This window comes from Leptinotarsa decemlineata, unplaced genomic scaffold, assembly GCF_025532065.1.
Source record: "Leptinotarsa decemlineata unplaced genomic scaffold, Ldec_3_MD MMD2_tig00000505_RagTag_RagTag, whole genome shotgun sequence".
In the NCBI taxonomy this organism is placed as follows: Eukaryota; Metazoa; Arthropoda; class Insecta; order Coleoptera; family Chrysomelidae; genus Leptinotarsa; species Leptinotarsa decemlineata.
In genome coordinates, this window is record NW_027412549.1 from 15,568,832 (window position 1) to 16,028,048 (window position 459,217).

The following is a 459,217-nucleotide window of genomic DNA, read 5'->3' on the forward strand; positions in this document are numbered from 1 at the left end:
GACATACTTATACTTCATTTTTGAAGGCACTGCAGTATAAAAGCCCATCATGCATGCAAAACCTTCACAGGCATCACATAAAGTCTCTATTCTCACCTATCTTCTATCAAGGATGGGTATTTTTGATCCTGTGGAGCTAGGTTAAGCATGTATTCAGCGATTTTATAGGTCTGACTATTGTTGCCCTCAAGTAGGTACGAGGTCTCTTCAAAAAATGAAGTAAATATTATTTTTTCTCGAAAAATTCAAAACGAATATAATATCTGTTCGGACTAGTCAGTCCTACTATGACTTCCTTAGATTTAAAGTCGAAGTAAACCAGGAATCAAACGCTTCAAGTCAATATCTTTATTTTATATGCCTTTCAAATTATTGTCAATGTCAAAATCGTCTTTTTTCATAAACAAACTATGATCAATTATTTTATGTTTCTTCGAGTGTTTCTTCTTCTTCTTATGCTTCTTGTCTTTTTTCCATTTCTTTGTATCCCCTTCATCATCGGAATCACTTCCCGACTTTGCTTTTCAAATTATTGTCAATGTCAAAATCGTCTTTTTTTATAAACAAACTATGATCAATTATTTTAACATACTAAGTGAACAAAATTAATTAAAGCAACAACAATATCATTCAAATGTTCGCTTGGTGAAATTTCAATAGTCGTCATATTACAAAATAAATTAAACACAAAATTTCTCGCTGTATACATTGATAATAGTCTGAAATTTGATGAACACCTCAAACAACTGAAGAGTAAGATCTCCTCCGGATGTTATGCAGTTAGAGTGGTTTCAAATGAGTTGGGTTTCCATGTCGCAAAGACCGTTTACCGTGCACTTATTGAATCTCGACTACGTTATGGAATACCTTTTTGGGGAGCATGCAACTCATCCCTTCTCTCTTCTGTATTGATAATACAATAAAGTCAAACCCAGAGAATCGTGCAGGAACTTGTTCACTGCCAATAAAATTTTAACAGTCATCGCACTTTTTATTCTAGAGACGGTTTGCCTTGTTTATGAAAATGAATCGAAGTTCAACTTTACTTCTACTCCTTATGCTACTCGTAATAGCAATTATACCTTTAGACTTCCCATTCCAACTTCGAATTTGATCAAGGATTCCATATACTATAATGGTGGTGAGTTGTTCAATCATTTACCATTAGAAATGAGATCTGCAAATTTAAGCAACATTCATTTCAAAAAGGCGGTGAAGAACCTACTTTGGAAGTTTGGAAGAGTATTTTAGAGAATTCTTTCAACAATATATTAGCAATTTACTCTTTGTACTATCAGCTTGGTCCCTAGCTGAGATCTTGCACAGAGAGGAACATTGGTTTAGGAGAAAATTCAAGGAAGCCGTATACATGTTGTCCAACAACGTATTCAGCCAAGCCAGCGTAGAAATACGCAACATATGGAAACCCATCATCAAGCGAAAAATGGCCAACTCCCGCCAAAACGGTCATCTCCCACGGAACCAGTGAAGCGGAAAATGGAAAGCGGGGATGAGTGAAAGTACTGGAACGACCTATAAATAGTCCTCTCTCGGAGGAATCAGTCCAGTCATCACCCGAAGACGATTGTAGATACTAACAATCGAAACGTCGTTAACTAACGTGACCTGGAAACTCTCCACTTATTATTTTTATTTTCTTTTTTTCTTTTCTTTATTTTTATTTATTCAATTGTTCTATTTTCACTTGTATTTTATTTCACTATTATTTCATTTCAGGTTTATTTTGGTTAATATAATTTTCATTTTCAGCTATTCATTTTCAATTTTCCTTTTTTATTTGTTTCAGGAATTTCAAATCATTTTATATAGTAGACAATGGAAGTCCGAACTAGTGAAATTCATTGTGGTATTTAATCTACATTTTTAGAACTTTTTTTATATTTACATTCATACATTTTTGGAACTTTTTTATATTTCCATTTATACTTTTTTAGTACTTTTTGAATATCAACATTGTATTTCTTGGACTTTGTCAATAAGATGCAAATCTTCGGACAATAAAATATATGTTTTTATGATATTCTTATGGTATATGATATTTGACAAAACCTTATAATACTATTGTATTTTTTTATGGCGAATAAAGGATATTCTATTCTATTCTATATTTTGATTTGATTTGAATATTATTTATTCATTAATTTTCATTTTGTGCCCTTCAAAATAGTTCTCCGCAGGTGTAATGCACTGCCAGCGTCTTTTCCAATCCTAGAAGCAGTTCTGAAAACACTTTCCCAAGACCAGAAAGAAATTAGGATCTCTCGACACACGTTTCGCTAACCAAGTTAACATTTGTGTTTATATATGCTAGTTGCCTCACTAATACCTGTTGGTACCTAACTACTACGGCTTCATATTACCTAACTGTACCTGTTATTGTTCATATGCTAAACTACCTGTTTTTTAAATACATATAATTTGTTATGTATTTCCTCTATGTTAGTGACTATCCCGTACATTTTTTTCCTTTTTTTTTATTTGTTCAGAATTTTTACATATAAGAACAAACGGCTGTTCGAAATAGGACCTTTGTTACTATTCATAGAATTCATTCCGCACTCATGTACATGACAACAGGTTTCTGGATGTCAGTTGGCTGACATCATTTCTGGAAAATAGAAAACAAGTTGACAACAGGTTTCTGGATGTTAGTTGGCTGACATCATTTCTGGAAAATAGAAAACAATATGTGTCAGTTCAAGTTAAGAGGAAAAATGAAATCTATAGAGTCAATTCTGAATATTTGAATCTAAGTATGGGAGTGCCACAGGGTTCAATAATGGGTCCTCTACTGTTTGTACTCTATGTAAATAACATTGAATCAGTAGTTACGAAGGTCATTATACCGCTTATGCAGATGACTTTTCGCTAGTTATATCTGCATCAGATACAAAAGAATTACAAAACAATTGTGCCAGAATAGAATAGAATAGAATTGAATTCAATCATCTGTAAAAGCAGAACATAATATGTTACAAAATAATTTGGTAAACAAATGTTACTACTTCATTAGACTAGTCAACTAAAATCAGAATATATACCTATTTATAAGACTATTCTACATACACAACCTACTTTCAACCTTAAAATTTGTTGAAAAAGGTCATATTCAGTCATTTAAAAATTCCTTCACAGAATAGAATGCTTTTCTCAGAAAGAACTTACTTAAAAGAGATTTAAAAGTTTTAAAATCATTGAAATTTTTTTCACTGCCATATTTGTTCTTGAAATAATTATAAAATACGATGCCTTTGTATATGTGAGAGCATTGACCAATGGCAAGTCTCGAAAACGGCTGCTGCAAATTTCCTGCACTTCGTGTATTATAGTTATGGTGAGCACTATTTGTAGGTAGTACTTCCAATTGTTTTTTTACGTTTAAAATAGTTTGAAATATGTACAATGATGGCACAGTTAGAATAGATAATTCAGTAAATATTTCTTTGCATGATATTCTTTGATGTACCCCTTTTATGCATCTAATAATTTTCTTTTGCTGTAGAAATACTTTTTCTTTTTGAGTTGAGCCTCCCCAAAATATCAACCCATAGGATATATTTGATTGTATCAAACCTTAGTAAACCAATAACAGCACGTCCATTGACACTGTATTCTTCAATTGCCTTAGTACAAACCAGTTTTTACTCAGTTTATTACGTAAGCTGTTAATATGGTTTTCCCAGCTTAGTTTATGGTCCAAGGTAATACCTAGAAACTTCGTTGATGTGACCCTGTTCAATACTTTTGCCATCAATTCTAATCAGGGAACAGAACGTATTATTGATGTTTTTTGGAATGAATGAGATAAAATTTGATTTTTCTCTGTTTAAAAATCTGTTTAAAATCCGTTTTTCCGTTAATCAGCTGCCGCCCCCCATACGAACGACAACTCTCAGAAGTTAAGAAACTTGTGCGAGCTAAGGACTAACGAGGTCTTACCTTTTAACGTGTGATTCCTAACACGGTAGGAATCTTGTGTTCACACTTGTGTTCTTGTGTTCACACTTGTGTTCTTGTGTTCACACGCAAGCCCGTACTGGTACACCATGTGTGAAATTGGTTTGCAAAGGTGTTGCCAGTTTCTACTGTTTTTGCTAAGTTGTTTTCTCTCACTATCATAGTTGTGTCGTCTGCATACATTATTTTGTGCGCTTGTTTGCATGTTGAGGTGATATCATTGAAAAAAAAAGGTGAACAGTACTGGACCCAGTAGCGATCCTTGCGATACCCCTACATTTACAGTTTTCTCTTCCAATTTTGCACTACCCAGTATCAATACTTGTTTTCGATTTTCGAGATACGATGTGAGCCAATTTAGTGGCGTCCCTCCAACACCAATGTGATAGAGTTTCTCTACTAGGAGATTGTGATCGACCGTATCAAACGCTTTACTCAGATCAAAGAAGAGTACAATAGAGCTGTTTTTTGAGTTCAAAGCATCATATAGTTGCAAACATAATTCTGCCATAGCAGAACTGATAGACTTGTTTTGTCGAAAACCGTGTTGAGATGAGCCTAAGAGATTTCGAGATTCAAGGAAACTTGTTAATCTCGTGTTGAAGGCCATGTCTATGATCTTTGCAATCTGACTCTGTAAGCAGATATTTCTATAATTATTCATGTCATCTCTCGACCCTTTATTTTTATAGATAGGTATTGATTTAGAGATTTTCAAGGTATCAATGTACTTTCCAGAGGTGAACGATTTATTAATTATATGTGCTAATGGTTTGCTTATTTGCTCTTTCACAAAACGAATTACTTTGCCATCTATTTCGTCGATATCAGCTGATGGTTTCGATGTAGTTTTTGTGATAATTGATTCCACTTCATAGGGTGTTATTGGTGTTAGAAAGAATGAGTGCTCATATACTGGTGACCCTCTACGGTCTGGGATAGAACCTGATGTGTTAGTGAAATAATTACTCAAAATGTTGAAGGTTTGGGTTGGGTCAGATACTGTGTTATTGTCTCTAATTAATTGGTTGATTGTGTTACTTTTTGATACACCTCTTTTTTCATTCACTATTTTCCAGCTCTCTTTTGTTATATTCGATGAATTCTTCAGTCTATTATTATTGAATGTGTATCTTGCTTGCCTCACTTTCTCTATACAGGGTGTTCCTTAAACACATGCTAATATTTAAGGAGGTAATTCTTAGACCCATTTTAAGAAAAAAACTTCCTATGGACGTATGTCCTAAACGCCTTAACTTTTGAGATACAGGGTGGCAAAGTTTTCAAAAATAATCGGTTTTTTAATAATAACTGAGATAATTTTGTAGACATCTTTGGCATATTTGGTACATATGTTCCATGCCTCAAGGCGCATTTTCTGATGTACACAAATTTGTATTTTTTCAAACAGTGGCATCCCTACGAGTTTCGCATTGAATATTTTTGGGGAAAAAGTACTACGCCAATGCTTTCTTTTCAAAATAAAATCATTTTTGAAATCCTTATTTATTTTTGAGAAAATTTGATCTCCTGGTACATCTTTGTCCGACGCATGATTTTCACTCAAAAAAATAAAAATCGATAGAAAGCAAATTAAGAAATTAGATCAATTCTAAAATGAATGAGAATCTGAAAATTGCTTCATAACGCATTACCAATTCCCTAATAATATTTGAAAACATAATCTGCAAAAAAATAAATTTTTCACAAAAACGAGTTTTATTTTATTTTGTGACAGTAAGTCTAAACGAATAGCACAAATTTGTTAATTAGTAATAATACCAAAACTGATTATAAAAATTGTTGGAAGTGGCCACCTGCACTTAGTATGCATGCTTCCGCCCTTCTACGCATGGAATTACGCCCCCCGTTCAAATATTCCCGGCGTTTTTCGTATAGTTTCACACGAGGCAACTATTCACTCTCTTAAATCTTCTAAAGTATTAACGGGAGTTTTATACACAAGAGTTTTAAGGTGACCCCATAAAAAAAATCTAAACTGTTGAGATCGGGGGATCATGCTGGCCATTGCTGAGGTCCTCCGCGACCTATCCAACGATTAGGATAAACTGTATTTAAATGGTTTCGGACAATTACACTGAAATAAGCAGGGGCGCCATCGTGCATGTGCCATATTCGATTCCTTAACGCAAGTGGCACATCTTCCAATAACCCAGGTAAGTCTTCTTCGAGAAAGTGTAAATAAGAACGACCATCAAGGCGTCGTGGTAGAAAAAATGGGCCTATTAGATGATCACCTATAATTTCTGCCCATACATTAACCAAAATTGGTGTTGGAATTTCTTCAGCCCACACATGATTGTTATGGAAATTTTGAATGGCATTCCGAGAAAAATTTGCTTCGTCTATGAACAAAATTTGTATCTCAAACTGCGGATTTAGTGCAATACTTTGTAGATACCACTGACTGAAGTTCACACGCTGTGGAAAATCTCTGGGGAGTAATGCCTGCACTCTTGAAATATTGTATGGGTATAACAAAAAATCAACCAAAATACGCCAAACAATTTGATGAAAAATATCCAGAGTTCTAGCGATCTTCCTCGTACTCGTCTCAGGATGTTCCTCAATTTCTTGCAGCACCGCTTCCTCAATTTCAGGAGTTCTTACTACACGAGGTCTACCTTCCGGAGTCCCTTTCTTGAAACTACCAGTTTCCCCAAGTCGACGATGAATATTTGAAAAGGCTCGGCTATCTGGTAAGGCACGATTAGGATATCTTTCCTGATAAATGCGCCTGGCTTCTGTTGCATTACCATCGGCAAGGCCATATACGTAATGCATTTGCGCCATTTCCGCATTCCTATAATTTACCATATTTACTGATATTCAGAAAAACAGCGGACTACCAAAATAACTTCAATAACACTTCAAAGTAAATCAAAACGCGCTGTGACAGTTTTTAACACCAACACCTTACTTTAAACCAACATCAATATTAGCTACTGACGTTTGTACATACAGAGAATTCGTTTTTTATTGCTATGGTGGGTACGCTGTTTTTTCTGCTTTTAATCATTAAAAGAAATCATATATCGACAAACTCCATATTTCCAAGAGGTGCAGTAAATACATTCTACTAGACGTCATTTATTCCAGGATAACTAAATTTATGTATTCAAAAATTATTAAGCGGTGCTGCGTTATGACGTAATTTTAATTGAGAACAGTGCATCTGACAACAAACAAATACCTTTCAGATCCTCAATTATTTTGCAACAAATCTGATCTCTTAGTTTGCTTTCAGTCGATGCACGATACCGCATCAGATTTTTAAGGAATTTATCCTTAAGTAAAGCGATTTTTAATTTTTTGAGCGAAAACCATGCGTCGGACAAAAAAAACCCAGCAAATCAAATGTGCTCAAAAATGTATGGAGATTTTAAAAATAAATTTTAATTCAAGATAAAGCAGTGGCGTAGTATTTTTTCGCCAAAAATATACATTTCAAAACTCGTACGTACGCCACTGGCAGAGAAAATTAAGAAAATTGTACATCAGAAAATGCGCCTTGAGGCATGGAACATATGTACCAAATATGCCAAAGATGTCTACAAAATTATCTCAGTTATTATTAAAAAACTGATTATTTTTGAAAACTTTGCCACCCTGTATCTCAAAAGTTAAGGCGTTTAGGACATATGTCCATAGGACGTTTTTTCCTTAAAATGGGTCTAAGAATTACCTCCTTAAATATTAGCATATGTTTAAGGAACACCCTGTATAAATTAATTTCAGTTGTTTGTATCTTTCTTTAATGATACTATTAGTTGATGTTTTAGCAATATTACTCATTTCGCATAACATTTTGTGCTATTCTTTTATATCATTATCATTCCATTTTCTCTTCGAATTTGATCTGTTGATTTTTTTCAAGTTGAATGAATTATTATAGTGATAGATAAATGAACTATAGAATTCATCAAACATAACATTCAAGACAGAAGATCTATAGAGTTCTTGCCACTGTTCTGAAGTGATTAAGTTTTTGAATGTTATCATATTAGATTCTGATAGGTATCTTACTAAGTGATTTTGGTATTTTGATGGGTTCGTATGGGGAGGTTGAACTCACATAGTTGGAATGTATGATCTGATATGTGATTATTCTTGATATTTGTTCTTCGACAGTCAAGGTTGTAAAAAATGAGATCAATACAGGTCGCACTCTTATCAGTTATACGTGTAGCTTGTGAAATATGATTCGTCATTCCAAATTCTTCAAACATATTAATCAGATCTTTTCCACCTCTAGTGTCAGCAAGCATATTCATATTCATATCTCCACTCACTATGTACCAGTTATCCTTTGAATAAATATCACATAACATTTCATACATTTTGCAGAGTAAGTTTTCTACATTACTATCTGGTGTTCTATATAGTGAAACAACATATAATTTGAACTTATTCAACTGAACATAGCCTACAGAACATTCAAAATCTCTTTCCGAATTATTATTTACTTGTACATATTTTGCGTCTCAGTTAGTCCTTTATTTCCAGAACTTCGTACCTGGTCCTCTCTAAAAAATTGGTGGCCTGCTCTCTTACCTCACCTGCTTCGCTACTAATAGGTACACGATCCCTTGCAAAGTTGAATCTTCTAAATCCCAGACCCATGGGCCAGAAGGACGGTGTGTAGAAGTCATTTTTGAATTTAAAATCACCCCCTACCATGAAGCATTTGAGACCATTGACAGATTTCAGAAATCTTACAATGAATCGGATATCAAATTATTTCAATAACAACGATTTATTTTTCAATGCAGACAAAACAGATGTTATTCGTATTCACAACTGGCAAAACAGAGTGGAAAGCATACATTTCATGGTAAACAATGTGACCCTAACAAATATTGATCACTATGTAAGATTCTTGGGAATCATTTTAGAGTTCCTCAATTGGAAAGGCCACTGTCAACAATTAATATCAAAACTTAATTCATTGAAGTTTCTCTTCATCAATTTACGAACAGTTTTAACATAGAGTCAGCTGCTGAATATATATTATGCTCAAGTAGAATCAAGACTTAGGTATATAGTTCATATTTTGGAACCATGTATGTATGTGTTCAAAAATAAATCAAGATTTACAACAAATCTAGAACTTCACCTACATGATACTAGAACCAAGAACCATTCTCACTTGCCATTAGCTAGATTCAAAGTAACATTATGTGGACCAGAATACATAAATCCAAAGAAATATAATCACCTTCCAGATTATTTAAACGCTTTGAATAGTTTTTCTCTGTTCAAAAAATCATTAAAAAATTATTTATTAGAAAAATATTTTTATGCTATGCAGGAATTCTTTGAATAATGCATAGTCATCTCAGTTTTAGAGCATGTGCCTGTCTTCCTCTTTTCATTTTTAAATTTGTATTGTATTGACACTTCCTACACAATTTTATTGTCCTACTGGAAATAAAGAATTATTATTATTATTATTCAAAAGCTTGGAAAGTGTGGAATGAGCGACAAAGGTTATTTTTCGAGCAGCCCTTTGGTTTGATCTTATACAAAATAATTCAAACGCATAAAAAATGTAGGGGATAGACACTAACATAGAGGAAATATATAACAAGTTAGAGGTACTAACAGGTAGTTGTTAGGCCACTAGCACATGAAAAAAGTAACATAGTAATAAATTTTAGATTTTAATTTACAAAAACTGTGCACAAATGGAATTAGAGGAAATATGCTTGAACTTATGCAGTCATACCTAGTTAATAGAGAATCCTATGTTAAAGTTGAAAACTGTTGTTCTGAGTATAGGACGAATGGTATTGGGGTGTTATTATACGGGGTGTAACATAAGTATGTTAAAATATTCAAGTGACGTATTCCTGAGACAATTTTAAGAAAAAAGTCTATATATAAACTTGTGTCCGAAAATGCTTCGTTTTGGAGATACAGTGTGTTGAAATTGATTTTTGTATTAGTTTTTTGAAAATAACAAAAAATAAGTTATTTGCACAAAGTTTGGTACCAGGTTTTTTTGACGTGAGCGCTGCGTATACTGTTATTATTTATTTCAAAATGCCCTAAACTTTTCGATAGTGAACTTTTGGCACTTTTCATAAAAAAACTAATTGACACACTTTTTCCAAGTAAAAAAAGGTACACTTCTTCAACAACAGTTACACTTACATATTACTTAGCTTCTAAGGCGCTAAGTGAAGTTGCTGAGAACATTACAAAAACAAACTATATGTTGTGGATCTTGTCGAAATAAACTTTTTCCAATAAAATATTTATCGAAAAATCATTCGTTTTCTAGATACGAATAACTAACATTTTAAAAATTTTATGACAAAAATAACTAAAATTGCAAAAATCTTACGACAAAAACCAACCATGTTTTGAAAAATTTCAACAATATGTATTTCGAAAACGAATGATTTTTCGATAAATATTCTATAGGAAAAATATGTTTATTTTGACGAGATCCACCGCATACTTAGTTTTTGTAATGTTCTCAGCAATTTCACTCAGCGACCAAGGAGCTCAGAAATATACATCGATTTTTTTAAAAGTTGCGATTTACGTTGGTTTTGAATCGTTGAAGATGAAAGATGAAGATGAAAGAGCTCTTAAGCAGTGAAGTTTGATGTGTACTAAATTTAACCCCAAAACGAGGAGCAGCCACAGTCCGTTGCGTATTTCTGATATGTACCGCTTTTGGTGGAATCAAATGGGCCAAGTCACTTTAACACCTCCCTTGAAAGTATCTATAAAAGAGAGACAAATCTCCAACCTTTCTTCGATGTTACAGACTATCAAGGTAACAAGTGATATTCGAGTCCCCAATCAGACGGATGGCTCTTTTCTGTATGGAATCCAGCAGCTTCAGGGTATGCTTAGAGACAGAGCTACATACATTCTAGTGACATGATTGTGCCAAGACATATTGGTGTCCATTTCAATCACCTACAAACTTCAAATTGTAAATATCTCGAAAACGAACACCTCCAGCGTTGTTGAGCAAGTGTACCTTTTTTTACTTGGAAAAGGTAGGTGTTGGAGTTGGGTTTTTTCATGAAAAGTACATAAAGTCCCTGTCAAAAAATTTAAGGCAATATGAAATAAATAATGACAGCGTCCACAGCGCCCTTTAGATGTTACATAAAAATTAATACGAAGCGATGATTCCCCACGCCAAAAAACCCAGGTTATCAAATTTCGTACAATTAACTTATTTTTTTGCAAAAGTTATTTAAAAAAAACGAACAAAAAATTAATTTCAACAACCTGTATTTCCGGACACAAGTTGTATAGATTTTTTTTAAATTATCACAGAAATACGTCACTTGAATATTTTACCGTACTTATGTAACACCCTGTAGATATATGCATTTTCCATCAATACTTCAAGATCGACAAGAGCACAGAAATATTCCTCAATTTCCCAGCGACTCAAATCTTCCATCAATTATAAATTTACTGACCGTATCTCGCGAAGAAAGAAAATTGTCTACTACCGAAAACCCTGCAACGAAAGGAAAGTGAAATGAGAGCTCTCAAATTTGCATGAGCGACGCGGATAATCCTACCGGAATTAATGACTTTTCCTTTCACCACTGCTTTTTATGACTATGCAGGCTTGCCTCAACTGATTTTTGATGGGGAAGAATATCTTTATATTAAGGTTCTTCATTATACCAGGAAATTCACTTTGACGGTGGCGACGGGAGTTTGAAATAGGCAATTGATTCTCTACAGGGTGGTTCCATCAATAGAAAAACCTTTAAAAATGGTCTGGGTGGGCAATATTCCTGTCACTTATTTTCCCATTTCAACTATGAATGTATATAAAATATCCTTTATTAAAACAACGATAAAAATAAAATAAAAACAACAATAAAAATTAATTGGCGCTCCGGGGCGACTTCATTGATTTCAGTGGCGCATTTGCTTTCTCAGCTGCAGGAAAACCCGGAAAAACCTGCAGCACCACATCATCTGAAGATCTTGATCTAACAATGTCCTCTCTCTTATAAAACAAAATGTAGGGTGTCTCCAGAGGCTCCAATAAATTCAATGCATCGCCAGCACACTTCGTGACACGACTATCGTCAAACTTAAACCAGTCCGTTTCTTCTTTGACCAAGGCGTAATAATGACCAAATTCATCAATTGAAGGTGGCTCCTCCTTACAATAAATAAATAAAATTTATATATACAAATAAATAAAATTTGAGTCTTAAAATATTTTATGAGCTACGTCATTTTCGATTGAAAGAATAGCAAGGGCTGAAAGCCGTTCTTGTGTCATCGAATTCCTCAAATATGTTTTGATAATTTTAAGCCTCTAAGAACTACTTTCAGCAGACGCAACTGTTACAGGTGTGGTGGCAATAATTCTCAGGACTATTTCGATAGTCGGGTAAACTTCGGTTGATTTTTTTTCTATTATATATTTCAGCACCGAGATAATGTCGTCGTTTTCTTCATATACGTGAATAAACATTCTTAGTCCTTCGTACAATTCATGTCCATCAATATCACATGATTCCCTTACTGTCATAGATATTTGCAAGTCGTTGCATTTCTTCAAAAGTCCGCTATCACTAATTTCCTTTAATCTTTTTATATTATACATGAAACCAAATATGCTCTCATGATGTTTAAGTGCCTCAAACCTAGGATGACAGCTTGAGCGCACATTGTCGATAGTTACATAAAAATAGTTTATTTTGAAATTCTCTTCCGCATTCAATTCTTGAGCTTCATCTTCTCCTTCATAATCAAAATGCTTTTTTTACGTCGTCTTCTGACTTCTTTGAACTGTCTGTCAATATAATTTTCTCGCTGATACAAGGGAAGACTGAAAACCATTTTTTCGATAATTATCGAGCCAACTTGTGAATGCGATTTCTCATGAGCATTTAAAATAGCCCACCTCTGACTTGAGCCGGCAAAAAAAGATTTTGCTTGAACACAAGACGATGCTGCATGTCCTAGGATGAGATTTCAGCTATGACTCCCACAAGGTAAAAAAATAAGCAAGTGGGTTAATTTCAAGAATACGTTTTTGGACCCCACTTTTCTCACCACGCATATTGGCACCATCATCATATCCTTGGCCTCTGCAGTTTTTCAATGATGACCTAATGACAATGACCTAAGAGACAATGATGTAGTTAATTCATCATCATCCTCGCTGTTTTCACTTGATGACGGCGGCGGCACCCATGATGATGTGGAAGGAATGCTTTCAGCTGGATGAGGATTAGAGTCAGAGTCACTTTCAGTTAATAAATGTTTTGTAGAGGTTTCTGTTTTTTGATCATCACTTTTCATATATTTATATAAAGATCCACGTAGATTTTCTTGTACCTGCTTTCTTTTCATAGCTCGTTTCCTTTTTGAACTACCTGACTCAAATTTTCTACCGGCATCACGATCACGCGAACTCATTTTGTAAAACACTCGTTTCTAACTATAAATGTATTTTTGAATAATTAACAAGTTGTAACAAAATATATAATCTAAAGAACTCCATTACTTAAACTAACTAACAAAAGGATATTATAACAACTAACTTTGTTTCCTACCAAACTGTTTCAGGTAAACTATGCCAGGTATTGAAATTGGTAATTTAAGGGCCTAGGTAAGATTAGTTCTGGGAAATATTTATATTGTAGAACTCATATAAATATTAGTTTATATTACTACAGAATGAATTTTAGAATTATGTTTTGAATGAATGGATTAGTTAACTAACTTTATTTTAATCTGTATTTTTTCAAATTTACTTGGGTTGCTGCACGAGGCCCCTCCAATAGCGAGGCCCCGGGCGATTGCCCCGTTCGCCACCCCCTAAGACCGCCTCTGGTAAAAACCGCATATCGATATTTATCATCGTTATTGAGTTACAGCATGTTTTACGTAAATGTGCATTTTCGAAAAGTTGCTGTAACTTTTTTCCTGTCAAAATTTTATTATTTCTATGAAAACATTTCCAAAGCACTTTTTTGATGGAAAACTATTTTTTTAATGAGATGCCCTGTATATTTCTGCATATTTTGATAGAGCTTAAAATTACCTTTCCAAAAATGTAGCACACTCGATGTGTAGCACACAGCGGCCCTCACAGCCAATAAAACCCATGCCATCGGTGAAATTCAGCCTGATTTATGTTAATGTTATGTCATGCACACTTCGTTTTATTTAAATTCAAAGAAAGGAAGCGCGCAATGAAATATTCTATAGTTGATAATTATTTCAGATCATTGGGGAGGATTTCGATGACTCTTCCATTGGTCTTTATATATTTCTGAAAGATCCAGTAGTTGTTTCGGCTTGTTAAATGTCCATTTTCATGTACTACGTTTAACGTTTTACAAAACATGTTCAAAGTGGAATAATTCATTCTCAAACAAACAGCTATATTTTTCTGATTGATTCGGACGTTACTTGATGAAGATCCATAGTAAATTCAAAAACTACACCTCAACGATTTGATCTCCACACGCTGAAACATTCGCTTTTTCAAGTGATTTATACTTCATATTGTTCTTAACATTAATATTTATATACTACAGGTAACCATAATTGAGACTACCTCCAAAAAATCACCTGAACTTACGTACGTGTTCAATTATGATCACATGAAGCATATTACCTCACATCAATAATAATGCTTTTTCGGTTTTTAAGAAAACAAGTTCAATAATGGTGATCTATTCAAATCCAGTTGGTCATTCATTAGAATGTTTTAATTTTCAAGTTTATTAATTTCTTTCACTAGTCCGGACTTCCATTGTCTACTATATAAAATGATTTGAAATCCCTGAAACAATTGAAAAAGAAGAATTAAAAATGAGATAGCTGATAATAATAATTATATTAACCAAAATAAACCTGAAATGAAATAATAGTAAAATAAAATACAAGTAAAAATAGAACAATTGAATAAATAAAAATGAAGAAATGAAAAAAGAAAGAAAATAAAAAGTGAAGAGATTCCAAGTCACGTTAGTTCACGACGTTTCGATTGTTAGTATCTACAATCGTCTTCGGGTGATGACTGGACTGATTCCTCCGAGAGATGACTATTTATAGGTCGTTCGAGTACTTTCACTTATCCCCGCTTTCCATTTTCCGCTTCACTGGTTCCGTGGGAGATGACCGTTTTGGCGGGAGTTGGCCATTTTTTGCTCGATGATGGGTTTCCATATGTTGCGTATTTCTACGCTGGCTTGGCTGAATACGTTGTAGGACAACATGTATGATGCTTCCTTGAATTTTCTCCTAAACCAATGTTCCTCTCTGTGCAAGATCTCAGCTTGGGACCACTCGATGTTTTGTTGATGGGTCCAAACATGGTCTGCTATTCCTGATTTGCTGGTTTCCCCTCGCTGTGTGTGTTTCTTGTGCTCGGCAATGCGAACATTCAATGGCCTCTTAGTTTCACCAATATAGGATTTTCCGCACTCACAGGGTATCCGGTAAATGCAATTCTTGGAATCGCAGTCCGCGTTTGGTGGCCTGGTTTTCGTGAGGCTGCTACGGATAGTGTTACCGGATCTGAAGCAGGTTCTGATGTTGCACTTGGAACCGATTCTTCTTATCCTCTCCGATAATCCTCTGATGTAGGGAAGTGAAGCACTGGTTGTGACGGCTTCTCTTCCTTGTGAGGCTCCTGCTGTCTTCTAGCCAAAGTCTTTTCTACCATCGCTTTGTAGTAGCCATTCCGTTGAAGATCATTTTTGATGATGTCTAGTTCCTTCTCGTATTACAGAGCCCAAAAGCACGGTCTGATAGAGTCTTGATGATTCCTCTTTTATTTCGATTGATGGTGGTTGGATTCGTGGTTCAGATATTGTTCCGTATGAGTGGGTTTTTGGTATACAGATGTTTCCCACTTAGTGTCGGTCCTCTTCACCAAAACGTCTAAGAATGGCAATTCATTGTGGATTTCCTTCTCCATTGTGAAATTGATGGAAGGTCTCACGCTGTTGATGTGTTTCAGGAAAGCGTCTAGTTCAGTATTCCCATGGTTCCATATTATGAAGGTGTCGTCAACATATCTCAACCAGACTCACGGTTTCTTGTGGGCTTCTTCAATGGCTAGAGTTTCAAACCACTCCATATATATATATTGGCTATGACTGGTGAAAGTGGCGAACCCATTGGCAGTCCCTCATCTTATTAATTTCTATTGCTTCCAAATGATTCAATTTCAAACTTTTATTTTCATATCTTCATATCTTCGTTGAAGATATGATTTTCTTTTGGAAGATGATTTGAATATGTTAAATTTGTTTTCTCATTTACATAGCTCGTATGATGTTCCTGGATTAGATTCCTAAATGTCCTGCCAGTTTGACCAATATCTACCTTAGGGCACGTTCCACACTTTAATTAATATACTCCTGATTTCTCGAATTTGGATGTTTTGTCTTTATTATTTTCAACTAACTTTCCTAACGTATTACTTGTTCTATATGAAATTTTAATATCTCGTTTCCTCAAAAATGAAGCCACTTCTTCCGTTGGTTGTCCAAAATACGTTAAAGCTCTATAATTTTGATTATCTACCTTATTAATTGAAAAACGTCTTCAATCGCTTTAGCGTAGACTTTCTTGGCAAGTATTTTGTTTATTAATTCAGCTTTAAACCCATTGTTAACCGCAATTTGGTTGATGATATTAAGTTCTTTATTGAAATTATCTATTGAAAGAGGAACATTGACTAATCTGTGAATCATGCTATTATAAGCTGCTACTTTGTGTTGATAAGGATGGGTAAAATCGTAATGTATAGTAATATCCGTATAGAATGGTTTGTTATAAATTGAAAAATCATGTTTGTTGTTCATTCTACTAATTGTTAGGTCCAAGAAATTGATTGAGTTGTCTGCTTCAACAGTGAATTTAATGTTTTTATGAATTTTGTTAATATCCCTATGAAAAGGATCTAATTGCCTCTTAGTACCTGTAAAACACACCAAAATGTCATCCACATATCTATGCCAAAACAAGAAATTCTTAATCAAAGGATGTTTAAAGATCGACTTCTCTAGATTATCCATGAAAATTTCTGCCAGTAAGGGACTTAATGGATTTCTCATTATTAAAACTTTTGAGGATGAATAAATATTGTTGTTATTTAAGTGTGGAACGTGCCCTAAGGTATATATTGGTCAAACGGGCAGAACATTTAGGAACCGAATCCAGGAACATCATACGAGCTATGTAAATAAGAAAACAAATTCAACATATTCAAATCATCTTCTAGTAGAAAATTATATCTTCAACGAAGAGTTCGAAATTTTGCACATAGAAAATAAAGGTTTGAAATTGAATCATTTGGAAGCAATGGAAATTAATAAACTTATAAATTCAAACATTCTAATAAATGACCAACTAGATTTGAATAGATCCCCATTATTGAACTTGTTTTCTTAAAAACCGAGAAGAATTATTATTGATGTAGATGTGAGGTAATATGCTTCAGGTGATCATAATTGAACAGGTACGTTAGGTATAGGTTCAGCTAATTTTTTGGAGGTAGTCTCAATTATGGTTACCTGTAAATATTAATGTGAGAACAACTTGAAGTATAAATCACTTGAAAAAGCTAATGTCTTAGCGTGTGATATATTTTTCAAATAAAGTTTGTGGAGGTGTAGTTTTTGAAAAAATAAACAACTATACGTGAAATATCATTCATAGATTTTTCTCGAAATCCTCAGCCTAACAGAATACTGATTCATTAGCTCCTGTCTGGTTATCTGGTCATTGGTTCTAAATATCAATCAATCAATCAAATATACTTTATTGTCTGAAGAACTACATCTTGTAGACAAAGTCATAAATAATATGTAAGATACAAAAATCTACATAAAAAAAACATACACAATTTAAACAAAATACAATAAACATAAGCTAAAAAGGTGAAATACACTGAGGTATTCAGCTGAAAATAACAGGACATAGAAATAAAAGTTAAGATTCAAGTGAATCGTCAATATACTCCTGTACTGAATAATGGGCCCTATCAACAAGTAGCATTTTAACTGCTTTTTTGAATTTGTTGAGCACTATAATTTCTTTAATTTGGGCTGGTAAGTGGTTAAACAGTTTGATCCTATTCAATATAATTGAATCCCTAACAAGGGAGCTCGCAGGAATAGGCAGATCTATGTTACTAGTGTGGCTACGAGTATTATATGAGGAAGGGGGAGATGCACAAAATTTTTTTTTTTATCAAGCACATTTATTCCACGATAAACAGGGCAGCTACTGTTAAAATACCGTGACCTATGAAAAGAGGCTTGCATGGATCCCTGGGAGCTGCTTTGCACATATATCGGACAGCCCTTTTTTGAAGCACAAAAATCATTTGAAATAAATCTCTAGAACAGACTCCCCAGAAGGCAATTCCATATTTAATATGGGGATCTATTAGAGCGAAATAAGCTGTTCTTGAATGGGAGTAGCCTAGTTCTCTAGAAATCACTTTTAGTGCATAGCAACCTGAGTCAAGCTTCCTGCTTAAGTTTATTGTGTGATTTTTAAATTTCAGTTTATCATCAATGTTCAACCCTAGAAATTTATAATTATGTACTCTGTCTAAGATTTTGTCACCAAGGCAGATCTCAGGTAAGTTGCAGTGGAAAGTAGGTATGCTAGTTTTATTAATATTAAATGATTGCAGTCGCACCATTCTTTGATTTTGTTGATGTCAGCTGAGATGGCATCTTGAAGGGTAGGAATGCCCTTGTTGTGCCATAATAAAGTGGTGTCATCTGCAAAGAGAGTAATTGTGGCCGTTATATCTATAAAAGCTAAGTCATTTATGTAGATAAGAAACAAAATTGGGCCAAGGATCGATCCTTGTGGTACACCACATTTAATAGTTTGAGCAGAGGAACACTCGGTTGTTTTAACTACCTGTTTGCAACCTGATAAGTATGAATGAAACCAGTGGAGAGTGTTGCCTCTGAAGCCATACTGTTGCAACTTATTAAGAAAGATCTCATGGTTGACACAGTCGAAAGCTTTCGATAGATCACAGAAAATAGCAGCGAATGCTTCTTTAGCGTTATATTCGGAGTATATCGTTTCTAACAGAGAGAACATAGCATCATCAGTACCCTTATTTGCTTGGAATCCAAATTGACGAGGAGTAAGGATATTATTATCATTGCAAAAACATAAAATTCAGTTTTCACTAGTTTTTCTATGAGTTTAGCAAGGGTTGGAATAAGTGCTATAGGCCGAAAGTTGGAAGGGTCATCATTGGGTCCACCCTTATACAAAGGGATTATCAGAGATGTCTTCAGAAACGATGGAAACTCGCCAGATTCAAAAGACTGATTTATGAGTTGTGATAAAACCACTTAGGTTGAATAAGGTAGATTTTCAAAAATTTCAACAGAAATATCGTCTATACCTTTGCTATTCTTGTTTTTAATATTTTTGATAACTGCTATTATTTCCTCGGGATTTGTTTCATAGAAGGAGAAACTTTCTGATATTTGGTTACAATCGAAATAAGTTTTAAGGGCTTGAAAGGAGACAGACTTGTCTATTTTTTCTAAAAAAATACTGCATCCTCAGGGACTTATGGGTTTTTTTCCACTTTGGTAGTACTGAAAAAACCTGGATTATTTTCCATATTTTCCACAGTTCCTAAAATATCAACCCACACCATATAAATATGAATCAACCATTCCAGAGATCCTCAATAGAAATGGATAGTATTCAGTTCCAACATATCTATCCTGAGAATTTTTTCGATGAGACCCTCCTTCTACTGTTTCATCATCAAAGCGCTAGTAAGTGTCGATGTAACTTCTGACACAACTACAAGTATATATTTTTGTTCTTTCAGTCATCTATTTCAAGTTAATTTGATTAAAGAAATTACATTCGAAGGAATTTGAACAGCATTTGTCTCACCTTACAGGTTCAACCTCTATATTGATTGTGACGTAACGGGGCAAAAACGCATGTCCAAGATGGCGGTAAGGTTCTCCCTACGTTTGGGGGTTTCAGTATTCGCTTTTTCAGTTCGGAGTTCGATTCTGCTGACATACCATGCGCGACTCTGTCACTTCAATTTCCGAACGATTAAATCGTAGTTTTGTATGAAATGACATATCAAAACCGTTATTTTGATTAAATCGTCTACAGAACTATAGAACTGACCCACTTTTGAGTAGAGACAGTGATTAGTTCGGTCGAAAAAAATCGAAATTTTGACTCTGAAATGTGGGTTTGGCTTTGAATATTTTAACAACCTATGACAACAAATTGCGCGTATGACATACCCGTCTTAGGAATATTATTGACGGAGTATCACTCTTTGAAATTCAACTGAATCAAACTGACTCGTTTGTAGTTTTATCGGACTTTGTTGCTATTCGTGTTATTATGTGAATTTTGGTGACTGGTGAACTTGGCCTACTCTATAATGATTGGGTTTTACAGTGAGAAGTTTAGGCTGAGATAACATGAGGATCTTCTTACAAATTGTGAGTTATTTTGAAAATATATACCTATTGTATGAGTGACAACTTCGAATGAATAATAAACTAGGTCTGCGTTGAGAAACGAGTCAAAAAGCCTTTGTAGCAATACTTTGAAATAATTTTTTGGGTGGAGGACTCAATGCTTCCTCAATGCTTTATAAACTTTCACAATCTGAATATCCTTGACACTAGTGTTAATCGAAAGAAAACTCATTTTAATAGATATCTCCACTATATCTAATCACCCCGCTAACGTAAAAAAGTTAAATATAGAAAGATGTTTGTATGAAAGGACAAAGACAGTTTGCAATTCAGTTCATAATATGAAAGAGGAAATAACTATCATTGAAACAATTTTGGAGCAAAACGCATATCCGAGGTAGTTTATGGAAGGAGCTCTCAATGAAGTTGATGAAAGCAATACACAAGATATACAGATCCCACAATGACCACACATCTAACAATAATATTCATACCTCACAATTAACGTCATACCTTTTGTTCCCGGTTTGTCTGAGAAATTGAAACGCTTCGGTTATAGGTATACGTTAAGAACATTTTTCAGAACTACCAACACGTTGAGATCTGTTTTGACAGAAAGTCAACCCGAAAATACACCATTAGATGTGGGAAAAAATTATCATCGTGAATATATAAAGAGAAGACATGGCGGGATCGAGGATAGAAAGAAGTGAAACAAAAATTATCATCAAAGAAACTAATGAAAGAATTAAACAACTCAAGGATTCAATATATATTTTTTAGCAAGTAACAAGTGTACTTTGTAATTGAATACAACTGGCAGATACTTGATGAAAATCCTTATTAAAACTCATGATTTTCACTATAAAGGGTTTTACAGAAACGGTTTGTGTAAAAACCCTTTATAGTGAAAATCATACAATAAACTGTAAACTTGTAACTTGTAAAGGGTTTTCAAAAACCGTTACTGTAAAACCTTTTATATTGAAAACTGTATTATTGAGTTTTAAGTGAAAAGCTCTGTGGAAATGGATCGTACTTGGTTGCCATTCCTTTTTTTATATACTTTATTGTCCAAAGAAAAAATCTTGTTGACGAAGTTAGTGAATGATTATTAAAGAATACATGAATGTACTACGAATATAAAAATATAGATAAAATATAATGTTAACTAAAGTATAAAAACACTGAATAAAAAACCACAAACAATGGTTGAAACATACGTACACATAACATACACATGAAACATGCTAAGAAGGAAGATTGAAAACGGAATTATGAACTCACCTGAGTTTTCAAAAAACATCCAGTATATGTATTAATGTAGATCATCGCGTATGACATCTGGACATTTCATTCTTTTGACGTATATCAAGAGAATTCAAGCTATTTACAGTATGAGGCGAAAGTTTAAAAGTGAATTTCAGGATTTGAAAACGAAAAAAGCATATTTTCCGATACATCGACCATTAGAGAAAGCTTAGTATGAATATTTGATTTTTTTCAATTGACTTTCCAAATATTACGAAGTAACTTATTGGGGTGAACTTTTCAGTTTGCCCTTCATTATAATTCAGCGGATTCTCTATTTACTTAGCTTTCACTTTCTAGATTGTGGAAGGTTATAAACCCAAAAAACAGTAGGAACTTCTTTTCGGTAGCTCATCGGAATTAAAATTTTGGTTCGTCTCATAATGTTATGTGAAAATCTGAAGTTATGTTGGTATTATACAGTGTGGAAACATATGAGATATTCTATCTCTATAAGAGAAGATTATTTTTGACAAACCAGTAAAGGTTGATCTTTATTTTTCGAAATCTGTTTAACTATATAAAATTTTTCAACTTCTTGCCAACATATTGTTGTAAATTATGCCCTTAAGAAAATAACGCCGGCTGCCACTGGTAACCATAAACCAATCGTGACGTAGCTGAGAGCGCGCGAATATACAATGTTCCGTGCCGCTCTAGAAGTAGCGAGAAAAATTCTACAGATTTCGATGGGATTGCGGCGAAATTTCTACTGCATTGGCCTCGAGCATATCGAGAAAGTCAAGTGAAAGCTACAGTGCGATACGCGAAACCAAGTTACTTCACGACCTTTCGATTGTTAGTATCCACAATTGTATTTTTAATATAAGTGTTATTTTCAACTATTCCCTTTTTAATTTTTATCGATTCCTTCAGGAATTTCAAACCATTTTATATCATACTAGACAATGGAAGTCCGAACTAATGAAAATCAATCCCTCCAAAATTTTGAAATAAAAAAGAGACTTGCATTGTATCTCATTAGAAATACGACCATTTAACTAAGTTTTTTTTCGGATGATTCTTCGAAATGAAAGCGTTTTGACTTGAAGAATTTTTGATCGCAAAAATTTAGTTCGAAAAAACGACAGTACAAGCTTTTCAAAAATTGTTTTCACAAAAAATGTGTACTCTCTTAGTGATACTCCTAGAGATTATTCCATGTAAAATTGTAATTAGCAAATCAGGGTCGCTTTTTGCTCTGCCTGGAAAAATTGGAGATATTTCTGTTTCATATGAAAATAACTGTATTTTGACCAAATATCTCATAATATGTTCTTCTTGACTACAATCCAACTTTTACTTCTAAACAGAAATCTAACTTATGACATTTATTGTTGAAGTTTTCGATCATTTGTGAGGTAATCACCCGAATTTCTGTCGTTATTCTTGTATGTTTGCAGGTTCTATCTGATTGTTCTTGATATTGAGATGACAACTCGAGGAAAAATCTAACTATGTGAGGTCAGATGATTTCGCCGGCCTTTCCATGGCCCCCTTCCACTCGCTCATTTGTTTGAAAGTACTGTATTTGAAAATTATTTTAATAGAACTTTGAAATGCGGTCGTCCTCCAGTATGATGAAATAATTATGAAGAATTGGATTAATTCAATCTGGAAATGAATTTGTTTGTGAAGGAGTTAGGTTAGGTTAGGTTATGTCTGAAGTGAGTGGGTCTATTCGACCCTCCATCGCAACCCGCAAGGGTTTATTGTGGCTCACACCTATTCACATTCGACCAAATAATAAACCCAGCTTCTTAACGAAGCCGATTAGTTCGTATGGTGAGTGGTGTTTCAGGTCATATGGTAAGAGTACGGCTCTGACGAACTCTATAAACCTTTCCATATGAGAGTTTTTGCACGTCATGTACACCTGACTTTCGTTACCAGTCAGTACCACCAGTACTGAAGAGCCTTAGGGCAAGTGTCTTAAGGCGAAACATCGGTGTATACCAGTGAGGATGACAGTGTTCTATGTAAGTGCAATTTATTACCATTCATTTAAAGTACAACTCATGTAAATGATATCTGATTTTTATTCCACAACGAATGATTGAAATACAAACTGAATAGAGAAAAGTATCTTCTGCATAATTCACTGTTCATATAGAAGTATTTGTTTCGAAAGAATTTTTTCTTTGCGATAAATGCGATAGAGAAGCAGATGACTCCCGAACTTTTTTCTCTCTGCTAAAACACACTTCTTTAAAGACGACACAAAGACTCTTTATTCTCTTTGTTCTAATTTGAACTTATGTTAACAATTATCTTCTTATAAATTCCGTCCTGCGTGACGAAATAAGTTAGTTATTAGAATTGCATTCAAGTACACGTTTGTTACTTTCAGAATTTTGTATTCTGTAACTGAATGGAAACAGTAATGTGTTCCACATTACTGTTTCCATTTTTTCAAAATAAACATTTTCCAAAAACTTATATTTCAAAAGTGAGATATAACAAGTATATCGTTGATTCGATTCAAATATTTAATCTAGATCTTGGATATAATATGGCGAATGCGACGAACAAATGGCGAAGTCGCCAATATTGCACCGCCTTCAAGAATGGATCAATTCCGTGCCAGCGATATGAAACTGCATTCATTGCAGAAACACTCGCAAAGACCAATTTTCAGAGTATTTACATTCTACAAATGCCTGGCGAACTTTCTTCCAGTCATTGGTGTGTATTTTAGTTTTGAATTTCAAATTTTCTCTCTGAGGTTGTTGAATGAACAAGTAACTTTTTACAAATTGAACAATTTCCGCTGGGTGCTTATTGCACCTGCAATTCTATTCAATTTGCGTGCATTTGATTTTAATCTTCACTCGTCACGAGCTCATTTCATGCTATATAAAACAAAGAATTGAGTGCACTGCAGAATTTTACGGAGAGAATCTACACTACGGTACATGGTGTTGCTGACTTATACACCTAGAGAGTTTTTGTTCCTTTTGATGATATGACAGTTTGGACTGGAAAGTTCGTAAGCTAACACGAAGAAAAAAATGTCACCAAGTATCGGCCAATTCCATCGCATATCTCAATACGTTGTTCACAATTCCTCTGACAAACTTGTTTTTCAGTTTACTGTTCGATTGCATTTTTAAAGACAACTAACCCACGGTTCACCACACACAACAAGTTTTCGGCTTACTGCACTAATATGATGTTCACTACACGAGTTCATCGATATAGATATATCTTCCACTGAATCTGCATATCAAAATATCTCTATGGGCGTTCCCCAAGGCTCTGTTTTGGGGCCAATTTTATTTTTATTCTACATGAATGACATGGATAATATCGAATCTTCTGCCAGCTTTATTAGATGTGCAGATTTGTCTCTGACCAATGTGAAAACACCTTGAAACAAAAGTGTACAACTGCGGTGGGTAACCTCTTTTCATGGTGTGATCAGAAGTCTCTCTATTTCAATAGTAATGAGACAAATATAATTCGGTTCCACAACTACCGAAAAAATGCGAAACTGTAATAATAAAAACTGATGAAATCTTGATTGAGCCTACTTTATCAGTTAAATTTCTTGGAATCATAGACGCTAACTATAGACGCTGGTTTAAACTGGAAAGAACATTGTACCAACTCGATCTCAAAATTGAACTCATTATGTTTCATGTTCCGAAATCTTAAGAACATTTTGTTACGTGAACAATTATTTATATTATATGTACAAGTAGCTTCCCGATTACGATATGGCATATGTTTCTGGGGTGTGTCCACTCGAACCCCAGATGTATTTTTTGTACAAACACGGATTTTAAAAATTATTTGCGATACCTCAAGCAAAGCATCCTGTAGACACCGATTTTTAAAGCATTAAAAATTTTAACAATGACGAGTATTTTAATTTTAGAAATGTGTATATACGTATACACAAATAAAAATAAGTTTACTAGAATCCAACAAGTCCAAAGTTATAATACGAGAAATTGCGCTGATTTCCACATTCCCTACTGTAAATATGTTAGTTCCACCAATATTTCTATTTTCAAAACTCGCTTGAGAACATATTTACTCGACAATGCTTTATATGCATTGAATATTTTATTCTTTAGATTTTAAGTGACTATTTCTATATGTTTTATCATCTTTGGGACAATAAATGTATTATTATTATTATTATTCATGAGCTCCCGCCTCACGCCTCCGACTGAATTACTCCGCAACCAAATATTTACAGGCACAGCTAGATTTGCTAAACTGCATATAATGAATGAAAGGATTGGTATTTTGATAACCAACATTTGACATTTCCGAAATCTTCGGAAAGGACAGGGACATGTGCGTCCAATATAGGAGTGGTTTCGTGAATTGTATATACAACATATCTTTGACTAGTTTGAAACTGTTATATTATTTCATTCATTTGAGTTGAACTCAGAAGAATTGTGATGAAATCCATTGTCATTGAAAAAGACTTTCTAGATTTGTACTCCTTCCTTGATGCATACAAAGAATAGAAAATCCTCAAAAAAAATTGATTTTCTATTGTTAGACATTGATGGAGCAGATACAAGCGGAAAAATTGTTTGTTTTACAAGAATTGTTCACTTTTATAAATACGTATTCTTTGTATTTATCATTTTTCTGAAAGATGCCCATTGTCATCACTTTCTGTATTTTCAAAAACAGCGTTTCTAAAGCAAATTCAAATCCAAGATAGAGTGGATGTAAACAGTGACATGCCCTACGCACGTGATATTGAAAATCCCAAGAATTGGCCAGGGTCGTATTCAGAACCAACATCTTGTTGATCGCAAATGCTATATCATACTTAGGAAAACTTTTTTATAATAACGAGTGAAATGCACAAGTTTTGCAGTTTAACGGGAAAAATGCAGATAATATGTGTAATATAAAAAGATTTTCATTGAATATTTCACAGCGCACTCAAGCATTATATGAAAAGAGTAATAATTATTTCTTTATTGATAATTTTTATTTTATGTAAAATCAAGAGGAATATTATACAAAATTATTCAACTGGATGAATTGGTTTCTTCATCAGTAGTGTCAGCCTCACCAATCTGAATTATCAGTGGCTCAATTTGTGCCTCTATTATGTTATTAAGCTTCCACATCTTTGTCTCGACTTCCGATATTACATGCCGAACACACTTCTCCCATTTCTCCGCTGTGACTATTTTCAAAGCCTCATCAAAAAGTACTTTGAGATCCGCAAATTTGAACGTGGTGTTATGCTGAGCTTCAAAATTCTTCACATCCGCCCTTATTAACTCGATGGGATTGAGCTCGCAGTGGTATGGAGGCAGACGAAGGACAATTTTGTTTTGGCCTGCTGCCATCTCATCGACTATATATTTTTGGTATTCAAGCTTGCGCTCCTTGACAATTTTTAGTAGCTGTACTCTTAGCATTGAGTCATCAAAGCTAATATTCTTTGATCGCAGCCAATTTTGGATTTCAATCTTCTTTGAAGACGTTGTCGGAATCTTCTCCAACCGTCGCGAACGATAAGGTGCATTGTCCATTACAATCACAGCATTATCCTCCAGATGGGGTAGAACTTTGGAAAACCACTGTTCGAAAGATTCACCGTTCATTTCTTCGTGATAATCTCCAGTTTTCACCGACTCGAAACACCACAGTCTTTCAGCAATAAACTCATTCTCATTGCCGATGTGACAAATAATAAGCCATTTTCCTTTACCTGAAATTATGAAGAGGTATGTGAGTGAATAAAACAAATACGATGGCTACTTTTTATATATTGAGATTGAGGCAGGTCTTGATATAAATATAAGTTAACCTGATGGATTTGTTAATCCGGTGGAGAGTCCATCTAGAAAGGCCCTCCTAGATGAGGTCACAGTTTCATCGACCCATACTTTAGGGGTAGTATGACCAGCATTAACCCAGGTTTCATCCATATAATGAATTGTTCTCTGTTGTTTCCTATAATATTTAATTTTGGTCAAATACTCTCTCCTCCATAACACAATTTCCTCTCTATCCAATAATAAACTATTGCGCCCTCGTTTTTTCCATACAAAATTCAAATGTTTCAATACTTTATGGAATGTTGACCGCTTAAAACTTGGCAATAAAACATATTCATTTATTTCTGTGAGTACTTTGTCTATCGCGGGTATTTCATTTCTGAAAAAGTACTCATGCACTTTCCTCCTGATTGCATGTTTATCAGCATCATCTATTGATTTCATAATGGTTTGTCGATTCTGATTTGTATTCGGTTTGGAAAATGTATGATTTTGTTCATATTCCCGTAAAACATTGTAAATCGAAGCGCAACACACACCAATTTTATCGGAAACTTTCGATACGACTTTGTCGACAGTCGATGTCTCAATTTCTTCCATCTCTTTCTTGAACACATTTAAAATCACTTCTTTCATCTCAACACTCAAATGTCTTTCTTTGGATCGTTTCCTGGCTGGATTTAGAGAATAGCTCACAGTGTCATCAGCAGTGTCTGTACTGGACATCTTGGAGAACAATTTTAAACAATATACTATAACGCACGCCACACAAACAGGCAAACGATTGATTACAACCCTGTGCTGGTACCGAACTCGTACCAAGATGGCGAATTCACCAATGAACGCTGCGTGAACATCACGCTTCAGTTTTGTTTTGTTTTACTCTATCTTGGATTTGGATAGACTTTGAACTGTTTTGAATCGACCCGTAAAATAGGTCGAAGATAATTTATACTTCATAATTTGGGCATTTCTAAGAATTTTCCTACTGATTCTTTCATATAGAAATGATTTTATCAGTCACGAAAGTGTTTTTTGTGCCCTAGATTGATAAAGTTTACTTCAATACACTTTAATAGTAAGATATTCTAATTTATTGCAATAATCATACACTTTTTCCATTTCTGTTTCCTTCGTGTGATTTTAAATACTTCCACTTCAAATATTTTTATCCTAAAAAATAATCGAAAAATCGGAAAGCCTACTAGCTCCTTTTACGAATAACAGTGGCTTGGAAGGAAATGAAATGCGGGACTGTGGGAAAACTACTGAAAATACATAAATTTCATCTCTCTGAAATGCTATTTTGAATAACTTTGCTTACAAATAATTCTGAGCCTACCGGATTGGGCAATTTACGTCCTATAAGCATTTTGTGTGACTAGTCGAAATGCTTTTGAAAACATTCTGGATATGCAAATCCGTTTCCACCTTGCTGAATTATCCATTTTACCAAGCACTCAGTCTGGTTTTCGCAAAGGATTCAGTTGTACCACAGCTTTGATAAAAATAAGTGATGATATATTGGCTGACCCAGATACCTAATAATAATAACAATAGCTTTATTGTTTAACAGTTACGCATTTACAGGACAACATAAAATTATATTCACAATACTAAACCATAAACAACGAAAAATAAAATGAACAAAAAGGAAAACTAATTCTAATTATCTTCTTAAAGTACACGTTTGAAATTCTAATAATGTTATTGTTGTGTATTACATATATTTATATATTTGGGACACCCGTGATATCATTAGTGTAAATTATTATCCAGTGGTTAAATAGATGTCAATTAAAAAGATCACAAAGAGAAGTCACATATCCATTATAAAGTGGTATTAATACATACATCAAATCAAATACTACTCATTCACAACAGTTTTGGCGACGAGGTGAATTAGAAAGATTATAAAAATAAAAAATAATCGAAAATAAAAACATTCAAAATGGACGCGCAACAGTTCAAAGAATTTATGGAATTTCAAACTGCAATGATATCTACTCTCTTTTCTCAATTACAAAGTTCACAGAGTCAGACAAACCGTGAATCATCAAGCAAGGGAGAAATTGTGATGAACACAGCACTATTAGCTAACTTCGAAAATTTTGACAGCAAGAAACAATCGTTTTCAAATTACAAAAGCAGGTTCCAGAATTACCTTCAAATGAAGCAGATCAATACAAATAAGCCTTATTGTGCTCAATTGCTACTGAATTCTATTGGAGCTCAAAATTTCAACAAGATTACAGCTTTGGCTGCTCCTAAAACTCCTGATCAGTTGACATATGATGAATTGATAAAGTTATTGGAAGAACATCTTGCACCAAAGAAGAACGGGTAAATTTTCGTTATGTGGACACCCGGCGATTTTGAAAAAAATTTTGATTGTACTTACGTATTTTGATGCGTAGATTACGAATCCGAAAGAAAGAAGCGGCGCTCTCCCTTATTTAAAAAGTTACGGCCCTTCAAAGTTCAGAAAAGGGCAACTTTTCAGCCTTCTTTTTCACTAAATAAACTATTTAAAAACACAAGCATTTATTCACTAGGTCATCTTTACACCTTATTCCTCCTTCTTTAACAATTTTCACTTCAATAATCAACATGTTTCTTATAAAAAACTTAATTTAAAAACGAATGCTTCTCCTGGTGACATTATTCTATTTTTAGGTTAGTTACTAGTGACATTTCAGAAAAAAGCGGTTGGTATTTGCCGTCGCCTACTATTTCAAATTCGTAATACACCACCAAAAACCAATTTACGATCTAAAGAATGAAGGTAAAAAACATTTGAATTACTTCAGGAATATGGACTGCATCAGTCGTACCAACCATATCATTAACCTTAAAAACGTAAAATACAGTGATATGTAACCAAAAAGCAGCTCCGTACATTTTTTAACATTTTTATAAGAAACATGTTGATTATTGAAGTGAAAAGTGTTAAAGAAGGAGGAATAAGGTGTAAAGGTGACCTAGTGAATAAATGCTTGTGTTTTTAAATAGTTTATTTAGTGAAAAAGAAGGCTGAAAAGTTGCCCTTTTCTGAACTTTGAAGGGCCGTAACTTTTTAACTAAGGGAGAGCGCCGCTTTTTTCTTTCGGATTCGTAATCTAGGCATCAAAATACGTGAGTACAGTCAAACATTTTTTCAAAACCACCGGGTGTCCACATAACGAAAATTTACAGAAGAACGTTTTAGTTGCTCAACATCACTTTTTGTCAATCTATCAAAATGAACAACAATCAATTCCAGAATTTGTAAGTACACTTAAGAGTAATATAAGTGACTGTGAATTCACATGCGAGTGCAAGAAATCAGTTGCAGAAATCTTCCTGACAGCTCAATTCATTCGTGGCTTATACGATAATAGCATTCGTGAACAATTACTTCAGTCTGATAGTAAAACTTTCAAAGACATTTTTACGAGAGCAATTGCGCTCGAATCTTCGAAAATTGCCCAGAAAACAATTTCAACGTCATCTTCAACAGTTGATATCAATAAAGTCAACTGTTCACACCGACATGTTCAGAAAATGCACAGAAATCATTCACGTTCATATATCCCTTCAAGAACTAGAAAATCGAGGTACAATAGGCCACTCAGTCGCAAATATAACCTTGAATCACTAGGACTGCAGAATGTTTGTCTTAGGTGTGGGAAATCCAATCATATCACAAAAGATTGTCACACTGAACAAAACTCGCTTAAATGTACCTTATGCAACAGGACTGGTCACGTTTCTAAGGTCTGCATTACTTCATTAGTTGCAAATAAGACAAAATCTGAATCGGCTAATCAAATTCAAAGCGACGATTCATACGAAATCGCACGACAATATAGTGTACAACATATTGTTGATATTCATCAAAATCATAATAGTTCTGACACTAATATGAATCGTTATTACGCCCACGTCAAAATAGAAGGAAAACCAATCAAATTCGAAGTAGATTCGGGATCAGCTTATACGTTTCTTCAACGTCAACAATTACAAGATTTGAATCTGAATATTCCTCTTGAACCAGCAATCATCGGATTCCGCTCATATACTCAAGATGTTTTCATACCCGATGGGAAAATTGTAGTTAACGTTTCTTATGGTAACATCAAAATAAAAGAAGATGTTTATATTGTGCCAGATAATTACGCTGCTATTCTTGGTAGAGTTTGGATCCGACGCCTCAAGATAGATTTGAACCAACTAAGTCAACAAAACACTTCAGTGCCCTCTGAAAGATTCAACCTGTGGAGTGTAGAGGAACTGAGCGCCAAATATCTAAATGTTTTTGAAGAGAAAATTGGATGTGTTCCAGGTTTCAATGTTGTTCTCAAGTTATGTGAAGGGGTACAGCCATGTTTTCATCGTGAACGTGAAATTCCCTACGCACTCAGCACATTTGTTGAAAAAGAGTTGGATCCACTTGAAAATGCAGGAATCATAACGAAAATATCGATATCTGACTCAGGATCACCATTAGTCGTAATACCAAAGGCAGATGGAGGCGTACGTTTGGCTGTCGATTACAAAGTCGGAGTCAATGAGCGACTTATGAATTAACATTATCCAATTCGGAAAATCGAAGACATTTTGAATAGTCTACGTAATTCTCGATTCTTCTGTAGGCTCGATTTATACAAAGCCTATCTTCATATCAAGGTTGATGAAAAATCGAGTGAAATCTAAACAATTTCTATGCACAGAGGTACATACAGGATGAATCGATTATCTTTTGAAATAAAAACAACCCCATCAGAATTCAACCGTATCATGGATCAGATTTTACGAGAAGTACCTAAGACCGAATTTTATTTTGATGACATAGTGGTTCATGGAAATAGTAGAGAAGAATGTGCAACAAATCTCAATGCATATTTTGATCAATTACAGAAATATGAATTGCATCTCAATATACGCAAATGCAAATTTTTCCAAGATCAAATTGAGTTTTTGGTACATGTTATTAAATTCAATTCAATATCAAAATCACCCGAAAAAGTTGCTGCAATCATGAATATGGCGAAGCCGACGTCAGTGGAAGAACTCAGAAGATCCTTAGGTATGGTTACATATTATGCAAGATTCATTCCTAACAATTCAAGTAAAACTGCTCCTCTTCGTCATCTGCTGAAAAGCAATGTCAGATTCAGGTGGACAGAAGAATGTGAAGCAGCTTTCATCAAACTCAAACAAGAAATTGCCAGTGACCAAGTTCTTATGCCTTTCAATCCATCGTTACCAGTGCAACTTGCGTGCGACGCAAGTCCTAATGGTGTTGCTGGAATATTGTCACACGTTGTGGATGGTAATGAACGGCCTATCGCATTTGCTTCAAGGTCTTTGACTTCTGCAGAACAAGGTTACTCTCAACTCGATAGAGAAGCCTTGGCCATCATTTTTTCTGTGGATCGATTTTACCAATATTTGTTTGCACGCCCATTCACACTCATTACGGATAATCAACCGCTTGTAAGAATTTTTCATCAGAACGCAAAGATTCCCAAGATGACTTCAGCTCGACTTCAAAGATACGCTACATTTTTGTCTGGATTCAATTACACATTATCCTTCAGGAAAGGAAAAGATAATTCAAATGTAGATTGCCTTTCAAGGGCGCCAGTTTCAGGAAAACTTCAAATGGATTCAGTAATCAATAATGAAGTTCATCATTTATGTAATTTTAACATTTCACAAATAACTACATCAGAACTGTCTTATGAAATGCTGAAAAAGGAAACACTTAAGGACGAAACACTGTCAGCACTTTTGAAAGATCTAAAACGGGATTCAAATTGCAAAGCAGAATTCACTGTAGACTGTGATGTGTTATTCAAAGGCCAGCGTGTTGTTATACCTACATCTTTACAAGCAGCAGTTTTGAAAGAGCTTCATCATACTCACATTGGAATGACTAAAATGAAACAATTAGCCAGACGTTACGTTTACTGGAAATCTATTAATAAAGACATTGATCGCATGGTAAGAAGTTGCCCATCCTGTGTATCTGTTCAGCCAAACCCTTCAAGAGCACCATTGCACCCTTGGATGGAACCATAAAATAATTGGCAGCGAATACATATCGACTATGCAGGACCGTTTCAGAATCATCATTTTCTTGTTGTTATCGACGCAAAATCCAAATGGGCTGAGGTTGTTCCGTGTACATCAGCTCCAACTTCTTCATCTTCAATAGAGATACTCCAAGATATATTTGCTCGTAATGGATTTCCCGATGTTATGGTTTCCGATAATGCAACTATATTCACAAAGAAAATTTTAAAAAGTTTTGCCAATCAGCAGGTATTTTTCAAAAATTCATCGCACCAGGACACCCAGCTACAAATGGATTAGCGGAACGTAACGTTCAAACTCTTAAACACATACTTGCTGCTATGGCTAACGAACCTTTTTCTATGCGACAGAAAGTTCGTGAGATACTTTTTTGTTATCGAGCAACACCATTGTCTAATGGGAAGACACCATCAGAGCTTTTTCTTAATCGACAGATTCGTATCACGCTGGATGCTTTGAAACCCGTTCATCATGAAAAATCAGCACCATCAAATAAAAAGGCACGACAATTCAGCGTGGGAGAGAGAGTTCAAACAAGGTATTACACAAATAATAAACTTGTCCAAAAGTAAATCCGTCTTTTTCGCACCTGAAGTAGAAGTTACTTATGAAGATCAATCAGCCTAATATAACTGATTTGGTGACGATTCCAGTGCAAGAGGAACAAGTCAATCAACCGGATAATATTCAAAATGAGGTGTTTGAACCAGATCAAATTGAAGTACCTGATGATCAAATACCTCATCCACTAACTAACATAACAGAGTTGAGAATATCAGGCCGCCCTGTTAAACTTCCATCGCGCTTCAACGATTACATAGTTGAAAAAAAATAATTCAATAAGCGTGGGAGATTGTTGTGTATCACATATATTTATATATTTGGGACACCCGTGATATCATTAGTGTAAATTATTATCCAGTTGTCAAATAGATGTCAATTAAAAAGATCACAAAGAGAAGTCACATATTCATTATAAAGTGGTATTAATACATACATCAAATCAAATACTACTCATTCACAACAGTTATGAAGGTTAGCGGATAATATATCACAATGGAAACAAATGCTATTGAAATTCATACACAGAATTGAACATAATGTTATTTGTTGCTCTGAGAGGTCTAAAAATGGACAGATCGTGAAACAGGCCGTGGTATATTGAAGTTAATTTGTTCCAGAGTTTTAGAACGGTCAACTCTCTCATTCACTAATTTGAATGAAAATATGAGCGACGCACATTTTCTGCGATGCTCTAAACCAAAAAGTTTCAAACGTTTATATATGACATCATTGCTGATACCTCTCTCAGGGTATAAGAACCATCTATTCTGAAAATTAGAAATTTACAAAACTTTCTTTGAACTCTTATAATGAGTACGTTATGAATCTCATAGAATGGACTCCAGGCGATACTTGCATATTTTATCTTCGAACGATGAACTATGAACTATGTACCCTCGTTTTTCTTGATTACTCCAATCGATAAAATTAACCACCAACTTCTGGATATTTTTCATTGAATATAATGTGACAATAAATGAGAAATGAAAATTATCAATAATAATGTATTTATCAATAATTGATAAGGTAGTTTATATGGCGAGTTTTTGACCGGGACTACCGGTTGACCTTGAATGATGCAACATTTAAAAAATGTTTAGAACAAAAGTTGCAGGGAATCAATGTCTCTACAATATTAATTACAAATAATGAAAAACCCATAGGAAATATTTGCAGAAAATGTGCAAAAAATCGATTTTTGTGATCTTTTCAGGAAGCTGGAGAGCCATACAAAAAAATAATTAGCCCTATCAGGCTAGCATGGCGACTCCAGCAAAATTGCGAAAAAATTCATCAATTTATAGCTAAATATAGTTGCTAATTAGTTGCCAAAACAACGATTTTGTTGCTCGTGCCGATCTCTACAAATCGCAAATAATTCTATCGTAATATAAAGGTAGCAAGGTAACTCAATAAATTATATACTTTTCCTTTGATCTTTACAGAAGATTTAGTTACTATTCAGTTGCTAAACTTTGGATATAGCGGAAAAATTTCAAATAATTTTTTAAAAATTTTTTTATGATCTTGCTATCTTGAAACTGGTTTTTCCTGGAATTAAAGATGTTCTGAATTTGTTGCTCGCCAAGAGTAAACTTAAATACACCTTGAGTATCAGCAATAAAATAGTTGAAACCGATCGGCCGATTTTTATTTTTTTTTTAAATTTCAGACCATTTCTGGTCTGGTGGCAAAGATGAAGCAGGAAACCGCCATCAACAAACTAGGCAAGGTGAAAAGACCTGCATGTTTGGGAATGACGGGAGCAATGAGAACTACCCCAACAGCTGCGTTGGAGACACTCCTGAATCTACCTCCTTTACACATTGTGATAATGAGGGAGACCAGGATGGGCCAATTCAGACTGGAAAACTCACCGAACTACAAAAGATCGGACCGAACAGAGATTGCGGAACAAGTGAAGGAGCACATACTGAATATGTGCACGGACCACATGACACCGAAGTACACCTTTAACACAAACTTCACGACCAAAATCATAAGCCTTGACGAGTGGAAGACCATTTGTCATCCCGGAAACATGTTTGGAAAAAACACCTGGTATATAGATGGATCGAAGACCAAACATGAAACGGGAGCTGGAATATACCGAGCGGATAGAAATTTAAACTACAGCTATCCGCTAGGACTATACACATCCGTCTTTCAGGCGGAAGTGTATTATTAAGGCTTATTAAATTGAGACGTCAAAAAAATGAGCGGATCAATATTTTAACAGTCAGCAAGAGCGCTCTAGGGGCTCTGACAAACTCGAAGGTGACAGATTAGGACATGGACCAATAAGAAGCACACAGAGTACTGGACAAAAGCGCCTGGCAACAAACACAGTAGAACTTTCATTGAGGAACCGTCCGAGAAAAGAACCGAAGAACTATTTCAATATAGTAGAACGGCTCAGAATAATTACAGGGTTACTATCCGGTCATTGTCCGCTTAGAGGACACTTGAATAAAATGGGGCTGTACAACGGAGACCTCAGCTGCAGATTGTGCAACGAAGGGATAGAAACAGCTCTACACATCTTATGCGAATGTGAGGCACTGAATCACAGGAGGCAGGCAATATGTGGACGTACGAAATCACGTCCAGAAGAATATGACGAACATGCAACACGGAACCTGTACAAACTAGAATAGGGAACGAGACTGATGGAATGGGTGACATGAGAAGATGGGGGAATAAACTCAATAAGCGCAAGAGGCTGCAGTGTCTTCTGGAGACTTGGACTAAATCGGAATACATTCATCATCCCTAAACACATTTCAGCCTGTTTCACTCGGAGTTTCATTTACAATTCCATCATTCTTTATAAAGCTCTACCTTGTGAATTTAAGCATTACTCTCTGTATAATTTTAAGAAAAAAATCAAATCTTATCTTCACTGATTCAGATTGATCTAATGTGAAACTCATACCTCTGTGCATCTTCGTGGTGATTCTTTTGTTTATACACATGTGTGTATGTATATTTGTGTGTACGTATGTATATGAGGACTTATTGTGTATCTACATATGTATATATGTATATATATATATATATATATATATATATATATATATATATATATATATATATATATATATATATATATATGTGTGTTTGTATATATGGAGCTAGATTATGTGTTTATGGTTATGTGTATGTTTGTTGGATTTGCTTATTATTTGATGGTTAGTTGTTAATATTATTTGCTATTTCATAGGTTTTTTAATTTCATAAATACCTAGGTTAAGTTGAAAAACAGCATAAGCTGAACTTCGCCTTTCATCGATTGTTACACTGTGTTTAATTTGTAATTATTCGATGAATAAAGCCGATTATTATTATTATTATTATTAAATGGACAAGTCAGACAGCTCCCAAGGTACCAAAAAAAGGAATCGGCAAGAGCAATAAAATCGTTATTTTGGCAACTAATCAGCAACTATTTAGCTACAAATTGATGTACTTTTTTTTGTAATTTTGCTGAATTCGCCATGCTAGCCTGATAGGGCTAAAATAATCTTAGAAGCCATAGCATGGAAGTTTGGCGAGCAAAAAACAAGTTTATATGAATTTATAGTTCTTACTCCTTGTATTTGAGTTTCTGTTTAGCAGTTAGGGGCAATAAAATCTACAATTTTTAAACCCAAGTTTCCGCTGGTCAGGCCCTATCCCCCGAAGCCTCGACACTTTTGGAGGGCGCTCCAGCATTATCAACCAACGACCACTTCCCATACCGTGGGGTTAGTGATCAATCGGTCCGAGAATCATGTGCTCTGAGCAAGCGCAGTGAACCAAGAATGACAGCCTTCTGCATCTGTGCGGCTAAGATTTCTACCTTAGTGCGGCAAGTCGGTATGATTTCGAGATTCGAGAGTGGAGAAGGCATCATTCCATCAAGGACTCCAATAATCAGAACAACCATCTTGATAGAGTGGTCTACACTGTGCACTATTTGGAACCTTTGGTGTAGTAATGAATATTACTGGAGTTTTTTCCCAACACCAAATCGTTATTTTTAACACCTCGACACGTGTTTCGATCACCAAGTGATCATCTTCAAAGAGGAAGATTGAAACTAGAAACTATATTTATGCTATATAGGTATCCCATACAGGTAAGCCATCCAGGCGTACCACCAATACAGGTATACTAACCTAAATTAATTTTACAATTTTGCCTTATCTATTATTTTACAATATATGTTTATATAATACAATTTTCAGCTATATAAAAATTAATTTCACAATATTGCCTATCCAAATTTATTTTTGCAATATGTCCTTATGTAGTAATCAGTAAAACTAATAACATTATTTTATTTTAACAAGCTATATAATATGCTCTTTGGTATAGGTCCGTCATCGTTATTCATAATATTATTGTGTTTACTTATTTCTACACTCTCATAGGCATCTAGTTGCCTGTTGTTGGTAACTTGTCTAACTAATCTTAATGACCTGAAGTCTATGGAATGGTTTTGTTGCAAAATATGATGGGCGACTGCTAATTTTTCAGGTTTTCCATATTTTGAGTGTGCTATGTGTTCCTCATATCTTACTTTAATAGATCTTTTTGTCTATCCATAATATTTTGCATCGCAGTCCTTACATTCAATTTCGTAAATTCCAGACTTTTCTGAATTCTCGACTTTGTCTTTTGAACTTCTCAAAAGGCTCTGTATTGTATGACTTGTTTTGAAAACCACCTTCATACCTAGTTCTTTGAAAATCTTTTCAAAGTTTCTCATATATTGGTGGTATAGACCTGAGAAGTATTTAATCTTGGTTTTTGTCCTTTCTGAAAGTCGAGATTTCGTTCATTCTTAACCTAAACGTCTTCTTTCTTATTATGTCATCTACAATAATACCCCTCGAGAAACCGTTAGTGGCTGCTATTTCCTGTATTGTACGTCTTTCTTTTGTGAACCTGTCATATGTTAGAGGGAAAGTCAAAAGACGATGCACTAAAAAATTCAACCCAGCACGTCTGTGCTGTCCACAGTGATGTGAACTGTCAGGAATATACCTGTACGTGCTTGTTTCTTTCCTAAATAAAAAAAAAACGATTTGGTGTTGGAAAAAAAACACCAGTTATATTCAGAGTGGTCTGGATAGCGAAAATTTCGATATTTCATACGTTTTTCCTCCTCTTTTTCTATTGTGGTTAATCGTGAAAAAATTGCTCGATATGTGCTTACAACAACATATACAACGTGTTCAAGATGAGAAGAGCGCTAGTATGGAAAAATCGGAAACCGTCCCAAGCGGGACAAAACGTCGGATTGAAAATTTGTAAACGCAATCTTATACAACTTGGAAAGTGGCAACGAGAAAGTGTTTTTCGTTAAAATTAAAACAAAATTGTTGAATTTCTGTTCTTCGCGAGTATCTCCCTCCGGATGTAACCGAAATTTCCTGCATAATAAACTGATTATTTTATAAGTGACAGAATAATTCATAATTATTATAAAAAAAATCTGAAAAACCTATTGAAAATTTCAGAAAAAACTTTTAAACACTTCGAAAATATTGAAGAATCTAATGAAATAATCGTATATGAGGTATATGTGGATACATCTCGAAGTGAAGAATCTAAGTTTTTATTTTGTCGTCATGATTTGGACAACCCTGTATAATCTATGACCAGAGTATAATTTCAGCAAACCATACCATTTCATGCAAATTGTTTCAACAGCGTAAATAACCCCGAGTTTCTTGCGCTTGCTGCATAAATTCCTAGAAAATTATACAGGCTGAACACAGAAAGGTTTCTAATGAAGTGATAATCTGCATAGAAAATACTGAAAATTGGAAAATATATAGGTAGTCATACATATTCCCTTTTCATGAATAGATTTATATACACTTGCGTGCCTACTAACATCAGCCGTTTGTTTGTTTTGATATAATTTTAATATGCATTTGAAATCGTGACATTATTTCCATTACGCAAATTAGTTTTGGCATTTTAGATATATTTGATCATATAAGATATCAAAAATATATTAAATGATTGGAAAAACTGAATGTTTCGAACTTCTTAAATCGTTATCGTTTGGACACATAAAATTAACAAGCAGGTGAAATTTCCACTTTAAAGTTTACCAAAACCGCGACACGTGTTTCGCTATACAATAGCATCTTCAGGCGTCACAATACTGAGTAAATTAATTCTGTGTCATGCTCATGTGGTAGTTTCAGCATGACACAGATTTTGTTTGGTCAGTATTGTGACGCCTGAAGATGCTATTGCTATAGCTATGCTATAGCGAAACACGTGTCTTCGTTTTATTGAACTGTCAAGTGGAAATCTCACATTAAAGTGTTTTTTGAATGAATTTCTTGGTTTTATTCTAGATGAAAATGTATGCTGGAGACAATATATTGATCTAAGATCTCTGAAACACATGTAATGGGCGTAAGACAACTCTATACCGTATAAGTATGTATTAAACAACATTTGAACCAAAACAAATTAAAAGTACTTACCCATCCTAACAGTATGAGATAGAAAAATAGGTAAGTTGTTCCAAAAATTTACGAAACAGTCGGGCAAAAAAGTTTCAGTTACATAGCCTTGAAATTGTTCAATTACCTGCCGGACACTTTGAAAATTGAACACTCCCTCAAAAAAGTTCTGTAATGGGGAATGTTCCTCAATTTGGGTTATTACAGCAAATGCAAGTTTGAAAGAAATAAAGTTGAGTTTAATTCATGAGTTTTTCAAATTCACTTTGAAAAATATTCAAATTGATGTTTCAAATGTTGGGATTTAGTTTTTAGTTTCTAATTCACATATTGACAACATCACCTATATCAAGTTGAAATAATTTATACTTACCTAGATATTCTACTTTAAAAATGGGAAATTATCTTTATAAATCAACAATTAAGGCAAAATATAAATTATAATTCAATACCACAAAGCCACAAAGAACAATTGTTTTGTTATTTATTTATATAAAGGAAGATAGGTTAGGTGCACAAAATGTTATATGTCACAGAATGTCTCGGAACTCGGAACATACTCGGAACATAAGTAAACAGAACAGCACGCCTCTGAAATATGTCATCTTTGTTTGTCTCATACAGGTAACAGATTCATTGTCCTTTATTAGCTATAACCGATGTTGCCAAATGGTGAAATAGAAACGAATCGGTTTAAATGTTGAATGCACTATTTCATTCATCTTTTTTATGTATTTAAATAATTTTTTGAAGAAAAAGGTTGAAATGATGAGTTTAAAATGTATTGTTTCAGAGCTCTTTCATGAAAACTACTTGATTTTCGTCAGGAGGAACATTTCCCATTGCACCAACACTCAGGGTTTTACCCAAAGTAGAAGTATCCGTTTATTCATCGAAGTATATTGTACCCTACATACTTTATATTTATGCATTATAATTTACTGATGAATAAATTATTATTATTATTATTGATAATGAGAAAAAATTGCTTTCATAATAGAAATTTTATTCGAAATAAGAAATGTTGCACCACATAAATACTATAACGAAAAAAAGAATTGACTGTCTTAAACAAATTTATTTTTAAAAATGTTTCACTATCACAAACTAATTAACTTACAACACTTAGCCACTAACGTATTAATTTATTTCCACTATTTGAATTCCTTGTTCAACCGCTCGATTCACTTTCTGAATTCGACCTGCCATCTCTGGACGAGAAGCCGGCTTTATATATCCGTAAAGATCGCTCTAGAATTCTATAATCGTTTCGGGACTCAACTAAGAGTTTCAGATTTGTTACAATACCTTAAATTAATTTTTTTCATTAGTATATTAAAAAATTTAATATCTAATATCAGTATGGGTAATGGCAACAAATTCTAATTAGGAAATTTCAAAACAAAATTATAAGGTGTATATTCAAGGTAAACTACAAGGAATATACAGTCGACCTGTATAAACCATAACATTTGTTAGATTTGTCATTCTAAGGTAAATTATGTATAGTTGAAGCAAACGATATTGTACACTCTTTAAGTTGTCGGCACTCTCAAAGGGCTAAAAAACCAATACATAAGAATGAACCGGCAGCAAACTAGCCCACGTGAACTGTAGAACTGGCAGTTCGTATTGGATAATTTTTATCCAATACGAACAATACAATTTTTATCCCACTCCCGGTGAGCCAGAATCGGTGTTGTTCATCTACTAACCGAGTTTTATGATTGACTGAAGAGTCATGAAATCAAGTTTGTTACGGTCATGTTACGATGACGAATAGAAATCGGGGAATGCGGCCTTAGTTATCGCCGTTGTGTTCAGTTCAGGAACTGATCGCGATTTGAGTGTTGGAGTTCGATATTGATGCAGTTATAATTACTTAAAATTTTTGTTATCCGTTTGAAATGTGGCGTCCTTGGACAAGTACCAATAGTAATAACGAGTGTGATAACAACGCAATACTTTTTCCAGTGTACTGATTTCAATAGCGATGGTGAACAATGCGAAAAAGAATCAGATGCATTTGAATATTGAAACACAAAGAATATGTTTCAATGTATATAAGAATCTACATCTCAAGTTTGATTTCGAGGGAAACTAACTATTACAAGCAACATAAGATTTGAGTGAAATTCCTCTCAACTGTACGTAAAATAGTTAAAAACAAACTTTATGAACGCAAAACGCGATATGATACAGGATTACCAAAACATTCAGATGTTCATCTATTAAATCATTAAAAAACAATACACAATTGTTACTAAAGCAATGAGATTCCCACAACCTGAAATCATAAGGAAGAAATTGAATACTGCCAGCCAAAATGTGAGCTGCTGTGACAAAACTCTTCAGAATTAGATGAAGAAACTAGGATTTAGGTTTGAAATAATAAACAAACGTCAAGCAGTTATGGAAAGCAGATAAATAGATACTTAGAACAAATAACTAAATATAGACAAGAACAACGGTAAATTTTCTATTTGGACGAATCTTGGTATGACACTCACGACACACTTACGAAAGGGAGGACTGATGTGTACGCCTAACATGACTGCAAAAAATAGATCGCGACTAATCATTGTGCATCGAGGAGGAAATAAAGAATAATTTCCGAATTCTTTAAAATCATCCGGAAAAAAACTTGAGGAGTGCAATGTTGACTATCATAAGAACATGGAAGCTGATATTTTCGAGAAATGGTTTGAAAACATATCGATCCCAAATTTGGATGCGAATAGATATTCGACAAGATATTCAGGCAATCTAATATTAATGAAAATGAGAACAAATATTGGGCAGAATTTGATTTATGATAAAAGTAACAGAATTCACAAAGAGCTACCGGATGCTTTGAAAAATTTTAATCAACAAAAATTCCGAATTAATATTTTTTGATGAGTGCATTTATGTGTATGTTGATGATCATTTTTCTCAAAGTTTCAGTTCTGATTCATCTTTCCTTGGTGCTCTGTCCGTATTTATTTATGTTACAGTCAGTTTTTGAATTACATATTTTTTTCTCCCTGCTATAACAGTATATGTTTCTTGGGAATATAAATCTTTACTATTATAATGGATTTTCATTAAGTATCGGTCAGCTTTATCATTTAAAATTTTGTTTTCAATATATATAAAATTGTTTCTTTTGTTTGAAGGTGATTGACAATGTTTCATGATGAATTTCACTAGTTCGGACTTCCATTGTCTACTATATAAAATTATTTGAAATCCATGAAACAATTAAAAAAGGAAGAACCTGAAATGAAATAATAGTGAAATAAAATACAAGTAAAAATAGAACAATTGAATAAATGAAAATTAAGAAATGAAAAAAGAAAATAAAAATAAAACGTGTAGAGATTCCAAGTCACGTTAGTTCACGACGTTTCGATTGTTAGTATCTACAATCGTCTTCGGGTGATGACTGGACTGATTCCTCCGAGAGATGACTATTTATAGGTCGTTCGAGTACTTTTACTTATCCCCGCTTTCCATTTTCCGCTTCACTGGTTCCATGGGAGATGACCGTTTTGGCGGGAGTTGGCCATTTTTCGCTTGATGATGGGTTTCCATATGTTGCGTATTTCTACGCTGGCTTGGCTGAATATGTTGTTGGACAACATGTATGTGGCTTCCTTGAATTTACTCCTAAACCAATGTTCCTTTCTGTGCAAGATCTCAGCTTGGGGCCTCTCGATGTTGTGTTGATGGGTCCAAACATGGTCTGCTATTCCTGATTTGCTGGTTTCCCCTCGCTGTGTGTGTTTCTTGTGCTCGGCAATGCGAACATTCAATAGTCTCTTAGTTTCACCAATATAGGATTTTCCGCACTCACAGGGTATCCGGTAAATGCAATTCTTGGAATCGCATTTACATAGTAGACAATGGAAATCCGAACTAGTGAAATTCAAAATTGTTTCTGTTGTTTCAAAAAATCCAGCATGACCTTCATAGAATTGAATTCAATCTACCATGTATACATTACGTCATATGTGGGGAGTTTTGTTTGATTGAATATTCCTGTCACTAATTTTATGTTGCTGATTTATCACCTCTCTGACAATACTCCCTGGGCTCAAGAGTGGCACCAATTTATAATCAAATGACAAATACACTCTAATTTTATTTAATTGCACCCGAGAGTCTCATCCATGTCAAGGTCGAAAGACTTCTCCCCCCAGAAAATCCTACATTTGACCTAAAAGCTCGCCGAACTCGTTTATCACAGAAAAGGCTTCTCAGAGTATCGATTATTCGGAAAATGGGAAATTCTGGGAGGGTATTCGAAGTAGCCGAAAACAGGAAAAGCCCGGATTACACATGATGTTCGGTTGCTTAATCACTCTCGTTCTCGTAAAATGTGCCCAAGGAGTTTTCATCGAGGCAGGATGTTCTGTTCTCGAATAATGTAAGATAATATAAGTAGCGATAAATATAGGAATTGAGGCTCATGAAAGTTGAGGCAAAGAAGTATTGGTTTTTTACCATTTGTATGAAGGTGATTGACAATGTTTCATGATGAATTTCATTAGTTCCGACTTCCATTGTCTGATATTATATAAAATGATTTGAAGTCCCTGGAAGAACTAATAAAATAGAAGAATTAAAAAAGAATGGCTGAGAATAACAATTATATTAAGCAAAATAACAGTGAAATAAAAGTCAGCTCTCCCTATAATACTACCATTACAAGGAAAAACAACGTATTTTGTGAAGAATTCAAGGCATTTTGTCGAACTACTAGGGGCGATTGAAGTTACACAGCAAGATCAAATAATCACCTATGGTAGTAATTATGGAATTCCTATGATGTTGTGTAAGAACATATATATGTATATAAAGTGGTTTGAAACTCTGGCCATTGAAGAAGCTTACAAGTATCCTCGTGTTTGTTTGAGATACGTTAATGACACCTTTATAGTATGGAATTATGAGAATACTGAACTAGACGCCTTCTTGAAACACATCAACATCGTAAGACCTTCCATCACTTTCACAATGGAGAAGGAAGTCCACAACGAATTGCCATTCTCAAACATATTGGTGAAGAGAACCGACACTAAGTGGGAAACATCTGTATACTGAAAACCCACTCACACGGAACAGGATCTGAACCACGAATCCAACCACCATCGATATTGATATCAATGCATTTGTAGCTTCATCTTCAAATCACGGTCTACAAATTAATGTTAGTAAGTCAAATATTTTAGTCTTTGGCTCAAAAAAAAAATAGAAATATTGTAAAAAATCTTGTGGAAATTAAAATTGGACAAAATATACTCGAAGTGGTTGATTGTGCTAAAAACATAGGAGTCATGTTTTGTAAAACATGTGAATGAACTAATTCGCAGAGCATATGGACATTTGAATTTGATATACAGTAGTAGACAATATTTATCAAGAAAAATCAAATCAATACTTCGCGAAAGCTTGGTTTTGTCCAATTTTAGTTTCGCAGATTGTCTGTATGGTACAAATCTCACAGTTTTTTTATGAAAAGAAAATACAAAAAATTTTTCGGTATTCGTAAATATGAAAGCATTACCCATACTTTGAAATATATAAACTGGTTGAATATGGATAATCGGATGCTGCTCCACTCTGCAAGCTTATATCATAGTATAATTGAAACTAAAACTGATGAGCTTTGAGCTTCAAATTGTCAAATCCAGGTTGGAAAATGACTCAACTTTAAAACATCGAACGAAGTTGAATGTTAATTCTATATTAGAATTTTTAAAATTATGTATAGACAAAACCTATTTTCAACATAGAGATGATTTCTATCAACAAGAATTTGGCAGGGCTATGGGTTCCCCTTTATCTCCCATCTCAAGTAACATATATATGGGGTATTTTGAAGAATCCTTTGTTGAAACTTATCAGAATGGTTCCAAAGTTTGGTGGAGATACGTTGACGATATTTTTGCTATTTGGAATAGAAACAACGATGACCTGAATACTTTTTTGAATTATATCAACGAGCGGGAGCCGACAATAAAATTCACAATAGAGATTGAACAAGATGGTCGACTTCCTTTCCTTGATGTAATGTTGGAGAAGTCATCAGATCAACTTGATACAAATGTTTATCGGAAGAAAACACATACAAATAGATATCTCCACTGTACATCAAATCATCATGGGAGTGTTAAAAAAGGTATAATAAATTGCCTTTATAAAAGAGCTAAAACGATATGCAATTCAACTGAAAATCTCAATAAAGAAATATCATTAACTAAATCTGTTTTGAAAAATAACGCTTATCCAGATTCTTTCATAAATTCAACGATAAATTCGATAGAAAATAAAGAGTCAATTAAAAATCAAACAAACATACAAACAGCTTCACAAATTCAACAACATCCAACTCAACAATTACCGACTCAACATCCAACGACACCTTTTACAACTATCGTTATACCTTACATTCCAAGACTATCTGAAAAAATAAGACGAATTGGAAATAGATATGATATTAGAACTACTTTCAAAACAAAAAATACACTGAGATCTATACTCACACATACAAAACCCAACAACACTGAAGAAAAAACAAAAAATTGTATTTATAAAATACCTTGTTCTTGTGGTAAAATTTACATTGGTGAAACCTCAAGACCATTGAAAGTGCGTGAGAATGAACATCGAGATTATATAAAAAATAGACAATTGACAGGATCAAAATTATCAGAAGACATTTTAAAATCAGACGGTGAACATCGGGTGGAATGGAATAGGACAAGAAAGATTACCAATGAGCCTCATTCCAAGAGACGTAAGCTAAAAGTATCACCGTATATTCTCATGTCTGGAGAGAACTGTATCTCGAATAGCTACTTAGAAATAGACCGTACTTGCATACCCATCTTGAAGAAAACTTTGGATAGTGGCGAAATGGCAACAAATTGATATCGGAGAGTACCTTGTATTACATCGAATGTTTCAGTTGTCAATCAACAACATTGACATAATTTCATATTTCAAAACTTCTTTGACATCTGTCGAAGAAGTAAAGAAATAAGCTCTCAAAAATAACTGCGTATATATTCGAATTTTTATCCAGATTTTTTCAGATTGTGGAAGGTAACAATTACCCAAAAAAAGGTCAATAAAAAACTGATTTTTTCCTCCACAAAAAATGACTTTCGTTGAATATCTATATAATAAAATCAAATTCCGAACTGACGTACATACATTGAACTTGAGGTTTAAAGGGCTTTTAACATCCCCATTGCACAAAACACAACAATATGTAAGATCCTACAGTTATCGGATCTCAAAAATTTACAATGGAATTCCGAACAGTTTGAAAGAAATGAAGTAAGATAAGTTTAAAGAGAATCTGAAAATAATTTTATTGAAGAACCAGAACACCCCTCGATAATAATGTTAAGAATTTTTTTAAATTTATTTACTTTTTCGTTATAAGGCGCGTTATGAGGTTGAGTGGAAGAGCAGCTCAATTGAATAGTCAAATAATATTGTCATATCATTTTTTTATAAGCTGAACTCCGCCTATTATGCCAACAATTAGCATTTCAAGATGGAAATAATTATTTATTATGTAAAATGGAAAATAAAATCGCTATTATTATTATTATAACTTTTTTTTTTCACCGTAGTGTGCGCTGGTCAGGCCGGTATGATTTTGAGATTCGAGAGTAGAGAAGACATCATTCCACCAAGGAATCCAATAATAATCAGAACGACCATCTTGACAGAGTGATCTAGATAGAGTCTGCGGAGTTCGAAGAGAAAATCTCGATATTTTATCCGTTTTTCCTCCTCTTTTCTGACGATATTCGTCTCGCCAGGAGCTGAAAACTCCACGACAAATATCGTTTTGGTCTGGTGGTCGAGAAGGACTACATCAGGCTTATTAGCTTGTACGAGCCTGAGGGTGGGTAACGAATAGTTCCAATATTAATTAATATGTATATTACTATTATTATTATTATTATTATTATTTTTCACCGTAGTGTGCGCTGGTCAGGCCCTATCCCCCGAAGCCCCGATACATTCGGGAGGGCGCGCCAGCATAATCAACCAATGACCACTCCCTACACCGTGGGGTAAGTGATCATGTGCCCTGAGCAAACGCAGTGAGCCAAGAATGACAGCCTTCTGCATCTGTGCGGCTAAGATTTCTGCCTTAGTGCGTCAAGCCGGTATGATTTTGAGATTCGAGAGTAGAGAAGACATCATTCCTCCAAGGACTCCAATAATCAGAACGACCATCTTGACAGAGTGATCTGGATAGAGTCTGCGGAGTTATTATTATTATTATTATTATTATTATTATTATTATTATTATTATTATTATTATTATTATTATTATTATTATATCCAGCTATGGCCACCTACAGGGAACGTTTGTTCTAGAAGCTGGAGAGCCATACACAGAAATGATCCGACAAGCTTATTTGATTGTTGCAACTAGTGATTTCAACAGTATTTTGTTTGCAGATTGCGGAAGAAATAGTAGAAAAATTCTATCACCTATAGATAAGTTACAAATTTCACCTGAAATTTTATTATTAAATGGGTTTTTAGGTTCGGTATGGGTTCGATATTTCTGTATTTTATAGCCTATATAAGCAGTACATTGAGTATGAATCATGGAGCTTTTATGATGAACAAGTTACTACACAATATGAGTGTATATCTTAGATAAAATACGGTTACTACACAATGTGAGTGTATATCTAAAATAAAATACGGTTTTAATCTATTTATTTCAATAACGAAACGAATCTAAACTGGGATAATCTAGTTCCTATTGGAAAAGCATGTTTGGAGTACCCATGGTTTGGAGAGAGCCTAAAAATCACAGTGATGACTGTTATTTTTGTTCTTGTCCAGTGCACGGTTTCAATATAATGCTAAACTAAAAGAAGGAGTCTTCGCTGGGCCTGACAAAAAAAACATTTTGAAAGATGGAAGCTTTGTCATTAAAATGGAAATGAAAGAAAAAAAATGTCTGCAATTCATTTCAACTTGTTATAACAGGCTTGCTTGGAAACAAAAAAGACCCAAACTACAAAACTTTGGTTGCTGAATTGATACAAAACTACAAAATGTTGGGCTGCAACATGAGTGTCAAAGTCCATTTCTTTCACTCACATCTGGACTACTTTCCCAAAAATCTAAGGGCTACCCTCAATGGTATACACCGATGTTTCGCCTTGAAAATATCGCCAGTATGATTTTAAGATTCGAGAGTAGAGAGGACATCATTCCACCAAGGACTCCAATAAATTGGAACCATCTTGACAGAGTACAATTTATTACCATTCATTCAAAGTAGAACTCATGTGAATGATATCTGATTCTTATTCCACAACAAATGTTTGAAATACAAACTGAGTAGAGGAAAGTATCTTCTGTATAATTCAGTGTTCATATAGAAGTATTTGTTTCGAAAGAATTATTTTCTTTCGTGTAATTCAATGTTTATATGAAAGTGGCTGTTTCAGGAGGACTCTCTTTCAGTTTGTGTCTGAAAGTTACTTCTTTGCATGATCTACACATTCATGTATAGAGTTTCAAATTGATTACTTCCTTCCTTTCTTTGGAAGATTCTCTCATCCCTTTTTTTTGTATCAGATGGAGTAGTAGAAAGCCAAAAACTTTCTTTCCAAAAAATTAATCACTCCTAAAAATATAACCCCTTCAATTCAAATAAGATTCCTCTTGGCTGGGATTAAATCAAATAGGTGAATGAATGTCATTACGATGTCATCGATAACATAGGCAGATCAAGCTTATTCCGTGACATTCCAAATCGTAATTCATGAATGAAGTGTGTGTATTTTCTATAATGTTATCCAATTTGGTACTGAAGAGCCTTAGGGTAAGTGTTTCAAGGCGAAACATCGGTGTATACCATTGAGGGTGACAGTGTTCCATGTGAGTACAATTTATTACCATTCATTCAAAGTATAGAATTCATGTGAATGATATCTGATTCTTATTCCACAACAAATGTTTGAAATACAAACTGAGTAGAGAAAAGTATCTTCTGTATAATTCAGTGTTCATATAGAAGTATTTGTTTCGAAAGAATTATTTTTTTTCGTGTAATTCAATGTTTATATGAAAGTAGCTGTTTCAGGAGGACTTTCTTTCTTTGCATGATCTACACATTCATGTATAGAGTTTCAAATTGATTACTTCCTTCCTTTCTTTGGAAGATTCTCTCATCCCTTTTTTTGTATCAGATGGAGTAGTAGAAAGCCAAAAATTTTCTTTCCCAAAAAACAAATGTCATTTTTGAAATCAGCGCAAAAAGCTACATAAAGATCAGTTAACGAAATCAAAACAATTTTCAAAAAGTTTTTTTGCAGACCTGTGTTATCAATAGATATGGCAGTGTGTTAATATATGAATATGTAATTATTGCAACGGCTTCTTTAGGACTATGAGGAAGTAAATTTATGGTTTCGTATATTCACTTACGAACGTATGCATGTTTCGTTGTAATTTTTTCAGAAGTTGTAAGTTAGGAGTTGATATTAATCCATTTATGTTCACCTTAATCTCTTTTTAACGATGCTTACTAGTTTTCTCTCACGAAAAATGTTTTATTTTTCCATAATTTACCTGAATTTGGAAAGTTTTGATTTACTTACTGTTATAACTGTTATTCGGGAGATTTTATAGTTAGGTTTTCACTAGTATACGAGGTCTATTCAAAAAATAAAAAGAATGTTCAAATTTCCTAATTTAGTACATATGTTCTTAATTTCAGCTGTTTTGCATGTTTAGTTTGTTGGTGAGAGGCATACAAGTTACAAGTGTTTTGTGTATTCGGCGATTTTCTGTTATCTGTCGTATTCTTCAAGATAGGCCCTCTGCAACTTTTTCCTGTTCTCAAGAGTGAAGACACGGCGTTTTGCGAAATACATACAAAAAAATGTGGGAATTTTCCAAAGAAAGGAAGAAAACAATTAATTTCAAAACGATCTCTCTACAAAGGTGCGTAGATTATACAAAGAAGTAACTATCAGACACAAACTGAAAGAAAAAGCCCTGCTGAAATAACTACTTCCATAAAAACATTGAATGAATTGCACGATAGACAGAATACTTTAGAAACGAATACTTTTATATGAACACTTGATTATACAAAAACACTTTTTTCTATTCAATTTATTTTTCAAACATTCGTTATGGAATCGCATCAGATATCAATCATAGGATTACTACACAATATACTGAATGAATAGTAAAATTTCACTCAATTCATTCATGAAATTACGACTTCATGGCATGGAATGAGTTTGATCTACTCATGTCATCGATGACAGAATGTAATGACATTCATTTGGTCATTTGATTCAATCCCAGCCTAAGGAATCTTGTTTGAACAGAAAGGAGTATATTTTCAGGAGAGAATAATTTTTGGGAAAATTTTTTTGGCTTTCTACTTCCGAATTTCAATACAAAAAAATGTGGGAATATTCAAGAGATGTGTAGATACAAATATTTGCGTATAAAATAATACTATTTTCCAACAGGTATTTTCAAAAATAAAGAATCAACATACTTTTATGTACTTAATACGCGTACATTCACATGAACTATGTAACATAAATGAATGAGCATCAATTCGAATAACACGTGTTGAAGGAAATTTCAGTTATTCTCCAAGAGATCACGTATTCAAAATATTAATAATCGCAATTCGAGAATAATCTAAATTTGATATTTAAACTAGGTGCAGTCAGCATCTGAACATAATAACTTTATTTTTCCTTCTTGTTGCAACTCACAAATTGATCTCTCAAAAGAAACCTCACTATTTATTTGAAAGATATGCAACATTTGAAACACAGAGTCACTCTAAAACCCGAAATCGTGATAAATTCATCATTCCCAAACACTCCACAGCTTGTTTCACTCGATATATGTTTTAATCCGGTTCTCTTCTTTCATAATATTAATCAGTTGATATCTATACTCGATATTCATTTATCATACATACGAGTAGTAGAAAATAACAAAATTATGGTTAAATTACTATTTAAATTACTATTATTTTGAATTTCCTTGATGTTTATGACATGACTTTTCGCAGTAAAGACATTCTATCCGTTTTTTGCCTTTCTTTCCTGCTGTTCACCTTTTCTTTATTCTTCAAGTTCGATTGCAAAATATTCTGTAATAATATAAGCTAGCTGTTGCTGATTAGATGAAAGAGCAATTTCTTCTTTGATTTATCATGTGCAGATGTTGGATTCGGCCATTTGTTAGGTTAGGTTAGTATCTCTTGTACTGAGTAACCTTTCAATAAAAGCATTTATTAGGAATCACACGTTAAAAGGTAAGACCTCGTTAGTCCTTAGCTCGCACTAGTTTCTCAACTTCTGAGAGTTGTCGTTCGTATGAGGGCGACAGCTGATTAACGGAAAAACAAATTTTGAACAGATTTTTTTTATTATAATTTATGTATTGTAGAACTTCCTTATTTACATGGACACCTATGCGAATTAGCTTTTCCATACTACCACTAATAAGCATTGAATTTGACCTTTATTACTCTTCATGTAGTCGAGCTATCAAAAGCCTTTTATGACATGTCCATATGAATTTATTTGCTGGGGTTATGTGCGATAGAATTGGTTATTGCCATATTGATTGTATATAGGCCCATTTTTTATTTTCACAATAGCTTTTTATAGGCTTATCAAAATTATTATTCATATTCCCTCACTTATACTGTCAATAATTGTCTCCATTATTGTTGTTTGTTTTATAGATGCATTATATATTAGTTATTTATTGTTTCAGTGTACAGTGTCATCCTAAAAGTATGCACCATATGGGAAACTTCTTCATTAAGGGTTTTTTGACAAAAAGTTATTTCTAATAAAAGTTTGTGTATCCCCTAAAACTGAATATGCACCAACAAAATACAGTAAAACACTAATATACGAGGATCCTTCAAATATTTGATTTTGAGACAAGAGTAAAGTACTCTTATTTTGAAAAATCTCGGGAAATGTTACTTTAAAATGTTGTTCAGCATTGAAAAATACATCTAGATTTGAAGTCATGGCCGTCTAAGTGAAGTTTTATTTTTTTACCCATTTTTTTTTAAATGGGGACTACGAAAAGAAAAATTTGCTAAAACGATAAATAGACAGCATCTTGTATACGACGTTTTATTTTAAAAGACTGCTATATTACAAATCACATAACTATGGTGTTAACCACGGTCAAATTTTTGATGAGTAAAATAATTTTCAAAGTTGTTGGTGCAAAGTTATTTTTATTTTTTGTTAACACCGAAAATTACTCAAAATTATACAGTATTATAACAAGCACTTAATATTCAATAATATCAAATCACAAAAATCTAAATAAAATAGGTATTGTGGAACAAACTTATTGATTTTCTGGAAATTATTTTGGAGAATAATTTTGGTTGTGTATTTCAACAGTTCGGACTTCCATTGTCTAATATAATATAAATTGATTTGAAATCCCTGAAAGAATCTGGAAAAATTAAAAAGCTTAACCAAAAAATTACAATTTTATTAAACAAAGAAACTGGAATTATGAAGAAATAACATACAAGCAACAACCAAGAAAATAAAAATTGAAATATTAATACAAGCTAAAAATAAAAAAATTAAAGAATATTATTAACAAATAAAATAAAAATTAAATAAAAAATTGAAAGATTCCAAACAAAGTTACGTCACGACGTTTCGATTGTTAGTATCCACACACAGGTGATAACAGTTATCACAGTATTAATATTCCAATTTTTATTATTTTGGCTGTTGCTTGTATGTTATTTCTTTGTGATTTCAGTTTTTTTGTTTAAGAAAATTGTTATTTTTTTCAATTTTTTATGGATTCTTTCAGGGATTTCAAATCAATTTATATTACATTGAACAATGGAAGTCAGAAATGATGAAATAAAATTTTTGATAAACAGTTCTAATGATTAGCAGAGAAAATCAATATTCGAGGTTAGAAATCATATGAACATAAAAAATAAAAATTTTAAAAACACTCCTGCGCTCGATGTCAGTTTTGTTTTCAATTAGTTGGTATTACATAATTCATTTTCCTGCGTCATCACTATTTCATTACTCGTTATACTTTCATGGAAAATTATACTAGGAAGCAGTTTTTGTGAAGAGACATTTCACGCAATGCGTACATTATTGATATACATTTGAATTTTTCATCATTCAAATAAGTCGATAGTTTCAGAAATGAGCGGGTGTTCTAGGTCTAGGTAATTTATTGAATTTGAACATGATAGCGAGAACAGTTTTTGTGTTATTGATTATTGCAGTAGTGAATGCTCCAGTATATATAAAAGCAGGAATACGAGAACGTCTCTTCATGGAATAGTCAAAACAAGAGAACGGTGGTTGAGCGCATACGGAAACTGGATGTCTTTCTAGCTGCTCTACAGATTACTCTACCTCCGAAAGTTGAAACATGAGCTCATTATTGCTTAATTATGTTTGAATGTCATGTGTTTTTGTAGCTCCATATTTCAATGAATATTCCACGCTTTCGTGGCATATACTGATCAATAGATAATTTTGTACTTCACATACTGATCCAAATATTGATTTTTTGCATCTTTTCATCTTAATCGATAATTCAATCAATCAATCAGTCAATTTATTTGCTTATTATCAATACAACAGATTTAGCATCATCAAGATACATTTCACTAGTTCGGACTTCCATTGTCTACTATACAAAATGATTCTAAATCCCTGAAACAACTAAAAAAGAAGAATTGAAAATGAATAGCTGAAAATAACAATTATATTAACCAAAATAAAACTGAAATGAAATAATCCTCAAATAAAATACAAGTAAAAATAGAACAATTGAATAAATAAAATAAAGAAATGAAAAAAGAAAATAAAAATAAAAAGTGATGAGATTCCAAGTCACGTTAGTTCACGACGTTTCGATTGTTAGTATCTACAATCGTCTTCGGGTGATGACTGGACTGATTCCTCAGAGAGATGACTATTTATAGGTCGTTCGAGTACTTTCACTTATCCCCGCTTTCCATTTTCCGCTTCACTGGTTCCGTGGGAGATGACCGTTTTGGAACGCGCTAGCCGAGCACTGATAAGGTCTCAAATCAATTATCATCGTTGGAAGAGGTCAACTTTGTTTCAGGATGCCACGGAACGATTAGAAGAGATAAGAAGAGAGACATTGGAAGATGATCATGGACCAATCTTTGCCAAGATTGAAAGCACGTGCTTGAAGATCCGCCAAGACATGGAGAATACCCACAACAGAAAGTGGGGGAAGTTAGTGAGGAAACAATGTGCAAATACAGACTGAAAACAGGACAACTATGAAGCCGCCAACGTCATCAACATGAGTTCCCACCCGCTCACCGGAATGGAGGAATCCTTGTTGAGAAAAGGCCTAAATTTCGTCATTACGCCAATATCTGTGTCCACTTTAGAGATAATTACTGCAGTGGAATCCACCAGTTCCCTTATTGACCAGACCGAGGTAGAAGAATTCAGATGGAAAATTAGAGAACAGCTGGATCGAGAACCAGTTCCAACATCTAACATCAGCAATGAAGAACGTCGAGCTCTGAACGGCCTACGTAGAGACAACACCATCAAGATCCTACCTGCAGATAAAGGAAACGCTACTGTGGTGATGGATACCGTTCTCTACGAACAGAAGATCGAAGAGGTACTTCAGAAGGGACGATACACAAAGATCGTACGGGACCCTACTGCATCAATCGAAAGGAAGTTGTACCAGATTTTGAGAAAACACCAAGTCTATTTTTCGGACAAGGAAAGATCATCGCTAACACCGCATCACAGTAAGCACCCTCACTTGTATGGACACAAGAAGGACGTTCCGCTTAGACCGATCATCAGCTCCAGAGATTTGGCTACTCAAAACTTGTCTAGGTTTTTACTTCCCTCAATACAACCATTAAAACATCATCTTTTGTGAAGAATTCAAGGCATTTTGTCGAACTACTAGGGTCAATTGAGGTCACACAGGAAGATCAACTAATTAGTTTCGACGTGGAAAGCCTTTACACCAACGTTCCGGTCGAAGAAGCACTCCAAATCATACAGAGAAAGATATCCGAAGACGGGATGCTGTGTACGAAACTGTTATTTTCAACTGAAGGACGAATTCTTTACACAAGATGAAGGACTGCTAATGGGATCGCCACTTTCACCAGTCATAGCCAACATATATATGGAGTGGTTTGAAACTCTAGCCATTGAAGAAGCCCACAAGAAACCTCGAGTCTGGTTGAGATATGTTGACGACACCTACATAATATGGAACCATGGGAATACTGAACTAGACGCCTTCCTGAAACACATCAACAGCGTGAGACCTTCCATCAATTTCACAATGGAGAAGGAAATCCACAACGAATTGCTATTCTTGGACGTTTTGGTGAAGAGGACCGACACTAAGTGGGAAACATGTGTATACCGAAAACCCACTCATACGGGACAGTATCTGAACCACGAATCCAACCACCATCAATCAACTGCTTTTGGGCTCTGTAATACGAAGGAAGGTCTCGAGAAGGAACTAGACATCATCAAAAATGATCTTCAACGGAATGGCTACTCCAAAGCGATGGTAGAAAATACTTTGGCTAGAAGACAGCAGGAGCCTCGCAAGGAAGAGAAGCCGTCACAACCAGTGCTTGCACTTCCCTACATCAGAGGATTATCGGAGAGGATAAGAAGAATTGGTTCCAAGTACAATATCAGAACCTGCTTCAGATCCGGTAACACTATCCGTAGCAGCCTCACGAAAACCAGGCCACCAAACGCGGAATGCGATTCCAAGAATTGCATTTGCCGGATACCCTGTGAGTGCGGAAAATTCTATATTGGTGAAACTAAGAGGCCATTGAATGTTCGCATTGCCGAGCACAAGAAACACACACAGCGAGGGGAAACCAGCAAATCAGGAATAGCAGACCATGTTTGGACCCATCAACACAACGTCGAGAGGTCCCAAGCTGAGATCTTGCACAGAGAGGAACATTGGTTTAGGAGAAAATTCAAGGAAGCCGCATACATGTTGTCCAACAACGTATTCAGCCAAGCCAGCGTAGAAATACGCAATATATGGAAACCCATCATCAAGCGAAAAATGGCCAACTCCCGCCAAAAGGGTCATCTCCCACGGAACCAGTGAAGCGGAAAATGGAAGGCGGGGATAAGTGAAAGTACTCGAACGACCTATAAATAGTCATCTCTCGGAGGAATCAGTCCAGTCATCACCCGAAGACGATTGTAGATACTAACAATCGAAACGTCGTGAACTAACGAGACTTGGAATCTCTCCACTTTTTATTATTTTCATTTTCTTTTTTCATTTCTTTATTTTCATTTATTCAATTGTTATATTTTTACATGTATTTTATTTCACTATTATTTCATTTCAGGTTTATTTTGGTTAATATATTTGTTATTTTCAGCTATTCATTTTCAATTCTTCTTTTTTAGTCGTTTCAGGGATTTCAAATCATTTTATATAGTAGACAATGGAAGTCCGAACTAGTTAAATTCATCATGAAACATTGTCAATCACCTTCAAACAATCATCAAGGTAGATATATATAGTACAAAAGATACACATTAAAAGGCAAAGCATTAAAACTTGCAATGAAAAAATTCACTTACGTCATAAGGGCAGAGATCAACCAGCAGCCCTTTTATACTTTTTTGAATTTAATCATATGTAATTTTCTCATATATGGTGGTAGATGGTTGAAGAGCCTTATCGCTATAGTAAAAAAGCTTTTATGAGTAATTGCCAGTCGATGTTGTGGCATAAGAAGATTGTGGCCATTTCTGGTCAAATATTCATAGTTGCGAATAACTTGAGGGGTGTTATTTTATGTCTTGGTAAATACAAGACATTGATATAGGTATGTATAGAGTCGTAACGGTTAATCTGTCTGTTTTAAATCTGTTTTTCCGGTAACCAGCTGTCGCACCCCTACGAACGACAACCCTCAGAAGTCGAAACTTGTGCGAGCTAAGGATTAACGAGGTCTTACCTTTTAACGTGTGATTCCTAACACGGGTTGGACGATAGCAAGTGAAGATCGATCGTTCAGACTAGGGCTTGAACCACCGACCAACACGGCAGTCAATTCGAGTGAGTGAACAAATCACCCACGCCGAACCGCTTGGCTACCGACTGACCGGCTAATATATTAAATTTTTTCAAATAAAGGTCTACAGCTGTCAGTTTGGTTTGTCCTTCCCGGGATTCTAATAGCTGTTTTTTGTAAAATGAATATTCTTTCTCAATCAATTGAAAGTCCCCAAAAAACCAATCCGTGTGACAGCTTAGACTGAAATAATCCTATGTAAGTTGCTCTGGAAATGACGTTCTTGCAAACTTTCGTATGACTCTTTTGCTTTTCGGGCTAAACTTATCATTTTCAACTAAATTATGTATATTAATAAATGTAGTGAAACTTGCCTTGTTTATTTCAATCTCAATGGCTCAGTTTCCTACATTTTTTGTATAAAGATGCAGAAGTGAAAAACCACAAAGCTTTTTTCCCGAAAAAATCACTTTTTCTGAAAAAATAACGCTCTCAATTTGAACATTATTTTTGTTCTGTTGTGGAAGAAGGGCTTTCATTAATTCATTTTACGCCGGAGCATAAAATTCTACATCAAAACACTATTTCCAAAGAATATCGTTTTTTCGGTATTATTTATCCTTCAAAGAAACACTCAATAGAAAATTAAGTACAAAACATTAGGCATTCAAAATAGAGTAATTCAGCAAGGGATGTTGCTTATATATAAATGGATCAGTGGAAATCCCGATAACAGGATAATAAAGTTCGCAGGAGAGAAATTACCATGGGAATAGGTTCATTGCAGTTAGCAGCCTTTGGCATTCCTTCATTATCTCCTAATCAAGCTACTGGTTCGAAGAAATTAGCCCTGATTAAACATTAGGCGCCATTCATCGGAACTCATGCGTTGTTGATTGTCTTCCGTTTGCATGAATCTTGCGGATTTCTCGTTGCTATCAACAGAGTCGGCCTCGGGTAATACTAGACAATGTGCCCTCAATGACATTGATTCTTGGGTATATTATTTTTATCGATGTCAAACCCCAATTACCCAAGTTGAACGAGGGTCCCCTGCAAGTAGCCCATCCCTACAAATCCAATCGAATCGAACCTATTTGATACATTTTTTTTCAAAAATTCTACCTACATTAACGGAGATTTTTGCCTCGAAGACGAGCCCCGAAGTGGCCGACCTACAGTAATCAAGGATGAGAATTTGAGGACCCTGGTTGAATGCAGGGTATCTCCAAAGGCTCTAAACAATTCAAGATATTGCCAGAACATTTAGTGACACGACTAATATCGTCAAACTTAAATCAGTCCGTTTCGTCTCTGACCAATTTGTAATAATGACCAAATTCAACGCCAGAACCACAGTGAACAATCTCTGCATGAAGATTATAATAGTGGTCTGCTAGATTGAAGTGTTCATCTATTTCGAACCTTCGTAAGAGTTTGGACTTCCGTCAGAGGCTGAGAGTGAATATCATCAATATTATCAATAGATTGACTGGTGCCTTAGATATATTTGTTGTCTTATAATAGTCAGTTAGTTTGGCACATGTTTGGCAATACAGTTGATCATCATCCCATTTTCAGATTTAAATAGACAATTCTTTGTAGAAATAGATAGTGTTGAGTCAGAAAGATATTCAGTTGATGTTGGAGTAGCGCAAGGTTCAATTCAGGGACCATTGCTTTTCTAACTGTTTCTCAATGACCTCCCAATTAATGTCGATAGGCCCTTTTACCTCATCAATGTTGCTGATGACACAACATTTGGTATAGCTGAGTCATCTATGGAGGATATGATTTTATCGGTTGAACTCTATATTAGTGAAATGACAAAATATTGTCATTCCAATAAACTTATGCTAAATGCACAGAAAACAAAAATTATATATTTCAATAAGAACAATTTCATCGATAGTGAAGTTCTACAGACACATAACTCCACTAAGTTTCTGGGTGTAATGATTGATAAATCACTCTCATGGTCTGAGCATATTGAAAGTTTATCTAAAAAATTCTCCAAATCCTACTTCGCAATTCTGCAATTGAGGTATGAACTTCTCCAAGTTTATTATGCATTAGTATATTCTGCACTATCATTTCACATCACATTATGGGAAAATGCTATAGAAATAAATATAGGATATTTGTTACACAAAAACGAATTGTTAAATTGATGTTCAACATGAAGCCACGTGATTCTTGCAGGGAAATTTTCAAGAGTAAAAAGTTTATGACAGTTTGCTGCATTTATATATATATATATATATATATATATATATATATATATATATATATATATATATATATATATATATATATATATATATATATATATATATATATATATATATATATATATATATATATATATATATAAATAAATGTTGCTTGCACATTAAAGAGCATAAAAATGAGCTAATGAAAAACAATTACCACCATCAATATTGCACTAGAAATGCTTCAAATTTAATAACAACGACTCACAGAACATCCGCAATTGAAAAATCGCCAACTTATGCTGGGGTAAAAATATATAATGAACTCCCTAATCTAATGAAGGCCTGTAATACTCTGGAATTAAAAAAATCACTGAAATATTTTTTATTGGCTAAATCTTATTCTACATTACAAGAATATTTCGCTGATTGAGTTTTTTGTGGATATCTGTGTGTAAGTAATCTTATTCTTTTATATTTTAATTTTACATTTTAACATTTGTACATCTATACGTTTTTACATTTTTATTTATACATTTATGTATATATGTCTGTATTTTACGGTCCTATGTTTATATGTATCGAATGTATATTTACATGTTTGTTTGTTTACATATTTATAAGTATAAGGTGACATGTTCAATACCATGTAGTTGGTCCATGAATGAATAAATTTCTTTCTTTCTTTCTTCTTTCTTTAACAATAAACTTGGCACGGACTGGCTATCAGTCATATAAGGAAACGCTAGTTGAAGTTCCAGGAAATCACATTCGTTTTTGCTACAAAGTAAACAAGTGAGGATTTTTCCAACAGAAGATCTACAAACACAAGACGAGATAGACTGTACAGAATTACTGAATCCAGTGCGGTCAGGAGTATTGGTGTATTGATTCTGCAATTTTTTTGCTCAAGAAGAGTATTCAACAAGAACCCTGAGAATTTGGAGCAATCCTCTTGTTGTCCTAATGAGTATACCGTGGACCTCAAAGACTCCAGGAAATTGCTTGGTAGGAGAGATGATACATTCTTACAAAACTGCAACTACATGAACATTTGTTTGAGTTTGGAGAATAAGTAGAAAACATTTTCGTTCTCGTTCATCGTTAAAACCTCGTTCTTGAAATTCTTCGTCATGAACAACACTTGTGAAATGCTATTCATGTAGCAAGGTTTTCCTAAATTATCTAAACCAATTTTATTCTCAAGATTTTCAGGACAACTGTCTACTGATTCGTAGGGAAGAACATGTTTCACAGAACCTATATCAGAACCATTTCTCAAGCTGCAATCGATCTTTCCAAGTGATGAAGGGTTTCGTAGAGGGATCGTTTCGGCTCTTGCTTCATGAAGCTCTTCCACTTAAAGGTTACCAGAACCACAAGGCCTGTAGCTCCTATTTGGGGGGCAAGAATGACCTTAGTCCATTGATCGCACTGAAAAAGAAGAAGGTGGATCAATCACTTGCGAATTAACCTTGATAGGAGACTGATGAATATACACATATCTCGGCTTGTTTCGAAGAGATTTTAGTTCCGTACTGAAATGAGGGCAATGCATGATCTCATCAAAATTATGTGAAGGAGGAATAGTTCCAAGTACTGAAGCAGCATTGCCACGTTGAATAGCAATACTAATTATTTTTATCAAAAAAGAAGTAGAATGGTAATCTTTCGTTGCTTGGCCTATTCTCCTTCAGAGTTCATGAACGAATAACAGAGGCCCTGGGCCATAAACCCCAAAAGTTTCAACCACTACTGGATGGAACAAATAGTTGTTACCAAGATTTTGAAATTTTTTTCATTTTAATTTTTCGCCAGAAAATGCTGCAGTTCCAGCAGACTTCGGACTTGCGGCTAGATAGAAAAGCCGCGACCGTGTCAACGCAAGTGAAGTCTCATACCACAGGTTGACCGTATTTCCATGGCATGAGAGACATATCATCTGGTCGTTTACTATCATCTCGACTGGTACCTAAGGGTTCCAGAATTGCAGGAACATCCGCTGCGACACCATAGCTCGTTTCAATATGTTGTTCACATGGTGATGTTGAGATGTACGCCCTGCACTTCTTCTGCAACTCAAACCATGCGTACCTTTCTCATCAACTACACTCAGCAAACACAAGTATGAGGCACACAAATAGATAAACCCATCCCAAGTCCTACTGCTATTCTGAAAGATTCATCATCTAATAGTGTTCCAAAGTGAAGCATTCAATTTTAGATTTCAAAAGTTTATCAATTATAATGTTCAGAAGAGGTCAGTCCTATGCTCTTTGTATTTTCTTTTCATCTGTAGGAGAAGCAATATTAGTTTTGGCATGCCAAAGTGATTAACCTTCAGCATAAGATACGTCTTTGATATTGATAAATATAGTAGAAAGGATGGAATCGATAAGATCAGAAACACTATTGACTGACGACAGAAACGCTGGTAAAGCTAAGGCAGGAATTTCAAAATGATGGATTCGGAAATATTATTCGGAGTTGAAAGAGTAATCAACTCGCATTTATCAAAATTTAGTTCAAGTCCATGATATTTTGTGTCCATGAGGATTTTTTCTGAATCTTTTGAAACAATGTTTTCATCGCCAGCGATTGATCCGTCGTCCAAATACCAACAATTTAGTTCAAGCCTTGGCTTCGACAGTATTTTTTTTCGCCAAAAAGAAATGCACGAAATTCCTTTTTATCCAATTTCTTCAAACTAACAAAAGTTGCTTCACTGGAAATGTTCTGTCCCACAAACTAATAGTTCGACAGCTGTGGAATTTGTACACTGCCTCTTGAAGGCAGTGTTGCCAACTGGAAGAACTATAAAGTTGTTAACATGAAGCAACATTCTGATCAGGCGATAACCATGGGAAGATTATTATCTGCTCCGACCAGAAAAGTGAGAATCTCTGGAAGGGAGATTGACTGGCAAGCGCGGGTAAAGTACCTCGGCCTTTTGATAGACCGTAGGCTCACTTGGAACCCGCACATTATGCACGTCAAATCTAATATCGAGGGTCGGATAGCCAGTCTGTACCCTCTGATCAATAGAAAATCAAAGATGAGTATTCCGATACACTGCTTCATATTCCGTTACGCTAGTATGTCAGACGCAAATCAGTTCGCGCATGCGTCTCATCCAAAATTAAATACTAACAGTTCAGATACACAAAACTGGAACTGTCAGAAATATTTGAATATCTTCTTCTTCTCTTTTATCATTCAATGGCCTCAGCTACTAAGACTATAACGTAATGACTGTGCATTCAGTTGTCAGCTGTCAGCTTTGAGTGCTGTCCACTTCCATGTTTTTTCTCAATACTGATTATTTGTAGAAAATTCCGCTACTATATGATCAAATCCGCTACCGACGAGTAAATTCTGTTACGGTAGCGGAATTTCGCTAAGGTTGACATTTACCCATCTTCAAAAATACTTAATTTTGAACTCAGTTGCTTTCTTCCTTTCTTCGGCAGTTTTCAACATTTTTCTGAGTGAAGATGGATAAGTAGAGAGCCTTAACTTTTTTTCATAAAAATCAAGCTGTCTTAAAAATATTCCCCTTTCGATTCAATTTGATAATATCCGGACGATGTCGATTTCATTACCGGAAAGTGCTCAAAAAATGTATTGTGACGGTCCTACTGAATTTTCAGTAGTAATTCTGTAATCTAATTAGTAAATGCAAATATCATTGATTACAGCCTCTTTGTAGTCACTTTCCGCTGTCGCTCTCTATGATATTCTCTATAATTAACAGTCTCCAAATGGTCTTTGTTCTTCATGAAATTATGTCCAGTTGCCACCCGTAACACAGAAAGTTATGCTTTCAGAGCCGGTAAATACTCAGTCAACACATGTAATCGAACTGTCTGGTCGAATGTCAACATTTGATGTATGTTCCGCAGCAATATTTACAGTGGCAACGGAATGATCGATTCGAATATAAAAGCCAGGGTTGATCTCGCTCTTATTGTTACCGAATTCGGGGTAAATTCGATACAGAATATACCTATGTGCGGTCTGTGAACAACGCAACGGTTATTTTTGGATTTTTGATACCCTTTGTTGCTGATTATTTTGATTTTTTCAAAGAAAACTCTGCTTTTTATCCTAACCTTCTTGCCGATTTGTCAATACAAATATTCGCAGGAAAATAAATATATCGAAATATTCGTCTCTCTCAAAGTAGCTACACTGTAATTTTTGGTGAATGCCTGCAGGAAAACAACTACTTTCTCTGCTAATACAATGATGGGCATTGAATTATGACATTTACCAAAACCTAGAGTGAAGCTACTTTGGAAGAGATGAATATTTTGAGATTTCATCTTGATATATTTATTTCGTTATATGTATGTATCTCTTCTCAAAACAGTACTCAAACTTATTTTGATTTCTGGTAATAAAGAGTTCATGAAAAGCCCAAACATAGCACCTTGGAACTCTTACTCTTGTTGGGTGGATAGCAGTAACATTAAAACAATCTGTGGTTGTGGGGATTCGATGACGTCAACGAAGGCCATTTTTGCCTGGTCCTGATTCGCGAAGGTTCCAACAATGAGAAAGTTATCGAAGCGCTTGAAAAGATGGTAGTCGGTTGGCGACAGGTTTGGGGAGTATGGTTTGTGAGGCAGAATTTCGATGCTCAATTCGTTAGATTTTCAGACGGTAATTGAATGTGCAGACGGGCGTTGTCATGGAGCCGGAACGGACCTCTTCTGTTGACCAGTGCCGACTGCTGCTGATGAAATTTTCGGTACATTTCGTCGATTTCCTCACCATGGTCTTTTTTGGTGAGTTTTCGTTTTTGGAAAATGCGTTTTGGTTGCGCAAAAGTACAGGCCTCGAAATATGACAATTTCTGTTGACTGTTCAAATCGTGGAGCATCCAGTCTTCGAGCTTCTTGACCTTTCCAATAAGTTTTGAACCATCAGAAACCGCATGGGAGCTGAAGCCCAGTTCAAATTCAAATTTCATTGCATCTACAGTGTCACCATTAAAGTGCGCACCATATGGGAAACTTTTTTTTCGAAAAGTTTCAATGAAGTTTAACTTCGGCATTTGTTTGTGGTTTGTATTTAACTTAAAATGATGCGGCCAACTGCAACCCACTGACGTTCAGTGTTTGTCAAATTCAACTTTCTTTTTGAAAAAAATTGAAAAAGTGCATTTCTAGATCGAATTTAACAAAAAGTTACTTGAAAAAGTTGTGTCTACGGCAATTTTATATCCATATGCCTAATTTTATGCAACTAGGATGAAGTTAACGTTTTGCTTATTTTTGACAGATATCCCCTTTTCTTTAAAACACAAGTTCGGTTAATTTTCATCAATTCATGTATACATAACAAACTCATCATGGAGTTTAACTTTTCTGATAAATTTTTACTTATACGGACATTTTTAGAGAGAAATTAAAAATGGGCTATAAAAATTTTAACATGACTGATGCAAAGTTTCAATCACTTGGCTATTTTCTTAAACAAACGTCAGTACCTTCAATTTTGAAAAAGCAGACACAACTCACAAACTGCAATAAATATTAATAAAATTACTAGAGTTGAAATTACATTAAAATTTCAATATTCAGTATTTACAGATTATTTATAAACACTAACTAGGGCGGTAAGGATGCTTAATCACAATGAATAACATTTTTAAGTAGTTCTTGACAAACAAAATGCAGCTATGGTAGTGTCAATTTTTTGATTTACTTGTCAAATTTTTAAAAGTTATTGTTGCAATAATGTTGTCTCTTCAGGAAAGAATAGAAATAGTTTTAATATGTGGCGAGAATACACCATACCGGCAAGTAGCTAACATTTTTAATGAACAGCATCCAGGAAAAAATGTTCAACATACTACTGTGTCAAGGATAATGTCGAAATTCAGAGAAACAGGATTCGTAGCAAATCAATTGAGGAAAAAGCACACTCCAAGTAAATATGATGAGGAGGCCCAACTTAACATTTGTTTAAAAGTTATTGAAAACGGGCAAACGAGCATAACCGATATTATAAAAAATACCGATAACAAGAGAGAAATGTTAGAAAAATTTTATTAAAGAATCAATTTTGGCCTTACAAGCCAAAATTTTTTAACACATTGAAAGAACGAGATTTTGATGTCCGCTTGGGGTTTTCATTCTGGTTTCAAGGAGAAAGAGAAGAAAATGTAAAGTTTCCGTATAAAATTTTATGGACAAATGAGGCAACGCTCTCTTCAAATGGAACGGTGAGTTCTCAAAATTACCGATGGTGGGCCCAAGAAAATCCCAATTTCACAATTGAATGTGGTGATCAGTATTCCTTCAAAACTAATGTATGGTGTGGGATACTTAACGACTAAATAATTGGGCCATTTTTCTTTAGGGAAAATTTATCATCCGTCGGTTATCTCAACCTTTTAAATAATGAGGTAAGTGAAGTTTTAGATAATATGCCTTTAAATATTAAATACGACCTATGGTATCACCTTGATGGCGCACCAATACATCACTCACACGGTTGCTGTAAAACAGTCCCTCCAACAAATGTTCAGAGGCAAAGTTATTGGACGTAACTGGGAACATTATTGCCCACCTAGATCACCCGACTTGACGCCTTTAGACTTTTTCTTGTGGGGTTACCTGAAACAAAAAGTATACCGAAGTAGACCATTTACTGACATACAACATCTGGAAAATACCATTCGCGAGTGCTGTGCAAATATAAATCCTCGATTTATTAAAAATGCAGTTACAGATGTCAGTAGAAGGACCATAATTTGTATTGAACGTGAAGGACGACATACTGAAATGTAGGCTATAAGTGTTTGACAACTTCATTTAGATCAATAAGTAATTTTTGTACCCATTTGTATTTTCTATAATATTATTGTTGTTTAAAATTTATGATCTATCGAAATTATTTACATTTTTTTTAGTTGTCTCTGCTTTTTCGAAATCAAAGGTTTGTTTAAGAAAATAGCCAAGTGATTGAAACTTTGCACCAGTCATGTTAAAATTTTTATAGCAAATTTTCAATTTCTCTCTAAAAATGTCCGTATAAGTAAAAATGTATCAGAAAAGTTAAACTCCATGATGAGTTTGTTATGTATACATGAATTGATGACAATTAATCGAGGGGATATCTGTCAAAAATAAGCAAAACGTTAACTTTATCCTAGTTGCATAAAATTCGGCATATGGATATAAAATTGCCGTAAACACAACTTTTTCAAGTAACTTTTTGTTAAATTCGATCTAGAAATGCATTTTTTCAATTTTTTTCAAAAAAAAAGTTGAATTTAACAAACACTGAACGTCAGTGGGTCGCAGTTGGCCGCATCATTTTAAGTTAAATTCAAAACACAAACAAGTGCCGAAGTTGAACTTCATTGAAACTTTTCGATAAAAAGTTTCCCATATGGTGCGCACTTTAATGGTGACACTGTATACCTCTTTAACAATAAATAGATCGGATTAATCCAAGTTCACATATTAAATTGTGTCTGATGATTATGTACAATTAAAATGACAAAAATAATTATTAGTTAAAAAAATATTACTTTCTTGAATGTTATGAAACATCGAGTCAAAAACCGAACTTGAATCAGGTATTTCAGTCATGCATACTTCACCATCTGTGAAAAATCAAGACCATCACAAAGATAAAGCAATATACATGAAGAAGCATGAGAAAGAAGGTCAGTAGTGGAAGTCACTAACCACAAAAAAGTTGTAAAAGCATCCTTCGACCAGTACTTTTTTAAATTTACATCCTCTGCAGCTTGTTGTTGCATGGCGTGACAAATTTTCTTCGGTAAAATATTTCTTTTGTTTCTGGTGTCATACATTTTCTGTGAGTCAACCGTTTTAACATATAAATAGAGGGCACCGTGAGAATTTTTTTACGTTTGAAAGTGTCTGCATGGTGTTCTATAAGATAAGTAGAAATAATAATACTTTTTTGCAACACAAACTCTTTGTAGTTCGGATCCTTGTCCTCATACAACGATACTATTTGAAATAGCGGAGAACCCAAGTGCATAGTAAACTTCAAGCAGACATTCTCGTTTCAGCATGTTTTGGAGTGTAGTGACCACAGAAACATTTGTTCAACTTGCCACAAAGTATATCGATATGCGAGTTCCACGAGGTTGTAGTCGAATTGTGTTCCTAAGAACTTCACCATGATGGATGGCTCAATTGACACTCCTTCAACAGAGAACGGAAAATGCAAAGGAGTTCTATGTTTGCTATAAAACTCTATATATTATATATTCCATCTTATTATGATAAATCATAAGTTTATTTTTATAGCACCAGTCCTTGAACTGTATTAGGATTGTGTTGACCTTTTCGGCTAGTGTTTCAGATGAAGTATCTGACACAGTAGTGCAAGTATCATCTGCATACATAAGCACCTTTCCTTGAGATTTGTGAATGGGAAGGTCGTTATGAAAATGAGGAAAATTAGAGGACCGAGTACTCTTCCCTGGGGTGTACCAATATCTGTTTCAAATTCCGAGATAACGGCATTGATTAGGCCGCGGACACCAAGGTTATTCAATTTATCAGATATGAAAGAAATATCGACCGAGTCGAGAGCTCTAGTACGATCAACGAAAATTGAGATGACAAATTCGCCAGAGTCCATTTTGTAGTTGTTCTTCCATACCACGCAACGTTTGTGATTGGTCAGTCTCCACTAGGGTCCGCAAATCCACGTCCTGGATTACTGTAGGTCGACCACTTCGGGGCTCATCTTCGAAGCTAAATTCTGCGAAACGAAATTTCGCAAATAACTTCACTGTCACTGTGAAATGCCTGGTTGGTTTTTCGAACAATAACCTCTCTTTCAAAGATTCTGCAACGTAAATTAGAATGTTAAACATTCCTGGAGATGTCAACCATCCTCTTTATGATTCATTTATGAAGATTATGAAAAACAGTAACGCAATTCAATAACAGCAGTGACTCAGAAGCATTGTATACGTAACGGCAAAACTGAATTCAAGATATTTCACGATATTGTCGTAAAAGCTCGCCCACTAATATACTTTATCGATCAGATATCTGGATGGTATTAGAAACTACTAAAAATAAACTCATGACAACAGCGGCAACACATAAAAACACATAAAAATAGAATCGACCCGAGATGGAAGAACACAGGGGGACCTGAAAATATAGAAAGAGATATATTACGTTTCAGAAAAAATGAGAAATTATCCATAGATCTTCAGGCAAGATTATGTATATACAGTGTGTAACAACGAAAACTTAACAGAGCCGTTTTTGAATATAGAAAGTGAGATTTTTAAAAAAAAGCTCGGACACGTCAATTTCTAATCAAAGGGGGACACCTTTCACACTAATCAGATTTTTTGTAGTACGCACCACCTCGGAGGGGTGCGGTGGTAGGTCGAATGGCACCTTGTTTTGAAGGTCTTTCGAATACCTTTACAACTTTTTTAAAAGAACATTTGTGTAACGATTAGTTTTCGAGATAATTTGAAGTTAAAATTGCCATGTTAATAATACATTAGACAGACCACTCGGTAACTTGTATGCCTAAATAAACAATTTTTCGAGCAGTTTGTCTTATCAGTTTTTTGTTGAATAAAATCCCTTTTTAAAAATCAATACCCACTCCTCTTCTTCCAGTTTTCATTAGTACATCGTTCGATTGTTTTGTTTAAACGGGTCGTGTATTGTTATTCGTTTAAAAATGCCTTACATTACTGCTGAAAGGGTTTCAGTTATTTCTTTATTTTTTGGCAACGACCAAAATGCTACTAAAACATCAATTTTATTTAACTAGCAAAACCCTGGTAAACACCTAAGAAGAAATCACGTTCTGGATTTGGTCACAAAATTCAGGGAGACAGGTTCGGTTTTAAATAAGAAAAGAAATGTTTAGAGAAGGGTAGTGAATGACGATAATGCGATTGGAGTGATTGGTCAAGTCATCGCCAATCCCAGGTTAAGTACCAAAGGTTTATCAGCAATGGCCGGAATAAGCCATATGAGCGCATGGAGAATCCTTAAAAACCACAAATTCCATCCTTACAAAATTAAACGTGTTCATGAACTCAATGAGGATGATTTTGACCGAAGACAGGAGTTTTGGGAGGGCATGAGTGAGAGATAAATGCAAAATCCCGAGCTGCTTTATAACATCTGTTTTTGGGACGAAAGCTCATTTTATTCAAATGGTTACGTGAACCGTCACAATTGCCGTTATTGGTCGGATGAAAACCCAAGACAATACGCAGAAATACATACCCAACATCCCCAAAAGTTGAATGTCTATGCCGGAATATTAGGCGATCTTATTATAGGTCCATTTTTCATTGATGGAAATTTAACCGGTGATTCTTATTTACAATTTCTTGAAGAGGCAATACAAACTCGTATAGTTGAAATAATTGAATAGGATCCAAGATGTCAAAATGAATTTATCCATTTTCAACAAGACGGTGCACCACACCATTATGCCCAGCAGGTTCGAAATTTTTTGAATAATCATTTTGATGGACAATGGATTGGCAGAAGAGGTCCAATTGAATGGCCAGCACGATCACCAGATTTAACACCACTGGACTACTTTTTGTGAAGATATTTAAAGTCTAAAGTTTATGCTAAACAGCCCGCCAATTTGGATGAATTACGTCGTAGAATTATTGATGAATACAGAGCTGAAACTCCTGAGATGTTGAATAATGTAAGAGCAAAATTCGAGCCAAATCTTTATTGTTGCATGGAACACAATGGCGCACATCTATTAGGTGTTACTTTTTTTGTGTGTGCTTTAAAAACAATTATTGGGATTTATTAACCCTAAAACAGTTTTTTAAACTTTTCTGTGTCATCAGCATCCAAGGAAATCAGCAGGTTGTATTCGTTGTGTAGGTAAGTTTTTAGTATGATTCACTTTTTTATTAGAAGCATAAAATATCCACGTCAAAAGGTAACCTTCATAAGGAGGTGCCACTCAATTTACCTAAAATGTAAGGGTGGTAACCAACCCCATCCCCCGAAAAAATCTCGTATTAAACAAATAATTCTTACTTTTTTACGAAATCAAATGGACACGTATTAGCAGGTTGTCATAAAAAGCAAAAATTTATTTTTTTTATGAAAGTTCTGAACGTAAATTGTACCTTAAAAACAATTTGATTTATTTTAAAAAGAGTTGAACTCAATAAAAATACCTTTAAATCTTCAAATTATCTCGAAAACTGATCCTTACAAAAATTTTATTTTAACATCGATGTAAAGGTATTCGAAAGACCTTTTAAACAAGGTGCCACTCGACCTACTTTCCCTATCTAAATAAGGGTCGTTGGACGCACCCCTCCGAGGGGTGCGTATTACAAAAAATCTGATTAGTCTGAAAGGTGCCCCCCTTTAATTAGAAATCGACGTGTCCGAGCTTTTAAAAAAATCTTACTTTTTATATTCAAAAACGGCTCTGTTGAGTTTTCGTTGTTACACACTGTATAATAAACTCAACGAGTATCTTGTATTGCATATTCTGAGGGCTTTCAACCTGTAAAGGCGGATTTCCACCAAACGTAATCGCTTGCGACTGATTTCGTTTTCGAAAACGAACTCGAAACTTGAACTCCATCACACAGACAAAAACTAGTCTGAGTTACGTGTTTTGTTGTGAAATGTTTTCTATCGTTTCCACGACACCAACAGTTTTCATCGTACTGTCTCCAGGCTATGCTTCTATAATGAGCTGCGATTTTTTTATATTTGAATATTTTAACCGAAAAGAGAAAAACCAAGATAGTACATAGATGAGATTATTGTTAAAGACATGAATAGATTATGGAACGGATAAAATTATGGCAGATTTGATAAATGATGACCTAGGAATGAATGGAACTGAGATCATCGATTCGTAGTTTCCTAAAAATGTCCTGGAGACTCAAATTCTCTATTGAACGACCACTCACCATTGTTAAACATTTTTTTCATAATGCAAGTAATTATTTATATTCAAAATTATTCGGTTGTCCAAGAACTGAGATCGTAATTGTTTTTCACATTCAACCTGTTATTCTACCTGCTAAACAAATACTGTTAAAATATGTTTTTCCGATAATCAGCTGCCACACCCCTACGAACGACAACCCTCAGAATTCGTAACTTGTGCGAGCTGAGGTCTCACCTTTTGTCATTCGATTCCTAACACAGGATTCGCAATAACATTCAAACACGTTTTCGGATATTCATGGATCAAAAATAGGTCCTCGACTCTTTCAATTCTACTCCTTTTCTTTTCACGTCCCAACTCCGTTGATATTTACTCAAATTCTTTAACTCTCAGAGCGGGCAATTGTATTGGGAATTTTATAAATTTCCAATGAATGTGAAAAACGATTCTGTTTACATATCTATCGTCTTGTCCCAGGTAGGCCTTCTTATTCAAATAGCGTGTAGATATGGCCACGCCGATTTATTGATCCTACAGGAATCCTACACTTTCTTTATTGAACTATTTTGAGCATGCGATATTTCTAGCGATATATTCCATATAATATATGAATTGAAGAGGGTATATCGTGAGCAAGTGTGATCCGTTTTGAGAAACTGTCAGATATGTTTCATAATGTTTCGTTTGTGTGATGACGTATTTTGAGAATATTGATAATGAACATACACGTGATATGAGAAATTTTTATTATAGGGTGTATCCCATATTTGATGGTCTATTAGACGTATCTAGAGAACAAAAATAGATGAGAGATTCAAATTTTGATTACCGATGTAGATGGTTGTGATCTATCGTTTGAAAATATTTTCATCGTCGCATTGTTGCCACTTCTACATGTAACGCACATCAACTTGGAAATTTCAAATAGAATACCCTATATATATATTATATCATTTTTGAATTCTGCATCGAAATCCAAGTTACTTTTGTGAACCATATTCTATACCTATCTCTCACCGTTTTTAAAATAATAATCATTTTGTAATTTTTTTTGGCAAAAACATGGTATTTTTAATATTTAATATCGCATGAATTAACTGATACATCGAACTCAAATTCTGGCAACTTCGAGTTGAAGTATGGTGGTCATTATTTTAGAACGAAACTACTCGAATCTTTTTCCATACAGAGTGTCTGAAAAATACAACTCAATTAGTATCTTTGAAAAACGACCATAACTAATTTTTTTCGAAAAGAACACCCTGTATATTATTAAACTTTCAAATTTACCCAACCAATGTGAACAACTTTGATGTCCTATACCTATCTCTGACCGTTTATGAGATATGAATTCATCTATTTTTTTTGCTTCTATTATACAAATATAACATTTCAAATACTAAAGTCGGCGAAAAATGTATTGCCCGAGGCGGCAAAATTGAGGGCAGCGCGACGTCGGCGGCGAAAATCTGAAAGATGGTTAAACAAAAAAAAACCACACCCTACACAAAAGTTTTTAGAATATATATTACTATTGACATAAATGAAATTTCACATCATATTTTAGTAGATTACAAAAATGAAATGTGACCACACTGCGTCCTTCAAGCTGTCCCGGATGCTTTGCACGATGGTGCATACAGCACGATCTGTCATAACGGCAGTGCGCGGTAGCGGACGAACAGTAAGTACAGGTCTTTAGTTTCGTGGAGTTGGCAACACTGGTTTCATGCAACGGGGGATTCCCCTAGGTCTGTCTTCTTATCTATAAACATTCAAAGATACAAATACATTTCTTTCCTTCACGCTAGTCATTTGCGGTTTCTTTATAAGTTTTTATATGTATGATTATTATTTTAAGTATTCCTGTAAGTCTAAGTAACTATTTTTCAATTTATTTTTGAATAAATATCTCAAAACGAAACTTATTTGGTTTCATTAATATCGGCAGGAAAATATCTGTTTTTATAGTTGAAAGAAAATCCCCAACTAGCAATTTCGTATTTTATAATAGTTGCGGAAATGTTTCGGACAAACAAATAATTATAAAACTGCATTTCTCCCAGAAATGTTTTCAATGTGTTTATAAAACTGCTATAAATAGGAAATTGGCACCGTTTTATAAAACATTATAGTCTTTATCAATATTTTGTAAGGCCTTTTACAAACACTATAAAATAGTTTTATAAACATTTTGGCAGTTACTATAAAATTTTTTCTAACACTCTTAAAAAGTAGTTTTGTAAAGACTTCTCTCACTGCACTTTTGCAACATACTCAAGCGATACTTATAAAATAATCAGAAGACAATTTTTTAAGACTTTTTTAGTAGTTCCAAGTAAGCGTTATAAAATATAATACAGCCGAAAACGATAACAATAAAATGAAAAAGTGTTAAAAATGTTTTCTTGAAGGCGCAAGAAGTAATTTTGTATTGGACACTAGGAAAATATAATAGATATGTCACCAACTGAAAACTAATAAATAGAAAGGTTGAAGCCATTTTAAAATTCACTTTTGCACTTATAAAACTGTTAAAGACATTGTTTGTGTTTCGAAGATTGACATTTTTACTGCAAATGAAATTTTATTGATAAATATATAGCCTATTATTAGCAAAATTTACGCGCGCCACTCATTTATAAATGTTTTCGGTAAAATTATTAATTATACAAAAATTCACTCTGTCGACGTATTAGTTTTTTAGTCGCAAATTTAACTCACTTCGTTCTAAAGAATATAATGTCAAAATATCTATGTACTTTTTAGCTGTAAATATTAGTATATGTGCGGTATTTCATATTTTCAACTCATTTAATTTCAGTAATCCGGATTGATATCATTTAAAATGGCGTCGTCCTATAAAATAATTTGGTATCAGTAGCAAGCAATTCAACGTATTTTAGCTACTATGTTACTCGTAAAAAACACTTCTGTTCTGGGAGTGATGGTATTGCGGCAGAGTCGGACTACTTTTAAAGCTATAAGTTCCTACAAAAGTGCTTGTATGAATAAAGGATTTCTGTTTCTGTTTTTCGCAAGAAAAAATTGAAGCACTAGGTTAGGTGGGATAGTGTTTGTTTAGTATTTCCAATATACAGGGCGACTCAAAAAGCTTCCACTAAAGTTTTTTTCATGAAAAACCCAGTCATTACTTCGTCTATTTGAAGCACCTCGAACTAAATCTAAACCCAATGCCTTAAAAATATTGAATTTACTTATGGGGTACCTATACTCAATAAAAATAAAATATTTAGATGTTGCTAAAGAACTAATTTCCACCACGATATCGATGGTGTCCCACTTGAATAACTGAAAAAAAAATCTTACTGAACACAACTGAAATTGTGAATAACTTTTCAAAGCTGTGATTAGGAATCAATGTCAGCTGGTTGCTATTGAATGCTGCATTTTATTCTTGGTGTTAGCAAATATATATCAACAAAAGCAATTCGATTTTATAACAGTTATATTAGTGTTTTTGAATTGTAGTAGATATACTATAAAATAGTTGGGAAATTATCATTGAAGTGACAATATAGTGATGAAAATAAAATGGTGTCTGAAAGCATTCTGATAAAATAGTTTCATTGAAGCTACAGGGAACAGTTATAAAATTAGCTTGAAATAGTTTTATAACTATCATAAAAATCTCACACAAAAGTGTTATAAAACTACTACATAACAATTTAAATTTGTAGGAAAATAAGTTTTATAAGTTAGTTGTAAAAACGTTTCTGTGATAATTTCCTGACTATTTTATAATGGTTTTTTATTTCATAAACGTTTCTATGATAAATTTATGAAACACTTTTATTGCCTACAACTGTATTGTGTTCACGGAAAATCTAATATAATCAAATAGCATTTTGGAAGTAATTATAAAATACTAATAGAATAAAACTGTTGTAACACCATGGAATATTAAAACAACTTTGCTGGTTGGGTCGTTTTCTTTAAACTAACAAAAGTTGCTTCACTTTAAATGTTTTATCCCACAAACTAATATTCCGACAGTTGCAAAATTTGTACACTTTTCTTTTGAACGTTAGGATTCAATACTAGTGGCGCCATCTGTGTGTTATCCTTTGAACTTTTCAACCCATCTAGTATATTGTACTTCATATTTCAAAACTGTGTGGAATTCTAGAAATTTCAATATATTCAAACCAGTGGCCTGTTTTCAGTGGCTACTAGAAAGGAATATCGAATATGCAGACATAATTTCCAACCGAGTTTCAATTCTGAAGGCCCGAAACACATATTCCGGGAACATTGCCTCCGCTTTGTTTTTGGTAAAATGCCAAGGCTGAACATTTTATTGGATGTATGGAAGCTGGCGCTGGAATTCGAAATTGTCTGTTTTATTTGGATAGCCAGCAAATGCTTTCGATGGTGTATTTTACAAAACAAACTGAACTCACTGCATTGTTTCACAAAGAAAAGATTTTTTTGTTTGAAGGTGGTTGACAATGTTTCATGGTGAATTTCATTAGTTCCACTCTCCAAAATGATTTGAATTTCCCTGAAAGAACCAATAAAACTGAAAATCAAAATGAATAGCTGAAAATAACAATTATATTGAGAAAAGATAACCCTGAAATGAAATTACAGTGAAATGAAATACAAGCAAAAAATCGAAAATTGAATAAAAAATAGAAATAAAATTAGGAGATTTCAAGCCAAGTTACTTCATGACGTTTCGATTGTCTTCGGGTGATGACTAAACTACTTTCTCTGAAAAAAGACTAGTTATAAGTCCTCTTTCTTGTAAGGACCACCCAAAATCTACAAGAAAGGTGTTTCACTCAGACCGATCATTAGCTCCAGAGACTCTGAAAACTTGTCCAGATTTTTATTTCCAATAATACAACCATCACAAGGAAAAACACTGTCCTTTGTGAAGAATTCAAGGCGTTTTGTCGAACTATTAGGGGCAATCGAAGTCACAGAGCAGGAACATTTAATCAGTTTTGACGTGGAAAGCCTTTACACCAACGTTCCTGTGTCGAAGAAGCACTTCCAATCATACAAAGGAAGCTATCTGGAGACGTGAACCTGAAAGATAGAACGAATTTACTAGGATGCTGTGTACGAAACTGTTATTTCCAACTGAAGGACGAATTTTTTACACAAGATGAGGTACCGTCAATGAGATCGCCAATTTCACCAATTGAAGCCAACATATACATTATAAAAACTCTGATAATTGAAAAAGCACATAAGAAGCCCCGAGTCTGGTTGAGTTACGTTGATGACGGCTTCATGATATGGAACCACGGAAATACAAAATTGGACACTCTCCTGAAGCACATCAACAGCGTAAGACCTTTCATCACTTTCACAATGGAAAAGGAAGTCCACAACGAATTGTCATTCTTATACGTATTGGTGAAGAGGACCGACACTAAATGGAAAACATCTGTATACCGAGAACTCACACACACGGGATAGTATCTGAACTACGAATTCAACCACTATCAATCGACTGAAAGAGAAATCATCAAGACTCTAGTAGACCGTGCTTTCGAGCTCTGTAATACGAGGGAAGATGTCGGAAAGGAACTAGGCATCATCAAAGATGATTTTCAACGGAATGGTTACTCCAAAGCAATAGTGGAATAGACTTTGGCTAGAAGACGGCGTTCCTTCTATCAGTAAATCAAAAAACTCAATAGAAGATTCGGTCACGTGCATATTCGTTCATTGAATAATTGTTTTGGTGATTTCAAAGACTCTATCAATAATAACAAAATTTCAATAATTGGAGTCACGGAAACATGGCTCGCTCCAGAATATCCAGATAAATTTGTTACTATACCTAACTTTAACTTGATATGTATGGACCGTGACGGTAGAGGTGGTGGAGTATGTTTTTTTCATCAAATCGCTGTATAAATACAAATTATATTACTCTTCAATTTCGGAAAATGGTCTAGAGCAGCTATGGATTATAGTCAATATAAACAAACAAAAAGTAGCCTGTGGAGTTGTTTATCACCCACCAGGGACAAATGTAGAGGACTCTATGCAGGAGTTGGCTGATGTACTGGAACGAGTGTATTTGGAAACATCTACTGTGGTGTTAGTTGGTGATATTAATATTAATTTGTTAAACTGTGATTCTCGCGACACTCAACTATTCACTGCACTAGTTTCTTGTTTTGATATGAATCAAATTGTAGAAAATTCTACTCGGATAACAACAACTTCTGAATATCTGATTGATGTCATTTACTTTGGTAAGGAAGTAATGGTATGGAATTCTAATACACTTGATATGAATGGTATAACTGATCATCTGATGGTACTTTGCGATATTGATTTCGAAGGCGAAGATTCTTATGATAACTTGATTTTTTATAGAAATTTCAAGAATTTCAATCATGAACTTTTTTCTCAAGATGCTGCTAACTTATCATGGGGTGATATTGTGACTATGCAAGATATTAATTCCAAAGTAAATTTTCTCAACGAATGCATCATTATGCTTTTTGACAAACATGCTCTGTAAACAGAAAACATAAAGCATCCCCGTATATAACTTATAATATCAAACTGATGATGAAAACTCGTGATAGAGCTCATGCCAAATATCTTAAAGAAAAGACAGCAGCCGCTAGACAGTACTATGTAACTCTACGCAACTACGTCAGTGACGCAGTAACACGTGAAAAAACAGCATATATACAATTTGTTTTGAACAAAAATAAGAACAATTCAAAAATGACACGGAGAAATCTTGCAGATTGGGGTGTTACCACAAAATCATCCTCGCAAACCTCGCCTGTCAATTGAAGTACGTAGACCTGAAGAAATCAATGAGTATTTTTTAAACGTGGCTGGACATTCGATAGTAAATAATGACACTCTTTCATTCTACAATAATAATAAATTGAACGCTCCTATGAACTTTTCCCTCACCGATATATGTGACGATGATATTTTGACTGCTATCAAAGAAATAAAATCTAATGCTTCCGGTATTGACAATATAAATATCAAGATGATTTCTTTCGTGATACCACACTGTATTCATGAAGTTGAACATATTATCAACGAGTCCTTCAGACTCTAAAATATTCGAGAACAATATTTCCCGTCAAATAAGAGCTTTTTTTGAAGAAAATCGAATACTCTCGTATGAGCAGTCTGAGTTTTGCAAAACACAGGGAACACAGACTGCCCTCTTGAAAGTAATCGACGATCTTGCGAGATTCAGAGATCAATCAAAAGTCACCATTTTAGTACTGCTTGATCAAAGTAAAGCTTTCGATTTAGTCAATTTCGATTTACTCATCAGCAAGCTCAAGTTCATATGATTCGATGACATTTCTCTTAAATGGATGACCAGCTATCTCACAAGCAGATCACAGAGGGTCAAACTGGATGATTACTCATGATCATCCCTAAAAGAAACAATCTCAGGTGTAACGCAGGGAAGTATTTTAAGACCCTTGATGTTTTCAGTGTTCATAACACAGATACAGAAAGTTGCGTGGCCAATATAAACACAGATTTGCACAAAACATTCCTATACTCGGAGAATCATGGACTGAAAATCAATCCAAATAAAACTTTGGCCTTATGCATATGGTCTCAAAGACAAATAGTAGAAACTCAGTATAGCTTTAGGCTCACTCTCGATAACGCAGACATTGACTGGGTAGACAGTGCTAAAAATCTTGGCGTAACCATAGTCTGCTATTAATAACCCCAATAACTCTCAAAGAACAAGTACACTTTGATTCCCAGAAGTTTTTCAATTCCCTCAATTTTAACTAAATTTCCCCTGCTATGATCTTCCTTGAACCCTTATTTTATTCATCAATTCATTAGTATGGTTGCACAGTTGCTTGGGGTTCGGTTCCACTTGTTTGACACCTTTTCTTCATTCCATGTATGGGGTATAGATGTCTCGCATGGTGGTGCTGATCGGAAACATTGTTGTTCAAACCTTATTGATCTCATAATTCAACTCATAGGATTACTTTCACAAACTATTTCAACAAGCTGGCATGTAGAGATGGTATGGGATTTGTTTGCTCAGAACACGAGTTGATTTTGATCTGTTGGTCCTTTTTCTGTCGTGTTCTGTGTTTGCAGGTCTCTTGTCACTGTTCTATGTCTTCTCGATTTTATTTCTTTGTACAGGATGAGCCATCGAAGCATTATATGAAAAGAGATGTGATTATTTCTTTATTGATGATTTTTATTTTATGTAAAATCAAAAGGAATATTAATCAAAATTATTCAACTGGATGAATTTGTCTCTCCATCAGTAGTATCATCCTCACCAATCTGAATTGTCAGTGACTCGATTTGTGCCCCTATTATGTTATCAAGCTTCCACATCTTTGTCTCGACTTCCGATATCACATACCGAACACACTTCTCCCATTTCTCCGCTGTGACTTTTTTCAAAGCCTCATCAAAAAGTACTTTGAGATCTGCAAATTTGAACGTGGTGTTATGCTGAGCTACAAAATTCTTCACATCCGCCCATATTAACTCGATGGGATTGAGCTCGCAGTGGTATGGAGGCATGCGAAGGACAATTTTGTTTTGGCCTGCTGCCATCTCATCGACTATATATTTTTGATATTCAAGCTTGCGCTCCTTGACACTTTTTAGTAGCTGTACTCTTAGCATTGAGTCTTCAAAGCTAATATTCTTTGATCGCAGCCAATTTTGGATTTCAACCTTCTTTGAAGACGTTGTCGGAATCTTCTCTAACCGTCGCGAATGATAAGGTGCATTGTCCATTACAATCACAGCATTATCCTCCAGATGGGGTAGAACTTTGGAAAACCACTGTTCGAAAGATTCACCGTTCATTTCTTCAGTTCCAGTTTCCTTCGACTCGAAACACCACAGCCCTTCAGCAACAAACCTCTTCTCATTGCCGATGTGACAAATAATAAGCCGTTTTCCTTTACCTGAAATTATGAAGAGGTATGTGAGTGAATAAAACAAATAGGGTTACTTTTTATATATTGAGATTGAGGCAGGTCTTAATATAAATACAAGTTTACCGCATGGATTTGTTAATCCGGTGGATAGTCCATCTAGAAAGGCTCTCCTAGATGAGGTCACAGTTTCATCGACCCATACATTAGGGGTAATATGACCAGCATTAACCCAGGTTCCATCCATATAATAATTTGTTCTCTGTTGTTCCCTATAATATTTAATTTCGGTCAAATACTCTCTCCTCCATAACACAATTTCCTCTCTTTCCAATAATAAACTATTGCGCCCTCGTTTTTTCATACAAAATTCAACTGTTTCAATACTTTATGGAATGTTGACCGCTTACAACTTGGCAATAAAACATCTTCATTTATTTCTGTGAGTACTTTGTCTATTGTGGGTATTTCATTTCTGAAAAAGTACTCATGGACTTTCCTCCTGATTGCATGTTTATCAGCATCATCTATTGATTTTATAATGGTTTGGCGATTCTGATTTGTATTCGGTTTGGAAAATGTATGATTTTGTTTATATTCCCGTAAAACATTGTAAATCGAAGCGCAATACACTCCAATTTTATCGGAAACTTTCGATACGACTTCGTTGATAGTCGATGTCTCAATTTCTTCCATCTCTTTCTTGAACACATTTAAAATCATTTCTTTCATCTAAACATTCAATTGTCTTCTTTTGGATCGTTTCCTGGCTGGACTCAGAGGATAGCTCATAGTGTCATCAGCAGTGGAAAACAATTTTAAACAATATACTATAACGCACGCCACACAAACACGCAAACGACTGATTACAACCCTGTGCTGGTACCGAACTCGTACCAAGAAGGCGAATTCACCTATGAACGCTGCCCTTTCAATCTGACACTGGGCGGTCACGTGAACATCACGCTTCGGTTTTGTTTTGTTTCACTCTATCTTGGATTTGGATAGACTTTAGTAATAATGTGGAGAAATGAGAAATGGAAACAGCATTTTTAACCATTTCTCAATTGTAATAGTCCTCTTATCAGAGAAGAGCTAAAAAATGAACAAAAAAGTAGCGTAAGAAACAATTGAAAGAGTTCCAAATACATTCCAATTGAGCAGTGGCGTACAATAATTTGTTGCTATTAACAATATTGAAAAAATTAGTTGTCGGAAAGAACTCTTTAAAATACGTCCAAATTTTAAAAAATTCACACCATTGTTCAGAGAATTCCAAGATCTTTCAAACGATGTACGACTCGCTCCCTATTCCCCATTAAAATTCCAAAACCTCCATGTCAAGTTTTTGATGGCCCAGCCTGTATATTTTTGACAGTTGATTCTCCTTTCCTATCCAATTCAGTTCGGATCTATTTCATTAGAATTCGTTTTCATGTGGCGTTTTTTTAATTTTGATGTTAATTCGTGGGTATAACGGCACTAAGTCTCCAATAATTAAATCATTTATAGCTATGATGTTTTGACTTTCGTCAGTACTATTAACATGTTATTGTGAGCATTTATTCTTTGTTAACATTTGATAATTTTCTTTTCTCCATTATAAAAATATATCTTCTCCATGTAAGTATTTTATACTTCACCGTGTCAACTATTGTTATGTTGTTCTTCTTTTATTGTAGAATTTTTTAATAATTAGCTGATGATGAACCTATATATGTTCGAAACAAGTACTGATTGATGGTTTTACCGTTTCTACATCTAAGCGTGATAATAAATTGCGGAGACGACGTTGAGTTTTTATGCTTCGCAAACCTAAATTATAATTTGAGTTCGTCAAAGTTGAACTCAAGCAATACTCAACAAAACCCATCATTGTACTAGAAAAATACTAACTGAAACTGAAATAAATATAATAAATGACAGTTCATATTTTCTTTTGTTCCAGCTAACATACTCGTGACGATTGTACGAAGGCTAGCCCCTAGCCGCCGAAAGAAGAAGAAGAGAAGGCATGCGCGCCGGCGAGGAATATGCCGAGCTGGCCGATCTAGGCGGCGCCGGCCAATACGCTCGTTCGACTTGGAGTCGCACGCCGGGTCGAGGCCGCGGGCCGATGCCGGCCGAGGCGGAAGATGTTCTGGGCCCGAGCGGCAGCCCGAGGAGCCACTCGAGAGGTCGTTCGGGGCTGTACTACTCACCACCCGGAACGTCGTACACAATCGTGGAGCGGCCCAGTTCTGTGATGCACCATCACCCGACTAGAGAAAGAGATTATTCGCACTATAACTCTTTGAGCAGCCCAAGAGGTGAGAGTATTTGATGGCGTCTTTATAAATTCTTATAATAGGACACACTAGATTCATTATTATGAAAGATTGATTTTGAAAATTGTATGATGACCAACATTTTTCAGGTATCCGGTATATGAAATATTGTTACAAAATCTTGTTATCTACACTATTTATAACAAAAACCGGTGACTCGAAAACGGCGAACGACGAACATTACTGTGAAAATGTATAATCTACTTCTGGAATATTATAGAGCAGTTGGAGTTTTGAAAGCAAAATTCTAGTAGATGTTTCAATATTCAAAGTTTGTTTCTATTGAAATTGATTTTGATATAATTCTAAGATCATCCTGTATTGCAAGTTAACTCTTGTCCTCCTGTGACATTACTCTGTTCAATAAATAACAAAACGGATCTTTTTTGTTCTACTTATGACGCAAAACGACGTTTTTTCATGGGTCTCTTCAATCTTGGGAAGGGAAAAAAGTCACAGGGGTCAAATCTGGTGAATACGGTGGCTGAGGCATGATTACGATGTTGTTTTTGGCAAAAAAATAAAAACAAGCAATAACGATGGAACAGGTTCATTATCGTGATTGTTTTTTCCATATTATCGGACGTTTTTTTCGTATTGTTTACTGTAGTAAAACACACCAGCCATTGATCACCATACAGTAACCATGGTTTTTTCTTGGTGAGTTTTTGCCTTTGGGAAACGCCTGGGTTTCCAACCATTGCCCAACCCATTCCTCTGGTTGTAGACGTTTAAAGTATTCAGGCTGTGGAGGTAAAAGTTGATCGTCGAAGGACGATTATTATACAACATTATTTCGTGTACATAATACGCTATGGAAAATTTTCAGATATAAGGAAGAAACAAACAGGTTTCTGATGCAGCTATAAATGCCTTACTACTAGTCAAATAGAAGCAGAAGGTACTATATCGAAGATAAATTGGAAATATATGGTGCCTAGAATGAAAATAAAATTGCTCTTCACTCTTCGTGATCTGTGCATGAAAAATAAAGTCCTCAAAAGAGGACTACAATAGTAATAATAATAATTTTTATTTTCCTTTAGACAAAAAGAAATTGCATAGGAATTGTCTTAAAAGTAGAAAGTGGATTAACATAAGATAGGCATACTAACAGTACAAACCACAGTCTTATTCTAAAGATAATGAGATTACGTAAAAAATAAAATATCACAAAATTTTCACAATAGAGTTACATTACATTACATTAGCTTGCAGAAAAAACGAATCCACGTCATAAAAACACTTTTCGATCAAGAACGATTTCAAGCGAGATTGGAACAAAGGTGCAGGTACACAATTTCGAATATCATCGGGTAGGGAATTGAAGACTTTAGGCCCTATTACATTTGGTGACTTCGAACATATCATTGTTCTGCAATGGGGAACATCTAAATTATTTTTTTGTCTGGTATTAAGATCTCAGTATAAATTTAGCTTCATTTTTAAATACGTATAGACAAATTTCAAATATAAATATAGACGACATTGTTAAAATTCCCATATTTTTAAAACTAAAGCAGCAGGATTCTCTTCTTTTCAGACCAGTCATACTCCTTACAACTCTTTTTTGAGCAGTAAATACTTCATTTGCCAAGGGGGATACGCCCCAAAAACAAATTCCATAACGAAGTCTATTTTTGACTTGTGCATAATAGAGTTGTCGTAGCATATCAAGACTGAGGATATGTCTTAGGTTCCTCAGCTGGAAGGGTATAGTATTCAAGTGGGAAATCAGATGTTCACATTGAATTTACCAGGTGAGACTTTTATCAACATGTAAACCCAGGAATTTTACACATTCGTCACCCGTCCAAAGATTCATGAAAAGGAGGTTAGCAGCAAACCACTCTTCCATATTGGTAACTGTTAGTTCACATTGTTTGACTGATGTTGCATTGTCATTTTATGATAAGAAAATAGACGTGTCGTCTGCATATAAGGTAAAAAAAGCGGTAACGTCCAGTTTGTCAATATCATTGATATATAATAAGAATAATACAGGTCCCAAGACGGACCCCTGTGGAACCCCTATATTTATGTTTCTTATTTGAGACGATTTTGAAAGAAGTTTGAAAGCCATTTTAGTGGTAAACCTCTTATCCCATAACGAGATAGTTTTTCTTTCAAGATATCATGATTGACACAATCAAATGCCCTGCGGAGATCGCAAAAGATCCCAACAGGACACTCGCCGGTGTCAATACATTTCATGATTCTATTATAAAATGAATGAACTGCAGATATGGTTGACTTATTATTCACAAAACCATGCTGATTTTCTGATAGGATTTTCTCTTGTTTGAGAAAATTAAGCAATTTATCTAGGTATGCATATTCAAATATTTTGGAGAATCCACAAGGGACCGTTATGGGTCTGTAGTTCTAAGGTGAAAATGAATTTTTCTTTTTAAAGATGGGATTTACTTTACCGATTTTCAATCTTTCTGGAAAGATTCCTGTGTGAAATGAAAGGTTAACCAGAAATGTAAGAGGTTCAACCAAAATTGTCAATGCAGTTCTAATAACAAAGAGTGACACTTCATCATGTCCAGAAGAGAATTTGTTTTTCAATTTGCAACTGAGTAGAAGGAACATTTCATTATCAGTATAGGGATATAAAAACATAGAATTATGATGATTACCTAATTTCTTCATTAGATGGTCACAATTCACTTGAGGGGGCATAACAATATTTGATATAGTTTCGGAAGTGACGTTTTCAAAGTATTCACTAACTTGTCTCGTGTTGTCTAGACCAAGATAACCCAATGTCTTGCCTAGTCAAAGAATGATTCCTTAAAAGGAAGGTCTCCTCTAGTCTCGTTCGAGACTAGAGAACGAGACAAGAATTTCTTGTCTGTGTGGTAACACCATCAGTGGTATATGCCTTGACTTCGGGGACGAAGATAGTATCTCGAAGTTTCGTTCACGACCTAATGGCATGGATTTAGTTCTTTCTAATCATGACTCCGGTCGTGAAAGCCTATGTTTTTATATGCTAATATGAATATTTGACATATTCTAATCGAGGTCATTGGTTCGGACTGTGGGATGGTGCAGAGTTGGCTTGGGGTGTGGTTCATATTGTCTGGTTTTTAATTATTCTGTTTATTCATGATGCGTGAACGATATTTTGTGGTATCTATCGTTATATTATGAAAACTTTGTAAGACATTTAATGGATTGACCCAATTGAGTTGTAGCAAAAAATGTATAATATATGGAGCACATTCAGGTAATTTAGGAATGTATGCTTTCACGGCATCGATGTTTTGGGTGGTTTCCGAATTTTGCCATATTCTTCTTTGGTTACAGTCTTCAAAACTTTTCAACTGCAACTGCCACAACTGAAACTGAAACTGAAACTGTTTCAGTTGATACGTCAAGGAAAGTAGTTCGACTGAGGCATAATTACGATGTTGTTGTCGAAAAAATAAGAACAAGCAATGACGAGATTCATCATCATGATTGTTTTTTCCACAATATTGGCCGTTTTCTTCGTATCGCTTCTTCCAAACGGCGCATAACTTCAGAAGAATACCCCTTATTGACCGTATGGCCATGTGACAAAAACTCCCGATGCACTACGCTACAGTAATCAAAGAAAACAATAAGCAAACCTTGACATTTGGTCGAATTTGACCTGTTTTTTGGTGTTTACTCTCTTGGGCTCTTCCGTTGAGACGATTGGATTTTGGTTTCAATATCATAACCATAAAACCATGATTAGTCACCAGTTATGTCTCTATTGAGCAAATCTGAACCGCTGTTGAAGTTATCCAAAAATTCCTGGGCTATGCTCAAAATTCATCGCTTTCGGAAAGAACTTCGCTATCACACGGTTCATTACCAAAATAACCAAAATTTTCAAAAAAATCGCATGGCATTGGCCAACCGCTATGCCAAACATACTCAGCAACTTCTCTAATACTGATTCAACGATTCTCCATAACAATTTTCTTCATTTCCTCAATATTTTCACCGATTGCTCGTTGATGTGCTGGGGCATCCAGAGCGAGCGTCATCATTTACATCTTTTTGACCCTTTGTGAAAAGCTCGTACCACATTTTTCTTACTCAGAGTACAATCACAGTATGCTACTGTCAATATTTCAGGTGTTTTTGAGCACTCAATTCCATTTCTTACACAAAATTTAATGAAAATTCTTTGATCCATTTCTTTCGATACCGGAAAATCGCCAAAGATGCAAAACACTTCTAACTTTTATGCTTCAGAACCAACTTTGGTAGTAATTCGGTCTTTACTTTCCTCGATATCATAAAATGTTGCTGAATGCTTCACAGAACTGTTTCAAAGTGAATATGATACTTGAATATGATTTGTTGTTTCAATAACTCTCAAAAAGCTATATCATACAATCAGTATTTTTCACATTTTTCTGGTTTGCAAAAATGAAACGTATCGATTGGACTCGTAGAGCCCAGTCGGCAACTCAATATATTACTATAAAGGAAATTTCACGAATTTCTTTCATTTCTTCTTTATTTTCAGATATTTTTCACATTTGACAAATGAGACACAAATCACTATTTCACCAATATTTCTATTCAATAAACATTGGTTTTCACCTCCAATATTCTCAACTGTGGAAAACTATCAATTTATGGTATCAACATCATTTAAAATCCAATATGGATGGCCCAAAATGCGAAATTGCTTGAATTGGGCTTAGAATTGCTTCCACATCCACCATATTCTCCAGATTCGACCCCAGCGACTTTTTCTATTCTCAGACCTCAAGAAATGCTCGCCGGAAGAAAATGGTGCCGATGAAGAGGCAACAGTCGAAACTGAGGCCCATTTTGAGGCTGAAGACAAATCGTATTATGAAACTGGTACCCAAAAATGGTTTGACCGCTATAATCGTTGTATGGCCCCCGAGAGCCACTATATTGAACGAAAAAATCAAATTTCATATAAAAAGTTTTTCTATGTCAGCCGAAAAACTTTTCAGCCCAACTATAGTATACCTTCTGGCTAACTATATACTTTATTTAGTAAAGTTATCATCTAAACGCAAAACCTTTTTTGCTGCTGAAAGCTTCTATTTCTCCTTTCATATTCCATATTGGACAATATTTCATTAACGAAATATCACTTCACACACATACCTAACTATGGACAAATAAAGTTTTGTTATGTTCCTGGAAAACAATGGAAACGGTTTCAAAAGTGAGTTAATGAAAGTGATAATAAAATAATGAAACTATCCAGTGGAAAGGAAGTTTTGCGGAGTTCCGAGAAGATGAAACGCAGATAGGACTCGTTATGTAAATTTCACAGGGAAATTTCTGCAGATGTTGTCATAGAGATAATTTGATTTTGCCCGAGCCAGTGCGTTTATTCCCAGAATCACAGAAACGTAGTCAGTTCCAGGTAAGGCTATTTCTGTTAGGGACAGTTTGCCGATATTTATTACTACATCAAACGTTCCAAACAGTGCATCTTAAGTATATTCGTATCTGTTCAACAGATACTCTAACCCTTGTCTCTGAGCATTATTTTTTAGCTTGTGTTTGTTATTGAAATGACCCGTAAACACATTTTATTTTATTAGACTTTGCCAATAAGATGTTCAAATCTTGGGTAATGAAGCATATTTTGATTTTAGTTGATTTCAAATTTTTAGAAATCAATGTGGTGAATATTTTTAAATTATGCTGCATATGGTGAGACTACTCTTGAGGTATAGTTTGAGGTTTTGTAACCCAAATTTATATGAACAGCTCTTTTGATTCCAATTTCACAAATTTTTCAACAGCTTCATTGACGTAATGGAACAGAGAGGTTGCGCTACCAGAAATTTATGGCAAAGAAATTGATATTTTCCAAAATATAACAATAACTTTTTTCGAGATCAATTGTCCTAACACCAAACTGATATTTTTGCACTAGACGCGCGTTTCGCTAACAAAGTTAGCATTCTCAGGAGAAGAAGGATCAATCTTCTTCTCCTGAGGATGCTAACTTTGTTGGCAAAACCGCGTCGAGTGCAAAAATATCAGTTTGGTGTTAGGGCAATTGATCTCGAAAAAAGTTATTCAACTTTCACACCAAAGTTTCCAATCTCATCGTTAAAATATAACAAGATGAAATCAGGACAGTCAAATATTTTCACTTCATACTGATAGGTTGTTTCAAAAACTTTGTCCGTTGTCATATGTCATATGTAGCTCCACATCTCAATACATTTTCATTCTACTGTGTCGTGGTATACAGGGTGTAACTAAATAAGTGTAAAACATTTAAGAAGGTGATTCCTCATAGAAAAAAAGATAGGATCTTTCACATAAAGAAATTTCATTGATGCATCCCTTGTTAAGATACAGCCCCTTGAAGGGGGTACATAAAATTTGTATAACAATTTTTTTCACAAGCACTAAAAAAGTTACAATATTGAAATTAATATGAGGTTTTGTACTACCAAAAAGGCACTTAGCCAGAAATTTATTTGGTTCATTTTGGTTTATTTGGAAAACGCAACCCCTAAAATTCATTTCCAATGTAACGTTTTGCCTTATCATTTGTTTACCATTTAAAAATTCATTTCCGATAGCCTGTTTCATTCTAAACAAAAAATGTCTCTTGAGTTTTTTGCCCAAAATAAACCAGTTCGCAGCAAAAAATTATTTTAGCAACAACTACAGAGATACATCGTCATAAATGGGAAAATACGAAACTAATCAACCATCGGTGTCAACGATTGTGACGTGCAAATTTTCTAATATACAAATAAATATTTCTGGATTCATTTGAATTTTTAATATATTTGTCAAATCAAAATGGGTTCCTTCAAAAGAGATAAAAAGGAGGAAGAAGATGGGGGTGGCAATCCATTTCAAAACATGGAGAAAACTACTGTGCTCCAAGAAGCTAGAGTATTCAACGAAACTTCTGTCAATCCCAGAAAATGTATATTTGTTGTTATATTTCTCAGTGTTCAGGAAGCCACAGATGTTTTATTTGCAATGACAAAGCTATTTCAGTCGAAAGATGTAATTCTCAGGCGCATGGTATACCTGGGGATCAAAGAACTAAGCTCTGTCGCGGATGATGTTATAGTCGTAACGTCAAGCCGTACAAAAGACATGACTGGATTGTCAGGAAAAAAGGACATGAACAGGGCTGCTGCAATCAGAACCCTTTGTAGCATAACTGACTTTACAATGCTGCAGGCTATTGAATGATATATGAAACGAGCAATCGTTGATCGTAACTCTTGTTGTTCCATTAGGCGATCAACTGAATCCTCAGTTGATCGCCTAATGGAACAAATTGCAACATTCGTTTCCGAAATCAGCGACGAATTCAAAGTAGTTGTAGTCCAAGCTATCAGGGCATTAGCATCAAAATTCTCGTGAAAACACACTGTTCTCATGAACTTCTTATGTTGCGCAACGAAGGCGATTTGGAGTACAAAGCATCAATTGCTGACACTATTACAACAAATATAGAAGATAATCCTGAAGCTAAAGAAACAGGATTAGCACATCTCTGCGAGTTTATAGAAGATTGTGAACACGTTTCACTGGCTGTCAGGATTTTGCATTTGCTCGGGAAAGAGGGGCCGAAAACGAAGCAGCCTTCAAGATATATCCGTTTCATCTATAATCGAGTCATCCTGGAATGTCCTTCTATTAGGGCTGCTGTAGTATCATCTATGGCACAAGTTGGGGCATCTTGTCCAGATTTGTTGGAAAACATTCAAGCTTTATTAGTTCGCTGTCAGATGGATTCTGATGATGAAGTCCATGATCGGGCTACTTATTACAGCAGTATTTTGAGCAGAAGTGATAAAAGCTTTAACAATAATTATATTTTGGAAACTTTACAGGTGTCCATTCCATCTCTGGAAAGATCACTGAAAGAATACACTCAGAACGCATCGGATCAACCGTTTGACATCAAATAAGTACCAGTATTCCAACTACTGAGGAGCGTGAAGTCAAACACAGAGCTGAGGGTATGCTTGCGTCTCAGGGCCCCGCAAGACCAGTTGGAGTCTCGAAAGAAGAAAACTTTACCGAAAAACTCAGCGCTATACCGGGAATACAGCAATTGGGCCTCTTGTTTCGCAGCTCAAAAGTCGTGGAACTGACCGATTCAGAAATAGAATACTTCGTTTGATACACCAAGCACTGCTTCACTCACCACGTTGTTCTGCAATTTGATTGTTTGAATACCCTAAGTGACCAGTTACTGGAGAATGTCAGGGTGGAGTTCGAGCCGAGCGAGATGTTCGAAATCATTTTAGAAGTTCCTTGCCCCAAGCTCTCTTATAACGAGTCTGGCACCACTTATGTAATGTTGAAGTTCCCGACGATGACCTAGCTGCTTGCGTTGGCACTTTCGGGCAGTCCTCAAGTTCGTTGTGAAAGATTGCGATCCTACGACTGGGTTACCGGATTCCGATGAAGGCTACGACGAATAATACATATTAAAAGACCTGGAAATCACACTCGAAGATCAGATCCAGAGAGTTGTGAGGCATGGGAAGAAGCAGCAGCCATCTTCGTGGAAAAGGAAGACACTCATTCCTTGAGCTCTATGAATACTCTGTAGGAAGTAGTCAAGAATATCATCCAATTCCTAGGTCGCCAAGAACGGATAAGGTTCCTGAGGAAAATCAACTCATACTCTTTTACTAGCAGAAATGTTTCGAGGAGGTATTGATATTTTAGTTAGGGCAAAACTAGCCCTAGCTGATGGTGTGGCTCTGCAACTGACAGTGAGGTCACCCGATGCTGATGTTGCTGAACTTATAACCTCGTCTGTAGGCTAAGAGGAAAAGGAGCTTGGATAGATGTTCGAAATCATCAGATTATGTGTATTGAATTTGATGTTATTCCAATTGTAGTAAATCGTCCTAATTAAATTTAATCTATCTAGTAGGTCGCTATTAGCGATAGTGACAATTAAATTGGTATGACGCTGTCTGTTTGTGAATTTTCGAAATTGAATTAATACTAATTGTGTGTTGTTGTTCTGTTCTTAATTTGTTACTTTAATAATTCACTTGTTATCAAAATGGCATACACAAATGAGGAAATGGCTGATATGCATTAAGTTTACGGTCGGTCGCAGGGGAATGGGTTAGAAGCTTCTAGAAGATATGCTGAAATGTATCCTCAACGGCAGCATTCTTCACATAGAATATTTGCTCGACTCCATCAACGATTACGAGAATATGGTTCATTCGACAAAAGAACGCAGGATTGTGGTCGCCATCGAGAAGTACGAACACCACAGCTTGAGGAATCAGTACTTAATCTGATTGAAGAACAACCTACTACCAGTACTTGAAAGATTGCTTTCCAGCTAAATGTTGATCATATGACGGTATTTCGAATTTTAAAGGAACAACTCTTATACCTACCCTTACCATTTTTGTTTAGAATGAAACAGGCTATCGGAAATAAATTTTTAAATGGTAAACAAATAATAAGACAAAAAGTTACATGGGAAATTAATTTTAGAGGTTGCGTTTTCCACCCCTTAAAACCATGGGGTAAACCAAATAAATTACTGGCTAAGGGTCTTTTTGGTAGTACAAAACGTCAGGTTAATTTCAATATTGTTACTTTTTTAGTGCTTGTGAAAAAAATTGTTATACAAATTTTATGTACCCCCTTAAAGAGGCTTTATCTTAACAAGGGGTGCTTCAATGAAGTTCATATGAAAGATCCAATCTTTTTTTCGATGAGGAATCACCTCCTTAAATGTTTTACACTCGTTCAGTTACACCCTGTATACTGATCGATAGACAATTTTGTACTCTATACATTGATGCTGTTCATTTTTTCCAAATTTCAATATTTATGATGTCATTGAGCAATTTTTGGTGAATTTTTTCTACGAATTCAAATCGTATTAAAGCGCTGCCGAAGAAGCCCGATAAATTAACCGGCTTCTGTTCTTAAGATGGTCTTCTGAGTGGTTTCCGACAATGATGATGATTTTATATGCCGGTTCGTATTCCGCAACCTTGATTGTGTTGGGTTTCTTTTTAGCTTGCGGTAGCTGCTTAAATTTTTCCAATGTGTTCTTCTGTTTTCACGAGCACCGTGGCATTTCCCTTGTCAGCTGGTAGAATGATCATTTCCTCATCCGAATTCAGGTTTTTCAAGGCCACAAGAAGAATTGGAGCATTTTCAAGTAGCTTCAAGATCGAATGGATACAGTGTAACCGAGATCAACAAGGCCATGAAACTGAAGACTTTTACAAGTCAAAATAAGGAGGAAACTCAAACGGTTGCACATGCATTTCTACCGTACATCCATAGGGTTACAGACAGAATCGGAAAAATCTTAAGGAAGTATAACATAAAAACAGTGTTCAAGCCCACCAGGAAAATACAGCAAAACCTGAGATCTGCGAAAGACAAAAGAGATCCACTCTCAGCGGCGGGGTATATCTTATACCATGCACTTGCGAAAAAGTTTATATTGGTACCACCAAAAGATCCATGGGTACAAGGCTGAATGACCATAGGAAAAACTGTAGAATACGTCAAATAGAAAAATCGGCAGTAGCAGAACCCGCGTTTATTGAAGGAGATCATACAATACTGTTTAAAAAAAATGTAACCGGTAATAATACTTCGGCCAATAACAACACACGAACTAGAAAGGCGGGCTACCTGTGTCAACATAAATACAACTTACGAACTAGAAATCACGAGTCATCGGTAAACCATCAGGATGAATAGACCTCTGAAGAAGCCAGCCACTGGCGAAACGTTATGATACAGTTTCAAACCACGACGGCCTTCAAATCCGAATGAAGATCGTAACAATGAAAATCTCCTCCGCGAAAGCCTTAACCAATTCATAATTTGTATTACTTTTTTTTCTTATTAGTCAGTGGGCTGACAGTAAACAAATCTAAAGAAATGAACTTTAAACGTTCAAGCCAATTTCAAATATACCTACACACTAGATTGAATGGACTGACACCTATCAGAAAACAACTACTCCCCTGGCTGAAATCACAAAGGGTGTTGGATTATATACGACAGTCGTCAGTGCAGGAATCTTCACAGAAAATTTCGTGCATATGCAATTGGCAATACAACTGAAAGAGTCGACCTTCAATTTTGGAACGGGCACACTTGCAGACCGGTTTCGGGCTCTATCTTGCACTGATGAGTGGCTAATGAGCCCGAAACCGGTCTGCAAGTGTGCCCGTTCCAAAACTGAAGGTCGACTTCTTCAGTTATATTGCCAATTGCATATGCAGGAAATTTTCTGAGAAGATTCCTGCACTGACTGTCTGTGCCTGTCGGATTAAATCCAACGCCCTTCGTGGTATTAGCCAGGGGAGTAGTTGTTTTCTGATAGGTGTCAGTTTATTCAACTTACTGTCTAGGTATATTCGAAACTGGCTTGAACGTTTAAAGTTCATTTCTTTAGATTACCTTTTTTTGTTATATGTTTCTATAATCAAGCTTTTCATGCACATTTTAATTACCTTCCATACAATACAACTGAAGGGGTTGCCACAAAATTTTAACTATCGCGAGAGAAAATTATTTCAAACGGCCTCACAAACTATTGTATTACGCGCGATGAAGTGAGATTGCAATTGATTTGGTTTTGTTTAGAGGTTAGAGTCATATTTTGGTTTTGTGTTGTTAGTTAGTTATTTCGAAAATAAAGTCGATAGTTGTGAACGTACTTTTGTTGAAGTGGATTTTATCAAATTAGTGACAAGTTGGTGCGAAATCGGGTTGGCTCCCTCTAGTATTATTTATAATACACTGATATCTAACATTTTGAAGTAACGTTTGGCTGGAAAAGTTCGTAAGCTAACACAAAAAAAATCGATGTATGTATTATTCAATATAGTTGTATTCGAGAGTGAATAATAATAATAATAATATTTATTCACCATTTGTGATACATAGCGTATATATGGTAGGTCAATGATTATTTACAAAAAACAGCACGTCACTTATGAATAGAATTATGCAATCAAAGCTTTAATAAAAATTAATATTTGCATATACAAAGGTATAGGTACATATAAATATATAAAATGCTAATTAAAAAATGAATAAAAAATGTGTCAATTTTGCTTGCCGTAGTCAAATAAATATACATATGTATATATTTACATATATAACTATATTTACAAACATGTACACACATATTTAAAAAAAAACGATAAAATCGCCAGTCAGAACACTGAAACTAAAGCAAAACAGCAAGTGAAAATTTAGAACGATTATATATCTTATTATTCTTCTGTGAAAGAAGCCTCTAAATATTCCTTATGACTGTAGTAACATTTGTCCAGTAATAAGTTTTTAACTTTCTTACTGAACAAAGTTGAAGAATTCAACCTCTTTATAGAAAGTGGCAGTCTGTTATAAAAATTTATGGCATTATACAATGATAATACTGGTCTTACAGTTTTTCGATAACATTTTTGAAGTACGATTTGTCCTTAGCCGCTGAATTTATTTCCAGCGAGCATTCTCTTGGGATTTGAGAACATAAAAAGCCGCTGGGGGCCAGATCTGGGGAATACGGTGGATGCGGAAGCAATTCGAAGTCCAACTTATGCAAGTTTGACATTGATTTAATCGATTTGTGACAAGGTGCATTGTCTTGATGTAACAACAATTTCAAATTGGACTGTTTTTCCGCGCATTTCTTCTTCAAACGCTCCTATAACGCTATGTAGTCGTTGCCATTCATGGTTTTTTTCTTTTCAAGATAATAGGTGAACATTATACCATGCGCATCCTAAAATATTGATACTATAGCCTGGCCAGCCGAATGTTGCGTCTTTGCACGCTTTGGAGCCGGTTCACCACGTGCAGTCCACTCAGATGACGATTATTTTGATTCTGGTGTGAAATGAAGGAGCCATGTTTCATCGATTGTCTCACATCGAAGCATGAATTCAGATTTTTATGATGGAACAGCTTCAAACACTGCTCAGAATCATCAATTCGTTGTTGTTTTTGGTGGATTGTGGGCTCGCGCGGTACCCACTTTGAACAGAGCTTACGAATACTCAAATATTCATGCATGACATCTCCAACACTTTTCTTTGATATCTTTAGAGCCTCAGCTATCTCGATGTACTTCACTTTGCGCTCATACAAAATTAATTTGTGGACTTTTCTTATGTTTTCGTCGGTAACAGCCTCTTTTTGGCTGTTACTCGGTAAACCACTTCTCAAAGGTTGATTTTTCTGATGCAAAGTCCAAATAATGTTCATCGAGCCAAAGGTTAACTGGAAATCACATGATAGATAGAAATATTTATTCGTGTATACAATAAAAACATGTCTATATTTGTCATTAAACACAAAACAAAACAAATGCTTTAAAAAAAAACAACATGAAGCAAAAATTCTTCCACAGAATAGAAACAATGATAAACTAAATATTTGTGCATTTGATTTTTGAATGTTTCCAATTTAAAGTAATGAAATTTTTATGTTTTTGTGAAAGGGCGTTAAACATTTTAAAACCTAATACAAATAAGAATTCTGAGATTTGGTTAGTCTGAAGAGTGGAAGACGCAGATCACTACCACCTCTGGTACTGTACCTATGTACATGGCAGTTTGAGGTTACCTCATTGCCCAAAATTTTGCTCCCAACATAAAGGAGGCACTCCAATATATAACAACAAGGCAGTGGCATGATGTTAAATTTTTTAAAAAGGGGTCTTCAATGAGTGTCATACTCACTAGAAGAAACTATTCTAATGACTTTTTTTTGTGCTATGAATATTTGATTGGCATGAGTCGCACTTCCCCAAATAATCAAACCATAAGTCATTATACCGTGGAACATAGCAAAGTACGCTATTTTTGAATTATCAAACGACAGCTGATATTTCAATTGACGCAACGCATAAGAAGCTTTGGCCAGACGTTTTGCTAGATCCTGAATGTGAAATGAAAAATTTAGTTGAGAGTCTATATGAAGGCCCAAGAGTTTAACTCTATCTTCAGATTTTTCTGCATGGTTCAAACTGAGATGCTGCGTTTTAGTTTCATTTAAGAAAAGGAAATTACATCGAAACCAAACTTTAGCATTCTGTTCGGAACAATTAAGGGTCTGTAAAGCACTGCTTTTATTTAAATTTTTCACAACGAGTGTGGACTCATCTGCATAAAAAATGGAAGACACATCAGAGTTAATACTCACACATAAATCATTGAAATATATAATAAATAGCAAGGGTCCTAAAACGGAGCCCTGTGAGACACCAATCATAACTAGGTACTCAGCAGATCTCCGACCGGAGACACTCACAAAATACTTTCGTTCCTCCAAATATGACGAAAAAAGCTTCAAAGCCACCCCTCTAACCCCATATCTTTCCAATTTTAATAGCAAGAAGTCATGTCGTATCGTATCAAATGCCCTTGATAGGTCGTAAAACCTCGCCTCACAAAACTGACGACTCTCAAAGGCATCCACAACAACTTCATAAAATTTACATAGAGCCAATACAGTAGACCGGTTAGGTCTATAGCCAAATTGCGCTTTACACAGTAGCCATTTGACTAGAAAAATTGGAGTAACCTTTCCTTAAGAATTAGTTCTAATATTTTACCAATTAGCGGAATGATAGAAATTGGTCGATAATCATCAGGAAGGTTAATATCACCCATTTTATGAATTTGATACTATAGTCTATTTCAAAAGAGTGTAGAGTAATAAAATCTCATTAAGTATTCAAAAGCGCTACAGGGTGATCCGTCAATAAATTCTGTCACTTCCCTAGTCCGCATTGCAAAATTATGTCGTTTCATAAAGAGCAGGTAGGTATCACCCTGTTTTAAGGGATTTGTCCATTGTTATCGACGGATAAATACTGAGCCAGAGGCGCGCTAGTGGGATAATTGCCAAAAGAATATGCATTCATAAAAATTATATTAAAGGAAATAAAAATTTAATACAGCAGAACAGTGTTATTAAAAAAATATAAAATGTAACAATAAAATATATACGAACCGAAATCGGGAAATACTCACAAACACACACGAACGAACTTTACGTATTGAAACACTTGTGGGGACTTTAAATCAATTTATTCACAAAAACGACAAGAACTTTACTGGATACGTTATTACAATTTGACACTTGAACAATACTAAAACTGTGAACTTCCCTTAACGTTTAACAACACTCTATTTATACCCTAATTGAATGTTCTAGAGATTACTAGGTACAATTTTCGAGAACCTTCCGAGAAAATAATTATTCAGACTACCCTTAATTCTAAACCCTAACCTGAGCAAAAGTGTCACTGTCACTGATACACTGGTCTCTGTCCAGATTGCTTATCCCGCTACAGTATATTTACAATTCAATTAAATTATTCTACATCAGTATAGTCTTCATCCGAAGAACTGTCATCATCCCCTGGTGTTATAATTATAGGGTCAACCACCTGATCGACCAAGTTGTCCAGTTCCCACATTTTATCTTCCTCTTTTAAAACATGCTGGATTGCTTTTTGCCAGTTTTCTGATGTGATTTCCATAATGGCTTGATCAAACAATACCTTGACATCTTTCATTTTAAATGTGGTATTGTGCCTTGCAACATATCCTTTAACTTGTGCCCATATAAGTTCTATAGGATTTAATTCGCAATGATATGGCGGTAGGCGCAGCACAGTTACTTTATACTTTTCTGCTACATCTTCTACGGCATATTTCATGAAGCGAGATTTATGTTGTTTTACTATGGCTAGTAGTTCCTTCTTTACTGAATTCGTCTCAAACTGAATACCTTTTTTTGACAGCCAGTTAATAATTTCTTGCTTTCTCCAAGCTGAAGTTGGTACCTTCTCTAAGCGCCTTGAATGGTAGCTTGCATTATCCATAACCACGACCGAATCAGCTGAAAGAAATTTTAACATTTCCCCGAAGTAGTCTTCGAAGACATCCGAATTCATGTCCTCATGATAATCTCCCGTCCGGCACGACTCAAAGCTTAACAAACCTTCTTTTAAAAATCCGTCTTCGCTTCCAATGTGAGCAATTATAAGCCTCTTCCCTTTTCCCGAAGGCACTTTAATACCCGTCGAAAGGCCTTCTATGAAAGCTTGGCGAGAACTTGTTATATTTTTATCTTGCCACATTTTTTGACTATATAACCTTCGTTTATCCACGTCTCATCAAGATAAAAAAATTTCTTTTGCTCTCTGCGGTACTGCTTTATAGTTGTCAAATATTTTCGTCTCCAGCAAACAATTTCATCACTTTCCAGTAATAGTGCCTTTCGATTGTGCTTTTCCCAGGCAAAATTCATACTTTTTAAAGTTTTCCATAAAAGTTTTCTGGATATCAAAGGAATATCGTTATCTTGGCTTATCTCGATAAATATTTTTTCAAGAGTGGGTATTTCCTTTTTAAAATAAAACGAATGAACTTTTCTTCGAATGTCACATTTGGTGTCTTCATCTAAGATTTTTATTGGTCTTCCTGATTTTCTCTTGCATGGACTTACCTGGCCTGATATCTTTCTTTCTCGCAATAATTTAAAAATCGTGGACTGTCCAATTCCAGTCATTCGGGCACATCGCTCAACACTTTCTTGCACAGACAAACTAGGGTGATCGTGTTTTATGCAATCATATACATTTAAAATTATAACTTTTTCGCAAACAGATAGCGGAGAATTTTTTACATTTCTTTTCTTTGGAGTAAATGTCCCCATTTTATAACTTTTTCACTATTTCTATATCACAATATCACTGTACGTTTAATTGGTGTAGTAACAATTACTATTATAACTCGAATGTTTAAGACACCATTACAATATATTTAAACCCTTTTTCTTAATTACCTGGGTTTAATAGGTATTGCATGATTGGTGGGCAGGGTCAAAAAGGGATTATTATAATGACATGGCACCTCGGAACTAAGTGTTAACCCTTTTTTGAGAAATCATGCTCAAGTATATGAACCCAAATTGCATATTAAATAAGTTTACAAGAACCACTAAAATTAATCTTAATCTTTTTTTAAGAAATTTTACTTACCTAAATACATGTAGGTACTTAGTTTTAGACCAAATTACTTCCCAAAAATGGCCTTTTATTATTATCTATGTCTGTAATTTTTAATTTACTTTAATTATTAAGTTTAATAATCCTAAGATTTACCTACGCCCATGGACGACAACGAAATTCAGGCAAATTTTATGACACTTCATGATTTATTACTCTACACTCTTTTGAAATAGACTATAGTAGCGTCATATGTGTGTAAGCCAACGAATTTTTTTCAGCCCACCTAATATCTGCCTATTTCTTGTAGACTGAATTCTGAAAAATTATGTTTACTTTGCAGGAACTTATTTGGGCTCCAATCCAAACTTCAGCACCACAAGTAGAACCCCTGCAGTGGCCAACAACAAGAAGAGACCGATCTCTCCTGAACAAGTTCTCCGTCTTTTCGGTTCCAACAACCCCTCTTCTACTGTAAAAACGAACGTGGAGAGGCCTCGTAGATCTCCTGCGAGCAGCCCCCCTTCCACCACCCACCAAATAAACTATCGCCCTGCTTATGTACCCAGCATACACGAATTGATAACTAGGACGGTTACGATGGTAAGGGAGCCTCAGGATGGGACTCACGGTTTCGGGATATGTGTGAAAGGAGGAAAAGATGCTGGTGAGTGATACCATTAGTGTTAATGATCATCCAACTATTCTAGATGCTCAACCATATTTATCCAAAAGATTCTTGAGCGGAATGATACATAACCTCAAATACGATAGTGTTAACACTAGTAGAGATGTCGATGGCCATAAGACTGCATATTTTAATTTGATAAGTAAAATATCCGAATGATTTACCCTATTTTTAATCCTTTTTTTTTGTTATTGATTGAAAAACAGACACCACCTTATCAGAATCACAGATGAAGCCATTTGTTTGTTTCATGTCGTTTTTTGTATTGTCTCGGAAATTGGGTTGTTGCAATGTTTTTTAATTTTTTAAATGTAATGTAATGTAATATGTCTAATGGTTTTTAAAATAGTAATATCAACAGGAAGAAACTACTTTTCAGTGAGAAATTGAATAATGATAATAAATTATTTCACAAAGGAAACCGTTACAACACAGAAGTATCATAAGCTAACCTTAATAATGAAAAATTCTTGTATAGGTTTAAAAAACGTGCCGGGTACGTATACATAGTAGATCAGATACATACGCATTATTCCAAGGGACTTAATTGTTGACCAAAGTACTATATCATGAAGGGGTTTTCGATTTGTAGATGTTTATCAACCCTCGAGATCGATTTGATATAACCTTTCATCTTATTTTTGAATTGTTCGATATTATCAATTTCTGAGATATATTGCGTGATTAAAAACACATTATTTCTCGTAAAATTGTGGAAGGTATGTTTATGAAAATTCATTGTTACAAACCCCTGAAGAAGAACCTAATTAAATTCCAAACGGCGACAAGGAAACAATTGTTTTTTCAGGAAAAAATGGATCCTGTTACCCAGCAACTTTTCTTCAGATGAAATTACCATTCTACAACCATCGGAAACATCGTCAATTACAGGGATCTACAAAAAGCTCGGTTTTCTGAATACATTGAACTCAAATTCATTATAGAATAGAAATAGAATAGAAATGTATTCATACTGAACAACAAACAGAATGGTTTCCACTTACATGATGTATAGTTTTTTGAAGTTCCTTACATATAGTATTTATTGAGTACTATTGATATAGTTAAAATCGATATAAAATATAACAATATAAAACAATAAATAATAAAAGTATCGTAAAAAAATTCAGACACATTTGAGCATTTGGAGAAGTTGTCCCTCTGTAATACTGAATATATCCAGTTCACCGTTCCTCACCATTTTGTTAACGGTTTCGAGACATTGTTGAAGAGGACACAAATTGTTTGAGACACGAAATAGATTGTCTTCTCTTTTCAGTCATACGTCAGGTAAAATAAAATCAGTACTATAGCGAATTTCAAGTACTTTCAGTTTTCTAAGAATGTTAAAAACAAAAATCATTTCCGAGGACTCACGGTGGTTTTTCAATGGTTGCATGTTCAATTCTTGTAATTGGCTAGAATACGATATAAATAAAAGCCAAACATTACATTTTCTGAAGAAGAGTGTTCTTAATAATCGTTTCTGGACTTTTTCTATAGTTTCAGAATATAAAAAGGTCTTTGGATTTCAAATGACACAACCATATTCCAGCTTAGAACGAACAATGGAGTTAAAGAGTAACAAACAAGTATCGTGATTGAATTCACGACTAGATCTTCAGATATGTTTCTATAACATTCAGATACTGAGTATTCAATGTGCCGAGAGAAACTCAACACACCAGTAAAATGATTCCGAGATCTTTCATCTCATTGATTCTCTTTAAATTGGTGTGATTAATAAAATAGTCCTTGATAGTGGGTGACTTCTTTCGTGTGAAACTCATTATTTTGCATTTAGCTTCGTTGAGAGATAAGTCTGATACTGAAAAGTAAGTAGATAGATTTTCGAGATCATCTTGAAGCGTATCAAAATCTTTTTCGCTTATTATGTATGATAGTCAGGTCTGAGAAATTGATCTGTTTTTCTATATCTGTTTCGAGTGTGAACTGTATGTTTCTAATGAGATTATTCATAAATGTCATGAATTTGTTCAGCTGTCGTGTAGTACCTCTGAAACATGTGGGAATATCGGCGTAGAAGATCGGTAGTTTCGTATAAACAGTCCGGTAAGAGAAATAGGAATACGGCTTAAACAAGTTGTACAAAAATATTACCAATTTTTATCCTTTGAAAATTTCCTTATAGGACATGATTGTCTCTGTAAATCATATCATTTATTGAGACAGTTGGTACGTTTTCCAATTATAATGGCTTCACGAATTACCCTGAAGCTTATTGTGTGGCCTATTTCAAGGTGATATTTGAAGAGGGATGAGGCTGGATCTGATTTGCGAAGAGCTTGTTTATGTTCATAGACTTTATTGAAAATTCTTCTATTGGATGTTACTCAACCAACTTCTTTGGTGATCATTGGTGATCACTGCGTATAGTCGAATAATGCTTGATATCACACACTGAATGTTGAGACATTGCTAACACAGTCCACAAGTACTTCTATCTATCTTTGAGAGCTGTCATTCATTCGGAGACGACAGCTGGTGAACGGAAAAACACATTTTGAACATATACCAATAAACTTTTCAATATTTGAAGTCGCTCATGAATAATGTAGATTACCCTTGGTCTAAATGGTGCTGCCATCTAATTCAGCACAACCAATCTCTATGGAAGATTATCCTATCTACGTTTCGGATCGCACAACAAATACGTTTACTCCAGGTTCCTATGTATGTAATTGAAACAATAAATTATTTCAGTAGCCTCGATATCCAAACCAAACACATTTGCATATATTTTGAAATTCAAATGATTTCTCGAATGCCGACTGCGTGCTGTATAATTCTCTTCAAAATTGTGTGTTCGAGCACGAACATGAACTCCATTTTGTATTGTTTTTGTGAAGTGGTCCGGCAATATTTGCCAAAGCGAAGTGTTTCGAATTTAATCGATATTCCTTCTACCATCGTGCTCAAAGAGAATCCTCATAATAATAATTATCACTGGACAGTATGTGAACCACGAATCCAACCTCCATCAATCGACTGAAAGAGGATTCATCAAGACTCTAGTAGACCGTGCTTTGGGACTCTGTAATACGGAGAAAGGTCTCTAGAACGAACTAGGCATCATTAGAAATGATCTTCAACGAAATGATTACTCTAAAGTGATTGTGGAACAGACTTTGCTTGAAAGATAGCGAGAGTCTCGTGAAGAAGAGAAGCCGTCACAACCAGTGCTTGCATTTTTCTACATTAGAGGATTGTCGGAAAGGATAAGAAGAATTGGATCCAAGTATAAAATCAGAACCTGAAACACTATCCGCAGCAGTTTCACGAAAACCAGGCCACCAAACGCGGACCGCGATTCAAAGAATTGCATTTAACGGATACCCTGCGAGTACCACAAATCCTATACCGGTGAAACTAAGAGGCCATAGAAAGTCCGCATTGCCGAGTACAAGAAACACAAACAGTGAGAGAAAACCAGTAAATTAGGAGAAACAGAGCAGGTTTGGACTCATCAACATAACATCGAGTGGTCCCAAGCTGAGATCATCCACAAGAGAAAATTTGAAGAAGCCGCATAATCAAGCGGAAAACGGCCAGCTCCCGCCAAAAGGACATCTCCCGCTAAACCGATGAAGCGAAGATAGGGAAGAGGGCATAGCTGAAAGTATTAACATAACCTACCCATGACACGAGGCTAATGACTAATGAAATCAATGTCGATGACACCAAAAAAAGTAAATAAAGGTGTTAATATAGGGTTTAAAACTAATAACAACTTGAGCATGCACATTGAAAATAACAAAGATAAAGTTTTCGGTCAGATAGATCAGGAGTGTATGAATTGTTTTGAGGTTCATGTCCGATTTTTCACATATGTCAAGCTGGAAGAATATTTGAGGCACGTATAAAACAGCATTGAAACAGTTTCCAGAATGGAAAAAAAAATAAAGATGCTACAAAGATCCTTACAGAGAGACATGAGTTCAATCATGAATCCAAAATCCTTCATTTCGTGATGAACAGTTTGAAACTTGACCTTCTGGAAAGTATGAGAATCAATGAATACAAAAATTCCCAATGTATAATTACCGATCAAATTGAGTTGAATACCTTCCCGTTGAATGTTCTTATCAGATTGTTCTGATATCAGAATGTTCTTATCAGATAATCATGCCTTGTTGCCATAGAATATTTAATATGTAATATTACGTTTCCCCGTAGATTTGATAGTAATTGACTATACAATTTAACCTAACTTCATTACACTGCTACACTGACAATAAAATACAAACACTTCAACTGAAACTTCAATTGGCTACGCCTTATTAGATCACATCGTACCGCACATTCAACTAGACTTCCTCGATCTGCGTGTTGGTAGTGTTTATATATGGTAATGGAAGCATCTGAAAGCTGACAGGAAAGTCGCTAGAAGTCTCTCAAAGAGATGCGGCATCTGGAACTATCTTGGCAAGTCACAATCGATTGACGACGACCAGCAGCGGCCGGCGTTAATTTTTTTCATGCGATGATTTACAACAGTAATATTGTTTTTCACATATTTGTCACTATTGAATGTGTATTTTCGTCTTTTTTTACCTGCATTCAGGTATTTGCTTTAACTAGTTCATGAAATGATTAATGAATAGGTAATGATAATCAAAACAAATGGTTTTAAAAAAGTAGAAAATAATTCTAATATACAATTAAACACTGACATTATATACCTAAATATTCAAAGTCTTCTTAAAAACAAAGATCAATTACAAGGAAGTCTAGTTTGCTACAACCCAAAAATTATATTACTAAGTGAATCCGGAATAACCAATGATATTGAAGAAAGTGAACTGAAAATTCCTAATTACAATATAGTACGCTGTGACTCAAAAAGTCGACATACAGGTGGTGTCTTAATATATATAAAAAGTGACATTGTGAACTCTGTATATAAAACATATATATTAGAAGGTAATTACTGGTGTAAAATTCTGAAAATTAGACTCAAACGCCCTATTTTAGTGGGATGTCTTTATCACTCACCCTCAGGATCTGATGCAAAATTCTTAGAGGATTTTGAAAATATCTGTGATAGTTTATTTTCGACGAAATTTCATTGTATTTTAGTGGGCGACTTCAATCTGAACTACTCTGATGATAGTTTTTATGTTTCTAGATTAAAAAACCTTCTCAATACGTATGGCATATCGCAAATAATCAATGAACCAACTAGAGTTACTAACCACAGCGAATCGCTTATAGATTATGTATTAACGAACGTAAATAGATGTCAAGCGTCGGTGCACTCATATCCAATAATAACAGACCATTCAACAATCACTGTCAACTTTACTAATATTCATAATAACGAAAATCAAACTATAAAAAAATATAGAAACTTAAATGAAAGCAATTTGGACCTTATAAAAATTAACTTAATATCATGTAAATGGTCTTTAAATTCTACTGATGTTGAAGTTATTTATAAAGAAATACTGAATAATTGCAAAGCAGTTATTGATGATATTTCTCCAATACAAAATTGTAGTATTAACAGTCATTTGCCATGGTTTAATAACGAAGTTCACTGTAAAATTAAGAATCGTGATAGGGCATACAGAGCTTTCAGAAACTGTTCAAATCTAGAAAAACAAAATAACTGGGAAACTTTCAAGAAATTGAGAAATGATGTTGTCAATGTGTTGAAAAGAAAAAAAGATCAATATTATTTTGAAAAAATCGATCGGTATAGAAACAACTCTAAACAAATGTGGAAAACTCTCAAAAAACTAGTTAAAGGAGAAGACATTGACTTTCCAAATTGTATTCAGTTTGAGAAAACTGGTGAACTTATATTACTAAAAGATGTTATTGAAATATCAGATAACTTCAACAGTTATTTTGTTGAAAGCATAAATGAAATTGTGGCGAGCATTGACTATTCAGAGTCATGGTGCAATAAAAACTTCAATTTATACAAAACTTTCTCAGAATTCAGATTGCTTTCGTTAAATGACCTACGTAAAATTATAATTTCCTTGGATAATAAGTGCAGTATACATGAAATCCTCAACTTCAAAATATTGAAACAAGTTTTTGAGACTATCGGTCACGTTATATTGCACCTTATCAACACCTCTCTTGAAACTGGCGTAATACCAGAAAGATTGAAAAGTAGTACTATTGTTCCTATACCCAAAATTCCTCAAACTATTAAATGTAAAGAATTCAGGCCAATCAACACTTTACCTCCTTTACCTTTAAAATAGCCCATCTCTGAACATGTTCAAAAATGAACTGAAGAAATTTGTTTTAAATGAACAAATATGATATGTATTATGTCTTTGTTACCTGTAGCTGTAATTTGTATAATTCCATTCATCTAATGTTCGTTATATATTTCAAATAATTATGTAATTTATCTTTCTACATGTTGCATTGAAATTTTTCGAATGTATAATGTTGCTGTTTTTGTAGTAATGTCTTCAAAAATATTTTATTGAACTTATGTTTGTCATACATTTAAGTCATTTCTAGATGTAACACATACCTTTTTTTTTATTTCTACCATTCTAGTTGATTTGTATATTATTAGGATATCCTATTTAAATAAAGATCTATCTATCTATCTATCTATCTATCTATCTATAATATTATATTGGATAAATTTCGTATGGCAGTGACTCGTCATAATAGTAGTGAAAATAACTCAGAATGAATAAACCTCTGAAGAAGTTAGCCACTCGCGCTAGCGAAACGTCAGGAAAAAACCCAAAAAATCGACGTGTTACAAACCCAAAAAATAGTGTCACCGATTATTATTATTGTTCATCGAGTATATCAATCCGTATTCCTCAACGATATTTATTCATAAAAAACATGTCCGCATCACACTGTACCATTCCCATTTTATGTTTACACATAAACTGTACTGTACTGAAACAAATGACTATTAAAATCACACTATTCTAAGTCGTAAAGAGACTTCGACGAGTTAAACAGCTTGAATCGGGGTGAAATTGATCGTTAAGTTTGATTGAATTCGTAAAAATTGCTACTTTGTCTACCAGATGTTTCCTACCAGAGAAGTAAAGAACTTCGGAAACATTAAACACATTTGAAGTTATAAAAATATTACAATCGTCACGGAACCGGCATATACAACAAAGGTTTCCATGCAAGTGTATATTTTGTAACAGAAGTATTTTTCAACCGTTGTACAAGGAACGTGAACTTTTCAAAAATTACGGTGAATATTCACATTTCACAGGCTACTTGCATTCGATCTCGAACATATGTCCACAGTTTCGGCTGTTTAGCACGTTCGTTCAGTTTGAGACCAGCCGATTGCAGTTGATTTCGATTAGTAAGCGTGAAGAGCCTTGTTTATTTCACCCAACAGATGCAAATGTGCGTGTTGATCATGCTTTGATCACGCATCTATCTCTGTTTGGGTTACTTTGTTGGCCAGAGATAGTTTAGGGCAGGGGTCGCCAACCTTTTCAATGTGTTGACCTACTTTGTTAATTTTGGAATAAACAGCGAGCTACCCACACGGAAGCCACGTAACGCAACGTAAATGAAATAATCGACAGTTAATTTATCATTATATGTATTTATTTTACTATTTAACTGGTAATACATAATACATAGGTACTAATTATAAACTAATAACAAAATAACTAATATTACTAGTACGTACTTGCTCATAGCTACATTCCTACTTATCAAACGAAGGTGTTTGAAAAATGAACACAAACTTTTATCCAGCCACAACGGCATGTCACGTATGATTTAAAAAATAGTTAATAATAACAACAAAAAAGTAACGCACTATCATGAACATAAACATTGAAAAATAAAAAAGCACGTTCAATGAGAAGGCTGACACTCAGACTCATCGATAATTTTTTTAATGTTTGCAGTATAATTTGATGCAGCCATTCGTATACAATTATCCAAATGTTCATCTGTAAGTCGATTGCGATATTTGTTCTTAATAAACTTCATATTGGAAAAAGAAGATTCACACAAATAGGTTGAACTGAATAATGCTTTCACTTTCAATGCAACACGGCATAGAACTGAATATTTGTCTTTACTTAAATTAGGCCAGATACATTCAGTACTTGAGACTAACGATTTTAAGGCTAAATCATTTTGAAACTCAATGACTTCCATTTCTGTTGCAGCGATGTCTTCGCCAAAGTTCTGCATAACACAAGTTGCAAACTATTGGATATCAATTTCAATAAAGGGTGCAACAAAAGCCATTTCATTGAAATCCTCAAAATGATTTTTGAAGTTATTCTTCAGGGTAGAAATAATTTCTACATGATATTTGTTGCCATAAGGTTCTAATGGATTTTGAGATATTTTTTCTGAAAGAATAGGAAAATGCTTGGCATCGCTGTTAATTAGGTTTTGCTCCCAAAACTCCAGGTTTTCGATAAATGCTTTTATATCAGAAATCATTTCCGCTAGTTCTTTGTCTCTCCCCTGAAGCTGCAAATTAATTTCGTTCAATTTCTCTGTAATGTCCACGAGAAAACCAAAATCTCTAAGCCAGATTGAATTTTCTAGTTCCGGAGTCGGTTCATCGCGTTGTTTGAAAAATTGAATTATGCCAGATATGACATCATTAAAACGTTTCAGCACCCGTCCTCTACTTAACTATCGGACTTCAGAGTGAAGGAGTAGGCCCCCGTATTGACAGTCAACTTCATCGGCCAAGGTTCTGAATAATCTTCTTTGTAATGCTTGAGCTCTAATCTTGTTCACAATTTTTACCACCAGTTTTATAACGTTGTTTAGTTTCAGGAAATTTCCACATAATGCCTGCTGATGGATAATGCAGTGATAACAGAGAAATTGCGGAAAAGTTTCATCTTTACGACATAACGCCACCAGACCCTTATCACAACCCAGTATAGCTGAAGCGCCATCGGTTGTCAAGCCTACCATTTTCGATATTGGAATTTTCTCGGAAGAAATAATATTTTTTAAATGAGAAAACAACTCATGTCCAGTGGTGTGTCGTTTCAGTGGAATGAACTTCAAAAGATCTTCTTTAATCGTAAAATCACTAAAAACCATCCTGATGAACACGGCCATCTGGGCAGTGTCAACGACATCTGTTGATTCATCCAGTTGAAGTGAAAAATAAACACAGTTATCTAAGTCAGTTCTTGACTTTGAAAAAATATCATTGCTCATTACTTCTACACGTCTCATCACTGTATTAGCAGAAAGTTGCATAGATTTTATAGCTGAAACTATCTCGTCTTTATTTTTAAAGTTGGCAAATAACGAATTAGCAGCTTCTAAAAACGCCTGTTTCATCATATCCCCGTCTTCATAAGGTTTCTTTTTTTGTGCAATTATCTGGGACACACGGTACGATGCTTCAGTTGCAGCCTTATTTTCGTCGACTGTTCTTAAAAATATTGATTGTTGTCCAATTAACTGCTTTATTAACTGTTTCAGTTTCTTCTTTTTGGCGGCAGAATGTAGTGGGAATGATTTTTCAAAATTAGAATGTACAGTTTTATGATGTCTCTCAATATTTCTTTTTTTAGCAACAGAGACCGAAGTATTACATAACAAACACACATTTTTATCTTTAACTGCTGTAAAAAAGTATAGTTCTTCCCATTCCGAATGAAAGTGGTATGTCTTTATCTTCTTTCAACTGCTTGCCATAATATTATTTTTGTTGTTCTCTACTAACCCAACCGCTGGACGTTGGTTACGCGTTCAGTTTCAAACTAAGAGCAATGTCGCCGCGCCGTGCGTATTTATCCCGTTCAAAGCAATCCAGATCGTTCTCGAACACTAACGCGCTGGTCCGGCCGGTCGGTTCTAGCCGATTCTAGCTTGATGGCGTCAGCGGCAGATCGCTCACCGCAACGTTGCCGCTGTTTATGTTCAATATTATGACAATTAGATTTTTTTGTGGAATTTTCGGAAGCTTCTCTGATATTTACAGTTTGTATTTTTTAAATTAAAATCGTTGTGAGAGCTACCAGAATTGCCTCCGTGAGCTACCGGTAGCTCGCGATCGACAGGTTGGCGACCACTGGTTTAGGGTATCAGGATCTGAAAAATTTTTGTTCGGACCACATATTAGTTGAAACTAAGAATATATATGAAAATATCCAATAATACTCCAAACGGATATAACAATTCTGCGGTATAATCCATTTCACTTCACCTGACAGAAAATTCCATCAGGAGAATTGAAAAAGTGTGATTCCAATAAGCAGTTTGGCTTCAGAGAAAATATATGTATATCGGATACCGTTACCAGGTTGATAGAAATGGTTGATAATTCAATTGATGAATGATGATGAATATTACTGAAGTTTTTTCCCAACACCAAACCGTTATTTCAATACCTCAACACGTGTTTGGATCACCAAGTGACGATCAAATGTGGCAGTTTTGCTCACTGTTTTCTTCGATCACCGTGACGTAGTGCATCAGGAGTTCCTGCCACATAGTCGTACGATCAATAAGGAGTATCATCTTGAAGTTCTGCGCCCCTTCCGAGAAGCAATACAAAAAAACGTCCGATATTTTGGAAAAACAATTCATGACTTGTTCGCGATGATGCGCTGGTGACCTTAGCCACCTTTTCCACCAGATCAGTTTCCCTACAACTGTTCTTTGTTCCTAAGTCCGAAAAGACTCTTGAGAGGTCGGCGTTTTGCGACGATTGATAGTCCGTTACTGAAATAACGTTCCCTGCAAGTGACTGAGGATGGATATCTCTCGAATACTTTCACCATCAATGCTGGTGTTCCCCAGGGATCCATATTGTCTCCAACCCTCTTTCTATTGAATATCAACGACTTATTGGAGAAAACCAAGAATTGCTTTGGTGAGGCCAGTACACTTGTCTCTTCATTCCAGTTGGATTCCAGGACATCGGCTACGGAGGCACATCTTCACCGGCAGCAGGAGGTTGCATATCTTAACGAGGATCTAGAAGTAATTTCGAATTGGGGTGAAAGTAACCAGGTTCAATTCAATGCCACAAAAACCCAGACATCGGTTTTTTTCAAGAAGATAAATGTCTCCAAAACGGATATAATAATGTCAGGTCAGACAATTCCGTTTTCTGCTTCGATAACTCTGTTGGGGTTTAAAATGGACACCAATATGCCTTGGCACAATTATGTTGCTGGAATTGCAAAGGCTGCTTCTCGAAATCTTGGAACACTGTTCTATACCAGAAAACTGTACACACCACAACAACTTTTGATGCTATATAAAGCGCAGATCAGACCTCATTTGGAGTATTGTTCTCATGTATGGAGCTCTGCCCCCAAACATACTCTGGAGTTGCTGGATTCCATCCAGAAAAGAGTCATCCGCCTGATTGGAGACGCGAACATTACGTGCAACCTTGATAGCCTGGAACATCGAAGAAAAGTTGGTAGGAGATTTGTCTTTCTTCTATATATACTTTCAAGGGAAGTGTTCAAGTGACTTGGCACATTTGATTCCACCAAGAGCGGTACGTATTAGTACATACGCGACTGACTGTGGCTGCTTATCGTTTTGAGGTACAACTCAGTACACCTCGAACTTCACTGTTCAAGAGAACTCTCTGGAGAACTTCGTTCATGTGAACGTTTTTCCACATGGATTCAATCTCCAGCGAATCAAATCCTATGTGAATCGCTACTTTCGCACAGGCACCGCTCTGAGAGCGCCTCAAGGATTTTTCTGTAGTGCTTGTGTTTTGTCCTTAAAAACATATTTGAGTGTGCAACGTAGTCACACTTTACTTTTACTTTTACTCTTACTTTTACTTTTACTCTTACTTCCACTTTCACTTTTACTTTTAACTTTAACTTTAACTTTAACTTTAAATTTTACTTTTAGTTTCACCTCACTTTTACTTTAACTTCACTTCACTTTTCATTTTACTTTACTTTTTATTTCACTTTAATTCACTTCACTTTACTTTACTTTTTACTTTACTTTACTTTACTTTACTTTACTTTACTTTACTTTGCTTTGCTTTGCTTTGCTTTGCTTTGCTTTGCTTTGCTTTGCTTTGCTTTGCTTTGCTTTGCTTTGCTTTGCTTTGCTTTGCTTTGCTTTGCTTTGCTTTGCTTTGCTTTGCTTTGCTTTCCTTTCCTTTCCTTTCCTTTCCTTTCCTTTCCTTTACTTTACTTTACTTTACTTTACTTTACTTTACTTTACTTTACTTTACTTTACTTTACTTTACTTTACTTTACTTTACTTTACTTTACTTTACTTTACTTTACTTTACTTTACTTTACTTTACTTTACTTTACTTTACTTTACTTTACTTTACTTTACTTTACTTTACTTTACTTTACTTTACTTTACTTTACTTTACTTTACTTTACTTTACTTTACTTTACTTTACTTTACTTTACTTTACTTTACTTTACTTTACTTTACTTTACTTTACTTTACTTTACTTTACTTTACTTTACTTTACTTTACTTTACTTTACTTTACTTTACTTTACTTTACTTTACTTTACTTTACTTTACTTTACTTTACTTTACTTTACTTTACTTTACTTTACTTTACTTTACTTTACTTTACTTTACTTTACTTTACTTTACTTTACTTTACTTTACTTTACTTTACTTTACTTTACTTTACTTTACTTTACTTTACTTTACTTTACTTTACTTTACTTTACTTTACCTTACCTTACCTTACCTTACCTTACCTTACCTTACCTTACCTTTACTTTACCTTTACTTTACCTTTACTTTACCTTTACTTTACCTTTACTTTACCTTTACTTTACCTTTACTTTACCTTTACTTTACCTTTACTTTACCTTTACTTTACCTTTACTTTACCTTTACTTTACCTTTACTTTACCTTTACTTTACCTTTACTTTACCTTTACTTTACCTTTACTTTACCTTTGTTTTACTTTACTTTACTTTACTTCATTTTTTTATTTATTCCGATCAGATTTGGATAACGTCTCAGTATCTCTGGAATGGAATAATTTTATCGATAATGAATGAATTTCTAATATTTGTTTGTAACAAAAGGAATAATTCGCTCTCCATTAATATCCGATTGTATTTCAAATGAAATAAATGGAAAATCCTCGGTTGGTGTAATTCAATTATGATTCCTTGTTCGTTCGTCATTTCAGGAAATAACAATAGCTGAAAGGACGCTCATCGATAACGCAACAACGGATTCATTTTTTGTTTGTTGCTCATCTTTGTGGTTCTCTATTTTACTCGCAAAATGATTCATGTTGGCTCAGTTCTCTGGAGTATATTCCGGTTTTTTATGTTTCATTGTAGTGAATAATATTCTACTGGAGTTTTTATACCCCCATTATATCATGACACATTTCATATTCATCTTACAGACGTAAAACGTGTGGGTAAATATAATTTTAGTTTGAATTATTCTTGACAAATTTCTTATGTCAATTTTTTTCATTTGAAATTTCACGTGATTTAGTGACTATTTGACTATTTCATGTATATGATATCCCGTTCTTGTAAATTGATGTATATTTTTCTGACCTTGTTCGAGTTTCTGGAAAACATTGTAGCATGTGTACCTATTTCGTCTCATCTTTTCATAATTCTCACTCCAACAATCTTGTTTCACGTTGTAGTTTGTTGAATGTTCAGTATATTTTTCTGGGTTGTCCACAAATATGTGTTCTTATTGATAACACTTACAAAATACATATCATGAAAAACTTTTTTCAAAAGTTTGGTCCGTTTTGATGTCATGCGTTTTTGTAGTTCCATATATCAATGAATATTTATTCTATTATTTCACTTCTTTGATTGACGAGTTGTTTATTTCATGGAAATTCATGTTCACTGAGGATACACTAAAAAACACACTTTTGTCTATTTCATCAGTTCGGACTTCTATTGTCTAATATAATATAAATTGATTTGATAACCCTGAAAATATCAAAAAAGATCAACCGAAAATAACAATTTTATTAAACAAAAAACTGAAATTACAGAGAAACAACCCCAAAAATGAAAAATGAAATATTAATACAAGCTGAAAATTAAAAAATATTATTAACAAAAATGAAAAATAAAAATAAAAATTGAAAGATTCCAAACCAAGTTAAGTCACGACGTTTCGATTGTAAGTATCCACAATCGTCTTCGGTTGATAAGTGGACTTATTCCTCCGAAATCTGACTATTTATAGGTTATTCGGGTGCTTTCACCTTTCACCTATCCCCTCTCTCCTCTTTCCGCTTCATTGGTTTAGCGGGAGATGACCGTTTGGCGGGAGTTGGTCGTTTTTCGCTTGATAGAGGATTCCATATGTTACGTATCTCTACGCTAGCTTGAATAAATGCGTTGTTGGACAACATATACGCGGCTTCCTTGAATTTTCTCCAAAACCAGTGTTCCTTTTTGTGGATGATTTCAGCTTGATCCCACTTGATATTATGTTGATGAGTCCAAACATGCTCTGTTATTCCGGATTTGCTGGTTTCTCCTCGCTGTGTGGGTTTCTTGTGCTCAGCAATGCGAACTTTCAATGGTCTCTTAGTTTCACCGATGTATGATTCTCCGCACTCGCAGGGTATCTGGTGAATGCAATTCTTGGAATCATAGTCCACGTTTGGTGGCCTGGTTTTTGTGAGGCTGCTACGGATAGTGTTCCCAGATCTGAAGCAGGTCCTGATGTTATACTTAGACCCAATCCTTCTTATCTTTTCCGATAATCCTCTGATGTAGGGGAGTACAAGTACTGGTTGTGGCGGGTTCTCTACCTTGTGGAGCTTTTGCTGTCTTCTAGCTAAAGCTTGTTCTACCATCACTCTGGAGAAACCATTCCGTTGAAGGTCATTTTTGATGATGCCTATTTCTTTTTCGAGAACTTTTTTGTTCGAAAGCACGGTCTTGTAGAGTCTTGATGATTCCTCTCTTTCTGGTTCAGATACTGTCTTGTGTGAGTGGACATGTATGTCTACTCCACGATGTATAGATGTTTCTCATTTAGTGTCGGTCCTCTTCACCAATACGTCTAAGAAAGGCAATTTGTTGTGGACTTCCTTCTCCATTGTGAAAGTGATGGAAGGACCGGTGCCGGTAAGTTTGTTCTATCTTTCAGATCCCCATCCTCGTATAGCTTCTTCTGTATGCTTTGAAATGCTTCTTCGACAGGAACGTTGGTGTAGAGGCTTTCCACGCCGAAACTGATTAGTTGATCCTGCTCTTTGACTTCAATTTCCCCTAGTAGTTCACAGAAATGTCTTGAATTTTTCACAAAAGAAGATGTTTTACCTTGCAATTATTGATAGTAAAAACCTGGACATGTTCTGAGTGGCTGAATCTCTGGAGCTAATGATTGGTCTGAGGTCAACCACCTTCAAACAAACACTTTTGTCTATTTTCCACGATAGTGGAAAATAGACCATAAACATTGACTCTAAACATTGATGGTGTTAATTTTTATCCAAATTTGACTTTTTTGTTTCTTTCCAACTCTTCACTTTATGACGTCGTTGAGCGATTTTTTGCCATTTATCGCTGTCAAAAAAGGTTTAAAAATCAACCAGGCATTTGGCATTGAGAGTGTTAATAATCGCATTGTTCGACGATGGTTTACAAATTTTCGTTCTGGAGATTTTAGCCTCGAAGATGAGCCCCGAGGTGGTTGAACAAGAGGAGGATTTGAGGACCTTGGTGGAGACTGGCGTATAACAAACGATGCGCCAAATGAATACGATCTTTTCAAGCAATCTGATAACTTTCTCACCGGTAGATCAGGACCAGATAAAAACTGCCTTCTTCGATTTCATCGAATTTTTATGCTGACGGAATTAATCGAATTGTGTTACGTTGGAAAGAGTGCACTGATTCACAAGGGGCTAATTCCGATCAAATTAAGTATTCTCCGGTATATGAAAGTTTGAAGAAAACCCATACACGAAAATAAATATGACATTTCATCAGTTCGGACTTCCATTGTCTAATGTGATATAAAATGATTTGAAATCCCTGAAAGAATCAATGAAAATTAAAAATATAAGCTGAAAAATACCAATTATATTAAGCAAAAAAACTAAAATTATAATGAAATAGCATACAAGCAACAACCAAAAAATAAAGAAATTCAACTATTACTACGAGATGAAAATTGAAAAAAATATTAACTAGAAATGAAAATTAAAAGATTCCAAACCAAGTTACTGTACGACGTTTCGATTGTTAGCATCCACAATCGTCTTCGGGTGATAACTGGACTTGTTCCTCCAAAATCTGTCTATTTATAGGTCATTCGAGTGATTCACCTATCCCCTCTTCACTATCTCCGCTTTTCGTTGCTTACAATACATGAGAAAGTTCACATCATCCGCATATTTTTTAAATTATTTCACCTGCTACCGCAAAATGTATAGAAACACCACAAAACTAGTCAAAACTCTTTATTAAACTAACAGAATAAACAAAGCAAGCAATAAGTCAAGAGAAACATGGAAGATATTTAATGATCTCAGGGGAAAGGGTATAAAGCAAAAATTGGACACTCCATTATCATCCACCGATTTCAATAACTATTTTTGCATGATAGGAGAAAAATTAACTAAAAATAGTCACACTCCGTATGATCCACTTGATAATTCAATTGATATTGATATAGCAGATAATTTTATTCTATATGACACAAACCTCTCAGAATTGAAAGGAGTCTTTAGGGAGATAAAAATAAACACACTTCAGGAATTGACGACATCTCCTTCAATATTTTCGAAAATCTACCAGACAATGCTTTATCAGTACCAGTTGACATAATAAATATCTCATATAAAGAAGGAGTTTTTCCAAATTTTCTCAAAACGTCTATTCTTATTCCTCTCCATAAAGGTGGAGATATTGGCATCTCTTCTAACTTCCGACCTATCTCTTTAATAACAACACTTGCGAAGATTATAGAAAAACTAGTCAAGAGAAGACCAGTTGATTTTCCTGAGAGAAACCAGATATTAACCAAATGTCAGTTTGGATTCTAGAGTCGAAAAACAGTCATGATGCCATTTTTTCATTATTGTACAGTCTATATAACAAATTAAATGATTGCAGCTGCTGTGTTTGTGACATATCGAAAGCGTTTGGTTGTGTTAGTCATGGAAATTACAACAGTATGGTATAAGAGATGTAAGTCTCAATTGGTTTGAATTTTATTTATCTGAGCGTAGTCAAATCGTTAAAACGACTAATTATTCTGAGGAAGGAAAAATAAACTGTGGAGTTTCACAAGGTTCAGTCCTAGGTCCACTATTATTTCTTTTGTATATAAATGATCTGACATCTATTGATATTAAATGAGAGTTCACACTATTCGCTGATGACACTACAATTTTATGGCATGATCAAAATCCTTCTGAACTTGAAACAGTAATAAATCATGATATTAGCAATATAAAAAGATGGTGTGACGCAAATCTTCTCAGTTTCAATATCTCTAAAACGAACGTACTTTGCTTCAAATGTTCCATCAGCAATTTACAAATTGACATCATCTCTGTTGAGAATAAACTATCAACCAAATTTCTGGGACTATTCATTGACACTGATTTGGAATTTGAAAACCATATCAAGAGTCTCAAATCAAAGTTATCCTCAGGGTCTTATGCTGTGAGGCTGACATCTTATGAGTTGGGATTTGCTGCTTCCAAAGTAACATATCACTCTCTCATAGAATCTCATCTACGATATGGAATTCCTTCCTGGGGTGCTTGTACTCTAACAACACTGCAATCAATTTTAGTTATACAGAAAAGAGCTGTACGTTTTCTATGTTAAGCAAAACCACGAGATTCTTGCAGACCACTGTTTAAGGAAAAGAAAATCCTCACTGTGATATCTATTTTCAGCAAAACATCAAAATCGATTTTCAATGAACACAAACGCCACTCGACAAAGGAACGACTTTAATTTGCACATTCCAAAATATTCCTTCATTAAAGACTCATTCATTTATAATGTGATGAAAATGTTCAATCACCTACCATCAAATCTGAAATTTGCATGCAATAAAGTAAACTTTAGGGAAGTTTTGAAGGATTTTTTTGTGAGAGAGCCTATTATAATTTATCAGAGTACTATCAAGATACTTTTTGATTCGATTATAGCTTTTCATATGTTACGTATCTCTACGCTAGCTTGGCTAAATGAGTTGTTGGACAACATATATGTTGAGAAGTAGAGAAACTGTATTTATTTTTTCTCCTTCTTCAATTTCATTTCAGTCCTTTTGTGATTATGCCATCAGAAATTATAATTATTATTCTTGATAATAATAATAAATATACTTTATTGTCCGAAGTCATACAACCTCATCGACAAACCTTGAATATAGTGTCAAATCTACTGAAAACCTGAGTTAGATATTGCCAACGTTTTGTGCGTAAAACCACAAACCAATAATTATTTCTTATCTTTGACTGGTCATTACTTTAATGGTATACTCAAAAATCCATTTCAGGTGTGGGAGTATATATTTCCAGAGTCGAAGAAGGCAGTGTGGCCGAACGAGCAGGACTCCGGCCGGGGGACTCGATCTTAGAAGTAAATGGAACGCCATTCACCGGAATATCCCACGAAGAGGCCCTGAAGGTGAGTTTATGAAATATTTCGAATGATTTATTTGAAATTTACACTCCACGTCACAGTTTAACCGTAAATTAGATGACCGGGGGTGAGCTATTTGCTCATAATTTGAGGTTTTCCTGAATGTATCCCCTTAAAGTAGAAATTGACCCCTACAATGTCTGTTACGGGCTTTTTCCTGGCTCAGAAGGAGTCTTTATATACTGTGTAAGAGTTTTATCAGTTGTTACTCTGAAGGGTGAAACCGTATCAAAATTTTATAGTGCTCTACCGAAAGGCAGTATTTGACGTAGGGTAGAGCACTGGTTAGCTCAGTGGAGACGGGTGGTTCGAATTTCCTAAGTAGTTCAATTAATGCAACCTTTTCTTTGGAGAGAGAGAGAGAGAGAAAGAGAGAGAGAAAGAACGTCTATATCACGTGACTTTACAAAACTCACTTTCTAACATACTAATACCTAGGCCCCTGTACGTACTAGGGGTTGAAACAAGTCTAATTTATTTATATAGATAAACAAGCTTGAAAATAATTACAAATAATTTGGCTGGTGACGAAATTGGGTGTCAGAAGAAAAAGACAATAATCAAAGAAATACTGGTGGTACTCATCCGATTCGTTAGCTTTTCTCCCTTTTTGGCTGCAACCTGGGAAGTTGAAACTGCACTCCCCTAACTTCCAGGAAGTAGTGGAACTGTCAGGCTTTCGAATTTCAGAAGTTCCTTTATTACGTTATCCAACGGCATAAAACGAAAAAGTCCTAGAGGATAGAGAAAACACTATAACTCTAGAATACTTTATCAAGTATTATATCCATATCTTTGATGAAGGGTGGCCTTAGAGTCTGAATTCAGCTTTGTATCCCCTTTAAAAGAGGTAATAACAACTAAGCTCACAACACTAGTTGTAAAAAAAATGGAACACGGCAATTCAATCCCCAATCGTGGGTAATAGTAATGAAAAATAATCCAGAACTCGTATTTTCACATTCACTAAATAAACACACTGTGCCCCTGCCTGAAATCTTCTACTACTGATTCACATTTTAAAATGTTGGAATGGGTCTAGGCTCCCGTTCACGAATCAAAATATTTAATATCATTGTTGAACTTCTTTGTCCCACTCATGAGAATATTTCACCTAATTTGGCAGCTAATTGTCGGTGATTGATGCGGAGCGATATTTAAAGTTGATGAGAAATCGAGAAACTTAGTTGCGAACTTTGTAGAACAATGACCTTGATATAACAGACAGACAACCACTCTGAGAGAATTTAAACTGTAACATGTCATATCATCTGTTGACCAGTGACGGCTTCTGTTGCTTCTGCTTGGTCTCTGTTGTGATGGTTTTAGTGAATCACACCAGCCGCTGACCACCATACACTGACCATGAATTTTTTGGTGAGTTTTTGCCCTTGAGTGCTCATAGGTGTCCCACCACTGTCCGGAAGTCTTCTGTTGTAGAGGATCCACTTTTCATCACACGTGGGGCACCCACTTTTCAAATTGCATTACTTTTTAAACCATCAAAAACCTATTCTATTTTTATACTCATCTTTATCCATCTTCATTATTAAACCTACAATCAATTTGATATTATCAGTGTCAATGATAAAAATATCGAATTGATTCACATCAAAAAACGAATTATAACAACAAATTATAATGTTTTGATTTAAATAGGTTGGATAAAGAAAATGGATAGTTTTTAAAACGTCATCAGATGATATATAATTATTTTTATATGCAGAATTTTGTAAATTCAAGTTACTGACAAATTACATTTTTTTTTCAGAAAGGTAATTTATCAAATGCAGTAGTTTTTTGCCCTTTCTACATTTGTATTTATTTTTAAATTCAATATTCTGATTATTTTATAGATCTGTAGAAGGTAACGATCCTGAATAAAAAAAACTATTTCAAATATAAATTATCTTCTTATGATGCACTATTATGAACCTTTGGTGTAGTAATGAATATTACTGGAGTTTTTTCCCAACACCAAATCGTTATTTTTAACACCTCGACACGTGTTTCGATCACCAAGTGATCATCTTCAAAGAGGAAGATTGAAACTAGAAACTAATGCGAGCTAACCTTATTTATGCTATAAAGGTAACCCATACAGGTAAACCATCCAGGCGTACCAACCATACAGGTATACCAACCTAAATTAATTTTACAATTTTGCCTTATCTATTATTTTACAATATATGTTTATATAAAACAATTTTCAGCTATATAAAAATTGATTTCACAATATTGCCTATCCAAATTTATTTTTGCAATATGTCCTTATGTAGTAATCAGTAAACCCAACAACATTATTTTATTTAATTTCAACAAGCTATATAGAATGCTCTTTGGTATAGGTCCGTCATCGTTATTAATAATATTATTGTATTTACTTATTTCTACACTCTCATAGGCATCTAGTTGCCTGTTGTTGTTAACTTGTCTAACTAATCTTAATGAACTGAAGTCTATGGAATGGTTTTGTTGCAAAATATGATGTGCGACTGCTGATTTTTCAGGTTTTCCATATTTCAAGTGTGCTATGTGTTCCTTATATCCTACTTCACTAGATATTTTTGTCTGCCCATAATATTTTGTATCGCAGTCCTTACATTCAATTCCGTAAATTCCAGACTTTTCCGAATTCTCGACTTTGTCTTTTGGACTTCCCAAAAGGCTCTGTAGTGTATGACTTGTTTTAAAAACCACCTCCATACCTAGTTTCTTGAAAATCTTTCCAAAGTTCCTCGTATATTGGTGGTATGGAACTGAGATGTATTTATCTTGGTTTTTGTCCTTTCTGAAAGTCGAGATTTCGTTCATTCTTAACCTAAACTTCTTCTTCTTTATCATGTCATGTACAATACCCATCGAGAAACTGTTAGTGGCTGCTATTTCATGTATTGTACGTTTTTCTTTTGTGAACCTCTCATATGTTAGAGGGAAAGTTAAAAGACGATGCACTGAAAAATTCAACCCAGCACGTTTGTGCTGTCCACAGTGATGTGAACTGTCAGGAATATACCTGTACGTGCTTCTTTCTTTTCTGAATATATCGTATTCTAACCCTCTATATTGGCTTCTCATTACCAAACGTCAAGAAATGGTAGTTGTCCCTTATTTTCTAACTCATACGTGAATTTTATTAATGGACATCTGTTATTTAAAATGGAAACAAAGTCGTCAATATCGTCAAATCCTTCAGTTCATTAAGATTAGTTAGACAAGTTAACAACAACAGGCAACTAGATGCCTAGGAGATTGTAGAAATAAGTAAACACAATAATATTATGAATAACGATGACGGACCTATACCAAAGAGCAATATAATAAAATAATGTTATTGAGTATACTGATTACTACATAAGGACACATTGCAAAAATTAATTAGGATAGGCAATATTCTGAAATTTATTTTTATATAGCTGAAAATTGTTTTATATAAACGTATATTGTAAAATAATAGATAAGGCAAAATTGTAAAAACAAGTTTTTTAGGTTGGTGCGCCTGGATGGTTTACCTGTATGGGTTACCTATATAGCATACATAGGGTTAGCTTGCATTAATTTCTAGTTTTAATCTTCCTCTTTGAAGATGATCCCTTGGTGATCGAAACACGTGTCGAGGTGTTAAAAATAACGATTTGAAATATAAATTATCTTTCTCAAAATGAAATATTTAAACAAAATGAGTTTTCACGATATTCCAATTATCTCCGCATCACACAGAATATATAATTGGAAAATTTATATTATTCCCCCCAGTCTGACGCCCATCAATACTATTTTTAACGCAATATGATAAACAGCGTCGGCCGCCTCTTTTGAAGTTCTTTGTCGCAAGTCAACATTTTAATGACTCCTTAGCGGCATCCTAAAGAGGCATAGCGGGTAGAAATATCTGAGTAACTTTGTGGATGAGATGCGGTGCCATTTGCTTGATAGGACTATGTTGCTTTCTGTGATGTACTGGCATGTTTGCATTCTTGCACTATAGTGACAAGCGCTGCCTCACTATAGAGTATAGAGCTCCCATTGAAAATATTGAATAAGTGCAAAAACTATGGTTTCCTGATGCAGGTTCGAAATTAAAATTTCAATTAATGGAATAACTTAGACTCAAGTTGCATGTTCATATCTTGATTTGATTATACAAACCCGTCTAGGTATTACAATCCGCAGTTTTAAGAGAGTCATGCCCATTCCTACAACTTCATTCGAAGCGAATATTCAACAGTTGAAACAACGCAAACTTCGGCGAACGATTCAACTAGTGTGTGCGACCTTCCACCTTGTCCGGTTCGATATGAACTCCACTCCTCATATTGTAGGCATTGTGTTATTCCTGCGGAACCATTTCAAATTCTGCAGTTTACTAAAATCAATAGCATTTGTGCCTTAGCGTGTTGATTTCCATGCCGATAGGAAGTTGGCAGTTAGCATGTCGGCAGGAACGGCAGGAACGGAACATTTACCCAATCATTGATATTATCGGCTATGTGACTGGTTTTGAGTAAATCCATAACTCTGTTTGTGACAGGCTCTCGTTTCTATCGCGGCCACTTCTGGCCGCAATTGTTTGTTATAAGAGGATTGCTGAATAGGAACGCAAAAAATATGAACGGGAGAAGGGTATCGTTACGTTTTTGTTTACCTACCTCATCCAATAATCTAGTTGAATCCAGATCCATTTCTGACCTGCTTGATGCGCAAGTTCCATAAGTTGATGATACTGTGAAAAAAATTCTACTAAGGATGATACTTTTACCAAAATTTGTGAAAAAAGCGGAAGGTGAAATCGTGAAAAAGGCCGTGGAATCTTTCTGCATAACAGAGTTGAGTTAGATGACTACTACTCTAAAGGCAGTAAGTGGAACTAATAGCTGAGAGATGCTGTCCTGACCCTCTCAAATCTGTAGATCGAACCATTTTCTGGAAATGTCTCTACGGCAGCCGTGGCAGTATACTGAAAAGATTCTAATTGATCGGTATTGAGGTTATCGGATGATGAAGGTGCAAGATTTCAGCATCAATGAACACAACAAGCTTCACATATGAGGGCAAAGGTGAGTAAGCTTCTGCCGATGATAGGTTAGATTCAGCCAAACAGTGCTTTTGGCTCTGGTTTGGGTGGATCATCCTATGAGCATAAGCATCTGCTGACCTACTTAGAGAGACTTTGTTTTCTGTGTTTGTTTGAAGGTGGTTGACAATGTTTCGTGGTGCATTTTAGTTCGGACTTCCATTGTCTAATATGATATACATTGATTTGAAATACCTGAGAGAATCTGTAAACAATTAAAAAGATTAGCTGAGAAATAACAAAAAGCAAAAAAAAAGAAATTACAATGGAATAAAATACAATAAAAATATCAAAAAATCGAACTATTACCAAGAGATGAAAATTAGAAATTGTTAACAAGAAATGAAAACTAAAAATCAAAAGATTTCAAGCCAAGTTACTCCACGGCATTTCGATTGTTAGTATCCACAATCCTCTTCGGGTGATAACTGACTACTCCGAGATCTGACTATTCATAGGTCATTCGAGTGATTTCAACTATCCCTTCTTCCATCTTCCAGCTCCATCGGTTTTAGCGGGAGCTGACTGTTTGGCGGGAGTTGATCTTGTTCCGCTTGATTACAGGTTGTCATATGTTGCGTATCTCTACGTTACCTTGACTAAATGCGTTTTTGGACAACATATATGCGGATTCTCTGAATTTTCACCTAAACCAGTGTTCCTCCTTGAGGAGGAGTTCACCTTGAGACCACTTGATGTTCTGTTGATAAGTCCAAACATGCTTTGCTATTCCTGATTTGCTGGTATCTCCTTGCTATGTATGTTTCTTGTGCTCAGCAATGCGAACTGTCAATGGCCTCTTAGTTTCACAGATGTATGATTCTCTGCACTCGCAAGGTATCCAGTAAATGCAATTCTTGGAATCGCAGTCCGCATTTGGTGGCCTGGTTTTCGTGAGGCTGCTACAGATAGTGTTCCCAGATCTGAAGCAGGTTCTGATACTTGGACCCAACTCTTCTTATCCTTTCCAACAATCCTCTGATGTAGGGAAGTGCAAGCACTGGTTGTGACGGCTTCTCTTCCTTGCGAGGCTGTTGTTTTTTAGCCAAAGTCTGTTCCACTATCACTTTGGAGTAACCATTCCGTTGAAAGTCATTTTTGATGATGCGTAGTTCTGTAGCAGATCTTTTTTATATTGCTCTAGAAGGAAATATAACTGGTGGATATTAGGGTGACCTGCCTTGGGGTCATTGAAGTCTCCTTAAAACTTTCTAACATACCATGGTTTTCTCCTTAACACACTCACTTTAAAGGAAGGGGGTCGGATGTAGCAGATCTTTTTTATATTGCTCTAGACGGAAATATGACCAGTCTATAAATATTTCATGTATTCATGATTGCCTAGTTCAACTGATTTTAGAAAGCCAACGAAAATTATTTCCTTTACTGTGGTACTGCGCTTCTACTGCTCTCATCGATAGAGGGTACCACGTGTTCTACTCTTGTGGCAAAATGTTTTTAGGTTGGAATTGTAAAAACTAGTGGAATGTCAGAACACAATTATCTGATTCTACGAGTGCTGTTTAGTGCTGATTTCTCATACAGAAACACCTCTGGTTATAAAGGTGCTTGGGGTTTTTATATAGCAAAATCTCGAAAATTTTATTTTGTAACTGTATTTTTTGTAGGTACGTTGAACATCTTATGTCATTTTGTAATTTCCCGAATTTTATCATATGAAATTTTTATTGTGGCAGTTGTGTTTCCCAACGGGGACTCTTGTGGGCTTCTTCAAAGGCCAGAGTTTCAAACTACTCCGTATATATGTTAGCTATAACCGGTGAAAGTGGCGATCCCATTGGAACTCCCTCATCTTGCGTAAAGAATTCGTCCTTAACTTGGAAGTAGCAGTTTCGTACACATCATCCTAGTAATTCCATGATTACCTGTATCGGTAAGTTTGTTCTATCTCCCAGATCCCCATCTTCGGATAGCTTTCTCTATATGATTTAAAGTGCTCCCTCGATAGGAACGATGGAGGCTTTCCACGTCGAAACTGATCAGCTGATTCTGCTCTTTGACTCCGATTGCCCCCAGTAGTTCGACAAAATGCTTCGAATTCTTCATAAAAGATGATGTTTTTTCTTGCGGTGACTTTATTATTGGGAGTAAAAATCTGGACCAGTTTTCAGTAGTTGAATCTCTGGAGCTGATGATCGGCCGGAGCGGAACATCCTTCTTGTGGATTTTGGGTAGCCCATACAAGTGAGGGGGCTCACTGTGGTGCGCCGTTAGCGATGATCTTTCTTTTTCCGAAAAATAGACTTGATGTTTTTTCAAAGTCTGGTTCAACTTCCTTTCAATTGATGCAGTAGTTGATGTGTTTTTATGAAAATAAACAAAATCGAGTATCGAGTATCGTTGAGTTCTGAATTATCGACGAAAACATCGCTAAAGTTCACCAAACGGAGATAGACGACCGCCGACTGAAAGTGAGAGTGATAGCAGTGTCAAAAGAACGTGTTTGTCGCATATTAAATCAACATCTAGGCATGAGAAAGCAGTCCGCGCGTTGGGTTGGTGCCGCGTTTGCTCACGTTAGACCAAAAACGTGTTTGAATGAACATTTCCAACGCTCTGTTGGCGCAGTTGAGGCGCAATGAATCTGAGTTTTGGCGCCACTCAATTACTGTAGATGAAAGTATATATTAGTTTCATCTAAAGTAATTGATTGGCGCCAAAATTCGGATTCGGTCCAAACAGTGGACTGCAAAGAATCACTGCAGACTACAAAGAATCACAAAAATGACACTCTCAACTTTTAAAATCTAAAAAGAAACGATATTATTAAAATAATATTGTCAACTCTGATGATCCTGGTAAAACTGTTTGGAAAGTAATATCCGAAATGAACAATAAAAACAAAACAAGACACACAAATATCAATGTGTTCCACAATGATATAAAAGTGGAAAACCCAGTTATTGTATCAGATCTGTTTATTAATTTTTTTAAAAATGTCCCGCTGGAACTTGAAGAAAAAATCACCCAGTCAAATACTGCAGTAAACAATACCCTAGAAATTCTTATACCTTCTCTATTTCTCAGACCGTTTTCACCTAATGAATTATTCAATCTGCTTAGTGATAGGCGAAAAATGAAACATCCGCAGGTCCAGATGAAATACCCTTCCATTTTAAAAAAAGTCATGAATATTATAATAGAATCTTCGACATTTTCATTGAATGTTTCATTCGAAACAGGGAAATTCCCCACAACCCTCAAGAAAGGAAAAGTAATTTCTATTAAAAAAAAACACTGTCCCGATTACTTGGAAAATTATAGACCTATAAGATTTGCAGTATTTTTTCGAAAGTTTTCGAATATGGATTTTTGGACATGCTGATGAATTGTATCAATGAGCACAATATTTTGACAAATAGCCAGCACGGTTTTCTACCTGGTAAATCAACAACTAGAACCAACTAAACCATTTAGAACAAGGAAAGGTTCCAATGGACATTTTCTGTGACATGAGTCGCAGTCCTTACATTCAATTCTGTAAATTCCAGACTTTTCCGAATTCTCGACTTTTGGGAAGTTCAAAAGACAAAATCGAGAATTCGGAAAAGTCTGGAATTACGAAATTGAATGTAAGTACTGCGATGCAAAATATCATGGACAAACAAAAAGATTTATTAAAGTAAGATATAAGGAACACGCACAAGTGGAAAGTCGACTGATGTATGGTATTTGGCTATAGGGAGATTCTATACTGTCGAATAACGTGCTCGTAGCAAAGAAAAAAATCATTAGATGCATTGCTGGGGTGAAAAAAGACTATTCTTGTCGAGAAATCTTCAAAAGATTTGAAATTCTGACCTGTACAGGCTTCTACGTATTTGAAGTATGTATTTTTGTGTTCAAAAATAGGGATTTGTTTTTCATAAATAACGATTTCCACAAATACAATACACAACGTAAGGATGATTCACGATTACCACTCTCTAAACGCAATATTTCCTATAAACCTCAAGCTCGAATCGGCGCAAATATTTTCAACAACTTCCTCCATGAACGTACTTAAAAAAATCTCGAAGGATACCTGGTTGAGAAATGTTTATACTCTTTAAATGAATACTTTTAACTTGAACTTTTATTCAATGTGAATCTGTATTTTAATGTAAGTCAATATTCTGTCTATGCACATTTATTATGTAAATATGATTCGCAGCGTTATATAATCCTTAATGTACTGTTAGTTTCCTTTTGTACATTTCTTCATTTATATCACGACCGTACTATCATGATGAGGTTGTAACCATGACCCTTTCTTATACAACTGTATGTTGTCTTAAAGAATAAAATTATTTGATTTTGATTTGATTGATTTAAACCGGCTCGGAAAATAGCAAAAACTATTTTTTTGACTAAGTGATGGCGGCTGTTTGTGGTTGGGATAGTCATGGAGTTATTTTGATTATCTTCAAAAAGGAAAATCATTACAGGAGCAAACTTGACAAGCTGAAGGCAGAACTTGTGAAAAAACGGCCACATCTGCAGAAAAAGAAAATTCTGTTTCACCAAGACAATGCATTGTTTGACACTTCAGCGGTTGCCATGGCGAAAGTCCACGAATTACTCTTTGAACCACTTTACCTTCCGCCTTACTCACCAGATCTATCCCCAGGTGACTTCTTTTTGTTTCCTCATCTGAACATTGCGCTTGTATTCCAGTCATTTTAGGTTTCTTAAACCTCAATCTACAGAAAATTCCTACTGAGCTGAATTTTGGTATACACCTTCATTATGGCGTTTCAATGAATATGTGAAAAGTCGACATTGATATCGTGCCTGCTAAAAAAGTTATAAGGGTCAAAAGGTTACGAAAATCAGTTTTTGTGAAATATCTCGCGATCATTCATTATAATTCCTCATTATTCTTCATATGATTATCTACAAAAAATGTTTCTTGCATTTTTCTGTAAAGTCCACCGTTTTCGGACTAGAGCGCTGAGAAAGCGAGTAGAATGCACTCATTATATTGAAGAATAAATAATTTGTTTTCTAAACTTTTTGTGTTTTCTTTGTTGGGCTGATTACTACATATGACGTTATTACGGTCGGGCCGTATAAATGAACTATTGAGAAATGTTATCTGATATTTCAGATTTGTAAAGCAACAACTCCTAAGAGAAATTACGAAGCAGTAAATTTATTTGCATAAAAGGTATCTCGATTGCTACGATGGAAAAATAATATTTCATCAATAAACCGTTGCTGAACAATATACCTACTGAAAACCTAATTGATTGAAGAGGGTTACTACTTTAAAAAAATTCCAGAATATATGAATAAATTTTACGGTCGGAAAACTTCCAAAGTAATCTTCAAGTGTCGTTATTTTCACAGCAAATGCTATCCACAATAACCATGTAATTTTCAGATGAATGGAGGCTATGTTTATGAATTTGTATTGATGTTTGGATTAGCAAACAACCAAACAGTTTACCGCAATGAACTGAATATATAGTTTCGTTTTTATTAACAACCAGATATAAACATTCAAACATGTTTGTGAAGTCACAAGCCATCAAATATTAGGTAATGTTCATCGATTTTATTTTGATTGTTAAAAATATATGATTTAAAAAAGGAGCAGAAGATGGAATATACAATTAGAATAATAATAAGTTCAGCAGTCCCTTTACGTCTTGCCATTGATCTCATGCTAGGCTGGGTCATGAATGCCAAATATAAACCAAGGTACACAGAATATCTTCGAAGATCAGTTAAATCTTTTTTTTTATGTTTTCTCTGAGAGTTCTAGACAATGTTAAATTGTTTATGTTAATGGAACATACATAATTGATGGTGCATCGTGTTGTATGGCAAAAAAATGATACATTCAATATTATCATTAACAAATATATTAATTATTTATCAAATTATTTTGGTCAAAATACTGTTGTCATTTTTGATGGTTACTCCGATACCAGTAAAAATATCAAAGCGATAGAACAACTAAGACGAACCGCAGCCGTTTCTACATCTTGTGAAGTACACTTCAATGAATCGATGGAAGTTCTTATCAGTCAAGAAAAATTTTTATCTAATCAATTCAATAAAAAAAATCAATTGAAATGCTCATTGGGAATTTCGAAAAAGTTGGTATTTCTACAAGACAATCACGTGATGATGCTGACGTCTCAATAGTTGAAACAGCAATTGAAAATTCAATAAATATACTACAATTATCGTTGGTGAAGACATATATCTATTGGTACTTCTCATAGCACGCACACAAATACTTGATCAACCTACATCCATTTTTTTCAAGAAACCAGGGAAAAACAATGTTGAAACAAAAATATACTAGACTGAGAGCCTCAACAAGTATCCACACTGCAAGACAAATATTCTGTTTCTACATGCAATAACCGGATGTGACACAACTTCAACACTTTTCGGGAAAGGAAAAATTAAAGTCATGACGATGTTTGAGGAAAGACCCGATTTACACAATTCTGCAGAAACATTTTAACAAGAAAATTGCGATTCGGGAATACATTTTCTACTAGCAATGTACGGTGCTCCAAAATTGGAAAATTCAATTGACAATTACAGATACTGCAGCTTTGCTGAACTAACAAGACAAAGCACAACTCTGAAATGTTAATTATTACCATCCACTTCTTCAGCAGCTCAACAGCATATTTATCGGGTCTATTATCGAATACAAACCTGGCTAGGAAAAGAAACTGATCCAGAACAGTGAGGTTGGAAGTTGAAAAATAATATATTACAATCAATAACAACTTTATTGCCACCAGCACCTGATGTTCTACTAAACACAATCTTTTGTAATTGTACAAAAGGTTGTGGCGGCAAATGTGGATGTAAAAAAATTGGATTGAGATGTTCTAAAGTTTGTGGACATTGTCGTGGTCAGTCATGCTCAAACGCAGAATCCACTAGTAAAGAAAATGATGAAGATGTTGATTTAAATACAACAATAAGTCCACTCGATGTTTTGTCAGCAACTTTTGATGAAGTTGAAATTGAGGATATCGACGATGAATGAATATAAAAGAAATTTACACACAAAAATGTTTTTTCCGTATTTAATGTAAAAATAAAAAATTATTGAGCATAAAATAAAAAACCTTTAATTACAGTTCATGGATTATGTCTACGGGGGAAACCATGTAAAAAATAACGCGCCTTGCATTCTACCTCAAAGGTGGTGCGGAAACGAGTACATCATCATAATGTAGTCACTTTCTCAGCGCTCTAGTCCGAAAAGGGTTGACTTTACAGAAAAATACATCAAACATTTTTGTAGATAATCGTATGAGAAATAATTTTTATAATGACCTTCATTGACCTCCGAGCCATAGGTCGCGGGATATTCCCAAAAAACTGATTTTCGTGAACTTTCGACCCTTATAACTTTTTTAGCCGGCACGATATCAATGTCGATTTCTCACATCTTCATTAAAATGCGATAATAAAGGTGTATACCAAAATTCAGCTCAGTAAGAATTTTTACGCAGATAAAACCTTAAATGACTGGACTATTGGAGAACGGTGATTTTCGTCAAATGGAGAGGCAATCACCTTCGTGAACAATTATAGGCAGAGATTACTATTTGGACGAGTTACAGCAATGGGAGCATCGCTGGGAGAAATGTGTAGAGTTGGAGACCATGTTGAAAAATCCAAAAAAAATCTGGAAAATGTTTTGTAAATTTGTTAGGTCGAAAACTTTTCAGAACACCCTCGTAGTCACAATTCCGATGTAATCATGTCTATAAATTATCTGTAATAGTTTCTGGCAGCTTAACAAGTTCAGAATAATAGCCCTGCTGTTTTCCTTATTGAATAGGGCCTCAGAAAAGTCATGTCTTTAAATACATTTTCCATGAATCCTCCATTAATGTATAAGTTTCTCTGAAACAACAAGAACATATTTTTTGTTGTTCGTAAATGAGCTCCCAAAATAGGTTGTCGATGCGACATTTGTACAAATATATCCCCCACGATTTCTTGATTATTATCTGTATTTCCTAGCGTTAACAAGAACTTTCAGCGGGGGTCTTTAACTTTAGTGCCAAGCCGTGGTATGCCTGCTATTTGCATAAAAATTCGTTCGTTTCTCATTCGTTTAATAGCTAGGCTAAGAATAATCTATAACAGAGTTCGCGTGAAACATGAATGACATAAAGCTTTCGCTATAGAACTAGACTCTTCATCAATCTAATGGCATGGGCGTAGAGAAAAAAATTAGCACTTCCGTCGATGATGTGTTACGTCGTGCAAAAATGATTAGCAAATCCATTCCGGCTGATGAAATGAAAGAATGAATATACAGCATAGGTATTTTGTTTCAATTATCATAGAGATTTTATCGATATAGGTCAGGATAATGTGCTGAAGAAAAATGCTTTAACGGGTGCACGTGATCCACCCGAGTGCCGTGGACTCTCACCTCATTTTCATGAGGTTCAGTGCTGTAGTATCGAAGGATTCGACGGTCCCACGGGCATCGGATTAGTTATAATGAACGGTCGGAAATTGATATTGTGGGGTGACTTTTTATTGTTGATATTGTTTTCAAGAAACTTTGTTTTCAGAGAATTTCGACTTTTTGGGGGCTCCTTTCAGAAAAATTGAAACTGTGTGCAGCGAATAATTGTAAAGAGAAGGATACTGTATCATTTTAGTGAAGTTACATCTTACGCTTTTCCTCTTTTTGATATGTAAAATAATACTCTTCAAAATTGTTTCAGATGTCTCACCTTTCGTAACTGACAACACAAAGTTCATTAAGTCATTTAGCAATCTCCTAGACATTTTTCAGATCATATATAAAATTATTGATGGGCTTTCAAACATATTTCTAAAAGAAGAAAACTTTTCTTCTGGATATTGATATTGAAATATATAGACTGAAATGTCTAAAGATCCAGATTCACTATTCTTCGTTTGGAGACTATTTCACCGTTACATAGATCCATTATTGATGTCACTAACTGAAGAAATTGAAAAAAAAAACAGTCTGTGTGTATGTACTTACGTATGTACGTAAGCAGTTATATTTAATTTTTTTCAAATCATTTTTCGCTGTGATTTATTTGATTATCCGTTGAGTTTATTCATATTCAAATATTAATTGAAATTTATTTTGATGCTATCGTGTTGTACTGAGTATGGGACAAACTGATAATAAATTTTAAGTTTACTTCAAGAAAGAAATATTTAATCAATTCAATATTTGCAATAACTTAATTTTTGGGGACTTCAATAATTATCATTATTCGTGTCTATTATTAATTAATCAATTTATTTGTACACTCAGTACATATAAATGATAATATAAAAATTCATTTTAGTTTATGATGCAAATACCTCTTTTATCATTTGTAATCACTGTAAATTATCTTTAAATCAATTAATTGTTAATAAATATCAGTTACCACGATTTATTATTTGAAAAAAATATATTCATGTATAGTTATATATACAGAGAGGACGTAAAAAGTTCTCCACCCGCCCTTAACTTTTAAACTGAACAAGCTATGGAGGTCGGAAAAAATTCAGGTAAAAAGGTACTAGTTTTACTACGTTTTGCCATAAAAATTATTGTGGTCACGTGACCTAGTGTCAAGAGGGCAACCATCAAGCAGGGGTCACGTGACCACTGATTTAGAAGGCCTTTCGATTCTCTATTAAACACCGTTGTGATTGTAAAAAACAGCCAAGCCGTTTCAAACTAACAAGCGTTTGAAACTTGCTCCAGATATTTAACAAATGAATTATTTTAACTATTAATTGCAGCAGGATGTTACCTCCGTTAAGCCAATTTTTTGTATTAAAACAGGTGCGCATATTATTACTATTTCAAATTGTGGTTTTTGTACCAGTTTTTTTACCTTACTCATTTTGCTGGACACTTCAAATAGCATTTCATTTCAATATCAGTCTAATATTGACGTTAATCATATCCATACTTTTGACAGTTTTCATAGGGTTCAGCATTTCTTCATAATTTTCAAATGCCTCGTTCCCGCTTTTTAGAAGAAAAAAATCGAAGCAATTTTAATTTACGCTGAAGCTAGGCGTAATTACCATGAAGCAGAAAGAATATTTAATGAGCGCTTCCCAAGTAATCCAATATCTCACACCTACTTAAGAGAATTGGTTAGTAAATTTCAAAGGACTGGTTGCGTAACGAAGGAAATAGGATCTGGAAAAGAATCTATTTTAGAAGAACAGCAAATCAACGTCCTGGCAGCTATTGTTAATAATCCGCAACAAACAACGAAAACGGTAGCCACGGATATTGGCGTATCTATGACCACTAAAAATATCTCAAAAACACAAATTCCACTCATATAAATTGAAAATTCTGCATTAATTAATAGAAGACGTCCCGGATAGAATACTGCAGTTTGTTGAGATCATGTCTGCCCCGTAACCCAAAATCCTGGTTACATTAACTCTATTTGTTTCAGTGATGTGGATACGTTTTTTCTAAATGGAACAGTAAATAGACGAAATGTGTGTTATTGATCAGACGTAAATCCGTACGTTTTTCGAGAAAGTCATACTTTTTTTCTGTCAAGAGGTGAACGGTGAACATGTCGAACACTTGTTAAAATAGTTGAAATCATTACTTAAACGTTTGTTGCTATTAAAAGTTATTTAGCTTGTTGGTTTGAAACGGTTTGGCCGATTTTCACAAACACAGCAGTGTTGGATGGAGACTTGAAAGGCCTTCAAAACCAGGAGCCACATGACCTCCCTTTACATAAAAAAAGTTGATGATGCTTTTTTGACACTAGGCCACGTGATCAAAATCATTTTTATTCCAAAAAGTACTAAAAGTAGTACCATTTTACCTGAATTTTACCCGGCCTCGATAGCTTGTTTTACGTCCTCACGATATTTTATGAAGAACTGTTACATCATATTTATGATGAATAAATATCGTGAATACATTTACCAGTTCTCACGCAAACATATGTAGGTGTCTTTTAGTCTGTTGGTAACTTTTTTTGAAAAACTGAAATGTTGACTAGCTAAATTCAAGGACTTCAAGGACAATATTGAAGTGAAAGACATTTTGAGAGGACTGGCACCCTTCTACGCTAGTAACCAGGCTGGATGACGAGTGGTTAGACGAGGTCGTCATTGCGATAATAGATGTGTTATTTGTGAATGTAATTTTGAGAGGACTAATAAATGAAGTGTTTTCATAGAAAATTCACGGTGGTAGCATTGCTTCGAACAAAACAGCTGCGCCCCCGGGCGAAGCTTCTGTTCACTATGGACAGGAGCAGTCTAGCCAAATGCGTGGGAATGGATAGAAAAGAATAGTTTATTAACTTCGTTACATTTTCATGTTTGTAAACATATAAAACAAAGAAGTAAATTGTAAAAGTGTAAAAATATTGAGCAACGGAGTTCCCCGAAAGAACAACACACCGTAGCTGATGTGTGAGTGGAATAATGCAAAGTACGTCATTTTTAGAATCTCACCGCTTGTGATGTTTTACAATTGACGAAAGATACATATTGCACTAGATAGTTTATTTGCGAGAAGATCTGTATGTTGGTGCCAAGATGAAGTACTGTCGGGAGTAATGCCAACTAATTTTACTCCTTTTTTAGCTGAACCTACAGTGGTGAACTGAATATTTTGAGTTTTGTCTCTACTCAACTTCAATTCATTTGCTAGAAACCAAGTGTTGGCTTGATTTTCAACTTCTTCCATCACTTGTGGAATGTTAGATGATGATTGCTCGCTATATATTAAAGTTGTGTCATCTGCATAGAGTACGGACTTATATGGAGACGTGAAATTACGTATGTCATTACCATAAATAACAAAGACCAGGGGCCCAAGTATTGAGCTTTGTGGAACACCGTGCTCTACAGGTTCAAAATTTGAACCTGTTACACCATTGCACGAAACCGCATAATACCTATTTGAAAGGCATGATTCTATGAGTGACAGAGATACTCCTCTAACTCCATAATAATACAATTTTTCAAGAAGTATACTGTGTGATACACAATCAGAAGCCTTAGACAAATCAAAAAGCGTTATGGGAGTGTGCACACCCTTCTCGAATCCTTCAACAATAGATCCAATAACATCAAAGACAGCTAGAGAAGTAGAACGATTTTTGCCAAACCAATATTGACCCTGAGAAAAGAAGTTGTTGCTCTCGAAGTAATCATACATACGCTTTTTCATTATTATTTCAACGACTTTGGAAAAATAGAGATGATAGATATGGGCCTGTAATTGTCCAGGGAGCATGAGAAGCAACGGCCGTGTAAATCAAAGAAAAAAAGCTAACTTCAGGGTGTTGGTATTTCTTGACAGTGTCGCGTGCATCGTAAAAATTACTCTCATCATTTTTCCGTAAAGTGCTAAAAGAAGTTTGAGTTCCAAAGTAATGGACATCATTTCGAACATTCGATACAATGAATTGCTTTTTAATAATTTTTTACATTTCACTGCGAAACCCAAAAGAATTCATGCATAGATCACCGACAGTTTCTTTAGGTGACGTAGATGGCCGAAATTAAATCTGCAATATGCAACTAGATTAATCGATGGCCGACGGAACGATGATAAGGTCATTGAGGAAATCCTCCATTCACTATTAATCATTCAACAGCTGCTACCACGTGCTATTGAATTTGTGTATATTGATCAGTGAAGGAGATCGATCACCTGACAAATGGGTGGAAAACATGAACGAAAGTTTGGGAACCGAAGAAATAATTTATGTCCCTCACAAGGTGGAGATTAATAATTCACGGAAAAATTTCACAGGTGTCTGTTTAGTTCAGGTATACTTTTATTGTCAATCAAATTATAATGTATATAAATAGAATGAGTTTACTTGAAAATGGTTTGACAATCTGAAACCATTCGTAACAAATGAAAAACTTAGTAGAAATCAGACAAAAGTTATTTTCTTAATCCTATATTCAATATAAATTTTTACAATTAAACAAGGCATATAAATAGAGCCCTACTGGGAAAGCTGTTTGATGTGAATTAGGTCAGGTTAGGTTAGGTCCAAAGTGACTGGGTCTATTCGACCCTCCACCGCAACCCGCAAGGGTTTATTATGGCTCACACCTATTCACACTCGAGCAAATAAACCCCGTTTCTTAACGAAGTCGATTAGTTTGTATGGTGAGTGGCCTTTCAGGTCAGATGGTAAGAGTACGGCTCTGCCGAAATCTAAAAAACTGATTCGGTCCCCAGCGGGGCAGGTACAAAGTATATGCTCTGCTATTTCATAATTTTCCAAACAGAGGCGACACACACTGTCTTCCAACAGTCCAAGTCTCTACATATGATGATTCTAATAACAGTTTTTTTTCTGATTGATTCGGCCGTTGCTTGATGAAGATCCATAGTAATTTCACAAACTACATCTAAACGATTTGATCTCCACGAACTTTATTGAAAAAATATATCACAACCGCTAAACATTAGCTTTTTCAAGTGATTAATCACTTAAACATTAGCTTTTTCAAGTGATTAATCACTTGAGAAAGCTAATGTTTAGCTTTAGTTTTTTCAAGTGATTAATCACTTGAAAAAGCTAATGTTTAGCTAAACATGTTGTGATATATTTTTTCAATAAAGTTTGTGGAGATCAAATCGTTTAGGTGTAGAATGTGAAATCTAATAACAGTGACCTGTAAAAAGGCCTGTTAAACATCGTAGTTCATCCCTACTGTAGTCCAACAACTGTTTGGTATCAAGCTTCGAAGGGTGAATAAACGCCTTGGAGTGAGCCAATCCTGGAAGATTCTGCCAGAAGTCTTCCAATCTTCCAATTCTTTCGATCTTTCCCCACTCAATTCAATAAGGTAAACTTCCGCTTGAAATACAGTCGCATTGGTTCCTAGGCAGGTTGATATCTCTGTCCTGGGTCTGCGACTGAAAACATTTGCACCAGAACCTGAATAAGGTGTTTTTGAGCCATCTGTAATCCAACAACTATCTGCACTTAATATTTCGTTTCCACACGTTGAAAATGTCTTTACATTTCAAGGTGATCTTTGTTTATGCATCAGATTGTGGTGGAAGGTCTTTTAAATTAAGAAATGCCGAATTTGAGTACTCTGTTTAATGTATTCAACAATAAAACTGTTTTGCCTGACAACTGAACTCCAAAGGGTGCTTATTATTTCACGTTAATATAAAAAATATAATACGTATCTGGTAATTAATAGTTTCTTGTACTGATATAGATACGTAGATGATATCTTGGTTTGTTTTACTGGTACAGCTAGACCAGTGGTCGCCAAACTCTTCAATGTGTTGAGATACTTTGTTAATTTTGGAATAAACATCGAGCTACCCACACGGAAGCCACGTAACGCAACGTAAATGAAATAATCCACAGTTAATTTATCATTATATGTATTTTTTTAACTATTTAACTGGTAATACATAATACATAGGTACTAATAATAAACTAATAACAAAATAACTAATATTACTAGTACGTACTTGTTCATAGCTAGATTCCTACCTATAAAACGAAGGTGTTTGAAAAATAAACACAAACTTTTATCCAGCCACAACGGCATGTCACGTATGATTTAAAAATAGTTAATAATAACAACAAAAAAGTAACGCACTATCATGAAAATAAACATTGAAAAATAAAAAAGCACGTTCAATGAGAAGGCTGACACTCAGACTCATCGATAATTTTTTTATGTTTGCAGTATAATTTAATGCAGCCATTCGAATACAATTATCCAAATGTTCATCTGTAAGTCGATTGCGATATTTGTTCTCAATAAACTTCATATTAGAAAAAGAAGATTCACACAAATAGGTTGAACTGAATAATGCTTTCACTTTCAAGGCAACACGGCATAGAACTGAATATTTGTCTTTACTTACAATAGGCCAGATACATTCAGTACTTGAAACTAACGATTTTAAGGCTAAATCATTTTGAAACTCAATGACTTCCATTTCTGTTGCAGCGATGTCTTCGCCAAAGTTCTGCATAACACAAGTTGCAAACTGTTGGATATCAATTTCCATAAAGACTGAAACAACAAACTGCGCTACTGAAGCCATTTCATTGAAATCCTTAAAACGATTTTTGAAGTTATTCTTCAGGGTAGAAATTATTTCTACATGATATTTGTTGTCATAGGGTTCTAATGGATTTGAGATATTTTTTCTGAAAGAATAGGAAAATGCTTGGCATCGCTGTTAATTAGGTTTTGTTCCCAAAACTCCAGCTTTTTGATGAACGCTTTTATATTAGAAATCATTTCCGCTAGTTCTTTGTCTCTTCCCTGAAGCTGCAAATTAAGTTCGTTTGATTTCTCTGTAATGTCCACGAGAAAACCAAAATCTCTAAGCCAGATTGAATTTTCTAGTTCCGGAGTCGATTCATCGCGTTGTTTGAAAAATTGAACTATGCCAGATAGGACATCATTAAAACGTTTCAGCACCCGTCCTCTACTTAACCATCGGACTTCAGAGTGAAGGAGTAGGTCCCCGTATTGACAGTCAACTTCATCGGCCAAGGTTCTGAATAATCTTCTTTGTAACGCTTGAGCTCTAATCTTGTTCACAATTTTTACCATCAGTTTCATAACGTTGTTTAGTTTCAGGAAATTTCCACATAATGCTTGCTGATGGATAATGCAGTGGTAACAGAGAAATTGCGGAAAAGTTTCATCTTTACGACATAACGCCACCAGACCCTTATCACAACCCACCATAGCTGGAGCGCCATCGGTTGTCAAGCCTACCATTTTCGATATTGGAATTTTCTCGGAAGAAATAATATTTTTTAAATGAGAAAACAACTCATGTCAAGTAGTGTGTCCTTTCAGTGGAATGAACTTCAAAAGATCTTCTTTAATCGTAAAATCACTAAAAACCATCCTGACGAACACGGCCATCTGGGCAGTGTCAACGACATCTGTTGATTCATCCAGTTGAAGTGGAAAATAAACACAGTTATCTAAGTCAGTTCTTAACTGTGAAAAAATATCATTGCTCATTACTTCTACACGTCTCATCACTGTAATAGCAGAAAGTTGATAGATTTTATAGCTGAAACTATCTCGTCTTTATTTCTAAAGTTGGCAAATAACGAATCAGCAGCTTCTAAAAACGCCCGTTTTATCATTTCCCCGTCTTCATAAGGTTTCTTTTTTTGTGCAATTATCTGGGACACACGGTACGATGCTTCAGTTGCAGCCTTATTTTTGTCGACTGTTCTCCAAAAATATTGATTGTTATCCAATTAACTGCTTTTTTAACTGTTTCAGTTTCTCCTTTCTGGCGGCAGAATGTAGTTGGAATGATTTTTCAAAATTAGAATGTACAGTTTTATGATGTCTCTCAATATTTCCTTTTTTAGCAACGGAGACCGAAGTATTACATAACAAACACACATTTTTATCTTTAACTTCTGTAAAAAAGTATTGTTCTTCCTATTCCGAATGAAAGTGGTATGTCTTCACCTTTTTACAACTGCTTGCCATAATATTATTTTTGTTGTTCTCTACTAACCCAACCGCTGGTCGTTGGTTACGCGTTCAGTTTTAAACTAAGCGCAATGTCGCCGCATCGTGCGTATTTATCCCGTTCAAAGCAATCCAGATCGTTCTCGAACACTAACGCGCTGGTACGGCTGATCGGTTCTAGCAGATTCTAGCTTGATGGCGTCAGCGGCAGATCGCTCACCGCAACGTTGCCACTGTTTGTTTTTGTGGAAATTTCGGAAGCTTCTCTGATTTTTGCAGTTTGTATTTTTTAAATTGAAATCGTTGTGAGAGCTACCAGAATTGCCTTCGCGAGCTACCGGTAGCTCGTCGACAGGTTGGCGACCACTGAGCTAGACAATTATGTGTGTTGAAAATGTCAATTCCTTTCACCCGTCAAAAAAATTCAACAATGAAAGGGAGGTAAACAATTCACCTTGATTTGACTATTACGAAAATTATTGTTTCAATATGATTTTTCAATTTTCTACAAACCATCTTTCATTCAATATATTCAGTGAATTACCTTGTTTTGACTATTACGAAAATTGTTGATAAACATGATTTTGTAATTTTCTACAAACTATCTTATTCTTCATTCTTTCCAAAACACCAAAACAAGCCATGGACCAAGACTACCCAAATTCAAGAAACGATAACTTCCTTATTGAAGATAATTAATTGAAATAACTCCGTGACTATCCAAAAAAACAGTCTCCATCACTTCAGTATTGAAAAAAACAGTTTTTGCTTTGATTTGAAGCCTGTTCTCCTATTGCAGACCACATTTGGACTGTATTTTTGTTTCGGGCGTATAATGGTGTATCCAAGTTTCATCTTCAGTAATTAATCGACGCCAAAACTCGGATTTATTGTGCCTAAACTGCGCCAATAGAGCGTTGGAAATAAGCATTCGAGCACGTTCTACAAATGAAAGAGTTCTTGAGCAGTGAAGTTGGAAGTTTACTGAGTCGAACCTCAAAACGATGAGCAGCCACAGTCCGTTGATTATTTCTGATATGTACTTGGTGGAATCGAATGTGCCAAGTCACTTGTACATCTCCCGTGAAAGTATCTATCAAAGGGAGACAAATTTCCAACCTTTCTTCGATTTTCCAGGCTATCAAGGTTGTATGTGATGTTCACGTCTCCAAATAGACGGAAGGCTTTTTTCTGGATGGAATCCAGCAACTTCGGGTTATGTTTGAGGGGCGGAGCTCCATAGATGAGAACAATACTTCAAAGAAGGTCTGATCTAAGCTTTATAAAGCATCAAAAGTTGCTGAGGTATGTACAGTTTCCTGGTTCGGAACAGTGTTCCAAGCTTTTGCAATTCCAGCGGCGTGATTGTTCCAAGACAAATTGGTGTCCATTTTAACCCCCAACAAGCTTATCAAAGCAGAAAGTGGAATTGTCTGACCTGACCAATTGTGGCATTGAATTGAACCTGATTACTTTCACCCCAATTCGAAATCACTTCTAGATCCTCATCAAGATATACAACCTCCTGTTGTCGGTGAAGATGTGCCTCCGTAGCCGATGTTCTGGAGTCCAAATGGAATGGAATGACGAGATAATTGGGCTGTCGTCAGCAAAGCAATATATTGCATTCTTGTTTTTTTTCAATAAGTCGTTGATAAACAATAAAATGAGGGTTGGAGACAATATGGATTCCTGGGTAACATCAGCGTTGATAGTGAAAGTATTCGAGAGATATACATCGACACCAATTACAGGAAGCTGAAGAACCATACACAAAAATGAACCTACAAGCCATAGCATCGAGATTTGGCCAGCAAACCCTCATGCCACACACGGTCATACGCCTTAGAAATATCAAGCGCAGCAGCTCTTGATTCTCCATGTTTTACGATTGCGTTATTCCAAATATTTGTGACATATGATAGAAGGTCGCCTGTTGGTCTTCGTTTCCGAAAGCCATATTGATGTTGAAGCCTTCCAAATATTTGAGGATATGGTGGTTTACGACCTACTCCATGAGTTTTGATATCACTGATAACAGAGCGACTGGTCTAGAGTTATTTGTAAGATTTTTCTTGCCCTTTTTGGGAATAGGCTGAACGTGGGAAATGTTTCAACAAGAAGGAAAAACCCCTTACTTGTAAGACAGGTTGAAAAGTCTGCATGTGAAAGTTTGGTGAATTTTCTCATTTGTGGCATGATCCTCAAATCGACGATGACCACCATTTTTCTTATTTTGGAATGGGAAAAGACACATTTCAATACATTATTGTGACTATTTTCGCAGTAGATCGCAACCAAATCCCAGGTGAACGGGATCGGTTCGCATTTCGCACCTAGTATATTCAAATCCAAGATAGAGTGAAACAAAACAAAACCGAAGCGTGATGTTCACGTGATCGCCCAGTGTCAGATGGAAAGGCTAGCGTTCATTGGTGAATTCGCCTTATTGGTACGAGTTCGGTACCAGCACAGAGTTGTAATCAGTCGTTTGCGTGTTTGTGTGGCGTGCGTTATAGTATATTGTTTAAAATTGTTTTCCAAGATGTCCAGTACAGACACTGCTGATGACACTGTGAGCTATCCTCTGAGTCCAGCCAGGAAACGATCCAAAAAAAGACATTTGAGTGTTGAGATGAAAAAAGTGATTTTAGATGTGTTCAAGAAAGAGATGGAAGAAATTGAGACATCAACTGTCGACGAAGTCGTATCGAAATTTTCCTATAAAATTGGAGTGTGTTGCGTTTCGATTTACAATGTTTTACGGGAATATAAACAAAATAATACATTTTCCAAACCGAATACAAATCAGAATCGTCAAACCATTTTAAAATCAACAGATGATGCTGATAAACATGCAATCAGGAGTAAAGTTCATGAGTACTTTTTCAGAAATGAAATACTCACGATCGACAAAGTACTCACAGAAATAAATGAAGATGTTTTATTGCCAAGTTTTTAGCGGTCAACATTCCATAAAGTATTTAAACATTTGAATTTTGTATGGAAAAAACGAGGGCGCAATAGTTTATTATTGGATAGAGAGGAAATTGTGTTACGGAGGAGAGAGTATTTGACTAAAATTGAATATTATAGGGAACAACAGAGAACAATTTATTATATGGATGAAACCTGGGTTAATGCTGGTCATACTACCCCTAAAGTATGGGTCGATGAAACTGTGACCTCATCTAGGAGGGCCTGTCTAGATGGACTATCCACCGAATTAACAAATCCATCAGGTAAACTTATATTTATATTAAGACCTGCCTCAATTTCAATATATAAAAGGTAACCCGTATTTGTTTTATTTACTTACAAACCTCGTCATAATTTCAGGTAAAGGAAACTGGCTTATTATTATCAGCAATGAGAATGGGTTTGTTGCTGAAGGGCTGTGCTGTTTCGAGTCGAAGAAAACTAAAGATTATCACGAAGAAATGAACGGTGAATCTTTCGAACAGTGGTTTTCAAAAGTTCTACCCCATCTGGAGGATAATGCTGTGATTGTAATGAACAATGCACTTTATCATTCGTGACGGTTAGAGAAGATTCTGACAACGTCTTCAAAGAAGATTGAAATCCAAAATTAGCTGCGATCAAAGAATATTAGCTTTGAAGACTCAATGCTAAGTGTACAGCTACTATAAATTGTCAAGGAGCGCAAGCTTGAATACCAAAAATGTATAGTCAATGAGATGGCAGCAGGCCAAAACAAAATTGTCCTTCGCCTGCCTCCATACCACTGCGAGCTCAATCCCATCGAGTTAATATGGGCGGATGTGAAGAATTTTGTAGCTCAGCATAACACCACGTTCAAATTTGCAGATCTCAAAGTACTTTTTGATGAGGGTTTGAAAAGAATCACAGTGGAGAAATGGGAGAAGTGTGTTCGGCATGTGATATCGGAAGTCGAGACAAAGATGTGGAAGCTTGATAACATAATAGAGGCACAAATTGAGCCACTGATAATTCAGATTGGTGAGGATGACACTACTGATGGAGAGATAAATTCATCCAATTGAATAATTTTGATTAATATTCCTTTTGATTTTACATGAAATAAAAATTATCAATAAAGAAATAATTACGTCTCTTTTCATATAATGCTTGAGTGCGCTGTGAAAAATCCAATGATAATCTTTTTATATTACACATATTATCTGAATTTTTTCCGTTAAACTGCAAAACTTGTGCATTTCACTCGTTGTTATAAAAAAGTTTTCCTAAGTATGATATATCATTTGCGATCAACAAGATGTTGGTTCTAAATACGACCCTGACCAATTCTTGGGATTTTCAATATCACGTGCGTAGGGCATGTCAATGTTTACATCCACTCTATCTTGGATTTGAATTTGCTTTAGTCGGACGAAAATTGAACATTCGATACGGGTCAAGTGGACGCGGTCCGTTACCAATCTATGTGTTTGGATCGTTCTTGCGTTGTAGTGTGAATTCTGAGCGTCTTATAGAAGAGGGTATTATTTGATAATATCTTAAGTGAGTTCGCATCACTTTTTATGCCTCTTATTCTACCAAAGTATTAGCCAATCTCGAAAAGAAAATATTTTTACGGCCGTCTCAGAAATCGTTCTACCTTTTTCTTACTCGTTTCAAGTATCAAATCTCTTGGGTCTTATGGGTAATTTACTCTTTCTGCTGCCTGGTCCGCCTTTAGACTTTTAACGACCCTTTTGATTGCGTGGGAAGCATACAGAAAATGAGAAAAGACGATGAAAACTCAAAGAGAAAGTGATGAACTTCAGAGGAGAAGCCCGGTTTATTTGTTCACATGGCCGGGAAACTCAGCTGGAAATTCTGGCGAATGACGTAGACCATTCAAAAAGAAAATCCTCCGGGTCAGGGACACGTTTGTGAGGATTGGGTGGAAATGCATTGGGAATTTCGTCGTAAATTTTCAAAACATTTCTCTTCACTTTTCAAAGCAGTTGATTATCTGATGAAAAAGAAGTTGGTATGAGTTGAAAAGATTTTTTGTATTGATTTTGATAATGAGTGGATTCATTGAACTTATATGCAACTGTCTTGTACTGTATAATTTCTTTTCATCCATTTTCCATGGATGATTTTCTCCCTGTAAGGATTGATACTATTTAGTCTAAGGGGATCTTATGTTGCCGACTAGGTGCTTAAAGGAAATGATATTTTTGCTGATTAGTGTTGGAGAAAGTTTTTTGTACTGTATTTTATTAGGTTGTCGATATTTGGGAGAAATTAAGGAGATATCAGTTTATTTTTTTTTATTGGAAATTGGAAGCACCTCAGCAATTCTTTTTTTGAATTTTACTTTCGCCTTTTTTGGTAGAGTGTCCAAAATATTGTAAAATTCTTTAAGATTATAAGCAATTTATTTTCGATGCTAGTTAATAATAATAATAATAATAAGGCAGAAATCTTAGCCGCACAAATGCAGAAGGCTGTCATTCTTGGCTCACTGCGTTTGCTCAGGGCACATGATTCTCGGACCCAATGATCAATTACCCCACGGTGTGGGGAGTGGTCATTGGTTGATTATGCTGGCGCGCCCTCCCGAATGTATCGGGGCTTCGGGGGATAGGGCCTGACCAGCGCACACTACGGTGAAAAAAAAATAATAATAATAAGCAGGGATGGCCACTAACACCCTTGGCCTTTGGTGAGTTGCGACACCACTTACCCGAGCAACTGGTGCAAAACCGGACCGGCAGCCCAGGCGCACCCGGGAAGGAGAACTCTATTCTCCCTCCGGTGCCGGCCGTGGGTCCACAGGGCTAACCACCCGGTGGACCCAACACTTGGTTCCCAGTGATCAAGGAAGGGGCCCCCACAATCGACCCGCTCGGAGGGGTCAGAGGAAAGGTGGTGGGGCCCATAACGATGATTTGCCTACTGATGACAACCCTGGCAACGACAACGGACGCTTTGAGTGGACGCATGAGCTGAGAGATAGCCTTATGCAATGCTACGAGAGTAGTGAGCCCGCGCGAAGAGGGTACATGGCGAGATTGCATGCTCTGTGGTGTGAAACACATCCGGAGCATGCCGCCTTTTCCGCCCAAAATCTTAGTGATTACGTATCCTATCTTCGGCGGCAGGGCTATAAAGCTCCTCCCCAGTCTGCTAACGAAGTGGTAGAAGTGGCAGTTCTATCACCCGTTGGCACGGCTGGAGAGGAGACTCGCACCATACCACCAATGGAGACGACAATCAGAACACGCAGGGCGCTCCACAGAATTAGGCCCCTGAAGCCACAAGAACTGGCTTGTTTGGATGCGGAGGTTCATAGTGTTCTAACAGAAGAGGCTGACATCTGGCAAATCAACACCGCCGTGTATAACGTCGTCCAATCGCTTTCCGAATCGGAAGGACGAAATCCCGGCCTTACGGTTCGGGAGATTGAACGGCGTGTACACAAGATGGAGGCTAAGATCACGTCGGCGAGACAACACGCGTCTCGTATCCAATGTGTGATGGACTACAGGGCGGCCAATAGGCCTTTCACGCCCGTAGTGCGGCGAATAGCCGCCAATTTACGACGTATCCGTCACACTCTAAGCCAAGGTGTGCTGTTGACCACCAAACAGCATTGCCATGATAGGATACGAATGCTAGTGGCTGCTAAGAAGTCACTAGTGGGGCGAGCGAGAAGTATCGCGGAAAATCTTAGGTTCCGCGAGAAACCTTCTCGCTTATTCCAAGAGCCTTCACGTGTTGTAGATAATCCGCCGACTGCTGATCAGGTGGAATCCTTCTGGAAGGATATCTATGAACACCCGCAGCCACTCAACTTAGACACTCCAGCCCTAGCGCAGTTCGAAGTTTTCAACAGAGAGCTTCGACAGCCTGAGCTCAATGAACTGCGCAACCCGATAACTCCGGATGACGTTCGAAGAGCCCTTGTTGGTTCCAAGAACTTTGCTGCTCCAGGCCCAGATGGGCTGAACACTTATTGGTGGAAAAAACTACCAAGTACCCACCGCCATCTGGTCAGAGTTTTCAACTTATGGCTGGACGGAGAGCAACCGATTCCGGATTGGTTTGTCGAGGCGGACCGTTCTCATCCCCAAAAGCGGAGATTTGTCGATTCCTAAGAATTACAGACCGATAACATGCTTGAATTCGTGTTATAAGTTGTTTACAAGCATCTTATACACACGAATACTCACCGCAGTTGACCGAGTGTTCGAACGGATATATGAGCAGTGAGGGTCGAAGAGAGGAGTCGCTGGATGTAAAGAGAACCTGCTCATCGATAGATGTGTAACGCAGGACTCGATACAATATAAGCGTAACCTCTCTATGGCCTGGATCGATTACCGTAAGGCATTTGATACAATTTCGCATGAGCTCATCTTACATTTGCTCAGATGCCTTGCGGTACCCGACAACATAGTGAGATGCATTGAACAACTGATACCACTTTGGCGAACTCGCTTCACCATAACATCTGGTCAAGCAAGAGTCCAAACAGGGTGGGTCACTTTCAGAAGAGGTGTATTTCAGGGTGATTCCCTCAGTCCCCTTCTATTCTGCATCTCACTATTGCCATTATCCGTTGCGCTCAGAAACACTCGAGGGTATAACTGTGGCACCCCCGGAAACCGGAGGCACAAGGTCACCCATCTGTTTTATATGGATGATCTTAAACTTTATGCCTCTGGAGAGAAGGATCTCCATCAGTCCTTGAGGGTGGTGGAAGAGTACACGCATGCTATCGGTATGAAATTCGGGATATACAAATGTGCAATGGTTCATCTCAAAAGAGGACGATGCGGGGACTACGGAGAGGATGTGCAGCTCGTAGATGGAAGCATCATACACCATCTGGATGCCGGAGAGACGTATACTTACCTCGGGGTGGAACAACGCCACTCACAAGAGGTAACCGCAGTGAAAAACTCTCTCCGCGGCAAGTATCAGCACAAACTTCGACAGATCTGGTCATCGGAGCTGTCGGGAAGAACAAAGTTGCTGCAACAAATATGCTTGCCGTTCCAATCTTACTCTACTCGTTTGGAGTAGTGAAGTGGACTCGGGAGGAGCTGTATCAACTCGACGTAAGGACCCGAAAAATGATGCATCTCTATAGGAGTTTGCGTCCCAAATCGTCCGTTCCAAGGTTGTACTCCCCGACAACAGGGAGGTCATGGACTTTTGAGTTTATAGTGTCTACATGACAGAATGGTACTGGATACAGCCTGTAAAGTCGTCAGGAGTTCGGATCCCCTTCTCTGCATGGTCCGTGACCATGAGAGAGCAGGAATTGGAGCATTTCTCCTTAGAGCAGCTGCTCGAGCAGCTGATGAACTCGGTATAGTTTTCGACTCTGAACGAGGTAACTACAACTCTGTCACCGAGTTGGAACCCGTTCAGCAAAAAGCTCAGATAAAAGCCGCAGAGATCACCTCACTTCTGCGGAGACACAGGGATAAGCCAATGCATGGGGTCTTCTTCAATAATATTGAAGACCTTGGCTTATCAAAGCGCCTGACGTTCGCTTTTCTCAGGTCGAGTGGGCTGAAGTCGGAAACTGAGGGGTACATCATGGCTTGCCAGGATGGTGTCTTCAACACCTTAGTCTACCGCAGTCGCGTGATGGGTATAGAGGTTCCTGACACAAGGTGCAGGGCCTGCCGCGAGGCGCCCGAGACCCTAATGCACTTGCTATCAGCATGTCCAGCATATGCGGTCTCGGCCTATATCCATCGACATAACGCGGCCCTAAGAGTGCTATATTACCATCTACGGCACTCTTACGGTATTGACGAGACACCGGTGTTGCCCTACGCTCCGGGGATATTGAATCCGTTGTGGGGAACGAGAAGTGCCGAATTTATTGGAACTATTCGTTCCCCACCCTCAGGCTCATACAAGCTAATAAGCCTGATGTAGTCCTTCTCGACCACCAGACCAAAACGATATTTGTCGTGGAGTTTTCAGCTCCTGGCGAGACGAATATCGTCAGAAAAGAGGAGGAAAAACGGATAAAATATCGAGATTTTCTCTTCGAACTCCGCAGACTCTATACAGATCACTCTGTCAAGATGGTCGTTCTGATTATTGGAGTCCTTGGTGGAATGATGTCTTCTCTACTCTCGAATCTCAAAATCATACCGGCTTGCCGCACTAAGGCAGAAATCTTAGCCGCACAGAAGGCTGTCATTCTTGGCTCACTGCGTTTGCTCAGGGCACATAATTCTCGGACCCAATGATCACTTACCCCACGGTGTGGGGAGTGGTCATTGGTTGATTATGCTGGCGCGCCCTCCCGAATGTATCGGGGCTTCGGGGGATAGGGCCTGACCAGCGCACACTACGGGAAAAAAAATAATAATAATAAATGGGACACATTGTTTATAAAGAATAAGTAGATACAAAAAGCAATGAAAGGGCGAAGTTCACCCAAAGCTGTTATACAACTTAACCTAGGCATATATTATATAAAAATAATTACCTAGTATAGTCTATATGAACTTGTGTCCAAAAATGCTTCGTTTCGGAGATACGGGGTGTTGAAATTGAATTTTTTTGTTCACTTTTTGAAAACAACTCTTGCAAAAAATAAGTTATTTGCACGAAATTCGGTACCCGGGTTTTTTTTTGACGTGAGAAATCATAATTTCGTATTAATTTTTATGTAACATCTAGAGGGCGCTACGTACGCTTTCATTATTTATTTCAATTTTCACAGTGAACCTTCGGTACTTTTCGTGAAAAAACCCCACACCTTTTCAAAGTAAAAAAAGTACACTTCCTCAACAATGCTGGATGTGATAGTTTTCGAGATATTTACAATTTTCTATATCGATGCATATTACTTAGCTCCTAGGGCGATAAGTGAAGTTGCTGAGAACATTACAAAAACTAAGTATGTGGTGGATCTTGTCAAAATAAAAAACTTTTTCTTATAATATGTTTGATGAAAATAACTAAAATTGCAAAAAACTTATGACAAAAATCTACCATGTTTTGAAAAATTTCAACAATCTGTATTTCGAAAACGAATCATTTTTCGTTAAACATTTTATTGGAAGAAGTTGTTTATTTTGACGAGATCCACCACATACTTAATTTTTGTAATGTTCTCACCAACTTCATTTAGCGCCCTAGAAACTAAGTAATATGCATCGATATAGAAAATTGTAAATATCTCGAAAACGATCACCTCCAGCGTTGTTGAGGAGGTGTACCTTTTTTATCTTAGAAAAGATGTGGGAATTAGGTTTTTTATGAAAAATACCGAAAGTTTACTGCCAAAAAAGTTAGGTCAATTTGATATAAATAATGACAGCGTACGCAGCGCCCTCTGGATGTTACATTAAAATTAATACGAAATTATGATTTCCCACGTCAAAAAAAACCCGGATACAGAATTTCGTGCAAATAACTTATTTTTTGCAAGAGTTATTATCAAAAAGCGAACAAAAAATTTAATTTCAACACCCCGTATCTCCGAAACAAAACATTTTCGGACACAAGTTCATGAAGACTTTTGTGTTAAAATTGTCTCAGGAATACGTCACTTGAATATTTTAACGTACTTATGTTACACCCTGTATAGCAAAACATACACAAAAGTGAGATAAAGGGAGAACCATATGAGCAAGGCATTACATGAATATATTATCTATCCAGAAGACTTCAGATATGTTTTCAACTCTTTCTTGAAATTATATATGGAGTAGTGTCTAAATTCAGTTGATTATCATTCCATCGTTCAGGAGCTTTTTTGTTCTATGGTTTCTTTTATGATCTTCCTTTGGATTTACTCTCCTGATTACAATGAATTTGATCCTTTGTGAGATTTCTGTATTCTCCCGAGTCGTGAATCTTCTATCCAGAATTCACAACTGCCTGAAGATCTTTGTATCCTTGAATTTTTTCCGAAAGTTGAGTCTCGTCATAATCGGATTTACATTGATCCGCTCTAGATACGAAATGATTTCCTTATTCAGGTGGTATTGGATTTTTTTCCCGCTGTTTCGCTAGCGAAGTATATTGCAGTGTCTGTACTGGGGTACATGGGAAAATCACTTGTTTACAGACATTACAGGTATAGCGACAAGCAGAACCCATGCCGGACATCTGCCTCGATCGAGTATATTCTTCAGAGTGAGCTTGGTTCACCCTTACCCAAAAGCCCTCTCCGACAAATAGGAATCAATGCTCTCAGCATTTTGGCGACCAATCCTTCTATCCAAAACTATGTTGTTTTCCTTGTACAAGGACTCCTTTATTACGTGAACAATAAGGACCACCTGGGACGTAGTGTTACGTCCCTATATCCAAATTGTTTCATCTTTTTCTCAAGGCAAATAAACCTTTTCAATAGGTTCCTATTGATTACCTTGGCAAGCGAACTCAGGAGTGAGATGAGCCTGTAGACATTGAGGTACTACCGGCTTATACCTGTTTCGTGTATGGGAACCACCTCAGCTTTCTTTAAAGATGCTTGATAGTGCTGGCACTTCAAGATCTCTGCACCAGAGCTTTTCGCGATAGGTTCTGGAGCAGAACTGTGTCAATTTTATACAGTTTGGGTGCTTTGTTTTTCAGCAGGTATTTTAGTGTCTCTGTTAGTTCGTCAAAGTTCGTCATCAAGTTCCCCCGCTTCCATTGCTGTTGTTCCTGCCTGTCTATCTTTGTGCGTAGTTCTTTATAGTTCTTCGTTCGTTTGTTGAGTTGTCACTAAGTCTATGAACGCTCTGCCAGTGATTTCCAAACATCCTAGAATCTTTCATGTCGGTAACACCTCTTGCATCACTGCTCTCTTTGGTAGGTATATCCTCGTACTTGGTATGCAAGACCTTGAACATCCTCCGCAGAGAGCCGTTCTGCACAATCAGGTTCGGAAGCATATCATTCCACCTCCTATTGACGAACTCCTTGATTTGAATTTTGACCTCAGATGCATTTTCTTGCTTTCTGAGGTTCCGGTTTTGTTGCCAGTGTTTTCTGGCCCGGTTTTTCATTTTGATTAGCTCCTCAATATGAGGGGGAACGATTCATTTCTTTCCTCAAGCATCGGTGGTTCAGTGGTAGAATGCTCGCCTGCCACGCGGGCGGCCCGGGTTCGATTCCCGGCCGATGCATGTTTTTTTTTCAACATTTACCCAGACAGACAAAAATGAAGATATTATGAATTTATTCATTTTTTTGTTACTCACTTATTTAAATTTCTTTATGACGCCTACATATTTACCTACGAATTTACCTCATAGAGTCCCTTTTATTTTGGGTAACAATAGGATTAATACGTCATAGCTTTTATTAATATATTATTTTTAGAGCTGCAAAGCGTTTAGAAATTAAATTTTGAACTCCCAGTATATTATTAACAAAAAAAAGTTTGCCGAAACCAGGGATCGAACCAGGGACCTTTAGATCTTCAGTCTAACGCTCTCCCAACTGAGCTATTTCGGCACGTAAAAGGACCACTCTCACAGACAGTAGAGTTATTATTTATCAGGCCAACTTTATGGGAGTTATGTTTATCGTTATTTGAATATGACCATCACAAAAATCTTTATTGTTCATGAACAAACTGAGTAAATCTTTCACTTTTGTTTTTTATGTTTTTTTTGAGACTGTTAAGAGTAAGAATAGAAATTGAAAGGGGTATATTTATGAGAAAGAAAGGTTTTGATTTTATACTCCTCACAAAGATGTTAGATCATGCAAACAAGTGGGTTTCGGACACAGACACAAACTGGAGAAAAAACCCTCTTCCTACACAGAAGAAAAAATACTTTCGATACAACTACTTTTACATGACCCAGTTTTTTCCTAATTTAATACTGTTTTATAAGAAAAAAATACGTTATATTCGTGGATACCCTCCTTTTTTACACGTAAAATTTGGGAACAAGAGAATCATATTTGAAAACTGGTAGAGGTTTTCAAGGACTCTTAATTAAGAGAATATATAACAATAGGTGATATTATTTTGATTGAAAAAAAAATAGAGTGAGTGATATTGATACAAATTGCAATGGATTTCGTTATGTCGGGTTTTTTCGGGGTTGTAAGAGAAAATGAAAAAGATGTGGATCCGGTCGACTTGGCCAGCTTATTTGAGTGGTCAAAGGCGTTTATCAGATACGATACCAACGAAAGTTCGACAGTTTGATAGAACTAAAACCATATAAATTAATAATATCCAGATATACATTTTGGAAATAAAGTTACCATCTCCTGTACCAAGTAATTCAAACCTACCCATATAAATGCAGGCACACTATATGAAATATAACCCCTACAATTCAAGGAAATATAAGTTATCTTATATTTCTGGATTATTCCCAAAGGTATTCAAAATAACTTTAGCTGTTACGAATTGTAATAATTGGAAGAGTGTCGATGGCAACGACTTGTTTCCCACTGCAACCCTGAGTTTTATTTCGCAAGAAATAAACGATATTACACATTACGAAAAAGGGTAGATAGTGTTTTTATAGTCCTTCCAGTGGAATGCTCCGGATGTAGAGTTGTTGTCTATTCTATCAGAAATATTGTAACAGTACATAATATGGTGAATAATAATGACAGATGTGAAATAAAACATACGAATAAAAGTCCAATATACAGTGCATTTCTTTAATGTCCCTCCTCCCTCTTTTATTTTTTGAACGGGTCAACTCACGAAATTGAAATTTGAAATGTTAGAATTAATGCATGAACACTTTATTTTGAAGTAAAATTGACAGATGAAACTTTCAAGATGGCGACTGGGCGCCATCTGGGAAAAAAATTAAATGAAAAGGGGGGGTCTTGTGGTAAATCATTTTGAAGCTACTGACGAATACTTCACAACCCTAGAATATGAAGTCAATATCTTCTCCCACTACAAAATGGCGAAACATTTAATAATTACCTGAAGATAAACACATTAATATCGATATTTCTAGAAATATTCCTTTTTATCTTTATCAACAACCCGATAAGGTTTGTTGAGTTATTTTTTGTTTATGAAAACGCCAAAAATGTCAGTACGACAATGAACATCATTAGGTTTGTTTTGGTTCTGTATTTCGAACTGTTATTGAACCGTCCCGTATCGACGCCGAATCAATGCGCAGAACATTACAGTTCCAGAACAGTTCTGGAACGGTCCCAACAAGTACAAAACCAAAACATATAAAAACATTATTCTGACAAGCGTATAAACAAAGATTGGATGTTAGGTACGTCTACTCTGGTACAACGATCATTGGACTTTTGAGTTAAGTTTAAAGACAAGAGTGAAAAAGTTGAGCAAATATATAATTAAAATGTAATGACGTTTTTGAAAAAATGGGAGTAACAGGAATTAACTGACACGTTATCTCCGGTTATCCAAAATTAAATGATCGAACTGTAAAGAATTGTGAACCAAAACAAACCTATTGTTCAGTTAGAATATTCTCATTTAGTTTTCGGTTTTACTAGTAGAAAGGTACCACGTCAACAATCTCTAAAATGGTCCATTCTCGTCCATTGGAAGAAGAGAATTGAAGCGATTATTATTTATGGTGCGACGCGTAACTCTCACGAGACTTAAAGGATTTTCAATGAACGTTTTCCGAATAGTCCTATCTGTAGAAAATATTTGAGGGAACTTGTATCCAAATTCACAACTGCCGGTAGTGTACATTCCGGAAGAACAGTAAGTACAAATAATTAGTTTTATGGTAGTAAATCCTGAACAGTCTACTTATTCTGTCGCGAATGTTTGTGAGGTGTCTCTTTCTACTGTGTGGAGACTTTTGAAGAGGAATAGGTATCATCCATACAAAATTAAAATGGTACACCAATTAACCGAAGATGACTTTGATCGAAGAACAGAATTCTGCGAAATCATGACGGAAACCATTGCAAGGCATCCTACCTATCTCCACAATATTTGTTTAAGTGACGAATGTACATTTTTTTCAAACGGCAATGTTCACAGACAAAATTGCCGTTATTGGAGTGACACCAACCTTCACGTTTTTTCGGAAAAAATATACCCAATATCCAGAAAAAATTAACGTTTGGGCAGGAATATTGCGGAACCATATTGTAGGATGTCTATTTCTTGATCAAAATTTAACGGTGGAACTGTATTTGAATAAGCTGGAAACTACTGTTGACCCTCTCATTACTGAAATCGTCAAAGCGAATCCTAATGAATTCGATAAGGATATTGTATTCCAATAAGATGGAGCACCACCACATTACTCCAGACAAGTAAGAAATTATTCAGATACTACTTTTCCCGGTCGTTGGATTGGCCGTCGAGGTCCTACAAAATGGCCAGCCTATTCGCCAGATTTGACACCTTTGAATTTTTTTAAGAGACTATTTGAAGCAAAAGGGGTACGAAACTGAACCTGCTTCAAAACTGTATGTACGGCAGAGAATAATTATTATTTGTAGAGATATTGACGTTACTGTGTTCGAAAATGTTCGGCGTGGAATATCGAGTAGGCTGTTCATATGTCAAGAAGTTCAAAGCAACCATTTTGAGCATTTTCTGAACTGACCTCAAGCTCATTACCTCAAATTATGTAGTTAAATGTCAATGTATTCAGGAATTTATTAAAAGTTCCGTAATTTTGTAATAGTTAAAGATATTGACATTAATATCAATCAATCAATCAAAATATGCTTCATTATCAAAGAATAACATCTTGTTGACAAAGCCTGTATAAATAAAACAAATTAAATTAAATTATATGAATAACATTTAGATAATTATTTACTCAGTATACATAGTATACATAGTCACTACTTTATAAAATTGAATTGTTGCAAAGCAATTAGTCGCTCATTTAAAATTTAAAATGTAACAAACAATAGTAGGTATATGATATCAAAATGTAAAGTTTTGGTATATTTATTATTAGTCTATTATATCCGCACAATATTCTTTCAAACTATAATAGATTCTATCGGAAAGAACTCTTTTTACAGCTTTTTTGAATCCAGTGTTGGACTGTATATTTTTGATATAATTTGGAAGATGGTTGTAAATCTTGCAGCCGTTATATATAATGGAGTCCTTAACTAGAGTGGAATATGGTAAAGGTAGTTTGATATGGTTACTTTGACGGGTGGCATATCTACTATCTGTAATGAAATTTTGTTTATGTTTATAAATGAGACACACTGTTTCAAGTATAAATATACACACTACCGTGAGAAGGTTATGTTGCTTGAAGTGAACTCTACACGAATCGCGAAATTTTAATTTACAGAGGTATCTCAGGGCTCTTTTTTGTAAAACAAAAACATTTTCAAGAACATTTCCACTGCACACTCCCCAGAATGGGATACCATATCGCAAATGTGACTCTATCAAGGAGTAGTATACTGACTTTGCGATTGTGTAACCTAATTCGTTTGCAGCAATTTTTACAGCATAACAACCAGAGGACAATTTTTCATTCAGGTTTTTGACATGTTCATTAAATTTGAGACCGTTGTCAATGTATAGTCCTAAAAATTTAGAAAACACACTGTTTTCAATGATCTGGTGGTTGATAGAAATATCAGATACTGCGCATTTGAAGGACACTATCTTGGTTTTTAATATATTGAAGGATGAAAGGTTTGAGTCGCACCACTCTTTAACCTTTATTATATCTGAATTGATGACCTGTTGAAGATCGTCTTCCTTATCTTTATGCCATAGTATGGTGGTATCATCGGCGAATAGTGTGAAACTTCCTGAAATGTCAAGCATCGTCAAGTCATTGACATATAGTAAAAACAAAATGGGACCTAAGACTGATCCTTGCGGAACACCACATTGTATATTACGTAAGCTTGCCATTGTTTTTTGTTTTTACTACTTGTGTGCGGCCAGATAAATATGTCGTGAACCATAAATGTGTCTTATTTCTGAATCCGTAATGGTGAAGCTTTCGCAGCAGTATCTCATGAATCACAAAACACATCCGCTGCAACTTCCCCATCATCATTCCAGTATATATTCCATATAAAACTGAAAAAATTGCATCATTTGTGTTCTTATTGCACTGAAATCCAAACTGTTTGATGCTCAATATATCACACGCCTGCAAAAAGTCAAACATTCTTTTCTTAACAAGTCTTTCGATGATTTTGGCTAACGTAGGAATGAGTGAAATGGGCCTAAAATTCACCACCTTCATAGATCGGTGTGACAATTGATGTTTTGAGAAACTGTGCAAATATGCCTTCTTTAAGGATCCGTTTATCAGAGATGCTAGATGGTTCAGAGCATTATGGAAGATTTTCAAAGATCCTAACAGAAATGTCATCAAATCCTGTTGCGGTTTTATTTTTAATTGTATGTAACGTTTCTTTCAATTCATCAATATTAGTGTCATACAAGATTAGGTTTTCATTAACATTGAAGTTTGCTAGAGTTATTAGTGGATCATAAGCTACGAGTATATTTTTGTCAATTCATCTGCAACTGAAGTATAATACTCATTTAATGTGTTCGGATTCAACTCCAAATCTACTTTCTTTTTGGGTTTTTTTTCTACAAGATCATTTACTATCTTCCAACTCTCCTTTGATTTGTTGGTGGAACTATCAATGCGATTTTTATAATAATTTTCCTTCGCTAACTTTATCAACTTTCGATATACTGATCTGTACATATTGTAGTACTTATGGAAAGAATCTGTATTTGTATATTTTCTGATATAATGCAGAGATCTCATATTTCTTGCAGAATTCTTTAATCTTTTTGTGAGCCAATGTTTCTTATGTTTATTTCTGATCTTTCAAATTGGAAAAGTATAATTGAAGATTTCAAGAAGTCTATTGTGGAAAACTTGAAATCTTTCTTTTAATGTTGTAGGTGATTCCCAATTCGTTTGCTGACATTTCAAATAGAACCTATCATAGTTGGATGTAGTGTATAGTCTACCATATTTATATTTTTTACTTTTGCATTTTGAATCAATGTTACCTATTGTGCAGAATACAGAACAGCCTCATGGTCAGAGAGACCTGCAGATACAATCGAACATGTGACTTGATTTGAATCTAAGTTACTGCATATGTAATCTATAGCAGTATTACTGTATTGTGATATTCTGGTATCCGATTTCACATTGACTGTCAAATCAAAAGCAGTCAAGAGGTTAATTAGTGACTGTGTGATATAACTCCCTTTATCATTGAAATTGAATGAATCTCAAACAAATAAAAAATTCCATGATATCTCACACAGACTTTGTTTTATTTGAATTCAAAGACTTCCTTTCCTGTCTTCTGCTCAATGAAAGACCCTATAGGTACATGGTTTCACTCAGAACCACTAATAACAAAAACAAATGTAACCACGGAGGCAGCTTCATCCACGTTCATGGAATTCAGGGTCAGGATATAAATACATACACTGTTGGGAGTTTTTCATTTCAAATTGATAGCACTGAATAACATGTTGGAAATTTTTCATGCAATTATTGATTCTCTATCACAAGAGGTCGTAAAATCGATATGAATTCATATCCATTACTTGGAATAACGTGAATAACTAGTGTAGTGTAATTTGATGTAATGGTTTCAGATTCGAAGCAATACGAGCTAAGTTCGTCAGTCTAGAGAAATTATATTACTCGTGAATCCTCAATCTACAAACTTTCAAACTTCCAACAGAGAATTTGGTAATCCGAAATCAAGGGTCACCAATTAACACCTTCATTTCCCGGAAGCCTACTTTGATTAACTGCTAACTAATGACATTGGTTGGTCAGTATTATCAAACCGACTTTAAAAAAGGAAATGACGGAATCCATCATCTACAAGTTATGCAATTCATATAAAAGAATACCACATGTGAAACATATTTTGGCTATTCAACTGGCAGTGTGAATAAAGGTGTAGTTGGAATTTTAAGATTATTTCAAGATTGAAATTTGAATTGATATATCAACACATTGACAACACAAATCATCCGAATTCTATCCTAAAAAACTATCCTCACACAAACTCATCATATGCACCCTTCTGACGAAAAGTCTTCAAAAATATATTACGTGGGTAATTCAGTGAGCCGAAAAACTAACATACCGAATTAGGCCTAGACGACGTGGCGCCGTGTTATGCATATAAACGAGAACATTTTCAAGTGGATTTTCCATTTCCACGGCTTTCTAGGGTCTCATCGCCAGTCGATTTGGTGAAGATGGAAGTCACGAACCTATATATCATACACAATTCTTCATCAGATATTGTCATGGGGCTGTGTGAATGAATATTGAATGGGAAACTCTCGTCAATAATAATATGGGGTTTGAGGACGAGGTTAACGAGAATAATGAGTTGTACATATTGTAAAATTCAAAAAAATTTTGTATATGTATACACCAACGTTCTAAATGTGTTCAGCATTGAATTCTGAATAACCATATAATTGAAATTGATGTTGATGCACGAACGTCGCTATCATATTAGTCTTCCAGGGGTGAGTGAGAAAACAGTGACCACCTGTGATTTGGATTATCTTGACATCAGTGTAGGTGTTCCTCAAGGATCAGTAGTGGGCCCAATACTGTTCCTAATATATGTAAATGACATCGTTAGAGCGAACCCATCCTTACATTTCACATTGTATGCGGATGATTCGTCCATACTTATCTCCGAACAATCTTATTATTCTCTAGAAAACAGATGTAATGAAGTTCTTTTTAATCTTTTTGACTGGTTCTGCATGAATTCATTACATCTAAATGCAAATACATCTTCATGAAAGGAAAAACAAGTATATAATATTCACGTAAATATTATTAATGAAGTTTTCGGAAATGTATCATCGATTGAAAATCGAATTCGTTCAGAGTATCATTCCTCGAACTAGGGTGAAGCGGACAACAAATAACAGGTTTGTCATCGCCCCACCTGCCTGTGAACGAGGTAACCAACCGCGTATCCGAAATTTGCCAATTCCTCGTATGAGAAAACAAAACTTTTCACATATAGTCACTGGGCAGTAGTTGTTTTCTGATAGGTTTCAGTCCATTAACCTACAGTGTGGGGAGTTGATAACTAGTCTAAACGAATTGTTCCTTCAGATCAGAGGTTCTCAAACTTATTTCGTCTACCGCCCACTTCGAGAATTGATTATTTTCTACCGCCCCCCAACTTTTTTTACTTTACTACATCTTAAGAATTACAATCGCAGTCATTATTTTAATAATTAAATTATGTGTGTCATGTGAAAATAGGACTTTCTGATGAGGGTAATGTGAAACACCATTTCGTTATATTAGGAAAACTTTTATTCATGTTATCAAAACAAACATTTCAATTTGAATTTTAAGACTGATCTAATTTGGAGGATGAATGTGATGATTTTTAACAAGTGTGTTAAGATCAGGCTCGAATTTATACAAAAACAGCCGTCAGTCACCGCGTTCGGTAATCTGCACATGATTTCTCTTTTTAGTTTGCAACGTTGCCACAGCACTATATAAACGTTCACACAAATACGATGATGAGAATGCTATCAAAAATCATTTAACGATGGACCACAATCCAGGGTACAATTTCGGGATTGGTTTTTGTATTTGTATTTTGTATTTTGATTTTCTCATTCGTTATCAGTTCTAAGAGTTCTTCTTCCAGCTGGGGTGATCCTGCTGTGTTGACATTTGAAAAAGATTCCAACACCCAGTCCGGAATTTCCAATTTCAAAATGTCCTGGAATCGTTCTGCGAAATCACTGTGGAAGTTCTCCAAGTGTTGGTAGTTAACAAGCAAGTCGTCGTTGTTGAAGATACTGCTGACAAATTAGGGAACTTGCGAAACTCACGTCTGCCGATATTACTCTTGTATGAGAGCAATTTGGTTTCAAAAGCAGCAATGACATTTTTTGTTTTAATCAAATTCAAGTCGTCACCTGAAGTTGAATAATTTATACAGGTCTGTCAAGTAAGCAATACCATTCTATGCAGTGATGAGGTTGTCGTGCAATTCTTTGTCGAGTCAGACAGTTACTTCTTAATAACCAACGCACTTCTGTGTGAAATAGCAATCGGTTGAAATCTTCATCATTAGCAACACAAAGCTGATTAAATAATATGTCATGCAAGGAGCTGCTTCGGTTTTTATTGCTTTTGCTTTTTCGCAACCAAATGTTGCCTATGCATGACATAATGTACAGCGAGCACATCTGGAATTTAGTCTTTAAGTACGCTATGAAGCCTTTGTGACGTCCTTTCATAGCCGGAGCGCCATCCGTAACAGCTGATATAATATTTTTCAGTGGAATTTATTTCTCATCACGAAATTTTTCCAGTGTATTATATATGGTTTCTCCTTTTGTATCCGTCTCTAAGTTTCTGGCAAATAGTAGTTCTTGATATATTTTCTCATTTTTAATAAACCTCAAGTATGACAACAACAATGCTTCATTTGTTGGTAAAGTGGACTCATCTAACTGAATTGAGAATTTAGAATTCTTCAGATGATTGCACAATGACACTTCAATATTTCCAGCCATCTCATCAGCTCGTTTTTGAAAGGAACTATTGCTCAAAGGAATTTTTTGGATAATATCGGCCGCTGGTTTATGGAGTACAGTAGTTATTACTTCTTTTATTGCTGGTAAAATTAAATCCTCTCCAATAGTGTGAGGTTTACCTGTTTGAGCAATTGGTAAGAAGATATTGTAGGAACCTCGTCTTGCTTAGAAGCCGCTGAAAAAAGTTTTGACACAGTTGGCAGAGCTGTCTTTTTTCTGAATGCATTTTATTCAAATGATCTTGTAGCCTTGAGGATCTCATCGCTTCATTCGAAAATGTTTTTTGACAAAGAAGGCACATAGGCGAAGATGGATTTGTGGGATTCTGGATAAATCCATATTTTATGTTTTCCGCGCTATACTGCCGTTTCTTCTTTTTTTTGCTTCCGACATAATTCTGTCTTCAAAAATGCCGAAATAAAGAATCGAGTATTGAAAAATTGCTGATGACACCTCTCACAGTATTCACCACCGCACATACAGCACTTTACCTAGCTAGTCGCTAACTAAATTCACATGTTTTCGTTATATCGTCGAATGACATTACTGGCTGGATGGCGCGCGCGCTTTTAAATGAGGCAGCGGGCGGGCCTAGTACTTTCGAGAATGGAGACTAGAAACTTCTCGCTTAGCATTAAAGCTTACAGCCATCTATTGTACAGTTGACAACTATCGGACAGGAAATAGTTACTGTGTAGTCCCCTAGATGGCGTAAAGGAGCGGTAAAGTTTGTGTTAAAAGCAAAAAAACATTTTCAAATTAGTCATCGCCCCCCCAAACCGCTTCAACGCCCCCAATCTTCTTTGTGCCCTTTGAAAAATCGATAGTTTGAAAATATAGTCAAGAAAGCCAAACGCCTAAGAAGGTAGATTTTCTCAAAATTTATCAATAATTTCTGTTATAAACAATACACTGGAGGCTATGTTCTCGTGAATTTTTCAAATGTTCCCTACACCAATGATCTATTCTTCTAAAAATCGACACAATTTCATTAGGACTTTCGTTAATAACATGCTATCACGGAATGAATAAGTGCTATAAAGTAATTTTCTGCCCGACCTATTTCCGTAATAGCTAGATCCATATAATCATACAATGGTGATATTTGGGTTGGCATTTGGTATAGCAAGATAATCATTAGGACTTCTGATGTATTATAAAATATGTGACCTTTTCGTTCACCTCGTTTTCAACACGCTTTTTAAATTAACACTTCTTTATTAGCTTCACTTCTATGTTTGTTTGTAACCGACTCCTTTGGACTCGATTTTGACTAACTTCAAATGGACAGATTTATATTTCATAAGTTCATCTCATTATCCTGATCAGAATCGCCAGGATTAAATAATTCCCTCACACAGTCTCTGTGTGAGAGAAAGGGAGGCAACCACAATGTTTGCGTATTCGTATACAGGGTGTTTATTAAATATGCGGTGAAATTTAGGGGACTATTCTAAGGATATTTTGTCTTTTGATGATTTTTGATAGGGCGCTTACTTTCGAAGATACGAGACAAAAAATAATTTCGACAATAACAATTTTGATAATTTTGAAATTATCAACGTAGACGAAATGAAAGTATAGCGTACTACACTGGAACTACTAAGTAATGAAAAATTTAACAATTCCTTTGGTACCTATCAACAACATTCCGATTACAGTGGAAGATGTGGAAGATTTGAGAAATCGGATAATTGCTGGGTGAACGCAGAAACGATCCTGGTGTTTTTGAAAGAGTTCGGGGGTCGATGAGGAGAAGAACCGTATCGAAAGCTTTGACCAAATCAACAACGAGACGAAGATATGGTTTACTATTATCTATTGATTCGTAAATTTCTCCCATTAAGTGAATCGTCGCATCTTGTGTTGATCTAGTCTCTCGAAATCCATATTGATCAGTAGAGAGTATTTTTCCCAAAAATTAGTCACTCCTAAAAATATAACTACGGAAGCGTAGACAAAGATTATTTGTTTATTTGATCCACCATAATTTCGACTTAAAAGTCTAAATATTGACTTTTGTCTTGTAATTTCTACTTTTATCTCGAAATTCTGACACTCTTTTCAAATTACTTCGACAGTGCTCCAATCTTCTCATAGTGGTATGTTTTTTACGAAGAAAGATGACAACCTACTGTGTGTATGTATATCCAAGACGCGCTTGAACATTTAAAGTTCATTTCTTTAGATTTGTTTCTTCAAGCATAGCCACTGACTATTAAGAAAGTTTTTCTTCCTTATTCAGAGGAATCGGGCAAATTTCGAATTTGCAGTTGGTTAGTACTTCGTCCACTAGATGGAGTGATGTTTTTGATGTTTGCTCCAATTTAAGACGAGGAATGAAATACTCTGAAAGAATTTCGATTTTCAATTATGGAATATAATTGACTTTAGGTCGATGATGGTCACTATCTTGCATTGAAGAGTGGCTAAGGAGCCCGAAACCGTTCCAAAATTGAAGTTCGACTCTTTCAGTTGTATTGCCAGTTGCATATGCAGGCAATTTTCTGTGAAGGTTCCTTAACTGACGCCTGTCGGATATAATCCAACACACTTCGTGGTATTAGTCAGGGGCTTAGTTGTTTTTTGATAGGCGTCAGTGTCCTCATGTAATAATCTAATAATTAACATATTATGAGCTACATAAAATTTATTTCACAATATTGTGTTATCAACTAGTCTTAAATTAATTTTACAATGTGTCATTATGTAATATTCAGATAAATCTAATGAATAAAATATTATTTTAACAAGCTATATAGTATACTATTAGCTATTGGTCCACCATCGTTATTCATAATATTATTATATTGACTTATTTCTACACTCTCATAGGTATCTAGATGCATCTTGTTACTAACTTGTCTGAATAATCTTATTGAACTGAAGTCAATGAAATGGTTTTGTTGCAAAATATGATGAGCGACTGCTGATTTTTCAGGTCTTCCATATTTCAAGTGTGCTAAATGTTCCTTATATCTTATTTTAATAGATCTTTTTGTTTGTCCATAATATTTTTCATTGCAGTCCTTACATTTAATTTCGTAAATTCCAGACTTTGCCAAATTCTCCACTTTGTATGACTTGTTTTTAAAACCACCTTCATACGTAGTTCCTTGAAAATCTTTCCAAAATTCTTCGTGTATTGGTGGTATGGAAGTGAGATATACAGGGTGTTCCTTAAACACATGCTAATATTTGAGGAGGAAATTCTTAGACCTATTTTAAGAAAAAACTTTCTATGGACGTATGTCCTAAACGCCTTAACTTTTGAGATACAGGGTGGCAAAGTTTTCAAAAATAATCAGTTTTTTAATAATAACTGAGATAATTTTGTAGACATCTTTGGCATATTTGGTACATATGTTTCATGCCTCAAGGCGCATTTTCTGATGCACACAAGTTTGTATTTTTTCAAACAGTGGCATCCCTACAGGTTTCGCATTGAATATTTTTGGGGAAAAAGTACTACGCCAATGCTTTCTTCTCAAATAAAATCATTTTCAAAATCCTCATTTATTTTTGAGAAAATTTGATCTCTCAGTATTTCTTTGACCGACGCATTATTTTCACTCAAAAAAATAAAAATCGACAGAAAGCAAATTAAGAAATTAGATCAATTCTGAAATGAATGAGAATCTGAAAATTGCTTCATAACGCATTACCAATTCCCTAATAATATTTGAAAACATAATCTGCAAAAAATAAATTTTTCACAAAAACGAGTTTTATTTTATTTTGTGACAGTAAGTCTAAACGAATAGCACAAATTTGTTAATTAGTAATAATACCAAAACTGATTATAAAAATTGTTGGAAGTGGCCACCTGCACTTAGTATGCATGCTTCCGCCCTTCTACGCATGGAATTACGCACCCGTTCGAATATTCCCGGCGTATTTCGTATAGTTTCACACGAGGCAACTATTCGCTCTCTTAAATCTCCTAAAGTATTAACGGGAGTTTTATACACAAGAGTTTTAAGGTGACCCCATAAAAAAATCTAAACTGTTGAGATCGGGGGATCTTGCTGGCCATTGCTGAGGTCCTCCGCGACCTATCCAACGATTAGGATAAACTGTATTTGAATGGTTTCGGACAATTACACTGAAATGAGCAGGGGTGCCATCGTGCATTTACCATATTCGATTCCTTAACGCAAGTGGCACATCTTCCAATAACCCAGGTAAGTCTTCTTCGAGAAAGTGTAAATAAGAACGACCATCAAGGCGTCGTGGTAGAAAAAATGGGCCTATTAGATGATCACCCATAATTTCTGCCCATACATTACCCGAAAATTGGTGTTGGAAATGGGTTTCGGTTATTGCCTGGGAATTTTCTTCAGCCCACACATGATTGTTATGGAAATTTTGAATGGCATTCCGAGAAAAATTTGCTTCATCTGTGAACAAAATTTGCGTCTCAAACTGTGGATTTAGTGCAATACTTTGTAGATACCACTGACTGAAGTTCACACGCTGTGGAAAATCTCTGGGGAGTAATGCCTGCATTCTTGAAATATGGTATGGGTATAACAAAAAATCAACCAAAATACGCCAAACAATTCGATGACAAATATCCAGAGTTCTAGCGATCTTCCTCGTACTCGTCTCAGGATGTTCCTCAATTTCTTGCAGCACCGCTTCCTCAATTTCAGGAGTTCTTACTACACGAAGTCTACCTTCCGGAGTCCCTTTCTTGAAACTACCAGTTTCCCCAAGTCGACGATGAATATTTGAAAAGGTTCGGCTATCTGGTAAGGCACGATTAGGCTTCTGTTGCATTACCATCGAGGCCATATACGTAATGCATTTGCGCCATTTCCGCATTCGTATAATTTACCATATTCACTGATATTCAGAAAAACAGCGGACTACCAAAATAACTTCAATAACACTTCAAAATCAATCAAAACGCGCTGTGACAGTTTTTAACACCAACATCTTACTTTAAAGCAACATCAATATTAGCTACTGACGTTTGTACATACAGAAAATTCGTTTTTTATTGCAATGGTGGGTACGCTGTTTTTTCTGCTTTTAATCTTTAAAAGAAATCACATATCGACAAACTTCATATTTCCAAGAGGTGCAGTAAATAAATTCTGCTACACGTCATTTATTCCAGGACAACTAAATTTATGTTTTCAAAAATTATTAAGCGGTGCTGCGTTATGACGTAATTTTAATTGAGAACAGTGCATCTGACAACAAACAAATACCTTTCAGATCCTCAATTATTTTGCAACAAATCTGATCTCTTAGTTTGCTTTCAGTCGATGCACGATACCGCATCAGATTTTTAAGGAATATCCTGGGTTTTCTTTGTCCGACCATGCGTCGGACAAAGAAAACCCAGGATATCAAAGAAAACCCAGCAAATCAAATGTGCTCGGAAATGTATGAAAATTTCAAAAATAATTTTTAATTCAAGATAAAGCAGTGGCGTAGTATTTTTTTCGCCAAAAATATACATTTCAAAACTCGTACGTACGCCACTGGCAGAGAAAATTGAGAAAATTGTACATCAGAAAATGCGCCTTGAGGCATGTAACATATGTACCAAATATGCCAAAGATGTCTACAAAATTATCTCAGTTATTATTAAAAAACTGATTATTTTTGAAAACTTTGCCACCCTGTATCTCAAAAGTTAAGGCGTTTAGGTCATACGTCCATAGGACGTTTTTTCCTTAAAATGGGTCTAAGAATTACCTCCTTAAATATTAGCATGTGTTTAAGGAACACCCTGTATTTATCTTGGTTTTTGTCCTTGTTGAAAGTCGAGATTTCGGTCATTCTTAACCTAAAGTTCTTCTTCCTTATTATGTTATCTAGAATACCCCTCGAGAAACCGTTAGTTGCTGCTATTTCCTGTATTGTACGGTTTTCTTTTGTGAACCTCTCATGTGTGAGGGGATGTGCTAGAAAATTCAACCCGGCACGTATGTGCTGTCCGCAGTGCTGTGAACTGTCAGGAATATACCTGTACGTGCTTCTCTAAACACATCGTATTCTACCCCTCCATATTGGCTCCTTATTATGAAAACTTCAAGAAAAGGAAGTTGTCCTTTATTTTCAAACTCATACGTGAATTTTATTGATGGAATTTTATTATTTAAAAAGGAAACAAAGTCCCCAATATTCGATTCCACATACATTAGCCATATCCTAGGAAAATACTTGACTTTTCTTTAGTTTCCATTTCGAATCTGCTCAGGTTTGCTCAGGTCTACTCAGGTTTGCTAGGTAGGGAGACAAGGCGTTACCCATAGCCGTTCCCTTCTGTTTTGTTTCATACACAAATTAGTGAGAAAAACAAATTCATCAATTTCGTCATTACTGAAATGATTTTTCTCTTGTTACATAACAACCGCGCGTTGAACTTTCTAGATCACCCTCGTACATACATTGATGAATCTTACGTTTGACTTTACCGAAGTCGTATTCCCGAAAGCCACCAACTAACCCATTTCGTAGATTCCCAACTAGTCACAATCTCCACTCCATTCTCTCTTAGATAACAGAAATACATCAACGTTAAGTTACTGGAGTCCCCGTCTCAGGTCACCGAAAAAACTCCAGACGAAATCAGCAATTCCCTCCCAAGACGACTTGTCTACTCCTCTAAAGAAACTCGTATATAGTAGAGACATTCCAGAAGTAATTATCGTCATCATTCTTTCCAGATGTTGAAGTCCTGCAGGAAACTGAGCATGACAGTTCGATCTCCGACGCTGCCAGCAGGAAGTCTTGGGGGTGGCGCACCATGGCAGATGCGACAGACTTGTTCGTGGATGGACAGACACGGCAGACCAGTGTCGCCGCCGTCGGAATACGCGAGGGGTGGCCCGGTGCCGCAACAGAAATACGGCTGGAGGTCTTCGAGCAAAGACAGGAATATAAGAAGAGTGAGTATTTCAAGTGATTCTTAATTTTATTGGATATGATTTTTTGACTCGCTACCAAATTGAAAATTGTTATAATTTTTTTGACAAGAGTATTACTTATGGAACATATAAATATTTTATTGAAACAACGATAAAAATTAAATAAAAACAACAATAAAAATAATGAATTGGCGCTCCGGGGCGACTTCATTGATTCCAGTGGCGCATTTGCTTTTTTAGTTGCAGGAAAACCCGGAGAAACCTGCAGCACCACATCATCTGAAGATATTGATCTAACAATGTCCTCTCTCTTATAAAACAAAATGTAGGGTGTCTCCAGAGGCTCCAGTAGATTCAATACATCGCCAGAACACTTCGTGACACGACTATCGTTAAACTTAAACCAGTCCGTTTCAACTTTGACCAAGGCGTAATAATGACCAAATTCAACGCCAGAACCACAGTGAACAATGACTGCATGAATATTATAATAGTGGTCTGCTAGATTGAAATGTTCATCTATTTCGAATCTTCCAAAGAGTTTCTTGCTTCCGTTAGAGGTTGAGTCTTGTTTGAAGATCATCAGTGTTATTATTAGATTGACTGGTGCCTCATCTATACTTGTTTCCTCATAACAGTCAGTTAGTTTGGCGCATACAAAGATTTGGAAAAGCTGAATACATTTATTTGAATTAATGAATCGAAGAGGTTCTGTATTAAAGTGTATAATTTTTAAAATTCTTGCAAAGCGCTTTCGACTTTCGTCATCAACAGTGCTCACCTGAAAGTAAGTGATCTAGTTGAAAAGGGAATTTAGTGAAGTTGTAAAATTTTTTAAGGTTAAGAAATTTGGAAAAATTGTTTGAGATTACTTACTTGTCAGGCAACAGGAAGTATCAAAATAAGTAAATTGCACATTTGTAATATTTGACTCATATAAAACAAAATAGGCTTATAGCCAAGAAGGTGAATCTTATGTCCCTCCAATTTCAATTCAGAATTAAATACTTTAAAACAGATTGCTGCCAACATTGGTTATCAACCATCCATTATTCACAAATTAATTAGTAAATTTAAACTCAGATCAGATAGAAGATTGGCCTTCAACTCTATCACCTTAGTTAATTCACCTTCTGTGAGATATTTTTCCTTACCTTATTTTGATCAAAATATGTGGTTATTTCCAAATTTATAGAAAATACCATACCTGGTACAAAAATTTCTTTTAAATATCAAAACAACTTAAGTAACTTTTTAGTAAATTATAAAGACAAAATCAACAAATTACACAGAAGTGGAGTCTACAAGCTTGACTGTTCTGATTGTTTGGCATCTTACATTGGTAGAACCTGTAGACCTCTTTTCACTCGTATTAATGAACATTTTAAAAAACCTGACAAATCTGCTTTTGTCCACCACATAAAATTTCACAATCACAATTTTAGTCCCAATAGTAATTCCAAAATATAACATAAAATAGATAATAAAAATGTCCTTAGACTTGACTTGTCTGAAGAGTTGGAGATTTCTAAAGAACTTTCCGACAATGATCATTGTTTGAATACTCAAGTAAACTCAAACAGAGATTTCCTTCCCCTTCATAAGAGGATTATGAATTATCAATTAATCACAGTTTATTAATATAATTTATTCAATATTTTTCTTCTACATATTCAATCAAATCCATAATGGATCACTCCTCAAGTTGGTACCATTATTTTTACATGACACTTGACACATTCTGTCTCAAGTTGTCCTTCTTCATATGATACTTTGACCGAACCACATGGCCTCAATCCAAAAATGTATTTTCTTGGCTATAAGCCTATTTTGTTTGATATAAGTCAAATATTACAAATGTGCAATTTACTTATTTTGATACTTCCTGTTGCCTGACAAGTAAGTAATCTCAAACAATTTTTCCAAATTTCTTAACCTTAAAAAATTTTACAACTTCAATTATCACTAAATTCCCTTTTCAACTAGATCACTTACTTTCACGTGAGCACTGGTGATTACGAAAGTCGAAAGCGCTTTGCAAGAATTTTAAAAAGTATACACTTTAATACAAAACCTCTTCGATTCATCAGTTTGGCGTATGTTCAGCACTACAGTCGATCATCACCTGTTAAAAATTCCATTTTCAGATGATTTAACAATAAGCTTTGCATGGACTGGTTATTAGTCATATTAGGAAAAGCTAGATGAAGTTCCAGAAATTCACATAAGTTTTCACTACTTCTAGAACATTTACTACAAAGTAAACAAGTGGAATTTTTCCAGCAAAAGATTTACAATCACAAGACGAGTTGGACTGTACGTAATCATTCAATCCAGAGCAGACTGGAGTAAGGTAGGGCGGGGCTAGTTGAGCAATTTTCTACTCAAGTGATTATAGTTCCTCAACAATAAGTATCAATAGTTTATGTGGCATACCGATGGATTACTGATTCATTCTTCTACAAAAAAGTCCATAGTAATTTATTTCTAATTAATCAAGTTCAAAAGTTACAGCTGTTTAAACGAAGAAAGTCAAGTATGCTTAACTTACCCCATGGGTGAGGTAAGTTGAGCAAGGGTATGAGGCGAATTGAGCAGTTAGAGATTTCAGTCTAACTAAAGTTTCTAGACATGAAATAAAAATTGTATTTGATAATTAACTGTTACTTTATTAATTTCTAAGTGAAAAAAATAAAACAAAACATAATATTCTTTTAGGCATTGAGCATAAAAATAGAATCAACAAAAAAGCAACATATTTAAAGATTAATTTTTGAAATAGATTCATCCTTTCCACTTTCAATAAAGATTAAATTCAGAAAAAATATCCATAATGACTAAAACTAATCATACTCGTCATCGGAATTGCAATTGATACAAATGAAATGAAGGCCAGTAACTTGGACAAATTTTTTATGTGCCCACTCTTTACAATCTTCGCATTGGATCCACTTCTCTCCTGATATGCTGTCAGACCAGAATTTGCTACAAACCAGGCAGATACATTCATCTTTGTCACTTTCATCACTTGACTGAAGTAATTTTTTACTAACACTCACATTTTTTTTTTTAATTTTCTTCTTTTGCTTCTTAACTTTTTCACTAGATTTATTTTGTTCTTCTTGCAACGCGTTTTTCTCGGGTGTATCTGTGCATGAGAGTTGCAGCTTCTCTCATTCTTCGCATACTTGTACTTACTTTTCTTGGAGCTGCCTTTGAGTATGGCTGAACATTTTCTAGGACTGTTCATTTTCTTTATTGTTCGTATTGGGCTCAGGATCACATTGACTGGCAGAGGTAGACGGAACGCGATCAAGGTGAATAAGTTGAGTGGTGGACATGCTCGTTCTTAACGATCTCTTTCTAGGTCAATAGATGCCGGATCTGGATGGTCGGTTACAGACGATGGTGTTGGGGTTATATGGGAAGATGCCAGTCTTTTCGAAACCATTCATAAAATTTATACTTGTCTGAGCAAAAGGCAGTGAATCAGCGACTATTTTTGGGATATCGTGAATGGTTATAGTCTACCCTGAGTTGTTTCGTAGCCATAAATCTTGTGCAAAAGCGCAATATGTTTTGAACGGTCCGAATACTGAGATGTCCATCCATTTACATATTGAGTTGAGTACACACCTCTTAAAGTTTTCCTTTCATACGTCCGCATTCTAAAACGAGAGAAAAATATAAGTCACTATTATTTTTAATCACGGGGTAGGTTGAGCAACAGTTGCTCAACATACCTCAACACGAAAATTTGAATTTGAAATGAGGTTATGAAAAAACTTTATTAGTTTAAACAAAATCCATGATAGATATCAAAAATACATGAAATTAATGAAACTTTAGCACTTACTTGATTGAAAATGAATAAGATTTGACCTGTACAGAAGAAATTTACACATACACGACTTTTTTACATTTTGTTCGCAAAATAAACAAAGCGCTCGCGTGCCTTACTCGATCGTCAATTCGCCACTAGCGGTCGCGTGATCTGTTCCCCTCCCGCGCCCCCGCATTTCTTTCATTTGACGTGCTAGCGTCCGGTGTATAGTTTCGGAGGTATTTTGATTGCCCAACTTACCCCAATGTTCAACTAGCCCCGTTTTATTCACGAAGAGTATTCAACAAGAACCCCAAGAATTCCAATCCTCTTGTTGTCCTAACGAGTATCTAGTGAACTTCAAAGACTCCAGGAAATCGGTTGGAGGGAGAGATGATACCTTCTTACGAAACTGCAGCTGCATGAACAGGTGTTTGAGTTTGATAAATAGTAGGAAACATTCCCGTTCTCGTTCATCATTAAAACTTCTTGAAATTCTTCGTCATGAACAACGCTTGTAAAATGCTATTCATATAGCAAGTGTTTCCTTAATCATCCAATCCAATTTTCTTCTCTAGATTTTCAGGACAACTCTCTACTGATTTGTAAGGAAGAACACGTTTCGCAGAATCTCCATAAGAACCATTTCACAAGCTGCGATCGATCCTTCCAAGTGAAGAAGAGTTTCGTAGAGGGATCGATTCGGCGCTTGCTTCATGAAGCTCTTCCACTGAAAGGGAACCAGAACTACGAGGACTGTAACTCATATTTGAGGGGCAAGAATGACCTGAGTCCACTAACCGCACTGAAAAAGAAGAAGGTGGATCAATCACTTGTGAATTAACCTTGATATTCTGCGGCTGTGTATTACTACACTGTACTGTACACCAAGATACAAGTTACGTATGCAATATACGAAAAGAATTCATTTTGGTCGAATATAACATTAACAGTTCAACCAAGGCAACAAAAATACCTGATTATTCAATTGACATTTCCTTTCAATTCTTGTTTTGTCGACTTACCATGTAGTCGCGTCTGGAACAGCGGAAGAGGAATACTGGCTGGTTTTCGGTATATTCGGCATCAACGGGTCTTTCCTCTTTCATGGGGATCGTCCTTCTCTTATAAAGTTTCCAGATTGCGAAGACAGCGGCAGCAACCAACGAGAGAGTTATAAGGATGCTTGCAGAACTGGCTACTGCAAGGTGAATTCATTTTGTGCCTTATATTTGAACTATCTGGGCATCGTCTTTAAGTTCATGAATTTTCTTTAGGTCTATAGTGTTCAGGTGAATTTTTCTGGGTTGCAGCTCTTCAGGGTTAATCTTGTTTATTTCGATTTCCGGAATGGTTAGAGGATGGCCTCTCACAATTTATTTTTTGTTCCATAACTTGAAGTCTCCGATTGTGATTCCGTAGTTGAATGGTACTTCAACAAGGCTGGGTTCTCCTATGAGTGTGAACTCATAACTCTGGCAGATTTCCAGCTGTTTGCAGCCGGGATTACTACTATGTGTTGACTGGAGCTTCTATGATGGGGTTGGCTACGTAGACTCCGGTAGTGCGGCAGTTTGGATTGTCGGTTCCTTCGATCGTCTGTTTGTGGATCCCGATGATCGTGGCAAATATGTGTGTCCTCGATTACAGGGCACATCTCATCCTCGTGCTGTTGTTGGTTTTCTCCAAGTAGTACGAACGGGTGACTTAGAATGTTGTGGAGTTATTCATTGGAATAGGGAACAAGCGAAACATTTCGAATGAGTTTTGAGAGAAAATGGAAAAATGTATAGCAAATATGAGTTTATTTTCTGATCGTATGAAATATAACTCTTAAATTGAGGAATCCTGTCACCATGAAGATAGACGTCTCATTATCTTTTCTAATTCCTTACATGAGATCATAGTGCTATGTAATGTATTTAATTTTGCAAATGCTAATGTATTTTCTAAATTGCCTACAAGGTAATTGAATTTTGACATTTTAATATAATCTGATTTAATGTATTTTGCGTACACAAATATTCTATCAGGTTTTGATTGATATTGCATTGAAGAAAGTCTAGCCGATTCTTATTACCTCTAGATTGACAGTAAGAAGAGTTATTGTTGTTTGGGAAAGAAAGTTTTTGGCTTTCTACTACTCCATCTTGATACAAAAAAAGATGAGGGAATCTTCCAAAGAAAGGAAGGAAGTGATCAATTTGAAAATAATTAACTCCATACATGGATGTGTAGATCATGCAAAGAAGTAACTTTCAGACACAAACTGAAAGAAAGTCCTCCTGAAATAGCTACTTTCTTATAAACATTGAATTACACGAAAGAAAAAAATTCTTTCGGAACAAATACTTCTATATGAACACTGAATTACACAGAAGACACTTTTCTCTACTCAGTTTGTATTTCAAACATTCATTGTGGAGTAAAATCAGATATTATTCAAATTGTTTCTACTTCAAATGAATGGTAACAAATTGCACTTACATCCTCACTGGTATACATCGATGTTTCGCCGTAAGATACTTGCCTTAAGGCTCTTCAGTACCAAGTAAACATTATAGAAAATACACACAATTCATTCATGAATTATGATTTTGAATGTCACGGAATAAGCTTGATCTGCTTATGTCATCGATAATATCGTAATGACATTCATTCACCTATTTGATTTAATCCCAGCCAAGAGGAATCTTATTAGCAAAGACAGCTTTTCTGAGATTATTTTTCATAACAAAAAAGTTTTGCACGTCTCAGCCACTTTCATCCGTCTGATTGCAGAAACAAACACCGAAAGCAAATTTGATTATCTGTGATTTTCGTGAACAAATTATCAACAGTGAAACTAAAATATCACTTTTCTGAAACTCAATCACACGCTTCACAATATTCGGCAAAAACTACATCGACTAATTAACTAATTTGAATTAGAAGGTCAGTTGCATGTTGAAATCCATTTTTTCAATCTTCACAAGCAGTCGAAGCGATGAGACAATCATAAACATGTGAGAATCCTGTACGCATTTGGCCTGAATCTGTGGTTCAAATTAAGTTTCATCAGCATTGTCGTTCAGTAACCTCCGTTTGGATACACGATATACTGTTTTTATCAGTTCCCAAAAACGAACTTCGAAAGGAGAACATCGTAAATAATGGTGGCTCCGCAAAGCTATTATTTGGCGAGACATTTGAACAGTTGTTTTCGTCTACAAACTTCTGGCTCCTTTTGCCATTATATTTTCATGACATCTCATAATAGGGATGATTCATTCGCTTCAATTAAAGATAACATGTCTACTATAGATACGTAATATTTTACCATAATGTTGGTACTTAATTTTATATTTGTTCTTTTGGTTTTCACTGAATATACAGTGTGACCCATTTTTAATGGAAACACCCCCCTAAAATTTGAAGTTGTAAATCGATTTTAATATATTTTTTTTTAAATGTCAAGTACTAAAAGGTCTACTTTGGGACAAAATTTGAAATGTTTATTAAAGTTTCAGGGCATACTACCATATTTTTTCTTAGTCGAAAATCGGGATTTTTTATTAGCGATTTTTTATTGAAAAAATCACTACGCCACTGGATTCAGAGTGCCTCTAAATAGGCACTCTATTGTTGAAATCATAAAAAAATATATATTGTGACTGTTAGCTGTGTGAGTTTTCGAATTTTTGAGTTCTCATAACTTTGTTAATAATGAATATTTTTTCATGAAATTTTGGTCACACTTGTTTAGAGGCACTCTGAATCTAGTGGCGTAGTGATTTTTTCAATAAAAAAATCGCTAATAAAAAATCCCGATTTACGACTAAGAAAAAATATCGTAGTATGCCCTGAAACTTTAATAAACATTTCAAATTTTGTCCCAAAGTAGACCTTTTAGTACTCGACATTTAAAAAAAAATAAATAAAATCGTTTAAACAACTTCAAATTTCAGGGGGTGTTTCGATTAAAAATGGTTCACACTGTATATACTGTTGAAAAATAGGCTGAATTTTCAAATTTCGCAAACTATCTACATAAATAATGACAGCGTACGCAGCGCCCTCAAATGTTATATGAAAATCAATACGAAATTATAATTTCATACGTCAAAAAACCCCGGGTACCGAATTTCGTGCAAATAACTTATTTTTTGCAAGAGTTATTTTCAAAAAGCAAACAAAAAATTCAATTCCAACACCCCGTATCTCCGAAACGAAGCATTTTCGGACACAAGTTCATATAAACTTTTTTTCTTAAAATTGTCTCAGGAATACGTCACTTGAATATTTTAACGTACTTATGTTACACCCTGTATAATGAATGAAATCACCTGAGTTCGTGTATCAGTTAATTTTTCCACATTTCAAAAAAAAAATTCAGTAACGAGGGAGTCATTTGATTCTATTCGGTTATTCAATAAATGACCTGAATTCTTGAATCTATTTATTTCTAAACATTCTAAAAGATTGAGTTTCAAACTTTTCTCTCTTGAATATAGCACTTCATAATCGTTATTGGCCTCACGTTCTCCTGCTGAAAGATTGTTTGCAAATGTTGAATTGGTCTCCCCATTAAAAAAACAATTTTCATGATCTTTAATTCTTTGGGTAAAAGTTCTCCCCGTTTGACCAATATAGGGTTTTGGACAAGAACTAGAAGTCAACTTATAAAATCCTGATCTATTCGACAATGAAATTGTGTGTTTCTTGTTTTTAATAAATTTGCTTGAATTATGATTTGTTCTTCAATCCACATTGAAGCCTTACGTACTTTTGATTTAATGTCTATCAATCTTTTGGGCATGTAGATCAAAAATCCTATTTGTCCCTTTTAAGATTCACCAGCATTCCTACTTGTTTACTGTAACATCAAAGTCACTCCTGGTGTTCACAACATTGCAGCCCTCCGCTCAAACGATAAGGTCAGCACGGTAGCATGGGGTGGTATTGTAAGGGTTGATAGTGATTATTCGTACTGGCAGAGTGAGCTCCAATGATTACCACCTCTTGTGGAATGCTTCATAAAAGCGGAATAGTGAAGCGTGGAGTGTATGCGGTCGTGTGGAAATTGGGTTCAGATAATACCCAAACGCACGATTTCAGGGCATTTTTCAGAGAATCGCTGCTGTCACACACTACGGGAATTTGTAATAAAATCTCTGCTCACTGCAAATGATGATGAATGTACGTCTGACATGATCGCGAATGAGGGGATATGTCATAGTGACGGATTTACTTTGAAATCAGCAGTTTTGTAGTTGTAAAATGTGTAAACTGAGATATTACTGGAGAAAATATATTTTGAAATAACTGAAATTCATTCATACAGTGTAGTCCACTAAGTGTGCAACAAATGGGAAACTTTTTTATTATTGATTTCTCAGACAATTTTATTCTTGACAAAAGTTGGTGCATGTTCCAAAACTATACTAAGTGTGTCTGAAATGGCTTTATGAGAAACACCATACAGGATAGGCCAAAAAATATAAAGTTCGTTCAAGAGTAAAGTACCCTTATTTCAAAAAATATAGAAATATGTTGAAGAGAAAAATTGCTTTGAATTAAAAGTTATGTTCAGATACGAAGTCATGGCCTGCTATTCGATTTTTGTTTCTTTTGGAAAATTTTGAGTTACCCCCGTATGATACATATTTTTACTATTTTGATTCAATATGTATTTGAAGTAGCCACAATCGAATCAGTTTGGAGTATTTTTTATCAAATTAAAGTGTATTTGTAAAATTTACTTGGATTTGTATTGTATTTAGGTGACCGTCAACTTCATGTTTGTTGCAACGATATTTAACAAAACTCTAGGGTTAAACAAACACTTTTTTTAACGAGGCAAATACTTTACTAAGTATAATGTTCATATGAATAAACTGTCAATGAAAGTATAAAATTTCTTTTATTCTGACAACAATGCCTCAACTAGAACAGATATTAAAAAACAATCCAAAATCTATCGCGGAAAGCCATGAACAAAAAACATGCACGCCCTAAAACAATACTGTAGTTTGATAGTGTGGCTTCTTAAAACTTGCCTGTAAAACGTTTTCATATTTGTCCTCAATTAAAAATGCCTCGCTCAGTATTATTAACGTTAACTGAAAAGGCAGAAATAGTTTTAATCTGTGGTGATGGTTATAAAACAATGCGCGAAGCTGCAAATATTTTCAATGAGCGGCATCCAGACAAACAAATTTGCTATTCAAGGGTGAGTAAAATTTTAAAGAATTTCAAACAGACCGGCTCACCAGAATAAAAACATAATACGGAGCGTATGAAACCTGTATGCACAGAAGAAAACCAGCTTGACGTACTTCAAGCAGTAGTAGAAAATCCTAGAAGGTCCACCCAAGACATTAGTGATTATACCGGCATAAAAAAACCCCTGTGAAGCGTATTCTCAAGAAACATAAGTACCATGCTTATAAACCTACATTCATTTGTACTTTTCAAGAAAGAGACTATGATTTGAGATATGATTTTTCCATGTGGATTCAGAGTGAAATAGAAGAACAACGAGATTTTCATCGATGTATTCTATTTGGAGATGAATCTACTTTTACAACAAATGGGGTTCTATCATCACAAAATTGTAGATGGTGGTCAGATATCAACCCAAATTTTATTATTGACAACAAAAGTCAATACTATCAGAAAACAAACGTTTGGTATGGTATATTAAATGATAAATGACTAGGTCCGTTTTTTTTGCGAGAATTGGAATGGTGACAGTTTGGAAACTGAAATAGGAGAGTTTTTGGATGATATGGTATTAGAAGAACGCCAAAAATTATGGTTCCAACATGACTGATGTCCTGCTCATTCTACTAGAAATGTTTCTCAGTGGCCGAATAGTAAGTTTCGTAATACTTATAGTCTGGTTCACATGTACTCGATTTAGCTCTTTTTGGTGACATTTTTCAGCCCTGTCCAAAAATTACGACCAAGGTGTCATTTGATTCGTATTTTTGCCTAGAAAGTTTAAGGAATGGTCCGAAAACGCGCCGATAAAAATTACAAAAGTTATAAACAATTAAGTGAAAAAAAATGAGGCTTTAGTTTTTTCTTCATATATCGGAAAATTTTCAAAATTTTGGAAATTTAAAAAAAGATTTGAAAAGATCAATGAATTTGCGTAAAAAACGTCCCGACTCCCGAAACTGTATCTCGATTATTTATAATTTTTACACAGCCCTGAAAATAGAGCCAAAAGCGGGTAGTCTGGCTTCCGCGCGCCTTTCGTCACTCTGACATAAAAACAAAAAAAATTATTTAAACATATTAAATGTAAATATTAAGGAATCAAAAAATTCGTGTAATGTTGGGATACATCAATAAACAATAATGCGCAGTCAAAAATTTTTTATCCCAATTTTAACGTTAATTATAAATTTGTTAATTAATAACTTTTTCTGAATTGAAAGTTAATATAAAAATCCCTTTAATTATTAAACTGAAACTCTGGAATTTTTTTCCTTTGGTGAAGTTATCCTTAATAGGCAAAAAAATAGATTACCGTTGCCAAAATAAAAAAATTATTTTCTATTTTTTATTGACAATTGAAAATTATAATTTGATAAAAAATACATTACAACATTTTTTTTTCTAATTTTTTATTGTTTCAATGTCTCATGGCTAAAAACTGATTGATAATATATTTTTTTAATTTTTTACAGCTATTGTTAATGAATTTATTATAAACAAATACATTGTTTATAAGCAATTCGAATTTTTTTTTTGCAGTATGTTAATGGAGAAAAATCTGATTAAAAAAAATGGTTTCCTAAAAAAATTCTTTGTTGCTAAAAACTGCGTTTGTTAATTAACAATCGTTTTTTGCAACTAAATATTAAAATTAAGGAACCTTTTTTTTTTCTAAAGCTCCATTTTTTTCACTTAATTCTTTATAACGTTTGTAATTTTTATCGTCGCGTTTTCGGACCTTTACCTAAACTTTCTAGGCAAAAATACGAATCGAATGATACCTTGGTCGTAATTTTTGGACAGGGCTGAAAAATGTTACAAAAAAAAAGTACATATGAACTACACTATATCTGAATCAAACCACAATGTGTTTCTGTGCAAGGGGGGTATTAAGAATGCGGGTGTTTTCTAGTGTGTCCATGAAAATGTCTGCCAGAATGGGATTTAATGGGGGGGTCCATTAACTTTTCAACGTAATTTTTCAAAGTGACAACTTATTCATTAATACAGTGATTGAAATAAATGAAAGAAAAATATTGAGTGAGGCTCACTACAATAAATTGGTGGAGACCGCATCTAAATCGGTTGAGCTGTTTTTGAGATTAGCGCGCACAAACTCAAAGAAAATCATACAAATCGACAGCAATTCGTTACACATTCATTATAACGGTATTAACCCCAATTGACATCTATTGATATCTATAGAACGTTGACTGAATTTTCCGCCACTTCCGTATAGTGTATTGTATAGAACTACACTGTTTTCTTCCACTGTTATCAATAACAATTCCATCAGACACTCGGTAGTGCTTAAAATATCATTCTGCACATCGAGTAGTCAGATAGACGTTCACAAGCATCGATCATTCGACAAATAACGCATGAAGAATGCGGAAGGCGGCTGGGAAAACCGCCTTCACACAATTTGCGAGGGAAATCTCACTATACATAAATAGGGCAATTTACGTGACGACGCGATAGGATCCTCTATTGAAGATTTATGATCATTGCGCACACATGACGGTAACAATGTTCGCGAAAATTGGTACAATGGGTGCTGTCAGGATGCTCCATTAATATTGCATGCAGAGGCGGCTTTACCTGAGAGGTGCGGTGCACCAGGGCGCCGGGTGATAGGAGGTGCAAAGAGCCACTTGCGACACGGCTGTAACGCTCCGCACGGGCGCACGGCACGCAGTAAGCGCCTGTCCATATGAAACGGGGTTGGTGTATATCGATACTCTTCACCCGGAGGAAACATCATCTCTAACGGATAAGAGATTCCGTGGACCAACGAAGCAAGATACCTGGGAGTCACCCTTGACAGGAATCTGACGTTGAGGTTCCATGTCCGGCACATGCCCAGGAACTTATGCGACTGTATTTCAAGCGGAAATTTACGCTATTGAATTGTGTGCGGGGAGATTGGATAAAGCCAACCTCATACTGTCACCCCACAAACTACAAGAGGAGACTAAATCATCTGTCGGTAACAAATAAGACAGATGGGTATCCGCGGCCAAGCTAAACAGTGGAGACGGGAGTGGATTAACCAACTTAGCAAATTTCAAATAGATCTTAATGGGCGCCAGGTAAATTTAATCCTCCAGATACCCTAAGTAACTTACAATATCAATAACTTACCAATTGATATTGGAAATAAAAGATAAATATCCCCAATATGATTTATTCAGCAATCCTAACTTACATGGATTAACCGACAACGCTTATAAAACAACAATGCGATATTCAACTACTACGCGATATTCAAATGTCAATACAGAGGTCCTTGAGCGCGGTGTATATAACCACAAATTCAATCAGCCATGAATTATGGTAGTAACGACGCTTGAGAGAAACTACAATGTGTCAAGTAAAACTACCACGAAAATTGAGTAGGTGTGGGCGAAATCGTAAATACTACTATGGAAGGTAAGACAATCTCGTTTGCGTCGCGTGAGCTCAGGCGTAGGCGCATCGGTGTCAACAAGCAATTGTAAAAGGAAGGAAGTACCTCAATTTCCGTTTCACAAATGAATCACCATATCAATCAGGTATCAATAAATAAACACTATATCAATAAACGATAAACAAACACTATATCAAACAGGTATCAGTAAACAGAAGGGCAAACAATTATTCAAATAACTCAGTAATACACAAATATTCAAATAAACCAAGTATAACTTGCGTGCTCCTTTTGGGCCACCCGGTATATGGTGTTAGGCTACCCCGTAGTTCGATGGGTGTGGATCACCTTAAAGTACGGTGGAAATGGATCACCCTGTAGCACCACCAAGATAAATCACCCTGTAGGCTCAAAAGGATGGACCAGTAATGGATCACCGAAGGTAGCTGAACACCTCCCAGTCCGGGAAGTTTGTCAACAAGGTGTTCTACACCCCAGAAAAAAAATAAAAACCCCTGGCCAAGGGGTTTTCTATACGTTTCTTCGTGTGCGGTGCTCTGCACGGAAGTCCTACTGGGACTTGATGAGTGACTAAGGGCCTTCTGTTTCTTATGAATCTGTATTCGGAAATCCTTCCACCTGGCACAATGAGTTCGGTAACCACCACAAATCCTCAAAAGAGTTTCAGACTGCAAATATCCACACCAAAATGACCAATCAGTCTTCCACTATACAATCCTGACTTGTAGAAATAATCCCCGTGAAGGATGGCACAAATACAACCATATATATCCTACAAATCAGTCTGATGGTACACTTGAACTCTCAACCAAGCTCAACGAAGGTCACCCCCGAAATCCAAGAGACTGCCACATCTGACAGCTATCCAGTTGTTGCACAGTGGGTCCAATCTACGCTACAAGCACCAAGGGGGCGCTGTGCACAACATTATAAATCTATCAATTCCTCCACAGCCACTCGAAACATTATCAAGTCCATGACCCATCAAAACTCCTTCTCAAAGCAATGCAACCCTAAACAACCCTCGACAATTTGAGTAAGCGATCAATCCCTCATCCGTGAACAACTGTAGAACTAGTTCGGTGTAGGTCTTCGGAACGACACTACGAAAGTTCGGCAGATGTCAACCAACAGCTGTCTCTCAACCTTGTTATTGAATGTTTACAAAAATATTGACTCCAACCTATTTACCGATCCTTATTCATGCTATGGAATAGAAATATATAAGGTAAGTCGTCACATCTTTCCCATTCAGTACGAATATTTGAACATTCATATTATGCAGAATATTTACCGAAATATCAAACAGTATTCAAAAACCCAGAGTTAACTAATATTGTTTTCCAGGCGATATGGCTCTAATATGTAAGTAAACCTTCTGGAAGTGATGCAATAACAACAACAATCTATGCAATAAATATTCTTGGAAAGGTACAGAGAATAAGGCAGACAACGGCTGAAAAATGATAGGTGAAGAAAACTGAGAAACATACAATTACAACTATTTCAACCTAGCGAAGAATTTCGGATTTCCAACGTCGAATGCGAAGTGATTGGTAAGTACTGGTCACGGCAGTTAGTCAGGGAGCATACATATATTCTTGTACATTTCAGGCATGGTTTTCTATGGAACGGAAGATTCCCATTACTATGATGTTAAATGAATAAAATTAACTTGTAACTGAATTACATTGTTAACATCCTCTGAATAAAGATCTTAAAAGGTATGGTAGTGTTTTGAAAGGTCACATAGAAGCAGTTTTGATCTAGTGCTAAATTGAAACGTAACAATACAAAAGTGTAATAGAAGGAGCTTTCTTGCTCCTTTCTCATTTATTTATTTTTTTGAATTGAATTTTAGCAGCGCTGTCACCAGATGCAGATTTCTCCGCATCAAATTTTGAATATTAAGGCAGGTCCGAAAAAGCTGTAGGGTTCGTGCCGATCGCACGAAGGCCGGTCTTTTTGAAATCTGATCATTTGGAATACTTACTCTCTCATTATGTGGTTTCAGAACTGAGTTTTAATGTTAGTTAAAATGCTTTTCACTCACTATTGTTTTCTCGATAGATTGACAAAAGGTCTCTCATTTGTTTTTGTTTTCTTAACTTCATCTTACTCTACTGGGATGGTATTTTTCTCAGTCCAAAAGAAAATGAAAGTCCAAAGGTTTCAAATATGAAGTATAATAAGTAGAAAAATGACTCCGTGGACAAAATAAAAACAACGTGTAAAATATTATATGAAAGGAAAATGTTGAATTCTATAAAATGAAAGAATTAGAACAAAGGAAATGCCGCCAATTTTACCATGATATTTACTATTAATCTAACCTATTTAATAATTACAAATGCGCCAACTCGGTACAAAATACTCTTAGTTTCACTTTTACTTCAGGGAGAGTGGTGTATAGCTTCAAATTTTCGCCCTTTTTTGTAATTATATCAACAACTTTATCTAAACAATCAGCGCTAGAAACCCCACAATTTGTAACTTTCTGCAAATAAGAAGTGGACTCAGATAAAATATTATGTGAACTCTCTCTAAATATCAACTGGTTAGTACAAAAAAATAACGAACACTCACATAAGGCCTCTTTGGGTGGTTCATGGTCAACCATCGGTTCCGTTGATCCGGTATGTTTTCAACACCAACACTTTAATTTCGAACTCCCCTGTACCCATTACCGGTTCATAATTCAACTACACGGATTTTTCTTAAATTTCGCACCACCCGCTTACAAACAAAATAACTCCGCCGATTTAGGCCACTTTCCTCAGTCTCGAAGGCTGAGGGATGAGACCCCCGGTCTGGTCTCGACGGGGTCCGGTGACCGACCTTTCTCTGTCTTGCAAGAAACTCCCAAGCCCTCGCGTCTGACGGCGCTACCACAAAAACCTCATATCAGCGTTTTTTCAACCTTCCCAAGTGTGTGATCATAGCCAGGGTGCGATATATTTATTTGTTTAGTCTGAGTAAATTTTAACATGACCACAACGAAGCTCGAAGGTCCGACAGTCATAAAGTAATTCAGCGCTTTTTCAAATGGAAAAATATCGACACCGAAGAAACGGGTGATCGACCTCGATCTCAATGAATAAAATAATGTTTAATGTTACTCTCGCAATGGCCGTTATTACACAGGTCAATAAAAATATTCTCGGACAGTCAAGCGGCTTTGGAAGCTCTTGGTTCCTACCGAGCAATGTCTCAATTGGTAGCAAATGACCAAAAACGACTTTCCTCGATAGGAAGACTAAACGGATTGTCTCTGGTCTGAATTCCTGGCCATACTGGCTTGGAAGGCAATGAAACTACTGACTGCCTTGCAAAGGAGGGTGCTACAAGCAGCTCCATAGGACCAGAACCTGTCATTGGTATCGCTCCAGGCTTTGCCACACAAACATTGAACACCTGGATGGTAAGAAGATGTATTGACTTCTGGCAGAATGTGGCGTACTTACTTGAAAAACGAAATTTCTGCGTCACAACCAAGGCGTGGATTCGAACTCTTGAGATCTGATTGAAAATTCAAGATGTTCTTTAGTAAGCTGAGAGGGCGCCAGCCAATAAATATAATTATATAAATTGACGAGGAATGGGGATTCAAACAAAATAAATGAAGATATATGAATATATATATATATATATATATATATATATATATATATATATATATATATATATATATATATATATATATATATATATATATATATATAATTAATCAATAAAAATATGATAACTTGCCAAGAGGTTTGCTATTCTCTTAACTATGAAATATAACTGAATTAGCAAACAAGTAGCAGGAAAATAAATTCACATGAAACATGAATAGATATATGAACATCAAAAGTTCATAATAATTATAACCCAATACTTTTAATCAATAGGAATTGTTCAATCAACAGCTGTCGATTAAATCACAAATAGGTATACAAGAACAATATTGGAGGGAAAGCATTTACAAGTTTAAACGATCAATAAATAATCATTCGGTAACAATAATAAATAAAACGCATAGCTTCTTTATTTCAATAGTCCACTTGACATTGAAGGAGAATGTAGGTACTCACTCTGTCTCAAGAAGTAGGTTTTCACGTACTTATATATCCGGAAGGGATGAAATTCCACGAGTCTTCCTAAAATTGCAGACACGACCAGACCGAAATTACTTAAGAAAATTGTCCTCAACCCCGCTAGTTAGTGGTGTAACTCGCATCGAATTTCTTATCAAATGAACATCGGCTCTCAAGGTAGACAATCGGACAACGACGTAGCAGGCAGTGAACGATCAAGATATAGATGAAGCCAAATTTGCTGGATAAAGTTGAATTGATTGAAATTAACGTCAACTCAACTGAATCTGATTCTTCTTGATTTTATTCCTTCTTTTAGGCCTGAAACGAGAACATCGTTTCTGCAAATCTACCACAAAAACTAGAAATTGTAATCTCTTGAATGATTTACCTTAGCTTCTTTTTAGGCCTTTGAAGTTAAATAGGTACACTAAGTGTAAAATTTATTTTATCGAGCAGCACCGACCCTTTCTATGCTCGATGTTTGTTCACTCAAGCCTCGCACTCGCTTCAATCGTCCTCTCTCCACCTGCACGCCATTTCAATTGAACTATCGAAATCTACATACAGGTTGTCCCAGTATCTCATAAATGAACTGTTACAAGAATCTTCCAGGATTGGCTCACTCCATCCCTATTGTAGTCCAAACAGTTGTTGGACTTCAATAGGGATGTACTACGATGTCTATCAGGCCTTCTTACAGGTCACTGTTATTTGAATCATCATATGCAGAGACTGTCGGGAGACATATCAGCATACATTCAGCATATCTTCTAGAAGCTTCTAACCCATTCCCCTGCGACAGAACGTAAACGTAATGCATATCAGCCATTTCCTCATTTGTATATGCTATTTTATTAACAAGTGAATTATTAAAGTAACAAATTAAGAACAGAACAACAACACACAATTAGTATCAATTCAATTTCGAAAATTCACAAACTGACAGTGTTATACTAACTTAATTGTCACTATCGCTAATAGCGACCTACTAGATAGATCAGTTTCGTATTTTCGCATTTATGACGATGTATCTCAGTAGTTGTTCCTAAAATAATTTTTTGCTGCGAACTGGTTCATTTTGGCCAAAAAACCCAAGAGACATTTTTTGTTTAGAATGAAACAGACTATCGTAAACAAATAATAAGACAGAAAGTTACATTGAAAATAAAATTTTGGGGTTGCGTTTTCCACCCCTTACAACCCCCATGGTTGTAAACCATGTAAACCAAATAAATTTCTGGCTAAGTGTCTTTTTGGTAGTACAAAACGTCAGGTTAATTTCAATATTGTAACTTTTTCAGTGCTTGTGAAAAAAATTGTTATACAAATTTTATGTACCCCCTTTAAAGGGCTGTATCTTAACAAGGGATATGAAAGATCCTATCTTTTTCACGATGAGAAATCACCTCCTCAAATGTTTTACACTCATTTAGTTACACCTTGTATAGTATACTATTAAGTATTGGTCCACCATCGTTATTCATAATATTACTATGTTTACTGATTTCTACACTCTCATAGGCATCTATATGCCTGTTGTTGTTAACTTGTTCAACTAATCCTAATGAACTAAAGTCTATTGAATAGTTTTGTTGAAAAATATGATGAGCGACTGCTGATTTTTCTGATCTTACATATTTTAGGCGTATTAAGTGTTTCTTATATACTTTAATAGATCTTTCAGTCTGTCCATATTATTTTGCATCGCAGTCCTCATATTCGATTACGTAAATTTCAGTCTTTTCCAAATTCTCGACTTCCTCCTTTGGATTTCTGAAAAAGGCTCTGTAGTGTATGACTTGTTTTAAACACCACCTTTCAACTTATTCATAATTTATGATTTATTATATTCTCAACACTTCTATGTTATTATTAATTCATTATCGACCCTTTTCCCTACCACATAAACTAGAATATCATTGATTTTTACACTTCTCTGGTAATAACCAAGAAAAGTAGTTTTCTTGGTTATTCACATTTTGTCTTCAATCGAAGACCGCCTGCCCGGTACTGACGATGCCCAATAGGCTGAAACAGCTGTCTACCGGTGGCTCTTAAATTGAAATCAATATAGGAATGATCAGAATAGTTCAAGTACAGTTTTTGCTGACTAGTTAAGAAGAAAACTTGGAAAATATCTTTGGGTGATTAGCAGAACGGAAGTGTACTCTTATAACACAAGTTATTCCAATACTTCGATAAAATTCATTATCATCTTCAAAGAAAACCTATAAAATTTGTATGATGATAGTACAATATTAAAATTATTATAATACATCTCAACAGTTAGTGAGGATGGCCATATTGGAAAGAACGTCACTACATTAAAAGAGGATGGCTTCTTACTGAATATAATTCAATATTCTTCTTTATATTATATTATATTATTCTTTATATTATTATTATAGTAGTTTGTACCTCACATCACTGTAAACTTTTTATATAAATATTTATTTTTCAATAAACATATCTATATCAAATTCCATCACAATTTCGCAACAATCCTTGTGAAAATAAAATCACTGCCTCTCAAACCTTCCTGAGGTCACAAAACATGTAATTTTCGTCCTCTATTGTCAGCTCTTTCGCTACTCCATTGTATTGCATCTGTACCATTGCTCGGATTTATCAACATCATTTCATCTCTTTCAGGTGGATCTCTGCATAGAGCCTGGCCAAAGCTTGGGTCTCATGATAAGAGGGGGCGTGGAATACAATCTGGGGATTTTCATCACCGGAGTCGACAAGGATTCTGTGGCGGACAGAGCTGGTCTTATGGTAAGCTATTTGAATGTCAATGGAATCAATCTGTAAAACGTATTCAAGGGATGAGACGAAGTGTTGCTCGGAATAGTTGAAAGGGATGATTGAATCCATGTATTTTATATCGTGTCATCTGTAAGTTTGAAAAAGAAACCCCATGTCTTCGAAATGATCTCCCCAATATTTGAATCATCCCATTTTGAGAAACATGAATGTTCTGTAACTTGTTCCTTCAAAAAATCAATGGTGGGAGGAACTGAAGATATGTTGAAGGAGAGAAATTTTCCAGGAATTTGAAACATATTGCACTTGTATTTATATCATGTGACAGGACAAGACTCTTTATTGAAGAAAATAAATGAAAAAATATGCCTTAGTATCTGGAATGAAGATCTATATTCGATTCTGTAATATTTCAGATAAATTGTTTCGTTGCTGATTTTACTTCAGTTGGAGTCATCAGTTTCTGTTTCTCTCCCATTCATTTCATAATCTAGATTTTAAATTGAGAGCTGAATGCTTTATTACAATAAAATGGAGGAAACGTGAGATAGAAAACAAAAACTTGAGGAATTTAGGGTATTCTCCAAATGGTACTTTTCAGCTTCAGACAAAACTCTGAAAGAAACCTATGTCATTTACAGTAGGTGTTTTATCAAATCATTTTAAAACTGGAAAAATTATACCCATTTTCAAAAAAAAGGATCCAACATCAATGGAAAATTATCGCCCTATTACAGTTCCCTGTGGATTGTCTAAAGTTTTTGAATACGCTTTTCTTGCACGCCTCTATTCATTTTTAAATAAACATTCCATATTGAGTCAAATGCAACATGGATTTCGTTCCGAAAAATCAATTAATACAGCAATGTTTTCATTATTAAACAAAATTCTAGAATATGCCGTGATTCTTTGTGATTTAAGTAGAGCATTTGACTGCGTTAATCATAAAAAACTTATTTCAAAATCAGAAATGTATGGTATAAGAGGGGTTTCTCTCAATTGATTGACATCATTTCTGGAAAATAGAACAATATGTGTCAGTTCAAGTTGAGAGGAAAAATGAAATATATAGAGTCAATTCTGAATATTCGAATCTAAGTATGGGAGTGCCACAGGGTTCAATAATGGGTCCTCTACTGTTTGTACTCTATGTAAATAATATCGAATCAGTAGTTACCGAAGGTCATTATACCGCCTATGCAGATTACTTTTCGCTAGTTATATCTGCACTATATACAAAAGAATGACAAAACTATTGTGTCAGAATGGTAAAACGGATATCAAATTACACACATCGGAAAAGTCTAGGGATATTTTTATAACATACTAAATATCATAAAAATAAATGCATGAGGTCGTTTAATTTCGATTAAATTGGTACACTCGACCACCCTGTAGATTTCTATGGGTTGAACAAAGCCTGCAAAAACGTTAACTAATCTTTTATCAAGTTTTTTACTAACTGTAGGTTTTCGGCTAAAATGAATAATCTGAAAGTGTCGAGTTTGTACATTCTATGCAATTCTTGCTCAGCAATTAAACTGGAAATATTGTGCTTCAACATGGAACGCCATCAATTAACATTGGCTGAGATGAATAGAGCTGTAGGGCTTTTTCAAGGTGGCATGCGACAAAATGATGTAGCTCTTTGTTTGGGGGTCTCCCAAAGTGTTATCAGTCGATTGTGGCGGCGTTTCCGTGAAACTGGCAGTCCAGCCGAACAACATCCAGGGCGAGGACGCGCTACAACTGCAGTTCAAGACCGATTTTTGGTCTTAACCGCAAGAAGACAACCGACAATCACAGCACCTGAGTTGATTAACGTGTTGCAGCAGACGCACCAGGTAACCATAGGTCGTGATACTATCAGAAATCGACTACATGAAGCAGATCTCCACAACAGAAGGCCACTTAGATGTCCACCTTTGTCGAGAGGCAATCGCGGTAGAAGATTAGAGTGGTGTCAAGAACATCAAAACTGGGATGCAAATGATTGGACCACAGTTTTGTTTACAGACGAATCCAGATTTGGATTTCATCCAGATTCTCGTCGAGTAAGACTGTGGAGACGACCTGGAAATAATGAACGTTTGAGACACGTCCAGGAAGTCCACACATACAGAGGTGGTACAGTAATGCTATGTGGCGGAATCATGATCGGCGGTAGAACCGATCTCGTTTTTCCAAATCGCTCCCTCACAGCTCGACAGTACTTCGACACCATTCTTCTACCTATCGTCCGTCCGTTTGCTGGTGCTGTTGGTGAAAACTTCCACCTAATGCACGATAATGCTCGTCCACATGTCGCGCGTCCAGTGACTGACTGGCTCACCAACAAAGGAATTGATGTATTGCCATGGCCAGCACAATCACCGGACCTGAATCCCATCGAGCATATGTGGGACATGCTTCAACGAAGAATTACTCCGCATATGGGGAACATTCACACAACGTTTCAATTGAGAGAGCTTTCAATCGCTGAATGGGCAAATGTACCTCAACAAGACATTGACAATCTCATTTTGTCGATGCACGATAGATGTATGGCCGTAATAAACCAGCGTGGAGGCCATACTTTGTACTGATTCCAATTTTTTTTGTATTATGATTTTTTTCGGGGTGCCAAAGAAGTGCCATATTTTTTTAGTTTTGCTTATATGCGCACTCAGTATTTTTGACCATTTAATAAATTTTGTTGTAAGTTACATTCGTTTAATAATCACCCGTCAACTTTTTTTCCCTAAAGCGATCTAAACATTTTTTTCCAATTTTAAAAATATCCCTAGACTTTTCCGATGTGTGTATTTCAATAACAACGATTTATTTTTCAACTCAGACAAAACTGATTTTATTCGTATTCACAACTGGCAAAACATAGTGGAAAACATACATTTCATGGTAAACAATGTGATCCTAACAAATATTGATCACAATGTAAGATTCTTGGGAATCATTTTAGATGAGTTCCTCAATTGGAAAGGCAACTGTCAACAATTATTATCAAAACTTAATTCTTTTTGAAGTTTCGCTTCATCAATTCATGAAAAGTTTTAACAAAGAGTCAGCTGGGGTGGTTCCACCACATCAGGAAATGTTTTTATAGCACAAAAGCGAATTCTGAGCTGCATAGCAAATTTTTCTAATAGAGAATCATGCAAGGCACTTTTTAATGAGTATGGCATTTTAACTTTAACATCAGTTTATATTTTTGAACTATGTATGTATATGTTCAAGAATAAATCAAGATACTAGAACCAAGAACCATTGTCACTTGCCATTAGCTAGATTCAAAGTAACATCATGTGGACCAGAATACATAATTCCAAAGATATATAATCACCTTCCAGATTATTTAAAAGCCTTGAATAGATTTTCTCTCTTCAAAAAATCATTAAAAAAATATTCATTAGAAAAATGTTTTTATGCTTTGCAGGAATTCTTTGAATAATGCATAGTCATCTTATTTTTAGAGCATGACCCTGTTTTTTTCTTGTCTTTTCTTTTTTTTCAATTTGTATTGTATTGACACTTCCTACACAATTTCATTGTCCTACTGGAAATAAAGAATTATTATTATTATTATTATTATTATTAATATTTGGAAAGTAAGGCCAACCGGATTTATGCAACTGCTCTAGAGATGTTCCATTCATTAAGGCATTATTCAGCTGGAACTAATCACGACCGATTGACATATTAATGAATGGAACTGAAACTTGAATTTCAATAAAAAGCTATTGGGATCAAAGTAATAACCTTTCAAACAATATTTTCGTCAATGGCAATGCGGCTGAGAACTTCGCTGAAGCTATCATACATACACTAATGTAATCATATTTAAGGCTTTTTCACTACAAAATAAAAACTTTCAGAATAGCAATAATCCTGATTTGCATTACGTAGATTGACTATTCACTATTATTTCGAAAATTATACTGGTTGATATCGGTAGGATAATCCAGTTATCTGTACTGCACTGGGGTGGGTATGGTGTCTAGTGGAGGACACACTTGACTTTTCTTATCCCTGATTCATTGAATGTGTAGGAATTCAACGAATCCAAATCCAACTGTACATTAGTTGAATTGAGCTCCATCATACTGGATTCCTCAAAAATGTCTTCCAATGACGCAAAGATCAGTAAGTGAAACGGAAGTCGTTCTATCGGGAGGCTGGGCAAAAAAACTATAGATATTTGAGTAACAGGTCTTATCCAAGCTGCATCAACCACTTTCATTCAGAGGCAACTTTTGGAAGCTTATTTGAATGTTTGAGTTACACCAACCGCACACTCCGGCATAGAAGTGCTACTAAGTATATAGAGGGAAGTGTATGCTGAGCTATTGAATGTTATGTATGTCAATAGTGATTCTCTGTATAATGAAAGAGGCATTTGGAAATGGAAAATGGATATTATTCAGCATTTATGTCATAAGTAACAACTTCTACAAGAAAAATAGATGCTTCATCATCATTTCAGGAGAGTACACTCCACTGAGTTACAGGCGCTGAGACTGGTCGAAAATACCATCACAGAGCTAAATCGAAATCATAAAGTTCATGTCATCCTTTAAGACATCACGAAGGCCTTCGGCCGTGTATGGCACGAAGGTCTCTTGCGTAAGCTAATCACGTTCAAACTACCTCGGGGCCTGATCCGGTGGATTGGGTCTTTCCTGAAAGACAGAACATTTCAGGTTAGAGTAGAGGGCTCTCTGTCTGACAACAGAGAGATCCTCGCTGGAGTGCCACAGGGGACCATGCTCTCTCCCACGCTATACTCCCTTTACACCAGCGACCTCCCAAGATCCGAGCGTGTGACGATATTTCTATAAGCCGATGACACGGCTCTCCTCTCATCTTCCATGGGTCCGCAGCTTGGGATCGTCTACATGCAACATGCATTGGACGACCTCTAGCACTGGTACGTCGAATGCAATATCCGAGTGAACCCGGACAAGAATCGAGCGATAACCATGGAAGAACGACATCTTTTCCGGCTAGAAACTTGGAACCAACCATCACAACCGTGAAGGCAAAGATCGAGGGTCGGATAAAAAATCTGTACCCTCTGATCAATAGACGAGCCAAATTGAGCCTTAAGAACAAAATTACGATCTACAAAACGATGTTCAAGCCTATCATCATGTATGCTTCAGGCGTCTGAGTCCAAGCGGTTCCGTCCAATATCAACATTCTGGAGATATTGCAAAATAAGTTATATACAGATTGATATAAATAATGTCACTATCTATCCGTCGGAAAACACAAAATTTTTAGGACTTCATATAGATTCTGGGTTGAGTTGGCAAGTTCACATAAATTATGTTTGCAAGAGAATCAACACCAGTTTTTACGCATTGGTACAACTTAAAAAGGTTATTAATGAAGAGCATTTGTTGAACATTTACTTTGCGATGGTTTATTCAGTACTATCTTACAGTGCGCTTTTGTGGGGAGAAGGGATTAACATCAGTCGAGCATTAATCTCTCAAAAAAGGATAATACGTATGTTGTATGGTCTACGACACACAGATTCTTGTAGACCCATTTTTAGGGGGAAAAAATTTTAACACTACCATCTATATACATTTATAATTGTCTACTTTTTGTGAAAAAGAAGGAGTCTGAGTTCTTCAAATATAAAGAGTATCCCATTAATATCTACTTTCGAACGCAAAGTTAAAGATTACCTTTTAGAGATATGTTTTTATTCTATCAATGAGTATTTTGAGTATACTTTCAAATAATTGAAATCAATGTAGTGTACTCTCTATGTAACACATCTACATGTTTTTTTTTTACTTGACGTTTCCTATATCACTGTTTAATGATCATTTGAAAGGAATAAAACATTATTACTATTATTATTATTATTTTCACCGTAGTGTGCGCTGGTCAGGCCCTATCCCCCGAAGCCCCGATACATTCGGGAGGGCGCGCCAGCATTATCAACCAATGACCACTCTCCACACCGTAGGGTAAGTGATCATTGGGTCCGAAAATCATGTGCCCTGAGCAAGTGCAGTGAGCCAAGAATGACAGCCTTCTGAATCTGTGCGGCTAAGATTTCAGCCTTAGTGCGGCAAGCCGGTATGGTTTAAAGATTCGAGAGTAGAGCGGACATCATTCCACCAAGGACTCCATTAATCAGAACAACCATCTTGACACGGTGATTTGGATATAGTCTGCGGAGTTCGAAGAGAAAATCTCGATATTTTATCCATTTTTCCTCCTCTTTTCTGACGATATTCGTCTCGCCAGGAGCTGAAAACTCCACGACAAATATCGTTTTGCTCTGGTGGTCAAGAAGGACCACATCAGGCTTATTAGCTCGTATGAGCCTGAGGGTGGGGAACGAATAGTTCCAATAAATTCGGCACTTCTCGTTCCCCACAACGGATTCAATACCCCCCGGAGCGTAGGGCAACACCGGTGACTCGTCAATACCGTAAGAGTGCCGTAAATGGTAATATAGCACTCTTAGGGCTGCGTTATGTCGATGGATATAGGCCGAGACCGCATATGCTGGACATGCTGATAGCAAGTGCATTAGGGTCTTGGGCACCTCGCGGCAGGCCCTGCACCTTGTGTCGGAAACACATCACGCGACTGCGGTAGACTAAGGTGTTGAAGCCACCATCCTGGTAAGCCATGATGAACCCCCAGTTTCCGACTTCAGCCCACTCGACCTGAGAAAAGCGAACGTCAGGCGCTTTGATAAGCCAAAGTCTCCAATGTTATTGAAGAAGACCCCATGCATTGGCTTATCCTTTTGTTTTCGCAGAAGTAAGGTGGTCTCTGCGGCTTTTATCTGAGCTTTTTGCTGAACAGGTTCCAACTCGGTCACCTCGTTCAGTGTCGAAAACCAAACCGAGTTCATCAGCTGCTCGAGCAGCTGCCCTAAAGAGAAATGCTCCAATTCCTGCTCTCTCATGGTCACGGACCATGCAGAGAAGGGCTTCCGAACTCCTGACGACTTTACAGGCAGTATCCAGCACCATGCTGTCATGTAGACACTCCAAACTCTAAAGTCCACGGTCTCCCTATTGTCGGGGGAAGTTCAACCGTGGTACGGACGATTTGAGATGCAAACTCCAATAGAGATGCATCATTTTTCTGGTCTTTACGTCGAGTTGATACAGCTCCTCCCGAGTCCACTTCACTACTCCAAACGAGTAGAGTGAGATTGGAACGGCAAGCATATTTGTTGAAGCAACCTTGTTCTTCCCCTACAGTTCCGATGACCAGATCTGTCGAAGTTTGTGCTGATACTTGCCGCGGAGAGAGTTTTTCACTGCTGTTACCTCTTGTGAGTGGCGTTGTTCCACCCCGAGGTAAATATACGTCTCTCCGGCATCCAGATGGTGTAGGATGTTTCCATCTACGAGCTGCATATCCTCTACGTAGTCCCCGCATCGTCCTATTTTGAGATGGACCATTGCACATTTGTCTATCTCGAATTTCATACCGATAGCATGCGTGTAATCTTCCACCACCCTCAAGGATTGATGGAGATCCTTCTCTCCAGAGGCATAAAGTTTAAGATCATCCATATAAAACAGATGGGTGACCTTGAGCCTCCGGTATCCGGGGGTGCCACAGTTATACCCTCGAGTATTTCTGACCGCAACGGATAATGGCAATAGTGAGATGCAGAAGAGAAGGGGACTGAGAGAATCACACTGAAATACACCCCTTCTGAAAGTGACCCACCCTGTTTGGACTCTTGCTTGACCAGATGTTATGGTGAAGTGAGTTCGCCAGATTGGTATCAGTTGTTCAATGCATCTCACTATTCTGTCTGGTACCGCAAGGCATCTGAGTAAATGCAAGATGAGCTCATGCGAAATTGTATCAAATGCCTTACGGTAATCGATCCAGGCCAAGAGAGGTTACGCTTATATTGTATCGAGTCATGCGTTACACATCTATCGATGAGCAGGTTCTCTTTACATCCAGCGACTCCTCTTTTCGACTCTCTCTTCTCATATATATTATTATTATCATTAAGGATGATTGTGAATGCTCCGTGGTTCGTACGTGGTTCAGCAGTTTATTCAGTTGCGGGATCGGCAAGTCTTAGATTGCGTAGAAACCGATAATCCGTTAGTCAGGGAAGCTATAGATTATGCTGTAGACGACCTACAATCTTTCCATTAAAACACCCCAGCCAGGCAGGGGTCCACCTTGAAGGGCGGTACTGATGTCTGAGAGTCTGAGGACATTCATGCCGCCATCCATGATCAGTTATGATCCGCTCATCCTTCTGAACGAGCATCAGTCCTAAGGGTAAGGGAGCCAGACTCCAACCTGTTTGAAATCAAGACGACATTGGTTCATTATCATTAGCTTTTGTTCAATTGATTTTGTAATTTTCATTTCTTTATTAGACTGAATTTGATCAACGATTTCAAATTTCAATATATTTGCAGCGACATGTTCATTATAATTAGAAGTACCTCTCAGAGCCAGCTCCGTTGCAATAACTAAACATTATATTATGCTTTCAGAATTAATATACACTATTTTGTATTACAACTGAGGTCATTTTCTAAAAATCGAGTTTCATTTAATGTGAACTCTGTGTCGGTTACATTTACAAATCTATTGGAAAATTCATGGTTAGAATAATTTTCCAAACTATGCCCATTTTCCATGGCATAACTGTCTTTCACCGATTTTCTATGATTCATCTGGTTTTATTTTCTGAAACAGGTCTCTGGTCTGACTTTCTGCAATGAAAGTGCTGACATTGCAGAGTCATAGTCAACATGGCGCCCAAAACCATAGTTTTCTCATTATTGAGAGAACAGATATCGCAAATCGATTTCATATCTTTGCCCTCATTGAACTCAAACTCTCCCTCACAGATAGACAGCTGAAAATGGATTTTATGTAACATAATTTCCGTTGTTCAAACGACTGGCGGATTGAAATTGGAAAGATATATAATCAGTAGAGCCATCAAATTCCCTTTTTGTTGGAACGGATCCAACGATTATGTTGATTTGGAATTAGTAACAGAATTCGCAGTTATCCTCCATGAAATTAATTGGTAGATGAACATGTGCAGTATTCATACATGGCTAGGCTTTCCGAATTGGCGCTCTTTATCTGATTCGACAATTTGTTTAGGCAAAAAACATGAAGGTTCAGGAGATGATATTCAACTGGATATAATCTAAAGAACACAACTTTGATATATTCAATCGACTGTAAAACTCATGACTTCAGATGATCATCATCATTTCCAATTACCATGAACACAAAGTAATTCCCAACAGAGTTGGGGTAACGAAGTCTTTTCAAATCCGATAACGCCTATGTTTCATCTGAACCCTTCAACAGTTTCGACGAAGTCGTTTTTGACCAGGTCGCCGAAAACGAGTTCAACAACAATCAATTCATACGCCCCTTCAAGCACTCCAAAAGATCAGACCAGTTTGTAGATCCAGACTGTTATAGACTGTGAGTTTGCAGCCAGAGAGTCAGCTTACTCAAAGCAATAACTGCTACATCAACTCGATTTTGCAAGCCCTGATTGCATGTCCACTACTCTACAACTCAATGAGTAGCCTGAGCAGAATGAAATCTACCCCGGTTATAGTTGGAAGGTGTCGTTTTGTGGAGCAGTTTGATTACTCACCTTCCTACATTAGGATGAAAGACTGGAGAGTGGGCAAAAATGCCAAGAAAGACCAAGCAGTTATAATCAACACTGGCGTCCCAGTCGGTCCGACATGGATTTATAAAATGTTGGGTAACATGCGCCCCGACTGGATGGCTGGTAGACAACAAGATGCGGAAAAGTTTCTAGGTTTTCTTTTGAATAGACTTAATGATGAAATGTTTGAGCTGAAGGAGTTGGTTGAATGTTAAACTGAAGATGAAAAATATCTCTTTACCTCTGCTTTGAGCAGTGATTTAAACATTCCGTTCCTCCAACTTATAATCCAAGTTGCTTCTATTAGATATTCGCTTTCTAGCTGATGAAAAGCTTCTTTCTGAAAATGATACTCGTGAGTTTTTACTGTTTGGGCTGAAAGAGTTGGTTGAATGTTACCCTGAAGATGAAACATATCTAGTTGACTCTGCTTTGAACAGTGATTTCAACAGCCCATTCCTCCAACTTATAATCCAAGTTGCTTTTATTCGATATTCGCTTTCTAGCTGATGAAAAGCTTCATTCGGAAACAAAACTCGTGAGTTTTAACTGTTTCAGCTGAAAGAGTTGGTTGAATGTTACACTGAGGATGAAAAATATCTCGATGACTCTGCTTTGAGTAGTGATTTGAACAGCCCATTCCTCGAACTTATAATCCAAGTTGAAATACTAGTGAGTTTTTACTGTTTGAGCTGAAAGAGTTGGTTGAATGTAACACTGAAGATGAAAACTATCTCGTTGACTCTGCTTTGAGCAGTGATTTAAACAGCTCATTCCTCCAACTCATAATCCAAGTTGCTTTTATTCGATGTTCGCTTTCTAGCTGATGAAAAGCATCTTCCTGAGAGATGTTCGCTTTCTAGCTGATGAAAAGCATCTTTCTGAAAGATATATTCGTGAGTTTTTAAATATTATGGCTCCTATGGTCATACTACAGCTTTAATGTTCAGCAATTTTTTTGTTCGATCTTTAAGATTTTCATATTTGTTTTTTACAACTTTGTAATATCTCTGTGGTTCTTTTTTTGAGGACAAAACACAAGCACTATAGAAAAATCCTAAAGGCGCTAAAACCTGAACCTGAACCTGAACCTGAAATTTTTTATCCAAAATCTCTCGTGACAGGAATCTACTAATCGACCACAAACTGTGAAGTGTGTGTGTGTCCATTCAAGACAATGTCAGCACATTTCCAAGCAAATACATGATAAACAAAGTGAGATACCAAAAATAATCAAATAGTACAGTATCTATTCAACGTCCTCTCCTGAAATGAACAGCATTCAGTACACAATTATCTAAAATATCGGCGATATTATTTCTTTATAGTTTTGTAAATTTGCCAAAAGTAACATCTGAATATCATCCGTATATTTCGCGGGTTATAATTATGATACTTCGTTCTCTTGGCACTACATCTTGAGTACTCGTACTATACTGATTTTTCTAATTGAAGATCTTAAATAATACGAAGTTCATTTTTGTCAGGATGAATTGACTCATTCATTTCTTGGCCAACTTTTGTCAATACCAAACTAACAGACCTACAAACGAATCTTTCTTGCCAAGTGAGCTTAGCGATACTTCAAAGTTACTGTGGAAGAGTTGAAAATTTAATGAAAAAAGCCTGCATGTCATTGAAACCGTTATACTGCAATCGTTTCATTTTGAGCCAATCTCTCAGTGATAGTTTGGTGCTCTGCCATATTTATATGGCTTCATATATGGGTCATACTTATAAGATTCTGTTGAAAAAAGGGTACAAAAAGTTCGAAATTCTTGTTGCCTTTTAATTTATGGAATTCGTAAGTATGATTCCATTTCTGAAGCCTCTAAAAACTCTCGCTGGCTCAATATGAAAAACGTTATTATTCATCATTTGGATTGTTTTGTTCATGCATTGATTACTCTCCCCACTTTCCTCTTTCAATGCAAAAACAAGTTATACGTTGAGTATCCACTCAATTGATATTGAAAATGAAAACACTGCATAGTTTCTGTGATGTGAAATTGTACAACGAATTGCCTGAGCAATTAAAGAAATTCAATATCAGGAAATTCAAATACAAATATAGAAATTGAATCTATAATGGTCGGTAATCTTAATTTTGGCTCTTTAAACAAATCAATAATAAGTAAAGCGACATATCAATGTGATTGATCAACTCTCTAGGGTATACAGCGTGACTCACGGTCGATGGTAGGTTAGACGTTTCTGGAAAACGCAAAGCATGATTTTTCTGAAAATTTCACCTCTCACATTTCCTTACCTGTCCTATCGATCTAAAATATTTTCAGCATTGGGGCGTTGCCACTTCCATCAAAAAGTCCTAGCAACTTAATTTTTTTAAATGGAACACCCCGTATATTAATACATTCTTGAAATCGCTCTGGTATTTTAATACTTTTTCGTTGATAATGTCCTATACCTATCTCTATCTGTTTTCGAGATAAAAAATAAATTGTGCTAAATATGGTCCAAAACATAGCCTTAATTGAAATTAAGTACATCAGTACTATCAATTCATGAAAAGTTGATGTTTTGATGATAGTTTGGACAAACTCTAAATATTTAAATAACACTAAAAAGTCGACTCCATATCATACAGGGCGTGCTAAAATTACTATTATTTCCATTGTGCATAAAAGTAGTCAAAAGTTCATTTTTTCAAATGAAACTCCCTGTATATTACTCGGTAAATTAAATTTCTTTTGTAACATGAGGATTATGATTAGCCCAAAAATGTTCATTCCTTCTATTGAAAATACCATCCCTCGTAAATTTTGATTCGTCGCTCCAAATTATTTTTGACAAAAATTCCCGATCTTCCTGTATATGAATCAAAAGGGATTCACAAAAATGCATTCTACGTTCGAAGTCTTCTGCTTTTAGAGCTTGAACTTTGGTAAATTTATACGGATGCATTCCGTGATTTTTCAAAATTCGTTGTAGTGAAGCATGTGTGTGATACACCTAAATCTTTTTCTGCACTGCGAATGGAAGCTTCTGGATATGCATAAAAATATGCCAAAACGTTAACAGTATTGTCCTCATTTGAAGTAACAGGTTTTGGTAATGTTGAAGGCGCTTTTAACATGGAGCCATAGTTAAGGAAATTATTTTGTAATCTTACAAACTTCCTCTCGTTCATTGGTGTTAATTCAGGATACATTTGGTTGAATTTTCTACAAGTTCTGGCAATGATTTGATCACACTGTCCGTATATAATAAATAATTTCATAAGAACTTCGTTTGAATAATCAATATCTGCATTCATTTTTGGCGATTTTTTGAAACACCGTCAATAACCATTTATCAATTACTTATAAAAGTCACCAAACTGTCATAAGCTTGATATTTCCACGGCTACCTAGAAATCAAATTCTTTAAAAATTATTTTTTTTACAACTGTTATTGAAAATCTCTTTGATAGAAAAACTTCAATCAGAACACCTACCAAAAAATCATTTAGAAAAGTGCACAAATGCAGTTCGTGCTATTGGTAATATTGAATCCCTGTGAAGTTACTGACGATGACAAAGTAGTATTCAGTCCAACTGTAGAAAGTCCTTCATGACTAACCAATAATCCTCCTCAAAATAACGTGAGTTGGCGTATGTAGTTGTAACATATGCCTTGTAATTCAAAGATCGTGTGTTCAAATCCCATGGACCCTATATTTTTTTTATTATCAGCAGTAACGTTATACAAAAACATTTGTATGATACATTTGTTAAAAGTGATTTTATTTTGCTCGTGAGTTTGCTCCACTTGCTGACGCTCGTTTTGCAATAATCCCCACTCACAAAATAAAGTGCCATTTTCAACACTTGTAGGTAAAACGTGAATAACTATTTTTCCACAAAAACGGCTTTATTAAGAAAACTTGATGATTTAGGTATAGGGACATGTATATCATCTTGAAGCATTTTTCACCATCTTTCAATTTGTCGATTAATATAGAGGGGGTTTTATTTGAAAAAATTAACTTTCGACTACTTTTATGCACAATGGAAATAATATTAATTTTGGCACGCCCTGTATGATAAGGAGTCGATTTCTTGGTGTTATTTGAATATTTCGAGTTTGTCCAAACTATCATCAATAATATCAACTTCTCATGAATTGAGAGTACTGATGCACTTAATTTCAATTAAGGCTATGTTTTGGACCATATTTAGCACAATTTATTTTTTATCTCGAAAACAGATAAAGATAGATATAGAACATTATTGACAAAAAAGTATTAAAATACTAGAGCCATTCCAAAAATGTATTACTATACGGGGTGTTCCATTAAAAAAAATATAATTGCTAGGACTTTATGATAGAAGTGGCAACGTCGCAATGCTGAAAATATTTAGATCGATAGGACAGGTAAGCAAATGTGAGAGGTAAAATTTTCAGAAAAATCATGCTTTGCGTTTTCCAGAAACGTCTAACCTACCATCGACCGTGAGTCACGCTGTATATCTAGGGTAAAATTACCAAAAAAAAAAATTTATTTACCTTTCTCTTGTTATGGTACCATCACTGTAATTTTTTTTTTATTTCTATAATTTCGCATTTATTATGGAGTGGTGCTTGTTAGTTGAATTTGAGTAGCGCTGAGCTAGACTTCGTAAATGAGTACCTGGATCTCCTGTAACTTTTTTCTCATTTCTCTTTGTATTTTTTATGTTTTCAACAAGCTGCTTCATGATTATCAGTATTATCATTTTCCCGTAAGCAACTGGCCGTAAATAACGGAAAGGAAGAAATATTTCGGGAACCATAATTTAAAAGCTATCATCATTTTTTAATATCATTGCTGATCTGAGTTACTTGTTTGTTTAAGGTTGGAGACCAGATTCTGGAAGTGAACGGGCAATCTTTCATGGATGTGACCCACGACGAGGCTGTGGCTCAACTGAAATACCACAAACGTATGTCTCTGCTTGTTAGAGATGTAGGAAAAGTACCACATTCGTGCACTGCCTATGATAGAGACTGGGACCTCTGCAGTCCAGGGTGAGTTAAAATACCTGAATGAGAGATTATTCAGATTTCTTAAAAAAGATATTGTAAACGTCAAAAACCTTTCAACTTCTTTAGTGGATGATTTACTCGTTTCAGGAGCCGAGCTGCGCAAACAACGCGGAAGTGGGCAGCCGCCTTGCAAATGGTAGAGGAAAAAGCAAGAATCATCCTAACTCGTCCGGAATTCACTAATATGTGCTACTATACGGACGAATACGCAGCCCGACATATGACCATAGATGCCTTCGTACAAGTCATGACTGAACTCCTAAACACTCCTGATAAGGTAAAATGACAAAAAAATTCCATTGATTCTTCTTTTTGCTTTGATTTGTTCTTGAGAAACCAATATTTTTGACTTTCTACTTTTCCAACTCCATACAAAAAATGTGGAAAACTACCGGAGAAAAAATTCAATTGATTAAGAAATAAACTCTTTACAAAAATATGCTGATGATGCGGTGACGGCCCGTGCATTGGAGAACAGGTATAGTCATATAGACTATACACACACAGAAAAGTCTGCCGGAGGCGCGAAAATTGTTTGGGGTACCGCTTCTATTTAAAGTAAAATACGTAATATTTGCATAAATGCAAACAAAAATTGTGTATTGCCGACGTATAAAACTTACCATTGAAAAAACAAAAACAAGGAAAAATGGTTGTCTTTGAGTTATTTAATATAAATGAACTCTTCGCAGTCAATAAATAATAAAACTTTTGAAGATGGGAACTTCAAGTGCAGGTTTCCATATTGGGAAAGAGCCTTCTTTAATAGACTTATTGAATAAAATAAATTGGATATGAGACATTTTTTGAGCTCATTGTTTTAATAAGCAAGTGAGTATACGATACACGCCAGGTGATTTTTGAGGAAGATCCAGTATCTTTTTCAGAATGGTGTTTGAGGGATGTGATAAGGCTTGAATGTAAAGTTATCGGTTAATCTATTAGTATCTGATTGATTCATACCTATTGCTGGGTTAAATGAAGTAGCGAAAAACTCTGACAAAATGTCACATATCTCCTGTCCGTCTGTTGAAAGTATTTTGCCTGAATTTTTTATAGCATTGATTGTGGTGTGACTGCCCTTTTTCGACTTTACAAACTGTCACATTTCTTTGGGATCGGAAGTTATTCTGAAAACACAAAAAACTTTCAACTTTCATGCCTCTCACCAACAAACTAAACAGCAGAAACTGTTTGAGAAAATGAATATACCAACATAACAAAATAAAAAATTCGCTTATTGAATGTAGGCAGCCCGCGAAATTTGAATATGTACCCTATTTTTTGAACAATCCACATAAATAAATCTATATATATATATATATATATATATATATATATATATATATATATATATATATATATATTAGTGGACACAACTCTCCAAAAGTGGGGCACGTATTTCTGGCTATTGGCCTCATCAGCGCGGTGCAGCCAAGTGTAAAGATGGGCAACACTTGTTTGCCGACAGCAGGAAACAACACAAACGAACGGAGTCAACAACAGGAGCCAACCGCACATTTGTGGTTCCAGTTAGAAGACCTAGAATTCCCAGGCTATATCTAACATGGAAAAAAGCTCTCCTTTCCCCCAGCCAGACTCATGGGAGCAATGGAAGACCCGCCGGAGCCGATCCAGGATATCTTAGAGGAACTCCCACTGAGAATGAGATAGCGGACAGCGGATAGCAGCGTCCTGGAAAAACCCGAAATACGAAGAGTTTCACCCTCCCGCAGCCCCGGCCAAAAAACCGTACCCAACCGTACGGATCAACGGAAAAACTATATAAACAAGCGGAACACAAAAACAACACAACGCAGACTCCAACACACAACAAAACACACACACATACACAAACATACCCAACAAATGAAATATTATTATCCAACAAAATTTGAATAAACGATTTTCATTCATTCATTCAAGAATCAGTCCAGTCATCACCCGAAGACCATTGTAGATACAAACAATCGAAACGTCGTGAACCAACTTGGCTTGGAATCTCTCAACTTTTTATTTTTATTTTCTTTTTCATTTCTTTATTTTTATTTATTTTTTATTTTTTGTTCAATTGTTCTATTTTTACTTGTATTTTATTTCACTATTCCATTTCAAGTTTTTTTCTTTGCTTAATATAATTGTTATTTTCAGCTATTCAATTTCAATTCTTCTTTTTTAGTTGTTTTATGGATTTCAAATCATTTTATATAGCAGACAATGGAAGTCCAAACTATTTCAGGGTGAAACGTCTTTTCAAATCAGTTGATAATTTCAGACAGCGAACATGTAACTTCCCAGAAAGATCTACAGTTCAAACAAAAATTATTATCAAAGAAAATTTAGATAATGTTCAAATGTTCTTGCTTGTTCTTTTTCTATAGGTGTTTGTGAATGCTGTTCTTGGCAAGTGTCTAAGATTACTTCCATTGTTCGCAAAACCACAATACACCGTCTCATTTCTGTAATGGGTATTGTGCATTCAGTCGAGCTAACGAGGTGGTTTATTTGACATGAAATTGTCCTTATTTATGACTGGTGCATACAGAGTATCTGATGCTTGCCAATAGACAGCTTTGGGTTCATTACTTACAATGAGTGACGTTCAATGCTGATGGGGTGAATAAATGAAGAACGAAATTAATCAGTTTGATACCAGGTTATGACGTGCGTAGAGTTTTATTTATTCAACCAACATGCTCTATATTTTGTTTCAAAAGATAATTCACCGTGTGTGACCAAAATTTCATGAAAAAATATTCATTATTAACAAAGTTATGACAACTCGAAAATTCGAAAACTCACATAGCTAACAGTCACAATATATCATTTTTTTTATGATTTCAACAATAATGTACCACCAGATGAACAAAAAAAACAAATAGCGTAAATATTTTTAATGAAAATAAAATTACATTCACACAATTCAACTAACAATGAAGCAAAAAAATTTATTAAACGTAACTAATAACTAATTATTGAAATGTTTCGATTCAGTGCAACAATTAATTCTAACTCATATTCTAGTAGCCTCAACTAATCCACCACGTATTTCGATACATGTATCGTAACGCTTACGAATGTTTCTGATTACGTTCCTTAGTTCTTGAGGGCTAATATCTACACATATCTGTCGAATTCTTGCACAAAGTTCATTTCTATCTCTTGAGTGGTTTTTGTAAACCTTTTGTGTGAGAAGTCCCCAGAGAAAAAGTCCAAAACTGTGAGGTCTGGAGATCTGGGTGGCCACTCTATAAACGGACTACCACAGCCTATCCATCGGTTTGGAAAATGTTCGTTAAGCCATTGTCTCATAGCTCTGGCATGATGAACTGAACACCCATCTAACTGGACGATTAAATTTGATCGTTCATTGATTGGCAGCTCGTGAATAACATCCCAAAACTCTGTATTTAAAAATTATAGAAACCTCTGCGCATTAATGTTTTCCTCAAAAAAAAAGGATCAATAATTCGTTCGTTCAATATCCCACACCAGATATTGATTCTTTGGGAATACTGGTTTTTACAGTTTATTATCCAGTTAGAATTATCCGCTGGCCAATAGCGACAATTCTGTGATGACACTACTCCATTTGTAGTGAAAGTGGTTTCGTCGGTATATAAAATATTTTTTAGGAAATTTCTATTGTTTAAATATTCCCCTTGGGCCTATAAACAATATTCCAGGCGTCTTGCTTCGTCGCCTTCTTGAAATGTGTGTTAAAATTTTGGCTTGAGAGGTATAATATTTTTCGCCTTGAGACATCTCCGAATAGTTTCTCGTGGAATATTCAAATCTAAAGTGGCATTCCTTATACTGGCATTGGGATTAGAATGATTTGATCATTCCTGTCATTCCTGTTTCGTCTTTCTACAGCATTACTTTTTAACATCATTTCTGATACTGCACCAGTTCCATTGAATATTTTATTTATTTTATTTACCGTACCGCAGCTAATACGAGGACGATCTGGATGTCTCTCATTAAATACTCTACAAACCTCTGTAGCACTTCTAACGTCATCTCCCGAAAGGCGTACAGTTTCAATTTCTCTCTTACGCTCAATCTTACAGCCATGACACAAAATAATTAGAAGAACTGGTGAATATTGTTGACAGTACACTTAAATCTTTCACAAATGTCAAACTGTAATATCATTTCCATGGCAACTAAGATTTGAATTGAAATATTAGGTCTTAGTTTTAGTTATTTGGTTTTTTTTTCATCTGACGGCACTTTATTATCGAAATCATAAAAAAAAATATTCTCATGGCTATATCTGTTGATAGAGAGTGTTTTTTGTAACTGTTAGCTGTGTGAGTTTTCGAATTTTTGAGTTGTCATAACTTTGTTAATAATGAATATTTTTTCATGAAATTTTGGTCACACCTGTTTAGAGGCACTCTGAATCCAGTGGCGTAGGGATTTTATTCAATAAAAAAATCGCTAATAAAAAATCCCGATTTTCGACTAAGAAAAAATATCGTAATATGCCCTGAAACTTTAATAAACATTTCAAATTTTGTCCCAAGGTAAACTTTTTAGTTTTTGACATTTCAAAAAATATTGAAATCGGTTTACAACTTCAAATTATAGGGGGGTGTTTCCATTAAAAATGGGTCTCACTGTACTTATTGAAATTTCCAAAAATTATTATATCTTTAAAATAATTCATTCGAAATTGTCCATATTATATTTTTCTATGTTGTAGTATTACTGCTATAAATAAAAAAAAATACTTCCACCGAAAAAAAAATTATGTGAACAGTTTTTCGGCCAGTTCGGATTTTATCAAAATTCATTTTGAGAAATTCGTTGACCATTCTGTTGAGTATAAATATATTATCACGGAATTGTCTCTACATGAAAGATAATTTTCAAATTGATATTACTTACATTTTTTCATTATTTTTCGAAGTCAGCGCTGGAGAAATTCCATGCATCATATCACAAAACAAATTCAACATTTAGAAACGATACAATTACAATGTTATGGAGATATTTTAATGAATTTTGCAAAAAACCAAAACGGATTGTGATGTACATAAAATGTCTTGCCAAGGCCGAAAAGCTTGAAATTGATGGGCTGGAGATGATATAGGAAAGTGGAAAAAAAGTGTGTTTGAATCGATGAAGGAAAAAGAAAATATTTTTTTGTTGGACGTTCTCATGGCTCTTTTTTGAAAAGTCCTCGTATCCATAGAACTGAGTGATAGATATTCTGATATTTCCATTGACTTCTCAAGAATGAATGAGATATTCAAAAAAAAATCCTCGTCTTTGAAGACTCACAACGATATCTGGATTGAAAAATCACTATTACTTTGTCATCAACACGTAGATATGCCTATTTTTACATTATGTGTAATGATAAATCATTGAAATGTCCTTTTTATTGCAGTATACACTTATGACCGAATTAAGAGAAATAGTAGCCGTCGACGACCGTGTTAGATTCGACGAATTAGTTTATAGAAGAGAAACCGACTCCTCAAGGACACGAGACCCTAGAGAACACGATTACAGACATTCCAGGGTGAGTTTATTCAATGTCCACTACTAATATAGTATTAAAGAAACTGATAAAGGTCTTTGGGAGAACAATTTTATTAGATATTAAGTTGAAAAATCTAAATCTTAGTCTAGATCAAGGGTCTCCAAACTTTGAAGCCTTCGGGCCATAATGATTTTTTCAGTTTGTTCCAAGGGCCAATTTTTGCCCTTGACTGTATTTCTAGACTAGGATAGTCGCAAAATGCGTGACCTGAGCAAACTTACACTTTTTTGCATTTCAATTATTATTGTGTATTGTGACACTTAACGACATCTAGTGGCGAGTAGTGGTACTATGTTATATCTTTTTCAGCTACCCGCTAGGTGGCATTAGGCGTAATTAAATATTTGGAATTACCGCGTTGCTTCGAGAAAGTTCTGGTTCTAGCTAGTGTATTCCTATCACCTCGAGATGACAGTAATAATTGCATATAAAAAGGCTGGCGGCGCAACTGCGAGTTAGTCTGCGTAGGAAAGGCGAAGGAAGCGAAACTGTCTATTGTGAAATAAAGTAACACCCGTCAATAAAAGTATTTTGATTTGACTTATTGTTTTTATGTGTGATTTGTTAGTATGGAAAAGAAGAGAAATATCGACAGTGAATGCAGAACGTTCCAAGAAAAATGGAACTTTCAGTATTTTGAGTCCAGTAATAAGGCGCTATGTTCAATTTGTAATGAAACCATAGATGTTCTCAAAGACTATAACATTAAACGACACTATGAATCGAAACATCTTCAAAGTTACTCCAAGTATACAGGAAGTTTGCGGAAGGAAAAATTAGAAGCTTTGAAACGCGGACTCAAATCGCAGCAATCTCTGTTTACCAAAGAGAATACTGAACAAGAGTCTGCAACCCGCGCCAGCTTTCGTGTGGCTCTTGAAATCGAAAAACGTGGCAAACCATTCACCGATGGAGAAATGATAAAAAAATGCTTGATTGCAGTAGCCGAAGAAATATGCCCCGAAAAGGTAAATTTATTTAAAAGTGTTAGTTTGTCAGCAAACACCGTGGCTCGGAGAGTGCAAGACATCGCAGAAAATATATCATCTCAGTTGTCTGACAAAAATGGACATCATGAGTGGTTTTCTCTAGCATTGGATGAGTCAACGGATGTGTCAGATACTGCTCAGGTGTTGATTTTTATTCGCGGAGTAGACAAATGAGGCAGATATTTTTAAGGGAGTTGAAAATGCCATTGATAAAAAAAACTTTCGATGGAGAAATTTGAAATCTATAACAACTGATGGAGGCAAAAATATGTATGGTAAAAATAAAGGAGTGGTTGCACTTGTGTTAAAGGCTGTTGAAAATGATGGTGGTTCAAAACCATTAGTCTTACATTGCATCTTTCATCAACAGTCCTTGTACGGAAAATGTTTGGATATATCTGAAGTTCTAAAACCAGTCATATCATTGTTAACTTCATCAGATGATTTACCATATCATACTGCCGTACGCTGGCTTAGTTGCGGAAAAGTCCTCAAGCGCTTTTTTGAACTTCGAACAGAGATCGAAATTTTTTTAAATGAGAAGCAGCGCCCTTTTGCCGATTTAGAAAATAATGAATGGATGTGGAAGTTAGCCTTCTATGTCGATTTGACAAATCATATGAACGAACTGAATTTGAGATTGCAAGGAGAAAATCAGCTTCTCCCTGATTTATACACCAATATCAAATCCTTCAGGCAGAAAATATTCAGCCACACTACAGAGACTGAATTTCCAGTCAATTTTGCAATCGAAACTTTGAGTGCTTCGAAGATAAATTTTGATACTCGTTTTTCAGATTTTGATGCCATTGCGAATGAAATTAAGCTTTTTCAAAATCCTTTTGATTCAGACATTGAAACCCTGGCTCCGGAAGTCCAAATGGAAATTATTGATTTACGGTGCAGTGATATGCTTTCATCTTAGTTGGAATTTTATAAGAGTCTTCCACTGGAACAATTTGATAATTTGTATAAATTTGCTCGTGGGTTGTTTTCTATTTTTGGTACTACTTACTTGTGTTAGAAAACGTTTTCCAAGATGAAGTACACAAAGAATGTTTACAGATCCCAATTAACCGATGAGCATCTCAAATCTCTTTTGATGATTGGTACAAGTAAAATTGATCCACAACTACAAAGTATTGTCGGTGGAAAATCGCAATTACATGAATCTCATTGGTGTTTTTGTTTTACTGTGATTCATTTCAATTATTTGTTAGTTATTAATATGCTTAAACTCAGATACTCAAGTTAAGTTTTTTTGTCATCATTTCTATCGTTAAGTTTTACCTTGCAAGTAAATAAAACCGAGTAATTATCATTCTGTGTTTTCTTCTTCAACTTATCACAGCAATAGTAACAACAATTAGCTAATCATTGGCTGTCGCAGGTCAGATTGATGACAGTAAATCATTTCAATCATCGAAAATTCAACTTGAAGGTTCAACACCTCATTATCCTGATTCAAGGTTGTTTCAAAAGTTCTGTCCGTTTTGATGGCATGCGTTTTTGTAGCTCAATATCCCAATAAATATTCATTTCACTGAGTATATACTGATCGACAGAGAATTTTGAACTCTATACATGTTGATGCAGATTTTTTCCAAATTTAACTTTTTTGCCTCGCTTCAGCTTATTACTACTATACAATGTTATTGGGCAGCCAATTTTTCCCAACGAGTTCAAATTGAACCAAAGCGCCGCCAAAAAAGTCCGAAATTTTCTTCCGGCGATTTTAACTTCGAAGATGAGCCCCGAGGTGGTCGACCTACAGTAATCTACGACGAGGATTTGAGAACCCATCAGAAATGGTGCGTTAAATGGCGGGTGTCCTATAATTTGAATGATTGACAGAAATTGTAACGTTACGTGGTCTGTTCTTTTTTGGTTTTGCGCAACCAAAATCATCCTTTTTTGGATCGGACCATCAAGATTGATGAAAAGTGGATTCTCTACGACAACAGGAAATGTTTAGGACAGTGGCTGGACACTGACGAATAACCCAGGAACTTCCCAAAGGCGAAGACTCACCAAAAAAGATTATGTGCTTCGCAGCACATCAAGTTTCAACAGGTAGATCGCTTTACAATGTAAAAAATCATTCAAGGATAATGTTCAACACACCTGATCAAGTTTTGAATTTGCAAACCGTTCATTTGTGTAGTCAGCATGCGAGGGGTATGTATCAAAAAGATCACTTCGAGGTTATATATACATTATCCAACAATATGAGGGTTGTATTCTTCCAAGTTATAGTCTAATCCTAATCAACGAGTTCAAAAACATGAAAAAGAGAGATATAGGTCCTAAAAATATAGGCGGTAGCTTATTCGGTTCGAAATCACCTCTAGAAAAATTTCTTTGACGGATTTTGGTGCAGGTAAAAAGTGCAATTGGTATTAACAAAATAAAATTTAAAAAAATGGTATTAAGTTTTTCGCTAATAACTCAAAAAATATTAATATTCAAGCAATTTTGAAAAAACTCGTTAAAGAGGAGGAAATTTACTATAAAAAAAGTCCGACTCCCGAAACTCTCCATTATTTATAATTTTTTTTCCCAATCTCCGTTGGCATAAATAATGGGATATAAGACATAAATAATTGGCCTATAAATTTTAAACTTCGTGGATCCATATATATATATATATATATACATATACATATATATATATATATATATATATATATATATATATATATATATATATATATATATATATATATATATATATATATATATATATATATATATATATATATATATATATATATATTGCAAAATGAAATATCTGAAAATTTTGTTGATGAAAATTTTGTTTTTAACTGATATTCAGCTATATCTGTTTTAACATTAAACAATGTCAGTAATTAACATAGGATATGAATTTTCTACGTAATTTGTTTATTAAATTGTTTGAAACAAATACAGAAATTTTTCTAAATTTTGATTTTTGATTGTTTGAAATCGATTTTTTTATATTTCGATTGTTTAAATAATTAGTTAAGAAATGATTTTGCTTTTAAAAAACCTAGTCTACACTTTTAAATAGTTTGTCAAAAAAAATTCATTCATTAGTTAATTATTAATTAGTTCAACAATTTGTTATAAACAAATATTGACCAACATTTTTCTATCTGAAGCAGAAAAAAATCATAAAAACAGCTTTATATAAAAAAGTGCCATGAAATATTTTTTTAAATTTATTATAATACTTTCTAATATCATACGAAAAAAAAATTTATGGTACTTTTTTGTATATAGCTGTTTTCATAATTTTTCTCTGCTTCAGAACAGATAAACAATTAAATTCTAAATATTATTTTTTTGCCAAACTATTTAAAAGTGTGAATTATGATTTTTAAAAGCAAAATTATTTCTTAACTGATTATTTAAACAATCAAAATATAAAAAAATCGATTTCAAACAATTAAAAATTACAAGTAGGAAAAAATAAAAAAAAAATCATAATTATCTATATACAATAAAACAGCAAAAAAAAATTTCAAAAATATTGAATTTTTTTATTTGTTTAAAACATTTTAATAAACAAATTACGTGAAAAATTCATATTCTTTGTTAATGACTGCTATTGTTTAATGTGAAAACAGACATAGGTAAATATCAATTGAAAAAAAAATGTATCAACAATTTTTAGATATCTCACTTTGCAATAGTTATAAAAAATCATAATTAACAAATTAATGAATTTTCATGAACTTTTATCGCAGGATCGTATGAAGTATAGATATCAAAAGGGCTTCACGAAGTTTAAAATTTATGGGCCAATTATTTATAACTTTCATCCCATTATTTATGCCAACGGAGATTGGGAAAAAATTTATTAGTTAATAATTGAATAACTTTTTGAAAAATGGTGATAAAACTTTTTTCTCTACGGTACTCGATTCATCTAAGTGTTAAGAAGATACTAGATTTTTTTCAAATTTTATTGCAATTTTTCACCTGCACCAAAATTCTTCAAAAACATTTTTTTAGAGGTGATTCCGAATCGAATGAGCTATCGCTGATATTTTTAGGACCTCAATCTCTCTTTTTCATGTTTGTGAACTTGTTGATTAGACTATTAGGAATGTCCACAAAATAGTTTTGGATGGCTTTACGGACTCGTCAGGAAATGAGAACATCTTCACAAAAATCAAAGAGATTGTGTCTACTCTGCTGTCTGATCTTTGAAAAAAAGTTAAGTGTATCTCTCCGGTAGAACATTCGTCAATCAGGTCCAGACAGAAACGGCCTTCGTCTACTTCATCGAATCCCGAGCACACAATTTCTATGATGACGGAGGTTAATCGGCTTGTCTTACGTTGGTAAAAGAGCACCGATTCAATTGACGTTTATTTCGATTACATTGATATTACAGTTTAAAGTACCTATACTTACCAACCGTGTTAGGAATCATACGTTAAAAGGTAAGACCTCGTTAGTCCTTAGCTCGTACAAGTTTCTCAGCTTCTGAGAGTTGTCGTTCGTATGGGGGCGGCAGCTGATTAACGGAAAAACAGATTTTAAACAGATAGATTTTTATGTAAACGGGGAAAACATTTGGAACAACCTAATAAATTACATTTGCTCTCATTCCAATATCCAAAGCGCTTCATAATAATTGTTTTTTTCTTGCAGAGGAAAGAAATGCCGATTCCCGATGCGAATCACTCGATCTATTCCGGATATCAACATGAGGTAAAGTACACAGCTCATTCTTGCCTGAATTATCTTTTTTCAATTTTGAAAAATATGATTCTACATATGTACCTAGTAGTGATAGATATATGTGGTGCTTGATGCTGCATTAAAATAACCCCCTTAAAGATATTAATTATTGAAATATATGATATAAATCATTTATTAGCAAATTGATAATTGTTCAGTCGAATAAAAAATAAAATGTATGGTCAGCCCCAAAATTGACTTTTCATAACTCAAAGATGGAAATTAAAACATATATTGATTTGTATATCCACATATGAACAAATTTCATACAATTTTCGGGTTTCCATATGTTTTGATAAAAATATTGATGATATATAAATATACGATAGTTTGGAGGAAACAAAATACGTATCACTGATGATGTCTGCCGCAGTAGCAGACGAAACGATTAGTACTACAAGTTCCATTCGACCACGGCCCCAGCCCGGATTCTATTGTTTCTGATCGTGACTCTGTCCTTGAAAGTCTATCTTCTAATATAATAGTTCATTTTAATTTTTGTATATATTTATTGACACTGAAAAATGTTATTGTGACCTTAGATTTTCGTTTCAAGGAGAACACATTTCATATCTTTGTTAATGTTGGAATTTCATATGAAAAAAAAACCTGCGGGCCATTTCAAAGGTCATCAAATTTGGTCTCGTCCACTACTAACTGAAAATTGAAATCAATAATGGATATCGTCACGGATGTATCTCTGTCTGTATCTCTCACTTTGGAAGTATAAGTTTTCATTAAATTATTTATTTGAAAAAGGGAAACAGTAAAGTGTTTCCTTCACTTACAGAATGCAAAATACAATTGTAAATATAAACGTAACTTGAACGGAACTGTATTGCAACTATAACTGATTTTTTACGCCACGCAGGACGTATTTGTAAGAAAATGAATGATCACATAGTCTGGAATCGAAACAAAGAAAATAAAAGTCCTTTGTGTCGTCGTTTGGAAACTGCGTATTGCCGGATGTCGATTCAGCATAAGTCAGCATTGACATTGATTTTGTTTATCCATGTCACCTTGTGTATGAATAGAAAAGTTTACTGAACATGAAATAACATGGACGTTGAAGATAAGGACATATTTGGAGTTGCTAATACGAATTGTGAATTCCGTATTAAAAGCGGAATTGCGTTTTAAAGTCGATATTTCGACCAATCTCGGAATTTTGACTTTGAACGATTGAATTTCACTTCACATTCGATTTTCCGACTATGGATTCTGATATTAGACTTTGCATTCTGACTATAAACCCGTGAATTCCACTTTAAACTCACAATTTCCACTTGAATCTAGGAATTTAGACTTCATATCAGTAAATCGCGTCTTTGCTCACGGAATTCTGACTATAAACTAGTAATTCAAACTCGAAATTCCTTATATTTTAGACGTTAGTCGAAAAGTTCACTTTAAAATCGGAGTTTCGACTTTACTATACTCAGAATTCCAATTTCAATCTAGAAATTTCGACGATAAATTTCACTTTGAATTCTGAATTTTGACTGTATTCCGGACTAGACTGAATCAATATAATTGAAAAAGACTCAACTAAGCACATAAGTGAAAATAATGTTTGCACGTGCACTATTTTCCTTCATGACTACTATTTTATGGTTTATTATATCAAGGTATCATCACACACAAGCTTCAAGCATAGGTGATTTATCATGTTTATTTTCTGTTTTATTTCTATCTACTATTTCAATGCCCATTGTAAATTGTTGGAAAATAAACATTATTATTATTATTATTATTATTCGGTATTTCACCTTGGATCACATATTTTGACTTTTAATTTCGACATCATCTTAGAAATCTCGATATCGAACTGATAACTGATTTATTTGGAATTTGTCAAGGAGATTTAAATAAGGATTTATTTACCTGCAGTGAAATAAACCTTCCTAAGGGATTAAAGTTGGTCTTCAGGTATGTGTGTGATTGGGATTGTATCTCAATTGCGTATACAGGGTGAGTCAACAAGATTCCCTAAGTCCATTTCTATCAGAGGAAACAATTTTTCGAACTGCTCGTTTTTTTTACAATCATATAGAACCAAAGTTATATTTTTTTAAATAGAACACCCAGTATATGAATTCTTTTGAAAAGGACTGACATTATATGTTGCAGAAAATTGTCGCCATTTGGAATATCTTTTGGACTCCTCTATTCAATTAAAAATTTCGGCGTTATTGTTCATATTGAAAAAAAAATGAGTAAAGTGAACGTAAGGAAATACTTTTTTTGTGGTTACAACAATTACTAAAACTTGATATAATTTGTGAAATATCTTGTTTTTCATATAGTATAGTATACCTCTGATAAAAAATGTAGGAAATGTTGAAATATTTTATCCAAATGAAAAAATACAGGGTGTTCCATTCGAACAAGTTGAATTATGTCTATTTGAAAATGAATGAAACTTGACCGGTTTTACCGAGCACCCTATATATTGTTTCTGAAAGCTGAGATTTCCTAAATAATCAGAGGGACGTTGACTAAATATTCCTAAAAAAAAAGATTTAATTGCTGTAGGCTTGCGTGTGGTGAATTGAAAAAATTATTGTTTGCAAATTAAAATTCATTAAATGTGGTGTTTTGATTGTAATGTTTGAAATTCAACATTCTTCAGAAAGTTACACTGCTATATCTGCTTATGTTAGTTGATGTTTCAACTCAATTTTGTATCTCATTTGCCAATTATTTTACAGTTCTCACAAACATTTTTTATTTCTAGACGCGTTTCGCTAACACCTTAGCTTTCTACTGAGGAAGCTACGGTGTTAGCAAAGCGAGTCTAGAAATAAAAATATTTGTGAAAATAGTGTTATTAATTTTCATCAAGTATAAACTCTTATACTTTTTAAGTCCGTGTTACTATGGTATCATGGTATTTTTTACAAATTTTTTAATTTTTTTTACATAAAAAGTAGTATTTAAAAAATATATTGTAAAAGTGAATTTGTTCAAGACAAATTGTTTGTTAAATAAATTGAGGAAACATAAATTGGAAAAAGTTTTTTCAGAATTTCAAAGAGAAATAGAAATTATGATTTCCAAAAAAAATCGTTCCTTATTGTTTATAGTCAGTAGCAGAAAATTGTTAATTAACAAACGTGTCTTTAAACAATGAAAATTTTTTTCTAGAAACGATTTGATTTTTTAAAATCATAATATTTACACTGATAAAAATCCCTCAAAAACATTTGAAATACCTTATAAACAGTACATTTGTTAATTAAATTTTTTTCAATCAAAAGAGCCAAAAATTATGAAAAATCATTTTTATGTAACTTTAAATTATAAGAATACAAATAAGTTTGAATATGGAAAAAAACATTTTTCATTGCTTCAATTGAATTTTTCACTTTTTTATTAACGTTTTTGACTATCAATAGAAAAGTCGAAAATATTTTTTTTTTAATTTTTCCGGTGGGAATCTTTTTTGAAGGTTTTCAAGAGAAGCTTTAAGAAGTGAACAATATTTGAGACTTTTAGTTTAAAAATTATCAGGGTTTTTATGTGAATTTAAAACTTGGAAAAATTAGTTAATTAACTGAAGTATATCTAATAAAATAATCACGGGAAATTTTTTTCCATGTATTTTCGTTTATTTAAGTATCCAGAAAGTATGTGATTTTTTTAAATAATGATATTCAATGGGTTAAAACAATGTTTATTGTTCAGCGCTATTTTCGTCTCTAAATTAAAATTAAAAATATTGGTGATAGAGTTTCGGGAGGCGGAACTTTTTTAGGAAATTTCCTCCTCTTTTCAAGTTTCTGATATATTCAATATTTTCCGAGATATTTGCAAAAAACCAAACCCCCCTTTTTTTACTGAATTATTTATAACTTTTGCAATTTTTTCGAGCCCCTCTTGAAATTTTTCAGAAAGTTGCTAGAAATCATTTCGAATTGAATGAGCCCTGAGTCATAGTTTTCGATGCCTTTGGACAGAAGTTCTAAAAAAAGGATCTTGTTACCCAGACTATGAACATATGAGTGACATCCCATTGCATTCAGAATGACGCTTTCAATTATTTTTCAGCATACAAAAAAATGCAATTGTTATACTAATTGAGATTAAAAGAAGGGAAAACTACTAATACTTGATAAATTAAAATGAGAGACTAACGATGAAAAATTCACAATTTCCGGAACTCTACCTCCATATCACATTGCTGCTGATAAAATCTTTCCACATTGATTTTTCATATGGCCCAAGTAATACTAGTTAGAAGTGACACAAGTAGATGGCGCTATCTCAAACATACCAACTCTCTCTCAGAAATATCTTTCATATACTGAAATTAGGAATTGATTGAAATGTTGTCTTCAGTAGGGTCTTAACTGATCCACTGTGGCGAATGATGAGCTCCGGATATGATTTCAAGATTATACTCCGCTTACCTTTAGTTGATCGCAACCTTCTCTAGGTAAATATCTGATGCCACTACTGAAGACGAAACAGAAATGAAACATAATCCTTTTGTTATTCCATAGTTCATCACGATAGTTGATTATGGCATATACTTACATTTTCTTGGAAATAAAGCAGATAGAAGTATCAGACTAGTTCTTTCACTAGCCGAAAGTCGTGTAATATAGGCATTAAGCTCCTGAAAGTAAGCCATAGCGCTCATTGGATTGGATATGACGTTCACAAAAATGTATATTGATGATTTTTATAGCACCAAAATTTGCAACTGATAATAACGAATTGAGATGCAAAAAAGAAAGCATTCGATTTTTCGTTAACAACTCAAAAGAGTAAACCACATGGAATTATTATTACCTATAGTATCGAACATAAATTTGAAGATTGGTCAGTTGGTAACTGACTAACTACAATTTTTCATAGTGAATGTTCACTTCTTTCACAAACTTTCATTAGTATTTCCTATGAATTGACAGTTTTTGAGTAATTGACGAAAAAACTTTTTTTTTGTATTTCACTTTATTATTATCGTTGAAGAGAAATTTTTATTTTGAATTTTCAATAATTTGTATAATTGTCAACTAAGCAACTACAACTTTTCTTTGTGAGTTTTTCAGTCTTCCAAAATATTTCATTTATATTACCTAAGTATTGATTATTTTTGAGTTGAAGAAAAAAAAACCTTTTTTTCGCATCCTAATTTTTTATTACCGTTGAATGAAAAATTTTATTTAGAATTTTCGAAAAGTTATAAAATTGTTAATTAACTAAATACAATTTTTCAGAGTCAATTTTCCTCTCTTTCAGTTAACTAATTAACTAACTACAATTTCTCATTATACATTTTTTCCTCTTTCAGAATATTTCATTTATATCACCTAAATATTGAGTTTCTGAGTTATTAACGAAATAAACCTTTTTTTTCCGCATCTTAATTTGATATTATCGTGGAAGTACAAATTTTATTTTGAATTTTCAAAAAGTCACACAATAACTGACTACAATTTTTCATAGTAGTATTGATAGTTTTTGAGTTTTTAACGACAAAAAACATTTTTTAGCATTCCAATTTGTTATTATCGTTGAAGAACAATTTTTATTGTGAATTTTCAAAAAGTTATACAATTGTTAACTGAACAAACACAATTTTTCATTGTGAATTTCCCTTTCTTTCAGTTAACTACACTCCCTGCCCAAACATTAACCTTTCAAGAGTATTGCGTGTGTTCTTCTCCCATCCAGTGAGGATTTTCCGTTGACCAGTAGCGGCAATTTTGTCGATTAGCATAACCGTTAAGAGACAATGTGCACTCATCAGAAAATATAACGTCTTCTAATCGAATGATATTGTTATTCAACATGTCCATAATTTTCTCACAAAAATAAGTTCTTCTATTAAAGTCGTCTTCCATGAGCGCCTGAGTAGGTATCATTTTATAGGAATGCATTTTATTTTATTTTAATATGTTTACTATCGATGTATGTCTAACATTAAATGTAGTGGATCTCTCTACTCGATGTATGTGGGTTTTCCTAAAATTCAAGCATCATTTTCTAATTTGAATTCATCACTCATTGCATTAGCAGCTGCTTTTTTTATCTGCCCCACATGAACCAGCTCGCGAAACTGCTTCTCTATTTTGCTTATTTATCTTCGAGATGTGGGCGGTAAATTAGGAAATTTATCATGAAATAGACGAGCTAGCTACTTCCTGTTCGGGTTTCATATCCGTAACCAATCATTTATAAAACTATTATTTTATGCCGTTCCGTTAATCTAACCATTTATCAGACTTGAAGTTAACGAACTTTAAACTTAAATTAAAATACTGAGAACATACAAAACAAGTTGACAAGGCGTTTTGAACTAACGTTGCCACGAAAATTATTTACAGTTTTTTAAAGGATAACATCTATAAAGAACATTGCTATGGTTTTTGCTTACTTTCTTATTATCCATACTTCAACATGAAATAAGTTTTTACTATATTTTATGGAATTACGGTAACCACATAATTTCAATTTATTTTATCTCAATAGTTGCAATAAACTTGAAAGCAATAACATTTTTGAATAGAGAATGAAGAGAATAAATTGGGGGTTGTACCTGTCATTCGACGGGGGTTGAAGGTAGGGGAAGCATTTTTCCGTTGAAGTATATCAAATTATAATTTGAATTTGACTTGTTTCGGGATTTTGTTAAAATATGTACTGTAACGGAAATAATGAATTTATTCCATTTGGCTTTCACACACTGTATAGTTAGTAGTGGCTCAAATGATACCAGTTGGAAGTGGCACAAGTAGATGGCGCTATCTCAAACATACCAACTCTCTCTCAGATATATTTTTCATATACTGAAATGAGGAATTTAATTGTTGTCTTCAGTAGGGTCTTAACTGATCCACTGTGGCGAATGATGAGCTCTGGATATGATTTCAAGATTATACTCCGCTTACCTTTAGTTGATCGCAACCTTCTCTAGGTAAATATCTGACGCCACCACTGAAGGCGAAAGTAAAATGAATCATAATACTTTTGATAATTCATAGTTCATCTTGATGTATACATATATCAAGAAGGTTGACTATGGCATATACTTACTTTTTCATTGAAACAAAGTAGAGGCAAAAGTCATTCTTATCAGACTTATTTCATTCGTTAGTTGAAAGTCGTGTAAGATAGGCACTAAGCTAAAAGTAAGAGCCATCGCTCATAGAAATAAAAAAATTATTAATTATTTTCAGAGCACCAAAATTTGCAACTGATAATAACGAATTGAGATGCAAAGAAGAAAGCATTTATTTTTTCGTTAATAACTTAAAACTATCAATACTTAAGCAACAAAAATAAAAGATTCTGAAAGAGGGTGAAATTTACAATGAAAGATTTTCAATCACATGGAATAAGTATTATATTATTGAACATAAATTTGAAGATTTCAATCAATCATGGTGTTATCTGAGCATTTTCAAGACTCGAGTCTCGTTGAAAAGAAACTTTCATTTTGAATTTTCAAAAATATATTGAAGTTAGTAACTGACTAACTACAATTTTTCATAGTGAATGTTCACTTCTTTCAGAATCTTCCATTAGTATTTCCTAAGAATTGATAGTTTTTGAGTAATTAACGAAAAAACTCTCCTTTTTTGTATCTCAATTTGTTATTATCGTCGAAGAAAATATGTTTGAATTTTCAATAATTTATACAATTGTTAACTAACCAATTACAATTTTTCATTGTGAATTTTTCCCTCTCTCAGGATGCATCACCTAAGTATTGATTATTTTTGTATAATTTTGTATTGCATACTAATTTGTTATTACCGTTGAATGAAAAATTTTATTTTGAATTTTCGAAAAGTTATATAATTGTTAACTAACTCAATTCAATTTCCCATTGTGAATTTCCCTCTTTTTCAGTTAACTAACTAACTACAATTTTTCATTATAAATGTTTTCCCCTTTCAAAATATTTCAATTGTATTACCTAAATATTGAGTTTCTGAGTTATTAACGGAAAATACCTTTTTTTCAGCATCTTAATTTGATATTATCGTTCAACTTTTATTTTGAATATTCAAAAAGTTACACAATTGGTAAATAACTAACAAGTTTTCATTGTAGTATTGATAGTTTTTAAACAAAAAAAAACATTTTTCAGCACCTTAATTCGTTATTATCGTTGAAGAAAAATTTGTATTTTTCGAAAAGTTATAAAATTTTTTACTTAACAAATATAACTTTTCATTGTGAATTTCCCTCTGTTAACTAACTACAATTTTTCGTTGAGGATTTTGCCCTCTTTCGAAAAAAATTGCATTTGTATTACCCAAGTATTTATTGGTTGTTTTTGAGTTATTGACGAAAAACCTTTCTCTTTTGAATCTCAATTTATTATTATCGTTGAGGAAATTTTATTCTGAATTTTCGAAAACCTATACAATTTGTTAATTAACTACAATTTTTCAATGAAAATTGATTTATCAAACTTTTGGTAGCTCTAAGCCTAACACAATTTTCGATTTGTGAACAAACTAGTCTAATAAGAATAAATTTTCTCACTACTTACTTTCAGCGATACAAAGGAAACATAAAGATAACCAAAATCAAAATTTGTTTTAGAATCAGACATGAACCATTGATTATTATTAGAATATTCTGTTTTATTTAACGTTCGTCTTCAGTGGTGGCGTCAGATATTTACCTAGAGAAGGTTGCGATCAACTAAAGGTAAGCGGAGTATAATCTTGAAATCATATCCAGAGCTCATCATTCGCCACAGTGGATCAGTTAAGACCCTACTGAAGACAACAATTAAATTCCTCATTTCAGTATATGAAAGATATGTCTGAGAGAGAGTTGGTATGTTTGAGATAGCGCCATCTACTTGTGCCACTTCCAACTAGTATTACTTGTGCTTAACAATAAACCAAAATGTAATTACTACTGAAGCATTGTGAAATTATGAAACAACGATAAAAATAAAACAACAAAAAAAATTAATTGGCGTTCCGGGGCGACTTCCATGATTCCAGTGGCGCATTTGCTTTTTCAGCTGGAGGAAAACCTGGAAAAACCTGCAGCACCACATCATCTGAAGATCTTGATCTGCCAATGTCTTCTCTCTCATAAAACAAAATGTAGGGTGTCTCCAGAGGCTCCAATAGATTCAATACATCGTCAAAACACTTGGTGACACGACTATCTTAATGAAAATCATTAAGACATTTTTTGGAACGATTTTGAAATTCATCATTTATCAATCGCAATTTTTTTGTGCTATAAGTCTCTAAAATACATTTTTCTGAACGGCTTTTTGAATCCTTTGGCAGCGAAACTTCACAGAATATTTCAGTGGAGGTTTTTCCTGTTCCTTATCATAACAAAACAAAATCAGATCAGTTGAAAATTTGTATCTGCACATGCGTATGTATCTATATAGTGTTTTTTATGTTTTTTACCATTTTTATTTTTAACTGACGTTATTGCAGTTTCGTCCTATAAGGACATTTTCAAACTTATACAATATATAAGGACATTTTCAAACTTAGGTATACTTTAAAATAAAAAAAAAATAGAAAGTTTCAATTCCCTTTTTTTCATTATGATATCCTATTACGTAGTAACGGCTACATCCATAAATTTTTTTGTATCTGTATACTTCACATACGTATACTTTAGACAACCAATCATACACTATTCTATTAAAATGAATGTTTACTAATATACATTCAGTCCGTTTGCCAAGTGGAGAAACAATTTACAGAACACTTTCATTCCAAGTCAGGTAGCATGCCACTACTTCGTATACTATCCAATAGATGGCGAGAGCTATGATTAACTGATTTCAACTTAGGGTCTGCTTTTATATACAGCAGGAAAGCAGACCCGAAGTTGCGAATAAACAGCCGTAAGGGTAGGGGAGCTGGACTACAAGTCTGAAAGAAACGAGGATGACCTTCTTACTCCAGGTTGCTTCAATAAGGTTCTTAACTGATCCACTGTTGCGAATGATGATACTTGGATATGGTCAAAGAATTATACCCACCTACTACCGTTAGTTGATCGCAACCTTATTTCGGTAATGATCTGACGTTATATGTATATATATGTATATATATATATATATATATATATATATATATATATATATATATATATATATATATATCTGTAAGGAAAAAATAAAGATTTTGTTTTATGGACGTAAGCGGCTGCCGCCCCAGTTGGAATATTTGAAAGCCTTTTTTCCATTGCATATAATAATGAACGAACCTGCATACAAAATTTCAGTCTCCGAATATATAGCGTGCAGAAACAGTGATGAAAAGGTAACATTTTTTTATAAACGTGCCTTTTTCCCCGCGGCTGGCTCCCCTTTTGTAATTTCTAGAAATCTTTTCTCATTGCATATCTATAACATAAAACGAACTTACATACAAAATTCCAGCCACCGAAAATATAGCGATACGAAGAAACAGTAATGAAAAAATAATTTTCATATGTAAACAACGTATGAAAAATATTTTCTTATTGCATATAAACAACATAAAACGAACCTACGTAAAAAATTCCAGTTTCCGAAAATATAGCAATACATGAAATATATGTAATCGCTCCCTTTTCACCCCCACAGGTAACACTCCAGTTGGGATATTTGAAAATCGTTTCTTTTTGCACATCTACAACATAAAACGAACTCACACACAAAATTGCAGCCACCGAAAATATAGCGATACGAAAAAACAGTGATGAAAGAATAATTTTCATATGTAAACGTCGCCCTTTTATTCCAAGGAGTGGCTCCCCAATTGAAATATCCAAAAATCTTTTCTTATTGCATATAAACAACGTAAAACGAACCTACATAAAAAATTCCAGTTTCCGAAAATATAGCAATACATGAAATATATGTAAACGCTCTCTTTTCACCCCCACGGGTAGCGCCCTAGTTGGAATATTTGAAAACCCTTTCTTTTTGCATATCTACAACATAAAACGAACTTACACACAAAATTCCAGCCACTGAAAATATAGCGATACGAAGAAACAGTGATGAAAAAATAATTTTCATGTGTAACCGACGCCCTTTTATTCCACGGAGTGGCTCCCCAGTTGAAATATCCAAAATTCCTTTCTTATTGAATATTTACAACATAAAACGAACCTTCATAAAAAATTCCACTTTCCGAAAATATAGCAATACGAAAAACATATGTAAACGCTCCCTTTTCACTCCCACGGTTAGCGCCTCAGTTGGAATATTTGAAAATCTTTTTTTTGCACATCTACGACATAAAACGAACTCACACACAAAATTGCAGCTACCGAAAATATAGCGATACGAAGAAACAGTGATGAAAATATAATTTTCATATGTGAACGCTCCCCTTTTACACTCACGGGAGCCCCCCGCTGGAATATTTGCACACCTATAACATGAAACGAACCCACGAACAAAATTTCAGCCTCAGGAAATAAAATGCTCTTTTACCACCACGGGGGCCCCAGTTGGAATATTTCAAAATCCTTTCTCAGTGCGCATCTAAGACTTCAAAAGGGTTTACCAGTACGGAGAAACAGAGATGATTGAGTGTTAAGTGATATTTCAAATCGTGAAATTTTCGGGCGTTACCAACATACGAGGTTTGTTCAAGAAATAATCAAATGATATGCGTAGCCCGCGAAATGTGAACATTCACCTTATTTTTGCAACAGACCTGGTATAATTCATATGCAGTCAGATTTTTTTGATGGAACGTTTAATATTTCATTCAAATGTCCATCATACACTTACGTACGTACCTGTAACTTTTTATGATTATGATAACTTATATTGAAACCTTTGAACTATTGAAGTATAAATACTAAAATCTTGGAAATGAAATGACACCGAAAATAAGAGTAAAGAACCTCAAAAAGGCACTATATTCCAGCTTCAAGCAAGTTTTTCCAAATGCTCAACTTGTTGGATGTAGGTTTCATTAGGCTCAAGCATGGTAAGTTATAATTAATAATGATTTATTTGCCATCAACAATGTATAAAAATTACAATTACAATTACTTAATCTAACTCAGCAAATAGATCGGTTTGTTGCTCATAAAAGATATGACTTTGTGCATGTGTATTCAAATCAATGAACGTGAAATTTGAAATATAATGTGAAAGGTAAACATCAAAAATTATAAAGATATAAAATTCAAAATATATAAATGTAGAATGTTAATATCTTGAGACGTTCAAACATAAAATTTTAAATAATAGTATTAACAATTATTCGACCTATAAATCTTATTTAGGTGGTGAGAAATCCAGAAGTCAGGACTTGAAAAACAGAACTTTGTCAATAGCTTCGATAATCGTTTATGTTGATGATTTCATCTTCTTTCGAGGTAGCACATTGTTTCGTCAAAATTTTGATGCCTGATATACCTGAGGATGATCGTGTGAATCAATATGCAAGCTATCTTGTGAATACCTACAAAGATTAAGATATTTAAGATATTCTTTTTCGCCAAATATTACGTGTGCCAGAAAGTTCATAGGCTAACACACAGATGGCGTTATTAGTAATAAATCTATATTATTTTTGGTTAAACCTATCCTTCGAAAGACACGTGTACGAATGTCACAGCTCTTGGACTATACATAATGTGAAAGGTAAACATCAAAAATTATAGAAATAAAATTCAAAATATATAAATGTAGAATGTTAATATCTTGAGACGAATGTCACAGCTCTTGGACTATTATTTTGTGGGATAGAACATTTTGAGTGAAGCAACTTCTGTTAGTTTGAAGAAAATATTCAATAAGGGTTTTCGTGTGTTAATAAAACATTGCTTTCTGGCGAAAAAAAAACTATTGAAAACTAGAAATTCAATACGTGTTTTTGAACCCTTCCCTAACGAGGCAAACATATTCGTTAATGAAAATTAATTTTGTAAAGTCTACCCGATGTTTTCTTGATGGGATTTTGGAACTTGGCTTCAGCCTCGATTCGGGAACACCAAAAATACACATGGAGAAGAAAAAAGGTAGGTGAGTGAAAAAATATTTGGTTTTGAATAAAAAAATACATTTGATGGCCTTTGGAATGAGTTTCATCGCAGGTTCTTCAAAATTCAAGGGTCACATTTTTATTTGTTAGAAAATTCGTTATTATAGGGGTCAAATATGCTCACTTGGAACACAAAGCTGTCTTTCTTGATCATTCCTGTATAGTACCCTAGCAGGACATTGCTGGTTTCATACTTTTCACTGGATAGTCTAGTCACATGTTTTGAAAATTTTGTTATCCAATGAGAAACTAAAAACTGATTCCTTGAATCTTCTAGGACTACGGTCCAGGCGAGATGCAACAACCTGTTATAAACGTTTATAATGAGGAAAATTATCATCGGTCGCCCAGTGAGGATTCTGGTTTGGGAATGGGAATATCAGATAAAAATTCCACTAATCCAAGGTAATGATAATAAAATATTTTTGAATAAAGACAATACCAAAGTACATATGTGATAAAAGTAACGGACATAAACAGTTTTGGGTCTTTTTCTTTGCATATACAAGTAAACATGTTATCTAACTTCTGCCACGAGTACATATTTTTTTATCCATGAAAGTGAAATATTTGGTTCGAATGTATATATTCTGATTCGAGTAGTTATTATAAAAAAATAAACAAATTATTTCTATATCATTCATGCACTGACTGGAAATAAATGTTGTCATACGAGTATTGAACTATCATTACTATGGAACTCTTTTTAAATTTATTATCCTAGTCTCTTCCAAATTTACAAATTCAATAATAATCAATATTCAATTCCATACTTTTGATATTATAAATCATTTGTAACAAGCAGAAAATTTTTCCATGTTTTTTCTAGCTACTCTCATATATAAACCGGAAGAATCTAAAGAAAAAGCCTGTCGTTATATTATTTCTTATCTTTATTAGTTACTTCAAGTTTTGTATAATGAACTGGAAACATTACAATTTTTTATAACACATGTTCAGAGCCGTTTCCTTCCTAAAGCCATGATTTATTCTTATTATTTTGTTTTTTTGAAATAGAAAACTGTCCTTGAAGTCGGAAGACACTACCAACTAGAGCAGGTGTCTCCAAACTTTGAAGCCTTCGGGCCATAATGATTTTTTCAGTTTGTTTCAAGGGCCAATTTCTGCCCTTAACTACATTTCTAGACTAGGATAGTCGCAAATTGCGTGACCTAAGCAAACTTACGCTTTTTTGCATTTCAATTATAATTGAACTTAACGACATCTAGTGGCGAGTAGTGGTACTATGTACTATCTTTTTCAGCTACCCGCTTGGTTGGCTTTAGGCATAATTGAATGTTTGGAATTACCGCGTTGGTTCGAGAAAGTTCTGGTTCTAGCTAGTGTACTCCGATCACCTCGAGATGACAGTAATAATTGCATATAAAGAGACTACCGGCGCAACTGCGAGTTAGTCTGCGTAGGACAGGCGAAGGAAGCGAAACTGTCTATTGTGAAATAAAGTAACACCCGTCAATAAAAGTATTTTGATTTGACTTATTGTTTTCATATGTGATTTGTTAGTATGGAAAAGAAGCGAAAAATCGACAGTGAATGCAGAACGTTCCAAGAAAAATGGAACTTTCAGTATATTGTGATTGAGTCCAGTTGAGGCGCTGTTCTCAAAGACTATAACATTTAACGACACTATGAAGCAAAACATCTTCAAAGTTACTCCAAGTATACAGGAAGTTTGCGGACTCAAATCGCAGCAATCTTTGTTTATCAAAGCGAATACTGAACAAGAGTCTGCAACTCGCGCCAGCAGCAGGGAGTTGAAAATGCCATTAATAAAAAGAACCTTCGATGGAGAAGTTTGAAATCTATAACAACTGATGGAGGCAAAAATATGTATGGTAAAAATAAAGGAGTGGTTGCACTTGTGTCAAAGGCTGTAGAAAATGATGGTGGTTCAAAACCATTAGTTTTACATTGTATCATTCATCAACAGTCCTTGTGCGGAAAATGTTTGGATATGTCTGAAGTTCTAAAACCAGTCATATCAGTTGTTAACTTCATCAGATCCACTGGGCTGAATCACCGACAATTCCGCGAGTTTATTCAACAGATTAAAGAAAATGATTTACTATATCATAATGCCGTACGCTGGCTTGGTTGCGGAAAAGTCCTTAAGCGCTTTTTGAACTTCGAGCAGAGATAGGAATTTTTTTGAATTGAGAAGCACCGCCCTTATGCCGATTTAGAAAATAGTGAATGGATGTGGAAGTTAGCCTTCTATGTCGATTTGACAAATCATATGAACGAACTGAATTTGAGATTGCAAGGAGAAAATCAGCTTCTCCTCGATTTATACACCAATATCATTTCCTTCAGGCAGAAAATAATACTATTTCAATCGCAATTACGTAAAAAATGTTTCACAAATTTTGAAACATGTAAAATATTCAGCCACATTACAGAGACTGAATTTCCCGTCAATTTTGCAGTCGAAACTTTGAGTGCTTTGAAGATAAATTTTGATACTCGTTTTTCAGATTTTGATGTCATTGCGAATGAAATTAAGCTTTTTCAAAATCCTTTTGATTCTGACATTGAAACCCTGGCTTCGGAAGTCCAAATGGAAATTATTGATTACGGTGCAGTGATATGCTTAAGAACAAATATCAAAATTCATCTTTCTTGGAATTTTATAAGAGTCATACACTGGAACAATTTGATAATTTGCATAAATTTGCTCGTGGGTTGTTTTCTATTTTTGGTACTACTTACTTGTGTGAGAAAACGTTTTCCAAGATGAAGTACACAAAGAATGTTTACAGATCTCAATTAACCGATGAGCATCTTAAATCTCTTTTGATAATTGGTACAAGTAAAATTGATCCACAACTACAAAGTATTGTCGGTGGAAAATCACAATTACATAAATCTCATTAGTGTTTATGTTTTACTGTGATTCATTTCAATTATTTGTTAGTTATTAATATGCTTAAACTTAGATACTTCAGTTAAGTTTTCTTTGTCATCATTTCTGTCGTTAAGTTTTACCTTGCAAGTAAATAAAACCGAGTAATTATCATTCTGTGTTTTCTTCTTCAACTTATCACAGCAATAGTAACAACAATTAGGTAATCATTGGCTGTCGCGGGCCAGATTGATGTCAGAATATCATTGGCTGTCTCGGGCCGGATTGATGACTCTGGCGGGCCGGATTTGGCCCGCGGGCCGTAGTTTGGAGACCCCTGAACTAGAGCATTGCATCCAATGATTATTTATTATGATCATGATATATGATTATTCGCACAAAAGGTGGTTGCCAAAGTTATAGGACAATAATTCACAAAATTATGGAATGATAGTGAATGAATTTGACAGGCTGAATGTTTATTCCATTTTTTCATTAGCAGTCGAGCTTGAAAACTATGTTTTTCATTTCTTCATGTTTTCGGTAGACGGACACTAACATATATTTAATGTATTTGACGTTTTTAGAATACGTCCACCAAGTGCCACTGGAAAATCAGAATTAAATGACGAAGATCACCACAATCAGGTGACTACTTACTGTGTTTTCATTCTGTTTTCTTCTATTTCTCTATCTCCGTAGGCTTGTAGAAACACAAAATAAGCACGAAGAATTTATTTCTCAAGCGTTCGATGCTTATTTTGTATTTAGAGCACTGGCACCAACATATCTCTATCATGTTTCCCCTTTGCACCTCTTGTTACCTGTGTCACCTGTTTCCATCGAATTTCAATGCTTTGAATCTGGCTTGATATAGCAGGTCTTCACTCGTTGTGGATTTGGGTAGTTTTGTTGACTGGGTGAATATAAAATTGTTTATAAATTCCTGGGTTACGAAGTTATATTTGTATCGCATTTCTTGGAATACAAAGAGAAAGTTTTGAAACAATTACGAGTTGATAACATAAACTTCAATATACATTGCACAGTAATCAACTGCGGCAGTTCTTCCTTTACCTTCATCTCTGACATTTTTTACTTCTTTAGCTTGTAAATGTTGATCACAACCAAAAAAAATTCTTCTACAAAATTTGGTGAAAACTTACCTTTTTATATCCCAAATACCTATGCTGTAATTTATTTGATTCAAAATATTTATTTTTTTCATCTTATTTTGGCTTTATGATATTCATAAAATCGAAAATTCTCGCGTCAAAATATCGGCTTTTTTCAAAAAGTCGGTGTGCGTTTTTTCGTTGAAATCTCTAGTTTCTGATGGTGTAAAAAAATACATTACTATAGTTAATGTTCTCAGAAAATGCAAAAAATCAAAAAAAACTCGAATTCGAAATTTGTTTTATTCATTATGTACAATTTTGAGCTATTTGTTAAAATTTACACTTTAACTACGCAAAAGCCGTGAGATTCCATATAGATATTCCATACAGCTATTCTATACAGGGTGTAACTAAATAAGTGTAAAACATTCAAGGAGGTGATTCCTCATCGAAAAAAGATAGGATCTTTCATATAAAGAAATTTCATTGGAGCATCCCTATTTAAGATACAACCCCTGTAGTTGTTCGTAAAATAATTTTTTGCTGCGAACTGGTTTATTTCGGGCAAAAACCCCAAGAGACATTTTTCGTTTAGAATGATACAGGCTATCGGAAACAAATTTTAAAATGGTGAACAAATAATAAGACAAAAAGTTACATTGGAAATAAATTTTAGGGGTTGCGTTTTCCACCCCTTACAACCATGGAGTGAACCAAATAAATTACTGACTGTGTGTCTTTTTAGTAGTACAAAACGTCAGGTTAATTTCAATATTGTAACTTTTTCATTGCTTGTGAAAAAAATTGTTATACAACTTTTATGTACGCCCTTTAAGGGGCTGTATCTTAACAAGGGATGCTCCAATGAAATTTACTTATATGAAAGATCCTATCTTTTCCCGATGAGGAATCACCTCCTTCAATGTGTTACACTCATCATTCAGTTACACCCTCTATAGCTATATTGTCTTTGATGGGTACCTCGAAATCAAAAAATCAGTTACTGTCACCACCAGCAGCAGTACCAGCAGCTACTTCAAATAAAAGAGGAGAACGTAGTCATAGAAAAATCCCAGACAATATTTCAGTTTGATTATCAAAACCATACGAAAATACCATTTTGGCAAAAAAAAAGTATCTAACAAGAAAAACAAGGACCAAATAATAAAAACTTCAATGTGAAGATTACAGTCACAGGAGTTTTCCTGTAAACAATTAGAAGATGCTGATGCTGACATAATTAAGACCTCGATGAAAACTGCCAGAGATACTAATAACACTGTCATTGTTGTGGGTCAAGATATTGAAATATTTTGATCATTTTAAATCAATTACATTCAAATAATCATGTCATTTATTTTCTCAAACCAGGTTCTGAAGATGTAAATGATCTATTTTCCACTTCTCATAGTTTCAAACATGAATCCTTCAAAAATATTGTTGCATTTCTGCATTGTTTTTCCGGTTGCGATACAACATCTGGATTTGCCGAGAAAAAGTAAGAAACGTATCATAAATTCATTATTAGACGTTAAAAATTTGTCGAATTTGGCCAATGTCTTTTATGAGAAAGATGCAAGTAAAGAAGATATAAAAAATGAATTATAATTAATCAAATCTATTTATAAATATAAAAATGAAAAAATAACACTGAATCAATTAAGATTTCAAAAATATCAATTGGCAAAAATTGAATCATCTTACAACCACAGAAGAAGCAGCAGAACAACATTGTTACAGACCATATTATCAGCTTCAAACTTGGTTGGATAACAACCTGACAGCGGCAGATTGGGGTTGGAAGCAACACAACGTGTCATTATGCCCAAATTTACAGAAAAGAAATTGATTCTGGTAGTATTGCTTAAAACTATTTGCTGCACCTGTGAAAATGAATGTAACAGTTTGAAATGTGGCTGTCTAAAACATGGTTTAAAATGGACAAATTTATGCTCAAATTGTCATGGCTCCAATATGAAAGAAAAACCCTACAGGGAAGTTGATGATTCAGATGAAATTGTGAATGAAGAACCAATGCAGACTGGAAATAATATTGGAGACGAAGAAGGTGGTGGTCTTGAAGATCAACTATAATCGGAAAGGTTTGTCGAATCTAACGATGAAAAAATGCCATCAAAGAAACAAAAACTATTGGATAAGTGATTAAAATTCAAGATGAGGTAATTATAAATTACAAGATTAACGTTTTTAAAGATATTATAATAATAATAGTACGATTCATATGTATGTTTATATTTTATGAGATTTTCTATGACATGAATTTATTCAGAATTAAATTAATAAACTTCTCAACTGAATGAAATTGCAGCAATCACATTTTTTGATGGAATTTTACACAATGATTAAAAAACAATTTTCAAATTTGAGTTTTTTTAGATTTTTTGCATTTTTTGAGAACATTTACTATAGTAATGTATATTTTTTCACACCATCATGAAGTAGAGATTTCCATAGGACTTGTAATTTTGCCGGAAATCGAGATGAACCATTTTTTACCCTTAAAAACTCCCCCCCTCCCACTTCTCGAACTCAAATCGCCCGTAATTCATTTTTCTTTCCATTATCCCTCATCCCATTCCTTCCATAATATTTCCCTCTTTTGTTTGAAGGTGGTTGACAATATTCAACGAAAGTCATTTTTTGTGGAGGAAAAAATCAGTTTTTATCGACCTTTTTTGGGTAATTGTTACCTTCCACAATCTGAAAAAATATAAAAATATAAAAAATATAAAAAATATAAAAAAATATAAAATATATAAAAATAAAAAAATACAAAAAATATAATTTATTTTTATATTTTTTCAGATTGTGGAAGGTAGGTAACAATTACCCAAAGAAAGGTCGATAAAAAGTGGTTGACAATGTTTTTTGGTGTATTTCATCAGTTCGGACTTCCATTGTTTAATATAATATAAATTGATTTGAAATCCCTGAAAAAAATAATAAGGGATCAACTGAAAATAACAATTTTATTGAACAAAAAACTGAAATTACAAGGCAATAACATACAAGCTACAACCAGAAAATAAAGAATTGAAATATTAATAAAAGCTGGAAATTAAAAAATATTATTAACAGAAATGAAGAATAAAAATAAAAGTTAAAAGATTCCAAACCAAGTTACGTCATGACGTTTCGATTGTTAGTATCCACAATCGTCTTCGGGTGATAACAGTTATCATGAAGAGTTATCAGTTGTGGACTAACGAGGTCTTACCTTCTAACGTGTGATTCCTAACACGGATGAAGAGGAATTTAAGGGAGAATCGTCGAATCACTATTAGAGAAATGGCTGAGGATGTCGCCAAATCGGGTGAATCACGCCATGCAAGTTTTTTGTAAATTTCGGGCCGGAAGCCAAAATTTCATATTAGAAAGTATAAGAAGATTGGAAAAAACACTTGTACACGTGTATTATATCTGAGAGGGACTACTTTGAAGTAAAAGAAGTAAAAATTGATGAATAAATAACATTTTTTTTGAGAAAATGTACCTTATTGTTTCAACTGACCTCTTATATCCTATCAAAGTATGGAACTGTAGTACACTATATCCAATAAAAATCAGAAGTAGAACAAAAGAACCCAGGTGTGAACGTTTCGTTGTTTATTAAACAAAGTCATGTCACTGAAGGAACTTGCAATACAGGGTGATCTTGGAATTTCATCAAAATAAATTTCACCAAACAATTATGCTTTCACAACTCTAACTGCTCTATAATATTCTAGAAGTAGATTATACGTTTCTCAAATGTCACTTTTATAGCAACGAATCTTCCAATTTCGAGCACAATAAATAGTTATTCAGATCACTCCTATTTTTTCCATTTTATACTTCAGAAATAAATACTCATTCTCTCTTTTGGATATAAGTGGACTCCCTCTTTCTCCAAATTTCCAAACCCTGTCAACAAAACTCTCAAATAAAACCAGAGGTATGCTATAAACATAGTGTTTAATGTCGATAGGCTAACAACTAAACGTTATTGTTCCCTCAAGAATGCAATTTTAATTTCAGGAATACGTAAGTGGAGACGAGGATGATCCCGCAGGAACGAGAAGCAGGAGACATTCCAGTCCCCGTGGATCGAGGTCTGAAAGCACAACTGCTCTGCACCAGCAAGAATATCCCGACTCCGTGAGTGAAATTTTTTATTTGTGGCGATTATCGCTTCAGAAATTTTTCATAATATTCGGTAAGATTAGACAAAAAAATAGGAATGGAGGTGAAAAATTCGCACCAGCTCAAAATTGATAGGATTGTTCAAAACACTAGCAATAATGAAATAAAAAAAATCCTCATCGATCCGATACCTGGAAAAAAATTTACTCGGGGTCAAAAGTCACGAAAATTAGTTTTTTTCCGTTTTAAGGCAAAACGACTGATTTTATCATGAAATTACTTGAGACAAAAATTGTAGATCAGATAATCATATAGAGTGGTCCAACGAAAAGTATGCTTAACGCAAAAATTCTCGGACAGGTCAATTTTGCTTTTGAGGGGGACACATTTTAGATGTATTTTTCTACCTGTGCCTTCAACCCCCTAGCGAGGGTGAGTAACAACCCTAAAATTTCAAATGGAAAGTGGGGTCGAGTGATATATCACTTGAAAGGGCACAAAATTCTCTTTCCAATGATATCTAATTTGTTGTATTTACTTGAATAGTTATAAAAAAAGCAAGACCATTTACTCGATATTTTTGGTGTTAAATGCGGAAAAAACGGCATTTTTATCTCTACTACATTCCTCAATTTCTCTCGTGCGTTTTTTGGTACAAATAACAACAGCAGATAAGTGTACAAAAATAATTTAGGCAAACGTTCATTGATTCAGTACGGTTGCTTTTGAAATTATTTCAACTTTACTGTAAAAATGGTTTATTCCATTCCTGAACGAGTTGAAATTGTTAAACTTTATTATCAACATAATAGTTGTGCTAGACTTACTGCTCTCCTCTTTAATAACAGTCATCCCGGGAAAAATGTGAATGATTCGTACGTTGCCAAGTTAGTCCAAAAGTTTGTCGATACCGGATCTGTCTGTAATTTGAAACACCAGCCACGGAAACCGCTCAGAAATGAAGCAGTGGAAGTCGCTGTTTTGGGACATGTTGAATTGGATCATACTCAAAGTACCCGTCAGCTTGCTGCAGACTCAGGTGTCCTCCCGTTCGTGCATAATACGGGTATTAAAAGCCTATAAATTTCATCCGTACAAAATTAAATTAGTACAGGAACTCAATGAAGATGATCCTGATAGAAGGCTGCACCTATCATTCAACACGTGCTTTTCCTATGAGAGTCCATTTTTTTTGAATGGAGCTGTGAATAGGCATAATTGCCGTTACTGGGATGACAGTAACCCACACTTATTCCGAGAGGTCCATACCCAGTACCCTCAAAAAAATCAATGTCTGGTGTGGCATATTAGGTAGTCATATCATAGGGCCATTTTTTATTCCTGGGAATTTAACTGGTGAGGTCTACCTGAACATGCTTGAAGATACAATTGATCTTCTTATAACAGAAATAATTGAAAATGACCAAAATCATAATGACGATTGGCTTCATTTTCAGCAAGATGGAGCACCTCCTCACTATATTGCTCCGGTAAGAGAGTTTTTAGATGACCGGTTTCCTGGACGGTGGATTGGAAGGAGAGGCCCCATCGAATGGCCTGCCAGGTCACCTGATTTATCGCCTTTAGACTTTTTCCTTTGGGGACACTTGAAAAGTAAATGTTTTGCTACGCAGCCCGAGTCCATAGAAGATCTTTGCCAACGAATTACTGCAGAGTGCAGAAGTATAACACCTGATATGCTACAGAATGTTAGGAATGGATTTGAACCAAATCTGTATCATTGTATGGAAGCAAATGGGTCACATTTTCAGCACTTGAAGTAGGATTCTACTAAGTCAATTACACATTTCAAAGTACTGGGTTGTAGTTGTTTTTTTTCATGTTTCTACATGTTTCAGTGAAATACAACAAATTGAGTATCATTGAAAAGATAATTTTGTGCCCTTTCAAATGATATATCAGTCGACCCCACTTTCCATTTGAAATTTTGGGGTTGTTACTCACCCTCCCTAGGGGGTTGAAGGCACAGGTAGAAAAATACATCCACAATGTGTCCCCCTTAAAAGCAAAATTGATCTGTCCGAGCATTTTTGCGTTAAGTTACAAAAAAAGGAGAAAAGCAAGGTGCATACTTTTCGTTGGACCACTCTGTATATCAAAAATGTTCGAATACTTTTTTCCCAATAGCCACCGTTTCTAAGTTATAACGATTCAAAAATTGACAAAGTTGTAACAATGTGCACACGTTTCTACGCCACCTTTAAGGTACTGTCATAATAATAATAGTTTATTAGTTCTTTAGATTATGTCTAGCATAATATAGAAATCAGTATAGTATCTACCGTTTTAGTTATGAAAAAAGATTTATAAGATAAATTAACATTTGACACATCTTTCACAAATTGTGGTCAATATAATTAATAATGTTATTGATGTAACTAAGTGCATGCAAGCATGTTAATGGACTCAATATAATAGTAATGGTGGATGATTATTTGTTATAGGTTTTTATGACTATTTCTTACAAAATACAGAACAAGTCAGGCGTCAGGAACATTTTGTCCAAGCGAATTTTCGATAATACAAATAAGAAACTTAAATTAATAACAGATGATAGATTACAGATCATAAATAAGAACATCTAAAAGCAATAGTAAACAAGTGGCTTGATAAAATATAGAATATGAAAATATGCATACATACATAAAATATAAAATCAGGTAAAATCTGTGTTGTGTCTCAAAATCTCACTATGGAAATTATTATGTTTTTCAGGTGAATCTTCATTTTTTAGTATTTAGCCTAGATTTGCCAGCTCTAAAATTTGTACAACAAAACAGAATGTTTTATGGCATTATTTTTATTTTATGTATTGTTGAGTAATCTTGTTCAAGTTATTTGATTTTTCATTATTCATAATCGGGGTTTTCCAGATGGTCTCAAATTTACGGGTATTTCCAATCCACTTATGCTCATAAAATTCAATATTCCCAAATATCTTTTCTCAAGAAACCCGTACATTTTTATTTCCTTAATTATTCCTTGTATCCCTTATCTTGGGAATTACCCGCTATTATGATCTCTTCTACCTATGTCAATCTGAACCTTCGTTTATCCCTCCAAAGACCAATCTGAAACCCCTTCTCTAAAATACTTACCGATCATTTGTGTAAAATTCATTTCAATACGTTTCAAACCTTGTAAGAGTACAGTTAGAAATAAATTTTGTCTTGTCTACAGTACATCTTAACAGTAATTTTTCTTATTCTATGTTCTCACAAGCTTTATTGTAATTCTCGTGTGCATTGAGCATTCATACTTACGATAAAACAATCGTGGGTCAAAACAATCTGTGTCTCCCAAATATCTGTCTACTCAGAGTAGTACGCTTTTTTTAATAGGATATTTTTGACTACTATTTTGTAGCAGTTTGGTAGATGATTGAACAAGGTTATTGCCATGTATTTTGGGCATCTTATCTATAATTTTTGTCTGAAATAATTTTATAGTAAAACTAACGGTTTGGCTGAAAATCGCAAAAACCCCGTTTTTGTGACTTTTGACCTTGAGTAAACTTTTTTCCAGGTATCGGATCGATGAGAATTTTTTAGTTTTCATTTATGGTGCTTTGAACAATTATACCAACTTTGAGCGGAATGCGAATTTTTGTATCCTCGATTAGACCGGATAAATAGTCGGCTGGTTGGTTTTGCTATTCATTAAATTCTCATAATATTACCTCATATTGAATATTAATCAGAGAAGTGGGGAGTGAAATTTCGATAATAAAAAAAACATCATTTGAATAAAATATTACACAAGGTGGCAATTTGGCAAAATTCTTTTCATTTCTGCCCCTATATAAAAACTAAAAATATGCAAAAACGTCTTAAACTCATTTTACAAGGGTCATTTTTCAGGCCAGTTTTCAATCGAATACACCAACCCTCTAACAGGGCTAAAAACACCTCAAAATCTTTGAATGATAATTCTTTTTGAATGTCGTTCAGCTCGCTTTTCAGAAAAAACAAATGTTTGACCTTTCTCCTCAGTACTTTGGAGAAATCAACTAAAACCGTGAAGATACTTCAGTAACAAGTGTTTTGCAATAAAACATAGAAAACTGATAAAAAGTGAAATGTGAACACTGTTAAAGTCTGCTCTCAAAGTGCTAGCAAACATTTCGAAAAATTCACTGATAGTAAAAATAAAATTTTTGTAATATCCTCCATGTACCACAGAGTGGTCCAAATTGGACATCTTTGAAGGGAAACTCCTGTTTTCAAACTGATTAGATAAAAACTGATAACTGTGACCTAGGGTCATATTTCACGACAAACTCAATGGTGACACCGCATCCAATATCTATTGATCAATATCTCATCGTTTTTGAAAATGTGCATTTTCGAAAAATTAACTGTATAGACACCTTGTTTATTCCTACATATTTCAATAGAGTTTAAAACTACCTTTCCAAAAATGTAGCAAACTTGATGCTACTAAAGTCATCTTGGAAATACAGAGCTTTTACGTTTTTTCATGTAGACTTTGAAACCCACCTTTAGATCGAGTAGGCTTTGGACGACGCAGCGATAAAACAGAAAGAAATTGTTCAGTAGTAGCTATCAAATGTTGAGGAAGCGTTTCACAGCAGTAATTAAAACGCATAGTTTCAATAAAACTGATAACAATTTATACTACCTATTATTCACAACTAATATATAAAACTTCAACACAAATAATAATGATAAAGAACCAACAATGAAATATATTTCTTCAAAGAAGGTGGTCAAAATGTCTACCAGCTTTTCCTCCACACAGGCGACACCTTTTCTGAACATTCTTTGCCGAATTAATTAGTTCAATAGGATTGAGAAAAGCAAAACTTTGCATCACTGTCGCTTCCAATTCATATCTAGAATTGGTCGGCATTTTAAAAATAAGATCTTTCAACCTTCCCAAGAGGTAAAAGTCCATAGGCGTTAGGTCCGGTGACCGGGTCGGTCAAAGGTTGAATCCTTGATTTGCTATTCAATTATTACCAAAACTTGCAGCCGATGACAATTGCAGTGTTGTGAGGCAGAGCACAGTTTTGTTTTGATTGGTTTCTGGGTTTTGCCGTGGTCTTCTTTGGTTATAATCTCCAAACGTTTCAACTTCAGCTTCGGTAGTCATCTTCATTGCTGTGGTAGAAATACTCTCCCTGATGTATCAACTGAGGTTTCAGTTGATCATCATCGTTGCAAATGTATTTGAAAATGGAACAAAACCCATCAACAGAAGACATAGTCAAAAGCCTATTTGAATAACTTTTTTCGAGATCAATTCTCCTAACACCAAGCTGATATTTTTGCACTCGACGCGCGTTTCGCCAACAAAGTTAGCATCCTCAGGAAAAGAAGATTGATACCTAGTCTAGTCTCTACTGAAATTTGTTACCTGAGGTTGTGTACCTGAAGTCCAATATGGAATTTCTCGGTAATTAACTACCTGCAAGTTCTTAGTAATTATTCTCTTCCTAACAGAAGATTAAAAAGCGGGCTAAACGGGATGGGTCCCTTATCGCCATTCATGCTGTTTTTACATTTTGCTATTTCTAGACTCTCACATGCATCGAGTAGCCTGGTGTCATGCACATGCTTAATCAGTTTCAGATTGTTTTCACCAATTCTGTGGTCCTTGTCTAGAGCATGTAGGGCGACACTGGATTTTTCAATCCTTCCGTATTTCATGTATGCACAATGCTCCTTGAAGCGGGTTTTAATCGCTCGTCGGATATGGCCGATGTATTTGCTATTGAAATCTTGACAACTGATTTCGTAAATCCCCGACCTTTCTGTTTTCTAGTCTATCTTTTGGATTACCAAGAAGATGTTGCAATTTATGACAAGTTCAATATGCAACTTTCATATTTACTTTATCGAATATCTGTTGAAGCCCTCTCGTGTATTGGGGTTCATATCGGATTACCATAAACTTGTTATTACTCTCCTCTTTTTGAAACGTTGAAGATTTACGAAGTGCTTCCCTAAACTTGCATTTTCTAATTATCTTGTCAAGTATATCTGGGTTAAAACCGTTTGCTTCAGCTACATACCGAATCACTCTCATTTCATTGTCGTACTTATCTTTCTTTGAAGGAAAAGTTATTAAACTGTGTACCAGCAATTGCAGTGCCGCCATTTTGTGTTGTGGACAATGATTCGAGTCATTGGGAATGTATATGAAAGTGCCTGTGTCTTTCCTGTAAATGTGAAATTCTATTTCGTTCTGTTCGTTCCTTATGACCAATACATCTAAAAACGGCAACTTTCGTTCTTTTTCTACTTCATATGTGAATTTTATACCCTTACACCTGTTGTTTAGTGCTGAAAGGACATTCTCGATTCTCGTTATCCTTGTATCTACTACAGCGAATATGTCACATGAATAGGTTCACTATAAATGGAGACAATGGGTTACCCATATCCATTCCTTCACGCTGTTCATAATATGAGCCATTATATTGAAAACAATTTTGATCCATGCACAGCTTGGTGAGTTGAATGTATTCTTCAACAGCTTCATTTGCTGAGTTGTTCGCCAGTGTCGCCCAACATGCTCTAGACAAGGACCACAGAATTGGTGAAAACAATCTGAAACTGATTAAGCATGTGCATGACACCAGGCTACTCGATGCATGTGTGAGTCTAGAAACATACGATAAGGGACCCATCCCGTTTAGCCCGCTTTTTAATCTTCTGTTAGAAAGAGAATAATTACTAAGAACTTGCAGGTAGTTAATTACCGAAAAATTCAATATTGGACTTCAGGTATACAAACTCAGGTAACAAATTTTAGTATATAAAGACTAACCACACTAGACTAGGTATCAATTTTCTTCTCCTGAGGATGCTAACTTTGTTGGCGAAACGCGCGTCGAGTGCAAAAATATCAGTTTGGTGTTAGGGCAATTGATCTCGAAAAAAGTTATTCAACTTTCACACCAAAAGTTACAAATACATCGTTAAAAGCATATTTCATAAAAGTGTGTTTTTCAAAGTCTTTGAAAAAACCTTGAAGTTCTGTATATCAAAGATGACTCTAGCAAGTATGCTACTTTTATGAAAATATTATTATAATGCGAAAATGCACATTTTCGAAAAACATAATGTGACTCAGAAACGATGATAGAAATCGATATGCGGTTTTCATCATCAGGTTTGACATAAAATTTTCCTCTCAGTCACAGCCATCAGTTTTCATCTATTCAGTTTGAAAACAGGAGTTTCTCGTTAGAAGTGTTCAATTTGGTCCACTCTGTACAAAAAGATCGATTTTGGAGATTAATTCGAGAGGACTTCTTGAAATCGTAGAATCGAATATTCTATTTATCTATCACATTTCATTGCGTATTCTGAGGACAAAATAGAAGAAAGAAATGAAGACCACTCTGATGAAAAAAATGTTTGTATTTTATTTTATTATAATTACAATATTTCACAAACTATTATGACTTACATAACTATGAATATTCCACTATAGTAGTAGTTGTTCACATGTCATCAAAGAAAGGATATTACTCTAGTAGTACTATAGTACTACTAGAGTAGAATTAGTATTATGACTTAATAATTATGAATGTTCTACTATAGTAGTTAGAGACACTTGTCTTAATAAGATGATCTGTATGAAAAAGAAAAATCATAGAACAAGAATTTGATAATAAAAAAACAGTAATGGCAGTTATAGTTGAAATAGCATTAGGTAAAAAAAGAAAACCCTAACCTAACTAAATTAACATTTATAAAATGTATATCACAGCTATATGTACATCTATTTTAAGTCTTAGGAGGTAAAGATTGAAAAACGTAAATAATCATCAGAAAACACACCTCGCCCTTCTACAATTGTAGTTTTCAAATGTGTCATAAAAAAGTAGATGAAAAACCGATAGTTTTATCATATAGTTAGGTTTTGACAGACATGGCTCATTCAAAATTACTATTATCTGATAATCGATAATCGTTTATCGATAATCTTTCTGACAATAATTGATAACATTCGTTTACAATAATATTCCCTCAGACCCTATATAAAACGGCGGATTTGTAAAAAGAGAATACAATGAGATATTTTTTTGTTAATCCTTTGCAGTGAAACGTTTGCAAAATTCGTTCAATATTCTTCTTTCTATCATTCATATATCTTCAAAGAAAGGATATCACTTTGGGATCATACGAGGGTGGTACCAGAAGTATTTGGCCTGACCTAGAGATGGCGGTAGTTACTGTATTAAAAAGTACGTAATCTATAAAGCTTATGTTTCAAGTTTGAAGACGCTGCGTTGTTTAGTATTTGTTTGGCAGCCATCAATAGCGCACGAAGTTAACAAATTAACGTTTGAATTATTACCTTATGCACCCTATTCGTCACATTTAGCCCCCTGGATTATTTTCTATTCCCAAACTTGAAAAAATGGCACAGTGGTTAAATATCTCCCAACGATGAAAAAGTGATGACGGCAGCTAATGGTTATTTTGAGGTACAAGACAGTTCTTATTGAAAAAACTGTATCAAACTTATTGAACGTCGTTGAGCCGGATACTTCTAGAACCACCCTGGTAGAAACGTACTTTAAATGCTCAAAATTAATAAGCTGGAGGTTTGGATATTGTTCAGATGAACATCATTCGAGTGTCAGTTACAACGTCAAATCAAAATAATATCTATTGTAGATTTCTGCATATCATTTTCGAAATTTCTATGAAGGTGTGCTTGAAACCGACTGATTATTATTCAGATTGAGAGATATGAAGCATATATTCACGATTTGTAAATTATCAAGTGATAATTCCTCGGTTTAGTGTCATTTTGAAAGTAAACATTATTTTTCCATAAGACTTTTGAATGAGAAATTTTCTTGTACAAAATTTTGAATAATCTATTTAACAATCGTGAGTAACTTTTTGAAATGTGTCCACAAAAAGGAATTATCTGATGGAATTGGCCGATACCTGATAAAAATTCATAACTTATTCAAATAACAATTCGTTGTGAGATATTCTCTGGACAGTTTATAAAACCTGAACACGTGTTATTTTCTAGAGAAACACGTGTTGCGATTTTATAAACTGTCCAGTGATAATTTCACATTGAAATGTCACTTGAACAGGAATACATCATCTTCAATTCAGTTGTAGAAGTGAAGGTAGGAATTCATTTGTTCTCATGATAAATTTGGCGGTGATTATAGTGATTTGAAAAAGTTTGGTGTGTTTTCAATATATATTGGAAACTTATTTTTATAATTTTTGCAACGCTCTCCTCACTTCTTCCGTAGCTTTGGCCATATTCGTTGAAGAGTTTCTCAATTTGTATTCTTCTGTTCTATTTTCTTCATTGATGTAATCCTTAGGAGGTTCAGTTGGATAACTGTAATTACAGCAGCGCGCTCCACTGCCGAACTTGGGTCTGGGAATGTGGACTTTCTTTATGTCAACCAGCCAAGATTCCATTTTGCCGAAAGTTGTAGGTTGCTGAAACAAAAAATGGGTATCAGATGTGTGTACTTAAATGAAAAATTATGGACAACTTCAAGGTGTGCAGAATTCAGTTGAAAGACAAGACAGGAAGTATGTGTTTTCAAAAAAAGTGAAATATTTCTGTGATTTATTGAGTATAGCCCCCCTTTCTATAGTTGATAACTGATATCATTTCCTCAAGACATAATCTCTGACGTTTGATATAGAATACGACTAAATTGGGAAAAATCATTATACACTAATCCACCTCACTCTCCCTAAAAGTATCCTCCACTGTTTGAGAATCTACGCCACTACCATCACACGAATGAAAATGAACCATGTTAATTTTCCTGCACATTTGGCAAAAATAGGCATTGCTCATGTGGCAATTTATCTTTAGCGACATGTACGCCTTTCTACTCAATATTGATAAAATCTCACATGACTTCTAAATCAGCAATAATGCTGAATTCTCATTAACTTAACTCATATCAAATTTCAAAAATGTATCAAATCTCCAATTTACAATTTTTTTCATTTCTTTCAGAAAATCAATTTGTTTTGATGTTGAGAAGTAAATAATCAAAAGGAATAACTGCAAATATCTTTTGATTTTTTTTGTCCATTTCTGAAGACGGAGGCAGATTTTGGCTTCCGAAACGTAAAAAAGTTCGACGAAAAACTGATTTTCCTTCACAAAAAATGACTTGCGTTGAACTTTTTTATATTTCTTAGTTCTGGGTTGCCTAGTTTGCTGATTATGAAGTCTGTCAATCGAATGAAATTCTAATTTTTTTGCTATTAATGGAAGTTATGAATTCGATTCATATAAAAATCAAAATCTGAAAATTCGATCACTCGAAAATTGATTTTTCCTCGACTTACTCTATGAGTTTGAATTTATGCCATATATGAGTGTAATTATAGAAAACATGGAAGATAGTGTAAATGTCATAGAAAAAGGAATCAGCAATTGTAGAAAAATCGAAGTCTAAAAAATCCATCTCTCGAAAATCAATTTCTTCTCGACTTACTATACAAGTTTGAATTTATGTCAAATATGAGTGTTATTATAGAAAACATGGAAGATAGTGTAAATGTCATAGAAAAAGAAATCAACTATTGTAGAAAAGTCGAAGTCTAAAAAATGCATCTCTCGAAAATCAATTTTCTCTCGACTTACTATATATGTTTGAATTTATGTCATATATGAGTGTAATTATAGAAAACATGGAAGATAGTGTGAATGTCATAGAAAAAGGAACCAACAATTGTATAAAAATCGAAGTCTAAAAAATCCATCTCTCGAAAATAAATTTTTTCTCGACTTACAATTGTTCGAATTTGTCATATATGAGTGTAATTATAGAAAACATGAAAGATATTATAAATGTCATAGAAAAAGGAATCGACAATTGTAGAAAAATCGAAGTCTAAAAAATCCATCTCTCGAAAATCAATTTTTTCTCAACTTATTTTATAAGTTTGAATTCATGTCATATACGAGTGTAATTATAGAAAACATGAAAGGAAGCATAAATGTAATAGAAAAACAAATCAACAATTGTAGAAAAATCGAAGTCTAAAACATCCTTCACTCGAAAATCAAATTTCTCTTGATTCACTTTATAAGTTTGAATTTATGCCATATATAAGTGTAATCATAGAAAACATGGAAGACAGTGTAAATGTCATAAAAAAAGGAATCAACTATTGCAGAAAAATTGAAGTCTAAAAAATCCATCCCTCGAAAATCAATTTTTTCTCCACTCACTATATAAGTTTGAATTTATGTCATATACGAGTGTAATTATAGAAAACATGGAAGATAGTGTAAATGTCATAGAAAAAGGACTCAACAATTGTAGAAAAATCGAAGTCTAAAACATCCATCACTCGAAAATCAAATTTTTCTTGATTCACTTTATGAGTTTGAATTTATGTCATATATAAGTGTAATTATAGGAAACATGGAAGACAGTGTAAATGCCATAGAAAAAAGAATCAACTATTGCAGAAAAATCGATCTCTCGAAAATCGATTTTTTCTCGACTCACTATATAAGTTTGAATTCATGTCATATATGCGTGTAATTATGGAAAACATGGAACACAGTGTAGGTGTCGTAGAAAAAGAAATCAACAATCGACTACTCACTTTTTATTAAGTACTAGTCTGTATCAAGCACTATGAAATATTCATTTATCTCTCTATTCAAAGTACATTGTAAAAACACTATTAGGGTCCAAGCAAGCAAATAATATCAATATTTACACCAAACCACAGATCACAATCTTGATTTTTGTGTATCTTCATCTTCCGTATTTAGGAGAACTGCGTCGAAAAAACTGAGTTCACGCCATCTAGCGAGTATGTGCGTAATTAAGTAGAAAGCAGTCCTTACATGTGTAAAGTAATCCAGCCATAAAATATTAGATAAGAAAAGATAAGATAATTTATTTCACCACGTAACATAATAAAATGTTTGTAGCAAGTCAAAAAATTGCATGAAAGTAATTTGTTAACTATCAAAATATTATAAAAACAAACGTTAAACACAAATACAAAAATATAAGAGAAAAATTGAGTATGTATGTTGACATTATAAACATTTAAAATCATTCACGTATTCCTCGACAGAATAGAAGCAAAAACTCATTCTTTTTTTAATTTGGACAAACTAAGAATTTTGAAACTATCTGGAAGATAGTTGTAGAGGTTGAAATTCAGTGTGTTCTTTTGTGATTTACTCAAACGATAGCGGTATGTCCGAAATTTGTTACAATGTCTGGTATCATAGTCATAAATGTCTGATTGCGTGATTAATGAAGTTGATTTTTTATGAATTTCTAAGAGATTGCCGAGGCATTTTCCACCAGCACTACATAATTCAGTAGACTGACACAATAATCGGCACAATAATCAATTTTTGGATCGTATTGAAATGCATCATTTTCAGTCACTCTAGAACGCAATTCTGACATGCCAATACATACAACTATTATCATTTCCTATGTCTTTTCAATCATTAGTGCGGGTAGTTAATGACGTAAGGCAGGTCTTCTCAGCATTATTAAGTGGAAAAAATATTGCACGTAACTACGTAACTGTTTCACTAGTCACACTACAAAAAATAATAAATCGCAGCACTTTCACGGAGTCAAAGAGGAAATAAATGACCTACTTGTGTGTTTTTACTAAGAAAGATATATCAAGCTGAAAGCATATCTGTTTTGATAATAAACTAAAAGATAAATAGATAAATACAATCCTGATCATTCTCATATTGATCTCAATCTCGTGTGCATATATTTAAATATGAATGATCACTGTTGAGAGAAATACCAAAGATCTTTCAAAGTAACAGCAACATATCTACTATCACAATATTCCTACGCTAGATGGCGAACGTATATCCTGCCTTACACACCGCCCGAACATGTTCAGAATCATGTCTTATATATCAAATCTTTCACAGTTCTGGTTGAGGTGTCCCCTTGGTGAATCATGATGAATAATCAGCTGCCCTCACAGGCAGAATGTTACTGTATAAACCTGGCGTAGGGGTCAACCATAATCAATAATGTGGTTAACCCCCAGGATATTGGTTTTCCAATGTACTTTAGACTGGCCGACTCCTGCGATTATCTACAACTTAGAAATCGGGCGCACAATTTTGGAAGAGTCGGGACTGCGTATTACCAGTCCCGCTGTTATTAAATTAAACATAATCTTTCGAAACTAATTTTATAATTCACATCAAATTATACCCTCATATTGACTAAATAATATAGTCACCGTAAAAGAAGTAAACACTATACGGTGATATAGCAATACAAAATACCAAAAATCTTTTGAAGTAACAACAGATATTTCATCACAATATTTCTTCGCTAGATGGCGCACTCATATACTACCTTGCATTCCGCCCGAAAATAACCAGGCTGATCACATGCGGTAGATTTTTACTTTTTCGGTAGATTTTCAGCACAAATTGAAAAATTGGTAGATTTGGATAAGACGCGTTGATGATATAATTTTCATTTCAATTTGAGTGGTGAGTGGCGACATCTACAGCAAATGGCATAAATTCATTGTTTCTAGGTTCTGCCCGCTTCGATACACAGAATACAAAATGGATACAGATCATAAAACATCCATTTCTCGATTGCTTGTTACTGTTCTCTAAATATCTCCGACCTGCAAATGAAGGAAGATGAAGATGATAATACATAACCTCATTTCACTTTTCGTTTTCAAACTTTGAAAGAATTCAAAGTTTCATTTCAAACATGGAAACATTTCTGTTTTTGAATCTTGAAATGTAATATTTCAAATAGTTTGAACGTTTAAAATAACCAACAACAATGAACCAACCAACTAGAGAACAACTTGCTGTTTCAAGTATTAGACTACGCCCGTTGGCCATACCCGTAAGAAGGTCAAGGCCTTCTAGATTCAGTCTTGCTATTCAAATGTCTGTACAAACGTCACCTGGTGGCCGAAAACTCAAATTTTCACTATTTTGGTGCTCTCCAAATATATTGCAGTAGATTTCAGTAGATTTTCAATGACCTGTAGGTAGATTTTTCAAATAAAATGAGGTCACGCTGATGCTAACTTAAAGTACCTGGCGCAGGGGACAACCATATTTAAGAAGGAATATGCATGAAAAATAAAATGGCCTGAATTTTTTTTCCTGAGCTTTTAAGATCCTAGTATTACACTCAATTCGTTATTTTCTAATTTAATATGTATTTAATTATTTAAAACAAATCAGAAAGTTAAAAATTTACGAGCGAAATTCAAATTTGTAAAATGCCCCATCATTGGTCGAAATGAAACGTGACGTCATACGGCATGTCCTGTCAGTCACCTGTGATTTATTTTCATACATTCAGGTTGTGTTGGAGAGAACAATTGGTTGTATTGCTATTCTAGCTTAGTTTTCTAATATTTTAAAGTCAAGAAATTCTAAGCGTCATCAACAGCAATGACGGACAACGGTTTTGTGAAAGCACAGTTGAATAATCTTCCAAAAATAGATGCATTCATGATGACCCCAAATATTTTGCGCCAAACCTGGATTTTACATCTGCTGAGGTTAAGGCAGTAAAAGCTGCAAGGTAATTATTATAAAACATGGTATTTTTAATCTAGTAAATCTGTTTTTATGCATACATGCACTTATAAAATTATTTTCCTCAATATAACCTCAAATGTTGTTTACATTCATTGTATGACATACGTAAATAAGGCTATGAACTTTAAGGTTATGAAACTTTATCTGGTGTACTTTTTATAGTGTTCGGACACATTGGTACCATGCAATATCTGTAATATGGCTTCTTTTCTTCTTCCATGATTATTACGCGATATTTAAACTGAAACACCTTGTTAACTATCAAACTAACTCTCAATGTAAACAATAAACTGACAGGACGTGCCCTATGACGTCACGCCTCAAGCGCGCGAGAAATAGGAGCGTTTGAACTTGTCAAATTAAACCAATATTTTTTAAATTTTATGAAAAAATAATTACTACTCTTACAGCTACGTTTATTTTTTTCCTATATCAAAAAGAAGTGAATATTGAATAAAAAAAATTAAAACATTGTCTGCATATTCCCTATTGCAGATAATTCGGAAGCAGAGTTTTGGAAGTGTCGGGATTCCAAGTCCCGCTGTATTTTATTAAAACATAGTTTTTTCCTAAACATACCGAACACCACTGATTATCAACCTATGTTTTACGTTGGTTAAACTCCAAAATAGACTATAGATTCAATTGATCTGCTCCAAGGTATCTATACACTGGCGAGGCATTCGTGTAGAATTTTATGTAAATCTGTGGACCAATATGGTTTACTCGATTCCATTTAGTTGTGCCGCTCATCTAGAACATTAGATACTTTTAATATCGCTGTTGGTGTGACGATACAGTGATCTAAATTGTGATCACACTGACATGTATGTAAATCAAAATATTAAAATTGAAATGGAGATCCGGAGGTCAGTTTTGGGGGTACATTTGAATTCTTTAGAAATCATTCAAGATTCCTAAAACTCATTGATTCGAAAATTGCGTGCCTTCCTAGAGATCGTATATATAAATAATATCGTATATATAAATAATATAATATGTATAAATATAAATAACTTTATTTGTGAAATTATAAACAAACAATAAAAATTAATTGGCGCTCCGGGGCGACTTCATTGATTCCAGTGGCGCATTTGCTTTTTTAGCTATAATTCCGACGCGTAGCATGTTTATGGGGATAACTAGTTGATTTTTTCTGTTTTTATGCCGCACAACAGTAATATTTATAAAAACCAGCTGTCTGGGATCAAATATTCCAGATTCTGAATAAAGTAGATCGCTAAGGTAGTCGTAACCTTTCCGTAGGATATATCTGATAAATCTCTTCTGCATAAACTAATAATTCTACTATATTGAAACAGGAATATTCTTCAAAGCGATGAACTTACTTTTCCGAGAAGCGAAAGCTTTTTGGCTTTTCATTTCATTTCATTGAACAAAAAAAAAGAGAATACAATAAAAACTTTATTCAAAGATGGGTAAATCGTGCTCAGATATAAACTAGAATGAAAAAACCTTTCACAAACTACTTTCACATGAACTTTGAATTAGTAAATATTACTAAAATACTCATTCGGAAATAATAGATGTTACCATAAGTGGCCAGTTTCATTAAGATGTATTAATTCAAAATGTAATTGAGTTCAATAGGATTTGACACACGCTTGTGACACATCTCATTACAACACCTCCAGACCCAGAGCAGTAGAAAGTAACACTTTTTTTCGACCAACAATAGTGTGGGATATTTATTAGATGTGAAAGTGTCTCCGCCTTTTCCTGACTGCCCCAGAAAATTTCAAGTCTTTTGACAATACAACAATACGTTACAACAAGCAACCAGTTTTATAAAACTGCATATAATGGAACACTGGGTGGTCTGTAAAAGAAAACACATCATTAGTACCGAACAATGAAGTACTATTTTTAGGCCTTGTGGTGGTACTTTTTGCAGTTGTCAATGGTTTGAATTAGTACCTACGTTAGCTACGACACATATCTTCTGTCGGTTAAATTTAAAAATTTTTGAGACATTGTGATGAAAAGTTAGGTGCTGTTTTATAAAAGGTTTGAAACATTTTCATGAGTCTATTTGAAACTATAATATCCCTATGAATACTTATTCAACTTTATTGAAATAAAATCCATTTGATTAAGTGCACTTTTGAACTGATTCATTCCGATAAATTTCGTCAGTATAAAAATTGTGTGCTCGTGATTCGATAAAGTCAACAAAGGCCGTTTTTGGCTTGACCTGACCTTTTTCAATGCATTTTAAACCATCATTAGAGTATTATACGCAAACAACAAAGTATTCTTGACAAATAGTTTCCCAGATGGGCGATAATTGATGAAAAAATGGCCAAAAACCGTGAAGTGACTGGGAACCATACCATTAAAATTTATTGAAGATTATTCCCAGTTTACAAACAGGTAATATAATTTTTCAGGTTGTTAATTTTTTTTTAATTGATATATACAGTGTCATCCCCAAAGTATGCACCATATGGAAACTTATTTATTGTGAGTTTTTCGACAAAAAGTTATTCTTGACAAAAGTTTGTGCATCCCCTAAAACTAAACATCCACTAACAAAATACAGTAAAACACACGTAATATACGTAAATATTTGATTTTGAGACAAGTGTAAAGTACTCTCATTTTGAAAAATCTCGGGAAATGTTATTTAGAAAAGTTGCTCAGCAAAAAATACAAGTAGATTTGAAGTCATGGACATCTAAGTGAAGTTTACTTTTTTACCCACTTTTGTAAAATAATAATAAATGGGTTTTATTCATTGACATACATTGTTTATAAAGAAGTAAATACAAAAATCAATGAAAGGGCGAAGTTTCGCCGAGGCTGTTTTACAACTTAACCTGGAGGATAGCACGTTTTATATAGAAATATAAAAATAATTACCTAGTATACATTGGTAAATGAGTAGTAGTTCATGAATTTTTGTGAAACTGAGAAAAAAACGAAGGTCATAAATTCCAAAGTAAATATTAAAAATCTATTTATAGCTTAAATGAGGTAAAATATATAGCAAAACATACAAAAAGGTGAGACAAAGGAAAAACCATATGAGCAAGGCATAACATGAGTATATTATCTATCCAGAAGACTTCAGATATGTTTCAACTTTTTTTTAATTATACAGTGTGACCCATTTTTAATTGAAACACCCCTCTAAAATTTGAAATTGTAAATCGATTTTAATATTTTTTTTTCATTTCATGTACTGAAAGGTCTACCTTGGGACAAAATTTGCAATGTTTATTGAAGTTTCAGGGCATACTACGATATTTTTTCTTAGTCGAAAATCGGGATTTTTTATTAGCGATTTTTTTATTGAAAAAATCACTACGCCACTGGATTCAGAGTGCCTCTGAGTAGGTGTGACCAAAATTTCATAAAAAAATATCCATTATTAACAAAGTTATGACAACTCAAAAATTCGGAAACTCACACAGCTAACAGTCACAATATATCATTTTTTTAATGAATTCAACAATAAAGTGCCGCCAGATGAAAAAAAAAACAACTAGCGTAAATATTTTTAATGAAAATAACGGAATTACATTCACACAATTCAACTAACAATGAAGCAAAAAATTTTAATAAACGTAACTAATAACTAATGATTGAAATGTTTCGATTCAGTGCAACAATTAATTCTAACGCATATTCTAGTAGCCTCTACTAATCCACCACGTATTTCGATACATGTGTCGTAGTGCTTACGAATGTTTCTGATTACGTTCCTTACTTCTTGAGGGCTAATATCTGCACATATCTGTCGAATTCTTGCACAAAGTTCATTTCTATCTCTTGAGCAGTTTTTGTAAACCTTTTGTATGAGAATTCCCCAGAGAAAAAAGTCCAAAACTGTGAGGTCTGGAGATCTGGGTGGCCACTCTATAAACGGACTACCACGGCCTATCCATCGGTTTGGAAAATGTTCGTTGAGCCATTGCCTCACAACTCTGGCATAATTAACTGGATACCCATCTAACTGGACAATTAAATTTGATCGTTCATTGATTGGCAGCTCGTGAATAGCATCCCAAAACTCTGTGTTTTCCTCAAAAAAGAAAGGACCAATAATTCGTACGTTCAATATCCCACACCAGACGTTGATGTTTTAGAATACTGGCTTTTACAGTTTATTACCCAGTTAGGATTATCCGCTGCCCAATAGCGACAATTCTGTGATGACACTACTCCATTTGTAGTGAAAGTGGCTTCGTCGGTATATAAAATATTTTTTAGGAAATTTCTATTGTTTAAATATTCCCCTTGGGCCCATAAACAATACTCCAGGCGTCTTGCTTCTTCGCCTTCTTGAAGTGTGTGTAAAAATTTTGGCTTGAAAGGTTTAATATTCTTCGCCTTGAGACATCTCCGAATAGTTTCTTGTGGAATATTCAAATCTAAAGTGGCATTCCTTATATCGGCATTAGGATTATTTCCGAAATAATCTAAAATGATTTGATCATTCCTGTCATTCCTGTTTCGTCTTTGTACAGGATTACTTTTTGACATCATTTTTGATACTGCACCAGTTTCATTGAATATTTTATATATTTTATTTACCGTACCGCAGCTAATACCAGGACGATCTGGATGTCTCTCATTAAATACTCTACAAACCTCTCTAGTACTTCTAACGTCATCTCCCGAAAGGCGTACAATTTCAATTTTCTCTCTTACGCTCAATCTTGCAGCCATGACACAAAATAATTCGAAGAACTGTAAGGTGAAAATTGTTGACAATAGTACACTTAAATCTTTCACAAGTGTCAAACTGTAATATCATTTCCATGGCAACTAAGATGTAAATTGAAATATTAGGTCTTAGTTTTAGTTAATTTGCGTGAAAACTTGAATGTAATTCCCTCATTTCCATTAAAAATATTTACGCTTTGTTTTTTTTTTTATCAGGCGGCACTTTATTGTTGAAATCATAAAAAAAATATTCTCATGGCTATATCTGTTGATATAGGGTGTTTTTTGTATCTGTTAGCTGTGTGAGTTTTCGAATTTTTGAGTTGTCATAACTTTGTTAATAATGGATATTTTTTCATGAAATTTTGGTCACACCTGTTTAAAGGCACTCTGAATCTAGTGACGTAATGATTTTTTCAATAAAAAAATCGCTAATAAAAAATTCCGATTTTCAACTAAGAAAAAATATCGTAGTATGCCCTGAAGTAGTAGTATTTTGTTCCAAGGTAGACCTTTTAGTACTTGACATTTCAAAAAAAAATATTAAAATCGGTTTACAACTTCAAATTTTAGGGGGGTATTTCCATTAAAAATGGGTCACACTGTATATGGAGTTGTGTCTAAATTCACTGGGCAGAGCATTATATTGTTGGATAGAGTTGTAAATAAAACTACGAGGAAAGCAGGCTGTCGAGTGTTTTGGAATAATAAAAGTGTAACGGTTTCGTGTCCTCGAATTATTCTGTGATTTGAAAGTTTCATATCTTCCATAAATATAATTTGGTTTTTTGTAAATGAGGAATTGATGTGTATTGACGAGTAGGTGGAACTGCCAGGTTTTAGCAATCGGTAACCAACCTGACTCCTCGAACTTGGGGGATATATGGTCGAATTTTCTCGCACCATAAAAAAGACGAATGCAATTGTTTTGTATTTTTTGTAAGCGATTTACATCAGTTTGCATCCAAGCAGGCCCGTAGAATATATCGCAATATGCTAATCTAGACAATTTGAGGGTTTTGCAAAGTTTCAACTTCAATTTGGAAGTCATAATGTCTCTACTTTAATAGAGTTGACGTAAGATACCGTATGAGCTACGACAAAGTGAATTTATATGTTTGTGAAATCTCAGATCATCATCTAGCCATAAACCCAAGTTCTTGCTTTCTGTAATTGTTTGTAGCGAGTCTCGTCATAGTTGGATTTCAATTCTTCCTTCAATTTCCCGTCTTTTGTATTTCGGGCCAAAAAGTATCAGCTGAGATTTTTTAGAATTCAGTTTCAGGTTATGGGAAATAGATAGATCCAGTAACTTTTGTATATCGATGTTAATTTTTTTCATTGCCACCTGCCAGTTACTTGGAGGAAATCGATAATATAACTGAGTGACATCTGCATAATGATGAACTGTGGAATAATCAATTATTTTATGAAAGTCAGATATATATAGAGAGAACAGTATTGGGCCAAGGATAGAGCCCTGAGGTACTCCATAATCAACGGAATACTAGAACACTTTCCATCCAGACATACTGACTGAGTCCGATTTCTGAGGTGAATTTTCAATTGATCTACAGTCCCTTCACTCAATCCGAGAAATTACATTTTCCTACACAGAAATGGGACCACGGAAAAAAAAATTTGTTTAAACGATAAAAAGGCAGCATTCTGTATACGACGGTTTATTTTAAAAGCCTGTAATATTACAAAATACACAACTATGGTGTTACCCACGGTCAATTTTTTGAAGAGTGAAATAATTTTCAATAATTTTTGATGCAAAGTTATTTTCATTTTTTTTAACACCGAAAATTACTCCAAATTATACAGTATTGTAACAAGAACTTAATATTCAATAATATCCAATCACAAAACATTAAAATAAAATAGGTATTTTGAAACAAACTCATTGGTTTTTTGGAGATTCTTTTGAAGAATTATTTTGGACAAGAAAATCTCCAGAAAATCAACGAGTTTGTTTCGAAATACCTATTTTATTGTGATATTTCCATTTTAATATTATTGAATATTGAGTTCTTGTTACAATACTGTGTATACTGTGTTAACAAAAAATAAAAATAACTTTGCACCAGAATTTTGAAAATTGTTTTACTCTTTGAAAAAATTGACCGTGGTTAACACCATAGTTGTGTGATTCGTAATATTACAGGCTTTCAAAATAAACCGTCGTATACAGAAAGCTGTCTATTTATCGTTTTCGTAAATTTTTTTTTTCGTAATCCCCATTAAGAAAAAATGGGTAAAAAAATAAAACTCCACTTAGATGGCCATGACTTCAAATCCAGATGTATTTTTAATGCTGAAAACTTTTCTGAATAAAGTTTCCCGAGATTTTTTAAAATAAGAGTATTTTACTCTTGTCACAAAATCAAATATTTGAAGGCTCCTCGTATATTACGTGTGTTTTACTGTAATTTTAGGAAATGGATAAACTTTTATCAGATATAACAGTTTGTCAAAAAACCCTTCAGAAATAAGTTTCCCATATGATGCATATTTTGGGGACGACACTGTATATAGGTCAATGTTTGAAAAAAAAAGATTTATTTTATTAAAATGCCTTGGAATATATTAAAAACGACAGAAATGACATTATATTTATCACACGTTGAATATTTGACCATCCGCTATACTGAATTATAATTAATTCGTGAGATTTAACGGTTAAACAATTATAATTTTTTCGACGATGAAAGTTTACATTTTGAATTATAATAACAACTGACAAAAAAAATATAGGAACGGAATGAGAACACTTAGTGTAGAATTTGATGTGATGAAACACATAAAAAAGAACAATAGTAAAGGTATCCACATATTTCGAGAGCTAAAAACTAGATAGAGAATAGATACCTTCGAGGGTCCTAAAAGTACCCCGCCCATCAAAGAAAACACAAACATTTTGGAAAAAAAATGTATCAATAAAAGTAATGTTTGTATTCAAAATGACACTGAGTCAAAGTATTTTCACTACAAATCGAGAATATATCCCACATCTCTCTCAATCTGAATAATAATCAGTCGGTTTCAGCCACACCTTGTTATAGATTTCCAAAATGATATGCAGAAATCTACAATGGATATCATTTTGACTTGACGTTGCAACTGACACTTGAATGATGTTCGTCTAAACCTCATAATAAACTGATCAATTTTGAGTATTTAAAGAACGTTTCTACAAGGGTGGCCCAACAAAAGAAACACAAAAATTTTGGAAAGAAAGTATTTGTTTTTCAATATAATCTCCTTGCAGCTATATACACTTTACCTAGCTACGTTTTTGTATTAAGAATTATTTTGAAATTGAGAATCTCAATTCGCTGTCCTTATTCAAAAGACGAGCCAAGAAATGAATTGATATCAAACATACAAATGAGATACACTGTTCAATAGGTCTCAAAAACGCAAATTGAAATGTATCCATGTTCTAAAGTCGTATCTAGTTGTGTATCATTCGGTATTTAATATATGCACATATACAGGGCTTTTCATGATGAGGGTTAAGCCGTTTCTGACAAACTATTTAACGGATCAACCTGAAAATTTTGCAGTATGCATAAATCAATATGACCAACACGCCTAAAATATTTCAGACGAAGCGGCGTTGTTGCTTCTACTATAAAGTAGCGGCTTCTTTGAATTTTCAAATGGAACACCCCGTATATAATATCACATTATGATTCATTATCACTTTGTCAACAAATTCATATACTATTTCTCTATACCTATCTGTTACCGTTTAGAAAATATAAATTAATTTCGATATTTTTTTTTTTACCAAACATGAACTTTTATAAATGCTGATAATCTTGAACTCTCTTGCACTAAAACGATCAAATTTGAAATGGAGTGGAGTGATACTATGAGGATCTTGACTCCGAGTCATATTTTCATTTGCCTCATACAGGGTCTTCAAAAAATGCAGATACTTTGATCTCATGAAAAAATGAGTAGAACTCAATTTTTTGTTCGCTTTTTGAAAATAACTATTACAAAAAATAAGTTATTTGCACGAAATTCGGTACCCCGGTTTTTTTGACGTGGAGGCAAAATCTGGCGAATAGAGTGCATGATGTAGCAATTCAAACTTTAATTCGTTAATTTTGGTCATTGCGATAATAGATTTGTGAGCTGGTGCATTGTCTTGATGAAACAACACATTTTTCTTAGTCAAATGCGGCCTTCCTACTTAATTCCTTCACTAAAACTTTGCAATAAGGTCGCATAATACTCGCCGTTGATGGTTTTACTTTTTTTTAAGATAATAGCTTGAAATTATCCCAATAGATGACCAATTTTCTCCATTTTCATTTTCACAAATTCACCGAAAGCGTTCGCTATTGATGGCTGCCAAACAAATACTAAACAGCGCAGCGTCTCCAAACATGAATTATATGCTTTATAGATTGTGTACTTTCTAATACTGTTGAAACAACTACCGCCATCTTTAGGTCAGGCGGAGTACTTCGGGGACCACTCTCGTATATAAAGAAGAAAGTGAGTCAGTAAAGAAAGATTATAACAAGGTAGAGGGGACGAGTCTGTGCAAAAAATGTATAATTGACAACTACCTCAATAACAAGTAAAGAAAATAGCGTCAAAGAAAGACAAACGTCAAAGGAATTGAATACATTTTATTGACCTGAATTCAAAACAGATTTCTCAGCTGAAGTACAAGTACAGATGTTATATGGATAGAATTATTTCTGAACTCTTTTTTGGAACAATCCCAACGCTGCTTACCAATATACCAAATAATATAATTTTCACCAGTTTCGTTCCGGTACTAACCGTATTTCCTGAAAACAAGATTACCCGTTCAAGTTCAATTATCATCAATAGAGTGCACAGGTTTTATCTGACCATGTTTGGAAGGACTTACTTTAGCCGACTGACTTAATGAACCAGAGAACCAGTCAGTCAAGGTACTATTAATTTGGTACCGTTATGTTGTGAAAAGTTCGGACAGAGCCCAATCAGGGCGATTTTTTTCAAGACGGAGGTAAGAGTGGATAACTGGGGTAACTTTCTGGAAGAGGTTCGAAAAATAATATACTGTGTACCAGGAAGATTGATGATTATGATGAGTTTCAATTTTTGATAAATTGAAACTTCAGCAACTAGTTCACTTGGCTACTCGTCTTGAAGGAAGATATGGAAAGTGCCAAACTTGCAACAGACTGATATCACACCTTTTACTGTGCATTTCTTTAATGTCCCTCCCTTTTATTTTTTGAACAGGTCAACTCAAAAAATTGGAATTTGGGATAATGAAATCAATGCATAAATACTTTATTTTGAAGTGAAATGGACAGATGAAACTTCTAAGATGGCGACTGGACGTCATCTGGGAAAGATACATTAAATGAATCCAGGGGTCCTGTGACACATCATTTTGAAGCTCCTGACGAATACTTCACAACCCTAGAATTTGAAGTCAATTTCAACAAACCGATGAGGTTTGTTATTTTTTGTTGATAGAAACGACAAAAAATGTCAGTACGACAGGAAAAATTAACGTTTGGGCAAAAATATTGGGAAACCTTATTGTAAGACTCTATACAGCGTGACTCACGGTCGATGGTAGGTTAGAGGTTTCTGGAAAACGCAAACCATGATTTCTCTGAAAATTTCACCTCTCACATTTCGTTACCTGTTTTATCGATCTGAAATATTTTCAGCATTGCGGCGTTACCACTTCCAACAAAAAGTCCTAGCAACTTTATTTTTTTAAATGGAACACCCCGTATATTAATACATTTTTGGAATCGCTCTGGTATTTTAATACTTTTTTGTTGATAATGTCCTATACCTATCTCTATCTATTTTCGAGATAAAAAATAAATTGTGCTAAATATGGTCCAAAACATAGCCTTAATTGAAATAAAGTACATCAGTACTCTCAATTCATGGAAAGTTGATATTTTGATGATAGTTTGGACAAACTCGAAGTATTCAAATAACACCAAGAAATCGACTCCATATCATACAGGGCGTGCTAAAATTACTATTATTTCCATTGTACATAAAAGTAGTCAAAAGTTCATTTTTTCAAACGAAACCCCCTGTATATTACTCGGTAAATTGAAAGATGGTGAAAAACGTTTCAAGATGATATATCATGTCCCTATACCTAAATCTTCAAGTTTTCTCAATAAAGTCACTTCTTCTAGAAACATTATTTTTTTTTAAATTTGGATTTAGGTAGCAGTGGAATTATCAAGCTTATAGCAGTTCGATTACTTTTATAAGTAATTTACAAAGAGTTATCGACCGTGTTTCGAATCATCTTCCAAAATGAATGCAAATATCGATTATTCAAACGAAGTTATTATGATATATCAAGATGATATATCATCTTGAAGCATTTTTCACCATCTTTCAATTTACCGAGTAATTTATAGGTGGTTTCATTAGAAAAAATGAACTTTTGACTACTTTTATGCATAATGGAAATAATAGTAATTTTAGCACGCCCTGTATGATATGGAGTCGATTTCTTGATGTTATTTGAATATTTCGAGTTTGTCCAAACTATCATCAAAATATCAACTTTTCATGAATTGAGAGTACTGATGTACTTAATTCCAATTAAGGCTATGTTTTGGACCATATTTAGCACAATTTATTTTTTATCTCGAAAACAGATAGAGATAGGTATAGGACATTATCAACATATATGGGGTGTTCGATTTAAAAAAATAAAGTTGCCAGGACTTTTTGATGGAAGTGGCAACGCCGCAATGCTGAAAATATTTTAGATCGATAGAACAGGTAAGGAAATGTGAGAGGTGAAATGTTCAGAAAAATCATGTTTGCGTTTTCCAGAAACGTCTAACCTACCATGAACCGTGTGTCACGCTGTATATTGATCAAAATTTAACAGGGAAACTGTATTTGAATATGCTGGAAACTACTGTTGACTATTCTAGGGTTGTGAAGCATTTCTCAGGAGCTTCGAAAAGATGTGTCACAAGACCCCCCTTTCCATTACATTTTGTTTTCCAGATGGCGCCCAGTCGCAATCTTGAAAATTTCATCTGTCAATTTCACTTCAAAATAAAGTATCATGCATTAATTTCATTATCATACAGTTCAATTTTTTGACTTGTCCCCTTCAAAAAATTGAAGTGGGAGGGGACATTAAAGAAATTCATTGTATACATTTTGAAAATCAATCAACAATAGCGACATATCCCACATTTCAAAATTCCTCGACATCCGTATAGGAAGTTTGAAAATGAATTGAATCAATGACGAAAATTTGCAAGTTATAACTATTTTTTTCAGTTTTGAAAACTCAGCATCATGATCACAATAAGCAAAACAATCTGAAGATTGGGAAAGAACGGTTTTTGCTTTCTTCTTCTACATCTTCACACAACAAATGTGAAAAATAAAAAACCGAAATGACAGAACGGATAAAGCTTTCGTGGCCCAAGTTTTCAGTGTCACTATTTTACGGATTTGAATACAGTCGATTTTTGGAATTTATTCCTGACGTTTCGCTGGCGCAAGTGGCTAACTTCTTCAGAGGTTTATTCATTCTGAGTTATCTCAAATGATTCAATATTCCGGTTGCGTAAGGAGTATTCATGTTGCCTCATGTTGACTCAGGTAGTTTGGCATTCTATTACCTGTACCTCGATTAGGTAAATTGCGTAGAGCATGTTCATGTTAACTCAGGTAGTTTGTCATTCTAATTCCTGTACCTGGATTAGGTTAATTGCGTAGAGCATGTTCAGGTTGTTTCAGGTAGTTTAGCGTGCTAATACATGTACCTGAATTAGGTAAATTTCGTAGAGCGTGTTCAGGTTGACTCAGGTAGTTTGGTGGTGGTGTACCTGGAATAGGTGAATTGCGTAGAACTTGCTCATGTTGACTCGGGTAATTTGGCGTACTAATACCTGTACCTGGATCATGTAAATTGCGTAGAGCTTGTTCATGTAGACTCAGGTGGTTTGGCGTGCTAATACCTGTACCTGGATTAGGTAAATTGCGTAGAGCGTGTTAATGTTGACTCAGGTAATAAGGTAATACCTGTACCTGGATAAGGTAAATTGCGTAGAGCGTGTTTATGTAGACTCAAGTAGCTTGGCATGCTAATACCTGTACCTGGATTAGGTAAATTGCGTAGAGCGTATTCATGTTGACTCAGGTAGTTTGGCTAGCTAATACCTGTACCTGGATTAGGTAAATTGCGTAGAGCATGATCATGTTGACTCAGGTAGTTTGGCATTCTAATTCCTGTACCTGGATTAGGTAAATTGCATAGAGCGTGTTCATGTTGACTCAGGTAGTTTGACATTCTAATTCCTGTATCTGGATTAGGTAAATTTCATAGTGCGTGTTCATGTTGACTCAGGTAGTTTGGCATTCTAATTCCTGTACCTGGATTAGGTAAATTGCGTAGAGCGTGTCAGATTGACACAGGTAGTATGGCTTGCTGATACCTGTACCTGGATTAGGTAAATTGCTTAGTGCGTGTTCATGTTGACACAGGTAGTTTGACGTGCTCATACCTGTACCTGGATTAGGTAAATTGTTAATAACATTTGTCGATCCTTTTTTACGTGCTGCTCATGCTGTTTGTTTTGAACTTCTTCGAATGTTGAACTTCTTCATATTCGGTTGAAGTTGAAAGCTTCTTCTTCTCTGTTGAAATCATCCGTGTGTTTGTGTGCCTACGTACCAGTAGGCTATAGTATCACTGGTTGGGGGCAATGGGTTCCGTGTTTCCAAAGGTAATCCTGTAGTTTCCTTCACTGACTGCGTGTTCTGCCATAGCCGACTATTCCATTTGGCCTAGTCTGCAGTCTGTAAGTCGAAATGTTTCTTTCCGAAATTCCTCCTACACCCTTTTTTCAATTTAAACTAGAAATCGATACTCAAGTAACAAAAACTATTTGTTCTCTTTTCAACATTCTCATATGAGTCTCTATTTGGAGAGGAATACTTATCGAATTTAATTTGTTTCATTTCCGAAATTTATTTGAATTTATATTCGAACAAACTCCGAATTCCTAATTCGGTTCAACATTCCTTCAATTTCCTGATGGAGAGTTATTTCAACATTGGCATTTTTATTTATAATTGCTCCAATATTTTTACGCCATTAGTTCATTCAAATTCTATTACAATTCCGCGATGACATTAAACAGCAATCAAGGAGGAGTTTAAACGGATGAAGCGAGTGCAGTTTTTGAATCACCAGGATCGTGATAAAGTTTCAAAATGGTATTTAAATTATGAATTATTAGACGGGTCCCGCGCAATTTGAATAAAATCGTCTATACGAGACAAGAATATTCTCTACATTGGTGGTTCAAGACTCGTTCTTTATAATAAATGTTACACTAACGACTTTTTCGAGTAATATTTGCTGTGGGCAACAGGAATGTTGGTTGGCACTGGAAGTCACAGCCTTCTAGAAATGGCTTCTGACTTTATGTCTCCAACTGTCAACTACGAACTGCTGTATTAAGAACTGTTCCCGAATAGAAATAACTGAAACCTCAGGGAGCAGGAAATATCATCAAGAGCAGATAGTTTTTGGTTCACAGATGGATCAATAACACCTTTCGGTTCCGGTGTTTTCAGCCGCAGACCCAGTACAGAGACGTCAACCTGCCTAGAAACCTATGCGAGTGTATTTTACGCTATTGATTTGTGTGCGGAGAGATTGGATGAAACCAACCTCATACACAAGTCAATAAAAATATTCTCCCACTAAGGGACGTCCAAATTGGTAGCAAATTGCCAAAGACGACTCTCCGCAATAGGAAGACTTAACATATTGTCTCTGGTCTGGATTCCTGACCATACTGGCCTAGAAGACAATAAGATAACATAATTTATTGATCTTTCAGATGTATACAAATGAGATAAAAATTAGATAAGTCACATATACACACATACATCATTACCCAAGAATAAACACAATTTGAAATCGATAGATATATCAGATACTTCTTGAACAAGCATTGATTCAACTTTTTGCCATGGAAAGGTAGACTATTGCATAAGTTGACGTCGATAGAGTTTTTGCTTGACTTCCACAGTCTGAATTCAAAAAGTCACATCCTCTAGATCGTGGAAATTACAATTTCTGTTTAGTTGATACAAATAAATAGAAAGTACTGTCATAATTCTCATTGAAAGGAAATGAGGTCTACAGGAGTCTACGAAACCAGCCCTAGAAAATAACCTTACGGCTTTTTTTTGTAACATAAATATCCTATTTGCGTTAGTACTATTTCCCCAGAGAACTGTTCCATATGATATATGACAATGAAAAAGTGTAGTAAGCTGATAATAGTGCTTGTTGAGAGATTATATCTTTCGATTTCCGAAGAAGAAATGTGTGTTTCGACAGTTTAATGCCAAGTTGTTCAATGTGCTCTTATCAGTTCAAATTATCATCTAGATATATGCCTAAGAGCTTAACACTGTGTCCGTCAACTCAAAAGGTGTTTGATGTGAAAATGATGTGTCGAGTTTTATTTTCGTTTAGCATTAGATTATTTCTTTTGAACCATATGTTAGCATTCTTTTGAATTTGATTTATATCGCGCACCAAATTACCCTTGATTTTTCCGAATGTCGTAAGAGTGATACCATCGGCGAAAGCAAAACAATTATGAGGTGACATGAAGGAAAAGAGATCATTTATATAGAAAAAAAAACTAATCCATAGAGTTTATTCTATGATTTTCACTAGAAGGGTTTTACAAAAACCGTGACACCTGTTTCGCTATACAATAGCTTCTTTGAATTGGGTAAACTTCTTTCAAAGCTTTTTTATATTCAGTTCTTTATTGAAATTTGGTTCTGACAAGGGTACATTTATCAGTCTGTGGATCATACTGTTGAAAGCTGCTACCTTTAGAAGAAAGTATGAACCACAACAGCTGCTACCTTAGGTAGCAGCTTTCAACAGTATGATCCACAGACTGATAAATTTACCCTTGTCAGAAGCGAATTTCAATAAAAAACTGAATATAATAAAGCAAATAACCGTCAACAATGATTATGATGATGGTCTGATACATTCTTTATTACCAAAGAAGTTACACAGTTAAGCTTTGAAAGAAGTTTACCCAATTCGAAGAGAAGAGGATAAAAGCTATAGAACCTTAACCTGATTAGGCCAATCCATTACAAATATTTCAGATTTTCTGCACATCAAAGGTGTAAATACTGCTTTCAAAACCAACAACAACTTGTGCATACACGTTAAAAATAACAAAGATAAAAGTTCAGTTTCACAAAAATTAGGAGTGTATAAATTATCGTGTGGGTCATGTGTGATGTTTTATATAGGTCAAACTGGAAGAACGTTCAAAACCCGCATAAAGGAACACAAATATAGTTTTCAGAACGGAAAAATAAATTCCACATATGCCAGTCATCTAATCTCAGAGGGACATGAGTTCAACAATGAATACAAACCCCTCCATTTCCAGAAGGAAGGTTTGAAACTTAACCTGTTGGAGAGTAAGGAAATAAACAAATTCAAAAACTCTCATCATTTTATGAACGATCAAACTGAATTGAATAATTCGCCATTATTGAATCTATTCATTCGTAGGTAAAAATAGTTAGGTATATTTACAGGTAGACTTTCGAAAAATGTATTGATACCTGTCTTTTTCAGGTATATTTTTTCAGGTAGATTTATTACTTAGGTAGACGAATAGGTACTAGGTTATAGTATATAAGGTTTTAATTTAGAAGTAACTCTCAGTTATGCTCAAAAAAGCTATTGTATAACGAAACACGTGTCGCGGTTTTTGTAAAACCCTTATAGTGAAAATTATATAATAAACTCTATTGATTAGCTTTTCAAATATGGATTTTCATCAAGTATTGGCCAGTTCTATTCTATCATTTATATAGATCAGGAAACAAAGAGGCCCCAGAACATTGTTTTCAATTCTACTTCTCAAGTATTAGAAAGTTATCAAGGCAAGAGAAAAGGAAACGGTGATAATGCAATCTGAGAAAGGAAAGTAAGAGAAAGAGTGTAGGAAGGATGGTGAAAGTAGAGCCAACACTGGACTAAAATGAATATCGAGTAGACATAGATAGAAACTCAAACTTTTTATACAAGATACAATACAATAACAGTTTGGAAACACGATTTTTTTATTTGTAAATTCAAATTTGAGAGGGAATACCTATGCAGGTTGAGTTGCCATCGATAATTACCAATAAATAAATTATTTGAGATACCCTGACAAGATAATTTTTAATTCAACTAAACTGCAACAAAGGGAAATATCTCAACCCATTGTTCCCGCAAACTGAAAAAAAGTCAAAATTCATATTTCACAAGAAACATCAGAAAATGCAACCTGTTATGACTGCATATTTTCCCACGTCATTAAACTATTCTGTAAGCGGTAATTGCCCTGATTCGATTCATCAATTCTTTGTAATTCATAAGATTACTGATAAAAATATCAAGGATCTTTCTATATACTTTGCATACTTTGAATAGCTTCGTGACCTATGTATTTCGCGTCTCGCGATAGATCTAAAAACTTTCTATAATCCTTTCACGGAAGAAAAAACAAAGTTACTCCGGTAATCCGATTTAGCTTGATATAGTAAGTGCTCACACAAATTCAATTCGCGGCTTAATTTAATCTACTTAATGTTGAATTGAACTCAGTAACTGACGCATGTCGTGAGAATCGGTGTGTTTTTGAACTTGTAAAAGAGACGGCATTATTATTTTTGAATTTCACTAGTTCAGACTTCCATTGTCTACTATATAAAATGATTTGAAATCCCTGAAACAACTAAAAAAGAAGAATTGAAAATGAATAGCTGAAAATAACAATTATATTAACTAAAATAAACCTGAAATGAAATAATAGTGAAATAAAATACAATTAAAAATAGAACAATTGAATAAATGAAAAAATAAAAATAAAGAAATGAAAAAATAAAATAAAAATAAAAAGTGGAGAGATTCCAAGTCACGTTAGTTCACGACGTTTCGATTGTTAGTATCTACAATCGTCTTCGACGTCTTGAACCGTTTTGGGGAGCATGCAGTCCAACTTTATTCAAGGGCATATAGAAAAACTCAAATCAAGAGACACCTGTAGAACCTTCTTCTAAAAGCATAATATTCTAACGGTAACTGCATTATTTATACTGGAATCTGTGTGTTTAATAAATAAGCATATAATAAATTTCGCTGCATCCTCTTCCCATTATAACAGCCGAAACAGCAGACACACTCTGAAACTCACTGTGCCAACTAAAAAAATCACCAGAGATTCCATATTTCACAACCTGTGGAAAAATGTACAATCGTTTGCCTATGGACATAATAGAGAGAGAGTATGTGTTTATTATCCAAGATACATGACCTTATTGACGAACACTGGTAAAAAGAGAACATGTAAATAAGTACATCCAGATAAATATACAATTACAAAATTACATGAAAATAATACATATAAATAATCACATCTAGGTAAAAGTACACATATATTATTACATATAAGTACCGTCAATTTCATATCGTTTCCTCATTAAAATATTCTGTCAGATTGTAATAGGCTTTAGATGCCAGTCTTTCATGTAACTTTATCCTAAAAGTTTTAAGAGAATGTTCTTTATATCTTCAGGAAGTTTATTATACATTTTGGCACCAACATAAATTATTGATTCTTTGATTAGCGTGATTTAGGGATGATTAATGATAAATTCATTGCATTCCGTGCAGTGCGAGTGTTTTTTTCATATAAAGATTTATTCTTGTAAATGAGACATGTAGCTTCTTAAACGCAATATGAGGTTGGTGTCAGTAATCCGTGTTTCAGGAAAAGAGGTTTGTAAAAACTCAACCTATTTACTTGGCACACATACCGGACCGCTAGTTTTGCAGTGAAAATACACTCTCAAAGAGTTCTTTACTACACGAACCCCAGAACTGGATTGCGTATCTCAAGTTTGACTCAATGAGAGCAAAATAGACATTTTTTGCCGCAGCATAACCTAACTCTTCAGCTGTAGACTTGAGGGCAAAACAGCTGGATGATAATTTTTTGTTTAGAATGTTAATGTGATTTGTGAATTCCACATTGGTATCTATGTTAAGTCCCAAGAATTTTATATTGCCGTCAGATGATATAAAGTCAACACCTTATTCTATATTCGAAAGAAAACCATTTGAATGTAGGAAATTTTGTTTTATTGAAATTCAAACAGAAAAAATTTGCGTCGCACCACGACTTAATTTTTGGTAGGTCTCTTGTAGTATGTTTTCGAAGCAAATTCACATCTTCGGAGTGCAAATGTGCAAATGTCGGCAAATAAAGTGGAGGAACCAGATATATTTAAGAGGGAAAGATCATTTATATACACAAGAAATATATATGGGCCTAAAACTGATCCTTGGGGTACTCCCCAACTAACTCTTAGTAATTCGGATGTATGGTCAGTATTAACCAGGTTTCATCCGGTCAAATATGATTCCATCCACTTCAGGGCCATGCCTGTTATACCGCAGTGTGAGAGATTCTGCAGTAATAATGTGTGTTTGACACAGTCAAAGGCTTTAGTCATATCTACGAAAATACCCAATTGGTGACGTGACAATATGCTGACATTCTCAGCAACTTCACAGTTTGTCTGTCATGACCTTTCACAGTTTTTCGAAAACTTGAGAATGGTAGTCTAAGCATAAAGTTCCTTTTCAACGATTTTCCAGTCATCTTCACCAACAATTCTGTTTGGGACGTTATTCCATTTGGAATGACAAATTGAAATATCCTTCAACATTTAGGTTTTCTCCCAGAAAAAATGGGCCTATATGGTCACCCAAAATTTCTGCCCAAACGTTTAAACTGACAAACTGAAAATTATGTTTGTGAAATAGTGTAAGGATATTAAGTTCCATATTTTATTGAGATCAAATAACGTGGCCATTGACCACAATACGATTGACATGAAATATAATACGACCATCAATCATATACACAGCAAGCTAAAAATAAATACCGTGTTTCCGGCATTCTTGCGCTATACCGAAATGGTGATTCATATGACTAATTAATGGAAAGTGATACTTTGACAAGGACGATTGATTGAAATAATTGCTTACTTTCCGATATTAGTCGGAGCTTGAAACAATTACAAATATTCATTTGAAAGCAAATAACAAGTTGATTGCTAAATATCACTAGTCCAACTGTCCAATATATCATGAACAGTATTGCCAATATGGGATTATCAAATTCATCAATCGGGCAAAGAAATATCCCCACAATTTACCCGCGTCTATTTGATATTCCTCACATGGTAACTGTTCAATCTTCCTTCTGAAGATGATCACTTAGTGATCGAAACACGTGTCGAGGTGTTGAAATAACGGATAAAACTCCAGTATTATTCACTGATATTGATGTTTTCATATAATGGACATCACAACTTCTAACACATGTTGCTCATGATGTTAGTACGAATTTAAAACAAGGTTACGCAAAACATGGACCTAATGACCCACCTGTCCTCCAAGAATTCTCCATGAAAATATTTGAATATAAAGGGAGCTGTCTTATGTGAGAAAAACTAATTTATGATGATTACCATAAAAATAATGAAGTAGGCATATTAAACTCTACAATGTAAACTCTCCAGTCCTTCCATGCATATAAATGACATCATTTTTGTCTGTATGCTCACCGATTCGGCCCATTTTTAGAATCCGCAAATGCACTGGAGAAGATCATTTAGACGATAAAGTACATTTGTGTAAAAGTTGAGGGAATATTCAAGAAGTCGTCACGATGCCGGAAATTATTATGCTGCGATTGAGATTGGCAATGATGCAGCAAAGATGAGAAACCGAAGACAGGTCCGCATTGAGGGGATGTCATGAAATTTACACGGAATTACCGTTTAGGGCGCTTTCAGTTTATTTGAATTACCTTGCAGGAGTATATTTGTGTATATTCTACAGGTCGCTTGTTGTATGGTTGTCATATTTTTCCAGACATATTTTGGGTAGTGTTTTAATTCAATTTGCTTATTACCTTTTTTGCCATAAAAATATGTATGGTTCAGAAATAGGTGAAAGAAGTTATTCCATACAAATTATGCAATGAAGACAATACTCACATATAAAAAATTACAATATACACACTATTGCAACAATTGAGATAAAATAAATTGGAATCATGTGGTTACCGAAATTCCAGAAAATACACTCAAAAATTAAATTTATTGCAAAACTGGTAAGGTCAGTTTGATACGCCTTGTCAACTTTTTTTGTATGTTCATTATTATTATTTTATTAATTTATTAAGTAGGCAAGCCTAATATTCAAAAAAAGAAAAATTATAAATTCATAAATATCTCACGACATTAACTATGTATAATAACATTTTGAAGTACCTTTCAAGGAAAACCAAATATACATACATATCTATAGATTGTTAGGTTAGTTCACATTAAAAAATAAAAAATTACAAATATCATAATGAGCTGTCACTAATATACTTCTTTAATGATGACTTAAATTGGTTTATTGAATTACAAATCGTGGTAGTTTATTAAATTCGTTTAAGCCTTTTTGAAATTTACTATTCATTCCAAATTTAGTGTTAGTTTTATTAATGTAAAAATTGTTATTTCTTCTGGTACTGTAATCATGAACTTCATTATTTCTCAATAGGAATTTTTGAAAGTAATTGGGTAATAATCCTTTATGCAGCTTAAATATAAAGATCATAGTCATATATAATATACGTTCTTCAACTGAAAACCAGTTTAGACACTGTAACACCGATTTAATTGTTGAGTAATTGCTACATCCCAATATTAATCGCATGCCCCGATTTTGAAGCTTTTGCAATTGCGCTATTTTATTTTTACCAAGTAGAAAAAGTAATGTTGTACAATACTCAAAATGAGGTTGTATTAGGCTTTTGGAAAGAGTCAACCTAGCATACATAGACACTTTTTTACATATACGAGAGAGAAAAAAAGTTTTTTAGATATTTTTTTACAAACAAAATCAGCATGACTATTTAGTTTTAAATTTTTATCAATTATAAAACCCAAATATTTTATTTCAATCACAATTTCAATGCTAACATTATTAATTTTTTCAACAGCATTTGCCCAAACAATTTGATCATACTTATAAGATGATGTCAAAATCATACTTTTTGTTTTACTGACATTTAGTTTCAGTTTATTATTAAATAAATATGTTTTAATGCTATTTAAAGACCTATTCATTTCAACAGTTGCCTGATCCAAATTTTCATGTATACAGTAGACCAATGTATAATCTGCAAAAAGATTTATACAGTGTGATCCAGATATGTGATTAATATCATTTAGGTAAATAATAAAAAACAATGGACCTAACACACTACCCTGGGGTATGCCACTCTCAATTATAAGTTCATCTGACAATTCTTTTCCAAATTTACTTTTTTGTCTTCTGTTGAATAAGTAACTTTGAATCCAATCGAAAACATATATCCCATAATATTTTAATTGTTCAAGTAGAATATTTCGATCAATTGTTTCAAATGCCCTTTTAAGGTCGAGAAATGTCGCAACAATGTACTCTAATTTTTCAAGTAGAATATTTCGATCAATTGTTTCAAATGCCCTTTTAAGGTCGAGAAATGTCGCAACAATGTACTGATTTCTATCAATTGTATTTTTCCATTCAGTTATTGAAAATTGTAGAGAAGTTTCACATGAGTGTCTAGCTCTAAAACCTGATTATGAAAGAACTGAATTAATTGGTTATATATAGACATTTCTCATACTTTTTCAAGAGTTGGTAGTATATTTTACAACATTAGTTGTCAGTATTTTAATTTGAGTTTGAAGTTCGTTAACTTCAAGTCTGACAAATGGTTAGATTAACGGAAAAAATAACAGTTTTACAAATGATTGGTTACGGAGATAAAGCCCGAACACAATAGGAAGTAGCTCGCCTATTTCATGAGAAATTTCCTAATTAACCGCCCATTTCTCATAGAACAATAAACAAAATAGGTAAGCAGTTTCGCGAGCTTGGTCATGTGGGGCAAATAGAAAAAGCAGCTGCCAATGCAATGAGTGATGAACTCAAATTAGATGTGGTGTTTGAGTTTGAGGAAAATCCACATACATCGAATAGACAGGCATCTACTACATTCGATGTCAGCCATACATCGATAGTATACATATTGAAAGAAAATAAAATGCATCCCTATAAAATGATACCTACTCAGGAGCTCATGGAAGACGATTTTGATAGAAGAACTTATTTTTGTGAGAAAATGATGGACATGTTGGATAACAATATCATTCAATTAGAATACGTTATGTTTTCTGATGAGTGTACTTTGTCTCCCAACGGTCACGCTAATCGGCAAAATTGCCGCTACTGGTCAATGGAAAGTCCTCACTGGATGAGATAAAAACATACGCAATACCCTCAAAAGGTTCATGTTTGGGCAGGGATTGTACAACACCATATCATTGGTCCCTATTACATTGAGGGCAACTTGAATTATTCGGCACTACTTCAAAATGATGTCATTCCAAGTTTAGCAAATTTATTTCCTGATTTAGGAAACTCTCAAGTTCCAGTGAATACGATATGGTTTCACCAGGATGGAGCATCACCACATTACCAAGTTAATGTACGGCAATACCACGATACAACATTTTCCAATCGGTGGATACCTGATCCCTGATCCTTCATCATTATATTTCTTTTTATGAGGATATGTAGAGAGCAATGTATTCAAAACTAAATCTTCAGATTTGAATGACTTAGAAGAACGAATACCGCTTGTGATTAGGTCGATTATGCCTGATACGTTAAATAATGTTAGAAGACAGTTTCATTTGAGATTAGGTTGTTGTCAAAACATTCGCGATGAACATTTTAAACATCTACTTCATTAGCATTCATAGTTCTTCTACATTCGACGTATTTTGGGATTTTTTTAAATATATACAGTAACCGAAATAATGAATTTATTCCATTTGGCTTTCACACACTGTATACTATAATGATATAGACCCTAAAAATGGAAAACTTTTGATTAATCCATATGTGGTGGAAATGCATTTCTGAGATCGGAAATCACGTGACATACGACAGAAATGTCAATTTCAAAATATTTTTTTTAACTAAAATTTGAACTTTGGAACTGTAAGTTGAGAGAAAATTTAATCATTTGAATATTGTGAAAACGTTAGAATCAAAACAGATTCAGTATTTACATGGATTTAGATAACCTCGTAAACTATTTCATAGTATTACCGTAAATAATTCTTGGGAAAATACAGTTGTTATATAAGTTTCGCAAAGCTCAAGAGATTTTTGATTGGATGTTAGTTAAATTTTGCGTCACGATTCATTTAGTTCTTCACGAATACGGAACTTGGTTATAAAATATAACAAATGAATCATAAATTCTAACCACCAAATGATTGTAATAATTTCAAAAGAAATCTGTAATTACTCATATAGGCGGTATATCGTTAACACCGCGTGATTATGAAGTTATTAATCGATGTGTAATTACCTTTCAAAAACAGTTACTTATGAATTGTTTCTTCAAAATTCTTTAGACACGATACTGGGTTTGATAAGTTTTTCACTGGCTGACGTCATATTTTGTTTCTAAGTAGACTATTGCTTGTGTGTCAATAAATATTCCATTTTGAAAATAGTTGCTATTTAGTATCTGGCAATTCATGAATGTAGGGATGTATAATCATTGCGAAAAATGGCTTGAATCGATCTTTGTGAATAAGTTGATTGGGATTTGTTTTTTGAATAGATTTGAGTAGCTGAATAGACTTATTGAAAGGGTTTATCGAAGAGGTTTTGTATAAAAGTGTATGATTATATATGCATAATTGTATGATTCATTTATGATTTTTGGTTTCATGATACGAGGTTTGTTAAAAAATAAGTTTAATTTTTCCCAAAAAAATATTTATTTATTCATAATTTTCCATTTTGTCCCCTTCAATGGAAATATATCAATTTTTGACTCTTGAGTAACCCCCTTTATATATTCAATTCTGGCTATGATTAAGTCACCTTATACCTATTGCTTTACTTAGTCTTTTTGCTTTGATGCATTTTTCGAACGAAATTAAAAAGAACCATACCTCGTAACCTAAATGGGACCCTGCCCTCTTGCAGATACTATTTCTGTGAACCAAGAGGTCGTATACTCTACCACATATCCGCACTCATGACCCCTAATTAAAAGGTGTAGCTAGAAGATTCCTTATTGAAATGCTATGCCGTTCAACTGCGATTTATTTAATTGAAAAATGAGAATTATATATAGTGGTCCAACGAAAAGTATGCACCTTGCTTTTCTCCTTTTTTCGTAACTAAACGCAAAAATGCTTGGACAGGTCAATTTTGCTTTTGAGGAAGACATATTTTAGATGTATTTTTCTACCTGTGCCTTCAACCCCCTAGCAAGGGTGAGTAACAACCCTAAAATTTCAAATGGAAAGTGGGATCGAGTGATATATCATTTGAAAGGGCACAAAATTATCTTTCCAATGATACCTAATTTGTTGTATTTCACTCAAACATGTAGGTATTATGAAGAAAACCAACTACAACCCAGTACTTTGAAATGTGTAATTGACTTAGAAAAATCCTACTCCAGCAAGTGCTGAAAATGTGACCTATATGCTTTCATACAATAATACAGATTTTGTTCATATACATTCCTAACATTCTATAGCATATCAGGTGTTATACTTCTGCATTCTGCTGTAATTCTTTGGCGAAGATCTTCTATGGACTCGGGCTGCATAGCAAAACATTTATTTTTCAAGTGTCCCCAAAGGAAAAAGTCTAAAGGCGATAAATCAGGTGACCTGGCAGGCCATTCGATGGGGCCTTTCCTTCCAATCCACCGTCCAGGAAACCGGTCATCTAAAAACTCTCTTACCGGAGCAACATGGTGAGGAGGTGCTCCATCTTGCTGAAAATGAAGCCGATCACATACCACACTGGGTATTGACCTTTCAGAATAAGTGTGGATTACTGTCATCCCAGTAACGGCAATTATGCCTACTCACAGCTCCATTCAAAAAAAATGTACTCTCATCGGAAAAGCACGTATTGAATTATAGGTGCGGATCATCAATTAGTAGCTGGCTCAGTTGTTCACAAAATTGCAGCCTTCTATCAGGATCATCTTCACTGAGTTCCTGTACTAATTCAATTTTGTACGGATGAAATTTATAGGCTTTTAATATCCGTGTTATGGACGAACGGAAGACACCTGAGGCTGCAGCAAGCTGACGGGTACTTTGAGTATGATCCAATTCAACATGTCCCAAAACAGCGACTTCCACTGCTTCATTTCTGATCGGTTTCCGTAACTGGTGTTCCACATTACAGACAGATCCGGTATCGACAAACTTTTGGACTAACTTGGCAACGTACGAATCATTCACATTTTTCTCGGGATGACTGTTATTGAAAAGGCGAGCAGTAATTCTAGCACAACTATTATGTTGATAATAAAGTTTAACAATTTCAACTGGATCAGGAATGGAATAAACCATTTTTACAGTAAAGTTGAAATAATTTCAAAAGCAACCGAACTGAATCAATGAACGTTTGCCTAAATTCTTTTTGTACACTTATCTGCTGTTGTAATTTGACCCAAAAAACGCACGAGAGAAATTGAGGAATGCAGTAGTGATAAAAATACCGTTTTTTTCGTATTTTCATTAACACCAAAAATATCGAGTAAATGTTCTTGTTTTTTTTTATAACCATTCAAGTAAATACAACAAATTAGGTATCATTGGAAAGGAAATTTTGTGCCCTTTCAAATGATATATCACTCGACTCCACTTTCCATCTAAAATTTTAGGGTTGTTACTCACCCTCGCTAGGGGATTGAAGGCACAGGTAGAAAAAAAACATCTAAAATGTGTCCCCTTCAAAAGCAAAATTGACCTGTCCGAGCCTTTTTGCGTTAAGTTACAAAAAAAGGAGAAAAGCAAGGTGCATACTTTTCGTTGGACCACTCTGTATAAGCGATGTAATATTAAATACGATCGTAATATGGATATATTCTTTGTTCAAGAAAAACGAAGCATCATAAAATATTTGTTTTATTGTGGATTATACGACTATACTCCGTGATTTGTCTATATTATCACATGGCAAACTTCTTTGGTATTTATATTTATTATGACGTTTGTCTCATAACCGGAAAATTCATACTGTAAAATCACGTAAGGTGTTGAAGTAACGATGATGTTGAATGCTATACAGAGTGTCCAAACTTTCACGACAAATTATTTGTCTTAGATCATCTCTCGGTTGTTTCAATGGTTTTGTTCGTTTCAATGTCATGTGTTTCTGTAGCTCTGTAGGATTTTGTAATCTATACATTGAAACTGTTAGTTTTTTCCCAAACTCTAATTTTTCGTCTCTTTTCAGCTCATTACTATATGATGTCGTTGAGGGATTTGCGGCTCATTTTTCTCTACGAATTTAAATTGAACCAAAGCGTCGCCGAAACAGCTCAAAATGTTAGCTATGTATTCGACAATGATAGTGTTAATGAACGCTCTGTTCGACGTTGGTTTGCGAAATTTCGCACCGGGGATTTTCGCCTCGAAGTTGAGACCCAAAGTGGTCGACATACAGTAATCCAGGTTGAGGATTTGAGAACCAATAACACATTACAAACGGTGCGTAGGATGGCAGAGGAACTGGGGTCAGCTTTCATGCGGTTTTTGATGGTTCAAAATGTATTGGGAAGGTTTGAACGATTTGAAGGAACAATAAAAATTGTCACGTTACGAGGTCAGTTCCTTTTTGCTTTTGCGCAACCAAAACGGATCGTTTAGGACAGTGGTTGGACACCGATGGGATACCAAAGCTTTTTCCAAAGGCGAAAATACACCAGAGTAAACCACGGTTACTATATCAGCTCTTGGTATCTGTACTGTATCAGCTGCAACCGGGCTAAACCACCACAGCAGACTCCTATTTTGAAGAAATTGACGACATGGACAAAACATTGAAGGAATCTTCCACGAACTGGAAGAAAAGCCACTACGTTGAATCACCCGTAAGGAATATTTTGAAAGACAAAAACTTCCAGGTGCGGTGCCTGTGCGAACTCCCTGTACGACCACGTTTTTAAATTTCAACGGTACCTATTAGTTAGTTTGTTTACTAGATAATGGCATAAAACCAAAAACCGGTTGTAAAAATGAAACAACTAGTGAAAATCAGACAAAAGTGTTCTCATTCATTTCATTAAAGTGATAACTAGTACATACATTTTCAGCAATATACGATTGATAACAAAATGAAAAAGGGTATTGAACGGACATACAGGAAAATGAAACAAGCAAGATAAATACCGTAGTGCAAAATATCCAAATTTAACCTAATTTTCCCTCTTTGAATCGCTGCAATCTTCACATCTGGCACTCATGATTAAAGATTGTGCCTCAGCTCTGGTTGAACCACTAACAACTCTAATTAATATATGCCTGAAAACATCAACTGTACCATCAATATGGAAAACGTCGAAAGTCTGCCCAATTTTCAAATAAGGAGATAAAAGTGAGACAAAAAATTACAGACCAATCTCTATAATATGCAACTTTTGTAAGGTGATTGAGATGCTTCTTGAGAAGACAATCTATTGTGTCATGTCAACAACATTATTAGCCCCAATCAACAGGGTTTCATGAAAGGACGTTCAACCACCACCAATCTAGTAACAATCACTCAATGTATTGTCAGTCTCAGACTGATGTCATCTTCACTGATTTTTCTAAAGCGTTCGACATACTTGATAATAGTATCCTGCTCAACAAGCTTTCGACTTTTGGGTTATCCAATGAAATAATTACCCTCTTCAGATCGTATTTTTACAACCGTAAGCAGTACGTCCAACTTAATGACCTCAAGTCTATCGAATATATAGCCACATCTGGTGTACCACAAGGATCAAATCTAGCACCCCTACTCTTCAATATGTTCATTAATGATATCGGAGCTGAGATTGATGTCAATTTCCTTTTATACGCAGATGATTCGAAACTATATCACAATATACACACATCGGAAAAGTCTGGGGATATTTTTAAAACTGGTAATAATTTTTTTTAGATCGCTTTAGGAAAAAAAAGTTGACGGGTGATTATTAAACGAATGTACCTTACAACAAAGTTTATTAAATGGTCAAAAATACTGAGTGTGCATATAAGCAAAACTAAAAAAAAATATGGCTCTTCTTTGGCACCCCGAAAAAAATCATAATACAAAAAAAATTTAAATCAGTACAAAGTATGGCCTCCACGCTGGTTTATTACGGCCCTACATCTATCGGGCATCAACAAAATGAGATTGTCAATGTCTTGTTGAGGTACATTTGTCCATTCAGCGATTAAAAGCTCTCTCAATTGAAACGTTGTGTGAATGTTCCCCATACGCGGAGTAGTTCTTCGTTGAAGCATGTCCCACACATGCTCGATGGGATTCAGGTCCGGTGATTGTGCTAGCTATGACAATACATCAACTCCTTAGTTGGTGAGTCAGTCAGTCACTAGACGCGCGACATGTGGACGAGCATTATCGTGCATTAGGTGGAAGTTTTCACCAGCAGCACCAGCAAACGGACGGACGATAGGTAGAAGAATGGTGTCGAGGTACTGTCGAGCTGTGAGGGAGCGATTTGGAAAAACGAGATCAGTTCTGCCGCCGATCATGATTCCGCCCCATAGCATTACTGTACACCTCTGTATGTGTGGACTTCCTGGACGTGTCTCAAACGTTCATTATTTCCAGGTCGTCTCCACAGTCTTACTCGACGAGAATCTGGATTCGTCTGTAAACAAAACTATGGCCCAATCATTTGCATCCCAGTTTTGATGTTCTTGACACCACTCTAATCTTCTACCGCGATTGCCTCTCGACAAAGGTGGACATCTAAGTGGCCTTCTGTTGTGGAGATCTGCTTCATGCAGTCGATTTCTGGCAGTATCACGACCAATGGTTACCTGGTGCGTCTGCTGCAACACGTTAACCAACTCAGGTGCTGTGATTGTCGGTTGTCTTCTTGCGGTTAAGACCAAAAATCGGTCTTACTCTGCAGTTGTAGCGCGTCCTCGCCCTGGATGTTGTTCGGCTGGACTGCCAGATAACACTTTGGGAGACCCCCAAACGAAGAGCTACATCATTTTGTCGCATGCCACCTTAAAGAAGCCCTACAGCTCTATTCATCTCAGCCAATGGTACCTCTAATTCTGTTAGTAATGTCCTAGATATATTCAACTGCAAGATTATACAAATCAAAAGACATTTCTTAGTTTGAATTGAAGGGGTTATATTTTTAGGAGTGATTAATTTTTGGGAAAGAAAGCTTTTGGCTTTCTACTACTCCATCTGATACAAAAAAGGGATGAGAGAATCTTCCAAAGAAAGGAAGGAAGTAATCAATTTGAAAATAAGTAATTCTATACATGGATGTGTAGATCATGCAAAGAAGTAACTTTCAGACACAAACTGAAAGAAAGTCCTCCTGAAACAGCTACTTTCATATAAACATTGAATTACATTTCTCAGCTAACTGAGTTTTCTCTTCTTAATTTTTATTTAGATTCACAAATTATATTATGTAAGAACATATTTGTAAATGGCACTGTTACTCCCTATTCTGTTATTGGGTTCATCCTGTTGAATAGTGTATGAAATAAATAAATAAATAAATGACTGCATTTGCTGCGGATACCTGGAATGTAAGTGAGGACCAATCTTGCAGTATAATCCGGCTCGAAGGACCAATTTTTGTAGGGGAAGCTTGCATTCATTCTCATACGTTGTTATTGTTCATGACGTGTTGAGCACGTTCAAAATTATTTATTCATAACAAAATTTATGAGAATATTATGAATTGAATTATCAAAGGAATTTCATGATACTTATGTATTACGAACAAAGATCAGTTTTTCATTTGCATTTGTACAGTTAATCGCCGTGTATGTCATCTAGCAGACTACGAAACGATGCCGTTTACAAATATCATTAGGAGTATTTATAGACCACCGATGGCTTTTCCCATCATAAGCCGATATCACCGTGGATCGAATAACTTTTTCCTAGTGGATAATTTCCGCTTCTCGCCGGCAATTAATTGTAATGACGGTCTAAGTTCTCGTACACCTGTGTGACCCCTCAGATTGACCGCGCCTTCAGATCTACTCTGGCCGCGAACTACAAGCCGAGAGTCTATAAGTCACTCGCCGTGCGGTACGATATTAGTACCAGTACTCATTGTCATGGGCGGAGGAGACGGTTCTCATGGATTGGACCTGCGGAAGTACTTCTGAATATTCTATAAAATTCAGAGAATGTACTACAGAAAAGAAACTATACTGCAAGACTGGATGTATTAGGTGGACTGAGGAATTCGTAGGTTAACACACAGATGGCGCTACACGCACACAAATTTCATAGCTGTCGGACTATTAGTTTGCGGGATAGAATATTTCAAGTGAAGCAACTTCCGTTAGAAGCATTGTTAATGGTAAAAAAACAATGTTTAGGCCAAGGCTTGACTTGATAAACATTCGTAAAATCAACCGTTGAGAAGTGGTTTGCCAAGTTTAAAAGAAGTGAAATGACGATCGTCATCGTCAGAGCGTACAAAATCGCAACAGTCGGCTGGCAATGTTAAGGTACCACTATTTTGGGATGCGTATAATAATAATAATTATAATATTTAGTCACCATATTGATCACATGTATATAACTGATATTGAGTAAATGAATGTAGGCATCACAGAAGTGATATTTTCGAAAAAATGTACACAAAAATAGTACACAACGGATGAACACCCGGAAGAACAACACATCATATTCTACCATCCGTGAAAACCTACATATATATATATATATATATATATATATATATATATATATATATATATATTTGGACAATAGAGAGTAAATACTGACATAATAGAACATCAGTGTGATACAAGATCAAAGACCAATAAATTCTTTCAGATTGCTAAGTGTAGTCTACAATTAATGCAATAATACTGCATATGTATTGTAAAATTTACAATATAATTCCACGAGAAATTAGAAAGTTGAGAACAACAGCATTTAAGAAAACATCACACAATTGGATATTAGATAATAGCAAGAAAATTGAAAAGGTGCTCACATTGAAATAGTTCAGTTCAACAGTTAATTAATTTCACCTTCATTTATAATAAAATAGTATTATTGATACATTTTTCCTTTTCTACAGTGTGACCCATTTTTAATGGAAATACCCCCTTAAAATTTGAAGTTGTAAACCGATTTCAATATTTTTTTTAAATGTCAAGTACAAAAAGGTCTACCTTGGGACAAAATTTGAAATGTTTATTAAAGTTTCAGGGCATACTACGATATTTTTTCTTAGTCGAAAATCGGGATTTTTCATTAGCGATTTTTTTATTGAAAAAATCACTACGCCACTGGATTCAGAGTGCCTCTAAACAGGTGTGATCAAAATTTCATGCAAAACTATTCATTATTAACAAAGTTATGACAACTCAAAAATTCAAAAACTCACACAGCTAACACTTACAAAAAACACCCTATATCAACAGATATAGCCATGAGAATATTTTTTTATGATTTCAACAATAAAGTGCCGCCAGATGAAAAAAAAACAAATAGCGTAAATATTTTTAATGAAAATAACGGAATTACATTCAAGTTTTCACGCAAATTAACTAAAACTAAAACCTAATATTTCAATTTAAATCTTAGTTGCCATCGAAATGATATTACAGTTTGACACTTGTGTGAAAGATTTAAGTGTACTATTGTCAACAATATTCACCTTACAGTTCTTCGAATTATTTTGTGTCATGGCTGCAAGATTGAGCGTAAGAGAGAAAATTGAAATTGTACGCCTTTCGGGAGATGACGTTAGAAGTGCCAGAGAGGTTTGTAGAGTATTTAATGAGAGACATCCAGATCGTCCTCGTATTAGCTGCGGTACGGTAAATAAAATAAATAAAATATTCAATGAAACTGGTGCAGTATCAAAAATGATGTTGAAAAGTAATCCTGTACAAAGACGAAACAGGAATGATCAAATCATTTTAGATTATTTTGGAAATAATCCTAATGCCAGTATGAGAAATGCCACTTTAGATTTGAAATTTTCCACGAGAAACCATTCGGAGATGTCTCAAGGCGAAGAATATTAAACCTTTCAAGCCAAAATTTTTACACACACATCAAGAAGGCGACGAAGCAAGACGCCTGGAATATTGTTTATGGGCCCAAGGGAAATATTTAAACAATAGAAATTTCCTAAAAAATATTTTATATACCGACGAAGCCACTTTCACTACAAATGGAGTAGTGTCATCACAGAATTGTCGCTATTGGGCAGCGGATAATCCTAACTGGGTAATAAACTGTAAAAGCCAGTATTCCCAAAAAATCATCCTCTGGTGTGGGATATTGAACGAACGAATTATTGGTCCTTTCTTTTTTGAGGAAAACATTAATGGAGGTTTCTAGAATTTTTAAACACAGAGTTTTGGGAAGCTATCCACGAGCTGCCAATCGATGAACGATCAAATTTAATTGTCCAGTTAGATGGGTGTTCAGTTCATTATGCCAGAGCTGTCAGGCAATGGCTTAACGAACATTTTCCAAACCGATGGATATGCCGTGGTAGTCCGTTTATAGAGTGGCCACCCAGATCTCCAGACCTCACAGTTTTGGACTTTTTTCTCAAGGGACTTCTCACACAAAAGGTTTATAAAAACCGCTCAAGAGATAGAAATGAACTTTGTGCAAGAATTCGACAGGTATGTGCAGATATCAGCCCTCAAGAACTAAGGAACGTAATCAGAAACATTCATAAGTGCTACGACACATGTATCGAAATACGTGGTGGATTAGTAGAGGCTACTAGAATATGAGTTAGAATCAATTGTTGCACTGAATCAAAACATTTCAATAATTAGTTATTAGTTACGTTTATTAAAATTTTTTGCTTTATTGTTAGTTGAATTGTGTGAATGTATTTCCGTTATTTTCATTAAAAATATTTACGCTATTTGTTTTTTTTTGTCATCTGGCGGCACTTTATTTTTGAAATCATGAAAAAAATGATATATTGTGACTGTTAGCTGTGTGAGTTTTCGACTTTTTGAGTTGTCATAACTTTGTTAATAATGATAATTTTTTCATGAAATTTTGGTCACACCTATTTGGAGGCACTCTGAATTCAGTGGCGTAGTGATTTTCCAATAAAAAAACGATAATAAAAAATCCCTATTTTCGACTAAGAAAAAATATCATAGTATGCCCTGAAACTTTAATGAACATTTCAAATTTTGTCCCAAGGTAGACCTTTAAGTACTTGATATTTAAAAAAAATTATTAAAATCGATTTACAACCTCAAATTTTAGGGGGGTGTTTCCATTAAAAATGGGTCACACTGTATATATTGTTTCATGAACAATATCTATCAACAGTTAACATTATCTTCATTTTTCAACTAACCCAGTCAAACACAAGTGTTTACACTTAGCAGACTGTGTTAAAATATTATACATGTACACCGGGAAAAATGATTGAAATTTACCTCGGAATTTTCATTTCGAACGAAGAAAATTACTACAGTTTTATTGAAAATATACTCTCTCTATTGAATAATTCACATCCCCGACCGTAATTTCAGTAGGCAATGTACTTTTCATTGAGAATTAATTATTCATCTAATATATGTGTGAAATCATAACGTATTATTTCATGTGAAGAGATTTACTAACTGGACGATGGGTATTTCCCCTTAGTGAAATGTAAATTTTCGCCATCTCTTTATCGAATGTAAAATTACGTTTATATTTGTGAGTATTTATTGTATTGTTCATTCTTGTCTACAGAAGCGCATCGTATTGTCTGACGTGTGCATTAGAATATTTTTGTTGTTGGTGAAAATAAATAAAGAAGGTGAGTACATTTCTTGTAAAATTTCAATAACTAGTCCAATAAACAGATGAATTCATTGAGTTTTCTCGTTATGCATTATAGAGTGTTTTTTTTTATTACAAGTATATCCTAACCTCACATCGCGAATTATTTCATACTGTATGGAATAGTACAACATATTTTAACTAATTTTCAAATAATTACAGAACATATATTTGAAAATGTTTGTGATAATTACTGAATGGTATTGAGAAAAAGAGAAAAAAAGATATACTCGATAGCATTGGCGTGACTCATCAGCATCAGTGACGCCGTATGCACGATCCATTTTAAAAATGAATTTTGATGAGGAATAAAGTTTCGTATTGGTGGTTGCAAATATCGGACAATGTTAAATAGTAATTTCATTCACTTAAAAAATATCTGAATGTTTTATTCGTATCACTCATAATTTTGGATAAATTTGAGGATTTGTTATTCTTATTATTGAACTTGAAAACATTTTTGTGATGGGGGGCAACTTGGAATTCAAAAATTGAAGGAATCGAGAAACACTTTAGGACTTTTTTGTTTCTGTTGAAGAGGTGAACAAAACACTTCATCACCACTTTATACCATATCATTATAGCTATATTTGCTATATTTCAGAAAATGTTGGAAAACATTTGGAAAAATCTAATTTTTTATTTGAACGGTTGAATATGTATCAAAAATTTTTGACAAATATTAATATTGAATTCAAACTAGTAGTAGTTTCTCTCTAGGAATGTGTGTTCGTCAACTTACTGTGTTTTTAGATTTCTAAACCTATTCATTTGATGATATTTCATTTCTCTTTTAGGATAATAACAGCAATTGAGGAAAAAAGAAAAAGAAATATTACTTTCATTTCTCTTTTCGAATAATACCACCATGAGCAAGAAAGAAAATGTGTTGATTTGAAGAATGGTTTTTTTATTTTCTACTGTTATTTGACTTTTTTGAAAATGAAAAAAAATGTTTTGTAGAATTTCATTTCAAGAATGTATATGAACTTATTTTGTATATACACATTTTTTTAATATATCAATGTGTAATATGTCTTGTGCATTCAATTATTTAAATTATGAGGAAAAATGGCCACTTAAGAGTCAAGAGTCAACATCCGATTGAGGTATCATTATCTTCAAAACTACTCTGAATACGGACCTTCTTACAACGGAATATCCCAAGGTAATATAACCCGTAAATGAATAATTACAATGTAAAATTTTATCAGAGTATAGAATTCCACTGTGAAATTATATAAGAGTGTAAAATTCTACTGTAAAATTTTGTCAAGAGTGTAATATCTCGATATAAATTTATATCGCAAATTTACCCTATAAAGTTTTATTTCAACACAAAAGTACACTCAAAATGAAAAATTACACTGAAAAATTCCACACTTGTCTTCGGGGTAGAATTACAAAATAATATTCCGCATGGAATGTGAGATCACACGCGAAAGTAATTTCTCGCTAATATGGGCGGTAATTAAATTGCCACCGGTACCGGTGGAAACATTTTTACCAGTGTAATTACAATTTTTCAATATTCATAGACATTCATTTGATATTGTACATTTGTTAATAAATTTGAATTTTGAATCTCTGCAAGATTCTCGGAAACCCAAGTGGAATATCAATCGTATGATTTTTTTCTGTGCTATGAAGCGGGATCATAAAATATGATAGAGGATACATCAATGCATAGTAAACGCTCATGAAACCTTCTTAATTCAAGCAGCTCTTTGAATTTCTCAACGCAAAAGAGTGCTCATTCAAGTTGGAACATAGTGACCCAATGCATTTGTCCCATTGTAGCTACTTTTAAATGTGATTGATGAATAACTGTTCATATCCAGGTTTTCACCAAGGACTCTTCCCGTAGTTGATATATGGAATTGTAAAGCTACAGTCTTCGAGTAGTTTATTAAAAAATTGTTCTTCTGACACCACTGGTCGAATTAATATAATACGTTTTTTGTTTTAGCTACTAGTATCCTCTGTTGGGACCAGATATCAAAATTGAAGAATCATCTGCGAACATGTTAACCTTTCCATCTTGCACATGTTCGGAAAGGTCATTCATAAAAATGAATATAGATGTTTATTTTATTAAACATCAGAAGTCACATCAGTTCGAGGTCATGACATTTTGTCAATCGTAAGGAAATCATTGAGTTATGCAAAATCTGCGGAGAAAGACACAGTATATTTCCTCTAATCAAGACTCTCTCTATTGTCCAACATGACAAAATGAACAGCATGCCAATTCAGATTCTCCAATATTAAAAAATTACTTAATAATGTCTTATCAACATTTCTCATTGGCATGTGCATGTTCGGCCATCATACATTATAAGTTACAAGTTATTCGAATGTCAGTACAATCAGTTGCATTCCCCGACATTTATTTATCTAATCTGCCCCCGGCTTCTTTCTACAAATGATATCCATAATTTTCTTCCATAATTATACCGGACGTCGAAGAAGTTGGTTCCAAACCACATTTATCAGTCTGCGGCAACTAACAAACAGTATTTCTTGCCGTCTATGCGAATGTCAAGATATGAGATATATTCATTACGATGGAGAGAAAACAAAAAGAATAAAAGTTTATGCGTTTTTATACCTACGCTCTAGCAATGGATTAATCAAGGGATTATCTGTTGACCTCGAATTGATATATAAACTCGATTTTTTGGGCTGACAGGTCAAAAGCGAAATTTCAGATTTATTTTCCAGAGCAGTATTAACGATAAAGGCGGAGACGGCGAATATTTTTTTCGTGTTTTTGCTGATAGAGAGTTGTGGAGATATAACTCTGTCATTTAATTTGAATATTTTGCCACCAAATATATGATAATTCTGATAAAACTCCATTTTATCTTTATAAATGGCAAGCTACTAAACTGGCTTGAATCTTTGTGACTGATCGTTGTAAATCGGTAACCACAGAAAAGAATATTGACTAATCACCTAGAAATGCCTCAAGGATCACATCTAGGGCCACTCCTATTTAATATTTACATCAGTGATATATCCCAACGTTTTCGATTCGTCAATTTTCTAATGTATGCGCATGATCTAAAAATATACCATTCTGGGGTTGACGACATTACCACAGCTTACTATAGTAAGTAAGCTGTGACATTACCCTGATGCAGCAGTATATCAATACCTTTTATGATTACTGGAAGTGAATAGTCTGTACCTGAATTTTGTTTGGACGCGGAAATAAACAATCTAAATCACTCATATCAAATATCTTCTCGTCTCTTAGAAACTGTCACGAAAATAAAGTACTTAGGAATAATATTTGATTCTAAAATACTTTTCTATGAACATACATTTTACATTTCTGAAAAGGCTCACAAAATGTTAGGTTTCATAATGAGAACTTGTCGGGAATTTAAGAATATTCAAACTCTCCGTTCTCTCTATAGGTCACACGTTAATAGTGTTTTAAGTTGTGACTTTGTAATATGGAACCCTGGAGACGACATTTACATAAATAAACTTGAAATGGTACAGACTATATTTATGGACTATATCAATGAAAAATGTTTTTCACCCCACCCCAAATACCGCATCTACGTTTGGAATAAACTATTAACACTACAGAATAGAAAGGAAATTTCAGAAATTTCTTTAAAGTCAAAAACACATCGCCAAAATTCTTGGACCTCCTTATGTTTGTCTAAATGAGATACTACTATCATAAGTCAAGAAGTACAAAGTCAAAGTTCATTTGATTTGGTTTTGTAACCAACGCAAATTGGCTGAATTTAATTTTAACTGAACAAGAAAAAAAATACAAAGGAAAAATAGAATCTGAAATGTAGAAGAAAACCATTTTAGAACGAAATCAAAAATGCATTAATATTCGGTGTGTCCTCCCCTGTTCTGTAGTGAGTTGTCAACTCGCCTGTGCATGCACATTAATGGTATCCATTGGGATGTTATTCCATTCTTCTTGAGCCGCGAGTGTGAGTTCCGGGAGGGTGCAAGTGAGATTTATTGTGTTTGTGTTTGCTCGTTTAACGAAATCCCACATGTGCTCAATGGGATTCATGTCCGGTGAATTTGTTAGCCACGGTAATCTTTGAATATTCTCAATCTCTAGTGCATTTTGAACCCTTCTCGTGCGATGAGACCTAGCACTGACATCCATGGGAATGAAATTGGCTCTAATTTCATTTTCGATTTAGGGCCATTGCTTTTCAACCTATTTGAAATTTTGATTGTTTGCTGATGACCTGAAGATGTTTAAAGTTATTCATGATGCAACAGATACAGTTGAATAACTTTGTTCGCTGGAGTGATATGAATCTACTGCAATTAAATATAGACAAATGTCAAAAATTTACTTTTTTCCGAAATAAAAATCCCATTAACCGGCCATATAAAATCAATCATTCAGAACTGAACAAACACAATCAGAGATTTAGTAATCACTCTCGACCCAAAAACTCCATATTGCAAATATTACTACTGAAGCACTAAAAATGGTAGGTTTCATTTTAAGATCTGCAAATGAATTATCTCTCACTTCAATAAAAATCATATATTTTTCAATTATTAGTAGATCAATAATCGAATACAATTCCACAATTTGGTGCCCTTCATATCGTGTGGATATTGATATGCCTGAAAGTGTTCAAAATGAGTTTTTAAGGTACTCTGCATATAAATTGGGATATCATATTGGTGAATATGACCATAAAATTATATTGAACATTCTCAACTATAATACTCTGGCTCATAGAAGATTAGAATCAGATCATACATTAATTCATAAAATAATCAATGGTAGCATCAATTCTCCGGAACTTGTTGAACTTATAACTTTAAATGTGAATCCAAAGAGAACAAGAAATTCGGAAATCTTCAAAGTACCTTTTTGTCGCACCAACTATGGCCAGAATGAATGAGTAGGTAGAATTTTGAGACTTGCAAATACATACAATGTAGATTTAGAATTTTTTAATTCTTCTTGGGAAACATTCGAAAGGACTGTGAAAAGATTGTTATTCATCAACTCATTTTCACGTACGATTTTTTTTTACTTTATATATTTTTTCCTTAGGTCTAGCTTAGATTACTGTTAAATAAATATGTTTGAACTTGTTGATTATTTTGTAAAAAATATGCATTGCCGTTAATAAATAAATAAATAATTGGATTGATTAATTAACCTTGTGTACTTTCAAAGACAGGTAGTCAGTCTTCTTAGATTGACGACTTGTTTATTTTGTGGAAATTCATGTTCACTGAGAATACACTATGAAAACAGTTTTGAAAATGGTGTAATAACCGAAACTAGTTAACAAATATAGAACTATCCTTGAAAATAGACAAAAGTATGTTTTTATAGTGTATCCGCAGTGACAGATAGTCAGATTTTATTATTATTCATTGCCTCTTCTTTTATTTTGAAGTTTTGACCAGCAGTCCCTGTAAAATCTCGTTTGAAAATTATATATAAATTATTATATATGAGATTTTCAATTTCATACTTCCTTCAATCCAATTATTGTTCAAAATTGTTTAAAAAAATGTTTGAAATATGTTTTTCTCGTTAATCAGCTATCGCACCCGTACGAACGACAACCCTCAGAAGTCGAAACTTGTGCGAGCTAAGGATTAACGAGGTCTTACCTTTTAACGTGCGATTCCTAACACGCGTTGGACGATAGCGTTTAGCCGACGGCTTGAACCATCGACTCACACATTGGCCGATTGACTGAGTGAACAAAGCAACCACGTCGAACCGTTGGGCTAACGACCGAATACTACGGCCGAACGTTGATTAGGTAATAGTTTGACGTCAATTCTATGTGAACGATATTTTGATTAGGTTGTTTCAGAAGTTTTGTCCGTGTTTATTCGTTTATTTCAAACTGTTATAACTCAGTTAATTCGAAATAAGCGTCATTTGAATCAGTGCACTTTGCCTACGTAAGCCAAGTGCTCGGAATTCGATGGAGTCGACGAAAATCGTTTTTTGCCTGGTTCTGATTGGCGAAAGTTTTACTAGTCAGGCATGTCCTATACGAGTATCCGGAGTTATCGTCAATAAGAGAGTGTGTATTTGGCGAGTCTTGGTCTACACCTGTATCCTAGTGACCTGTGCACCTTCCTATGGACGATGACCTAGGAGGACAACTACTTGAGAGAGAATTGTATGCTGAATATAGCCAGTCAAGTCACAACTAAGAAGGTATTTGTTTCATTTAAATACTAAATTATTACAGTGGGAACGAGGATTCGATTTAAATAACAAACACCTAAATCAAATATAAGTTGTATTTCGGCGTACCAGTGCGGCATCATGTCGGTTGGGATGATCGACGAGTTTAAATTAAATGAAAAGTATTGGTCTACATACATAACGCGTCTTGAACAGTACTTCAAGGCGAATAATGTGAAAGAAGACATCAAAACAGCTATCCTGATAACGATCATTGGCGACGAAGCTTTTGAGTAACTGACAGATTTGTGCAACCTGGAAAAGCCGGAAAACAAGACCTAAGCAGAGCTAGTGCAAAAGATGAAAAATCATTTGGAGCCAGTGCCATCGGAAATTGCAGAGAGGTATAAGTTCCGACAAAGAAAATAGGATTCTGGTGAGTGTATCGCTTCATTTTTCGCAAATCTCAACAAGCTGTCCAAGACTTGTAATTTCGGCGCGGCCCTGGGAGGAAACATTAGAGATCAGTTAGCATATGGTTTGAAGAGCGATGCTATACGCCAACGATTATTTTCTGAAAAGGGTTTAACTCATAACAAGGCATCTGAGTTGTCTATTAGCATGAAGGCAGCAGAAAAAAAAATCAGGATTGGTGGAAGCAGTTTCGTCATTAAATAAAGTAAAGTTGGAGGAGAGTCGGTATAGTACTTGAAGAGATGGTAGTCACATCTCCACAACTCCACAATTTGGAGACGTGTCCTTGATGAAAATTCATGTAAATTCATATCAAGTAAGTTTACAAGAGAAACAGACCGAGAAACTTTTCCATTAAGTCAGTGTTCCAAGAACATTTCTTGCATCTCCAAGTACACCATAACCTTTATAACGGCCATACATTTCAACTTCACCGCTATCACCGGTCCTAAAACCCTCCTAGATCCCTTCGTCGGGAAATTTCGTATCAAAAAGGATGTAAAACTATTTATAAACTTTGATAACGTCGACATTCTCAACTAACAAGAGATCCCGGCTGAAATAAATTTCAGCCGATAGTTGGTTCATTACGAAGTTGTGCAGCTTCCTGCATTAATGGATCAAGTTTCTAGTGGAGATAAACTGGTAGATTATGGATGTACCGTAATTAAAAATGATTGCTACGGCCAACTAATTAATTTTTGAAAGTCTTTCGTAACGGTTTCTCTACTGGGAACAATAGATGACTCATCAGAAATGAGCAATAAAATAGTATCTGATTGTTTGATGAACACGAGTCTAGAACGAATCCGCACTTCAATTAAAAGACTAATAATTCCCGTCATATTTTATGTTTTTTATCGATACGTTTTTTTGAGGTTGAGGATTGTTCAGTGGACTTCGTTACTATAAAAAAGTTTACGTGTCTCTGTTTTCTGTTTCGAAATTGATACGCCAAACTTGCATTGACTTACTTAAATTTTTTTTGGTTGGTCTGAAAATTAACACCGATTTGTGAAGTTTGCGTTGAGTATTGTATTGAGTTCACAATTCCCTCTTGGTGTGATATTTGTGTAAATATCACACACATATACTCTTTTGATATGCACTACATTGCTACATGTACCCCAATTTTCACTTCATTCGATATTTGTTCGTTAATATTGAAACTTATTATCAAATTCAATTAACACATAACAGTCAACATACCCTTTTCAAGGAACTTAAGTACTTTTATTATGTATAGTCTATCCATTCCCAATTGGAACGGCAATAAAAATAAGAGTACAGTCATAAACATTTTTTTCCTGTGGTCCCTAGTCGCCCAGATAATTAGTAAACGTGCTATTAAAAGTATTTGAGGAATGAAGGCTCGGCTAGCTGGACTGGCTGAATACTAATTTTTTGTCCGTTTCACAATATGTCTATCAGTATCGTGTGTTCGTGGGGTTAGGTGAGGTAAAGAGTAGTTTTGCAAACCGATTTTTGAAAACTTTATCTAGAGATCAATTACCCTAACACCAAACAGATATTTTTGCACTCGACGCGCGCTTCGCTAACAAGGTTAGCATCTTCAGGAGAAGCAAATTGATACTGAATCTAAAGACAAGGGTTAGCTGTTTACGTACCTAAAGTTTTTTGGTCCGATGTGGACTTTGTTTGTTAAATGATGATTATCCTAATTGATTTTTCGGTAATTAACTAGTGGAACCACTACCTGCAAATTAATTTGTCAACAATAGATTAAAAAGCGGACTAAACCCTAAAATTTGAAGTTGTAAATCGATTTTAATTATTTTTTTTATTTCAAGTACTAAAAGGTCTACCTTGGGAAAAATTTGAAATGTTTATTGAAGTTTCAGGGCATACTACGATATTTTTTCTTAGTCGAAAATCGAGATTTTTTATTAGCGATTTTTTTATTGTGAAAATCACTACGCCACTGGATTCAGAGAGCCTTTAAATAGGTGTGACCAGAATTTCATGAAAAAATATCCATTATTAACAAAGTTATGACAACTCAAAAATTCGAAAACTTACACAGCTAACAGTCACAATATATCATTTTTTATGGTTTCAACAATAAAGTGCCGCCAGATAAAAAAAACAAATTGCGTAAATATTTTTAATGGAAATAACGGAATTACATTCACACAATTCAACTAACAATGAAGCAAAAAATTTTAATAAACGTAACTAATAACTAATTATTGAAATGTTTCGATTCAGTGCAACAATTGATTCTAACTCATATTCTAGTAGCCTCTACTAATCCACCACGTATTTCGATACATGTGTCGTAGCGCTTACGAATGTTTCTGATTACGTTCTTTATAGTTCTAATATCTGCACATACCTGTCGAATTCTTGCACAAGTTCATTTCTCTCTTGAGCGATTTTTGTAAACCTTTTGTGTGAGAAGTCCCCAGAGAAAAAAGTCCAAAACTGTGAGGTCTGGAGATCTGGGTGGCCACTCTATAAACGGAGTACCACGGCCTATCCATCGGTTTGGAAATTGTTCCTTAAGCCAGTGCCTCACAGCTCTGGCATAATGAACTGAACACCCATCTAACTGGACAATTAAATTTGATCGATCATTGATTGGCAGCTCGTGAATAGCGTCCCAAAACTCTGTGTTTAAAAATTCTAGAAACCTCTGCGCATTGATGTTTTTCTCAAAAAAGAAAGGACCAATAATCCGTTCATTCAATATCCCACACCAGACGTTGATTTTTGGAAATACTGGCTTTCACAGTTTATTACCCAATAGCGACAATTCTGTGATGACACTACTCCATTTGTAGTGGAAGTGGCTTCGTCGGTATATAAAATATTTTTTGGGAAATTTCTACTGTTTAAATATTCCCCTTGGCTCATAAACAATATTCCAGGCGTCTTCATCGCCTTCTTGAAGTGTGTGTAAAAATTTTGGCTTGAAAGGTTCAATATTCTTCGCCTTGAGACATCTCCGAATAGTTTGTCGTGGAATATTCAAATCTAAAGTGGCATTCCTTATACTGGCATTAGGATTATTTCCGAAATAATCTAAAATGATTTGATCATTCCTGTCATTCCTGTTTCGTCTTTGCACAGGATTACTTTTTAACACCATTTTTGATACTGCACCAGTTTCATTGAATATTTCATTTATTTTATTTACCGTACCGCAGCTAATACGAGGACGATCTGGATGTCTCTCATTAAATACTCTACAAACCTCTCTACACTTCTAACGTCATCTCCCGAAAGTCGTACAATTTCAATTTTTTCTCTTACACTCAATCTTGCAGCCATGACACAAAATAATTAGAAGAACTGTAAGGTGAATATTGTTGACAATAGTACACTTAAATCTTTCAGAAGTGTCAAACTGTAATATCATTTCCATGGCAACTAAGATGTAAATTGAAATATTTGGTCTTAGTTTTAGTTAATTTGCGTGAAAACTTGAATGTAATTCCCTTATTTCCATTAAAAATATTTACGATATTTTTTTTTCATCACGCGGCACTTTATTGTTGAAATCATAAAAAAAATATTCTCATGGCTATATCTGTTGATATAGGGTGTTTTTTGTAACTGTTAGCTGTGTGAGTTTTCGAATTTTTGAGTTGTCATAACTTTGTTAATAATGAATATTTTTCCATAAAATTTTGGTCACACTTGTTTAGAGGCGTAGTGATTTTTTCAATAGAAAAATCGCTAAGAAAAAATCCCGATTCTCGACTAAGAAAACATATCGTAGTATGCCCTGAAACTTTAATAAACATTTCAAATTTTGTCTCAAGGTAGACCTTTTACTACTTGACATTTCAAAAAAAATTATTAAAATCGGTTTACAACTTCAAATTTTAGGGGGTGTTTCTATTAAAAATGGGTCACACTGTATATCTCATCGCCCTTTTTTTGTAGAACAAACACTGATTGCATCAACTGCTTGCTAAACCCCAGAAAGCGATACCATACCTCAGATGAGACTCGACTAATGAAAAGAAAGATGTTTTTCCTGCTACTATTTCCAACTTCTTGATGATGACTCTGATAGCGTAGCAACCAGATGCAATATTTTTGGTGAGATGTTTCAGGGTATCATCATTTTATTATAATACTTCATTTTTTCCGAAATATACATAACAAGAAGTTTGGATCATTCAATGATGATGAGTTACAAAAAACATCACAACAGAGTGAAAAAACCTATTCGTTTATTTTGTATCGATGAACAGAAGTAATGTTCAATATTCTCCAGCAGTAAATTACGCATATTTGAAACTATAATTGATAATCGTTCCAATAAATAAACACAGGGGACTATAACATGCGGTTAATAGAGAGAAATTAATCGAACACGGTTGTAATACATGACAGTGGAACACACCATGTGTAACCGTATAACATGAAATAAAGAAAGTGAACTGTACCGTCAAGTCTCTGCGGTATTATTGAAATGAACTTTTACTTTATGGTGTCTGTTTCAATTCTTGTTGAACTTGCACTTTCTTAATTGAATCTGTTACGACTATTTCCATCTCTCTCAAAAAACGATCAAAAGTCATTATGTAAGTCTGATAGTTTATGTAAATCATCTGATGAACAAAATCCTTTCACTTCCGCGAAGAACTGAGTGGGAGGATTCATAAGCCAGGAAAAAACCAGTGTTTTCAGACCTGATTATCATTTATCATTTTGTTTTATTTTTTTATTTGCCATTCAATTTGAATATACAATAGTCTTAGTTACCGACAAATAAATACAGGGCATGCCAACGAAAACCTGACCCCCCCTGTAAGTCAGAAATCTGAAATTTCAAAGAACACGTCAATTTTTATTTCTAGGAGGACTAATTCTGATGTGGAAATCATACCCGAAACTTTACCCCCCTGCGGTCAGCAACTACCGCCCCTATTTTTTTCAATGGCATACATCATTTGAAAGGTTTTTTGTCCCTCTATTACTTCTGTAATTTTTCTCGAAATTGGTTCATTCGTTATTGAGAAATTAAATGTTGAACGTTTTATTTAAGAAAGAACAGAAAATTCCCTGTCGCTCATTTTATTGAGGAAATCAACAAAAGTAATATCAATGGCAACACAACACAACAAGTGTTCAAAATGATGTCCATCTATTACGGAGTTAGAGGTATTCCGATTCACTTAATAAGAACTTATTTTACCAATCGTCAACAAGTCGTGATGCTCAACGGTACCTTATCAAACTATTAAGCATGACGTTCCGCAAGGGTCTGTTTTTGGCCCGCTCTTATTTGTCATTTATGTGAATGACTTGTGCAAATAGGTGATGCCGTTCAAATCGGTTCTTTTTGCGGACGACACCACTTCCATTCTGTCCGATAAAAATAATGATATGTTACAGTTTCATCTCGACGAGGTATCTAACAGTACTAATCAGTGGTTTCTATCTACTAAGCTGAAATTAAATTGTCATAAAACACAATACATCCAGATTTCTGCTAATAATCAAATTATCTCTAATTGTGAAACGAAGTTAAATTTACATTAGATAATAGACTCAAATGGTCTGCACATATTTCTCAATCGAAGAGAAAACTCTCGGGTTCTCTATTCGTTCTTCGCCAATTGAAGTACATCACTAGTGCAAATATATTAAAAACCTCATATTTTTCAATGTTCCACTCTCATATCAGTTATGGTGTACAACTTTGGGAAAATTCATGTCATTCCATTCGAATATTTAGGATGCAAAAGAAGGCATTCAGAGTGCTGGCTAATATTGGATACAGGGATCACTGTCAAGAATATTTTAAAAAACTCAGAATTATGCCATGGCCAACTTTATTTCTTTATTACGTTTTAATTGAAATCCATAGGAAGAAACTATCCTTGGGAAAATAATGTCATATCCAAGAACATAACACACGAAACGCTCACCACATCAGAATAAATCGATTTCACCTTCACGTATCGCAAAAAAATTCCACGATTACTCTCTGTACAATATTTTGCCCCAAGATCTCAAAAAACTCTATTATGTCGATGACTCCAGAAAACATTTTTGTGGTAACACACAAGTCACTACTTCTTTTTGAATTTTAAAGTTATTATGTATGTGATTGTTGTTATTTGCTTGTAAATTTTAAATGTAGAGCCAAACATGACTTGCTACAAACATATTGTATTATGTAACGTAGTCAAATAAATATTATTATTATTTACTAATGATGCACTGTTTGGAATCTTTGGTGTAGTAATTAATATTACTGGAGTTGTATACCAACACCAAATCGTTATTTTTAACACCTCGGCACATGTTTCGATCAACAAGTGATCATCTTCACGAGGAAGATTAATATTCCTCGTTTAAACTTTTTGGTGCTGGGAAAAAACTCCAGTAATATTCATTATTATTATTATTGAATATGTCCGGAGTCAGAAATCGACATTCCCGAACAATTCTCTGTCGTAGGTCTTCTAGGTTTGTAGGCTCAATAGAGTACTTTTGACTTCAAGTGTCCCCACAGAAAGAAGTCCATCGGTGTGAGATCAGGTGATCCAGCTGGCCACTCCACTGGACTCCTTTTGCCGATCCAATGCGTTGAAAAACGTTCGTCCAAAAAATGTCTCATCCGAACATTAAAATGTGTGAGTGCACCAACCTGCTGGTGCTAGTGAATTGTCATCATTTTCTTAAACTTGTGTAATCATAGAATACTCACAGTCTTGTAATAGATTTAAGTATGTGTCTTCTATGAGATCACCTTCAATTAAGAATGGTCCAACAATATGATTACCAAGAATGCCGGCTCAGACATTCAATGTTTGTGGAGTTTCTGAATGTGTTTTCATTACCACATGAGGATTCACAACTATTGCTATTGATAATAATGAGTCTCTCATCGTAAGGAATTGAAGTAATCAACAGGGGATTTCAATTTCTTTGTTGTTATTTTCAATAAAAAATGCTTATCCACAAGATACGAATACTTGTCTTTTAAAAATTCCGATAAGGAGTTGCAATTTTCTTGAAGAGCAGCAAATATTCTACCGTCTAACTCGCCCAAAGATTAATTGCAATTTTTCAAGCCAATTTCTTCAATTTTTCTTGTAGAGTTATGTTCATTGCAAATCTCAACTGTTTCCTGGATGAAAACTACATGTTCCCTATGATCTTATAAGCTTGGTTCAGTAATCTTCACTGTGAAGTTTTTCTCTTCCATGTTCGTTAACTTCAATATATGACTTCAACTTTGAATTCAAATCCCTTCATTTCCAGAAGACTAGTTTGAAACCCAATATTCTGGAAATCTTGGAGTTCAGTATATTTTCCTTTGTGAAACATTGAACATAAGCCGCATAGTTCAAAATGGAAGAACATTTCAAGCACGCAAAAAAGAACATAGAAACAGTTTCCAGAACGGAATGGAAATATTAACTCAACCAACTATTTTCCTTGTAGAGAACTCCACATTTGGAAAGTATGGAACTCATTATATTTCAGAATTTCCAAAATTTTAAACGACCTGATTGTTTTCTATAACTCACCCCTGGTAAATTTGCTCCTAACAAAAAATCCTTAGTCCCCTCCTATGTGATAATAGTTGCTTGGTGAACTTTTTCTTCACAGGATTATCCACTTAGTTTTGTACACTAAGAATTAATTATCTTTTATATTGAAAATCTTTGATTAAACTGTAATATAGAGTTTTGAGATACTTCTCAAATATCAACTTATTCTGATGTTTTCAAATCAAATAATTCACTGATGATCGGTTTCCTCACAACTCCATACGACTGAGAGGAATGATTTTTGAACTGGCTAACCCAATAACCATTGAAGGTTATTGGGATATACATCCTGTGGGGTCCAGTTACTTATGGACTAATGGATGGTGTTGTGAGGAAACTGATTGTCAATCAATAAGATGATTTAGAACGCAAGTTCTGAAATACACAAAAGTTAGTGTTGGTCCAACTAATATTTATATTTAACTAGCGAGCCGCCCCGATTCCGCACGGGTACAATGCTGATACTAAATATACATATGAACGCGTCCGATCGCTGCTAATCATAAAGTGCTATAGGACGAAGTGAGGCTTTCGCCGCGTCGCTGGCCCCACGACCGGTACCGCCTCAACCGCTATGCCCCTGCATTTTAAATCTGTAATGTATTAAAGGTACTTAATTGGATAGGGATTAATGCTGTATGGCTTAAAATCGCCATTATTCTTCGAAGATGAAGAATGGTTAATGTGGGTTATCAGTGGGTTATACAGTGCATTTCTTTTTGTACAAGTCAACTCAAAAAATTGTAATTTGGAATGATGAAATTAATGCATGAATACTTAATTTTGAAGTGAAATTGACATATGAAATTTTCAAGATGGCGACTGGGTGCCATCCGATATTTCACGCCAAATATTTTCGAATACAGTAACGTCAATATCTAGCGTCGAATATTCATTATTCTCTACCGTATATCCAATATTGGAGCAGGTTCAGTTTTGTACACCTTTTGCTTTAAATAGCCTCATAAAAAAAGTCCAAAGGTGTCAAATCTGGCGAGCGGGCTGGTCCTTCTGTAGGACCTCGACGGTCAATCCAACGACAGGGAAAAGTAGTATCCAAGTAATTTCTTACTTATCTGGAGTAATGTGGCGGTTCTTTATCTTGTTGGAATACAATATCCATATCGAATTTATTAGGATTCGCTTCGACGATTTCAGTAATGACAGGGTCAACAGTAGTTTTCATATTCAAATACAGTTCCCCTATTAAAGTTTGATCAATAAATAGAGGTCCTATAATATGGGTTCCCAATATTCCTATCAAAACGTTTTTTTTTTCTGGATATTGATAATGTATTTTTGTCTGTGAACATTGCCGTTTGAAAAAAATGTACATTCGTCACTAAAACAAGTATTGTGGATATAGGTGGGATGCTTTGCAATGGTTGACGTCATTATTTCGCAGAATTATGTTCTTCGATCAGGGTTATCTTCAGTTAATTGATGTACCATTTTAATTTTGTATGGATGATACCTATTCCTCTTCAAAAGTCTCCACACAGTAGAAGGAGACGCCTCACAAACATTCGCGACGGAATAAGTAGACTGTTCAGGATTTACTACCATCTTACTACCATACTTATTGAAACATTTCAAATACTCAAGAGAGTGCTGGTTCGCAGTTTTATTCACGATTATCAGTATCATCAATTGGTTTTGAGTAATTTGAAACCTTCTTTTTCCGTTTTTGAGTCAAGGGTTTTCTAATGTGGAATATAACCCCCCTATTTGTAGATTAATGAGGAAAACAGTAATACAATACATTGTAAAAAAATTTGACAGAGAAACAAGCCGATGTGCCATAAATAAACAGAACTAATGTAACTTGGGCCTGTAGCTCTAACCCCACGTTAATAAAACATAAATTCACGGAAACGGTTAGTCGAAACTGTTGTTAGTACAAACATCTGGCACTAATGTCTGTTGATCAAAAAAATTATAACCTTAATCGTTTTATCTGATAATTACAAGCCATTGTTCGGTTATTGGGTTAGTAAATTATGCTACGTTGACACCCGATATCTATAATTAAAGTTAATTTATCACTTCGCTGAAATATCGTTTCTCCATAGACCTTTGTGTTCCACTTCAGCGAGAAAATATAGGCGGAGTATTCACTCAAGAAAATCTTTTGTAATTACTGGACTCAGTTTCAGGTTTCAAAGATTCCAATCTCTCATTATCTAGGTACAACATAGAAAAAGATGGACGAAAAACTCAAGGTTATAATGGAACACATACTAATTAGTATCAAGTCGAATTCAGCCGTTAGCACTGTTTAATGTACATAACTGGTGATAATCTCCTCGTCTATTTCACTTCAGCGACAAAATAAGAAGTAGGTACAGACGTGAGTGTCATTGACTTGAATGAGCGGAGAGTATTTTAATTGAAATATTATACACGCTGGGAATTGTAATGAGTATTTCGAAGTTAATGCGTTTATGAATGAAAGACCGTGAAAAATTAGCTGTCCTATTCTCCTATTCTGTCTGAGCGGTTTCAATGATAAGTGTGTATCGTCTCCTTGCAAGCGACTATGCACCTTATTTCTATCTTATTTATTTCAAGAAAGGTGTGGTCCCCACTAATTACTCCACCTGAAAACTAGTTTTGGAAGTGTTGATTTTTGAAAAGGTGTTAACGTTGCCTGCATGTAGTGTGTAGCAAAATTATGGAATTAATTGAAGTACCAAAAATCACTCTCTCTAGCAGGTTCCAAGCTATTCAATTGTCTATTTTCAAATATAAAGAGTATACCGTTAATGTCTACTTCCAAACGGAAAGTTAAAGAATACCTTTAATAAGGATGTTTTTCTTCTATCAATGAGTATTTTGAATATACTTCCAAATAATTGTAATCAATTTACTGTAATCTCTATGTTACACGTCTACATGTTGTTTTTCACTTGATGTTTTCTATATCATTGTTAAATGATCATTTCAATGGAATAAAACATTTTTATTATTTTTTTTTCACCGTAGTGTACGCTGGTCATGCCCTATCCCTCGAAGCCCTGATACATTCGGGAGGGCGCGCCAGCATTATCAACCAATGACCACTCCCCACAACGTGGGATAAGTGATCATTGGGTCCGAGAATCATGTGCCCTGAGTAAGCGCAGTGAGCCAAGAATGGCAGCCTTCTGCATCTGTGTGGCTAAGATTTATGCCTTAGTGCGGCAAGCCGGTATGATGCTAAGATTCGAGAGTAGAGAGGACATCATTACACCAAGGACTCCAATAATCAGAACAACGATCTTGACACAGTGATCTGAATAGAGTCTGCGGAGTTCGAAGAGAATATCTCGATATTATATCCGTTTTTCCTCCTCATTTATTATCATTTTTTTTTTAACCGTAGTGTGCGCTGGTCGGCACTTTTCGTTCCCCACAACGGATTCAATATCCCCCGGAGTGTAGAGCAACACCCATGTCTCATCAATACCGTAAGAGTGCCGTAGACGGTAATATAGCACTCTTAGGGCCGCGTTATGTCGATGGATATAGGCCGAGACCGCATATGCTGGACATGCTGAGAGCAAGTGCATTAGAGTCTCGGGCGCCTCGTGGCAGGCCCTGCACCTTGTGTCAGGAACCTCTATATCTATCACGCGACTGCGGTATACTAAGGTGTTGAAGACACCATCCTGGCAAGCCATGATGAACCCCTCAGTTTTCGACTTCAGCCCACTCGACCTGAGAAAAGCGAAAGTCAGGTGCTTTGATAAGCCAAGGTCTCCAATGTTATTGAAGAAGACCCCATGCATTGGCTTATCCTTGTGTTTCCGCAGAAGCAAGATAATCTCTGCGGCTTTTATCTGAACTTTTTGTTGAACAGGTTCCAACTCGGTGACAGAGTTGTGATCACCTCGTTTAGTGTCGAAAACTATACCGAGTTCATCAGCTGCTCGGATAGCTGCCCTAAAGAGAAATGCTCCAATTCCTGCTCTCTCATGTTCACGGACCATGCAGAGAAGGGGATCTGAACTCCTGACGACTTTACAGGCAGTATCCAGCACCATTCTATCATGTAAACACTCCAAACTCAAAAGTCCACGGCCTCCCTGTTGTCGGGGGAAGTACAACCGTGGAACGTACGATTTGGGATGCAAACTCCAATAGAGATGCATAATTTTTCGGGGGCTTTACGTCGAGTTGATACAGTTCCTCCCGAGTCCACTTCACTACTCCAAACGAGTAGAGTAAGATTGGAACGGCAAGCATATTTGTTGCAGCAACTTTGTTCTTCCCCGACAGTTCCGATGACCAGATCTGTCGAAGTTTGTGCTGATACTCGCCGCGGAGAGAGTTTTTCACTGATGTTACCTCGTGTGAGTGACGTTGTTCCACCCCGAGGTAAGTAGATGGCTCTCCGGCATCCAGATGCTGTAAGATGCTTCCAACTACAAGCTGCACATCCTCTCCGTAGTCCCTACATCGTCCTCTTTCGTGATGGACCATTGCACATTTCTCTATCCCGAATTTCATACCGATAGCATGCGTGTACTCTTCCACCACCCTCAAGGACTGATAGAGATCCTTCTCTCCAGAGGCATAAAGTTTAAGATAATTCATATAAAACAAATGGGTGACTTTGTGCCTCCGGTTTCCGGGGGTGCCACAGTTATACTCTCGAGTGTTTCTGAGCGTAATGGAAAATGGCAATAGTGAGATGCAGAAGAGAAGGGGACTGAGGAAATCACCTGAAATACACCTCTTCTGAAAGTGACCCACCATGTTTGGACTCTTGCTCGACCAGATGTTATGGTAAAGCGAGTTCGTCAAAGTGGTATCAGTTGTTCAATGCATCTCACTATTTTGTCGGATAACACAAGGCATCTGAGCAAATGCAAGAGGAGCTCATGCGAAATTGTATCAAATGCCTTACGGTAATCGATCCAGGCCATAGAGAGTCCTGCGTTACACATCTATCAATGAGCAGGTTCTCTTTACATCCAGCGACTCCTCTCTTCGACCCTCTCTGCTCATATATCTATTCGAACACTCGGTCAACTGCGGTGAGTATTCATGTGTATATGATGCTTGTAAAAAAACTTATAACACGAATTCAAGCATGTTATCGGTCTGTAATTCTTAGGAATCGACAAATCTCCGCTTTTGGGGATGAGAATGGTCCGACAAACCAATCCGGAATCGGCTGCTCTCCGTCCAGCCATGAGTTGAAAACTCTGGCCAGATGGAGGTGGGTGCTTGGTAGTTTTTTCCACCAATAAGTGTTCAGCCCATCTGGGCCTGGAGCAGCAAAGTTCTTGAAACCCACAAGGGCTCTTCGATCGTCATCCGGGGTTATCGGGTTGCGCAATTCATTGAGCCCAGGCTGTCGAAGCTCTCTGTTGAAAGCTTCGAACTTCGCTAGGGTTGAAGTGTCTAAGTTGAGTGGCTGCGGGTGTTCATAGATATCCTTCCAGAAGGATTCCACCTGATCAGCGGTCAGCGGATTATCCACAACACGTGGAGGCTCTTGGAATAAGCGAGAAGGTTTCTCGCGGAACCTAAGGTTTTCCGCGATACCTCTCGCTCGCCTCACTAGTGACTTCTTAGCAGCCACTAGCATTCGTATCCTATCAAGGCAAAGCTGTTTGGTGGTGACTTAAAGTGTGATGGATACGTCGTAGTTTGGCGGCTATTCGCCGCACTGCGAGCGTGTAAGGCATGTTGGCCGCCCTGTAATCCATCACACATTGGATACAAGATGCGTGTTGTCTCGCCGACGTGATCTTAGCCTCCATCTTGTGTACACGCCGTTCAATCTTCCGAACCGCAAGGCCGAGATTTTGTCCTTCCGATTCGGAAACAGATTGGATGACGCTATACACGGCGGTGTTGATTTGTCAGATGCCAGCCACTTCTGTCAGAACACTATGAACCTCCGCATCCAAACAAGTCAGTTCTTGTGGCTTCAGGGGCCTAATTCTGTGGAGCGCCCTGCGTGTTCTGATTGTCGTCTCTATTGGTGGTATGGTGCAAGTCTCTTCTCCAGCCGTGCCAACGGCTGGAGAAGAGACCCTAAGGTTTTGGGTGGAAAAGACGGTATGCTCTAGATGTGTTTCACACCACAGAGCATGCAATCTCGCCATGTACCCTCTTCGCGCAGGCTCACTACTCTCGTAGCAATGCATAGGGCTATCTCTCAGCTCATGCGTCCACTCAAAGCGTCCGTTTTCATTGCCATGGTTGTCATCGGTAGGCAAATCATCGTTATGGGCCCCAACACCTTGCCTCTTACCCCTCCGAACGGGTTGATTGTGGGGGCCCCTTACTTGATTATTGGAAACCAAGTGTTGGGTCCACCGGGTGGTTAGCTCTGTGGACCCTAGGCCGGCACCGGAGAGAGAATAGAGTTCTCCTTCCCGGGTGCGCCAGGGCTGTCGGTCCGGTTTTGCACCAGTTGCTCGGGTAAGTGGTGTCGCAACTCACCAAAGGCCAAGGGTCTTAGTGGCAACCCCTGCTTATTATTATTTTTTTTTCACCGTAGTGTGCGCTGGTCAGACCCTATCCCCCGAAGCTCCGATACATTCGGGAGGGCGCGCCATGAAACAAGCCCATTGTTGAGTTGGCGGTTGTTGAATTTGTGATGCTGCTTGTTGGTTTTCAATTTACTTTTCATTTTCTATCGAATTTATCGTTGAAATTATGGAAGAATCTGAATAAGCGTTTTCATTTAGAACAGAGTGTATCAATGATACTTCTTTAATGAAATTTTCAAAGAATCAGCGTACCTATAATCTTATATCTGAAGAGAAGTGTATTTCGAAAAACTCTTCAGAAACGGATCAAACTTGGCTACTCGTCGTGAAGGAAAATATGGCTTGTGACGAACTAACAAAGAGTCATATCAGAGAATGTCAATCAACAACATTGACATATTTCTCATTCCAAAACTTCTTTGACACCTGTCGAAAAAGTTCAGGAATAAAATGAATTCTATTAGATTTTTCCAATTCTGAAGACAGAGTCAGATTTAAGTATTCGAAACGTTGAGATAAGTATCTGTAGGGGCGATTTATTATCAAATATATCAAACACGTCAAGTTACTGAAAAATACCTTGAATTTACACAGTAAATCATCTGGAGAGAATGGAATAGTTTGCCTTTTCTACATGTTCTCCATTAAAATTTTCATATTTTTTCAGACTTTCATTCAATCTTTTGGGGTCTAATAATAATAATAATAATAAATGCTTTTATTGAAAGGTTACTCAGTACAAGGGATACTAATCTAACCTAACAAATGGCAGAATTCAACGTCTGCGCATGACGAATCAAGGCAGAAATTGCTCTTCCATCCAACCAGTAAGAGAAAACTTATAATAATACACATTGTTTGCTTGATTAAAACTAGAAAGAAGAAAAAAAAAAGGAAAAAAGGGAGAGAAGCAGAAGAAAAGTAGAAAAGAGAGGCAATAAACGAATAAATGAAAATTATATGTTCTATGTGTGGAAAATCATGTTACAAATATGATGATAAATTTGATGATTTCTTCATATTTATTGTAAAAACATATGTATATGTGTCAACTGATAACTGTTATAAAAGAAGAGAACCGGATTGTAGCATGAATCTCTTCAAATTTCTCTTGAAACTAAGTGGTGATAGGGATTTGAATTGTTCAAGATGCCACTCATGGATTCGAGAGAAAACTCAAAATACAGCTTCCCAAAGTGAACATGTGTCACGTCAACAGCAATGAATTGTAAAGCCTTAGTCGCAATATTGTTCGATACACCACTGATGATACCTATGACAGATCGAAACGGTGCTGTCTGGATCCTATGAATGTTTTCAGTGAAACTATTTTCCGGCTTTGAAGGCCGTGAACTTTTGTAATTTCTACCTGACGTTTCGCTTGACAAGTGACTAGCTTCCTCAGAGGTTTAAACATTCTGGATTAATATTCGATAAGTCATGGGGTATTAATCCAGGATGTATAAACACTTGAGGAAGATAGCCACTCGCACTAGCGAAACGTCAGGAAGAAATTTCGAAAATTCACGGCCTTGAAACCCGGAAAATAGTTAAACTGAAAACTTCGGCTGGAAAAGCATTAACCATTTTATGAATGCTTTGATATTAGGGCTCACTAATAGGGAATTGTTGAAAATGAATCTTCTCTAGTACAATGACAAATCGAAAATATATGTTATTTGAATTAAGAATAGGGAATTTATTGATATCTACTACTTTGAAACTATTTTTTCAGATATTTCTTGATTACACACTCGACTTCTTCAAATTAATCATAAATACATGGCAGATGGCCGGTCACCTTCTTGAGACCAGTATTTCTATTCAAACATTACTCTGTCCGGACCAATAGGATAAGATTCATCATGAGTTATTACACTGAGTCACGGCATCATCTACACGCTGCATCTTCTAAAGTTGTCCTGCATGCAGAGACCACGAATAATAATTTACGAATCCAATAGGCTAGTCCGATATTGAATATACCGAGCCAGGTTATCATTATTTCTCTTGAGGACGTAAAATATTGACACTGTGGTCCGGAGACTCCAAGAGTGGGTCACCACACGAACCTCTCAAACCCTCAAACTTTATGATCGTTGATCACGGGTAGCCTACTGCAACACTGATCCATATTTCGTCGCGCTCTCGATGGAATCTTGATGGGCTGTTAGTTGTTAATCATCCAGTGACGGGGTAAGCGTATAGAAAAACATTCAATGGGAGAAGAAATAAATTTATCAAAAATACGTTGTTATGAAAAATGAGAAATAAAACTTTCTATGTTCTTATATAACTTTTATTCGTAAGTAACGTGACACCAACTTTCTTCGGAAGATTCTGATAATTCCTCTTCCATATTCTCTGAGTCAGTCTCACTGTCGTCATTTAGATCAATAATGAATTTATTTCCACCATTAATATGGAAGTGTCCAATCTCCATATAGTCTTTTTCAACTGATTTTTTCAAATCCTTTTTTGCCAGTCTTCTTTAGTAATATTAGATACTTCTTCTTTAATTAGCACTGTTACCTTATTATCAAATTTTGGAAAATTATTTTTTCTCCTGTCAGTTATTTTGTTACGACAAGTTACTGATGAATAAAACATTTTTCTTTGTGGAAAATACTTTAATTTTAAAGAACTAATCAATACAGTTTATTGTATATTTTCACTATAAGGGTTTAACAAAAACCGCGACACGTGTTTCGCTAAACAATAGCTTCTTCAAGCATAACTGAGAGTTACTTCTAAACCATTATATACTATAACCTAGTACCTATTCGTCTATTTAAATAATAAATCTATCTACCTATTTGTTTATTTCCATATTCTCCAACAGGTTAAGTTTCGAACCTTTTTTCTGGAAATGGAGTTGTTTGTATTCATGGTTGAACTCGTGTCCGTCTGAGATTAAATGGCATATGTGGAATTTATTTTTCCATTCTGACAACTATATTTGTGTTCCTTTATGCGGGTTTTGAACGTTCTTCCAGTTTGACCTATATAAAACATCGGTCATGACCCACACGATAATTTATACACTCCTGATTTTTCTGAAACTGAACTTTTATCTTTGTTATTTTTAATGTGCATGCCCAAGTTGTTGTTGGTTTTGAAAGCAGTCTTTACACCTTTGCTCTGTAGAAAATCTGAAATATTTGTAGTGGGTTTGCCTAAGTAGGTTGAGGTTCTATAACTTTTATCCTCTTCTCTTCGAATTGAACCTGTTTCAAATCTTGACTATATGACATTTTTGATAATAAAGAATGTATCAGACCACTATTATAATCATTGTTGACGGCTATTTGCTTCATTATATTCAGTTCTTTATTGAAATTCGCTTCTGACAAGGGTACATTTATCAGTCTGTGGATCATACTGTTGAAAGCTGCTACCTTATGCTGATATGGGTGAGTGGACGAATTATGAATGATAATATCTGTATGTACCGGTTTACGATAAATTAAAATCATGTTTGTTGTTAACTTTTGTTATTGTCAAGTTCAAAAAATGTATGGATTCGTCCATCTCCACTGTGAATGTAATAAAAGGGTGGAGAGAAACATACCAGGATATCATCCACATATCTATACCAATAAAGGAAACTTCTTACCAGTGGGTTACTCCAAATCGTTCATGAAAATCTCTGTCAGAATAGGACTAAGTGGGTTTTCCATTATGAGACCTTTGCAAGATGAGTAAAACTTTTCATTGAATTGGAAGTAATTCTGTGACAAACACATCGTAAGCAAGTCTAAAATTTAATTTTCCACTAATGGATTGATAGAGTTTTTGTCCAATGGATTCTCCACCAAAGTAATCGTTTCATTCGGAGGGATACTGGGAAACAGATTCTTTACATCGAATGAAATCAATTTGGCATTATCCAGGGGTGTAATATCTTGAATTTCATCGATCAAATAGTATGAATTCCTCAAACTGAATTTTGATTTGAAATTGATGTGGTTTTGAATAATTGCAATGAGTTTTTCGGATATTTTAACTGAAGGAGCTGTGACGAAAGAAACTACCGGTCTTATCGAGTAGTTAATTGTGTAATATATCTAATGAATACAATTTCGGTGGTTGGGGGTTCATGACTAATGATAGGAGTTTTTCCTTTTCATCCATGACACAATGAATATTTTTCAAAGTTTCCTTGACTTCTTTCTGATATAAATGGGTGGGGTCGTTTCTGAGACTATCATACATGCCAGCATTTAGAAAGTCTAAAGTCTTCTCCACGTATTCTTCTTTGTTCATGACTATGACCGTTTTGCCTTTATCAGCTCGCGTAAAAACAATTCTGTCGATTTCTCTTTTATGGATTTCATTAGTTTCAATTCCGGATTGAACCTACCTTCATGCATCTTTTCAAATTTTGAAATTTCTGCGGCAATATGTTTATTGGCGTAGCATGTCCCCATCAACGCGATATCTGTATCAATTCCCAAAACTTCTAAATTTGCGAATTTATGTTGGGTTTAATATTGTAATTGAGACCTTTTTCTAATAGATGAGTTTTCTGTTTAGTGAGATTGACAAATTTGTCAAAGAACATATTTTGTGAAAATAGTTCACTGTATTTGGCCTTTTTCTTTTTCTTCGGTGGCTTGCTCCGAATTAAAACATCTAATTTCTTTCTCTGGGTAGAAAACTTCATATGTATGATACCATTAACTTTATCACGAATATTCGAGTCTAGGACTTGAAATTCAATGTAGTGGAGTTTACACAACAGTTGTCTATGAACCACTTTAAGATAGATGTTGGCCACGTCTCTTTCGCTGTACTGTATCTTTCTCTCCATTTTTATCCATTTGATGTTTCCATGTTTACTTCCTTCAGATGCAGCGTAGCTTATGTTATTGGTCTTCAATCGGACGAATCTCGGAAACACTTCTTCTTTTAAACATTGGTTGAAAAACCAAATGTTTTGATTTAAAATGGAACACTTTAGAAGTAACTTTAAATACCACGAGACCAAAAAGCAGTAACTCATCGAGATAAGCAAAAAGTTTGCTCTTCCTACACCTGTATAAAGTTCTCCATTATAATTTTCAAATTTTTCAGATTGTGGAAGGTGTGATTGATACTAGGCGGGACGTATTGGTTATAAGGGTGAATCTGAACCAGTTTACGCCAGTTAATAGTTCGTTAATGGTTAATAGTTGTTTGTATACAGCTTTTGTCTTTTCTTCAATTACACAGGTCTGCGATGGAAAAGTTGTTGGATATTTAACTAGTGATTTCAACAGTATTTTGTTTGCAGATTACGGAAAAAATAGTAACTAGTCAAAAAATCACCTATAGATAAGTCTCAAATTCCACCTGAAATTTTCTTGTCAAATGGGTTTTTAGGTTCGGTATGGGTTCAATGTTTCTGTATTATATAGCCTATATCGAGTGATCCAACAAAAAGTATGCACCTTGCTTTTCTCCTTTTTTTGTAACTTAACGCAAAAAAGCTCGGACAGGTCAATTTTGCTTTTGAGGGGGACACATTTTAGATGTATTTTTCTACCTGTGCCTTCAACCCCCTAGCGAGGGTGAGTAACAACCATAAAATTTCAAATGGAAAGCGGGGTCGAGTGATATATCATTTGAAAGGGCACAAAATTTTCTTTCCAATGATACCTAATTTGTTGTATTTACTTGAATAGTTATAATAAAAGCAAGAATATTTAGTCGGTGTTAATGAAAATGCAGAAAAAACGGCATTTTTATTACTACTACATTCCTCAATTTCTCTTGTGCGTTTTTTGGTTCAAATAACAACAGCAGATGAGTGTACAAAAAGAATTTGGGCAGAAGTTCATTGATTCAGTTCGGTTGCTTTTGAAATTATTTCAACTTTACTGTAAAAATGATTTATTCCATTCCTGAACGAGTTGAAATTGTTAAATTTTATTATCAACATAATAGTTGTGCTAGACTTACTGCTCGCCTCTTCAATAACAGTCATCCCGGGAAAAATGAGAATGATTCGTACGTTGCCAAATTAGTACAAAAGTTTGTCGATACCGGATCTGTCTGTAATGTGAAACACCAGCCACAGAAATTGATCAGAAATGAAGCAGTGGAAGTCGCTGTTTTGGGACATGTTGAATTGGATCATACTCAAAGTACCCGTTAGCTTGCTGCAGCCTCAGGTGTCTCCCGTTCGTCCATAATACGGATATTAAAAGGCTATAAATTTCATCCGTACAAAATTAAATTAGTACAGGAACTCAATGAAGATGATCCTGATAGAAGGCTGCAATTTTGTGAACAATTGAGCCAGCTACTAATTGATGGTCCGCACCTATCATTCAACACGTGCTTTTCCGATGAGAGTACATCTTTTTTGAATGGAGCTGTGAATAGGCATAATTGTCGTTACTGGGATGACAGTAACCCACACTTATTACGAGAGGCCCATACCCAGTACCCTCAAAAAATCAATGTCTGGTGTGGCATATTAGGTAGTCATATCGTAGGGCCACTTTTTATTCCTGGGAATTTAACTGGTGAGGTCTACCTGAACATGCTTGAAGATACAATTGATCCTCTCATAACAGGAATAATTGAAAATGACCAAAATCATAATGACGATCGGCTTCATTTCCAGCAAGATGGAGCACCTCCTCACATGTTGCTCCGGTAAGAGAGTTCTTAGATGACCGATTTCCTGGACGGTGGATTGGAAGGAGAGGCCCCATCGAATGGCCTGCCAGGTCACCAGATTTATCACCTTTAGACTTTTTCCTTTGGGAATACTTGAAAAATAAATGTTTTGATACGCAGCCCGAGTCCATAGAAGATCTTCGCCAACGAATTACAGCAGAGTGCAGAAGTATAACACCTGATATGTTACAGAATGTTAGGAATAGATTTGAACAAAATCTGTATTATTGTATGGAAGCAAATGGGTCACATTTTCAGAACTTGCTGAAGTAGGATTCTACTAAGTCAATTACACATTTCAAAGTACTGGGTTGTAGTTGTTTTTCTTCATAATACCTACATGTTTGAGTGAAATACAACAAATTAGGTATCATTGGAAAGATAATTTTGTGCCCTTTCAAATGATATATCACTCGACCCCACTTTCCATTCAAAATTTTAGAGTTGTTACTCACCCTCGCTAGGGGGTTGAAGGCACAGGTAGAAAAATACATCCTAAATGTGTCCCCCTCAAAACCAAAATTGATCTGTTCGAGCATTTTTGTGTTAAGTTACAAAAAAAGAAGAAAAGCAAGGTGCATACTTTTCGTTGGACCACTCTGTATAAGCGGTAAATTGAGTCTGAATTATGGAGGTATCGAGTGATGACAGCGACGATCCAGGTACCAATGACCCTGAACTTTTCTGTCAATCAGACTTGAACGATTCAGTACGAGATCTGGGCCTCCTAAAGGACTCAGCAGAAGTTTCAGGGTCTAGATTTAAAGAAAGACATATGTTAGCCTCCGGTGTTTCATTTTCATAGTACCGATTTAAAGAAAGGGAATTTGTCCGTTTTTTATACAAGAGGGCGGCCTAGTGACCTAGATTTCCGCAACAATGTACCCGCAACATAACGTATGAACCAGAGAAATGGAGACTTTTCATCGATTCATCAAAAAGAAGTTTGACAGTTGTACTTTTCCACAATGGGAACCAATATGCTTCTGTGCCTTTTGGACACTCATTCCATTTGAAAGAATGCTACGAAAATCTTGAATTTGTTCTTAATAAGCTCAGCTACTCTGATCATAAGTGGACCATTTGTGGAGACTTGAAAGTTATTTCAATGTTGCTAGGTCAACAAAGTGGTTACACTAAGTTTCCATGTTTACTATGTGAATGGGATAGTCATGACAGGAAACAACACTATGTCAAGCAGGTGTGACCAATAAGAAAGGGTCTCATTCCTGGACTTAAAAATGTTGAATAACAAAGTTTAGTGGATCCTACAAAATCTCAACTTCCACCACTCCATATCAAATTGGGGCTAATGAAACAGTTTGTGGAAGCATTACACAAAGAAGGAAATTGTTTCAAGTATCTTTATACTGGTCTATCCGATTCTAAACTAAAAGAAGGAGTCTTCGTTGGGCCTGACATGAGAAAACTTATAAAAGATGAAAGCTTTGTCACTAAAATGGAAATGAAGGAAAAAGATGTCTCGAATTCATTTGAACTTGTTATAACAGGCTTGCTTGGAAACAGAAAAGACCCAAACTACAAAACTTTTGTTGCTGAATTGATACAAAACTACAAAATGTTGAGCTGCAACATGAGTGACAAAGTCCATTTCCTTTACTCACATCTGGACTACTTTCCCGAAAATCTAGGGACTATAAATGAGGAACAAGGAGAACGGTTCCATCAAGACATAAAAGAAATCGAATGCAGATACCAAGGTAGGTGAAATGTTAACATGATGGCAGACTACTGTTGGATGTTGAAAAGGGAAAATTCACAAGAACACAGCTAAAAAATTACCAAAAAAGCTTTGACGTTTTTACAAAGACTTATAATCACTTTGCAAACATTTGTGTATCACTATTATGCTTAGTTTAGCTATGTAGCATTGTTTTTTTGCTTTTACTTCATGTTAATATAAATAAATCCACAATTCTTCGTTTTTTTGTATTTTTTCAATTATTTCATCCTTATTTTGTAGGCAAACCTTACGTGATAGATAAAAACAAATGTCATTTTTGAAATCAGCGCAAAAAACTACATAAAAATCAGTTAACGAAATTATAACTATTTTTTTAAAGTTTTTTTTGCAGACCTCTGTAATGGCATCAATAGGTCTTTCAAATGACACACTTTGTTTTAATTGAACTCAAAGATAGGAAGCGCTTAATAAAACACCTTGTAACTGTCCACGTTTCATCCATACCGTGGAAAATATCTTCCAGTGAATGTTACAGTCCGTATGTGGTGGAATCTAGTATCCGGAATGGAAATGCAGTTGTTACATAAAGGATTACATAAATTGTTTATTGCAGCCACCGAATGAATATTCAACAAGTGATTTGCCATACTATTCGCGATTCAACATTATTATTTGAGAGTCACGTATTGAGTAACATTCAAGAGAAAGAATTGAAAAAGTGAACCTGTTTCTGCTCTGACGACAACCTTGAAGAATAATGTTTTTTTACAATATTTAATGAAGACTTGATATTCACATATCCCGTATGTGTTTGTTACATAACAACCCTTGAATGGGGTAATTATAATAGATTTTTCAATACTTGAATTATAGACGGAATAATTGAATAATAGTTAAGAATATTTTCATCAGGTATTACGTTATTATTGCGTGAACTGTTGAGTAACTATTACATGCGTCTCTGAAATAAATTATTGACAATTGCATTTTAGAAGTTGAGAATACCAAATCAACAGTAAACAGCATTTGAAGTGATTACTTGTGTTACCTAGGCTTTCTAATTCATCAACTGAAAAACGAGACCTGATCAATATGTCTCCTTTAGATAGACTGGCCTTACCTGTGTTCGATGTAACAAAATAGTCCGTTGATAGTCCGGTCAAATTAGAAAAAAAATAAGAGTAAAAATACCTAAATTCCCACAAAGGTGAAAATCAATAAGATTGTTCAAAATATGATTAGAAATAAAATTTGAAAGTTCTCCCCATCTTTCCCGTGTATGGAAAAAAAATTATTCAAGGTCAAAGGTGAAAAAATGAGTTTTTCGCGATTTTCAGCAAACGGTTTCAGCAAACAGAAAATATCTCAATTCTCTTTCTCGTTCGAGCCACCATCAACTGAAAAACGGGAACTGAACTTTTTTAGATAAACTGGCCTTACCTCTATCTGGTGTAACACAATAGTCCGTTAAAATATAAAAATTTTCAGACCTTAGCGTGTGGGATGTTAGTATCAGTTTAAGTTCAAGTTTGTGTGGTCGCAACCTTTGTCCTTATTTGAATCAAATTGAACTGTCATCAACTTTATTTTCATTATTTTCTATCGTAAAATGGAAAATAAAAAAATTATAAACGAAATAACTGAAACATTTTTTTTAACAAATATCATTTTGGGCGTTATAACTTCCTTTATGGTCATTTGTTCACTCATTCATTATAGAATGTTTCTGAGTAAATTATTTTAGCTAGGCATACCTCTGGCCTAGACTTCTATTGTGTAATGTAAACTCCACATTTCTCAAATTCCCACGAATATCTGAGGGTATCATATCAGGTAATGTGGCGGATCATTCAACGGGACCACGGTCATTTACCCACTGGGTTGGATAATTTCAAACCAGCTCTTCGCAATAAGGAGGTACCTCGTCTTGCTGGAACCCGATATTATTTGAAAACTCACTTGGGTTTGCAAGTTTTTCAAAAGTGGCATCTTGAAAGAGCCTACTAGATTACCTGATCTGATGACTTTTGATGTTTTGAGGGAACGTATGCCATCTGAAGTGAACGATACACACGCAATTCATTTCAGAACTCGTGGATAGCAAAATAGTTGCTTGCAACGATATAACGTGGGAAAAAAAGTAAACAGGCTTCGTTATTCACTTTCACTATTTTTCGAGTTCGAAGACCGTGGATTTTTGGAATTTATTCCTTAAGTTTCAATAGCGTTAGTGGCTAGCTTCTTCAGATATTTATATATCCTGAATGACTATCCAATGATATCGGATAGTACTATTTGTTACATTGTTAGATCTTTTATATATCTCAAAAAATGAAAAGAACAATGAGATCTGGCCAGTCAAATAGGTGAATGGACTGACACCTATCAGAAAACAACTACTACCCTGACTAATACCACGAAGGGCATTGGATTATATCCGACAGGTGATAGTGCAGGATTCTTCACTGAAGGTATTCCTGCATATGCTATTTGCGAAACAACTGCCGCAATCGTTTTTCAATTATTGAAATATACTTACAGACCGGATTCGGGCTGTTTGGCCACTCATCAGTGCAAAGTAATGTTTATCATCTACATAAAGTCGATAATTTCTGATAATTGAAAATCGAGATCTTTCAGAGTATCATTCCTCGAACTGGACTGAAGCGAACAACCAACAACATGTTTATCATCGCTCCATCTACTTGTGAACGAGGTAACCAACCGCATATCCGAAATTTGCCCAATTCCTCGTGTAAGGAAGAAAACTTACTGAGTGGGTATTCTTGGAGACTGGCCAGAACGAATTGTTCTTTTGGATAATTTGCAAGTATGCCTAGTCAGTTTGTGAAAAAATTCACTTCAGGATGACTTATAGAATTGCACGTTTTCAAATCACTTATTAACGAAATCAGAATGGGCGTTGAATATAATCAACTGATACAATGAGAATAATTACTTAAAGATGCTAACAACAATTCTGGTATGTCATAAAAGTGTTTTCAATAGATTTATTTCACGCTAGAGTTTCAAATTCTACATATGGAATGAAAATTACAATTGATGGAATTAGTTTACTCACCTGTAGAATGAAATATGTCAAGATGTGATTTCAAACGACTGGTGATCTGAAAAAAATAATATTTTTGATGAAAAATGAACAGTATAGGTATTGGTGTTGGTCTGGTAATCAACAAATTTTCAGCAGATTTGGACGAAATAGAAATTGATGAATAAATGAATATTTTTCGAGAAAAATGATAATTCACCTTTTTTTCTAATAGAGAAGTATCAATGTCATCCATCGTTAAGTTTTACTTATTTTAACTGTTCAATAATAATAAATATAGTTTAAAAAACTAAAAAACATGCTTTTAAAGAACATCGAACTAAAAAGTTAAAAAAAAAATATTTTTTTTTAATAAGCTTAAAACAATAACGGACGAAAAATATAACACATTTATGTGTTCATGAGAATATTCATTATTATTATTATTAATTTCAATATGTAGCATATATATTATCACTTTCTGACTACTTTTCCACCCCAAAATGCTTAAATCACCAAATGTTCAAATAATACTTTCAATTTGTATACTTATGTTCTTTAAAATAATAACACTTTGACAATAATATTTTATCTTCGACAATATCTTTTAAGTTGTGTATCTTATATTTCTTAGAATAGTAACACTTTGTCAATGAGATTTAATTTTCAACAATAAAGTACATTTTGATTTGATTTGATTGCAATAATTAATAGTTACGTACAGCGCCATCTGTTCGCAAATATATCAAGCAATAATTGATAGTTACGTACAACGCCATCTGTCCGCGAATAGATCAAGAAATATCAATTGAGCTACGAACAGCGTCATCTGCCCGCGAATAGATTAGGCAATAATGCTGATAATTCTGTCAATTCAGATCTCGATCTTGAGAGTTACACACAAACATGCATACAAACAATCATACATACATACATATAGGTGAAGCTAATATGAAGCGTGTAAAAAAAAGCTAAAAAATATGCAGGAAGGGTGGCAGTTCACTAGAAATTTTGAGTGAGAAATAGGGAAAGAAATAACCCCCGACTAGTGAATAAAGAAGAAGCTCAAATAGATGTTTTGGATCTCGCGAGGTTATAGAAAACACCAGAAATGCATGAGTTTCATCTCTATGAAATACAGATACTTCACGAGTTCTATGACGATAATTTTTGTGAAAGAAAACACCTTATTTAAACAATGTTTCACTTAAAACTGCCATCTCTAATCTTCTGCATATATCTGTTTCAGAAATGAATCCTCATTTTTTATGAATAGCAACGTGGATAAACAAAATTTTCGCTGCATTAAAAACCCCTCACTGAGCATTTCGACCTTTACCAGACTACAATACCGATTTTAGTTATATGTTCTAACAACGAACATAATATGAACTTTTCCATGACATGAAACCCTTCAACTTGTGCTTTTATATAATTCATCACCAAGAACAGTGCAAGGCTTAATCTAATTGATGAACTATCCTATATTTATTGGCTCAATTTTTTTTTTTGGGTGGAGAAAAATGGTTATGGGATCAGATCTCATTTCACTGTATTACGACTCGGGAGTGTTGAATTCATGATTCAGGATCATGCTTCACGACATTCATCACCATAAATAAATCGAACTAAAGAGCAAACTTTTAGTTTTCAGATTCTTGTCTGGATGGACTGGGTTAGATTAGGTTAGGTCCATAGCGAGTAGGTCTATTCGACCCTACACCGCAACCCACAAGGGTTTATTGTGGTTCACACTCGACCAAATAAACTAAACGAAACCGATTAGTCTGTATGATGAGTGGCCTTTCAGTGCAGATGGTAAGAGTACGGCTCTGCCGAACTCAAAAACCTGATTCCGTCCCCAGCGGGGCAGGCACAACGTATGTGCTCTGCTGTTTCATCATTTTCCGAACAAAAGCGAGACACACTGTCTTCCGATAGTCCAAGTCTTTCCATATGATGATTCAAATGACAGTGACCTGTAAGAAGGCCTGTTGGACAACTTTTAGGACATACTGGCCTGTTAGGCCAGTATGGCCTAAAAGTTGGACAGTTGGAGGCATAGTCAGAGGTCATTTCCAGAAAGCTGTGACCTCCAGTGTCAACCAACAGTCTGTTGAACGCATTCTTCAACAGAGATTCATTTGACTCAAAGTCACCAAAATTTCTGAATATTCAGAAAACCCTACTACACAATTTACTGAAGTTCACAAGTCATTCTTGGGAACTCCATGGTTGAATAAATTTGGAAATATTTCAAAGAAGATTTTCCATACCAGATAGAAATCCTTGGCAAAATAACTACTGACTTATTTCAAACACATGTTATCTTGACATCGATCAGCGATAAATTGAAAAATTTATATTCGACACACCTGTATCGAATTACACTTCTGTTTATATAAGACCAGTCGTCACTTTTCTTTTTGTTGTAGAATAATGTGAGGGAAATTTTCATTACCAATATAACATTGGATAAATAAAACTCAACTGACACATAAATCTGAACATGTAAGATTTAAGCGATAATAAACGATTGAAATGAGTTCCTTCAGAAGAGTTCAAAATCGTAGAAAAATGGATATTTCGAAGAGGTAGGTAATAATCATAATAATAAATCATCTACCAAGAGAATATTGAATTTGAACAGTTCATATCATGAGAGCACTTTTCAGAATAATCAAATTGACCTCCATTTTCGTTTGATTTCTAGTGTATGAAAATACGGTTAGTAGTAGTAAAAAATAAAAATGGAATAACACTAATAACTAGTTATTTCCGCTTGATTTCGAGGATTGTGCTTCCTAGTAAAATAAAACGTTTGAAAAAGATAAAACTAATTAATACAGTTTATTTATTGCATGATTTTTACTATAAAAGTGAAAATACAATACAATAAACCGTATTAACAAGTTTCAATATGAATTTTCATCAAGCATTGGCCAGTTCTAGTCTATTGTTGAAAAAAACAAACAGGATTTGAAGCTTTAAATCTTCTATTAATTACACATTCCTAGAGACGTACACATTCCTAGAGAAGATCTAACACAAAGAAGAGTACCTGATGCAGTACAAATACAGGCAAATTTACCTAAAGTACCTAAAATACCTGAGTTGAGACGCTCTGACCGTATAAAGAGGCAGACGACAGGATGACAAGTTCAGTTTGAGGAGTGTCTAGAAGATGACAGTACTATCAACTGTCGAAAGCGCTCGCAGATAATTAATAGAAGAGATAAAGCTTCAAATCCTTCTTGTGAAATTTATTATTGAAATATTGATAGTGTAACGACCGTATCTATATATAGAATAGTAGTTTTTCGGGGATTCAGTCTGATTGGAATAAATATTAACTCGGGCAGCTAAAAAGAGTAAATATTTATTCTAATCAGACCGAATCCCCGAAAAACTACTATTCTCTCTCTCTCTCTCTCTCTCTCTCTCTATATATATATATATATATATATATATATATATATATATATATATATATATATATATATATATATATATATATACCGTTTGCTGGTGCTGTTGGTGAAAACTTCCACCTAATGCACGATAATGCTCGTCCACATGTCGCGCGTCTAGTGACTGACTGGCTCACCAACGAAGGAGTTGATGTATTGCCATGGCCAGCACAATCACCGGACCTGAATCCCATCGAGCATGTGTGGGACATGCTTCAACGAAGAATTACTCCGCGTATGGGGAACATTCACACAACGTTTCAATTGAGAGAGCTTTCAATCGCTGAATGGGCAAATGTACCTCAACAAGACATTGACAATCTCATTTTGTCGATGCACGATAGATGTAGGGCCGTAATAAATCAGCGTGGAGGCCATACTTTGTACTGATTCCAATTTTTTTTGTATTATGATTTTTTTTCGGGGTGCCAAAGAAGAGCCATATTTTTTTTAGGTTTGCTTATATGCGCACTCAGTATTTTTGACCATTTAATAAATTTTATGTATATATATATATATTTATATATATATATATATATATATATATATATATATATATATATATATATATATATATATATATATATATATATACAATGCTTAGACAATTCCTAATTGAATTATTTTAGTTTCGACAAATACATACATGGTGTCAATATGAGAAACCATTTTTTTATTATATATAATTCTACAGCAACCCCGCTGAGTCTATAGAGGGGATGGGTTATTTTCAAGCTAACTTGTTTAACAATATAAATAAATTAGACTTGTTTCAACCCCTAGTACGTACAGGGCTAGGTATTAGTATATTCAAAAGTGAGTTTTGTAAAGTCACGTAATATAGACATTCTCTCTCTCTCTCCAAAGAAAAGGTTGCATTATTGAACTACTTAGGAAATACGAACCACCCGTCTCCACTGAGCTAACCAGTGCTCTTCTACCCTACTTCAAATACTGGCTTTCGGTAGAGCACTATAAAATTTTGATACGGTTTCACACTTCAGAGTAACAACTGATAAAACTCTTACACACTATATGAAGACACCTACTGAGCCAGGAAAAAGCCCGTAACAACATACAAATGTTCTATACAGCGGCGTATATTACTTGTTCTCCAATGATGTTGGCGTTTTGCATTGTCTGAATAATTAATCTGAATTGCAAAGAAGTCATGTTTCATTTACTACCCTAATTGAAACTCATTATAGGTACGACACTGGTTGGCAAGGGGCTTATCGTACTCCAATAGGAATTCAGCATATAATAATGGGTACTTGTGAATGCTTAAAGGAATCTTTCAAATCATTTGTTGATACTAGAAACATTAACGGACCAAGATGTGAACCTTGAGTGACTCCCGAGGTTACCACAAATGGAGTAGATCTGTATGCATTCACGCTTACTAGTTGACTGCGATTGTGAAGGTGGGATGAAAGCCATTTAAGAAGATCTTCCTGTATACCGATTTCAGCAAGTTTTGAAATAAGAAGGTTATGGCCGACTCTATCAAATGCCTCACTGAAATCAGTATACAGTGAGTCCACCAGTGCTCAATTGTCTAATACCAATTCCAGTTGTACTGATACGAGTATTAATTATGGAATTACTATAACGGATGTAGTGGATTGTTCCTGCTCAAATCAGCTATATCACTAATAAGTAATCCTGATAATTCTTTAAATTGTTTTGTCGACGTTCATGAATGAATGAGAACACTAATAAACAACCTGAACTAATCCATATTTGATGATATCTCGACAAAGATTCAGAAGCTGTCGAAATTTGATAAGTTATCAATGCTAATTTTCTTGTTCAAACAAACCACAAATCGACAGACGTTTATTGAATATTCTTGGAACTGTAACTTTGTTTGTGTCGGAGTTGAAAAAATAAAATAAAGGATTGATTAATACTTCTGAATATAGTCTGTTCGTAAGGAGTTTGGAATTGAATAAATTGATGGATGTAGCCGTTACTACGTGGTGGAAAATCATAATGAAGAAAAGAAAAATGAAAATTTCTATGTTTTTTACCACTTTTATTTGTAACTAACGTTACTGCAGTTTCGTCCTATACGGACATTTTCATTTATTGTATAAGTTTGAAAATGTCCGTATAGAACGAAACTGCAGTAACGTTAGTTACAAATAAAAGTGGTAAAAAACATAGAAAGTTTCATTTTTTTCAGTTTGGAATTGTGATCTAAAGTCTATCCAAATCCAAGATAGAGTGAAACAAAACAAAACCGAAGCGTGATGTTCACCTGATCGCCCAGTGTCAGATGGAAAGGGCAGCGTTCATTGGTGAATTCGCCTTCTTGGTACGAGTTCGGTACCAGCACAGGGTTGTAATCAGTCGTTTGCGTGTTTGTGTGGCGTGCGTTATTATATTATATTGTTTAAAATTGTTTTCCAAGATGTCCAGTACAGACACTGCTGATGACACTGTGAACTATCCTCTGAGTCCAGCCAGGAAACGATCCAAAAAAAGACATTTGACTGTTGAGATGAAAGAAAAGATTTAAATGTGTTCAAGAAAGAGATGGAAGAAATTAAGACCTCGACTGTCGACGAAGTCGTATCGAAAGTTTCCGATAAAATTGGAGTGTGTTGCGCTTCGTTTTACAATGTTTTACGGGAATATAAACAAAATCATACATTTTACAAACCGAATATAAATCAGAATCGTCAAACCATTATAAAATCAATAGATGATGCTGATAAACATGCAATCAGGAGGAAAGTGCATGAGTACTTTTTCAGAAATGAAATACCCACGATAGACAAAGTACTCACAGAAATAAATGAAGAAGTTTTATTGCCAAGTTTTAAGCGGTCAACATCCCATAAAGTATTGAAACATTTGAATTTTGTATGGATTAAACGAGGGCGCAATAGTTTATTATTGGATAGAGAGGAAATTGTGTTATGGAGGAGAGAGTATTTGACCAAAATTAAATATTATAGGGAACAACAGAGAACAACAATTTATTATGTGGATGAAACCTGGGTTAATGCTGGTCATACTACCCCTAAAGTATGGGTCCAGGAAACTGTGACCTCATCTAGGAGGGAAGTTAACAATACCAGGAGATGTCAAAACGTCATTATTGTATAAAATAATTCTGGTGGGTTCAAAACGGTGCCCCGTGTCATCTATTTTAACATATGTTATCTTTCTAATTACTTATAAGTAATACCTTTATTGGGCTAAAATAAATATTTGCAGAAACAGAAAACTCAAAACATAAACTTAGAGAAACATTAAATATTTGCCGGATTGCAACGGAGAGCGGATTCATTATATAACACAATGTTTTATCTAACCAAATCAATTACATTATTCAACTAACTGAAACGTATTATAATATTATAAGAGAACAGGATGTTTTATGGAACATAACTTCCATTCTTATTTGGAATAAGGAAATAAGGAAGTGAGTTACAGCTCGTTTGTTTTCCAGTACAATGTGTCGTCTAGCAAAATAATTATTCGAAGGTGAAGTATGTATTTTAACGATAGATTCTTCAAACTGAATGAATAATGTAATGGCGAATTTTCACCAAACTGGCAAAACCACAACAAATCAGCAACTGTGTCGATTTCGACAAAACAGAAACTTGAGTTGTCAAAACAAGAAACATTCTGAAGACTCAACAACGCCCGTCGGTAAGCGGTAGGCGAAAGGTTTCGGTATTTTGTCTGTGTTTCTGTAAACAAAGTTTGCTAGGTGGGAACGGTCGGCGACGTTATTACTTTATTTGAAGTGTTAATCAGTGTGGTGGGTATGAATTTCGATTATCGGCACTGGGCACGGTATTTTCATCGATTTGTTGTATTGTTCTTTCATTTCAAATGAGAATGAATTTCAATTCTCCTTTGTAGAACGTGAGCGAAAAAATTAAATGGACAGTTGAAGAATGCAGCTGTGTGCAAAGTATGCACTCATATGGTGCATACTTTGGGGATGACATTGTATATTACCTGTGAAAACGACAAATGAAAATGAAATATCAAACCGCTTGTGATTCCTTTGTGTGATGCTCTATATAGAATAATATCACAGAAACTTATTGGAAAAAATCGAAGAAGTAGTCAAGAGTATTCACTTTATTTTTAAAACATATAAACATCAGAAACTGAACGTCACATTAAATAAAGTTTCTCCTTTTAGCGGTCACAACGATGTTCTCAAATCATCTACGTATACCAATCGTCTCGTCGAATAGAAAGTTGGTTCTTTTAACATGTTTATCACTACTATTTACATTGGTGAAGGCCAGCAGGATATGAGATCAATGATTCTCCATACATCTCACTCTATATTTGTCTCCGAGGTTCCGACATTGACCATGCAACTCTGTTCAATATAATTAGGTCACGGTTCACCCACTACAATACAAAAAGGCGCGGCTCAATAGCTTTCTTCTCTCTGTCTCAGATTTGATTGAAGACTGCCGTTTACGGAATTACTAACAGTAAGGAAGTGGAAGTGTCCTCAAGTTGATACGAGTATAGCTGGAGGTTCTTTAGAGCAAAGCCATGAATTACTCATTACTTCCTGTTGAAGATGAACAGACATTTGATTATATTCTACAAGCAAAGAGGACGATATAACGTTTGGCCGACAAGTGAAAACAGTATTAGGTTTTGAAGTTAAACGTCTTTTGGGGCATTAGGAAAAATGAGAGTGAATTTTTTCGATGCGTGCGCATACCGTCACGAAAAACCGACACTCTTCTTCTTCTTCTTTAATTTTTATGGCGATTGCTTTCAGTCAAGCGCATTTGGCCAGACTCCTCCTGTCCATAGTGAATGGAAGCTTCGTCTGGTGGCGCAGCTGTCTTGCTTGAACCATGCTGCTACCCTAAGTTTTCTCTCATTCACGTTTTCTTTTGTGAAAACACTTCACTGGGGCTGCCAGTCCTCTCAATATGATTTTTGCAAATAATATCTCTATTGTCGCATTGGCGACCTCGTTGACATCCAGCCTGGTTACTGGCGTGAGAGGCCGCCAGTCCTCTCAAAATGTCTTTCACTTCTACATACATTCAGAATTGACTTTATTTTTTAAAAAGCATCTCACCATCTTTGAGTACGGTCGTTATCGGCACAACCGTCCTCTGTCGCGATCGGAGAGAGAGTTCCTGAAGTAAGAGAGTCAACACTTTAGTTTTTCAAAAATAGTTACCAACAAAGTAAAAGTAAAGACATCTACGATCTACAACACGTGTTTTGTATCAGTTCGAATAAAATATAAATATATATTTTTTCAAATAATATATGGTGGTGACTGATATTTATCAACAATTTATTGATTTAAAAGTAATTTACTTTGATTATAAGTGATAAAAATGATTTTTACATATTACTTTGAGTACGTTTGTAGAATTTGAGGTTAGTTGGCGATATGAATTATTTATTCACATCATAAACTAAAATGAGTTTTCACATTATTATTCAACATGTAATAAGTGTACAAATAAATTAAGGAGTTGATATTAGATACAAATAATAATCATTAAAGTCTGGAAAAATTGAATTATTTCAAATAATGAATTGAATTAAATTAAACATTCCTTGAGAGACAGCATACGGCATTTTTGTTCTGCCGAGGAAAAATGTTTTCAATAATAAACACCAATAAACACCTCATTTATATGTTTGTCTCACATTTTTTTATAATGTTTTCTTTATCTCCCCTGAATATTCAACATAAATATGTTACCCTCTACACTTATATAAGAATCTGCATAGATTGAGATTGTGTTAAAGTGTAAAGAAGTAGATATAATCTTTACAACTCTCTGCATGGTATTACTTACTTACTGACTTACTGGAAGTAAGTCAAATCTTAAAAAAAAAAAAATTATTTGAAGTTATATAAATGACAGCTAATTGTCATTTATAGTATTTTTCTGAGTATAGGTAGCAAAAATAGTAAACTGTCAATAAGTAAATATTTCAATTGTACGTGGTTTTTGCTCAAATTTTTCGATTTTTTCATTTTGTTATATTGGTATAGTTTCAGTTGTTTAGCATGTTCAGTATTCATTCATTTATTTATTCATACACTATTCTACAGGTTACACAAAACTATAGAACAGGGATATATAGTAAGTCAAATAATAATGCAATACAATTACAATAAGTTATAAAATGAAAACAATACATATCTCAGAGATGGAAAAGTAAAAAAATGTCGAGCTGACAACAGAATTGCATTTGACACACATACTATGCAGAGGTGAATGTTTCAGAATATTTTTACGTGGTGTTGGCAGATAAAAACGGTTAACCACTCTAGAGGTCGGTCTAGGTACATGGAAATTAAGTTTTTCAAGAATATGTGGGTCAATAATTGAATTATTAATTAGTTAAAAAGGAACAATTGTGGAGTGACAATCACGACAGCAACTTAAGCTATTCATAGCAGATCTAGCTGACAATGCATCATGGGGAAATCCAATTGGTGGATAGATATTGTCTGATCTATAGGAGAGAAGTTTTAGGAAACGACGTTGTACTGATTCAACTTTCTCTGTATACAACTGATGATATGCATTCCAGATTATGGATGCATATTTTAATTTTGATTTAGGTAACACCTAGATCAGTGAACGTGAGAGGCCGTTGAAGTGGAATATCGTTCATTCAATATTGATATGAAAATGGACGATTTTTCAGTGTGTACGTCATTACATTACATTTACTCGCGTTTAAAGGCGGATTGTTGCGAAAACACCATTCCTCAACACGTTTCCGATTGAGGAAGAGTTGAAAACAGTCCTCGATGCCATTGATCTCACAATATAATTCCAGGTCATCCGCGTATATCAAACAGTTCATGTCAATGATCTCAACTATGTCGTTTATGAAAGCGTTAAAAAGAAGTGGACCTAGATTGCTTCCTTGTGGAACACCCGAGGTAGTTGCATATTTCACAGACTTGAAGCTATTGAGTGTAACATACTGACGCCTGTCAGTGAAGTATGATATGAAAAATCAGATCAGGTTCAGAGAAAAGCCGTACCTGTACAATTTCGATAGCAGTAATTCGTGATCAAGTCTGTCGAACGCCTTAGAGAAGTCCGTATATATGACATTCGTTTGGGATCTCCTATCAATGGTTTCAGAAATATATTGGGTAACATTGAAAAGGTTGGGATTGTCAAGCGACCTATCATAAAACCATGTTGAAGTGGTGCAATTTGATTGCTCAAGCCAAGCACATTATTCATGAATTTTTCCATTTCAATTTTGTAAGCAATACATTTTTCCTTTTTCCACACCGCATGATCTGTTGAAAGATTTTTTCGCGCCAGTCAACACAGTTGGTGCATTTACGTATTCGCGATTTGTATGCCTTTCACAACTTCGTGATTGTCACCACACAGTGGACAGAAAAGCTTCTTATTACAATTCCTTGTATGGTGGTGAGAGGTTGTTTGTATGTTCGGCGATTTTCTGCTATAGCAAAAATGTATCACTGAATTTGCATGAAATTTTGCGTGAAAAATGGAATTGAGTCCTCAAAAATACTCGGACTGTTGACAGTGGCATACGGTGATTATACTCTGAGTCAAAAACATTTTCAGAAGAGGTACAAGGATTTCACAGCAAATCGAGATGATATATATGATGGAATCAGCCGATACTTGATGAAAATTCATAACTAACGTATTCTAAAAACAATTCATTGTATGATTTTCACTAGACAGTTTCAATATCGTTCGATGTCCAAAATTGAAGTCCTAGTATTCCGCCAACTGAACAGGTTATTCGCGTATATCAAACAGTTGATGTCAATGACCTCAACTATGTCGTTTATGAAAGCGTTAAAAAGAAGTGGACCTATGTTGCTTCCTTGTGGAACACCGGAGGTAGTTGCATATTTCACAGACTTGAATCTATTGAGTGTAACATACCGACGCCTGTCAGTGAAGTATGATATGAAAAATTAGATAAGGTTCAGAGAAAAGCCGTACCTGTACAATTTCGATAGCAGTAATTCGTGATCAAGTCTGTCGAACGCCTTAGAGAAGTCCGTATATATGACATTCGTTTGGGATCTCCTATCAATGGTTTCAGAAATATATTGGGTAACATTGAAAAGGTTGGGATTGTCAAGCGACCCATCATAAAACCATGTTGAAGTGGTGCAATTTGATTGCTCAAGCCAAGCACATTATTCATGAATTTTTCCATTTCAATTTTGTAAGCAATACATTTTTCCTTTTTCCACACCGCATGATCTGTTGAAAGATTTTTTCGCGCCAGTGCAACACAGTTGGTGCATTTACGTATTCGCGATTTGTATGCCTTTCACAACTTCGTGATTGTCGCCACACAGTGGACAGAAAAGCTTCTTATTACAATTCCTTTTATGTTGGTGAGAGGTTGTTTGTATGTTCGGCGATTTTCTGCTATAGCAAAAATGTATCACGGAATTTGCATGAAATTTTGCGTGAAAAATGGAATTGAGTCCTCAAAAATACTCGGAATGTTGACAGTGGCATACGGTGATTGTACTCTGAGTCAAAAACATTTTCAGAAGAAGTACAAGGATTTCACAGCAAATCGAGATGATATATATGATGGAATCAGCCGATACTTGATGAAAATTAATAACTAACGTATTCTAAAAACAATTCATTGTGTGATTTTCACTAGACAGTTTTAATATCGTTCGATGTCCAAAATTGAAGTCCTAGTAATCCGCCAACTGAAACAATTGGACCAGTTGAGTGTCTCTGAGACAAAAACCACGTGAATCCACTGATGAAACAGGAAATTGTAGATTCACTTACCATTTGTCTATTTCGAAATCATTTCCAGTTTTCATGCAGTGAAAGACTAATATTGGGGAATCCTTTGAGTCCCCTGCTGGCGGAAATTTTCATGGATAACATAGAGTATGAAATCCATAATAATCAGTTAGCTACCATTTTTTTGTACTGGTACAGATACGTAGATGATATCTTAGTATGTTTTACTGGTACAGATAGGCAATTGGATAAGTTCATTGAATATTCCAATTTCATCCACCCGTCAGTAAAATTCACCACTGAGGGAGAAGTGAACAATTCAATAAATTACCTTGACTCAACCATTACGAAAAATAACAATAAACATGAATTTGCAATTTTTCACAAACCATCGTACACGGACATTATCATACATAATTCCTCCACACCCTTACCAGCATGAAGTTTCTGCATTTAATAGTATGCTTCACAGATTATTGAATATTTCACTGTCTGATTTCCAGAAAGAGCTGAATTTGATCAAACCAATCGCGGTTAATAACGGTTATAAGCTAGATATTATAAACGCCATTCTTTCCAAAAAACTACAAAAGCAAGCCACGGACCTAGTCTACCCATATTCAAGATGCAATAACGTCAGTTATAGGACATTGGCATATTTGGGTGAACCAATCAGGAATATTGCCCGTTTGTTGAAGAAAGAAGGCATAAACGTAGCTCACAGAATGAATAATAATTTAAGTAAATTCATTAAAAACAATAAAGACAAAACTTTGGTGTCAGATAGATCAGGGGTATATAAGCTGCCTTGTGGCTCTTGTCCAAAACTGTATATTGGCCAAACAGAAAGAGCATTTTCCCAAAGAATTAAAGAGCATAGAAGTAGTTTTGTGAATAAAAAGACCAATTCCAGATTTGTAAACCACCTTTTAGCAGAAGGACATGAGTTCAATCATGAATACGATGAGTTTGAAACTCATTCTTCTAGAATGTTTAGAAATCAATAGATTCAGGAATTCGGGTAATTTATTGAATGATCAATTAGAATTTAATAACTCTCCGTTACTGAATATGTTTTCAAATGTGGACATTGGAACATAAGCTCAGGTAATTTAATTCATTACAAACTTAGGTAAAAAATCAGGTACTAGGAATTCAGGTACTTCAAATTGTAGAATAAGGTATCTATATAGTTATTAAGGCACGCCCGAGGAAGCCATTGTATGGCGAAACACGTGTTGCGTTTTTGTAAAACTGTTTAATGAAAATCACACAATGAAGTATTTTTAGAATACGTTCGAGATGATATAAATGACGATCCTCGCCCTCGACGCCCCAGCACTTCAACGATAATTGAAAATGTTGAAAAATCGATCAAAATTGTTATTGAGAATCGTCAAATCACAATTGTATGAGTTGCTGCGGATATCGGCATATCAGTTGGATCATGTCATGCAATGTTTTTGGAAATTTTGGGCATGAAACGTACAACAATTGCTGAATTGTGTCGCATGAGCATCGCTCAGGGTCATAACTAGTGGCCAATCAGAGGTATATGGTTATGAAATCGAAACCAATGTCCAATCGTCCCAATGGAAGAGCCTAGGAATGCCAAGACTGTGGCGTAGTGCATTAGGAGTGTTTGTCACATGGTCGTACGTTCACCACATTAAATCTGTTGAAATCTGTTACTCCGTTAATCAGTTGTCGCCCCTACGAACGACAAATCCTAAAAGTCTAAACTTGTGCGGACTAAGGACTAACTGTATCTATCCTTTCAATGTGTGATTCCTAACACGGGTTCGGATGATAGGAAATGGAAATCAATCGTCCGGCCTTGCGGTTGGAACCCCCGGTTCACACAGCGGTTGATCGAGTGAGTGAAGCAAACCTCCCATGTCAACCCACCAAGCTACCGTATCACCAATAAGGAGTAATATCTTGGAGTTATACGTCGCTTGCGGGAGGCAATACAAAAATACGGCCGATATTATGGAAAAACAATCAATAACTTTTGCATCACGACAATGCCCTTTTTAGGCAAAAATAACACCATTGTCATGCCACAGCCATCGTATTCAATATATTTGACCCCTTGCGACTTTTTCCTGTTTCCAGGATTAAAGAGACCCATGAAAAGACGGCGTTTTGCGACGAATGAGAAGATAAAAACTGAATCGCTGAGAAAGCTCGAGGTCTTTTCAAAAAGTGCAAATCAGAACTGTTTTGAAGATTGAAAAAAAAGCTGGCATAATTGTATTATAAATGACGTGAACTACTTTGTATGTATTCTAACCCTCCATATTGGCTCCTCATTACCAAAACGTCAAGAAGTGGTAGTTGTCCTTATTTTCAACTCTTACGTGAATTTTATTGATGGACATCTATTATTTAAAAAGGTCCTCAATATTCGATTTTATGGTATCGAATATCGCGAAAATATCATTCACATACCTTAGCCAAATCCTAGGTAAATACTTTGAATACGATATATTTCCAAAAGAAACAAGCACGTAAAGGTATATTCCTGACAGTTCACATCACTGTGGACAGCACAAACGTGCTGGGTTGAATTTTTTGGTGCATCGTCTTTTGACTTTCCCTCTAACACATGATAGGTTCACAAAAGAAAAACTTACAATACGGGAAATAGCAGCCACTAACGGTTTCCCGAGGGGTATTGTAGATGACATAATAAGGAAGAAGAAGTTTAGGTTGAGAATGAACGAAATCTCGACTTTCAGAAAGGACAAAAACCAAGATAAATACATATCAGTTCCATACCACCAATATACGAAGAACTTTGGAAAGATTTTCAAGGAACTTGGTATGAGGGTGGTTTTTAAAGCAAGTCATACACTTCCCTTTTGGGAAGTCCAAAAGACAAAGTCGAGAATTCGGAAAAGTCTGGAATTTACGAAATTGAATGTAAGGACTGCGATACAAAATATTATGGAGAGACAAAAAGATCTATTAAAGTAAGATATAAGGAGCACATATCACACTTAAAATATGGAAGACCTGAAGAATCAGCAGTCGCCCATCATATTTTGCAACAAAACCATTCCATAGACTTCAGTTCATTAAGATTAGTTAGATAAGTTAACAACAACAGGCAACTAGATGCCTATGAGAGTGTAGACATAAGTAAACATAATAATATTACGAATAACGATAACGGACAAATACCAAATAGCATACTGTATAGCTTGTTGAAATGATATTGTTAGGTTTACTGATTACTACACATTGTAAATACACACATCGGAAAAGTCTAGGGATATTTTTAAAAATGACAATAATTTTTTTTTAGATCGCTTTAGGGAAAAAACAGTTGACGGGTGATTATTTAACGAATGTAACTTACAACAAAATTTATTAAATGGTCAAAAATACTGAGTGCGCATATAAGCAATACTAAAAAAAAATATGGCTCTTCTTTGGCACCCCGAAAAAAAATCATAATACAAAAAAAATTGGAATCAGTACAAAGTATGGCCTCCACGCTGGTTTATTACGGCCCTACATCTATCGTGCATCGACAAAATGAGATTGTCAATGTCTTGTTGAGGTACATTTGCCCATTCAGCGATTAAAAGCTCTCTCAATTGAAACGTTGTGTGAATGTTTCCCATATGCGGAGTATTTCTTCGTTGGAGCATGTCCTACACATGCTCGATGGGATTCAGGTCCGGTGATTGTGCTGGCCATGGCAATACATCAACTCCTTCGTTGGTGAGCCAGTCAGTCACTAGACGGGCGACATGTGGACGAGCATTATCGTGCATTAGGTGGAAGTTTTCACCTACAGCACCAGCAAACGGACGGACGATAGGTAGAAGAATGGTGTCGAGGTACTGTCGGGCTGTGAGGGAGCGATTTGGAAAAACGAAATCGGTTCTGCCGCCGATCATGATTCCGCCCCATAGCATTACTGTACCACCTCTGTATGTGTGGACTTCCCGGACGTGTCTCAAACGTTCATTATTTCCAGGTCGTCTCCAGAGTCTTACTCGACGAGAATCTGGATGAAATCCAAATCTGGATTCGTCTGTAAACAAAACTGTGGCCCAATCATTTGCATCCCAGTTTTGATGTTCTTGACACCACTATAATCTTTTACCGCGATTGCCTCTCGACAAAGGTGGACATCTAAGTGGCCTTCTGTTGTGGAGATCTACTTCATGCAGCTGATTTCTGACAGTATCACGACCAATGGTTACCTGGTGCGTCTGCTGCAACACGTTAACCAACTCAGGTGCTGTGATTGTCGGTTGTCTTCTTGCGGTTAAGACCAAAAATCGGTCTTGAACTGCAGTTGTAGCGCGTCCTCGCCCTGGATGTTGTTCGGCTGGACTGCCAGTTTCACGAAAACGCCGCCACAATCGACTGATAACACTTTGGGAGACCCCCAAACGAAAAGCTACATCATTTTGTCGCATACCACCTTGAAGAAGCCCTACAGCTCTATTCATCTCAGCCAATGGTAAGTGATGGCGTTCCATGTTAAAGCACAATATTTCCAGTTTAATTGCTGAGCAAGAACTGCATAGAATGTACAAACTCGACACTTTCAGATTATTCATTTTAGCCGAAAACCTACAGTTTGTAAAAAACTTGATAAAAGATTAGTTACCGTTTTTGCAGGCTTTGTTCAACCCATAGAAATCTACAGGGTGGTCGAGTGTACCAATTTAATCGAAATTAAACGACCTCATGCATTTATTTTTATGATATTTAGTATGTTATAAAAATATCCCTAGACTTTTCCGATGTGTGTATATTTAGATAGGCAATATTGTGAAATCAATTTTATATCGCTGAAAATTGTTTTATATATAGCTGTAATATTTAAGGACATAAGGACATACATAAGGACATATTGTATTATAATAGATAAGGCCAATTGTAAAATGAATTTAGGGTGATATACCTGTATGGGTAGTATACCTGTATGGTTTACCTGTATGAATATCTGTATAGCATAAATAGCTTCAATTTTGCGAAGTTCACAGTTTCATCTTCCTCTTGAAGATGATCACTTGGTGATCAAAACACGTGTAAAATTAACGATTTGTTGTTGGGAAAAACTCCAGTAATATTCATTACTACTCCAAAGGTTCCAAACAGTACATCATAAGTATCCATCAACTGTTCAACGTATTGATGGTTCACGTTGTGGTCTGGATGATTCGTATTATAAATATATACAGCAGCTTTAGCACAATCATTATTTCGATAATAGGTGGCAAAAATTTCTTTTTTTTTCTACAATAGAATAAGCCATGTTGGAAAACAGTGAACAAGGATGACTGAATAATAATTGGAGACGAAGTGACAGTGGCGAACTATCTACTTTTTGTTCTGCGACAAATAGATTCAACAAAAACTACCAGTGCAGAAAAAACTAACAGAGCCGTCCATTCTACAAATCTAGAAGACCTGCGACAGATATTGTTCGGGAATGCCGATTTTTGACAGCGAACATCTTCAATAATGTAAGGAACGCTTTCGAAAGAAGATTGTATATGTTATGGAACTAGCTGGAGGTCATTTTGAACACTTTATCCGTTGATTGTGCTGCCATTGATATTACTTTTGTTGATTTCCTCAATAAAATGAGCGACAGCGAATTTTCTGTTTTTTCTTAAAAAAACGTTCACGTTCAATTTCTCACTAACGAATAAACCAATTTCGAAAAAAATTACAGAAGTAATAGAGAGACAAAATATATTTCAAATGATGTATCATTTGAACCCCCATGTCATTGAAAAAAATAGGGGGGTAGTTGATGACCGCAGGGGGGTGAAATTTCGGGTATGATTTCCATATCAGAATCAGTCCCACTAGAAATAAAAATTGACGTGTTCTTTGAAATTTTCAATTACACGTCCAGTTCTGATTTACAGGGGACACCCTGTATATCATCAGAGTAAACTTAAATGCAAATATTTCTTCTAAAAAAATCAGTTCAACTTTCAATACTTGAAAATTTTGATTATAGCTCCGTACTTTCACCTATATTAGTTGTAGGTATCTTGTTTGTGAGTTATTGTATATTATTTTGTCAGTTTAAAAAAAAATTGTTCAACACCAAAGAATGAAAAACATATAGAAAAACGAGTTTTCATTTCAAAATAAATTTGACGATACTGTTACTATTTTTCAACCAGCCGACTACGAAACCAAAAATATAAATGAAAAATCTTACCAGTGAAAGGAAAAGCACTAAAAAATTATTATGTTCTCTTTTTTGCACTGCTTGTCACTTCCTCTTTTTTCTCGATAAGCAGGTGACCAGGTGAAGCAGTGACTGTGTCACTAACGAAATATCAACGTTACCTTTGCCGGTACTCAACAAACTGACTATCGCGGTCTGATTGCACTTTGTTTTGTTTCATGCTTGCTCGATCACTTCAGGACCAGGTGAGTTTACATCTACGTTGCCATATTTACCGTTTTTATGGTTTTTAATTATCTGTTTATTGGTGAGTTGATAGATTTATTGGTCTTGATATGATATAAGAAATTATTGAGGATTTATCCGAAGTGGTTTTTTGTTGTTCTTTATACACCGCATACTTCTTTGGAAACTGGGTCAAGTCGGTTTGAGTTATTTGGTTTTTGTGGATTCACATGAGTATACCCAAAGGACAAACTGAAATTAACTCAGTAGTCATTACGATATCAAAATTAAATTTCGGATAAGTATTATAATAGTACTATACCTGAATTTCGAATACCTCTGTGTTATTTTTCAGGAGTTATATGAAATGCAGATTGAAACTACATGAAAAACAGAAAGAGCCCGAAAAAAACTATTTCATTAATGAAAAATTTGCCTATAATCGCTTTTCAATAAAACATTTAAATCTATAAATATGTTTATTGGAAACAAATAGAAATAAATAGAAATAGTTATTATGTTTGCTGTATTCCAACTTATTTTCACTTCACAGAGAAGTTTTATTGTATCGGGTTGTTTAGACAATTATGTCCGTTTTGATGTTATGTGTTTTTGTAGCTCCATATCTCAAGAAATATGTACTTTATTCTGTCGTGATATATTCTTTAATTTCCCCCCTTTTTATTTTTTGAACGGGTCAACTCAAAAAATTGAAATTTGGGATAATGAAATCAATGCATGAATACTTTATTTTGAAGTGAAATTGACAGATGAACTTTCAAGATGGGCGCCGTCTGGAAAAAAATTTAATGGAATGGGGGGTCTTGTGACATATCATTTTGAAGCTCTTGACGAATATTTCACAACCCTAGAATATGAAGTCACCCACTACAAAATGGCGGAACATTTAATAATTTCCTAAAGACAAACACATTGATATCGATATTTCTAGAAATATTCCTTTTTATCTGCTATATGGCAATTTCAACAACCCGATAAGGTTTGTTGTTAAGTTATTTTTCGATTACAAAAACGACAGAAAATGTCAGTACGACAATGAACATCATTGTTCAGTTAGAATATTCTCATTTAGTTTTCGGTTTTACTAGTAGAAAAGGACCGCGTCAACAATCTCTAAAATGGTCAATTCTCGTCAATTGGAAAAAAAATTGAGGCGATTTTAATTTACGGTGCGATGCGTAACTTTCACGAGACCGAAAGGATTTTCAATGAACGTTTTACGAATCGTCCTATCTGCAGAAAATATTTGAGGGATCTTGTATCCAAATTCACAACTACCAATAGTGTACATAACAAAAAGCCCCCAGGTCATCCGTCCATTCCGGAAGAACAGCAAGTGCAAATAATTGGTGAGATGGTAGTAAATCCTGAACAGTCTACTTATTCCGTTGCGAATCTTTGTGAGGCGTCTCCTTCTACTGTGTGGAGATTTTTGAAGAGGAATAGGTATCATCCATATAAAATTAAAATGGTACACCAATTAACTGAAGATGACCCTGATCAAAGAACAGCATTCTGCGAAATCATGACGGAAACCATTGCAAGGCATCTTACCTATCTCCACAATATTTGTTTTAGTGACGAATGTAATTTTTTTTAAACGGCAGACGACACAGACGAAATTAACGTTATTGGAGTGTCACCAACCCTCACGTTTTCCGGGAAACACATACCCAATATCCAGAAAAAAACGAACGTTTGGGCAGGAATATTGGGAAACCATATTATAGGACCTCTATTCATTGATCAAAATTCAACAAGAGAACTGTGTTTGAATATGCTGAAAACTACTGTTGACCCTCTCATCACTGAAATCGTCGAAGCGAATCCTAATGAATTCGATATGGATATTGTATTCCAACAAGATGGAGCACCACCACATCACTGCAGACAAGTGAGAAACTATTCAGATACTACTTTTTCCAGTCGTTGGATGGGCTGTCGAGGTCCTACAGAATGGCCAGCCCGCTCGCCAGATTTGACACCTTTGGACTTTTTTATGGGGCTATTTGAAGTAAAAGTTGTACGAAACTGAACCTGCTTCAATATTGGATATACGGCAATAAATAATAAATATTTGTAGAAATATTGACGTTACTGTGTTCGAAAATGTTTGGCGTGAAATATCGGATAGGCTTTTCATATGTCAAGAAGTTCAAGGCAACCTTTTCGAGCATCTTCTAAACTGACCTCAAGCTTATTACCTCTCATTATGTAGTTAAATGTCAATGTATTTAGGCAAATATTAAAAGTTCCGCCATTTTGTAGTAGTTGAAAATATATTGACATTGAATCCTAAGGTTGTGAAGCATTTGTCAGGAGCTTCAAAAAGATGTGTCACAAGACCCCCCTTTCCATTTAATTTTTTTCTCAGATGGCGCCCAGTCGCCATCTTGAAAATATCATCTGTCAATTTCACTTCAAAATAAAGTATTCATGCATTAATTTCATTATCTAAAATTTCAATTTTTTGAGTTGACCCGTTCAAAAAAAAAGCACTGTATACTGATTGATAGAGAATTTTGTACATTGATGCTGCCGATTTTTCTAAATTCTTAGTTTTTGCCTCTTTTCAGCTTATTACTATATGACGTCGTTCTAAACGAATTAAACCAAAGCGTTGCCAAAACAGCTGGAAAAATCAATCAGGAATTTGGCAATGATAGTGTTGATGAACGCACTGTTCGAAGATGGTTTGCGGAATTTAATTTCAAAGATTTTTAGCTTTGAATGTGAGCCCCAAAGTGGTCGACCTACAGTAATCTAGGACGAGGATTTGAGAACCCTGGTGGAGACTGACCCATCGCAAATAATGCGTGAGATGGCGGATGAACCGGCCGTCATTTCCCATGCAGTTTTTGATGGTTACAAACATATTGGAAAGATCTAAAGGCTCGAAAAGTCCCAGGCTTTATTCATCAACGTATTGGTGTACATGGTGATCTACTGCCGGAGTTCTCCTCCTATGTCTTCAATTTTTCACAGATTGTGACAATGAATCGTTTCAAATTCACATCTATTGCTGTAACGTCAGGAGTACCACAAGGCTCCCACCTGGGTCCTTTATTATTTTCAATCTTTATAAATGACGTGAAAAATGGTTCAATTTTTTCAAAATATTGTTGTACGCTGAGTCCTAAAAATATTTTCAAGAATAAAGTCAAAGGCAGACTGCTTAGACGTCCAGTCTGACGTTTATCGATTGTTCTTCAACAAAAAATGCTCAACTATCTCATTTACGAAAAATCAATATTTGATTGAATTTGACTACAAATTACTTGGAAAAAATTTGGATAAGTTCAACTATATTAAAGATTTAGGAGTTTTAAATTACAATGCGCATATACCATAAACAAATGTAACAGGATGCTAGGATTCATTAGTAGGATTTGCAAAATTTTCAACAAGCAAGACGTTCACAAATCATTATAGTGTGTAACAACGAAAACTTAACATGGCATAACATATAAAAAGTAAGATTTTCAAAAAAACTTGGACATGTCGATTTCTAATTAAAGGGGACACCTTTCAGACTAATCAGATTTTTTGTGGTACGCACCCCCTCAGAGGGGTGCGTCCAATGACCCTTATTTAGATAGGGAAAGAAGGTCGAGTGGCACCTTGTTTTAAAGGTCTTTTGAATACCTTCACATCTCTGTTGAAAAAAATTTTTGTAACGATTAGTTTTCGAGATAATTTGAAGATTTAAAGGTATTTTTATTGAGGTCAACTCTTTTTAAAATATATCAAATTGTTTTTAAGGTACAATTTACGTTCAGAACTTTCATAAAAAAATAAATTTTTGCTTTTTATGACAACCTGCTAATATGTGTCCATTTGATTTCGTTAAAAAGTAAGAATTATTTGTTTATTACGAGGAGATTTTTTCGGGGGATGGGGCTGGTTACCACCCTTACATTTTAGGTGAATTGAGTGGCACCTCCTTATGAAGGTTGCCTTTAGACGTGGATATTTTATGCTTCTGATAAAAAAGTGAATCATACTAAAAACTTACCTACACAACGAATACAACCTGCTGATTTCCTTGAATGCTGATGACACAGAAAAGTTTAAAAAACTGTTTAAAAAAGTTAATAAATCCCAATAATTGTTTTTAAAGCACACACAAAAAAGTAACACCTAATAAGGGTAACTCACATAGGAAATTTAGAGTAAATGTTCAAAATGTGCGCCATTTTGCTCCATGTAACAATAAAGATTTTGTTCGAATTTTGCTCTTACATTATTCAGCATCTCAGGAGTTATAGCTCGGCATTCATCAATAATTCTACGACGTAATTCATCCAAATTGGCTGGCTGTGTAGCATGAACTTTAGACTTTGAATATCCCCACAAAAAGTAGTCCAGTGGTGTTAAATCTGGTGATCGTGCTGGCCATTCAATTGTATCTCTTCTGCCAATCCATTGTCCTTCAAAATGAGTATTCAAAAAATTTCGAACCTGCTGGGCATAATGGGGTGGTGCGCCGTCTTGTTGAAAATGGATAAATTCATCTTGACATATTGGATCCTGTTCAATTATTTCAACTATACGAGGTTGTATTGCCTCTTCAAGAAGTTGTAAATAAGAATTACCGGTTAAATTTCCATCAATGAAAAATGGAACTATAATATGATTGTCTAATATTCCGGCCCAGATATTGAACTTTTGAGGTTGCTGGGTACGTATTTCTGCGTTATATCTTGGGTTTTCATCCGATCAATAACGGCAATTGTGACGGTTCACGCAATCATTTAAATAAAATGAGCTTTCGTCCGGAAAACAGATGTTATAAAGCAGCTCGGGATTTTGCATTAATCTCTCATTCATGCCCTCAAAAAACTCCTGTTTTCGGTCAGAATCATTCTCATTGAGTTCATGAACAAGTTTAATTTTGTAAGGATGGAATTTGTGGTTTTTAAGGATTCTCCATGCGCTCATATGGCTTATTCCGGCCATTGCTGATAAACCTCTGGTACTTAACCTGGGATTGGGGATGACTTGACCAATCACTCCAATCGCATTATCGTCATTCACTACCCTTCTCTGAACATTTCTTTTCTTATTTAAAACCTAACCTGTCTCCCTGAATTTTGTGACCAAATCCAGAACGTGATTTCTGCTTAGGTGTTTACCAGGGTTTAACTCGTTAAATAAAATTGATGTTCTATTAGCATTTTGGTCGTTGCCAAAAAATAAAGTAATAACTGGAACCCTTTCAGCAGTAGTGTAAGGCATTTTTTAACAAATAACAATACACGACCCGTTTAAACAAAACAATCGAACGATGTACTAATGAAAATTGGAAGAAGAGGAGTGGGTATTGATTTTCAAAAAGGGATTTTATTTAACAAAAAACTGATGAGAAGAACTGCTCGAAATTTTTTTTATTTAGGCATACAAGTTACCGAGTGGTCTGTCTAATGTATTATTAACATGGCAATTTTGACTTCAAATCATCTCGAAAACTAATCGTTACAAAAATTTTCTTTTAACAGAGTTGTAAAGGTATTCGAAAGAACTTTAAAACAAGGTGCCACTCGAACTACTTTCCCTATCTAAATAAAGGTCGTCGGACGCACCCCTCCGAGGGGGTGTGTACCACAAAAAATCTGATTATTCTGGAAGGTGTCCCCCTTTAATTAAAAATCGACATGTCCAAGTTTTTTTTGAAAATCTTACTTTTTATATTCAAAAACGGCTCTGTTACGTTTTCGTTGTTACACACTGTATTTTGCTTATGTATATAGTAGAGTTTTGCCAGCATCAACTGGAGTCCCGGCTATTACCTCTATAAGGTTAGATGTGAGAGAATCCAAAACAAATTCATTAGATATTCAAACTTCAGGGTAAATGATGTTTATATCGTTGATGATTTACATTCAGCTAGATTAACATTCAACATATTAATATTAGAAATACAAGTAACTATCTCGCACTTGGTCTTCATGTTTAAAATCCTCAGAAATTACTATGATGCTCCAGAACTACTATACTTAGTGTCTATCCATGTATCATCCAGAAACACTAGAAATAGACAATTTCTCAATGTAAGCTTCAAACATACCAATTTAGATCAAACCGCCCCTATTCCTAGGCTTAGTAATAGTTTCAATAAATACTGCTTGAAGATGGAAATTTCTTGTATCTCTTTATCTCACTTCAAAAGTAACTTGAAACAAATTTTTCACATGTAATCTATACCTGTAATGAAATTTAATAATATCTAAAAGTTAAGGCTTTTTCTTTGTTTTTGTGAACTGGAGATATGTATGTATCAGCGGATACTGTTTTGGGTTTATACCTGTATGTATTCCAAATCTGGATAAATGAATAAACGTAATCCCCATGAAGAACCATGCAATCATTAAAGCGCCGCTTCAACATTCCAACACCACTTTTGTAATAATCCAGTCATTTAAGCTTAAATTAGGTAAGAATCTCGGAATTCGAGATACCCAGCTATAAATCTGTAAATACTTGTATATTGACACCCTAAAAGTTGTCTCAAAACCTACATATGGTAGGGTGTAAGCAACTATTAAATTTCAAGGTCAAAGGTCACAAAAATCGGTTTTTTGCGCTTTTTTTGGAAATATCTCATTTCCTATGGGTTTTTTGCTATTTGTATTTATTATCAATATTGTAGAATACAAAATTCTCTACAAATTTTGTGAAAAAAATTTTTTTATTTATTTATTTCGAGATAGGAGAGCACGCGGTCACAGCATCACTTCAGGTCAACCGGTGCCTCCGGTCGAAAACGCGCCATATATAGATGCGGATGTTCTTATTGTTGAAACTGCAATTGAAGAATCAAAGTCTAAAAAAACTGCAGTTATAATAGCACAAGATATTGATTTACTTGTCATTTTAATTGGGCGTACACTGTCTTACGAACAAGAAATTTTCTTTAAAAAAGTTGGGAAAGGTAATGTAAAAACGGAGATATACTCGACTAAAAACATTCTAAAAAACATATTTTATTTCTTCACGCATTAACTGTGACACAACTTCTGCGCTTTTTAAAAGGGGAAAAAATCATTTTTAAAAGTTTTTGAGAAACTGACAAATTTGGATGAACTAGCTGCAGCATTTGAGGAAGAAAATTGTTTGGCCCATAGATTATTAGAGAGTGGAACTCAAACCTTATTGGCAGTCTATAATGCTCCGAAATCTGTGAAAAGTCTCGATCATCTTCGTTATATGCATTACGTCAAGTCTACAAAACTTAATAAACCTGTGCAGCTTTCAAATATTCCACCAACAAGTGCAGCTGCTCATCAACATTTCAACCGTGTATATTATCAAGTTCAACCTTGGTTAGGACATGATTTGGAACCTCAGGTATGGGGTTGCAATGCGAAATGATTTTCTGGAGCCTATCATGACAATTTTACCACCTGCTCCAGAAGATTTGCTAAATACAATTTTCTGCAACTGCAAGAGTGGTTGTGGTTCGCGATGCGGATGCAGGAAAGCAGGCTTGCAATGCTCTTCAGCTTGTGGCCAATGTAATGGGCAAGCTTGTCTTAATGCTCTACCATATCAGAGCGACATTAACGAAGATGGAACCTTTGACCCCGAAATCATGGAAGAACTTGAGACAAATGTCGTTGAAGACGATAATGAAGACCAGTTTGAAATTTACCAGCAGCCAGAAGACGACGATGAAGAGGAAGAAGATGATTAAAATTATAAATTGTAGTTTTTGTACCCTTCATTCCATTTCTTTACCTTCAATAAAAATAAATGTATTCAATGATATTTTTTAATAAAAAGATTAATTCATAATTCATTTGTTTTTTTTCATCATGTAAGAAGCTATAAATATTAATTAGGTTAAAATTCAAATATAATTCCTATATTTTCATTAACAATTCTGCAATTACATGGGCAGGTAAGTGTTGTTAAATAAATTAATACTGAATAAAAAGTGGATAAGTTAGGAAAAAAATGATGAAATATAATATAATAGTTATTAAAAATTGACAAATATTTATAATCATTGATTTATCGATAGTTCATCAACTATATATGGAGCGTTTTCGACCGGAGGCACCGGTTGACCTGAAGTGATGCTGTGAACGCGTGCTCTCCGCCCTCTATCTCGAAAACGGTTTACTGTATAAAAAATTTGTTCAAACAAAATTTGTAGAGAATTTTATATTCTACAATATTGATAACAAATATAAATAGCAAAAAACCCATAGGAAATGAGATATTTCCAAAAATAGCGCAAAAAAACGATTTTTGTGACCTTTGACCTTGAAATTTAATAGTTGCTTTCACCCTACCATATGTAGGTTTTGAGGCAACTTTTAGGGTGTCAATATACAAGTATTTACAGACTTACAGCTGGGTATCTCGAATTCCGAGGTGAACTTACTATAATGACTGGACTATAAAACGATTTATCTTCTGCCTCGAAATAACCCTCAGTTTCAACGATAACCTCTTTATTCGGGCAAAATTTCTTACCGGTGAGCATTTTTTGAGGTCTGCGAATAGCCAATAGTCGCTGAAAAAATTAAGAGTGGTAATTCAAAAAGTGGTATTTTTATTATCCCTTTTGTAATCAATATGGCAGTGTTTTAGTTTCATCTCGTTCTCTTCTCGCAAAGAATGTTGCAGAGGAAAATAGAAAATGATTTCTCATTCTGGGGTAGATGTCGGTTTGATTTTGTAAAAGATCACCGTGAAGACCTTCATTCACCTCTCATGAGCAAGCTTTCCAGTTTTTTGTCAGTTCTGTAGATAGCGGCTCATAAAAGAAGATTTGATGGGTGATGAGTGTGATAACATATTATAATGTATATAATTGAAATTTATTCCACAAACGTAAGTGTAGTAAGTGCACATGCACTCTAAAACTTTCCATTGCCACGCAACTAATAATAATAATTTTTTCTCACCGTACAGGAATTTTCCTCAGAAGAAAGATTTTGGAGTATCATTATTTGTCCCGTTGTCGCGGTTTTTACTATAAAATTACCCAAGTAGATTTTTTTATCACGTAGTCATTCATGTTTCAACTTCAGCTATCGCTGACATATATATTTCTTGGAAAACAGCAAAACATTGATGGAGATAAGAATATTGAAGGAATCAAAAATGAATCAAATCAAGATTTATCTTGAAAAAACGATGGATAAACATTTCAAAGGAATATTTACTCAACAGTCACCTGAATCGATAATCACTTTTATTGATTATAGTGACAATTGTAAATTTACTTTATTGAGAAGGACTCCTGATATGATTAATACCGGAATCCATAGCTCATTTGTATACGATTTCTGGAATTTTCATAAGTGTTTAATTGTCATATTCGTAAACATATACGCTGTTTGTTCGAAAAATAAGGCGAATTTTCATTATTTCATTATTTGACTGTGTGGATCATTCTGTTTTATTACAAAAGTTGTGTCATCATGGTATTAGGGGTAAAGCTTTAGATCTCATGATGTCCTATTTTAGCAACAGAAAACAAAAAGTTTGCATTAAACATCGAACAGAAGTGTTTTACTCTGACATAGCTAATATTCATAAAGGTGTCCCACAAGGAAGTGTGCTAGGTCATTTGTTGTTTATCATTTATATAAACGATTTTTCGGAAATTTAAAAAAATACCAGTACCAAACTTGTCAGTTATGCTGATGATTCCAATTTTGTTATACCTCTTGACGGCCATATGAATTTGGAAAGTGATGTATTCAATGTTGTTTCTACATCCTCAACATATTTCAATCAAAATTCAACAAAAATGAAAAAATCGTATATAGCTATTTTGGTTCTGGAGATATACAGGAAAAACCAAAAATTCCCAAATTATTTTTTTGACTATATCTTCTTTATTCGCAGACATATTGAAAATCTGTTCACATTTTGCTATTGGCACTTGATGTGAGCTATCAGAATATGCTCATGAATCTTTTATATAGGGTGTCATCTGACTTGGGCCACCCCCATCTTTGAATTTTTAGATACGGACCTGTATTTTTTGTTGTAATTTTTGGATCCTCGACGTTTACTTCATACTGAGAAATTAAATTTTATTTTATATTTCCGGATGTTTCCGTAATATTTGATTATAATTGGGTGAAGTATTTCCTTTTAAATTACGGCCCTGGAAATTGGTTGACTGAGTTGAATAAATCCACGATAGCAACTTTCACGAAACATCTCGAAATATGAACATCCCGAAATATAAAATTTAATTCAATATCTCAGTATGAAGTGAACAATACAAAAACTACAACAAAAAATACGGGTCCGTATTTAAAAATTCAAAGATGGAGGTGGCCCAAGTCAGATAACACCCTGTATAAAAGATTCATGCACATATTCTGCTAGCCCACATCAAGTGCCAATAGCAAAATGTGGACAGATTTTTAATATATCTAGGAATAAAGAAGATATAGGCAAAAAAATTATTTGGAATTTTTTGGTTTTTCCTTATATATCCACAACCAAAAGAGCTATATTCGATTTTTTTACATCATTGAATAGGTCTCTGAAATATGCAACTTTGCCACAATTTAACCGACACTCTATCTCTTATCGTTTACGAGATCCCCATGTACAGACACGAATTTGAATAGCCCTGTATTAACTAAAGTTGTCAAAGATCTATGATCAGTTTCAGTACTCTCAACAACACAAATCCCGGAACTTCATCCAACCCAGCAGATGTTTTGTTTTTCAATCGAGAATTCAACAGAGTGTACAATTTTTCCTCGTAGAAAGGGTTCAGAAATATACTGTAACAATTGAAGTCATTTTTAGGTAGAGAAAATTCATCATTAAATAAATTTTCTGTTAGTTGTCTGGGCACATATATGAAAAAGTTATTAAATTACCCAGCAACTTCATCAGGATCCTCTTCAAGTTCCATTCAAGTTCAGCTTAGTATATTTTCTTTCTCTTCGTTAATTAGTCAACTCGGCCACTACTTCCCAAGAGGCCTTCATATCATTTTCAGCATTTAAAATACGATCTTGATAATGACATTTACGCTTTTGATCAATCAGAGAGAAGTGTTTCTTTTTCGATTGTTTGTAAGCAGTGCCCAAATTTGGGTAACATTTTTGCAATATATAAAGATCTTTTAGGGCTAGACTAGAACGAATGACCTTGTTAGCAACCAATTTTCTTAACAACAACACGCTGGGTAGAGTTTGTATAGGAAAAGCCTCATCGATATGATACATGAATGTATTATAAAAAAATTCGAAGGCTTCCTCAAAAGTTCCAGCAGAATCAATTTTGGGCCAGTTTTCAGTATCAAATATATTTTCAAATAGTATGATGTTATTGTTTCGGAAGCTTCTTCTCAAACATGTTGTTTGTTACGGTTTCAATTGTTTTCGATATAGATCAATTTCCAAAAAATTGGTCTGTGATTTGATATATCATTATCAAATACACCTAATGTTCAAAATTTATAAGTTTTATACCTCTCACCAAAAAAATAAACAAGCTAAATAGCTCAAACTGTGAACATATGTTGTTAACGAAAGTACCAACATGAACAAATACAAAAATAGGTAATCGAATGTCTTTGGGCAAAGTTTGAACATTTACCTCATTTTAATAAACAATCCATGTTAGATATTCGTATATAGATCATCATATATTATCTTTCCGGAATTCCAGTTTATTGAATTTTTGGGAATATTTGTGTAAATATGTTATGAAACTAATTTCAATTGAATTTTTGATATTTGTTGAAACTGAATTAAAAACTTTCAGAACTATTCATGTATATAAATGAATTGTTCTTTAATTCTATTCTATTCATTTATATAAATGAATTGTTCTTCCTCATGAACAAACTTCTTGAATTTACATAAAAATTGTAATAGAGCATCCTAGTCTAGTTCACATGTACTTTTTTTGTAACATTTTTCCGCCATGTCCAAAAATTATGACCAAGGTGTCATTCGATTCGTATTTTTGCCTAGAATGTTTGAAGATAGGTCCGAAAACGCGCCGATGAAAATTACAAATGTTATAAACAATTGAGTGAAAAAAAATGGAGCTTTAGTTTTTTCTTAATATCTTGGAAAACTTTCAAAAGTTTGGAAATTTGAAAAAAGATTTGAAAAGATCAATGAATTTGCATAAAAAAGTCCCAACTCCCGAAACTGTATCTCGATTATTTATAATTTTTACTGAGCCCCGAAAATAGAGCCAAAAGCGGGTAGTCTGGCTTCCGCGCGCCTTTCGTCACTCTGACATCAAAACAAAAAAAATATTTAAAAATATTAAATGTAAATATTAAGGAATGAAAGAATTCATGTAATGTTGGGATACATCAATAAACAATAATCCGCAGTCAAAAAATTTTTATCCCAATTTTAACGTTAATTATAATTTTGTTAATTAATAACTTTTTCTGAATTGAAAGTTAATATAAAAATCCCTATAATTATTAAACTAAAACCCTGGCATTTTTTCCTTTGGTGAAGTTATCCTCGATAGGCAAAACATAGATTACCGTTGTCAAAATAAAAAAATTGTTATTTTCGATTTTTTTATTGACAATTGAAAATTGTAATTTTATAAAAAATACATTACAATTTTTTTTTTCTAATTTTCGATTGTTTCATTTTCTCATGGCTAAAAACTAATTAAGAATTTTTTTTAATTTTTTACAGCTATTGTTAATAAATTTATTATAAACAAATACATTTTTTACAAGCAATTCGAAAATTTTTTTTTGCATTATGTTAATGGAAAAAAAATCATGATTTTTAGAAAAAAAATGGTTTCCTAAAAAAATTTCTTTGTTGCTAAAAAATGCGTTTGTTAATTAACAATCGTTTTTTGCAATTAAATATTAAAATTAGGGAACTGTTTTTTTTTAAATCATAAATTCTATTGTTCTTTAAGGTTTTGAAAAAACTTTTTCTCAATTCTTTTTTCAATTGTTTATTTAAAAAAAAATGTTATAAACGAATTCTTTTCTTTTTTTTTCAATACTTTGTTCTATAATGAAAGTAACTATGTGTTTTTTTTTTTAATTTATATGACATATATATGTTGGCTATGACCTATGACTGGTGAAAGTGGCGATCCCATTGGCAGTCCCTCATCTTGTGTAAAGAATTCGTCCTTCAGTTGGAAATAACAGTTTCGTACACAGCATCCTAGTAATTCCATGATTACTTCTATAGGTAGATTCGTTCTCTCTCTCAGGTTCCCGTCTTCGGATAGCTTTCTCTGTATGATTTGAAGTGCTTCTTCGACCGGAACGTTGGTGTAAAGGCAATCCACGTCGAAACTAATTAGTTGATCTTCCTGTGTGACCTCAATTGACCCTAGTAGTTCGACGAAATGCCTTGAATTATTCACAAAAGACGATGTTTTTCCTTGTAATGGTTGTATTAAGGGAAGTAAAAATCTAGACAAGTTTTGAGTAGCCGAATCTCTGGAGCTGATGATCGGTCTAAGCGGAACGTCCTTCTTGTGGATTTTGGGTAGTCCATACAAGTGAGGGGGCTTACTGTGGTGCGGTGTCAGCGATGATCTTTCCTTGTCCGAAAAACAGACTTGGTTTTTTTTTCAAAATCTGGTACAACTTCCTTTCGATTGATGCAGTAGGGTTCCGTACGATCTTTGTGTATCGTCCCTTCTGAAAAACCTCCTCGATCTTCTGTTCGTAGAGAACGGTATCCATTACCACAGTAGCGTTTCCTTTATCTGCAGGTAGGATCTAGATGGTGTTGTCTCTAAGTAGGCCGTTCAGAGCTCTACGTTCTTCATTGCTGATGTTTTAGGAGAAAATTCAAGGAAGCCGCATACATGTTGTCCAACAACGTATTCAGCCAAGCCAGCGTAGAAATACGCAACATATGGAAACCCATCATCAAGAGAAAAATGGCCAACTCCCGCCAAAATGGTCATCTTCCACGGAACCAGTGAAGCGGAAAATGGAAAGCGGGGATAAGTGAAAGTACTCGAACGACCTATAAATAGTCATCTCTCGGAGGAATCAGTCCAGTCATCACCCGAAGACGATTGTAGATACTAAAAATCGAAACGTCGTGAATTAACGTGACTTGTAATTTCTCCATTTTTTGTTTTTATTTTCTTTTTTTCATTTCTTTATTTTTATTTATTCAATTGTTCTATTTTTACTTGCATTTTATTCCACTATTATTACATTTCAGGTTTATTTTGGTTAATATAATTGTTATTTTCAGCTATTCATTTTCAATTCTTCTTTTTTAGTTGTTTCTGGGATTTCAAATCATTTTATATAGTGGACAATGGAAGTCCGAACTAGTGAAATTCATCATGAAACATTGTCAATCACCTTCAAACAAACGATGATGGTTTTTGTTTCAAAATCCTCTTTGAACAGTCGGTCCATAGGATTTTACACCAAGTTCTTCGTATAATGAGTAGACATGTTGATGAACTTCTGCAGACTTTTATATATAACGGTAATATAAATCAATTATCTACGTCAGGTAATGAGGAAGCAACTGATTAGTATTGATGGTTTTTGATAACGCTGCTCACCGAATTATCAGCGTTCGACGATAATTACAAGTCTCGTTTACTTCTGGTTTATGTTCCAACATTATAATGTTTCTGTTATTGTCGTTGAAAAAAGTCAACGCCGGAAGTCATTTCGTACTAAAACAGTTACATAATTGATGAGAAAATCCAGTGAGCAGGGTCGGCTTTCAGACCAAAGACAAGTGAAAGTACTGTAAAACCCAACTTTTTCTAATTTCAAAATTTATTTCCCAGTATTCAGCTAATTAAAACAATTGAGATGATTGAGCGTCTCTTAGATGGAAACTATGATAATCCTGCGGGGAGTTTCATTTTTGGAAAATAACATTTTTGGCTTCCTACTTCTTCATCATTATACTGAAAAAATATGGGAATCTTCCAAAGAAAGGAAGAAAACAATGAATTTCAGAAAATCTATACCAATCTATACTAATATTATAAATGTGAAAGTTTTTGAGGATGGATGATAATAATAATAATCAGTTAACTTGTTCAGTGATCCAATAATTTTTCTGAAAAAGCGATTGGTTGGGTAAAAAGATCAATTTTTTCTCAAAAAAGCGATTGGTTGGGTAAAAAGATTAATTTTTTCTTAAAAATACAAATGTATTTTTGCCGACGTTTCGCATCTAATTAAATTCTTCTTCAGAGCTCGAAAAGTATCTAATATGTCTGATGGTTTTGAAAATAGTATTATCATCAAGACGAAAAAACTACTTTTCGAGCTCTGAAGAAGAATTTTAGTTAAAATTTAAGTTTAAAATAAAAAATTTATCCTGGTACTCAACCAACTCCTTTTTCAGAATAATAATTGATAATAAAAATTTTTATTTTCCCACAAGACATATAAAATATATAGGAATGGCCAATATATAATGCAAGAGCACTAAAACAGAGTACAGTCATCTAAGAATGAAGATATTCAAAAGTCAACATAAATATATATGTATATATGTATATGTATATATATATATATATATATATATATATATATATATATATATATGTATATATATATATATATATATATATATATATATATATATATATATATATATATATATATATATATATACACTATACACACATATACTATTTCCCTATACGTATCTATTACCTTTTAGAAGATATATTAGAATAATGTCAAGATTAGGTTACAGTAATGAAGATTTCATGAATTTATTAATAATATATGATGAGTGCAATAGAATTGCAAGTAGAACATGCCGAGTATTTCATGGAAGATATCCACAACTTCCGAAGCCGAATAATAATGTCGCACTAGTATTTCTAAAATGCCACAACTCAAAAATCGGTATATTTGAATTGAGACTATGAAAAAATTGGTAAATATTTCTGTATCAAGTTGTATTAACATCCAAACTGTATTAACTTGATATAGTTCAGATGATACTGTATCAACTTGATACAGTTTATATGATCGATAAAGAAATATTTATCGATTTTTTTCATATTGATTTTTGAGTTGTGTCCCTTTAGAAATACTAGTGCGATGTGATAAATCGACTACTAATAAACTGTAGGTTGAATGGAACCTTCCGTCCAAAAATCATTCGTAAGAAGACTAAAGTGGATGATGATGACAATGGTATAACAGTTTTGGGATACTTTCATGCATTTCAAAATGCTTCTCTGCACGAGGCTGAAGGGGAGATAGGTATACCGTACGTGACAATTTGTCAAATTCCTAATAAACATAAATGGCATCTCTATAAGTTCTACTTTGTGTCAGTTTTACGAATTTTTTCATAGTCAACATAGTTAACAACTTCAAAACTGACGAAATTCAATGCATCTTTGAACCCTCATTTTCTTCCCTTGGGGGGTGGAAATACCTGATTCTCTATTGGTGCTTATTTTTGCTATACGAAGAAACAAAACAAAGAAACAAGTGAAATAAATAAATATTTCCACATAAGTCGATCATTTTAAACTTAGGAAGGAAAGTGATATGAATGTTGTTGTTGAGAATGTTTTTACGATATGAAATACATGATAGAATATAGGGTGTTCCATTTATAAATAAATATCATTCCATGAAACATTATGAAAACATCACTGTCAATTTTTTTTGTTTTCGGCATCGAGAAGTCCATTGAAAATATTACTAGTTTGCCTATTTAACCGAACTCGTAGCATCAATAATAAAGGAGTTGGCAATGGTGCCGACTTAATTTGGAACACCCTGTATATCACTGACTCAGTTTTATAAAAAAAACATGAAAACAAGCCAGCTCCCTGGCTTGTTCAACAGTTAATATGCAGAACAGAGTATATTTTGGTGAATTAGAACAACGTTAAAATTATAATAATATTAAAACGCCCTGCAAAACGAGAAGAGAAGAAATGAAACTGGTTAGATGAATTTATATACGAATTTTTATTCGAAAGCAGTTATTCCAGAATACATATATTATCTTTGTTTTTCTGAACATCTCAAGTGAACCTAATTTTCCGTCGTAGATAAGTGAAAAATAAATTAATATTATCAGTTGATAGATTGCAACGTTTTGGTTTTTCCAAACTCTGAACCAGCAACGTTGTTCAGAACACTTTAAAGCATTGACCTTATAACAAATGTCAAATCACTTTTCTAACTGGTACACTGTTTCATGCAAAAGGGCGATGTATTAGGTTGTTTCGGAAGTTTTGCCCGCTTTAATGGCATGTTTTTTGTAGCTCGATACCTAAATGGACATATATTTCACAGTGTCGTGGTCTACAGGGTGTTTCAAATTCGATTCTCACCATTAGGATCTCGGAAACTGTGAGAGATACGAATATGGTCAAATTGGGGCAAAGCTGCGCATCTACCTGACTAACAGTATGCTGTTGAAAAAGTTCTGAAATTCTGAGTATATCCGGAGATATCTGGAAAAAACAGAAATTTCGGAAAATGGTTTTAATTTTTTTCTGAATTCATTTTTCGAAAGATTCGAAAATGAATCGTACTTATACATTGTCACTTCTTCTCTGCTATTTAATGGTGTTTTCAGATTTTCTATCCGACGTTTCGTCTTCCAGCCACCATCATCAACTTTATTTTTTCTTATAGGCACTACATTGGATTCTTTCTGTTTTGAATATAACCAGATTTTAACTTTTCATAAGTTATAGTTCTTTTTCGAAAAATTGAAGATATTGAAACAAAATAATTCTTGTCATAATAGGTTTTGACTTTGATGTTTCTGAATTTGACTTTCAATTTGTTACACTCAATGACATTTTGTACAAGTCATTGAATTTTTGGCGAAAATTGGCTTTCACGAATGAAGAAAAAAGAGATTAGAAACAGTGTTAGAACGTGTTAGGTTCCAAACGAACCAAACTCGGTGAGATTTTGATCTAATACATTGAACATAGTTCGATATGGTTGTTTTCTTTCCGGATACAATTTTAAATACATTTCCGATCTCCTAAGACTGTTTTTCGCAAATCAACATCGAACAGGGCGTTCATCTCTACTATCATAGTCCAATGCCTGGTCAAATTTATGGTCTATATCGGCAACGCCGTGGTTCAATTTGAATTCGTAGAGAAAAATTGGCAGAGAATCGGAATTCGTTCAGATAACTTTCGATTCAAAGCAACACACTCAATCAGCAGCACCTCAAATTCTCTCTAAAATTGTTTGAAAATACCATTTTCCAGTGAACCTTCGATATGTTTAGGTATTCAATAAAAAAACACAAACTATACTGTAACGAAATCAATCAGCGACGTATTCTGTTGATCCAAAATCGAGTCAGTCAAGTGATAATGATCCCGTGATTTTTTTTAAACTTCTAGTGGATATTCAAAGAAGGCATTACACAGATAAACATTTCAATGATAACTTTTTCCTGAAAGTTGATGAACCTGCCTGTACCTTTGTGGTTGCAGTAAATGTACAGTTATTATCTGCAATGTGGGAAAGTTGTATTCAAATTAAGGTAAGATAATCCGATAACATTTGGAGGTGAACCTGATGCCGCGAGGAATACACTTCCTGTATTTTTTATCTCAGAGTAACGGAATACGGTATTTCGGTGTCGACGTATGTAACGCGAAGTGACCAATCCGTTCGGTCGTCTGTCTTCTCCATAAGACGGATTTTGTTAAAATTGGAATTTACGGCCTATAACTATATTATACGGGGCGTTCCAACAAGAATTTTTTACCCCCCAAAACTTGTGAAGCTCTCCCTTACCCTCTTACCTACTTATTTTTTCATATCATGGTAAATTGATAACTAGCAGTCAGTGTTTCGTAAAGAACACAGCTGTACAACTGCTCTCTTGAAAACTGATAATATTTCCGAATCTGCTGATAAAGGTAACACAACTGCTTTAATACCTACTTATAGACTTCTCCAAGGCATTTGATATCTTTAGTTATCGGGTTCTCTGAACCTGCCATAAATTTAATTATTAAAACAATTTTAAAGATCGTTCAAAGTTTGTAAAAAATGCGAAAGGAAAATCAAGCAGTGAATTTATTAAATTAGGAGTGCCTCAGGGATCTATTACTTGAACCCTTATTATTTTGCGTTTACACTTGTGATCTAGTTTCTGTTTTAAGACATTGTAATTCACATATGTATGCGGATGACACACAACTATATCTATCATTCAAGCCTAATGACGTTGCTACAGCTAATCGAAATTTGAATTAAGATCTAGCTCGTCTCATTTCAGCATCTGAAGCTCGTAACCCCAAAATGTATTCAAATAAAACTAATCTGCTTGTTTTGGTACTAATCGTAGCTTGGTGAAAAGCTGTATTTATATTGTTATTGATGATACTGTAATATGCCCCACGAACGTGACAAAAAATTTAGATTTCGAAATGGACGTGAATTTAAAGTTTACAAAACATGTCACAAAATGTGTTCAAAGAAGTTACATGAGTTTGAAAATGCTTTATCCTCATCGTCATTTATCATCAATAAGTTTGAAAATGAAATTAATAAATGCGCTCGATTTGCATATTGGTGATGCTGTGTACGGTTCATGCCGGGATAAAAATACATTTTTATAATTGGAAAAGTGCAAAAATCATGTCTTTGGTATATACAGGATGTAACTGAAGAAGTGTAAAACATTTGAGGAGGTGATTCCTCATCCAAAAAAAGATAGGATCTTTCATAAAAAGAAACTTCATTGGAGCATCCCTTGTTGAGATACAGCCCTTTAAAGGGGGTACATAAAATTTGTATAACAATTTTTTTCACAAGCACTGAAAAAGTTACAATATTGAAATCAGCCTGACGTTTTGTACTACCAAAAAGACACTTAGCCAGTAATTCATTTGGTTTACCCCATGGTTGTAAGGGGTGGAAAACGCAACTCCCAAAATTTATTTCCAATGTTACTTTTTGTCTTATTATTTGTTTACCACTTCCGATAGCCTGTTTCATTCTGAACAAAAAATGTCTTCTGGGTTTTTTGCCCAAAATAAACCAGTTCGCAGCAAAAAATTGTTTTACGAACAACTACAGAGATACATCGTCATAAATGCAAACTGGATTTATTGTTATTTTGCAGTTAGTACCTGCATTAAACGATTAAAGGGTAATAAACAAAACTAATGTATTAATAACAAAACACACAACATGTAGAAATCATAGTAAATATTCAATATGTCTACCTTCAGACATTACGCATGCGTATAGACGTCGGCGCATTGAGTCATGTATTTGCTCAAATATTCCTGGAGTCTCTCTGATTACCCTGCACGCATCGATGATGCGGTTCATTAAGTCCTCTACATCGCGAACAGGAGTACGATAAACCAAATGCTGTAAATGACCCCGAATAGAGAAATCGATAGGATTGAGATCCGGAGATCGAGCGGGCCAGTTCTGTGGTTCTCCTCGACCTATCCACTGATTTGCATATGTTTCAGTTAAATGCTGACGTGCTACTCGACTAAAATGGGCGGGATCCCCATCATGCATAAAAAACATATCCCTTCTGAAGCCCAAAGGAACTTTGTCCAGCAGCACTGGATGCACTTCTCTTAAAAATTGAACGTATGCGTCACCATTCAATCAAGGAGGTAGAAAATGAGGCCTAATTGAATCATCTCCAATTACTTCGAGCCACACGTTGAGAGAAAACTGTTCCTTATGGTTAGTTTCGATAATAAAGTGAGGGTTTTCATCAGCCCATATGTGGTAATTATGAAAATTAATAATCTTGTCCCGATAAAAACTACATTCGTCTGTGAATTCTATCGTCTTCAGAAAGTCACAATTTCGTCTAATCATTTCCAGCAACCAATTGCAAAATACAAGACGGTTCAGAAAGTCTCGCGGTAACAGTGCCTGTACTCGTTGCAGATGGTAAGGGTATAATAGTTGTTTCTTTAAAATTCGAAATACGATCATATGATCAACATTTAGCTGGAAAGCAATCTTCCTAGTAACGGTAGTGGGTTGTTCTTCAATCAAATCAAGTACTGCTTCCTCAAGATGTGGTGTTCGTATTTCTCGATGGCGACCACAATCCTGCGTTCTTTTCTCGTAATCGTTAATGAAGTCGAATCGGTGATGATGAGAATGATCCTGCCGTTGAGGATACATTTCAGCATATCTTCTGAAAGCTCCTAACCCATTCCCCTGCGATAGACCGTAAACGTAATGCATATCAGCCATTTCCTCATTTGTGTAAGCCATTTTAACAACAAGTGAATTATCAAAGTAACAAATTAAGAACAGAACAACAACACACAATTAGTATCAATTCAATTTCGAAAATCCACAAATTGACAGCGTCATACCAATTTAATTGCAACTATCGCTAATAGCGACCTACTAGATAGATTAGTTTCGTATTTTCGCACTTATAACGATGTATCTCTGTAGTTGTTCGTAAAATATTTTTTTCTGCGAACTGGTTTCTTTTGGGCAAAAAACTGCGGAGACATTTTTTGTTAAGAATGAAACAGGCTATCGGAAATACATTTTTGAATGGAAAATAAGAAAATAAGAAATAAGAAAATATGACAGAATATCATATAAAGTCAAGGAAACCAAATGGTTAACTATGAAAAATATACGTGTTTTACACTCGGATGCACTCTTCCATAAAATATTAATTAACAAATGTCCATCATATTTGTATAACAAAATAAGATTTCGTAGTGATGTACATACTTAAAGGGTTACTTTCTCGTCCGCCTCATCGATCCACTCTATATCGACGATCCTTCAGTTATAACATTTATAGTTCGGATAATAATATTTCACAAAAATATGAAGTTAGTAAAGTTTCCTTATTTAAGTGCTGTTACAAAAATATCTCGTCGCTGCTCAATCAGAAAGTCATTGATTTCATAGACTTCTGAAAAATTTTCAGTATAAACATTCAACATGTTTTCTCTCCTTACTTTTTTCTCTTCTTTTTTTTGTTTTTTCTCTAGTTCAGTTTTTTTTCTTCCAGGCTAGAACTAAGATCAACAGTATCCTTCCGGTACATGTTGTTTCCAGCCTCATTTGTAATGTTTTCTATTACTTTTATAGATTGAATAATTATTGTATTTATATATATAATGACAAACTAAAAATCATTACTACTATTATATCATTATTATATATTATTATATTATTTTTTTTGCAAAGTGTGCGCTGGTCAGGCCCACAACCATCTTGACAGAGTGGTGTGGATAGAGTCTGCAGAGAAAATCTCGATGAAATATCCGTTTTTCCTCTCTTTTTTTGTGGATGTTAGTCTCATCACGAGCTGAAAACTCCACGACAAATATCGTTCTGCTCTGGTCGTCGAGAAGGACTACATCAGGCTTATTAGCTTGTATGAGCCTGAGGGTGGGAACGAATAGTTCCAATAAATGCGGTACTTCTTGTTCCCCAAAACGGATTCAATATTCCCCGAAGCGTAGGGTGACACCGGTGTCTCGTCAATACCGTAATATAGCACTCTTAGGGCCGCGTTATGTCGATGGATATAGGCCGAGACCGCATATGATGGACATGCTGTTAGCGAGTGCATTAGGTATACGAACCTCGAAGTAAGTATACGTCTCTCCGGCATATAAACGGTGTAGGATGCTTCCATCTAGTCCCCGCATCGTCCTCTTTTGACATGGACAATTGCACATTTGTCTATCCCGAATTTCATACCGATAGCATGTGTGTACTCTTCCACCACCCCCCAAGGAGTGATGGAGATCCTTCTCTCCAGAGGTATAAAGTTTAAGATAATCTATATTAAACAAAAGGGTGACGTTGTGCCTCCGGTTTCCGGGGCACAAGTTATACCCTCGAGTATTTCTGAGCACAACGAATAATGATAGTTGTTCAATGCATCTCACTATTTTGTCGGGTACCGCAAGGCATCTGAGCAAATGCAAGATGAGCTATTTTGTATCAAATGCCTTGCGGTAATCAATCCAGGCCATAGAGAGGTTACGCTTAGAATGTATCGAGCCCTGCGTTATCCATCTATGGATACGCATGTTCTCTTTACATCCAGAGATTCCTCTCTTCGACCCTCTTTGCTCTTATATCCTTTCGAACACTCGGTTCGAACATAGTGTTCGAACACTGAGTATTCGTGTGTATAAGATGCTTGTAAACAACTTATAACACGAATTCAAGCATGTTACGGGTCTGTAATTCTTAGAAATCGACAAATTTCCGCTTTTGGGGATTATTATCACTATCGTTATTATTATATAGTGGAGGGGCACACTTGAAGACTGTTGTAGACTGTGTGTGGCTGCGAATAGTGAAGTATATAATTAATATATCATAATTTTATAAGTGGCAAAAAATTGCAAAAGTGCTGTCATATGAGAACAATTGAAGAATATCCTTCAAGTTTGTTAGGTGGCCTTGGAAAAAATCTTACCAATTAATTTCCTCTGAATATCATGGTAATCTTGATTATAATCCATCTTTTACTAGAGATAGCGCATTGTGAAGATTGCGTGTTCAATAAATAATGTAAATTCAATTTGCAGGGTATGATTGGTTCATTATATCCCGGAGAGATGGATGACAAATGAAGTTCTTTGATTGTAGAGGCAGCATGAAAAAGAGCAATTAAGTATTTAAAAATCAAGAGCACTTACCATACAATGATCAATAAATGAAGAAGGCAGTTTTAATTACGAGTGGCCATCTAATTCCCAAGGTTAAATCATCTTGATTATAATTATGCAATTATTTTCAGCAGTGGCGTACTCCTAAAAAAATCATTGGAGTCACAGATGACGGAAATTCTCATGAAATGAGTTTGATTTTCTCGTGTATGGAATTTATTATTTTCATATTAATATTGTAGGTATGTAAATGATAATTTCATGCACAGGTGCGATGAGATTCATTCCACGCAAACCTTCTAGTAGTTATTTCTTATCTGGATAAGAGAAGAAAATACCTTCTCACGCAGGGCCGTAGCGAAAAAAAAAACCAGGGGGGAGGGAATCCAAATTTTCCCAACCCCACCAGTGAAATTTCCCAACTTTCGAAAAAATGAAAGCCTAGGAATTAGTTACTACTATAATATATTGATTTTCTTACTTAGCTATCCAAAGATTGGCTGAATGCTCATGACGGTTAGGGTATGCACAAACTATTTTTTCTTCTATCTTCACGGCCCAAAATTTCCCAACTTTTCCAAGTCTCTCTTATTGGGAGAAATTAAACTTTTTTGAAGTTTTCAAACAACTCAGAATTTCAAAGTATGGGATCTCCAAGTTATTGCTCCAAAACAGGTTCCTGAAATTCGTATTTTCCAAACCGCCTTATTATTCACCTACAACTCTGTTCAACGAAGCAAAAGTGTTTGATATTCGTCAGCTCTTTTATTATAATATTATCATCCATTACCATAATAACCGAAATTTCGCTCTACCGAATTACTTGGACAATATCCGCAGAAAAAATGATCATGTTATTCCCAGACACAAAAATAAATTTTCCAACACTCTTATACTTACCTGGCTCCGAAACTGTATAATACTATTCCTGAAGAGAATCGTACTTTTCGAAGACTATTCCTTTTTTCTCAACCTACGACAGTAGTTTCCGATTTTGTTGACAGAAAAAAAACTTGAATTCAATGTTCATCATTAGGTACTATCATTTCAATTAGGAAACCACACACTTCTTCTTTTTTTTATATTATATATTTTATTATGTTCAAATTATTGTGCCATTTTCTTTTACTAGTATATAGGTATGTATTATTCTCTCCATTATTTGAAAGTTTTACTTTTATTTACATAGTATTTCACGTTGTGTAACTGAAATTACCACTAACGACAGTTATATCTTCAACTCTTATATATCTTTTTTACTATCATCAATGTTATAGATTCAATTTAATATCTATATATTTTATCTGTGTTTTAACAATTTTTTGAAATTTTATTGTTCCTGTTATACTAAGCAAGTGCTTTCGTGAAACCTTCCAATTGAATGAATAAAGTTATTATTATTATTATATAGCTTGTTGAGTATTTTCAGTCGTCAGATTTACCTGACTAGTAGATATGGCAACATTGCTAAAATAATTTTAAGACAATTGAGATGCAGGTACTTAGCGGAGGTATTTATGCTATAAATAAGGACAACATTGTAGACTTACTTTTATCTTTCTCTTGAAGATGATCACTTGGTGATCGATACACGTGTCGAAGTGTTGAAATGACGGTTTGGTGTTGTGATAAAACTTCAGTATACGAATAATTTCAATCGAAAATTTTGTAAAAATTCAACATAAGGTAAAATTGATGAATACCTGTCTGTATTGTAAAAATCATAAATTTACACAAAATATGTAACAATCAGATACTATTTACGATCCCATTTCTTCTGCTGCTTTGTTTTTCTTACGATTGAAAACAGGTTGAAAACTCATTTCATATGGTGGCTCATCATTCTCTGCAATCCATATCGATCCAGGTTTGGCTTCTTCAAGGATTTCTAACAACCCCTTAGCGGCGCTTTGAGGATTTTGAATTTTGTAGTTCTCGATTTCCTCTTGAAACTCGCTCGCGAAATTTGTATTGATCGTTTTGTTCGATACATCCTTCAACATATTCGTCTGTGTGATACCGGGACAATAACCAAAAATTTTCACATTCGTCCTCTCGTAGAGATTGCTAGAACCGAGTGCCTTTGAGAAACCTGAAATATAATTGAAATTCCATGATTTTTTACTGCAAATGTTATACCTTATCGAAAATGAAGTTAACGATTTTTTTCAATATCAATTTCTTTAACGTTATATAATGAGCACCATATGTAACGGATAAATTCATTTTCTACGTTATTAGAAGAAAAACCCTGAAAGACATAAAAAAACCCTCCTTCACCCCCTTAACGTGACAGCCACCCCCCCATTTTTTTAAAATGCAAGTGATAACTCATTTTGAAGGGTATTCAATTTTCTGTACAGCAATATCTTTTTTTTTTATTTCGTGCATGCGTCATAATGAAACAAAAAAATTTAAAGTGTTGAAATGTATCACCATTGAATCCGCCCGCTGTACAATATGCCATTCACCTTCAATGTTTTTGTTTGTTTTAACCAACCGTTAATTGTCAGCCGTGACAGTTGAGTAAAAAATTGTATGTTTTCTGTGAACTTGCTGAAGAGAAACAGTTTTGCAGTTGTTGTTTGTGTTTCTTGTTCAGTATTACTTTCAGACAATAGGCTAAAAATTCTAGCAATGTCTCATTTGACTGAACGTCAAAGAGTAGAAGTGTTAATACTACTGGGATGTAAGTGAAATTTTCTATAAAAAATATTCCTGATCGTCACATTTCTCAATCTACCGTTAGTAGAATAGAAACGAAATTTCGTGAATTTGGGACTGTCAAAGATATTTCAAAACCAGGCAGGAGTGTATTGATAGTAATAATAATAATAAACCTACTTTGCCGCCGATTACGACATAAGTCAAAGTTTCCTATCCCCATTGGATGATGGAGGCCCACACTCAATATCCCAGAAAAGTAAATCTTTGAGCAGGGATTATAAATAATCGCATAATTGGACCATATTTTTACAACGAAACATTAACCGGTGGACGTTACTTGGAGTTTTTGACTAATTTTTCAGTTCCAACGCTAAAAAGACATTTTCCAGATAATGATAATCCGAATCAAATAGGTAGGAGTATCTGGTATCAGCAAGATGGTGCTCCACCACATTTTGCAGATGACGTTCGTGCATATCTGAATGGAGTTTTCCCAACAGAAGGATTGGTAGACGAGATGCCATAGAGTGGCCAGCCCGTTCTTCCGACATGACACCGCTTGACTACTTTTTGTGAGGTTACCTAAAATCCAAAGTATATGTCAACTTCTGAGAGTTGTCGTTCGTATGGGGGCGGCAGCTGATTAAAGGAAAAACAGATTTTAAACAGAACAGATAGACCAAACAATATTGAAAGTTTGCAAATCAGAATTGGAGAAGAAACCATTCAAGATGTTGTCGAAAACTTTCAGCAACGCCTTTATTATTGTCAAGAAACAAATGGCTGTCAGTTTGAACTGAAGACTTCCATCAGTTGCACATTGATTGCTACCGCTTTAATAAATAATTTACATAAGACAATTTATTCAATTTTTTTTTTATGAATGCACTAAATTGAAAAATAAAGATATGGCTGTACAGAAAATTGAATACCCTTCAAAGTGAGGTATCACTTGACCCCCTTATATAATTGAAAAAATTGGGAGGGTGACTGTCACGTTGAGGGGGGTGAAGGAGGGGGGGTTTCTTTTATGTCACAGAGTGTCTTTTCGAATACATAATTTAGACGTATTTCAGGGTTTTTCTTGAATGTCTAATAACGTAAAAAATGAATGTTTGAAGGTGATTGACAATGTTTCGTGATGAGTTTCACTAGTTCGGACTTCCATTGTCTACTATATAAAATGATTTGAAATCCCTGAAACAAGTAAAAAAGAGTAATTAAAAAAGAATAGTTGAAAATAACAATTATATTAAGCAACAATAAAGCAAGTAAAAAATGAATTTATTCGTTACATATGGTGTTCACTGTATGATTCAAAGTATTATAGTAATCAGTATTGATATGCACTGAAAAATCCCGGGTCTATGAAAGAGAATGCGTTTTTTTTTTCAAAATTGGCGTTATTTATCAACGTCATCTTCATCTAAAGCCACACAATAATTCCAGCGCCGCTCTAACATTTTAATACCACTTCTGTAGAACAATTTATCTTTCGCCTCAAAACAGGCCTCAGTTTCAGCAATAACAACCCCATTCGAGCCAAATTTTTTGAGGTCTGCGGATAGCCAATAATCGCTGGGAGCCAAATCTGCCGAATACGGTGGATGTAGGAGCAATTAAACGTTCAATTCATATAGTTTTGCCATTGTTTTGATTGACTTGTGATACGGTGCGTTGTCTTGATTAAAACACATTTTTTCCTTGCCATATGCAATTGTTTCTTTGCAATTTAGCCTTCAAACGCTCCAATAACCCTACATAATTTCCACTGTTGATGGTATTCCCCAAATTTTGCACTATAAAGGCAAGGAATGGGAACTCAATTATTTGGAATCCTGGGAAAGTCATAAACATAAGCATTGCGGATATAACCTACTGAATGACTAAATGGTCCTGATCTATATACGCAGGTTTTCAGATTAGGGTACCCACATGATCACAGGTAAACTAGAAAAGTGACGTTCGAACCGATGTTCATAATATCAGTTTCAAAGGCTCTTCAACAGCTCCCATTTTCAAAACCTATTATTCAAATGCTCCTTTAGTTACCAGATAGCTGAAGTATTCAATGCTATTCCTGAACTTTAAAACTACCACCCTCTTAGTTTACAATAAAATTGAAATTATATCTGTTTCAAAATCAATAACATGATGAACGTTTCACCATTCCGCTTTTCTATCTTCCTCTATTTTTGAGCGATTCCTGACCAATAAATAGTTTGCCTAGTTTCGTATCATCGCCAGTCACTGATCTATATTTATGTATTCATATACTTAAGTTAATGATATGCTACTTCAATACCCATGCAGAGACTTTTTTAGGTTGAGTGGAATAATTTAGCAGTTATTTGCATAGCTGCGAAAATTGAACTTTGCCTTTTACTATAACTTTATATAAGTAGTTAGAACTTAATATTGTTATTTTTTTCGTGTGGTTGTAGTAGTAAAGACGTTTAATATTATTATTATTACAAAATCCAGGAAATAAAGTGGTTGTACAGGATGAGGATGTACAGAATAGAAAACTATTTTTTATGAGACACCCTGTAAATTCTTGCATATTTTATAGAGTTCAAAATTACCTTACAAAAAATTTAGCACACTTGAAATATAGAGCGTTTGCAAATTTTCACTGGTAGCTGAAACAGTGAAGATGGTCTTCAATTTGTCGTTTTTGTTCAATTTTCAAACACATTCGCAATGAAGTATGAGAATTATGAAAAATGGAATATGTTTTGAACAAACCGGGAAAATGCGGAAGCAGCAAGCAATTTGTATCACGAGAAGTATCCAGAGAGAAGACAACATTTTAGAGACATTTTCGCAAGATTGCGACACAACGTGGTGATGGTGGTCGATTTGAGAAAAAAACGTCAAAATTATTATATAGGGTGATTTTTTAAGAGTGTAGGATTTGATTTTGAAAACAACACAAAAATTTTAAAAAATTGATGGAATCTTTATCGGAATCGATAGAACGATCAATATAATTTAATGTTTGAAGATTATTTCATGCAAATGTTGTCCGCGGCTCCGCTTTAGATGGCCCACGTGCAAGGTTCAATTTTGGTACACTCTCTCTAACATATCGACCGGTATTTCACGTATAAATGTTTCAATATTGGCTTCCAGCGCGTCAGTCGTTGCTGGTTTATCCCTGTAGACATGAGTTTCAACATGACCCCACAAGAAATAATCCAAAGGGGTTAAATCACACGATCTAGGCGGCAGCTGATTAACGAAAAAACAGATTTTAAACAGATTTTTTAATTGACGGTCCCCAAACGTGAGATAAACTGTACACCGAAGGCTGCTCTTAATTGGGCCATTCACCAAATGTTAGACGTTGTGGGAGGTGGTGTGGCTTCAATTCTTGCACCAGCTATATCTCATAAGGTTTTGCACACAAATTCTTTCGCAACATTTTCCACGCAGTGGAGTAACAGAGGCCCAATTGCTGCGAACGGCGGCGAATCGACATTTCACGGTCATCATGAACACTGGCGGATAAATCCGCAATATTTTCTTCGGTCCTCACTCTACGTATGCATGTTGGTGGTTTAATGTCCAATAATATAAATTGGGTTCGAAATTCAGTCACAAACTTCCGAATAGCTCTCGCAGTAGGCCGACGAAACTGCCCATAAATTGGAAGAAGTGCACGATGCACTTTCCTTACTGAGCATGAATTTTGATAATAAAATTCAATAATTTGCAAGCGTTGTTCATTCGTAAGTCGATTCATGGTTAAATTATAGACCAAACTGAACAAGTTTGACAATGACACAAGACACGATTCACGCGTGATCTGTCGAAAACAGTGTTGCCAAAAAGATACCAGCAAAACAAGCACTCATTATGAATCAAATACGAATAGGGAGTTGGAAGAAATAATTGTTTTGAGTTCAGAAGAATGCATCAACTCAGACCAGGAGATTTTGAATGCCACATGGCTTTTTTTCCGTTGGTCCTGGAAAGTTGTAATCAACTGCGTGATTTTCTGTTAAATTTTATTTGGACAGACGATGTTTGTGTAGCAGTGCCGGCATTTCCAATCGCTACAATTCCTATACATGAGCACAACAAAATACTCATTCTATCGTGAATCAGAGAAGCAAAGGCAGATTTGGATTTAGTGTGTGGGAAGGTGTTTTGAGAGGTAGAATTATTGGCCCGTTCACTATCACATTTCAGAGGTATTTAGAAATTTAAAGGCAAAATATTGAACAGCTTGTTGAGGAATCGCCACCAATGGAGCTCAGAAAAATATATTTCCAACAAGTCAGGGCTTTGCTTCACTATACTGCAAATGTCACCAATTTTTTGGCTACAAATTCTGATAATACTTGAATAGCCAACCAATTACCCAACCAAGTACCCACTCTAACGACATACAACAAGGAAATTAGAAAAGCAAAACGGGAGTCTTGGAGAAAGTTCTGTAATAGTATCTCTGATTTACCTCGCAGCGTAAGAATGCGCAAGAATTCACAAGAATTCACAAGATTCTCTCTAGAGAGCCGACTACTGAAATTGGGTCGCTTAAACCACCCGATGGAACATTTACGACCTCTAATAAAAAAACGTTAAGCTTTTGATAGAAAACCACTTTCCTGGAAATCTGACTCTTGATAACAACAGACCGGCCACCTTCGAGGGCGCTAAATGGCCAACAAAGAACGACTGGGACGTCGCAAAAAAAGTTATCACAGCACCGGCAGTTGAATGTGTTATCAAGTCTTTTCAGCCCTTCAAATTTCCAGCTCTTTTTCAAAACGGACTGGGAATAATTTTACCTATTCTCACAAAATTGTATAGAGCTAGTCTGGAGTGAAACTATATACCAGCCAGTTGATTGGCAGCAAGGGTGGTATATATACCTAGAGAGGGCCAAACTTGGGGTTTAGGTCCCAAACAAATCCATTGGATTTATGTGATGATACTCAGACCAATGATCACTTGGTGGCCGAAGGCTCTACAGAAAACGGCCCAAGCGAAGCTCTCTGGCTTACAGAGACAGGCTTGTCTGGCCATCAGTGGTGCCATCAGTACCACACCGTCAGCGGCCATAGAGATCCTTCTAGATATACCTTCTCTCCACATTTTTCTGGAAAGAGAGGCTAGATGGACTGCATACAGACTTGTGCACATTACCAATTGCACAAATCAATTCAATGCAGAGTGCAACAGACTGTTGGTTGACATTGGAAGTCACAGCATTTTGGAAATGACCTCTCACTCCCATTCAACTAATTAATTCGACAAAAAACGTTCAGAAAAAGTGTCGTATGTGTGTAGGAGAGGCTGGTAGACATTCCGAATACCTTCTCTGGAGGAATATATTGCATTGTTTGTTCTTCATCATCATTATTATTATTATTGGAGATTCATTTATTAGTAGTGAATACAGTATAAATTATTATCAGTCTCAACATTTGACAGCTACTACTGAATAATTTCTTTCTGTTTTATGGCTGCGTCATCCGAAGCTTACTTGATCAATGCGTGCGTTTCTAAGTCTACATCAATAAACCTGAATGCTCTGTATTTCAAAGATGACTCTAGCAAAATATCAAGTGTGCTACATTTTGAACTCTATTCAATTAATTACGGGTCTGATTCCTCTGGACCTGTATGTTAAGACGGTTGCGTTAATAACAAAGGTACGATTGGAGACGGCTGGTGTAAACCTCGAAGTAGGAATGGGTCAATTGAGGCTGGGCCTATGGTGAGAAGCGCTTACTGCGCAACCTCTGCTGCAGGCAACCAATGATGCAATTGAACCCAGGTTTGTGTTCAATAAACCCTACAAAATACAAATAAAACAACACAGAGTCAGATGCTACAAATGCAATACGCATATATACATACGGCTCAAAAACCAAAGAAGGCTCAGGATGTGGAGTGTACTCCAGATCAGTAAGTCTAAGGATTAAGTGGGGAATGTGAAAAAATATCAGCGTGGTCCAAACAAAACTGGCTGGTAACTCAATCGCCACAAAAGAAATAAACAGAAAAGGAATTTCTGGAAAAAACATAACAATCTGCACTAACAGCAGACAGCAGACAAGCCCTATTAGCCTTGAACAGACAACGTGTAACCTCAGGGCTAGTACTACAGTGTCACCAAGAGTGAGCCAAAGCCTCGGTAGATAATAACAGTATCCTGAGGTGGGTTAAAGGACACAACAGGAGTAAAGGTAATCGCATTGCCGACTCTTTAGCCAAGGAAGCGGCTTGACTAAGAATTTTAGGACCCAGTGGCACCTACGGCCTGATGACTTCGACAATTGCGGAACCAGTCAAATGTTACACCCAAGCTCAATTCGTGAAGAGATGAGATGGAATCAAAGGATGCCATTTTGACAGGATCACCCTTGGCGACCCTGGGAAGCTGGCGCCAAAGAAATATCCGGTGATGACCAGGAAAAATCTATGCTTAACAGCAGGATTTCTGATTGGCCACTGTCAACTAAGGAAACACCTCCATAATATGGGGCTAGTGGACACACCTACATGCAGGATGTGTGAACAGGAAGATGAGACTGTCAGACATGTCCAATGCGAGTGCCCGGAGTTATCGTCAGTAAGAGAGTGTGTGTTCGGCGAGTCTTGGCCTACACCTGTCGATATAAAGGAGATGTCTCGTAGTGACCTGTCCACCTTCCTGGAAAGGACAGGTTGGACGATGATCTAGGAGGACAACTCCTCGGGAGGATGTACAATGAATCACATGTGTCCTAAGTGCTGAGGGCTACACACAACCTTCCTACTCTACAGATACGGATACAGAGAAACTCTATTTAATTATACAGGGTGTTCCATCAAAAATAATAGTTCTTCATCAATAATTATTGATATCTCATTTGAAAAAATAAGTTTTTACAGCATTGAATTCTACGAAAAAGGTGTGTTGGGAATGTTTTCATGGAAACAAGAAATTTCCGACAGGAAAAGTTACAGCAACTTTTTGAAAATGCACATTTTTGAAAAGCATGTTGTAACGATGATGGATATGTATATGCGGTTTCCACCATCGAGTTCGTCATTTGACTTTCAGACACAGCCATCAATTTTCATCTATCTAGTTTGAAAACAGGAATATCCCTATAAAAATGTCCAATTTGGCCCATTCTGTAAATTGTTGGTAACTTCAGTTTATTGTATTCGTTAAATGTCTTTGTAGGACGAAACTGCAGTAACATTAGTTACTAATACAAGTAGTATAAAAACGTAGAAAGTTTCAATCCCAATTTTTCATGAAACTTCATATTTTTTTTCATATAAAGTAATATAATTCTTCATTGTTTTTTGGGTAAATTTTCGTTTTGTGGACACCCGGCGATTTTGAAAAATTTTTTGACTGTACTTACGTATTTTGATGCGTAGATTACGAATCCGAAAGAAAAAAGCGGCGCTCTCCCTTATTTACAAAGTTACGGCCCTTCAAAGTTCACAAAAGGGCGACTTCTCAGCCTTCTTTTGCATAAAATAAACTATTTAAAAACACAAGCATTTATTCACTAGGTCACCTTTACACCTTATTCCTCCTTCTTCAATACTTTTCACTTCAATAATCAACATTTTTCTTATAAAAATGTTAAAAAATGTACGGAGCTGCTTTTTGGTTACATATCACTGTATTTTACGTTTTTAAGGTTAATGATATGGTTGGTACGACTGATGCAGTCAATATTCCTAAAGTAATTCAAATGTTTTTTGCCTTCATTCTTCAGCTCGTAAATTGGTTTTTGGCACTTTTCTTAAAATTACAACAAATGTACTGAGCTTTTTTATTCGGTATTTTCATAATCCGCTTTCTATTGCATCTATACCTTAATGTGTCATAATTTAATTTGCACTCTTCATTGCAATTAGTACAACGTATTGTTGCTGCAAACACTCCTACTTGAACCAAATATAGAATTAAATTATTTCTTACTTTCACTAGATTATGAATTTCGTTCAAATTCATTTTGTATTTTTCTCTCACGTCAAACTAAAAATTTAAATCTACGAATTTAAAATAGTAGGTGACGACAAATACCAACCGCTTTTTTCTGAAATGTCACTAACCTACAAATATAAGAGTGTCACCAGGAGAAGCATTCGTTTTTAAATTAAGTTTTTTATAAGAAAAATGTTGATTATTGAAGTGGAAACTGTCAAAGAAGGAGGAATAAGGTGTAAAGGTGTAAGTAGTTTATTTGGTGAAAAAGAAGGCTGAAAAGTTGCCCTTTTCTGAACTTTGAAGGGCCGTAACTTTTTAAATAAGGGAGAGCGCCGCTTTTTTCTTTCGGATTCGTAATCTACGCATCAAAATACGTAAGTACAGTCAAACATTTTTTCAAAATCGCCGGGTGTCCACAAAACGAAAATTTAGCGTTTTTTGTTATTGGGTGTACACCTGTAGAAAATAATAGTATTATCATTATTGATTGATTTCAATCTGATTATCATTATCAGATTGATTTCGCATCATTTCCGTTCCACCGAAATCGTCTGCAATCCTTTTTTAACCAAAACCATGCAGTTAACATACATCAACTTACCGGCAATCCCAAACTGGGTCATCGTGTAAATGGGGAACCCACATGACGGAATGATACTCATTATCGACCCGATGTTCACAATTGTCCCACCCTCTCCTGAACTGGATTTCGCCATATATTGCATTCCCAGCAATGTACCGATAACACAACCCCGCAAATTGGTTCTCAGTTCTTGCTCCCACTTGGTATCATCCAATATTCCCGCATTATTGACTATTATGTCGATCGTCTGGTAGTGCAGAACGGCGTTCCTCAATGCAGCGTCCATCTGGTCTGTGTCTGCGACGTCCGCTTCGACCAGCAGGATTTTTTCCTCCCCGAATTCGTCGGAAAGTATTTTTAAACTTTCCTCCGACTTCTTCTTGTCGTTGTCTATTATAGTTAGAGCGGACATGCCTGCCTTGAGGAATTCTTTGGCTATTTCGAAGCCTATTCCCGAAGCACCTCCTGTTATTACGGCAACTTTGTCTTCGATATTCACCTTCGTAGGCGAGTTCTTGTTTTTTGCTTGAAGCGCATTCGTTCTTCTGATAGTAACCATTGGCCTGAGTAGTTTGTAGAACTGCTGGTTTCTGAATGCAGCCATTAATATTGAAATTTAAACTTGTTTTAGCTGAAACTTTGACGTATAACTGTCATATTACATAAACGGAGTGGAACTGTCAAATTTTCATCCCATTCAATTCCATATTGTCATTGGTTACATTGATACTTATTGTTATACGGGGTCTGTTCAAAAAATAAGGTGAATGTTCAAATTTCGCGGGCTGCGCTTATTCAATTAGCGATAATTTTATGTTGGTACCCCCGTGTGGAATATCCACAGTTTCAGCTGTTTAGCATTTTAGTTTGTTGGTGAGAGGTATTGGTGAAAAGTGTTTCGGGTGTTCAGCGTATTTCTGCTATCCAAAAAAATGGATAAAAGAGTTTGCATCAAATTTTGTGTCAACAATGGAATTAGGTGCTTGAAAACACTTAAAATTTTGACGGTGGCATACGATGATTGTTTATAAGTGGTACACGATTTTCCCAGAAGATCAAGTCTATGTGAATGACGCCGCTCGCTCTGACGCACCAGCACATTAACAACAACAACATATTAGAGAAAATGAAGTCACTCGATGTGAATAAGAGTACTGGGATCGATGGTTACCCTACATACTTCGTTAAAAACTGTGCTTCTGGTCTTGAGCTATGCCTTGAGCATCTTATTCAACAAATCCATGCAGTCTGGTGCTTTCCCAGAGGTTTGGAAAACTACTCTCCTAGTCCCGATTTATAAAAACTCTGGTAATAGAAACTCAGTAATAAATTATCGAGGTATCAGTGAACTGTCCATTTTCAGCAGATTGCTGAAAGCATCGTTTATGACTCTATATTTCACTATATCAAGTCATCAATCATAGAATGCAAGCATGGTTTTTTCTCCAAGATTGCCATAGAAACAACTTTAGTAATATATGCCGACTACATCTCAACTGCATTAGACAATCGAGCACAGGTGGACTCACTGTATACTGACTTCAGTAAGGCATTTGATAAAGTTGACCATAATCTTCTAATTTCAAAACTTGCTGGAATCGGTATACAGGGAGATCTCCTTAGATGACGTTCATCCTACCTTCACAATCGCAGTCAGCTAGTGAGCGTAAATGGATGCAGATCTACTTCATTTGTGGTAACCTCGAGAGTCCCTCAAGGTTCACATCTGTTTCCATTGATGTTTCTAGTATTTATAAATGATTTGAAAGATTGCTTCAAGCATTCACAAGTACTATTATGTGCTGATGACTTAAAAATATTCAGAAAAGTAACGACGACTAGAGATTGCTCAAAGATTCAGGAAGACCTCAATGATTTTCTAGAATCCTGTTACATCAATAAATTAAAACTTAATATCAATAAATGTGCATGTATATCTTTTTGCAGAAACAAGAGTAGACAAATTAAAGATCTTGGAATCTATTTTGATACAAAAATTACTTCCAATCCCCATTTAGATTATGTAATAAATTCCTGCATCAAAACCTTGGGATTTTTCTGCAGAATATGCGAAGATTTCAACAACGAGGCAGCAATCAATTCTATTTATTATGCATTTGTTTATAGTAAACTTAATTTCGGAAGTGTCATATTGAGCCCACATTATAATACACATAAATTACGATTAGAAAGAATCTAGAACAGATTTGTAAGGTTTTTGCATTTCAAAATAACGAAGACTTATGTAACACTTGGCATAAGCGAAATTCGATCTCACTACAAAATACAGCTTTTAGAACAACGAAGAATAATAACCGACTCAGTTATTATTTATAAAATTATAACAAACTGTTATGACTCACCCAATCTAGTATCAATGATTTTTTATCACGTTCCTCATAAGAATACTAGAAACAGAAAATTACTTACCAGTCCGAATTTCAACACAAATTTGGGCAAAAAATCCCCAATTACTAGAATGTGTGATTCTTTCAACAAATATTGTAGTAACGTAGATGTTTTCTCTATTACGTTGAATTCCTTCAAAATAAATATGAAAAATATATTCAACACAAAGCAAAAATAATGAATAATGGGTTAGTATGTGCGAAATTTATTATTTCATTAATTTTTATTTTTTCTTATATCTGTTGACATCGTGTATCTCTGTAACCACTACTATCAGTAGATGCTTCTATGGGTATTTACCTGTTTGTATCCCAAATTTTGAATGAATAAATAAAAAAATAAACAATCAATTGATGAAAATGTTGAGAAAGTGTAGAAAATGTAGAATCGTCGAATCACTATTAGATGATGTCGGCATATCTGTTGGCTCATGCCATACAATTTTTTTGGAAATTTTGAGCTTGAAGAGCGAAAACTCAGAGCTCTCTCTAATTTACAGAGCTACAGCTCTTCAAGGTTCCGAAAATTGCAACTTTTCAGCCTTCTTTTTGCACAATACAATAAATATGTTGAATCTTTTGGAATGTTTTTCTGTTAACCAGCTGTTGTCTCTCTTCGAACGACAACACTCAGAAATCGAAACATATGCTAGTATTAACGAGGTCTAACCTCTCAACGTACGATTTCTAGCACGAGCAAACTATACAAAAACGCAACACGTGTGTCTTCACTTAGTAATAAATGTTCTGATATGCACTTTTTGGGATGTCCTTGAGCTCTCTCAGCGATTCGGTTTTTATCTTTCTAGTCATTGCGAAACGCCGTTCTTTCATGGGTCTTTTCAATATTGACAACCAAAAAGTCGCAGGGGGGCATATCTGGTAAATACGATGGCTGAGGCATGTGCTGTTTTTGACCAAAAATTATGAACAAGCAATGACGAGCGAGCAGGTGCATCATCGTGATGAAAAAGCCATGCATTGTATTTCCACAATACCGGACGTTTTCTTCGTATTGCTTCTCGCAAGCAGTCCATTACTTTAAGATAATACTCCTCATGAACCGTACGATCATGTGGCAAAACTCAGTATGCACTACGCGACGTTAATAGAAAAAAAACAGTGAGCAAAACTTTGACATTTGATCGAATTTGGCGTGAATTTCTTGGTCTTGGCTCTTGTGTGTTCTTTCATTGAGTAGACTGAACATTTACCCTATTTTTTGAACACACCTCATACGTTTTACATTCTAGAAGAGTCAATACAAAATGATATCATCCAGGACATCATGAAGGAATTTAATCCTTGTTACATCACAATTCAATTGAGATGACTATTGGTTCATTTCTCTCAATCAATTTCTTCGAAGAAATCCCAACCACAAATGTATCAGACATGGTAAACCCACCATTATTTATACAATAAACACTACTATAAACGTGCAGAGGAACATAATTTCTCCGGTTACGTAACTAGGTGGCTTTTCTCGTAGAAAGTAAAAGTTTATTTTTTGTTTTATACAATAGCGGTATGTTGAATAATAGTCATCAGAGGAAAATAAAAAGAATCATGTCAGTTCAGTGGTTCAACAACAATGTTTACCATATATAAAAAAGTTCAATCGTTATATTTTCATTAATATTCATTTATTTTGTCATCTTTTCTTTGATATCCCCACTCATTTACTCATTGAAATCTGTTTCTATACCTTCGAAAATATATATGGTATTTTATTAAGCTCTTCCTATCTATGAATTCAAATAAAACAAATCATGTGAGATATCATCGAAAATTTGTATTTGTTTGAAAAAAAAATTGATGCCATTATATATGATAATAATAATGAGATTCATTAGTTCGGACTGCCATTGTCTAATATGATATAAATTCATTTGAAATCCCTAAAAGAATCAAAAAAATTAAAAAGATTTGCTGAAAAATAACAATTATATACAGCAAAAAATGTGAAATCACAATGAAATGAAATCAACAATAAAAAAATTGAACTATTAAAATGAGATGAAAATTAAAAATCATTCACAAGAAATGAAAATTAATAATCAAAAGATTCCAAGCTGGTTTATTACAGCAAAATGGAATAAGACACATGAACTGATTCTTAAGAATAGACTAAATGTTGTGTCACTATATCTAAAGTATACACAGTGCATTTCTTTAATGTTCCCCCCTTTTATTTTTCAATGGGTCAACTCAAAAAATTGAAATTTGGGATAATGAAATCAATGCATGAATACTTCATTCTGAAGTGAAATTAACAGATGAAACTTTCATGATGGCGACTGGGTGTCATCTGTGGAAAAAAGTTAAATAGTAAGGGGGTCTTGTGATACATCATTTCGAAGGTCCTGACGAATTCCTTACGACCCTAGACTATGAAGTCAATATCTTCACCTACTACAAAATGGCGGAACATTTAACAATTCCCTGAAGGCAATTCAATTCAATTCAATTCTTTATATATCCATTCGAGCAAATACAGCTCTAGGACAAGTCAAAAAACATATAGACATACAACAAAGTACAGCGAGTGAAATAATAAAATAAAATACATTATGTACATGCATAATAAGGATTGCAGACAAAATACAATGTTACAGTGTTACATGTTTACAGGTTGTTCTTTAAAAAATTAATTCATAATAATCTTCTAGGGAGCAGGGACACAGATCAATTAGTATCTTTTTCATTTCAATAAGAAATTTCCGGTTTGAAAAGGATATATATCTTTATGGAAGTCGATTATAGAGTCTTAAGCCAAGTACAGTAGGTGAATTTAAGGTAATATTTAAGCGTCTGAAGGGAACGCAATATTTGCCTTTCTGTCTAGTATCATAATTGTGTAGTTCATCTACACGCATATGGTTGTCACGAGCTTTGTGTATATTCTTCAAAACTTCTAAAATGAAAATAGCACTAACTGTTATAATCCTCATGTTTTTGAAAAGGTCACGACAACTATGGTTAAATGAGACTCTAGCAATACATCTAATAATACGCTTTTGAGCCAGAAAAACATTTTGTGCATATGCTGATCCACCCCAGACTGCAATACCATAGTTAATTCTTGATTGAACTTCTGCAAAATAGAATGAACGGAGATGATTCAAATTCAATGTATATCTAAGATTTCTGATTTGGTAACATTTTGAGTTCAGTGTCTTAGAAAGCTGTAGACAGTGAGTTCGAAATGATAAGTCTTCGTCCAAAAAAATTCCAAGAAATTTAACACTTTCAGTACTATAAATGCATGTGTTATTAATGTTGATATTTAATGGCGGTACGTTTTTGTTTTGATGAGTATGAAAAGTTACACAATTTGTTTTGTTTGTATTGAAAAGAAGAGACATATCAGAAGACCAGACTGAAAACTTGTGCATTGTGGTGTTAATTTTTGTTATCAGAATTTCAGAGTTTTCTCCTGTAAAAAGTAGCGTTGAGTCATCTGCATACAATGCAGTGAATGCATCAGTTAAGATCAGAGGTAGCTCATTAATATATAAGACGAATAGTATTGGCTCCAGAATGGAGCCATGAGGTACCCCAATGTCATTTCTTTGAGGAGATGACCGAGATGTTTTACCACAATGAGAGCTTTTTACAATTTGTTTCCGTCCTTTCAGATACGAGCTAAACCAGTCATGAATTTGCATCAAAATACATCAAAAAATGTCAGTACAACAACGAACATCATTGTTCAGTTAGAATATTCTCATTTAGTTTCTGGTGATACTAGTAGAACGGTTCCACGTCAACAATCTCTAAAATGGTCCAAATTCACAACTACCGGTACATTTTTCATTCGGGGCTTTCGACTGATCTATTTGAAACTGGAACAAAATTATTACTTTTTCGAGTTTGTTGTACTCATAGTTCTGTAATTTTTCTACAATTATCCAACCTGTAGTCCAGTGCAGAGTTTCTGGTTATAGATTTCCAGACACCATAAATAGCGTTACCTACAGAAACTACCAAAAATTATAAAGAAATGGCTCTACTTCGTTGTTCTGGTATACATTTTATCTGATCCAAATCCATCACAGAAATGAATTCGTTTCGGTTTCTCCATATCTTCACAATTCTTGACGGGTATTTCTGTCGTACCTAGGAGATAAAACTTTTTTATAGCCATGTTTTTATTTCTCTGTTGAAATATACCGCACAATAATTTCTAAAACATGCACAGTCGAATTATAAATTGACAATCGGGAACCCTGCCGAATTAAATATATTTGGTTGTCAACTTACGTGCCCATAAATCTGGAATTGATGGTGTTGATAGTAACCTCAGTGGATATACAAAATACACTCCTCAAAACAATGAATGTATCACTTCTTTATGAGATTGTAATTTTTTCAACAACGAAGAAGAATTTCAATTTTTCCAACCACAGTCTATGCAATAATCAGTTTTTGAACATAGTTGTTATTTTTAACCCTTTGAAGGGTTAAAAATCTATTCGCTAATAGCAAAACTATTATTCAGGACCAAGTGATTTTGAAATATTCGAAACAATAGAAGTTTCTTCGTGGATTTTCGACGTTAGTAGGTACTTCTGATTGTGCTTTGAAGTTTTTGTTGTGATAAGGTGTTTTGGTCAGGTATGTTTTCATTATAATTGTTCTTTATGATGTATTAATCATGAAAAATATATTATATATCGATTGTTATTGAATTTGTGCGTTCAATATTCGAATAACGACCGGTCACAATCTGAAACCACTTTGCAACACCTGTTTCATTTTTTTCAGAATGAATAAATTTTACATTCTTGAAAACCTTACCTCAGATGAGACATATGACTTACTCGATAATATACCTTCGGATGGCGGATCCGAAGCTGGCGATATGTCAGAAGAGGAACTTGATATGACCTCTCAAATTGCTGGAGATATTGAGGAAATTATCGAAGAAACTATAATTGAAGAGTTTTCAGACAAAGAGTTCAACAACAATGAAGATATTCGAGACTATAGCAGTGACTCATCTGAAGATAATTTACCTCTAGCAACGATCCTATGGAATAAAAGGGATTTTACTCCAAAATTACTTCCATTCGCTGAAGACGTGGGACCTACAATATTGGTTGCTGATAAAAATAATCCAATAGACTTTTTTCAATGTTTTTTTGACGATAATCTCTTGAATGACCTAGTGTATCAAACTAACCTTTACTGTACCCAGTCGGGTAAGAGATTTGAGAATACTAATCTTACCGAGATAAAGATATTTCTCGCTATCAACATTTTGATGGGAATAAAACATTCCCCTAGTTACAGGGATTATTGGTCATCTAAAAATGAACTTCGCGACCCATATATCTCATTACTCATGAGTGTCAATCAATTTGGATTTTTACTGACAAACTTCCATTTGAATGACAATTACATGATGCCGAAAAGAGGAGAACACAATTTTGATATTCTTTACAAAATTCGACCCCTTCTTGATGACTTGAAGACAAAGTTCCAAAACTGTTATAAACCAACGATGGAACAATCGGTTCCATCGTTGAGTTGGTAGCCTTCAAGCAATACATGCCCAAAAAACCAATCAAACGAGGTTTCAAACTTTGGGTTCGAGCTGATTTGTCGAGATATATTTGTGATTTTCAAATATATACAGGAAAGGATGCAAATAACACCGAAAAAAAATTGGGAGAAAACGTTGTTCATGCAATGACGAAAGGATTAGAAAATAAAGGTTATCATATTTACTTCGATAATTTTTTCACAACCGTGAACCTCGTGCAGACGATGTACAAGAGAAATATATTCTGTTGTGGTACTGTTAGAGTGAATAGGAAAAATTTGCCCATTCACTTCCAAAGTGATAAAAGTTTATCTCGTGGCCATTCGGACTGGTTTAGTAGGAGAGATATGATTTCATGAAGTGGAAGGACAAGAGAGTAGTTACGCTTCTCTCTACTATACATTCTCCTACAAACAATGCATCTGTTGGAAAAAGAGAAAAAGATGGCACAATCACGGAAATAGCTTGCCCCATTGCTATAAAAGACTATAGGCGTTGTATGGGATGCGTTGACAAAGCTGATATGCTGAAATCCTACTATGCTATAGATAGGAAAAGTCGGAAGTCGTGGCACCGATTATTTTGGCATTTCTTGGACACATCCATTGTAAACTCTTATATATTGTTCAGTGAGAAAACTGGAAATAAAATGAAACTTAAGGAATTCCGTCTCGAAGTTGTATCTGGTTTGGTTGAAGCCAATTCATTGAAAGAAAACTTAGGAAGGCCATCAGATACGCCTGCCCAGAGCAGATTCAAAGTTCATGTATCCAAGGAACTTAGAAGTGATCAATCCAAGCACATGCCCGAGTATGGAACATCAATGCGTTGTGCACATTGTAGTAGTGCTAAGGAACCGCATCGCACCAGATGGAGCTGTAGTGTGTGCAAAGTGGCTTTGTTCAAGTCAGCCAATAATAATTGTTTTGTCGAATTTCATAAAGTTTGGAATGTCATAATTACCGACTATGTATTGTTAAATTTTTTCAATAAATTATTTTTGTTTATTGTTTTCGAACTCGAAAGGCAAAGTGGTTTCACTACGAAACCATGTGTTATTTTTCAAAAACCATTTTTTCTTCATTCGACTCTTGTATTTTCATGTCTAGTTGACTCCAATAAACAGTAAGTCACTGAAAGTTTTAATAAAAACTCGATTTACTTAAGTCGTGCTTCAAAGGGTTAACAGACTTTACAACCCAAATTTTACTAGTTTGATGGTAAACTTAATTTTTCTCTTTTCACAAAATACATACAAATGGACATACACATTTCTTCCCCTTGACCCGTTATATGTTATACTATTTTGAAAAGCAATGCAGAGGCTACCAAATCCATGCCTAATTATTGAATCATTTTTTATTGTGTACCAAGTGTTGTATATTCCGCTTTCTGCTTCGATAAGCTTCTTGGGGTTTGAAATGGACAACCATGTGTCTTGGCACAATCAAGTCGCTGGAATTGCAAAGGCTGCTTCTCAAACCAGGAAACTGTACACACTTCAGCAACTTTTGACGCTTTCCAAAGCTCAGATTAGACCATTTTTAGACCAGATTGGACCATTTTGTTCTTACGTACCGAGCTCCGCCCCTAAGCATACCCTGAAACTGCTGGATATAGTCAAAATCGAGTCTAAAAGAGTCGGTTATAAACAAATTCTGCACTGAAAATCATTTATGGTAACCGAAAATCACACTTGTAGATCTTAGTAAAGCGTTCGATTGTGTTTCTCACGATCCTTTAATAGAAAAAGTTGAACACTATGGCGTTAGAGGTTTACCTCTTCAACTGATAAAATCATATCTTACAGGAAGAACTCAGTGTCTCCGATAACAGAAAACTATCCGACTTACGTGAAATAAAATATGATGTGCCCCAAGAATCTGTCTTAGACCCCTTTTGTTCATTATTCACATCAATGATCTTTTTTACTACCTTTTTCTGAACACTATTTTCATGTATGCTGATGATGCGGCATCGATTAACAGACACTCAGACTTGCGCACTCTTGAATAGATTGAATAGGTGGTGGAAAATATGGCAGCTCACTGGCTAACTGATAAAATGCAAAATGATATAGGTATGCCCCAAGGGACTATTTTGGGACCATTGTTATTCCTTATATATTTGAATGACATTGTAACCATAGTACAGATGTACATGAGTGTGATGATACTATGAACTCTAGTCTTGAAAGGGTGTATAGATATTGCTCTGAAAATCTGCTGAAGGTGAATGTAAATAAAACAAAATGGATGTTAATAGGGAACATAGAGATCATAATAATGAAAACCTACTTCTACGATTGAATGACAGTAATATAGAGAAAGTAAACAAATTCGTGTACTTGGGTGAAACTATCGACAGTAACTTGAAATTCAAGGAACATGCTAATCAAGTTATCAAAACAATAACTTACAAAATCAACTATTTAAGAAGATGTTCCTTATATATGAGCCAGTGGTCTAAATTATTAGTCTACCACTCCATAAAACTTCCATATTTGAATTATTGTTTTACCATTCTGTTCTTTCTCAATCAAAATGAAATAAACAGACTACAAAAGATGCATCGTGGTATGCGAATAATCTTACAATGTTCAAGGATAACACCCATATGTTGCAAACCCTTCAATGGCTACCAGTGAAGAAACTCTTCAAGTACCAAACACTAATTTTTATTTTTAAAATCAAAATTGGATATTCACCTGTATATCTAAAGAATAAATTAACTTATGTGGCTGAAAAACATGGGCATAATACCAGAAACAGAAACAATATAAAAGTTGAAAAATATAAAAAAATAGTACACATAATTCTTTATTTTATAAAGGAGTACATTGTTTTAATGACCTTCCTCAAGAAATTGAAGATAGTAGTTGGATAAATATATTCAAAAGACGATTGAAGGATGTCTTAATGAAAATATAGTATATTTCTATTCATGACTTTTTTATGTAACTTTTTATTAATACATTTGTATTTTTAATCAGAATGTTTGTATTTTTTCATATTGATATCATTTTCTTTATAATGTAACAATGTATTTACTATTGTAAATGAATTAGTTTTTCAACTGAATAAGGATATATATATATATATATATATATATATATATATATATATATATATATATATATATATATATATATATATATATATACACAGTGTGTCAATTTGAAAACTTCCCACCCTCAATATCTCCCTTCCAGTACATAATATGAAAAAATGGTCAGACAGGTCAACTTTATTTGCAAGGGGGACACTCTGAATGAATATTTTCAACCCTCGGGGTTCAACCCCCTAGGAGGGGTGGATGTTACCCTCAGAATTTCAAATGGAAAGGGGGGTCAAGTGGCACATCATTTTGAAGGGCATTCAATTCGCTTGCCGACGGTGCCCTCATTTATTATTTTCCGATCAGCAGTATCCGAAAATGTAGTTCTAAACTAATAGAAGTAATTAGAATTGGCCTATACTAAAATGCCTGGTTATCAAGTTAGTATGCAAAGAAATACAATTTATTGACTCTCTTATAAGTGAAACTTGTGATGACGGGTCAGCTTTTCAACTTTCCATCAGGGGTAAAATTAGACAAGCCTCAAAAAATTTACATTAATTAGTTATCTGATTTCGGTGACTTTCATTTGGGTTTATTATCGGATTTAAAACTCTTATCCCTTTTTTGTTACTTCTGCTATAAAAAGTATCGTTTTTTGAGCAAAAAAGGTGTTCATCGCATTCAAGCCATTTGGTAGTACTATCATTTCAGTTTCATTTGTTGAGCTGATCAGCGATACCTTAGAAAGTGTATAAATTGTAAGAATGGTTTACACTATCCAAGACCGAATTGAAATAATTTTTATTTATGGAGAGGTGGGCAAGTGCGCACGAAGGGCGGCATCTCTTTTTAATGAAAGAAATCCAAATCTTAATATAAGTCACCGGTATGTGCTTGATTTGGTGACAAAGTTTTCCGAAACTGGTTCGGTGAAGAATAAAAAAAGGAATAACCCCAGAGTACTGAATGAGGATGCTCAAATTGAGGTGTTGGGAACATTTGCTGCAGAGCCGACTAGCTCCTTACGATCAGTAGCAGAACAGACGGGAATGTCACACGAGACTGTAAGGAAAGCACTGAAAATGGTAGAATGATGAAACTCCCAGGATTGTTGGAAATGCTCAAAATGCACTTACCACCTGAATAGGGTTGATCAAAGTGATATACACTGTCCGCCACTCGCGATGGAACACCCCATTTTTACGGTAAAACATATTAGGGGGCAAAATAGGCTCAAAATTCCTTCAGATTCGTGATCAGGACTACCAACTTACTACGATCACATTTTTTTACTGGAAAAATTTCAGTCCTGAAAAATCCGAATTTGTCTCACTTCTTATGGAAACACCCCCGTATCTTCCGTAATATTCGAGGTAGAATGATGAAACTCCCGGGATTGTTGGAAATGCTCAAAATGCACTCACCACCTGAATAGGGTTGGTCAAAGTGATATACACTGTCCGCCACTCGCGATGGAACACCCCATTTTTACGGTAAAACATATTAGGGGGCAAAATAGGCTCAAAACTCCTTCAGATTCGTGATCAGGACTACCAACTTACTACGATCGCACTTTTTTACTGGAAAAATTTCAGTCCTGAAAAATCCGAATTTGTCTCACTTCTTATGGAAACACCCCCGTATCTTCCGTAATATTCGAGATAGAATGATGAAACTCTCAGGATTGATGAAAATGCTCAAAATGCACCTACCACCTGAATGAGGTTGGCCAAAGTGATATACACTGTCCGCCACTCGCGATAGAACACCCCATTTTCACGGTAAAACATATTAGGGGACAAAATAGGCTCAAAATTCCTTCAGTTTCATGATCAGGACTACCAACTTACTACGATTACACTTTTTTCCTGAAAAAATTTCAGTCCTGAAAAATCCGAATTTGTTTCACTTCTCATGGAAACACCCCCAAATTTTATGTACCCCCTTTAAGGGGCTGTATCTTAACAAGGATTGCTCCAATGAAGTTTCTTTATATGAAAGATCCTATCTTTTTTTCGATGAGGAATCACCTCCTTGAATGTTTTACACTTATTCAGTTACACCCTGTATAAGCGTGTTGAAAACGAACAGAACTTTCAAAACAACCATTAAGTTGTCTTCTTTATTTATTTTCGAAACAAAATAGAATTTCACTCGAGTCCATTCTACACAAGCAGCTGTGTAACAATTTCAAACCGTCCTCGAGTCGTTTCAACCCGAATTCGCGTGTTATCTAATAAATTGTTTTCATTATCAACAGCGTACCCAACGAGGTAGTACCGATTTCATATATAAACCGATCGTTCAAGTCTAGGTGAATAGACGGCATACCTGAAGCGGCTCTCTTGGTACCGCTCGCCGGTGGTACCCTTGGAAGTGGGTACCGCGCTACCTTTTCATCAGGAGAGTAGAATTTCCGAAGAGCTTCATGCAATTCTCACCTGCTCGAGTGGACGACAGGTGGGGTTCGGCGTTGCCAAATGTGGAGAAAATAGTTTGTTTAGGGAAACTGCGGGCCATAATAAGTGAATACAGTGTTGACAGATTTGAGAATTGAATGAAGAAGTAATATGAGTGAAGATGTAATATGATGGGCTAATGAATGATCAGCAAAGGAAATGAAAAAAATACTATACGTAACAAGATCAACAAACAGTTTTATCATTTCAATTGAAGTATTTTTTTTGAGATGATATTAATACCATTAGAGATATTAAATTCGTTTTGAATCTAAAGATTGATGAATGTAAACACAACAAAGGATTAAATTATTTTGAATTCTAATTATTATCTCTACATAATAGATATATGATGGAATTGGCCGATACTTGATGAAAATCCATAACTAACGTATTCAAAAAACACTTCATTGTGAGATATTCCCTAAATAGTTTTACAAAAACGCAACACGTGTTTCGCCATACAATGGCTTCTTCGGGCGTGTCTTTACTAACACGTTTTGCGTTTTTGTAAAATTTAGTGAAAATCTCACAATAAAGTGGTTTTTTGAATACGTTATACATGAAAGTGTTATTATTGTTCATCAAGTAATTGATGTACTTGATAAACATTAATAATACTATCCATGATGACAAAGTAGTTGAGACTTTCGCGGTCGAAGTTTTCAGTGTCACAATTTTTTCTGCAAATTGTCAAATTCTAAAATTTCGAAAATTTTGTTTTATTGAAATTTAAACATACAAAATTTGCAATGCACCACGACTTGATATTTTGTAGGTCTTCTGTAACATTTATACGAAGCAAGACGTTTATACGGAATTTAATATATTTCTTTCTTATTTGAAAGGAAACCGAATCACCTTTTTCCCTAAAAGTAGTTACTATTGTTTTAGCAGAAAAAAACACTTCTAGTTTGATACCCATATTGAGGTAGATGTGAAACAATATGTAATCCGCTATTTTGTAGCTGCGGCCATCTTGGATTTACAATGATACAGGATTTATTGAATTATGTTGTCATCAAACTAAATATGTGTATCAAATATTAAATCAATCTGTCAACAGGAACAGAGATGAACTACAATTACTAAATTTGACCTAAACAAATAAATAAACAAACAAACAAACGAGCAGTGCAAGCTAAATAACACCGTTTAATGGAAAATTGAAAATGGCTTGGTTTGAATTCTTTTTCTTATTTCATTTCAATTTTTTCGAATTCAGAACTCGTTAACACCATTTCAGACAACCCTGCCTTGAAACAATAACCAGGAAAAGATGTCAACCACTTTCGAATAGACAAAGTTACACTTCTAGTAGTCAACTGGGGACATAAACCATGAAAGAAATTTTGGTCAAACACCAAATACACCTATATGCTCCTGCTTACCTGTTACTTGATGGTACTTTGTTGTACCATTAGAACTCACCTAACGGTACCGTAACGTAAGCGGTAGCTCTTCGGGTATCGAGTACGGCAACAACCAGAGGGTACCACAGCAGAGAGAATGAGGAATACAATGAATTAGTGTTACCGATTCAAAACTGAATGTGCAGCGGATTATTCATTTATATTGTTAACATTCAAAATAAGTTGAAATCAAATAAATATAGTTTAAAAAACTGAAAAACAGGCTTTTAAAGAACTACGAACTAACAAGTTAAAAGTGATTTTTTTAAAAGCGTGTTTTTTAGTATTTTTGAACTATATTTATTTTATCTAAACTTTGGAATCAATCAACCGTACATTATTTAGAAAAATAACCATTGATATTTTTCGATTCCGAAGAGGGAGCCTAAAAATCAGCTACCAAGCAAAAGGCAGCAGGCGCGCAATGGAGGGTTACAAATAAGGCAAAGCAGGCACGCGTGTTGATAAAAAAAAATAATTTTTTCAAATGAAGAAATACATGTAAAGTGAGTTCGAATTATATCAAGGGGTTACGTACAGCGCCATCTGCCCGCGAATAGATCAGGCAATAATTTCGATAATTCTGTCAAATACAGATCCCGAGCTTGGGAGTTACAAACATACATATATAAATACATACATACATACAGGTGAAGCTAATATAAATCGTGTAAAAAGGGGTAACAAATACTTTCATACGAACACTTTTGTATTTGTGTCTGAAAGTTACCTCTTTGCATGATTTACATATCTTTTGTTCAGAGTTTTTTTAATCGATGGCTTCCTTCCTTTCTATGGAAGAATCCCACATTTTTTTGTATCAAGACGGAGAAGTGACAAGTTTGAACCTCTCTTTCCCAACCACCTAATAATCCAACCACGTTTTGTCTGTTTATTGTCATATTTTTTCAGTTTTCAACAGTTTTACCTCAACAACCTCTGTTGAATTGAGTTAATGTAAATGTTATGTAGGTTAGATTATGTTAGGTCAAAAGTGAGTGGGTCTATTTGACCCTCTACCGCAACCCGCAAGTGTTTATTGTGGCTCAAACATATTCACACGCGACCAAATAAACCCAGCTTCTCAACGATGCCGATTAGCCGATTATAGGATGAATATATAGCTGATTATATGGTGAGTTATCTTCAAGGTCAGGTGGTGATTCTGTCCGCAGCGGGACAAGCACAAAGGAGGCGACAGACACTGTCTTCCGATAGTTCAAGTCTCTGTATATGATATATAGTACTCCAACAACTGTTTGGTTACAAGCTTCGAAAGGTGAAAGAACGCCTTGGAGTGTGCCAATCCTGAAAGAGTTTGCCAGAAGTCCTTAAATCTTCTCGCCATCCAGATGTAAAATGTTTGTTTGGCAAAACAGGATCTGGTCCGATGAAGCTACTTGCAGCACCCTCCTTTGCAAGGGAGTCAGCAGCTTCGTTGCCTTCCAGGCCATTGTGGCCAGGAATCCAGACCAGAGGCAATTTGATAAGTTTTTCCACTGAGGAGAGTCGTTTTTGGCAATTTGCTACCAATTTAGACGTGTTATGTTATGTAACATAAAATAGTCAAATAAATGAATGATAAGATAAATAATGTATCGAAATGATAAAAGTAGTAGACACGTACTTGAGTGAGACCACGTAATAACTGCATATCTTGATTGAAATTACTCAATTGCGATCAATTCGCGATCCATTCTCCACAGATTAACATCAAATCATCAAGATTAAAGTTTTCGTTGGTTGACATTTGAATAGAAATTTGGATACTCGTGATGCAATGTTTGGAACCTTTGGTGTAATAATCAATATTACTGGAGGTTTATCCCAACAACGTTATTTTAACACCTCGACACGTGTTTCGGTCACCAAGTGATCATCTCCAAGAGAAAAATCAAACAGTTCAATCTCCCTCTTGAAGATGATCATTTGGTGATCGAAACACGTGCCGAGGTGTACAATAACGGTTTGGTGTATATTGAAATGTAAAAAATATTTGTGTTGTTGGTATGAGACTCCTTAGATGACATTCCTATTAAGCTTTATAAAAAGCCAGTATCAGTACTGACAAAAAAGAGATCATGTTGAATTTAACATTTGGAAGCTATAAATTTTCATACGAAATCTACCGTTACCCTGTAATTGGAGAAAATGACTACATGCATGTGAAAAACTGCTAAGACAGATGTTGCGATCGTGCTCCCTTCAAGGAATATTATTCGATTCAATTTTGGTTTATCAAAAACTCGCGAGAAATGAGATTGGTGCAACTTTGTACACATGTTGGTAGATGGTGCTTAGAAACAAAATCTGTCGCGCGTGTATTGTTCAGATATTCATTCATGTGAAATAAAATCACCTAATATTAATTTTCCGTCATCCCATGCTGTTACATCAAGACAATATACCAGCCCACAAATCCATTACAGCAATGACTAAAATTAACATATTAAACTTTTCAATGCTACATCCTGCACCCTTTTCGCTAGATTTAGCCCTTCCGGATTATTTTCGTTACCAAACTTGAAAAAATAGCTTAGTGGTCAAAGATTTTCCGATCAAGAAGTGATGTCGGCAGTTGATGGCTATTTTGAGGAGCAACACAGTTCTTATTATAAAAACTTTTTGAAATTCCCTGGAAAAATGTATGGACCTGCAAGAAGATTATGTTGAGAGGGCAATCTTCCTTTTGAAGACGATGAGTTGGTGATCGAAACTCGTGTCGAGGTGTTAAAATAAGGGTTTGGTGTTGAGATAAAACTCCAAGTAATATTTAAAATTCTTGTGTTTTCTTTGTTGGTCCGGGCATTTTAAAGGACCACCCACGTATATCAATATCCTCTGCCATTCATTAGGTTATTAGTCTAATCAACAAGTTCAAAAACATGAAAAATAGAGATAAAGGTCCTGAAAATATGAGCGATAGCTCATTCGATTCGGAATCACCTCTAGAAAAATGTTTTTGAAGGATTTTGGTGCAGGTAAAAATTGCAATTGTTATTAACAAAATAAGATTCGAAAAAAAAGGTATTCAGTTTTTCGTTAATAACTCAAAAAATATAATTTTAATTTGACAATGAAAATAGGATTCCGCGCGGTATGCGCGGTATGCGCGCGCTGCCGCTAAAGAGAGTTCATCAAAAGAAATAAATTTTTTATAACATAAAATGTAATTTTAAAAATTTAAAAAAAATCTAGTATCTTCTTAACACTTGAATGAATCGAGTCCCGTAGAAAAAAAAGTTTTATCACCATTTTTCAAAAAGTTATTCAATTGTTAACTAACAAATTTTTCCCAATCTCCGTTATGGAATAAAAGGTATAATTTGGCCCATAAATTTTAAACTTCGTGAAGTCCTTCTGATATATATACTTCATATGATCCTGCGATAAAAGTTCATAAAAATTCATTAATTTGTTAATTATAATTTTTTATAACTATTGCAAAATGAAATATCTAAAAATTGTTGATAAAAATTTTTTCTCAATTGATATTCAGCTATGTCTATCTTCACATCAAACAATGGCAGTTATTAACATAGAATATGAATTTTTCACGTGATTTGTTTATTAAATTGTTTTAAACAAATAGAGAAACTCAATATTTTTGAACATTTTTTTTTGCTCTTTTGTTGTCTAGAGATGATTATGATTAAAAAAAATTCCTAATTTTTATTTTTAATTGTTAAAAAAACGATTTTTTTATATTTCGATTGTTTAAATATTCAGTTAAGAAATAATTTTGCTTTTAAAAATCATAATTTACACTTTTGAATAGTTTGGCGAAAAAAAAAAGTTTTTATTTATTATTTAATTGTTTATTAGTTTAACAATTTGTTATGAACAAATATTGACCAACGTTATATTTATTTTCTGAAGCAGAAAAAAGTTATAAAACAGCCATATATAAAAAAGTGTTTTTATAATTAACGTTGATCAATATTTATTTATAGCTAATTGTTAAACTAATAAACAATTGAATAATAAATGAAAAAAAAATTTTTTGTCAAACTCGAAAGTGTGAATTATGATTCTCAAAAGCAAAATTATTTCTTAAGTAATTATTTAAACAATTGATATATAATCAATTTGAAACAATTAAAAAATTGAAATCAAGAAAAATAATTATCTCTAGACAACAAAATAGCAAAAAAACATTTCCAAAAATATTGAATTTCTGTATTTGTTTGAAACAATTTGATAAACATATTACGTAAAAAATGCATATCCTATGTTAATAACTGCCATTGTTTAATGTGAAAACAATTTTTAGATATTTCATATTTATAAAAAATCATAATTAACAAATTAACGAATTTTTATGAACTGTTATCACAGGATCGTATGAAGTAGATATATCAAAAGGGCTTCACAAAGTTTGAAATTTATGGGTCAAATATTTATACCTATTATTCCATTATTTATACCAACGGAGATTGGGAAATATTTGTTAGTTAACAATTGAATAACTTTTTGAAAAATGGTGATAAAACTTTTTTATCTAAGGGACACGATTCATTCAAGTGTTAAGAAGATACTAGTTTTTTTTCAAATTTTTGAAATGACATTTTATGTTATAGAAAATTATTTCTTCTGATAAACTCTCTTTAGCGGCAGCGCGCGCATGCCGTAACAGCCGCGCGGAACCCTATTTTCAACTTCAAATTAAAATTATAAATAATGGAGATAGAGTTTCGGGAGTCGAGACTTTTTTATCGGATTCAAATCACTGAATTTGTTAAGTAAGTATTGTGACGCCTGAAGATGTTGTGGCATAGCAAAACACGTTTCGCAATTTTGTGAACTGCCAAGTGGTAATTCCGCATTGAAGTAATTTTTTTATTACGTTATAATGGATTTTCAGTAAAAATCGGCCAGTTTTATTATAGTTTTAATTGAAATAACAATAATTTTTGAGGACCAGCGTAGTAGGGGAATTTCTAAAATGGGATTAATGTTCCCGATCCACCGATTAGTTGAGTATTGAAAAATTAGTTCAACATCAAGAACGCGTCTCAGAATTTTTTGTAATGCCGAATTACAATTCCAACATCCAGAATACTTACTTTTCGCGCGTGGTAAATTTGAACGAATATCATGAAGACACAAACTCTTATGCTCACCTGTTACACTACAGCATGGTACCGGTACATATGATCATGGTACCGGTAACTCATAGTGATCAACGGCTGTTGTACCTCAAGAATCAAAAATGACAAGTAACAGTAGGAACCACTGCTAGCGAAGGCGAAAATATTTTTAATCGATGAACAAAGGTTCTAAGTATTCACATATATATATATTTATTGTCATTCAGTCAAAAGTTTAAAAAATATTTTCACCTGGTGACAATCAGGTGAAATGGTAGGTGAAAAGTTATGTTGAGATGTTTCTGATTGATTAGAAAAAAGTATGAGGTTCTAGGTTCAGAAATAATAACACATGGAAATAATAACACATAAAAAATATTGTTTTTAACTTTTGCAAAATATTATTAGTTGAATCTGCTTTTTATATCATTGACTGCTATAGTCGTAGCAGTCAATGATATAAAAACGTCGAAATTTAAAATGATAGGATATCTAAAATCAACTTGAGAGGTGAAAATGTCAGTTCACGAAGAAGATATGCTAGATATAGACTGATTGAAAAAAGCATTACACTCTCTTTCTGAAAATATTTGTTACCTGTGTTATTCATAAATATAGATAATAAACTAATGGTAAATATTCATACCACCATTAGGCAGGAGAATAGAAGTAATTGAAGGTTTTGCAGTGACCAATATCTGAAAACCGGTGATCAATACAAAACTAAATGTTTTTTCCGACAGTAAAACTATTTAGCCCATCCATAGAAAGTTTATTGATTTGATACCGAATCATTTTTGAAGATATGGCATTTTTTCAATTTCCATTCACTATCAAAACCAGTAGTGGTGTGGAAGATATTCGAAACAGAAACATGATTATACATATACTCTTCATTCGGAATTGAAACTTGAGTTTGCATTCCAGATTTATTTGCCTTTTTAGACGAGTTGATCAAACTAGTTTGATCAACTTCAGTAAATAATATGGTCAAAACTCAACCGGAACAAAAATAATTCGTAATCAATAAAAAAATGCTCGATTGCATTAAATTTTATCATCGTTTTCAATTACACATGATATTGCTTGAAAAGTTGTCATATCACAAAGGTTAGGAACTCACAAAATGAAGTTTGTAGTAATAGGGGAGTCCAAGCGGGGATTTCGGGATTTACTAAAGCGCGGCAGATTAATACAGGGGTATACCTTGTACCTGGTTAAGTACCTCCACCAAATATGAGCCCCATATATAAGGCCGTCTGTGAGGGATAAAGGATCAGATTAGTAAAAAAAATTGATCATCAGAAATTCTCGAGCGCGTCAGATTAAGGTAAGGTGAGTTAATTACCTGATAAAAATTGTATATGTCAGTAGTCTGACAATTTGAGAGTGACATAAAGAAAGGGGAGGGCAGCAAAGTTGTAAAAAAATAACGTCATTTCGACATCCTCGAGCGTAGCTATTTTTTTTTATTTTGAAGGAAATAATTCAAGGATAACGAAAAATATATAATTTGACGATTTCCGCAAGCCGAAATAACAAAAATTCGTCGATAAAGTTTAATGCGTGCAGCTGTGTGATACCTATATTTTCCTATATTTTTATGTAGGGAAATCATCCTCCACGAATGAAAAGGTTTATATTACATAACATTTTTTTCTTCTTATCATCTAAGCTTTGCAATCTAATATGTCTCAATGATGCTCGTGTAAATCCCCATTTTGCATCGTGGGCTCCCCTGCTATAGTGGACGGTTCTAATTTGAAACTTGCTGACAATACAATTTGATATGATATTTTATCTATATTAAATACAACACAGATTAATAAAGTCAATCAAGTTTATCAACATTATACTCTATTATTATATATTACACTTAATGTTTCTTAAAAATAGACATGTCCCAACGATTAGGTACTTACAAAACAAAGTTTGTCAATATTATTGGCTATTTATACAGTGTCAATTTGATATTGCGATCAGAAATTGTTAGTTATTAATGTTGAATGACGAAGAATGAAAAAAAAACTAATCTTTTAAATTTAATTTGATTTATGAATGACGGGATGAACATCAAATGTTTGACAGGTGGAAATGGTTTCTAAGGGAAAACAAAATTGTTGCTTTTACTGTATTCATAGCATTTTTAAGTCGTTTCATTTTGCTTGCCCTGTTTGTTTCATTTTAATTACCACGCTTTTTATTAGCTTCACCTGTATGTATGTATGTATGTATATTTGGTTGTAACTCTCAAGCTCGGGATCTGAGAGTTACATCGTTCCACCTCGAATATTACGGAAGAGACGGGGGTGTTTCCATAAGAAGTGAGACAAATTCGGATTTTCCAGGACTGAAATTTTTCCAGGAAAAAAATGTAATCGTAGTAAGTTGGTAGTCCTGATCACTAATCTGAAGAAATTTTGAGCCTATTTTGCCCCCTAATATGTTTTACCGTAAAAATGGGGTGTTCCATCGCGAGTGGCGGACAGTGTATATCACTTTGGCCAACCCCATTCAGGTGGTAGATGCATTTTGAGCGTTTCCATCAGTCCAGAGAGTTTCATCATTCTACCTCGAATATTACGGAAGATACGTGGGTGTTTCCATGAGAAGTGAGACACACTGTATTTTAAAAGATCACAAGTTTTTTTTGTTAGAAATATTTATATTAATATTTGAATATACCGATGTTTTTTCTATTCTTCAAAATGAATCAACAGATATTAATTACTCAAAACAACGGTTGAACAATTTAACAGAAATTTTGATGGAATTTAGAAATAACGATACATTTTTGATAATATTTTCGAATCAATTGATTCAACTCTCGAACCGCCGGCGAGGAAAGGAAGAAAAACCAATTCAGACTTGATTTGGGACAAAATTATAAACAGATTTATAATATAATATTGGACACCTTTTTAATGCAAATCAAAGTTAGATTTGAAGATTTACTTAAATTAAACTACTTTGATTTTCCCCAAAAACTTTATAACGACTTATTAGCTCAGTATCCATTTTTTGATGTCATTCAACTGAAAAATGAATTGATCGTAATGTACAGCGACCCTCGAATGTTTCAAAATTGCAAGTCTCCTTCAGATTCCTCAAATTTTATGTTCGAAAATGGAAAATTAAAAATGATTTATATTAAATAACTTAAAGACAACCTTTTTTCCTTGTTTTTGTTTTTTTAATGGTCAGTTTCATACCTATAATTTTCGGCAATACACAATTTCTGTTTGCAATTATGCAAATATTACGTATTTTGCTTTAAATAGGTGCGGTACCCCAAAAAATTTTCGCGCCTTCGGCGGGCTGTTCTGTATGTATATAGTCTTTATGACTTTAGCCTCCCCTGTTCTCCAATGCACGAGCCGTCACTGTAAAAGAAAACAAAAGACTATGATTTGTATGATTCTCATTGGTTCCAATATATTATACAACTATATTTGAAGAATACCTGAATCTTTCAACTCACCAATCTGTTATAGTTCATAGTACATTTTTTTTGTTCATTATGTGTATATTTAGTGGCATACCAGTTATTCTACTAATGAACCAGCCATGAGTATTGCCTAGACATTTTTTATTCATTAGATTTCATTGCATCTTTCTTCACGATGTTTTTTCGAACCAGAGTTACCAATCGGTACCGAAGTGGTACGCTGAAGTACCACCCAGTAACAGGAACACATGAGTTCTCGTTCTATCTGAATGTAAATCATTGGTATGCGTGCCAAATGGTAACCCACTGGTACCTAATGGTACGGTCAAGTACCATCGAGTACTGGGAGATCATAAAACGATCGAATGTATGTTTGCAGAGCGGGTACCTCGGCGGCCTGCGGTCTAGCTTAGGCGGGTGGACGCAGAAAGTGAAGTCTTGGTACTGGGGCAGACCTCTTGTAAGTTTTAGGCCCTCGAGCACATTACGCATGAGCCCGCCACTGATTTTCTGATTTGGGAGTATCTTTCTGGATTATTTGAGCATTTTTCAAGCTGAAAGGTTCTACAAGTGGGATATTCATATTATTGTTTCAAAAATTATGCTATTATTGCTTCAGACGAGATTTTGACGAAAAGTGGTGATGACGAATAAAAAAAACAGGTACTCAACAGAGAACTCCGCAAGGAATAACTGCCAAAGATTTTTTTCGCAATGAAACATAAATTTGTTTGGAAGAGGAATACCTTTTGATCCAAAAAACATTGCGTCAGGTATTCTTTACCGAATGTTTCAGTTATCAATCAACAACATTGACATACTTTTGTATTTCAAAATTCCTTTAACATCTGTCGAAAAAATAAAGAAATAAATAATCAAAAAGGAATAACTGCCAATATCTTGGAATTCGTTTGTCCATTTCTGAAGACGGAGGCAGATTTTGGCCTCCGAAACGTTAAGATAAATATTGTATTATTTCTTAGCAATTTTTTTGATAGGCAAAATTGTTGAATACGACAAGTTACTGATGAATATAAGATTCCAATTTGTGAAAAATACTTTGATTTTACGCAGTAACTTATCGGGGTGAACTGAAAAGTTTGCCCCTCTACACTTGTATAAAGTTCTCCATTATAGTTTTTATATTTTTCAGATTGTGAAAGGTAACAAATACCAAAAAAAAGGTAGACAAAAAACTGATTTTTCCCCACAAAAAATGACCCGTTGAATATGGAAATATTATTGTATTACATTTTGCAGCAGTTGAGATACCATTTCGCGACTCACGCTAAAGATTCGTCCTGTTTAATTAGATTCTATTCAAACATTTTGATTGCTCACACCTGCCATAATGAACGATTAGGCTGTTTCGAAAGTTTTTTCCGCTATAATGTTTTATGTTTTTGTAGCTCCATATGTCAATGACTATTTATTCTACTATGTTGTGGTATATACTGATCGATAGAGAATTTCGTACTCTATACATTAATGCTGTTAATTTTTCCAAATTTAAATTTTTTGCCAATCTTCAGCTTATTAGAGTGGTCCAACGAAAGGTATGCATCCTGCTTTTCTCCTTTTTTGTAAGTTAACGCAAAAATGCTCGGACAGGACAATTTTGGTTTTGAGGGGGACACATTTTAGATGTATTTTTCTACCTGTGCCTTCAACCCCCTAGCGAAGGTGAGTAACAATCCTAAAATTTCAAATGAAAAGTGGGGTCGAGTGATATAGTATTTGAAAGGGCACAAAATTATCTTTTTAACGATACCTAATTTGTTGTATTTCACTCAAACATGTAGGTATTATGAAGAAAAACAACTACAACCCAGTACTTTGAAATGTGTAATTGACTAAGTAGAATACTACTTCAGCAAGTGCTGGAAATGTAACCCATTTGCTTCCATTCAATAATACAGATTTTGTTCAAATCTATTCCTAACATTCTGCAGCATATCAGGTGTTATACTTCTGCACTCTGCTGTAATTCGTTGGCGAAGATCTTCTATGGACTAGGGTGACCTGGCAGGCTATTCGATGGGGCCTCTCCTTCCAATCCAGCGTTCAGGAAACCGGTCATCTAAAAACTCTCTTACCGGAGCAACATAGTGAGGAGGTGCTCCATCTTGCTGGAAATGAAGCCGATCATCATTATGATTTTGGTCATTTTCAATTATTTCTGTTATGAGAGGATCAATTGTATCTTCAAGCATGTTCAGGTAGACCTCACGTTAAATTCCCAGGAATAAAAAGTGGCCCTACGATATGACTACCTAATATGCCACACCAGACATTGATTTTTTGAGGGTACTGAGTAAGGACTTCTCGGAATAAGTGTGGGTTACTGTCATCCCAGTAACAGCAATTATGCCTATTCACAGCTCCATTCGAAAAAAATGTACTTTTATCGGAAAAACACGTGTTGAATGACAGGTGCGGATCATCAATTAGTAGCTGGCTCAGTTGTTCACAAAATTGCAGGCTTCTATCAGGATTATCTTCATTGAGTTCCTGTAGTAATTTAATTTTGTACGGATGAAATTTATAGGCTTTTAATATCCGTATTATGGACGAACGGGAGACACCTGAGGCTGCAGCAAGCTGACGGGTACTTTGAGTATGATCCAATTCCACATGTCCCAAAACAGCGACTTCCACTGCTTCATTTCTGATCGGTTTCCGTGGCTGGTGTTTCACATTAGGTACAGACAGATCCGGTATCGACAAACTTTGGACAAACTTGGTAACGTACGAATCAATCACATTTTTCCCGGGATGAATGTTATTAAAGAGGCGAGCAGTAAGTCTAGCACAACTATTATGTTGATAATAAAGTTTAACAATTTCAACTCGTTCAGGAATGGAATAAACCATTTTTACAGTAAAGTTATAATTTTAAAAGCAATCGAACTGAATCAATGAACGTTTGCCTTAATTATTTTTGTACACTTATCTGTTGTTGTTATTTGAACCAAAAAATGCACGAGAGAAATTGAGGAATGTAGTAGTGATAAAAATGCCGTTCTTTCCGCATTTTCATTAACACCAAAAATATCGAGTAAATGTTCTTGCTTTTTTTATAACTTTTCAAGTAAATACAACAAATTAGGTATCATTGGAAAGAGAATTTTGTGCCCTTTCAAATGATATATCACTCGACCCTACTTTCCATTTGAAATTTTAGGGTTGTTACTCACCCTCGCTAGGGGCTTGAAGGCACAGGTAGAAAAATACATCTGAAATGTGTCCCCCTCAAAAACAAAATCGACTTGTCCGAGCATTTTTGCGTTAAGTTACAAAAAAAGGAGAAAAAAAGGAGAAAAGCAAGGAGCATACTTTTCGTTTGACCACTCGATATAGCGTGTAAAAGCCAAATGGAATAAAATCATTATTTCGGTTACGGTTCATATTTTAACAAAATCCCGAAACACGTCAGATTTTAATTATAATTTGACATTCTCCAACATAAAAATGCCACTCCTTTCTTCACTCCCTTTGAATAACATTGGGGGTACAACCCCCAATTTTTCAAATGGGAAGTATAAGTTTGTGATATATCGTTTGAAAGGTCGCTTCATTCTCTATTCAAGATTATTATCGCTTTCAAGTTTATTGAAACAATTGAGATTGAATAAATTAAAATCATGTGGTTACCGAAATTCGATAAAATACACTCAAAATCTAAAATGTAATGCAAAACGTAATGAAATGTAGAATATGAAAAAGAACTATGGGTGTTATCGAAGTAGCTATTCGAAATATTCACCGCGAACGTCTTGCTAACATCTCAATCTCAAATAAAACTGTATTCTAACATTTCATCAGTTCGAACTTTCATTGTCTATTATAATATAAATTAATTTGGAATCCCTGAAAAAAAAATAATTAAACAGATTAACCGAAAATAACAATGTTATTAAAACAAAAGACTGAAATCACAAAGAAATAACATACAAGCAGCAACCAAAAAAATAAAAATTGAAATATTAATAAAAGCTGAAAATTAGAAAATTAAAAAGTATTATTTACAAAAAATGAAAAATAGAAATTAAAAGATTCCAAACCAAGTTACGTCACCTTCGACTGTTAGTATCCACAACCGTCTTCTGGTGATAACTGAACTTATTCCTTTTTCTCCTAAACCAGTGTTCCTCTTTGTGGATGATTCCAGCTTGAGCCCACTTGATGTTATATTGGTGAGTCCTGATTTGCTGGTTTCTCCTCGCTGAGTGAGTTTCTTGTGCTCAGCAATGCGAACTTTCAATGGCCTCTTAGTTTCATCGATGTATTATTCTCCGCACTCGCAAGATATCTGGTAAATGCAATTCTTGGAATCGCAGCCCGCGTTTGGTGGCCTGGTTTTTGTGAGGCTGCTACAGATAGTGTTCCCAGATCTGAAGCAGGTTCTGATGTTATACTTCTTATCCTTTCCGATAATCCTCTGATATAGGGAAGTATAAGTATGGTTGTGGCGGCTTCTCTTCCTTGTGGAGCTCTTGCTGTCTTCTAGCTAAAGCCTGTTCTACCATCATTCTGGAGTAACCATTCCGTTTAAGGTCATTTTTGATGTTGCATAGTTTCTTTTCGAAACCTTCCTCTGTATTACAGAGCCCGAAAGCACGATCTAATAGAGTCTTGATGATTCCTCTCTAAGTCGATTGATGGTGGTTGGATTTCTGGTTCAGATACTGTTATGTGTGAGTGGGTTTTCGATATACAGATGTTTCCCATTAAATGTCGGTCTTCTTCACCAATACGTCTGTGAAAGTGATGGAAGGTCTTACGTTGTTGATGTGCTTCAGGAAAGTGTCTAGTTGTGCATTCCCATGGTTCCATATTATGGTGTCGTCTACGTATCTCAATCAGACTCGGGGCTTCTTGTGGGCTTCTTCAATAGCCAAAGTTTCAAACCAATATATATATATATATATATATATATATATATATATATATATATATATATATATATATATATATATATATATATATATTGGCTATAACCGGTGAAAGTGGCGATCCCATTGGCAGGCACCCTCATCTTGCGTAAAAAAATCGTCTTTTAGTTGGAAGTAGCAGTTTCGTACACAGCATCCTAGTATTTCCATGATTATATATATATATTATATATATATATATATATATATATATATATATATATTGGCTATAACCGGTGAAAGTGGCGATCCCATTGGCAGGCACCCTCATCTTGCGTAAAAAAATCGTCTTTTAGTTGGAAGTAGCAGTTTCGTACACAGCATCCTAGTATTTCCATGATTACTTGTATCGGTAAGTTTCTTCTATGTTTCAGGTCCACATCTTCGTGACGTGACGTAACTTGGTTTGGAATCTTCTAATTTTTATTCTTCATTGTTTGTTAATAATATTTTTTAACTTTTTAATTTTCAGCTTTCATTAATATTTCAATTTTTTATTTTTTTGGTTGTTGTTTGTATGTTATTTCTTTGTAATTTCAGTCTTCTGTTTTGATAAAATTGTTATTTTCGGTTAAACTTTTTATTTTTTTTTTCAGGGATTTCAAATCAATTTATATTATATTAAACAATGGAAGTCCGAACTGATGAAATACACCACGAAACATTGTCTTCTGACATTATTTAACATATTAGGCGTGATCGACCTTATCGCAAGCGTTATTCGTTTTTTTAAGTCGTTGAAATATGAAGGTTTAGTTTTGTACGAATTGCTCTTTAAATATCCCTACAAAAAGAAATCTAATGATGCCGATTAGCATGTCCATCATTTGCTCACAAAAATAAGTCTTTCTATCAAAATCGTTTTCCATGAGCTCCTGAGTAGGTATCATTTTATAGGGACGTATTTTATTTTCTTTCAATATGTTTACTATCTATGTATGGCTAATATTGAATGTAGTGGATGCCTGTCTACTCCATGTGTGTGGGTTTCCCCCAAACTCAAGCATCACATCTAATTTGAGTTCATCACTCATTGCATTGGCAGCTGCTTTTTTTATCTGTCCCACATGACCAAGCTCGCGAAACTGTTTCTCGATTTTGCTTATTGTTCCTTGAGATCTGAGCGGTAAATTAGGAAATTTCTCATGAAATAGACTTTCTGTTGTGTTCGAGGTTCATCTCCGTAACTAAACATTTGTGATTTTGTTATTTTATGCATTTCCGTTATTCTAACCATTCGTCAGACTTGAAGTTAACAAACTTTGAACTTGAATTAAAATACTGACAGCTAATGTTGTAACATACATAACAAGTTGACAAGGCGTTTTGAACTATTTTTGCCACGGAAATTATTTACAGTTTAAAGGATACCATCTGAAAAGAACATTGACAAAATGGTTTAGACTTTCACGGCTGAGGTTTTCAGTGTCACTGTTTTTCGAGTTTGAAAGCCGTGGATTTTTGGAATTTCTTCCTGACGTTTCGCTGACGCGAGAGGAAAGCTTCTTCAGAGGTTTAACCATCATGGCTTGCTGTCCAATGACAGCAAGCCACTCGCGCCAGCGAAACTTCAGGAAGAAATTCCAAAAATCCACGGCTTTCAAACTCGAAAAGAAATGACACTGAAAAGAACATTGCTATGGTTTTTTCTTATTGTCAATATCTCAGCATGAAATAAGTTTTGACTATATTGCAATAAGTTTTGAGTGTATCTTATCGAATTTAGGTAACCACATGATTTTAATTCATTTTATCTTTATTTTTGCAATAAATTCAACAGCGATAACATTTTTGAATAGAGAATGAAGAGACCTTTCAAACGATATATCACAAGCCTATACTTCCCATTCAAAAAATTGGGGGTTGTACCTGTCATTCGACGGAGGTTGAAGGTAAGGGTATCATTTTTCTGTTGAAGGATGTCAAATTATAATTTGAATTTGCGTTTTTTGGGATTTTGTTAAAATATCTACCGTAACCGAAATAATAAAGTTAGTCCATTTGGCTTCTACACACTATATATTTACGATGTTTATATTACATAGTAACTGTTTGGGGTGAATTTTTCAGTTTGTCCTTTATTATTCACTTTTGATTCAGCTTCGTTCATTTTTCAGATTGTGGATAGTTATATGTCCAAAAAAAACCAGCAAGAAATATTAGGACAAAGAATTGTCTTTCAAACAATATGAATCAATTGTCACATAAAAATAGTGATTATTCAAGGCACTTCCTAAAAACCGTTTCTGAAAATTGAAAATGGATCAAAATTCATCCATTGACTTCTAGTGGAAAATATTCTTTCTGGTGGGAGTTATTCTTAGGAATGAAAAATAGAAATGAGTACTCAATATCCCACTATGAGAATCGAGCCATTTTTACAAAATGAATATAAAAAATAGTTGTTACCATGGGATCCTGTTTCCATATTTTCTATCTTCAACGACTGAAGCCGGTAATTCTATTGAATTCAAATAGAAATGCTGAAATAACCGAAAGATATCTACCGAACAGAAAATGTGAACTTACAGTTTTGTAGGGTACTGTTTTAAATTTTAGTTTATATCTTTCTGAGGCTGCTCTAACACCATTTTTTCACAAAATTATATTGCACTACACACAATCAATTTCACCTTACAATACACCTTGAACTGCTAATAGATGGATTCTGATTATTTTGTTCATGTGGGGGGTCTTGGACGCTATACATTACAGTTATACTGCAAAAAGAAATATTCCATGATGATGAAGTGATACAAATGAAACTACTGTATTTTCTAAAGCCTTCATTAATCTCCATGACACGAGCAATCCATATTTTTTCATGAAATATTCTAGTCAAAAATTCTTCTGAGAGAAGTAGGATATTGTGGACTCAAAAGTTGTTTGGAAATGAAGAAAATAATTTTTAAACACAAAATTTGATAATTTCAAATAACCATACTGTTTTATACTCTAACATATTACCTACATGCCTACTTTCTAATGAATGAATCAATCACAAAGGTTAGGTACGAATTCATTAACTATATGAGTAAATTAAATTTTTGAAATTACCCTAAATATACCCCGACATGGATTTATGCTAAGTTTTATTAGAACTTCCGAAAGTTGTAGAGGTCAAAAACCGCAATGGACATAGATGAGATATGAAAACTTCTCATTCAATTCGTGCTTCATTTATTCAAAAGGTGGAATGGCAATAAATTTCATGAGAACCGGCTGTGGTATAAGAAGAAAGAAATTGTTTCCGTTTATACGATTGCCAGGGCCGTATCTAATAAAAAAGTTAGTTCATCTCCATAACTCTCAAGAAATTCGAAAATTACATTGTCGATCTGAGAATCCCATGAAAATTCAGACATGAAAATATCTACATTACGTCAAGTTCAATAAGTAACTTTTGAAAATATTTCAAATATTCAAAGATGACATTTCCTCTTACGAAAACACTATCTATCGTATCAACAGTAAACCCATACCAGGGATATAAAAAATTAACGAGGTTCAAAATGAACTCTGACATTCTGCACAAGTAGATCAAGCAACTTCTCAGAGTCTTCCCTATATTGAAACGAAATCATTTATTTCTGATTTCTCTTCCCAAAAAATACGAAAGAAATGTCGTAATGTTTGTCCCATTCTTTAAAACGAATCATACTGTACCACGATGGGGAACTATTTATATTTCGGCTTGTTTAACACAAAAAGACTGTTGGTAGACCAGTCACAATTTTTACTGTTTTGGAATTTAATAGCTTTGTATAGAAGAGGAGAAATGATACCCGAAATGTGAGCAATAATTAATTCCACTTATCGCTGGAAGACATTCGTGCCAAAACAACGCTGCGTAAAAGAATAAATCAAATTGAATACATTTCTTGAACTGGTTGTTTCATCGTGAGTGGGTAGCAGACTCAGTATGTGGACATTGAATATGTATGCTGATGTATTTTATTAACCCTGCTCACTTCTTATTCATAACACTCACACTATTCTAATATGCATGTCTACATAACTATAGCAGGGGAGCCCACGATGCAAAATGGGGATTTTCTCGAGCGTCATTGAGACATATTAGGTTGCAAAGCTTAGATGATAAGAAAAAAAAATGTTGAATAATATATACCTTTTCATCGGTGGGGGAAGCGGCTATAGATTTTTAAATATGTAAAAAAATACTGTTGCATGGACATACTCGAGCGCGTCAGATATTGGTGGCATCAATGTCCTACGTATTTTCAATAATGTTCGTATGTCAATCTGATCGTTTGCATGATGCGGGTGGTTGTAAGTAAGGGTTGAAAGTGAAAAGAAAAAAAATTCAATCGAGCGCGTCAGATTTTCTAGAGGGGTGTTAGGTGTAACAGAAAAAAGCTCTCATTCAATAATCTGACGATTTTGATCTGACGCAAACTCGCGGCTATTATTATAATGTGCAAAAAAATTCGCCATTTTGAAATACTCAAGCGCGTCAGATTTATATATATATATATATATATATATATATATATATATATATATATATATATATATATATATATATTTATATATATATATATATATATATATATATATATATATATATATATATATATATATATATATAGTTTAACTTTATGTTTTAGACGTGCTGTCTCATAATCTGACAATTATCTAGAGGGATTCGCTTAATCTGACAAAAACAATATTTTTTTTAAAAAAATTCCAATTCATTGAAATTAATTAATTGAAAAGCTCAGGAAATAGCATATGTTTTTTAGATAGAATACTTGTATTTATAAGAAATTTTTTTTAATGCTCAAAAAATTTTAATTTTTTATAATCAATTTATTAATTGATGGAGAAAAGAGAAATGAAACTTTCTATGTTTTCTACCACTTTTATTTGTAACTAACGTTAGTGTAGTTTCGTCCTTTAAGGACATTTTCGAACTTATACAATATATAAGTTTAATTTCTCTTTTCTTCATTATGATTTCCTACCACGTAGTAACGGCTACATCCATCAATTAGTTGATTAATTAATCTTCATCTTCATCACGAACGAGTATCTGTGATCAGCTGTGATGGTGTCATGGCAACAGAATTCAGAGTGAAGACGGAGTGAGAGAGTAATAGATAGAGAAAAAGTTAATAGAGAATAGAGGAATATAAACTCGGAGAGGGGAATAAAGGTATCATACAGCTGCACGCATTAAACTTAATCAACGAATTTTTACTATTTCGGCTTGCGGAAATCGTCAGATTCTATATTTCTCGTTATCCTTGAATTATTTCCTTCAAAATAAAAAAAATTAGCTATGCTCGAGAATGTCGAAATGACGTTATTTTTTTACAACTTTGCTGCCCTCCCCTTTCTTTACGTCACTCTCAAATTGTCAGATTACTGGAATATACACTTTTCAGCATGTAATTAACTAACCCTACCTTAATCTGACGCGCTCGAGAATTTCTGATGATCAATTTTTTTTTACTAATCTGATCTTTAATTCTTCACGGGCGGCCTTATATATGGGGCTCATATTTGGTGGAGGTACTTAACCGGATACAAGGTTTCCCCCTGTATATTAATCTGCCACGCTTTAGTAAATCTCGAAATTTCCGCTTGGGCTCCCCTATTACTATAATACACTGAAAAAAATAAACAATTTGTTATCCTGATTCATCAAAGTGGTATAAGAACAAAATCAAAAAATAAGAACGATTTGTGAACATAAAGTCATGAGAATCATGACTCCCTGTACTTCTTCTTATATTTTCCACACAGTTGAGTGATTCCAGTTCCGGAGATTCTACTTCAGAATGGAATGTCTGAGTCGCAATGAGACATGAAAAAATATAATATAAAGTTTTTTCAAAAGTTGTGTGGATTTTATTGTCATGTGGCAGTTACCAAAGGCGAAAACCCACCAAGCAAAGACCATGGTTACTGTGTGGTGGTCACTATAATTTTTTGCAACCGGGCCGAAAACTGGTCAACAAAAGATGTCCGATTGTGTCAGTTCGCATTCCTATTGAGGTTTTCATAGTAGGGAAAATTAGTCTAATCAATGAATAAAAACCAACAGTTTCGAGCCATGCTTTGAGGAAGGAACATGAGCGATATTCGAAAATATACATATATGTTGTCTGTTTTGAAAATAAAAAGAAAAAAGTATTCCGACTGATTAGTCTCACATCGTTTTTCTTAAAAACTATGGAAAGGCTATATGAGCGGTACATAAGATAAAGTACTAGTTCCTAACCCACTTCATCCAAATCAGCATGCATATACACCGAGGAGGTCTACTCGAGAGACAACAAAGAATCCACCCTGGGCATATTCATAGATATCGAGGAAGCGTTTGATAAACAACAACAATTACCCAGCAACTACACTCCAGGAATGTACCCCTGGTAGTAGAAGAATGACTACTCAAGATGCTCTCTAGTAGAGCAATAAGTATCAATGTGGAAGACATCCACACATGGAGGAGCATTATCACCCCTTTTCTGGAACATAGTTCTGGATACCTTGGTTAATCACCTCAATAAAAAAGGATTCTAAACAATTGCATATGCAGATGACATAGTTATATTGATAGGAACATGGTGTAAGGAACACTCACTGGAACACTCGATCAATCCCAAGAAGAAGGAGGTGGTCCTTTTCTCCAGAAAAAGAAGTTTATCGGGCTTAAAACCTCCCGAAATCTTCAAAAGCAAACTAAACTTTTCTGAAGAGGTGAAATACATTGGTACCATCCTCGACAGGAAGCTAACATGGAACTCTCACCTACAGAGTAGAGCAAAAAGAGCAAATGTCGCTTATGAGCAATGTCGGAGGGCAGTGGGACGCGCATGGGGTCTTTCACCCGTGTGGTCACCTGGATCTACACTGCAATAATGAGACCTATGTTAACGTACGGAGCCATTGCATGGGAACCGAAAGTTCCATAAGCAACGGCCATCCAAAAATTATATCAAATACAGCGACTGGCTTGTTTAAACATCACAGGAGCCATGAGCACAACACCAACTGCGGCAATGGAATTAATTAGGGGTCTGATTCCTCTGGACCTGTACGTTAAGGAGGTTGCGTTAATGGCCATGGTACGATTGTGCATGGCTGATGTAAACCTTGCAGTAGGAATGGGTCAATTGAGGCTGGGCCTATGGCGGGAAGCGCTTACTGCGCAACCTCTGCTGTAGGCAACCACTGATGCAATTGAACCCAGTTTTGTGTTTAATAAACCTTACAAAATACAAATAAAACAGAACACATAGTCAGATGGTACAAATTCAATACGCATATACCGGGTGTCCCAAATTTTATGTGACAGGCAATATCTGGTTTGTTGAAGGAGATACACAAAAATGTTTCATACAAAAGTTTTAGGAGTTCATGAGAGCTATATTTTGATATTATTTTTAAATATACAGGGTGTTTGGTGTAGGTGCTACAGACCAAAATTCCATTTTTTAAAATAGAACGCCCTGTATATCATTACATATTCAGATGCTACGTTAAATTTTGATATCATTTCATGTTTGGTATTTGAAATTCGGTTACGGCGTAGTTGAGTTATTGCACTTTTCCTTGAATATAAAGTTTCAAAAAAACTTATTTACTCGTACACGAATCCAGTCTATATCTTTTATTAAATTGAACTAGACTACTACTGAATACAAACCATTATTCTCACCTCTACGATACGATATCGATATCAGTTGAATATAATATTGAAACTCTTGAGAATGTGACTAACTTGAGGGTGAATTGCTTTATATTGCACAATTTCATCAAGTAGCTTATGCTTGTTGATACCATAGTAACAAATGTTGTTGAATTGTATCTACTTGTCAGTTCGATTCAGTGATTCTTTGCAAAACAGTAACTGTGTTCTTTGTGCGAAAATTCCTTTGTGCGAAAATGCCTTTCGCGTCTAGTCCAAGTGATTGCATTGATATGTTATTAATTTTTGGGGAATGTCAGAAAAACTGCCGTCAAGCACAACGTCTATACCAAGAACGTTTTCCAGACAGACCCATTCCGTCACGAATGACTTTTTCGAGAGTTGTAGAAAAATTGCGAACTGGGTCATTTCCTTCTACTATAAAGCATCGTCATCATACGAGATCTGTTAGAACTGAAGATTTAGAGATCAATGTGTTGGCTTATATTATTATTCATCCACATGTTTCTATCCGTACTCTTGCAGAAGAAGTTGGTGTGAGTAAATCTAATGTACAGAGAATTCTGAAAGAAAATAAATACCACCCATTCAAAATTCAGTTGGTAGAAGGTTTGAAACCCACGGAATTTGAACGACGACTTGAATTCATTGCTTGTATTCAGGTAATATTTCATGAAAGTCCTAACATATTCAGTCAAATTTTGTGGAGCGATGAATCGCGATTCCACAATAATGGAGTTGTGAATCGACATAACAGTCACTATTGGTCTCAAGAAAATCCCCACTGGGTCCGCGAAAGTAATTTTCAAACTACTTGGGGTATTGATGTATGGTGTGGATTGTTCAATGGCCGCATCATAGGACCTTACTTTTTCAATGAAAATCTCAATGGATTGTGATATTTACATTTTCTAGAAAATGATTTGATCCAGCTGATGGAAGATATTCCCATAGCAGAACGACAAGGAATTTGGTGGCAACAAGATGGTGCTCCTCCTCACAATTCACAGGTTGTTACTGAATATCTGGATAGAACGTACCCAAATAGATGGATTGGTAATAAGGGTTCAATTAGGTGGCCGGCTCGTTCCCCAGATTTATCACCGCTTGATTTTTTCCTATGGGGTTATTTAAAAGATATTGTTTTCACTACTCCCCCTCTGAATGTGGATGATCTGAAAATGAAAATTCGACTAGCGTGCAGTGATATTACGCCTGATATTATAAGAGCGACTTGTACGAGAGAAGTGATTCGACGTTTCGAAGCCTGTATAATATCTAATGGGCATCACATTGAACAATTTTTATGACTTATTTCTAGGTACCTACCATTCTTATGAAATGATTTATCAAGTTATATTATTTACATTGTTATTAATTAAAGATTTGTTTTCGAATACACCTCTTTCAATTTCTCAATTGTTTCATATCCAAAATGATTCCTAACTGAATTCCACAACTCAAAATTGAAACCATTACTTCGAACACCCAAAATTTTGACTAATTTTCATGTGATCTGATGCAGAGAGAATAATTGTATGAGATATTTTTAAAAATAATAGTCGTTCTCAAGACTTTACATTTTAAGCAATTACTCAACAACGCCGTAACCGAATTTCAAAAACCAAACATGAAATGATATCAGAATTTAACGTCATCTGAATATGTAATGATATACAGGGCGTTCTATTTTAAAAAATGGAATTTTGGTCTGTAGCACCTACACCAAACACCCTGTATATTTAACAATTATATCAAAATATATCTCTCATGAACTCCTAAAACTTTTGTATGAAACATTTTTGTGTATCTCCTTCAACAAACTAGATATTGCCTGTCACATAAAATGTGGGACACCCGGTATACAGACGGCTCAGAAACCAAAGAATGTGGAGTGTACTTCAGATCACTAATCCTAAGGGTTAAGTGAGGAATGGGAAAAATACCAGCGTGGTCCAAACAGAATTGGCTGGTATCTCAATTGCCACAAAAGAAATAACCAGGAAAGAAATTTCTGGCAAAAACTTAACAATCTGCACTGATTAGCCTTGAACAGACAACGTATAACCTCAGGGCTAGTACTAGAGTGTCACCAACATTTAGCCAAAGCCTCGGTAGATAATAACATTATCCTGAAGTGGGTTAAAGCTACGAGAGGAGTAATGGTAATCGCATTGCCGACTCTTTAGCCTAGGAATCTACTGGACTAAGAATTTTAGGACCCAGTGGCACCTACGGCCTGATGACGATTGCGGAACTAGTCAAATGGGATGGAATCATAGGATGCAATCTTGCCAGGATCACCTTGGGCGATCCTGGGAAGCTGGCGCCGAAGAAATATCTGGCGATGACCAGGAAAAATCTACACTAAACGGTAGGATTTCTGACTGGCCACTGTCAACTAAGGAAACACCTCCACAATATGGGGCTAGTGGACACACCTCTATGCAGGATGTGTGATCAGGAAGATGAAGCTGTCAGGCAAGTTCTACGCGAGTGTCCGAAGTTATCGTCAATAAAAGAGTGTGTGTTCGGCGAGTCTTGGCCCACACCTATCGATATGGAAATAGATCAGTAGAGCTCATAACTGACACATCTTTAGATTTTTCTTAATATGTGATTCGGCAATTATGTGCATTGAGAGCTAATGTGGCTGAATGTAAATTATATGAAAAGGATGCTGCTGTATCCATCAGCATTATAATATTTCATACCAGATGTCACTGAAAATTGAAGACACTAGTCTATATTTTCGGGAGGAAAATAATGTGATATGCATTTTGCAGTTAATTGAAGTCTTGCAAGGCTAATTAGGTGATACCTGAAATGTTTTTCACTCGTTTATAAACGGAAGCTCAGGAGTTGCTTGTCCAGTTCTGCAAATGTATTTTCATGTTTACATGAAGAAAAGGTAACGTAGTTTCAAATCGATTAATAGTGAAACATTGAAGGAGTCAATTGGCATCAAAATCTCCCACAGTTATCCCATAATCGGCTTTTCATCAAGCATTTAAATATTTCTGAAATAAATGATGGAATGAATATTCCAGAAATTCTAAATCAAGCTCACTATTGAATACAAGAGTATATTCTTGATATTAAAAATAAAAATAGCAAACAAACATTTCATGTTCATTAAAAATATGAATAAAGTATCAACAAACTGTCGAAAAGTTAGGTAACAGGAATTGCACGACAATTTCTGTAGATAATCAGAGAATTGAAATGAAAATATTTATCAATAAACTTAGTGAATTGCATTTTGACAAAATGATAGATAGATTCTCAACAAGAGATAAGATAAAGACATGAAAGTAAGTAGTATAAAAAATAATAAATTGCAACAGCCTTGAGAAATGTAAACAGATAATTCAATTAATATGATGTATTGATTGTCGGGAAAATAGTCAATCGTATTAGACATTTCGGCAAAATTCTCTTACATTTCGAAATCTGAATGACCCAAATGAACTTTCTCCTCCAAATGCAATACACCATAATCATTATATAACTTGTACCTCCCTGTCGAGAGATTATTCGCAAATGTTGAATTGGTCTTTAAATTCAAAAAATAACTTATATGCTCTTTAATTTTTTTGAAAAAAGCTCTTCCGGTTTGTCCGATATAAAATTTTGGACAAGAACCAAGCCAACTTATATAACTGAAGTTTACGTTTATTATTTTTAATGAATTGACACGAGTTACTATTTATTCTGTAGGCTATATAATATGTTCAATGTTTGCTTTTTAAAAATTGAGCGATATTATCAATAGGATCACCAAAGTGAGTTAGAGTTACATTATGGATAGTATCGTCCTTTGAAACTGGATAGATCTTGTACAGAGCTTGTTCGTTGCATTTTTTACAAAAGATTGAGTCAATAATATTCACATCGTAACCATTGTTGACAGTATATTGTTTTATGAAAATTAGTTCTTATTGAAAATGACTTTTTGAAAGTGAAATAGTCATTAGTCTGTGAGTCATACTATTGAATGTTGCTAGTTTATGTTCATTTGGTATTGTAACAAGAATTATGTATAATGATGTCTGTGTAAGATGGTTTGTGGATAATTACAAAATCATGTTCATTGTTGATTCTAGTGATAATGATATCGCTCGTTTTTCAAAGACAAAGAATTGGACGTAGCCTATACAAACAAATAATACTTTGGGTAAATTCATTCAAAACAATAGGGATGGAACTCCAGTGTCTAATAGTATACAAGATGACTTGTGGTTCTTGTCCAAAATTATATATCGGACAAACCGGAAGAACTTTTTACAAAAGAATCAAAGAGCCCAGAAGTAGTATTGTGACGCCCGAAGATGCTATTATATATAGCGAAACACGTGTCGCCGTTTTCTAAACTTCCAAGTGGAAATTTATTATGTTCAAACATGGCCAAACACTTGAAGAGAATTTTATTATAGTCGAATACTCATGCAATATAAAAACAACATGTTATATTGATATCGTAAAGATATCAGCTATACAGCTAACTCACGCAACCTCACTTTTCGATCATTCAAAACGATTTTGCAGATTTTTTCTGGTATTACTGCCTCATTTGGACGTCCACTGCGTTCTGCGCCATCGGTTTCTCTACGATCACGTTTGAAGTCAGCAAACCAATGTTTAATTGTTGTTTCTGATGGAGTGGAGTGCTTATAATACTTTAAGTCATTTTTTCAATTGAACTGTTTTTTTACCATCAAGAATCAGTGTTAAATGAAAACACGAAATTGTTTTTGATCAGTTGATTTGAAAATAACAAAAGTAGTGCCACTCTTGTCATAATAAGTCACTAACTTATGAGTGGATCATCATGAAATTTCAACAGCTTCTTTTTGAAGGGTATTACTAACTGAAAAAGCGATGGATGTAATGAAACTAGCGCCATCTATGAGACTTTTCAGCCCATATAGTAATATCACCAAATGTTAATGTTTTACACAAAAGACCCTTTAATGATCAAAAATCAGAATTCAGAAGATATTCACCTACAAGTCATCAAAATTTCACACAAGCACCTAAAACACAATATTTCAAATACAAGTAAGTATCCCGTTGAAGTAGTCTCCACTAGTACTTTACCAGTTTACCTGCTTTCAAAAATGAACAAACACAGAGCTATCAAATCCGAAACTCAAGTCAAATTTCATTTTATCCACTCTTTCAATTGGCATCTAGCATTTTTTCTCTTTTCTATGTAGTAGTGTTGTGAATTGTTACTCATCACAAAGACACACGTAATCTCATGAAAATCACTGGATAGTTTTTATTTGCAATCGAGGTACCAACGGTATCAAGATACTTTCCTCGTCCACACAAAGCATGGGGCATGTTATATTTTAGAGTTTAGTGCACTTTTTGAATATTATTATAGTGAAGGTGAAGCTGAGTTGCTTCATACCAGTCTGATACTTCTGGTAATAGTATCACAATTCATATTTTACTTCCAGTTAGAGTGACTATTTCAGAATTTCTAGGGGTATACTATTGTGAAGGTAAGTCAGTTATTTTGGAGTCATTTGGACCCACCCGAAAAAACATATCGATAATATTTTGTATTCATAAAACACTCGGTCTACGATACAGTAGGCTACAAGTTGATAAACTTGAAAAATAGATATTTAGCTCCTGGTAGTTCGATAAATAATTTCATTTGCGGCCCTAGAAATGTAGCTTTCGCTTATTTTATAAACATTTTTACCTTCCACTTTAATGTAATTTTTCATTAATAACAAGATAATCTGTGAGAAGAAATACTAACTGGATAAATAATGATGTAAGACAATCGTCTACTATAACCTATAAAACTCACAAGCGTTATCAAGGACTTTTCCTGTACTACGTGAGTATTATGAAGACCAAAAAAGGATGATGGAGACCCTAAAGAAGTATTATCCATGAGTATCTTGACTGGAGAAGACACTGTCAGTAATTTCGAAACTCAACTCTGCTACCTGTTCAAAAACATGAGATCAGTTTTGACGAAGAAACAACTTAGACAAGGGTCGATAATTTTTTAAACTAAAAAAAATAACAGTAAGATGAAACCCATTAAAAAAGGAAAATATGATGAAAATGAAAGGAAATATAAATTACGGGCGATCTGAGTTCGTGAAGTGAGAGAGGGTGAGTTTTTGAGGGTAAAAAATGGTTTATTTCGATTTCCGGCAAAACTGCAAGTCCTATGTTAAAAAATTGAATGGCAAAGTTGTTGGTAATGAAAAGATCTACAACTTTTGTACCCAAAATTTTTCGAAAATACTCATATTCAGTATAAGAAACTGATGTTGAAGTAACGAAAAAATAAATCAAATGATATCCTTATATTGACTGATAATTAAATATTAGGAAACATCTGAAATCTCACAAAGTAACAATAACAGCAACATATTATACTATTACAATATTCCTACGCTAGATGGAGCACGCATATTCTGCCTTGCATAACGCCTGAGAATGATCAGAATCATGTCTTATATAATCAAATTTTTGCACAAATAACTGATTTTTACCTAGCGTAGGAATTAATCATAATCAAGAAGGTGGTTAACCCTCAGGATGATGCCTTTCCATTGTACTTCGGACAGGCTGACTCCTGCCATAATTATCTCAAATGCAGGTGATTCGGGCGCACAATTTTGGATTTAGTCGGGATTGGGAATTACCAGTCCCGCTGTATTTAATTGAAACATAATTTTCTTACAAAATTTACTAGTCTCTTCCTGATAACAACCCTTAAATTTACCTGGTTATTCTCCAAAGTAGACAATACTTTTGTAACTCGCAACAATACTGAATGCTATACCTATACTATTAATTCAGAAAGTATAGATTCATTTGAATCATTTGCCAAGTTTTCTGTTAGTTCTCAGTACAAAAATCAGAACAATGAAATTGTTCTGGCATTTTGATATCCAAAGTATTTGAAGATAAATATTTAAATCGTTTAGTAATCTCTGAATTATTTTGATTTTTGTATAAAAGTAACGAGATGCCAAGCCAAGTTAGTTCACGACGTTTCGATTGTTAGTATCCACAATCGTCTTAGCGTGATGACTGGACTATTTCCTCCGAGAGATTACTATTAATAGGTCATTCGAGTACCTACTTCCACTTATCTCCTTTTTCCGCTTCACCTGTTGAGTGGGAGATGACTATTTGACGGGAGTTGGCCATTTTTCCCTTGATTATGAGTTTCCATAGATATGAGAGTTATTCTTTTTAATGTTTTGATTTTCAAATTGTCTACTTACAGTAGATAGACAGTAATTAATTGCGGTTGTGACTAACATTTTTAGGAGCTTTATATCTATTTTTCACGTTTTTTAACTAATTGCCTAGCGAGGGATTTTTAGTTCGACTGAAAAATTATACTGTCTGTATTGATTCTTTCATGAATCATTCATGTATTCAGGCTATTTTTTGAGGATTGATTGAATCAACTCATTAAAAATATAATTCAAAAAGTACTGAAATGAAATTATCGAAATGTTTTTCAAAAATATACAGGTGTGAAATGTACATCATCAATAAATGAAATCAAATCGACTAAGAAGGTTCCGATTTGAAATCTCTGGAAAAATAAAAAAATAATAAAAGTAAAATGAATAGCCAAAAATAACAATTATGTCGAGCAATCAAACGTATAATGAAATTACAATAAAATAAAAATAAGGAAATGACATTCAAAACGTGAGATGAAATTATGATAAAATAAAAATGAACAGAAAGTAATATTTTTTTTATTATTCTATTTTTTTTTGTGATTTCATTTCATGATTCATTGCTCAATATAATTGTTATTTTAAGCTATTCGTTTGAATTTAAAAAATTTTTTTTGTTCTTCCAAATCATATATCATGATTAATTGAACAGAACTGGCCGATACTTGATGAAAATCCATATCATGATTAAAATAAGTAATTAACATTAACCGTAACTGAAAGGAATAATTTCAGTAAGTATCGTAGAAAATGCTGCTGCTTTTTAGTTATTATAATGTTTTGAAAATACTCATATTCAGTATAAAAAACGAATGTTGAAGTAACGAAAAAACAAATAAGATGATATCGTCATTTTGATTGATAATTAATTATTAGGAAACATCTGAAATCTTACAAAGTAACAGTAACAGCAACATATTATACTATTACAATATTCCTACGCTAGATGGAGCACGCATATTCTGCCTTGCATAACGCCTGAGAATGATCAGAATCATGTCTTACATAATCAAATTTTTCCACAAATAACTGATTTTTACCTAGCGTAGGGATTTATCATAAACAAGAAGGTGGTTAACCCTCAGTATGATGCCCTTCCATTGTACTTCGGACAGGCTGATTCCTGCCATAATTATCTCAAATGCAGGTGATTCGGGCGCACAATTTTGGATTTAGTCGGGATTGGGAATTACCAGTCCCGCTGTATTTAATTGAAACTTAATTTTCTTCCAAAATATACTAGTCTATTCCTGTCTATTCCTGATATTCCTGATAACAACCCATAAATTCCTGATAACAACCCATAAATTCAGTTGGTTATTCTCTAAAGTAGACAATACTTTTATAACTCGCAACAATGCTAAATGCTATATCTATACTATTTGCTAATTCAGAAAGTATAAAGTCTATCCAAATCCAAGATAGAGTGGATGTAAACATTGACATGCCCTACGCACGTGATATTGAAAATCCCAAGAATTGGCCAGGGTCGTATTCAGAACCAACATCTTGTTCATCGCAAATTCTATATCATACTTAGGAAAACTTTTTTATAATAACGAGTGAAATGCACAAATTTTGCAGTTCAACGGAAAAAATTCAGATAATATGTGTAATATAAAAAGATTTTCATTGGATTTTTCACAGCGCACTCAATCATCATGTGAAAAGAGACGTAATTATTTCCTTATTGATAATTTTTATTTTATGTAAAATCAAAAGGAATATTAATCAAAATCATTCAACTGGATGAATTTGTCTCCTCATCAGTAGTGTCATCCTCACCAATCTGAATTATCAGTGGCTCGATTTGTGCCTCTATTATGTTATCAAGCTTCCACATCTTTGTCTCGATTTCCGATATCACATGCCGAACACACTTCTCCCATTTCTCCGCTGTGACTCTTTTCAAAGCCTCATCAAAAAGTACTTTGAGATCTGCAAATTTGAACGTGGTGCTGAGCTACAAAATTCTTCACATCCGCCTATATTAACTTGATGGGATTGAGCTCGCAGTGGTATGGAGGCAGGCGAAGGACAATTTCGTTTTGGCCTGGTGCCATCTCATCGACTATATATTTTTGGTATTCAAGCTTGCGCTCCTTGACAATTTTTAGTAGCTGTACTCTTAGCATTGAATCTTCAAAGCTAATATTCTTTGATCGCAGCCAATTTTGGATTTCAACCTTCTTTGAAGACGTTGTCGGAATCTTCTCCAACCGTCGCGAATGATAAGGTGCATTGTCCATTACAATCACAGCATTGTCCTCCAGATGGGGTAGAACTTTGGAAAACCACTGTTTGAAAGATTCACCGTTCATTTCTTCGTGATAATCTCCAGTTTTCTTCGACTCGAAACACCACAGCCCTTCAGCAACAAACCCATTCTCATTGCCGATGTGACAAATAATAAGCCGTTTTCCTTTACCTGAAATTATGAAGAGGTATGTAAGTAAGTAAAACAAATACGAGGGTAACTTTTTATATATTGAGATTGAGGCAGGTCTTAATATAAATATAAGTTTACTTGATGGATTTGTTAATCCGGTGGATAGTCCATCTAGAAAGGCCCTCCTAGATGAGGTCACAGTTTTATCGACTCATACTTTAGGGGTAGTATGACCAGCATTAACCCAGGTTTCATCCATATAATAAATTGTTCTCTGTTGTTCCCTATAATATTTAATTTTGGTCAAATACGCTCTCCCCCGTAACACAATTTCCTCTCTATCCAATAATAAACTATTGCGCCCTCATTTTTTCCATACAAAATTCAAATGTTCCAATACTTTATGGAATGTTGACCGCTTAAAACTTGGCAATAAAACAACTTCAATTATTTCTGTGAGTACTTTGTCTATCGTGGGTATTTCATTTCTGAAAAAGTACTCATGCACTTTCCCCCTGATTGCATGTTTATCAGCATCATCTATTGATTTTATAATGCTTTGACGATTCTGATTTGTATTCGGTTTGGAAAAGTATGATTTTGTTTGTATTCCCGTAAAACATTGTAAATCGAAGCGCAACACACTCCAATTTTATCGGAAACTTTCCATACGACTTCGTCGACAGTCGATGTCTCAATTTCTTCCATCTCTTCCTTGAACACATTTAAAATCACTTCTTTCATCTCAACACTCAAATGTCTTTTTTTGGATCGTTTCCTGGCTGGACTCAGAGGATAGCTCACAGTGTCATCAGCAGTGTCTGTACTGGACATCTTGGAAAACAAGTTAAAACAATATACTACTATAACGCACGCCACACAAATACGCAAAAGACTGATTACAACCCTGTGCTGGTACCGAACTCGTACCAAGAAGGCGAATTCACCAATGAACGCTGCCCTTTCCATTTGACACTGGGCGATCACGTGAACATCACGCTTTGGTTTTGTTTCGTTTTACTCTATCTTGGATTTGGATAGACTTTAGAATTTTCAGTGTTGAATTTTAAAGTTGGCATCCTGGTTCGCCCAACTACCTGTCTTTCAAATACCTGTCCTCTTACCTGAAAACTCCTGATATGACCGAGTTTTCAAAATTCATATTTCAGTTTTATACTTGATAATGGGCTCAAACCCAAAACCGGTCGTATAAATAAAATCAACTATTGGTAATTAGAAAAAAGTGTTTTTATTCATTTCATTAAAGTGATCATGAATTACCACAAAATAAACAAGTCATCAATCACACACATAGCTACACATGACATTAAAACGTACAAAACTTTTGGAACAAACTAATATGCATTTGTGATCCACTGTTTGGAACCTTTGCTGGAACCTTCAAGAGGAAGATTAAGTGATGATTGAAACGTGTCGAGGTGTCAAAAATAACGATTTGGTGTTGGGATAGAACCCCTGTAGGGAAGGCCGAGGCGAATTGGATCACTTTTTCTTTGAGGTTGAGCAAATCATACTAAAGTGTTATATTATGTTACTTTTATTGATGAAAACGTAAGAAGTTATGAAATAAATATTTGAAATCTTAAATTATCTATATATTCTCTTACTTAGCTATTAAAACATGTATTACAACATGTAACAAAATTTTGAGTTTCTTAACATTTGCTGTGGTGAAAATTAATAATGAGATGAATTTTAATCATCAGGACATAATCACATATATATGGTTCTTTCTCCCCCTCCCCCCATAAGTTTATGAACTCTCTTGGAAACAATTGGTGACTTTAAAGGTAATGGAAGAATTTTTTTCTGTACAGGTGAAAGGCTGGGCTTTGTCATACTGTTGCGACTTGTGGATGGTAATATATTACGTGGTTTTGTATTTGTGAGTTGGACTTGTACCTTTATTTTGACTGAACTTGTTCTGCGCTTCAGGATTGGTCTTGTGGATTCACTTGTAGGGAACTCTTCAATTGGACTTGAGGCGCTTCACAGTCTCTCTGTTCTGCTGATGAACTCTTAATTTTTATCCCAGGCGTTGCTTTATTCTTCATCTTCTTTCTTGAATCTGCACACGTGAAAGACTGGGCTTTGTCAAACTGTCGTGAACTTGCAGCTGACACTGCATCAGCTACTAGTTGTGTATTTGTGGGGACTGGACTTGGGACTCCACAATGTCTAACTCTTGATCACCGATGAACTTGAGGTCAGGTATTGCATTGGAGTTTAGTGGTAATATTCCAGTCTTTTGAAGCATCGCCAACAGTGGCAGCCTGATTCCGAACCCGTTGGAAAAGTGCTTCGAAAACAACTTTTGTGATTCCTTGGTTCGGATATAAGTGTTGCCATTCTGTAGTTTGTTGATGATAGGTTTTGAGCGGTTTGAAAAACGATAGCGATGGATATGTTGCAACCATAACTTAAAATATTCTTTGATGACCCAGCCTTTTTCTGTCAAGGCAACTTCAGTACCAGATGGCATACCACGCACTATCCTAGCCAAAAGAGAGGAGTGATCTCCACTCTAACGGAACGGGCTCGGAGAATATGTGAACTAGAACATCTGGATAGGGAACTGAAATACCTGGAAGTGACCTTGAGATCGAATGGATACAGTGCCTCCGAGACCAAAAGAGCCTTGAGACCGAAGGGCACCACGGTTCAAAAAGCGAAAAAGGATCAGATGGTTGCACGCGCATTTCTACCGTTTGTCCCTAGGGTCACGGATAGAATTGGAAAACTATTGGGCAAACACGACATCGAAACAGTCTTCAAACTCACGAGGAAGATACAACAAAGCCTAAGGTCGGCTAAAGACAAAAGAGACCCATTATCAGCAGCAACGGTCTATCGCATTCCGGGCACTTGTGGAAAGGTATATATCGGAACCACCAAACGATCCACGGGAACGAGACTAAAAGAGCATAAAAGGAACTGCAGACTAGGCCAAACAGACAAGTCAGCTGTGACAGAACACGCACTGAGTGAAGGAGACCACATAATTTTGTTTGAGAACACAGAACTAACTGCCCTCAACCAGGGATACCATAGCCGACTGGTACGGGAGGCAATAGAGATCCACAAATACACGGAAAATTTTAACAGAAAAGAAGAAGCGGTGAACCTCAATCAAATATGGAACCCCATTCTAAAGAATTCGAGAATAACGAACAGGACAACAGGCAGCAAGGTTGTTAATGTTCCAGGATACAACTGATTACCTGACAAGGCATAAATACGCTTTACGAAGCCCAAAAGGGTAGTCATCGGACAGCAAGCCATGATGGTTGAACATCTGAAGGAGCTAGCCACTCGCGCCAGCGAAACGTCAGGAAGAAATTCCAAAAACCCACGGCTTTCAAACACGAAAAGCAACGACACTGAGAGCCTCATCCGTGAAAGTCTAAACCACTTTGTCAAAATAATTTTTTATATCAGATTTATATTTTTAAATAATAAATTAATATTACGTAAATAACACTGTTTCACATATTATGATGCACTGTTTGGAACCTTTGGTGTGGTAATGAATATTACTGGAGTTTTTTCCCAACACCAAATCGTTATTTTTAACACCTCGACACGTGTTTTGATCACCAAGTGATCATCTTCAAAAGGAAGATTAAAACTAGAAACTAATGCGAGCTAACCCTATTTAGGGTTTTCAGTAATAAACAATGAAATATACAAATACTGAAATCGACCATTTTCACGAAGATGATGATTTCGTGATTACCAATGAAAAAAACTAAGAAAAAACATGCATTATAGCTCCTTACTAAACATATATACCAAGGGGTATAATTATATTGACTGCTAAAAAGCAGGATATTATTCGCAACTCGCATGTGAGATAATAATATTGTACAAGTTTTCAATAAGTACCGATGGTACCGAAGATGAGACGAGGCATCATGGGTACGAGAACGTAATACATTTTTTGTGATAATCATCTCGAAAATTGTATGTACCAATTTGGGCGGATATGAAAGGTTGTTTTTGAGATGTGCAATTTAGTTTGAAACTCATCGAAACGATGATATCAGGCTGAGACGCGTCTAGTCTGAGAATGCGGGTATCGGCATCAATATACCGAGTGAGACAGCTGGTTAATACGTCACATCAATAGGGTGAACAGTGTGGTGAAAATATAATGTTTTTATGCTAGGACCCCAACTTGTTTATTCGAAGAATTAGATCACTGGCTGCTTTGGAGGAAATGACCAGCATTGCCATAAATTAGGTCTGTTCAAAAAATAGGGTGAATATTCAAATTTTTCGGGTTACGATTTTTATTTTTTCTTGTTGTCCAAAAATTACGACCAAGGTGTCATTCGATTCATATTTTTGCCTAGAAAGTTTGAGGAAAGGTCCGAAAACGCGGCGATAATAATTACAAAAGTTATAAACAATTGAGTGAAAAAAAATGGGGCTTTAGTATTTTCTTAATATCTCGGAAAATTTTCAAAATTTTGGAAATTTGAAAGAAGATTTGAAAAGATCAATGAATTTGCGTAAAAAAAGTCCCAACTCCCGAAACTGTATCTCGATTATTTATAATTTTTACAGAGCCCTGAAAATAGAGCCAAAAGCGGGTAGTCTCGCTTCTGCGCGCCTTTCGTCACTCTGACATAAAAAAATTATTTAAACATATCAAATGTAAATATTGAGGAATGAAAAACTTCATGTAATGGGTTGGGCCGATTGGTAGTTCTGGAAGCGCATGTCGGGATTTATCTCACGTGATGTATTTGATTCCATGGCCATCCATCTTTTTTTCCAAGTGTTTGATATTAGTTTCTTTATGATATTAAAGTAATCTGAAAGGGAAATTTGTTCAAACAGTGTTGCGGAAGGAGTAACTGTAACATTGCGAGCGACTGCATCGGCTTTCTCATTGCCTCTATCACCAGTATGGGAAGGTATCCAGATTAGTTTATTACATTTTTGATTCTGCATTAGCTTGGATATCTTTTCCTTTATACGGAAAAGTAGTGAATTGCTTGGGTATAACTGTTTGATTCCATGAATTGCGCTGAGAGAATCGGTGATAATGACAGAGTTGCCTTCCAGTCTTTCACAGTGTGCTACGGCTTGATTTGTAGCGTGTAATTCACCTGTATAAACACTACAGGTTGATGGCAAACGGTATTCAAGCTCCGTGCATGCAACCAAAGACGGAACTGGCAGAATCTTATGTGAGAAACTCAGAGCACTTGGTGGACATCATTAAAAACATCAAACTAAACGACACCGACATCCTTGCCAGCCTAGACATAAAATCCCTCTACCCGAGTATACCCATAAACGAAGCCCTAGCCACCATTAGAACTGATCATAGCTTTCCGCAACATGTCACGGATCTAGCAGAGCACTGCCTTAAAAATACCTATTTCATATTTGATAACCAGATCTATAAACAGGTAGAGGGAGCTCCGATGGGTTCCTCCCTATCGCCCGTGATCGCAAACCTGTTCATGATGCACTTCGAGAAAGAAGCACTTAACAACGCTCGCCTCAAACCAACCCTGTGGAAAAGATATGTAGACGACATATTCATCATCTGGCCCCCCGGAAAACAAGAACTAGACCGGTTTGTGACCTACCTGAACAACATCCATCCCCGCATCCAGTTCACTACCGAAAGAGAGGAGAACAGGCAGCTACCTTTCCTAGACCTACTTATAACACAAAAACCAACGGGCAACTTGGGTTATATAGTTTACCGAAAACCCACACACACCAACCGCTACCTACAAGCAGCATCACACCACCACCCTACCCAGCTACAATCCGTAGCCAACACGTTAATATCCCGCAGTTTCCGCCTAACAGAACCAACAAACAGGGCAACAGAATTGAGGGAGACAACAAAGGCTCTGCGACAAAATGGCTACGGACCAAAGATCATTCGAAAGGCCATCGACAGACAAAAAAGAACAAAAAAAAACATCCACTAGGTCGACAGAAGACTCCACACGACAGACAATCTGTGACACTACCTTATGTCAAAGGTGTGACCGACAAAATCGGGAGAATACTAAGACGTAAAAACATCTGGACAACTTACAAACCACACAAAACGATATCCAGTTGGCTGCCCAGACCGAAAGAGAGAATTTCCCTAAAAAACCAAGGAGTATATAGCATCACATGCGAGAACTGTGGTTAACAATATATTGGTCAGACCAACAGACGTATATCTGCCAGAACCCAGGAGCACAAAAACTCGATAAGAACAAAACAAACCTCCTCTGCCCTCTTCCAACACCATCTACAAACAGGTCACAAGATTAATTTTGAGTCCACAAAACAGATAACACAGGTGCAAAACCCAAGAATTCGACAAATCAGGGAAGCTATCGAAATCGAAAAGCAAGGCCTCATCAACAAAAGGGATGACTCACTAAACATCCCAAGGATTTGGAAAACAATAATTAAAAACAACCACCAAAGACAACCACAAATTGATAATAAAGCATCGCAGGTAGGAGAACCGCCAGAAGCCATTAACAACCCTTAGGTGGAAAAACAGGTAACAAATCCATACAACTTACGCAAGCGAAGCCATATAAAAACACCACAAGAAGAACCTAACATCAATTACACCTCTTGAAGCGAAGCAGTAACTCGTCTTGATAATGCCATCTGAGATGATGGCGAAACGTCGACTATAGAATATTACACAACGGATGAACACCCGGAAAAACAACACATCATATATATATATATATATATATATATATATATATATATATATATATATATATATATATATAATAATGGCCGGTCTGTATTCATAATGCCCGACTCAAATGATCAATGTGATTAGAACAGCATGATTAATCACTTTTCCCGGCCATTATGAATAATGTCCATCCTATCTTGGGCAAAGTTATAAAATAGGTGAACTGTAGTGTTTTTGTTTTGTTTATTAAATGAAAAAAACTAACAACATTTTCATGAAAAGTTAACAAAAACAAATATTGAACATAGTTCAAAATAAATAGTTAAAAATGTAATAACATCAGTAGTTACTTACTTTTATTTTGATAAAAATATTACTTAAGAATAATAGTTTAAAAATTAGTAAACTGAGAAAAATCAACAGAATTATCTATTAATCGAGGACTGTGCAAGAAAGTTATTGAGTTTGGAATTATTTATTCTTGCAAGACGAGCTTTTGTGACATTTGGAATTGCAAAAAATGTTTGATTTCTTGCATTAACAACGTTTTGAATTGCAGTCAGCACTAGAGTTACAATGCTGGAAGCCTTGTCCATCAAAATGAGAGTTTTTTCGAGCATATTCTGGAAGAGTAATATCAACTTTTGAAACATCTTCGATAGAAATGAACTTTTCTTTACACACAGTAAACTAATTTCTGGAGTACAGTTGGTTTGAAAAACTGTGTTTAGTTCCAAGTTTGTAAAGTTTTTCTTTTTCGACAGCTATAATAATAGCAATTATATTACGACTATCCATCTTGGCTCGATGTAAATCTGGTATCCTTACTGGAACGCTTTGGCCTATTTTTGCAATAGGAAATTTTGCATTTGAACGCGCCAACATTTTTTCGGCTTGCTTATCAAGTGATTCGTTAGCTGCGTTACAAGCCTTCAGAATTTCGTTTGATTTTGCCTTTAGTAAAGATGCAGCTTTTTCATTATCAGAATTTTCCTTTTAATTGCTCATATTGGCAGAAGGCTATTGATCGGCTGCTCGCGGGTTTTCATTTATTATGTCCACACTCACAGTGGGTTGCTAATTTTCTGGTAGACTATCGGCAGAATGTTGTTCCAGTTCAGAAAGGCTGTTGATCGTCTGGTCGAGGTTTTTAATTTATTATGTCCACAGTAGATTGCTGATTTTTTGGTTGAATATCGTCAGATTGTTTCCAGTTTGGAACGGGGTTCAGGTTCAATCGTAACAGGAATAGAACCAGTAACAGCAGCTGAGTTTTCATCTATATTATCGTGGTCCAATTTATCACATTTCCCGGCTACAAGTAGAGAAGTATCCATACTGCACAGTCAAAGTGATAAATATATATATATATATATATATATATATATATATATATATATATGATATTATCTCTAATTTCACCGACGTTTCGACAAAATCTCATTTGTCATTATCTAGGTGTGCTGATACGTGTTCAGAAGTTTGTTGACCCTGCTCAACTCACTTCTTAATATACTGGTATTAACCCCGTTATTCCCTTTTATTATATACATATATTATACATATACATACATATATATATATATATATATATATATATATATATATATATATATATATATATATCAGAGTTTTTTGTGCTATTTTTGATATAACCATGGAATAACTTTGTATATACCCTTACAAACCTACATTGAAAAATTCAGTATGAGTTTTGATCGAGTCAATATTGAAATGGAATAAACTACATTTTCAAAATATCCTCAAGACAAAATGGCTTTACTGGTTTTCCATAGAGAACAGGAACTGTTTAATTTGTCTACTTTTTGACCATATTTTTGTTATAACTTCTACCATTTTTATATATGACCAGCAAGTCTATATTTCTCCAAATTATTTTCAGGAACAATCGTTTCATTGAATAAAAATAACTTTCATGAGCACCAAACAAAACTGGCTGGTATCTCAATCGCCACAAAAGAAATAGATAGATAGATAGCACTTTATTTCCAACAGGTGAACGCCCAATTACAGGAAATGTTAAAGAAAATATACTTAAAAAAATAACATTCAATTCAATTAAATTCACATATTACATATTAAATTGGCAAATTACAAATGATATTAATAATATAAATGAAATAATATAATTAGATTCAATTGACATATTATAAATGAATTAGCCTTCACAAGGTTGGCATAGAACAAATGAAAGTTATATAAAAAATATTTAAATGAAAGGTTCTATGTAAGATACAATCCTTGATAAAGTTCAAAGAGTTTCCATTAATGTCACACATGTTACATACTAAATTAAAATTATAACACACCAAATTTACTGGTGCTTTGAGATTCACATTTGTTCTACTACTCTGACAATGAAATGTTTTCTCGTCTCTTGAGTTGAGGCGTGATACATAAGGAAAGGATTTCTGGCAAAAACATAACAATCTGCACTGACAGCAAACAAGCCTTATTAACCTTGAACAGACAACGTGCTGCCTCAGGGCTAGTACTAGAGTGCCACCAATATTTAGCCAAAGCACCGGTAGGAGTAAAGGTATTCGCATTGCTTACTCTTTAGCCAAGGAAACGCTGGACTAAGAATTTTAGGACCCAGTGGCACTTACGGCCTGATGACTTCATCATTTGCGAAACTAGCCAAATGATACACCCATGCTCGTGAGGATGTACAATGGGTCACATGTGGCCTAAGTGCTGTGGTCTTACACTAACCCTCCCTACTCTACAGATACAGAACTTTCATAAGCAATGCTGCTATTTGAAATCGAGTATTCGTATATTGGTGAATAACTTAAAAAGGCTGAAATACATTGAAATCATTATCATAAATATATTCATTGAAAACCTTTTTCTGTTAATCTACTCATCAAACCTGAAATTCTAGCGAGAACTCGATATACCAAACACTGTTTGTCAACTATTCATCAGGAATTGATTTTTGATGAAAGAATCTGAAATGAATCTCATTTGGACCTTGTTACTGAAATAGTCTCTCTAATTTTTCCTTAAGCATACTCTGTAACCTAACAAAAATCATCTTTCTAGGAACTGGCTCATAAACTCTCCAGAAGTTTCGATATGAAAGATGACCAGAACCTCCTGGAAGTTGAAGGTGGCATGAGACGTCACCAATCCATGCAGAGATTAGCGAGAGATGGTATGCCAGACACTCGAGACCCCGCAAGAGTAGTCCAAGATGACGAGGGCAACCTGAGAATAACCGTGAAAAAAACAAAACCAATACTGGGAATCGCTATCGAAGGGGGAGCTAACACGAAACATCCATTGCCGAGGATCATCAATATCAATGTAAGTAAAATTCAATGAATTCCTTTAATGTTTGGGGCAATACAACTCTGAACTGTATCCATTCAACAAACAAAGTGACCCTAACAAAGATAGATGCGTAATCAAAGCATGATCACCATGTATATTTGCATATATTGGGTAAAATAAAGAAGCCTCCTTACGCTGGTCAATCAGATTCAACTGTAATCGGCTGCCGGAATTCATGTTACAGTGTCGAAGTGGTAAGTTACGTTTTAAAGCCTGTTGCGTGTACAGAGTGGGCCAAATTAAACACTTTTGAAGGGAAACTCCTGTTTCCAAACTAGATGGATGAAAATTAATGACTGTGTCTGGGAATCAAATTTTATGACAAACTCAATGATGAAAAACGCATATCGACATCTATCATCGTTTCAGAGTTACAGCATGTTTTTCAATGGTCTAGATCGTCTAGAAACTAATTTTTTCGAATGAGATACTAATAGTTATTGATGAAAAACTGAAAATATTACTGGAGTTTTTTCCCAACACCAAATCGTTATTTTTAACACCTCGACACGTGTTTCGATCACCAAGTGATCATCTTCAAAGAGGAAGATTTCAGTTCTAATCTCAAATTAAATTAAATTAAAACTGAAATCTTCCTCTTTGAAGATGATCACCAATGTTTTGACAGAATCAGAATCAACGAACTTAGACGTGCGCAGCGTTATAGAACCGTGCTTCAAAAAAATTACTAATTATTGGAAAATGAAGGTTTCGTCTTTTCACTTCTCCATCTTGATACAAAAAAATGTGGGGATTGCAAACAGTCGGCTGGCAAAATTATAGTATAAATACTTTGGGATGTGCATAGAATAATATTCATCAACTAACTTGAAACGAGAAAACTATCCACAACGACTAATACATAGCGTTGTTGGAGCGTTTGAAAAAAAATCACCGAAAAACGATGCACCGTGTCATAAATCACTGAAAATGATGGAAAAACTTCATTAGGCTTCGAATTGATTCCGCATCCACTGTATTCTCCAGATTTGCCCCCAGGCGACTTTTTCTCATACCTTGAAAAAAAACTCGCTGGAAAAAATTTTAGCGCCGATGAAGAGGTAATCGTCGAAACTGAGCTATCGTGTTAGCTATCAAAAAATTAAATTGTATAACCGCTATGATCGTTGTGTCGCCCTCGAAGGCAACTATATTGAATGATGAAATAAAATTTTATCAAAAAAATGTTTTTCCTATGTTTGCCTATGAACTTCAGCCCAATATTGAATTCATAAATAGAGCTGCCTGTAAAATCTTTAAATACTTCGGAACTCAGAAAAAAGAAAGCTCTTCATAGAGAATAAATTGAAAGGAGTATATTTCCAGTAAAGGTTAATTTCTCGGTACTGTGCTAAAAGTGTTCCATGTGAGTGGAATTTTATCGTAACTCTTTCATACATTATATTGTGTAGCGCTCTTATAACTGATATCTGATTTGATTTCATAACGAATTTTCGGAACATAAAGTGAAAAGGAAGTTAGGTTAGTATAATTTCAACATTCATAATTCCACATTTTTTTTCTAAAAGATGGAGAACTAGAAAGCAAAAACCTTTCTTCCACAGAATGTATCTCTAAATGAAAATGCTTTTTCAGGAATTTCAACGATGTTATTCTTTCGAAACAAAAAAGTGCGGTTCATAGTTTCCTTCTATTCAGTACGGTTTGCTAATTTGCATGATAATACTTATTCAAACCATTTTGTGTGCTGTAAGATTTCAGCTCGAAGCTGAATGCGAAATTCACTGAATGTAGTGGTAAAAATGAACTTTGCATAAAAGAAATCCTTTCGATGTAAAGTGAGAGAGGCATTCAAAATTGCTTAGTAAACTTGTTTTATTGAATACATTTCTGAGATTCAGAGAAGGTGATACATTACAGTTCACAATTGAAATAAAAGAATTTTATTTACTAAGTTACTACACAGGCAAATCGACGAATAAATGTTGAATGAAAATATTACGCGATAGTATCTAGTGTCAGCAGTTTCTCTATTTCAAATTATTTCTCAGTCAATCCTATGAAGGTAACGACAGTTTGTGTCAGTACATGTTTCGCATAAGACAGATTAGGCATAGATTGGAATTGGCCGCGGTGGTAGTGCGCCCGACCCACGATCGGAAGGTCGTGGGTTCGATTCTTGCCTCGACCAGATATTTTTCTCGACAGAATTTATCTGGTTGAAGCTGGAATGATTCTGCAACCGTGTTAGGAATCACATCTTAAAAGGTAAGATCTCGCTGGTCCTTAGCTCGCACAAGTTTCTCAACTTCTGAGAGTGTTCGTTCGTATGGGGGCGACAGCTGATTAACGGAAAAACAGATTTTAAAAACAGATTTTTTTTTAAACATATATCTTAAAAATATTCAAAACTATGCGTGGGTTTTCGGACTAACTGAACTAACCATCAATGAACTCTCTAACGGTAGCCTAATATAGTTTTTCAATACCCTCGCAAACAATAATGCTTGAGACTCACATAATAAACATTAGTTATAATTGATCAGAGAGTAATAATTTATACAGATACAAACGGGAGGTACCGAAAAAAAGTATTCACATACTACATGGGCTGAAAAGTCTTGGGTTTAACACATAGATGGCGCTGGTCTTATTGCATTCACCGCTTTTTCAGTTAGTAGGTACTAACCTTCAATCTTCCATTCTTGTAACAATCACTCAATATATTACAAAAGGTATTGATTATCAGTCTCAGACTGATGTCATCTACACTGATTTTTCTAAAGCGTTCGACAGACTTGACCATAGTATGCTATTCAACAAGCTTTCGACTTTTGGGTTATCCAATGAATTAATTACCCTCTCCAAATCGTATTTTTACAACCGTAAGCAGTACGTCCAACTCAGTGTCCTCAAGTATATCGAATATATAGTCACATCTGGTGTACCATAAGGATCAAATCTAGGACCCCTACTGTTCAATATGTTCATTAATGATATCGGAGCTGAGATTGATGCCAATTTCTTTTTATACGCAGATCACTTGAAACTCAATCACAATATAACATGTTCTAATGAATGCGAACATCTCGCCCTGAATTTGAACCGCTTTGCTGCTTTGCACATGGTGTCGAAAGAATAATCTATCTCTCAACATATCCAAATGTAATCTAATATCTCACTCACTGAAAACGAACTTGAATTCACACAACTACGGTCAATAAAATTGAAATATAACAATCTTTATTATTCATAGAAAAATATTTAGTATGGAAAGTTAATTTGCTATATTTTCAGACAAACGAAAGTCTATTTTTATTACCAACAATGTGTCATGGGAAAACTTTGACAGTCATTCGAATATATTTATTGAAATTTTATTCCCAAACTCACTTTTAGAAAGTGAATTTAAAGTTTCATTATAATTCAACAGTCATATAAATAACTAACATTTCATTCAAAGGTCAAAAATATATGGGAATTGAAACGTTTGTTGAATTTACTCGAATAATACATTCCATTTACTGTTGAATAAAAATGTTTGTTCATTGCCGAGTTGAACTATATACATATAGATTATTTTCTAGCATAATATATAGTAAATTGGCGTTCCATTTTCCAATACTCTGAAACAATATTTTTCTTCAGAATCAATAAAAGCTTCAAGCTTCAACTCGGCCTCAATTATCATAATAATAATAATAATAATACGGCACTCTTACGGTATTGACGAGACACCGGTGTTGCCCTACGCTCCGGGGGATATTGAATCCGTTGTGGGGAACGAGAAGTGCCGAATTTATTGGAACTATTCGTTCCCCACCCTCAGGCTCATACAAGCTAATAAGCCTGATGTAGTCCTTCTCGACCACCAGACCAAAACGATATTTGTCGTGGAGTTTTCAGCTCCTGGCGAGACGAATATCGTCAGAAAAGAGGAGGAAAAACGGATAAAATATCGAGATTTTCTCTTCGAACTCCGCAGACTCTATCCAGATCACTCTGTCAAGATGGTCGTTCTGATTATTGGAGTCCTTGGTGGAATGATGTCTTCTCTACTCTCGAATCTCAAAATCATACCGGCTTGCCGCACTAAGGCAGAAATCTTAGCCGCACAGATGCAGAAGGCTGTCATTCTTGGCTCACTGCGTTTGCTCAGGGCACATGATTCTCGGACCCAATGATCACTTACCCCACGGTGTGGGGAGTGGTCATTGGCTGATAATGCTGGCGCGCCCTCCCGAATGTATCGGGGCTTCGGGGGATAGGGCCTGACCAGCGCACACTACGGTGATAATAATAATAACTTTATTCACAACGTATACAGATTAGAATACAATTAAAACAAAATATGTGAACAAAGTGGTTTGGCGATAAGAGCAGAGCTCTTGTTTCGCAAGAAGTTATAAAGAATATGTAAGTACATAAATATTTGTATAAGAATATGTATGGCCTTCATGGAGTAGAAACTACAAAACATTTTATTAAATTTTGTGAATTTAATAATAATAATAATAATAATAATAATAATAGAATTTATTCATCAATCAAAGGATATACAAGGCATTATACATACACATACATAACACTTATCAGACTAGTCAAGAAAGAAAAGAAGGTAATCTACAAATAAGTTGTTAATCGCAAACAAACCAGAAAAATTGTACATACAATAGTCAGTTTTACAATTATGAGAAATCACGAATTATAAAAGTCTTCAACATTATAAAATATTTTTTCAAGAAGAAAGTTTTTCAATTTATTTTTGAATAGAATGTCATTCAGATTCACATCTATCAAATCTCTTATTTTATTGAAACACTTGATACCAATATGCTTTGGTGAATTTTCACAGATTGATAACCTTGAATAGGGTTGTCGAAGTTTTTCTTTATTCCTAGTATTATACATATGAGTGTCTTCATTCCTCATTAGTTCTTTTTGGTTACGTTTTATGTACATAATCAGTTCAAGAATATATAAACATGGAAGAGTTAGTATTTGGAGATTCTTGAATAAAGGTTTACATGTTGTGGTTGGATGAGCATGACAAATCGTTCTTATTATCCTTTTTTGAGATACAAATGCCCTTTCAAAGTGACAAGACGACCCCCAGAAGATCACGCCATATTGTAGAGTAGACTGTACCATCCCAAAATAACATAGTCTCAAGATGTCTGCTGATACAGTATCTCGCAGATTTTTTATTATATAGCATGTAGTGTTTAGTTTCGAACATACAGTATTTATGTGTGCTTCCCATGTTAGCTTACTATCCAAAGTAACACCTAAGAATTTGATGGTTTCCATGGATTGTATAGATTTACCAGATAAGGTTAAGTATAGGTCATAATTTGGATTCATGTTTTTTGGCAAGAACCGGACATAATTGGTTTTTTTTATTCAGGCTGAGGCCATTCTCAAAGCTATACCTTTCTATTTCATTAGATGCCTTGTAAGTAATTGTTCTATCTTGGTAATGAAGGTACCAAATTCACTATCTGGAGTTCTGTATATGCTAATAATATATATGAAATTATTTCTGTTTAGAAATTTGATACGTGTCAAACACGTTTCAAAGCTCTTCTCTATACTACCTTTATAAGTTATTGGTTCAAGGTTTACTTCTTCATTAGCAAATATACATACTCCCCCTCTTCGATGTTGTGTCCTAGCAAAATATGAGATGAGTTTGTAGTTTTTAATCACAGTTGTCTTCAGTTCATCTTCTGTGAGCCAGTGTTCATCGATACAAGCGATTTTCACATTATGTGTTGTCAGTAGTACGTTAAGGTCATCACATTTTCCTGAAAGTCCCTGTAAGTTGAAATGAATCATATTGAATGCATCATCACAGTTCAGTGGTTGTTGGGGGTATGATGATCTTGTTGTTGTATTTCTAAAAAAGACCTCGGTTGGTTTGTCTGTGCCTCCTCTTCTTTTGGTTGCCCATCTAGAAAGTGTTGCCCTAGCTTGAAATTGAATCTACTATAAATTATATTTCTGGGCCAAAAGTCAGGTGCGTAGATAAGTTCTTTTAGATGAGGATCTACTCCAATCATAAAAGACTGGTTATCCTTCCGTATGTTTTTTGTTTCTAGTTTTTTGACGTGCACATTTTCTGTCCTCGTTTTATCTTTAATATATTTCTCTATGTTATCCTCCTTAATGGTGTCTGGTACCCGTGATATAAATAGCCATATCTTTTTGCTTTTATTTTCGTGTTTCCCATAAAAATGTTCATTTCCATTACCACTTCCAATGTTATGTCCTCTTCTCCTTCTTGTTACTACTTGGTAATCATGCTGTGTTTCTTCATCATTTTTTGTCAACATTATGATTTCGTTCATTTTTTGTTCTATTTGAATTTGTAGTATTTTTGGTGCAATCTGATTCACTTTAAGAAATGAATCACCCTGTAATTGGGCATTCTCCGACTTCTGGCTGTTTATTACCTTTGACTCATTTATAAAGTTTTGCTTGGTATGTTTGGTTTTTTCAGCCTCACCTTTTTCTGATAGGCCTTTTTTTTGTGCTATTTGCCTGCCGTTTTTTTTGTTCAGATTGAGTTTTGTGAGGATAATTATAGCTATATTGTGACAAAATATTTTCTAGGAATGCGATTTTGTCATTCAATAATGAGATAACTATCTCTTTGTCCTTAATAATTGTTTCCTTATTCTGGATTACGTCTCTTAGAAGTTTATTTTCTTCTTTTAGGAATATTTCCTCAGTGTAGACTAGGTCACTTTGGTTTCTTTCTTTACCCTGGTTTTGATTTCCCACCACATGCTTACAATCACCTTTTTTAGACTCATTAGCCTGCCTGAGACATGCAGGATGAAAAGTGTCTTCACATTTGATACACAATGCTTTGTTCACAACTTTTTTCTGAGAAGTTTTACATATAAATTCATTGTTTTCTTTAGAGTTTAATGACAGTGGACTTGCACCTGCCGACATTTGGTGTTATAGTTGAGGAAATTATATTTCGGCTTGAGGTAAAATAGGCCGATTAAATACTAGACCAGTGGTCGCCAACCTGTCGATCGCGAGCTACCGATAGCTCGCGGAGGCAATTCTAGTAGCTCTCACAACGATTTTAATTTAAAAAATACGAAAATTCCACAAAAAATCTAATTGTCATAATATTAAACATAAACAGCGGCAACGTTGCGGTGAGCGATCTGCCGCTAACGCCATCAAGCTAGAATCGGCTAGAACCAACCAGCCGGACCAGCGCGTTAGTGTTCGAGAACGATCTGGATTGCTTTGAACGGGATAAATACGCACGGCGCGGCGACATTGCGCTTAGTTTAAAACTGAACGCGTAACCAGCGTCCAGCGGTTGGGTTAGTAGAGAACAACAAAAATAATATTATGGCAAGCAGTTGTAAGAAGGTAAAGACATACCACTTTCATTCGGAATGGGAAGAACAATACTTTTTTACAGAAGTTAAAGATAAAAATGTTTGTTTGTTATGTAATAGTTCGGTCTCCGTTGCTAAAAAAGGAAATATTGAGATACATCATAAAACTGTACATTCTAATTTTGAAAAATCATTCCCACTACATTCTGCCGCCAGAAAGGAGTAACTGAAACAGCAAAAAAAGCAGTTAATTGGACAACAATCAATATTTTTAAGAACAGTCGACAAAAATAAGGCTGCAACTAAAGCATCGTACCGTGTGTCCCAGATAATTGCACAAAAAAAGAAACCTTATGAAGACGGGGAAATGATAAAACAGGCGTTTTCAGAAGCTGCTGATTCGTTATTTGCCAACTTTAGAAATAAAGACGAGATAGTTTCAGCTATGAAATCTATGCAATTTTTGCTAATACAGTGATGAGACGTGTAGAAGTAATGAGCAATGATATTTTTTTACAGTTGAGAACTGACTTAGATAACTGTGTTTATTTTTCACTTCAACTGGATGAATCAACAGATGTCGTTGACACTGCCCAGATGGCCGTGTTCGTCAGGATGGTTTTTAGTGATTTTACGATTGAAGAAGATTTTTGAAGTTCATTCCACTGAAAGGACACACTACTGGACATGAGTTGTTTTCTCATTTAAAAAATATTATTTCTTCCGAGAAAATTCCAATAACGAAAATGGTAGGCTTGACAACCGATGGCGCTCCAGCTATGGTGGGTTGTGATAAGGGTCTGGTGGCGTTATGTCGTAAAGATGAAACTTTTCCGCAATTTCTCTGTTACCACTGCATTATCCATCAGCAAGCATTATGTGGAAATTTCCTGAAACTAAACAACGTTATGAAACTGGTGGTAAAAATTGTGAACAAGATTAGAGCTCAAGCGTTACAAAGAAGATTATTCAGAACCTTGGCCGATGAAGTTGACTGTCAATACGGGGACCTACTCCTTCATTCTGAAGTTAGATGGTTAAGTAGAGGACGGGTGCTTAAAAGTTTTAATGATGTCCTATCAGGCATAGTTCAATTTTTCAAACAACGCGATGAACCGACTCCGGAACTAGAAAATTCAATCTGGCTTAGAGATTTTGGTTTTCTCGTGGACATTACAGAGAAATTAAACGAACTTAATTTGCAGCTTCAGGGGAGAGACAAAGAACTAGCGGAAATGATTTCTGATATAAAAGCATTTATCAAAAAGCTGGAGTTTTGGAAACAAAACCTAATTAACAGCAATGCCAAACATTTTCCTATTCTTTCAGAAAAAATATCTCAAAATCCATTAGAACCCTATGACAACAAATATCATGTAGAAATAATTTCTACCATGAAGAATAACTTCAAAAATCGTTTTGAGGATTTCAATCAAATGGCTTTAGTAGCGCAGTTTGTTGTTTCACGCTTTATGGAAATTGATATCCAACAGTTTGCAACTTGTGTTATGCAGAACTTTGGCGAAGACATCGCTGCAACAGAAATGGAAGTCATTAAGTTTCAAAATGATTTTGCCTTAAAATCGTTAGTCTCCAATACTGAATGTATCTGGCCTATTGTAAGTAAAGACAAATATTCAGTTCTATTCCGTGTTGCATTGAAAGTGAAAGCATTATTCAGTTCAACCTATTTGTGTGAATCTTCTTTTTCCAATATGAAGTTTATTAAGAACAAATATCGCAATCGACTTACAGATGAACATTTGGATAATTGTATACGAATGGCTGCATCAAATTATACTGCAAACATTAAAAAAATTATCGATGAGTCTGAGTGTCAGCCTTCTCATTGAACGTGCTTTTTTATTTTTCAATGTTAATATTCATGATAGTGCGTTACTTTTTTGTTGTTATTATTACCTATTTTTAAATCATACGTGATATGCCGTTGTGGCTGTATAAAAGTTTGTGTTTATTTTTCAAACACCTTCGTTTGATAGGAATGTAGCTGTGAACAAGTACGTACTAGTAATATTAGTTATTTTGTTATTAGTTTATTATTAGTACCTATGTATTATGTATTACCAGTTAAATAGTAAAATAAATACATATAATGATAAATTAACTGTAGATTATTTCATTTACGTTGCGTTACGTGGCTTCCGTGTGGGTAGCTCGCTGTTTATTCCAAAATTAACAAAGTACCTCAACACATTGAAGAGGTTGGCGACCACTGTACTAGACAAACAAAAGGTAAGAAAAATAGATGAAATCTTAGACAAATATTACACGTTCTATAAGAATAAAATATTATTGTACAAATAGATAAAATCTTAGGCAATATGAATAAAATTATGCTACTTACAATACAGTATGACACAACTTTGGGATAAATTTGAATAAGACTAACTTATTTCACTCCAACAGATTTTTGAAAAATTGTCTATCTTTTTCGAGAATGTGTTTTCTTATTTGTTTTTTGAATATTGGTTTGGAATAAGATTTTTTTATTTTGTGAGGTACGGTGTTATATAATTTAGTTGCCATGAAAGAATATGCTCTTTGTGAAATTGGCTTTTTAACAGTAGGATAGGTTAGTTGGTCGCGATGTCGTGTGTTATAGTCGTGATTTCGTGATGTTGCTTTATTTTTGCTGAAATGATACTTCACGTTTGTACAATAGTAATATAATTGTCTCATATCCATAACTCCACACTCTTTGTACAGGAAATCTGACGAGAAACATGATTTTCTAGACATGATCAACTTCATGAATCTCCTTTGTAATACCTCTAACGGATTGAGGTGTACACGCAGAGCTGATCCCCATGCTGTTATACCATATTTCAAATGGCTCTCTACTAGGGAACTATATAATTGATTAGGTTCTTTGTGAGGTAAGTAATTTTTCAAGGAACGGAAGTTGTGAAGCATTGTTTGCAGTTTATTTATTGTAATATTTTATATGAGTCCCATCTTAAGTTTCTATCTATATAGATGCCCAAGTATTTGATTTCTCTCAGGGAGTTTTAAATGGACAATCATTGGATAGAATTCAGCTGAAAGGAAGAAAATTAGTTTTTTCCAGATTCACTGTCAGGAGCCTTTGGTCAAACCGTTTTTTGAGCAAGTGGAAATCTGTTTCTACGTTCTTTTTCAAATCAAGCCAAGCGTCTGCCTCATAGAATATCGCAGTATCGTCTGCGTATCCAATTATTTTCCCAACGCTGTCCAAATTGAATAATTCATTTAGATATAAATTGAAAAGCAGAGGGCCCAGTACCGTACCTTGTGGAACTCCACATTCTATTTGTTTTTGATTGCTAATTGTATATGCAATTCGCACAACTTGCATTCTATTTCGAAGATAGCTTTCAAAAAGCGTTTGGCAGTTCCCTCTGATACCATTATGTTCTAAAGTTTGTAGGAGTAGTTGATGATCGACAGTATCGAAAGCCTTCGTTAGGTCTATAAATAGACATAAAGAAGATTTTCCTTTCTCCAAGAATGTATGTATCAATTCTGTCAGTTCAAGAATCGCGTCTTCGATTGAGGTTTTTTCTTTGAAGCCAAATTGTCTATCTGAAATCAATTCGTATTTGGTTATAAATGAGTTTATTCTTTTCTTTATCAATTTTTCGAAAATTTTTGATAGATGGGTGATAAGCGAGATTGGTCTATAATTTATGATTTCAGTTTTATCTCCTTTTTTATGGATAGCAGTCACTACTGCAGTTTTGAATGAGTCGGACCACACACCAAGTAATATACATTTATTAATAATGAAAACTAAAAGATCTAGTATATAATGTGATATTGATTTTAGCAGTTCTGCTTTAATTTCGTCTTTTCCTACCGCCTTTTTGTTTTGAGGTCGCAGATTAAAGCGTTTACTTTATTTTTATCAGTTAGGCTTAAGACAAAAGAGTTTGATAAAATGTTTGGATGAATAACGAGGTTATTATTTTCGACTATTTTATTTGCCAATTTCTTTCCAATATCTACGAAATTATCGTTGAATTCATTGGCTATGTCTCTGTTGTTTGTTAGGAGTACTCCCTGATCATTTTTTATTGGTCCAATTGTGGTTGATTTAGGTTCAGTGCCGGTGATTTCTTTCACAATATTCCATAGTTTTTATCATACGCCTCAGAACTCTCGTGAATCAACTACCATATTTTCAAGCACTTCGATAACTTTCTTAAAGGTCGAACTCTCGCCTATCAGGACTGGGCAAAAACTGGCTTTCGTCGACTTCATCGAATCCCCGAATTTTTATACTGACGCAATTAATCGACTTGTGTTATGTTGGCAAAAGTGATCAAAATATCTCATTTCGATTGAATTGATTACGCCTTCAATGAGATATTACAGTTTAAAGTAGACTCATATAAATGAAAAATACTTTTGAAACAACCTGAAAGACTTTGTAGAGGAACCTCAATGCGACACACTCTGTACGTGGTTATGAAAATGGTTTCATAAAAAGTCTACCCACAGCATGATTATATTGTTTATTAAAGAAAAACCAATGATACCTCGGTGGTAGTATATTATACTTTCAATGCTGTAGTCAAGAAGTGCTGTAACCTAACCAGCATCTCATTACTACCATTATCCGTCAATGGCCGTATTCTTTTATTTTGTTTTGTATGACTCGTCTGGAATGTATTTGAAATTGAATTAAATCATTCCTTTTGTAATATACAGGGAAAAATGTAAACATTACTGTGCACTTATAAGAAAAATCATACATTTCAGTCATATTTACTTGATGAAAATCTATAACGTATTCAAGAAACATTTTATTGTGAGATTTCAAAACCGCTGTGTTTCGCTATACCACACCTTCCTCAGGCGTATCTATACCAATTAAAATCTACATATTCAATGATTTATATATAATACTAGTAATACAGCATTTATTGCCCAACCTACCTACAATAGCAAATACAATATAATTAGAAGTATAGTGACAGTGTTACAACGAATAAAATATGACATGGATTCAACATAAAAATTAATAGAAAAAAAGATTACATCTATGATTGATTCCCAAATTGTTTATAGATGTGCTCGAGATCTATTTCTCAATTCCTTCTTACTGCAGGTAAAAATATTACAAATATTTGATAATTTGTTAGCATTTGAACACATCACAATAATTGGTGGTTTAGACATAATATTTGTTTGAGCTCTTTTGCACTCAAAAGTGATATTTTTTGATCTAGACTCCAATCTGGGCACATGAAAATCTATTTGTGATGATAGTACAGGGGAGTCAACTTCACATTTCAGTAGCTTATGTAGAAATATTATGGATGCTTGATTTCTGCGTAGTATATTAATATATTCAGATCCACTTGAAGGATACATTCCATCAACCTTGAAGCATAGAAATTTCAAAAACTTTTTTAGACTTTCTCGATGGTAAAGAAAGTGCATCATGCACTTCTTCCAATTTATGGGCAGTTTCGTCAGCCTACTGAGGGAGCTATTCGTAAACTTGTGACTGAATTTCGAACCCAGTTTACATTATTGGACATTAAACCACCAACACGCATATGTAGAGTGAGGATCAAAAGAAATATTGCGGCTGCATCCGCCAGTGTTCATGATGACCGTGAAATGTCGATTCGCCACCGATCGCAGTAATTGGGCCTCTTTTACTCCACTACGTGGAAAATTTTGCGAAAGCATTTGGATGTGAAACCTTATAAGATACAGCTGGTGTAAGAATTAAAGCCACACGACCTTCCACAACGTCTAACATTTGGCGATTGGGCGCTGGCAAAGTTGGAGGAAGATCCACATTTTTATCGAAAAATTGTGTTCAGCGACGAGACTCATTTTTGGTTGAACGGATACGTTAACAAGCAAAATTGCCGCATGGATTATGGGTCGGTAGCATCATCGGGCCGTACTTCTTCAAAGACGACAATGGCCGGAACGTTACTGTGAAACAATGGCCCAATTAAGGGCCTGCTCTGGAAGCCAATATTGAAGCATTTATACGTGAAAAACCAGTCGATATGTTAGAGAGAGTATGCCAAAATTGGACCTTGCGCATGAGCCATCTAAAGCGGAGTCGCGGACAACATTTGCATGAAATCATCTTCAAAAATTACATTATATTGATCGTTCTATCGATTTCAATGAAGATTTCATCAATTTTTTAAAATTTTTTGTGTTGTTTTGAAAATTGAATCCTATACCTATCAAAAAATCACCCATTATATAGGTAGTGAAACTCTCACAATAAAGTGTTTCTTGAGTATATTTCAGAAGAATATCCAAATAGGAATCACACGTTAAAAGCTAAGACCTAGTTAGTCCTTGGCTCGCATTGTTGAAGGTTATCAATGATATCACTACTTCTCGGGACAAATCGATGGTTTCATTTTTAGTTATGCTTGATCAAAGCAAAGCATTCGATCTGGTAAACTTCAAACTATTGCTGAGTAAACTAAAATACATTGGGTTTGAATGCAGTTCTTTAGATTGGGTGAGAAGCTATCTCACAGGAAGGGCTCAACGGGTTATACTGGATAATGGTCAATTATGCTCATCTCTTCAGGAAACTTCTTCTGGTGTACCACAAGGTAGCATTCTAGGTCCATTATTGTTCTCTCTTTTCATTTTTGACTTTCCTGCCACGTTATCCCAGTGCGACGTACATTTATATGCTGATGATTTTCAATTATATCTGTCAAGTCAATCTAATAATATTTACCATGCTATCACCAGGATGAACTTGGATTTAGAAAATACATTTCTATTTTCCAAAAATCATGGCCTTCGAATTAATCCAAATAAAACAGTAGCCCTATGTTTGGGATCTGATCTACAAAGAAATGAAGTTGAAACAAATTTTCATCTTTTTCTTGACAATGAACCGATTGACTGGGTGAGTTCAGCAAAAAATTTAGGGGTATATATTGATAACAATCTCTCGTTCAACGAGCACGTTAAACACATTTACAAAACTTGTTTTTTTAAACTGAAATCCTTATACAAGTTTAAGTTCCAGCTTTCTCAAAAAACAAAGCTGAAATTAGTTCAATCATTGATTTATCCCCATATTGAATATTGCAGCTCAGTGTATTACAACTTCTTACCAGACTATAATAAACACAAACTTCAACGTATACAAAATGCTTGTATGAGATTTGTGTGCTGCATAAACTACCGTAATCATGTAACTCCATATTTATTGAAATTAGATCAGCTGAATATTGAGTTTAGAATTCGTTATCTCATATCTGTATTCTTATATAAACTATTGGAAAGCAAAACTCCTAATTACTTGTTCAGATTACTTAGTAAGCGATCTGATAATCATTCTATCAATTTAAGAAAAGATACATTTACCATTCCATATCATGTTACCACCAAATTTGAGGGATGTTTTTCTTACTTTGCACCAAAGTATCTAAATAATTTATTACCGTATATGCATTTGTCTATATATCAATTCAAAAGTACTTTGAAAATTAATTTCTTAGATGTTCAAAAACGATTGTAATCTTTTATGTTATCTTTATAATCTCATAATAGTTTGTTTTATATTATTTTTGTGTCTATTGTAATTGTTATTGTTATAGGTAGTCTTTCTTACTGTATGCTTATTTTTTTTCCTAATTATGGGACGGGTGGAAGATAGCCTCCGGCTAACCCTTTTCCCTTTGTGTATAAAACCTGTTTTTGCACAATAAACATTATTATTATTATTATTATTATAAGTTTCGACTTTTGAGGGTTGTCGTTTGTAGGAGTGTGATAGCTGGTTAACGGAAAAAAACATATTTTAATCATATATAAATCGAAATTGAATACTCTTTTTGAATGAACAGCAAATTTGATAACCAGTTAAATGACATTTTCAACGACATATGTACTTTTATTTTATTTTATTCCAACTGAGAATTCATTACTGCAAAATTGAGTATTTGTTCCTATTTTCACTGAACTAAATCCAACGTTCAATCATCGTATGCATGTGTCTCCTACAAACCTATAATTAGTTGTCATAAGACCACCTGGGTAGCTGTATGAGAATAAGGGGCATATGAAGCATAAATTTGCGGAATGAATAAAAGTCAAAACAATAGCTGAAATATCCATAGGCGTGTCACACAAGAGTTGATGACGTTGATTATGAAAATAAACAATGCTTATGAATCATTTTCTCACAACAACTAAAACTATTAGTCTTGACAACTGAATTGGTTGTCAATTTTGTAATTAGATAATGATATTCTGTGGTATGATTCAAAAATTCGCATTTTCCACCAGGCATGCTAAGTGGTTCTACGCTCGACCAAAAGGTCCCGAGTTCGAATTCGCCTTCGACCAGACAGTTTTAACGATATCTGCAGGTTGTTATTCCTGAAGTTTCATCTTCGACTGCGGTGCAGATTTGCACATGAAAAATCAAGACAGAAATTGCTCTTCCATCCAACCTAGACGTATTAATACAAGTGTAATTTAGTGCAGGTAGCCTGACTTCATTGATGTTAATTATCTTTCATTTTTGGTTGAAATTGTTTCAATATTCACATTCCTCCGAATCTTATTCCCTGGTATCTCTTTTTCGCCACGGCGATACTCATCCCCAAATCTCCAGCCAATCATAAAACTCGGTTGGTAAAAATTATTCAATATGAACCGCCAATTCTTTAGTCCACGTGGACTAGTTGGCAGCGGCATTATTTCTCTGTATTGGTTTTTTGGCCATTGAGATGACGATAGCTTTAACTATTCACAATACAGGTTACTTCGACTATACCACCGGTGTTGCTAAAGGCCCTCTGGGTTCCTTAACTGACCTAATTGCATTTGTATCAGGTCATTTAATTCAAACAAATGGACGAAGTCATGCCCATATCCAATATTTCAGGCATAAAAATCTGCAGACCACGGTCAACAAACCCGAAAAAAACTTTGACACATTATATTTTGTTATTATAAAAAGTTACACCCTTTTATTTCAAACGGGAATTTATCTAATTTCTATGTTAGTTATATGTTTTATATAATATTGTGTATTAGGATTACCTATTTCAATAAATATATTCTTCTTCTTCTTCCGCAAAATAACCTGAGTTCTGGAAATTTTTTAGTATTTTTTTACTTTTCAGAACACCTGAATACATAGAAGTCAGTTGAAAACATCCAGACACCTTTTTTCTTGCAGACTTGTATTGATCTAATTGAGACGAAATATTACTGTGATTGCAATTTTATATTAGACGTTTTTAAGCAGCTGTTACATATTTCTTAGATACAATGAAACAACTAGTGAAGACGACAATATCCATCTTCAGTAAAAGTAGCAGCAAAACTCTTATTTGAGGTTATTGTCAGCAATCTTTGCAATCAAATTTGGAATATACAGTGTCACCATTAAAGTGCGCACCATATGGGAAACTTTTTTTTCGAAAAGTTTCAATGAAGTTCAACTTCGGCACTTGTTTGTGCTTTAAATTTAATTTAAAATGATGTGGACAACTGCGACCCACTGACGTTCAGTGGGTCGCAGTTACTTGAAAAAGTTGTGTCTACGGCAGTTTAATATCCATATGCCAAATTTTATGCAACTAGGATAAAGTTAACGTTTTGCTCATTTCTGACAGATATCCCCTTTATTTTAAAAAACAAGTTCGGTTAATTGTCATCAATTCATGTATACATAACAAACTCATCATGGAGTTTAACTTTTTTGATTAATTTTTACTTATACGGACATTTTTAGAGAGAAATTAAAAATGTGCTTTAAAAATTTTAACATGACTGGTGCAAAGTTTCAATCACTTGGCTATTTTCTTAAACAAACGTCAGTACCTTCAATTTTGAAAAAGCAGACACAACTCAAAAACTGCAATAAGTATTAATAAAATTACTAGAATTGAAATTACATTAAGATTTCGATATACAGTATTTACAGATTATTTATAAACACCAACTAGGGCGGTAAGGATGCTGAATCACGTTGAATAAAATTTTTAAGTAGGTCTTGACAAACAAAATGCATGCTATGGTAGCGTCAAGTTGTTGATTTACTTGTCAAATTTGTTGTCAATGTTGTTTCTTCAGGAAAGAATAGAAATAGTTTTGATATGTGGTGAGAATACACCATACCGCAAGTAGCTAACATTTTTAATGAACGGCATCCAGGAAAAAATGTTCATCATGCTACTGTGTCAAGAATAATCCGTAGCAAATCAATTGAAGAAATAGCACACTTCAAGTAAATATGATGAGGAGGCCCAACTTAACATTTGTTTGAAAGTTATTGAACACAAGTAAACGAGCATAACCGATATTATGAAAAATACCGATTACAATAGAGAAAGTGTTAGAAAATTTTTATTAAAGAATAAATTTTGGCCTTACAAGCCAAAATTTATTAACACATCAAAAGAACGAGATTTCGATGCCCGTTTGAGGTTTTCATTCTGGTTTTAAGGAGAAAGAGAAGAGAATGTAAAGTTTCCGTATAAAATTTTATGGACAGATGGGGCAACGTTCTCTTCAAATTGAACGGTAGGTTCTCAAAATTGCTGATGGTGGGCCCAAGAAAATCCCAATTTCACAGTTGAATGTGGTGATCAGTATTCCTTTAAAAATATTGAATGGTGTGGGATACTTAACGACCAAATAATTGGGCCGCCATTTTTCTTTAGGAAAATTTATCATCCGTCGGTTGTCTCAACCTTTTAAATAATGAGGTTAGTGAAGTTTTAGGTAATATGCCTTTAAATATTAAATACGACCTATGGTATCAGCTTGATGGCGCACCAATACATCACACGGTTGCTGTAAAATAGTCCCTCCAACAAATGTTCAGAGGCAAAGTTATTGGACGTAACTGGGAACATTATTGGCCACCTAGATCACCCGACAACGTCTGGAAAATACCATTCGCGAGTGCTGTGCAAATATAAATCCCCGATTTATTAAAAATGCAGTTACAGGTGTCAGTAGAAGAACCATAATTTGTATTGAACGTGGAGGACGACATACTGAAATGTAGGCTATAAGTGTTTAACAACATCATTTAGATCAATAAGTAATTTTTTGTACCCATTTGTATTTTCTATAATATTATTGTTTTTTAAAATTTATAATAATAATAGTTCTATCGAAATTATTTGCATTTTTTTTTAGTTGCCTCTGCTTTTTCGAAATCAAAGGTTTGTTTAAGAAAATATCCAAGTGATTGAAATTTTGCACCAGTCATGTTGAAATTTTTATAGCACATTTTTAATTTCTCTCTAAAAATATCCGTATAAGTAAAAATTCATCAGAATAGTTAAACTCCATGATGAGTTTGTTATGTATACATGAATTGATGACAATTAACCGAACTTATTTTTTAAAATAAAGGGGATATCTGTCAAAAATAAGCAAAACGTTTGCTTTATCCTAGTTGCATAAAATTTGGCATATGGATATAAAATTGTCGTAGACACAACTTTTTCAAGTAATTTTTTGTTAAATTCAATCTAGAAATGCACTTTTTCAATTCTTTAAAAAAAAAAGTTGAATTTGACAAACACTCAACGTCAGTGGGTCGCAGTTGGCCGCATCATTTTAAGTAAAATTTAAAGCACAAACAAGTGCCGAAGTTAAACTTCATTGAAACTTTTCGAAAAAAAAGTTTCCCATATGGTGCGCACTTTAATGGTGACACTGTATATTTGTGCTCTTCGATATTTCTTATTGCTCCATTACTTCGTTATAGAAAAAAATGTCTCTAGCAATCCGTATTTGTTTCAGGAAAATGGAGCTGCTTTCTACGCAGGCGGACTCGAAGTGGGCCAGCTGATCCTGCAAGTGGATGGCACCCGCGTCGAGGGTCTTCAGCACCAGGACGTGGCCCGCCTGATCGCGGAGTCTTTTGCCCGACGCGACCGAGAAGAGATCGAATTCCTTGTGGTGGAGGCAAAAAAGAGCAACATGGAGCCGAAACCGACGGCCCTCATATTCCTCGAAGCCTAACATTTGCTTAGCCTCCCCCCTAGCGACCCCCCGGGGCCGAGTAATTTCACCGACTGAATTAATTTGCGATCTATTACATATCATGTATCATAAAACACGGTTTGATCGAGTCGGAGGCAAATCGATTACTGACGATGTGACGATGGCCAGCGAAACGTTCGAATGGTGTTGTAGTTATGGTAGAAAAGGAAAACGTTTGGGTGTTTTACAGTACGGCCGTGGCTACAATACGAAGTATCGTTGGTCACTTTGATTATATTTTGAGTCTTCGTTCTTTTTCTAGTTTGACGACCTGAGTAATTATTGTGCAATCAATATAAGATCCCATAGCAGTCAAGCTTACCTCAAATCAGCAAATCAGCAAATCAGTGTCGTGTTTATAGTCAAGAAATAATTTTTATGAAAGCGGGTGGTTTTTACAGCTATCAGGAAGTGCATTCCTAACCTCTCGCGATGTGCGCTCGAGTTTCAATGTACCAATGGCAGATCACTGCAATTGCAGAAAGCCCTTTATCTACGATTGTGCAAAAATTTTGTCCATTTCTGAATACGTTAATATAAATTTTCTATGATTTCTCATCAAATACGACAAACATATTTCTTTGTGAATTCCCAAATAACTATAGACCAGAGAGAAAGCCGTAAACCATCACCAATATGGCTTTCGTAAACAAAGATCAACAGGTGACCTTTTATCGTATGTCATCCATATTTGGAATAACGCAATCAAGAAACATGGAGAGTCAAGAGCTGTTGCGCTTGATATTTCTAAGGCAAGAGAAATGAAAATTTCTATGTTTTATACCACTTCTAATTGTAACTAACGTTATTGCAGTTTCGTCCTATATAGACATTCTCAAACTAGGTAGTACAATAAACTAACAATGATTCATTACAGTCGCCAATATATACCATTCAGGTACTTGATTAAGTACCAGAATTTACAGTTCACAATGCAGATGTGCCAATTTAAAAACCGGAGAGTAAATTAAATCGATTTGATCATTTAACAGGTTGCACCCGCAATGTTTATGCTTGTAAATTTCCAAGGATTGTAAATAATTGAGTTTGCAAGTTTGCAGTATGTAATACAGGATACAGATCTGCTGAGATGTAATGAGATCAAAGACCTAGGGGTAATATTCGATCATAAATTAACATTTGGTAGACATATTTCACAAAAAGTTTCAGAATCTCTCAGAGCTTATGGTTTCATTGTTAGAAATTGCAGAAACTTTCATAATATTAAAGCCATGAAGCTGTTTTATTTCTTTCACCTACGAACGTTCGTAGATAGAATATGCAAGTATCGTCTGGAATCCATGAGATTCATAACATAGCCATTGAAAGAGTTCAAATAAAGTTTTGTAAATTTCTTATTTTCAGAATAGATGGTTCTTACCCTGCGAGAGGTATCTGTAATGATGTCATATATGAACGTTTGGAACTTTTTAGTTTAGAACATCGCAGAAAATGTGCGTCGCTCATATTTTTATTCAAGTTAGTGAATGAGAGAGTTGAGTGTCCTAAAATTCTTGAACAAATTAACTTCAATGTACCACGGACAGCTTCACGATCTCAATCCGTTTTTAGACCTCTCAGAGCAAGAACTAACATTATGCTCAATTCCCCAATATATATTATGTGCACAAATTTCAATAGCATTTGTGTCTATGGTGATTTATTCTCCACTAACCTTTACAACATTATTAGAATTGCTAACATGTACTTGAAGTAGGTAATTAGAATTAGTTTATCTTTTTGGTTAATTTTAATTTTCGTTTATGGTTAAGCATTGTGAATAAACTTTTATATTGTCCTGTAAATGGGTAACTGTTCTTATTATTAAATTATTATTATTATTTTCACCGTAGTGTGCGCTGGTCTATCCCCCGAAGCCCCGATACATTCGGGAGGGCGCGCCAGCATTATTATGACCACTCCCCATACCGTAGGGTAAGTGATCATTGGGTCCGAGAATCATGTGCCCTGAGCAAGCGCAGTGGGCCAAGAATGGAAGCCTTCTGCCTCTGTGCGGCTAAGATTTCTGCCTTAGTGCGGTAAGCCGATATGATTTTAAGATTCGAGAGTAGAGAGGACATCATTCCACCAAGGACTCCAATAATCAGAACAACCATCTTGACAGAGTGATCTGGATAGAGTCTGCGGAGTTCGTAGAGAAAATTTCGATATTTTATCCGTTTTTCTTTCTCTTTTCTGACGATATTCGTCTCGCCAGGAGCTGAAAACTCCACAACAAATATCGTTTTGGTCTGGTGGTCGAGAAGGACTACATCAGGCTTATTATTATTATTATTATTATTATTATTATTATTATTATTATTATTATTATTATTATTTTTTTTTTTTTTTTTTTTTTTTTTCACCGTAGTGTGCGCTGGTCAGGCCCTATCCCCCGAAGCCCCGATACATTCGGGAGGGCGCGCCAGCATAATCAACCAATGACCACTCCCCACACCGTGGGGTGAGTGATCATTGGGTCCGAGAATCATGTGCCCTGAGCAAACGCAGTGAGCCAAGAATGACAGCCTTCTGCATCTGTGCGGCTAAGATTTCTGCCTTAATGCGGCAAGCCGGTATGATTTTGAGATTCGAGAGTAGAGAAGACATCATTCCACCAAGGACTCCAACAATCAGAACGACCATCTTGACAGAGTGATCTGGATAGAGTCTGCGGAGTTCGAAGAGAAAATCTCGATATTTTATCCGTTTTTCCTCCTCTTTTCTGACGATATTCGTCTCGCCAGGAGCTGAAAACTCCACGACAAATATCGTCTTGATCTGTATTATTATTATTATTATTATTATTATTATTATTATTATCATTATTATTATGACCAATTTAGACCGAAAAGTATCTTAATTTCAACTGGATGAAAAATTCTGAGGAATCAGTACCTAATGTAGCTGCACTGAAACGTTTTCCTATAGACTAAATATAATATGCATTCTCAACCATTGTAATAAAACATGGAATCATTGAAAATATTTCATAATTGTTGTGTACAGCTTTAGTAAAAATCGCTTTTCTCGTTAGCCACAAATGGTTGTGCATATTATAAATGTCGTATTTTAAATATATGTTTTAGATTATGCTTTCTTGTGATATCATCAACTGATTTTATACAATTGAGTGGGTAATCAGTTAGTGACGGTAGCCCCAATGTTTTGAGTAACTGCAAAAAGAAAGTAGTGCTTCTGTCAACATAACGAACAGTAGTGATTATGTAGAAGGGCTTTCTTTGTCTAGTGCCATTCTAGAATCAGAAGATGTCAGTCAATTTCAATGACTGGAAGAAGTAGAAATGAAATTTCAATTATGACTCATATACCTTCCTCAGTCTCGGTTTTATTGGAACCCAGTTTTAAAAGGAGCCTGCTTCAAAGTATAAAATTTTGTTGAGAAGAATGCTTTATGTTTAAAATATGACAATCGGTGATACCCTAGCGAAATCTAGAGGGAGAGGCACTATTGAATCTGTAAAGATATTGTAAATGTATATAAACACAAATGATATATTTTAAAATATTGAATAAAATTTATTTTACGAGAATCCAGTATTACCAGTACATTAAAATCATTGAGCTGATATAGCTGTGCCAAATATGTCAATGCATAATTATCTCTAACCTTGGGATTAAAAAGAGTTTGAGTTGGCATTATCAGAGTACTAATTCAAAACTTATGATAATAGTAACCTCATTGACTGTTTCAAAAATAATTTTTATCGTTGTCATAAATATTTGTTTTACAAATGTTATTTACGTAATCAGACAAATATTTGACTGATTTGTATTCAGTTATGGCTGAAGGTAGACTAATATTCCTGTTTGAAGTACCAAGTCGAAAGTTTTGAGTCCTACTAGTTAACGAAAACCAACATTTTCCATTGAATATCAAATTTTCTTCGATGTTCCACCTGTTACATACGACTCGAGGCCATTACTTCAATGTATGATCATATATTTGAATATTATGTAAATAAGAAGGTTCTACATTATAAAAAGTTGAAATAATGTGATCGATCAATATTTGCTATCTTTCAATTTGTACAAGCCGAAGACGTAAAAACATTCATTCCATCTTCAGACTTCACGACCTTAGTTTACTTTCATTCAAAAGAAAGGAAAGATCACACATATTAATGATGATTTTCAAAACTCTCTCAGCAAATGTCATAAGAACTACGATATCACTTCAACAACATATATTAATATGATTCACTTTTCATTGAAATCGCCAGGTCAGAAATGAAAAATCTCTCGAAGAAACATCTTCTCAGATATCTCAAAGGTGCGAATTCGTTTCGTACTTTTCATAAAAGATGACGTATGCACCTCCACTTACAGATGATTTTGCTGAAATTGGTGACACGTGTGAATCGTTGTATACAGGCCTCGTGTCAGTTTAGAGATGACTGCAGAGTGCTGTGTAATGTTCGCTGTAAGAATACCCACTGTAATTCGAAAGTGCATATAGAATATAACGACAAAAAGTCACATTGTCTCCTGCATGATTGCTCATCTCTAATCCATCTATTAGAAATTCGATGGCAACATTTAGTTTGCCTCTAAATCTTTTCGTTAGAGAAACTCTTTTAAGATGAATTACCAAAATACGGGAAAACTTATGGATTGATAGAGACTTTGTGAATATTTTTCTTTCCTTGCTACTCGAACACGTCGGTTTTTCATGTCCCTCCAAAGTTCCCTCTCTTATGGAGGAATTCAAGCATTGTGACAAACTCTAATGGCCAGTCCTTCGTGGTATGGGGAGTGACAAATCCCAGAAAGGATCGAAGGTTACTAATTAGTGTCCACAGTATGTGCACATCGTGGATTTTAATTGGCCAAAAAATGATATATAATTATATGATATATAAGTTATATTCCGTTGAGATCGGGTTAGGTTTCTCATTTATTCTATTAGAATCATCATGTGAACCTTCTAAAAGATAAAGAAGGGGTTCCTGGGCGTCTTATTGATGCGCATGACCCATGAATCGAGGGGCAAAACTCTGAATTTTACTTTTCGAAGAGACTGTGTTAACTACTCTATCAGATGAATCTTCTGACCACAATTCCTTGATAACTTCTGCAAACGTTTAGAATAAAACACCCTCCATACCAAGGGCGTCACCAATATATGACTAAGGGGGGCAATAGGGCAATATTATGAAGGATAAAAATATGAACGCCTGGTACAATCGAAAGCATGAAGTGTTACATTTTGGAAGTATTTGCCTCGATGACGATTGTAATAAGAACGGTTCTGATATCAATGTATAAAACTTCACAAGCCCTCGACAGCACAATAACTAAATCAAACTTTTAAACACAGTAATAATTATTTATTTCAACAAAAATAATATGTATTCAATATTTAACCTGCGGGGGTGTTTTGCAAAACTTTCAACCACTTCATCATTAAAATTATTTAGATTTTTATTTGTTATAGCTCTGTGAACACTCATCATTGCTAGACCATTAAGGCGATCTTCTGCCATAGTGCTTCTTAGCCATGTTATTAGTCTTCTGAGGCTGCTAAATGATCGCTCTACTGAACAGGTCGTGCATGGTGAAGCGATCAAAATTTTCAATGCTTTTTCCGTTTCGGGTAAGAAGGAATTTGTTTCATTTAGGACATCAACAATTGTAAGATTTGTTAGATTAAGCCTATCGTACCACAATTGCTGCCAAAGTTCGATTTCATTCTTTATGTTCGGTAAATCATAAAACTGGGCAATAGATTCACAAGTTTGTTTCAGATTTTCAGTTGTCATCTTTCGCATCTGCGCCGGATGTAACTTAGATAATGCGAATGATGGCGTGTTTCCTTCAGCAAAACGTACTTCAAGGAAGGTGATAATTGAATCCAAGTATGATATTACTAAAGACCTCTTCCAGTATTCTGAAAGGCTTTCTGCTGGATGATTGCTTCTATGTCGTTGTTTCCCCGTAATACGCGGCATTGTTGTAATATCCTCCTCCAGTCCGACTTTCTCCGCAACAGCAGTAGCTTCCTTTATAATTTCGTCCGTCACTTTTTCCGGATTTTCACGGTAGTTTTCAATTGAAAGTAAAATCCTTTCAACGTGTTCCGAGGCTTCGACCACGACCAAAGCTACAGATTGGTGTACGTTGACAAGGGGTTCCATCAAAGCCGAGTAATTGGCTACCAACATGATCCCGAGAATGAAAGAAATTCTGGAATAGCCGCATGCAGTTGGAAGGCACTTTTTTGAGTTGCACTATTTCCCTCCTGAGATAATGTTTTGTTAAAAAACTCTGATGTTTGTGTTTCTCACTACATCTTGTTTGGCAAAATCTGGAAATATTAGGTATCAACTTCCTCCTCAAAATTGATTCCCGAAAAAAGTTTATAGTATCTTTGGTGGTTCCCATGGCATGCACACAACACACACACACACCATACCTACCTCCTAGCTACATATTTTTACACTGTTTAATAGCAAATCTGATATAGTCGTGATGATAATGACAGCGATTTTAAAAACGGATGTCAAAATATTAATATTATTCTGAATATTTCAATACTTTCTACAGTATACATTAAACCTTGTGAATGTATTTACGGTTTGTCATAGGTAAGGAAGTCAATTGCTTGTACTTTGGTTGCTTTGCGGCTAACTACATTTGATTCCTAAGGGGGCAACTGCCCCCCTTGCCCTCCGTTGGCGACGCCCTTGCTCCATACTAGAAACACTAGTATTGATATCTTTCATGTTTTCATCCTATCTTGAATATTTCAGTAACCATCTCGTGTTTGATAAACATTGGATTACACTGTTCATGAAACAGGTGTTGCCAAAAATTTTCAACCCGTTTAGTCCAAGGGTTTTGACTGAAGAATGTGAATTGAAGAATTGTTTTGTTTGAGTCAAAATCTCAATGGTTTTACACAATAAACAACCTATTTCCAAAATAAAATGTTACAGAAATAAACACTGTGTTAAAGTCATTACATATTACCATGTTATCGACTTATTACGACCTGTCATAAATGACAGTTACATATATTTAAATTATTAGCATCATTGAACAACCACGCAAGCTATTTTGCGGATTTTGGCCTGTACGTTTTAATGTATCTGTAACTCGTTGACGTCTGTTGACAATATCTACCGCAGTAGTAGATAAATCGTCAGATCGTTACCCTCTGTGACGCCACTGGAATTATCATCCGTAATCTAATTTCATGAAAAAAACCTTCTGTTATGGCTAACAAACTCACCTAGTTTCATTAGAAACGGCGTAAAGAGTTATTAATAAAAGAACGATATTTTTAGTATTTGACACCTCGTTTTACAGAAACGAAGCAAGTTAGAAGACATGTTTATATGAACTTTTTTCATGAACTATGACAAGTAGCCACCAACTGAAATTAATGACATAATTCAAGATACACCTTGTATATACAAATGTTTTTTATGTACCTACATGACAGAATTTTTTACAAATTATTTTTGTTTGGATGGAAAGTTTTTACGTATTCGAAGCTTCTTTCTATTAATATTTATAGATTTTTATCTTGTATTTTGTAAGTTACAAGTTACTTTTCCAAAGTAGATTTTCGAACCATCTGCTTTTGAATAATATAATTATGTTCAAGTAACTGACTGATTATTATATATACCTCACCCGTGACATTTTACACGCATTTCGGGACAGTCGAAACCGCTTCATAATGCTAAAATAGGTAGATATCTCATTATCACGATGAGTAAGTTATAAAAAAATCCTCACAGAGGAGAAAGTTTCATAAACGAAGTTTTTTCGATTGTTTCATCTGATCTGTTATATTGGCTGTTATTATAAAATCTAAGATTGGAAAATCGGAGAGTTGACAAAACTAAAAGTTTTCAATGTTTGCCTTCACTGCATTTTGCAAAGCACTGTTGATTTATGTGCTTCTTGTAAATATCGTTATTTTTAGATTGTAAGTACGCCTGATGAATTATTTTTAGAAAACGTAGTTTAGCAAGAAACTAGAGCTTATCTATTACGAAATACGGAAAAAATTATAACTTGTGAAAACTATTTCAGTTGTTAAATGAATATAAAAATGAAACTCAAATTGTTGTTGCTTATTTGGGTTGAAACTTCAATGTAAATAGTAAATAGGTGCTCTGTAAATATGTAATGAAATGTATTCAAATTTGCAAGGTCAAGTCCACATTGGAAAGGTGAAAAAAATATATGAATATATTTTAGTGAGCGGAAATGGAATATCCTCAATTATTTTTAAATTCCTAATCATTATATATTGATTATTCTCCCTTATCTCCACCATCTCTTGGTGCGTCATTAACGTCTTCCAAATAACAGAAAAAATCAATCAAAAAAAAAATTCATGTGTAAATTTTCTTTCTGATTTCTATGTCCGTTTCTTCTTATTCAAGCGAATTTGGCCGGGTTCCTCCTGTCCATAGTGAACGGAAACTTCTACCAGGGGCGCTGTAGTCTTGCACGAAGCAATGCTGCCACCCTGATTTTTTCATTCACTCCATCTTTCACTGGTTGCTTTCTTCTCGAGAGGCCTTCAGATAAAAATAACACAAATACACATGTGCATATCTATTATAGAATTGACAAGGTCGTCGAATCCATTGACATCCAGCCTGGTGTAGGGGACTGCCAGTTCCCTGGAAACGTCTTTCACTTTTATATTTATTCGAACTTGATGTATTATATTCATAAATTATCTAATGAACAAATGGGGGGTTAATGCTGCAGGATTGATAAAAGGATATTTTTTGTTCATCCAAAATAATAAATAATAGACAGGAAATATGAATTTGTACAAAATATTTCAAATATTTTTTTCACCAACCAAATTAATGATATAATTTAACCTGTTTTTGCCATTGTTATCAATCTCTTGTTAAAAAAATTGTTAACTAATAAGGATCGGTAAGTTACAGCAATGTTTTTCTTGATCTAGAAAGTACTGATTTGCAAATAGGTACGTTTTAGAATATGTTGTCAATTTTTGCTTTCACTTTCACGTTAGGACTGCTATATGAATTGAATTGCTCTGCAGAGGAGAAACAATTATTATGAACAAAGGGCAAGGGTATTTTTAAATAATTTTTCATAACAGCACAGTTGTTTCAAATACGGCTTGGTGATTCGTACAGGAAAATCTTAAGTTATGTATTTTCATCATTCAAGATTGTTGTTGCTTCAGATGACATTGTATCAAAGTATTGATCATGAATAATCCAGTTAATACAATCTTTGATATAAACAAATCAACAAAAAGACAGAAATTCTAAATAATATTTGATTGGTCAAACCTTTCCTTATAGAATTTTGTGTTGTCGTCTAATTGTTTTTTTGTTATTTTTCACCTGTCTCCATCGAAATTCAAGTTGATTATTTTTTTTAAAGACTCGCTGATGGTCAATATTTTGGATACTACTTGTAATGCACTGTTTGGAACCTTTGGTGTAGTAATGAATATTACTGGAGTTTTTTTCCAACATTAACTCTGTTAAAAGTAGGTTTAGAACTATGATCAGAAAACTCGAAGGAAATGATGGTATTAGTTACTTTTTGATTCAATACCAAACGATGAAAATACGACTTCTTGAGTATCGATGGAAATGCGTGTAGAAACTTTTGAATGTAATTTCTTGAACGATCACCTGAAAATTCGATTCAGAATCATTAGAACCAACTCATGTTGAATTAACTTCTGAGGCGATTAGGTTCATCAGAAAATAATGAAAGGTTTGCTAGGTGCCAATATTGAACCTTTGTCCTTTGAATGTTATAATATGCTCATTATAAAAAAAATGAAAATTTGAGCTGTAAATAAACATATATATTCGTGTTATTATAATTAATTTGAAAGATATGCCAATATTTACATAACATTTTCTCTCTCTACATCGCGAATGAATTATTCATCGATTTTACCATTTCGATTATTGTTTATTGATGACTACTACCAGACGGTGGAATACTGCTGTGTTATATAGAAACAAATGGAAATGAAATGTAAATATAAAACATAAAAATATATCTTCATTGTATCCAAATTATAATTCATTCTACTGGTTTGGAAGAATATAGTTTCAATATTCAATATTTTTTTTGAATTATGAGAAAAAAATTAATGCCACAATCACAAGAATATAAAATTGTTTTTCCATTATTCATACGCAAATAAAATGAATACTCGAAAAAACTGTTCATTTTTTAAATCCTAATTATAACTTTTCGAAAAATGCAAACGGCAGACACGTGTTTCTAGCGTATTAGCTATCATTAGTACGGTATAACCAAGTACAAGGTTAGGCAACACTTGGTTTCGGCAAAGTCTCATGCAACCTCATGGTCAGGTAGTACAACCCCTTGAATCTCATGTGCCAGCCATCACATCCAAAACAAAAAAAGGTTTATCAAGAGATTTACTGAATTTACTGATGTTCAATAAAAATTCACCATATTCACTCATTTATCATCTTGCTGAGAGAGTTTAATGTTGACAATTATATATTTTTCGAAACTATTTCTGTCATGACCTTAAAATTCTAGTTATTTCCCTAAACAACTCCTTATTTTCAAAAAAAGCTTTACAAGAAGCAATCACATCTTAAGTGAAATTTTGAGTGTTTTATTCGAAAAAATCGAGAAAAAACTGTTGATTTTAGGTTCAAAAAAGATTGTGATAAAATTATTATTCAACAATAAAAGCCTACAAGTCTACAATTCCAGAACATCTCCGAAACGAAAAATATTATCAACTTGACTTTTCATTGAAAAAGTGGGAAGTTGATGAATATTCGATCTTTTGAAGGTATTTCTGGCATAGCTTTATAACTCCTAGATACATACCCATATTACTTTCTCAACGGAAATGGAAAACAAGATATTTCATTCCATTTAAAACAAACCTAATTTTGATACTTACACCGCACTTCTACTGGACATTGAATAATACATCAAAAAAGCAAATTCCAATAATATCTGAAACTTGGAATAAAACATTTTTGATAACTTTATCTCAAAGTTCCAATAAAAGCTCGAAGTGACATACACTCTATTATGAAAACTTACTAGTCTTTGTTTCGGTACCACTAATACCAGTCGCGTCATCACGTTTGTTCGAGCAGAAAGGTCGCTTTTCGATGGAATCGCGAATTATGCAAGCTTGAAGTGTTTTCGCTGTGGCGATAGTCTTACTGTTAACAAAGTATATATTGCGTCCTGTCTCCTTCGGACAGCAAGTTGATGTTCAAATATTCTTCATGTCACACGTCTGTTGGTATGACCTACAT

At 34.8% G+C, this 459,217-nt stretch overlaps 4 protein-coding genes, 2 long non-coding RNA genes, 3 other non-coding genes and 1 pseudogene across 9 annotated transcripts; 6 read left to right on the forward strand and 4 right to left on the reverse strand.

Moving 5' to 3' along the window:
- The first annotated feature begins 83,814 nt into the window (after nt 1-83,814).
- On the forward strand, nt 83,815-216,800 carry LOC111507443 (whirlin). Its single transcript, XM_023162747.2, has 9 exons — nt 83,815-84,169; nt 101,545-101,868; nt 120,364-120,494; nt 170,245-170,466; nt 190,640-190,765; nt 205,258-205,430; nt 205,536-205,725; nt 210,850-210,984; nt 216,639-216,800. The coding sequence occupies exons 1-9, from the start codon at nt 83,875-83,877 to the stop codon at nt 216,798-216,800; spliced, it is 1,758 nt and encodes a 585-aa protein (XP_023018515.2). The 5' UTR covers nt 83,815-83,874.
- Nucleotides 91,403-92,994, forward strand: LOC111507444 (coatomer subunit gamma-like; annotated as a pseudogene).
- TRNAG-GCC (transfer RNA glycine (anticodon GCC)) lies at nt 154,096-154,166 on the forward strand. Its single transcript has one exon. It is a non-coding gene; the product is annotated as a tRNA-Gly (tRNA).
- On the reverse strand, nt 154,425-154,497 carry TRNAF-GAA (transfer RNA phenylalanine (anticodon GAA)). The gene has a single exon. It is a non-coding gene; the product is annotated as a tRNA-Phe (tRNA).
- A 13,134-nt stretch (nt 216,801-229,934) lies between the features above and the next one.
- LOC141481892 (uncharacterized) lies at nt 229,935-241,420 on the forward strand. Its single transcript, XM_074174236.1, has 4 exons — nt 229,935-230,140; nt 233,186-233,246; nt 237,755-237,874; nt 241,406-241,420. Exons 1-4 carry the CDS (start codon nt 230,031-230,033, stop codon nt 241,418-241,420), a joined length of 306 nt encoding a protein of 101 aa, XP_074030337.1. The 5' UTR covers nt 229,935-230,030.
- Nucleotides 241,421-247,096: 5,676 nt separating this feature from the next.
- LOC141481817 (uncharacterized) lies at nt 247,097-337,953 on the reverse strand. The gene is made up of 3 exons (XR_012465197.1): nt 337,797-337,953; nt 319,381-319,426; nt 247,097-247,338 (listed from the first exon to the last, which is right to left on the reverse strand). It is a non-coding gene; the product is annotated as an uncharacterized lncRNA (long non-coding RNA).
- LOC111505526 (whirlin) lies at nt 337,919-450,243 on the forward strand. The gene is made up of 3 exons (XM_074174072.1): nt 337,919-338,011; nt 428,263-428,526; nt 447,666-450,243. The coding sequence occupies exons 1-3, from the start codon at nt 337,985-337,987 to the stop codon at nt 447,885-447,887; spliced, it is 513 nt and encodes a 170-aa protein (XP_074030173.1). The 5' UTR covers nt 337,919-337,984; the 3' UTR covers nt 447,888-450,243.
- On the reverse strand, nt 363,303-373,497 carry LOC111505527 (15-hydroxyprostaglandin dehydrogenase [NAD(+)]). The gene is made up of 2 exons (XM_074174070.1): nt 372,833-373,497; nt 363,303-363,702 (listed from the first exon to the last, which is right to left on the reverse strand). Exons 1-2 carry the CDS (start codon nt 373,416-373,418, stop codon nt 363,371-363,373), a joined length of 918 nt encoding a protein of 305 aa, XP_074030171.1. The 5' UTR covers nt 373,419-373,497; the 3' UTR covers nt 363,303-363,370.
- Nucleotides 415,377-415,546, forward strand: LOC111505529 (U1 spliceosomal RNA). Its single transcript, XR_002722142.2, has one exon. It is a non-coding gene; the product is annotated as a U1 spliceosomal RNA (small nuclear RNA).
- Nucleotides 442,309-442,916, reverse strand: LOC141481816 (uncharacterized). The gene is made up of 2 exons (XR_012465196.1): nt 442,407-442,916; nt 442,309-442,350 (listed from the first exon to the last, which is right to left on the reverse strand). It is a non-coding gene; the product is annotated as an uncharacterized lncRNA (long non-coding RNA).
- Nucleotides 450,244-459,217: the final 8,974 nt, after the last annotated feature.

What these genes read in the sequence shown, in the direction of transcription:
- LOC111505526 (XM_074174072.1), top strand. Translation starts at nt 337,985, where the DNA reads ATGCTTGCTCGATCACTTCAGGACCAG. An exon ending in CTCGATCACTTCAGGACCAG is followed by an intron (nt 338,012 to 428,262) that starts GTGAGTTTACAT and finishes TCATCTTTCTAG; the next exon opens with GAACTGGCTCATAAACTCTC. An exon ending in CGAGGATCATCAATATCAAT is followed by an intron (nt 428,527 to 447,665) that starts GTAAGTAAAATT and finishes TATTTGTTTCAG; the next exon opens with GAAAATGGAGCTGCTTTCTA.
- LOC141481892 (XM_074174236.1), top strand. Translation starts at nt 230,031, where the DNA reads ATGCAACAACCTGTTATAAACGTTTATAATGAGGAAAATTATCATCGG. An exon ending in AAAAATTCCACTAATCCAAG is followed by an intron (nt 230,141 to 233,185) that starts GTAATGATAATA and finishes TGACGTTTTTAG; the next exon opens with AATACGTCCACCAAGTGCCA. An exon ending in ACGAAGATCACCACAATCAG is followed by an intron (nt 233,247 to 237,754) that starts GTGACTACTTAC and finishes TTTTAATTTCAG; the next exon opens with GAATACGTAAGTGGAGACGA.
- LOC111505527 (XM_074174070.1), bottom strand. Translation starts at nt 373,418, where the DNA reads ATGGCTGCATTCAGAAACCAGCAGTTCTACAAACTACTCAGGCCAATG. An exon ending in GACCCAGTTTGGGATTGCCG is followed by an intron (nt 363,703 to 372,832) that starts GTAAGTTGATGT and finishes ATTATATTTCAG; the next exon opens with GTTTCTCAAAGGCACTCGGT.
- LOC111507443 (XM_023162747.2), top strand. Translation starts at nt 83,875, where the DNA reads ATGCGCGCCGGCGAGGAATATGCCGAGCTGGCCGATCTAGGCGGCGCC. An exon ending in AAGACAGGAATATAAGAAGA is followed by an intron (nt 170,467 to 190,639) that starts GTGAGTATTTCA and finishes CATCTCTTTCAG; the next exon opens with GTGGATCTCTGCATAGAGCC. An exon ending in ACGATTACAGACATTCCAGG is followed by an intron (nt 210,985 to 216,638) that starts GTGAGTTTATTC and finishes TTTTTCTTGCAG; the next exon opens with AGGAAAGAAATGCCGATTCC.